Raw genomic sequence first — 576,716 nt, forward strand, 5'->3', positions numbered from 1 at the left:
GGAGAGGAGAGGAGAGGTCCGGCAGGGAGAGGTAACGAACGCTCGACTAAAAGGCCGCCATCGCTATGCTTTAGCAGAAAATGCATCCGGTCCTTATCAGTCGAGTCACTAATGTACCTGGGCATGGTGGTAGTTAGTTATATATGAGCATGTAGTAGTTTAGGTTCAGTATGGCGTAATGACATATATAATGATAGTGATTTCCTAGCTAGAGGCAGCCTTGAGCAATATATAAACCCCCAAAGAATGAAGCGATAACTCGATTTGGGGATGCGCTTTAAGGCTCGACCACTATTTACCCACCCAATCCCTTAGGCGGAGGTTTTCACATCTTTCCCTTAATTTACTTATTGGGTGGGGGGCCTGGTCGAGCGTTAAAACCCTACTAATTTTGCCATTTTGGGAGGCTGAGGTTTGAGCAGGCTTACCTCTGAGTTTGGCTCATTACCTCTCCTTTAGTCGAGAGTTTGACAGGCTCACCCTCTCCCTTACTGACTAATGAGAGGTGGGAATTTCAATAGGTAGGCCAAGTTCAAACTCATAATCACCGGCTACTTCCCATACGCCCACTTTCATTCTTGAATTTCCCATATTCGCTTGGTGAAGCCGCCCACTTTTCTTACATAATTTCCCAGTCCTTAGAGGCGTTCATACTCTATATCATTTCGCTACACCCACTTTTCTTACTTCAATTCCCATCTCGATAGGCCACATTCGCATCTCGACACACACCTAAGCGATAAATCGGTTCCATCAATCTGCTGGGCACCGTGAATTAGTCATCGGGCTCCGTGTTCCTCTGTGCAAGTCATCTCACGTATGGAATCTCTTTGGCATTGGCACACATAGATTCAACACCGAACTCCAACATCGATCGGCGGGCACGCACTGAAGATCGGACTGGTGCATATCAATCAAACCGATCAGCAGGCATCGAACATCCATCCGTCCATCCAACCGATGCATATCAAACCGCATCGGAATTCAACCAGGCGAGATCCAACTGCGGTGATCAGGCGTCGAATTATGAAAAGGTTGGAAGGATCAGGCTGAACCGTACCCCAAATCGATATGGGCAATGAGTATACTAGAGAGAGCGCTTGAGAACCATGTCGAAGGTGTTGAAGGGAGCCATTTGAAGGAACCTGGTAGAAGGGAGGTAGAAGGAACAACTCAAATTCGAGTAGCTGGATAGGGAATCAATTGCGGCGATCGAAGGCGGCGACTATAGTTCCATCAGTGTAGGTGGACCAGGCTGCTTCTTCTCCGTGCAATTCATTCCGGGAAGAACCATGATTCCTGAACCGAATAAGGCGTTTAAGCCCCGACTATAGTTCTGTGTTGTTTCTAATAACCGGGATAGATGGATAGGCCTCTTCTCTCCTTGGGGTTTGTTCGCTGATGAAAGTGGTACGTAAGCCAGGTTAGCTAGTAGAGAGTGAGTGTATTAAGTGGATGGGAAAAGGATTGGTTTATGAGCACTGTGATTGCATTTGAACCTGCCTTATTAGAGGTCACGAACGGGATTCTTTCTAGCGAAAGCGAGGGGGCCTGAAGAGACCTATTGGCAGCTGTTGTCTGAACCAATCCCAGCTGCCCCCGTAACTTAAGCCAGGCCAGGGAGCGATAAGCCAGGAAGTCTATAAGTCTTTCATAGGCAGCCCATCATTTCATAGTCCATCAAACTCTAAACCTTGTACAAGCTATAAGAAAATAATCTCTTTTTGGTAGTTCCGGATTTCATATAGTAGTTCCGGATTTCATAGTTCAACGTGGGATTCATAACATCAAATCATCGACCCTGCATCGTGAAATAAGCTACTTACTTACATTGTTATATATGTCACACCCTTCGACTGATCATGGCTCAAAAGAGTGAATAGATTCTTTGTAGTGATCATACTGGATATTAGGGTTTTCTCTCGCTAGTCATCATACTTGATCTGAGGCTTCGATGAATAAACCAACCCTGCTCCTCATATCTGACTATATAATCTAATCATATCATATCTGAGAATAGCTCTCGTCTAGTGGTTATATCTCGTCTAGTGGTGAAAAGAGGAAATCATATGCTTAGTGAGTCAGTACTGCTATCAAAACCCTTTTCTCTTCTCGGGAATGGCTGGATCGACCCCTTACCCGTATTATATTTAGACTTTGTCATACCACCTTACATCTATCCAACGCCCTCTATCTGCCTTCAGCCACCCATTTATATCTTACGCTGGACATCTCAAGCTCAGCCTCCCCCAGCTCCCTCTTCAGCAACTCTCCTTTCTATATGCACATGATTCTATCTTCCTGGGAGCCGACTCCGCTCTATGCAAAACCGCCTCTCCAACCCACACAGCTATGTTGTTTGATAAGTCCAGAGTCTTTCAGGGATGACGATACTATGGCTTATGTGCAGCTCACTCAGCCAACTATGGTCACCCACTCAGCTCTCTTTTGCAAACTACAGGATAAAACATTATACAACCAACCCGCAGCTCTGTTACCACCATCTCTCACATGTCTGGCAACCTTCATCAGCCACTCAACTCTCACGGCGGGTTTCAACTTAGCAAAAACGTTGATCACAGGGTTTTTAGTCTCCACAGGAGCAGTAGCAATGGTCCAGCACCACCATCCAGCGCAGACACCATCTTTCTAGCATGGCACTAAGATTCAAGCAAGCATCTACTAGCAATGTGGTCTGTCTTCATTCATAATGAATTGGTTGCTTTCACAAATAAAGGTAATCCCGTAGGCTGAGGTAATATGCTCGCCGACCCCAAGCATGCACGTAAATATCAGAAGGCATTGAATCGAACGGGTGGAAGGCATGCTCGTAAGTAAAGGCAAATAGGCTTCTTCATAAATGAAATAGCAATTTGATGTTCTGCCGACCCAACCCAAGCGCGTAAGATATAATAAGTCGGGCGTCAATCAAGGCTGGCTGTTTCTACGCATGATCCCAGGCAGGACTGGTGGTTCTCCTGTGCCACTTCAGTAATCCTTCCGGCTTCACAAGTCAATAGCAAAGTTGCTTAAAGTGTATAAGCAAGCCCATGAATGTTCTAAGTTTAGCAAGTAGAGCCGGTCAAGTGAAAGGGTTGTTAAGACGCCATGCTAGGCGGTTGTCGGTGTAGGTCCGAACATAAGTACAGGCGTGGAGCGGTTGGTAATCAATTATAAATCAAGGTAGAGAGGTGCGAAAGCAAGAGTGCCTAGCAACAATTTCATTCCTGGCCGAAGCAAGAGGTGAGGGCATCCAAGGGCAGGTTGGTTGTATGGAAAAGAAATCAAGGGTAACAAAGCAAGGGTAAAGGTTGAATGACTATATGCCTGCCTCCCCTACGAAGCATTCATTCCTAGCTGATGCATGAAAAGTGAGTAGGGTTCGGTAGTCTGATCTGGTCCTGATACCAGCAGCTTCAAAGAGAAGGGTTGTGAATAGCGGTACCTCCCTCCTTCCTAAGCGCTTCGTGAAGTTTGTGTTCTAGGTAGGGCTACCAGGTCTAGATCGTATGATGGGTGCCCGGTATGTTACTTCAGTAAAGGTATAGTTGTGTCATGCCATCAATGCCATCCATGCTATTCCGCCCGGTTCTTTCTCTAGCTGTTGTATCGTACCTGCCTAAGCGCTTCCATTAAGAAAAGCCGTAGTATAGGGCCTAGGTCTATAGGTGAATACGTAGTTCTGGTGATACGTGTGGGGTAGTTAATAGCCTTCTAAGAGAAGTTGAAATAGTGGTACCTCTTAAGCGCCTCATTCATCATGGTATAGGGCATATGTCTAGGTCTCTAGGTGGGGCAGGGCGGAACGGAAACACTGAAGTAAGGGGATAGAAGGGTAAGAAAGGGTTCAGTAGTCAGATCCGGTCCTTCTACTAATAGGGTGAGGTACTTCCTAAGTGATTCATTCATTCTTTCTGCTACTGCCACCACCTATTTCTTCAGAGAAAGACTAGGAGATGATGATGTTATGCTGCCCAACCACGCTTACCTTATGTCAGGATGCATTAGATGCTATGGTCTTTACCCCCTTTACTACCCCACACGTTTCACCTTCACCTTACCCTTACTTACCTTACCATCCTAGGAGCCTAAGAAATGGAGTGCTGCCCAACCCATTCATGAAGCCAGCGAATAATTGAAATAGGGCATGCATGCTATGAACCCTTTCACCCCCTTGGTTTACCAACTCTTTATCCACCTCCAAGAACTAGACCTTAGCCCTATACCACTTTCGTTTAGGAATGAGTGCACTTATAGTGAAGTGAGTCGGGACTGCTATGAACCCTTTTACCTACCTTCCTTTGGTTCCACACAGCCTACCCTACCTAGACCTTAGAGCCCTATACCCACTTGGATGAATGAGGCACTTAGTTGGTACTGCTATGAACCCTTCTCTTAGAAGCAGGACCGGATCACTCCGACTTCGTACCTTACCTTGAGGATGCGTAAGCAGGCTCGACCATAAGCCCCCCCACCCAATAAGTAAATTGAACTTTTCAGAATTTATACCACTTACTTATAACCTCTTCAGTCAAGAAGACCTTCGTAGGGAGCCTTCTATTTACACTTTACCCCTTACCCTTGTTTCCACATAACCTATCACCTTCAGAACTAGACCCCTTATACCACTGATTGGTATAAATAGAATATTGATTGTAGCTTACTTCTTTACTTGGGGGCGACCGGTCTAGTTCCTGCACGAACACATTGTACAAGCCCAATTATTTATGTATGTCAGAGGCGTTGCACTCACTCTTGTTCGGTAACGAACGCGAGGACCGCCTCCTCTCCTCTCCTCTCCCTTATGGTCGAGCACCCTAAAGGGACGGAGTCACTCACTATTCATATGGTGAGGGTCCTCTCCTCTCCCTCTCCTCTCCTTAACAGTCGATCCTGCTTACGCATCCTTAACAGTCGATCCTGCTTACGCATCCTTAACAGTCGAGCACCTAAAGGTCCTTATGGTCGAGCACCCTAAAGGGACGGAGTCACTCACTATTCATATGGTGAGGGTCCTCTCCTCTCCCTCTCCTCTCCCTCTCCTTAACAGTCGAGTACCTAAAGGTCCTTATGGTCGAGTACCTAAAGGTCCTCTCCTTAACAGTCGAGCCTGCTTACACATCCTTAACAGTCGAGCCTGCTTACGCATCCTTATCAGTCGAGCCCCCTAAAGGGACAGAGTCACTCACTATTCATATGGTGAGGGTCCTCTCCCTCTCCCTCTCCTCTCCCTTATGGTCGAGCACCCTAAAGGGTCCTTAACAGTCGAGTACCTAAAGGTCCTTATGGTCGAGTACCTAAAGGTCCTATGGTCGAGCGCCTCCGGTCCTTAACAGTCGAGCACCTAAAGGTGATGGCGGCCAGTCGAGCCTGCTTACACATCCTCTCGATGGTGGCCCTCTCCTTAACAGTCGAGCCCCTCCGGTCCTTATGGTCGAGCACCTAAAGGTCCTCTTGGTCGAGCACCTAAAGGTGATGGCAGCCTTAACAGTCGAGCCTGCTTACGCATCCTCTCGATGGCGACCCTCTCCTTAACAGTCGAGCCCCTCTGGTCCTTATGGTCGAGCACCTAAAGGTCCTCTTGGTCGAGCACCTAAAGGTGATGGCGGCCTTAACAGTCGAGCCTGCTTATGCATCCTCTCAAGTTGGCTCGACAGAAGGAGGCGGATCAGAGAGCAGGAGAAAAAGAAAGTAGCAGTTCTCCCCTGGAGTGGTCGATGGTGACGGTCTATGGAATGGAAGTTTGTTTCAATAGTTCAGTTCACGGCCGGAGGCGCAGGTCAGGAAAGCGGAAGAAGAGAGATATGGCTCAGCCCAACCTTTGCGGGGAGTTTCTGGCTGTAATGGTTGCTTTTCATAGGATGGCTTGCACGTGCACGCTGACGGTATAGCAAATGTGCCTTAAATCGGCCAAATGGACTGAACATGAGGTCTCCTCTTTTCCGGGTAGTTAGTTCATCAAGTCGATTGAATAGGCACTTTTTTTGAACAAGCCACTTCTGACCCTCGCTTTTGGTAAGATCGACTCGAATGGGCAGTACCTGTTTTTCCGCGATTCTAGCTTCCTTCCTTCGAGCACAGGTCTTCTACAAGTACTGTATAGGAAGGAGAGTTGTCTTTCTTTACTTTATGGCCTCTAGAAAGTCTAATACACTAGACAAACATGAAATTGAAAGCCCCGACTGAGGAAAGGAGAAAGGAAGTGTTGGATGATAGCTTTCTATATTAGAAAATGAGGGCTTGGCGGAGAATAAGGTAGTTCATGGGAGCAGAAAAAGTGCCTTATGGTGAGATACCCTAGGACTAAGAGTTCTCTATATTGTATGACGAGGTACATGACAATGATGAGGATGAAATCCCAAATACATGGGAAACTCAAATGGATGAAGGAGAGAAAGATGTTCAAACCTCCGCCATCTTATCGGTCAATAATGACATATATAATAGATCTTTTTTTCTGATGATATTATATACGCTACATGGCATAAGGCCTTTCAATCTCTCTCTGATTCCTAGCTACGACCCATGAAGAGATTCATTCTCACTAGCAGCTTACGACCTTATATGACTAGCTTACGCCCTTACCTGGCTAACTAATCTGACTTACTCACTACGAGACTAATTCATGAGTGGGATAGAAGCTCGACGTTATGCCACAAGCAAAAAGGTGGGTTTCCACTTGGCCAAAATGATCATAAGTCGGGCTTTGAGAAGGAAAGAAACCCCTGTCCCACCCTTGGCTATTGAAGAATCCCCACGTTCTGCAGGATTCCTGGAAGCTTCAGTAGCACCAACTACACTGGAAGAGGAAGACCAGACCATTTCTCTAGGGGATTCCCCTTTACCCGAACCGAACCCAATTAGTAGTAGGCTCAGTCGGCTCCGTGACTATGTGAAGGCGTTGGGAGCACCTTCTCCCTATTCCGTAGCAGAGATCGGGCCGGAGAGGTTCGAGGTGCTCAAGTGGCTCGGATGCAACCTTACCCGCACCTTTGGGGACGAACAACTCCTCTTATTAGGCCGGGTAAAAGGCGAAATCCCGAGATTCTTACAGCTCCTCGAAATGGCACTAAAGGTTTGCTTCGTTCCTCCTCGGCTAAACAACTGGGAAGGGGTCGATAATAGCAGAGAAGTCACCTTTATTTCAGGAATAGGTCACTTTGCATATTCAGACCGGGCAGAAGAGGAGAGCGCGTGTCGGACCAACTTGGTTCGGCTCTTGGATGGGGAGCTGGGTCTGTATGAATGGGGGGCGCGAGGGGAACACGCATTCCGAAATGAGATCAAGACGCCGGTCATCTTGGTACCAGCTTTACCCGAGATACCGGTAACCTTGCGATCAGAGGAGTTTGATTCCCGACTCCGTGTGGTGGAGTGGAGAGGCCCCCCCTTGTTCGATGTTATGCCAGTAGGCAGAATGGCCGCCACGATACTAGATGCCGCAGAAGGTTGCGAGCATATATCTGGGACGCCTATCGAGTTTGACAGGGAGTTCTCCACTTTCCAACGTATTTCGGACTTCAGGGAGCCGAGTGTGTAAGCGCGGGTTGCAGGTGACGGTGGCAAGAATGGTGGGGAAGTGATAAGTACCCGACAACATCCAGGGATGAATGTAGACTCATCGGGCAGGAATATTCCGGTCCCATATTATGAAGAAGTAGTAGAACCGGTGGCCTATCACTGGTAGGAGGCGAAGCGCATCCATTGTTATTGCTAGATATGGTTTTATTTTTAACTCGATAAGCTAATCCTTACGGAGTCGGCCCCCGGAGGGCATAGAATGGATCCTTTGTATTCTGCTCTTCAATAAAAAATGTTAGGGTCCCCCCCTCCTATCCCCCCCTACCCCCCCTTGCCTCCCCAGTTTAGATCCTTTGGTCTCTTCGAGTTCAAGAAAGAAAGGCTCGATAAGCTGATCCTTACGGAGTCGGCCCCCGGAGGGCATAGAATGGATCCTTTCTTGCTTTGTCTCTTCGAGTTCAAGAAAGAAAGGCTCGATAAGCTGATCCTTACGGATGCTCTGTCTCTTCGAGTTCAAGAAAGAATGAATGGACCCTTCTGCTCTGACCCGCTCTGCTAGCGAAGAGAGAAAGAGAAAGCTCTGCCCTTATCTGCTTAGCTCTGCCCTTATCTGCTTAGCTCTGCCCTTATCTGCTTAGCTCTGCCCTTACCCGCTCTGCTAGCGAAGAGAGAAAGAGAAATCCCTGCCCTTACCCTCTCTGTTAGCGAAGAGAGAAAGAGAAAGCTCTGCCCTTATCTGCTTAGCTCTGCCCTTATCTGCTTAGCTCTGCCCTTACCCGCTCTGCTAGCGAAGAGAGAAAGAGAAAGCTCTGCCCTTATCTGCTTAGCTCTGCCCTTATCTGCTTAGCTCTGCCCTTATCTGCTTAGCTCTGCCCTTATCTGCTTAGCTCTGCCCTTATCTGCTTAGCTCTGCCCTTACCCGCTCTGCTAGCGAAGAGAGAAAGAGAAAGCTCTGCCCTTATCTACTTAGCTCTGCCCTTATCTGCTTAGCTCTGCCCTTACCCGCTCTGCTAGCGAAGAGAGAAAGAGAAAGCTCTGCCCTTATCTGCTTAGCCCTGCCCTTATCTGCTTAGCTCTGCCCTTATCTGCTTAGCTCTGCCCTTATCTGCTTAGCTCTGCCCTTATCTGCTTAGCTCTGCCCTTACCCGCTCTGCTAGCGAAGAGAGAAAGAGAAAGCTCTGCCCTTATCTGCTTAGCTCTGCCCTTATTTGCTTAGCTCTGCCCTTATCTGCTTAGCTCTGCCCTTATCTGCTTAGCTCTGCCCTTACCCGCTCTGCTAGCGAAGAGAGAAAGAGAAAGCTCTGCCCTTATCTGCTTAGCTCTGCCCTTATCTGCTTAGCTTTGCCCTTATCTGCTTAGCTCTGCCCTTACCCGCTCTGCTAGTGAAGAGAGAAAGAGAAAGCTCTGCCCTTATCTGCTTAGCTCTGCCCTTATCTGCTTAGCTCTGCCCTTACCCGCTCTGCTAGCGAAGAGAGAAAGAGAAAGATCTGCCCTTATCTGCTTAGCTCTGCCCTTATCTACTTAGCTCTGCCCTTATCTGCTTAGCTCTGCCCTTATCTGCTTAGCTCTGCCCTTACCCGCTCTGCTAGCGAAGAGAGAAAGAGAAAGCTCTGCCCTTATCTGCTTAGCTCTGCCCTTATCTGCTTAGCTCTGCCCTTGTCTGCTTAGCTCTGCCCTTATCTGCTTAGCTCTGCCCTTACCTGCTCTGCTAGCGAAGAGAAAAAGAGAAAGCTCTGCCCTTATCTGCTTAGCTCTGCCCTTATCTGCTTAGCTCTGCCCTTACCCGCTCTGCTAGCGAAGAGAGAAAGAGAAAGCTCTGCCCTTATCTGCTTAGCTCTGCCCTTATCTGCTTAGCTCTGCCCTTATCTGCTTAGCTCTGCCCTTACCCGCTCTGCTAGCGAAGAGAGAAAGCTGCTCTGTCTCTTCGAGTTCAAGAAAGAAAGGCTTTATGTGGCTCCTTTATGTGGCTCTTCGAGCCTCTGTTTTTTAATGTTTAGTTCCCTCTCCTTTCCCTTTTCTCCCCTCTCCTTTCTCGCCTCTCTTACCCCCCCTAAAACCCCCCCGATCTCGCCCCTCTTATGGTCCGTCGCTCACTTTCAGTTTCTCTCCGGCCCGGCCCTTACCTCGCCCTGATTCGGACTGACTTATTTATTTCTATACCCGCCCACCACCCCTTTTGTCCTCCGGAGGCGCCCTCGGCCCTAGCGGGCTCTTCGGGCGGACTCAATTGTCAGGTTTTTTTCCCAAAAAAAAAGAACTGCAAGGGCTCTTAGCGAGGAGAGAAGGCGGTCTGACCCGCTCTGCTCTGCTCTGACCCGCTCTGCTAGCGAAGAGAGAAAGAGAAAGCTCTGCCCTTATCTGCTTAGCTCTGCCCTTACCCGCTCTGCTAGCGAAGAGAGAAAGAGAAAGCTTTGCCCTTATCTGCTTAGCTCTGCCCTTACCCGCTCTGCTAGCGAAGAGAGAAAGAGAAAGCTCTGCCCTTATCTGCTTAGCTCTGCCCTTACCCGCTCTGCTAGCGAAGAGAGAAAGCTGCTCTGTCTCTTCGAGTTCAAGAAAGAAAGTTTCTCTCCAGGAAGGAAATTACTTGAATTTCTTATATATGTTATAGTGGTTTCAAATTTGCATGACAAATTAGTTGGATTTAGTAGGAGAATTTGGTGATATTCTTATATATGTTACCCCACCCGCCGTTTCACCCCTATCGGTCGGTTAGAAAGAGCGGTCACCCGCCATTCCACCCTACCCGCCTTTAGGAAAGTCAGTAGTTGGTCACCCGCCGTTCCACCCTGGTCGGTGCCCGGCCTCTGGAGGACACCTGCCTTATCGAGAGAGAGAAAGTCGGTTACCTGCCTTACCTACGCTTCGCTATCGAGAGAGAGAGAAAGTCGGTCACCCGTCGTTCCACCTTTATCGGTTGGTTAGAAAGAGCGGTCACCCGTCGTTCCACCCCTATCGGTCAGTTAGAAAGAGAGGTACGGCGCTCAGCTAAGCGTCGGTCCCTATTGGCCGTGGTCGGTTGCGGTCACCCGGTTGCAGTCACCCGGTTGCGGTCACTTCGGTCTATTAGAAAGAGCGGTACGGCGCTCAGCTAAGCGTCGGTCCCTATCGGCCGTGGTCGGTTGCGGTCACCCGCCGTTCCACCCCTATCGGTCGGTTAGAAAGAGCGGTACGGCGCTCAGCTAAGCGTCGGTCCCTATTGGCCGTGGTCGGTTGCGGTCACTTCGGTCTGTTAGAAAAAGCGGTACGGCGCTCAGCTAAGCGTCGGTCCCTATCGGCCGTGGTCGGTTGCGGTAACCCGCCGTTCTACCCCTATCGGTCAGTTAGAAAGAGCGGTCACCCCCGCCGTTCCACCCCTATCGGTCGGTTAGAAAGAGCGGTACGGCGCTCAGCTAAGCGTCGTTAGGTTTTTTTGTTTTTTTCGAGCAAGTAAAAGAAAAAAGTTAACAGCATATATAGAGATGTATCGCCGAGCCTCTTTCTCTTTCGGGAAAGGCTGGGTCGAGTGGTTGTGGCCGCAGTATCGGGCCTTTAAATATTGATTGACCATTTCGTCCATCGTTCGTTTCTTTTTTCCTGCTTCTTCTATGGGGGCGTCATTTTATGTGGCCGCAATTTTAGGTCCCCCGCGGGTTTAATGCCCGTAGTTGCAGAGTGAAATGGTAGGCTCGCCCCCTACCGTCCCCCCCCCCCCTCTTCCTCAGTTTTCTGGGCCCCAGTATTCTGCAATAATTTGTGCCATCGGCTCTTACCTTGGATATTTCATTTCAACCAAGTTTCGGCTAATCGCCTTAGCGCGAGGCACTTTTGTAGAAACACGCTCTCGGCGAAGGAGCCACCCTATTTTAACGATTTTTCCCCCCTAATTAGATCTCGGTGGTCGCGTTCTTTCCATCAGTAAGAGAACATCAATTATATATCGAACATAAAATCCTGATGTTTTCTTTTTGGGTATCCAATAAATCAACTCTATTTATTTACCTCATATGTGGAGTGGAGAAATGCGGGTCGCTGCTGGGAGGTCAGACCCTATTGTTTATTTTCCTGAGTGTGACCCGGAGAGAGCCCTCTCCTGTTCTGGTAGGGCTAGCTACCAGACTGAGCGTGGTTTGTGGTTACCCTGAATTTTGCCTTCCTTCAGCCTAAGGAAAATTTAGGTGCTAACATAGTGGCGACTCCACTGGGGAGAAATTATTTGTTTGTTAGTCTTCTCCGTTGCGTAAACGGCAGGCTTAACCTACGAACACCCCATACTTCTGATAATTCTAAGCTTCCGGATGATAAGTTTAGGATTTGATAGGCTGAGTAAGTTGTTCATGTCCTTCTGATTTTTTCGAAAATAGCACGTTGGCTTCGAGATGATATACCAGAGCCAATCCAGATCCAGATCCTCCTCATATCTACGAAAACCCCAATTTGATTCCAAGACTCCTTCGTCAAGAGAGCTCTATAACTCCCGTGTTCAAATCCCATTCATGTCCTGACATTTTTGAGTATCTTGAAGAGCTTGAGTTTGATGAGCGATTTGAAATATCACTGTTCGAGACCAAATCCGAAAGGGCTATTGACTCTACTGTCCCCAATCCACAGTTTCTTGTAGACCTAGAAACTGAAAGGGCTAACTGGTCAATTGATAATTATATTGCGACACAGCTTCAAACTCAAATTGTTAATTCCCTACAAACTGCACACACCCATCCAACACCTCCAAGACCAAACCCACCAAGAGTGATGGCTGCCCGTTTTGCACCTCTTGTGCTGCCTCAAGTTCTAGATGACATGCCCACAGATTACCAAAGCAAAATCCCTTTGTTTGATAGCACTCCTAATAGCATTACCGCTCAGCAACATGTGGACAGAATGGTAGATTTCTGTAACCTTCATGAGATTGATGCAGAGAATGTGACAATGAGACTCTTTGTACAGACATTTGCCGGCAAAGTTAGGAAATGGTTCAGAGGTTTGCCGGCTGCACGTATCGCTACCTTGGCCGAACTACAAAGACAATTTTTAGACCGCTGGGAAGTGAAAAAGAATCCTCTTCAAATTCTTGCTGAGTATGAGCAGATCAAACAAAACGTTGGTGAGTCGGTCCAAGACTACTGCATTAGATTCAATTCTGTTTATAATGAAATTCCTGATCATCTAAGGCCACCTGTGGGACTAGCTATGATGAAATTTCCAGATGGTTTTGATGCTGACATGGCTTATCAACTGAGAGAGAGAGAGCCGGCCACAATGGAAGACATGCAGAAAATCGCAGTCAGCGTTGAAGCAAATCTGTTGTCCAAGAGGGCTAGAGCAAAAGCAGAAAAGAAGGTCACAGTCAAGGAAGAGTCTTCCTCGATGGATCAATTACTCAAGAAGGTAGAGCAGATGCTTGAAAGGGTGAAACTTGACAAACTTGAGCCACAAGTTAGAAATTCTAACTTTCGTGGCCAGCAGCAGCCACAATATAGGATAAGGCAGAGAGATCAACGAGCCCAAGATCAGACAGCACAGCAGCCAATATAGCCACCTCTGCAACAAAATTTTGTGAATGGACCGGAGTCTGACGAGGAAGGGAAGGTAATAGGGGAAGAGAACCACTTCTTTACTCCGGATGATTTGCCTACTTACATTACTAAAGAGGAGGAGTATGCGGAAAGTTCAGCTGCACACAAAGACACAGATTTCATTCTAGCAAGTGACACAGTTTTAGAAGAAGAATCAGAGGAGTATCAAAGAGGCTATATGAATGCTCTGTCCGCTCAGTAGCAGCAATATTCACTTAGAAACAGAGATGTGCCAGTTAACCCAATTCAGAAGAGGAAGGAAGTTTCGGCATCAAAGAATGATTCGTCAGTTGCACAAAAGAAAGGCAAAGAGGCACTTGGACCTGACAGCAGCAATTCACCATCAGCAGAAAAATCAAATCAGCAAATTGTATCGAGAGAAAAGGAAAGGAAAGAAGTCCCGGTCAAAGAGGTAGAAAAGACTTCCGCTTTTAGTTTAGAGAATGAAATTTCTAAATTGAAGGTATCCATTCCCTTGACTGAAATAATGAAGAACAACAGTTATAGAGGGCAAGTTTCTAAAATTTTAAATTGTGATCCAATGTCTGATATGGTGAATGTCAAAGATGATCAACCCGAAATGATTTTTGGGCCAGCATTGAATGGTGAGTCTCCAGATAATGATGTGCCACCTTTTTATATCAGTTTAAGATTGCATGATTTTGTGTTACATAATGCCATGTTTGATTTTGGAGCTTCTCACAATCTCATGCCCAAGGCTATCATGGATAAGCTGGGTTTGGACGTCACCCGGAAATACCATGATCTCTATTCGTTTGATTCCAGCAGAGTGAGATGTATCGGGCTCATCAAAGACTTGGTTGTAAGTCTGGATCAAATCCCAGTGAAGAATGTTTTGATGGATATTGTGGTAGCGGATATTCCTCCCAGGTTCGGCATGCTTCTTTCCAGGTCTTGGGCAGCAAAATTGAAAGGGACACTACAACTAGATTTCTCCTATGCAACAATTCCGGTGTTTGGCCAGATGAGAAAACTGTATCGGGAACAAAAAATGAAATACATGATTACAAGCAAGGAGAAACCCATTAATCATCCAATTAATTATGTACATACAGATCTAGAGTCTTTTGTTTTGTATTCAGATAGTTTTAATGATATTGATAGTCAGTTAGTAGAAGCAGAAAGTATTCCAGAAATAGTAGACAATTTCAGAGAAGTTTTGAAGAAAGAAGGACGAGAACAGCAAAACACCATTGAGAAATCAGCTGAAGATAATGGACAGCAAGCAGGAAAAACAGAGCCAGCAGAATTTCGGCACTTGGAAGAAGAGGAAGAAGGTTTGTGGACCATGGATTTCGACGGTGCAGTGGGAAATGATGGTGCTGGGATTGATATTTAGGTACGCAGTCCTTTCTCCGCCCCAAACAAGGTGCTTAGTAATGTGCGGGTATGCTCTTACAAATTAGCTTTTGATTGTTTGAACAATGAGGCTGAGTATGAAGCTCTAATTGCTGGCCTAAAGATTCTAAGAAAGCTGAATGCTAAGAGGATTGCAGTATATGGCGACTCCGAATTGGTGATTAAGCAGGTCAGAGGTGAATATCAAGCAAAGCATCCTCGGATGCGGGCTTACCAGAATGCAGTCCTAGACATCCTGAAATTATTTTCAAAATATACCTTGACATGTGTGCCTCGTGTTCAAAACAGCATTGCTGATGCTCTTGCTAAGGCAGCCAGTAGTTTGAAGATTCCAATGAACTCCAGTAATAAATTCGAAATCCATGTCAAGCATCGTCTGACTGTCCCCGAAAATCAGAGATATTGGCAAGTTTTCCAAGATGATGAAGAGATTGATGATTTTCTGCAAAACAAAGGTAAGCTCAAAGAGACCTTAATTGATGAAGAAAATGATGATGGCAAAGATGAGGTGCATATCAATCAAATGGACGTGTTGCAGCTAAAGGATAACATCATTCCTAAAGGCTTGATACCTTTAGAAGAACTCTTTGATCAAGATGACGTAGCCCGCAAACCAACATTGCAGCCAACAGAGAAGGGTGTTGAAGAGGTCAATATCGGAACAGCTGCTAATCCTAAAATAGTAAAATTGTCTAAAGCATTGCCACAAAAGATGAAAGCCAAATACATCAGTTTGTTGTCTTCATTTGCTGACGTGTTTGCTTGGGACTATTCTGACTTGAAGACATACGATACCAATATAATTCAGCACACTATACCCATTAAGCCTAATCAGAAACCTTTTAGACAGAAGTTGAGAAGGCTAAATCCAAAACTACTGCCATCAATTGAAAAGGAGATAAACAGGTTGTACAAATCAGGAATCATCGTTCCCATCAGATTTTCGGATTGGATCTCCAATTTGGTGCCCGTGCGGAAGAAGACAGGTGAGATTCGCTTGTGCATTGATTTTAGGAATCTCAATAAAGTTTCATTGAAAGATAACTACCCACTGCCCAAAATGGATCATATACTTCAGCGAGTAGTTGGAGCATCTCGTATGTCACTACTTGATGGTTATTCTAGATATAACCAAATTGTTGTCCATGAAGATGACCGAGACAAGACAGCGTTCACCACTCCGTGGGGAACTTTTCATTACGCTAAAATTCCTTTTGGTTTGAAGAATGCGGGTGCCACCTTTCAGCGGGCAATGGACTTGGCTTTCGCAAATGTCTTTTTCGTTGTCTTTTTCGTTGTATACCTTGATGATCTGACGGTGTTTTCCAAATCTGATGAAGAACACATGTATCATCTAAAAATTGTCTTTCAAAAGTGCAGAAAATATGGTCTATCGCTGAATCCAAAAAAGAGCTTGTTTGCCATGGAGGAGGGCAAACTACTTGGGCAAATCATCTCAAAAGAAGGCATTCGTATTGATCCAACGCATGTGAAAGCAATTCAGCAAATCGATCTGCCCCAAAATAAGAAGGAGATTCAATCGTTCAATGGTATTTTACGCTGCTTTGTACCTAATCTTGCTGAGCACCTAAAAGAGATCACAAACATGCTTAAGAAGGACAGCCAAGTGAAGTGGAAGGAAGAGGCTATAAAATCTTTCAATTTAGTCAAATTGGCTCTTTCCTCAGCTCCAGTTCTAATCAGCCTGGAATACACTCAGGATTTTATATTGTTTTCATTCGCTTCGGAGCATATTATGGCAGCGGTACTGATGCAGAAAAGAGATGATCACGAAAGACCAATTTCTTTCTTCAGCCGAATTATAAGAGATGCAGCCTTAAAGTACAACATCATTGAGAAGCAAGCCCTCGCACTTGTGAAAGCATTGAAATATTTTCGGGAATACATTCTGCATTCTCATATTCTGGCTTATGTTCCTAACGCTGCTGTCAAAGATGTTTTAGTGCAAACCGATCCGGAAGGAAGACGAGGCAAGTGGATTGCAGCTTTGTTGGAATATGATGTGGAGATAAATCCCACAAAGCTGGTTAAAGGACAGGGATTGGCAAAGTTAATGGCCGAATCAAACTTGCACGCCTTAGACATAAATCTGATCGCTGCTATGTCCAATGAGAATGAGGGAGGTTCGTCAATTCAGGTATCTGAAATGTTTGCTCTTTCTCTGTGGTATTCAGACATCATATATGTGCTTCAAAATTTGTTACCACCACCCGGCATGACTAGAAACAAAGCTAGAACTCTCAAATTAAAAGCTGCCAAGTTTTGCATTCTAAATTTTGCACTTTATTGGAAAGATCTTGGTGGCGTTCTTTTGAATTGTTTGGTGGAAGAAGAAGAAAAGCAGGTCATGGAGGATTTCCACGAAGGAGATTGTGGTGGTCACCTTTTTTGGAAAACAATAGAAAATAAAGTTCTGAGAGCGGGATACTATTGGCCAACATTGTTTGTTGACGTATATAAGGTTGTCAAGAGCTATCATAAATGCCAGATTTTTGAAGGAAGGCAGAAATTACAGCCTTTTCCGCTTAAGCCCATTGAGGTGAGTGCCCCTTTTCAGCAATGGGGGTTGGATTTCATTGGTGAAATTCATCCCGCTTCTTCTGGTCATCATCAATGGATTCTCACGGAAACAGATTACTTCGCAAAATGGATCGAAGCAATTCCCACCAGACAAGCTACAGATGCGGTAATTATTTCATTCCTTGAAAATAAATTCTTGTCTCGCTTTGGTTGCCCAAATAAGTTAATCACTGATAACGCAGCAGCTTTCAAATCAAAAAGGATGGTAGAGTTTTGTCATAAATATCACATTATTTTGGGTCACTCAACTGCCTATCATCCGCAAGGCAATGGATTGGCGAAGTCCTCTAACAAATCTTTGGTCAACATCATTAAGAAGCTGTTGGAAATAAACAAGAAGAGCTGGCATAAGAAGTTGGTCAATGCACTTTGGGCAGATCGGGTCAGTCAGAAGAAATCCATTGGTATGTCCCCCTTTGAGCTTGTGTATGGAGTTGATGCCTTGTTTCCTACCTCTCTCACAGCCCCAGTAGTCAAACTTCTTCAGGAAGCCGGCAGTGAAGATGATCCTATGCAGAGAAGATTGAATCAAATGATCCATTTGCAGCAGACCAGAGAAGAAGTTTTCCAAAACACATCCAAGTTGCAGGAGAAGATTAAGAAAATTTATGACAGAAAAGCAAAGGCGGAAAAATTTCAGCTGGATGATGTAGTGCTGAAGTGGGATGCAAGGAATGAGGAAAAGGGTAAGCACGGTAAATTCAAGAATCTCTGGAAAGGTCCCTTCAAGATTGCAGCATATCGGGGTCAGAATGCCTTTCTTCTGAAGGAAATGAACAGGGAAGATTGTCCAGGAGGGCCGATCAATGGTCGGCTGCTCAAGCGGTACCACTTCTGAGTTGTTTCTGTTGTTTCCATTGTCACTGTAAATACCATTTTATTTCAGTTTTGGTTAGAGTTTGTCAAGTCAGTCTTCGAGTCATTTTAAGATCAAATTTGAGTCAGTTTTTCGGTCATTTTGGTTTCATAATTGAGTCGGTTTGAGTCAGGTTTTAGTCAATAAATGAGTCAGAGTCTTGTGTTGTTTGTCGAAATAATGACTCCATAGCCCAATGGATGAAGGCACTGTCTGCTCTCCCAAAGATCTGTCGTTCTTGGCACCTCCAAGGAGCTACCATCCCCCATTGGAGCCAATGTTAGAGTCGGTCTTGTCAGTCCTCCGTCAGAGATCAAAACTATTTATGCATTTCATTTTTAGGTGTCTCACTCCATTCACTCAGCTGCATTCCACTAGGGGCATGCCATAATCTGACGGAAGGGCCTTATCATTCATTCCCCTCATGTCTTGTACCTGCTGGCTTAGGTCTTTTCATCAATGTTTATTAAAGTCCATGACAGTCAATGTTTGATCTTTTAATGGACAAGAGTCATTTCGGTCATTAAGTCTAGGGATTAGTCATTTGGTCTTCAAATAATGTCCAATAAAGCTAGCAAGGCCAAAGGGATGCTCTTATAAAGTTGTGATTCAAAGATTTTCATCATCATGTTGATAGATTACGACTGTTCTTCAAAAGTCTATTTTGAAGAAAAGTCAACAGTTTGTCATTTGTAATAATTTTCAAAAGTTTCTTAGTGGATTTCTCCAAGCGCAGCCCTGGTCTCCTTAGCCAAATTCCATGTCGGCTACCCCTACAAAAATTGCCAAAAATTTCATCATTTTAGTCAAAGAAATCAAAAGGAAGTGTGAAAAGCAGAGTTGTATTAATTGTGAAAAAGTGCCAAAGTGAAAACATTACAAAATGGGTTTTGGAGGAAGAAAAAATCAAATCCAACTCTTGCAAGATATTTCTCCAAGTTATATAAATCATTTGTGTCAAGTTACATTCATGAAATCTTATAGCAAAGTCGAATTTGGAGGTTGAAGAACAAACTGCAGTTTGAAAAGGCAGTGACTGTGTTAAGAATTAGAGCGTGGCACACAGGTGGACTGGCGCGGCGCACTGAGGGAGCGCGACGCACTGGTCGCGACCACACAGTGTTAAATAACACGGGCGTGGCACACTCAAACGGCGTAGCGCACTAGGTATGATGCGCGGCGCATACACATAAAAGCTCGATTTTTCTCAGAATTGCAACAAATCGCCTTTCAATCCCTTGAATTTGCCAGGTGGGGTCGATCCCTCAGTGTTTCATCCATTTTTATGTTAGTATGATGATGGTTTATGGCTGCTTATGGTTGCACAAAAACTCTTAAACCCTACCACTTAAAATCATCAAAACAAATGTTGTTAGGGTTACAAATTCATTGTGTTGGCGCCAAGATTCTTCCTCCATTTCATTTTTCCTTCTTTCCCTCATTCCCTTCTTCCCTATTCCACTTTTCCCATTTTTCCCTATCCTAAAAGGCTACTAAAATCCTATTCCCTATCCCCTCCACTCATTTTTCAAAGGTAAAACCCCAAACCCTACCCCATATAAAATTTCCTAAAACCCCAAACCCTACCCCATATAAAATTTCCTAACACCCCAAACCCTACCCCATATAAAATTCCCTAAACCCCCTACATGTCCCTAAATAAAATTCCTCCTCATAGTCCCTAATCCCTTCATATTATTCCCCTTCCTAACAATCCATTGTTGCATTTTCCCCTTGGTGGCAGATTTCAACACATCACAAAAGCAATCCAAGCACATTTTTATCATCAGCATCTTTTTCTCTAAGACAGTGGAAAAACAGTAGTCATGGCATCTGAACATGCATCAGACTATGAAATGGAAACCCAAAGCGACTCATCCTCGGAAGAACAGGCTCCCGGAGGCCTCACAAAAGTGGCAGACATGTTAGAGAAGAACCGATCACCCTTACAGAATTGCAGGCCTGCCCTCTTGCTATGTCATGTTTCCAGCGTCAGTCATGCTTTGAGTTTTGTCAAAAGGTGGCAAGTGTACAATTTCATCATGAGCTGGCTCATCTATTCGTGCTACACTTACATGGAGATCAGGCTACTTTAGCTGGGGTCACCTTCACACTTACACCAGAATCTGTCTCATTAGCTACCGGCATACCGAACATTGGAGAACCATGGAACAAGAAGCAGAAGATTGATCGGCATCATTATGAGCCATATATTAAAGCCACTTTCTTGAGGCATCTCAAAAGGGTCTTTCCATTCTGGTATCTGAAAGATGAATTTGCTCCACTAATGAGATTGATTATGAAATACTTCAGCTGTGAAGGACGATTCTCTCGTCTTTATGCTTATCACATCAGGTTGCTCATGCATTTCACCAGGGTACGGATGATGAACATCCCGTATTTCATTTGCCGGAACATAGAGAGGATGACCACCTTTATACAGCATAAAACCCCTCAACAGCAACTTAACAGTGTTTATCATTTTGCTCTCATCAAGATTTTGGTGGTACATCAGCTTGATCTACAAGGTATCACTTGGGATGATTTCATCTCCCGTGACTTCTTTTGAGCTTCACAGGGACCTCCAGAGACTAGATTTGAGACAGGGGAACCTTCTCATCAGTATGAGCACCATGAGACCGCCAGTGTGCCGGTATTCGTCACATATCAGAGGGGTGCTAGACATTTGTTTGCAGCAGCAAAGCGAGTGTTATCTCCACCCGAGGGGGAAGGGGCCTCGCTTCCTCCATTAGCATCACAGGAACAGGACAAAGGCAAGGAGCCAATGCAGGATGAGGGGCCTTCAGGTGAGCCATCAGGTGAACGAGAGACCGAATTCGTTCTCCTTCATGATGATGATACCGATACAGATCCACAAAGTGCACAGCTTAAAGAGATCATCCAGGAGCAGCAAACAAAGATTCAAGCCTTGTCTCTTGATTTGGAAAGAGCCAAATGGAACATGGAATATCTGGAGTAGAGGAAAAAACTGCTTGAGGATCAGCGAGCGATCATGGAGCTACAAAACATTCGTGAGCATCGCCAAGCTGCACAAAGGAGAAGAGTTGAGCTCACGTCATTGGAGCAAGAGATTAATGAGGATCGGGAGGCCAATCTCGAGAGAGTTAACATGCACTTAGAGAGGCTATTGGACAAGGCCGACAAATACCATGCATTGCTGAGACACATGGCTTTCCACTACATGGCGCGAAACAAAGTGTGCAAGGCCCGAATCAGGAATTTGAAGGCAAAATTGAGGAAGGCAATCAAGAAGAAAAAGAGGCAAAGGGAGCTCAATCGTCTTCATATATTGGTCGAGGCATCTTTAGCCCAGCATAACACTTGATAAGGAAGCTCCAACCCAAATTTCAAGAAATTTGGGGCATTTTTGGTATTTTTGGAAATTTTTGTGCAAAAAACAGGGTTTTTCTCCCTGTGCGCCACGCCACGTGGCGCGCGCTTACAATAGGAGGCTCCAAAGGCAAAAAAAATCATAGTTTTGGATTTTTCATGGAAAATCATGACTTTTGGTGCATGGCCAAGAAATTTGGGCAAGTTTTGAGTCCTCAGGAGGTCAAAAACACCCTAAAAATGACCTCTTTGCCCCTAATTTCACACACAGGAAGTAGTCTTGGGAGATTGAGGTTTTGGAGGGGAAAATGGGCACCAAATTCAGAATTTCCACTTGGGTTGGAAAGTAGACAGGCAGGTCTTGCCAACAAGCACACTTGGGCTCAATTTGAACTGCAGAAGGTGCCTCAAAACCAGCTCCAAATTGGCGCGACGCATACAGTTTTTGGCGCGGCGCACAGAGACCCAAAGGCCAAAATCACTCCCACTCCACGAAATTTCGATTCGCAATTTTCTCCAAGTGGGCCCGCTCATTTACAATACATTTTTCCCAGCATAAAAGGCAAAGTTTAAAAAACATTTTTAGCTTCTATCCAAGTGGCCAAATGAAGGCGAACAGCCACCCAAAAAATCTACGCTCATATTTGTTTTTTTCTAATTGGTCCTCATAGAAAATTAAATGTAACTGCTGATGGTTGGCTCTTCATTTCCTGGGTTGATCGAATTTCTCATGGAAAAGCTTATTTATTGTATTGAGAGTCATTTTGTAAAGGGTTGGAATTTCTGGGAAACTGTGGGAGAGAAACCCAGTCACTCACTGTACATTTTGACAGAGAATTAATGAAAGGTTGCAGCTCTGGTTCATGAGATTCCTGTGGCATGAGTTTAGCAAATGTATCTTCTTTATGTTTCATATGTATTTCGTTATGTTTCATATTTTCATTCATATTCGTTTCGAGTGAAAGCTTTCTAAGTAAGAAAAGGTAGAATTCAGTGTACACCTCTGCCTTGGGATAGTTTTCACGTTCAATGTTTTCTTCTGTTGAAAAGGATTCATGTATTTATGCCCTTTCACACTCTTAAACAATCTCTCCACTTCATATTATTTCGAACCTAATTGCTAGACTTCCCACCTGTCTTGCCTCACGAAATAATCTGCGTCTTTGAGTTAAACTCTCTGCTCATGCTGTTCCTTGGCCCCACACATCCCAGAAAACTCAGTCATTCTTCAAAATACCTCCATTATATTTATTTACCTAGCCTAAAATCAGTATCCATTTTTGCGTCATCTCAGACCCTATTGTTTATTTTCCTGAGTGTGACCTGGAGAGAGCCCTCTCCTGTTCTGGTAGGGCTAGCTACCAGACTGAGCGTGGTTTGTGGTTACCCTGAATTTTGCCTTCCTTCAGCATAAGGCAAATTTAGGTGCTAACAGAAGTCACTAGAGAGATATTGACTCGTCTCAATTAATATTTATTGATTATCCCATTTCCCTAAGTTAGGAAAATAATTAAAAACTAGTTAATAAGTCTAATTAAGACATTTTCACTTTATAAAATAAACTAGGCTTGGAGATCATTAATCCATTTATGTTCCTAGACTCATTAACACCACTTGAGACTATAACACTTGTCCTAGCTACATAAACTAACACTCCCTCTTTGTGAGGAAGGTGATATATACAACAATCATTTTAACTTTGAAGAATATGAATCTCTCCTTCCCCAAAGCCTTTGTCAAAATGAGTGCTACCTGTTGATCTATATGATCAAGGTGGATATTGGTGGCCACCCGCCTATTCCAATTGGACCCCCAACATTGTTTCCTCTCAGTTTCTTTAATTCTAGCACAACTTTCTATATTTGGAAAATTTTCAAGTCCTAAACTTTCGGAGTCATTTTGAGGCCCTAAATGGCATTTTTTTGGAAAATGCGCCAAGCCAGTAGCCATTGGGGTTGGGGCTTACTCAGAAATTTTGTTTTCCCCCGATATATAATTTTAACAAGGTATTGTGTATGCCAATCAGAGATCGTATGCCTAAATTACGACCCCCAAAAGTTGTTTCTCCACCTAATCCTAAAGGGGCATACAAAATTTTGGCACTTCATCTCCTATGGTTAGGTTTTTGGATGTTTATGGATTTCCATTGTTTCTCAATAATAAAAAGGCCTTCAAGCCTCATTGTAACATAATTCAGAAGGCGTGTATCTGTCACATCTCTTCTCATAAATAAGCTACCATCGCCCAAGCTAGTTTGTTTCTTTTATGTATGTAAACACTTTTCAACAGTTGTTATTTATTAATTGAAGTTTCATTTCGTTGTAGCTCTGCGTCAATGTTTAAATAGGTATTTCATTTCGTTCTTTCATAAATATGGATCAATGGTATCAAAGTGGTATGCTCTTTCTCTATTTTTTTGTGCATGTCCCTAACGAGGTCGAGGTATAAGGATTTGGGATTTGAACTACTTGAACCCTTGTAAGACCAGCCTTGCTAACCCTAATGACCTCCCATGGAAGAAGAAAAGAAATATGAGGGAGTAGGAGATCCTTTCAAAATATTGCTTGAAGCATCCCTCCAGCGACAAAGGAATGAGATGATGAACAATTTTTCCCACAACCTTTGACGAGTATCAACGGGTGAAGCATCTTCATCTAGTATTCATTTTGGAGGCGCCATCCCCTCTAAGGTACAAGTTAACTTTGGCATTCCTATAGTTGAAGGCCAAATAGATGCAGATTCCCTAGATAGATGGTTAAATCTACTGGAAGGCTATTTTTCGGTCCATAATTTTTTCGAAAGGGAAAAGATTACTTTTGAACTCCTCAAAGTCGCCCCCCATGTCAAGGGCTAGTGGGAAACTTACTGTGAGCAAAGGGGCGAGGAGGAAATCTCACTATTTTCAGTCACACTCTCTTGGAACTCTTTCTAAGATGTTGTCAAGGAACAATATTTCCCTGTCGAGAGCTATGAAGATAAGTACATAAAGTGGACCTCAATGGCAATAGAGGGACCAAGACGTGCAAGAATTATTGGACATTTTCCATACCCTATGCACAAAGTTGGGTATCAAGGTTTCGAAGCAGCATCTAATACTCAAGTACCTTGGTTATCTACGGAAATACATCCAGGTAGAAATGGAGTTCATGGACATCTCCTCACTAGGTGCGCATATTGATATGTTGTGAGGATCGAGTAGAAATTTAAACAAAAGAAGTGGGACTTTGGATTTGTGAATCTAAAGGCAGGGAAAAGGCACCTTGAAATTACAAAACAAAGGATAGATATAAGGAGGAGCGACCCAAGACAACCCATCAAAGCCACAGGAAAATAATAGCACCACGAAGATGAAGAAGGACACCTGAAAGTCGTGTGAGTTCCACAAGAGCCCCATCCACAAACCAAATGAGTGTCGTGCCAAGTAGTCACTAGTGGTCGAGCTAAAAGCTTAAGATTTAGATGAATTTTCATACTCTAAGCCAAAACCCAAAAACAGGAATGAAAAGTGGAAGAAAATTATTGATGCAAAACTTTGTGCCACCATTGCCACCAAAAGGGTCCAAAAGCTTGAGCTCAGAGATCCAGAGGAGGGGGAGCGTCTCTTCCACTCACAGATACAGGTGAAGTGTTCCCCACTGCAGTTTGTTGTCAATAATGGGAGCCAAAATAACCTCATCTTGGCAAAGGTAACCAAGCGGTTAGGCCTACTGACCACACCACACCCGTAACCATGCACCATTGGGTGGGTCCATCAAGGACAAGATTTCCATGCCATCCAGTAGTGTCGCCTTGCCTACAGTGTTAAGCCCTTCACAAACAAAGTATTATGTGATGTTTTTCCTTTTGAATTCTATGATGTTTTATTATGCCAACCATACTTTTTGAAACATCATGTTGTGTATGAGTATAGACCTTGTATTATTATTATTATTTATTTGGGTAGAAAACTATACAGGATATTGGAGGTAGCCTTGTCGACTTCCATTTCTTTGATCTTTGCTAAGAAATGCAGTAAGATCATCTCTCAGACTGGGAAATTTGTTTTATTTCTTATTCACTCTCAAAGTAAGGGGATAATTGTGGCCACATCCATGACCCCCAAAAAGGGTTCCTCCGCGTAGCAAAAGCAGGTGGATAAAGTCATGGAAAAATACAAGGACACCTTCTCCTCACCCACAGAGGTACCTTTTCACTGTCAAGTCAAGCATTCGATTGATATGACTCGCATAACACTTTTAACCAATGGTATGATATACCATCACTCTCATTTGGAAAATGAAGAAACCAAGTGGAAGATCTAGGATTTGCTACAAAAAGGTCACATCCAACCATGTTCCCACCTTATGGGAGCCCAATTGTACTCATATAGAAGAAGAATGTGACTTGGAGACTTTGCATTGATTATCACGCACTAAATTAAATCAGGAATAGGTATTCAATCCCATAGATTGATGACCTTCTTAACCACCTCAAGAGGACCAAGTACTTCAGCGAGATTGATTTTAAGTCTGACTATCACCAGGTTCCAATAGAACCTACAGACGTATGGAAGACCACCTTCAAATCCAAGGAGGGCCTTTTTGAGTGGTTTCTTATGCCCTTTGGGTTGACAAATGACTTTGTAACTTTTATGAGGTAGAGGGATGACAACTTGTGGCCCTTCATCAACTAGCATATGGTTGTATATCTAGGAAACATCCTCATCTTCAACAAGAGTTGGGAATAGCACTTGCAACATATTCAACAGGTCCTTTATACCCTATGGCAACACAAACTATGTGCCAACTTGGAGAAATGCACCTTTGGCACGAACCAAGTCCAATATATGGGTTACATCATTGAGGAGAAAGGCGTGCATGTGGATTTGGCTAAGACCCAAGTCATTCGAGATTGGCCAACGCCGACCACTTTAACAGAGCTTCGCAACTTTTTGGGCCTTGCCAATTTCTATCAAAGGTTCATGTTGGGATTCTCTTGTATCACTTGTCCTTTGAGTCAAGTTACCAAGGGTGGAGTGAAAGTAAAAAAATTATGGTTCGAGTCCCAACATAATGCATTTGTTAAGCTAAATCACTACCTTTTCTCAGCACCAGTACTCACATTGTTAGACTTGCATCAAACATTTGAAATTAAAACATATGCCTTTGACTATGTTATTGGTGCAGTTCTTACCCGGCAATGGCATCTAGTGGCCTATCATAGTGAGACACTCTTTGATATAATTCAGAAATACCGCAACTACGATAAAGAGATGTATTCCATCATGCAGGCTTATCGGCAGTGGAAACATTACATTCTAGGCAAGGAGATGATCATTCACACAGATCACTGACCTCTTCAATTTATGCAAACACAAGGGAAGTTGCAGAACGACTGCCATCAGAATTGGTCCACATATCTGCAACAATTTCATTTCAACATTAATTACAAGAAGGGAAACACCAATAATGTTGTTGATTGCCTCAGTTGGCCATTGGTTGTGGCCCTGACCACTATCCATGACTCTTATGGGAAAAAGGCTCATGGATGGATGCAAATTTACAAAAATTATCTAGAATTCACCACCACATACCAAATGTTGATGGATGGCAAGCAAGTTCCATACTTCCACCTCCAGGACACATTGTTATGCCACCTGGGACACCTTTTTGTTCCTTCAAGTGAACAAGATAAGATGATTTGGGAGGCACACTACAATCAGGTCACATGAAACTTTGGTGTAGAGAAGACAGTTGTAGTAATGCAGAAGTATTTTTATTCGCCAAATCTCCGACAGGATGTTGGAAAATATATCAGATTCTACATTACCTATGTCATCACCAAGCCAATGATTAAGAAGAAAGGTTTATGTACTCCTTTTCCTATTCTTATCTGGCGTTGGGAGTCCATCTCCATAGACTATATGCCTATATTTCCTTCTACCAAGCATGGAAATGACTGTGTATTTTTGGTCATCGACATAATTTTTAAGATGGCCATATTGGTTGCCTGCAAGAAGAGTATCACAACAGAAGCCACTACTAAACTCTTATTTGAACGAGTGTGGGTACATTTCAGGTCCCATAGAGCATTATATCATATTGGGATAGAAAGTTCCTAAGTTCATTTTGGTCGAGCCTATGGTTATTGTTGGACACCAAGTCAACTGTATTCCACCCCCGTACTGATGGCCAGACAGAGGTCATCAACGAGATGATTGTGCACATAATATGCATGTACAACTCTAAGCATCCATGAACATGGGATGAGAGTATTTCTTATGTGCAACATATTTATAACAAAGCTCTCCATAGCTCGACTAGCCACAACCACTTTCAAGTGAGCCTGAGATTTCAACCATTGTGTCCCATTGATGTTGCACTGCCTCTTGCAACTACAAAGGAAGAGTTTTCTAATGTTCAATCTGAAGCTCATAAATCCACCAAGTTTATTGAATGCATTCAACACATCCACCACCAGGTTCATGAAATCTTAGATAAAGTCAATGCCAAGAATAAAAAAGGGCATGATTAGCATTGGGCGCCACATAATTTTCAGATTGGCGACAAAGTTTGGTTGCATTTCTAGAAAGAACGCCTTGTCGAAGCCCATCGGAAGCTTTGACCACTTTGATACGGGTCTTACACCATCACCAAGGTTATGGGAGACAATGATTTCAAGCTCAGTATTCCCCCACTCCTTGGCTTGCAACCCATATTCAATCTGGACCGCCTTCGACCATACTTTCCACCATTGTTGAACACATTAGACATTGTCGAGGAACTAACACCAACAGAGCTCAACCTAGACTGCATTGAATAGTACACAACTGAACAGATCATGGACACATAGATCAAGAACACTTGCCAACAAAGGACCCAACTGTGTCGAGTTGTCGAAGCTAGACAACTCCTGCACCAAGGCAAGTGACTCACGAGGGACCAAGTTCAGCAGAAATTTCCCCATCTCATGGAGGCACTCAACATAATGGGGACCATTACTTCCTATGGGGGGAGGATTGATCCAAATTTATGAAGGAATGAAATGAAATACAAATTTAAACAAAGATACAAATATATAATAAAACAAAACTTCAATTAATAAATAGCAACTGTTGAAAATTGTTTACATACAGAAAAGAAACAAACAAGATCGGGTGATGATAGCTTATTTCTAAGAAGATATATGACGCCTACATGCCTTCTAAATTGTGTTACAATGAGGCTCAAAGGAATTTTTATTATTAAGAAATAATGGAAAACCATGAACATCCAAAAACTTAACCCTTAGAGATGAAGCACCAAAAGTTTGTGGGCCATGTTGGGATTAGTTGGAACACCAACTTCTTGGGGTTGTAATTTTGGGCATATGATATTTGTTTGGTGCACATGTACCTTGTTAGAAATATCTATCCAATGAAAAAAAAATCCCGACAAGTCCTGCCTTAAAGACTATGGGCTTGATACATTTTCCAAAAAAAATGTCGTTTAGGGCCTCAAAACAGCTCTGAAAGTTTAAGACTTGAAAAACTGCCAAAGATAGAAAGTTGTACTAGAATTGAAGAAATTAAAATGAAATAGTGTTGGGGGTCCAAGTGGAATAGGGAGGTGGACCCCAATATCCACCTGGATCATTATAGGTACATCATGCAGTTGAACTGTTGTAGCATTGTACACAATCCCTAATGAAATGATACCTATTGTCGATATGCTTAGACTTATCATTAAACACCAAATTATTAGATAACTCGGTGCAACTATGATTGTCACAATGTATCATTGTCGACTCTACCCTCTGACCAAATAAGGATACTAACATATTCTGAAGCCAAATGGCCTCACATGTCACCATGCTAGCTATTATGTACTCTACTTCCATAAAACCCAGTGCCACAGAATTTTGTTTCCTATTGTACCAAGAGATAACTCCTGATCCCTTGCTGAAGAAATGCCCTGAAGTTCTTTTTATGTCCATTAGACTACCTTCCTAGTCTGCATCAGTATATCCTATCAACTTGATATTATCACCTCCAGTGTATCTGATCCCATACTCGGTTGTACCTCATAGATTATGCAACACATGCTTCATTGTTTCTCAATGCACCCTCTTCGGTTCAACCATGAAAGGACTAAGCTAGTTTAAAACAAAAGATTTATTTGGCATGGTATTGACCAAATACATAAGAGATCCAATAACCTACCTAGAGAGTGTGGGGTCCACATCCTTCTCCCTGGATGTATCTACCTTCCTCCAATTGGTTATCATGGGTGTATATATGACTCTAAAATCTTCCATTTAGAACCTCCTAAATGTCTTGATGCAGTATTTCCCTTGCATAAGGAAAATATCCCCATATGTCTGCCACACCTCCATGCCTAGAAAGTAGTGCATAAGCCCCAAGTCTTTCACCTCGAACTCAACTGCAAGATCCCTCTTGCACTCCTTTATGAGCTCTAGTGAACTTTTCATGAACAAGTTGTCCACATATAGGACAAGAATGAGTACCTCACCCCAACCATAAAATAGTATAGTTTTTCACCCACCTCACTCTTCACAAATCCCATCCCCTACAAGTATCTATCTATGTGCTCATACCACGCGTTGGGAGTGTGCTTGAGCCCATATAAAGCTCTGTTCAATCTACACATAAGGGTAATTTTGTTGTGTGCCACAAAGCCTTTTGGTTGTTTGATGTAAACTTCCTCCTCCAACTCGCCATTAAGGAATATCAACTTAACATCCATTTGATGGATATTCCATCCCATTTGTGCTACTAGTGAGATCACGACCCTAATAGAAGTATACCTGGCCACATGAGTGAATTTCTCCTCATAATCTATTTCCACCTTCTAATAGAACCCCTTGTTGTTGGAATTATGATACAAGTGTTGTTCTTCATGGAAACTCACTCACAGGTCAATTCAGTTTTGGTAAAAGGAAACTCACAGTACAACAGGTATATTCAGAGGTAACAAGGTTGTGCTATAGAAGAACAGGAAGATGGAACTAAGGTCTACTGATCAGAATAAAGAAGGTAAAGGAAAAGGTTGATGTAAAGCAATTTAAGAAGTATATGCATGTCCACTTAGTTAAAATAGCATATACACGTTGGTCCAAAGAACAAAAAGAGCATATACGTATACACACACTCCCACAGGAGGAAAATCACGTACATGTTGGAAAACCAAGGTTTTTGGTACGAGGTATTTGGTCCAAGGTGTTATCACTCAAAATTTTTCCCTAGAAGTTATTAGAAGAAGGAAAAGACTGAGATAACTACAAACCAATCTTTTAGGTATAGGCTCTAGCCAACCTATGACTCAGAGAGGGACCTCTCTATATGTTTTAGCTTTGTTTGCTGAGATTTTAGACTAGTTCTTAAAGTTAAGGGTTTTTTGGATTTGTATTGGAAGTTGGATGGTGGAATCCTTACACAGATGGATAGAATGATGTCTCTGGCTATTGGGCTATGGATTCAAAGAAGGGCAGCAGAACTGAGATTAAATCATTAAAGGGAGTGTTCAATGGGCAAGCTAGCAGAGTGAAGCACAGATTTTTAGGTTGAATGGGTGAAATGATCTTAACCAGGGTGAGAGAGCACTTAAGAATCCTCAAACTGGGATTAAAAGGAGGAACATAGGATGATCATGAGCAAAGGGTAGTTAAGAATCCTTTACTATAGACCAAAGGGAAACTACCTGAACTAAGGAGCAATCAAGAATTCCTTAACTTAGATAATTTAGCAGAAAACATAAAAAATGCATAATAGTTAAAACAAAGTGCAGTGAAGCAAGTTCTGAGATATCATTCCATATTATAGCATTTAGATTTCAAATACATTTAAGATTATGGAAAAACTTAAAAGAAAAATGACAACAAAAAGAAGATACTTGTCTGTATTTCGCAATACACATGAATCCATTGAAATGTCTTTGCTTTATTCAATAATCCAGCTTGCTAGTCCAACAGTGATATAATAGCTTACAGTATTTGATCAAGAAAACTATAGTAAATGCCTAAGAATCCACACCTACATACTTCGAATTGTGAAGTACTTATACAAAAAATTATTTACAAAATATCTCAAAACAACTTGAGATTTAATCTAGGAAAAACAGATATCTTCTTGCAAGAAGATAGAGACAGCTAATGAACTGTTTCATGTTGTCCCTTTTATTATGGTTGTGTTGGCCTTTATTGTTGAAGTGTAGCCTTTTATGTTGGCTTGCAGTTGTGGAGTTTCACACTGGAGTCTTCTTTACTCCCACCTTTCAACTGATACTCTTTAACCCTAATATTCTTTGACCCTGCTGCTCTGTTTTCCCCTGTTTTACCTAACTGCCTTTGTTTTTATTGTGCAGTAACTTTCTGCTGTAAATTTATCACAGTAAATCTGTCATTTTCTCCCACCATTTTGCATCTGGTAACTTCACATTCACCATTCTCCTGTAGATTTCATCAGCTTCAGTATATTTGGCAAAATTTGGCTTGGTGAGGAACAAATGTTTTACCTCATGCTCAAGGAAAAACAAGTTTTCAAATGTGTCATATAACACTTTACCTGTTGGTAGGGCTTTTATGGATGAAGAACTGGCTTGTTCCTTAGCCAATTTTCTGAGTCTATCACCATAGTCCAGTTGTGTCATGAGTTTGTCATTGATGACCATAGGACTGGGCAAACCTTTCTCCCTCAAAATCTGGAATTTAGCCATGAACCTATCAATGGCTACCTGCATATTGTGGCACTTTTCTTCCAAATTAAGCATAAGGTTCCTTTTGGAAAGGACCTTCCTTATTTCTAAAATGGTAATAGTCCTATATTCTAAATTTAGCTCCTGGAGCTCATATCTATACTTGTTGTTGAGGAAGTGGATGAGTCTATTTGCATCCTCTGGCTTATCTCCCAACTCCTCTTTCACTTTCTAGATAGCTTCTGTAGCTATCTTTACCAACTCTATTTGTTCAAAAATAACTTGGATTGATGGCAAAATATCATTGACAGAGTCAATGATATTGGCCCATAGCATTTCCTTGGTTTGTCCAAGTGGTTTCTCCAGTGTTAAATCCTTCTCTAGGATTTTGAATCTTTCACCCATTCTCTGGGCCTTTTGTGTTTCTTATTTTTGCTTCAGTTGGGCAAGTTTGCAGTCTATTTCCAAACTTTCAAAATTTTCTCTTAACTTATTCATTTCAGTAGCCTAGATAGACATCTCTTCCATGGCTTTGACAAGTTCTGTTGCTTTCTCTCCTGATGCACCTGCTGCTGATGTAGACTCTGTTGTTGCTGGCAAGGCTATTGCAAGTGGAGCTGTAGGTGCCAAAGATGCTGCTAGTGTGGATGGCACTGCTGTGGAGACTGTGGGGATAACATTTGTTGAAGAAGTGGCCACATCTGCCTATTTTAATTGGATTAGAGCATCCAATTCCTTTTCTGTCTCCTTAAGTTGATCATTCAGCTTCAGGACCAAGTCCATCAACTCCTCATGTCTGGTTTGATTCTCTATGACTTCTAGAGTCTGAGGATGTTGCAGCTGGGGTATTTTCAATTGCCTCTTAAGTGCAGCAATATCATCATTTTTCTTCTTAATAAGCTGCTTTGTAGCTTTTATATCCTTGGGATCGTGTCCCAATTCAATCACTAAGTCCTCTAAGGACTTGATCCTTATACCCTTGGCCTGTGAGGAGGCCTTCTCTAACTGGAATTGAGCTGAGATGTTGTTCAGAGAGTTCTGTAGCTAATGGGCAGCTATGGCTTTACCTGTCAGGGTGGAGTATATCATCTCTCTAGCCTATTTGTGTAGTTCAATCTGGTCTATGGGATGAATATCCCTTGCCAACACTTCAAAATATAACCTTTTGAAATCTGATGTTGTCTTTTGCTGCTGGGCTATAGGCTTAACAAAGGCTATCTGCAGCTTCCCCTATTTAATGTCAAAGGCTAACATTAGCCTTGTTTGATTGGTAGGAGTCAGCTTCAAGTACTGAGCATATGTTTGGGCCTTAAGCCTCTCATTTCTAGCCTTGATTTCTTTATATCTTTCCTTGATATCTTGGTCTTTGTCAACAGGCATTCTAAAGGAAGATACTTCAACACTGAGCTGCCTTTCCAACATCTGAGTTTGTGATGTGGAAGGCTCTTGCATGCCTCCAAATGGAGTGGCAGGCCTACTTCTTTCTGCTCCTGTATTTGTGACCTCAGTTGAGTCTTCAGTATACTCTTGCTCAGAGGCTAGATTTAGCCTTTGCCTCTTGTTTGATTCTTGCTGCAAATTAGAGGTGGCCCCTTCTCTATTTCTTTTTAGGATATTCTCGTCATTTTAAGGAGTTTGCATAACTGGAGGGGTACTCATGGTTCTTTCTGGTTCTTCTGGTACCTGCAAAAAAGAGTTGTCATCAAGCTTCTTTTCTAAATCAATTAGAGCATTCTCTACGTCTACTCTGGTGCTGTCTTGGTCTACTAGGGTACCCTCCACCCACTCTCTCTGATTTTCATAAGCTTCTATTTTAGGTATGGGATGGTGGATGAAAGGTCCTAGATTAACCTTTTGTCTCTTTTTTGTGATGAATTCCAAAGGATCGTATCTCCAAACAAAACTCCTTTGGAACCTCATATTTTGTAATATCAAATCTGCCTCTTTGCCTTCCTCCCTAGAGTTGCATATGAAGGGGCCTAGTTGGTCTTTTATTTTGAAATTGGCCTTCTTCTTGGCATTGATGAAGTTCACTTCATCTGCATTAATGATTTGTCTATAATATTCTAGGGAAAAAAACCTCATGGAGAGGTATCTTGGCAACTTATATGGTGTAAGCATGCAACCATAAATCTTGATTTTTGTATGGTTTTGGTAAAGGTACCAGTCACCAACTTTGGTCTGCTTAGACAATTGAAGGACTCTTTTTATTTCTGGACTGATTCTAGGAGGAGGGCTTCCAGTCAACATTGCCATGACTGGATGTACAAATAAATCGATGAAATCAGAGTAAGAGTATGGAGACTGGTATTGGTGGATCAATGGGGTCCAAAAAATGACTAACCTGGGCTGACCCTTGGTGTCAAGCTTTTGAAGGGTGAATGGGAACTTCTCTGATTGATAATATAAGAACATATGGTATAAAACTGAGGAGTACTTAAAAACCCTTTCATTGTTCATTCTAAGGAATTTCTCATGCATCCTATCAGCTATAAATTGGGCATAGTCATAAATGACAGCAAGAGGTTGCCCTGGAGTGTAGATGGACATGAAGGCAAGGATTATTTCATCAATGTACTCACTAGTGGAGTAACCCAAAACAAAAGATATCATGGCCACAATATTCTGGCCCCATGGAGAGAAAATGACTGATACATATGGAGGGGAGTCCTTAGGGATGTGTTTCTCTTCTTTGATGAAGGTTTGGAATAGTTGGGCCAACTTTGCAAAGCTAAGTTTGGGATACAAGTCCAACAAGTCTCCAATTGAGAGTGGGGTTAGGCTTGGTCCTGGTTGGAGCTGCAACATTTCATTTATAGACTCAACAGTGATGGTGAAAAGGACCTTCTGGTCATGAGACATGACAGTTCTGTGACTAGGGACGTAGCAAGCATAGCACATATGCACAATTTCAGGAAAAATGTGGACTTGGGGGAACTGGTACTTGGGCAAATTTGACTCCCAAAGGCCAATTTCATCAGCATGGTTCAGGAACTTGTCCCTACTTTGGCAATGTACTTTGAGCAGGGGTTCTAGGACAATGGTATCTTTTATTTGGAAATCTTTATTCGCCAAAGGAAGGTGGTCCAAGTCTAAATGAGGTGTAGTGATGGGCCTTACATCCATTACAATTGGGGCAGCCATACTCAGTTCTTGTGGATTTGAGTGTGGGGAGGTGATTCAGAGTTTTTAGGGCAACGGAGGTTCTACAGTTGTTTATGGCTCACAATGTTAAAGTTTAACTAAATTTGATATTTTTTACTTAACTCACAGTGTCATGAGGGTGAATTGACTCTGAATTTGATAATGGAGTTGGAATTCCATGGTTAAATACCTGGAATTTGGCGGAATTGACTGTAAATGGGTGGTTGATGGCGGCTATAGAGGTTTGTACGGTATTGGTACGGAGTGATGAACGAGTTGGATTGTCTATAGCATCTGTGGAGCAATGGCGGAGGTTTGTGAGCAATTTGGCCGTTTAGAGGGGTTGTAATGACTCTCTATGTTCTCAAAGGCAAAATGCGCGAAAAGAGTGAAAAGAGGGGTAAACGGGCTTTTATAGAAAAAACAGTTAATTTTGGCAAGTTTCACTAATTGATGAATAGTGACGGTTTTCGGTTGAAAGGGGGCAGTGGTTTTGGAGGTCCATCGCACCGCTTTTGTGGTGCGGGCGGTATTCGGGAGGGGTCGCCCGATTCCATTCAGCGTTTGACACGTAGCGTCGGGGGCCAGGGGGAAAACCGCCTTATCGGGTGGGTAAAGGGTGGACGTCGGGCTGGCCCGATATGCTTGTGGGGCATTGGATGTGGAGGAGGGACGATCAACGGTGATCGGGAGATGGGAGTTGCGCGGGGATGAATGATGGGATTTAATGGGGGGCCCGAGGACTTAATTGTGGTGGTTTCGGGATTAGTTTAAGGACTAATCCAGGTTTAGGGGATCGGGCCAGACTGTAATGAGGGATTAGGGACTGAGGGCGGGGTTTTAATGTTTTTTGCGGGATAAGGGGTAGTAACATAGTTTATAAGTAAACTAAGGGGTGGGGTTAATTTATATAAGGGAGTTAAATATATACGGGGTAATGGGTTTTTCGAGATTTTTATATATTTAATTAAAAAGTTAATATGAAGTGAAAGGAGCGGAAGGGGTATTGTGCTTAGGTACATGAAATGTTGTGTGTTTTCCATATACCTAGTACTTAGGATAAATGTATTTGGTGGGCTTTTTACATAAAACATGTTTATAAAGGGGTTTTCCTAGGCAAAAGAACTTAACCTTAGGAAAAGGGGTTTTGTGAGGGGGATGAATGAATTTTGATGAAATCTAACACCTTTCCTTCTTAAGTCATCAAGCCAAGGGTCCAGTCTCACCAAAAGTCAAAGAAATGATGTGAGCCTTTTTGACTTAAAAACTATAGGTATTAATGTTTTCATTATGGAAGGGAAGTTAGTGAGTGTCATGGGGGTTAAACTGAATGAGGGGATGTTAAGTAAACCGAATTGTGAACTATTACCTTTATTTTGTTTACTACTTATGCATATTTAAATGATGCTTTTGGAACAATAACATAAGTACTTTTTGTATCAATTACATGACATTTCTACAACCTTTCTACTAATTACCCACTTACTCATCCTACCATTTTTTCTTCACTTTTTTTGGGTGCATTTAGGCTAGCAAACCATTATCAGCCTTTTTCTTTTCTTTACAAAATAAATTATCTAATTCTAACCTTATATCCTCCAAGGGCTTAGACTAAACTTATGAGCTCTTTTTATTCACTTTACCTATCTGATGATCTTCCAAGATTACACTATTTGGTTAGATTTATTCACTACCTATAAACATAAAATTCAAAGCATGAAATAGCCAAGTTTAAACATTTTGACTATCATGGATTGTGGCATAAGTAACAAGCTGCACACAATCATTTATTATGCATAAAAAGTAAATAGTAGTGGCATTTTGACTTGCACACTTTCATGGTCTCTTTTTGTCTTTTGGGGTTCATATATTTCATTTTTTTTTACCTTTTCATTCTTTTTGTCCTTTGATTATTCTTTTAGGACACACCCTCTTTATATTTTTTAATATTTTAATATGGAAAACATTTGCAAAAAGCAAAGGTATGTACAATATTACAAGGCTTAACCTTAGTCATTCAAAATTATGACTCCTATTGGTATAGGAACCTAATAGTGGCTCCACTTGGGGATGGCATTTCCTAGTGAAATGTCAAGAACTTTGTAGATCAGTAGCCTTTGAATTGTTGTTGATGTTACCTTGCAAAATTATCCTCTATGCCTCTGCATTATTGATACTTATGACAGTAAATCCTTAAAGCTTAGGGCCTTCTCTTCAGGCTTCAACTTCAAAAATAACCAAATCACCATCCAATCCAAACTAGACCTTTGTGAAGGAAAATGAAATATGTACAATGGGAAGTAAAAATCAGTAGTTAGGTTCAAAATAGTGTTTGAGCATTCGACCATTCACTAGTCCACCTTCTGCTTCTGTACCATCCATTTCTCTTAGGAAGAAAGCATTATTACCTCTAAAAGCATAAATGACATATGGGCCTTTCCATAGGAAATCAAATTTCCCATGTTTACCTTTATCTTCCCTCCTTGAATCCCATTTTAGGACTTTGTCACCAAGGTAGAAATCTTCAGCCTTGGTTCTCTTATCAAAAATCTTTTTAATCCTTTCCTGCACAACCTGAGATTTGATATATACTTCCTCCCTGGTTTGTTGAAGATGTATTGTTTGGTTGATTCTTCTTTGGATACTATTTGGTTCAACCTGCAACTCTTGAAGCAGCTTCATCACTGGTGTTCCCAAGGAGGATGGAAAAACAACTTCCATCCCATACACTAGTTGGTAGGGAGAGGTACCAATTGATTTCTTAGTGGTTAGTCTGTCTGCCCATAAGGCATTGACTAACTTTTTGTTCCATGTTTTCTTATTGTCCTCTAACAACTTTTTGATGATGTTCACCAAACTTTTGTTTGAGGATTCTGCTAGTCCATTTCCTTGAGGATAATAAGTTGTGGAATGGCCCAAGGTTATATGATACTTGTTACAGAAATCTATCATTCTTTTGGATTTAAAGGCTGCTGCATTATCAGTAATGATCTTAGTTGGACATCCAAATCTTGATAGAATGTTGGTTTCAAGGAAGGTTATGATAACAGTGTCAGCGGCTTACCTCGAAGGTATGGCCTCTATCCATTTTGTGAAATAGTATGTGGCAGTGAGGATCCATTTGTGTTGGGCAGAGGAAGGTGGGTGAATTTCACCAATGAAGTCTAAACCCCATTGTTGAAAAGGTGTTTCAGCAGAGATTGGCTTGAGGGGTAAAGGTAGAAGCTTTTTCTTTCCCTCAAAAATTTGACATTTGTGATAGGAGGTCACATGTTTCTTTACATCAGAAAACAAGGTAGGCCAGTAGAAACCAGCTCTAAGAATCTTATCTGCAGTGGTTTTCCAGTAAAGGTGTCCTCCACAGTCACCTACATGAAACTCTTGTAATACTTTTTCAAATTCATCTTTTAATAAATAGTTGAGAATAATACCTTCATGATTTCTCCAAAACAAAGCATTGTCTAATATAAAAAAAATTAAGGATTTCATCTTTAAAAATCTGCTTTTGGTCTTAGATAATTCAGGAGAAGCTTGTAAATTCAGTAAAACATAAATAATATCAGCATACCATGGTGATTCAATAAAGGCTTGGTTGATTAGTGGAGTCGCCATCTCCTCTTCGTTATCTATTTGTGCAATAAAATTATATCCAAGGCTTGACAGTTTGATTCAGCCATGAGCTTGGCTAAACCTTGGCCCTTGATTAACTTAGTTGGTTTGATTTCTATATCATATTCTAGAATAGTAGCAATCCATTTTCCCCTCTTTCCATCTGGACCACCCTGAGTTAGGATGTCTTTGACTATTGAATTAGGAACATAGGCTACTATATGAGAATATAAAATGTACACCCTAAAATCCTTGATAGCTTTGACCAAAGCAAAGGCTTGTTTTTCCATTATGTTATATTTTAAGGGGGCATCTCTCAGGGCTTTGCTAAAGAAAGCAATAGGTTGTTCATAGCCCTAGTCATTTTTCTGCAGTAAAACTGTAGCAATTGTGTGCTTAGAAGAAAAGGAAAATAAGATGAAATCTCTGTCAAATTTTGGACTGATCAAAACTGGTGTTCTAGTTAAGGCTAGTTTAATGTCTTCAAAGGATTTCTTAGCCTCAACAGTCCATTTTATGTTCTAAACTTTTTTCAACATCTTGTTCAATGATCTAATTAATTCTGCTATATTAGAAATAAATCTTCTAAGAAAGTTAATTTTCCCTAAGAAAGCTTGTAATTCCCTAATGTTCCTTGGATGTTGTATATGTAAGATGGCTTCTATTATTGAAGGGTCTATTCGAATACCATCTTTTGAAATTATATGACCTAGTAAATTTCCTTCTTCTAACCCAAACAAAGACTTCTTGGGGTTTAAAGAAATTCCATATTTCCTGCATTTAATGAAAACCTACCTTAGATGATCCAAATATTGACTATCAGATTTTAAAAACACAGTAATGTCATCAAGATATATCACAAGGAAGTCATGAATTTCTTTGGCAAAGGCTATATCCATAGCCCTTTGGAAAGTGGCTCTTGCATTCACTAGTCCAAAAGGCATTTTCACATACATGAATATGCCCCAAGGAGTAGTGAAGGCAGTCTTGGCTTGGTCATCAGGATGAAGTAAGATCTAATTGTAACCAGAAAACCCATCCAATAATGAGATTCTAGTTGATCCAAATACCCTTTGCAAAATATGATCCATTTTGGGGAGAGGGTAATTATCTTTAAGGGATACCTTGTTGAGGTTCCTAAGGTCCACACAAAGGCTGATCTCTCTAGTTTTCTTCCTAGTTGGCACCAAGTTTGAAACCCAATCAGAAAATCTGATTGGTGCAATTATCTTAGCATCATACATTCTCTGGATTTCCTTTTCAATTGAAGGTAATAGGACATGATTAATCCTTCTAAGTTTTTTTCTGAAAGGTTTTGATTTTCTTTTATAGGGATTGTGTATTGTATGATGTTGGTGTCATAGGATTTGAGGTCCTCATAACTCCAAGCAAAGACATCCTGAAATTATTTTAGTAACTCAATGTATTTCACCTTTTCAGTTGGAGGTAATGATTTCGAAAGTTTAATCAATTTTGGATTTTCATTAGTGCCTATATTACACTCCTCTATATCATATTTTAAAGGTTCCATTTTAGGCTTCCTAGGAACATCATTTGAATCAAACAAGTCTTCCAAAGGGTTAATCCCTTAGGTAAGAAATTGTCTTCGAGGTTGATTATTTTAGTGTCTTCGTTAATTGTTTCATCAATCTCAACTTGCTTTAGGTTTTCTACATCTGATTTTGTGAATTTAGTGGGATGAAATCTATCTATCTCTTCACCTTCTATCTCATTTATTTCTATTTTGTTTTTAATGTTAGAATCTATTGATGTGTCAGTATCTATATTGCTATTTACAAATTCTTCTTTTGAGATTAAAAAGTTGTTTATCTGTTTGTCATCAGCAAATATTTGCCAGTTCTTCAAATTATCTAGAATTGCAGGTCTGTGCCTAACTTCAGCAGTGTACTGATGGTTAGGTTGAAAGGGTAACTTGCAGGTGTTAGCAAACATTTCTAAACTATGAGCCTGCATATTATGTTTTCTAGGAATTATAGCAACCTTGGTTTCTAAGAAAGTGTTTAGTATTTCTATAATGGTTCCTCTGTAACAACTTAATCTAGGGTCTTTTGTCATATATACAGCATTAATTTGTTTTATAACTAGTTCAGAGTCTCCCATGACAGAAACTCTTATAGCTCCTAGATTCCTAACTAATTTAAGACCTAAAATTAGTGCTTCATACTCGACCATATTGTTAGTACATTTAAAATTTAGTCTGTATGCATGGCCTTCTGAGTGATCATTCTCCAGATTGTATATCCAAACTCCTGCTCCTACTCCAAACTTATTGACTGACCCATCAAACTCAAGATGCCACAAAATCTCATGTTCATAATTTGCATCATCTGTTTCCACAACCTTTTCCTCATCTTGACTACCTTGTTTAGTGGAAAGTTCTAAAGTTTGGACAGTTTCCTCTTGTTTTGAAATTGCAATTTATTTTGGTTCTATATCAACACTATCTAAAAGAGTTTCTTGTGTTTGATCAACATTATATAGGATAAAAGAATCAATGTCTGAATGTATAGAGTAGATAGGAAAGTTTTGAGGCTGATCCTGGCTACTCACCATGTACTTCATTAAAGTTTCTCGGTACAGCTTCTTGGGTTGTCCAAAAACCAAAATTGTTGCATATGACATATCAAGTTGTAAAGATCCCTGAAGTTTGGCTCCCTATGATTTGGATAATAGCATGCCATACTTTGGTGGGATGTCAGCAACCACAATATCCATAAGGATGCTTTTGGCAGGATATTGAACTAAGGTAACACACAGGTCTTTAATCAACCCCAGACACTTTACTTGACTTTGTTAGGTACCTATACTACTAGTGTAACCCCTTATTGTTATTAGTACAACCCCCTTATTATATTTTTGTGCCCATGTAGTCCCCATATTGTTATTATTGTGCCCCATAGAAGCCCACTATTGCTATTATTGTGCCCTTACATTATTATTGTTATGTCGGCTCTGATTATATTATGATCCCTTAGACTCCTATATATATAAAGGAGGTCTTGCCATTTGTATCATCCAAGAATTGTTCATTTGTGTAATGTAAAGGAGGTTTCCCTCTTGAAGAGGCTAAATTATAAGGCATTGATCTATATTTTCTATCTTTTTGTGAGTTGGTTTCATAACATTTGGTATCAGAGCTTTGGATTCTAGGGTTTCACAGCTCCAAACAGGTCCTCATGGCATTTTTGCTATCACTATTTTTCTACGACGTTTTAGAAGCTAAAAAAGCAACCCATTTGAGGAAGTTAGGGTTTTTGCAAGCTCCAGAATTCCATCTAAAACAGGTCATCATGGAATTTTTGCTATAACATTGTTGATACGAAGTTTCAAAAGCTAAAAAAAATCTCATTTGAGAAGAAATCGATCTGAACCTTGGATCTGAATTTCAAATCTTATCTCGCTATATTTACGGATATATGATCTGAGGAAATTAGGGTTTTGGAAGACACCTGAATTACATACTAAACAGCTAACCTGGGAAAATCGTCATAACTATCTTTCAAAGCATCAAATTGAAATTTCTTAAAAATTTACAGAAAGAGGACGGATTGTAGTTTTTGGTATATAGTTTTCAGATCCGAAGGTCAAAACAGTGAGACGTGGCACTTCATACAAGTTCACTCTTCTGAAAAGGTATATAATCAGGTCATCTTGGGAGATTGTGCATAAATCTTTCTTAGAGAATCCAATTTTGATCAAACTAGTGGCATTGGAAGGAGGACATAGAAGGCTACTACATATGGTTATTTCAGAACTGGAAGATCTGAAGTTATAGAGTTACAATCGCTTCAAGATCGAGCTCCTAAAATCAAGAAAAGGTGATATGAGGAAGTTTGATGGCAAGGATCCGGTAAATTGGATACTACAGATGGAGCAATATTTTGATCTACATGGTGTACCACAGTTACAAAAGGTATGTATTGCATCTTCATATTTAGAACTGGATCAATTTTTATTGTATAAAGGGCTTTGTTCTCGTAAACAACTTGTTATGTGGTCAATTTTCACAGAGAAAATGGCAACACCACAACAATTGGAAGAAAAAAGAGAAAAAGGGCTTTGTTACAAAGTGGAAATCAAAATTATGGCAACAAGGAAGTCTACCCCACATAACTATAAATATGGAAGTGTTGTTTCCCCTAGCTTTCCACAACCTACAAGGGTCACACCACAACAATTGGAAGAAAAAATAGAAAAAGGGCTTTGTTACAATTGTGATAACAAATACATTAAAGGTCATAAGTGTGCTTAGAAGAAATTATTTTACCTTGATTGTGGAGAGGAGGAAGAAAAGGATCAAGAAACGTCGGAAGAAGAGTATATACTCTAGGAACCAACCCCAGAGAAAGAAGAAATGAATCCGACCATATCTTGTAAAGCATTGGAAAGAATCACTACTCCTCAAACTCTTAAGATAGAAGGACATATCAAGAAGAAAAAGGTTCAAGTGAAAGACCACATCAAGAAAGAAGAAATGAATTCGACCATATCTTGTAATGCAATGGCAAGAATTACCACTTCTCAAACTATTAAGATAGAAGGACATATTAAGAAGAAAAATGTTCAAGAAGTGAAAGATCACATAGAGCATCAAGAAATGAATCCGACCATATCTTCTAATGCATTGGAAGAAATTACCACTCCTCAAACTCTCAAGATAGAATGACATATCAAGAAGAAAAAGGTTCAAGCAGTGAAATATCACATCGAGCATCAACAACAAGTTCTCCAACTTTTAAAGGATAACACCACTTTGGTGCAGAATCGAATGACACAAGCATATCAACATCGCAGTGAAAAATGTTTTGATGTAGGCGACTGGGTATTTTTACGGCTACATCTCAAGCAAGCTATTTATGAGAAGGAAATGTTGGAAATACTACATGCACTTATGAAATGGAAACCTTACCTAATGGGAAGACACTTCAAGGTCAAAATGGATCATGATAATCTTAAATACTTTTTAGAACAAATATTATCCTTAGAAGAACAAAAAAAATGGGTCAAAAATATGTTGGGTTATGGCTTTGAAATCATCTACAAAAAAGGGAAGCAAAATGGTGTTGTAGATGCACTCTCAAGAAAGGATGGGGATGTCGAAACATTGTTTTATTCTATTTCTATTATTCAACCAAATTGGATAAACGAAGCAAGGGATGAATGGAAGAAGGATGTAAAAGTGTGATCACTAATTCAAAAGTTGCAAAAGGTCCTAGTTAAAAACATATTGCTAGAACTTGGCGAGGAAGGAAAAATCATACTGGAACCTGGAGCAATCACAGAAACAAGAACCCAGCAGCTACAAAATCGATCAATTTCAGAGTATCTCATCAATTGGAAGAACTTACCTGCTGAATATTCCACATGGGAGGACAAGAATTTTACACAGAAGCATCAAGAACTGCTCAAGCGTTGAGCACAACACTTTTTGAAGGAGAGGAGCATGTTAGGTCCCTATACTACTAGTGTAACCCCTTATTGTTATTAGTACAACCCCCTTATTATATTTTTGTGCCCATGTAGTCCCCATATTGTTATTATTGTGCCCCATAGAAGCCCACTATTGTTATTATTGTGCCCTTACATTATTATTGTTATGTCGACTCTGATTATATTATGAACCCTTAGACTCATATATATAGAAAGGAGGTCTTGTCATTTGTATCATCCAAGAATTGTTCATTTGTGTAATGTAAAGGAGGTTTCCCCCTCGAAGAGGCTGAATTCTAAGGCATTGATCTATCTTTTCTATCTTTTTGTGAGCTGGTTTCATAACAGACTTGAGTCAAATGAAAATAAGTCCTTGTAAGGCCTTGTAATCTAGGTTCAATTTCTCCATTGCTAATTTTGGTACTAAGTTGTGAGAGGCCCTAGAATCCAACATTGCATTATGAATAATTTTTTCATGGATGCTAAGGCTAATGTAGAAAGGCGGTATTCCTCCTTCTAGTGGTTTGCCATTAACATTTGGACCAAATATAAGTTATGGTTGGTCATCAAACAGGTTAACATAATCCTCATTTTCAGTAATGTTCAAGGTCTGGTTTATCTGTGTTTTGTAGGTTTCATTCTTGATTAACTCTTTTAAAGGGATTGAAATCTTTAGCTTAGCTACCTCTGCTCCCAAATTGAATGGCAAAGGGGCTTTCTCTGTTTGAGGGTTTTGAATTTTCACAGCAGGGATTTGAGTGGGATGGTCTTCTTTTCCTTTATTGGGGACCTCTTTTTGTGAATTTTCCAATCTAGTGTTTTGAGGTGTGTCCATTGGTTTTTTAGGGGGAATTGAAGTAGAGGGTTGATCATCATAAGGTTGATTAGGAGTTATATCTTCAATGGTGGGGCTAGAAGGATTCTAGTTTTGTTTGGGGAGAATCTGGAGGATTTTAGAAACCGGGGCTTCTTTGATTTTCTTGGGTTGATTTGGCACTGTTTTCTTGGTCTGGTTAGGGATATCAGAATTCTTTTTACTCCTTAGGTTATACTATTTATGCACTTCAAAGATGGCAGAATCATAACCTTGTTTATAATCAAATGACTCTCCAGACTAGATTTGCAATTGTTGCAGCATATGCAATTCCTGATCATCTTGGGTCAGAAAAATAGCACCTTCATCATCTAATCCCATCAGGTTAATCTATGTGTCTTGCTCTGGGTCTTCAGGATGGGATGTTTCTGCATAATTTTCTTGGAAAGGAGGCCTAATATTCTGATCAGGTCCATTTTTTCCAGTGTTTTGGTTTTGGTTTTGATTTTTCCTAAAGTTTGGGTTTCTAACTGGAGGTGCCTGTTGATTATCCCACTGGGGTTTCCTCTCTATATTCTCTATTCTATCCATTAACTTTTCCATGCCTTTCGCTAAGCTATCTATTTTAATGTCAAAGGGTGAAGGCTCATCTTTAGTTGTTCCTCTTCTTTCATTCCTAACTCTAGCTCTTTTAGCTAATAAATTAGCCTCTACACTTTGCATATCTTCTAGGGTTGAGGGGTTTCTTTCCCTGAGTTGGAATGCCATGTCTGTGTCAAAACCATCAGGGAACTTTATTAATGCTAAGTCAAGTGGGGGTCTAAGATTAACTGGAATTGTATTGTATATATTGTTACATCTGGTACAGTGATCTTGAACAGTTTCATTGGGTCCCCTCCTAATATTTTCATATTCTGAAAGGATCTGTAGATGATTCTTTTTTCTTTTCCCGTCTATTCAAAAATTGCTGATGAAATACTTCTAAACTATCAATACTATTATCAGGTAGTGATCTAAACCATTCCCTAACATCACCGGCTAAAGTCTGAGCAAATAATCTCATTTGGACACCCACAATATCAATTTCATGAAGTTCAAAGTAGTCTGTCATTTTATTAACATGGTGTTGTGCAGTGTAGTGTCCTATGCCATCAAATTGGACGATTTTACTCTGGTAGTCTACTGGCATGGCACCAAGTGGAGTAGGTAAGACAAGGGGAGCATATCTATTTGACATGGCTATAAGCTAGCAAGGACTACGATGTGGGGTTGAGGCACTGGAAGATGATACAGTAGTGGAGGATGAACTAGGACTGGTGAGTGGTAAATGAGTTGTACTACGTTGGTAAGGGAGTGGCGGTATGAATGGTGGTGGGGAATGGACTTTAGAAGTTGAAGGGAATAATGGTGAACTAAGAGTAGTGGACAACTGTTTAGAAAGCTCAAGGATCTTGGCAGTACTAAGGGATGATTGTGGTGAATTCAGAATGTATTCATAAATTTATTTGTTGGCTTTTCGGACTTCAAGGTCTGCAATAAACTCAGGATCTAGGACAGTGTCACAAATTTCACTTTCAGACTTTGATTTAAATAATGAAAAATCGAATTGCTCATCAAAGGGAAGATCTTCTAAAAAAAACCATTCATCAGGGCATGAATTAGCTTTAACTAAGGGTGTGTGACTAGCTGAACTTTCTTCTGTTTTTGATTTTCTTGAAATCAAGTTGGGATTATAAAATACCGGGGCAGGGTTTGGATCTAGGTTAGCCCTAGTATAATGAGTTCTCCTCGAAGCCAAAATTTCAGAATTTTTTAATTGTTTTCTTTTTGTGAGAAATAAATTCTAATAAATTAATTTAAGAGGCTCAAAATACAGAATTAAAAATTTCTTAAAGATTTATTAGGACTGAGGGTTTTCCCCAATATGGTCGCCACTATGTTATCACTCAAAATTTTTCCCTAGAAGTTATCAGAAGAAGGAAAAGACCGAGGTAACTACAAACCAATCTTTTAAGTATAGGCTCTAGCCAACCTATGACTCAAAGAGGGCTCTCTCTATATGTTTTAGCTTTGTTTGTTGAGATTTTAGGCTAGTTCTTAAAGTTCAGGGGGTTTTGGATTTGTATTGGAAGTTGGATGGTGGAATCCTTACACAGATGGATAGAATGATGTCTTTGGCTATTGGGCTATGGAGTCAAAGAAGGGCAACAAAACTGGGATTAAATCATTAAAGGGAGTGTTCAATGGGCAAGCTAGCAGAGTGAACAACACATTTTTAGGTCAAATGGGTGAAATGATCTTAACCAGGGTGAGAGAGCACTTGAGACTCCTCATGTTGAGCTCTGAAACTACATCCCTCCTACACATTTTCCTAGACTTTTTCCCCTCACCAGTACCTCATAAGCTATCAAAGATCATTGCATATTGATTCTAAAAGAGAATTTAAGTGGTTTTCTAACTATGTTTTTGTGTTTGCTATTTGAATTAGATTTTGCTCATTATCTATGGAATGCAGCCACTTTCCGCAGCTGTTTTTGTTAAACTCTAGGTTGCAGGTGTCATCAAGCAAAACGAGGCACGTGGGCAGTTCAGGAATGATCTAGACATGGCTCAGGTCCTATCGGTTTATCCGGATTCATAAAGGAAAGCTGTGGTCAAACTGTGGTCAAACAAAGGAGTCTTATAGCAACTGGTCTTTGTTTTTCAACACGTGAAGGGTCCGAGGCAGTTCCTAGATCCCTGGGTTCATTTTGACAGCTGTAGACTGCCTCCACGATGCAAATCCAACAGCCATTTTTTGATAGATTGAATGATCTCGGCAACCATCATGCTAAACTCATGGACGCTGTCTTTTTACGTGTCCTCTGTTAAATATGTTTCATAAGAAAACAGTTATGTAATTTTCCCTATAAATAACGTGCTTGTAAATGCATAGAGTTAGTTAGTTTTTATGTCGTTTTGTTGTTAGTCATTATACTGTGCCGTGAACTGGTCCTGCTGTTGTAACGAGAGGAGTCTTCCTCTGTTTTTCAATATAACAAGACTCTGTTTTATATGACTATGTGAGTGTAATTCCAGACTAATAGTGTGTTGACCAAGGCCGTGCAGAGGGTTCCTGCACGTTGAGGTTTTGTTTTCCTTATTGTTGTAAAGTTTTTATGTATTGTTTCCTTATTTCCATTGTACATATTTCATAATTTATTCACCTGTGTATATTTCATAAGATAGTTATGATATTAACGTTACAGTCCTGTACATGATTTTTCAAGCATTGTATATTGTTGCTAACACTGATCAATGTGTGTTTCAGGATAGGCTAGGCCCAAGCATTTTCATACAATTTTTACAATAACTAGTGACATGAGATTAGCCTCTCTGCTGACTTTGCTTTTCTTAGCTTTTCAATTTCAGTTATGCTTTGATTTCAGTTTTATTCATTTGCTTTGTCAGTTAGTTTAGATATCAAATTCCTCATATCATTGACGTTATCTCCAGAGCCATAGCTTAGACTACTTGGCGAGCTATCGGACTATGAATGATGTGATTTGATTTTAGCTTTATTTTTCTGCAATTAGATATCAAATTCTTCATATCATTGACGTTATCTCCAGAGCCATTGTTGAAAAGTGTGCAACAAGAAATGCTTGTTGAGAGTGCAACAAGATGATGGAGCTTAGTGAAAAGAGTCGCCTTCACTAAGTGGGCCCGCAAGCTATTTTTGGCGCAAGTCTATTTTTAAACTATGTCTATTTTTAGACATATGGATCATGTCTATGGATTGCAGGTTGCTGTTTATGGATGATTGATCAAGTTGGGAAAAAAATAGATGGACTTCTATTTTTGATGAAAGTGTGAGTGATCACAGTGTGAGTGATCACAGTGTGAGTGATCAAAGTCAAAAATAGAAAAGTCAAATATTATTATCTCACAATAATATTTGGACTATAAACTTAATCTTATTCTCTTGGAGCACTTCAGGATGAGCTACGGATGTGGTACATGCAGATCCCAGAGGGAAATACGTGGTTACCTATGGGATGACTAATATTTGCATGCATGACTTCAGTTAGAACTCAATCAGTTGAGTTTGGTGGAGTTGATGGAGTTGTGTTCAGTTTAGCTTTGTTAAACTGGTTGTATTTAGTCTAACTGGAAAATAGACTAGAGATGAGTTGGGTGAATTAGTTATTAATTAATTCACAAGTTATTAACTCATAATACAACTATAGAATACATCAGTTAACTCAGTTGCATGTCAGTGCATGTTTAGTTCAGCAGGGACAGGTGGTAGAGAATCAGATTGCTATCAGTTGTGACTATAGTTGTGCACGAGATCTTGCACAATAAAGGGATTGAGTATGCCAATGAGTTTGCTCACGTATTTGCCCACATTATAGCTTGTGCTCACGTCCAACAAAGTGTGAGTGACTATTTTGCAGGTGAAATACGAGTTTGGGAAGTCATTCTCATCAGTTCTTGAGCAGGTATTAAGCTGGAGAGGCAGGCAAGCAGTGGAATAGATTTGGAGATCAAATCTTAGCTGTATTGTGTGTAACAGAGGTGGAGATACTTGTGAGAAGTATTATGCTGTGTAATGTTACATGATTCAATCAATATAATATACAGATAATGTGGGGTTTTTAGCGAGATGCTTTCCCCGGGATACATACTGTGTTAATGAGTTTGATTGATGCTTCTATGTGTGCCTGTGAATGTTTCTGCTTCTGTAAATTGATGATCAACGTAGAGGAGATTATGTATTATACATGTTCTGCTTATAATTGTATGATCAGGATAATCTCTGTGAATATGTGTTAAATTATTCAAAATTTCTACAGCCATAGCTTAGACTACTTGGCGAGCTATAGGACTATGAATGATGTGATTTGATTTTAGCTTTATTTTTCTGCAATTAGATATCAAATTCCTCATATCATTAACGTTATCTCCAGAGCCATAGCTTAGACTACTTGGCGAGCTTTCGGACTATGAATGAAGTGAATTGATTTTACTTTTATTAGTTTGCAGTTTTTGATTTGTTTGAGTGCAGTAGCTTAACTCTTTTTTCTTTTAATTTAGATAAGTAGCAGAGATAGTGATTTCATGATCAGCAGTTCATTATTTGTTTGATTTGAATAGCAGCACATTTCCATTCTTGTTCAAGTATTAATTTCATCACTAGTGTGTTTTAAGACCTTCTGAAGAGTTAAGTTCTGGAAATCATTATAGAGCACATAATTGCCTTAAAATCTATACTCAAACTTGCCTTCTAAAGTATTCTTAAAACTTAGGAATAGGGTTATCATTTGCATTAGGAGACAAACCAAGATAAAACCCCCAAAAACAAGATAAAATTGATAAAAAGTAAGAAAGAGGTTGTCTTGCACATATAATGCGCCACACTTCATCAGTTTACGACTCTCGAATTGATAATTAATGTAGCAATTTAGGACATACTAAATTGACTAAACATTTTGGCGCCGTTGCCGGGGAAGTGTAACTAGGTAGCCAATCTCTTAAAAAAAAAAGGGGAAAAATTGATAACTTCTTGAAGTATGCTCTCCTCTTGCACCTAGCGTGATCTGGAGGATCAGAAAAAGGAGTTATTAGTTCAATAATTTCTTGATTATGCTCTCTTCTTGCACCTAGTGTGACCTGGAAGATCAGAAAAATAATTATTAGCCCGACTTTAAAAAAAAAAAAAAAATGACATGCATAGAACAAGAGATTCTAAGGGAAGGTTTATAGCTAGGGCCAAAAGTTCGATTTTCACAACTCCAGCTACTTCAAGGCATAGACAAGATACACCTCCATCATCTCCGACTCATACTCCCAGCCTTAGGATTCTTGGAATTCAAGGAGCAGCCGAATTAGGAGATTCTCCCACACTATTTACTAAATCTGATCTAAGAGAAGAACCTTTCTTCACTTCTACAGGGGAACATATTGTAATCAAAGAAGTAGAATCACCTAAAGAAGAGGAGGAAGAAACTCTTCCTCGTTCACCATTAATAGAAGAACCAGAAGACTCTGAGGAAACTATCATGACAGAGGAAGTAGTAAATGGATTTGGAGGAGGGGGTAGAGGTAGAGGAGGAAATAATGGAGGAGGTAGAGGTAACAATGGGGGAAATAGGGATGGAGATAACTCATTTGGATTCCCTATAGCCGATGAGGAAACTCATACAACAATGAAAAACATTTCACCATCTGTCCTCCCAAACTTTTATGGTTTGCGAAGTGAGGATCCTGAAACATTTATATTTGAGTTTGAAGTCTTGTGCCGAACCTATGACTATATGGAAGACTCTCAAAAACTCAAACTGTTTCCTTCAACATTTAAAGGAGTTGCTTTGAAATGGTTCATTGGATTAGTCACTCAATCTATTAGGACTTGGAATGATATGAAACAAACATTTTTGGATAGATACCTGGATTATTGTATGCCCACCAATCATAAGGATGAGGTATTCAAAATGATGCAAAGAGAAGATGAAAACTTGGAGGACTTACTTGAAAGATTTCAATACAACTTAAAGAGAGCATAAATGAGTAATTTAGATGAGGAAACCTTGAAATCCCTTCTATTGAAAGCCATTAGAGATGAATGGATAGATATTTTAAACATGATGGGGAAGGGAGATATTTCTCAACTTCCACTTTATGACATAGCAGAAGGAAAATCTAAAACTAGAAAAGGGCCGAGAGATCCTTCTCTTATTAGAGAAAACAAATCTGCAACTGGATCAGTAAGTAGGGCAGAGATTGGCAATATGCTTGATGAGTTCAAAACTGATATTCTAGGGAGCCTTAGTGAACAACTAGACACCCTTAAAATACAAAACAAGTAGAAAGTAGAAGTTGATGCCTTGGCCATATTTTGTCCAAAATGTAGAAAGAAACATGCTCTAAGAGAATGCCCCTTGGATGCAAAAGTTGTAGAAACATGTATGATTTGCTCAGAAAGCCATGAGACCAAGGATTGTCCTTCAATTCCTGGGTTCAAAGCTATCTTTCAGGAAGATCCAAATTCAGTAGAGTCCCTTTGTTTTGTTTCAAGAAGACCATGGCAGGGGCCACAAAATCAAGGATTTAACAATCCTATGAACTTTCAGCTTCCGCCAAATTGGAATTCTTGGCAACAACCTTGGCCCCAACCTCAAAATCCATACCAATCATGGGCACAAGGGATGCAAAATCCTTATGGGAGATTTTCTCAATTTTATCGATATCCTCCATCTTTTCCAAATCAACAAAATCCACCAATTCCAAATCAAAACCCTCAACTTTCATTACCATTCCCACAACAACAACCTTCTCAACAAAATCCAAATTCTCAACTCTTGCTTCCATTTCAACAAAAGACAAATCAACTACCAGCCCAGCCATTGCCAAATCCCAACAACAAAAATCCTTAGAATGCTTACATGGTAGAAGGACAACAATTTCCTACCTATATGATTGTTCCTCTTAATGATGTTCAACTCAGATCTGGTAGAGTTTTAGAAAAACCTTCTATAGATGTTCAAGAGCAAGGTGCTTCTGAGGAGGATTCTCTTAAAGTCAATAAAGGTTCTGAGGAATCATTTCTTCAAAACCCAATCATTCAAAAAGAAAAAGAAAAAGAGTCAACCCCCACAACTCCTATAGTTGAGCAACCTGCATCTTTATCCACGCCTCCTTTCCCTGAAAGATTACAAATTGACAAAGGGGTGGAAAAACAAATCTTGTTGCTTGAATATGATTTTCTAGATGAATTAAAGAATGTCTGTATCAAGATTCCCTTGCTACAGGCCAATAGAAAGATTCCTATTCTAGCAAAAACAATAAAGGAGTTGAGTCTTAAAAGACCAGGAAGGAAACCAAGAGATACAAGAAGAATCCACCTGGTAGGAAAAATTGCAGATATCATGATGGGAAAAATTACCATGCAAAAATATGTGGATCCAGGTAGTCCAATTGTCAAGACACATATAAATGGGATAGAAATTCCAAACACTTTGATCGACTTAGGGGCTGCTATCAACATTATGAGTAGACAGACTATGGAATAGCTTAAACTTCCTAATCTTTTTTTTACACCCACCTTACTGCAACTTGCAGATAGATCAATAATCAAACCAGATGGTGTATTAGAAGATATTTCAGTCTCCTTAGATTCTTGGGAATATCCAGTAGATTTCATGATTTTGACTCCCAAGAGTAATTTAGGAGGGCATCCACTTATCTTAGGAAGACCTTGGCTAGCCACAGCTGATGCTTTCATTAGTTGTAGATCTGGAGATATGTACATTTCTGATGGTAATTCGACAAAGAAATTCAATCTGTATCCTCCAGCAAAGGCAATTACAGAAGTAGGAGACAATGAATGGGTCAACGATGAAGATATTATACAACCTATCTTTACTATCTCTGAAATTAGTGAAGATAGTCAAATTTTGAACACATTAGAAAATTTTGAAACATCTTCAAAATATGACCCTACACAATTTCAGTTAGATTCTGATATTGAATATCTATCATCAAGACAAATGTCTCTTTACTCTATGTAAGAGTTTGGTAGCTCTACCATTGAGATTTTTCCAGGAAAAACACCGAATATCAACAAAAAGCTGGAAAAGTCACAACAGGAAGAGCTAACCAAAATCTTGCAAAAACATTTTACTACATTTGCATGGGAGTATACTGATATGAAAGGTATTGATCCTTAGACTTGCATCCATCATATCTATATTGAGGAAAACAGTAGACCAATCAGACAACCTCAGAGAAGGATGAATCCAAATCTTAGGGAGATAGTGAAAGAAGAGCTCCAAAAACTACTCAATGTAAATTTCATTTACCCAATTTCAGATAGCCAATGGGTTTCTCCTTTGGTTATAGTACCCAAAAAAAATGGTAAATGGAGGGTATGCATTGATTACATGAAATTGAATAAAGCAACTTTGAAGGATCACTTTCCCTTGCCCTTTATTGATCAAGTATTAGATGCATTAGCAGGCAAAAAGTATTTTTCATTTCTGGATGGTTTTAGTGGTTATAATCAAATTCAGGTAGCACCTGAAGATCAGGATAAGACCACATTTACCTATCCATGGGGAACTTTTGCTTATCGAGTGCTTCCTTTTGGATTATGTAATGCACCTGCAACATTCCAAAGAGCAGTACTAGGAAATTTTTTTGATCTAATCCATGATTGTGTAGAGGTTTATATGGATGATTTTACAATTTATGGTGATTCGTTTGAAGAGGCATTAGAAAATTTGGAAAAAGTCCTTATAAGATGTAAAGAAACAAACCTTTCCCTAAACCATGAAAAATGTTTTATGATGTTTACTAAAGGCATTGTTTTGGGACATCATATTTCAGGGGATGGGATTAAAGTTGATAGATCAAAAGTTGAAGTCATCTCCAAGTTGCCTATTCCAAATTGTCAAAAAGATGTTAGAAGTTTTCTGGGATTTACTAGATATTATAGAAGATTTATAGAAAACTTCACTAAAATAGCATCTCCACTCTTCAAACTGCTTACAAAAAACTGTGAATTCAAATGGGGTCCTAATTGCCAATTAGCGTTTGAAACTCTGAAAACAAGAATATCTGAAGCGCCTATCTTGAGAGGACCAAATTGGAAACTTCCTTTCCATATTTCTACAGATGCTTCAGATACAGCTCTAGAGGTTGTATTGGGACAAAAAGATTTAGTTCTTTATGCCATTTACTATACCAGTAAAAAATTAACTTCCACTGAGTTGAACTATATTGTGACTGAAAAAGAGTTCTTAGTTGTTGTTCATGCAATCAATAAGTTCAGACATTATATAACAAGCTATGAAACTTTTATTCATACTGATCATTCTGCAATTAGATATCTAATGAACAAACCCATTACTAATGGCAGAGTTACAATGTGGCTCTTACTTTTACAGGAATTCAATATTACTGTGTTAGATAGACCAGGGAAACAAAACACAGTAGCTGATTTCTTGTCTAGGATTCAGAATACTAAAGAAGATTCTCCTGTAGAGGACAAGTTTCCTGATGAATATTTATTTGCAGTAACTACTAAGACTCCTTGGTATGCAGATATAGCTAACTATTTGGTTACAGGGAAACTACCTCCACATTTATTTCCTGGTGAAAGAAGAAAGATTATTTAGGAGAGTTCAAAATATTCATGGATTTCTAACGAATTATTTAAAACAGGGTCAGACTTTGTGATCAGAAGATGTGTTAGGGAAGATGAAATGCCTGATATTCTCAAAGCATGCCATGATGAACCATGTGGTGGAAACTTTGCTGACAAAAGGACAGTCTATAAAATCCTCTCTTTAGGATATTATTGGCCATCCCTCTTCAAAGATGCAAAACAATATGTCAAAAGGTGTGACAGCTACCAGAGAGTAGGGAAACCTACCCTTTCAAATAAAATGCCATTACAACCACAAGTACTCATCGAACCCTTTGAAAAATGGGCTTTAGATTTCATTGGACCTATTAACCCACCATCTAAACAAAGAAAGTATATATTGGTATCTACTGATTATGTCACTAAATGGGTAGAAGCCAAAGCATTATTTTTTGCTACTGAGCATTTAGTTGTTAGTTTTCTTTATGAGGATATTTTTACTCGCTTTGGTGTTCCAAGAGAAATTGTGACAGATCAGGGAGGACAATTCACATCCAATCTGGTGGAGAAGCTGATGGAAGAGTATAAAGTCAAGCACAGAAAATCTACTCCTTACCATCCGCAAGCAAATGGTCAAGTGGAGTCTACAAACAAAGTTCTTGAAGGCATCATTACCAAGACCGTTCATCTACACAGAAGAGATTGGACAGATAGGCTTCCTGAAGCCTTATGGGCCTACAGAACTACATGGAGGAATACAACAGGACATTCTCCCTATGAACTTGTTTATGGGAAAGAAGTCATGCTCCCCATTGAGTTCCAAGTTAAAACTTTCAAGATGGTAGTTCAGTTGGGAATGGATCTTTCAGAAGCCCAAAAGTATAGAATGGAGCAGTTGAATGAACTAGAAGAGATCAGACAAGAAGCAATCCTAAGGACTGGTCTAGTTCAATATCAAAGAGCTAAGTGGCATGACAAATACATCAAGGAGAAAAAGTTTCAAGAAGGAGATTGGGCATTGCTATTTGATTCCAAGTTTAAAGATTTCAAAGGTAAATTTCAGACTCATTGGCTTGGGCCACATGAGATTGACAAAGTCTTTAGCAATGGAGCAGTAAGAATCAAAACCATTGATGAACATCAAACTCATTTTATTGTGAATGGCCACAGATTAAAGATCTATCATAAGCCACTCTCAAAGGAGGAATTTTTCAAAATCTTTCAAGATAATTCTGCAATAAGGCTGGTGAAGAAGAATCCTTCTTCTCCACCAGCCTAGTCTTTGTTCTTTTCTGTTTTATACAAAAAAAAATAAAAATAAAAAAAATAAAAAAATAAAAAATTATTGTATAAGCCTGAAAACCAATCACTGATTGGCAGTCTTATACAGAAAATACAAGGTGAAAATGAGAAACTTCTGGCACCCTATATTTTCCAAAAAAAAAGAAATCTCTCTTTATTCATAGTTTCATGTCATTTCACTTCATTTCACCTCATTTCATTTCATTTCATCATCTCATTCTGCCAATAAAATTCCTTTTATGACCAGTTTTAATATATCATCCACTCAGTCATCATTCATTTCCATCCATCTCCATTCAGTCATGTGTCTACTGTGTCAATTTCCGCAGCTAAAAGTTGATTCCGCAGCCAGTTGTTAATTCCGCGGCTAGCACTCTGTTATTCAGCACTGACAGTCAGATGTTAGCCAAATAATAATGGAAACCAAATGCAGGTATGACAAAGGAAAATATGTTGAAGATATAAAGCACCTAATCTGATGATCTGCCAAGATTACATTGCTTGGTCAGATTTATTCACTCCCTATAAACATAAAATTCAAAGCATGAAATAGCCAAGTTTAAAAATTTTGACTATCATGGATTGTGGCATAAGTAACAAGCTACACACAATCATTTATTATGCATAAAAAGTAAATAGTAGTGGCATTTTAACTTGCACACTTTCATGGTCTCTTTTTGTCTTTTGGGGTTCATATATTTCAATTTTTATTTTTTTTACCTTTTCATATTTTTTTCCTTCGATTATTCTTTTAGGACATACCCTCTTTACATTTTTTTCATTTTTTAATATGGAAAACATTTGCAGAAATCAAAGGTATGTACAATATTACAAGGCTTAACCTTAGTCATTCAAAATTACGACTCCTATTGGTATAGGAACCTAACACAAGGTATTTGGTCCGAGGTATTTGTTAGAGTCGGTCTAGTAGCCCTCCACCAGAGATCAAAACTCTTTGCATTTCATAATTAGGTGTCTCATCAGTGTGATCATGTTGCATCCCATTAGGCATGCCATAACCCTGGTGGAGAAGCTTATGTCTTTTATTCCCCTCTTGTTTGGCACTGCTGGATCATGTTTTCTTGAGTAAATAAAATCTTCACAAGGTCATTTCCCTGTTTTAAATGTCAAGGTCTTAGGTCTAGGGTTGAGTCAAGCTTTGTCTTGAGATGTCATAAAGGACCAGCAGGCCAGAGGGATGTCCGTCATAAAGCATCATTTTAATAACTCTTATCATTGTATAGCTAATTTTTACCTTGTTTTCAAAAACCCTGTTTTTGAAGACAAAGGTCATTATCTCATTTTTGTAAAAATTTGTAAAAAGTTCAAATTCTCCGAAAGTTGGCATGCAGCCTTGGTCTCCTTTGCCAAGACATCTCAAAAGCTATCCCTGCAAAAATTTTCAAGAGAAATCATCATTTCAACCAATTTATTTTGAAAAAAGGAAACCAGAAGTCAGCAGCAATTAATTCAAAAAAGTGTCATTTCAAAAACATTATAAAGTGGGTTTTGGGCAAATTAAATTCAAAAGTGAGCCTATAAAAGCCCCTCCCTCCTCATTGGTAAGTCATTTGCCTCTCAACACTTCAAGAGAATACTTGTCAAGTCGATTTCAAAGTTCATTGGGCGAATTGGGCAATTACAGCGGCGCGCTACGCATCAGCGCGCATTTTCCAGTGCAAATTAACTCAGGCGCTACGCGTTGGAGGCGCGCTACGCATCAGGCTGGGCACACTACGCGTAGGGTTTCTTGCTCAGGAAATCGCCAGCAAGCCACCAAAACTACTTCTCTCTCAAAATCTTTTCAGGTAGGCCTCTAATCCATGGTGATTTTGGTTTGGCTAAGATGAATGAGCAATGAACATGCAAAAAATGCCATGCTAATATGGAGTAAAACCCTACCTTGCTGTGTCAAAATTTAAAAATGTAAATGTGCTAGGGTTTCATTGAAATTTGCTGCCCAAGGTTACCCATTTTCCATTCCTCTTTCCCCATATTTTCATCACCATTTTCCTTGACATTTTTCCATGCAATCATATAATTTCCCTATTAAAAATCATTAAAATCCCTAAACCCTACTAATTCCTAAAACCCTATGTAAATTTCCTAAACCCTACTTCCCATTAAAATCCCACAAATTATGATTGTATATGTTCCATGTTCCTTTCCGAAAATTTCCTTTCACATTTGTTTTCCCTAATCCCCTCAATGTTACCTTTTCCCTAACATTTCCCATGTGTGTTTGTCCCCTTGGTAACAGCATTTAAACAAGTCAAAACAGCAATTCATTGGGTGCACAGTCAGCATTATTTTTCAGTCACTTGCCTCCAAAACCATGTCAGAAACTGAAACAGATTATGAGCAAAGTGATGACCGTGAATCAACACCAGAGGTAGAGGTGCCAAGGAGGCATCGTGGTAAAGGTGGTCAGCATGTCAGGGAGGAGCCCACCTCTTTGGCTTATCTACAAGCTTGTCCACTTGCAATGACATGTTTCCGATACCAATCATGTTATGAATATTGCGAGAGAATCTCCCAAATTCAACACCACAGGGAATTGGTCCACTTGTTTTTCCTACATTTGCACAATGGGCATGTGAATCTTGCAGGAGTGGACTTCACATTGTCACCCGAGACTGTTGCTCAAGCAACAGGGATACCCAATATTGGAGAAGAGTGGAACAAGCGCCAGCAGTTGGATAGGTTTCATTATGAGCCATATATCAAACTTGTATATATGAGGCACCTAACTGTTGTTTTTCCCTTCAGATTCTTAAGAGACGAGTATGCACCTTTGATGAGGATCATCATTCGCTATTTCACTTGCGAGGGCAGATTTTCACGTTTATATTCGTACCATATCCGTTTGTTGATGCATTTCACACGGGTACGAATGATGAACATTCCATTCTTCATGTGCCGAAATATAGAGAGGATGGTGCCCTTGGTGCAAAGAAAGAGCCCAGCATAGCAACACAAGAGCATCTATCATTATGCACTGATCAAGATTGTGGTCATGCATCAGTTGGCACAACAGGGTATTCCATGGGAGGATTTCATTTCTCGTGACTTGTTCACAGTGCCACAGCCACCTCCTGAGGTTGTCCGTGATGAGGGAGGGCCTTCACATCAGTTTGACATTCCAGAGCTCGAGCATGTCAGCTCCCCTCCATTTGTTACATATCAGAGAGGCCACAAAGCCTTATTTGCATCTGCACAGCGAGTATTATCTTCACACCAGGTGAAAGGGGTCTCGCCTTCTTCATCAGCACAGCGAGTGTTATCTCCACCTCATGTGGAAGGGGCCTCGCTTTCGACAGCAGCACAGGTACCGGAGAGAGGCAAGCAGCCCATGATTGAGGAGGGACTGTCAGGTGATCCAGACATTGACATTATTGACCTTGACATGAGTTCTCTTAGCTCGGAGCTAAAGGAGATCATTCAGCAACAAAAGGCTGAAAATCGCTTGTTGCAGCAGAAGTTGGAAATGGAAAATTGGACAATCACCTACTTAGAGCAGCGCAACAAGAAACTAGAGGATGAGCACACTCTTGATGAGTTGCGGAGGATCCATGAAGACCGCAACTTGGCTCGCAAGAGACCCGGTGATTTGACACCCATTGAGCGAGAGGCTATGCTCATCCGGGCCAATACTCATTTGGAGAAGTTGCTGGCCAAGGCAAACAGGGAAAAGGACATGCTCCGACACATGAAGAATCACTATTGGGCTCGAATGCATGTGTGTAAAGCAAGAATGAAGGTACTCAAAGGACGGTTGGCCAAGGCACTAAAACGGAGAAAAAGGCCCGATCCCCTTCATATTTTGGCTGAGGCTTCCTTGAAGGAGCATGGCACTAAATGACACACCTTCAGCTCAAATTTCAGAGAATTTGGAGCAAGTTTGGTCATTTTTTCTTTTTTTTGGTCAAAAAACAAGTTTTTGCCCTCAACGCGTAGCGCACCGCGCGCTACCCTGAAGATGGGCAAGTCCATTTCTCAAAAACTCAGCATTTTTGGATTTGTCATGACAAATTACACTTGCTCAGCAATTGCCAAGACATTTCATCAGGTTTTGAGCCCTCAGAAGGTCAAAAAACATGCAAAAAATGACTTTCTGCCACTTTTTGGACACACAGGAAGCAGTCTTTGGAGATTGCAATTTTGGAGGGGCAAATGGACACCAAATTGAAAAATTCCACTCGGGTTGGAAAGTAGACATCCAGACCTTTCCAACAAGCCTACTTTTGCCTCATTTGGATGTCGGGAAGTGCCTCAAAAGTTCTCTCAAAGGCGTGCTACGCGTAGAGAATTGGGGCGCTACGCATCAGGGAAATTTGCCAGATTTTCACCTACAACTCAGCAAAACGCAGATTTGACTAGTTTTTACTTTTTGGAGTGATTTTTCATCCTCCTTGATGTAATTGATGTAATTTTATGATGTCATGGCACTTATTTATCTCTTCTAAAAGATTCATTCATAAAAAGTCAAAAATTTAATGAATGAATTGGTTTCCTAGCTTATAGAGGCAAGTTGTTTTGACTGCCTAGATTTTAGTGCTCAGTTTAGAATTGGTTGAAACAGCTCCTAGAAGGATGAGCTTGACCCCTAGAGGCAAGGAAAGGTGTTAGCTTGCCTATATTATGTATTTTCTTAGTCATTTTCATGGTTGGACTCTTGAGGGATAAGCTTCTATTGTATTACACTTTGTATCTCTGCAATTTTGGTAAAGGAAAGACCAGGGTTTTGCAGCCCTCTTTGGGATTCCTGTGGTTACTTGTGTTGATGGTGTGCTTCTCTTATGTACTTGTAAGTTTTATTATGTGTATCATTTTCTTACTTTTCCTTCTGAAAATTAGGCAAATGAAGTGATAAGGTAGAATTCATGATTGCTATGCTCTGCCTTTAAGTTTGCTTAATATCAATGTTTTCATCTGTTTAAGGAGAACTCATGGTGATTTCTTGCTCTCCTTATCTCCTCACTAGGCATTCCTATCCACCCAACTCTTTCAAAGGCATCAAGACAGTCTCCTACCTTGCCCCAAAAAGACCTCTGCAAAAGCTGTGTCCCATCCCCGCACCCAAAATCGCTTTCCCCCTGTTTTCCACCAAAACCCTAAAAATTTGAAATCAAACCTTCTCTATCAATTTACTAGCCTAAATCAGTGTTCTTTATTGGTTATCTCTGCCCTTTGAAGATCTTTGCCGAGATAGACCCGGAGAGAGCCCTCTCCTGCCCTCGTAGGGCTAGCTACGAGGCTAAGTGGTTTGATGTTGCCTTGGATTTTGCCTTCTTCGGCCTGAGGCCAAATTCGAGCGCTAACATATTGGCGACCATACTGGGGAGAACAAACAAATCCTTTGCTGGTTGATGTGTTTACTTCATGAGTCTTAGACGGAGTCTGAAGATATGCCAGGAAGCCTTCGAAATGCTTTTGCTTTGCATAAGCGCAAGTAGATAAACGCTGCTTCTGTCGATCTCCGTGAGCTTGTGAATATAGCACTTCATTGGCAATTTACCCCAGTACATTTGTAAACTCTCAACTATTGATGATAGGTTGAGAGTTTTCACAGGATGAATGGTTTTTGGTTCCCTGATATTTTGAGAAAAACAAGCTGGCTTCAGATCCTAGGCCTATATTTAAATCTCATTCATGTCCAGCTGTTATTAAGTATTTTGAAGACATTGATTTTGATGAAAGCTTTGAGTTGTCCCTGTTTAAAACCAAGTCTGAAAGTGCACTTGATTCTCTAGTTCCCGATCCTGATTTCGCAGCTGCCCTTGCAATCGAAAGACACAACAAATTGGTTGAAAATTTCATCCTAAGATCTCTTCAGTCAGATATTCACGCTACTAATCTTGCTGAGTTCGTTGAAACTATATCTATCCATATTGGATCCACTATCACGGCGCATGAGCAGACCAATCCTCCTTTTATTTATGTTTCTCCTATAATCACTTATCCTAAATCTACAGTTGGTTCACCTTCTACATCCCATACCACTTCTCCTCCTCATACTCCTCATACTCCTTCAGCTCCTCAAACCACAGTCCCTCATATTACAGCTCCTCATACTACAGCTACACCTACTCCTCCACCTAAAGCAATGGCTGCCCGGTTTGCCCGTCTTGCTCTTCCTCAAAATCTGCATGATATGCCAGCCGACTATCAGAGTAAAATTCCCATGTTTGATGGCACTCCTCAAAGTGTTTCCGCTCAGCAACATATAGACAAAATGACAACTTTCTTTGATCTATATGAGATAGATGAAGAAGATGTCACTATGCGGTTGTTTGTGCAAACATTCGGAGGAGAAGTAAGAAAATGGTTCAAAGGTTTGACAGCTAGGAGCATACCCACCTTGGAGGAACTTCAGAAGCAGTTTTTAGATCGATGGGAAATCAGAAAGGATCCACTTCAGATCAATGCTGAGTACAACAATCTCAAACGCAATCATGGTGAGTCTGTCCAAGATTATATTATCAGATTTAACACAGTTTATAATGCTATTCCCGATGATTTAAAACCATCTAGAAAATCATCTCTTCTCAAATTTCCGGATGGCTTTGATTCGGAGATGGCTTATTCATTGCGAGATAGAGATCCGCCTACCTTGGAGGATATGCAGAAAATCGCCGTTAGTGTTGAGGCAAACTTGAATGATAAAAGATCAAGAATGAAGGCTGAAAAGCGAGTGACAATCAAAGAAGAGGCTTCTACATCAGATCAGCTCCTTCGCAAGGTTGAAAAGGTTGAAAGAATGCTTGAAAAAGTCCATCTCGACAAGCCGGAGCCGCAGATTCGCAATCCTAATTTCCGAGGTCAGCAGCAGCCACAATATAGAATCAAGCAGCGTGAAACAAGGGCACAAGAGGCAGCAGTTCAGCAGCAAATAAAACCTCCTCTTCAGCAGAATTTTGTTAGCCAAGAATCTGAGGATGAAGGTGATACGGTGGGAGAGGAAAATCACTTCTTCACTCCTGATGATCTGCCTACTTATATTACAGAAGAAGTAGAATTTGTGAGAAACTCAATCATCCCTCAGGATGAGAATTATATCTTATCAAATGATGCAGCACTTGAAGAAGAATCGGAAGAGTACCAAAGAGGATACTTGAATGCTTTATCTGCTCAGCAGAGACAATTAAGAAACCGAGTTTTTCCCATAAATCCCATCCAGAAGAGAACAGATACTTCAGCAAAGAATGGTTCAGTTGCCCCACAGAAAAAAGGGAAAGAGATAATTGATCCTCCAGCAGGTCAATCGACATCAGCAGACAAGATAAATCAGCCACCAAGCACAACGAGAGATAAAGTCGAAAGAAGAGAAGTTCCGGCCAAAGAAGGTGAGAAGGTTTCAGCATTCAGTTTGGAGAATGAAATTTCAAAGCTGAAAGTGTCCATTCCTTTGACGGAAATCATGAAAAACAGCAGTTACCGAGGCCAAATCTCCAAAATGCTGAATTTTGATCCAATGCTTAACACGGTAAATGTAGAAGATGATCAGCCGGAATTAATTTTTGGGCCCGCTTTAAACGGTGAGTCTCCAGAAAGTGATGTTCCTCCCTTCTATATCAGTTTGCGATTGCATGAGTATGTTTTACATAATGCTATGTTTGACTCGGGGGCTTCACATAATTTGATGCCGAAAGCAATCATGGAAAAGCTGGGACTAGACATCACGAGGAAATATCATGATTTGTATTCATTTGATTCCAGCCGGGTAAAATGTATCAGTTTGATCAAGGACTTGGTGGTAAGCTTAGATCAAATTCCAGCCAAGAATGTCTTGATGGATGTGGTTGTGGCAGATATTCCTCCGCGTTTTGGTATGTTGCTTTCGAGATCTTGGGGAGCTAAGTTAAAAGGTACACTTCAGCTAGATTTTTCTTATGCTACAATTCCGGTCTTCGGTCAAATGAGAAAGTTATATCGGGAGCAAAAGATGAAATACATGATAACTAGTAAAGAAAAGCCAGTAAATCATCCTGTAAATTATGTACATACAGATTTGGAGTCGTTTGTTTTGTTTGCTGATAATTTTAATGAGATAGATAGTCAGTTAGTTCAAGCAGAAGATATACCAGAGATTACTGAAAATTTTCGAGAAGTTTTGCAAAAGGAAAGAGAAGAAAAGCCAGCTGCCATGGAGCAAACAGCTGAAGCTAATGGGCAGCAAGCAGAAAAAGCAGAGGCAACACATTTTCAGCACTTGGAGGACGATGAAGATGGTCTTTGGACCATGGATTTTGACGGCGCTGTGGGCAGCGATGGTGCTGGTATTGGTGTGTGGATTCGAAGTCCCTTTTCTGCCCAAGACAAAGTCCCAAGCAAGGTGAGAGTATGTTCTTATAAACTAGCATTCGATTGTTCAAATAATGAGGCGGAATATGAGGCTCTCATTGCTGGCCTTAAAATTCTTCGAAAGCTGAAAGCAAAGAAGATTGCAGTCTATGGCGACTCCGAGTTGGTAATAAAGCAAGTGAAAGGTGAGTTTCAGTCCAAGCATCCTCGTATGAGAGCATATCGGAATGCTGTCCTAGATATTTTGAAACTGTTTTCTGAACATACTTTGACATGTGTGCTCCGCATACAAAATGGTGTTGCTGATGCATTGGCTAAGGCAGCAAGTAACTTAAAAATTCCCATGAATTCCAGCAACAAATTTGAGATTTATGTGAAGCACCGTCCTACAGTTCCGGACAATCAAAGATGTTGGCAAGTCTTCCAAGATGATGAAGAAATTAAAGATTTTCTGCAAGTTGAAGGTGAGTTTAAAGACATCTCCATAGATACAAAACCTAATGAAATAAACCAAATGGATGTGTTGCAACTTAAAGATAATTTTATTCCTAAAGGATTAATTCCTTTGGAGGAGTTGTTTGATCAAGATGATGTGGCCCGCAAACCGACATTAAGACCAACGGAAGAAGGTGTTGAAGAAGTGAACATTGGAGCAGTTGAGGATCCAAAGATGTTAAATCTATCGAAGTCATTGTTGCCAAAGGTAAAGAAAGAATATATCAGATTGTTATCCTCGTTTTCTAATGTTTTTGCATGGGATTATTCAGATCTGAAAACATATGACACTAGTATCATTCAGCATACTATTCCTATAAAACCAAATCAGAGGCCTTTCCGTCAAAAGTTGAGGAGAATTAATCCTAAATTGCTGCCATTGATAGAAAAAGAAGTAAACAGGTTGTACAAGTCTGGAATCATAGTGCCTATCAGATTTTCCGATTGGATATCAAACCTGGTGCCCGTAAGAAAGAAGATCGGTGAGATCCGCTTGTGCATTGACTTCAGAAATTTGAATAAGGTGTCTTTAAAAGACAATTATCCGCTGCCCAAGATGGATCATATATTGCAGCGAGTAGTTGCAGTGTCAAGGATGTCGCTACTTGATGGCTATTCCGGATACAATCAGATTTTGGTGCATGAGGATGATCGTGACAAAACTGCATTCACTACTCCATGGGGGACATTTCATTATGCAAAAATGCCGTTTGGTTTGAAAAATGCAGGTGCCACTTTTCAGCGTGCGATGGACATGGCTTTCACCAACGAGAAAGATGTCTTTTTGGTTGTTTATCTTGATGATTTGACTGTATTTTCTAAATCTGATGAAGAACATTTGTATCACTTGACAATGGTGTTTCAAAAGTGCAGAAAATATGGTATTTCATTGAATCCAAAGAAGAGCCTTTTCGCCATGAGTGAAGGCAAGCTCTTGGGCCACATTATTTCCAAAGATGGCATCTGTATAGATCCTGCACGTGTGGAAGCTATTCAGCAAATTGAGCAGCCCCGGAATAAAAAAGAAATTCGGTCCTTTAGTGGTAAGTTGAATTTTTTGCGACGGTTCATTCCGAATCTTGCCGAGCACCTTAGAGAAATCACAAACATGCTGAAAAGGGACAGCCAGCTAAAGTGGACCAAAGAGGCAGTAAAATCTTTTAATTTGGTAAAGTTGGTTCTATCTTCAGCCCCAACTCTAATCAGCCCAGATTACACACAAGATTTTATTTTATTTTCATTTGCTTCTGAGCACACATTGGCAGCTGTACTAATGCAAAAAACAGATGGAGTTGAGAAGCCTATTGCCTTTTTCAGTCGTATTATAAGGGATGGAGCATTGAAGTACAACATCATCGAAAAGCAAGCACTGGCGCTTGTGAAGGCCTTGAAGGATTTCCGTGTGTATATTTTGAATTCCCACATTATAGCATATGTTCCTAACGCAGCAGTAAAGGATGTTTTAGTGCAGGCAGAACCGGAAGGAAGGCGGGGTAAGTGGATTGCTGCATTATTAGAGTATGATGTGGAAATTAAACCCACTAAGCTGATCAAAGGTCAAGGTCTCGCTAAATTGATGGCTGAAACAAATCTCCATGTCCTAGACATCAATTTGATAGCTGCCATGTCCGATGAAGACGAGGAGAATCCAGCACTACAGGTATCCGATATTTTTGTTTCCTCTCCTTGGTATGCTGATATTATATATGTACTTCAAAATTTGTCTTCACCTCCCGGGATGCCTCGAAATAAAAGTAGGACATTGAAATTGGAAGTTGCCAAATTTTGCATCCTCAAATCTGCATTATATTGGAAAGACCTCGGTGGAATATTGCTGAATTGTTTGGTCGAGGAGGAAGCCAAGAGAGTTGTGGAGGATTTTCACAGAGGTGACTGCGGGGGCCATTTGTTCTGGAAAACTACGGCAAACAAGATTCTAAGGGCAGGTTTTTATTGGCCTTCATTGTTTTCAGATGTATATAAAGCAGTCAAAAATTGTCATGAGTGTCAAATTTTTCAAGGGAAGCAGAAATTACAACCATTGCCTCTCAAACCAATTGAGGTCAACGCACCATTTCAGCAGTGGGGCTTGGATTTTATCGGCGAAATTCATCCGGCATCTTCAGGACAGCATAGATGGATATTGACAGCCACAGATTACTTTACAAAATGGATTGAAGCCATTCCCACCCAGCAGGCCACGAACGCAGTAATTATTTCTTTCCTTGAAAATAACATATTGTCACGTTTTGGCTGTCCAAGTAAGTTAATTACAGATAATGCAGCAGCATTTAAATCAAAGAGGATGGTTGACTTTTGCTACAAATACAATATCAGCTTGGGGCATTCCACCGCCTACCATCCGCAAGGAAATGGGTTGGCTGAATCTTTGAATAAATCTTTGGTAAATATCATTAAAAAATTGTTGGAAATCAATAAGAAGAGCTGGCACAAAAAGTTAGTGAATGCATTATGGGCTGATCGGGTAAGTCAGAAAAAGTCAATTGGTATGTCCCCTTTTGAACTAGTGTACGGGACAGATGCGGTGTTTCCTACTTCACTTGCTATTCCGGTGGTCAAATTGCTTCAAGAAGCTAGTAGCGAGGAGGATCCCATGCAGAGGCGGATTAGTCAAATGATTCATTTACAGCAGACACGGGAGGAGGTTCTTCACAATACTCTCAAGTTGCAAGAGCGCATAAAGAAGATTTATGACAGGAAAGCAAAACCGGATGACTTCCAAATAGATGATGTGGTTTTGAGGTGGGATGCCCGAAATGAAGACAAAGGGAAGCATGGAAAATTTGATAATTTATGGAAAGGTCCCTACAAAATCGCAGCATATCGTGGTCAAAATGCTTTTCTTCTCAAAGAAATGAACGGAGATGATTATCCCGGAGGGTCGGTCAATGGTCGGCTGCTAAAGAGGTACCATATCTGAGCATTTTCTGCTCTTGTCATCATCATTGTACATACCGTTTTACTTCTGTTTTATCACATGTGTGTACTGATCTTTCATTTTTAGTCTGGGGCCCGTGGTGAAGGCTATAATTCTGAAGATGAAGATTAGTTGGTGTGAGGTTTGTCATGTTGTTTTTATCAGTCCATTTTCTGTCTAAGTTGAGTTAGTTTGGGTCAAAGTTGTGTCCAATTTGTAGTCAGATGTCCAGTCAATAAAGCTGTCCAAGCTTAGGTCAAATATGTAAATAATGACTCCATTGCCCAATGGTTGGAAAACACTGGTCTGCTCTCCCAGAGGTCTAAGGTTCTTGGCATCTCCAAGGAGCTACCATCCCCATTGGAGCCAATGTTAGAGTCGGTCTAGTAGCCCTCCACCAGAGATCAAAACTCTTTGCATTTCATAATTAGTCATCAGTGTGATCATGTTGCATCCCGTTAGGCATGCCATAACCCTGGTGGAGAAGCTTATGTCTTTTATTCCCCTCTTGTTTGGCACTGCTGGATCATGTTTTCTTCAGTAAATAAAATCTTCACAAGGTCATTTCCCTGTTTTAAATGTCAAGGTCTTAGGTCTAGGGTTGAGTCAAGCTTTGTCTTGAGATGTCATAAAGGACCAGCAAGCCAGAGGGATGTCCGTCATAAAGCATCATTTTAATAACTCTTATCATTGTACAGCTAATTTTTACCTTGTTTTCAAAAACAAAGGTCATTATCTCATTTTTGTAAAAATTTGTAAAAAGTTCAAATTCTCTGAAAGTTGGCATGCAGCCTTGGTCTCCTTTGCCAAGACATTTCAGAAGCTATCCCTGCAAAAATTTTCAAGAGAAATCATCATTTCAACCAATTTATTTTGAAAAAAGGAAACTAGAAGTCAGCAGCAATTAATTCAAAAAAGTGTCATTTCGAAAACATTATAAAGTGGGTTTTGGGAAAATTAAATTCAAAAGTGAGCCTATAAAAGCCCCTCCCTCCTCATTGGTAACTCATTTGCCTCTCAACACTTCAAGAGAATACTTGTCAAGTCGATTTCAAAGTTCATTGGGCGAATTGGGCAATTACAACGGCGCGCTACCCATCAGAGGAGGCGCGCTACGCGTTGGGGGCACGCTACGCATCAGCGCGCACTTTCCAGTGCAAATTAACTCAGGCGCTACGCGTTGGAGGCGCGCTACGCGTAGGGTTTCTTGCTCAGGAAATAGCCAGCAAGCCACCAAAACTACTTCTCTCTCAAAATCTTTTCAAGAAGGCCTCTAATCCATGGTGATTTTGGTTTGGCTAAGATGAATGAGCAATGAACATGCAAAAAATGCCATGCTAATATGGAGTAAAACCCTACCTTGCTGTGTCAAAATTTAAAAATGTAAATGTGCTAGGGTTTCATTGAAATTTGCTGCCCAAGGTTACCCATTTTCCATTCCTCTTTCCCCATATTTTCATCACCATTTTCCTTGACATTTTTCCATGCAATCATATAATTTCCCTATTAAAAATCATTAAAATCCCTAAACCCTACTAATTCCTAAAACCCTATGTAAATTTCCTAAACCCTACTTCCCATTAAAATCCCACAAATTATGATTGTATATGTTCCATGTTCCTTTCCGAAAATTTCCTTTCACATTTGTTTTCCCTAATCCCCTCAATGTTACCTTTTCCCTAACATTTCCCATGTATGTTTGTCCCCTTGGTAACAACATTTAAACAAGTCAAAACAGCAATTCATTGGGTGCACAGTCAGCATTATTTTTCAGTCACTTGCCTCCAAAACCATGTCAGAAACCGAAACAGATTATGAGCAAAGTGATGACCGTGAATCAACACCAGAGGTAGAGGTGCCAAGGAGGCATCACAGGGGTGGTAAAGGTGGTCAGCATGTCAGGGAGGAGCCCACCTCTTTGGCTTATCTACAAGCTTGTCCACTTGCAGTGACATGTTTCCGATACCAATCATGTTATGAATATTGCGAGAGAATCTCCCAAATTCAACACCACAGGGAATTGGTCCGCTTGTTTGTCCTACATTTGCACAATGGGCATGTGAATCTTGCAGGAGTGGACTTCACATTGTCACCCGAGATTGTTGCTCAAGCAACAGGGATACCCAATATTGGAGAAGAGTGGAACAAGCGCCAGCAGTTGGACAGGTTTCATTATGAGCCATATGTCAAACCTGTATATATGAGGCACCTAACTGTTGTTTTTCCCTTCAGATTCTTAAGAGACGAGTATGCACCTTTGATGAGGATCATCATTCGCTATTTCACTTGCGAGGGCAGATTTTCACATTTATATTCGTACCATATCCGTTTGTTGATGCATTTCACACGGGTACGAATGATGAACATTCCATTTTTCATGTGCCAAAATATAGAGAGGATGGTGCCCTTGGTGCAAAGAAAGAGCCCAGCACAGCAACACAAGAGCATCTATCATTATGCACTAATCAAGATTGTGGTCATGCATCAGTTGGCACAACATGGTATTCCATGGGAGGATTTCATTTCTCATGACTTGTTCACAGTGCCACAGCCACCTCCTGAGGTTGTCCATGATGAGGGAGGGCCTTCACATCAGTTTGACATTCCAGAGCCCGAGCATGTCAGCTCCCCTCCATTTTTTACATATCAGAGAGGCCACAGGGCCTTATTTGCATCTGCACGGCGAGTATTATCTTCACACCAGGTGAAAGGGGTCTCGCTTTCTTCATCAGCACAGCGAGTGTTATCTCCACCTCATGTGGAAGGGGCCTCGCTTTCAACAGCAGCACAGGTACCGGAGAGAGGCAAGCAGCCCATGATTGAGGAGGGACTGTCAGGTGATCCAGACATTGACATTATTGACCTTGACATGAGTTCTCTTAGCTCGGAGCTAAAGGAGATCATTTAGCAACAAAAGGCTGAAAATCGCTTGTTGCAGCAGAAGTTGGAAATGGAACATTGGACAATCACCTACTTAGAGCAGCGCAACAAGCAACTAGAGGATGAGCACACTCTTGATGAGTTGCGGAGGATCCATGAAGACCGCAACTTGGCTCGCAAGAGACCTGGTGATTTGACACCCATTGAGCGAGAGGTTATGCTCATCCGGGTCAATACTCATTTGGAGAAGTTGCTGGCCAAGGTAAACAGGGAAAAGGACATGCTCCGACACATGAAGAATCACTATTGGGCTCGAATGCATGTGTGTAAAGCAAGAATGAAGGTACTCAAAGGACGGTTGGCCAAGGCACTAAAACGGAGAAAAAGGCCTGATTCCCTTCATATTTTGGCTGAGGCTTCCTTGAAGGAGCATGGCACTAAATGACACACCTTCAACTCAAATTTCAGAGAATTTGGAGCAATTTTGGTCATTTTTGAATTTTTTTGGTCAAAAAACAGGTTTTTGCCCTTAACGCGTAGCGCGCCGCGCGCTACCCTGAAGATGGGCAAGTCCATTTCTTAAAAACTCAGCATTTTTGGATTTTTCATGACAAATTACACTTGCTCAACAATTTCCAAGACATTTCATCAGGTTTTGAGCCCTCATAAGGTCAAAAAACATGCAAAAAATGACTTTCTGCCACTTTTTGGACACACAGGAAGCAGTCTTGGGAGATTGCAATTTTGGAGGGGCAAATGGACACCAAATTGCGAAATTCCACTTGGGTTGGAAAGTAGACATATAGACCTTTCCAACAAGCCTACTGTTGCCTCATTTGGATGCCGGGAAGTGTCTCAAAAGTTGGCTCAAAGGCGCGCTACACGTAGAGAATTGGGGCGCTACGCATCAGGGAAATTTGCCAGATTTTCACCTACAGCTCAGCAAAACGCAGATTTGACTAGTTTTGACTTTTTGGTGTGATTTTTCATCCTCCTTGATGTAATTGATGTAATTTTATGATGTCATGGCACTTATTTATCTCTTCTAGAAGATTCATTCATAAAAAGTCAAAAATTTAGTGAATGAATTGGTTTCCTAGCTTATAGAGGCAAGTTGTTTTGACTGCCTAGATTTTAGTGCTCAGTTTAGAATTGGTTGAAACAGCTCCTAGAAGGATGAGCTCAACCCCTAGAGGCAAGGAAAGGTGTTAGCTTGCCTATATTATGTATTTTCTTAGTCATTTTCATGGTTGGACTCTTGAGGGATAAGCTTCTATTGTATTACACTTTGTATCTCTGCAATTTTGGTAAAGGAAAGACCAGGGTTTTGCAGCCCTCTTTGGGATTCCTGTGGTTACTTGTGTTGATGGTGTGCTTCTCTTATGTACTTGTAAGTTTTATTATGTGTATCATTTTCTTACTTTTCCTTCTGCAAATTAGGCAAATGAAGTGATAAGGTAGAATTCATGATTGTTATGCTCTGCCTTTAAGTTTGCTTAATATCAATGTTTTCATCTGTTTAAGGAGAACTCATGGTGATTTCTTGCTCTCCTTAGCTCCTCACCAGTCATTCCTATCCACCCAACTCTTTCAAAGGCATCAAGACAGTCTCCTATCTTGCCCCAAAAAGACCTCTGCAAAAGCTGTGTCCCATCCCCGCACCCAAAATCGCTTTCCCCCTGTTTTCCACCAAAACCCTAAAAATTTGAAATCAAACCTTCTCTATCAGTTTACGAGCCTAAAATCAGTGTTCTTTATTGGTTATCTCTGCCCTTTGAAGATCTTTGCCGAGATAGACCCGGAGAGAGCCCTCTCCTGCCCTCGTAGGGCTAGCTACGAGGCTAAGTGGTTTTATGTTGCCTTGGATTTTGCTTTCTTCAGCCTGAGGCCAAATTCGAGCGCTAACAGTATTGACCCTAGGTATTTGGTCCTAAGTTGTTTTGGTCCGAGGTATTGATAAAGGATCTAAGTATATAAGGAGGAGAAGGTCAAAGGGCTAAGAGGACAAGGAATGAATATCTTATGAAGTGTTAGATAAAAGAAAATGTGCAAGAGTATGGGTTTCTAAGGAATACTTCTGTCTGAAGTATATTTTATGTTTTAGGGGCTATGTTTGTGATTTGATCTGAAATACTTTATGCACCTTGAATTCAATATTGGATCAGATCATGAGACCTAAAATGACTTATTGTTGAATGATCTGATATTGGTTGTGCTAGATCTGATTATGTACACTTGTTTTATTCCTTAAATATCGTGATTTGGGTTTGTCTGAAGTCCGGAAGTGCAGCGAAGTTATGAAGTAAGCAATTGCATATTTGTACGTTGGTTTTCTTTGGTGAAGGTGCGTATACACGCTGGTTCAGCTCTTCCAAGTAGCGTATGCAAAAGAAAAGCTTGATGTTCAAGGATGACTGATCTATCAGATTAGTGTTGCTATTTTACTGTTATCTGTCAATGAATTCTTCTTCGATTTGAATGTAAAGCTCTGTAAATAGACAATAGATGGTTAGTATACTGCTGGTTGGCACAAACTTGATTATGAAGTTTAATGTTTTAGTAGTTTTGAAGGTATACGCAGGTTTGAGTACAGGAAGTAGCGTGTACATGCAGGTTGGGTTCAGTAAAGTGGAGTGTACATTATGATGCATGATTTTTGACGTTGCATTTGATTCCTGGGTTCAGTACAATGTTCTGGTGGCATTGATCTGATTGTTCAGATTAACTGATTATTGGTTGATGCAGTTTGAGTTTCAAAGTTTCTGATGGGACCAGTATGAAAATTTGATGAAACGAGGCCTTCATGTGTATTGTTGTGTACCAGGAGCATCCAGTCTGAAAATTTATGAAACGTGGTCCCGGAGCAAGAGAGAACGTCGTAGCCTTCTGTAGGTTGGCGCTTATGTACTAGTAATCACATTGGCTAGTATAAGAGCTAGAGGGTTGTAGCTTCCTTCTAGTAGAAGCTGGAAACGAGAGAAGGTTGTAGCCTTTTGTAGGTGGGTGCCTGCATACTGGTATGATTCTGCACCAGTATAAGATTGTAAACAAAATTTCTTATTATTAAATAGAAGACAAAGACGACATCAGCAGGTAGTTTTCACCCACATTGGGTTTCCACCTTAAATCTTGGTATTCATGTGTGTTGCTTATGTGTGATGCTTTATTCTATTTTACTACACTATTTAATAAGTTATTGATGCACTGGTTAAATATCAACACATGATAAATTGTCTAAATCACTAGTTCTCTGGGTATACGCTAGTTTCTCTAATCTCAATTGCGTGTACGCGCTAGTTCACTTCACAGAAGTAGCGTATATAAATCAGTTTTGGAAATAGGATTATTGATATGATAATACTAATTCACCCCCCTCTCAGTATTATTTCCAACAATTGGTATCAGAGTAGGTCTTCAGAAGAAGCGTGATCGCTTGAAGGTAGATATTTCAAGATGAATGACCACGAAGAAATGGGATCCATCAACCCACCAATCTTCAATGGGAGCAACTTAGTATATTGGAAAATAAGAACCAGATCATATCTACAATCGCATGGAGCAGATGTTTGGGAAATTTTGGAAGGAGGATATCAATTCCCAGCAACAATTCCTACGGACTCTACAGGTAAGAAGTTATACGAAACCAATGCCAAAGCAGTCAACACATTATTGGGAAGTCTGTCAGAATCAGAATTTGTCAAAGTCATGCAGCTCAAGACAACCAAAGAGATATGGGATAAAATCATTCAGAGCTACGAAGGAGACTCTCAGGTAAAACATGCTAAGCTTCAAACTCTCAGAATTCAGTATGAAACTCTTAAGATGCATAGTGATGAGAGTATTTCTAGTTATTTTTTACGCATAGATGAGATTGTTAATTGTATGAAGAATCTGGGTGAAGAGATAAAGGAAGTTACTTTAGTTGAGAAAATTTTGAGATCCTTGTCTTCTAAATTTGAGTCAAAAGTGTCTACCATAGAAGAAAAACAGGATCTTCAAACTATTACTGTGACTCAACTTCATGGAATCCTAACTGCCTTTGAAATGAGAAAAGGAGGTCCATCAGATATGAGAGAATCCGCATTTAAAGCATCAGCAAAAGGAAAAGAAAAGGAAGATAACCATGAATCAAGACACATTTCAGAAGAAGAAGATGAGGTAAATTTTGTCAAGAAGCTTCAACGGGGTTCCGGAAGATTCAGAGGTAAGCTACCTTTCAAATGCTTTGCTTGTGGTAGAGTTGGTCACTATGCTGCCAAATGTCCTCATAAAGATAAATATGAAAAAGGGAAGGAATATGCAAAAGGCAATAGAAAACAGGTTGTGAATAGAAGGAGTTACTATACGCATGAAGATAGTGATGGTTTATCTAATAGTGATGAAGATGAAACTGAACAAGATTATAGACTTCTCATGACTATGATAATGATGACTTTTTGGATGCATTAGAAGAGGAATATTTTCTTGAAGAAATCACTAAACTCAAAATCTGTTTAGAAGAAAAGAATATGATCATAGATACTTTGACACACCAACTTGCTGAAAGGGAAAAACACAATGAAAATCTAGAATGTGAAATTGTGGGTCTAAGAAAAGATCTTGAGAAGACAAAATCTCTCAATCTTAGATTTGCTAAAGGATCAGAAACTTTAAATGAAATTATCAAAGTTCAGCATTCTCCTCTAATAAAGGCAGGTCTTTGATATACTGAAGAATCATCTCAATCATAGAAACCATCAACCTCCACCAGAAGTTATCTTGATGCAACAAAGACGAGTGAATAGTATGTCAATCATCAGCAAAGGCCTAAAACTACTCATCAGGTAAATCATACTCAATTTACTCCAAGGATGAATATCAGTAGAAGCCACAACCAATAGGTAAACAATGTCAAACGATTCTATGATCGCAGAAACTTCTTTAATGAGCAATGTTTTTCATGTCATAACTTTGGACAAAAGATTGCTCAATGTGTTGCTTACAAAACCATCATGACTAGAGAAGCACAAAATCAAAGAAGTGCAACAGGAATAAAGAAAAGTTCCTATAATAACTTTTCTCCTCTTGAAAATGAAATAGAATGTTCGATTTGTAACAACTTTGGTCATGAAGAATCTAAATGCAGCAGAAAATTTTGGCCAACATTTCAATAGGAGCAAACGCCATTAAATCCCAAGATATGGAGAAGAAAGGAATCTCAATCAAAAAGATGTGGTAGAGCTTTGTATGCAGAAGGACAAGAAAATCAGTGATACATTGATAGAGGATGCTCCAAACACATGACAAGTGATAAAGAGAAACTTCATTCATATCATGCTTTAGAAAAAGAAAAGAATGTATCATTTGGAAATGACACTCCAGCTATCATTAAAGGTAAAGGTTCTACTTTCTTGAAAGAAAAGGCTAAAGTTGGAAATGTCATGTATGTATATGGTTTAAAACGTAACCTATTGAGTGTCAGTCAAATGTGTGATGAAGGAAATGAAGTGGTGTTTCGATCAAACAGATGTGTCATTCGTGAACTTGATACAGGAAAGATCATGATCAAAGGTACAAGAACTCCAAACAACTTATACATACTCAAAGGAGGACAAAAACAATGCTATCTAAGCAAAACAGATGAAATTGGTTGTGGCATAGAAGATTGGGACGTTCCTTTAAATCATAACTTCTTTACATTCTAAGATGGTCATATGATAAAGGATTATGATAGAATTAAGGGGAATTGTGATTGATATAAAATGATTAATTATTGTCTTTTTCTATGCAGAAAGAGAAGAAAATGGAAAATCGCCACTCCGGAGGAAAAGATAACACAAAACCAACAGTTGTCCCCTTGACAGGAAACCGCATCCAGACAAGGAAATCGAGATCGGAGCGCATGGACCAAGAAAAGGAAGGAGAAACGTGGTATCAGCGCAAGAGGACGAAAAGATAACTGAAGATCAAATATATGGTGAATCCCTCAGGATCCTTTGATCCTGAGGGATCGCTACCTCAAGGCTTATCTGTATTTTTGGTATTTCTGTTGGCCATTATAAAAAAGGGACAGCGATGCTAGCCCAAGGGGCGGATTATTGTTGATTTATAGAATTTTTTGTTGCAATCTGAACTTTGATCATCGACTCTCTTTAAAGAGCGATAGCTGTAACTCTGTTTTTATGATTAATACATAAACTTCGTTGCTATTCCATTATCTGATCCTAGAGTAACCGCAGCAGTGCGTCCCTGGTGGCTAAGGACCCGGCCCTAGTAGATCACTTGCTTTTTGTATCATTATTTTCCGATTACAGTCGTGTGTGGTTTGATTTCCTTTACTTGCTTTATTCAGTAATCTTCCGTTCCTAAACATTTCATTAACTCGCTCTGTTATGTCGAATTAGTAATTGAATAGTAAGATTATTATTTGCAACTGAAAATGTTATGCTGTTCATTCTGAAACAATATCGCATCGACATTGTTGTTCATTTACAGATTGACATTGCTGTTCATTTACAGATTGACATTGTTGTTCATTTATAGATTGATATTGTTGTTCATTTAGCTACAGTTTACCCACAAATGTGATTGTTGTTCATTCGATTACTGTTCCATTACAATTGCAATTGTCGTTCCTTTATAACTGTGGTTAATACTCTTTATGTTAGAATAAGATTACTGATTCCATAGTCGTTGTGTGTTTACATTTGATTAGGTTTGTTGTTCAATATTTTGTAGACTTACTTAGGTTTGTTGTTCCTTCCTTAGATTGTTGTTCAATTCATTTATTAGTTAAAGGTTGTTGTTCAATTCCTTTCAGTTAAGATAAGGGAAGTGTTGTCAAAATTATCTAGAACAAAGCTGCAGAACCTGAATCCCCCCAGACACTAGTTCAGCAAGGAACTCTCATCATGCCAGATAAAGGAAGTGTTGTTAAGGCCATTCCTACTCCTTCTAGCCAGCCTAGGAATACCCTCCTAGAAATCCCAGAAGGATATTGGCACATATTTGACCAAATGGCCCAAAATTAGCAAACCCCCCAAACCTCTGCACTGCAATATCCCATTTGTAAATACTGCAATTAATGCACCTATGAAGGTCATTTCTCTCCAACATATCCCTACATTCCATGGCCTAACATTGGAAGATCCCAACGCATTTTTGTTTGAATTCAATGTGCTATGCAGGGGATACGACTATACCACCGATCCCCAAAAGCTGAAATTATTTCCCTCTACATTAAAAGGGGCTGCTTTACGATGGTTTATGGGGTTAGGTGGAGGTGTTATAAACGACTGGGATCAGATGAAAGGTGCTTTCCTGAAGAAATATCAGGATTATTGTAGGTCTAGAGAGTTAAAAGATGAAATATTTCAGATGGTAGCTAGACCTAATGAGACACTAGAAGAATATGTTGAACGTTTTCAGTATAATCTTCAAAGATCTCCTTATGCATCATTACCCTTATTTGACAATGTATTAAAAACAACATTAATTAAAGGCATGAAGGAACAATGGGTTGAAACATTAAATATTATGGGAAAAGGAGACATTTATCAAGAAAATTTTGCTGACATTATTGACTTATGTATCAGGAGTTCGCAAGGCAGCACAAGGCTAAAACCAACAGAACATGACAGGTTCACAAGGGACAACAAGATCTTTGGAGAAGGAGTAACCCGCGCAGAAATCGGAAATTTACTGGAGAATTTCAAAACTGATATATTGGGGACTCTGACAACGCAACTCGATATTATGCAAGCGAAACAGAAACAAGCAGAAGCAGAGAAAAATCTGGCAATATTCTGCCCCAGATGCAGAAAGAAACACAGCCACAAAGAGTGCCCACTAGATGCAGTTCAAGTCTGCGCTATTTGTACAAAAGACCACTCTATGGAAAACTGCCCCTCACTTCTTGGTTTGAAAGCAGTATACAAAGAAGCGGAAGAAGAATCAGAACCAGTGTACCTACTTAATCAGCGCCATCAATGGCAGTTGCGACAATCAGGTATGTCCTCTAATCCGTCTTCTTCTTTCCAACCTCCACAATATCATGCTCAGCAATATAATACAATGTGGCAAAATCAACCTCCCTTTTCAAACTGGTCACAACAACCATTTCCTTCATCATCACTATGGCCGAATCAAACAAGCCAACCTAATTGGCCAAATTTTCCCTATGCTCCACCATATTGGCAAAACAATGCATATCCAACACAATGGTCCCCTCCCACTTCGCAGAGTCAAGCCTGGCAGACAAACTGGCAAAGATCAATGAATCAGCTAGCAAGAACCATTCCACTCCCTCAACCTACACTGCCAGCACTACAACAAAATCCCCAGTCCAACTTAAGACCGCAACTCCCAGCCCAACCCAACCCGAACCCAAACAACAGACCGGTTCAATCCGTTCAAATAATCGAAACACCAGAACTAGAAACCGATCTAAGGGAGTGCAACGACCTTCAATTAAGGTCTGGGCACATTATAGAAACCGAGGGAGATAAAAATGTTCAAGTTGAAAATCAGTTACCCACAGAACAACCATTACAAGAAGATGTGGTCAGACAATAGACTCATGACCAAGCAACCACATCTTCTCCCCCATTCCTAGAACGATTAATCATGTCGCGCCCTATAAAACATCCTGACTTTGATATTCTGGGAGAACTAAAGAATTTGTATATAAAGATCCTACTCCTCCAAGCTATCCAAGATATCCCAATATATGCAAAAACCATCAAAGAGATATGTATAAAAAAACCAAGGAGGAGAATAACAAATAACCCAACAGTCTAAGTAGTTGGCACCCTATCTAGTATGTTATCAGGAAGAGAAGCACCTGGCAAATATGAAGACCTAGGGAATCCAATAGTGACAATGAAAATCAATGGACAAACCTTTTCAAATGCCCTAGTTGATTTAGGGGCTGCAATTAATATTTTAACAACCACTACCTATCAAAAACTGGGCATTACATCAGTAGAACCAACCTCCACCTTATTAGAACTGGCTGACCGATCAGTGGTCAGGCTAGAAGGTACACTGCACGATGTCATGGTATCCGTTGATTCCTGGGAATATCCTGTCGACTTTCTGATAATCAACCCCAAAAACTGACTCGATGGACACCCGTTAATTTTAGGTAGACCTTGGCTTGCGACTGCTGATGCTTACATTGGCTGCCGACAAGGTAGTATGACCATAACTAGAGGGAGTAACATCAAGAATCTAGCTCTATACCCTCCAGCCCAGCCAAGTGTAACAATAATAAAAACTAACAAACATCCTGTATCATACCTCATAGAAAACATTAGGTCCCCATTAACCATAGAAGATGCCCTCGATTTTAAAGATCAAACAGAGGATGATGTTATTAACAACTTCATTAACCAATCTGAATCCAGATCCCATGTACAATGTCACATGATAGAGGCAGCATTTGACAATGAACTAGAAGAAGATCCCCTCAAAGACACCCATGATCAAACAATACCCACTACCTCTGTTTCAAACAGCAAAACTATAGAGATTGAGCCAGGAAAAACCTTGAACATCAATAATAACCTGACTCCTGAACAAGAAGAAAAGTTGGTCCAACTACTGAGAAAATATAAGGAAGCTTTTGCATGGGATTATCCAGACATGAAGGGAATTGATCCCCAGCTATGTACGCACCACATTTATACAGAAAAATATGTGAGACTCGTTCGCCAACCCCAACAGAGACTCAACCCTCACCTGAAAGATATTGTGAAAGATGAATTACAAAAACTTTTGGATGTAAACTTTATTTATCCAATCTCCGATAGCAAGTGGGTCTCTCCGCTAGTAGTGGTGCCAAAGAAGAATGGAAAGTGGAGGATTTGTGTAGATTACAGAGAATTAAACAAAGCAACCTAGAAAGACCACTTTCCCCTTCCATTCATTGATCAGGTATTAGACACATTAGCAGGAAAGAAATTATTTTCTTTCTTGGATGGCTTCAATGGATACAATCAGATTCAGATTGCCCTTGAAGACCAGGACAAAACTACTTTTACCTGTCCGTGGGGAACATTTGCCTAAAGAGTCCTACCCTTTGGCCTATGCAATGCCCCTACCACATTTCAGAGGGCCATCCTCAGCATCTTTTCAGATGCAATAAATGAAGGGCTCAAAGTATACATGGATGATTTCACACCATATGGAGATGATTTCGAGTCAACACTAGACACGTTGGAAAAGGTGTTGCAATGATGTATCGCCACCAGGCTCTGCTTGAGCCATGAAAAGTGTTATATGATGATGACTGAAGGACTCATCCTAGGTCATTATATCTTAGTAGCTGGAATACAGGTAGATCCAGCCAAAATTCAAATAATTTTGTTAATACCTACTCCTACCACACAGACAGAGGTACGCAGTTTTCTTGGATTTTCTGGTTATTATAGGAGATTCATAGAACATTTTTCTCAAATAGCTGCACCTCTATACGCACTAACAGGGAATGTTGATTTTGTTTGGACAGATAAATGTGATCGTGCTTTTGAGGATCTGAAAAAGCTTGTGTCAACAACCCTAGTGCTCAGAAGCCCAAATTGGGACCTGTCATTTCAAATTTCATCAGATGCTTCAGACGCAGCTATTGGAGCAATCCTTGGGCAGGAAGAAGACAAAAAACCATATGCAATCTATTATATTAGCAAGAATTTGTCTCCTACTGAGCTAAAATATATTGTTACTGAAAAAAAAATTTAGCTGTAATACATGCTGTAAATAAATTTAGGCATTATATCATTGGATATCCTGTTGTTTTATATACAGATCACTCTGCCATAAAATATTGAGAAAATAAACCTATTACAAACGGTAGAGTAACAATATGGTTGATCTTATTATAGGAATTTGACATCACAATAAAATATCGACCTGGGAAAGAGAATACTGTAGCTGATTTTCTCTCACGAATGCCGAAGCCAGTGGACGCAGCAGCAGTCAAAAATCAATTCCCAGTTGAACATTTATTTGTTGTTACTGTCAAGACACCCTAGTATGCTGATGTTGCAAATTATTTAGCAGTATGCAAATTACCAACGAAAACAGATTGTGCAACATAGTACCCAATTTTCTTGGATTGGGGGCTACCTATTTCATATAGGGGCAGATATGCACATCAGAAGATGCATCCGTGAAGATGAAATATTTGACATTCTGAAAGCTTGTCATGATGGACCGTGTGGTGGACATTTCGCAGATCAAAGGACCGGTCACAAGGTTCTGCAAACAGGATATTACTGGCCCACAATCTTTAAAGACGTGAAGAAATTTGTTCAAGCCTGTGACAGTTGCCAAAGAGCAGGACGCCCTGGACAGTCTGACGAAATTCCTTTAAACCCACAGCGAGTAATTAAACCATTTGAGTGTTGGGCACACAATTTTATTGATCTGATCAACCCATCATCAAATCAGAAAACATATATTCTGGTGGCAACAGAGTATGTGACCAAATGGGTTGAAGCAGAGGCACTTCCAAGAGCTACAGAGGACTTTGTGATTCATTTCCTGTTCCAAATATTTGTGCGATATGGCCTCCCAAGAGACATAATCACGGACGAAGGACCACAGTTTGCAGGTAATAAAATCGCTGCAACGTTAAAAAATTATCACATTCAGCACAAAATTACCACTCCATATCACCCACAGGCAAATGGCCAAGTAGAGAGCACGAATAAAGTGATAGAGGCAATATTAACAAAAACCATTGCGTCACACAGGCGTGATTGGGCTTCAAGATTGCCGAAAGCCTTGTGGGCATATCGAACAACGTGGAGAAACACCACCGGTTATTCACCATATCAGCTAGTATTTGGAAAGGAACCCATCTTTCCAATAGAGTTCGAAATACAAACGTTAAGAACAACTCAAGAGGCCAATCTGGATTTAAATGAGGCCCAGAATAATAGATTACATCAAATTAATTAGCTAGATGAAATTAGGCTCTCGGCTCTTCAACACTCTGCATTAATCCAACAGCAGAGAGCAAAATGGCACGACGCCCTGTTCAAAAATAAAATCTTCCACGAAGGAGATTGGTCACTTGTATATGGTTCCAGGTTTCAGGATTTTCCGGGAAAACTTCAGACTCACTGGCTTGGACCATATGAAATACAGAAAGTGCATGAAAATGGAACCATTACTTTGACTACTATTAACAAATCTGGACATATCTTTAAAGCAAATGGCCATCGAGTGCGACTGTACCATAAACCGCTTACTCGGGAATCCTTCTATCAGCAACTCCGAGAAGATTCTGATATGAAAATTCTTACTAAGGAAAGGAATTCTTTCTCGGCTTTGGTTCACTAAGTAATTTCATTATTCTTGAATTTTGTACATAACTTCTTCTTTTTTTTCTTGTATAAATTACTTTCTGTACAGATTTTTGCATTTTTGCATTTCTTTTTACATTTTGTTGTTCATTTCCAAAGGAACCGCATTTCCGCCTTTTTGTTGTTCCTTTTCGAAGGAATAACACTTTTGTATTTTGTTGTTCCTTTTCGAAGGAACAGCATTTTCACCATTTTGTTGTTACTTTTCGAAGGAACAACACTTTTACATTTTGTTGTTCCTTTCCGAAGGAACATCATTTCCGTCTTTTTGTTGTTTCTTTCCGAAGGAACAACACTTTTTGCATTTTGTTGTTTCTTTCCGAAGGAACAACATTTTCGTTATTTTGTTGTTCCTTTGGAAAGGAACAACACTTTTGCATTTTGTTGTTCCTTTCCAAAGGAACAACATTTCCGTCGTTTTACTGTTCCTTTCTGAAAAAACAACACTTTTGCATTTTGTTGTTCTTTTTCGAAGGAACAACATTTCTGCCTTTTTACTGTTCCTTTATGAAGGAACAACACTTTTGCATCTTGTTGTTCCTTTTTGAAGGAACAGCATTTCTGCCTTTTTGCTGTTCCTTTCTGAAAGAACAACACTTTCACATTTTGTTGTTCCTTTCCGAAGGAACAACACTTCCACATTTTTGTTGTTCCTTTCCAAAGGAACAACAATTTTCATATGTGTTGTTCCTTTTCGAAGGAACAACATCTCTGCATTTTCGTTGTTCCTTTCCAAAGGAACAACACTTTCGTTTTCTATTGTTCCTTTCCGAAGGAATAACACTTTCGTTTTTCTGTTGTTTCTTTCCGAAAGAACAACACTTTTGTTTTCTGTTGTTTCTTTTCAAAGGAACAACACTTTCGTTTCTTGCTATTCCTTTCCGAAGGAACAGCATTTCCGCATTTTTGTTTGCACTTGCTTTATTTGTTGTTCCATCTAAGGAACAACACTTTTTGAGTGCATTGTTTTTCTTTTTGTGTGTATGTGTGTTTCATCATTTAGAGGATTTTTGTGAATGATGGTCATTTAAGGCACAGCTATACATTTATGCAAGAATACAAAAACTAGAAGATACTAAAATCAGCAAACCAAAGAAAAATCGTTATCTTTAAAGAAATTTCTTTGAATTGATAAGAGAAAAGAGGAAATGACACAACTATTTATATCACTTTGCTGTCTTTATTTTCACTAACACCAATTTGATTGATTATTTTTATCATGATGGTTCTTTCTAAATCCCCATAATTCTCTTTGATCATTATTATTGAATAAGAATAAGGGCATATTTTCCTCTATTGAGATGTCTAGACTTCTTCCACCATCCCTACTCTTAAGAAGTGTTAAGCCACCCTCTGTATATAAATAGGAAAGTGTTATATAAAAGAAAAGAAGAAAAAAGAAAAGATGCATATCTATATGATTATTAACATGATTTTTCAGATGAAGGATAGGGGGTCTCATCAAGAGCCTGCCTACCATGATCATAAGGAAGAAAGTGAAGTGGCATTCCCACTATGGCCACCACATCAGGGATATGATCCAAGAGGCACATCAGAAAAATAAAAAGTCTTTGGAACAGAAGGTCTCATCACGATCCGACCTGCCCACCTTTCACTCCTTCATGGTGAATGGCATTGTGATTCATATGGTTACCAAGCCAGCACAATGGCCTCCATTCTGGCATCGCACAGAACTTTCCTAGGCATACACAAAGGATTATGGTTCCAAGAGTGAAATAAGAAACTCTGTCAAGGTTATGGACACCTGTGGGCAACAGAGCTCTGCTGATGGTATTGAAGTCATATTTTTCATACACCAATAGTCATTATAAACCCTTATTCTTATATCTTTATAGTGATTTCAAATGAGATTATGTTATATAACCCTTTCGAACCTTTGATACATGAAAATTATTTATAAATCAATCATAATGGTTAAAGTGGATAATGACCGCATAAGAACTTTTACTTACGTCAGTTGTCCTATCCTCTATTTTTCACATCATATCACGGCATTTCCATATTTATTAGTGATTTCCATCATAAGCCTCAATTTCATTAATCCGCTCATTTTTGCAAACATGTCATGGATCTATACGCCATTCCTTTATTCTACTGTACGATTGCAGTTCAACATGCTACTCCTTTATTTGACGGTCGAGGATGGCCTATCACATTTCAAGGGGGCACGGGTGATCTCCATAATTCACTGGCATACGTGTCAACTCATTATTTGGAGGTATTATGACTCCATCAAAACTCGGGAATAGCAAGTCTAACGGTATTGTATTTCCCAATATGCATGGCTTGTTATTCCAACGCCATTTCTGTGTTTTGGCTCTGTAAAAATTAATAATGAGCTAAAGTTTGAACAGCTTGTTATTCCATCGTCACCTCTGTGTTTTTTTTAACACTAAGCTAAATTTTGAACAACTTGCTATTCCATCGTCATCTCTGCATTTTTTTTATAGTGTGCTAAGCTTGAACAAAATGGGAGGCAAATCAATTCGCAACGAACTGCAGGTGTTATTGGTCTCTGACACTACACGCGAAATCTTAATAAGGGCAAGATGGATTGCCTACCTTAACCGTCTACAGTAGTCTAACGAGACGGTGGCAATTGAATTTCTGCAGAATCTGCAGGAAGACCATTCCATGGTGAGGGGGAGACAAATAACAGTAACAGATGAGATAATTGCTGAAGTTTCGGGACTGCCAGCCGTTGGACCAATATGGACCCTGAAAAAGATGAGACTGCAAGACGTTATAACCATCTTCCGAGACAAAGGACAGAACCTTACTATCAAAGGAAAAGGAATCCTGCCGGCAACCCTGGGCAGAATTGGCCAGAATTGTCCAAAGCTACATCACTTGCGATGGCAGAAAAGACATGGTAAGACCACTCCATCTCAAACTGTTAGCTGTATTAAAACAAAAATGTGCTGTGAATTTGCCTGCGTACTTAAATTTTTTATTGCATGACGTTGCCTGAAGTATAAGAAAATCTCACCATGTAGAATCAGTAGTAAGTCATCACGGTTTAATTCGGCTGATAGTCAGTTACAGTCTTGCCCAACAGCAGAGTAGTTGGGAAGAATTGATTTTCTCGATAGATGGGGGACTGGCTTTACCAGCCCCAAAATGAAAACACATTGCTAGCACATCAATTAGACCACAGAAACGAAGACAATCTGTCAAATTAGGGAGAAGCAGAGGAATGTTGGGAAATTCCCAAGGAAACAGTAGCCAACCTGTAGAAATACATGACTCAGAGGACGAGCAACCCCCACAACTTGAAGGAGGGGAAAATGAAGAAGAATTAGAAGAAAACGAAGAAGAGGAACTGGAAGAGGAAATTGAGCAATCCGGTCAGGAAGAAGGGGAGGAAGCAGAGCAACCCAGTGAAAGCCCATTGCAAAACCCTCTGCAAGAAGATGAATTGGCCCAAATTTTGGCCAATATGGGTGAGTATGTCCAACCCCACAGCCCACTCAACCCCGATACCGAAGAAGAGCCACAGGAACACTCTGCTCATGATAAGAGTGCATCTAGGGAGATGAGTGATGAGGAGGAAGAATAAGGACAATCTTAGGAACACTTTGCTCACAATCAGAGTACACCCAAAGAAATGCATGATGAAGAAGAAGTAGAAGAAGAAGCTGCCCGGGAGACAGCAGATCAACCCAGGGTTTTCACCCCTGAAAAACCTAATCAGCAGGATGAGAACACTGAAGAAGTGTTCCAAGCAGGAAACATGGAAATTGGCCAAGGCGAGGGTACAATCCCTGAAGAACAAAGCCCAGGCCCAAGAAAAGAAACAATTGTTCCTTCTAAGAAAACAAATGAAATCAAAAAGTTGCGAAAGGAATAGCAGAGATTGCTTAATGTAATTAAACAACTTCGACAACAAATAAGGGTCCTAAAAATGGGGAAAACTCAAAAAGAACCCCTGGAGCAAAGGATGTAGCCACCAAGGCAAAATCCCATAAAAATAAGATCAAAAGGACTCAAGTCAAACCCATTATTATTCAGGACCGCAAGGAACAACATGTGGTTGTTACAAATGCAGAAGCACAAACAAAAAACACACCAGTCTGTGATAAGGAAGTCCAGACAGAGGCATTGTCCTCTAGCATCACGACCAACTGGACAGTTCGTGAGAAGGAAACACAGACTATAAAAACCAGATGTCGCAATAAGGAGATCCAGGTAGATCTCCAGCCCAAAAATGTCATGATGGATAATGACCCGAGGATAGTGAAACTTCAAAAAGATCTGGCACAGGCCCAACAAACGATAGAAAAGCTCACAGAGGAAATTGTTCCTCAGGAGAAATATCAGAAGTTACAACAGCAGGTAAAGAACATCAATGCATCGGAGAGAGAGGCCTTCACTGGCGAAGGGCAGAGGAAAAAGTTAAAAAGGTAACCAATAGACTAGACATAGTTATGAATCAAATGGATACCTTATGTTCTCTGTACACTGATGTTTAGGCATGTAGGGCACCTACCAAAAACTATGCTTTGTTTCTTATGGAAAGGTATTTAAAATTGAAAATTAAGGTTGTCAAGGCAGGGATACCTATAGAGATAAAAACCATTGATGATTTCATAAACTGTTGTAAGCATTACGGGGTGAAAGTCCAACGATTGTTATGTGAGTTTTATTTGCATAATCTTGTGTTGGACGGTGAAACAGAAAAGAACCCTAGCCCTTTTGTGGGTGATATCCAGCTTCAGGCATTTATCTTTTTTGTTGTTAACCAGATAAAGTGGCTTAAAGCCTACAATACCTTCCAGAGACAGGAGAACGGGTTAGATCTGTGGGTAAGGGGTGAACCTAGAAACCCATTGCAACTGTGGAATAAGCATAGAAGCTTAATGAGAATGAAGGGTGTGATCCAGACATTGGGACCTATTCACACAGCAGTCATCCAACAAGGGGTAGAATACTTCCTAACCATCAAAGACCTTGCCATAGCAGCAGCCAAATTCCGATACCAGACTTCCAATCGGAATATCCAAAATAGAGAGCCATTCAATTATGAAAATTTTAAGCTAGCTATTGATTGCTTGGTCACCTATGGTGACCTCATCTTGAGAGAAGGCCCGTCTTGGTTAGGCTATAGGTTTCGAAGTCCAATCATCTGGTATCCTACGCCAGGGTATAGAGCCTTATATGAAATGCTTGAAGGTCAGGTCTTAGCTAGAAAACATGGTTTTAGACCACTGACTGAAAATCCTTCTCTAGCCTATTCCCTAACTTCCTTGCATGTCAATTACAATGTTTTCATGAGGGCATGAAAAAGGGTAAGCAGGGGGGTGTGTTGAGCATTGGAAAAGGTATGTAATTACCACTTATTTCTCTATCTTTTCCTTTAAATCATAACTTCTTTACATTCTAAGATGGTCATATGATAAAGGATTATGATAGAATTAAGGGGAATTGTGATTGATGTAAAATGATTAATTATTGTCTTTTTCTATGCAGAAAGTGAAGAAAATGGAAAATCGCCACTCCGGAGGAAAAGACAAGGCAAAACCAACTGTTGTCCCTTTGACAGGAAACCGCATCCAGACGAGGAAATCGAGATCAGAGCACATGGACCAGGAAAAGGAAGGAGAAACGTGTATCAACGCAAGAGGACGAAAAGATAACTGAAGATCAAATATATGGCGAATCCCTCAGGATCCTTTGATCCTGAGGGATCACTACCTCAAGGCTTATCTATATTTTTGGTATTTCTGCCTGGCCATTATAAAAAGGGACAGTGATGCTAGCCCAAGGGGCGGATTATTGTTGATTTATAGAATTTGTTTTTGCAATCTGAACTTTGATCATTGACTCTCTTTAAAGAGCGATAGCTGTAACTCTGTTTTTATGATTAATACATAAACTTCGTTGTTGTTCCGTTATCTGATCCTGGAGTAACTGCAACAGTGCGTCCCTGGTGGCTAAGGGCCTAGCCCTAGTGGATCACTTGCTTTCTGTATCATTATTTTCTGATTACAATCGTGTGTGGTTTGATTTCCTTTACTTGCTTTATTCAGTAACCTTCTGTTTCTAAACATTTCATTAACTCACTTTGTTATGTCGAATTAGTAATTGAATAGTAAGATTATTATTTGCAACTGAAAATGTTATGCTGTTCATTCTGAAACAATATCACATCGACATTGTTGTTCATTTACAGATTGACATTGCTGTTCATTTACATATTGATATTGTTGTTCATTTAGCTACAATTTACCCACAAATGTGATTGTTGTTCATTCGATTACTGTTTCGTTACAACTGCAATTGTCGTTCCTTTATAATTGTGGTTAATACTCTTTATGTTAGAATAAGATTATTGATTCCATATTCGCTGTGTGTTTACATTTGATTAGGTTTGGTGTTTAATATTTTGTAGACTTACTTAGGTTTGTTGTTCCTTCCTTAGATTGTTGTTCAATTCATTTATTAGTCAGGCTAATGTTCAATTCCTTTCAGTTAAGATTGCTACTTTATTCATTCTTGTAGATTAAGCTTTATTATTTGATCTTTTCAATAGATTAGTTGTTGTTCCTTTTCTGTTAATTGAATTGTCATTTCAAGTATTTGCTTTGGTGTGAACAGAAAGATCTACAACTGTAGCAAACATTGACTACCGTTGTCTAGTTTCCAGATTGGAGATATTGTCTTTGATTGATTTTTCATCCACATCAGTTTACAAAGGAAACAGTTATCATCACTGCATCCTTGATTGATGATTACTGTAGTTTCTTACGTGAATGATTCAGTTACAAAGCATTTAATTTTCTTGTCATTACAATTAGAGTTTGTTTCCAGCATTTATTTACTTTTGTAAAGCACTATATTGCTAGCATTACTCTTGAACAAGTGATCACCTCAGACTGAGTACACTCTTGAGATAAAAAATCGTACCTAGATTGATAATTAATGTAGGGAAAATAGAGGTTAAAAAGACCCTTTTTACTGCTCAACACTAAGCTTTTCTCAAATAAGAAAAGCATGCAGGCTCAAGGCAGTTCGGGATCTTCCAGATATCAGCATCCCAGAAAATACCATATGCAAACCATGTCAACTTGGTAAGAAAACCAGAGTTCACTTCATTGAAAAGGAAGGATCAACAAGTAAGCCTCTTGAACTCGTCCATACTGATTTATGTGGACCAACAAGGAAAAAGTCACCTCATGGAGAAGAATAATTTATTTTGTTTATTGATGATTTTTCCAGGATGTGTTAGATAGGTCTTCTAAAGCATAAAAATGAAGCTTTTGAAAATTTTAAAGCCTTCGAAGCCTTAATTGAAAATGAATCATATTGAAAACTCAAATGTCTCAGATCTGATCGAGGGGGAGAATTCATATTAGATGAATTCTTTGACTTTTGCCAACAACATGGAATAAAAAGGCAATTCTCCACCACAAGAACTCCTCAGCAAAATGGTGTGGTAGAAAGGATGAATAGAACAGTTCAACAAATGGCTCGAGCAATGTTAGATGAATCTGTAACTCCTGCAACCTTCTAGGGTGAAGCTGCATTTGTTGTCGTGACTATTCTCAACAAAGCAAATGTTCGCGTAAATAGCAATCAAACTCCACATGAAATTTGGTATGGTAAGCCTCCTAATATAAAACACTTTAGAGTTTTTGGAAGCAAATGTTTTATCAAAAGGACTGATGAAAAACTAGAAAGTTTGAACCTAGAGCACACGAAGGTATTCTTCTTGGTTATCCTTCCATAAGTAAAGCATACAAATGTTATAATAAAATACTTTGGAAAATTGTTGAAAGCATTGATGTTGTAGTTAATGAAGCATGCAGAAATCCGGAACAGATAGAATCAACAGAGGAACTTGACAATGAGGAAGATGGGGAATGCTTTCCCACATCAAATCAAAATGATATTGAAGAAGAAACCAACGAAGAATCAGAAGAAGATACAACAAACAGGGAAAAGACTCCATCCAGGTATGTTCAGAAGAATCATCCAGAATCTCAAATTCTAGGAGAAAAAGGATCTGGAGTACAGACAAGAAGAATTCTTACAAGGACCTCAAGATATCTCGCATTACTATCCTCCACTGAACCTCAAAATGTAAATTAAGCCTGCAAAGATGAATGTTGGGTCAAGGCCATGGATGAAGAACTTGAGCAAATTGAAAAGAATGATACTTGGGAATTAGTTCCTAGACCTCATGATAAAAATATTATAGGAACAAAATGGATATTTAAGAACAAGCTTAATGAAAATGGAGAAGTTATTAGAAACAAGGCCTGACTTGTTTGTAAAGTGTATGCTCAACAAGAAAGTATAGATTTTGAAGAAACGTTTGCACATGTTGCCAGAGTTGAAGCCATAAGGATGCTTCTTGCTCTTTCTAGTTTTCGTAAATTCAAATTATATCAAATGGATGTAAAATCAGCCTTCCTCAATGGAGATTTAGAAGAAGAAGTTTATATTGAATAACCAGAAGGATTCATTCTTGGAAATGATGCAAAATTTGTATGCAAGCTCAAAAAGGCTCTCTATGGTCTGAAACAGACTCCAAGGGCTTGGTATTACCGCCTTGACAAATATCTACAACAACAAGGTTGTTGGGCATGGGATCCCCCAAGGAAAGTTTTGGGGCTTAAATCTCAGATTCTGACTAAATCCGATGTAAAGACTCTACATTTTGTAGGTGCAGAGCATGAGCTTGTAAATGAGTCGTAGGGTTCTCCGCCCTCATTTTTGTAATGTAATATCGGCTTTAGAGATATACCCATGGTTTGCGGACCATGGGATTGTATAAATAGAGTGAGGCTCTAAGTTGTAAGCAAATAGGATCTAAGTAAGTAATGGATGGAAAATTGAGTCTTATCTAAGTGTAGAGACGAGTCTTGGATCGTAGAGTAGCAGAAGGCTCTGCAGCTGAGTGCGTAGAGGCCTAGTAGTTCGCAGCTGAGTGCGCAGACCCCTGCAGCTGAGTGCGCAGGGTAGGTTGAGTCTGTAACCGATTGAAGCATTAATAAAGAGAAGTTCTATACCATTCCTGTGTATTTATTTATTGTTTTCTACATTGAATGTATTGGGTATAAATATAAGATAAAGTGAATATAAGGTAAAGTATTCGTTTACGCGAAGTTAACTAACAGTTATAAGAAGATAAGTAAGATCCATGGGGTAACTTGGGGAAATAGCGCAGATCGCTACCTTAGCAGCGCGAAAGCACCTTAGCCCCTGGTTAGGGCTGTGCGAAGGTGATTATAACATACCGCGAAGGCCTCACGGGTCAAGGTAGTGCGCGAAGCCATTCACAGTTGGACTAAATCAACCCCTCAGACATCTCAAGGGTGCAGAAACTTGGTTCCATCATCCCCCCATACTGCTTCGGGTGAGACCTCAGTCCGCGCTCCGCGGGCTATTGCCAAAAGGGCCAGTAGTGTAGGGATTTGTTTGGCTAATTAACTCTAAACCTGGGTCAGGCCCCATCAAGCCAACAAATGGTTCCGTTTCCAGGATCAGAATCTGCATAGAGATGTCTAATGTCATATCATTGGAATCCAACTAAGAAGGAAATTGAAGTTTGGTTGGACAGAAGGATCCACGAGTTCGCGGCACAGGAGAACAGGAATCCGTGACTGACAAAAGAATAGTGGTTAGGCTGCTACCTGTACACAGAGATCCACGAAATCATTTTCGCCTCATTCCCTACTGATTTGTACGAGTGGATCGTGAAGCTAGCAGATAGCCAAGGAAGGTGGAAGCTTGACGGTCCTATGGTGTGGACCCCAGAGTTGGTGCGCAGATTGGAAGCATCGGAGGATAAGATCGCGCATGCTGTTGATCACTGGCTCGATCAGATTATAGGAAGATTCATTACTGAGTTCACGGTAGACACTTCAGTTAGCTACAGCGAGGCAGAGTGACACTTTCTCAAAGGACTGCAAGGTAAGTGCGTGAAGCCTCTGAATACTTGGATTAAAATGCTATTGTGTGAAAAGAGGGTTATGCAATTACCTTGATGTTCGGAGCTATGCAAAACAAAAAAACCTATAGAAACGAAGGAATTAAGGGACCAGAGAATAACCCATTGATTTCACCTCTACGAGGGGACGAGGAAGAGCTCACGAAGGTCTCGCCGCAAAGTTCGATAAATTTGATAAGGCAAAGGATTCCGCACATACCACCCCCACCCACACCACCACCAACTTCACCGCCTTCACCTCCATCTTCACCCGTACCACCTCTGCCACCACCGCAAATCAATATGGCAAGCATGATAAAGTTGTTTGTGTTCAAGGGAGTAGGAAATGAAGATATGGACCAGTTTTGGTTCATGATAAGAGCCGTATGGGACCGTGCACTGACCTAGTATATTAAGAATTCTAATGAAATTCGGAATGCGGGAATCGCGGATATCCAAATTGCGCTAAACAAGGAATTTAGCAAGCCGAATTTAGAGGCACAGTCGATCATTGGATTCAAATAAATCACAATGTTACCAGGCAAGACTCCTTGCGAGTTGGATCAGAGGTTGAAGTGCATGATTCGTGAAGCTAATATGAATCTGACGGATGGCAGCACTGCGTATGGTTTGTAGCGTCACTAACGCCACATCTGAGGAATGCGTTATCGCAGCAGAAGTTAACGACTCAGGTAGAGGCCTTAGAGATCGCGATGAGGCTGCATGAGACCTTGATGCAGGATCCTAACTTAGGAGTTTAGCAGATCCACGTACAGTTGAAAAACTTATGCCTTGAGATGCAGAGTCTAAAACAGGATAGGACAGCTCGCCCGGAAGTGCGTGAAGAGGTATGGTGCATAAAATGCAAGGGTCAGGGTCATGATAAGGACCATTGCCCGGTGTTCACAAATTACCTCGCAGGAGGAGGACCGATGCCGTTAAGACCAGAGGCACAAGCAGGACCTAGCGCAGTGCTTGCTTTGTGGTGCGTGATTTTTCAAATAGGAGGGAAACACGCTAAGAACAATTGCCATTTGTTATAGAAGTATACTCAAAATTTGCAGCAATTGTTCTATAATTTTTGTAGGTCTGTGGGACACGATGAGCGCATTTGTAGAAGCTATGAGTTAATGATGGATAGAACTTGCACCTACATGGTTCAGGCTGAAACGTGACCCCTTGACCAGAATGAAAGAGTGGCACGAACAGGATCTCAGAGGCGCGAACAAGGCCAAGGTGGAGGAGGACCTGGAAGAGGGCGTGGACAGTTGATATGCTACAATTGCGAAGGGCCAGGACATTATGCCTGTGATTGTACAAACCCAACGTGTCCATCATGTATGTATTGTACCTTGTTTGATCATGAGACGAAAGATTGTCCTACGCTGATAGCTAAGATACGCGACAAGGGAGTGCTACCACCTCCCCGACTCAGAACCTGCAAATGATGAGGTTTAAGCCGCGTGAGGAAGATCCAAATGTGAACATTGTGCTTCGAAGTGGAATTACGATGAGAGATGATAAAGGCAAACAGCCCGAAGATAGTACTTGGGTTCGCAAGGCTCCGAAAAAAGAAGCAGAGTTTGATTTGGAGCGTGCTAAGGAAACCTTCATGGAAGCTAAGAAGAGATTTGTTGATGCCTCCACTTCAGGAAGCAAAGATAGACCGGAGCTGAAAATGGACCCATCTATGCTTACGACGTTCCTAGAAACATGCATGAAGCTACTACATGACAATAGGGTTGCAAAGGGACTACAGGAACTCATTAACAAATGCGCTGGGACCGCGCCAAGAGAACCACGCGCAGTGTAGAATATTGGAAAGCATACGACGACGACGGGAAGAGAAATGAGGTTAACCGTGCAGATTGGAGAATATGAGATGGACCAAGTAATTATGGATTTAGAATCAGATGTGAAAATTCTACCGACGCAGACATGGGAGCGCATGGGGAGGCCTATGTTGTAATGGTCACTTATTCAGCTTTGAATGGTGAACTAACAGAAGATAATACCTATGGGGCAATTGCAGGGAATCACTGTGGATATTGAGGGAGAAAACGCGCTAGCAGACTTTGAAGTAATAGAGATTATTGATGACAGCAATCCCTACCTCACGCTCTTAGGAATTGATTCGGCCACTGACATGAACGAGGTGATTAATCTGAAGAAGCGCAAGATGGTTTTTGAAAAAAAGTCTCTACGTGTAGTTATACCTTTGGACCATGCGGAAGGATCGCACTATACAAAGCTGGTGCACGACTATGAAAGTGACGATGATTTGGACTGCATCTACAAAATAACCGCGCGAGAGCAAGATTGGGTAAATCCTACCGCGAACGGACGGATCTCATGAGAGCGTGAATGCTCCTGTATGTCGGATTTTGATGAGGAGATAGAGCAATGGCAGAACCGATTACATGAGGTAACCACGTTGAACTGTAATATGATGACAAGATTGTTGCATTGTGTATCGACGGAAGTAAGGGATCTGCCTACTTATGATGGGTTAAGTGAGGTAGATACTTTCCTAGATAAGTTTGAAAGGGAGGTGTCAGAAAAGAAACATTTCTAGGCCTTGAATTGGGTATTGCGCACTACGCCCATGAGGTGGTGGGGTACGCACAAAGGGAGCTTTGAGGACTGGCGCGAATGCAGGAGAATGATGCGCACATGGTTTGGGAAGCCTAAGATGTGACTAACAGACAAGTATGATGGACAGGATGATCCACGCGCACACCTGGCCAAGTGGACGAAGGTCTATGGAGAAAAGCCACAACCTGAGTGGGTGCACCTATTCTGTCATACCCTAGATGTTATACCCATGAATTGGTATATAGAGACGGAGCTTTGCCATGGGACAAGTGAATGGGATATCCTACATGAAGGGTTCATGATGACCTTCAATTTTGAGGATAGATGGTGGGACAGCATTGATGAAGCGCTACAAGAGGTAAAAGCAGTTATCTTTAGGATACCACAGGAGCCGATAGAATCGATTCAGCCTAAATGGGCTACTTAGTTGAGTTGCGTGCTAGAATGTTATAATGTAATTGCTGAAGAAGAAGACGAAGATCCGTGGAAAATTAACATTCCAGAAATAGAAGGCCATCGCGAGGTTCAAGGACCACAGATTGAGAACTTTGACATAAACGCACCGGTAATACTAAGCAGGTGAACATTGGTACGAAGGCCGAACCTAAGTTTGCAATGCTCGGTGATTACTAGGATGACACGATGGTGGATAAGGTTGATGAGTTACTCCACGAGTACCAATACTTATTCCTGACCAAGTTTACAAAGTTAAAGGGAATCATCGGAGATTTAGGAATGATGAGGATCACATTAAAACCCGACGCGAAGCCAGTTAAGCAAAGGCCTTACCACTTAAATCCAAAATACAAGGAGAAGGTCTGCGTAGAACTAGACAAAATGCTCACAGTAGGAATTATTGAGCTGGTGGAAGAATCTGATTGGGTAAGTCCAATGGTGGTGCAGGAAAAGAAGCAGAAGGACGAAATAAGAATATGCGTGGATCTCAGGAAATTGAATGATGCTTGTGTGCATGATCCATTCCCAACTCCGTTCACAGATGAGGTGTTGGACAATGTCGGTGGGCAAGAAGCATATTCTTTCACTGATGGGTTCTCAGGGTACCACCAGATCAGAATCGTGCTGGAGGATAGGAGAAAGACAACCTTCGCAATTGAGTGGGGTTGCTTTCAATACACTGTCATGCCGTTTGGGTTGAAAACGTGCGAGCCATCCTCTCGTGCGTGGTGGTTGCAGCATTCAAGGAATATATTCATAAGTTCTTGGAGGTTTATTTTGATGATTGGACTGTATTTGGGCTGGTTAAGCACCATGTAGCAAGCCTACGCTTGATGTTGGATACCTGCTGAAGATACCAAATCGCGCTTAACCTCAAGAAGTGTATGTTCCTCATTCCTTTTGGGAACCTGTTGGGACATGTGGTTTGCAGACAGGGACTGATGGTAGATCCCGCGAAGATTGCGGTGATTCTAAATTTGGAAGCGCCACGAAGTGTGAAATAGCTGCGCGCTACCCTAGGACATATGGGGTACTACAAGAAGTTCATCAAAAGCTATGCCCAGATCACCGCACCAATGGAAAAGCTGTTGAAAAAAGATGTCACGTTCTACTGGAATGATGACTGTAAGAAAATCCTGGATGTATTAAAAGAAAAGATGGTCACTGCGCCGATCTTGGTCTTCCCGAACTAGGACAAGGAGTTTCATGTCCATGTTGACGCATCGTGTATAGTGCTGGGAGCGGTATTAACAGAGGATGGTGGAGAGGGCTTAGACCACCCTATCGGGTTCACGAGTCGCAAATTGTCTAAAGCAGAAAAGAACTATTCCACCACTGAATGCGAGAAACTAGCTATGGTGTATGCGCTCCAGAAATATCGACACTACTTGCTGGGGGGACATTTCAAAATGTATACAGATCATTTTGTGTTAAACTAATTGGTCAATAAGCATGTGTTGGTGGGGTGCATATGTAGATGGCTTTTATTGTTCCAAGGATATGATTTTGAAGTTGTTGTGAAACCTGGACGATTGAACGCAGGACCGGATCACCTGTCGCGCATTGAGACAAGAGAGGAACCTACTAGTCTAGAGGAAGGATTACCTGAAACACAGCTCGCTGCTGTGCACATAGAAGATGGACATTTTGAAGATATAATCCACTTTCTTACGACTGGAATTGCACCGAAAGAGTACTCTGTCCAGCAAAAGAAGGAACTAGTGGTGCGCGCGGCAGATTTCTTTGTCATTGCGGGGCACTTATATAAGATGGGAAATGATGAGATATTGCGAAGCTATGTACTTGAATTTGAATGAAGCGATATCCTCATAGATGCTCATGGGGGAGCTGCGGGAGGACTTTATGTAGGGAGAGCGACCGCGCAAAAGATTCTCTACACAGGGTTGTGGTGGCCGACCCTTCATCAAGATTCAAAAGCACATTGCAAGGCCTGTGATGTATGTTAAAGAACAGGTAAACCATCGCAGAGGGACGAGATGCCTTTAAATCCGTAAATGATGTTGCAACCCTTTGAAAAGTGGGCTATCGACTTCATAGGACCTATCAAACCTCAAGGAAAAACGGGCGCAAGATAAATTATCACTGTGACAAAGTACCTGACTCGTTGAGCAGAAGCGCAGCTGGTAAAAGATTGCATGACCGCAAAGTTTCTGTTGGAACACGTATTGACACGATTTGGATGTCTGAAGATCTTGATGAACGACTGCAGTACACATTTTCTAAACGAGACGATCAGTGCATTGACATAAGAGTTTTAGGTGTATCATCAGAAAAGCACACAGTATCACCCACAACCCAACAGGACAGTAAAAGCATTTAACAAAGTATTGGAGACTGTGCTGACCAAAGTATGCAATGCACAACGAAGTGATTGGGACCTATGTGTACCTGTAGTACTATGGACTTATAGGACGACATGCAAGAAATTAACGAGACAAACACCTTTCCAGCTAGTCTATGGAATGGAAGTTGTAATGCCGATGGAATACATCGTGCCTAGTCTATGCATGGTAGCGTTCATAGGTTTGACGGACTGCGGAGCCTTGGAGGAGAGGCTCGCGCAATTGGAGGAACTCGAGGAAGAACGATTTTTGGTTGGCTTTCACCAACATGTACAAAAGCAGCGTGAAAAGGCCTGACACGATCAACATATTAAGTTGCGCACCTTCGAGGTGAACGATTTGGTGTTATTGTATGATATTAAGTTTGATAAATTCCCGGGAAAATTTAGAATGCATTGGTTGGGACGGTATATTATTAAGGAGGTCACAAACGGAGGCGCGGTGCATTTGGTAAAGCTAAATAGAGAACCCTTCCCAGGAAAAGTGAATGGCAGTTGGTTGAAGCCATACACAGGTGGCCCGGCTATCTGACTAGCCGACCGAAGAATAGTCTTAGCGCTCCAAGCAGCTAAAAGGAGGCGCGGGACTATAACCAAGTGTAGGGCAGCAGTTCAGATACAACAGTCTCTAAACAGCGCGTCCATGAGGTATAGTAGGCAGTCTCTCAGTGCACTGTCGAACTTGTAGCAGTCCAAGTAGAGTTGGGAGGTCTCCGTGCGAAGATCTCCGCACTGACAGAGTGACTTGAGGGCGAGTAACGATGTTTGTGTTGGGGGTCTATTGGGTGCGGGATCTGAAAGTTTTGGGGCTTAAAGCCCAGATTTTGACTAAATCCAATGTAAAGACTCCACGTTTTGTGGGCGCGGAGCGTGAGCTTGTAAATGAGTCATAGGGTTGTCCGCCCTCATTTTCGTAATATAATGTCGGCTTTAGAGATCTACCCATGGTCCGCGGACAATAGGATTGTATAAATAGAGCGAGGCTCTAAGTTGTAATAAAATAGGATTTAAGTAAGTAATAGATGGAGAATTGAGTCTTATCTAAGTCCAGAGACGAGTCTTGAGTCGTAGAGTAGGAAAAGGCTTTGCAGTTGAGTGCACAGAGGCCTAGTAATCTGCATCTGAGTGCGCAGACCCCTGCAGCTGACTAAACAGGGCAGGTTGAGTCTGTAACCAATTGAAGTATTAATAAAGAGAAGTTTTATACCATTCCTATGTATTTATTTATTGTTTTCTGCATTGAATGTATTGGGTATAAATTACATTTATGTTGTTTATATGATGCGCAAACTTATATGGTTGTGTTGATTAAGTGAATATAAGATAAAGTATCTGTTTACATGAAGTTAACTAACAGTTATAAGAAGATAAGTAAGATCCGTGGGGTAACTTGGGGAAATAGCGCAGATCACTGCCTTAGCAGCGCGAAAGCACCTCAGCCCCTAGTTAGGGTTGCACGAAGGCGATTATAACAGATCGCGAAGGCCTTGCAGGTCAGGGAAGTGCGTGAAGTGATCTGCGTGAAGCCATTCATAGTTGGACTAAATCGACCCCTCATACATCTCAAGGGTGCAGAAACTTGGTTCCAGCATCCCCCCATACTGCTTTAGGTGAGACCTCAGTCCACGATCCGCGGCTATTGCTGAAATGGCCAGTAGTGTATGGATTTGTTTGGCTAATTAACTTTGAACCTAGGTCAGGCCCCATCAAGCCAACAAAGGCTTTACAAAAAGTTCTGCAAATAGCAATTTATACACAAAGATTGAAAATGATAAATTGCTAATTGTTGTTGTTTATGTTGATGATATCATTTTTGGTAACAATGAATAATACATGAGTCAGAATTTTTCTTCAGTAATGCAGCAAGAATTTGAAATGTCCTTACTTGGTGAACTTGCTTATTTTCTTGATCTTCAAGTTAAGCAAACAAAAGATGGTATCTTTCTTTCACAGACCAAATATCTCAAGCAGATCTTGAAGAAGTACAGAATGGAAGATTCTAAACCAGTATGTACTCCAATGGTAATAAGAGGCAGTCTCAGCTCTAATGATGAATCACTGGCAGTAAACCAAGCAACCTACAGATCTATGATTGGAAGCCTGCTTTATCTAACAGGTACCAGACCTGACATCATGGATGCGGAAGGAATTGCTGGAAGGTTCCAAGAAAATCCAAAGGAATCACATCTCCAGGTAGTCAAAAGAATTTTCAAATATCTTCAAGGAACTAAGAACTTTGGACTATGGTATCTTAAAGATACATACCTTACTCTTCATGCATATACAGATGCAGATTGGGCAGGAAGTGTTGATGATCGAAAGAGCACTAGTGGAGGTGCATTCTATATGGGTTCTCAGTTAGTGTCTTGGTTCAGCAAGAAACAAAGTTCGATTGATTTATCTACAGCTGAAGCAAAATATGTGGTTGTTGCATCTTGTTGCACACAACTACTTTGGATGATGAAAACTTTGCAAGACATTCAGATCACATGTACTCCACACATCTCCATTCTATGTGATAATACAAGTGCCATCAGTATTTAAAAAAATCCATTCATGCACTCCAAGACCAAGCACATACCCATCAAGTACCATTTTTTATGAGAACAAGTGCTTGAACAAAAGGTCAAATTGGAGTATGTTCCCTCCAAAGAAGAGGTTGTTGATATATTCACTAAACTACTGCCTAGAGAAAAATTTGAATATCTTAGACAAAAACTAGGAGTAGTTGATGCATCATCCTACTGTTAAATCCAGTTTTTTTTAGAGGAAGGTTATTATACGCGGGTTTCATGAAGTATAGTCGCGTATACACATGGGTTTCAGTGGCTGAAGAAGCGTATATGTTTTTATGTCGGAAAAATAGTGGGTCAAACTCTAATATGGGTGCTCTGTTTGATATTGATGATTACAGTCTGACGATATGCTTTTTTTCATTGATTTGTATCTGACTGACAAAGATGCCTTAATGAATGACTTGCTAACAATGCATAGGTAGCACAGGTTCAGGGGGAGCATTAGCCTTCACAAGCATTATGCATTGTTGGTATTATGGTTGTTGAGTCCAACTATGGCTTCATATATTTATACCATGTATTGTTAAGTCATGTAAAGGTCTAACTTCTCATATATTTGAATGAGTCATATTGGACAAATGATGTAATTTGTATCCCCACTTTGTATGGGATGGATGATGTAATATTTATTGTATTCCTATCATGTATAAACAATTGGTATATCCCCACTTGGTTGGGTAGATGAGTCAACTGTGCTGTATCCCCACTTGGTTGGGTGATTGATGTATGTATGAGTCATTGGTCATAAGGAGGTCATACTCACTTAGTTGAGTTATAGAGTCATGTTATTCTTTTGAATCATATCTCTGCAGACTCGGCATGTACTCAGGGGGAGCATGGACAGCATAATGTATATCAAAGGAGGAAAGTTGCTTGGTCTGCCCTTTTCCCTTGATGTCAAAGGGGGAGAGTATTTTGGTGTTGCATGTTATCTCTAACAGTTTCTACAGCTTGCAGTAATCAACACCTTCATGGTTGCCATCAAGTCCAAAGGGGGAGATTGTTGGCATTATGATACAAGTGTTGTTCTTGATGGAAACTCACTCACAGGTCAATTCAATTTTGGTAAAAGGCAACTCACAGTACAACAGGTATATTCAGAGGTAACAGGGCAGTGGTACAGAAGAACAGGAAGATGGAACTAAGGTCTACTAATCAAAATAAAGAAGGTAAAGGAAAAGGTTGATGTAAAGCAGTTTAAGAAGTATACGCAGGTCCACTTAGTCAAAATAGCGTATACATGCTGGTCCAGAAAACAAAAATAGCATATACATATACACGGACTCCCACAGGAGGAAAAACGCGTACATGTTAGAAAACCAAGGTTTTTGGTCCGAGGTATTTGGTCCAACGTTTTGGTCCAAGGTATTGACCCTAGGTATTTGGTCCTAAGTGGTTTTGCTCTGAGGTATTAATAAAGGATCTAAGTATATAAGGAGGAGGAGATCAAAGGGCTAAGAGGACAAGGAATGAATATCTTATGAAGTGTTAGATAAAAGAAAATGTGCAAGTGTATGGGTTTCTAGGGAATACTTCTATCCGAAGTATATTTTATGTTTCAGGGGCTATGTTTGTGATTTGATCTAAAATACTTTGTGCACTTTGAATTCAATATTGGATCGGGATCATGAGACCTGAAATGACTTATTGTTCAATGATCTAATATTGGTTGGGCTAGATATGATTATGTACACCTGGATTATTCCTTAAATATCACGATCTGGGTTTGTCTGAAGTCCAGAAATGCAGTGAAGTTATGAAGTAAGTATTTGAGGATTTGTACGCTGGTTCGCTTTGGTGAAGGTGTGTATACACGCTGGTTCGGCTCTTCCAAGTAGCGTATGCAAAATAAAATTTTGATGTTCAAGGATGACTAATCTATCAGATCAATGTTGTTGTTTTACTACTCTCTATCAATGAATTCTTCTTAGATCTAAATGTAAAATTGAATGAATAAGGAGTTTGATATTTGATTGACTCATTGTACAAGTGAGAAGGGTGATCTCTGCTGCCTATGTAAAGCTCTGTGAATAGACAATAGATGATCAGTATACTTTTGGTTGGCACAAACTTGATTATGAAGTTTAATGTTTTAGTAGTTTTGAAGGTATACACAGGTTTGATTACAAGAAGTAGCGTATACACGCAGGTTGGGTTCAGTAAATTGGCGTGTACATTTTGATGCATGATTTTTGAGGTTACAACTGATTCCTGGGTTCAGCACAGTGTCCTAGTGGCAATGATCTGATTTTTCAGATTAACTGATTGTTGGTTTATGTAGTTTGAGTTTCAAAGTTTCTGATGGGACCAGTATGAAAATTTGATGAAACGAGGCCTTCATGTGTATTGTTGTGTACCAGAAGCATCCAGTTTGAAAACTTATGAAATGTGGTCCATGGAGGAAGAGAGAAGTTCGTAGCCATCTGTAGGCCGACGCCTACGTACTAGTAATCACGTTGGCTAGTACAAGAGCTAGGGGATTGCACCTCCCTTCCAATAGAAGCTGGAAAATGAGAGAAGGTTGTAGCCTTCTGCAGGTGGGTGCTTGCGTACTGGTATGAGTCTGCACCAGTACAAGATTGTAAACATAATTTCTTACTATTGAAAAGAAGACAGAGACAACAACAGCAGGTGGTTTTCACCCACATTAGGTTTCCACCTTAAATCTTGGTGTTCATATGTGTTGCTTATGTGTGATTCTTTATTATGTTTTACTGCACTATTTAATAAGTTACTGATGCACTGGTTAAAGATCAACACATGATAAATTGCCTAAATCACTAGTTCTCTGGGTATACGTTGGTTTCTCTAATCATAATTGCATGTACATGCTAGTTCACTTCACAGAAGTAGTGTATATAAATCAGTTTTGGAAAGAAAATTATTGATCTAATAACACTGATTCACCCCCCTCTCAGTATTATTTCCAACACTTGTCGAGAAACCTCGCCTTGTATTTCTTGATGCTACCATCTGCACCATGCTTGATCTTGTAGATCTAGCATGATCTAATCACCACCCTGTCTATCGATGTAGGAAACACCTCCAAACATCATTTTGCATGATCGAGGTATACTCCTCAACCATCGTATGTCGCCACACCTGATTATGTGTGACCTATTGATAGATGGAAGGCTCACTATCCAAGATAGGACTCACCAATGCCAGGTAGCCAATGTACCTATCTGGTTGTCTTTGTCCTCTCCTTCTTTTCCTATAAGTACCCAAAAATTCTTAAGCATCCTTGAGTGTCTATTGAACCTCTCGGTTCCTCCTTTCAACTATAGATGGTGGAATGTGAAATTCCGCATCTTCCTGATGCATCTCATGGATCTGCTCCATCTGCTACTCCACGCTCTACAAACTCTCAAGAACACTCGTACCTGAGCATGTTCTCATACTGGTAACTATACTTATACTCTCTTGTCCCTAAATTTGTTGCTCTACCCTTGGAGATTTTGTTGGCTACTCACTCTAATCAACTATTGCTTGCAAGACTTTGGACCTCCAATATGCCTTGTCCTCCATGAATTGGACATATCTCCTGACAATAATCCTTTTAGTCATTATATCAAATATCCTATATCTCTTTGAGGTTTCACTGTACCCAAAAAAGTACCCCCTCTCTATAGTCTAATCCAACTTGGAATGTGTATCCCCTAGAATGTGACAATATGCTAAGCTGCCAAATATCCTCTAGTTGTTGAAATTTTTCATCTTCCCTATAAATGCTTCCTTCCAATGTCATATTTCCCAATGCCTTATGTGGGACCCTGCTCTAAATATATAGTGCATTATTACATGCCTCTTTTCACAAGTATCATGGCATATCCTAATCATACAACATGGCCCTAGTTGTTTTTAATATTGAGTAATTCTTTCTCTCAGCAACCCATTCTACTGCAGGCTGTAAGGAATCATCCACTCTCTCTTGATCCCCTCCCAGGTATAGAACTCCTATAATTTTTTCCCTGTGTACTCGCCTCCATTAGCCAACTGAAGAACCTTCACCTTCCTGCTTGTTGAATTCTCCACAAGAGATTTGAACCCTTGGAAGCGAATGAATACCTCATCCTTGGTCCTCAAGAAATATATCCAGGTATTCCTAGAGTAGTCATCAATAAATGGTTACAAAGTACCCGCGCCCTATAAAATATTGTGTCAACATTAGACCACATATATTAGAATTTACTAAATCAACAACACCTTTGGATCTAGTGTCACTCCTTGGAAAAGTTGCCTTAGCAAGCTTCCCCAAAAAAACCCTGACATGCATCATCGTGCTATGTGCTCACCTATGGAACACCTACAAAAGTCTCTCGGATAAAATTAAGTGCCTCATGATAAATATGGCCCATCCTCCTATTTCGTAGCTTTCCCTTATCTCTCGGAACACTGCTACTTAGTAGTGCCTTTGGAGTATCCAACTATAGCATGTAAAATCTACCGCTCCTAACTCCAATAACTGTGGGTTAATTCCACTATTGGTGTTTTATCAACACTAGTTGTCCTCTAAAGAGCACATTGTACCCCTTATCCTAAAGAATAGGTAAATAAATTAGATTCATCCCCATTCCTTGCACATGAAACACATCATGGATGGGAATGAGCTTGTCGGACTCCCTCTGAAATAGAACAACCCCCCTCCCAACTAGATTGCACTTGGACTTGTTCCCCATCTTTATCTGTAATATTATGTCCTTCTCCTTGTAACTATAGAAGTACTCCCTAACTCCTCTCACATGAAATGATGCCCCACTCTCTATATACCAAACATCCTGTGAGGTTGAGCTAGTCATGCAAGCTACGAGTGTGAACTCTTGTTCTATCCGACTGGAAAGCTTATCTGCACTTTTTGAAACTACCTTTTGCTTCAAACCCTTCTTCTTACCTTTCTTCCTCTATGGGAAATTGCTGAAATAGTGGCAAAACTCATGGCAGTCATAGTACTTGACCTTTGAAAGGCCCTTCTTCTTATTCCCCTTGGAGCTAGATGCTTTGTTGGATCCCTTCTTTGCTTTGTTCTTCCCTACAAGAGTTGCATTCTCCCATTCTTCCTTTCTCTTCAATCAACTATTGTTGCCATTAACAAGACTCAACCTAAGCTCCTCTTGAGTGAAATTGCTCCATAAACGATCCCAGTCAGGTAGGTCTTTTCGTCCATTCATCACTTGGACAAACATGTCCCACTGCTTTGAGAACCCATTCAAGGTGTTTTTCTTAGCTTCTCTCTAAGGATCAACTTCCTGTTAATAGTAGCATTCTAGAACAGTTTTAGGATGCCATCCCACATATTCTTGGTTGTATCTAACTTTTTGATATGGGGAATGATATGCTCTTTTACCTCGTCCTGGTTAATATGCCTAGCCTTTGCATCCTCCTTGTTGTAAATTGCTAATTGTGTTGGATTTGTTGGTACGATAACAACTTTTGTAGCATGCTCCTTCAGTCCATGATCCTCAAGTAATAACACGATTCTAGATTTCTAGACAACATAATTCGATGCACCATCAAGTCCATCCTGATCCCTTAATCCAGTTGAAGCCATATCTAAAACCCTCAGAATAATAAAAGAAAACTCCAAGTAAATCTGGAATAAATCAAACTAGCTTTTATAAACCCTCATACTTCTCTCTTGTACCCTACACTAAGCTTATTTTGTCCTGAGAACTACTTTGATACCATGTGAAATTTCTATTGCAATTAATCTGGTAATTATTCACCTATCTTTTAAAGATTATGTTTCAACAAATTAATTTATTGTAAATATTGAATAAAAACACATTTGCAAATTTTGCCAAATATATAAATCATGGGAACTCGGAAAACATCACACATAAAATAAAGACCAATATTTTTGAACAAATTGTCCTTGGGAAAACCCCAAAGTGGAGAAAACCAGTTCTATAGATGAGGGCTTTATTATTCTTCAACAAATCTGTAATTGAAAATTATTACAACTGCTTGTCATAAACTGGAAAAGATATAACAAACACTTTCCTTCACTTCTCCAAGCTAATTCAACCTCATGGAAGATATTTGGCATCTCTAAATCAATTCATCCCTCTTGTACAACCCTAAATCAATTAGCATACGACCTGGAGAATAACTCGACCTCCACTGAAAATCCGCACTGCCTAGCAAAGTAATTCGACCTCCACTAGAAAATCAATCTCTCTGGCAAACCCATCTTTTCCTCCCGCAAGTCGACCTCCTGGAAAATTTAGCCTCACTTTTGCAAATCAACATTTCTCTATAAATTCACACCACTTGGAGAAATTTAGCCTTTGCAAAATGACTCGATCTCCCTCCATCACTAAGAAACTGAAAATCACTGTGAATAAATTATCTTCGATAAATCGATCTCAATCATTGTTGAACCCTCTACTCTTGTCAATCCATGCTATCACTGTGCCCTTGCTCACTTGAATTGTATCTTCAAGATGCCCATTGATTTCCTCTTATAATATATAATTAAGCAATCAACATCCATGATCTAATCATAATCGATGGCTAAGATCATCTTGACCTCATCAAGTCACTTTTCTAGAAGTCACTAGAGAGAAATTGACTTGTCTCAATTAATATTGATTAATTAACCCATTTCCCTAAGTTAGATTTACGAAAATAACTAAAAAATGGTTAATAAATCTAATTAAGATATCTTCACTTTATAAAATAAACTGGGCTTGGAGATAGTTTATACATTTGTGTTCCTAGCCTCATTGACACCACTTGCGACTAGAACAATTATTCGAGCTACATAAACTAACAAGAGACGTACTTCGTGGTGGTCCATTCAATTTTTTTGTTTTGTTTTTTTTTTTCGAAGTTCTCCCAAATCATTAGCCTTATGTTACACTCATGTTGGTTGATGGCAGATGCCCTAATTCTCTCCTTCCATTAGACCTCTTCCCATTGACTCCAAGTCATTGATCTGGAATAAGGTCCAAAATCTCTTTCAATACCTTGGGGTTTGTAGTCACTAGTGGAAAATTCCTTTGTTATTTGTAGTGGGAATACATCAATGTCCCATATTCGATAGATTCTTTCAATTGTTTGACTTCAATACATTTATTCACACTTGTTAGATTATACTTGGTGCATTGACACCCATTATAATTATCGGTAGGTAGTCTTATCTTTGTTAACGATATACATTAATGACTCATAATCAAACAATTTCTCACGTGTTCAACTTTAGCTAATCTATTCCCATAGTGTATAAATGTGTTAGGCTAGGAGGTAACTCCTCAAATGAATTGTGTTTATTCATTAAGATTACTCATGGTTATATACATGAGGGAGTGACTCTTGGGCTTCACCTCCCGATGACTCTTCATTTTCCATTATTTACTATTTACAAGTGTTCACCCAATCCCAATGATTAGGTGTCAACGTTCTCCCCCTTAATCTAAAGGGATGTTGGTGATTCCAAGCATTATTCTGAATCTTTCAAAATTTTCTCTTCCAAGCGCTTTGGTGAAGATGTCTACAATTTGCTCATTAGTGGAACAATGGCATAGATGGATTGCCTTGGCCTCAACATGATGTCGAATCAGTTGGTATTTTGTATTGATGTGCTTCGTTCGATCATGGAACTTGTTAGGATATTCCGACACATAGGAAATAGTTAAGTACAACTTGGTCTAGTATAGAGTTAGGTATAGAGTTAGGTAAAGTGTGTTTCTTTACCGTTGTACATTTTGTAACTTACAATCCGACGGTCACGATATGTAGTGATCCGACGGTTCATTCTCTCCTCGGTATTACCGACACTTGATCTGTGGCTTGACACACGATTGGTCCATGAATTCTATTTAAAGCGCATGGAGGGTCATTTGTAGGGTAATCCGTGCATGAGAGAAGCTTATGTAAATTTTCATTCTTTGATTAATAAATTGCCTGAAGTGGCCACGTTGGCTCAGGCCGTGGACTGTTTCCCTCTTTGAGGGTTTCAACCACGTCAAAAATACTGGTGTATTGATCTGTGATCTGGTTGTGAGCGGTGTCCTTTTGGTGTTCTTTCTGAGGAACTTACCCTATAAATTCCTACATGGTATCAGAGCTATTTGAGGGCCGCGTCCGTTGGTGATCCAAATCTGAAGCCGGTAGAACTGCATCCCACTGCTGTTTCCTAGATCTGCTGTTTCTGACTGCTTTCGGGCCGAGAGGACTGCTCTGTTGTGTTCGGAGCATCTGTTCCAGTGAGGAACCCCTTTCGTTTCACGCGAAAAGGTTTCTGGTAGCCCTAGCTGCGTCATTTTTAAGATCTGGAGGTATACAGTGTTTATTTGCAGTTTACTGTTATTTTCTCTCTGCTTATTTCGGTTTCGGTTTATTTAGCTTTTTTTTAACCGGATCTATACCTTTCATTTCTGTGTATGCTCTTTGCCCTGCGACTCTGTGCGATCTGGGCAAATCAGAAACAGAAAGGAAAGATTTTTTCTCATGCGTATGCTCTTTTCCCTGCGCCTTAGTGTGATCTCGGAAAATCAGAAACATTGAGAAAAATATTTAGTTTTTCGGCTAAAGCTAACTTTGAGCCGCAAGGTTCGTTTTCTTTGCATGTCCGTGTTGGGTTTTGTGTTTTTTGTTTTGTAGGGAAAAAGAGCTTTCTCAAAGCAAGCACGCAACCCAAAGCACCCCCCGCCCCCTCTCTCTCTCTCTCTCTCTCTCTCTCTCTCCCTCAAATTTTTTGTATAGATCAATTGGTTCAAAGCTATTTTAAGAGAGTAGAGGTCTTGGGTTCAAGTCTCCATTTTGTGGGGGCGGACTTTTTTCATTTTCGCACATTCCCGCACTTCGTCGGCAACTTCAACAACTTTTTTTCAAAAAGCCATAACTTCTTCATCCGGAAGCCTTTTTCAGAGCCATTTTTTTTAAACCAGCCTAATTTTTTGAGATCTATCCATTGGAACACTTACTTTCAGCATCTTCAGCTTCAGTTTCTTTTGAAATGGAAAGTCAATACCAAGTTCCCCTTGACAGCACCAACTACTTCCAATGGTTGTCCTACATGGAGGATTTACTTAGAAGTAAAGGTCTCTACCGAATAGCCACAGGCGAAGAAAAGAAACCAAAAGATGAAGACAAGGCTGCTAAATGGGAAAATAGATAAGATCAAGCACGTGGTTTGATAGGGATGTTTATTTCTCCAGATCTTAGATTCCATATTGCAGAACTTGAAACTCCTCATGAAGCATTGGAACAAATCAATAAAGTTTTTGGGATTAAAAATGAAATTAGAGCCCATCAACTTGAAAATGAGTTGCTTACATTGGACCCTAATAATTTTTCTTGCATTGAAGATTTCTTGTCTAAGTTCAAGACCCTTAGATATCTTTTGGAAGGTGTTAAGGTTAAGAAAGAAGATAGTAACCTTATTTATTCCATCCTTACTAAGTTGGGACCAACCTACTCTGTATTTGTTTCCACCTTCCATTCTACAAGAGAAGCCTTCATTTCTCAAGGAAAAGACTACAAACCCCCTTCCTTTGACTCTTTTTGTGATTCTTTAATAAGAGAACAAGAAAAACTCTTACACCTTGGTCTTCTTAATCTTGGAAACTCTTCCAAGAAAGCGTTAGCCGCCCAACAGCAACCAAATTCAAAGAATCCTAAAAAGTCATATCCTAAAAAGAATGGTCCTAAACCAAACAAGGGTCCTAAGCAAACTCAGCCTCAAAATGAAAGATCATTTTAGCAAAATGATAAGACCAATAAAAACAAATGGAAGAAGACTGACAGACATTGCAACTTTTGTAATCGAGATGGCCACTTAGAATCAAAATGCTTTAAAAAGATGGAAGCCTTGGAAGCAGCAATGAAGAAGCATAACATCCATTTGGGGCAATCTTCAACTTCACCTTCATCTTCAGGAATGGCACTTTCTGCATGTGGTTGTCAAGCATCTCGGTCTGGCTATGCGTTAAATGTATCTTCTTCTTCTCATTCTCATGAGTGGCTCATTGATTCTGGAGCTTCTTATCACATGGCCAAAAACAAAGCCATGTTCTCTTCTTTAAATGATTGTAACACCAAAAATATATATGTTGGTGATGATAGATCTCTTAATGTTGTAGGAACTGGAACTGTTCATCTAGACAATGGTCAGTCTAATGATGTATTATGTGTTCCAACCTTATCCTGCAACCTTCTATCTGTATATCAGATAACTCATTCAGGTGAAGGTAAAATCGTTGAATTTTCACCTCATGATGTTGTAATCAAGGACTTAAAAGATCCTAAACAGATTTTGGCTACTGGCATTGCTGATGATTCTACAAGGTTGTATAAGTTTCACAACTTTGGGTCATCAAATCTTCCCTCAGTATTTGTTGCTCATAACGATGAAGTGAGAAAACTTTGGCATGAGCGATTTGGTCACTTAAACTATCGCTCCCTTCAGCATCTATGTAAAGAAAATATGGTGACAGGTCTTCCTATGGTATCTTGCAGAGATGGTGTTTGTTCCGGATGTGTACTCGGAAAACATCATCAGGACAGTTTTGAAAAACGTGCCTCTTGGCACGCCTCCGCCCCTTTACAGCTTGTGCATAGTGATTTATGTGGTCCACTTCCAGTTGTGTCATTCTCTGGTTGCAAGTATTTCTTAACTTTCATTGATGATTTCTCCAGACGCACTTGGGTATACTTCTTAAAACTCAAGAGTGAAGTATTTAACACTTTTTTGGCCTTCAAGGCCTTTGTTGAAAAACAATCTGGACATCAAATTCTTAAGTTAAGATCTGATAATGGCGGAGAATATGTTAAAAACACATTCATCAACTATTGCACTGAGAATGAAATTCAAATGCAACATACTGTTCCATATACTCCACAACAAAATGGTGTAGCTGAAAGGAAGAATCGCACCTTAAAGGAAATGGCTAATTGTATGCTACAATCTAAAGGACTTGGTCTTAGTTTTTGGGCAGAAGCAATTAACTGCGCAAATTACATAATAAATCGCACTCCTACTAAGGCTTTAAAGAATATCACTCCAGAAGAAGCATGGAGCTCAATCAAACCAGATGTAAGTCACTTTCGTGTTTTTGGAAGTGAAGAGTGGGCCCATATTCCAGATGAAAAGCATAAAGCTTTAGAACCTAAGAGTGAAAAATGTACTTTTGTTGGATATTCTGAAGATGTCAAAGGCTATAGACTTATTCCATTTAAGTCCAAAAATGTTATCATTAGAAGAGATGTAAAATTTGATGAAAATATATCGGCCTGCGAGCCTAGTCCGGCGGATGTGCCACCTCTCCCTATCTCTTCTACCTTTGAAAACATTTCTTCTTCAGATGATGAAAGTGAGGATGACAATCATCCCCCACCATCTCAGGATCCTCCTTCAGTTCCTGAGCTTCCAAAATGGGTTCGTGCTACTCGAGATGCAGCAGGTGATCTTGCCGGTGATCCTACAGATCAGTGATGCACACGTTCTCAGTTCGAGAGAGCCTCTTCTTTACTGGCTCAAGCTCCAGTAAATTATGATCCTGACACCTTTGCAGAAGCTTCAGGCCATCCAGATTGGGAAGCAACTATGAATGAAGAATATCATTCATTATTGGCAAATGATACATGGGATCTTGTTCCTTTACCAAAGGGACGAAAACTTGTTAGATGCAAATGGGTTTACAGAACCAAGTATGGACCAGATGGGAAAGTTGATAAACATAAAGCTCGTCTTGTTGCTAAGGGCTTTTCACAGGTTGAAGGCATTGACTACACTGAAACCTTCTCCCCTGTTGCCAAAATGAACTCTATCCGCCTTGTTCTTTCCCTTGTTGCCTCTTTCAAATGGGAAGTCCATCAGATGGATGTTAAATCTGCCTTCTTGCATGGGGACTTGCATGAAGAAATCTATATGGAACAACCCATTGGCTTCATACAAACAGACTCCAGCCTTGTATGTCGACTTAAGAAATCCCTTTATGGTCTCAAGCAAGCTCCTCGGGCTTGGTATGCCAAAATGCATAGCTTTCTTTTAGAACTTGGCTTTTCTAGGTGTCATTCTGACAATACTGTCTACACCAAGAGAGTGGGCAAGTCTCTTATCATCCTTGTTCTTTATGTTGATGATCTTATCCTCACTGGTAGTGATCCCAACCTTATAAACCATGTGAAGTCCAGCCTTAAAAAGAAATTTGAAATGACAGACTTAGGACACTTACACTATTTTCTTGGTCTTCAAGTCTTGCAATCCAAGGAGGGTATTTCCCTTTCCCAGTCCAAGTATGCTTGTGATATTCTACGTCATTTTCACATGGAAGACTGTAAGCCAGCCCCTTCTCCCTTTCAGTCTGGAGTCAAACTTTCAGTCACTTGTACTTCTCCTGAAGTTGATGCTACCTTATACCGTCAACTTGTAGGAAAACTTTTGTATCTAACCCATACTCGTCCTGACCTTTCCTTTGCTGTTGGCCTTGTTGCTCGGTTCATGCAAAACCCCCGTGAAAGTCATTGGAAAGCAGCTAAAAGAATACTTCGTTATGTTCGAGGTACAGTTCAATTTGGGATTCATTACAGTGCCGAAGCATCTCCTCTATTGGTTGGTTTCACTGATTTCGATTGGGCTGGTGACCCTGATGATCGGAAGTCTACTGCCGGTTATGTGTTCACTCTTGGTTCAGGACCTATTACATGGGCTTGCAAGAAACAGGGTGCCATTTCTCTTTCATCAGCAGAAGCAGAGTATCGTGGTGCCGTAGAAGCTAGTAAGGAAGCCTTGTGGCTTCGTCAGATCCTGTCAGAGTTTGGCTTTCAGCAGCAGCATCCGACTACACTTTGGTGTGATAATCAAAGTGCCATTCAGCTATGCAAAGATCCAGTCCAACATCAGTGCAGCAAACACATTGAACTGCACATGCACTTCATCAGAAAGCTCATTCATGACCATGTTCTTGAAGTGCAATATTGTTCAACAGATGATCAAGTTGCAGACATCTTCACAAAGGCTCTCACAGAGGCGAAGTTCACTAAACTTCGATTTATGGTTGGAGTTCAGGAAGTTGTCACTAAAGGGGGATAGGCTCTAGTGCCTCCTTCCTTCTCCTATTATGTCATATTTGTAAATCCTTCAATCCTATCCCAAGTTGTTCTTAAGGGGGGATGTTAGGATATTCCGACACATAGGAAATAGTTAAGTACAACTTGGTCTAGTATAGAGTTAGGTATAGAGTTAGGTAAAGTGTGTTTCTTTACCGTTGTACATTTTGTAACTTACAATCCGACGGTCACGATATGTAGTGATCCGACGGTTCATTCTCTCCTCGGTATTACCGACACTTGATCCGTGGCTTGACACCCGATTGGTCCATGAATTCTATTTAAAGCGCATGGAGGGTCATTTGTAGGGTAATCCGTGCATGAGAGAAGCTTATGTAAATTTTCATTCTTTGATTAATAAATTGCCTGAAGTGGCCACGTTGGCTCAGGCCGTGGACTGTTTCCCTCTTTGAGGGTTTTAACCACGTCAAAAATACTGGTGTATTGATCTGTGATCTGGTTGTGAGCGGTGTCCTTTTGGTGTTCTTTCTGAGGAACTTACCCTGTAAATTCCTACAGAACTTTGGGTTCTTGACCAACTTTATTGCAGAGGTGTTGTCAATCATGAGTGGATTTGAATCTAATTTGTTTACCTACAAATCTTCCAAAATTTTCCTAAGCCACACAATCTCTTTTGTTGCCTCAGTTGCTACCACATATTCTACCTCTTTTGTGGAATCTACTGGAATTGATTATTTGCGTGATTTCCAGGAGACATCTTTTGATCCAAGACTCATAGCATAACTTGAAGTATATACCCTAGTTTATTTGTCTCCATCGAAGTTTGAATCAGATTATCCAATCAAGCTGAAGTCGCCCACCTGTGTATACTTGAGTCTAAAGTCTTGGGTTCCCTTCAAGTACTTTAGAACTCTTTTTGCAGCAGGCCAATGTCCCTCACAAGGCTTTTGCATAAACTTGGAGAGGATTCCAACAACAAACGAAATATTTGGTCCAGTAGTAGTCAAGTAGTTGAGACTTCCTACAAGTTGTTTATACTTTGTTGCATCCTCAAATTCTTTTCCTTCAATGTATGTGAGCTTTAAGTTTTGTTCCATTAGAGTAGTCAGAGGATTGCTTCATCCATGCCAAACCTGTTCAAGATATCTCCAATGTACTTCTTTTGAGAGAGGAATATAGACTTCGGATGTTGAGTTACTTCAATACCAAGATAGTAGTGAACATAACCCAAGTCAGTCATTTCAAAACCTTTCCTCAATTCCTTATTTATGGATGCAATGTAGCTCTCATTGTTCCCTGTCATCAAAATATCATCTACATATACCACAAGATATACAATTGTTTTTCCAACTTTCTTGACAAATAAAGTTGCATCATCAAGATCATAATGTTTGAAGTTGAATTTCATAAGATGCTCAGTTAACTTTTCATACCAGGCTCACGGTGCTTGCTTGTGGTCATACAAGGATTTCACAAGTTTTCGTACTTTATGTTCATGTCTCCTCATAATCGATCCCTTCCTTCTATGCAAAACCTTTTGCCACAAGCCTGGCTTTGTGCTTGTCAAGTGAGCCATCATCTTTATACTTGTTCTTGTAGACCCACTTGCAACCAATTGGTTTAGTTCCCAATGGAGGATCAACCAGCTTCCAAGTGTCATTCTTTATCAAGGCATCATACTCCTTTTGCATCACTTATTTCCATTCATCATGATAAGTATCTTCTTTGAAGAAAGTTGGTTCAAAATCTGTAGACAAATTTAGTTCACAATCATAAGAAACATCCATATCAACAGGTAAATCATAATCATCTACATCACCTCCATTTTGCCTGGTTGAATTTCTTGTTCCTGTCTGTCCAAACTCATCAAGATGAACACTTTCAAGTATCTTTGTCATCCACTTTGGGGGACCTTTCTGAGATGATCCAAGCTACTCAGTTGACAGAGTTGGGACTGAATCAAGATTGAGTCTCCCAATTCTGTTAATCACATCACTCAAAGTATCATCAGTGGTTGGAGTTTCATGTGGGGGAGAGAGTGCTTCAGAAGAAGATTCCACAGATTGATCCAATATAGGAATCCCCCCTTCAAGATGTGGAATATGATTATCAAATTCTTGAAATGATTTTGCATTTCTGAATCTATCCAAGTGATCAAGTTTCCGCTCAACAACATTGTCAGCTTTGGAAGATTCAAGAAAGATTACATCTCTAGATACAACAAACTTTTTATTAACTTCATCATAGAGATGATATGCTTTGGAGGTATTTGAATACCCCAAGAAGATACACTTATGACTCCTTGCACCAAGTTTGTTTCTATGTACCTTTGGTATCAAGGCATAATAGGTGGAACCAAAGACCCTGAGATGCTTTACTGAAGGAATGTGGCCATACCACATTTCATAAGGATTCTTGTTTCTAATAGCATTAGATGGACATATATTCTTTACATATACAGCACATAGAACTGCATCATCCCAAAACATAAATTTTACATTCTTGAAAAAACATCATGGAACGTACCATATTTAAGATTGTCCTATTCATTCTTTTAGCTACTCCATTCTGTTGGGGATTATAAGGCACAGTTTTTTGATGTTTGATCCCATGCTGGTGAAGATAGTTTTCAAATTCATTTGAAGTGTATTATTTTCCATTATCAGTGCAAATAGAGCCAATATGAGATTGTGCATCATTTTCAATCCATGTATGAAAGTTCTTGAATGTTTGAAAAGCATCATATTTGTTCTTCAATAAATAAACCAAACACGTTCTGGTGTAGTCATCAATAAATGTCATCATATATTTATTTCCATTTATAGAAGGAACAGACACTAGACGACATAAATTTGAATGAATGAGTTCAACTTTTCTATGTGCTCTAGAATGTGAATCATGAAAATATTGTTTGTTATGCTTTACTAGAATTCAAGCATCACATTGCTTAAGTTTCCTAGGAATTGTAGGCAAACAAGTAACACCATTTTTCTTCAACAAGTAAAGGTCATCATAGTTCAAGTGTCCAAATCTAGCATGCCATAATAGACTTGATGGAAATGTACCTTCATCGTAATGAGAACTATATGAGAAATTTTGTGCACGAGCAAAGGTACCTTGCAGCTTGCGAAGTCTTTCTTCTTCTATCCCCGTCATGACAAGTGAGTGATCTGATGCTTTCCTCACCTTAACCTTGCCATCAAACATATGAATGGAGTGTCCTTGCTAGCGGATGTGGACCAAGGACAACAAGTTTCTCCTTAGTTGTGGGAGATATAAAACATCATGCAGAAGAAAATCTGAAAGACCAGGCAATTTTAGCTTGATTGTGCCAAGCCCTGATGGCTTGAGTTTTGATTTGTTTGCAAAGTATACTGCTCCATCAACATTGTCAGTAAATTCTTCAAAAAAATCTCTTTTAAAATTCATGTGGAAATTTGCTCCTAAATAAAGCAACCAATTATTTTTCTAAGAAGAAAGTGAAGCATTAAACAAGTATTCAGTTACTCCAATATTACAATGTACCACAACATAGTGATCGGATTCAGGTGCTTTACCTTTCTCTTTGTCATTGGTTTTACCTTTGGCTTGATTTCTTTCCTGCTTAATTTTGTCCCAAGGAAACTTGCATTTGGATGCATCATGTGATCCATCCCTATTGCAATGTATGCAATGAAGATCGGACTTTTCTCCTTGAGAGTGTCTGCCCCCCCTGCCTCTAAATTTTTTTCTTCCTCTTCCTCTTCGACCACCTCTTCCTCTGGAAGAATCTTGAGCGTGGTTCTTCTCTCTATGTGCAAGACACGCAGCTTCTTTAGAAGACTGAGGAGTTGTCTTCTTCCCAAAATATTTCTCTCTCTCAACAAATTTATTCACAAGGGAGTCAAAGGTAATCTCTTTGAGGTTTCCATTTGCTTGCAATGACTCAAGATAATTTGAATAAGTGGGATAAAGTGCCTTGACAAAAGTTATCCAAGGAATGTCTAGTTCAACATTAGTCACTCTGATATCATGCATAATATATTTTAATTTTGATGCTAGAGCAAGAGGATCATCATTTTGTAATTCAAGAATGAACAATTTAATCATCAATTGGACAACTTCAAGCACAGAGTGTGAGTCATAGAGTTCCTTCAACTTCTGTAAGGCTTCAAAAGCATTTGAAAATGGTGAAATATGGTGACTCACCTCTTCATTTACATATGTTGCAATCAAGGCATAGGCCTTGTTGTTCTTGTTTTCCCAAATGGAGAATTCCTTGTCTGAGGTAGGCTTTGCAGGTTCATTATCTCCTTCTCCTACACAAACTCCTTTCCACAGCTCATTGAAAATGAGAGTGTGTTTGATCTTCCGAGACCACTCAAGATAGTTCTCCTTCCCGGTGAGAACCACTCCCACAATAGATATTAATGAATGTATTTTAAAATTTGTATATTGTAAAAAATATACTTTGCTGCCAATATATAAAATTTGCACTCCTAGAGATAAAAAATCAATTCTGGTGTAAAATAAATAAATAAAATTCACTCTAATATGTGGGATAGAGGTAATACTTGGGGGAGTGGTTACCTGGGGAAGGTGGATGTGGGGAGGGTATTATGTGGGGTAGGGGTTATATGGGGAGTGAGCATACAGAGTGGAGGTATGGTAGCAACAACATTTGCAGGAGGGTGCATACGGAGTGTATAATGTAGAGTTTGATAGAGGAGCAGTGTGATATGGTCCCAATTTTTTTTTAATATTGCGATGAGGGGAGGACCAGTGGTATGTCAAAAGGTGATTAATAGAGTAATATCCAATTATAAAACCAACGCTATATATAATACCAATGTTATATGGGATTAAATATCATGCAATGGGCAGGGTTCAGGCATAAAACGCAGTGACAGAGGTTATTAAAATCAGGGCAACGTTCATTAAACGCAGTGGTATGGGGAGCATCATTCATTAACCGAGCAACACAGTATGAGCAGTGGCAAGAGTATGGAGTATAATGCCAACGCAATCGCCTTTTTTTATATTTATCATTCCAACATAGGTGCGGGATGGTATTGGACCGGGCTTCAAACAACGTAGCTGAGTGATTTGAGAGGCGTTAACTAGAAGTATTATATGACCACCGGAGGAGGCGATGTTGCAATAGAGAGCAGTGGCGATGGATAGCAGTTTGGAGGGCCATGAAGGGTGGTTTCAGGCCTGCAAAGGTATGGCACCCACCACAGTGATAATACACAGTCACAGTCACAATGTTGATAATACCACATAGACTGCATTCTTAAAAACAAATGTTTCAACCCACAAAAGTTCTAGTTCATACCATTGAAAATACCATTCATGCGCAGAGAATTTACAAAGTTCAAAGTTAATTTTCCGCTCGATCTCTTCTACACATTAGTCTCACCCAATACCAATGATTAGGTGTCAACAAAATGTACCATCGATGATTGGTTTTCAAGGACTCTGGTTGTATCAACTTCAAGTTCACTTGACAATTCCTTTAGTTTCTACCAGTGACATCCACTTTTATATGTTGCCCTTAGTTCAATAACATCTTATATGTTGGCATCCATGTTTTTGTACATTTCCACTCCTTTATATATGACTTTGGTACTTTGGTGGGGGATCAGTTGTACACTTCACTTTGTTCTAGATATCCTCACATATAATACTGAGACATAGCTCCATCGTGTATTTTTCACAACTATGATCTATTTTTAGATCCACTATGTATTCTTATGATCATAATTTTCATACTTTATATACATCACCATGTATCCCCAATGTACTTGATTTGCAACCACACTTTCTTTCCTCTCAACATGGGTATGCCCATCTCAGACATGAGTTTTCTTTGTGACTCCTACAAGTATTGATCGGTCCTAAATATGGTGAGATCCTCTCGGGCCCTCCTAATGTGCCCTCCTATATATACATAATCTATATTGGTCATTCAACCCCCTTCTAACCTCATATATTATGGGACATCTACTATAGCATATTTTTCCTCATTTATCATTAGACGCATTTGTTGGCTAGTGAAACATCATTTTCCAAATGCAGACCTAAGTTTATCTTTAAAAAGTGTTTCCCAAATTTCCCATTCAAAATTCCTCCATGGAAGTTGTGTATATACGCAGATACTCCAAAAGGAACCCACATATGAATTAAAAATATTGAAAAAATATTAAACAATGTAATTTTTTGGGTGGGGTTTACGTGTCACACTGTAAACTCACCTACAAGAGCTCGTGGCATAACCGCACAAACCAATTTATAGTGGTATAAATACACACCTTGGGTGGACCTCATGGGCATCATTATCCTTCATAAATATATTCTATCAAAATTTCCCTAGATTAGGTTTGTTATTCCCATGCTTTTAAGCACTCCCTTGTCTCTAGGAAACCCTTGTTTCCATGTTATGATGTTGAATTCCCCTTATCTCACCTTTGTGTAGTTATTATTAGAGGAGGAGACCTTCAGTTGACTTGAAGGAAGGATCCAAAGGAAGGTTTTTTGGGGTGTTGGCAACTAGGATCAGGTGACCGTGTAAATAAATTTATGTTTTTATTATTAATAAATAAGCTCATGTTTTGTCCTAATTATTTTGTCTATATTTCATGTTTATGAATATGTGATTGAATTGCTTATGGACTAACTTGTCATATATATACTTGTATATTTTAAGTTTTTTGTTCTACTTTATGGTTTCTGGCTTGTATTGTAGGTCTACATCTTTGGATAGAGAATGAGGGTTTAAACCTTGGGGATCAACATCAAATGTAGAACCCATCTGTAATTCCTAATCCCTTTCTTTGTGAATTTCACACAATTTTTATGATCTCTTTAGTGTTTTTTGTTGATTGTTTTATTCTGTTTTTTTGGGGCTATCAACCTCAACCTCAAGGATTTCATCTTACAGCAAATCTCCATATTGAACTCATCACCCATTAGTCACATCTCTTGCAGATTTTCATGCATCCAATTTCTCCCCGTAAGGGATGTGAATTTTCTTTCAACATGCCCACTATCTTCTATAAAATTATGTCAACTCCAATGGTTGTTAAATTTCTTCATATTATCAACCTGTATGTTTAATTTACATGTTCATGGATTCTTTCCCAAACTCATAATCATAAAATAATAATAATAATAATAAAAATAATAAAAAATTAAATTAAATTAAAAAATTAAAAATAAATAAATAAAAATAAAAATAAATAAATAAAATAATAAATAATAAAATAAAAATAAAAATAAAATAAAATAAAATATTAAAACAAACCCTGTTTCTTTATCATAATTCTTAATTTCTCATCAAAATGACAATTTAGTAATGAATATCATAACTTTTTTGAAAATTTCTCTATGACCATGCACCAAAGAACAATTAATCCTTGTTTTTAGGCCATGTTGCTTCAACCTTGCTATCATCCCATTATGGCATGGTTATCAAGCTCCACACTTTAATCATTACAATCTTGCATATCCCATTTTAGGACTCCAGGTGCTTCACTATTGGAAGTATCTCCAAACCAACTTATAACTTTCTTCATGGCTTCATTTATCTTAGAATGTTATCTTAATTCTAAAGTCTTCTCTTTGTTCTTCTCTTCGATGTTCCTTCTTTATATGGTTTTTGCCTTTATTCTTTCCAAATGTACAATGTCCCTCACCAGAGATCCATTCACCAACAAGGTATCTCTTTCATCCTACAAATTACTCGATTTTTTATTTTTATTTTATCTACTGTAACACTAATCCTCTGATAACCTTTATTTTCAACAAGGCCATACCATTTCTCCAAATCCATGTCTTTCTTCGGATTTCTTTAATTACACCTGTATATCAAACAAACTTATTAAAAACAACTTGTTCTATAGCTTGTAGAGGCTCATTGTCAATTACAAGAATAACCGCTAACACCATTTATTGGCATTCCTTTCTTTCTTCCACATATGTCTTTCCAGTTACCTCCTTTTGTACTTAATGTGCTTCAATTTCTTCTTGAAAATGATGTTTATATTTAGTTCTTTGCTTGCAGGAAACTACCATTTTCTTCTCTTCTATAATCCACTGACTCATATCCTTTCCTGGATACTCCTTTACTATTGGATGCTCTTTAAAACTATATTGAATTATATTTGCACCCTTTGTCTAGTCTTCGTCAACCTTGGGATTTTTTAACCACTCTTATAGAAACTTTTAACTCTTTCTCAATATTTGTTGTATCGTTTATTCCATGTTTTATAATCTTCTTGACTCTCTCCTCTTCTTTACCTTCACAAAGAAATTATTCATCTTCTTTCATGACAACTTCTGATCATTGTCCATATTCATGTCCTTCGTAACCTTTATACACAAAAATTATGAGTTTCAGAATCATAAGATACTTGAGTTTCTATTGGTGATTGTTTGGTCAATTTAGAGTGTCCTAAATTGCTATATTAATTGTCAATCCGGGAGTCGTAGACTGCTGAAGTGAGGTGCACTATATATGCAAGATAACCGATTTCTTACTTTTTGTCGTTTTTGATTTAGTTTGTTTTTGGGTTTATCTTCATTGATTCCCTAATGTGAGATGGCAATCCTAAAAGACAAGTATAAATGTTCAAGGCAATGTTGTCCTTTAAAATGATTTCCAAAACTTCAAACTTTTCAAAAAGGTTTTAAAAAAACATGCAATGATGAAATTAATTCCTATTCTAATTAAACAAACAGTGATCTATTGATCATGAAACCCAGTATCCTTGCTGCTGTCTAAATATAAAAGAAACTAAACTCAAAGAAATCCAAAAATTGCAAGCAAAGTAAGCTAAAATCAAATTACATCAACTCATATTCTGACCCCCCACCATTCGTCTCGCTCTGGCTTTCGGAGGTAATCATAAACAACTTGAGCAATCTGATATCTAATTTGCAGAAAATAAAACTAGTATCAAACTACGCACTCATACTTCAATCCCTCACCATTAGTCTCGCTATGGCTTTCGGAGGTAACTGAAAATGACATGAGCAATTCAATAACTAACTTGCAGAAAAATAAACTAACATCAAACTACACACTCATACTTCAATCCCTCACCATTAGTCTCGCTATGGCTTTCGGAGGGAACTGAAAATGACATGAGCAATTCAATAACTAACTTGCAGAAAAATAAACTAATATCAAACTACACACTCATACTTCAATCCCTCACCATTAGTCTCGCTATGGCTTTCAGAGGTAACTAAAAATGACATGAGTAATTTAATATCTATCTTGCAGAAAAGTAAATGAGCAAAACTGAAATAAATAAAACAGTGTTGGAACTAAGAACTAAGAAAAATAAATCAGCAGAAGGACAAGAATAATTCCATGTCATTAGTCATTATAAAACTATGTGCAAATGCCCGGGCTGCCTACTGTAATCTGGAACAAACACACTGATCAGTTAACAGCAATATAAAAGCATGAGAAATTATGGACAAAAATAAAACGTTAATACCATAAACAATGCAATATATACACGTGAATGATTATGGCATAAGGAACGTAAGGAAATAAAGCATGAAACTATACAGCAATAAACAAAACCTCGGTGTGTACAGGGGCCCTCTGCACAACCTCGGGCAATCAACAATCAACCACGAATTGAGCTTATAAACAGAGTCTTCTCATGTATTCAAAATGCAGTCATAACACGAAATAAAGTCACGGTACAGTGGGCTCGTTAACAGTCAAAATTACATTACAAAGGCTAGCTCCTATGCGTATGAGAACGCATTATTTATAACAGAGGATGACATAACTACTTTCCTAAAATCTGCGCTGATAAAAGACACGTCAACAACCACATCTAGGAATCTAGCATTATGGCTGCCGTGAAGATTAAATATATGGAGGGTGGCTATTGGATTCGGCTTATGGAGCAGTCCACAGGTGTTGATATGTCCCCTGAGATTTAGGAACGACCACGCAAGTCTTCACGTGGTGAAAAACAGAGTTTTGTCACCGTAGGACTCTTATGTTGACCACCGCTTGACTACCTTTGACCACGGCCTTCTGTGGTGAATTCGACTGAGCCAATAGGACTCAGTCCATATCCACGTCATTTCCAACTTGCCCATGTGGCTCGATTTGCCTGAAGACACCTGCAACATAGACTTTAACAAAAAGGCTGCGGAAAGTGACAAGATTCCGCAACTCAATGAGAAAAAATCTAATTCAAACAAAAGACACAAAACATAGTTAGGAAACCACTTTATATGCTCTTTTAAACTAATATGCAATGATGTTGACAGCTTAGGAGGTCCAGGTAAGTGGAAAAAGTCTAGAAAGGTGTATAGGAAAGATGCAAGTTTGGGACTCAACAGTGATTATGGCGTCATCTCCTTATGCTTCAATCCAAGATTATTCAAGTATTCTATGAGATACTCTTTAGTTCTCTAATCTCCATCATCATCTTTCCCAAGAGTTTCTCCTTTCTTTGATTCACAAATGTGAACTCCTCTTTTTTTCATGGATACTCAATTCCGCTAAGTCTTACTTCTGTATTTAACTAGATTCTAGTCTCTACATCGATTTCTTTACATATAATTGCACAATAGGATATTTCACCCTTCTCTTCAATTTCCAACAACTATGACTCTGATCATATTTAATTTTATTATGTAGAATTGTCATCATCAAGCTCAATCAATCTTTTAACTCAATTATTTCTATGCTCAATTCCTCATCACTCATTTTCTTCTTGCCAATTACATTAGCATCTTCTCTCATATTTTTGTGGCTTTCTCATGAACTCTTTACCCAACTATCCATAGTCATCTCCATATATTTCTTTGCGCTTCTCCGTGCTCAATTGTGAATTGCAAATAAGCTCTGTAGTAACAAGTCTTTTTCACCTTGCTACATAACACCTCACCAAGCTTATCTCTTAAACATGGAATTTTGGCACTTTTGGTTCCCTCCACTAGAACCCTTTGAGATTCCTTTAATCCTTCAAGATTCTACACCTGCTTAAACTCCCCTATTGATAACTTCCATTGTTATATTTACTCTCAATCATCAACTAGAAATTGTTAAAGCTTCTATGCCACATTCTCTTTACTTTCTATGTTATTGCCTAAATAATAATCTATCTAAACGTCATTTGCAAAATGTAAAAATAATAAAATTTACCTGCAAGGTCTTGCCTAGACTTGCACCTTCTGGAGATTTTGTGTTCCTTTTCCACTTCTTCCCAATATTTCCCTCATTTATTTATCTTCTCATAGTTCTACCCAATGATTCTCTTTAGCTAGAACTACTCTCTGCTTCAAAATTTTATGCAAAATAGTGATAAGATGGACATTCTTTCAAACACAAAGTATTCTCCTACTCTAATACCAAAATTAATGTAACCTCGATCTTTTCTCATGCTCATTGCCTCTCACAAACTCTCTTTTAATATATTACTCCTTAGCGCGCTTTCATGGCATCTATAAACTTTCTCTGTTTACTCATAAGAATCAATTTCCCTTATTTTGAATTGCATACATTACCATACGTATCAAAATGTCATCTGATCGGGATGTTGAGAATGAATGCAACTCAGAATTTGTCCTCGCACGTCTTTTTCCTAGTATTAAAAGAATGTCAAGTGATGGTACTCCTTTCACTTATCTAACAACATTGACTATTGGAGTTTCGGTGACTAAACACACCACATAACACTTTATCAATCTCCTGATATAATTATGTCGTGATAGGTGGACAACTCTCCGTCAATTAAAGTTTGTCCCTCGGGATATCGAGTATCAGGTATATCAAAGTTTTAGATATTAGGGATGTCAAGGTTTTATGAATTTAGTATCAGATTATTGTGGTTTCAAGATTAAAAAAATCAATAAAATACCTTCTTATCAAAAGTCCGAACATGGTTTTTTCCCAATACATAATGCTAAGTAACAAATAAATTTCTCGTTAGTTGTGGTTTTGGGAGGTGTTGGGATTTCAAGAGTTCTAAATGAAACAAACATAAGGTGAGGCCCAACCCAAGATGGATAACTTCACTTTGGAACCTTGAAGTATCATAGAAAACCTTCATCTTTGCCATAGATCACTAAAATACCACTTACTTATTGTTGAACTACTTAACCTGACCACAAAATTACATAATAAAATTAATACACAAAAATTGATCTTACAAAGAAATAAATACACATGTGACTATGTGTTGAGAGATAGCGCAATCATGAAATACACATACGCACACAAAACAAATGATTTGACTCACAATTCTACTTTGTATTTGACCAAAGAATAAACACATTAATCAGAGAGAGACATGCATTACTCTGAGGCATAAACACATTATTCCATTACAATCAAAACTTCGAACATGGAATATCTCTATAACATCTATCTAACACTACCTCTTGTTCCTTTTTATTTTGGATCTAAATTCATTGGTTTATCTTGGCCACTATTTTGTCTTGATTAGTTTTGGCCCTCCTTTATCTTGTTCACACCTCCTCAATCCATGTCCAAAGGGTTACATAAATACTTGGAATATGAAACCTCCAAATTACAAAAAAATCCTAACAACTCCATAAGTTCGGCAACTAATTATTAAAATATCTCTTGACTCTAATCTTGTATGGACCGAATCTATTATCTAAATACTAATTATACTTGTATAAGGATCTCATCCTATTACAAATACTTTGGCATCCTATAATGCTCAAATCATGTTTTTAATATACAATGAAGATGAAAGAGAGATTAAATCAGCTCATTAGATTGAAATCCTAATATCAACCCAACATTTAAACAACATTATGGTTTTTGGAAAGAAATCCCTAAGCTTTTCCTCTAATTATAAATTAAGAGAACCCACTCCCTTTAGTAAAGGTTTATTTGAACTTCCAAAGGTCAAGAGTTGACTTTTAGGAGATGATCTTGCATCAATGTCCTTTATTTTAACTTTTTTTTTCCAGGTAATGTGTCTGAACACAAGCCTCAACCATCGTTCTTGGCTTTAACAACATCAACTCCTTTCATTTATGGTTGTGTAAAACCCCCAAGTATTGGAGAATTACATATGGGCTCCCGGGAGAGATTCCCAACACAATACCCATCTTCCTGGAATTGGTGGTGTACTTGTATACACTCTACCCTTGCCTTTGCCTTAAGTAGTGCCATTGGATCCATTGGTCTTCCACATAATTGATAAGGAAAAACAGAGACTTTATGAGGGTTTTAAAGTCCTCCCACTTAGTTACTGAAGGATCACCCTCCAACCTAAGTGTCTATGTATGGATTTCCCACCAATTTAGGGCATGGCCCTCTAACGTCAATCTAGAAAATAATATTTTGTATTCCTTCTCTATGTGGTGACACTAATATACAATTATAACTATCACAAAAAATGATTTAAAGCAATAATCTCACCATGATATGGCTTGACGTTGACCTTTGCTTCCATTTTGAACAAGGATTGTCAATCAGTAACGGCACTCGAAGTCAACCACTCTTTTTTGGGTTCTCTCATGGACTCTAGATCTTCTTGATCTCCCAATTTTCATTTTAATTTAACTTTTGAGTTGGAACCCCCATCTTATTCAATTCCAAACTCATTTTCTAGAGCCACCATAACGAGCTTCATATTATGGCGAATATCCATGAATAACACTTCTAGCCTTGAGAACCTTTCCTAAACTAGATTTCGGGGGTTATAATTTATGCATATATTTATCAACCATGTTTGGGGTTCTATGACTTCTTGCTTAAATCAACTCTTGGATCCCCTACAACTTCCCAAGATATTCCCCACATAAAACTTATCTAATATCAACATGATTGTGGTGAAGTCAAATTATAAGTGCGGGCATGAACGAATCCCTCTAGCCCGATAATGGGTCTAGCCACAACAGATATATTCTTTGAAAGATTTCCTTAGGTTAGAATCAACCAAGAGGGCCTATCTATCCTACTTGATGATGTCCTCGCTTGCTCGCTCCAGCTATCTCTCGCTTCCTTCTTCAAGCTCCTGAAACAAGTAAACAACAGACAACAAACATAATAATAGACAAATTACAATTCAACCTACTTAACAATTCAAGAAACATTAAGCCATGAATATGTAATATTACAAAACATGTAGGAAATCAATTGATAGTTGCATATATTAACATCAAAGAGAGATTACAACCATTCGTTTTGACGTTGTAGTCTTCCTCTGACAAGACCAAGTTACCACACACTTCTGCTAGCATTCCATGATGGCCTCAATCAACTATAGTTTTAAGGCTCTTCCCTTTAGGCTTCACTCCAAACCAAATCACAATTCTCCCTCACATAACTAGATAGCTACAACTAGTAATAGCTTACTTGTCTACTCCAAACTAAAATAGCATCAACACTCAAACCAAAAACTAGCTTGTGCTTGGGAAGAAGGGAGGTTTATATAGGCAATATGGATGGGAGATGGATCCTCTTCTCATGGGAGAAGGACTTATCCCTTGAGTCAGTTCCATCATTATAGGGGAAAGGATCCCAAACTGTCATCCTCAACCCCATCCAGCCGAACCATTTACCATAGTTTCGTTACAGAGCTTCCAGAGCTGGAAGCTTCGGCTCTAATTTAAAAAACTTTCCATAACAAGACCGCTATGACTGGAACACATCTCAGTCGCTCCGGTCTGTGCGAGAAGTAATGCTAATCTCTGCACATCAGTGCGGGGGAGACAAAGGCCATTAGCACTGGTCTTGTAAACTAGGCAAAACAGAAGTTTCAGGGGAAATGGTGCAAAAGGGAATTTATCTGCTCATGAAGAGGGACACAATGGGAGTTTCTTCATGAAGGAAAAGCATGCGGGGTTCACTGTAGAGGTCCTCCAAGATCAAGGAATGGGGAGTACATGGACAGTGACAAAATTTTGTGTAATAGATGCCCCCTAAAGCGTGAAGGCCGAGCTGGAGTGAGGGATGAAATACTTTATAAATCAGTGTGGGGAACCGGTTTGCCATCAGAAAACCTGCAAGCAAATAGAGATACAAATACGTAGACTGAGATCTCTATCAAATGATACATGAATCATGCCATGGATGCAGGCATCCAGAGAATGATCATGTAAGTGGATCCAGGTATGGGCGCAGCCATCTGTCAAAGAGGATCATAACGAAACCAAGGTATGGTCGTAGCCATCCAATAATGAGAACGAGCACATATGATAACTCACGGTCTGGTCATAGCCAGCCATCTGAAAGAAACATGCATATCATCATAACCATGTCACACCACTTCATAACTTGGACTTTTGTGATCTGAGTCCAAGGTCTTGTGCTCCAACACAACCCGGTCAAAATACAAATCCTAGCATGCGAATAGATGTGTTGGCGTCGAACATGCTAGAAAGTCTCTTGATTACCAGTCAATGATGTAAACTGTTAACAAGTGTGAGAGAAACCACCAATAATGAAAATGGTCCTCAAGGTACTATCAACACAATTCACGGAATGTGAATACAGGAACTGAAGTTGAACACCCATGAAATCACTCGATCGAAAGCCAATGATGTGAACTTGTTGTCGAGTGCAAAGAACTTGCCATTAGGGCATGCAAGCTCTAAGGTACTGGAAGGGAGTCTCTCGGTCAACTTCCCAGATAATGAGCTGAAGTCGACGAAAAGTGACCATGTCGAAGGAGGGTCATAATGTATCCCACATCATCGACGCAAGACGAGAGGATGCAAAATGACTTTGGATGATATAGAGAATCAGAGGTAAGTGTAACTACAGAAGGACAACTCTTGAACATATCGATAACACAACTGGGAGTTTGGCAACTTTTGGATCCATAGGATCGTTGGTCATGATGATGTGGTGAAGATCAAATGGAAGGCAAAACTAAATGGCCCAAACCCAGGAAGGTCAATGATGCAGAGGAGGATGTCCAAACCTGACACGAAGCAAAGAGTGTCATTTTCAAGAGTGAGCTGCCGACACGACTAATAGATTTCCAAAATTTTCCTCCACTATTTCTAGCAAGTACCCCAATTATCTTTTAATCGCAAGCTTGAAGGTGATAGCATATGCTTGCACTATAAGTTCATCCTTCGGACGAATCCTACCTAGTAATTTTAACGAGCCCTAGGAAGGAGAAGCTCATGTTCATCATGGTGATGAATCCAATGTTGTTTAATAGTTTAACGAGTCCGACAAAGGTGTAACTCAGTATCTTTTTCATATTTAGAGAGTTTGAAAATGACACGTAAAAGAAAACTCCACATGGTCCCTTTTCGTACATTTATGTCTCTCGAGCCCGAAAATATAGAAAACAATACTTGAGAGAATCGCTTGACAATTTTAGTCAAGGAGTACCTTTTTCGTAAATAGTGCCTCCATGCCTGAAAAAAGGGTAAATTTATATTGGGCACGCGACGTTTCGCATCCATTAACGAGTTCGAAATGACAAGGGCTCAACCATCTTTTCGCTTTTAAAGGGTCGAAAAAGTTCTGAAAGAGGACCCCCCATTTTTATTCTCTTTAACGAGTCAAAAAGGGAAAAAATACTCGTCAATCTTTTCATTTGAGTTTAACGAGTCAAGAAAAGCACTGAAACGTGACTCATCATTATCGTCAAACATCCATCACCTATCGCTACACAAGTAAGGTAAAGTGTATTATTGAGTCCTTGAGGCAAAATAGGTCAAGATATTTACAAAACCTGATATTTTCATGAGAAAATGAATAAAAAAACGGAAAGTAAATATATTTTTACCATTTACCATTTTACCTTTGCTGTGAAGACTTTTACTCACTTTTATCCTAATTGTTCGGGAGTAGATTGCAGGAGATCCGGGAGGTCAATCGATGAGCCTCCAATTCCAGGTAACAGCCGAAGCCCTCAACTCCATTTTCATGCTTTTTATTTCTACTTTTAGCCATTTTTTTTAGTTTTTTAAGGAGGTTTTTGAAAATCTTTTTCGCCTTTGGTCGGTTTGGAAATTGCACTAGCCGAGGGTGATTAACAAAGTCATCCCCGCCAATTGGCGCAACTGTTTTTAAAACAGGCGTGTCGGCATCATGGATAGGGAAAAAACAAAAATTGGTGGTTTAAACTTGAATTTATGTGCCAAGGATGATTATTGACTCAAATTAATGGCTTTTACAGGAGAGAATCGCCGAAAATGGTGGATTCGAAGGAACGGGAACATGAAGATGACACCTAGGAAATGAATGACCCAAATTGCCTGGAGGCTTTGAGGGCTTGCGGGCTCCTCAAATTCTTCCTTATGCCAAGGATGCGAGCCCAGCCTGAGTTGTTTCAATACTTGATTAGTCTTTGGGACATTAATCGGGAGATTTTTGTCATTGGCAAACAGGAGCTGGAGTTAGAAACTTCAGATATATACTTCATGATTGGATTGTCCCGCAGAGGTGAGCCAGTGAAATTGTATGGGTCATGTCCAATTGGGACAAGCATATCTTCCTTGCTTGCCAAACACTGCCCTGAGGCCCTGAAATCCAAGAGTGGGAAGATAGAGATTTCCAGTGTGCAGGATCTGACACTTAGGGTGCTTTTGTTGACTATCAATAGAGTGGCGGGGTCCCAAGCAGAACATGAGACTAACAATTCAAAGTACCTTTATGCTATTGATTGCACAGCTCCTATGATCTTCAACTGGGTAGAGGCCATGAAGATGAACATCAAGCACCAGTTGTCCAAAGCCAAGGCAGGGAATCTGAAGCAATTTTGCTTCGGATCTGTACTTGTGACCTTCTTCCTAGAATGAGTACCACTATTCCAGTATTAGCTGACTAAGGTGGATCCTCCTATGCAACGCAATCCGCGGATGGCCCACTGGAGTCGTTTGATGCCCAGGATCACTGGGGGTCAGCATATGTCATACCAACTTGCATTCTTTTCATGGCTATGATGACAAAAGATCGTCATGGAGGACTGGCCATATAGCGACACTGATTTCCGTGGATATCCAGACATGCCCTTACCATATAGAGAGGACTTCGATGACAAAGGTAAAAAAAAAAAAACAATTTTTTAATTTTGAGATATTTTAATTGTTTTTGGTATATATGTGCTTATAACATTTCTCTTGTTCATGTAGATGTTGGACCAGAGTGGCCAGCTGGGATGTCCCCTACCCGAGCATACTCCGAGATACCATGACTTAACCTCTCAAGGTTCCAGAGACACATGGTGGGAGTCTCAGATCAAGTCCGCTAATTGCTGAGTCGTGTTGCACGAGCTATCTCATGCTACCATGATCACCATGTTGATTAGTTCCTAGGTCCAACACTTACATATTTTTTGAGGCCTGCGTGCCACGGATGTATGAGGCCTGCGAGCCGCCGATGCTATTTTAGATACACATAATTTTTTGGGGGGTTCTGATGTATCAAACATTTACACCATATATATATATATATATATATATATATATATATATATATATATATATATATATATATATATATATATATATATATATATATATAGATGTTGTATTTTCCTGTCTATTATGGTACAAATGGTTTTTCTTAATTTTTACATGTCTTTTAAATGTCTATCCAACACGTAATTAGCTAATGCATCTGTCAATGTATTCATGCGTCTAGGAATATGATGATATGTAATATAATCAAAATGCCTTTCCAATAGACGGATATAGAGATACATTCTCAATATTTGAGGGTTCTTGATGGAATATTGCCCATTGAGTTGAAGGACGACAAGCTGTGAATCTAGGTTGACAACCAATTCTCTGATGCCCAGAGCGATGGCTTCTGAAAACAGTTCAATGACCGCATTGTATTCAACAATGTTGTTGGTTGTGCGACCTAGGCAAATACCTTGAAGGTCAATCAACTCATCGTTAGGGTCATAAATAGCCCATGTTGCGGATGATAAGTTCCAGGTACTACGACAAGCACCATCAGTGAAACCAACGTGAGGAGTTGCAGACATCTACAAAGCAAGAAAAGCATAGTAAATAGGAAATTTGTTTGAAAACTATCACACAAAACCACACTGTACAAAAATGAATCACACTAATGTACATAAGTAACCATGCAAGATGACCTAAGCATAGTACTTTTTGAGGTAAGAGTCCATGTTGGGACTCGAGTTATCAATCAACTCAGGAGGACTCCGAATTTTGACCATTGCCATGACGAGTAAGCATCGAATCAGCCAAATAATAGAGTAGAACTCATATAAGGCTTTGCCGCTATGCCCCCTGGGCGAGGGAGGGTTACGAGTCAGAGGATAATTAGGGGAACTTGGGGAGGGTAAAAAATCTTGAATCCATGAAGGGATAAAGGTGCCCTCAGTTGAAAGATCTGGATTATGTCAGGATAAACTAACACATCAATAAACAACAAAGAAGAGGACTCTTCAAAAACGGTTGACATGACTGTCGCCCAAGGTAGGAACGAGGAGCGATGATAAGTATCGATCCATGGAGGTTCCTCGAGAGACATGATTTTCATGATACCTTCATCAGCAAGGAAGGTCTCGGCTAAGGGATCAAACGATTCCAAAGTGCCAAGCCAAGGGGATTGAGAGTACGTATCGAGAGAGGTCTTCGACATATGAGAATCAGAGGGTGCAGAGTTCAAAGCCGAAACAATTTCCACATAATTAACTTTGGTGAGACTAAGCGGCATAAACTCACCCCAAGTATCAACAAGATCTGGTGCAGGTATGACCCATGGATCATATTTGACTAAGATAATGTTGAAAGGGGAAACATGAGGAGGTGGGAGTGGAAAAATTCCCATTAAGGAAGAATCTTTGAAGAGTCCTGCCCCCACACACTCTCATAGGGAGCACTAGAGTGCTTGACGTACGGAACATTGCCATTTGAGGAGGAAGAGGCAAAGAAAGACAGCTGATCGACGGTGACAATTTTCCCTTGATGGGGAAAACGAATCACACGAAATAAAGAGGAGGCCATGGCATGCATGGCATGAGTCCAACTTCAATCAAGTAGAAGATTATAATTGAGATTGGCGTCAACAATTTCTACTTCGACTTGCACTGTCTTGCCTTCCAGGGTGATGGCAAGGTTAGGTAAGACACCGAAGGGTCGTGAATCGCACCCATCGAAAGCTTCCAAAGTGTTCGGAGACTGGTTCAGTGCAGGAGAACCAATAGCCTTCCAACATGCGGTTGACATGATGCAGGTGGAAGCACCTTCATCGATGACAGTGCGGTGGATGGTCTTCTCATTGATGATTACCTGAATAAGAAAGGCAATCTGATGAGGGAGTCGTGGAACATGGTTCTCTAGATCAAAACATATCAAATTGGAATCGATGGGATCGATGCCCCCAATAGCTGACAGCAAATATTTCCGTTGCGATGGGCATCTTTGAAGTACCTCGAAAGCCAACATGGCTCACAGCGCCTGAGCCAAATCCTCAATAATATTGTAGTGTTGAGCAGCTCGGGCGTTGGGATTACACGAGGATTTCCAAGTACACCTCGAGAGGGTGGCTATTTCGTGGAATTGAGGTTAATGCGCTCAATTTGCAAAGGGCCAGAACTCGGGGTAGAAGAAGAAGGTGCAACTTCTTTCTCTTTCCCAGCTTTCGGAGCTGGAGTTTGATAGTCTTTCGATCGGGTAGCCACATTAATAGGCGTGCTCATCATGAACACTTGAGATCCAGAGGAAGCAGATCGGGGTTGGTCTACCATTTGGGTCCGTTAAGATGGTTTGAGGACAGCAATGGTCCCTTTGAGCAGGCGACTAACTTTGGATCGTCGAGGACAATCCTTAGCGTAGTGATCTTCCTTGCAAATAAGGTAGGGATACTTAGGTTTCTGTTGCAAAGATTCGTCAGCAGACGATTTGGGAGGACCTTGTTTCTAGGCATCAACTTTAGCTTTTCCTTTGCCTTTCTTTTCTCCTTTCGAGGATTTGTTCACTACGGTAGACTGAATAGCATGGACCTCTCAGGTTTTACCAGGGCCAGGCGAATTCTGAGATGAACTATTAGGAGTAGCATTCAAGGCCGACTTCTGTTTGGAAGAAGTTTTAGCAGGGGTCTGGGATACTGAACCAATAACTCCATCGACGGGAGGAACAATTGGTGACTTTGATGTTGTGGGATTGGATGATGGTCATGGAGCATTGGGTAATAACTTGTATAAAGTGCCATACTACGAGTAAACCAGATCCAAGTATTGGGCACGAGCGATGGCCTGCTCTTCAGTGACACATCCACCCATAGCTATATCGCGAGAAATTGGGGCTACGAATGATTTGGTAAACCATTCAGTGAGCAACTGATCAACAATCTCGAATTTGATCAGGCGATGTCTACGTCTCCATTCATGGATGTGATCAGAGATGTGCGTCGCGGTATCTTGCTTAAGCGATGTGAGCAAATAGGTGATATTTTCATAGCGAACCGACAGTTGAAAATGTGTGAGGAAAGCCATGGCTAACGAGTTAAAGTCATGGTAAGTACTTCGAGGTAACTCGATGTACCATTTCGTTGCAGCACCCGTGAGGGTTCGTTGGAAAAGACGAAGATGAATGGAATTGTCCATGTACGAGTTCGACGAGCACCAGAGGTGATATGTCATCACATGGGCTTGCAGATCCTCTTTAACTTTCCCATCGAACTTTGGGCAATCACTTGGTATCTTGGACGACACTGAAGGCCAGTACGGCGAATGAAGGATCAGATCATTCATAAGGCGCGATACATCTGGCAACTCGAGTGTAGCCAAGAAAGGTAATTGAGTGTTAAAAGGCATGGGAGGTCGATAAGCAGGCCCATAGGGAGGATCCCATCCCTACTGGTAAGGATTTTGGCCCCACAGTGGGGGATTTTGGCCATATGGCATCTGAGGTTGCCCCCATTGTGGATTACCTTGACCATAGGGAGGATTTTGACCTTGAATACCTTGAAACTATCCAGGCATAGGTTGTTGATAAGCAACGTACGGGTTAAAAGGTTGTTGAGCCTGTTGACCTTGGACATATGGATATGGAACCTGTTGTCCTAGAACATATGGCTGATAAACCTGTTTTTTCTAAACAAGAGGATTTTGGACTTGCAGTCCTTGGGCAGAAGGTTGATACACTTGTTGCACTTGGAGGTAGGGATTTTGTACCTGATGCCCTTGGCTGGCAGGATTTTGAACCTGTTGACCTAGGACATGAGGGTTTTGTGCTTGTTGTTGTAGGACTTGACCTTGTTGATATGTATACAAGCATTGATGTTGTCGTGGTTGGTTTTGTTGTTGCAAGGGTTGACCTTGCGGTTGCAAAATTTGTCCCTGGGGCTGCAAAGGTTGGCCTTGCGAGGACATGGGTTGAGAGGTGTGTGGAGCATATTGCGTCTGCTACTACGTGGCTTATTGCAACTGTTGTAAGGATTGACCTTACGGTTGTTGCAGGTGACTTTGCTGCAGGATAATTTTCCCTTACTGTTGCGCGGAAAGCCCTTGCTGCAACAAAGGTTGCCCTTGCAGTAACAAAGACTACCCTTGTTGTTGTAGAGGTTGTCCTTATTGTTGCAAGGGTACTTGAATAATGCCCAAGAAATTACTAAACTAAATCTGGTCATAGCCAGGCTGGATGTACTGCCCAGATTGGAGGGTGTAAGTTTGATTAACCATTCCTTGAGAACCATATGGAACGTAAGGATTTTGGTATTGTACCTGAGCCCCATAGGGCTGCTAATACTGAACATTGCTCGATCTAGATAGACCAACGGGATTCTGAACCTGTTGGTACTAGACATTGCTTGATCCAGTAGGATCAACAGGGTTATAAATAATACCAGAAGAAGGTTAGTTTATACCAAGCATGTGAGCTTGTGAACTGCTCAAATTAGTGGCACTTGACACCATAGAAACATTCAGGTTCTACGCCCCAAGCGGTGGCACAATCTAGCCACTGACTAGCGGAACGGAGGAACTGACGAAGACAATCTTTGAAACTATCGGTTATGTCTGACGGGTAACTGGGATTGATGATACAAGAGTATTTAGAACGATGGGTTGCACCAGGACTGAAGTAACAGCCTGTTGGGAAGTCGTGTTCGTAACGAACGAACCTGACGTAGGCCTGATGCCTAATGCCCATACAGGATTATGGTAAAGTGATGAGGCATTAGGTGTACCTGAAACCAAGTGCGCCAAAGACACATAGTTGGGTGACAAACTGGTGGGAATACCTTCCGAAAAAGGAAAACCCTTAGGAGGAAACTACAATTGCAATTCTTCCCCCTCAACAGTGTGTGGAGTAGAAAATTTGGACTCATCTAGAGATGTGACTGGAGCATCGCCTTCAAGTTCCATGTTTGAAAACAAACGACAACAAATGGCCGAATGTGTATGAGGGGATAGTTCTAAAGGAACACCTGGCTGGTCATACGGACTGTAAGGACGCTGCATAGATATCTAAACTTGGTCAAACAGAGGGTTCGAAGGGTAAATAACCAGTCCAACCTGACCATCAGTGGTCGGTGAGTTCTCTGGAGGTCGAACGGGGTTGTCCAGAGATTCCGGGCCAAGATCAACAGATGATCCAATATCGAAAGTAGGCGGAGGGCGAGATGAAAATGGTTGAACACTCAAAACGATTGTGAGTTCAACATTTTGATCCTCGATTGACTCTGGTAACTCAAGAAACGGCTCCTCAGACAATATTTCAGACGGAGGAGAGGAAGAGCAATTGGGTAAACCAGATGGTTCAGCCATGATGACCTTGTCTTAGTCGACGGAACAAGTAACTTCAAGGCTTTAAAATGTTCTTTTAAGGAAACTCACGATTTGCTCTCAAAATGACTAATAGGGTGTTTTGGATCGTGGGAAATCAATTACTAAGACGCATAAAAGACTAATGATCTTTCATTTTTTAAGAGTCGAGAAAGAAACAAAGATTACTCTATCGCTTTCGATTGGAAATGAGCTCGAAAGGACAAGTGATCGAATAATATTTTAAGTTTAATGAGTCAAAAAGATCAAATGACTGCTCTGGATGATCTAGGTAAATAGGATTACCAAGAAACCATGAACTCCAGAATACCTTCTCGCAAACCAAGAAGTACAAGCAGGCAATCTCCCCGAATGTTGTGTTCGGTGTATCACATTTGCAAGGCAGCCGACTCGGCTTCCTAAGGATAAAAGGATTGTAGCCTAGTGGGGTCTCTCGTTATATACTCGATGGTACGGGGAGCACAAATCCGTACTAGCATTGTCTAATGTTGAAGCTAACGACAACTGCTAGGTTTAAAGATGTCGGAACACATCTCTAGCCTAGACCTTCTAGATATGATCGTTAATGTCAAATGCGCCTTAGGTTAACTGAATTCATTTTAAAGTTGATCTTGAGTTAAGTTTCAGTTTTCGGGTCTTAGTGATGCTACTCGAAAAACCTTAAATGCAACTAAATGAGACAAGACCCTTTCAATTCGATGAAATGCCTACACTAGAGAGGGTAGAAACTACTCAATCAAATGCAAAAAATCAAGCAACTGAAAATGAAATGATCTTTCACTACCTTACTTTTTCAAAAAATAAACTAATGAAAAATGCATTCCAATTCCTAATTTCCTGACAAGCACTTATCTATTAGTCCTTTCAAAAACAAAAAATTCTCTTCCTTTTTCAAATGCTGATGCAATTCTAGTCTTTTAAAGATGCAAGTTATCGTAACATAATGATGCAACAAGCTAGAGTTTCATACTTTTTCATGAGACAACGAAACAAATTTTCACATACAATCTTTCAATGGAAAATTTTCGAGACAATAAGCTCTTCAAGCAGATGAAATTATGAGAAGAGAAATGCATTCAGAACAATGAAACACTGACTTTACCAAACACAAGACCAACAATGTAATCTATGCCAGAAAAGAAACGTTTAGGCAAGCAAACGAAACTTTTCAAACTTGTGAAAAAAGAGGTCAAAGTCATAAAAAGGACCAAACACAAAATGCAAAGAATAAGCACACCTACAGCCCGACTTAGTGAGTTCACAAACTGCCGAATGGACGACCAACTAGATGCCCTAGTGTTGTTGGCCACTCAATGACTCAATCAATCAAGTAGAAATATGACAAGTCAACAAGAAAACAAAACCAAATGAAAAGTAGCTTTCTAATGAGGGATAAAACGGTCCAAAATGCTTATGGGGTGAAAACCACAAGAGCAGAACACACTAGCCAAGATGGGGGTCAAGCCCTAACCTTCACTTACAGGCATCGGCGCAACTGCCTAACTGACAACAAGCGCCAGAGGCTGGTCGGTGCGATTGTTTCTCAGCAACTCGCATTGGTCGGTGCGACTGTCAGCAAATTAAGCACGTTGATCGAGGTAACTATGGAAAAAAAATTGAAAACAGGGACCAGATCTGCTACTATGAATTTTAGACTCAAGCTAGTAAGCAGGAGAAAAGAAACAAAACCAAAGGGAAAAAGTGGAACTAGAAAAGTTCTCACGAAATCATGAAATCCAAGACAAACAAAAGGATTGGGGTCGCTGGTGGAGTCACCAATTTGTGGTGAAGTAAAATTATAAGTGCGGACATGAACGAATTGCTCTAGCCCGATAATGGGTTTAGCCACAACATATACATTCTATGGAAGATTTCCTTAGGCTAGAATCAATCAAGAGGGCCTACCTCTTGGTCCGCTTATCCTGCTTGATGATGTCCTCGCTTGCTCGCTCTGGCTATCTCTCACTTCCTTCTTCAAGCTCCTGAAACAAATAAATAACAGACAACAAACATAATAATATACAAATTGCAATTCAACCTACTTAACAAGTCAAGAAACATGAAGCCATGAATATGTAATAGTACAAAACATGTAGGAAATCAATCGATAGTTGCATATATTAACATCAAAGAGAGATTACAACCATTCGTCTTGACGTTGTAGTCTTTCTCTAACAAGACCAAGTTCCCACATACTTTTGCTAGCATTCCATGATGGCCTCAATCAACAATAGTTTTAAGGTTGTTCCCTTTAGGCTTCACTCCAAACCAAATCACACTTCTCCCTCACACAACTAGATAGCTACAACTAGTAATAGATTGCTTGTCTACTCCAAACTAAAATAGCATCAACACTCAACCAAAAACTAGCTTGTGCTTGGGAAGAAGGGAGGTTTATATAGGAAATATGGATGAGAGATGGATCCTCTTTTCATGGGAGAAGGAATTATCCCTTGAGGTAGTTCCATCATTATAGGGGAAAGCAACCCAAACTATCATCCTCGACCCCATCCGACCGAACCATTTACCAGACTTCCAATACGGAGCTTCTAGAGCTGGAAGCTTCGGCTCTAATTTTAAAAAAATTCCATAATAGGACCGGCACGACTGGAACACAGCTCAGTCGCTCCAGTCGGCGCAAGGAGTAGTGCTAATCTCTGCACACCAATGTGGGGGAGATAAAGGCCATTTGCATCGGTCTTGTAAACTGGGAAAAACAAAAGTTTCACGGGAAATGGTGCAAAAGGGAATTTATCTGCTCATGAAGAGGGACACAATGGGAGTTTATTCATGAAGGCAAAGCATGCAGGGTTCACTGTAGAGGTCCTCGAGGATCAAGGAACAGGGAGTACAGGGACAGTGACAAAATGTTGCGTAACAATGATTTGTAAACTATTTTTGTTATTCCATTGGAAAGTTTGTCACAATATATCCAATGAAAATAGGTTGAAATATATACTATGAGGGTTAATTTTTTTTAATTCCAAAATTATTAATTATTTTGTTCTACTTATGCATTTAACAATTAAAACGTTGAAAATAAAGAACAATGAAATGCAATCACACACCAATAAAAATGAAGACAATACATGCTCTAAGAAACCTTATGGAAGAAAAACTAGCTTGAAGGTGAGGTTGCTTAGCTCTCTTTTTTTTGCAATGAAAATAATGCAAGTACAAAGTAGAAGGCACTCTCTATGGAGTCACCTAAGATATGTGGTCTGATAGGATGCTACACACACTAAACTTACTCTATTATGCTCAATCACTCCCACTTTGAAGTTATCATGCTCTATTGTGGAGCAAGATCAAATCAAAATGAATGAAACCTATCTTTCGTTTAGTAGTTTGATTATAACATAAGCTGATAGCCAACTAGGGATCAAGTTTGACAGCCCCAAGGGTTAGCTCAGTTGATCAAAATCAATACCTCACCGTTCGGGAGGTCACAGGGTCCATTTTGCCTGAAGCCCTTAGGGTTAGGCCTTGCTAGTGGGCCGCAGGGCTAGATTCCCTTCGAGGTCGATGAGCCCAGATTTTTCCGTGGACATAGCAACCACCCGTTGACCAAGGTGTCCATGAACCACAACCAAAAAAAAAAGGGGGTCAAGTTTGACTCCTTAAATTCTCAATTATAGTTACAAATTTGACCCTTTTAGAGTCCTCTTCATACTATTCATGTGTCTATCTCCTTTTCCATGAGGAATGGGTGCTAATGTAGAATCCTCTTCAATTGTGGTGGTCAATCACAATAGCTCAACTTTTAGGAGGCATAAATTTTTCATACGAACTTTGACGAATGTATTTCTTTCACAATTAAAATTACCTCCAAGTGTAGAATAACATCACTAGGTATAACACTTAAGTGGGAGAGTCTTATCCTAAAAATCATCATTCAACCTCAAAATGGCCATGTTGTCGCTATGACAAACACCCTCCAAAATTTGGTCTACACTTGAATTTTGAAGCCTGCTGTGGATATTGCGATCATTCATTCTATAGTCACTTTATGATCGATCGATAAGTGTCAAAATCACCTACTCACACGTGCTCAGTCTGTAACAACTTCATGAGCGCACTCTTTTATTCAAGCTTGAACATGCATAGAACAAGTCCGCCAAGACAATGCTTATGCAATGTTCAACCTATGTCGACAGTCATTGTGAACTTTCATTAACAATCTCTCACTTTTTGTTGCGATTGTTCTTCTATCTCGATGAGTTTTCCAATTTCCGTTTTGTGCGCCTTCGCTTTCACATGTGTCACTTTCATGTTTACGACTATCACTTTTACTTGTTTTTACTATAATAGGTGTCGTTTTCATGATGTGTTTGTTCTGCCATGTGTCATTTTCAATGTCATTCGCATTTTGCAAGTGTCATTTGCACATTCGTCTTACTATCGCAAATGTCGTCTTTTGGCATTTCAAGCGTTTCACATCGCATAAATGTAGCTTTGGCTTGTTTCAAAGGATAACCTTGGTGCTAACGAGTCGTTCTTATCATCAAGACATGTATCACACTCATTCCCAAAGTTTCAAGAATTATCACACATGTGTCGTCACCCTTGTCGCAAAGTGTACCTTTAGTGTCACACTTGGGAAAAGTTATCACAATGTCATCGTATTTGGGGTATTATGCTGTTCTAAGTGATCAATGTTGTGTTGTCAACTAGTCTATGTGTGTGTTCATGCTCAAGTTTTTTCATTTTTCACTTTGGCCTCACTGATCCCACACTTAGCGAAGTTTGGAAAAGTTCTTCCTGAGCAGCTTGACTTCACTCGACCTTCCTAAACAGCGCATTGCATAGTACCAACCCTCAAGCTTGGACCTTACCTCTTGGAACTTCATAATACACAGTCACTACCTTCCAGAAATGTGCAATGTGCAGTCTCAGTGCTCAGCCTTGACCCTTGAGATCCAGAACTGTGTAGACCTTACCTTCAGGCATCCTCTTATGTGCACTATGTAGTCTCAAGCAACAATCCTCAACCTTGACCTCTTGAATTGTGCAATTGTACAAGACCTAGGCATCTATCCCTTTAGAACTGCACAGTGGGGAAACTCAAGGCTCAAGACTCAAGATTGACCCCTTGAGCCCCTCAACTGCACATCTAACTATCCCTAACCTTCCTAACTACGCACAGTGTAATCTCAAGGGTCAGTCTTGGCCCCTGCCCACCTGAGATGATCAACTACGCAATTCATGAGCCTGTATCCCAGCCTATCACCCAGTTCCATCTTAGTAAATGGATGTCATGGAGCATGTTAGACTAAGGGTTTATCAGAATCATGTCGTCTTGTCATGAGTGGATTTTAGTTGCAAGTATTCTATCATGTTATGATAGGATGATGATGAATGAGAAGAAGAAGGAGACCCTACTAGAAGACACCTTTGTAGTTGCAAAGACAAGTGGGTTAATCAAGAAAGGAAAAGGGATGTCGAATTGCAACAACAGCTGGAAATTAATATCACATTGAAGACTCCATACCTTCAAGCCTTATGGGGGAGGAAGACGAAGAACATGTTCTATCTTTCAAGAGACAAAAAGAAAGAAACAACAAAGAATGACTTGACATTTCCATGTCATCATGCAATCCATGTCTTTGGTGTCATTTCATATCACAAGTCATCATTTTCCACATCCTTTGTGGATTACGTAAATTCAATATTGGAGGAATGTAATGTAAATTGGGAGCCCAAGAGTCATACATAGAATGTGAAATGTCATGAAAGAGTCAAAGAGTCATAGAGAAGTCAAATAGCCATGAGGGTAGTCCAAGAGTCGCAAGGAAAGGGAATGGTCACCCCATTTGTTATATATACACCCTCATAGCTCATGCAAAGGACTTTTCACCTTGGCTCCTCCTACCAGGAATTAGACAAGAAAATAGTTCTTTTGGAGGAGCATGTGGTTGCTCTAATGATCCACTATTGAAGCTAGTGGTGTTCATTGTCTTGATGCAGCTTGGAACTTTTGCTTAATTTCAAAGCTCATTGAGCCAACACACTTTCATGCATATGTCGTAAATATTGTAAGACTATTCTTTCAATGTTCTCAATGTATGTTGTTCTCACCTGTACTAAGGAAATTGAACTATTTCGGTGGATTTAGTACTTATGTTGAAGGTGTGTTGTATGTGTTTTAACAATTATTGCTTCTATGTGAACTATTTCGCTAGTTATTCAACAATTCATTCATATGTATATGCTCGTGTGTCTTTACTAGGTTAGTATTATTACTTGTCTTTTAAAGGCTCAATTTCTCTCCCCTTTTGGTAGAAGAACCTTGAAACATTCCACAAGGCATATTCACTTTCTAATCCGAAAGTACTTGTGCATTACTCTCTCATGCTAAACATTGTAGCCAAGGGATATGTATAAGAATATATGGCAATTGAGCTTTAATTTTGGAAGGGACCCTACATCAAACATCGTTAAGTCTAATTCATATTTTTTATCAAGGAGACCCTCTTGGTTAACAGATTTCTAGTGTCGTCAACAAATGGTGCTAGAAGGAGGGCCAGATGAAATTTTTTTCCCGTTGAGTCTATTTTGAATATATTATCTTAAATAGCTCATCCGCAAATCATAATCCCAGAATGTTTCTCCAACCTTTCCCTTGGTAAATTTTTCATCTTCATGGAACAACTTGACTACTTGTTGCATTTTAAGTTTGATAGTGAGCGTGATACATCCATTACCAAGCATGCATCTCTTTTTCTTAAGTTCTGTCAACACTATGAAATTGACTAGGAAGATGTGGCTTGTATTCCTTTCCACCTCACACTTGAAGGTCGAGTTAACCAATGGTGTCATACCCTACCACCAACTTACATTAATTCTTTTGAACACCTCATCAAGGAGCTTCATTTAACATTTGATAGGTATGATTACCGAGATGTTCTTGAAAGAATTAATCAACTAAAAATGAAGCCTAATGAATCAATTAAGGATTTCTCTAATCGATTCCTTCATCTTTGTTATGAATTTCATAAAGAAGGCATGGATTGGGATTTATTTAAATATTAGTTTGAGTGTTTGGTTCTTATCTCTTTACATGGCGAACCTTAAACCACTGATATTTTTGCTTCCCAACTTTTGTAAATAATGAGATACCCCTAATTTCGGAGGAGGAACCTACTATTCCTTTTGTTCCTTGCCCTACTCCTTTTTCAGTTCTGATGTGGGTGCCTCCTTGCGATGATGCCAAATATGGGAAATCTAAAAATCAAATGGTTGATATGTCTCTTCAATCTACATCCACTTCCCATGACCTAGATCTGATGGAGGAAACCTTGGAATGGTTCATGGAGCCTAAGGTGAAGGATAATTCTTCCACTCCTCAAGATGATACTAGCATCCTTAACCTCAATCTTGAATCTTGTTCCATTGAAAGTATTACTTATTTAAGGGACGTCTATCATCCTCTATCATCTACATGACATGACTCTTTGTGTCATGGTTCGCTCAATCAATCTGCTCCACCAACTAGTTCTTCACACTCTCTTTATTTTTAAGTTGTTGCTTCAAATTGCGATCAAGTACAAGGTAGTCACATTACATAGGTAGAGAAGCAGGAAAGTGAAGAGACCTTTGATATCTCTTCCCTTTTTCAAAATCCTCCATGTTAGGATGTTTCTCTTCCATTCTTGGATCATTTTCAATCTACCAATCTCGATATTAAATCGAATGAAGTTAATTTGTTTAATCAATCTATTGTCTTGGGCAACAATCATTCTGATGATAATCACTCTGTTAACGTATGCGATTATGAATGCCCAAGTACACCAGCTGATCTTTCAATTTCTTGAGAAGATTTTTATTTGAAAGATTTAGATCTAGAATATGATTAGGTCAAATAATATATTCTTATGGAAACTCCCTCTTCGTCTCAATATCCCTTGTGTTCTATAGTTTGTGATGCATCAACTTGCGATGAGGATACTCCTTGCTCTTCAAGTTATTCATTTAATGAGTTAAATTATTAATTGACACAAGGTAGTGAGGTTATCCATGATGAAAATGAAGACAACCAAATCATTTAGTATTCTTTCCATTCCTCATCATCTCTAGTTTTGCATGAATTCAACTCTTCAAATGAGCTTGCTTATGGAATTTCTCTAATTCATATGTCATCCCTAGATGTGTGATTAGAAGAATCTTTCGACTTGAGTAATCTGGTTGTTGAAGTTGTAAAATTTGATCAAGTCAGTGACAAAGATGGTTTCCATCCATTTAGTAATGGTCTTATTGAAATTGGTGGTAGTAGTTATCCTCACACCATGCATGATCTGATTCAATCTTCAAAATGTGATTTTATAACCCATGCAAGTTTCGGTAATTTTCAGGAAGTCGAGGCACTTCAACTTCCATTAATGGTTTATGTCAGGATCTCACAACTTTGGTAAGATCCCTGAACTAAGTCGTAGCTAATTTTCCTCGCAAAATTCTTCCCTTTGCATGGTTTCACTCAAAGTAAATCCCTTCTTGAGAGATGTTTGGAATTGTGTATATATTCTTTCAAACTTTCAAGATTCAATTTTTTATCAGATTCAAGATTTTATTTCAGTTGGTTCATCCCCATGCAAGTATCTTGTAGTTAACTCAGGGTTGGAGTGTGTATCTCGCATGCAAGCATGGAACTGCTTTCAAAGACTATCTTTGGGCGAAGGAATCATGTCTATCAGATGTATTTCAGAATAGTCATCTCTTAGTTTTTCTTGTGAATGTTATAATATTAATCATTTTCTTCATCGCACCTAAAATCCTCTTCAGTTCTAATGAATGCATGAGTTATCTAGTGAAACAAATTCTTCTTCACTCATTGTATCTTGGATCGTGTCATGTTTTTTCTATATTGGCATTCCTTTTAACTTCTTTCGATGATTATGATGCTAGTGCAATGTGTAACTAGTTACAAGGAAATGGTTTTTCATATTTATCATGCGAAGGAGATGATTCTATGGTTCAAGGCATTTGTAATGTTGTTCAAACTAATCTATATTCGTTGTCTATTAACTAAGAATATCATGCCACAAATGGTCCATCTGATCATAATATTGACTATCATTTGATTCATCATTCTCCCACCAACATATATGATGACAATTGTTTCACATTAATTAATCTGTATGGTTTGTCTCACTATTCATATACTTTTCAAGCAGCTGAGGCACTTCAGCCTTCATTGATGGTTATTTCAGGCCCTCACTGTCTTGACAATCATTCTGAATATGATCAGATTCATTTTCCCTTACAAGATTTTCATCCTTATCCCATACGTTTAATTGAACATTCACCTTTTTAAGGGTCTCAGGGTTCTCAAGGGGTGTTAGGATATTCCGACACATACGAAATAGTTAAGTTCAACTTGGTCTAGTATAGAGTTAGGTATAGAGTTAGGTAAAGTGTGTTTCTTTACCGTTGTACATTTTGTAACTTACAATCCGACGGTCACGATATGTAGTGATCCAACGGTTCACTCTCTCCTCGGTATTACCGACACTTGATCCGTGGCTTGACACCCGATTGGTCCATGAGTTCTATTTAAAGCGCATGGAGGGTCATTGTTCGGGTAATCCGTGCATGAGAGAAGCTTATGTAAATTTTCATTCTTTGATTAATAAATTGCCTGTAGTAGCCACGTTGGCACAGGTCGTGGACTGTTTCCCTCTTTGAGGGTTTTAACCACGTCAAAAATACTGGTGTATTGATCTGTGATCTGGTTGTGAGCGGTGTCTTTTTGGTGTTCTTTCTGAGGAACTTACCCTGTAAATTCCTACATGGTATCAGAGCTATTTGAGGGCCGCGTCCGTTGGTGATCCAAATCTGAAGCCGGTAGAACTTCATCCGACTGCCGTTTCCTAGATCTGCTATTTCTGACTGCTTTCGGGGCGAGAGGACTGCTCTGTTGTGTTCGGAGCATCTGTTCGAGTGAGGAACCCCTTTCATTTCACGCGAAAAGGTTTCTGGTAGCCCTAGCTGCGTCATTTTTAAGATCTGAAGGTATACAGTGTTTATTTGCAGTTTACTGTTATTTTCTCTCTGCTTATTTCAGTTTCGGTTTATTTAGCTTTTTTTTAACCGGATCTATAGCTTTCATTTCTGCGTATGCTCTTTGCCCTGCGACTCTGTGCGATCTGGGCAAATCAGAAACAGAAAGGAAAGATTTTTCTCATGCGTATGCTCTTTTCCCTGCACCTTAGTGTGATCTCAGAAAATCAGAAACATTGAGAAAAATATTTAGTTTTTCGGCTAAAGCTAACTTTGAGCCGCAAGGTTCATTTTTTAAAATATCTAGTTTTTTGGCTAAGGCTAACTTCGAGCCATAAGGTTCGTTTTCTTTGCATGTCCGTGTTGGGTTTTGTGTTTTGTGTTTTGTAGGGAAAAAGAGCTTTCTCAAGGCAAGCACGCAAACCAAGGCCCCCCCCCCCCCCCCCCCCCCCCCCCTCTCTCTCTCTCTCTCTCAAATTTTTTGTATAGATCAATTGGTTCAAAGCTATTTTAAGAGAGTAGAGGTCTTGGGTTCAAGTCTCCATTTTGTGGGGGCGGATTTTTTCATTTCCGCACATTCGCGCACTTTGCTGGCAACTTCAACAATTTTTTTTAAAAAGCCATAACTTTTTCATCCGGAAGCCTTTTTCAGAGCCGTTTTTTTTAAAACCGCCTAATTTTTCGAGATCTATCCATTGGAACACTTACTTTTAGCATCTTCAGCTTCAGTTTTTTTTAAAATGGAAAGTCCATGCCAAGTCATTCTTGACAGCACTAACTACTTCCAATGGATATCCTACATGGAAGATTTACTTAGAAGTAAAGGTCTCTACAGAATAGCCACAGGCCAAGAGAAGAAACCAAAAGATGAAGACAAGGGTGCAAAATGAGAAAATAGACAAGATCAAGCACGTGGTTTGATAGGGATGTCTATTTCTCCAGATCTTAGATTCCATATTGCAGAACTTGAAACTCCTCATGAAGCATTGGAACAAATCACTAAAGTTTTTGGGATTAAAAATGAAATTAGAGCCCATCAACTTGAAAATGAGTTGCTTACATTGGATCCTAATAATTTTTCTTGCATTGAAGATTTCTTGTCCAAATTCAAGACCCTTAGATATCTCTTGGAAGGTGTTAAGGTTAAGAAAGAAGATAGTAACCTTATTTATTCCATCCTTACTAAGTTGGGACCAGCCTACTCTGTATTTGTTTCCACTTTCCATTCTACAAGGGAAGCTTTCATTTGTTAAGGAAAAGACTACAAGGCCCCTTCCTTTGACTCTTTTTGTGATTCTTTAATAAGAGAACAAGAAAAACTCTTACACCTTGGTCTTCTTAATCTTGGAAACTCTTCCAAGAAAGCATTAGCCGCCCAGCAGCAACCAAATTCAAAGAATCCTAAGAAGTCCTATCCTAAAAAGAATGGTCCTAAACCAAACAAGGGTCCTAAGCAAACTCAGCCTCAAACTGAAAGATCATTTCAGCAAAATGATAAGACCAATAAAAACAAATGGAAGAAGACTGATAGACATTGTAACTTTTGTAATCGAGATGGCCACTTAGAATCTAAATGCTTTAAGAAGATGGAAGCCTTGGAAGCCGCAATGAAGAAACATAACATCCATGTGGAGCATACTTCAACTTCAACTTCAGGAATGGCACTTTCTGCATGTCGTTGTCAATCATCTCAGTCTGGTTATGCATTAAATGTATCTTCTTCTTCTCATTCTCATGAGTGGCTCATTGATTCTGGAGCCTCTTATCACATGGCCAAAAACCAAGCCATGTTTTCTTCTTTAAATGATTGTAACACCAAAAATATATATGTTGGTGATGATAGATCTCTTAATGTTGTAGGGACTGGAACTGTTCATCTAGACAATGGTCAGTTTAATGATGTATTATGTGTTCCAACCTTATCCTGCAACCTTCTATCTGTATATCAGATAACTCATTCAGGTGAAGGTAAAATTGTTGAATTTTCACCTCATGATGTTGTAATCAAGGATCTGAGAGATCCTAAACAGATTCTAGCTACTGGTATTGCTGATGATTCCACAAGGTTGTATAAGTTTCACAACTTTGGGTCATCAAATCTTCCCTCAGTATTTGTTGCTCATAATGATGAAGTGAGCAAACTTTGGCATGAGCGATTTGGTCACTTAAACTATCGCTCCCTTCAGCATCTATGTAAAGAAAATATGGTGACAGGTCTTCCTATGGTATCTTGCAGAGATGGTGTTTGTTCCGGATGTGTACTCGGAAAACATCATTGGGACAGTTTTGAAAAACGTGCCTCTTGGCATGCCTCAGCCCCTTTACAGCTTGTACACAGTGATTTATGTGGTCCACTTCCTGTTGCATCATTCTCTGGCTGCAAGTATTTCTTAACTTTCATTGATGATTTCTCCAGACGCACTTGGGTATACTTCTTAAAACTCAAGAGCGAAGTATTTAACACATTTTTGGCCTTCAAAGCCTTTGTTGAAAAACAATCTGGACATCAAATTCTTAAGCTAAGAACTGATAATGGTGGAGAATATGTTAAAAACACATTCATCAACTTTTGCACCAAAAATGGAATTCAAATGCAACATACTGTTCCATACACTCCACAACAAAATGGTGTAGCTGAAAGAAAAAATCGCACCTTAAAGGAAATGGCTAATTGTATGCTGCAATCTAAAGGACTCAGTCTTAGTTTTTGGGCCGAAGCAATTAATTGTGCAAATTATATAATCAATCGCACTCCTACTAAGGTTCTAAAGAATATCACTCCAGAAGAAGCTTGGAGTTCCATTAAACCAGATGTAAGTCACTTTCGTGTTTTTGGAAGTGAAGCATGGGCCCATATTCCAGATGAAAAGCATAAAGATTTAGAACCTAAGAGTGAGAAATGTACTTTTGTTGGATATTCTGAAGATGTAAAAGGTTATAGACTTATTCCATTTAAGTCCAAAAATGTTATCATTAGAAGAGATGTAAAATTTGATGAAAATAAATCGGCCTACGAGCCTAGTCCGGCGGATGTGCCACCTCTTCCTATCTCTTCTACTTTTGAAAACATTTCTTCTTCAGATGATGAAAGTGAGGATGATAATCCTCCCCCACCGTCTCAGGATCCTCAACTTCCAAGATGGGTCCGTGCTACTCGGGATGGGTCCAAGATGGGTTCGTGCTACTCGGGATGGGTCCAAGATGGGTCCATAACTTTTATTACATGGAATTTTCACCAGGGTTGTCACAGAACGCTCCCCCTTGGGGAACACCGTCCTCGATGTTAGACCACACCAAGACCTCAGCAAAACTCCTGAAAAGAAAACATACTGCTCATGGAGCTTTATAACATAGTTCGATGCAGTATTTACAATGATCACCCTACTGAAATCAAACCTTCATAACAACATAACAACATGACAAAGTAATAACATGATACCCATACTGCTTAGTGACTGCTTATTGGAGCTTTATAACTTAGATCATGGTGGTATTTACATCTATATACATATGTACATATAGAAACATCGCCAAAACATATACCAAAACAAATACCAAGACATATACCAAAACATATACCAAGACATATACCCAAAACACCATACCAAAATTACTTTGCCTCAACCGGAAAATAAGGAAGGATACATAGCCTACATCTGATTCGCCATCTCCCATGTAGCTTCATCAGGCCCAAAGTGCTTCCACTACACTTTAACTTGCTCGATTACTCGGTTCCAGAGCATGAGAACCTTTTTCTGCAATATCATTGAGGCTCTGTCTAGAATTCTCCATTTGGTTCCACCTACAATACAAACCAGTCAGTCACATGATCAACATCCTTAACATACTTCTTAAGAAATTATAGATGGAAAACATCATGGAATTTCACTGTCGGAGGCAGTGCAAGTCGATAGGCTACTGGCCCAATCCTCTCGATGACACTGAAGGATCCACAAAACCATGGTGCCAACTTGGCACATGATCCAATCTGCAAGGAGCTCTTCTTTGGTTTGATGCACAAGTACACATGTTCCCCAACCTGGAATTCCTTGAACAACCTGTTATGATATGCATAGATCTTCTACCTATCCTGTGTTGCCTTTAGATTATTCTTGATCACTTGCATTTCTTGTTCCATGTCTGCCAACATCTTTGGTCCAATCAACACCCTGTTAACTAGATCACTCCAACTGATGGGAGTATTGCAACTCCACCCATACAATGCCTCAAAAGGACTCATCCTCAATGACTCCTGATAACTGTTGTTGTATGCGAACTCTACCAAGGGGAGATACTCTTCCCACTTCCGTTGTTGATGCATCACATACATCCTCAACATGTCCTCCAATATCCTGTTGACATTCTCTGTCTATCCATCCATCTCCGGATGATAAGTTGTATTGAAGGCCAACTCTGTGCCCAAACCTGCAAATAACTCCTTCCAAAACTTGGAAGTGAACTTCACATCCCTGTCTGACACAATATTCTTTAGGACACCATGCAATCTGACCACATCTCTGATGAATACATGTGCCACATCGCTAGTTGAGAATGTAGACTTCACTGGAATGAAGTGTGCAACCTTCATCAACCTGTCCATAACAACCATGATGGAATCATGTTTTTTCACTGTCTTCGGAAACCCTGTAATGAAGTCCATGGAAATGAACTCCCATTTCCGATCTGGAATCGTGATTGGCTGTAGCAGTCCACTTGATGTTTGCACTCTGCCTTCACTCATTGACAATCAAAACATCTAGCCACAAACTCTGCTACATCCCTCTTCAAATTTGGCCAATAATAATATCTCTTCACTGCATTCAATGTCTTCTGATAACCTGGGTGACCTGAATAAGGTTTCACATGAAACTCCCTCAAGATCACCTTCTTGAGCTCACTACTATCTGGCACATATATCATGTCTCTGAATCTGACCAATCCATCTGTTGTAAGACAATAATCCACACCCTGTGCACCTGCACATGTACATGTGCATGTACCTATACTACCACATGTACCTGTACCTATACCCATACCTTTACTACCACATGTACCTATATTAGTACCTTGCTGCAACCTATTCACAATCTGCATATACCTTACATCCTACTAACCTGCCGGAAAGATCTTATCTTATAATTTTGTCTCATAGGAGCTCATAGCTGCCAAGTGACTTACTTGTACCTGTCTGCTGAGAGCATCTGCCACCCTATTCTCTTTACCTTTGATGTACTTGATCTCGAAATCAAACTCACTAATCGGGGCCAACCATCTAGCCTATCGGGCTTCCGGATTCAGTTGGTCGAACAAATATCTCAACCTAATATGATCACTCATAAGTAAAAACCTCCTGCCAAGAAGATAATGTCTCTGCATCTTCAATGCATGTATGATTGTTGCTAACTCAAGATCATGTGTCGAGTAGTTATGCTCATGCTCGTTTAGTTTTCGTGACTCATAGCATACCACCTGTCCATCCTGCATAAGGACTCCACCAAGTCCTCTCTTGCAAGCATCTGTGCATATGACAAACTCTTTGCCCAGATCTGCGATCTGTAGCAATGGTGCATGTGTCAACAACTGCTTAAGTTGCTCAAAGCTAGCTCCATTCAAACTTCTTACCTTTCCTCTGCAATGATGTGATAGGATAAGTAATCTGCGAGAAGTTCTTGATGAACCTCTGATAATAGCCTGCCAAACCCATGAAAGGTCTCACCTCATCCACACTCTTAGGAGATACCCACTCCATGATGTCTCTTATCTTCTATGGATCTACTGCAATGCCTTCCTTGGAGACAACATTCCCCAAGTAATGTACCTCACTTTGAAAGAAACTACACTTGCTGAGCTTATCATACAACTAATTTTCCCTCAACAACCTCAACACTGCTGCTAAATGATCGACATGCTCTTCCTTATTTTAGAATATACCAATATATCATCAATGAACATAATAACAAACTTATCCGAATACAGATGTAGCACACTATTCGTCAAGCACATAAACGTAGTTGGAGTATTATTTAAGCCAAATGGAGCTACAACAAACTCATAATGCCCATACCTGGTCCTAAAAGCGGTCTTGTAAGTGTCCTCCTCTTTGGTGCGTACCTGATGGTATCCCGATCTCAAGTCAATCTTGGATAACATTGCTGCTCCCTTCAACTGATCGAACAAGTCATCAATCCTCGACAAAGGGTACTTGTTCTTCATAATCACTTTGTTCAATTGCCTGTAGTCAATGCATAATATGAGAGTTCCATCTTTCTTTTTCACAAATAAGACTAATGCGCCCCAACGTGATACACTTGGCCTAATGTATCCTTTGTCCAACATTTCCTTCAACTACAACTTTAACTCAACCAACTCAGGTGTGCTCATCCTGCAAGGTGATTTTGATGTTGGGGCTGCCCCTGGCACTAACTCAATAGAAAAGTCTACCTCCCTGCAAGGTGGCAACTCTGAAATATCCTCTAGAAATACATCCTAAAACTGCTGCAAAACTGGGTACCTGCTCAATACATCTGCATCCTCAACCTCCTTACCCTTATCACTAGAAATGTGCACTGGAAATAGCATACACCCTTTCCTTCGACTATGTTTTCCTTGCATAGCTGTCACCATCCTAACTGATGTGGCTTTCTTCTTACCCTGCAAGATGTTATGAATATAATTCATAGCAAACAAAGCAAATATAAATAATGTAAATAATAAATAATCAAATAATGTTTATGTTAAATAGTCATTAAGTTAAAGTGAAAAGAATCCTGAAAGGAAACTTGCTTAGGTATATAATCACGGCCTCATTGTAACATTCAACATCACTTGTACATTTTATGTATAATAAATTATTATTAGAAATACCTTTGTGGATTTTAACATTTAAAGTCAATAATCTATAGTTTTGTTGCTTCAGCGGTATTAGAGCCATGCAAGAGTTTGAACATTATCCACCGCACAATATAACCATGCGAGTTTTTGAGCGTTGTTCGTCGCGCAATATGTCGTTAAGTTTTCACCCTGAATGTGTTGAGCAGTTTAGTAAAATTCAAGAAAAGCTTCAGCAATGGGAAAAATCATATGGAGAAGTTAAATCACGTCTAAAGGAAATCGATAATAAGGAAGATGATAACGACAGTGAAGAAACGAAGCAAAGTGAAGCAAGAGAAGAAAATTTTGATCGGAATAATGATAATGAACATGAATATGTGATAGATAATGATGAATATGAAAGATGTATAGATAAATATGATGATCCAAATGAAGTTGATATTGATGTGGATGAGAATGATACGGATCAAGATGATGATCTAGATGAAGATGTGAAGATGACTGATTCAGATGATAAAATGGAAGTGAAAATGGTTGATTCTGATAATGGTGATAAAGAGGAAAATGAAATGAATGGAGAGATAAGAAGTGGAGGAAATGAATTTAAGGATGTAAATGCAGTTGTTGATGATGAAGATGTGAATATTACTCATTTTGATGATGAAAAGGAAGTGGAAATGGTTGATTCTGATAATGGAGAGAAAGATGTGGATGCAGAGAGTACCAATGGAAGAAATGAACCCATGACTAATGAAGTGGCAGATTTATTTGGTGTGAGTGTGTAAATATTGTAACAAAGAAATGATCGCCTTCTTTGAAAGTTGAAGAGGAGAAGTTGAAGAAGCCAAACAATGTAGCAACTGAGATCTCAAAGGGCCAAACCCTACACATTTTTGTTGAGAAAAAGATTAAAGATACTAGAACAAATGAGGGAAAAGTTGAACGTGAGGATGTGAGGAAGACATCAGAGAAGGAACCCAACAAGCCAAGCAAAGGGATAGTTGGGATCCCAAAGAAGGAAATCCCATGGGCTTTTAAGGCTGAGGAAAACAAAAAAACAAAAAGACAAAAGACAAAACAAAACAAAAACAAAACCGAGAGGCCTGAAGAATTCAGAGACGGAACCCCATAAAGTTCCAGAAAAGGAAAAATCCTTAAGCATAGAGAAGATTCTTCTCAGGGGCTTGTTGTGAAATCCTTAACTAACAATGAAGTTGGGCCTTCAAGGAAACATGAACTGAAACAAGAACGCAATAAAAGCCAAGGCATGCCAAGGAAAACATCCCACAAAGATGGCAGTGATACCTCTCAGCCAAAAGTTAAGAATCCTTCACAGGCAATGGAAATAGATGAGAAATTGCAGAATAAAGTTCTGAATCCACCGAAGATCACGACTAAAGGTTTAGAAATTCGGTTTCCAATCAGTAGAGACAAGCAGGAGAAAAAAATTGAAGGTCTCCGCGAAGTCAATGGGACAAGAAAAATGGGGAAACATCTAGAGGCCAGAGATGGTGATGGGGAACAATTTCTTGAACAAGGGGAAATCAGCAAAAGAGATGAAAAAGGCGGCAAGGATGCCTCTAGAGAGAAAGGCATAATAGATAATAGAGGCATTCATGGCAAGGAGGTTGGCTCCATGGAGAAGCCCAAAACAAATAACAATGGCAAGGGGCACATAACATCCTCCACTGATTACGAACATGACTGTTATAAAAAATATCAAAAGGATGTGTCAGACCATTGGTAAGCGACTATCAAAATTGCACATAAATCAGATCTATATTCCTTGGTGAGTCAAGAAAATGGGAGGTGTAATCAGAACATAACTTCTAGATCAGAAGTGATAGATGAGAACATAAACATAGATGCCGCAAAGAGTAAAGGTAAGGAAATTGTGGAGGAGTCTACATGTCATATAATAGAGAGCCAACAAGTGATTTCAAGCGATGAAGATCAAAATGAGAAACATAATCGACCTTCCCACTCAGCTACAAAGGACACAACGAACGCGCGACGGTTGTGTGATCCTCACGATCTCGTCAGGTTCTGTTATTTCTTGATGGATGCGATGAGGGAGAAGGGTTTTGCACACACATCACAGGTTTTGGAGGTTAGGTCCTCCACACACGATAAAAGGGTTGTTGTCCGCTGTCAAATGTCATACCCCTTGTCAAATAGTCAAAAGGCATGTGATTTTTGTGTCGATTCATACTCATATGTGGCTCGATTAATTTTATAAATGCGTAGCATAAAGGGAACAACCACTGATCTCGCAGACGTCTGCAATTACAATCTCGCAACGTAAAAGGACCAGGTTTTTGTTATGGTTTTCGATACAGCATACATTATAGTATTGGTCTATTTTAACTCAGCGTATAGTGCATTATAAACTATATTCACATAATTTAATTAATTTAATTATTTAATTAATCTTATTATTTAAAATTATTACAAAAAAATAAATAATAATAATTAAAAATAATAATAATAAATAAATAAAATATATATTTATATATTTAAAAAAATATGAAGTGAAAATGAATAAACCCCATTAGTGTTATTGACAAATTATACATCTCGAAATGACCTGGCAACGTGAAGAAAAGTGTTAGCAATAAGCTTTGAGGACAAAGCTTTTCGAAGAAGAAGGCAATGTTATGAATATAATTTATAACAAACAAAACAAATGTAAATAATGTAAATAATATTTATGTTAAATAGTCATTAAGTTAAAGTGAAAAGGCATGTCTAAAAACATGTTGAGTCATGAAAGGACACCTGCCTAGGTATATAAGAAGGGCCTCATTGTAACATTCAACATCACTTGTATATTTTATATATAATGAATTATTATTACAAATACCTTTATGTATTTTAACATTTAAAGTCAATAATCTACAATTTTGTTGCTTCACATGACTCTTGGTTCCCCATTGTCATCAACACACTCGATGGATTTTTCATAACAGTCTACCTTGGTTATGTGAAGATACAACCAATCCATGCCCAACAACATACTGTATGATCCCAATGGTAATGCATTCAGATGTGCTACAGTAGGCATAACATTTAAATCAAATGCACAAGCTCTTACCCAATTATGAACTCGCTTCTTTGTACCTGTGGCCAACTTCACTAACCAAGTCTCTGCATGCAATTCCTTAAACCACACTTATCCACCAAGTTAGGACTAACATAACTATAATTAGATCCAAGGTTAATCAAAATATAAATAACTTGATCATAAAGCTTACCATCCATCTCAATGATAGATCCCTGGTGTTCTACCTGTCTATTGTCCATTGTTACATAGATACGAGGAATGCTCTGACCAACATCCCCAACAATCTGCGCCTCCTGTGCACTGTATATATGAGGCCTACCACCCAGATTGTGGGGACAATCTCCCTTAAGGTGTTCCTTGCCACATGTCCAACACTCCAATCGATCGGTACCAACACTTATATGTTGTTGTTGTGACTCATGTCCTTGTCTAGTTGCATTAAACTTCTTTTGTGGTGCCACATTCTCTTTCTCATATGCATGTTGAGGCCTTGTCCTCTTAGGTTGCCATCTACCTTTACCTTTGTCTTTTTCCTTTCATCCTTGCCGAGATTCATTCTTACACTTTGATTGTTCATAGCAATGCCTCAGTTTCCCAATAACTTCCTCAAGTGATCGAGGCTCATCATACTCAATTCGATCTCTAAATGATAATGGCAAACCACTGACAAACCGTTGAAATTTAGCCTTCTCATCAGTAAGATACAGTACATGGCTCATCATACTCAATCCGATCTCTAAATGATAATGGAAAACCACTAACAAACCGTTGAAATTTAGCCTTCTCATCAGTAAGATACGGTACATACCTCAATAACTCCAGAAACTTGGTCGTGTACTCTTCATCTATCATTGATCCCATATTTATCTCATATAATTCCTTGGCCTTAATGTCGTAGTACCTCTTTGACAAGTACTTCTTCCTGAAAATCCTCTTGAACTCCCGCCAACTCAAATCATCTATCCTGATGTCTCTAACCCACTTAACATCTTCCCACCAAATGTTTGCTTTACCTTTCAAGCTGAAGATCACTACTATGGCCTTCATGTTATATGTGTACTCATGCAACTCAAAGAATTTGTTCATCCCAAGTATCCAAGCCTTTGCATCTTCCAACTTCTTCACATCTCCATCAAAAGTAGGTGGCTTCACTTTATTAAACTCATTTGGCAAGTATCCCCTATCATTCCTCCTGTAAGGATGATAATGATGACGATCATGATGTCTATCAGAATTAGAACTAGAATAGTACCTGTGCTCATCGCCTCTCCTATCCGAAGTGTCCAACAACCTTCCATCTCTCACCGTATCAGATATATCCGACCTGTGTCTACCAGGAGACCTACTGCCATATGCCCCATTAGTTTTATCCTCATGTCCATGGTTGATCCAAAGCGGCCCTTGTTGCTGCAATTCTGACAAACTTTGAAGGAGTATAACATTAACCTTTGCTTGTTTCTCTTGTGCCTGTATGATCCAATCATTATCTGCCTTACAACTCCTTATCTCTTCCTTCAAGCTTCTCAATGTGTCTACCAAATCAAAAGAGTGCCCCACACCACACTTCCCATCTGATTCATAGGGATATTCTATGTAGTCTACCACCTTGCTAGCCATTTGGTCTCTTTCCTGCAATGCATAATATGTCAAATAAACCAAATCACAATAAATCAATGTACCTTAGTATAATTTGGGGAGGATACCTTGTCTGCAATATCATCAAATCAACGTGATACATGTATAACATAATCATAATAACATATAGACATATAACAAGTAAGTGCATCAACACATAAACATCATTCTAGCTAGGGTCCAGTCATCAATGCAAGGCCATATCAACAATGCATGCTATGACCTCATGCATGACAACAACCATTACTCCATTGTACACATTGCCACATGCAACCATCAACATGCATAAGCAATGCCAAATCAACTACCCATACCGCATAAAAGCATGTAGTCGAGCATAAGTGATCAATTCTTGTAATCAAACTACAAGACTGATACATGTAATCAAACCTACAAGGATGTAAGTAAGCGCTATATAATCAACATGTAAGCGACATGAAACGATATGTAACCAGTCATGTACTCATGACGATGCATTCCAACCACTCAACATCAAATTCTCCATGGCAACCTTTCTTCAACCATAATCAATCATAAAGCCAATGTAACAAGCACATGGAATGCAAGTGTAAGAGACACACATGCAACTGACATGCATGCATGACCAACACACACCGCCCATCCAGTCTGAGGGGTGAACCATGCTCTGATACCACCTTGTAACACCCTCCTCCCACATCTACCCAAGTAATTGTTCCAACCAGGTAAATATGTGACAAGAGACTACTATGATTGGATTCAACCTCCTATGTGACCTTAAGGAAGTGGAATTGACGGAACACATCAACCAACCTATCCACATCAGCAACAGAACGCTCGGGAGACATGTCAACCACTCATACATCCTGTCCCTAGGTCTCATTGATGTTCTGGACATCTTAAGCCTCAGTCACTCTCATGCTATAGACAAGAGGGCTTCCATAAACCCAAATTCGCTCTCACAGGCTTGCCTGCCAGCGACCAGAGACTAAATTTGTTAGTGTTATGCCAACGACCCTGGGATTTGAGCCACTTTTTCAGGCCGAGAGCCTAGGTCACTTCCTAGAATGGAATGATAGCTTAAGATCAGTCAAGGAACAGGGAAACAATGATGGAAAAGCAATAAGTTAAACAAGACCTTGATCAGACCCCTACTAGCCATGCTAGGAATTTTTTCAAACATATCGTCAACATGTAACCTATAGGGGTAAACAACAGAATTAAGTGTATGGATCTCATACTTATCTGAGATATGAACCATTGTTCCCTCATGTCATTTTCTGCATTATCGTCTATTAGGCCATAGATACATTATCCATTCATTTACAAGCAAAAACATGTTGAGATCCATAGATAGTTGTTGTCATAAAGCACACATATAACCAACATAATAGCAACATAAATACTCATGAAAATACAACCATATAAACCACATATAATCCATCAAAATGCTCATAGAAATGCAAGGAGAAATAACCTTTCATTAATGATGCAAAAACCAAACCCGGGATGCGACTTCCACATTCCACTCGACCATAGAACAACTTAGCCAAATCTCTCTTCAGCCATTCACCCCTGAACCATATTCCAAGCATGCATGTGGGACTCAAACCAAAGAACCAACCAGGGCATATCGAGGCTAAACCACCTCACCCTCATCAATAGAAACCAGGATTTACCGTAATCCATACTGGATCACTAGGCCAACAAGCATGCATGCCACCAGATTTCTCCACCGACAGCATGAGGAATTTCCATGTCTCCTAGTCTCTCAGGATTTACCGCAAGCCAAACTAGGATCACCAGGCCCTAAACCGAGACCCACTCTCCATGTTAGGGTCCAACCCTAACCATTTTATTTATGTAATAAGCCCAATGGGCTGGGTCATAGTCATAGTTAGTTAGAGAGTAAATAAAGCTCACACTAATAATTGTAAGTGGTTTACCCGCATTAGAGAAAAGGGACTACATTTAGTTGTAAACGAGCCATAGTTAATAAATAAAGTGGTTAACCCGTGTTATGCAAGGGACCACTAGTAGTGAGGGTTTTAGATGTCATTTAGCTATAAATAGTCTTAGTTAGTAAAGGAAGGATCATCAAGTCTTATTGTAATCGAGCCTTGCTCTACTGGAGATTGCCCTATCAAAGAGGCAAGTGAACATTGAATCTATTTATGAATAATAAAATACTTGCAGTTTTTCTTATTTTATTATGTGTTTTGGACTATATTTCTTCGCATTTCTGGTATTTTGGAATTTCTCATAGGTCAAGAGCATAACAAGTGGTATTATAGCACTTTCTAGGTCCAGTTGTACCTTCAATTTCCATAGATTTGTTTTAGGCTAGAGACGTGTTCTGTCATCTTTAAACCACGGGATTTGTCGTTAAACACATAAACCTACAGATTTGGGGAGGCATACACGCAGGAACTACAAGAGGTGGTCACGGTTGTTGGACCCCCTTGTAACCCCTGCGGGTATCCCTTTGAGTAGTAGCACATTAGAAAGAACAACGCATGAACTGCACTTCCACGTACCCTTGGGTATATCAGAAGGCCCCTAGGCTCACCTGAAACCTTGCCTTAGATAATTCATTGGTCGTCTTGCTGCTATAATACACTAAGAACAACACTCGGGGAGATTACTCACGTGTACGATAGGGTAGTATGACTAAGGGTACAGTCGATTCTCCTTAGTTAGCACCCTGAAAGATTGGGTCGAGTACTATTGTTGGACCCCTATGTATATTGTGATCTGTAGCACCTGACACTCCTTTGTGACCATAGTTCCCTCTGTTATGTGAAGATCGCCCTCTACCTTATCTTCCAAATAAGGTCCAACAGTTGGGGTTTTGTCGCCGCCGTGCAAATACGATCCAACAATTGGGGTTCTGCCACCATCGTGCAACTCACATTCAACAGTTTGGATTTTCATAGTGCCGATTAGACTCTTCGTTTAGTGAGGATTGTTGCTATTACATTCAGGGCCTTATTTTCACAAGACATTGGGTAGGATCAAGTTTTTTGGAATTTGGCCACTGCAGTATTGATTAGTAGGGAGTAAAACTCCTTTCGGAGTATTAAAAAAAAAGAGTTAGAGACCATCTCGGGGCACCTACAAGAGACTTAGCCCATCAGATTGAGGACGACAAGCTGGTCGCAGTGGTACCATTCACTTGTAAGCCCCAAATTTTTTGGTGGTCCCAAACTTTTTCCCAACACAGCCTCAAGTGATCCACGTCATTAGAATCCCAAGCTTGCCCTCTTTCCAAGCAGACTACTCTTAAGTAAGCTCAATTTTTGTTTTGTCTAGGATTGGTGTATGCAGGGTACCCAATCTCAAGTTATGGTTGTGGAAAAGGCACTCGAGAGGGTCACCAACCTTGAAGAAAAATTCGAGATATTCGAGGACAGGGTTCTCAAACAACTCTCACAGATATCATCCATTATACGACCGCCTCATATGGAGGAGCCTAGTGTTGATGCACACCTAGAAGGAGAATCGAGCCATCACATTCACTTCCATGGAAATCACCACTCTTCCAACCACTAGACACCCAAGTTGGACATGTACAAATTTGATGGCTCTAACCCTGTAGTATGGGTAGCACAAATGGAACAATATTTCTCCCTTAATGATATCTAGGAAGATCAAACTAAACTACATGTGGGAGCCCTTTACTTGGATCAAGAGAGATGGCAATGGTGGCAGTGGCATCATAAATGTTATCCAGGGAAATTAACTTGGCACATGTTCTCAAAAGCCATATGTGATCGCTTTGACCACAAATCTAATTTTCTAGGTCGTCTCACTAAGCTCCGACAAACCGGAACAGTAAAGGACTACATTGCAGCCTTTGAGAAATTGGCCATCAGAATTGACGGTCTAGGAGATGACTTCTACTTAGAGTGTTTCATCAGTGGCCTAAAAGAAGCCATCCAAGCCCATGTCCGGATGCACCACCCAACTACTTGGATGGACGCCTGTAAAAAGGCCTTAGAAGTGGAAATAACCTTAACCGCCCAGTCCAATTGTCCAAATTTTTCCACCAAGGTGCGTCCCACCCAGGCTTAAGGCCCCACCCAAACACTTAAGGTTCAAAAGGTGTCACCAACAGAAATGGCTGAAAGAAGAAAACAAGGATTGTGCTACTACTATGATGATAAGTACTCTTCTGGAAATAAATGCAAGGAACCAAAATTCTTTCAAATTGATGCTATTGATAACAGTTCACATGAGGATGCTCCATCCCTTGAAGTGCCCAAGGACAAAGTTGGGGAAACCCAAACTGATAATGACCTCACAGCTATGCCAGATGAGCCGGTTATCTCATTACATGCTTTGGCTGGTATTTCTTCGCCTCAAACTCTCAAAATTCGAGGCTTTATTAAACATCGGTCGGTCATGGTATTGATTGATAATGGAAACACTCATAATTTTATCCATAAGAGAGTCACACAAGATGTCCATTACTTTGTGCATGCAGTAGCTAATTTCTAAGTCCTTATCTCTAATGGGGGGACCATGAAATGTGAAGGCCGACGTGAAAACATTAAGCTTCAGATGGGAGACTACCACCTAAAGACCCACATGTTTGCTATTGAAATGGGTGGTTGTGACATTGTCTTAGGTTTTGAATGGCTTCGTACACTGGGCCCGATCACAATGGATTTCTAGGAGTTATATATGAGCTTTAAGCAAAACGACCACATTCATACATTACGAGGAGTCTAGGCAGGTGTTCCTACTATCATCTGCTCACATCGAATGGAAAGGCTTTTGAAAAAGGGATATCAAGGAGTCATCACCCAATTTAATGCCATCTCGGACATTAAATCCACTACTACTCATATTCATCTTGAGATGCAATAGGTCTTAGACTGCCATCAACAGGTATTTGACAAACCTAAAGAGCTTCCACCCTCTAGGGGTGAACATGATCATAGCATCCCTTTGGTCTCGGGGCCCCAACTGCCTAATGTGTGCCCATACAAATATCCTTTCGCCCAAAAGAATGAAATTGAAAAAATCATCAAGGAACTCCTCGAAGCCGGTGTTATTCCAACATCAGTCCTTATTCATCACCTGTGGTCATGGTGCTAAAGAAAGATGGAGAATGACGCATGTGTCCGAACTTTCGGGCCCTCAACAAGCTCATTGTCAAGGACAAATTTCCTATTTCGGTTCTTGATGAACTACATGGTGCTCAATTCTTTACCAAGTTAGATCTTCACTCAGGCTATCACCAAATACGCATGAAGGAAGTAGGCATTCTCAAGATTGCCTTCCAAACTCATGAAGGCCATTATGAATTCTTGGTTTCCATTTGATCTCTATAATGCTCCATCTACTTTTCAAAGCCTCATGAACCACCTGTTGAAACCATATCTCCAAAAATTTGTCCTCGTATTCTTTGATGACATTCTCATCTATAGCCTAACCTGGGACAAACATCTTCAGCATGTAGACCTGATCTTGCAACTACTCTGGAATCACAAATTATTTGTCAAATTTTCCAAGTGCTCTTTTGGCGTGGAAGAAGTCGAGTATTTGGGACACATTGTGGGTCGTGAAGGAGTGAGGGTTGATCCAAAAAAGATACAGGCAATGCAAGATTGGCCCCAACCAAAAACCTTGAAGAGTTTGAGGAGATTCTTGGGTCTCACTGGCTACTATCGCAAATTTGTCTGCAATTATGGTCGCATTGCTAGACCCCTCACTAATATTCTCAAGAAAAATTCATTTCTCTGGACTGATGCAGCTCAGAAGGCGTTTGTGGCTCTCAAACAGGCCATGTGCTCCACTCCTATATACGCCCTACCAGACTTCATCAAATATTTTGTGATTGAATGTGATGCTTCCGGTACTAGTATTCGTGTTGTATTAATGCAGGAAGGTCGACCATTGGCCTTCACCAACCAACAACTGAGTGGAAAACATCTGGGTCAATCTACCTATGAGAAAGAAATGATGGGCATATTACATGTAGTAGACACATGGCGACCATACTTGTTGGGGCGACGTTTCCAAATCCGCACAAACTATCAAAGCCTAAAATATATTTTGGAGCAACGTTTATCATCGCCACAACAAAATAAATGGCTGGCCAAAATGCTAGGATATGATTATGAGAAAATTTACAAGAAAGGGCATGACAATGTAGTAGTTGATGCTTTATCACGCCAATTTGAGGATGAAAGCACCCTGCTATCCATATCTCTGCCCATACCAGATTAGATTGTAGAGGCCCGCAAGGAATGTTTGTCACACCCCTCCCTCTCCTAACTTATTAATAACTTAAGAGAAGATCCTGATTCTCAACCAACTACTCTTGGATGGATGATATTCTTCAATATAAGGATCGAGTAGTTATATCATCGACATCCACCCTCAAAACCCGCATTTTGGAAGAGTTACACTCATCTCCAACTATAGGGCATTCAGGCTTTCAGAAGATGTATTCTCGCGCTCGTTGTTTTTTCTTTTAGACTGGCATGAAAATGACATTCTTACTTTTATAGCTGAATGTGATGTGTGTCAACGCAATAAAGGATAAACAATCAAGTTATCAGGAACCTTAAAGCCACTACCGCTCCCTTCCTCTGTTTAGATGGATGTTTCCATGGATTTCATTACTGGTCTGCCAAAGTCGGGCAACAAATCCGCCATCATGGTGGTTGTGGACAAACTTTCTAAATATGCTCATTTTTGTGCTCTACCCCACCCATTTACCCCAAATTTGGTGGCTCAAGCTTTCATGGACCAAATCTTCAAACTGCATGGCATGCCAACTTCCATTGTCTTTGATCGCGACCCCACTTTCACCAACAAATTTTTGCAAGAACTTTTCAAGCTACAAGGCACACAACTCCAACTAAGCACCGCCTATCATCCCCAAACCAATGGTCAAACATAAGTAGTCAACAAATGTTTGGAGACATATCTAAGGTGCTTCACTTTAGAAAAGCATCATCAATGGGTACATTGGCTACCTTTAGCTGAATGGTGGTATAATACTAACTATCATGAAGCCACCAAGATGATTCCCTACGAGGCAATGTATGGCCAACTCCCATATTCACCTATTTCCTATATCTGTGGATGTTCTAAGGTGCACGAAGTTGATCAACTTCTACAGAACCGCGCCGCCATGATAGCTCATCTTAAAGATAATCTACACAAAGATTAGAATTGAATGAAGCAATAGGCAGACCAGCATCGTTCCGAGTGCACATTTCAAGAAGGGGATCAGGTATGCCTGCAATTGCAACCATATAAGCAAACATCTCTCAAAGAAAAGGACTGCCAGAAACTAGCACCAAAATTCTATGGACCTTATTAGATACTTCAACGCATTGGAGTAGTTGCCTACAAACTAGTCTTGCCACTAACTTCAAAAATCCATCCAATATTCCATGTAACAAGGCTCGAGAAAGTGGTGGGGAGCAATTGGAAAATTCAAACCATCTACACGAATTGGATGAGGAAGGCTCACTCTGGCTCCAACCAGAACAGGCCCTCGATACCCTTGAAAGACATCTCTGCAGCCGCACAATCAAGGAAATCCTTGTCAAGTGGAAAGACACCTCTCCAGAAGATGCGACCTGGGAACCAACCACTATTCTTCAACAGTTTCCATAACTTCAGCCTTGAGGACAAGGTTGCTTTTGATGGGGGAGGGCATGTTAGGGTCCAACCCTAACCCTTTTATATATGTAATAAGCCTAATGGGCTGATTCATAATCATAGTTAGTTAGAGAATAAATAAAGCCTGCATTAATAATTGTAAGTGGTTGACCCAAATTAGAGAAAAGGGACCACAATTAGTTGTAAACGGACCATAGTAAATAAATAAAGTGGTTAACCCATGTTATGCAAGGGACCACTAATAGTTAGGGTTTTGAATGTCATTTAGCTATAAATAGCCTTAGTTAGTAAAGGAATGATCATCGAGTCTTATTGTAATTGAGCTCTGCTCGACTGGAGGTTGCCCCCTTGAAGAGGCAAGTGAACATTGAATCTATTTCTAAATAATAAAATACTTGCAATTTTTCTTATTTTATTTTGTATTGTGGGCTATATTTCTTTTCATTTATGGTATTCTGGAATTTCTCGCAGGTCAAGAGCATAACACTCCAGGCTTTACCACATATCCCAAACCCATGATTACTAGGCCCAAGAAAGAGTAAACCACCTCTTGGCTTTATCGTATATCCTGCCATTCACTGGCAATGATTCCTAGGCCCATCGAGGCAACACAATCCTGGCTTTACCGCAACCCACAGTCTAGCTCAAGGGTCACTAGGCTAGTGGCTTTACCGTGATCCACAATCTGGTTCAGGGACCACTAGGCCATATGCTCTATCATTTAGAGATCCACCCCACTTAGCTTTAAATCCATCTAGCAATCCAACTCAACCAAAGTGTGAGAACCCCATCACATCATGGCTATCCAGAAATGGCAAGGCTAGGTTGAAAACACTGTTACACCTAGAAAAACCCATGGCATGATAGAAAAGAACCACATGCAATACCATGCATGCCAAATCTAGCAAGGAAAACAGACATGCAAATCGATACCTACAAAGAATACTGTTGTAGTTGCTTGATCCTGCCTTTCCCCGCTTGATCTTTGCATCCTCTTGCCTTCTTTTCCTTTCTTGCTCCAATGCCAAAATGCTCCAAGAAAACTCTAAGTGTCCAAGAGTGTGTATGAGAGAGAGAGAGAGAGAGAGAGAGAGAGAGAGAGAAAGTAATGAGGGATCTCCGAAACTGAACTGAGAAAAGGCTACCAACTGATCCTCATAAACCTTTTTACGAATGAGGTCTCTATTTTCTTCATTTTCCATTATTTTCCTTCAATTTCCTCCTCACATGCAACCTATGACCTTTTACTAATTTCCATTATTTTCATAAATAAATGTGCCAAAAATGCCATTTTTCCTTTCCAAAGCCTTTGCCAATTTCCCTAGTCATAATAAACCAAATGAACATCCCCTATGATGCCTTGCCCAATATTCAACTTGGAATAAGCATCCCATCAACCGTGGTTATTATGTTTGCCTTTGTTAACTTTTATTACATGGAATTTTCACCAGGGTTGTTACAACTAGTATAAAGGAGAATACAAATTGCTAAATCACTTTATTTATAGAACATATCACGATCGTTGGATTACATAACCATAACTACATACTAATGAACACACTTTAACCTAATAATACATTAGACCAAGTTAATCTCAACTAATTCCTAAATGTATAAATATCATAACACCCACTTTACAAAAAAACTTGGGATACGGTTGTGATATTTGCAAATGTGACACAATATGAGAAGGAAGGAGGCACGAGAGCTTGTTCCCCCTCAATCACAACTTCTTAAATCCTAAATATAGATAGAAGTTGCAAAAACTTCACTTTTGAAAGAGACTTTGTGAAAATGTCTGGTTTGATAATTAAGAGCCATTTAAGAACACAAGTGTAAATGAACTTTATGATGAAGTGCATCTGTAGCTCAAAATGTTTGCTACACTAATGTTGAATTGGATATTCAACAAGCTCAATGACACTTTGATCGTCATACTAGTGTGATCCGATGTTGTTGTTAGAATCAAAACTATTAAAGGATCCATCAAAGTTGTAAGGATTTTTTTACTTGCATTAATTGCTACTTGGGACTATGCTTCTATTGAAGAAAGGGTAAAAGCTTATTGTTTCTCACAACATAAAGATCAATATCCCAATCAAAATAAACGAAACCAACTAATAAAGGAGTCCCTCTTGAATTGTAATATATCCCAAACCGAACCATACCCCAAATACAAAAATGTATATATTTTGTTGCTTTCCAATGGATCTCATGGGATTTTTGTGTGTATTAAGCAACATGACCAACAACAAAGGAAATGTCATGATGGTTATGAGTCAAATATAAAATGTTGCCAACTCGTTTATGGTACAAAGAAACATCTACTTCGAGTGTAGTGAAAATGGTAGCAAGTGTGATTCCAGATTGAAAGGTAGAATGGGCTAGTTTACAACTCATGTGAGAGTGAAGAAGAAGGTCACATACATACTTAGACTAGGAAAGGCAAATTCCTTTCTTGATTTGTAATGCTTGGAGGTCAAGGAAATAATGCAAATAATCCATGTTTGTCATTTCAAATTTCTTCTCAAGGAAGAATTTAACGTGGGTTTAAAGTTTAGAGTCACTACTAATGAGGATAAGGTCATTAATAATTTCCGTAATAAAAATATTAATAATTTAATAAAATGATAAAAGTTGAAAGTATAAATAATTTTAATATTATTATTAAATATTTTTATAAGTAACATATAAAGATTAAAATATAAAAGTATAGAATATATTATACACCATCCTATATCCATCTTAACTCCCGATCTATTAAGCATCGAGAAGGATAAAATATCTTTTCACTCTAAAAGAAGTTTGCACCTCAAGAGATTCGATCCCTGTTGGCACACCATCCTAGATCCATCTTAACTCCCGATCTATTAAGCATCGAGAAGGATAAAATATCTTTTCACTCTAAAAGAAGTTTGCACCTCAAGAGATTCGATCCCTGTCGGCACTTGGTAGATCCAAAATTATGATGGATCTAGGCTCATTATATATATATATATATATATATATATATATATATATATATATATATATATATATATATATATAAAGCACAAGAAACCTCAAAGGACTTCCCCACATTTCGTGGATGGTAAACTAGTTAAATCGTAAGCCCTGATTATGGGTCTTTGCCCTAAGGGAATCAAAGAGAGTAAAACTCGTGATTAAAATATAAAAGTAACAACTAGGAACAATATTGAAGAACTTTAAGTCTAGGTCTAGACCACTTTAGCTAACCCTTTGTGGCTGTGTGTGTGTGTTTCTTCTTACATGATAATACGATTAACAAAATCATGGGTTGTCAAAATTTGAAGCCCAATAACCACCAATGGTAAACTGACTATTTTACCTCAAATTTATTTTAATTATTAATTTAGTTTAATTTTTTAATTTATTTTTGTGTAATTTGACTGAGTTAAATGTTTACATAATAAGATAGGATATGACATCACAACATCTCTTCCATATTGGGCTGGAGAGAACCTCTCGACACAATTAATAATATTAATAACATTTTTGTGTTTGTGAATTAGCTTCTTCTATTTCAGAAATTCCTTTACTACATTCCATATTATCGAAAACCATAAATGCAACAAGGTATGTAGGTTCACCATTATTTTAAATTAGGCTACTATCTAGCTTCTCCACATAGGCATGTTAGAAATATAGCTATTTAAAAAAAAAGTTCGAGTATGAAAAAAACATATACATTCACCTATAATTTTGGATTGCCATCATATACCACCTTACATGCATATTCTCAAAAACTATAGGAAAATTAAAATAATAAAAAACAAAGATAATCAACATTAATATGAAGAATTAAATACCTCGATATGAATGATATTGGTTTTGAGCCAATTGGACTATGTAGTTTTTTACAACTGAGATGCTCTTCCAAGTGAGCAAACCTAGAACTCATACTCATGATATGAGTGTGTAGGTGCGTGATTTCCTATTGGATTTCACCTAGCATAAAGTCCATCTCTTTGTTTGCATCCCCTCCATCCTGCATAAATTTTTCGATTAGTGTCTTGGTGCGTCAATATAATTGAATTACATGTAGATATTCATTCTTCCTGCCTCACGTGTAACCTATGTCTGATGCTCAACTCAGGGCCACAACACTGATCTACTCTCCCTCATGATTTCCTCCCTGAATGAATGGATTTAGGCCCTGATATAAGATAGTGTGTTGGCATGGAAACTCCTAGAAACTTGCTGAGCTTTCTCCCAAGTACATGATCCCCCCTGAGAAGCTTTGTTCCGAACCTCATTTGATTTTGTTGCTCGCACCCTTCCTAGCGCACATTCTTTGCCTTGACATGGTGACCCGAAAATTCCTACAATAGGGGAAAACCAAAAGAATACCACCCAAAACAATAAACCCAATCGAAGGTGGGCTTTAGGCACACACACCCAACCTAATAAACAATAAGAGAGGGGGTCAACACCCTGAGAAAAACTCAATATAAAGAAAAACCATGAGCAATAAGATGGAGGCTCCCCCCACCCAGGAAAACCAAGCCGATAATATTAATAATATAATAGAAATAATTAATCATATAAATAATAATAAAGAAAGAGGGGGAAAGGGGAAAAAAGGAGAAATGGATATTGGATGAAAAAACTATTAAAGAAAAAAAGATAAAAGTGTTCGAGCAAAAAAAAAGAAGAAAATTAATAATATAATAAAAATAATTAATCATACAAATAATAATAAAAGAAAGAGGGGAAAAAGGGGGCAAAAGAGAGAGGCATATATTGGAGTAAAAAACATGAAAAGGAAAAAAATGATAAAAGGGTTAGAGTAGAAAGGGAAGGAAATCAAGAATAAATAAAACTAGAAGTCAAAGTAGGAATACTTTTTCTTGCTAATTCTCCAACCATCATCATTATTGAGGTTGTTAGCCCACTTCTTGATTTCAATGGCTTCCTAAAATTTTGTGATGATAATGACCAATTTTAGCAAAGATACTAGAATTTCGATACATATGTGGTGTTTGGTTTTCTTAGAATGTTTGGTTAAGGTTGAAGAATGAGAATGATTATGTTTGATGTCAACAAAGTGCTCTTGAATTCCAAGTTTTATGGAGTAAACAATTTCACCCACGTATGGTTTCTCACATGAGCACGGCTTAAGGTATACACCTTTCATATTCAAAGGGTTAATGGGGTATTTGATAGACTCGAGGGAGTTACACATAATGTTTAAAGGTTTCAAGGTAGCAAAAATGTTTTTCTTTCTTAAAATGTGAGCAAGTTTGTTAGTAGTTCCTAGGATGAAGGGCAGGAAGACATTGGAGATATGATTGTTAGTATCCTTCTTTGCTTTAGGTCCCTTAATCACATTTTGGAAGGCTCTGAGACCTTGGTGCTTCTTATAACCATTGTTTTCAAATACTCTATGGAGATGGGTTTTCTCAGCTTGAAGATGGTTTGAATTAGAAATTCTGAATGCTCTGGTGGCTAATGTGTTTAAAACTCCGAGTTTTTGAGAAGGATGATGGGAATTGATATCGAGATGCTAATTCAAAGTGGGTATTTTTATGGAAAACCTGGTGGAAAATGGAGCCATCTTCATTCTTGGTAATGAGGGTATCAATAAAGGGAATGTTGCCATCAACTTCAATTTTCATTGTGAATTTAATAAAGTTAGATTGACTTATATGTTGTTTGAAAATTTCTAAATTGTCACGGGCATGGGGCCACACGATAAGATGTCATTAACAAACCTTTTCCACAATTTGGGCTAGAAAGGGGAAGAAGCAAGGGATTTAGTCTTAGAGTTCTCCATGAAAAGATCATCCACAATGGGGGGAAGAAGGGAGCCCATGGCAACTCCACAGACTTGCTCATAGATTTCACCTTGAAAGGTAAAAAAGGTGGATTTTAAACAAATTATAACTCACTTGGTAGTAGTAAGGTTAGTAATATTGTTGATGATATCAATAGCTTCGTCAATGGGGATTTTAGTAAAGAGAGAAACAACAAAAAAAAACTAACCAAAATGTTATTCGGTTTAAGTTTGAAATTTTTAATTTCATTAATGAACACAACAAAATATTTGACAAAAGAACCAATATTACCAACAAGGGGTTTAAGTTTTTGGTCAAGTGCTTGGTAAGCAGATAAATGGGGCCATTTATACTATTAACAATGGGCCTAAGGGGAATCATGTGCTTATGGATCTCAGGGAGACCATAGATTCTAAGGTTAACTTAGTTGCTTTCAATCAATTTCCTACTATTGATGTTGCATTCATTATTGGATTAGATGGATTCATAAACTTCTTTAGAAATTCTCGTCAAGGGATTCTTTCTAAGTTTTTTGTAGTTCTCACTGTTGTTGAGGCGACCCAACATTTTGGTAGTGTAATCATTTTTATCCAAGATGACAACCCCACCTTTATCAACTTTAAAGACAACAATGTTCTAGTTGTTATTTACAATCTTAAGGGATTAGAATTCCTTAAAATAATAACACGATCATGCGCAATTTCCTCTTTAATGTTTTTAGGAACATCCTTAATACCATATTCAATATTACACATATTCAATCAAGTTTTTTCAGGGGCAATAACAAAATTTAACCCTTTTCCAAAAGACTTTGATTGCAGTTATCAATTTCAAAGCTTGGAAGCTTGAAAACCTTTTTTCTACGCGAGTCATGGATCGTGAGAATTTGAAACGTGAGACAAAAGAGAGGAGGCTCACTAGAACCATGAACATGTACGACATTGATAGGTAGGACCACTGACACAATCACCAAAAGCTTTTTGTGTTGTAAAAACTCATATAGGCAATAATAGTGTCAATCCCAATTCATGTTTAATAAACCCAACTAAAGGAAGATTAGCATGTGAAGGTGGATTTTCATTCTTATTGTCATCATCCAAATAAGAGGTTCATGTGTGCGTGCTTGACCACCCCTTCCTCCCATGTTGTGTGGGTAAACAATAATATGCATTGTTAGATCTAAGACTTTTGTGATCCATAATGTAGATATGAGTCTTTCGGATTAATCACATCGTTATGATTTGCTCGACGTTTTGAACCAACTAATGTGGTTCATCCTAAGGACAAGGTGAGAAATCAATCGATCAGAGTGAATAAATAGCGGGGATGCATCATTGCTAGGAGTTAGCCGTTGTCAATTAGTTGAAAAGTAGCCATTAATTAGTTGATTAGTTAAACTGTTTAATAATATATTTAGAAACTAACTCTTATATGATAGTTAAATATTTATTATTTATTATATAATAATCTAAATTTATTATATAATAATATGCATTGTTTTTGATATCTTATACTAGTTTCTATGACTTTAAAATCTTCTTCTCTTTTGTATAACATTATCATTCTACTACTATAGATATTAAAAGAGACAATTGTCTTACTAACAAAAAAAATGATTGACATGAACATAGATATTTACTTTACTTTACTTTTATGAAATATATTTTATAAATACATATAAATAAAAGATAATTTAATATATTATATTTAACATTTTCAAATAATTTATATAAATATAAAATATTTTCTGCTCATGTACAAAGTGTCTAGGTATGCCCTAAAAGTGCTTTTGCTTGGCTAAGAGCTCATCTTCCTCGGACCTAAGGAAACATGTTAGCGGCCAAGACCCAAAAGCATCTGGTAGGAGTGAAAACCTACCTGGTTTTCCTTGCTAGTTTTCCTTGAATAAAGGTGATAAGCCAACCTACATTTGCGAATAGCAACTAGAGATGACTATCTTTAGTACTCATTTGACAATTAAATTATGATAGATTTTCTTAACTGTTTAAAATACCTTGCACAAAATGCCTTTAGTGAAACCCTCTATCATAATAATAATCAAAGTGAAATAAAAAGCCATCCAAAAGTAATATTCAAAGTGAAATAAAGAACCATCCAAAAACAGTAACAATCCCTACGACAACCATGTTCGATTAACCAATTCACATATTAAGAAAATCGCAACAAACAAATGACTTCAATTAGATATTAATAGAAATGTAATTCTCTAAGGGCACGAGCCGTCAATCACAAGTGAGGAATCGAGAGGCCGTCAACCACAAAGTAACAAATCGACGGTCTAATACAATGGGCTCTCACTCTTCGGGATCTCCAAAAACTGAGGGCCAACGCAACGGCAAATATGCCAACCTTTGATCATCTGAAAAGTACTGGAGAATCAATTGCCAACGATAAATTCATCTCATCCGAGAAATACTAGCATATTTTTTCACTTTATTTCACGTGCTGTCTCTGTCCGTAAGCTTTTTGACATTTTGAATACTTATTCGTACAAAGATCACTAGCTATTTTTGGGTGTGTGTGCTTCTTAAATTTAAATGTGTCCATTCCACTACATGGGCGCCATTAACAAAATGTCCGTACCGCCTTTATTTGGCCGGGGCACAGGTTTTGTGTGCTAGCCGATCTGGTTAAGCAAAGTCAAATTCCTCAAGACGAGAGAAGGCGTAAAGTCCTTAATGGCTTCAACTATTATAAAACCCCAAAACTACAAAGGCTTCGCAAGGGCCTCGTCTACTGCTGTGTCTTATTACTTACATTGTGAAAAGGCTCCAAGATCAGGACCAGGGATATTACAGCGACAATGCAGGGAGCTCAGATATTGCTCGAGGAGCCCATTCGCATGGCATCCATTCTTGAGCCTTCCAAGGCGGTGAGTTTTCTTTTACGTAATTTCATATTTCACGCCATTCACAAGCTCATTCCTTTTAAAATCAGTGCTCAGTAGCTTTTCAGTTACAAAATAACTTGACTTCGATGCATCGTTGGCATCTTCCAACCAGTGGTCACGGGTTTGTATTAGGGTTTTGAGATAATGGGTAATGTAACGTTTCAACTTTCAGCTGCTCTTAATTCTGAATATATTTGTCACAAATATGAATTTAATTGCACACACTTATTCTCTTTGGCAAACGTCATGGTAAAATCTATCGTTTTCTTTTTGCACTCATGAATTTTTCCCCAATTTTGTTATCACTGAATTCAAACACAAACATGAACCAGGTGTGAGTTAGGCTCGATGATGAGGGATTTTTGTGTACTCAGCATATCTTGCATTAAATTAGTATGTCTCTTTGCATGTAAAGTATCTTTAATGACTGTGAACGTATCTCTTGGACATTATTATTTTTCTACTTTTAGCATTGTTCTAGGAGACACCTGGCACTTCCACTTTGTATTGACAGTGGACGTACTTTCTTAGGACCTTTCACCTATTCTTATGGTCTTCTGTTGGACATTAATAAAACTCCCTTATCTTGTCTATTCCCATATAGAAGCATTAACAGTTTTGAATCCGAATTGCTGGTGTTTGTGAGATCTAGTGTCTTATATTTTGACTTTAGAAGTCTGTCAGCCTTCTCCCCTCACCCCGTCTTAATCTATTGGGTATAAGCTATTAGAGTCTAGAGATCTGGAAATCCTTCTAAGCATGGATCTAAAGCTAATTTTTGAGTCCACTGCAAAGTTAGTGCCCAAATTCTATTGTAATCCCTTCAAAAATTCGGAAGGCTTATCCCACGGTCATACGTAGCATACATTTCAGCACCTTTGGTTTACCATTTTTCTTTGAAATTTGGTATACACTGCTGCATTATTCTTTCCATGCATTTATCTCTGCAAGTTTCCATTTTGCTAAATTATTACACCCATATCCTATCTATTTCGAACTGTTTTTCTCAGCCTTGATATAGCATTAATAAATATTGGTTTCTAAACAGCAAATAAGACATATATTGAAGTATTGGTTCCTAAAGAGCAAGATGGCATATATTTTGTTATAAATTAAATAGCTGGTAAAGTTGATGAACATCAATCTTGATAGACATCAAAACAATATTTAATATATGAGTTAAATATATATATCATAGAGATTGATTTCCACTCTATTATGGGAATTTTTAACATGTAAATAGACTTTATTACAATACCATGATTATAATTTATCAATATATTGGGTCAAGGTTATAATTTGTCAATATGAAGTGTCTAAGAATCTAACACACACACACACACACATAATTTTAATTTAATGAATTTCAATTCTAAATATTTATATATATTTTTATTTTAATTTAATGAGATAAATCTCAACTCTATATATTGACTATATTAAAAAAGTATTTCATAAATATTTTATATAAATTAAAATTTTATTTCTTTTTATTTCGGCAATTCCCAGCAGTTCTGGCAGTTCCGGCTATTCCCAGCAGTTCCGGTTGTTCCAGACAGTTCCAGTTGTTCCCGGCAATTCCGACAGTTCCGGTTGTCCCAGCTTTTCCGGCAGTTCCGGCTTAGGAGAGCAGCGTGCAAGGGACAACTAACTAACATTGGGATAGTTGTATGGTACTTAGCAGCAAATACACCAAGCATGCAATGTTACAACGAGCATGCAAGGGACAGCTAGCATGCAACAACAAGCATGCTAAGGACAACAAGCATGCTAGGGACAACAAGCAAGCAAGGTGCAACTAACACATAGGTCAAGATGGAAACATGGTGCAGCAATGGCACATAATGCAGTACAGTGATGGGTACAGTCATGATTAATTAAGCGTGATGAGATGCAGCATAGTGCAACGCGGTGAGGTGCAGCATGATGACGAAATGCAGCACAATGATAGGTGAAGGGGTCACCTTGTAGAATTAGTTGAAGCAGCATGTCTTCAACTGATCTCATGTATCATCTTCTTAGAGATGATCTATGCTCTTATCTAGATAAGTCAAAGTGTTGACTTCTATTGTAAACGTACTATCTCTCTCTCTCTTTGCTGATCTATTGAAGAACATATAAGAAGAATTGATCAAGGGTTTCCCCACATTGGGGTTTGTCCCTTGCTAGCGCCACATCTTGTGTCCTCTTGTCTTGGCTTGTCTTTTGCGATTTATGTTTATGTTCCATCTGTAGTTTACTTTAATGCTGATGTGATTGCTAATGTGGAAAAGATATGGAGCTAACTATGAAAATTGAAATAAATTGCTCTAAGCATAGAACATACCTAAAATTAACATGGTATTAGAGCTGAGGTGAAGACAATGCCCAAGCAAGAGTGAAAGAGAAATCACTGAAGATAGTTGGGAAAGGATAAAAGGATCAGTGGATCCCTCATCCCTCTTCAAATTCACCAAGGGTGAAGTCGAAGCAGAGAATATTACCAGAATGGCGCAGCGGAATATGGCCTACCTAAAGATCACTTCATTGGAAGACCGAATCTCAGGGTGGAAGGAAAGGCAAATAACTAGTTCGGCCATTATGTGAAGGAGTGTTCGAATGGCAGATGATAACAATCATTCCAGGAACATCTTCAATGATCAAAGGAATGACAGGTGATGCAGGTAATCAAGGAAATGGTCGACTCTTCATAGAAAGCAAGGAACCCTAGGTATGAAGAATCAAATGTTGTTTCTAATAAGATAAAGAAGCGTTATCTTGTATTGGCCCTCTCCTTTAGATTCTTTGGGAATCTGGCTTATAGATTGTAGTGCTTCAAGGCACTTCATCGGATAGATGGGCGCACTCTCTAATTTGGTAGAGATGGAAACAATCGTGGGATTATGCTTGGAGCCGATGCCACCTATCCTAGAAAGGGTGTAGGGAATGTTAACTCTCAATTGAATAAGGGTAACTCGATTCATTTACAAAATCTCTTTTATGTACTTGATCGCAAGAAGAACCTGGTGTCCATCTTAGAAATGGAAGTCAAAAGGTTTTAGGGTGGCATTCATTGATGGAAAGGTACGTGTTAAAAAATATAATTTTCAAAGATGCTTTTTCTCATGGGTCTAGGGTTGGCAATTTGTATCAAGTTGCAGGATGGTCCATTGGGGATCATGCCAATTGACATATCGCATCTATAACAACAAAGGTCTACCTATGGGGCCCTACCTGATGTGAGTCAAATGGTGATAGGGATGTCTGAATTCAAGTAGAGCATGAAGGTACATGTTTGAGATGTACCGAAGGAAAATCTTATAAGGGGACCATTCCCCTCATGCAATAGGTCCACAGGTTTGGAACAACCCGAGGAGTTTGAGATTCATGGTCGGAATCTCATGTATATAGGTGGAAGAAAGCCCTCTATGGCTTGAAGCAAAACACCTCGGGCGTAGTATGAGAAGATTGATAGTTTATTGATGAAGCTGAGATTCACTAGAAGTGAAACTGATCCAAGCCATTACCCGAAGGTTGTGGATGATAGACCTCTCATACCAACAACTTATGAGGACGACCTATTTTTGACAGGTGTAGACCTTCTCCTTTGCAGAAGTAAGAGGGAGTTGGATTCTGGATGTGGAATGATAAACTGCAAGCCTGTGACTACCTCGAGGATCTTAACTTTCAAAAGTTATATGGTAGTGATGTCGGACCAGATTTGGGAAATGCCTCTGAGTTTCATAAACTCATTCGCGTTGATGTTCTTGGTGAACTTCCGTCCGGACATATGTTTTGCAGTTAGCATGGTGATCTCATATTTGGTTGAGCCTCACTGGATTGGTGCCAAGAATTTCTGAGATATCTTCAGGGCACAATCTCTCATGGATTGAGATACATTGTCGGAAATATGAAACTGCATGATTATTCGAAGGCTGATGTCACGAATAAAATATATAAATAATATAAATATAAGTAAAGAGGATAATTGTAATAATGATTAGTTAATAATAATTAGTAGTTAGGTTGAAGAGGCATGTCTAAATAGGACATGACTCTCCATGAAGAGACACTTGCTTGATATATAAGCAAGCCTCTCGTTCTCATTGTAAATCATTCATTCTTATTCACACATTTAATATATAATATTTGTATCCTCATGGATATCTTTATATTCCAAATATTTTGGAGCAATTAATTTGTAGAAGGAACTTTGTTTGCTTCATTTGGTATCAGAGCAGTCGATTCCTTGGCCGCTTCACTGCTGCACAGAGCTCGCTCTCCAATCCAGGTCCTTGACCATCAAATTCGTCAACGTTTTGCCGTTAAAGCATTTCGCTACCAGTTCTGGAGATTCTCCATACTACCGTCAGGCCTTTGGCCATTTAAAAGACTAAAAGAAATAAAAAATAAAAAATTAAAAAACATAGAGAAATAAATTAATAAATAAAAATTACACAGCCATAGACCATTTGTCGTCATTGCTGCCCGAGAACTGCACATTTCGTTGTCCACGCATTCAGTCGACACCACACCCTTCCACCGCTGCACAACGTTGCATCCACTGCAACCTTGCCCACTTGACCCACGTCGACCAGCCGCCTTCTCCCCACTGCCCCCCGCGTCAATGCTACGCTGCTCCTGTCCGCTGGCCATTCGCACATAATCACCGTATCCTTGTTTTCCACACCCTGCCTCTGTTAGTCCGACAAACCAGTTCTGATGTTAAACGCTGCATCCAAATCAATTTAACTCTTGCGTAAAAACTAGTTGTCCCTTCTAGCTAGTTACAACCTAATCTGCCATCACTCTTTTCGCACCTCGATGCCATCTAAAATCGTGTTCGTTCCATTGGTGTAGTCCAGCAATTCATAATTGGCTCAGTTATCACGCTTACGGTTACCTAGGGTGAAACATTACCATCGTTCCACTCTATCGACATAACTTCTCATAATGCATATCAAAATTTCTAAGCATTTAATTAATCCAACACCGTGATTATGAAGGAAAACATAGAAAGCGAAAAGTTTTTGAATATATTATAAAAGTTAAGAAAAAGGCTTATTATTAGCGTGGCTAAAAATTTAGTTGAAGAAACTAACACTAAAGGACAAAAGTCTAAGGAAAAAAAGAGAGTATATATAAAGTTTATATAATTATAATTTATAACATATATAAATTAAAATTATATAATATATATAATTTAAATATATATAATATATATAATTTAAATATATATATATATACACACACGCATAAATTTATTAAAAGGGATTTATTAAAAAAAAAGTGAATCTCATAAATAAAATAAATTATAGAAGTAATTATTAAAAAAAAGGTATACTTTGGAAAAAAGATGTCAATTTGTAGTAAAAAGGAAAAAGATTATTATTACAAGGCTTAAAGGGCTTATTATTAAACCTTGAAGCTCATCGAAGAACACAAAAGTAGTTCACTTCTTTATAAATAAAAATACAAATATGAAATCTCTAAATGAACAAAAACAATTCCAAAGACATATAGAACAAATAATCACAATACTTAAGCGAAAATATGTTGAGGAGGGAAAGAGAAGGGAATCCCTATTCCATTCTCTACGTCCATCATCACTCCCATAGAATGATATAATCCATGGTACCAAGAAAGTGCAGCTAAAAAATCAAGAGAATGGCAAAATAGCCAAAATTCAGCAAAACAAGAAGCCGTTAGAACACGAACATAAAAATCTCGTGGATATGCATTACAAAGAAATAATGGAAAAGGACGAAGAAATTTCTAGTCTCAAGGACCACGTCGAAAAATTACTGGCGCAAGTGAAGAAGACTAAGGTCACAAAAAAGAAACTTGAGAAGCACTTATCAGAACAAGAAGATGAAACCTTGCGTTTAAAGAACCTTAATAAAAATTTATTAGAACAAATCAAAGATCTAAATGATGAAAAGCTTAAATTTCAAAACAATGAAAATAAAGTCGATAAACCAGAAACCAAAGAACTTTTACGTTCGAAAAACCATAATCAAAGTCTATTCATTGAAATTAAGAAACTTAAGGATGATAAGAAAGCATTAAAAGATAAGTATTCACTCAAGAAGAAGTATCGAAATCTCCAGTTGCAATAGTTCAAGTTGAAAACAAGAGAACGAATACCGATCCAATGAATATGACAACTCAAGAAGACAAGTCAGTTGAAGAAATGACACACTTAGATGTTGCAGTTCAGGCAATGAACATCCCCAGTGAATGTTTCATAACCAACTCTACAACATCTTCACCAGAAGAAAATATAAAAATGGCCGCATGCCCAATAAGGGAAAATCGAACCAAAAAAGTCCCCTATCAGCATCCGAATCATGAGAATAGACAAATCAACCATGCTACGTATCGGGACCATTCAGAACAGAAACAACAAACTAATGTTCCAGAGAATAATGACGTAACATCAATCCCGTCTTATGCTAACAAGTCGTTACAAAATTCCAGTGATCAGAATACTATACAGAAGATTAATCTAGGATGGTTTGATCCCTTCTCAGTGCGACAATTTTGTTTGTCACTTAGAAGATCATATCAGCTTGTATCAACGAAGATGATTGTTCTGAGAAAGAAAGTCATTTGAAGCCGAAAAAGAGATCAAGCCTTTTTCATTGACAAGCTTTGAGGACAAAGCTTTTTGAGGAAGAAGGCAATGTTACGAATAAAATATATAAATAATATAAATATAAGTAAAGAGGATAATTGTAATAATGATTAGTTAATAATAATTAGTAGTTAGGTTGAAGAGGCATGTCTAAATAGGACATGACTATCCATGAAGATTGCTTGATATATAAGCAAGCCTCTCGTTCTCATTGTAAATCATTCATTCTTATTCACACATTTAATATAATATTTGTATCCTCATGGATATCTTTATATTTCAAATATTTTGGAGCAATTAATCTGTAGAAGGAACTTTGTTCGCTTCAGCTGAGTGGAGGATCACTAGAGCACTTCTCAGTGCTGGTTCTCTTTGGATTCTGCTTCGATATCATGGATGAGCAGGAAGCAGAAGTCGGTTGCTATAAGCACCGCCGAGATCGAATACTTAGCTACGAGTATGATCTCGTGTGAAGCTGCATGGTTGCAGAAGCTCTTAAGTGAGCTGTTTGTACACATGATGAATACCACTGTGATTCTCTGTGACAACCAGAGGGGGGATTTGATTATTGAGGAATCCCGTATTTGATGATTGCTCCAGAAGAAAAACATCAGATACTGTCTTATCTGCGATATGGTAAGTCGATGAACGAGGAGGCTCCATTGCATTGAGACTGATGTACAGGTCGTAGACATTTTGTCAAAGCCTTGGGGAAAGGTCAAATCTGTGACTTTCTCGAACGACTTGGAGTCGTTGGGAGACTTTCTTATAAGGGTCTTGCATGTTGCATGCATTGAGCTCTGGGAGCTCTAGGGGGCTTGGGGTACTTACTGGATCAACATACGACCACAGGGTGACTCACCCTCCCCTGGTGGTGCGCTATGAACAGGATGATTAGTTCTTCTGTGGGCCAGGATGATTAGTTCTCCCGTGGCAACTGTGGAACATGATGATTAGTTCTCTTGTGGGCCGGGATGATTAGTTCTCCTGTGGCAACTGTGGAATAGGATGATTAGTTCTCCTGTGGGCTAGGATGATTTGTTCTCCGTGGCGACTATGGAATAGGATGATTAGTTCTCCTGTGGGCCAGGATGATTTTTCTTTGTGGCGACTGTGGAATAGGATGATTAGTTCTCCTGTGGGCCAGGATGATTAGTTCTCCGTGGCATCCACTGACAGGATGATTCATTCTCCTGTGGACAGGATGATTAGTTCTCTTGTTGAGGCATCCTACCCATGCAGTCTGGGACTCTTGGGAAGTACCTCTCTTCTAATCAATGAGCAGGGAAATGAGGATAGGGACCATAGTAGTACTATCGATGGATGCATCGCTGTATCTATCGTACTCCCTATGCTAGGGTGACCTCCATTGATCTGGGATCAGTATGAGTGGTTTGAGACACCCTTGTGACATTGATCTGGGATCAATATGAGTGGTTTGAGACACTCTCTTGTGACATTGATCTAGGATCAATGAAACTGATCTGGGATCAGTATGAGTGGTTTGAGACACTCTCTTGTGATATTGATCTAGGATCAATAAAACTGACTTCAGGTTAGTAAGAGTGATGTGACACACTCTCTTCAGATGAAATTGACTTTGGGTCAGTAGAGAATGGTATGAGACATTCTCGACCAATTCTTCTTCTTCATGGTTCAACAGAGCAGAGCAGAGTTCAGCGGATCAAAATAGAGCAGAGCTCAGCAGATCAGAGCAGTGTAGGGCATTGATGGCAGAGATAGTACAGTCGGACATATGGATCAACGGATGGAGTTCTCCCTAGTTGAGAGGGAGTGTTAAAATTGGAAACTAGGGCCAAACTCCATGTGGGTCATCTTATTTATGGTAGCTGATATTTTTCTTGGATCCCTCTCATCGAGAGGTGTAGGATTGATCTAAAGATCATCCGATTCCGATAAGTATTCATGGAGTTATGAATTTATTTGCGTTATAAGACAATTCGTCAAGGTCAGCCAGCAACCAAATAAATCCCACATGTGCTCAACATTTTAGTATAAATAGAGGTGGCCTTCAAGTCATTTCAACACACTTGGGATCTCTTCCTCTCTCTACTTGTCTTTGGGTTTTAGTAGGAGGAGAGATCCTAAGGAATAACGTTGCCCTGATCTAGAGGGCAGAAAGTCGGAAAAGCCAGAAAAGCCGGAACTGCTGAAAAAGCCGGAAAAATCGGAATTGCTGGAAAAGCCGGAACTGTCGGAAAAGACGGAATTGCTAGAAAAACCAGAAAAAGGCAGAAAAGCCAAAACTGCTGGAAAAGCTGGAATTGCCGGAAAAGCTGGAACTGCCAAAAAAGTTGGAAAAGTCGGAAATGCTTGAACTGCCGAGAACAATCAGAATTGCTGGGAACAGCCGGAACTGCTAGAACTGTCAGGAATTGCCGAAACAACCAGAGGGTCTGCCTCCGAAGGAGAGCAACATGCAAGGGACAACTAACTAACATTGGGACAGTTGTATGGTACTTAGCAGCAAATACACCAAGCATGCAATGTTACAGCTAGCATGCAAGGGACAACTAGCATGCAACAACAAGCATGCTAAGGACAACAAGCATGCTAGGGACAACAAGCAAACGAGGGACAACAAGCAAGCAAGGTGCAGCCAACACATAGGTCAGGATGGCAACATGGTGCAGCAATGGCACATAATGCAGTACAGTGATGGGTATAGTCATGATTAATGAAGCGTGATGAGATGCAGCATAGTGATGATGGGTGCAACATGGTGCAGCGCGGTGAGGTGCAGCATGATGACGAAATGCAGCACAATGATAGGTGAAGGAGTCACCTTGGAGAATTAGTTGAAGCAGCATGCCTTCAACTGATCTCATGTATCATCTTCTTAGAGATGATCTATGCTCTTATCTAGATAAGTCAAAGTGTTGACTTCTGTTGTAAACGTACTGTCTCTCTCTATCTCTCTGCTGAACTATTGAAGAACATATAAAAAGAATTGATCAAGGGTTTCCCCACATTGGGGTTTGTCCCTGGCTAGTGCCACATCTTGTGTCCTTTTGTCTTGGCTTTTCTTCTGCGATTTATGTTTATGTTCTATCTGCAGTTTACTTTAATGCTGATGTGATTGCTAATCTGGAAAAGATATGGAGCTAATTGTGAAAATTGAAATAAATTGCTCTAAGCATAAAACATACCTAAAATTAACAAAGTATTTATATATATTTTTATTTTAATTTAATGAGATAAATCTCAACTCTATATATTGACTATATTAAAAAAGTATTTCATTTAAATTCTTATTTCCTTTTATTAATTATTGATAATTAACTTAAAATTAAAAATAGAACACAATAAAGAGTAACATTGATCTAGGGGGTGGTCCCTTTATTTTCAAGCAAAAACATCCTGCTCCCAAGTGGCTGTGGGGCACAATCAATGGTCTCATGGGTCTTCAGTGGCTCATTAACAAGTCGATGCTCCATCAGCTAGGGCTAGAAGATGATACATGCCCTCTCGTGTTTCTCCGGACGAGACAAAACCCCATCTGGGCCTTGGACTGACTGCCAAGTGTTGGGTGCAAAGGTGTGTCTGACTAGGCAACATGGTCCAAGTGCATCATCATCTTTGTATGGCTGGGGCACGAGCAAGAAATGTGAGGTGCTGAAGAACCCTATGTTGTGACAATCAATGCTTTGCTGTGGTGGAGGCCCATGGCACTCAATGCTTGGATCTTGTATAGGAAGGCCATGTCCAAGATGGAGACCCACCTGAAATCTTGTATAAGATCCAATGCATCTCCTTACCTTCCAGCACAACATGTTGAGAAATCTAGGGCATTAATAGATATGTGATTTCTCTATTAGAATAATTGCTTGTGAGTGTCTTTTTACATCTTGATTATGATCTTCTTTTTCTTGTGTTATTATTGTATTCTTTTCATCAAGACAATTACCAGTTCATTAACAATACAACAAGAGACACAATATATATAGGCTGTCAGCCAGGGCCGAAACCTCTCATTCTTTGAGAGGAAAACCCAAATAAAATTCTTCTTATAGAACCTTCAATTAACAAATACCAAGACCATGACGAAGACCCTTGACACTAGAGCCCTTCCAAGACCAAGTCACAAGCCTCCTCTTCTCCCCTAGATCAATGTTGCTGTTCCTCTTCCTTTTCTCGGCTTCGTTCAGATTCTCGGCCTCTTCTGCAATCCTTTATCTTCACAATAGAAACCCTAGTTCGATTTTGTCTCTTGAATAGTCTCCTCCTTAAGAGAGACTCTTTTCTCTCTTACTCGACTTCCTTTAGCAAAGTTCTTCACCCAAACAAAATGACCTTTATGTGACTGCAATCTTCGATCTTCCTTTGTCAACTTCAGACCTGCAATTCTCGCACATGTGAGGGTAAACTAGCCCAAAAATAGTCCACAATGATGCCACTCTCCTTCACTATCCTTCCTTCGTTCCTTAATGGCTTTAAGGCTCTTTCTAAGATGATTTGTGCACTTGTTATGAGAGACTTGCTTCATCGAATTGATGTCCTCCAAATGAGGCCGACCATTGCTATTTATAGTGGTTGGTTCATCACTATTAGGTCGACATGATCCCTTGGAGTAGGCCAACTTCACCTTTCTAGAATTATCCTTTTGTTGTAGGCCGACTTGAGTGAGGGCTAGTGACAAGGTCTTGGAGGGTGACTTACAAAACAAGTTTGACTCTTTACAATGTGTAACATGCCTTCATTACATGACAATGACTCTTTAGACTTTTATGACTAGATGACAATATCCCTAAGGGCTCACAATGGGAGCCTTAACTAAAAAATAAAATCTCTTACTCATGAAACCCATGATGCAAGCAATACAATAATTTTATTTTTCTTCTTTTCATCTATTACATAAAACCACAATTACATGTCATTACGAAGACCAAAACTAGTTACACTTTTCAACACTCCCTCTTAACTATGGAGGTATTCATAATGGTACTTGGTCATTCTCAATCTGAAGAATTTCTCGTAAGAAGAATCGGTTTGGTAACTCATTTGTATAGCATCATATCAACTAGCATTGTCACATAGCAAGGCCTTGACTAACAACTCTATCTCTCCACAAGATCTGAGCTCAATGCTGGTGAGACCAATGATTTATAGACATTCTCATCATTGTCTCTCCCGGAACATACCCCACCCTGGTTCTCAGGGTGTGTTCCATCAGGACTATTCTTATTTTGGATTCCCAGTCCTCAAAGAATATTGGTCCTCTACGATTGCTCTTATCTTGGATGCCCTTTCGCATCCTCAAAGAGCATCAGATGCCAAATGATTACTCAATCCTCCATTCTCTCTTCCCAAGTGAAGACCAAAATGATGTGTTTATCTCTCCCTCTTAATTAGGGAGGACATATCTATTCCAATTGAGGAATGTACTCATTCCTACAGAAGGAATGTACCTAAGCTCCCTCTTGGCTTAGGAATTTTCAAGTTTCTTTCAAGTAAGAAACTTGTTTCCAGGCTCCCTCTTAATTAGGGACCTACTACGGGACAACCAGCTGCTTGAAGAACTCCTTCCTTTGATGTCGTGAATTTCTTTTTCATGGAGTCTTCATCTTTTGGGACTTCTTCATAGGGCACAGACCATCCATCATTTTCATCCATGAGTTAGTCATGTCATCATTCATTTGATTAGAAAGCGATCCATCAGTGTACATTTGGCCTTGCTTCATGTCATGCTGCCGTCTTCATACTATCTTCTTCGGAAGGATCTTACATCCTTCGACATGGTCCTTTGGGAAAACATCTACAGTTCTTCCTTTGGCAGTCCTGCATAAGACCATCCAGATATTTGTTCAATAATATGAAATGAACACTTAAATCATAGTTACCTTTGTGATGGTCTTTCATCATGACATTGTCTTGTAGTCATCAACATCCAATGCATGTGTTGACACATCTCCTAAAGATATGTATTGTCAAGGGTCTCTATCTTTTCCAGACTTCCATCAGAGTCTTCATATCTTTCTGGGAGATATCATAGTCAAATCTTCTTGGTCTTTCGGATGTTGATTACCTTTACCATTATTGCATATTCCACGATCTCTTCCTTCCTTTCTTCACACATTCCATTCCCAGGAGCTTCCAATTAGTGTTCCTCAATTGTAGTCAAAATCTTCTTGGTCTTTCGGATGTTGATTACCTTTACCATCGCTGCATATTCCACGATCTCTTCCTTCCTTTCCTCACACATTCCATTCCCAGGAGCTTCCAATTAGTGCTCCTCAATTGTAGTCAACCACCTCATACTTCATATGAGGACTTATTATGTTGATTTCATCTAGTGAATATGTGACCCATGCATTCCTACATCCTGTTGAGGGAGGAGATCCTTTCTTTTGATCATGCTCTTAAGATAGAGCATTAGTTCATGATATCTGCAACCAGATGACATGACTTCCAAATGTAAGCATACATACCTCATCTTTCCTTTGGCTCATCCAGACTTCCTGCAACAACTTCCTTTGAATGAAGTAGCTTCATTCCCTTGATCTACCTCTCTGTTATGCCATCATACCATCATCCCATGAATTCTACAAGTTTGGTATTCTTGATGAAACACTTGCTTCGTCATGATCGGTGAACCTTGCAATGAAGATTCCATCAGAGAATCTTGCATATCCTATCTTGTAGATGTTACCTTTTGACTGATGTATGATGAGTTGTGTCCTAGATGATTTCTTTCCTTTTCCATAAGTACCACTTGAGCTTTCAATGAGGTTTCCAAGAGCTGTATCCTACATAGTTGACTGCCATAGATTTTGTTCTAGACATCCTCCATGTTACCTATGTCGATAGCTCTTACTTCTAATGCTTCTACCATGATGCCTTTTTCTAATATGATGCATCCTATCTTATTCACAATGCTTCCTATCTCGATAGCTATAATTTACACAATTGAAGAGTACTTTTAGTGATGGAGATTATCTTAGTCATACTAGAGATCTCTCACTTCCTCCTTCTTAGGCTTCTTCATCTCAGGTTCTTCCACTCTTCGGTAATATGGGCTTCTTCCTTATTTCTCTTGTTATTGTCCCTTTTAAGTTTAGGATAATCTCTTCTATAGTGCCCATATTCTTGACATCCATAGCACTGAACCTTAGCCATGTGCTTTTTTTTCCTCTGAGGACCAAATTTACCAAACTTTCCTTTTCTTTTTGTCATAGCAGCATATGCTTTATTTTGCTTATTGATCCTACATCAATTTTTGCGTTCCATCTGGTTTCTTCGATCTTACATAATGACCATAGAACCTGGAAAAGAGTGGCTTCTTTCTTCCCATAAATACTTGAAGTGAAGTTGCCCCATTCCTTTGGTAATGCATTTAATACTACAGTGGTCGTTTCTTCGTTAGACATTATTTCACCCAGATCTTGGAGTTGATCTCTTATTTGCGAAATTCTCATGAAATATGAGGCTATTCCTTCTTCCTTTGAAATCTTCAATTTGTAGAGTTCTTGCCTTAGAGAGACAACTTCTCCTGCAGTACTTACAAGAAACAACTCTACTAATTTGTGATATATATCTTTTGAAGTGTCTAATTTTGATACATATGGGATGAAAGAGTCTTTGATGGATTCTATGAGAATCCTCTAGGCCCTCACTTCCCCTTTCATGTATTTAGCAAGTGCTTGAGTATCTTCTTTGGGAGGTTGGGTTATTGACCCCTTGATGTGATCCATGACTTCATTCTCAATAAGGTTTAGATCTGTTCTTTTCTTCCATGCAAGAAAATTTGAAGCCCCAACTAATTTGTTGCTCTCCTTGCAAAAAGACATTTTGATAGATTCAGATGAAGTCATATACTTGAGTAGATGCTGCTTTCTCCACTTGCTTCCTCCTTAATCTTGATAGTGATATAGATAGTAGAAGACTACTTCTTGATAGATTCTTTTCTACAAGAGTAATCCTTGATCTCTTTGAGAGAGAGATCACTTTGATGGAGTTCTTCAAAGGTTAAACCTTTGCTTTAATGAGAGAGAGCTTGCTTCATAAACCTTTTTGAAGATGATGACAATGTTCTTCGATCTAGCCTTCCTTAGTCTTTGAAAAAGCTTCCACTCCTTAGATGATGGATGAGTGATGATCTTGGAAATGCTTCTAGGGTTTTGGTCTTTCTTTCTGCTTCCTCCTTGATGATGATTCCAAGACTCTTGTTGAAGTAGATTTCTTCGATCTAGGGTTTTGGTATGATGAAGATCTTGAATTTTTGTTTGATAATCTTCGACTCGCTTTGATCCCTTTCTTGAAACTCGATCTTTGAGTGTCTCTTTGATTAGATGCCCCCCCTCAACTTCGTCACCTTAGCTTTGACACCATGTTGAGAAATCTAGGGCATCAATAGATGGGTGATTTCTTTATTATGATAATTGCTTGTGAGTGTCTTTTTACTTCTTGATTATGATCTTCTCTTTCATGTGTTATTATTGTATTCTTTTCATCAAGACAATTACCAATTCATTAACAATACAACAACAAGAGACACGGTGTATAGGCTGTCAGTGAGGGCCAAAACCTCTCACTCTTTGAGAGGAAAACCCAAATCAAATTCTTCTTATAAAACCTTCAATTGACGAATACCAAGACAATGATGAAGACCCTTGACACTAGAGCCCTTCCAAGACGAAGTCACAAGCCTCCTCTTCTCCCCTAGATTAATGTTGCTCTTCCTCTTCCTTTTCTCGGCTTCCTTCAGCTTCTAGGGCTCTTCTGCAACCCTTTATCTTCATAACAAAAATCCTAGTTCGATTTTGTCTCTTGAATAGTCTCCTCCTTGAGAGAGACTCTTTTCTCTCTTACTCGGCTTCCTTTAGTGAAGTTCTTCACCCAAACAAGATCACCTTTATGTGACTGCAATCTTCGATCTTCCTTTGCCAACTTCGGACCTGCAATTCTCGCACGTGTGAGGGTAAACTAGCCCAAAAATAGTCCACAATGATGACTCTCTCCTTCGCTATCCTTCCTTCTTTCCTCGCTGGCTTTAAGGCTCTTTCTAAGATGATTTGCGCACTTGATATTAGAGACTTGCTTCACTGAATTGATGTCCTCCAAATGAGGCTGAGCACTGCTATTTATAGTGGTTGGTTCATCACTGTTAGGCCGACATGATCCCTTGGAGTAGGTCGACTTCACCTTTCTAGAATTATCATTTTGTTGTAGGTCGACTTGAGTTGTGGAGGGTGACTTACAAAACAAGTTTGACTCCTTACAATGAGTAACATGCATTCATTACATGACAATGACTCTATATTTATGACTAGATGACAATATCGCTAAGGGCTCACAATGGGAGCCTTAACTAAAAATAAAATCTCTTGCTCATGAAATCCATGATGCAAGCAATGCAATAATTTTATTGTTCTTCTTTTCATCTATTACTTAAAATCACCATTACATGTCATTATGAAGACCGAACCTAGTTACGCTTTTCAAGACAACAATCCATTAGTGCAATTGAGTAAATAAGCTTGCTATTTAGGGGCAAAAGTGGACACTTCGTAGTGGCATGCCCTTCAAATGGGCTTCAAAATGTATTGGTGTTTCCTTGCTCGACAAGAGAGGTTAATAAAGGATCTTATTAGGTGGTTTCAACCTCTAAGGGAGTGACAGGTCCATGGTACATCCATAAAATGGCAGGTGTCATGTGAAATGACGATGGAACAAAGTTGGGTAATAGGGAAGGCTCCAAGTCACATGCCATGGTACAAGGGAAGCTAGAATGAGGGAAGTCCACACCTTGGGTATATGAATGTAGGAGGGAGAAATCGTGGTACATGAGTTATCTCGGCCTTTGTTTTTCTGGCCTTTTTTCATAAGCCTTTTGCCTTTTATTGATTTTCCTTGTTTTTATTGCTTGGGGTTCTAGGGGATGAACTGCCCTACTCCGACACTCCTCTACACCAACTGACACTAGTCCATCCTGCTACTACTGATCTGTTGGTCAAGGTTGTCATTGATGTCAATATGGCATTGTTGGAGATGGAAAATATTCTTGTGATACATGCCTTAAACCCTTTTATGATGTTGCCCTATCTACATGACAAAACCCTAAGTACATTTATGCCCTAGATTGGTGATGCATGATCTAAATGCCCATTACATTCTAGAAGATGCTTTAGCCCTAACACATTGATGCAAGTCCTAATACTTATGATGCCCTTAAGATACAATAATGGTAGCCTATGTGTATGAAGCCCTAATCCCAATGAAGAAGCCCTTGCCCTAATGTCCATGAAAAGCCTTGGATGATTGATAATGAAGCCTTAAATGAAGATGCCCATGAATACATATTGAAAAGGCACCCTAATCTTGTTGATGCCCATAATACATTTAAAGAAGCCCTAATCCTAATAAGCTTGATGACCTAATTCTTCAAATAAGGAGCCCTAAACATTGGATGCCTAAAACTAAAATCCTAATTGTTGCCATAAATAAAATAATAATGTCAGTCTCACAAATATAATTTTATTGGTGGTAAATTGACCCTATTTAAGGATGGGATTGGCATAGGAGTGTAGAGGATTTTTTCCTCTTTCTAACGAGCTATTACATGCCCCCAAATTCCTTACCATTGAAGAGAAATCAATTTTTGAAATCAACATATGTCAAAAATTGTCAAACTGTCCAAGCCGACTTGAGTAGGCTCATAACCCTTGGCAAAGAGACATGTCCCTTCAGAATATGGAAAAACCACTATAAATATAAACCTAAATTCGTCCATTCAAGCTCAGATTTTTCGGTGGAGACAAGACAAGAGGTAGAGAAGCAACCGCAACCTAGAAAAGCAAGGAAGACAAGTTTGTGGAATTATTCTTGGGTTAAATAGTCTCCCACAGGTTCGAGCTAGGAGTAGAGAAGTAGCTGTGGTCAAAGCTGTCGTACTTGCTGTGGTCGAAGTTGCTGTAGTTCCCTTGGTCTTTAGTTGCCGTAGTTGTTGTGGTCGAAGCTACCGTAATTATCGTGGTCGCAGTTGCCGTAGTTACCGTGGTTGAAGCTACCGCGGTCGAAGTTGCCATAGTTGCCGTGGTTGAAGCTACCGCGGTCGAAGTTGCCATAGTTGTCGTGGTCGACGCTGTAGTAGTTGAAGTTGCCGTCGAAGCTACCATGGTCGAAGCTACTGTGGTTGAAGTTGTCGTGGTCGAAGTTGTCATGGTCGAAGTGTTGATTTATTGGGATTGGACAAATAGAGCTTTTTGAAGTTTTCTCTTGAGAACATAATAGGGTAGAGTTGGAGAACTTTGTGAAGCAACATATTGAAGATTTGTGGAGATCATTGAAGCCATCATGAGGTAACCTTGGAGATTTTGTTTGGGTGACATGAAGAGTAGTGGCGATACCTTCTAAGAAGACAAGGTTGTCATTGATGACGTGACGTGGAGACTAAGGGAAGGCATAGCTAAAGATTGACAAGGCTTGTTGAAGAAAACATTGGGAGCCGTGAAGTATAACCAAATACATCTTGACAAAGTATAGTAAGGGTTGGAGCCTCGAAAAGACAAGGTTGGTGCCTTGGAGGATAGGGTTGGAGCCCTGGAGGATCAGACTCCTCAGAAACCAGGTCGGAGCCTGAACCAGATATAGGGTTGGAACGCTTGAGGTTGGTGCCTCAAAATTGACAAAGTTGGAGCCTTGGAAGTCTAAGTCGGTGCTTGGCAAATATAGGTTGGAGCCTGGTAGATTGAAGATCGGTGTCTTCATCTAGGGTTGGAGCCCTGTTGGAATTTCTAAGTCTATCCGTTAGAAACCCTTCATGTACTTTACTGATTTATTCCTACCTACTTGTTCTGTTAATTAACAAGTTATTTACCATGTAAATACTGGAAATAAATACAAGTACATGCTCAACACATTACAGATCATCAACTGAAGGAAACAGAAACAAGCACACAAGTGATGCCATTGTTTTTGAACTAATGTCCTTGGAAAAACCTAATGCAGGAAAACCGGTGCAACTATCTGAGGGTTTGATTTATTAAGCAGTTTCAGAATACAATATGGGTGCCAAAATTGGCTCACCCAACAGAGAATGCCCTCGGTAGTAGTACCTCTCAGTCGGAGACATATATTTCGACTAAACCATCGGATGAATGATCCCACAACAATAATGTAGCGTTTGTTGCTCTGCGTCACTCTAATAGGGACTGTGTCACCCTATTCGACGCTCTAGCTCTCAGTCCGTCCCACGAAATGCTCCCAGCGTTGCCTCTAGGCCCCGCGTCAGCCTCTCTGGCCCAGCGTCAACCCTTGGGCCCTCTGCGTCTCACACATTGGCCCTCTCTGGCTCTGCGCAGCTCCTGACTGCCTCTGCGTGGCCTCCAGCTGGCTCTGCGTCCATCTCCCGGCTCTATGTTGATCCTCCAGGTACTAACTCTACCTCTCTGCTATGTATTCACTGCCCCTCAGCTGCAACTCTGATCACTCACTCAATTTCCTTAGCAAACCCTGCCCCAGAAAATCGAGTTCTTGATCTCTCTCGGTGTGTTCTCCAACTGACCCTCAAGTCTCTTCTTATACTTTTCTTGTTGGTCCTTCAACGACCGATATTAAATCTCTAATCAACGGCTAAGATTAGATTTGGCTTGATCCATGACTTTTGGAACCTTCTAACCCAGTTTTATATTAATACCCATTAATATTTTATTTTTCCAAAGTTTAGACTTAGGAACTCCATTAAAAATATTAATTATTTTAATATCTCCCAAACCGTTAGAATTTGCCCAAACCATTTCTTGGTCTTGGAGATCTCATGTGCTTTACCCTCTCCACCATTTTTCATGGCTAGAGCACATCCGATGCTACCCCAAATCAACACTCCCTCTTAGCGAGGACTGTGCTCTAGTAACACTCCACACTGAGCATCACCCTGATTATCCAGCATCGGTCCCGGTGCTAATGCTAGGCCTCCTCGCCCATCATCCTTTGCACTATCGCATCCTGTATTGTTGCCCATGGCCTTGCCACTACCACTGCTACATTTGTATGACAACTCCCTCTGCATCCATGTTGTTGCTTTTCCATCCTCCTAGCACTGCATCCTCTCTCATCATGTTGCATCGTGCTGCCCATAACATTGTCACTGCGAACTGCTGCACTGCAACTCATATGCCTCTACCTTCATCCGCCAATCTTGCTACTCCTCTTCAGGGCTCCCGTAGCAAGGTATAATCCAAGAGGTTGGGTACCTCAAGGATCTTGCCCCTCATCACTTGTAGTCCTCCTGACTACAGCTTGATGTCTCCCCACTTTTTCTCAAGTGGCACATGAGCACTCATGGCACAATCGTCATCCTCCTTGATTTCTTTCTTCGCCCTTGCTGGCGCTGCCTTCAAGTCAAAAGCCTCTCCCTTACTCTTCTTCTTTGGACATTGGTTCACATAGTGACCTAGTTCCCCATAGTGGAAGCACTTGACCTTGAAGAGGTCCTTCTTCTTCCTCTTCACCCGCTTTCTCGCAGATGCTATAGCTGCATCCTCTTCTTCCTCCTTCTTGATCTTGACCCCTTTGACGCTACTCCCCGCCTTGGTCAACCGTCTGATCTCTTCTTGATGAAGGGTCGCCCACAGTTCTTCCCAATCCTGAAGACTCGTCCTGCCCATTATGCTCTGAACAAATGTCTCCCAATCCTCGGAAACTATGTTAAGTGCGGTCCTTACCATCAACTCCTGATCCGGCTTGGCCCCTATGGAAGTTAGCTGGTCACGGATCTCCTTCAACCGATCGAGGAAGACATCTATCTGCTCTCCCTTCTACATCTGGTATGACCTTAGCTGATTCTCTAGGAGCATCTTCCTTTGCACGGAAGTATGCTGGTACAATGTCTTCAAAGTGTCCCACACCTCCTTTGCCGTTTCCTTCTCGACAATATGTGGTGCCACATGATCCTTGACCCCATCGAGGATGATGCACTTTGCCTTAGCCATTGCCTCTTCGCACTACTCATTTTTAGCTGGGTCAACTGGGATCGCTATTGTTTTCAAGGCGAAGTCCTTGATGCGATATCTATATAGAATGGACAAGATCCTGGCCTTCCAGACCACAAAGTTGGATGCTCCGTCCAACCTATACTGATCCCTCAGTCCATTCACGACCATTATGTTGCTCTTCTTCCGACTCCTCTGAGTCTCTTTACTTCCCTCCTGGAAGTCCTTGGTTCGACTCCCTCTGAGCCTCGATTTCCTTTCTGGAAATCCCTCCTCCTTGTTCTTGCCCTGTTAGGTACTGTTCTGACCATAGTTCCCCTCTAGCTTCGCTTCGCAAATTATCCACAGCCCCCTATACCTCAGCAACTTGAAGAACTGAGCCTCTAAGCTTTGCGCAATCCCAACACCGGCAAAATCTGCACCTCTTGGCCACAACGCCAATCCTTCCTGGCTGAGAAAGATGACTGGGCACTGCGTAGGTCAGGTTTTCTCCTCTCTGCCACTGCGCTAATCCTCCTCCTGGCTCGAATTGATGATGCAGACACTTTGTGTCAACCCTTCCTTGCTGCTTTCTGCTAGGAACAACTTCTGTCACTCAAGACAACTGTTTTCTACTGCTACTGCTCTGCTCCGTTGATGCCTTCAGTTATCCTGTGATCTGCAATCACACTTTGATACCATGTTGGAATTTCTAAGTCTATTCGCTAGAAACCCTTCATGTGCTTTACTGATTTATTCCTACCTACTTGTTCTGTTAATAACAAGTTATTTACCAGGTAAACACTGGAAATAAATACAAGTACATGCTCAACACATTACAGGTCATCAACTGGAGGAAACAAAAACAAGCACACAAGTGACACCGTTGTTTTTGGATTAATGTCCCCGGAAAAACCCAATGCGGGAAAACTGGTGCAGCTATCTGAGGGTTTGATTTATTAAGCAATTTTAGAATACAATTTGGGTGCCAAAATTGGCTCACCCAACAGAGAATGCCCTCGGCAGTAGTACCTCTCAGTCGGAGACAAATCTTTCAGCTAAACTGCCGGATGAACGATCCCACAGCAACAATGCAACATCTACTGCTCTGCGGCACTCTGATAGGGACTGCGTCACCCTATCCGGCTCTCTAGCTCTCAGTGTGTCCTACAAAATGCTCCCAGCGCTGCCTTTAGGCCCTGCGTCAGCCTTTTTGGCCTAGCGTCAACCCCTGGACCCTCTGCGTCTCACATGTTGGCCCTCTCTAGCTCTTTGCAGCTCATGATTGCCTTTGCATGGCCTCTAGCTGGCTCTGTGTCCCTCTCTCGGCTCTGCACTGATCCTCCTGGTACTAACTCTACCTCTCTGCGATGTATTCGCTGCCCCTCAGCTGCAACTCTGATTACTCACTCAATTTCCTCAGCAAATCTTGCCCCAGAAAATTGAGTTCTTGATCTCTCTTGGTGTGTTCTCCAACTGACCCTCAAGCCTCTTCTTATGCTTTTCCTGTTGGTCCTTCAACGGTCGAGATTAAATCTCTAATCAACGACTAAGATTAGATTTGGTTTGATCCATGACTTTTGGAACTTTCTAACCCACTTCTATATTAATACCCATTAATATTTTATTTTTCTTAAGTTTAGACTTAGATCTCCATTAAAAATATTAATTATTTTAATATCTCCCAAACGGTTAGAATCTGCCCAAACCGTTTTTGGGTCTTGGAGATCTCATGTGCTTTAGCTTCTCCACCATCTTTCATGGCTAGAGCACATTCGATGCTAGCCCAAATCAATAAGTTCTACATATATTGTACTTGATTTATTGTAAAGAAGAAATTATTAAAATCATTTATTCTTATTGTTCATTTTGTGTTCTAAATATAAGTGATCTAACTGGTAAAAGTAACAATTGAAAAGAAATATTGATTCACCCCTCCAGTATTTCCAACATGATTTGGGCTCTCGTAGCAAGGAATTGATTCGAGAGGCGTGTTTCTCAAGATTCCTGCCCATTTGCAGTCCTTTCGAACTACAACTCTAGATCACCCCACCTCCCTCCTAGAGATGCCTGGGTTGTCATGGCGAACTCCTCCTCCTCGATCTTCGCAGCTGCAACCTTCAGATCATGCTTCTCATCTTTGTCCTTCTTCTTGAGAGGACACTATGTTGTGTAGTGACCGAATTCACCACACTTGAAGCATTTGATCTTCGAAACATCTTTCTTCTTCTTCCGTTGCTCCTGCTGCCCCTTGGATGCGAGGGCTGCATTCTCTTCCTCCTCCTTGGGCTTCGACCCACTGCTGCTGCTTCCGTCAAGTTTACACTTGACCAAGTCTCTCCTCAGCTCCTCTTGCTTAAGAGCTGCCCACATTTCATCCCAGTTTGGCAAAGTCGCCCTGCCCAGGATGCTCTAGACAAAGACTTGCCACTCCTTAGATACTGAATTTAGGGCTAGTCTTACCATCTCGGAACCTTGAGGTGTTGACCCCACAACTGCCAGCTCATTTGGGGTCTCCTGAAGCTTAGAGAGGAACGAATCAATGTGTTCCCCCTTCTGCATCTCCATATATCTCATCTTTTGCTCCAAGTACATCTTTTGCTGTTTGAAAGATCCCTGATATAGCGTCGACAAAGCATCCCACATCTCCTTGGCAGTGTTTTTGCCAACGATGTGACAGACTATATGATCCTTCGCTCCATCGAGGATCATTCTCTTGGTCTTTGCCATTTCTCCCTTGTACTTTTTGAGCGGATCTGGATCGCGGGCTCAACTACCACGCTATCGATGTAGACTTTGAGAAAATGCTCATCCAGAAGGCATGACATCCTTGTCTTCCAGATCACATAGTTGGATGCACCATCCAACTTATCTTGATCTCTCAATCCACTGGCTGCCATCTATGCCAATTGAAAAAGTCGAATGACCTCCTCTTTCCCACTGCTGCTTAGCAAATGAGAATTCAAATTCCCTGGCTAGGAATTCTCCGAGGAAGAAATTCCCTCAAAATTGTCTCTTCTTCCTTTTGACATCTTTCTGCCCAGCAACTGCGTGCAGAAAACTGCGTCACACTAGGAACCCCTCTTCGCTGAAGCTACTGCTCTGTTGCTCCCTCTGCCACTAATAGATTTCGATATGGAAATCCTACCTCTTTGTCGACTCACTCAGAGAGATTTACCACGAAAATCTAGCCCTCCTGGCTTGAGCTACACTAACCCTTTGGGAATTCGAATTGCTGCCTCTGCAGAAATTTCGAAATCTTGACCTCCTTCAGCGTTGGGCTCTTCCGGCACTGTTCTCTTATTTCACTTGCAGCTTCGATCCCATGTGAAAATTTGGATGCCCAAATTTCTACTGCAGCAACTGATTATGTTTCTTCTATTTGTTATGACTAAACAAAATTATTTATTGTTTCCTATAGTAAACACCGAAACTAATACACTGCAACCTTCACCATTTAAATAAAATGCAGAAACAAGAAATTGAGCAAGAAAGAAATACAACACATCTACATAGTTATTTTGGACAAATGTCCCCGGAAAAACCTAATGCGGGAAAACCTGTTAATTTATGGTATGTTCTATGCTTAGAGCAGTTTACTTCTCTTTCTTATTATTATTCACAGATTAACAATCACACGTGCATAAGTAAAGTGCAGATAGAACATTAAACGATCAACAAAAAACAAGCCAAGACAAGAGACACAAGATGTGGCAGCTAGCCAGGGACAAACCCCAATATGGGGAAACCCTTTGATCAAATCTTCTTTTATCTTCAATAATTCAACAGAGAGAAATAGTACAAAAATCTGATTTATATCAGTAGTAGCAAACCCTAGATCAACAGCATCAACATTAGTGGCTTCATCATCAAAACTAGGGCAGTCGATATCTCACAAACCGACTGTCGGATCAGCTTGATTCCACCACCAAAAAATGCGGCCTTTAGAGGAGGTCCAGATGGACCTATAGCGCAGTTCTGAGGAGGGAGTCTTCTTGTCAACACTGGTCAAACTTTGGTTTTGCAGTTGTAGCGCTAAATTCAACGTCCTTCCTTCCACCTGTGTGAGAGAGAGTCAACTACTGCGCAGGAGAGAAGAGACTCTAAACTGCGCTGGAGAGAGAGAGATGTGATGAGTTGAGTGAGTCCAAATGAGGAAAAGTCCTCCTATATTTATACACATCTGATGATAATTGAATCGATGCGACTGTGGACTTCTGAGCGTACATGAGTTGTTGGTAGGCTTGATAATTATTCCATAATCAAAATAAATTCATATCTCCATAAATACTTATCGGAATCGGATGATCTTTAGATCAATCCTACACCTCTCGACGAGAGGAATCTAATAAAAATATTATCGGCTATGAATAAGATGAATCACATGGAGTTTGGCCCTAGTTGCCAATTTTAACACTCCCTCTCAACTAGGGAGAACTCCATCTGCAATCTGTCTGTCGGTTGCTACTATTCATCCATCAAATGCACTGCCCTGTACAACTTGACCCTTGCCCTGCTCTGCTCTATTCTGCCTGTTCTGCTTTGTCTTGTTCTGCCCTATACTGATTTGTACTGTTTTGTTTTGCCCTGTACTGATTTGCACTGCTTTGCTTTGCTTTGTTCTGTTCTGCTCTGATTTTGTTCGAATTATGAAGAAGAAGAAATGATCGAGGATGCATCATACTGACTCAAGGTCAGTCTTAGAGTATGTACCACTGGTCCCAAACCAGTCTCAACCAACCAAAAGTCAGTGTCATAGTGAGGACAACTCCTACCACTGGTCCCAGACCAGTATCATCCTCCACTGACTCGAAGTCAGTCTCAGAGTGCGTACCACTGCTCCCATACCAGTCTCAACCGACCCAAAGTCAGCGTCATAGTAGGTACCGCTGGTCCCAGACCAGTATCATTGATCCCAAATCAATGAAGGTTATCCTAGCGTAGGGAGTACGGTAGATACAACGATGCGTCCATCAGTACTACTATGGTCCCTAACTTCATTTCCCTGCTCATTGATCAGATGAGAGGTACTTCCCATGAGTCCCTAACTGCATGGGTAGGATGCCTTGACAGGAGAACTTAATCAATCCCGTCCTCACAGGAGAACTAATCATCCTGCTACAATTGTCATGGAGAACACATCATCCAGACCTCACAGGAGAACAAATCATCCTGCTACATTTTGTCATGGAGAACACATCATCCAGACCTCACAGGAGAACTAATCATCTTGCTACACAAGAGAGCGAATCATCTTGTCCACAGGAGAGTGAATCATCCTATCCACAGGAGAGCGAATCATCCTATCCCACAAGAGAGCGAATCATCTTGTCCACAGGAGAGCAAATCATCTTGTCCACAGGAGAGTGAATCATCCCGTCCCACAAGAGAGCGAATCATCCTGTCCCACAAGAGAGCGAATCATCTTGTCCACAGGAGAGCGAATCATCCTGTCCACAGGAGAGCAAATCATCCTGTCCACAGGAGAGCGAATCATCCTGTCCCACAAGAGAGCGAATCATCTTGTCCACAGGAGAGTGAATCATCCTATCCACAAGAGAGCGAATCATCCTGTCTCACAAGAGAGCGAATCATCTTGTCCCAGTGTGCACCACCAGGGGAGGGTGAGTCACCCTGTGGTCATATGTTGTTCCATTAAGAGCCGCAAGCCCCCAGAGCTCCTAGAGCTCAATGTATGCAACATGCTGGGCCCTTTTACAAGGGTCTCTTGATGACTCCAAGTCGTTCGGGAAAATCACAGATTTGATCTTTCCCCTGGGGGTTTGTCAAAATGTCAGCGACCTGTACATCAGTCTCAATGTGCTGGAGCCTCCTTGCTCATCGACTTACCATATCCCAAATACGACAACATCTGATGTTTATCTGCTGGAGCAATCATCGGATACGAGATTCCCCTATAATCGAATCCCACCTCTGGTTGTCACAAAGAATCATAGTGGTATTCATCATGTGTACAAACAACTCACTGAAGTGCTTTTGCAACCAGACTGCCTCACAAGAGGCCATACTAGCAGCAATGTATTTTGCCTTGGCGGTGCTTAGAGCCACCAACTTTTGCTTCCTGCTCATCCAGGATATCGAGGCAGATTCCAAAGAGAACCAGCACTGAGAAGTGCTCTCCACACTGCCTGCTCACTCAACATTCGAATAATCATGCAGTTTCATATTTTTGGCAGTGTATCTCAATCCATGAGAGATTGTGCCCCGAAGACATCTCAGAAGATTCTTGGCATCAATCCAGTGAGACTCAATCAAATATGAGCTCACCATGCTCACTGCAAAACATATGTCCAGACGGAGGTTCACCAAGAACATCAACACGAATGAGTTTATGAAACTCAGAGGCATTTCTCAAATCTGGTCCGACATCACTACCATATAACTTCTGAAAGTTAAGATCCTCGAGGTAGTCACAAGCTTGCAGTCCACCATACCGAATATTTCCAATATCTTCACCACATATTTTCCTTGAGATAGGAAAATTTCCCTTGGCTTCTGCTAGACTTCATGTCCTAGGAAATAGTGCATCAGTCCTAGGTCCTTCATTTCAAATTTAGAAGCCAACTCGCTCTTACATTTGTGAATGAAAGGGTCTGCACCTGTTAGAAAGAGGTCATCCACATACAACACCAGTATGAGAGGTTTGTCATCTTCAACCTTAAAGTAAGGGTTAGGATTAGCTTCACTCCTAGTGAATCCCAACTTCATCAAGTAGCTATCGATCCTCTCATACCATGCTCGGGGTGCTTGCTTCAACCCATAGAGAGCCTTCTTCAACCTGCATACATGAGATTTTCGATCATAAATCTCAAATCCTTTGGGTTGCTCCACGTAGACCTCTTCTTTGTTTGAACCATGCAAGAATGCAGTCTTGACATCCATCTGATGTAGGTTCCATCCTTGTGAAGTCGCAAGGGCTATGATCGAGCAAATGGTGGTATATCTGGCAACAGGTACAAATGTCTCATCATACTCTTTTTCTTGTGGTTCACTGGTGTCAGCTTCTTGAGAGCTCCTTTCTGTAGGAAGATTATTCACCTTGCTGAGGGCCATATCTTCGTCAAAAGTGACATCATGACTAATCACGACTTCCCTTTGACCGACTACACAGATTCTATAGCCCTTAGTATTTTCACCATAGCCCACGAAGATTCCTTTCTTTCCAGATGCACCCAATTTATTCCTTTTCTCTTTCGGCACATGAAAAATATACAGGGCTTCCAAAAATTCTAAAATGAGATACGTCAAGTTTCTTACCAGTGAACATTTCTTCAGGAGTCTTGGAACTCAATGCTTGATGAGGGCATTGGTTTTGTACATATACGACGGTGTTTGTAGCTTCGGCCCATAGAAACTTCGGAAGTCTTTGATCAGGGAGCATATGGTGTAGTAGTCTCCCTCTTAATGCCAGCCTCTTTACAAAAGTCGTGAAACTCGTTAGTTTCATATTCAGTCCCATTATCAGTCCTTAAGATCTTGATCTTCTTTTCGGTTTGATTCTCGATTAGGGCTTTGAAGTGTTGAAACCAAGAGAACACTTCATCCTTCCTTTTCAAGAAGTATATCCAAGTCTTACGAGAATAGTCATCTGTAAAAGTAAGATAATATAAATATCCTCCCAAGGAGTTCACAGGCATCATACCAGATATGTCTGAGTGAACTAGTTGTAATATATCGGAGGTCTTTAGGGGTGATTTTAGGGGCGAATGTTCGCCCTTTGGCGAAATTAAGGGGTTTTAAATTTTTAGTGGGCGAATATTTTGTATCATAGTACATTTTTACAAATCACCTCAAATAGCCCACCTTATTTTAAGGGAGAGGGTAAAAAAGGTAAATTTAGCCCTTGAAATTAGGAGTTACAACCTTCCATTGGCCCATTTTCAAGAATAAGTTTTATTTAAGTGAATCCATTCGCCCATTTTCAAGAATAGGTTTTATTTAAGTGAATCCTATGGGCCAAAGGCCCAAATACCATATTTATAAAAGAGGTATGGTAAATTAATAAAAATATAAATAAATGAGAGGTATGGTAAATAAATAAAGCATTTTTCATATTTACTCCATAAGTCACCTTATATACATGCAAGGGTGTAAACAAATAAAAATATAAGTGGAGGTATGGTAAATAAATAAAACGTCTTTTTATACTTACTCAAAAGGTATGGTAAATAAATAAAAATATAAATAAACTAGACGCATGGTAAATAAATAAAACCTATTTTTATATTTAGTCCATAACCCTCGTTCTATTTATGAAGGCTCAAGAAAGAGGTTTTATTTAAGTGAATCCTATGGGCCAAATACCATATTTGTAAAAGAGGTATGGTGAATTAATAAAAATATAAATAAGCGAGAGGTATGGTAAACAAATAAAACATTTTTTTATATTTACTCCATAAGTAACCTTGTATTTATGAATGGTATGGTAAATTAATAAAAATATAAATAAACGAGAGGTATGGTAAACAAATAAAACATTTTTTTATATTTACTTCATATGTCACCTTATATTTATACTATGGGACAAATACCATGGACTAGATTGTTATTAATATCATGCAAAAAAACATTATTAACCCTAATATTACTATTAATAAAAATAAAAATGGCACATGGTATTGACCCATGGTATTCACCAAAATGGCACATGGTATTGACCCATGGTATTCACTTGGAATGTAGCCTATTTAAATGGGGGAATTAAACCAGCATAGATCCATCTTTACTCTGGATCTACTAACCCCCGAGAGGTATCAAATATCGTGATATGCAAACTAGCATAGAGTGAAAAAAATATCGTGATATGCAAACTAGCATAGAGTGAAAAAATATTTGATCCGATCAAGAGTAAAAATGGATGTTGTAATTTAATGTATGTTAAACATTTTAGCTTGGTTAAAATAAAAATAAAATAAAAATCAACTATTAATTTTATTAATTTTTATAAATTACTAATAGTAATTTTTAAGCTCCAAGTTTATGATAACCCATGGTATTCATGTGAGCATAGACTATTTAAAGGGGAAATTCTATCTTAGATCCATCTTAATTGTGGGTCTACCAAGTGCTCAGAGGGATAAATAAATTTCACCCCCTAAAAGTGGTAGATGTGGAGTTAAGATGGATATAGGTTGGTTTTTATGATAATGAAGATATTAAATAGACTTAGGAAATTATATTGTAAAAACATCTTAAGGTGAATGGTTAAAGCATAGACATTGGACAAGTATATTTGTATACTTCTGTTTTAAACTGAAACAAATCCAGGGCTAAAAGGAATGGATTGATTGCACTAGTCATCCTTCTATAACTTTCCAACATATGCTGGAGTAAATAGATTGTAATTTGGGTAATTTTTCTAATTGCAAACGGGAACATACTTGTGTATTGGCAGGGTGGTTACGAGGTCCCTAGAAGTGGAGTAAACAGATTGTAATTTGGGTAATTTTTCTAATTGCAAACCAGAACATACTTGTGTATTGGCAGGGTGGTTACGAGGTCCCTAGAAGTGATGAATTTGAATTTTTCTTGGTTTTATATATAGTATTAGGTTTTTTCTCATGCTTTCTGTGAATGGCACGGGTGAATTTTATATTACACCCACTAGGTTATCGATATGTAATTTCGGTAATTTTGATTTCAGAAGATATTTTAAAGAAATGCAATGATTTCATTTGTGTATTCAATAAACACAAGATTTTATAATTGAGTAAAATATTCGCCATGCCTGGTGAGAGATTCGCCAAAAAATTATATATACATATCATATTATTGATAAAATCGCCTTCCATTTTTCCTATATACCATGGAGATTCGCCCATTTATTATACATGTAAATTTAGGGGGGGTTCTTAAAATTTTCCTTGGAGGTCTTGCTTTGGCTTGAGGGCAATGTTCCCCTTTTGAGCTTTCCTTCGGCACGTCCCTGACATACACCTTCTTTCTCTACTCGAAATTTGGGCATTCTTGTTACCATTTGTCTTACATCGGGTAGAGCTTTATCATGAAGGTGGGCAAACCTTCGATGCCAAAGTTCAGACTGAATAGATGTGTCACAAGACATGACACCTAGCGGACTTCCACCGACCTGATAAAATGAATCAACTCGAAACCCAAGAGTGAAGGCATCTTTAACTTTAAATAAACTCACCAGTCTATCATATATTTCCTTGGAGGTGTTTAGATCGGAGATGTAGGCCACCAAGTGTTTGTCGATAGAGTTCTGGATGATCTTCTTTGTTTTGACTTCGCTGGTTTTACATTGGTTCCTGGCAGCAGCGGGTGCATTTGATGGAGGCTCAACAATATTGCCTCTCTCATGGTCCAACACTCCTTGATCTTCTAAGGTTAGATCGATAGACATCTTCCATCCGTGATAATCAGCTTTCTCGCGGAGCTTGTCTTCGGTAGGGAAGAGTGTTGAGGACCCCATAGTTCTTTTAGGATAGCCTTGCCAATCTTCACTCCAGTGATTGCTCTTGCTCTTGCTCGGGCTTTATTTTCACCTCAGTTCTGATACCATGTTAATTTATGGTATGTTCTATGCTTAGAGTAGTTTACTTCTCTTTCTTATTATTATTCACAGATTAGCAATCACATGTGCATAAGTAAAGTGCAGAAAGAACATTAAACGATCAACAGAAAACAAGCCAAGACAAGAGACACAAGATGTGGCAGCTAGCTAGGAACAAACCCCAATATGGGAAAACCCTTTGATCAAATCTTCTTTTATCTTCAATAATTCAACAGAGAGAAATAGTACAAAAATTTGATTTATATCAGCAGTAGCAAACCCTAGATCAACAACATCAGCATTAGCGGCTTCATCATCAAAACTAGGGCAGTCGATATCTCACAAACTGACCGTCAGATCGACTTGATTCCACCACCAAAAAATGCGGCCTTCAGAGGAGGTCCAGATGGACCTATAGCACAGTTTTGAGGAGGGAGTCTTCTGGTCAATGCTGGTCAAACTTTGGTTCTGCAGTTGCAGCACTAAATTCTGCGTCCTTCCTTCCACCTGTGTGAGAGAGAGTCACCTACTGCGCAGGAGAGAAGAGACTCTTTACTGCGCTGGAGAGAGAGAGAGATGTGATGAGTTGAGTGAGTCCAAATGAGGAAAAGTCCTCCTGTATTTATACACATCTAATGATAATTGAATAGATGCGACTGTGGGCTTTTGAGCCTACATGAGTTGTTGGTAGGCTTGATAATTATTCCATAATCAAAATAAATTCATATCTCCATAAATACTTATTGGAATCGGATGATCTTTAGATCAATCCTACACCTCTCGACGAGAGGAATCTAATAAAAATATTATCAGCTATGAATAAGATGACCCACATGGAGTTTGGCCCTAGTGCTGCAACTCTGAGGGTTTTATTATAATGCTGTAGTAATTTATGAATACAATCTCTGGATGCCTTCCCGACAATCTAGTTATAGAGAATATCATTGACAGAGAGATAAGTGAGGTTACCTCACCCTATCACTGGAAATCCTAGCTGATGTAGCCACTAAATGAACTGCCCTTAGCTGCCTCTGCGCAATCATTGCATCAGCCCAACGTCACACCCTCTGGGGACTGCGTCACTCCTCCCGATCGATTTGCCTTTGAGATTTTGACTTCTATTATCCCGGTCTCACACCCCGGCTTCTAGCTACAAAAATCGATCTCCTCAACAAATTTTGGGACTTCCTCGAGGCTCTACACTGCCTCATTGTGGACCTGTGTGGCTCTGCGCTGCCTCTGCTGGATCTCTCTCTCCTTTCTCTGCCAAGTATTCTCCAACCAAGAAAGATTTCCCTTCGGATACTATCCCTTCCCCTCACTGCAAAAGATCACTATCGAAAATTTCTTCGACCGCTGCTCTGCTTCGGAAGATCGAACTTCTGATCTCCCCTCTGTGTGTTTTCCAAGTGCCCCTCAAGCCTCTTCTTATATCTCTCTGTTGGACAACCAACGACCTAGATTAACTTCTAATTAATGGGTTAGATCATTTTGGCTTGATCCTCGTCTTCTTCTAGAAGTTACACCCACAATTTAGATTAATACCCATTAATTATTTTAATTTCCTAAGTTTAGACTTAGGATCCCATTAAAAATAATTAATTATTTTAATAAAACTGTCTCTGGGTGGAATTTCCCAAAACGGTTTTTGGGTATTGGAGAATGCATGTGTCTAAGCCTCCTTGCAAATTTTGAGACTTAGAGCACATTCGATGCTACCAAAAATCAACATATGTGACTTAATTATATTATTAACCTATTTTTTAATGTTCCCTAAGTCTAAACTTAGGAAAATTGGTTAATTAATCATAATTAATTATGTCAAGATGAGAATAGTCTAAAAACTCACACGGATTGATTTCAAGATGATCTTAGCCCTTGATTAAATTTTAATCTTGGCCGTTGGTGATCCAACAGAGGATTATAAGAAGTCGATGGGCACTTGGAGAATACACTAGTGACACTTGAGCAACAATTCCTTGTGCGAATCAAGTTAACAACAATAGAGTTTGAGCTAGAAAGGGACGCAGTGTTAGTGAGGGGCATGGATAGTGATCCAAAAGCAGCAAGAGGTCGAGTTATTCCCAGTGCAGGCAGCTTGAGTGCGGGTAGTGGGCGTGCACGCAGAATCTTGAGTGCGGGTAGCCGTGCAAGTACATGCAGAAGTCCAAGTACGGGCAACAACAAGAGTACGGACATAAGCGTGAGTACAAGCAGTCGTGGAAGTGAAGGAAGCGTGAGTTGGTAGGGTTGCTTGTGGAGGAAGGGAAATCCCCTTAGATAATTTCGGCCAAATTTTCTTGCTGTGTGTTGTCGCACAAAATGTCTAGGCACCGTGACAACGGCTCAGATCGGGGGCTGTCACCCTGATCCTCAATCTCTCCGTTTAAGCTGTATCCCAACAATAGGCTAAGGGGGGTAGACCCTACGAAAATGGAATGAAGGAAAACTAGTTGGGAACCAACCAGTTCAAGAGACACAGTTAAGCGACCAAGTACTTGTTTTATATTTAGCAAGACTTCTAGGTTTCGATTAGATTTAAATGATTGATATTAGTGCCTTATGGAGTCAACAATCTTGCTAGGAAATTTAGGACCAAGTAATTGACAAACGACTGTTGCTTGGTTGAATAACTATCTTATATGAAATGCAAATCCTAAAACTAATGTGAGATATAGGAATCTTGGTTAATTTTAGTTAAATGCCTATTTAAGTTTTAACCCTTCAATCCTTTCTATATTGAGCCTGATTCCGTAGTAAATGACAGAGAGAAGATAAGGTGAAGCACACTAAGGTGTGATTAACGATACCTCTCCTGAAAATCTAACATACTTAAGAGCTGTGGTTCCGACGACTACAAGGTCATCGTTTTAAGTACTATTAGAACCAGACTTTTCAAGCAAAGATGGATGGGTACCTATCTTTCTATCGACCAAGCTTATGCTTGGAATTAAATTTTAATTATGCAGGACTAACTTAATATGCAAATGCACGAGATGATTAGAAGCAAGATGAAGCTAAATCAAGGATTGAAAGCGCTTATGCTATGATCTATTTATGAGTTATAAGCTAAAACCTTTAATCACCAAAATGAATGTTCACTTTACTAGACTGAAAGATAAACTTCTCAGCAATATGCTTAAAATATCACAAATTAATGCCCAATTAAACCACAAGCTTATCACTTCAATTTATCTAGATTCTTTCCAATGCAATTATAGCTCAACGAGAACAAAAACCTCTTCACAATTCTTTAATATCAATGCCAATTATATAGATGCTCCAAAAATACTTAGTTTAGGAAACAAAAGATATGCAATTTACCACAATTCCATGAAATAGTACTTAACAATTACTTGAAAATTTCTCAAAATTTAATATGCAATATATATCTAACAATTCAAGTAATTAAGACCGCGCTTAGAGTCAATTAAACAACGAGCAATCTAAAAAAATGTTCAAAACCCTTAGCATGCAAAATACTTTAGCAATTAAATTTCGAAAATTAATTACCATGAAGAACCTTGAAATTCAAATGCTAGACACTTTAAACAATTCCGGATTTAAAATAAATTCCTTAAATGCTTCAATCCAGAAAATTTCTTATTTTCCTATAGTCAAACTTTAGAGATGATTTAAAAATATTTAAATGTGTCTTGACTATAAAGACATTTTTTTTTACACCACTAAATTTTCTCTTTAAAAAATCTAAAGTCCCAAACCCCTAACACAAAAACCCCAAGAAGGAACTTTAGATAAAAAATTTAATTATTCCTTCGACAAATTTAATGTAATAAAGGTCATGAGTGAAGAAAGATTTTAAATGTGGTGAATGTAAAAAAAAGGCTTATTTAATTAAATTTTTGATGGGCCAAAGGCCACATAAATTTTTTAACTTGAAGTTGTTGAAGCCTCTTAAATTTTCATTTAGTTTTAATTCTTTTTTTAAATGTCAAAGCCACACTAAAATTTCAAAAAAAAGGGAAAAAACCCAACAAAATCAAAATGAAAAAGAAAATCAAAATGGAAAAACAAGCAGATTAAAAAAAATTGGTTTATTTTATGGTTTGAAACTTAATCCTAAAAATAATTTAAAACCAAGTGTTGTAGCTAAATCTAGCACCCTGTGGCACAAGTGCTGCAGGGGAGATAGAAAGCCTCCTAAAGACAGCCTTTGGGTTAATTGTAGACCAATGCTTAAGACATTTTAAAAAGAGGAGTGCTTAAGAGATAATTTATGAGGGTTTTTCAGCACTCCAATTGTCATGTAAAAAGGTAGTAGGATGGGCTTAGTTCAATAAGCCTTCATTGAGGTAGTTTCAAGCCAACACATGGATCCAAATGCTAGGGGTATATTGGGACAATCTCAAAGAGAAATGGCCTCTTCTTTTGGTGGCCGACACGCAACAATGAGATAGCTTAAAACTGAAGTTGTAGAAATGATGGAGACGAGGAAAAGGAGGGAAGTATATGCATAGGGCTGTGGCAAACAGAATCCTAAGCAACAATGTTCCAGCAGAAATATGGAATTCGATTATAGGGTTGTAAACAACACAGAATCCTAAGCAAAGACTTTCCAATAGAAATGTGGAAGAGGGAGGAGGTGGAGTGATAGAAACAACATAGTACTTATTGAGGTTTCATGCCTATAACATGGGTATCTCTATCACCAAACAATGTGAGAAAGCGCTGTGTTCATACAGGTACTGCAGGTTAATCTAATAACACAAGTAAATCTATAGTTACTACAAGTACTGTAGGCTATTGAACAACAAAAGTAAATTTGTAATACACACAGGCACTGTTCTCTATTTAGCAGCTAGGGTAAATCCATGAACCAAGGAGAAACCAACAATCTCATTACACTATTTCAGAGAAGGAAAAACAACTTATGAAATGAGGTTACAGAAGGGAAAACATATTGCACATCAATCATGCTTGGAATCAACAGGGAAATGCCATTTATCTTAAAGGGTCCAAATAACCAGTCCATACATTCAACATGATATCAGTGAAGCCCCCATGAAAAACAAATTGAACCAAAATGGCATCTCAGAACTCAGGCCCTGTGGGTGAGAAATTCCAGAACCAGCCAACCCCTGTTAAAGTGTTGCTTCCCCCTTTTTATAAGAAGAGGGGGAGCTGGAATTACAGTTTACAAAATATTTGAGCTAGAGCTCCAACTGTCTGCTAGACTAGCTGTCTCAGCCCATGTAAGGCGCTGTTGCCCAAAACGATTACAATTGGGATTCGATCCCTTCTTGGAAATAAATGGAAATTGCAGAACTAAAAGGAAAACTGGAGGATGATGGAGGAAGTGTCCCTGTGAATGGCCTCTGGTCAAGCCACTTCCATGCTGTGATGCGTTCCTCTGCTGCGAAGTTGTTTTCTGTCATTTCTGCCTTTACTGCGTGGATGACCAGTTCTGTGGAATAGGGAGTGGGTTGCTGCAAGTGCCTGTCTCGGTGGTCCTTTGCTGTGTAGAGGAGTGAGGCTCCATGCCGAGCCATTAAGTCTTCTTGAGTTCCCCCCATACTGATCTACTGCCGTGCCATACTTCATTCATTGCTTCAGCTGCCGACCCATACGCCTTCAATGCCTTGTATTGTACTATCGGGGCCTTGCTGTAATCGGGGCTTTTTCCTTTGAAATATGTGAAGGGTGTGCATTGTATGCTGGAGCCTCTTTATTAACCTCCTGGTAGGCCTCCTCTACTTGTGCAGCGTCCCATGACTGGGGTTGTGGCTTTGCAACACTTGACTCTTCACCAGAGTCGTGTTCATCATAGGAAGGAGGAACATCAAATTCAGCCGAATTAGACCCCTAAGGGCTTGTTGGCAGCTTGATGATATTTCCTTCTTTTCTTTCTCGCTCATTTGGTGATGCTTCTTGATGCGAGTGGATGTTTTCATGGAGCGGAGCTCCACAAACATCTTCAGCAGGGTCTTCAACCTCGGGAATGTCTTCATCGTTAAAATGCGCGCAACAATCTTCAAATAGAGTATTCGGTGGGTAAAATCTTTTGAAATATTGATAGAATGCTGTATGAAAACATTTCAAGGAAGATATGTTGCCACGAGGTATTGTTTTAAACCAAACTCTAGCATCCTCTTCTAAAGACAACTTGAACAACTTCATTTGTACATATTCAAGAAAAATACCTTGTTGTTCCATGCATTCATGAAATTCTTTGAGGTGCTGGTCAGGCCTTCTATCTGTGCTCCCACCGAATCTAGGAAAATAGGTATACCATTCATGAAATGAAGGGACATGATTTGGAAAACCAACGATAGAAGAAAAATTCAGTGGAGCAAATTTGTTGACCATAAATGTAGGAAGGGCCATCGAGAACCTCCCTCTATGAGTGATTTTAGTTTCAAAAGTAGGGAAAGTTTTTTGGCTGTTGTAGCATCAAGGAGTATGGGGTTGCTTGAAAGCCAGGATGATCCAATAGAGATATGGACAGTGGAGTTACCAAGATGTTTACCATAAAATTGACAGTGGAGTTTCCAAGGTGAGAGATCTTCAACCCACACTTTCCCTACTCACCTAATAGAGGAAATGTAAAATTTTGTCGTACCCAGGGAAAAATAGTCTAATCCGTTCCCCGACAACAGCGCTAGAAAGATGTTGTAGCTAAATCTAACTCCCTTTGGCACAAGTACTGTAGGGGAAGATAGAAAGCCTCCTAGAGACAACCTTTGGGTTGATTGTAGACTAGTGCCTAGGACATCTTAAAGAGAGGAGTGATTAAGAGATAATTTGTGAGGGTTTTTCAACACTCCAATTGTCACGTAAAAAGGTAGTAGGATGGGCTTGGTTCAATAAGTCTTCACTGAGGTAGTTTCAAGCCAACACATGGATCCAAATGCTAGGGGTATATTGGGGCAATCTCAAAGAGAAATGGCCTCTTCTTTTGGTGGCCGACACACAACAATGAGACAACTTAAAACTGAAGTTGTAGAAATGGCGGAGAGGAGGAAAGGAAGGAGGGAAGTAGATGCATAGGGTTGTGGCGAAAAAAATCCTAACCAGCGATGTTCCAGTAGAAATATGGAATTCAATGTATAGGGCTTTAAACAACATAGAATCCTAAGCAAAGACTTTCCAATAGAAATGTGGAAGAGGGAGGAGGTGGAGTGATAGAAACAACAGAGTACATATTGAGGTTTCATGCCTATAACATGGGTACCTCTATCACCAAATAGTGTGAGAAAGGGCTATGCTCATACAGGTACTGCAGGCTAATCTAATAACACAAGCAAATATGTAGTTACTATAGGCGCTATAGGCTATTGAACAACACAAGTAAATTTGTAATACACACAGGCACTGTTCTCTATTTAGCAGCGACGATAAATCCATGAACCAAGGAGAAACCAACAATCTCATTACACTATTTCACAGAAGGAAAAACATCTTATGAAAAGAGTTTACAGAAGGGAAAACGTATTGCACATCGATCATGCTTGGAATCAACAGGGAAATGCCATACATTCAGCACGATATCAGTGAAGCCCCCATGAAAAACAAATTGAACCAAAATGGCATCTTAGAACTCAGGCCATGCAGGTGAGAAATTTTGGAACTTAGCCCATGCCCGTTAAAGTGTTGCTTCCCCCTTTTTATAAGAAGAGGGGGAGCTGGAATTACAGTTTACAAAATATCTGAGCCAGAGCTCCAGCTGTCTGCTAGACTAGCTGTCTTGGCCCATGTAAGGTGTTGTTGCCCAAAACGATTACAATTGGGATTCGATCCCTTCTTGGAAATAAATGGAAATTGCAGAACTAAAAAGAAAACTGGAGGATGATAGAGGAAGTGTCCCTTCTGCTATCCCTGTGAATGGCCTTTGGTCAAGCCACTTCCATGCTGTGATGCGTTCCTCTGCTGCGGAGCCGTTTTCTGTCATTTCTGCCTTTACTGCGTGGACGACCAGTTCTGTGGAATAGGGAGTGGGTCGTTGCAAGTGCCTGTCTCGGCGGTCCTTTGCTATGTAGAGGAGTGAGGCTCCATGTCGAGCCATTAAGTCTTCTTGAGTCCCTCCATACTGATCTACTGCCGTGCCATACTTCATACATTGCTTCAGTTGCCGACCCATATGCCTTCAATGCCTTGTATTGTACTATCGGGGCCTCGCTATAATCAGGGCTTTTTCCTTTGAAATATTACGAATCTGCAGGCTATGATCCCCCTCAACCCCCTTTGGTTTAGCCCCTTTCCACTTTTCTTATCATATGACTGGGGGCTATGACCAGGGGCTTAGCCCTTGGGTGCTAAGGCCTTCAGGCTCCTGTCCCGGGGGCCTTTTTCCTTTGTTACTTGGAATCCCGCGTCCCGATGCTTGATAGCACTTTACCTTTAGCCTTTTCCCCTTGACACTTGCGATCGCTGATCTGTGGGATAGAGTGATGAATGAGCGTGCGACTTTTGAAAGGGACGGACCCGACATCCCTATAACTCCAGTGTATAAAATATCGTGTCCGGGGAGTTCCCGCATATCGCAATCGTGGGCCGAGAAGGAACTTCGGCGGAAGAATGAATTTTGCTGTGTGCGATCGCCGATTGTCGATTTGCGGGGGGGTGATGTCATCACTGCCACGTGTCACCCTGTGAGTGGTGACACATGTCACCCGGAAATGCCCTTATAGGACCCTTGAAAATGCCGAATCTGCATGCCACCCGTACTTCCACGTCACTACTATACTGCCATGTCATTGATGATGTCAGCTATCATGTCATACATACGGGCCAATGGGATTGCACCACGTGGCCCCTTGGAAGAGAGAGAAAGGGGGCTGCTCATTCTTGTTTTTGCATGCATTTCCTTTGTTAAATGATTTTGGCCTTCCCCGACGATTTAACACTAAGGGCCCAAATTATTGGCGATTTGTGCTATCGGCGTGTTTCACCCCCTGCAATTCCTTAAGGATGGCCCATCGCAGGATTGTGGGATTGCGGGATCGCGAGACTGCGGGATTGCGGGATCGTGGTACTACGGGACCTGTGAGATGCGGGATTGCAGGACTGCGATATCGCGGGAATGTGGGATTTGCTGTGCCCAGGGCCCTCCAATGTGCTCCTCTTTCATTTCAAGGCAACAAAACCCCCATCTTCAAACTTTTGTAACTTCTGATCTAGAAGTCCATTTTTGGACTTTTATATATCGTTGGAAAGCTTATCACGAGCACCATGCAGTGGAGAGGGTTCGATTCGACCTTGAGAGCTTCGATGGCTTGGGAAATGGTTTCAAACTTCACTGCTTTTCTGTACTTTGGGCAACTGATAACCTTATGAAGCAATGAGTGACAAAACAAAGGGAGAAGAGTTTGTAGGCAACGAAAGAGGGGAATGAAGCACGTTGAGGAGAGGAGGACGAGCAACGAAGGGAGAAGAGGCTGTGGGAAAGAGGGAGAAAGAACTGGAACGAAGCAGAAACGAAGAAAAGAAAGGCCGTAGATAAGAAAGGAAGACGTAGAGAGGAGCCAAGGAGGAGCAGCGAGGATGAGGGAGCTCTGGCAGTCGGCAAGGACTCAAAGTGGAGGGAAAATGGAGAGAAAAGAAGCGGAAAAAATGAGGGTAGAGAAAAGAACTGCTATTTAAGGGAGTAGAGAAGGAAAAATGCAAACAGTTTGTAGAGAAAAAAAGTTGAATTTTTGTACAGAGAGGAGACAAAACACAACAGAAAAGAGGAGCGATTTTTTGAAGGGCTTTGAGGCAACAAATGGGAGCCCAAGAACCTCAAAAATTTAAATATCAAACTGATATAATTCTGCCTTAAGATTTTTCTCAGAAAAAATCTTAGATCTGAATTTGAAACCCTAAGAAAAATAACTTTGAATAATTTGTCCTTGCAAGATGGTATTGAGGCTAGATCTTGCCCTCCAGGGTCTAGATCTGGCTTCAAATTAAATTTTTTCATCAGATTTGCACTTGTAAAATGAAAACAAAAAATACCCAGAGCCTAGATATAAAAAAATGAATAAAAATCCCAAACCCAAGCTAGATAAAACTTCAGTTCTATACAAGATATTTACAGATCTATGCACAAAGGTTGTAAATCTATCAGATTTGAGGTGTATGAATCCAAATCCGCTCCTAAATCTTATAATCTAAGGCTCTTACTGTTGATTTGGGGTAGCATCGGATGTGCTCTAGCCACGAAATTTGGTGGAGAGGTTGGGGCACATGAGATCTCCAATACCTAGAAAGGGTTTGGGCAGATTCTAAACAGTTCAGGAGATATTAAAATAATTAATATTTTTAATGGAGTCCCTAAGTCTAAACTTGGGGAAAATAAAATATTAATGCGTATTAATATGAAACTGTGTTGGAATGGTCCAAAAGTCATGGATCAAGCCAGATCTAATCTTAGCCATTGATTAGGGACTTGATCTCGGCCATTGATATGTTAACGAGAAAAGTATAAGACGAGGCTTGAGGGTCACTTGGAGAATACACTCGAGTGCTCAGTCATTCTATTCTCTAGAGCGGGGTTTGCGAAGAGAGAGAATTAGTGATTGGGAGTTCTAGCGAAGGGGCATTGAGTACAGAGAAACAGAGAGGCAGAGATAGTGCCAGAAGAGCAGCGCAGTAGCCAGAGAGAGGGACGTAGAGCCATCCAGGGCTCACGCAGGGCCACGCAGAGGCAGCCGGGCGCTACGCAGAGCCTCAAAGAGGCTAGCGTTATTGACGCAGAGGGCTAGATGGTTGACGCAGGGCCTCGTAAGGCTGACGCAGACCCATCCGGGGTGGCGTAAGGCCAGTGCTGGGTAGAGACGGACTGACGCAGTCCAGACAGAGGCTGATGCAGTCTAGAGAGAGGTTGACGCTGGGGTTTCTGGGGCAAATAGGAGCTATGGATCTGCCGGAAGGATTATTTGGGCTTTTAGCTGGGAAATTTGTCTCAAACTGAGAGGTATTACTACCAAGGAAATTCTCTGTTGGGTAGGTCGGATTTGGCACCCAGATTGTACTCTGATATTGCTTAATAAGAAAACCCCTAGATAGCTGCATTGATTTTCCCACATTGGGTTTTTCCGGGGACATTCGTCCAAAAATAATGGTGTCATTTGGTGTGATTGTTTATGTTTCCTTCAATTGTTGATCCGTAATATGTTGAGCATTTACTAGTGTTTATTTTCAGTATTTACATTGTAAAAAAGTTGTTAAGTAACCAAACAAGTAGGTAGGAATAAATCAAATAAAGTGCATAGAGGGTTTCTAACTAAGTAGACTTAAAAACTTCAACATGGTATCAGAGCATGATTGCAGATCATAGGAGGACTAAAGGACATCAGCCGAGCGGAGCAATAGCAGCAGAAAATAGTTGTCTCGAGGTGATAGAAGTTGTTTCTAGCAGAGTAGCAACAAGGGAAGGGTGATGCAGTGCCTGCGCCATCAAGGGTGAGCGGGGAAGAGGCAACGTAGAGGCTAAGGAAGACAAAGGGAGCCTCACGCAGAGCCATAGAGGAGCATCATGGCACTACACGGAGTAAGAGACCAGGATAGACTCGATGGAGCATTGAACTGCGCAGTCTGGAAGGCCAAAATCTTATCCGTACTTGACAGAAATCGTCTCAAGAACTTCGCCTTGAAGGTAATAGCTATCCCAGTCGACCCCAATGATAACGACAAGTACGAGGAGGCAATGGCGAGGGCCAGGAGCATCATGCTTGACAGAGTCAAGGATCATGTAGTACCACACATTGCTGAGAAGGAAACGACATATGAGATGTGGGAGGCTCTCAAGAAATTGTACCAACATACTTTTGTGTAGAGAAGAATGCTACTTGAGAATCAGTTGAGGTCGTATCAGATGAAGAAGGGAGAGCCGATTGACACCTTCCTCGGAGGATTGAATGAGATTTGAGATCAGTTGACAGCTATAGAAGCCACGCCGGATCAAGAGTTGATGGTGAGGACATCCCTGAATGCTGTCTCAGAAGACTGGGAAGTATTTGTCTAGATTATACTGGGCAGAGGAACACTCCCACCTTGGGATGAGATTTGGGCGACTCTTCGCCAGGAAGAGATCAGACGGCAGCCGAAGACTGGTAGCAACAGCAAGGGGATCAAAGTCAAGCAGGACGAGGAAGATGTTGCCCTAGCATATGAGGGAAAGCAAGAAAAGCGAAAGAAGAAGGATCTCTCCAAGATCAAGTGCTTCCATTGTGGGGAGATGGGTCATTATGTGATCCAATGTCCAAGGAAGAAGAGTAAGGGAGAGTCTTCCGAGACTAGGGCAACGCCAGCAAGGGCAGAGAAGGAAGTTTTGACAGACGATGACTGTGCCATGAGTGCACATGCACCACTTGAGCGGAAGTGGGGACACATCGAGCTGTGGTTAGACAGACTATAGGCGATTAGGGAAAGGATCCTCAAGGTACCCAGCCTCTTGGATTAGACCTTGCTACGGGATCCCCAAAGAGGAGTTGTAGGATTAGCTGAGTCGGGTAGAGACGGATGTGGATGGAGCGGCAGAGAGAGCTACAGTGCAGGAGTCCTGAGACAACACGAGGCTAGCAGGCTGCAACAGTGCGAGAGGCACGAGAGTGTTGCATCAATGCAGGATGGCACAGAGAGGTGTGCAACGGTGCGAGATGCAGGGAGTTGTTGTAACAGCGCAAAGGTTAGAGAGGGAGCGTTTGTTAGCGGCGGGGGGAGCTTCATCATCAGTGGGCGTCTCTGGCCCAACAAAGAGGTCAGATTGGGAGATCAGTTACTTACTTCTCAGTAACTGAGTTGCAGTGCAGCAGTGGGTAGCATGATGCAACATGATGAGAGGAGGTGCAATGCGGATGTAGTGCCGGGAGAAAGGACCAGCAGCAGCACGGATGCAGAGGGAGCTGTCGTACAGATGCAGCAGTGGTAGTGGCAGAACCATGGGCAACAGTACAAGATACAACAATGTAGAGGATGGTGGGCAATAGGCCTAGCATCAACAAAGGGACCGATGTCGGATGATCAGAGTAATACTCAGTGAAGAGTATTGCTAGAGCACAGTCCTCACTAAGAGGGAGTGTTGATTTGGAGTAGCATCAGATGTGCTCTAGCCACGAAATTTGGTGGAGAGGTTGGGGCACATGAGATATCCAATACCCAGAAAGGGTTTGGGCAGATTTTAAACAATTCAGGATATATTAAAATAATTGATATTTTTAATGAAGTCCCTAAGTCTAAACTTAGGGAAAATAAAATATTAACGTGTATTAATATGAAATTGTGTTAGAATGGTCCAAAAGACATGGATCAAGCCAGATCTAATCTTAGCTGTTGATTAGGGACTTAATCTCGGCCGTTGATATGTCAATGAGAAAAGTATAAGAGGAGGCTTGAGGGTCACTTGGAGAACACATCAAAGTGATCAGACATTCTATTCTCTAGAGTGGGGTTTGCTAAGGGAGATAGAATTAGTGATCGAGAGTTGTAGCTGAGGGGCATTGAGTACAGAGAAACAGAGAGGCAGAGATAGTGCCAGAAGAGTAGTGTAGTAGCTAGAGAGGGATGCAGAGCCATTCAGGGCTCACGCAGGGCCACGCAAAGGCAGCTGGGATCTGCGCAGAGCCTCAGAGAGGCCAGCGTTGCTGATGCAGAGGGCCAGAGGGCTGACGCAGGGCCTCCTAAGGCTGATGCAAACCCATCTGGGGTGACGCAGGGCCAGCGCTGGGCAGAGAGGGGTTGACATAGTCAAGAGAGAGGCTGACGCTGGGGTTTCCGGGGCAAATAGGAGCTGAGGATCTGCCGGAAGGATTATCTGGGGTTTCAGCCGGGAAATTTGTCTCAAACTGAGAGGTATTACTACCAAGGAAATTCTCTGTTGGGTAGGTCGGATTTGGCACCCAGATTGTACTCTGATATTGCTTAATAAGAAAACCCTTAGATAGCTGCACCGATTTTCCCACATTGGGTTTTTCCGGGGACATTGGTCCAAAAATAACGGTGTCATTTGGTGTGATTGTTTATGTTTCCTTCAATTGTTGATCCGTAATATGTTGAGCATGCACTCGTGTTTATTTTCAGTATTTACATTGTAAATAACTTGTTAAGTGACAGAACAAGTAGGTAGGAATAAATCAGATAAAGTGCATGGAGGGTTTCTAACTAAGTAGACTTAGAAACTTCAACACTTACTAGCCAGATCTATCAAATTTTCTACAACATATTTAAAAGATAAATTTTGGTTTTTTAGAGAGATGCTAGAGCAAAAACACCCTGCAGAAAAAATTAATCATTAGATAAATCCTGTAGCTTATATGAGGCAAGCTCTTAAAAGAAATATTTGTTGAGAGTTGGCTGGTCCAACCGAGGACTATCCCCAAACGCTCAATGAAAATCTAAGAGATCTTCTGCAAACACTAGATCAACCATCAAACCAAGTAGAGAAATAGAATAACAATAAAATTCTAAAGAAATAGAGATACTTGCTAATTCAATCAAAATTGAAAATGTTACCCTAGATCCAACAAACTGAATAAGGTACCTGTATTCAGATTGTTCTAAGAGAGCTATTGATTGATAGTTTTCACATAATATTAAGTTGAAATTAAAACAATGTTACCATAAATTCATGAAGAGGAACACCATCGCAAGTTGAAACCCCAAAGATTTTTGCATTTATTCCAAAAACTAGATCAGAGCAATGTTACTTGGGAGCGGGAGCGGAAGCGGGAGCGGGAGCGACCATTTTCAGAAGCTCCCGGTTTGGGAGCGAATCCCGGAGCGATTTTTTAAAAATATATATATTTTTTATATTTTTTAATTTTTGATACATATATGTCAACAAAAACATGTAGAATGATGAATTAGATATAAAAAACATAAAAAAGCATAGATTGAACCATATAACAACAATCATCTAGAAGTTATAATTTTCATCAACCACGTCCGCAAGTTAGTAACATAGTAACATACAACATATTGAGTCTCATGATTCATCAATCTTAAAGTTTCAAGCTTTCAAAATTCAATATATAACATTTATCATCATTGATCACCAAAGTTGTACTTGTAAGCTAAGTGTAACCATTACAACAAATAATATCTAACATGAAATGAAATGTTATAAAATGAAACGAAATGAAACAACTTTCAACTTTCATGAAGCATCATATTCATAATTCATTACTAATGAGTTATAATTGCCAACTTCAAACTTAAATTGTCATATATTGTTTAAAAAAATATCATAATAAATATGAAAGAGTCAATAGTTATAAAAGCTACTAGAAACTAGAGAAGAGAAGTAAATCTATTATCTATTTCTTATGCTTGGGCCTCTTGCCACCACGAGAAATGTCTAATTTTTTAGTCTTGTTGCAAAATCAGGATCTTTGTCATTAATATCACCCTCCAAGCATTAATATCCAGAGGTATCTTTGTCATTACCTTTGTATCTGTATAGGGATCTTTGTCATTAATATCACCCTCTAAGCATTAACATAAGATAGAAAAAGCATAGCATGTCAAGTCAAGATTTTGTTTGAGTGATGCGTACATTTTTAGAAGGGTCATGATAGAGGAGTTCGACAACCAATGTCACTAACATCAAGGTACATAGAGGGATTGGTACTCTTGATTAAATATGAGTTCCATACCCTAATACATGACAAAATTCAATGGAAACATTGCAATCCCCCAATCCTGAAATCCTGAAAAACTGATAAGTCTGCTGGATTTTGAATGAAATCTAAAATTCTACTTTCTCCATATGAAATCCAATGAGGACGAAACCACTCTCAAACATCCTGAGTCATTTCATGGTAATGTTAAAAATTTAAGTAAAAGGATGAAAATGAAAATTAAAGAAAATGTCACTTTTACTTTAAGAATTTAACATTACCATGAATAGCATATCAATACTAGGGCCTAGACTTGATCATTAAGTTGCCCCACTCAAAAACTATTTGTTTCTTTCAAAAAAAATTGCATTTCGAACATTACTACAAAAAAAAAAATGCAAAAAAGGCAAAACGCTCCCGAAAACGCTCCCGAAAAGGCAGGGAGCGAATTTTTTTTTAGGGAGCGCGCTCCCGAAATCGGGAGCGATTTCGGGAGCGCGCTCCCGACCCGCTCCCGCCCGGAGCGCGGATCGGGAGCGGGAGCGAGGGGGGGGGGGGCGCTCCCCCGCAACACTGGATCAAAGAGCTTGAGAGCTTAGTACACGATTCAAAGATCGGATGAAAAAATAGACTGACACCAACCTCTAATTTATAGATAGATTCTCCAACGACTAGTTCGCTTATGGCCCCAATGTTGCCCTTCCAGAGACGAGCATTGGGCCTTGAACAACTTATACATGATTTCACGCCTCTTGTTGTACCTCTAGATGTTGAAATGCCGATCTTGAGAGGTTGGGTGTTGGATTACTTAGTGATGTGACCAAATGGACCCAAGATGCCCCTAGGTTGGTCTTAACATTGTCTAATGGACGATGCCTTATTTAGGAACCCATATGAGGATGGATGTCACTGAGATGATTTGGGAGGGCTAGCATTCTTCCTTCATGCCAACACTTTCCCTAGACAATGCCACATCATTCCTATATGCTTTGGAAGGGGTACATAGGCCTCTTTATGCATGACATCATGGTAGAGAGGGAGCCTTTTGGTGATGTACCCATGTGTTTTGAAGATTTCATGGAGTGAGGAGCACTCTTAGACCATTTCATCACTTTATTGATGGATTATTGTACATAGGCCTCTTTATGGATGACATCATGATAGAGATGGAGCCTTTTGGAGATGTACCCATGCATTTTGAAGATTTCATGGAGTGAGGAGCACTCTTGGACCATTTCATCACTTGATTGATGGATTATTGATCATTCTTGGAGGATGACATCATGGTCGCGTGGGTTGTTTTTGGCATTTTATTATGTTTTAGAACTATCTCAAGGTCTGGTTTTGACCTTTGACCTAAGTGAATGCTCAAGTAAACTTGTTTTAGGGATTTTACTTGTAAAGTAATGAAAAGAGACTTGGTTTCCCTCATATAAATAGAGAGACGTCTATTTCATTTATTTATCATCATTGTTTATCACACTTCTCTTCTTCAAGAAGTGCACACTAGTTATTTGTCTTCTTCTAGTTGGACACAATGTGGTTATTATGGAGCGAATTGTCTTGCAAGGAAAATTTTTGGATGCAGAGACTTTCTTGGGATTGATTGGAGATATTCTTGTGGAATGGTGTAAGTTTCATGTTGATTTTCTTGATTTTGCATGCTATATTATATGATTTAGGGTTTCTATGTATGCCTATCAAAAATTGCAATATCTTTCCTTAACATTTAAATTTTCATGGTATGTGAAATTTGTTTCCTTTGATTCGCCCCACAGTGCTTTACGGCGCAGAGATTTGGGGTCCCTCTCTCCTAGAGTCAGATTAGGCTTCAGCGGAGCGGGTCCAGACCCTCCTTTTGCGACATTTCATTAGGTGCGAGCAGACAGTTCCTCAACACATCATTCTAGCAGAGTTTGGGGCTGAACCTTTCCGCCTAGAGGTGATATTCAGGGTAGTGTCGCTCTTGCACAAGCTTCGAGGCTTGGCAGACACGAGGAAGGGTCGTGACAGATACCCATATTTAGCGTATTGCTCCGCGGAGAACATCGCCCGTATGCAGACAGGTCGATCCAAATGTTGGTACATCGGTGTGACAGAGCTTCTGGAGGCCTCAGGAATCCAGATTGACCATCCCCCTCCTTTTCAGTACTCTCTGAATGCTCCAGGCCACCTCCTTCATGATCAGCAAGCACTGAGTAAAATCATTAAGGAGGATATTTACAGACGATACATTCAGACTACATGGACCAATCCTCCCAATGGGTTGCGTCCAAAAATGGCCTTCTACGCGGAGCATTACCTGGAGATCAGGGATGGGCTCATCATCAGACCCCAATACACATTCCAGCATCGGACGCATGCCCTTAGAATCCCCCTCTGGCAGCTTAGAGTTGGGTCTCACAGACTCTGGGTGGAGACAGATCACCACGTCGATAGGGTAGATAGGATTTGCCAGCTCTGTCACTTATAGGAGATAGAGACAAAGACACACTTCATCTTCGGATGCCTTGCTTACTACGAGATTCGAGGTCATTTCCATTGTCTCTTCAGGTCTTCTCAGACTTTGACCAGCTTCCTCAGATATGGTGATCAGAGATGCCTTGCACTTTATCTCCAGGAGGCCTTCAGATTTCGGGCCCGTTTTCTTTAGCTCCCCGCCAGATTGGACACCATGCAAAAGATCAAGGACTTCTTTAGGGCACTACCATCAGCATGGGGCACCAAAAGAACCATTGACCGACCCACAGACATTGAGACCAGATCAGTGTGGTCTCGGGGGGGTCGACCCACTAGACTGCACCAATGCTCCAAGATTGGATCCACCCCTGGGAGGCGCCCTAGAACCTCTAGGCGACAGCAGCGACAGCGCAGTATGCCCACAGGACAACAGACTTTGACAAGATTCTCTTAGTTTTCTTCTCTCGACCTCGGATGTTAGGAGTAGGAACTGGGCAAGAGACTCCTTCCCCCTTTCTTCTTCTTATCCTTCTCTGCTTCATCGCAGTGCTTTGTTTCGAAGCCGAGAGCTTCTAGCTTCTACATTTACATTTACTTAGATTATAGATGTATTTTCTGCTTTTTAAGAAATGTTAAATGGGACTCTTTGGTCCATCGGCGTGGCATGATGTAATCATTGTAACGACAGTCTCGTTGACCTATTATGGTCATTTGTTGGACATTAATAAAATTATCTTATCTTATCTTATCTTTTTTTTTTTAACACGGTCGAATACTGTTATATTATAAAAACTTCAGCGGAGGGACAAGTCCCATTACAGATACTAAAGGAAGCGAAGTAGAATTGATCCAAAATGGGCATGCAGTGCCTTGATCCAATTCACTAGGTTTGAAATTTAAGACTTGGAAGGCAAACCGGCTATATTGCTGTATAAACTGACCTGGGAGCAAACAACATTTACAATGCATAAGAAATTTTTACCATAACTGATTAACCGAATCATCAGGCGGTTGTTCTTTTTTGTCGCTGTTCTTGGTTGAAGCCTCTCCTTGCATGCTTTGGTTCATAGTTCTTATGTGGCTGATGGCTTCTTCCAAGTGATTGCATTTTTCTTTGAGGCCTTCAATTTCCGCCTTCTGTTTTTCAAGTTTTTTCTTCTTAGATTTGTTCTCTCACTGAACTTCTTCTTTGAGTTTGTTGAAATGATTGATGAAGCGGGCAATCATGAAGCAGTGCGCCTTGCAGAGGGTGCAACTGTTGTTGGTGACGACACGGTCCAAAGGATTTTCTGACATTGTTAAAGAGTCTTGAGTAATCTTGGAGATCTTGAGGCAGAGCTGAAAAAGCTTGCTACAGAGAGGAGAGTGAAGGTTGACAGAGATTCTGGAGGAAGAAGGCAGGCGGATCAGAGAGTTGATGGCGGAGGAGTAGTTCAGGGGAGAGAGGATAATAAGCGGAGCTCCGCTGGAAGGAGGGGGCGGGAAGCAAAGAATCGCGGGAAGAGGGGGGAAGCAGCTTCTGAAGGGGGAATAAAGAATAGAGGAGAGAGCGTGAGGATGGTAACAGAGAGAATGAAGAACAAAGAGCGGTGAAATAGAGGCTAGCGAAAATGAAAGGAGCTGGATCACAAAGACAGCACTGGTGTTAAAGAAAAGAACGAAAATACAATCCCTACAGACACAATCAATACCTCGCAGAGCTGGCTTTGAGGAACTTCTTCGGCTGATGAGCACCGGGGGCGATCGGGAATGGGAGCTCGAGCCTTTGCTGAGAGAGCAGAGCGCAACTGCAACACTGAACTGGCTGAACCAATGAACCACGGGCTGTTTATAAGCCCACTCAAACTTCAGAGCCTCTGTATGCGGATCAGACTGCTCAGAGATACCTCGCAGAGCTAGCTTAGAGGAGCTTCTTCGGCTGAAGAGCACTAGGGGCGATCTGGAACGGGAGCTCGAGCCTTTGCCAAGAGAGCTGAGCGCAACTGCAACACTGAACTGGCTGAACCAATGCACCACGGGCTGTTTATAAGCCCACTCAAGCTTCAGAGCCTCTGAATGTGGATCAGACTGCTCTGAAAAGTTCCTGTCCCAAATGTCAATTCGAATATTTCTTGAGCAGCCTCTGAGGATTGCGAAATGACTGTTGCCTAACTTCTGAGTGATCTTTTCACGAGACTCTTCCCGGTCCATTATCCAATACATATTTTCCATTAGCTTGAAGATTTCCTTGACAGTGCTTAGGATGTGTGAGTGGATACTGTCAGTGTGGAGGGGATCGGGCGTCCAACTGCATGGACTGAAGGGAGAGGCGGACTTATTGTTGAGATGACTGTTGGAGCCTTGGATCACGAGCCCGACTGTGGGGAGGGGCGTCTTATGGGATTGATTTATCATATGTGTTGTTGTTCTCACGGACTTGCCCTATGGGTCTGATGACTGCACTGTTGGCTAGAGAATCTGCCTTGATGTTATAATTCCTCATGACATGTTTGAATTGTATAATCCCCAGCTGTTTTAAGTTATCCACGATCCTGTGCTTGGTTCTACTGAGGGCCTGGTTTTTGAAGTCGCCACATGAAACCATAACTGCTATCATAATTGCCGAGTCGCCAATTATGACTGGATTTTTAGCTTGTAGATTTTTCAGAATGCAGGTACCCAGTAACAGGCTATAGGCCTCTGCCATGTTGTTTGTCGTGTTTCCCAATCCCCATTCGTAAGTGGTGATGACTTGCCCGTTTTGGTCTGTGATTATTCCCCCTGCTCCTGCTTGTCCGAGGTTGTTTTTGGAAGCACCATCAAACTGAAGAGTGATAGTCTTTTGATCTTGAATCCATTGTTCTATTTCATTTTGAGTTCCCCTGAGTTTCCAATTTTTTTTTCTCTTACCTGACTTTGCTGGAGATTGTTTATTCTTTGAGTAGACCAACTGGAATTTATTATACCATTCTTCCTCTTCTTTCTGCCAGTTGGTGTGGTCGGTTTTTGTTACAGTGTTGGCACTTATCATTTCTGTAACTAGGCCTAGAGTTTTGGCTAGAGTGAGAGCTGGGTTTGGCTTTTGGTTTTTGAAGATGCAGCTGTTCCTGGAGAGCCAAATTTGCCAACAGAGAGTAGAAGGAATGCATCTCCATATTCGAGTAATTGTGGCTTTGCCTTTTCTTGCGTGGGGGTAGCCTTTTTCCCAATTTCTGTGAAGAGTTGTGAGCTGATCGAAGTTTTCTCTAGGAGACCTCAAAGGGCTGATAATTTCGAGTAATTGTGGCTTTGCCTTTTCTTGCGTGGGTGTAGCCTTTTTCCCAATTTCTGTGAAGAGTTGTGAGCTGATCGAAGTTTTCTCTAGGAGACCTCAAAGGGCTGATAATTTCGAGTAATTGTGGCTTTTCCTTTTCTTGCGTAGGGGTAGCCTTTTTCCCAATTTCTGTGAAGAGTTGTGAGCTGATCGAAGTTTTCTCTAGGAGACCTCAAAGGGCTGATAATTTGGTGCTAGCAGTGTTGGGCAAAGGAGCAATCGAGGAATAAATGTTGACTGCTCTCCTCCTCCAAACAGCAGAGGCAGCACATTGAAGGACCTTGAATCCCTTTTTTTTTGAGATTTTCAGCAGTGAGGATCTTCCCTTTTAGGAGGGTCCACGCAATTTTTTTTATCTTTGGGAGGCATTCATTCTTCCAAACTGCAGATCGAAGGTTCCAGTTATCTAGGTTGTTGCTAGATTGGAGGAGTTGATACCCATCTTTCACAGTGAACTTTCCTCCGCTTGGGTCCCAAACGAAGCTGTCTTGAGTGGATTTATTTGTTGGAGCAGCTCCCATTAGCGTTCTCTTCAGCTCTGTCCACTGATTTTCGAGGTGATTTGGAAGAGGAAGGTCCCTCCAAGCAGACCAATTATTGTGGTCCCAAACGGAGATGTCATATAGGGAATGAATGCTTTTAGCCTCCATCCATATTTTCAGGGGTCTCAATTGCTGGAGAAGATTTCTTGGCTCCGAGTCCATAATTTTATCTGTCCAAAGATTTATATCTTTTCCATTTCCAGGGGACTTAGAGATATGATTTTTGATTTGGGGAATGAATTTTTTGATAAGTCTCCATGCTGGAGTGCATGGTCTTTCCACGATCAAATCAGTGAGAACCTTGGAGTGCTACCCATGAAGGTATTTTTTCTTGAGAGCCTCAACCCACCAGCTGTCTTTTTCCATTAGCATTCTCCACACAAGTTTGAAGCCCATCGCTTTATTAGTCAGGCTTGGAATTTTGATGGATATGCCACCTTTTTCGAAGGGGAGGATCACCTGGTCCCATCGGACCAAACTGAATTTTTTGTATCTTGTTTCTCTCCTTGCCAGAGAAAGCCTCTCATAATTAGCTCCAATTGTTTGTGAATACTGGCTGGGGCCAAAGTAACAGCATACTGATAAATAGGAAGGGCTGAAAGAAGAGCTTTTATGAGGATGGTCCTGCCCGCTAGATTTAACCACGACAGCCCCCAACTTTGGAGAAGCCCTCTCATTTTTTCAATCTGCTTGTTCCAAATCTCAGACTTGACAACTTCCTTTGCCAAGGGAAGGCCAAGATAGGAAAAGTGGCTCTAGTTTTTTTGGACTGGCATGTCCATGATTAGAGAGATTCTTTGCATTACTTGAAGCGAGACATTCCAAGTATAAATTCTGCACTTTTTGTTGTTAAGCAGTCCCCCTGAGACAGCCATGAAAGTGTCTAGGATTCTCTTGAATCTCGTTGCAATTAAGCTTAAGGCTCCTCCTATTAAGAGAGTGTCATCTGCAAAGAGCGAGTGATTTATTTCTTTTATTCCTTTCGCTATACTTATGCTTGTTATCTCGTTTTGTTTCCTTAGATTTTCTAGATGTATGCTTAAGGTTTCCGCCATGATGATGAAAAGGAAGGGTGAGAGGGGGCAGCCTTGTCTCAGTCCTCTGGAACTTCGGAAGTAGCGACTAGGCCTTCCATTGATTAGGGGCGCTGTCCAAGGATTTGATATGCATTCCATAATGATGTTTATAAATTTGTTGGATATTCCAAACTTCCGGAGAACAGCTGCTAAGAATTGGTGATTGACCCTATCAAAGGCATTTGCCATGTCAAGTTTTATGATCATACTTATTTCATTTCTTTGCAAACTGCTGTTAATTGCTTCTTGGACCAAAATGACATTATCCGTTATTTGTCTTTTGGGGACAAATCCTCCTTGGTTCTCTGAAATGAGAGTGGGCAAGAGCTTTTTCAGTCTATTTGCCAAAATTTTGTAGGAGACATTGCAGAGGGAAATGGGTCTGAAGCGATCAAAGGAGAGGGGGTTTGGTTCCTTGGGGATAAGCGCCAAATGGGAAGTTTTTGTATTTTCTCCCATCTTGGTTTTTTTGAAAATATTTTTGACCATCCTGATGAAATCTTTCTTTATTATATCCCAGTGAGTCCTGTAAAAAGCAATTGTGAAGCCATCAGGCCCGGGAGCCTTGTCCGGCTGCATACTGCACACAACTTCTCTGATTTCTTCCTCCGAGACTTCCTGCTCCAACTCGCTATTTTGTTGCTCATTGATTTTACATTCTACTGGTAGAAGGAAGTCCACGCTGTCGAAGGGCTGATGGTCAGCAGTTAAGAGAGATTTGAAGTGGTTGTGGGCTGATTCTTTGATTTCCTCTTGCTCTTTTAATTCTTTACCCTCAACAGTGATTTTATCTATTTGATTTCCAGCTCGTCTGAGCTTGAGATTATTATGGAAGAAAGATGTGTTTTATCTCCCGCGCTGAGCCAAAGGCACCTTGATTTTTGTCTCAGCTCCTCTTCCTCAGCTCTGTTCTGCCTGTAAAGTTCCCTGAAGATTTCGTTTTCCTGAGTTTGCTCTTCCTTCGAAGTTTGCTGGGCCTCCTTTTCCTGATTCCATTTTTCCAATTTTCTATGTAGCTCAATTTTTTTTATTTTTCTCTATTGCTGCATTCTCTTTTGCCCACTTTTTGATTGCTGATCTTAGGAATTTTAATTTGGATTCCCAGACATAGTGGGGGGATCCAATGACTTCCATTTCCCAACTTTCTTTGATGATCTTGTGGAAATCCTCCTTGCTGTCCCAAATTTTATTGTATTTGAATGGGATTGGGCCGAGATTTCCTATTCTATCTAGGATCAAGACCACTGGCTTATGATCTGAAGCTGTGGCATGGACGATCTTGCTTTTTATTGAGGAGAATCCTGCTGCTATACTTTCATGGATTAAGATCTTGTCAAGTCTTTCTTTGATGTTCTGTGTTCCTGCTCTCTTATTGCTCCATGTAAATTTCCCATTGCATGGTGGAATGTCGATGAGTTTATGGGTTTCTATTATTTCTTCCAGATCATCTCTTGAGGGGTCAGCAAGATATTTACCTCCCATCTTTTCTTCAATGTTTCTTATTAAGTTCAAGTCGCCACCCAGAACGGCCTTCCTATTTTGACATGCCTGCAACTCTGATTTGATAGAATCCCAACAGTATGCTTTGTCTCTATAATGGTTTGGAGCATAAATGTTGAGCACAGCAAATTCTTCTTTTGTGATTTTATTTTTTAGATTAGTTCTGACCCACCAGTAAGTTGAATTTTGGCTGGTAAGGTCCCATTTTCTCTTGTTCCACAATGTGCCTATTCCTCCTGAGGCACCTAGTGAATCAGTAGCTGTTCCTGCAAATCTTTTGTGTCTTTTTGTAAATTTTTGAAAGTCTTGGTTGGACATTTTGGTCTCTTGGATCAGAAAGAAATTTGGCTGCTCATGACTGATTATATACCGGGCTGTGTTGGATTTTAGAGAGGAGCCCAGGCCCCTGCTATTCCAAGAGACCAAAATCATTACTTATTGGATTTTTGGTGAGCCCCGCTCTTCTCCTTTGTCTTTTCCCCACTTACTCTTTGCTTGGCCAAAAAAGAGTCCATCGGTTGTTGAGTACTTGTGGCCATTTCTTTAGCTGCTGTTTCGTCTCTTATTTATTTATTTGATTTCCTGCCTGCTTTTTTTGGTGGCTCTAAGTTGTTGTTTGCTTCTTTGACTTTATTTCTTGTTAGGATACGGTCTATGGTGGGAGGGGGTGAGGGGAGGATCTGAGAAGGGGAGTGAATGACTGCTAGAGCAGAGGCTGGAGGTGGAGAAAGTGGGGAGGATGGGTCTTCGTCCTCCAGAGATTCGAAGGGGTTTGAAGAAGAGGGTAAAGGCTGAGTCGAGATGGGAGGGGGGGGGGGAGCAGCTTGGGATTCTGGGGGAGGCTTTGGTTTAGGGCCAGACTGTTTGGGGTTTGATTTCTTTCTTTTGACTTGTTCCCATGTGTCTTCACTAGCTTCAGCATTTTCATTCATTTCATTTTCTTTTAGTTTACTACACCTATTAGCAAAATGACCATATTCATGGCATACCTTACATTTGAACAGGATTTGTTCGTAGTCCAGCTGTTGAATATGGGTCCATTGGTCCACTTTGATCTTTATTGCTTCCGGAAGGCCTTTTCCTAAGTCGACTTCAACACAGATCCTTGCACAAGCATGCATGTTGTCCTTTGGTTCACATCTGTCGATGTATTCTCCCACAGCGTTCCCAATGGCTTTAACCGAATCATCTCCCCAGCAATGGAGAGGGAGATGGGGCAAGCGAACCCAAACTGGGACTGCATTAGGTATATCCATTTCTGGATCGAAGTCAGGGGACCATCTGTTCAGGTAAAGGCCTCTCAAATCCATGAAATAGGGACCATTTCTAAAGATGAGATTCTGGTCTTTTTTGGTCTCAAAGAAGAAAGTATAGTAACCCCTTCCATAGAATCTTATGGTGATTTTTCCTTGGATGTTCACATTCCAGTTGCGCTCCACCCATTTTTGAACAGTTCTGGGTGAGGGCCACAGGCCAGTAAATTGTCCAACCAGACCTCTCTCTGTTAGAGAGATCGCTGCCTTCCTTGGGAGACTAGGAGGAGAGAGATTTCTGGGATGTCAGCCAGTTTCTTAACGAACTTTGAAGCTGTAGGCTTGTTTCTGGTGGTTGCATTTTCAGAAATGAGAGAGGCGAAGATCTCAGCCTGGTCTTCATTGTCTTGCATCTGGGAGGGATCGATCCCAGCCATGGGAAGGACGGGAGGAAGCCAGTCACGACACTGGCTGAAGGAGTGGCGGGGACCGACTGCAGGGGAGTCGTGGAGAAAGGTGGGAGGCCCAGTAGCAGGGGCTGCCAGGCAGGAGGCCTGCGGAGGGCCGCAGGGGGCAGAGTTGCAAAGATGCGGGAGCTCCTATTCAAAAACGCGCTCGAAGCAGCTCATCATTATTCGACTATTTTTCCATGTTAGTCATAATGAGTGTTCTCTTATCTTATCTTATTCATCTCTTGAACTTACAATTTCCCATATAAGGAAGCCACATTGTTCTAAGTAGAGATAATCATTCTCCCACCCTCTTCATCAAGGCCCTCTTCATAGATCTTGATCTAAACGACTCCATTTCCCAATTAGATCAAGGCACTAGTGTAATAGGTGTTGATCAAAGCCCTAAATTTTCTCTTTTTATCTCTTTTCTTGATAACTAGGGTTATGGTTGGGTCAAATCTTCATTTTCAACAATTTAGTTTTATGTGTTACTGCCCAAATAAAGGGATTGCATTTAATAAACTTAACAAAAGAAATATCTAGCATTATTCCCTGTTACAATCCTAAAATATGGCTGACATTATCTTTCTATTGCTGTTTTATGCATGTTCCAGCCATAAAAACAGCTTTGTTTACCCTAAACCTAGTCTACCTTTTTGATAGCCCTGCTCCTTTGTTGATCCATACTTGATAGGCTATCTCTTAGAGCTGCTATATGCTATCATGTGCCCTAAACATGCACATAATACAAACCCTAACTTATAGCATCTCTCTTCTAAATTACATAGGTCTTAAGGAAGCATACTTGAACTTTAGGCAACTCTTATCTTAGCCTTTCTAGGCTCTGTTAGTATTTTTCCTTCAATCATTAGACCTTGCATCACCATTAAGCCCTTCTTTATTGAATATCCTTTGGTGGTCTTTTGTAAGGAAGCCTCCCTCGTGGGATTAAATTCACCACTAAACAATTGGAGAGAAGTCATTGAGGTGACAGTGGTGGCAGATCTCTTGTTTACATAAGACCTAGGTTGTCTAGTGGGGCTTTGCAATAGGCCTGCTGGATTTTTACATAACAGGTCCCAAAAACATCTTCTCGAGATTTACCTTTTTGTCAACCATAGATTGCAAGGAGATCAATTTAGCTGCAAATCTGGTCATTGCAAACAAGTTCTTTGTCTTTAGTGTATATTCTCATGGTGTTGAGGACATTTCTGTGATTATTTATTTGGTTATGGATTCTGCCTTTCCATAATCTCTCATTTCTAACAGGGGGTCTTCACTCAATGAACTTGTGCCATAGCATGTTCGTTCGTGGAATATTAACTTCATTCATAAAGAATACCCTTAATTTCTCTAGATACTGATAAATAACTCACAGAATCATTTTGTTGAACCCCCTTCCCAATATTTCTTTCCAATAAAATAACCGCTTATTTTTTCGGGATCCCTTTTTTATATCCCCCAATGCCTATAAGCCCCTTCATACCCTACACCTCCTCCACTTAGCCCCCCCGCCCCCAACCAATACCTACAATATATTGATATTATTTTTCACAATTACAAAACCCTCTTTATGAATGAACATGATAAGATATTGGTCAACAAGGTGAAGCCCCTGTGATATCCAACAATTTTACCAATGTCCTCAAGCATTAGATCTATGCAATGTGTAGCATTTCAAGAGGTTCGGTAACTATATAATTAGCTGCATTGTTGGTAAACATGTGTAAGACAATTTATTCTCCACATCTTGGACAACTTTCTCCATTATTTCACAGGTTAGTTGGGCACTCTTACTTTGTCTAAGACAACGAATCATCTGAGAAACATTCTTCCTTTTAGACAAGATATGAGGAAACTATAAAAGTCATCTTCCTCTGATCTGTCCACCCATCATTCATGATTGTGCACCCAAATTCTGCCCAGGTGAATGAAACTCAACAAGTATAAGCTAGATATCATCAACACTTTATAACAACAAATGTGAACCAAGGCTCTTAGTTGTAGGGGGGATTTGAATCACGGACCTGTAATAGTAACTGCATCAATCATAAATTACTAATAAGGGGTTTTGGCATAGTTGAGAAGGATGTCGGAATAATTCCAAAAATCAGCAATGGCCTTCCTTGCTTTACTATGGACATTCCTTTTCCAACTTATGCCATCCAAGCAGGGTTGGGAATCGATTTTTGTTTGAGTAGCAAAAAAAATTATAATGACACCTCCAATGCTTAAATTTGTCCGATTGGTGTTGAACATTTTGGTCAACTTTTTTGTAAGGACCAATGTCATGGTCAGAAATTTGGGCAAGGTGGTATATGAATCTAAAAATGCTGCCACTACATCCATCTTTGCAAATTTTAGTATTTACATATAAGCTTGGTTGATCCTGGAATGTTTTCACAGTAAGCTCAAGTAAAGTCTTTCACCCTTGGCGTTTTCATTGTTTTGGTTATTGTTTTTCTTCTGTTCAGTGTTTATTGCTTGGTGTTTAAACATTAAAGTTTGCCATTCATCTTTACCTTGAACTTGTCATAAGTCATCAGATCTTTTGCAGCAAGGTAAAAGCTGTAATAAGCTAACAACTTATAGGTTTTACAAGAACAACCGATAGGTCAAGGGAAGTGGTTGCTGTCTTCTTCAGTGAAGGCTGCCAAAACCACTACAGAAAACAATAGCAAAAAAACCTTAATAACTTTAAAAACCATAAAAAACTCCTAAAAAATTCTAAACTATGTTGCTATATACCCTAAATAACAAACATGATGAAAACAGTCTATAGGGGTACCTCCAATGTTGAGAAAGACGCTAAAAGAGGCATGTAACAGTCACGCGTTCAGTAAAAGCTCAAAAAAATTTGCTGTTGTCAATGTCCTAAATGTCCAGCCACATCAGGGGATGATCAGCAGTGGTTGATGGGTGCCCTATATGGGCTGCTTTGTTATTCTTTGGTGTTGTTCATCTCTTTCAATGAATCAACAGAGAACTCCTTTAAACAGGGCAAAAACCGACTGAAACTACAGTTTAAAGCTCTTTTACAGAGTTCCAGCCATGATCCTTTCAACTCAAACTTGGCACGATTAGATCCATTTAATGACAACTGCTTTTTTGACTGCGGAAAGCTTCCTTTTCCTTGCATGAGTGAAATTTTCAGCCTTGGATTCAATTGATCTTTGAGAAGAGTTTGGTTATTAGGTAAACCGTAAAATATGTGCTGGAAATAGTTGCTAATCATTCAACCATGTACTGTTTTGGGTTTTGGGCTTGGCTTCTGAAATCAGAACTGGACTTATCCTTTACAATTTACATCCTTTAGTTTTGTTTTAAGAATTTTTTCTTGCATAATTTACCATTGTATTGGCAAGCTATGAGAATTTTGCAGATAACATTTGATTAAATCCTAGTCTTGAACATAACTTCAGTGTTTTGTATCTTGCAGAATTTCTTTCCTGCAATGACGAAAATTATTGGCACCCTTGGACCACAGTCACGATCTGTCGAGGTGATTGAGGGGTGCCTTAAGGCTGGGATGTCTGGTGAGTTTTCCTTCAAACATTGTTTTGGATTTGTCTCTCTTTTGCTATGTTAGAGTTGCTTATTGTTTTGTAGCTTTCTGAGTTCGGGTAGAATCACAGCAGATCTTAAGATGGATAGTTCATCTCCATGGTGCTTATGGGACCTGGCATGTGTTTGCTAAACAAGGCCTGTATAATGTTTGCATTTTTTTGGCAGTTGCTCGTTTTGATTTCTCTGGGGGAGACAATGAATATCACCAAGAAACTCTTGAAAATCTGAAGATTGCTGCAAAAGGGGTTAATAAACTTTGTGCTGTAAGTTTAGTTTGTTCTTCTAACTGCTGTCGATTAGGACATATTGAATTGCTTCATCAACATAGAGAGAGTATTGACTGATAAACTGTGCTAGTTTCTCACCATGCTGAAATGCATGGATATTGACGTTTTTCATTTTCCCATGGATTTTAGGTTGCCATATGCAATTGATCTAAAATTATTTATTCAGTAAGTTGTCATTGTTTTTTTTGAGCCACTATTTTTATAAGAAAAATCACAAAGAAGGGAATAATCGAAACCAATTTTTAGTGGAAGACTGTCAACTTTGCTGGTACTGCTTTAGCTATAAAAGTTGCTTATTCACTGTTATACCGGTTCAGGTTTTTCCTGCAGAAAATTTTAATACATATCATCCAGATACAGTAATTTATTGATTTGTTCTTGTCACTAGGAACACACTTGCTTCTTATTTTACCTTATGATTGTTGATCTAATATGAATATACTCGTCTGTAATTGTGTTTTGTTATTTCTGTTTCGCAAATCCCAGCATTACTTTGGTGCTTTCACACAGTTAAATTGGAACTAATATTCATTATCTGTTGATGTGTTCATTAATTTCTCACCATGCTGAAATGCATGGATATTGACGTTTTTCATTTTCCCATGGATATTAGGTTGCAATATGCAATTGATCTAAAATTATTTATTCAGTAAGTTGTCATTGTTTTTTTTGATCCACTATTTTTATAGGAAAAATCACAAAGAAGGGAATAATTGAAACCAATTTTTAGTGGAAGACTGTCAACTTTGCTGGTACTGCTTTAGCTATAAAAGTTGCTTATTCTTTTTTTTTGCTAATGCAAGAGTCGGACCTTCTATTTCCATAAACAGCAATAAAATACATAGTATACAACAATCCTCGGTGAGTTATACACCAAGGAAAGAACCTACAGTGACTGATAACGGGCGAGAGGTACAAGCCTCGAACCCTACAATCAAACCTCTAAACACTTAAAAGAAATACATTGCGAAAACCAATAGACTAAAAAAAGACTAGAACACTGAGCAGAACAAAAGAGCCGTACAAAAAGAGTACAAAAACACTTAACACACCACCCGTGTTACTGTGGGAGGTAAAGGAATGGCATTTCCCATATTTTCTGCTGCCCGCCAATATTTCTAGACATTGTTTCCGCCGCGTGAAAATCACACCCCGTACACATCCACTGGACCCACAAAATAGACGAGAGGATACGCGAAAAAAGGTATAACGAGGCTCTGCTGTCGGACCCACCAAACAGCATCCGCATTCTCAGCCGTTGATCCTGGCTGTTGGATCCAACAGTATTAAAGTTGCTTATTCACTGTTATACGCGTTCAGGTTTTTCCTGCAGAAAATTATAATACATATCATCCAGATACAGTAATCTATTGATTTGTTCTTGTCACTAGGAACACACTTCTTATTTTGCCTTATGATTGTTGATCTAATATGAATATACCTGTCTGTAATTGTGTTTTGTTATTTCTGTTTCGCAAATCCCAGCATTACTTTGGTGCTTTCACACACTTAAATTGGAACTAATATTCATTATCTGTTGATGTGTTCATTAGTTTTCTTATCTAAACCCATATGAATTATCTTCATTCTATAATTGAGTTTTAATGTGCATTTTGGTGCTCCCTATATATAATATAAACTATTTTACACGTAACAGATCATGCTGGATACAGTTGGTCCAGAGTTGCGAGTTTTTAAAAGGAGTGAGGAACCTATTGTGCTTGAGATTGATGCATCTGTGACGCTAACACCAGATCAGACCAAAGAAGCATCATCCAAAGTCTTGCCAATGAATTATGATGGGCTTGCGAAGGTATGTATCTCCTAGTTTCCATTTAATTTCCCTTGACATATGAATGTCAAACTGCAAGAAATGATTGCGGATATTGCGATTGAATGTAGAACCTCTCTTTATCTTGTGTTGCTTTTTAGAACCATGTTTAAACCTGTTTCTCTTTGTTTCTCTATAGAAATGTTTTGATTCTGTCACCCAGAATGGGGAAATGTATTCAGGCTTTCAAAATTGTATGGGGTTTGGAAATAGAACTTTCAAAACTTAAAGATAGGGGAAACAACACTCACACATAACGTACAAATATATGAATATATGTATCATGTATATACATTATTTTCATAATAAAAAAAAATAGTCCTAAATAATAAATATACGAGGGTCACATGTATAACTAAATAGTAGGTTGGTTTGGTAGTCATCCTAAAGTAATGCATGAAAACAAGTACATATATAGAATAGAGTTGTTATTATAGAGCGTTTTCTTTTATGAGAAAACCTTGCGGGATCCTGCCATCTTACCCAGAATATTAGGATTGAAGGAAGCTCAATTGGAAACCATAATAATGGCTGGTAACCTTGAGGGACTCAACTAGATTTGAACCTATGAGCTAAGGCCTCTTGGTCAGCAACATGCTTTTTGTAGATGATTCAATTTATTGAACTAATCCTTAGAGTTATTTTTTTTTTTAACAAAGTCGGTTGCTGTATTAGTGGCTGAAAAAAGGAGAGGAGTCAGAACTCCTAAAATACATTAGATATCGATGGCAGCTTGGATCAGGGGAGTTACAAAATAGAGATCTCTCCTTGATCCTTTTTCTGCTTGTTCTAATTCTAAAATTACCTGAGCTACTATAAGTTCGTACATATTGAGACAACCAAAATTGACATTTGCAGAACATTTTAATCTATTTCAATATGACTAATTTGCCTTGCGGTGGATTCCTCCGGATTTGGATCCACTTCATCCTGTTTGGCACTTGAGGAACTGGGGGCTGCTTTATTTCGCTTGTCCATCATATACTGCAGGATTGAGATCGATTCTTCCGCATGGCTGCATCGATTTGATAAGTGACTAAACTGATCATGAAGAGAGGCAACCCTATGCAGGAAAAGATCTATTTCAGCTCGGTATTTCTCGTTCAGGATGCGGTTCTGGTCTTCAAGCCTCGTCTCCAAGATCCTCTGCTGATTCTCCAGGATGCGCTGCTGGGCCCTGACTTCCTCTAATTCGGCTTGCAAGTCCGCACAATGCAGACAGTCTTCGTTGCGTGCCATAGATGCTGTTGAGGGTGATTGGGATGAGAAGCAGATGCAAACAAAGGTAGGGATAAAGCTCACAGCGCAGGGGACAGAGAGGATGGAGGTAGCATAACACTCAGCGGAATTTATGAAGGTCTGAAACTGCCTGTAGGCGCAAAAGACAGTCAGATGGGAAGATAAAGGGAGACCTGGCCAGAGGTTCGAAACAATACTTAGAGGGCAGAGACTATTTCTGGAACAAAGACAGTGCGTCACTAAACAATACTGTCCGCAGGGAACCACTTGAGAACAAGAGCGCTTGGAAGCCAAGCGTCGGAGGGAGAAAAGATTAGCGCTGGAGAATGAAGGAAGGGGGAGTAATATAGGAGGGAGCTGAAGGGAGATGAGGCGGGAGAGGGGCCGTCCAGTCACGGGATGAAGGAGGGTATCCTGCTGGCAAACCTGAAGAGAATCCTGAAGGGTCCGTGAATCGGATCTGTTGGGAGATCTGCCGGCGAGAATGATGAGATTATCACACTTGATGTATGTATTGTGGATTTCGTGTCCTTGGAATATCTTGTTGCAAAAAACAATCCCATTGACAGCCCAAGGAATATGATTCATTTCGATTCTGTCAGTGTTTTTGGGCTTGGCGCTGATGATTTTGTTTGGAGTCATGGCAAAGGTTGAAATGTTTCCCTGGAGTTGCATCTTAAGGTGCCAACTGGTCTTCCACACACACTGTTGGCGCTGTCATCAGCCTTCTTATTAAGGTTTCGAAGAATATGGTAATATTGGATGTCTTCCATTGCCTGGTGGAGGATTTGATTACGTCTATTAATTTGTTGAAGCAGAGTGTTGGGAGAGTTCTGCTGATGGACCATTAAGCAGATTACAACAGAGGAGTCCCCAAATACCATTGCTTTCTTTATTCCCAGTTTACCTAACTGAGTTAGGCCCTGAAACAAAGCTAGAGCTTCAGCTCTGTTATTCGAAACCTTCCCTAGACTCCACTCATATTGAAGGATACACTCCCCATTGGCATTAATAATCAGTCCCCCTGCTCTAGCTATACCAGGATTTGATTTGGATGCCCCATCGAAGAACAAAGAAAAGCAGTTGCTCTTTTGTATCCAATTGGCAAATTCTTGTTCTTTTAGTCTGACTTTCCATGATCTAGGTTCTACTTTGTTCTGTGCTTCACTCCTGTTACCTTCCTGTACTTTATGCTGTCTGTCCAAAATGTAACTTATTAAGTCTCGTTCCTCGACACTATATTGTGTTGCATCGACTTTTCCAGTGGTGTTGATTGAAATAATTTCCAAAGCAAGGATTTTGGCTTTGTTGTAGGCTGTTTGTGTATTTGAGCTCTTATCTTGAATTTTTTTTTTTTTGTTTCTAGCTAGCCAGATTCGCCACAACAAGGTGTGAGGGAGAGTGTTCCATACTCTCTTCACCAAGTTACTTCTTTTTTCTTTCGAGGGACAGCGTTTTCTCCATTTGTAGATTGTCTCAGCTATGGTGTGCTGAGGTTCCCAGTTTAGATTGCCAATAGAAGACAACTTTTTCCAGCATTCTACAACAAAGGGGCATTCTATGAATAAATGATACATTGTCTCTTCAGCCTTGCAACAGTTGGGGCATCTGGATGGGCCATTGATGCCTCTTCTTTTTAGGTTCTCTGCTGTTAGGATTTTGCCTTTCAGCAAAAGCCATATAAAAAATTTAATTTTTGGGAGAGATTCTGTTCGCCAAGCAATTTTCCAATGAGTCCACAAACTCATCTGAAAGGTGCTGTTGCATAGGTGTTGGTGGCCTGCTCTGACTGTATAATTTGTTCCTGTTGAATCCCAACGAAAGCCATCCGTTTCATCTTCTTTGATAGGAGCCTTACTGTGGAGAAGCGTCTTCAGGCAGCTGAGACTAGGTTCTAAAGCGTTGGGAATTTCTGGGAAGGACCAACCAGTCCAAACATGGGAATGAGGATCCCAGCTGGAAATTTGAGCTAGATTATGGATACCTCTATTGTTGAGGTATTTGATGACAGGAGTGGCCTCTTTATGCATAATCAAGGGTTGTCCCAGGATTTTGTCAGTTCCAAAGTTGATGCTGGCTCCCCCCTGGGACTTTCGAAATATTTTGGATCATAATAGGAAGTGCTTTCTTCCATAACCTCCAGATTTTAGTGGAGTCTCTGTTGGGGATATTGGAGTCAAGAAGATGCTGCCTGGGGAAATTTAGATATTTGATCTCCAGCACCTTTTTCCACCACGTTGAGGGTCCTGTTATTAACCTCCATACAATTTTCGCACCAAAGGCCAGATTTAAGAATTTTGTTGATCTGATACCAAGACCTCCTCTATCTTGGGTTTGGATAACCTGCTTCCAGCTGACTAAATTAAACTTGCTTTTGTCATTCTTTCCCCCTTGCCAAAGGAAATGGCGAAGAGCAACTTCCAATTTATGGTGAAAAATGGCAGGAGCCTGATATAGAGAAAAGCGATAAAGGGGAAGGGAAGTGATACCTGATTTAAGGAGGATGAGTCTGCCTGCAGGGTTGAGCCACAGTGTTCCCCATTGCTGCACTTTCCTCTTTACTTTGTCAGTGATCCCGTTCCAAGTTTCAGCGTTCAGAGGGCCCAAACTCACTGGCATGCCCAAGTAGGAAAAGTGGGTCCATTCCAGATTGCATGTGACACCAAATATGTTTGCAATGCTGTGGGTAACATGGTTTGAAGTGTTCCATCCGTATATACAACTTTTGAGCTGATTTACCAAGCCTCCAGAGTACCCCATAAATTGATCTAGCAGTTTCTTGAATCGTCTTGCAATTGTAGTGGAGGCTCCCCTAAACTAATCCTTAGAGTTATTATTATACACATTGTCATATAATAATTGTAGAAATTATGCACAAAAGATTGCAATAACAGTCTGCAGCAGTGAAACAGGAATCGGCGATTCTGCCGATTAATCGCGATTCCCAATCGGCTCGGCCACGAAACGAGTAGAGTCGAATCTTCCGGAGTCAAATCGCGTTGACCGAGTTTGACTCGTGGTCAACGCGATTTTGACTCGCGCGTCTGCCGATTATTCCGACTCTGCGATTTTTTTCCGAGTCCCGCCAAAATTTTTGGGTTTCGGTTTATCGGGTTCTGGGTTTCTGTTTGTGGCATTTATCACTCCCGCGTCCAGCGTCCATACTCCCGCGTCCAGCGTCCAGCGTCCATACTCCCGCGTCCAGTGTCCAGACACCGCACAGTCGACACCACCGCAGAGCCTGTGCATTCGACGCCGCATTGTTGAGAATCGATAAAGCCGCAAGCGTATACCTGCGTGAGCCTTCAGGTAAACCGTAACTCCTCTCTCTATATATATATATATATATATATATATATATATAATGATGAATGTGTGCAGCACTGCAGCCGCCAGCGTGATCAGGGGATGCGAATCGCAGACTCGCAGAGAAGAACCGTGATCCTCCTTTATTAAACCGTGATCCTCCTTTATTTCTTCCGTCACTAATGAGCTTTGTTTTGGAGTGATACGATATATCTCTGCCATAGAAAGTCTCCTTCTGCTGCAAGCACGCACTTCAACACGGATGAGGCTGCACCTGCCGGCTATTTAAGCCAACTTATTCCATTCTTAGCAGCCATAGCTTGCTATCCTCACATCATTCGATTGGGATGCAAAAAAATGGTTTGATCACTAAGAAAATTGAAAAGTAAAGACACAGCAGTGGTAGTTAATAAAAGGATGCCACTGTTTCATGTCATGAACTCGTAATTATTCAGTCATTATGCTATATTTCTGTTGTTTAGTCATGTGCAGTATTATAATGGTTTGGTTTAGCATCATTGTTCGTTGATTGCGGCTTTATTTGTTATTGAACATTAGAAGGTTCCGCACTTAGTGAAGAAAGCTAACATTACCTTTCTTTTTGTGTTTGTCATTTCCACTGTAGAGAGCTAGTTTATACTAATCAGTAATTATATAAAGTATTGTGTCAACGAGGTAGTAATTATATAAACTTATAAAGTATTGTGTCAACGAGGTACAGTTTCAGTTTTACTTCAACCTAACTAGTTGCTTGAGGTCCCAATTTTCATATATGCTCTGTTTTTCCAATTAGGCAGGTGATGTTTATTTCTCTGATTTTGGGTTCTCATTATTACTGAGAATAAGCTCTTTATTTTTTTTAATGTTTATAATTATATGTTTTAACTTTCAAAGCTGTCCCAATTTTCATATATGCTCTGTTTTTCCAATTAGGCAGGTGATGTTTATTTCTCTGATTTTGGGTTCTCATTATTACTGAGAATAAGCTCTTTATTTTTTTTAATGTTTATAATTATATGTTTTAACTTTCATGAGCTTTGAATGCATGGAAAGATTGAGAAAAATCCATGCCTGCTTCCACATTTCTGTTCTGTCCTTGTTGTCCCTTGCCATATTACATAACGTGAGCCATATTCCATATTAATTTGATTTTTTGTTGTCTTTCACAGGAGCCACAAATTAAATAGAAGCCAGACTCCAAATCTTAACAGAAGCCACAAATTAAACACAAGTTCAAAGCAACAACAATGCCGAGAGAGCGGGACTTTGCTTGGGCTTATTGTGACAAGATTCCCGGAAAACCCTTGCTCCTTTGTAAATTTTGCAAAAAGGAATGCAGTGGAGGCATTTATAGATTCAAGTTCCACCTTGCAAAAATACCTGGCCATGATATAGGTATTTGCGGCAAAGTTGACGAGAATGTCCAATACCAAGCAGCCTTGGCCCTTGATATGTTAGAGCAGCATAATGCCAAGAAAGCAAAGCAAAATGCTGAAATAGGAAATGTTGGAGTTGATACTTTTTCTGCCACTAGCCCCATGTCACCTCAATCTGTTGAATCCTCAATGCCGTTCCCAAGTTTTCCACACATGCCTCCAAGGCCAAGTCAAACTCAAAGCCATGGCAGTCCTTCAACAGCAACTCCTTCCTTCAACAGTGGAGGTGGAAACATAAACACCTTTTTTGCTCCCCGCACAAAACCCGGTTCCCAACCTACCTTGGATGGCACTGGTTGGAAAAAAAATATCCATAGTCAGGCAAGGAAGGCCATTGCTAACTTTTGGTACTATTCTGACATACCTTTCCACTGTGCCAGAAGTCCTTATTGGCAAGCTATGATTGATGCAATTGCTGCTGCAGGTCCAGGGTTCAAAGCCCCTACATCAGAGAGCCTTAGGACAGATATGTTGTTAGAGAGTGTTGAAGATGTCATGCTTGTGCTAGCTGAGTTTCGTTCATCATGGGTAGAAACAGGGTGCACCATCATGAGTGATGGATGGACAGATCAGAGGAATAGAACTTTAATAAATTTCCTTGTATCTTGTCTCGCAAGCACAATGTTTCTCAAGTCAGTGGATGCTTCAGATAAGGTTAAGACTGCCCAACTTATCTGTGAAATGATGGAGGAAGTCGTTCAAGAAGTGGGAGAAGAAAATTTTGTACAAATTGTCACCGATAATGCAGCGAATTATATGGCTGCTGGTAGACTTTTTGAGATGAGGCACCCCACTATTTTTTGGACCTCTTGTGCTGCCCATTGCATAGATTTAATGCTTGAGGACATTGGTAAGCTTCATTGGATACATGAGGTTGTGGAGAAGGCAAAATCCATAACCAAATACCTATACAACCACACTATTGTCCTAAACACTATGAGAATATACACTGAAGGTAAAGAAATTGTTCGACCTGCAGTCACTAGATTTGCAACAAATTTCATATCTTTGCAATCTGTGGTTGAGCAAAAGATAAATCTGAAGAGGATGTTCTTGGGACCTGAGTGGATGGGATCTAAACATTCCAAGACCCCTGAAGGCATCGAAATTGCTGCACTTGTGTTTAATGATGGCTTCTGGAAAGATGCTGAAGAGATTATTGCTGTGACGGAGTCCCTTGTTAGAGTTCTCAGGTACTTTTAGTCTTTTAACTTTTTCATTTTTTAAATTTCATTTCAAGCTTCTTTTTATTTACAATGTTTCATATTTCTTTAAATTTGAATGCTTGAACTTTCAGGATGGTTGATGGTGACAAACCCGCTATGGGTTACATTTATGAGGCGATGGATCTCGCAAAGGAGGCCATCAAAAGAAGATATGGGGATGATGAGACAAAGTATATGCCTCTTTGGGACATTATAGATGCACGTTGGGATAGGCAATTGCATTCCCCCTTACATGCTGCTGGGTACTTCTTAAACCCACAATATTTTTATGATAAGAGCAAATTTAATGAGGATGGGGAGGTTGGCAGAGGACTTATGACATGCTTGGAAAGGTGCTTCCCTGATCCAGAACAACAAAGTCGTGTCTTTTCCCAACTACAAGATTATAGGGCACCATCTAAATTGTTTGCCTATACCAGTGCTATAAGACAAAGGTCAAAGATGTTGCCAGGTACCCAGCTTGAAGGCTTCATCAATTCATTAAATTTGTTTAAACTTTATTTTGTATGTTAAATGTTTTATTAAATTTTCTTTTCTTTTTAAGTTTTTACTATTTACTAATTTGGTACTTCTAGTCTTCTACTCACAAACCCTTACCACTTGCTAGGTCTTTGGTGGAAAAACTTTGGTAGTGATACGCCAGATTTGAAGAGATTTGCCATTCGAATCTTAAACCAAGCATGCAGTGCTTCAGGTTGTGAACGCAACTGGAGCATGTTTGAGAAAATACATTCTAAGAAGCGCAACCGATTGACACAAAAGCGCTTGAATGACCTTGTATTTGTCCATTACAATCTATGACTTCGCAACAAACAAATACAAGGTGAGATTCGAGAGCTTGAATTTGAAGGTTTCATAATCTAGTTCGTACTTTAAAAGTTTAAAGTTCAAACTTCAAAGTGAAATTTTAATTCACATTTCAATGTCTCATGATAATGACAGGTATTGATCATTCACCAATCGACCTTGAAGAGTTAGATTTGCAAGCTACAAATGCGGCAGAATGGGTTCAATTAGATGAGCCTCCTCTTTTCAGCCTTCATGACTTGGAGAACTTTGAGAGTCAAGCAAGCGAAGGAGTGGGAGGAATCGCTTCTAGTTCTCACTTTTAAGAGTCTTAGACTCTTAGTTGCTGATTTTTTTTCTGATTAGTATGCAGTTTTTAACTTTTTTGTAAACTTTTAGAAGCATATGCTTCTAAGGACTCAAGATTCAGTGCTTTGGATCATGTGTGGACTCATAACATATATGAGATACTTATTTATTCATGATATTTTGGACATCTATTGATATTATGCATTGTTTGGACATACCTTTACCCAATATTAATGAAAAATGGTTTTTTTAATTCAATATATGTGTATATTTTTATTTAATGAATTTGCCGATTTTTTCCCGATCCGATTAAAACTCTTCGCTCTTTTGCCTCGCCGATTTATTGCCGATTCCGAGTCTGGTAACATTGATCTACAGCTTACAATTATACAAAATAATTTAGCAAAGGAAATAAAAGTAAAACTTACACATTAAATTTAAACTCATTAGAGTTAATGTTGGATCTCATGCTTCAAGATTTATCACTAAGCTTCCAAAACAGCACTCGTACATCATAATTGTCTCACATATTTCTCCATATGTGTAGATATGAAGGCAATAATCCCTTTGTTCATTCTCACTTGCTTTTTAGAGGCATCCACTAAAATATTAGTAAACCTGGTGGGCCTACCCAATAATATAATAAAGTATTACATACTGACATAACTAACCTCCTAAAATACTCCCATGAGACCACATGACATGATCACTATAGGGTAATAATGGCTCAAACAAGTGCCCAAAGGTGCCTTTAAGGCTTATGTACAATTGTATCACATAAGTTGTCATTGGGCAATATTACACATCATAACATTACCTCTTAATATTGACTAGGTCACTATAAAAATACATCAAGAAGTATCAAGAGGATGATGAGTGTCATGAATATAATTATATTAAATAATATAATTAAATAATTCATAATTAAATAAAAACTAGTATAATGAAAGGACATGTCTCAAAGGACATGACTATTAATCAAATGGCACTTAGCCTAGGTATATATACAGAACCCTTATTTGTAAATCATACAATTTTTTTTTTCTCTCATACATTATTTAATATATTATTAATTCCTAAATGGATTTCTTTACTTTTTTCCAAATTTTGGATACTTTATTGCTAAGTCATATCATATATGGTTATCACATTTGGTATCAAAGTTTCTTTTTTGATCCTGGTGATTGGCCATACAAGCTGTAGCTACGCTAAAATTTCAGAGTTTCTCTGCTTTGTTGGGTCATCAATCATTTAAAAATTTTGTTAAAGAAAAAAAGACTTCGCTACAAGTTTGAAGGTAAAATCAAATTGGTCCACACTCTTTGCCATTCCATTGAATAAGTTGTTCAAAACAAATTTGTACAATTCCTAGAAATCCGTACAACCATATATCCACCAATTGCAGACCATACTGATTTGCGGTTGTCGTATAGGAGCGTCCGTACCATTGTACAACCACACAGTTAAAATCAAAATTCCAATTGAAGAAAAAAATTTGAATTTCCATTGCTATATGTACATAGCCATATAACCACCACTGCCATTTGTACACCAACCATTCCCAAAATCTGTACAATAATTGTTGCCATCTGTACAAATCTGCGAGACTGTATAACTGCTCGCTACAATAGTCGCCATTTAAAAAAAATTCAATGTTTTGTACTGCTCCGTTTGTACATCTATTATGAAATTTTGTAATATTGTGCAATCCGTAGGGATTTATAGCAGTGCAATCAATTCATTGTCCATATTAGACACTATTGTTCATACATCTGTGTCCCTATAACAGAGCAGTCATAGTTATAAATTCGTACTATTCAATGTACTCCTATTGGTCCCACTGTTGTTTGTATGTTAAAAAATTTGAAATGCCTTCGAAAAGAATACTAGTTACAAGGCAATAGGAGTATTTGCACTGGTCTAAGCAAATGTTACAATTAGAAATTATCGCATTAAAAAAAATTCTGCATCCAAGCTTGTATACAAATCACATCATAACATTCATAAACCCAAGTCAAGATAAGGGACATATTCACGGAATAAAGTTTTCAAAAAGTATATTAAGTGAAAGTAGAATTTACCGCTTGATAAAGTCAAAGAACTCATAAAATTTCAGAATGTTTATTAAGTGAAAATAAAATTCACCCTTCAATAAAAGCAAAGTAATTGTAATGGGCCCTCAAGAATTATTAAGAAAAAATTCTAAGTTCAAAGAAAAACTTTATTTAATTCAATTTAAGGAATGATATCAAGGTCCTTGGTTAAAAAAGGTATTAAAAAAGGATCCAATGTATTTAATTGTTTAAATACATAAGTTATTTTTTTCGAAAATAAAGGAAGGAAGATTTGCTCATAAAGGTTGACTAGTTGCATGGTTTGGATTATTTTACTTACATAGTATCCAAAGAAAAGAGATTAATATCATTATCAGCGTGAATGACAAGGAAAATTATATAATATCAATTTGACAAATCAATCATCCATTCCAAAACCAAATATAGGTGAGAAAAATATATTTTTTGCAATTTTTTTGTTTGCTTGTTTTTTTGTTTGTTTTTGTTTTAATGAAATTAAGGGCTTGCAAGTGACAATTGATGATTGTGAATGTGTATTTCAATTCAATGTTACAACCATGTTTAAAGAAGAGATCAAAATAATTCTCAGTTTACCATGGTTTGGAACACTAGGATCCTTTATATCGAACACATGGAAAAAGTTTTTTGACTTTCATTAATAATAAGAAGGTGACACTTCAAGACATTACAGTGAAGTTAGATTCGATAATACCTTCATCAAAAGACTTGAAAGATATATTGAAGGTGATCATTCAAGAAATTCGAAAGTCAATATCAAATATGCAAAAAGAATTCAATGTAGTTATTATAGATAAAAACGAGGAAATTTCTCACTTAAAAGATCACAATCATAAATTACTTGCACATGTTAAGAAGTCCAAGGCTACGAAACATGGTTATCAAAGATTAGAACAAGAAAAAGAAGATGTTGGGAAAGAGTTTTAGAAGACCTTATCATCCAAAGATGAAGAAAAGTCTCACATGAGGAGCCTTAATCAAACGTCGATGAAAGAAATTAGAATATTAAAAGGTAAAGTTGGTGATTCAGAAGCTGAAGAGCTTTCACGTCTTAGAAACCATAATCAAAATCTACTTACGGAAATTAAGAAACTTAAGAATGATAAGCAATCATTGGAAAACAGAATAAAACAACTGAAGTCTTCAGGGTAAAAGGTCCAAACTGCATAAAAGAAAACAAATACAAATTCCATCAATATTCACAACTCAAAAATATGTCATTCTAGTGGAAGTAAAAACAGACTTAGATGTTGGAGTACATACAATGGGAATTTCAAGTGAATTTCCAACAATTAACCCATCAACATTAGTATGTGAAAAAGATCATATACCAAAAATAAGCCAAGAATATGCTACAAGCACGATAAAGGAAAATAATATTATAAAATTTTCTTGTCGACATCCTCATCATAAAAACTATAGAAATTACGCTGTAGATTTGCAACTGCTCATGAAGTTTTAATCAAAATCACAAGACACAAACCAACACCACTGTTCTGCGGACATTAATTCAGAATTTAGAACAAAAAGAATTCAATGAAGTTATTATAGATAAAAACAAGGAAATTTCTCACTTAAAAGATCACAATCATAAATTACTTGCACATGTTAAGAAGTCCAAGGCTACGAAACAGGGTTATCAAAGATTAGAACAAGAAAAAGAAGATGTTGAGAAAGAGTTTTAGAAGACCTTATCGTCCAAAGATGAAGAAAAGTCTCACATGAGGAGCCTTAATCAAACGTCGATGAAAGAAATTAGAATATTAAAAGGTAAAGTTGGTGATTCAGAAGCTGAAGAGCTTTCACATCTTAGAAACCATAATCAAAATCTACTTACGGAAATTAAGAAACTTAAGAATGATAAGCAATCATTGGAAAACAGAATAAAACCACTGAAGTCTTCAGGTTAAAAGGTCCAAACTGCATAAAAGAGAACAAATACAAATTCCATCAATATCACAACTCAAAAATATGTCATTCTAGTGGAAGTAAAAATAGACTTAGATGTTGGAGTACATGCACGGGGAATTTCAAGTGAATATCCAACAATTAACCCAAAAACATCAGTATGTGAAAAAGATCATATACCAAAAATAAGCCAAGAATATGCTACAAGCACGATAAAGTGAAATAATATTATAAAATTTTCTTGTCGACATCCTCATCATAAAAACTGTAGAAGTAAGGCTGTAGATTTGCAACTGCTCATGAAGTTTTAATCAAAATCACAAGACACAAACCTACACCACTGTTCTGCGGACATTAATTCACAATTTAGAACAAAAATCTCAGACATGCAAGAAGAATAATACACATGCAACAAGTATTTTTATATGGTGAAAGCAATATGCTAAAACTCCCAATGCTTGCTTGCATTAATCAAATGAATAGAGATGTATTACAATTGCTTTGCTCAACTGAGCTCACACTGCAAGTGCACAACTTATATCTCTGCTCACTGAAGGCCTCTGACCCACACTTAGTCAATTTTTGCCTCAGCGTGAGCTCTTATTTCCTTGCACTATTCCTTGAGGAATTAGCCCCTATTATTTAAGAAATTACTTCAATGGAATTACGCAATTACTTTACGCTGATCATCTCATTGCATGCAACACCTATACACTCAAGACTAGTCTACAACTGATGTTACAATGCCTTGGAATCTCCACCTCAATAGGGTAACTCGAATTCTCTGCATGCACTAGCTATTTTGGGCTGATTGATCAATTAACTAGATGATCACCGAGTTTGATTGAAGTCCCACTGCTTAACTGACCTTCCACTAGTTCTTCCAAAAGTTGGAACTAGTTTAACTGTAAACAACCTGAGATAACTGACCTTGATTTCTATAAATTAGCAATCACAAATGTAGACCTGAACTTTAACTCCTCCAACTCGAATTTACCAAGTAAACTTGGTGACACAAGCCATGTGACACAAGTTAACATCATCCAAGCTGTATGTTGATGTGGAAATTCAAATCTTCTCAATTTAATCAAGGAAAAATCAAATTGGGAATTTCTTGCTGCATTTTTCAACAAAAGCATATGCTTTAATCGGTTAGTGAATCGACATCATTTAGAATGGAAACAACTAACTTATGTTTTGAAAAATATTGATGTTAGCAAAATTAAGACTCATGATAACAATTTATCTTGGGAAGCCTATAAGTGCAACGTTCCTTAGAGGATTCAATTTGGATGGGTTAGATCATTTTTTAGTTTGACAATTTTGCTCAACATTCAAAGGTTCATATTGTCTTGTATCATTGAAGATGACACCTCCAAGAATTGGGAAAGATGTGAAGAAGAAAACCTTAGAACACTAAAAAAGATATCAAGTCTTTTCATCAATATGCTTTGACAACAATCGTTTATGAGGGAAATGCAATATCATGAACATAAATATATTAAATAATATAATTAAATAACTCATAATTAAATAATAATTAGTATAATGAAAGGACATGGCTATTAATGAAAGGGCACTCCGCTTAGGTATATATATGGAGCCCTCATTTGTAAATCATATCTTTTTTTTCTCAAATATGTTATTTAATATATTATTATTCCTAAATGGATTTGTTTATTATTTTCCAAATATTTTGGATACTTTATTGGTGAGCCATATCTGTATATCACAACGAGTAAGTTGACACTACCTCATGTTCCCTCTTATTGTCAACTTCCTTCGCCTTAAGCATATATCCCAACTTCACGAACTAAACTTTGCCTCTGTCAAACATATAGTAAAGATATTTGTTGTTTGCTCTTCACTTCTACAAAATGGCAACTAAAAAATGGCATTCAGCACAAGACTTTTATAGTATTGAACATCTAGCTCCACATGCTTAGTTGTCCCATTAAAAATTGGACTTTTTGCTAAGTCAACTGCACTGTGGTTGTCACATCTAATTTTTGTAACCATCCTTTGAACAATTCCAAGTTCATACAACACGTTCCCGACCCACACTGCTTCCTTTCGAATGCCCTTTGCTCTTTGATATTCATATTCACAAGATAGAGAGGTTGCATTTTGCTTAATACATGACCAAGTCATTGGACTTGTACCCAGTGGAGACATATAACTTGCTATAGAGTTTGTGTCATTAGGATCACCAAGAAATGAAGCTTCTCCACCATGAAAATATTGATTCATATAATCCATTGTATATTTGATATATCTCAAACTTGTCTTAGTTGCCTTCCAATGACTTTCCTTTGGATGTTGCATATGTCTGGCAATTAAATTGACTACAAAGCATACATTTAATCTAGAATATAGCAAACTTCCAACAAATTGTCTATACAAAATGGGATCAGTTCTTGTGAAGGACAATTTGTGGATAACTTCATGCCAGGCGGATAGAGAATAAGGTGTGTTACCGCTCAAACTAGTAGGGGTCCTAGAGGGACACTTGCTAGGTCAAGAGCAACAATGAAGCTAAAGCCCACTATCACCACAGCTGAAGCTTCCTACTCTTTACGGACTTTCAGCAATGGGAGGAGACCCAATATATATAGAGAATCACTTATGAAGGATAGATCAATTAAGATGGACGTGAAGTGATTGTTGAAATTTGGTACCGGAGGACAGGTGGTTCCCTTAGGGTTTGATCTTTGGCCTAGGGAAAAGTGTCCAAAAGAATTTAATTTTTCTCCTAAAGTGACTTTATAATTTTATAAAGTTAAATCTAATTTAAAAGTGACTTTAAGTGATAAAGTTACTAAGTCTAATTTTAAAGTGACTTTTATAAAGTCAATGAAAAATTAGAAAGGAAAAGTGACTTTGGAAATAAATGACTAAGTGGGTCTTTATTAAAGTGGGGTGAATTAAAAAATAAAAAGTGAGATTTAAATGAGCATTTAATCTCAGCCATTGATCTAAATCTATTTCAGCCATTGGATTTAGAGATCACCCAAAAGTCATTTGGAATTATATTAAGGGAGGAAAAGGAGGAAAAGATCACATTCGATTCAATTCTTTCATGAGCAGATTGGGAGAAGGAGAGCAAGAGAGCAAGAGAGATTTCTGAGCAGGGAGGAGAAGGAGACAACAGCTTGGCACACATTCCAAGGCAGCAGTTGAGCAGATTTGTACAGCTGATTCAGCACACAGTGAAAGGCAGATTTTGGCACGATTTTCGAGGAGAGGTTTGCACAAAAATCGAGGAGCAGTTTGCTGGTTTTTCTGCACGCAAAACGAGGGCCATATAGCAGCATTTAACGCTGAAAGTGGGCACGAATTTAACTATATGGGAGAAATAAGGAGAAACTGAAAACCGGGGTGGGAAAACAGAAATTTCTACAGTGATCTCGGTGACCCTTTCCTAGGAGCGACTCAAGAGTGGGATGTGCTTGCTTTTTAAGCAAGGTGCAAGGTTCTCTAGGATGGGGGAATGTGACTTGTAAAGGAGCTTCCTAAACCCTAAAATCCTTTTGGAACTTGGTTTCCCAAGTGGCTTTTGAAGAGTTGACTTTGATAAGATATGGGACCACACAGGACCAAATGGACACAAGTTAGGTCACAGGGAGGGAGTTTAGCAACCAATGACGATTTTGACCTAAACTAAGAAAAGAAGGGGATCAAAGAAAGAATCTTTACTTAAAGGTGTTGAAATGATCCCTGTGAGGTACTAGCCTAGGGAAACCTAGAGCAAAATATGGTCTCAAGGCTAGGGCTTGGGATATCTCACAATCCCACTGTCGGAATCTCCTCAAATTTGGAGGGGACCTAGGAGACACACCAGTGCAGGAGAAGCCAAGAGATTGAAGTTTTTCTATGGGTGGTTTGTTGGGAAAGTGATGCCCTAGGAGGCCTAATGTGGCTAGACCTAGAATAAAGAAGAAGAGGTGAAGAAAATGGTTCTTTAAAATGACCACCTGATGGTAGACTATTGCCTAATCCTTTGGAGAGATTTGGAGTCAAGAAGAATATGAGAATGGACTTTGTTTCTAGGTCAATGAGGCTTCAAGGACAACTTCATTTGTCATCAAGAAAAAGGAGAGTGACCTTGAAAGCTTTTACAGTTCCTTTTGCAAGGTAAGATGGCTTGTTATTCCTAGGAGAATACATTCAACATACATGGCCCATACATAGAGAGATGCTACATAGAAACATAATTCCACAATTTCACAGTAAATGCATGCAACAATTAGCCCTAGTATAGCGAAACTCTCATCATCAATGTATGTGACAAAGTAAAAGAAGAAATGCCATTAATTTTGTACTTACATGTAAGAGAATATATCCAATCATCAATAAACTTGCCAATCAAGAAGCTCTAAGATAAGAAAAGATAATCCAAACATCAAAATTCATCCATGCTCCAAAATTTCGTCCACCAAGAAGGAATAGCAAAAATCTCTAGAGACATACAAGTCCAAACCAAGTGATGATGCTAAAATGAATCCTCATTACTTCTATTTATACACTTCTAATGAGTTCGATTTAGTTACTTGGGCCTACATTAACCCCTAGAATAAAATAATGTGAAAAACCATGGACAACAGGTGGGCACTTCATTGTGGGCGTTGGCATGTGCTAGTGTCTCCAAGCTCCAAACAGGGTTAACTAAGTATCCTATTAGGTGGGTTCTACTTCTAAAAGGGATAGTATGTCCAAGGTACATCCTTTAAAGGGTGGTGGCATTTGATAAGGAGATAAATGGAGTAGGGAATGAAAGGGGCAACCCTGGGCCACATGCTGTGGTACAAGGGTAGCCAATAGAAGGGAAGCCCACACTTGGGTATATAATTTATAGGAGGGAGCAATCGTGGTACATGAGGTGCCTCGACCTTGATTTTTCCACCCTTCTTTATATAGCTTTTGCTTTTTAGATTTTTTTAATTAATTGTTCGGGGATCAAGGGATAAGAGCATGAAGTATAAGATATAGCAGTGCTTGAACCGCCCTTTAAGGTAGGGCGGTTCATTGCCTACCAGGGGTTGGGACAATAATGGGTTCCTGGATGAAAAAGGAGGCTCATCTAGGGCCTATAGGAACCAGGGTGATGGCCATGATGATGGGGTAGAGCTCATGTATTGGATTTTGCCCATGTGCTAAATGTGTTTGTCCCGACCATCTTTTGCATTTTGTGGTACATCTTCCTATTGAATGTGGCCAATTATGTTTTTATTTTTCTTTTCAGATGCATCAACCTTTGGGGCATCAATTCAGGCCCGACTCAAAGTGTGGGCAAGCGGGAAGGGGAAGGCTAACCCTATGTGGACCCTGTGGAGGGAATATGGACCCATGTGGGATAAATGATGAATGGGGTTATAATGAGTGGGAGGGGAGTGATATATGTGGATGAGGGAGCGAAACCACACAACCAAAATCATGGTTTCCCATGTAGTACCCTCCCTAAAGTCCAAAGGTTAGTAAAAGAGATCCCACGAGACTAGGGTCCAAGGTTAACATCCAAAAAGAGGTCTAGGGGATAAGAGCACAGACCTAGCCCACTCTTTGTCCCAAATCCTCCCATTAATCCATGCCTAGAAGTGTCCATGAGAAGCAAACTACAATACTCAATTACCAAATGAAAAGGCATACCTTTGGGTTCAAGAGGCCCACCTTCAAACATACGATCATAATAGATGGGTGAGGGACCACATGGCCGACTCAGGTGGCGGAGAAATGGCACAACGAGCTTGTTGGTCGCTGCAAGGGGCTACTGGATTTCGGTTGAGGACCATCTTGGAGGAATTTTTTTCATAGGGATATCACCCACAAAATGGTGGGTAACATTTGGCTCCCATTGGGACATGATCTCTTGAAGAAGTGGATGAAGCTACTCGAACGGGGAGTCACAAGAACTCCACCAATCTCTTGGTTACTGTAACCCTTTTACATGCACATATAATATATGAGAAAACATGGGGCACTATGCTTTCACGATGTCTCATGATCACACATGCTTGGATTAGACCCATAAAATCGATTCGTAGAAGTAAATTTTCAAATGCAATTTTTGAAAATCTAAATGCAGCTAATCTACCATGAGAAATGTCATATGACATTAGTTCTATTGCAAACTCAACATGCAATGCATCATACTCTACCATGCATATGATACAATATCAAGTGGCCTCGGGGTAATACTCCTTTAGGAGTTGTCTGTTTACAGGGAGGGGAACAGACTCTCCATCGGGGGTCTCTAAGTGGTATGAGTTTATTCCTGCCATATCAATTATCCTGAATGGACCTATCCATAGGTTGTCCCACTTCTTGTGCATGCCGGGCTTCTCTCTTCTTTTGTCCCATAAGAGTACAAGATCACCGGGTTTGAAGGCTTTGCGCTGGGTGTGTTTAAAAGCAACTTTCATTTTATCATGACTATGACCAATTTGGTCAAAAGCTTTCCTTCTATTCTCATCATTCTCAATTATTTGATCAATACAGGATTTTATAACATTTTGTTGATTAGGGAAAGATTTTAGACACTCAAGGATGGGCAACTGCGTTTGGATAGGTAGTTTGGCCTCAGAACCATATACTAATTGGAATTGGCTAAATCCAGAGGATGCCTTTACAGTGGTTTGGTTAGCCCATAGGGCATACTTGATCTTGCTATCCCAATCCTTCTTATTATTGTTGATAGTTCTTTTGATAATTTTTATGAGGTTTTTGTTGCTTGACTCAACTTGTCTGTTTCCTTGAGGATAATAGTTAGAAGAATGTGATAGGATTATGCCATATTTGTTAGACAAGGATGTTAGAGCCATGGAGTCAAAAGCTTTAGCATTATCAGTGACAATCCTTGCGGGAACATCGAACCTGGTAATAATTTTATACTCGAGGAAATCCATAACCACCTAGTCAGTTGCTTTCTTGGTTGGTATTGCTTCAACCCATTTGGTGAAATAATCAGTTGCCGTGAGGATCCATCTATACCCATTGTTTGAATTATCTTTGAATTCATCGATAAAGTCCAAACCCCACTGTTGGAAAGGTGCATCAATGGTAACATTTTTCAATGACATAGCCGCAAGGTGTTAGTTTGATGTGTTCTAGCCACAAAATTTGGTGGAGGCTAGAATACATGTATTCTCTGAAACCCAGAAATCGTTTCCTAAGTCTAAAGTTTAAACTTAGGAAATATGATTAATTAAAGGGTATTAATTAAGTTATGGTGATAATCTTCTAGAAGAAGAATTGGATCAAGTTCTAGTTAATCTTAGCCATCGATTAAGTTTTAATCGTGATCGTTGATGTCTCAATGAGAGATTATAAGAAGAAGCTCGATGGGGCTTGGAGAATACACACACCAACAATTTAATTTTACTGGTAGATCGATTTCTTGATTAGTAGTACTGAGTTGTCGAAGAGAGAGCTAGTGAGCTCGAAGCAGTGAGAGAGGGGCAGGGATATTAAGGCCGGAGGAAGTTTTTCCAGTTTCGGTGAGTGCATTGCAGAGAGGTAGTAAGTTCCATAGAGAGGCAGCGTAGAGCCACGCAGTGCTTCAAAGGGGATTTTGTGTTGCTGGGGAGAAGCAGTGACTTAGTGCCAGAAGCCGGAGAGAGAGTCTGGAGGCCAGGAGGTTTCGTGTTCTAGACAACAATTGATTAGATAGCGAGAGGGAAGTAGTTCCAAGTTGTGGGATGCAGTATTGTGTAGGCTGGTGTAGAGGCAGCGAAGAGCAGCTCAACTTGAGCCAAGATCAGTGTCAAATCACCAATGGGAGTGAGATTTTTCTCACTAGATTTATTATCAGTCATTTCTCTGTATGGATTGCTAGATTTGAGCATCCATAGTCTTGTACTCAGATTTACTACTGCATAATATTAAAACCCTCAATTGCTGCACCGGTTTTCCTGAGTTGGGTATTTTTGGGGATTTAGTTAAAAAATAACTGTGTATTTGTATGTGTGTGTGCATTTATTCTTCCAACATTTTTAGTTCTTCCACAATATTTATTTTGTGAAGGTTGATGTGTATTTTTTTCAATATTTGCCATAGCACACAACAAATAATTTGTTTAATTAAATTAACAAATAGAAGAAATAACATTAGTTGTTGCAATAAGATTTGGGTCACAGAATTTTCACATGGTACCAAAACACAACTTGTAAGCCGGAGAGCTCAGTGGCAGAAGGGAAGAGGAATTTCGAAGCTCTGCATAGGCAGCAGTTCGAAACCCTCAAAGGTAGCGTAGTTCTTGGCCAAGAGGGTCAATTTTTGAGGAAAAGTTTATTTCTCTGAGAGAGTCGACAGAGAATAAATTTTCCAAATCAAAGATTACTAGAGGCAGAGGGAGTAGCAACATTTTCCTTGCAGAGTAGATCTTCAGTTGGGACGTAGTTATTTTGCAGTAGTTTGCTGGTTCAGAATAGCATCAGAATGAAGGAAGAGCACACACTGAGGGAATTCTTTCCTCAGGGAACTTCTTGTCCAGAAGTTCGATTTTTCATTGCAGAGCAACAATAGTTGTGAGCAGATTTGGCCACTCTAGCAGGGAGTCTGTAGAGCCAGTCAGTAGCTGCGCAGAGGAGAAGAGGAGGAGTTCGACTTTTGGTAGAGATGGCATTAGCAAGGTTGAGAGGTCAAGATCAATTGGACGGAGCCTCCAACTATGTGATCTGGAACGTAAGAATTTCCTGTTTTCTAGATGAATACAAACTCAAAGCCTACATCGATGCAGTGGTAGCTATCCTCATAGATGCAGATCAGATGAAAACCTACACGAAGTAGATGGCGGAAGCAAAGAGGCCGATTCTCGATGAGGTTCGAGATCACGTGCTGTCCCACATAACCAACAAAGATATTGCCATGGCTCTCAACACACACCCTACATGTGCCAATTTATCCCTCTGGAGGGTTAGGACCCTGTATTGGGAGACCAAACTCAAAATGGAGATAATATGCAATCCTGCATAAGATCCAATGTGCCCACTAGCCTTCAGTACAACAAGTCATTAAAGGAAATCGAGTAAAAGAGCTTACAAACCATGGACAACAGGTGGGCACTTCATAATGGCATGCCCTTCTATCGTGGGCTTTTGTATTTGCTAATGTCTCCAAGCTCCAAATGGTGTTAAATAAGTATCCTATTGGGTGGTTTCTACTTCTAAAGGGGGTAGTATGTCCAAGGTACATCCTTTGAAGGGCGGTGGCGTGTGATAAATAGATAATTGGAGTAGGGAATGAAAGGGGCAACCCTGGGCCATAGGCTGGGGTACAAGGGTAGCTGATAAAAGGGAAGCCCACACTTGGATATATAATGTATAGGAGGGAGAAATTGTGGTACATGAGGTGCCCTGACCTTGATTTTTCCACCCTTCTTTATATACCGTTTGCCTTTTGTGATTTTTTTTTAATTAACTGCTTGAGGCTCAAGGGATAAGAGCATGATGTATAAGATATAACATTGGATACCCCCTTTAAGGTAGGGTGGTTCATTGCCTACCAAGGGTTGGGACAATCATGGGTCCCTGAATGAGAAAGGAGGCTCATCTAGGGCCTGTAAAAACCAGGGTGAAGGCCATGATGATGGGGTAGAGCTCATGTATTGGCTTTTACCCACGTACTAAATGTGTTTGTCCCGACCATCTTTTGCATTTTGTGGTACATATTCTTGTTGAATGTGGTCAATTATACTTTTACTTTTCTTTTCAGCTGCATCAAATTCCAGGGCATCAATCTAGGCCTAATCTAAGTTGTGGGCAAGGGGGAAGGGGAATGCTAACCCTATGTGGACCCAGTGGAGGAATGTGGACCCTGTTAGCGCTTGAAATTTCACCTCAGGCTGAGAAAGGTAAACCTCAAGGCAACATCAAACCACTTAGCCTCGTAGCTAGCCCTACGGGGCAGGAGAGGGCTCTCTCCGGTCTATCTCGATAAAGATCTTCAATTGGTGAGATGACCAATAGGGTAACACTGATTTTAGGCTAGTAAACTGATCAAAAGGGTTGATTTGGGGTTTTTAGGGTTTTTGGTGGCAAATTGAGGAGGTGGAAATTTTGGGTGCGGGGATTGGACACAGTTTCTGCAGGGGGTCTTTGGGGCGAGGTAGGAGACAGTATTGATGCCTTTGATTGAGGTGGATGATTAAGAATGACAGATGAGGAGTTAATGAGAGCAAACAATAACTTTGAATTCTCCTTAAACAGTAGAAAACATTGAAATTAAACAAACTTAAAAGCAGAGCATGACAGTCATGAGTTCTACTTTAACACTTCATTTGCTTAATGTGCAGAAGGAAAAGAAAGGAAATGATTCACATAACACACTTACAAGTACATAGAGAAACACACCATCAATACATGTAACCACAAGAATCCCAAAAAGGACTGCAAAACCCTGGTCTTCCTTAGCCAAAAATTGCAGAGATACAGTGAATAATACAATGATAGCTTCTCCCTCAAGAGTCCAACCATGAAAATGAGCAAGAGAGTACATAATATAGATCATCTAACATCTTTCCCTGCCTCTAGGGGTCGAGCTCACTATCCTAGGAGCTGTTTCAACCACTTTTAAACTAAGCACTGAAAACTAGGCAGTCAAAACAACTTGCCTCTATAAGCTAGGAAACCAATTCATTCATTTAATTTTTACCTATTTCATGAATGAATCTTCTAGAAGAGATACATAAGTGTAAAAGTATCAAAAAATTACATTATTTACATCAAGGAGGATAACAATCCACTCCAAAAAATCAAACATGGTCAAAACTGCGTTTTTCTGAGCTGTACAGTGAAATTTTGAGAAATTTGCCTGATGGGTCGCGCGCCTCTGCCTGACGGGTCGGGCGCATTTGAGGGCACTTTTGGGGCACTTTCAGGTGTCCAAATGGGGCAAGAGTAGGCTTATTGGAAAGGTCTGTGAGTCTACTTTCCAACCCAACTGGAATTTCTGAATTTGGTGGTCATTTGCCCCTCCAAAATTGCAATCTCCCAAGACTGCTTTCTGTGTCTCAAAAATGTGGTAGAAAGTCATTTTTTGCTTGTTTTTTGACTTTCTGGAGGCCCAAAACTTCATAAAATCTCTTGGCAATGGATGAGCATATGTAACTTTTCATGACAAATCTGGAAATGCTGAGTTTTTGCAAAATGGAGTTGCCAAGAGAAAGGGTCGCGCGGGGGGTGAGACCCGTTAATGGACAAAACCTGTAAATTGCCTGAAAAAACCAAAATTGACCGAAAATGTTCAAAATTTCTTGGTATTTGTGCTGTGGCTGAGCTATTTAGTGCCATGCTCCTTCAAGGAAGCCTCGGCCAAGATGTGGAGGGGATCGGGCCTTTTTCTCCGTTTTTGTGCTTTGACCAACCGCCTTTGGAGCACCTTCATCTTTGCCTTGCACACGTGCATCTGTGCCCAATACTGATTCTTCATGTTTCTCAACAATTTCTTATCTTGGTTGGCCTTAGCCAACAGCCTCTCTAAATGAGCATTGAGCCGGATAAGCATAGCCTCTCGCTCAACTGGCACTAAATCACCGGGTCTTCTTCGATTCAAGTTGCGGTCACTATGAATCCTCCACAACTCATCAAGAGTTTGCTCATCCTCCAACTGCTTGTTGCGCTGTTCTAGATATGAGATTGTCCATTGTGCCCCTTCTAATCTCTTCTGCAATGCATCATTTTCAGCGCTAAGGTGCTGAATGATCTCCTTTGACTCTCGGCTAGGAGAACTGACATCAAGATCAATAAGCTCTATATCTGGAACACCTGATGGTCCCTCATCAATCCTGGGCTGCTTCCCCCTCTCTGATACCTGTGCTGCTGAAGAAAGCGAGGCCCCTTCCACCTGATGTAGAGATAACACTCGCTGAGCCAATGAAGAAGGCGAGACCCCTTCCATATGCTGTGGAGAAAGTACTTGCCGAGCTGCTGCAAATAAGGCCCTCTGGCCTCTTTGATAAGTAACCAAAGGTGAGGAGCTGACATGTCTAGTGACGGGGATGTCATGCTGCTGTGATGGTCCTCCCTCCTCGTGAACAACCTCAGGATGTGGCGGCGGTGGTGCTGTGAAAAGCTCACGAGAGATGAACTCCTCCCATGAGATGCCCTGCTGAGCCAACTGATGTAATACTACAAGCTGAATCAAACCATAATGGTAAAGGCTCCTATACCGCTGTGCCGGGCTCTTCCTCTGCATCATGGACACCATCCTCTCAATGTTCTGGCAGAAGAAAACAGGGATGTTCATCATCCGTACCCGTGTGAAGTGCATCAATAGGCGAATATGGTACGAATATACCTGTGAAAATCTGCCCTCACAGGTAAAATAGAGCATGATGAGCCTCATCATGGGAGCATACTCACTCCTGAGAAATCTGAAGGGAAACACACTTGTCAAGTGCCTCATGAGTGCTGGTCTAACGAAAGGCTCAAAATGAACACTGTCCAACACCTTGCGCTTATCCCATACCTCTCCGACATTAGGTATCCCTGTGGCCTGTGCAATCATCTCGGGTGTCAATGTAAAGTCCACCCCGGCAAGGTTGACATGTCCATCATGCAAATGTAAAACAAATAGGCGAGCTAACTCTCTGTGATGCTGAATCCGAGAGATCCTCTCGCAAAACTCATAACAAGACATATACTGGAAACATGAAACTGCCATAGGACAAGCCTGTAAATCTGTCAAAGAAGTGGGCTCCTTTCTCTTATGATGACCACCCTTTCCACCCTTATGAGGCCTCCTCTGTACCTCAAACTCTGAAGTTGATGCCTGGTCATCACTTTGCTCATAGGTTTCGGTTTCTGACATTGTTTAAGGAGCAAAGTGGCCAAAATGTACTGTTGTTTCTGCCTTGCAAAATGCTGATCTATATGCTGTTTCAAGGGGACAAGGAGCACGAGGGGAATGTTAGGGGAGGGATACTTTTAAAGGGAAAATGGGAATAAATATATAAAACAGGGATTTTAGGGAAAAAAACCTTGCAAAATCATTGCATATGCATCATTATATACATTTGCTTACATGGGTATAATGAGAGGTAGGATTAGGGCTTGATTTTTTTTTATTTTTTTAGGGAAGAGGGGTAGGGTTTAGTTTTTCTTTACAAATTTAAAAGGGAAATTTACATAGGAAGACAAGGAAAATGAAATGGGCAATGGGGAAAAATGATTACAAGGGAATACCTTAAAATAGCATAAAACCCTAGGCATATTTTACAATTTTAAACCACAGCCACATAGAGCTTTTTCTCTTGCACAATGAGATCTTTTAAAAATGTATTCATGATGTCTTTAACCATAACAAGCAGCAATTTGTAAGTTGGAGGGCCTACCTTAGGCAATTTGGCGATTTTGTTGGCTCCTTGGATGAATTTGCAGGCGATTTTATAAGGAGGACGCTGACGGGTCGCGCGCCTCACCCAACGGGTCGTGCGTCACTGACGGGTCGCGCCCGTTAGAAATTAACACTGCTGGAAGGTGCTTGACGGGTCGCGCGCCTCTGACGGGTCGCGCGCCTGGTTCAACGGGTCGCGCGCCCTCCCAACTCACAAACTTCACTCAAACTCTCTTGCAATCAGTTGTTCTATCACCTGAATGCATAATGAGGCTTGATAGAGGGAGATTAGGGCTTTTATAGCCTTGTTTGAATTAATTTCATATCATAACCCACTTTATAATGTTTTTTCCATGACACTTTATAAACTTGACTTTTTTGGTTTCCTTTTGTCCTGAAATTGATTGATTTGATGCTTTTCTTTGATAATTTTTGCAGGGATAGCATCTGAGGGATCTTGGCAAGGGAGCCAGGGTTACATGCTGTCCTTTGAAGCCCTTTGAATTTTTACAATTTTTACAAAATTTTGAGAAATAACCTTGGCTTTAAAAACAGGGTTTTTAAATCCAAGGTGAAAATTAACTGTACAAGATAGAATCTTTCGAAGAAACACTTTGAAAATCATCCCTCTGGCTTGCTGGGCACCTATTGACCTTCAGAAACATGACCTTGAAGACAAACTTGACCAAAACCCTAGACCTAGAATTTTGCTCTCAAGACAAGACAAGTAACTTTGAAAAAGTTTAATGACTGAAACAACTTGATCCAGCAGTGCCAAGAGGGGAATAAAGACACCAGCTCCTCCATCAGGGTTATGGCATGCCTAATGGAATGCAATAAGATGACACTGATGAGACACCTACTTATGCAAATGCAAAGAGCTTTGATCGCTGGTGGAGGGCTATTAGACCGACTCTAACAGACCCAAGTGGGATAAATAATGAATGGGGTTATAATGAGTGGGAGGGGAGTGATATATGTGGATGAGGGAGCAGGAACACACAACCAAAATCAGGGATTCCCATATAGTACCATCCCTAAAGCCCAAAGGCCAGTAAAAGAGATCCCACGAGACTAGGGTCCAAGGTTAACATCCAAAAAGAGGTCTAGGGACAAGAGCAAAGACCTAGCCCACTCTTTTCGCCAAATCCCCCCATAAATCCCTGCCCACAAGTGTCCATGATAAGCAAACTACAATACTCAATTACCAAATGACAAGGCATACCTTTGGGTTCGGGAGGCCCACTTTCAAACATACAGTCATAACAAATGGGTGAGGGACCACATGGTCGATTCAGGTGGCAGAGAAATGGCATAATGAGCTAGTTGGTGGCTGCAAGGGGCTGTTGACTGAGTACCATCTTGGAGAAAAATTTTCTCCTAGGGATTTCACCCACAAAATGGTAGGTAACAGGGTGCACTTTTATGATAACTCATTCGTAAGTACATCAGAAATATCTTTTGACTGGGATAGAAAAATGCCATCATCAAGTCACCAAAGTTGCATCCTAAGGCAATTATGAAGTAGACAATATCAATCATATGAAATGTATTCTTCATTTAGCCTTCAAACCTTTTATCATCCCAACATCAATGTCAATAATCACCAAATCATGCACATAAAAAATCACACCTAATATTCCACTCTTTTCCTTATTTATAGGAAAATTTTGATTTGATATACGTCTTTTGAAAATGTCATCATCAAGTCACCAAAGTCGCAACCCAAGTAAATCATGAAGTGGACAAATATTAGTCATATGAAATGGTTTCTTCAAATTAGCCTTCAAAGCTTTTTTTTTTTTAACAAGTTTGGTTAGTTTTTGTATTACAAAAAAAGAAAGGAGCTAAGTCTTGTTACAATCCGGAGGCTGCTGGTTCTCAAGAGAGGCACAAGATGGGAGTGCAGTCCCTGCCTCATCTTTTGAAACCTTGTTTTTAAAATTTTCGAAAATTATGAAAGCATATTGCCTAACAAACTGCCCAAGTAACAAACAGAATCTACAAAGCATAGTAAAATGGTTGCATAAGGTTCACCAAAATTGGTTCACTGACTCTTCTGGCTGCTGTTCTCATTTCTTGTTGTACCTTGAGGAGGTTTCTCCTTGCTGACTTTGATTCAATGACTTGATATAATACACAACTTCCTCCAGGTGCTTGCATTTATCCTTCAGGTCTTCGATTTCAGCGCTTTGGTTGTCAATGTCTCTTTTCTTGTAGACATTAATCATTTTCATCTCAGATCTTAGGTCTTTCAGAGATTGGTTGAAGCAGCCTATCATAAATATATTAGCCTGACAAGTCGGACAACTCGTTCTTTTCAACTTTTTCTAGTGGATTGCAAGACATTTTTCCTTTTTGATTTGTTCTGTCAGCTGTAATGCCTTTGCTTGGAGAATGATCTCTTGGCTTGAGCTGATTTCTTCTTTTATCTCTGCTTCTTTTGGCTTTGTTCTGAACTATTTCTGAAGTCTTCAGGGAGTCCTTGTTAATCCTGTATTGCTGCGTATATTTTGACACCCACTGACAATTATAGAGTGGGGTTGTAAAACAATAGTGAAGAGAGGACTATGATCTCAGGATCAGAGAGGGGGAGGAGGCGCTGGATTCTGATGTTAATGCAGAGAGTATAATGAGGATGGAAGGGATCAGATGAGGTCGGTAAGGGGATCAGATGAGGTCGATAATCATGAAACGAGACAACACTAAAATTGATTTCAATCCTAAAGCCAATGTCAAATTGAAGCAGTTTATGAAAACTGAGTGATAAGACGTTGCTGTTACCTTGGGTCTAAGTTTTGTTGTTGTAGTTATAATTTGACACGCAGTCTGCTCTTGGTTCTCCGGCTATGAGGCTTCGCTGAGCGTGATGCAACTGTTGATTGTTCCGCCTATGCCCTTGAAGATCTCAGCTGCGCTCTTCACTAATACACCTTGTGTTCCTTACAGTGATGCTCTCTAGCTGATTATCCCAGTGCTGAGAAAGCCATTGCTAATACTTCAATTTATAATTATTTGTGTTATGTATATACCTGTTGCTATGGGTTTCCCACATAATTTTTTGTTCATGACTGCACAGGTGTCCACCCGAAGAGAATGGCAATCGATACTTCCTCTGTACTGTTTGTGCCCGATATGACTTTTACCTGCTTTATTTAGAGCTTGAGGACGATTGCTGGCTTGATTTAGATCGTGATGAATCCTTTTTGGAATTGTTTGGATCCTCATCTCTGTGTGAGGAGGATAACACTTGATTGTATGGACTGACAACCGAGAAAGAATCCCCTGCTCCTTGCTGCTTACTTCATTTGCTCTACTTACTGATTTGATGTTATATGTCCTTATGTGATTTTCAAACCAGACCTCAATTGAAAACATATCAAGGGATATTTTCTTCATGGATTTTATTATTTTCTTTCACAATACCAACTTGCCTTTCCACTGCCTTGTTGGCTACTGTCTGCATCCTTGTTTTGGATTCTTAAAACATGCTTATAAGCTATTTTCCCCATGTTTTTTGTATTTATTTTGATTCTCTGACTTATTTTGTTGATCGCTGATCTTTTGAATTTCTTCCCTGTTTCCATAGTTGCTATGATGATTGAAGAATCCTCAATTATTATGGGGTCATTTATCCCCTTTTTATTTAAGATTTTTGTGCCTAGTAGAAGGCGATAGGCTTCTGCCCTGTTATTTGACATCTCTTCTAGGCTCCATTCATAGGTTGATATTTTCTTACCATTCAAATCTAGGATTAGGCCATCTGCTCTTGCTCTGCCTGGGTTGTTTTTTGAGGCTCCATCAAAGAATAATATATACTTCTTTTGTTCTTTGATCCACTAAGCCATTTCCATGTCGTTCAGACGTAATTTCCACTCCCTGTGTTTTGCCATGCCTTTATTTATTTTTTTAAAATTTTCAGATTTGTTTTCTATTAAAGCTTTGCTGAACCAACCTCTTTCTTCTTGTTGTACGATGTTCTGATCCATTCTTTCTGCTCCATTTATACCTATTATTTTCGAGACTTGACTCCAAGTTTGAAATAATAGTCCTGATGCTTGGTTTTTGTCCCTTAAATATGCACTTGTTTCTAGCTAGCCATATTTGCCAGCAGAGAGTAGAGGGAAGACATTTCAATATTCTATTTATTATGGTTTTTTCTTCTTGGTAGTTTTTGACCCAATTTTTGTGGAGATTTGTCAGCTGCGTTGTGGAGCTTATACTTGGATCTAGTGGACTTATCAGTTGCTTCCAGCATTCCCTTGCCATCATGCAATTCATAAACAAGTGCTGAATATTTTCCTCCTCCCTTTGGCACATGACATATTTGGAAGGCCCTTGAAAGCCTTTTTTTTTTTTAAGTTTTCCACTGTGAGAATTTTACCTTTCAGAAGAGACCAAGTGAAGAATTTAATTTTAGGCAAACACTTATTTTTCCAGGCTGCTTTCCAGAGATTCCATTCATCGTGGCTGTTGTAATTTTGGAGATAATTGTAACCTAATTTCACTGTATAATTTCCCTGCTTGGATCCCAAACAAAATCATCTTGATGCTCTTTAGTTATTGGCGCTGCCCCAACTAGTAGAGTTTTCAGATCTTCCCATTGACTTTTCAATCTTGGAGGTAGTGCAGACACTCTCCATTTTGTCCAGATATTCTGCTCCCATTCAGAAATTGAATATAATGTATTGAGGTTTTTTTCCTCCATCCAGTTTTTTAATCCTCTTAGATTTTGCTGCTGTCTTAGAGGATTTGCTCCCATTATTCTATCATCTCATATTGAGATTGTTTTTCCATTGCCAGGACTTTTAGAAATTTGATCTCTTATGTGTGGAATGGTCTTTTAACCAATTTCCAGACCTGGGTACAAGAACGTTCTGGAATTGTTTCAATGAGCATTTTTGTCCTTTGACAATTTAAGTATTTCCTTGTTAAAGCTTGTTCCCACCACTGTTCTTTGCCATTTATCATTCTCCAGACTATTTTGGTCCCGAGAGCAATATTCATCAATCCTGGTATCCGAATTGCAATCCCTCCTTTCTCAAAAGGGAGAGTTACTTGCTCCCATTGAACTAAGCTGGATTTTTTATTTTCTTGTTTTGCTCCTTGCCAGAGGAAGCTTCTGATAATTAATTCCATTTGCTTATGTGCACTTGCCGGAGCCATTATTATTGCATACTGAGATATTGGCAGAGCTGAAAGGAGGGCCTTAATCATTATTGTTCTTCTTGCTTGGTTGAGCCACATCATTCCTCAACTCTGAATATTTCCCTTCATTTTCTCTACATGCTTATTCGAGACTTCTGATTTGACCATTTCCTTTGCTAATGGAAGTCCAAGGTATATGAAATGAATCCATTTTATTTGTACCGATATTTCCATTATGTGGGAAATTCTTTGCATTGTGTTTATAGAGATATTCCAGCTGTAAATTCTGCATTTGTTGTTGTTTAAAAGTCCTCCTGAAACAAGAAGAAAATCATCTAAAATTTTTTTAAATCGTTTTGCAAAGATGCCAGATGCTCCCCCTATGAGGAGGGTGTTGTCTGCAAAGAGGGAGTGATTTATCTCTTTGACTCTTCTTGAGCTCTGAATACCTGCTATTTTTTTTTCTCTCTGATTTTCCAGCTGTATACTTAAGGATTCTGCCATAATAATGTAAATGAAGGGGGGAGAGGACAACCTTGTCTCAATCTTCTAGAACTTTGAAAAAAATTACTTGGCCTTCCATTAAACAAAGGTGCTATCCAGGGATTAGTGATACAAGCCATAATAATATCTATGGATTTGGTTGAAATACCGAACTTTTTGAGGACTGCTACTAGAAATTTGTGATTCACTCTATCAAAGGCATTGGCCATATCTAACTTGATGACCATTCCTTTTTCTTTTCTTTGTATACTACTGTGTATAGCTTCCTGTATGATTATTCCATTATCAATAATTTTCCTGCTTGGTACAAAACCACCTTGATTTTCTGAGATAATGGTTGGCAGAATTTTTTTTATTCTATTTGCCAAAATTTTTGTGATTATTTTGTAGGAAGAATTACACAAGGAGATAGGCCTATATCTGTCAAAAGAAGTTGGGTTTGGCTCTTTGGGAATGAGAGCCAAGAAGGAGGCTTTTGTATTTCCCCCAACTTTATTTTTTTTGAAAGGCATTTTTAATCATTCTCACCAAGTCTTTCTTTATAGTTTCTCAATGATTCCTATAAAATGCTATTGTGTAGCCGTCTGGTCTTGGGGCCTTTTCGGGGGGTAGACTCCACACTGTTTCTCTGATTTCCAACTCATTGACATCTTTATCTAATTCTCTGTTTTGCTGCTCGCTAATTTTTTATTTTTTTATTTTTTAATATTTATTTATTTATTTTATATTTGCTGTAGAAATTTTTCACTAATCACCTACTGGTCACTAGCTGAAAGAAGACTTTTGTAATGGTTGTGCATTGCTTTCTTAAAATTTTCTATTTCTTTTACTTCTTGTCCCTCTACTTGTATTTTCTCAATTTGATTTCCAACTCTCCTTATTTTCATTATATTATGAAAGAAACAGTGTTTTTATCACTCGCTTTTAACCATAGACATCGTGATTTCTGCCTGCTTTCTTCTTCCTCTCGCTGATTTTGTTTATATAACTCCAGAAAAATCTCTTTTTCTTGTGCATAATCTTGCTCACATTCTTGTTTAGTCTCTTTTTCCTTACTGATATTGCCCATTTTCTTTGAAGTTCTAGTTTGTTTGCTTTATCTTTGAGTTCATTTTCTTTTGCCCAAGATTTTAAATGAAGTCTTAAGTTTTTTAATTTCGTTTTCCACACATACTGAGGAGAGCCTGTTACATTTGTTTCCCAATTCTCTCTAATTTTTTTGCCAAAATCCTCTTTGCTGTCCCATATTTTATTGTATCTGAAGGGGAGAGGTCCTTGGTTTTCCAGCCTACCCAAGGTCAACACCACTGGCTTATGATCTGAAGCTGACGCATGAACAATTTTGCTTTTCACAATGGTGAAGGTTGCTGCTATATTTTCATGGATAAGTATTATGTCCAGTGTTTCCTTTATGTTGTGTTTTCTTGTTCTTTTGTTGTTCCAAGTGTACTTTCCATTACTTGGAGGAATGTCAATTAATTTTTGTTCTTCAATAATTTCTTCCAACGCTGTTCTTGATGGATCATTGTAGTATTTTCCACTAAGCTTCTCATCTATATTTCTGATCAGATTTAAATCTCCTCCCAAAATTAGATTGCCTCTTTGTTTTTCTGCTACTTCTTATTTCACCGACTTCCAACAATGCTCTGTCTCTGTAGTGGTTGGGGGAAATCTTAAATTTTTTAACTTTGTTTCCCACACATACTGAGGAGAGCTTGTTACATTTGTTTTCCAATTTTCTCTAATATTTTTGCCAAAATCCTTTTTGCTGTCCCATATTTTATTGTATCTGAAGGGGAGAGGTCCTTGGTTTTACAGCCTACCCAAGGTCAGCACCACTGGCTTATGATCTGAAGCTGACACATGGACAATTTTGCTTTTCACAATGGTGAAGGCTGTTGCTATATTTTCATGGATAAGTATTATGTCCAGTCTTTCCTTTATGTTGTGTTTTCCTGTTCTTTTGTTGCTCCAAGTGTACTTTCCATTACTTGGAGGAATGTCAATTAATTTTTGTTCTTCAATAATTTCTTCCAACGCTGTTCTTGATGGATCATTGTAGTATTTTCCACCAAGCTTCTCATCTATATTTCTGATCAGATTTAAATCTCATCTCAAAATTAGATTGCCTCTTTGTTTTTCTGCTACTTCTTATTTCACCAACTTCCAACAATGCCTTTTGTCTTTGTAGTGGTTGGGGGAGTAAATGCTTATAATGCAATATTCCTCCTTTGTGATGTTATTTTTCAGATCTGTTCTTATCCAATGAGTGCTGATTTTTTGGTTGACTAAATCCCATTTCCTTTTGTTCCAAATAGTGCATATTCCACCTGAATCTCCATTAGATTCTAGAGTTGTTCCTTCATAGTCTTTTTGTTTTTGGATCATTTTTTTTATTTTCTTGCTTGCTTGCTTTGGTCTCTTGGATCATGAAGATGTCTGGCTGCTCCTGTTTTATTATGTCTCTGACTGCGTTGATTTTAAAGGTAGTTCCAAGACCTCTACAATTCCAAGAGACCGTAATCATTACTTACTATTTTTTTGATGTGTCCCTCCCTTTTTTTTGTGCTGATATTTTTCGTTGCTTCCCAAGGAAAGAGTCCATTGGCTATTGCGTTCCTATGGCCATTTCCTTTGCTGCTACCTCATCTCTTATTTCTTTATTAGATTTCCTTCCCACTTTTTTTGGCTGGTCCCATACTTGGGGGCTTTCTTTTGCTTTGTTTCTAGTTAGAATTCGGTCCATAGATAATAACAGAGTCATGCACATAAAAAATCACAACTAATATTTCACTCTTTTCCTTCTTTATATGAAGATCTTCATTTGATCTACATCTTTTGATACAATTTCTCAACTTCATTATTCTAGATTCTAGGTTCCTGGTTGAAACCAGTAGAGATTTTTCCACTTGCAAATAGATTTAGGATTTTCCTCAGCAACAAAATTAGGTAATTGCTGCATATGAATTTACTCATGAAGATCACCATTCAAGACTGCATGTTAACACCCATTTGATAAATTTGCCATTTTAAACTTGTTGGTAAGGAAAAAAATATTTTGATGCTGTTCATTTTTATAACTGAGGCAAGTTTCTCTTCATAATCAATTCTTCATTTCGTGAGAAACTCTTAGCAACTAGTCTTGCTTTATATTTATCAAATTGCTTTTCTGAAGTATATTTTTACTTTTTGGAAGTGGCACCAACTTTGAAGTTTGATTTTTCTTGTTTTTTAACCATAACTATAATTTCTGTATTAGAGATATGCATGAGGCATGCAACACAACATCTATAGGGCCTCAAAGAGAAAAGTAAAGCCATAAAGTGATCCGAATTGGATCCATAAAGAATGATTAAACAAAGCCATGACTATATCAGGTCGGGACAAATTTCTAAAAATTCCAAAATAGCGATCAAAAACACCCTGAACTAGTGGCAATGGCAGCCAGCGTGGAACGACGAGGACCCCAGTCAAAGCGCGCTGACTGAGGCCCATGGAGATTGCGCGGGAGGCTGAATTAGCCCCTGGGAGCCTCGGATCGGGAAACAGAGGTGGATTTGGGCGAAAAGGGCCAAAATGGAGAAGCCCCGAGCACTCGGACGCGTGGGGAGCCAGAGAACCGCGGGCGAAAAGTGAAAAGCTCTAAAAGACAAGGCGGGATCCGCGCTCCGAAAAAACCAGCGGTATTGATCGGGGCACCCTCAAACGGTAAGCGGTTTTGGAGAAATTGGAGCGATCCCACTCAGCGGTCGACGCGTGGCAAGCGGAGGAGAGAGAAAACCGCCGCTGATCGCGCATTAACGTTCGAGCTAGTCAACCGCGCGGGACGAGTGAACGACGTCAGATTTGGAGGCCCCAGATTGGACGGCTGAAATCGTGCTTGATGGGGGAAGAGGAATCGACGAAGGAATGAGTCGCAATTTAGAAGGATTTGAAGTCTGTTTTGACTGCCATGTTGGAGGAAGACTTCATCCACGATGTAACCGAAGAACTGAACCAATGAAGTAGGTGGGCGCCTTACAGGAGGACATGTGGCCACTCCCTGTGAGCTTGATGATGACGCCGAACAGGGAACTCGAAGCACAGTTGCAGAAGGCGATTCGATGGAGGCGGAAGAGGAACTGAACAGACATGGAAACGAATGGCTTAAAGCCATGAACATAGATAGAATACAGTCAGTTAATCAGAGAGAGAGAGAGACAGAGGAACTAGAATCCCGAGAGGAGGACGGAACACAAGGGAAAAGACAGTGAAGCAAAAGCAGAAGAGGACAGAGGGCCGAGCTGACCAAAGGCAGCGTCGAGCACCAGAGAGCTTGAGGGATTCAAGCCATCCCAGAGAGGATCTGTCCGGACTGAGCACCACATTGGGCTCTTTCCATTGTAGACCAGAAGGTCACAGAGCTGGTAGGAAAACGAGTCTGTGCACTCCAGTGGCTTGGGGAATCCAAGAACCACCCTGCCAAGAAAATCTGTTTCAGGTGACTCATATTGAGCTCCTGCATTGTAATTCTCTGCTTGAAACACAATAAAATAAGGCCACCACTGAAGCTGGATCGGAGATGTAGCCCTGGAGAATAGGGTGAACTCCTTATTAATTTCTTGTGTTCTTGTATTTGCTTACTGTATTTCTCTGTTGTCTTTCCATTCAATTGTCTGTGTATTGGCAATTTGATCGATCCGTTGCTTAAATAACATAGACACACACACTAGCACATGAGTCTATAATACCTTCATTTAATAAATCTTTAAGTGAGGTCACTCATAGGGTGATTATCAAGTCAAGTGGTATCAGAGCTCTAGGCTGTAAGGTTAGGCAAGCTTGTGTTGGTTTAGCTGTTGAATGCTCACTAGATCAAAGCTCAAATTAAGAGAAGGAGAGTTGGTCGAAACTAATCCTGAAATTGGGAGAGTCTGTCCTCGGAAGACGATGTTAGAGGAAGGTTTTATGGGGCTGGACCCTCAATTCATAGAGAGTTTTCTAGCTATAAAGTCTATGGTAGAAGAAATGTATAGGGACTTTAGAAAGCATAAGGATGAAGATTCATCAGGTTCTAAACAAGACAAAGAAGAAGATGAGTCTCATTCCCATGACCACTCAAAAGGAAAAGGGAAAGAGGAAAGCTTTCTTACACCTCCTAATAGCCCTGTGCATAATAAGAAAACATCTTTGATCAAGTTAGATGTTAAATTTGATTTGCCTATATATGATGGAGAGCTAAATGCTGAAAAGTTGGACAATTGGATTAGACAAATTGATGTGTATTGCAGAGTGCAAAACATTGACTCAGACAAGAGCAAAATTCAGCTGGCAAGCCTACGCCTAGGAGGCACTGCCTTGGTTTGGTGGGAAGGCAGAACCCAAGCTGACATGAAGAGACATGGGAAGACTATCTCTGTCTGGAGTGACTTTGTTTCTGCAATCAAGAAGCAGTTCTATCCATTGGCCTACATGCAACAAGCCATGATGAGTTGGCAAACTCTTCGGCAGTTGAAAGGGCAAAGTGTGCAAGGGTACACTCAAGAAGTTAGAAAGAGAGCATTGATTCTAGGGATCTCATTAGACTCACCAGAGACTCTTTTGAAGTACGTTGGTGGTCTACATAACTACATGAAGCATACCATCCTCATGTTTAATCCCACTAGTATAGATGAGATATCTGTACAAGCTACTCATCTAGAAACTAGAGAAAAGAATGGAAATCTAGAAGTTGGGGGACCATCCCAACCCCCTGCAAGCAAGAGCAAGGAGAAAAGAAAGCAGAAGTGGAAAGCAAGGAAGGCTAACACTGCACAGAAAAGCAAAGATTCATGCACTCATTGTAAAAAGGAGGGGCATGATGATGAGTACTGTTGGATTCTGCATCCAGAGCTAGACCTAAGAAGTCCAAGGGCAAGAAGAAGAAGACTGCTGCAGCTATTCAGAAAGATTTGGGGTCAGACTCGGGAGATGAAACAATCATTGCAGCCATAGGTATAAAATGTAAGAATTCTGAAGCATCTACTAGTAATTCTGCTCAAACTATTATTGATGAAGAACATGAGAGAAAAAGACATGAGCTTTTCCATATTCGAGTTATTTCCAAACATCAAAAGATTGATACTTTGTTTGATAGTGGCTCACAAGTAAATTTGATTTCTGAAGCAATTGTAAAGAAATTGGGATTATCAACTACACCTCATAAGAAACCATACCCATTAGGATGGTTGAATGATAAAGCACAACTACAAGTGACTAGACAGTGCAAACTCAAGTTTTCTTTTGGGTCAACATTTGTAGATGAGGTTGAGTTAGACATAATTCCTTTGGATATATGTGGAATTGCTTTAGGAAGCCCTTACTTGTATGATAGAAAAGCTTTTTTCTATAGAGCTGAGAAGAAGTATCTACTTGTTAAAGATGGAATCGAATACTTTGTAAGAGCTCACAAGCTCAAGAATAATTATACTCTCATAAGTTCTGGGCAGATGAAACGAATGATAAATTCATGCAAACAATTCTTACTAATGGTTGTAAAGGAAAAGAAACCTGATAAAACCAATGTATGTGAGGGCTGTAATGCTTAGCAGCAAGCTGATATAGAAAAGATTGTTTCAGAGTATGATGTTCTGTTTCAGGAACCTAAAGGTCTGCCACCCAAAAAGGAAATAGTACATGATATTATTTTGCAACAAGATGTTCCATTGCCTAACATTGGAATGTACAAGTTGTTTGCTTTAGAGAATGCTGAAATCAAGAAGCAGGTGCAAGAGTTGTTCGAGAAGGGGTTCATCAGGCCTAGCACATCACCATGTGGGTCACCAATCGTTTTGGTGAGAAAGAAATATGGCTCGTGGAGAATGTGCATTGACTACCGAGCATTGAAAAGATAATCGTTATCCCCTTCATCGCATAGATGATCTTTTAGATCAATTGAAAGACGTTGTTTATTTCACCAAGCTAGATTTGCATAGTGGATACCATCAGGTCAGAGTTGCAGAGCAAGATGCATGGAAGACTGCTTTCAAAACAAAGCAGGGATTGTATGAGTCGCTGGTTATGCCTTTTGGCTTTACCAATGCCCCTGCTACTTTCATGAGATTAATGAATGATGTACTCAGGACTTTTCTTGATGATTTTGTTATTGTGTATCTGGATGACAATCTGATTTTTAGTAAAACATGGGAAGAACACTTAAAGCATGTTAAGCAAACATTAGGTGTTTTGGAAAGAGAAAAACTTTATGTTAAACTCTCAAAATGTGAATTTGGCAAAACATCTCTAAACTATTTGGGTCATATAGTAGGGGGTGGTGAATTGAAAATAGGTCCCTCTAAAGTGGCAGTGATTGTAAACTAGCCTAAACCCAAGTCTGCTACAAAAGTGAGGAGCTTCTTATGAGCAGCACAATATTGGAGGAAGTTCATTTCTAATATTTCCTCAATTGCAGCTCCCTTACATGCTTTGACAGGATTGGGCAAGGTGTTTCAGTGGGGAGGCAAACATCAGAAAGCCTTTGACACCTTGAAGGAAAAGATTAGTACAACACCTGTACTAGTACTGCCTGATCTACAAGGACAGTTTGAGATCCAAACAGATGCCAGTGACTATGCCATGGGAGCAGTGTTGACACAGCAAGGTAAACCCATATGTTATCATTCTGAGACTTTTAATCTTGCAGTAGTCAACTATTCTACATATGATAAAGAATTGTATGCATTAGTTCAGAGTGTGAAAAAGTGGAAACACTACTTAATGGGCAAAGAGACAGTAATACATATTGATCATGGGAGCAGTGTTGACACAGCAAGGTAAACCCATATGTTATCATTCTGAGACTTTTAATCCTGCAGTAGTCAACTATTCTACATATGATAAAGAATTGTATGCATTAGTTCAGAGTGTGAAAAAGTGGAAACACTACTTAATGGGCAAAGAGACAGTAATACATATTGATCATCAACCACTTCAATATCTACACTCCCAAACTATGTTGCAGCAATCAAGACATTACAGATGGATGGGTTTTCTACAACAGTTTCATTTAGTCATCAGATATAAAAAGGGCATACATAACAAAGCTGCAAACATGTTATTTAGACCCATTATAAATGCATCTACTATACTTGAGCATAATTCTGTACTACATGAAAGCTACATTGAACAATATGCTCAAGATATAGACTTTAAATATGTATATGCAACTTTGAGTCAAGGCAAAAGGTAGAAGAATTGGACTATCATGTAAAGGACCGACTCATATATCATTGTGGGAAACTCTGCATTCCACAAATCGAGAGAGGAAAGATAATTAGAGAGACACACACATCTCTGATATCAGGTCACTTTGGGATAAGTAAAACAGTTGCACGGCTGCAAAGATTTTGTTATTGGCTAAAAATGAATGAGACAATTTCTAGATATGTAAGAGGGTGTACTATGTGTGCTAAGAGCAAGCCCAACAATAGAAAACTAGGCTTGTACACTCCATTACCAGTTCCTTCTCACCCTTGGGAAAGTGTTTCCATGGATTTTGTTGGAGGACTGCCTAAATCTAGGAGAGGTCATGATTATTTGTACGTGGTTGTGGACAGGTTCAACAAAATGTGTATTTTGATACCTTGTAATAAACAGATTACAGTTGAAGAAACTGCAAAATTATTCTTTGAACATGTATGGGTTCATTTTGGATTACCCACTTCTATTGTATCTGATCGAGACACCCGATTTGTGGGGAAGTTTTGGTCAAGTCTGTGGGAGCTTATGGACACCCGATTGAAGAAAAGCACAACTTTTCATCCACAAACTAAGGGCCAGACAGAAGTAGTTAACAGAACAGTGATCCAGTTACTCAGGGGATATTGCAGCAAACATCCTAAGCTTTGGGATGAACATTTGTGTTATGTGCAGCATGCTTACAACAGAGCAAAACACTTTTCTACACAGAGATCTCCTTTTGAGACCTGTTTTGGTTTCATACCAAGGTCTCCTTTGGATTTTGTCTTTGGTAAAGATACCACAGTTGATGGACACAGTGATGTGGACAAGGCAACTAGGTTCATTGAACAGATCTAGGAGATCCACCAGGCAGTACAAGAACAACTGGAAAAGAGCCAAGCCAAATACAAGGCTAGGCATAGTTTTCAAGTTGGAGACTAGGTCTGGTTGTATATTAGCCAGGATAGGATGCAAGGTGAAGGTATAAAGTTAAAGCCTATCAGGGATGGACCTTTTGGGATACTTGAAAAGATTGGTGAAAATGCTTTTCGCCTTGATCTACCAGCTTACATGCACATCTACTCAGTCGTAAATGCAGTTTGCTTGAGATTGTTTGAACTTTCAATGATTGAGGATCCTGAAGAGCAAAGTCAATTGGCTTCTATTGATGACCTGCTACCTGAATATCTGAATGAGTTGCAGGAAGACATAGTCTTGGACAAGAAGGTAAGGACGACGCGCAGAGGGGATGTTGAGTACCTCCGAATTGGACTCAAAGGTTCGAAGCTGAGCAGTGCAAAGTGGATTGAGATTGGGCAAGTGAGACAACAGTACCCTCACTTAGTCGATGCTTGAAAGAAAACCAACTTTTGGTGGTCCAAAAGCTTTTTAGTGGGAAGGCCGTGATCCGAATTGGATCCATAAAGAATGATTAAACAAAGCCATGGTTGTACCAGGTCGGGACAAACTTTTAAAAATTCCAAAACAACGATAAAAAACACCTTGAACCAGTGGCAATGGCAGCCAACGTGGAACGACGAGGACCTCTGTCAAAGCGCGTTGACCGAGGCCCATGGAGACTGCGCGGGAGGCCGAATTAGCCCCTAGGAGCCCCGGATCGGGAAACGGAGGTGGATTTTGATGCGCGATTAGCAAAAAGGGCCAAAATGGAGAAGCCCTGAGCACTCGGACGCGTGGGGAGCCAGAGAACCGCGGGCGAAAAGCGAAAAGCACTAAAGGACAAGGCCGGACCCGCGCTCCGGAAAAACCGACGGTATTGATCAGGGCGCCCTCAAACAATAAGCGATTTCGGAGAAATTGGAGCGATCCCACTTAGCGGTCGACGCATGGCAAGCAGAGGAGAGAGAAAACCACCGCTGATCGCGCGTTAATGGTCGAGCTAGTCAACCGCACGGGACGAGCGAACGACGTCGGATTTGGAGGCCCTAGATCGGACAATTGAGATCGCGCTTAATGGGGGAAGCGGAATCGACGAAGGAATGAGCCGCGATTTAGAAGGATTTGAAGTTCGTTTTGACCGCCACGGTGGAGGAAGACTTCATCCACGATGTAACCGAAGAACTGAACCAACGAAGCAGGCTGGCGCGTTACAGGAGGACATGTGGCCACTCCTTGTGAGCCTGATGATGACGCCGAACAGGGAACTCCAAGCGCAGCTGCAAAAGGCGATTCGACGGAGGCGGAAGAGGAACTGAATAAACATGGAAACGAATGGCTTAAAGCCATGAACAGAGATAGAATACAGTCAGTCAGTCAGAGAGAGAGAGAGAGGAACCAGAATCTTGAGAGGAGGACGGAACACAGGGGAAAAGACAGTGAAGCAAAAGCAGAAGAGGACAGAGGGCCGAGCTGACCAAAGGCAGCGTTGAGCACCAGAGAGCTTGAGGGATTCAAGCCATCCCAGAGAGGATCTGTTCGGACTGAGCACCACATTGGGCTCTTTCTATTGTAGACCAGAAGGTCACAGAGCTGGTGGTTAAACAAGTCTGTGCACTCCAGTGGCTTGGGGAATCCAAGAACCACCCTGCCAAGCAAATCTGTTTCAGGTGACTCATATTGAGCTCCTGCATTGTAATTCTCTGCTTGAAACACAATAAAATAAGGCCACCACTGAAGCTGGACCGGAGATGTAGCCCTGGAGAATAGGGTGAACTCTTTATTAATTTCTTGTGTTCTTGTATTTGCTTACTGTATTTCTCCGCTGTCTTTCCATTCAAATTGTCTGTGTATTGGTAATCTGATCGATCCGTTGCTTAAATAATATAGACACACACACCAGCACATGAGTCTGTAATACCTTCATTTAATAAATCTTTAACTGAGGTCACTCATAGGGTGATTATAGGGCTTCAAAGACAAAAGTAAAGCCATAAAGGCTTAGAGTTTGGGCTTGAAGCAGGCCCTAAAAGTCCAAAATTACTATTTCTTTCTTGTACATTTCTATAATTTCACTTATGCTATGCTATATGTACAGATTCTCTAAAAACTTCCTCACAAAAAACAAAATTTACATAACATCATATACTGGGATATTTTTTTTGGCTTTGATGCATTGAATTCTTGAGTGTTCTTTGGACTATTCTGTTCGTCTAGAGGTTGATTAAGATTCGGGAGATCCTGGTTCTCTTTATTGACCGAGCTCGCTGTTGAAGGGGAGGCCATATCTTTCTTGTCTAGTTGCTGGGCTATTTCATCCGTTTGGGTCCCTAAGTATTTCATTGTCAATTTTTCCCATTTGGGTTCTTTGGTCTGATATGTTCCATAACAGTTGTGATTGAAGAGGCCAACTGGTTGTGACGAGTTGGCAAAGTTGAAATACCTGTGTTCAAATCTTCATTCCCCCCTTGCATCTTTGCGCTTGAATTTTCCAGAATTTCCTAGAGAGTTTGAGTCCTCCTCCTCCCTCCACACCTGCAGATGTTAGTAGACGAGATGAGAGAAAGGCGATTGAGGAGAGATGGTAGGTGCCATTGTTAATGAGATGATAAGGTTCCCTGTTGACAATTGGTTCATGAAGCACGAGGCAAAGGAAAGCCTAATCTATTGGGTTCATGAGAGGTGATACCAACTTCGTTCTCCCATGCTGAATCCCTCTATGGTCGTCAACATACACCACCTTCTCATCATTTTTTTGCATGGGGATGTACTGATCTTGGATAAAATATTCATGTCTTGTGGTTTCCTCCTGTGCATTTGTTCTGGGCTAGTACATTTCTCCTCCATAATTTGTGTCTCAATTTGCTATTCAACTTCTTCTCCAAGTTTGTGTTCCGTCCTGGAAGAGAAGGGGACTAGACATTCATCGTAGATCGTCTAGTGACTAGGCATTTTACCCCACACAATGGCCAACCACGTATCTATTCTGTTTTGTTGAGGATGTTCGTTGTTCTAATTATGTTTAGAGTTCCATTGATCAACTTGGGAAAGTAGCTTGATCACCCAAATCCTTCCTAAGGGATCAAACATTTCTGCTTGGTGTTGTTGATTATTAAATCTCCTTTTCCTAGTTTGGTACCTTGGTTAGCTAATTGATTTGCTTCCTCATTATTCAACCTTAGAATATGGAGAGCTTCATAGTGCATGAGATTGTGAAGCAATCCTCTTATTCTAAATAGGATACCTTCAGTTTATCATCATCATCTAGAGTAGAATCCTTTTGTAGGTTAGATATGAGCAGGGAGGAATCCCCTACAATTTTTAGGTTCAATACTTTTAGAGATTTTGTAAGGATGATGCCTTGGTATAGGCTATAAAATTCTCCTTCGTTATTTGAGGCTATTCCTAGGCCCTGAGAATACCTTATTTCTCTTTTTACACCAAGGTAATAGATTACACCCTCCCCCCTGCTCCTGCCACCCATAACTTTGAATTTTTACTTTTTAGTAATGCATTATACTGTTATTTCATAGCATTTTCGTATTCATCTTTACCTGGAGCTTGTGATAAGTCATTGGATCTTTTGTAGATATTATGTTAGCCATGGGATTGTTATTGCTTTGCCCTCTAGCCTTTCTTGGTTCATAAGGACTACCTTCATCAACATCTGTAGCTTCGATGGTTTTTGCAACCTATTGAGACAAATTCTTGCTGTTTTTTGTGTCATCAGAGCCACCGAGAGTATCAACATAAGGCTTGTCATCATTTGAAGTACAATTATCCACATTTTCATATAGAAGAAGAGTAATCAACCAATTTAATCACTATAATTTGAACTAGCTGAGGTAGAATTATCAGAATCCCTACCATCATTATCCTTAGCAATAGGCAAATCATCATCATCAACATAACCGGTCAATTCAACCGAGGAAGTGAGTTAGAAGGACGTGAATGATAAAATGTCATCAAATATTACATCTGTGCGTACAAACACATCTTTGATATATGGATCCCATAACTTGTTGGCTTCGCACTCCTTACTATACCCAACAAAGATGCATTTCTTGCTCTTAGGTTCAAGCTTTATCTCTTTTCCCATGATTAATGTGCCCAAAAACACTACAAGTTACTCCTAAATAAGTAGTTGTAGGCTTTTGAAAGCTTAATTTTTCCTAAAGTTTTACATCCCTTATGCTCTATTAGAAGGCCTTGTTACCCATCGATAAGTGGGGACCCCTAGGAGAGCTTCTTTCTGAGTCATCTTCTTCAACCGACAGTTAGTAGCCCTTGAGAGTCTGTTGAAAAGTGTAACTAGGTTTGGTCTTCATAATGACATGTAATTATGATTTTTGTAATTGATGTAAAGAAAAATAAAATGATTGTATGCTTGACTCATGGGTTTCATGAGCAAGGATTTTATGTTTTAGATGGCTCCCCTTGAGAGCCTTTAGGATTTGTCATAAAAGTAAAAAAGAGTCAATGTCATGTATGAAGAACCCTTCTTGGGCATGCTACTAATATATATAAGTCTATAGGATTGTTAAAATAGCCCTCCAAGGCAAGCACTAGTTACTGCTCTTCAAGTCGGTCTCAAGACAAAGTAAAGAACTCATGTTGGCTCACCTAATGGAGACATACCTCTTCGGATTCACAGGTCGACTTATTTATATGGGACAACTACTATATATATGCGTGTAGGGTGTTCGCATTTCAGACAGAGTGTAAGGAGTTCGGATACTTCTGAAATTCGGGTGGCAAATGCAGAGATAATTTCGGATACCTTTGTGATTCGGATAGGAAATTATAGTGACCATTCGGATCTCAAAGAAGAGAAGTTTCAGAACTATGACACAGTCTACAAGCTCAGATTTCAGGGAAGACTGCGGTAACATATTTGTGATCTAAGTTTCGGTGATCTCAGAGATGACTTCGTGACAATCTTGGCATATAGACTAAGGATTGCAATGGAGATAGTTCAGTGATACATCACAGTGATTCAGTGCTATCTCAGACTCACAGATTCGGTGCTATCTTAGTTTCGGTGCTGCTACAGTGATCACATTTCGGTGATTCTACAATGATGTATTTCGGTCCCATCTCAAGTGTATCTACAGTTCGTTGCTATATGATAGGAGATGATCTCAGTGCTAAGAAGGTCAAAGCGGAAGAGGAGTGAAGAAGAAGAAAAGAGTAGAAGACAATTAGGGGAACTAGTGTCTTGGTCTTGGAGTGGCAACTAAGTCAAGGGTCTTGGTCTTGGTATTCGTCAATTGGAATCTCTATAAGAAGAATTTGTGCGGGTTTTCCTCTCAAAGAGTGAGAGGTTTTGGCCATGGCTCATAGCCTGCATTCTGTGTCTCTTGTCTATTTATGTTCATGCATTGGTCCCTGTTTGATGAAGAAGAACACTAATAACTTAAGTAAAGAAGATCCTAATCTAAAGAAGTAAAAAGCACTCACAAGCAGTTACTAATAGAAGAGAAATGACCTAATACTTATGCCCTAGATTTCTCAATAGAACCGCCCATAATCGATGTGATGTGCCACTTTATCTCCGCTCCTTGCATCAATTGTATGTTTCTTCGCCCATCTGTTCAGAACATATGTTAGAAGGTGGACAATCCAACCCAAAAGGTATGTTTTTCATTGTGCAATCGGGAGCTTATGCTTGTTTTTCATTAGGCATTTTGGGCATGGATTATTAGGGAACTTGGAAGAAGGAAGAGCTTTGACCATGATTTTGTTGCCTCACCTTAAAAGGGGGGTTAATCTTCAATCCTAGTCTTGTGGGATCTACCTTATTACCTTATAGCTTTAGGATGGGCACTACTTGCGAAACCCTGATTTTGGTAGCATGGTCTTTATTACCCACCACTAGTGGGTGACACCTATACGAATATTTTTTTTCTCCTAGAATTGCCTTCAGTTGATAGCCAACAACCCCTTGCAGCCACTAGATAGCTCAATGTGCAAACATTCTCCGCCACCTGAGCTAGCCATTATGTGCCGTTGCCCATCTGTTATGATCATATGTTTGAAGGTGGGCCTTCCAACCCCGAAGCTATGGCTTTTCATTATGTAATTGGGTATATTTGCTTGCTTTTCTTGGACACATTTGGACATGGATCAGTGGGGCGATTTGACAAAAAGAATGGGCTTGGTCTATACTCTTGTTCCCTTGTCCCAACTTGGCGGTTAATCTTGTATCCTAGTCTCATGGGATCTCCTTTATTGGCTGTCAAATTTAGGAGTGGCACTACATGGGAAACCTCGATTTTGGTTGCGTGGTCCCGCTTCCCGTCACCAAATACATCACTCCGCTGCTCATTATAACCCCTTTTCACACTTTTCCCATTTGGGTCCGCATTTGTCCGTTGGGTCCACAAGGTGTTAGCCTCCCCTCCCCTTGTACACATTTTGGGTCAGGCCTGGAACGATGCCCCAAAGGTTGATGCAAGTAAAAAGTAAGTTAAAAGAATAATTTGGCCACTTACAACAGGAAATGTACAATAAAATGCAAAAGATGGTCGGGACAAAAAATTAGTGCATGGGTAAAAGCTAAACATGAGCTCTACCCCTTATCATTATGGCCATAACCCTAGTTACTAGTGCCCCTATGTGCGCCCCCTACGTCATTAAGGAGCCCATGATTGTCCCAACCCATGATTTCACTGCTTTATCATACGCATCATGCTCTCATTCCTTGGAGCCCCAAGCAGTTAAAAGAAAGAAAAATCAATAAAAGACAAAAGGCATATGAAGAATGGTGGAAAAACAAAGGCCGGGGTGATTCATGTACCACGATTTCTCCCTCCTACATCTCTACACCCATGTGTGGGCTTCCCTCGTTATAGCTACCCTTGTACTGTGGCATGTGGCTTGGAGCCTTCCCTATTGCCTCATGTTAGTTTTAGTAGCATTGGTTGTATTCTAGCCACAAAATTTGGTGGAGAGGCTAGAATACATGTATTATCCAAAACCTAGAAATCAATTCTGGAAATTCCACCTAGAGACGACTTAATTTAAATAATTAATCCTTTTTTAATGGTGCCTAAGTCTAAACTTAGGAAATCTGATTAATTAAAGGGTATTAATTAAGTCATGGTGAGAATCTTCTAGAAGAAGACATGGATCGAGCTCTAGTTAATCTTAGCCATCGATTATGTTTTAATCTTGGCTATTGATTTCTCAACAAGTGATTATAAGAAGAAATTCGATGGGGGTTGGAGACAACACTTGAGACACCAGGGATTCGCTTTTGCTGGGAAATCGATCTTCGAGTAACAACATTTAATTGCTGAAGGTGATTAAGTAAGATCGAAGCAATGAGAGAGGGGCAGGGATAGTAAGGTCGGAGGGATATTTTCTAGTTCGGTGAGTGCATTGTAGAGACACAGTGAGTTCCATAGAGAGGCAGTGCAATGCTTCAGAGGGGAAGCCATATTTTGTTGGGGAGAAGCAGTGATTTAGTGCTAGAAGCTGGAGTGGTAGCCTGGAGGCCAGGAGAGTCCATTTCCTAGACAACAGTGGATCAGTTAGTGAGAGAGATGTTGTTCCAAGATGTGTGACGTAGGGATTGCGCAGAGGCAACATAGAGCAACTCATCTTGAGCCAAGGTCAGTGTCGGATCACCGGTGAGAGTGAGATTTTTCTCACTAGACTTCTGTTAGTCATTTCTCTGTATGGATTGTTAGATTTGAGCATCCATAGATTTGTACTCAGATTTACTATTGCATAATAATAAAACCCTCAGCTGCTGCACCAGTTTTCCCAAGTTGGGTTTTTCCGGGGACATTGGTCCAAAAATAACTATGTACTTGTGTGTGTGTGCATCTATTCTTCCAACTTAATTTTCTTCCACAATATTGTATTTGTGAAGGCTGCAGTGTATTAGTTTCGATATTTACTGTAGGATGTAGTAAATAATTTGCTCAAGTTATTTAACAAATAGAAGAAACTTAATCAGTTGCTGCAGTGGGATTTGGGGTTTCTGGATTTTAACATCTCACTCTGTTCCACCATTATTTTACATGGTAGCTGCTATTTGACGGATGTACCATAATAATATCACTCCCTTAGAGGTTGAAATCATCTAATAGGGTCCTTCATTAACCTCCCTCTTGAGCTTGGGAATACATGTACATTCTAAACTTTAAATCCCACTTGGAAGGGATACACTTAGTTAGACATCTGATTAAAATTAACCAAGATTCCCGGATCTCACCTAGTCATAGGATTTACATTTCATCTAGGATAGTCGAGCATTCATTAAGCAACGATTGTTCATTTGGTCTCTTGGTCTCTAATTTATCTAAAGCAAGAAGTTGACTCCACAAGGCATTGGTCTCACATAAGAAATCTAATCCAAGCTTTAAATCTTGCCAAAATTAACCAAGTGGCTAGGCTATTCAACTGTGTCTCCTAGATTTGTTGGTTATCATCAAGTCTTGCACCTTGACATTTCCTAGGGACTACCCCCCATAGCCTGCTGTTGGGAGACAGATAGAACGGAGAGGTCGAGGATTAGAGTGATAGCCCCTGACTTGAGTTGTTGTCGCAGTGCTTGTACAATCTGAGTGACAACATGCGAACAAACTGTTAATTAATTTACTGTTAGAAGAATAATTCCCAGTTGCTGCAATAAAATTTCGTGGCGAAATTTTCTGAGTTGCAGAATAAGTTCGTAGTGCCAAAATTTTCACATAGGGGTCTTCCCACCTTCAGCCTTAGTGATTGCAACAAGCCAAGACAATGGTGCCCCCTCGAGCAAAGATCTTACTATTGCCCTCAATCCCTGATGATTGCAACCATACTCGATGGTGGTGTTGTGCTATGCAAGTAATTGACTGTCACCTTTATTTCCAGGTGATCAAAATCACACTTGATAGTGCCTATTGCAAATTGAGGCCAAAATGGTATAAGGAACTAGGCACAAACTGTACTTAGGCACCCCTTTGAGATATAGGCACACTTGCAAACCCTTAGTCCACGCAAACTTGGTTAGAGTAGCTAACAATTCTACTCAATCAAGTGCAGAATTCCAAATCACATGTTCTAACATAACCCCTTAGTCGACATAGACTTGGTTAGAGCAACTAACAATTCTACTCAACCAAGTATAAAAACCAAAGTCATATGTTCTCACACAACAATGATTAAATCACAAAGCATTTCCTCATGGGCTAGCTAGCCTCAACAATGAGTAGGTAGCCTGTTTTGTAATCTATCTCACTGTAACATCTTCCCAAGATTTGTCTCTTGGCCTTGCCCCTTCTCATGCAAGGGTGAATTTGGGCTTGAGGGTGAATTTACAAGTGTCAAGAATAGGGTAAATGCAAGTTACGACTATTTTGCTTCTGCCATTTTACTCAACTTTGGAAGCCATTTTGACAAGTATTTTCCTATTTCATAGGCATTAGGATATGATAATGATCTTAATTGAGCTAAAAGCCCTTCCCTTGAGTGCATTTCCCCATCTCCCACCATGATCTCAACTTATAACAAATTAGTCCATCCAAAATACCAATATATATACCACATTATCATCATAATTAATCTCACCATAATATGAAATATGACAATGATAGGGCATCTTATATATATAAATGTCATAAATCATAATATGAAAATATCAATGGCAGACACCCAATACACATATACAACATTAGTCATATTGTAATAAAGAAAGATCATAATAAATCATCATCAAGGGTCATCTATGCTACTTAGCCATTATCAAGAATACCAATGCCTCATGTGGTATCAACATCATTTTCTAAAGCATCAACGATAGGCATCTTAAACAACATTTTGTATAATATCATCCATATCATTAACAACTAATAATGCTAATCATCATCTAAGAATTACCAATGTTACATAGCCATTATCAAGGCATTTAATGCTAACTAAATCATCAATCTCATAAACATTTGTGCCTATTAATTTTGACAATCTCATAAACATCAGTGCCTATCGATCTTGACTCTCATACATGTCTAGGGTTGTCGTACTTAATGATCCATATCAGCAAGCACAAGGGGGATGGTGGGTCTATGACCACCATCTCCTATTAATCAATTAAAACAATAGTTCTTGCATAAAACATGTACCATGAAGACATCATGTAATATCAAGAAGGGACATCATCATGGCTGAGTGCACAAATAAGATATAAAGAAGGGACATCATCATGGCTGAGCGCACAAATAAGATATCAAATAAGAAGAAGCGATTAAAGGCATAATCATCAGGTCACACATGAGTCTCATTGAACAAGGGATCATCCCACAAAGTCCCACTATTTACACACAAACTCTAGTGGTATAGTTTTAAAAAATGGATGACATGAACTTGGTATTGGTTGAGTCGAATCAGTCAAACATAAATTGTATTGACTTGATATCCTAAACAGTTCATGGTCGATGTACGACTTGATTGAGTTGGTCTGATTTGGCACCATGGAGCACAATGTGAGGATAAATAATTTAAATTTTTTTACCTAATACCTAGATTCTACCATCCTAAATTCAAAAAAATATTATATAAAGAAATAACCCCCTGACCCCTCCCATTTGCGGCACACCTCTCATTTGTGCATTTGTGAATATTTTAATAGCAACATTAAGAGTTGTGATTTATAGTGAGCAGTGGTGATGAATTTGATGATTGATTATGTTGATCAGTGATATGTTGATTTGGGGTAGCATCGGATGTGCTCTAGCCATGAAAATTGGTGGAGAGGCTAAAGCACATGAGATCTCCAAGACCTAGAAATGGGTTGGGCAGATTGTACCCGGTTTGGGAGATATTAAAATAATTAATATTTTTAATGGAGTTCCTAAGTCTAAACTTAGGAAAAATAAAATATTAATGGGTATTAATATAAAACTTGGTTAGAAGAGTCCAAAAGACATGGATTAAGCCAAATCTAATCTTAGCTGTTGATTAGAGATGTAATTTTGGTCGTTGAAGGGCCAACAAAAAAAAGTATAAGAGGAGGCTTGAGGGTCAGTTGGAGAACACACTAGAGTGATCAGTTATTCATTTTGCTAGAGCGGGGTTGTTAAACAAAGTTGAGTCAGTGAACAACAGTGAGGGGTAGTGAGTACGAGACAAAGAGGCAGAGATAGTGCTGGGATAGCAACAGAGCATCCAGAAAGAGAGATGCAGGAGCAGCCAATGCTCACGCAAGGCCATGCAAAGGCAGCCAAGTGCTGCGCAGAGCATCAGAGAGGCCAACGTGTCTGACTCAGAGGTCCAGAGAGCTGACGCAGGGCCTCCTGGGGTTGACGCAGGACCAACGTTGGGCCAGGAGAGGTTGACGTAGTGCAGATTGGGTAGACGCTGGGGTTTCTGAGCAGTTTTGTGCTGAGGAGTTGCCGAAAGGATTATCCGGGGTTTTAGCCAGGAGATTTGTCAGAAACCAAGAGGTATTATTGCCAAGGAAATTCTCTGTTGGGTAGGCCAGTTTCGACACCCAGATTGTCCTCTGATATTGCTTATTAAGAAACCCCTCAGATAGTAGCATTGGTTTTTCTGGGGACATTAGTCCAAAAATAATGGTGTCATGTGGTGTGTTTGTTCTTGTTTCTTTTAGTCGCTGATCTGTAATATGTTGAGCATGCACTAGTGTTTATTTTCAGTATTTACATTGTAAATAACTTGTTAAGAAAAATGACAAGTAGGTAGGAATAAATCAGATAAAGTGCATGGAGGGTTTCTAAGTAAACTTAGAAACTTCAACATGGTATCAGAGGGTGATTGCAGATCACAGGAGGACTACAAGATATCAGCCGAGTAGAGCAATAGCAGCAGAAAACAGTTGTCCCGAGGTGATAGACGCTGTTTCTAGCAACGCAGAAGCCAAAGAGTGTGACGCAGAGCCAGCCAGGGCCATGCAGAGGAAGTCGGGGGCTGCACAGAGCCCTAGAAAGGCCAGCGTTATTGATGCAGAGGGCCAGAGGGCTGACGCAGGGCATCCCAGGGCTGATGCAGATCCATCTGGGGTGATGCAAAGCCAGCGTGAGGCAGAGAGGGGCTGACGCAGTTCGCAAAAAGGTAGTCGTTGGGGTCTAGAAAGCTGCAGGAATATTGTAGAGTGTAGCTGGCGAGGTACTGTAGTCAGAATAGTACCTGGCAAAGCAGTGCTAGAGGAGTTGTTATCGAGGGTTTCTAGCCGAGGAACCTGGATTAGTAGTACAATTGCACAAGTCGATCAGAGTAGGGGGCAGCTCGATAAGCGGTCGAAGGATTTCCAGGAGGGAAATTAGGACTTAGAGGGAGTCCAGAAGAGAACTTCCAGACGGGAAGTAGAGACTCAGAGGAGTCGAACAGAGAACTTCCAGAAGGGAAGTAGAGGAGCATCATGGCACTACACGGGGTAAGAGACCAGGATAGACTGGACGGAGCATCGAACTTCGCAGTCTGGAAGGCCAGAATCTTATCAGTGCTTGACAGGAATCGTGTCAAGAACTTCGCCTTGAAGGTAATAGCTGTCCCAGTCGACCCCAGTGATAATGACAAGTATGAGGAGGCGATGGTGAGGGCCAAGTGCATTATCCTTGACAGGGTCAAGGATCATGTGGTACCACATATAGCTGAGAAGGAAACGACATTTGAGATGTGGGAGGCTCTCAAGAAGCTGTATCAGCATACTTCTGTGCAGAGAAGAATGTTGCTCGAGAATCAGATGAGGTCGTATCAGATGAAGAAGGGACAATCGATTGACACCTTCCTCAGAGGACTGAATGAGATCCAAGATCATTTGACTGTTATAGGGGCGACACCGGATCAGGAGCTAATGTTGAGGAGAACCCTGAATGCTGTCTCAGAAGACTGGGAAATATTTCTCCAGAGTATACTCGACAGAGGGATACTTCCACCTTGGGACGAGATGTGGGCAACTCTTCCCTAAGAAGAGATCAGACGGCAGTCGAAGATGGGTAGCAGCAGCGAGGGGATCAAAGTCAAGCAGGAGGAGGAAGATGTGGCCCTAGCATCTGAGGGAAAGCAAGAAAAGCGGAAGAAGAAAGATCTCTCCAAGATCAAGTGCTTCCACTGTGGGGCGTTGGGTCATTATGCGACCCAGTGTCCAAGGAAGAGGAGTAAGGGAGAGTCTTCTGAGACTAAGGCAGCGCTAGCACAGGCAGAGAAGGAAGTTTTGATAGACGATGATTGTGCCATGAGTGCACACACGCTGCTTGAGCGGAAGTGGGGAGACATCGAGCTGTAGTTAGATGCACTACAGGCGATGAGGGGCAGGATCCTCGAGGTATCCAGCCTCTTGGATTAGACCTTGCTACGGGAGCCCTGTCGAGGAGTAGCAGGACTGGCTGAGTGGGTAGAGACAGATGCGGATGGAGCAGCAGAGAGAGCTACAGTGCAGGAGTTCTCAGACAACGCGAGGTTAGCAGGTTACAACAATGTGAGAGGCACAAGAGTGTTGCACTAGTGCTGGATGGCACAGAGAGGTGTGCAACAGTGCGAGATGCAGGGATTTGTTGCAGCAGCGCAAAGGTCAGTAGAGGGAGCACTTGTCAGCTGCAGAGGGAGCTTCAGCGTTGGGAGTGTTTCTAGCCTGACAGGGATGTCAGAAGTTGGGTGGGTCAGTTACTTCTCAGTAACCGAGTTGCAGGGCAGTAGCGGTTAGTAGTAGCACAATGCAGCATGATGAGAGGGGGTTGCAGTGCAGATGCAGTGTTGGGACTAAGGACCACCAGTAGCACGGATGCAGGAGGAGCTGTCGTACGGATGCAGTAGTGGCAGTGGCAGGGGCAGGGCCATGGTCAGCAGTACAGGATGTAGTAGTGCAGAGGATGTTGGGTAGGGAGGCCTAGCATCAACACAGGTACCAGTGCCGGATGATCAGTGTGATACTCAGTGAGGAGTATTACTAGAGCATAATCTTCGCTAAGAGGGAGTGTTGATTTGGGATTGCATCGGATGTGCTCTAGCCATGAAAATTGGTGGAGAGGCTAAAGCACATGAGATCTCCAAGACCCAGAAATGGGTTGGACAGATTGTACTTGGTTTGGGAGATTTTAAAATAATTAATATTTTTAATAGAGTTCCTAAGTCCAAACTTAGGAAAAATAAAATAGTAATGGGTATTAATATAAAACTGGATTAGAAGGGTCCAAAAGTCATGGATCAAGCCAAATCTAATCTTAGCCATTGATTAGAGATGTAATCTCGGCCTTTGAAGGACCAACAGAAAAAGTATAAGAGGAGGCTCGAAGGTCTGTTGGAGAACACACCAGAGTGATCAGTCATTCATTTTGCTAGAGCGGAGTTGCTAAGCAAAGTTTAGTCAGTGACCAACAGTGAGGGGTAGTGAGGATGATACAGAGAGGCAGAGATAGTGCCGGGATAGCAGTAGAGCAGCTAGAGGGAGAGACGCAGGAGCAACTAGTCTCACGCAGGGCCAGCGTGTCTGACGCAGAGGCCCAGAGAGCTGACGCAGGGCCTCCTGGGGTTGAGGCAGGCCAAGATAGGTTGACGCAGGACCAACGTTGGGCTAGGAGAGGCTGACGCATTCCAGATTGGGCAGACGCTGGGGTTTTTGAGCAGTTTTGTGCTGAGGAGCTGCCGGAAGGATTATCTGGGGTTTCAGCCAGGAGATTTGTCAAAAACCAAGAGGTATTACTGCCAAGTAAATTTTCTGTTGGGTAGGCCAGTTTCGGCACCCAGATTGTACTATGATATTGCTTATTAAGAAAACCCTTAGATAGCTGCACTGGTTTTTCCGCATTGTGTTTTTCCGGGGATAGTAGTCAAAAAATAATGGTGTCATGTGGTGTGTTTGTTCTTGTTTCTTTTAGTTGCTGATCTGTAATACGTTGAGCATGCACTAGTGTTTATTTTTAGTATTTACATTGTAAATAACTTGTTAAGGAAAATAACAAGTAGGTAGGAATAAATTAGATAAAGTGCATGGAGGGTTTCTAACTAAGTAAACTTAGAAACTTCAACATGATACGCAGTAGCCTAATTGCTTGTAACATCAAGAATGCTATTGTTTGAACTGTAGAGAGCATTTAGAGCTTTATTAATTCTGTAATTTGTTTTAGATATATATTGCTCTGAATGCCATTCATTTTGATTTATTCAAGCTTACATGGCATATACATCAGTAAACTTTGCAGAATTCGTTTTAATGTTTGGGATCTTTAAAATGTATTTTTTTATTATCAAAGTTTTAATATTCTATTTATTTTTTTCAGTAAACCGAGTCATAAAAATCAAACTGGTCTGATTGTGAGGAGAGTTCGAGTCAAGCCTGAGCGCCAATTCTGAGTTTGAGTCCAAGTTTTTCAGTATTGGTCTAGCAAAGTATAGCCAACGCATAATATAAAATCTTAATAATGATTACATGTTATCAAGGTACAATTCATCAACAATTGGCCACTAAGGAAAACTCAACCATTATCTACGAAGAATACTTGTAACCATTGGCTAGGAATAATCAGTTGAGAGGAAATCATCCATCATCAACATCTGCCATCACAGAGAAACAGAATCTAACACAGTAACTGCATGTGCCACAGGGAGCTACAAAATAAATGTACTTGTGATTGTGATTTCTCATTTTTGGTTCGTATGTACTGCATTCAGTAGTGTTTTGTTTTTATTGCTTCCGGATAATCTTTCTCATGGACTAACACTGAATTGTAATTTGGCTTTATATACTACAGACACTAAAGAAAGGGGATACCATTTTTGTTGGTCAATATCTCTTTACAGGAAGTGAGACCACTTCTGTCTGGCTTGAGGTTAAGTCTCTTCTGACACAGTGTTTGTGAATCTCCTAGGAGAGAAACATTTCAACATCTTATCTTGATATAGATAGAGCTCCAGTGTTGAAAACATCTGCTAACTGATCTGAGTGCAGGTTGCAGAGATTAAAGATGAAGATATAGTTTGCTGTGTCAAAAACAGTGCAACACTTGCTGGTTCATTATTTACAATGCATGCCACTCAAGTTCATATTGATCTTCCAACATTGAGCGACACAGATAAGCATGTAAGTAATTACAGGCGTGGAGATTACTGTTAGTTGCCAATATATTTATAATGCTTTTAGGCGGAAGATCCACGGTAATGACCGAATGGAGTTGTTTTAATGCTGGAATTTCTCGCTTAGCACGTAGAATTACAAATGAGTAACGTGGAATTGTTGTGCTGTTTCTGGTGGCTGGTGTGTCAAAATAAACTGTTTTTCTAGGTTTTCAAGGCAGATACTAATAAATACTGGCTAACGATGGAGGTTCCAGAAATTAAGAGTTACCGAAATACGGGTTGAGAAAAATGGTCAATGTGAAGCCCAATGGGTGTAGAATTTATGTGGATATGAATCACAGAAATTTTGTAGTTTGCATGGCCATAGATTGTCACTGATTTCAGAGAGTATTTTTTTCCCTTTGGTATTATTTTCCTATCAACGCAGTTTGCTTTGGCTTTGTTTAGGTGTGTGTTAGCCAAGAAATTGGGCTTTGCATTCAACAAGAGACTTAAAAGCTGTCTATCAATAGGAAAACAAATTAATAGAAGCAAATTATGACAGCATTCAAAAATAAATAACCAACGGATCATATATCGAACATTGACTTATCAACAAGTAGGAAGATTCAAAGCATATGCAGTTTCCACAGAAATGGCAGTACTCTTCTATACTTGGTTTGAAGTGTAGTACGACGTTTCAGATAATACACCTAATGAAACCTGATGACTTAACATATGATTCCGGGTATCAGAATAAAAGAATGTTCAAATGTGAAGCCTATAGGGTTACATATAGATGACTCTTACCCTGCTCTTTTCTCACTAATTTTCTCTTTATAATTTATAAACTAGCCATCTGGAACTTGGATGTTACACATTCAAATGCTAGTTACCTTTTCATATCCCAAAAGTGTGGCAGATGAGCACTTGATAATAAAGTCATAGTTTTTTAACATATTGGGCTCAGAAGTTTACTCACTATCTATCCATTAAGTTTGTTTATGCTCATTACTGTAAATTGGATCTTACATCCAGACCAAGGTTTACTTGTAGTTGATTAAATCCAATGAGCATTTTTTTGGGTATCCTCCAATTCTCACCTTTGGGGCATCTGCCATCTTTGACAACATGATGCCTCTAGAAGCTCATAGAACCCAAGTTTTAACAATATTTTCACTCTTTGTTATCACTAGGGATGCTTAATTCAAACAATTGTGAGACCATCTGGAAGTTAGAAACCTGATGCCAATTTTCCATTTGTCCCCAACCTGATGAATATATACGGAGGACCGCATATCTGTAAACTGGTTAGTCAGTTTCCCTTGTATAAAAGACTTCCTTATATATTCCCTATGTTTGAATTTGAATTACTTCAAAGTTGTCTTCAACTCAGAATTGATATTGATGAGGCAGAAATACAGCACATATGCCGGGCTTCTTTTGACTTGTACAGTGTAGGTCATGCACGCCCATATTTATCCATGATCTAGATTGTACACACCCTTCCTCAAATGTGCATCAAGCTATGGCAGAAGTATTGGCTTTCATCAAGGCCCTTCGGATAACTCTTGTGAACTGAAATTATGTAGTCACTAATGTGACAAATAGACTATTTTGTGCATTTACTAGTTATTTACTGGATAGTTCAAGCTTTGATTTGGTGGGGTTAATGTAGCCTTACAAAATGCAGGGCACTAGTCTATTTTTGTGTTAAGGTTTATTATTCATCTTGTGATTTGATTCTGACAGGGTGTGGAATTTGCTTTATTATGTTGTTTGCACTTTGTAGAATATTGCAACTTGGGGAGTTCGCAACAACATTGACTTTCTTTCTTTGTCATACACACGACATGCTGAAGACATTATACAAGTAAGAAATATGACGTAAAAGGTACCTTCTTGCACATGTTCTGAGCTTGTGCTGTCACTTCTAGTTGCTATGATGGGTCTCACGTGAAAATAATTCTAGCAGATTATTCTTCTGGAATCAAATTCATAATGCTACCTTATGCCTTTCAATTTGTAGGCTGATATGTTTCTATAGTGCTTGTTTCTTGTTATCCTTTGAGAAATTTTGAGTAGGTGCATTACAATAAACTTCAAATATGAATGCATTATCATGTGTACTTTTGAAAATCATTCTGAACTGACAATGAAGTAACGAGGTTAATGTAGCCTTACAAAATGCTCTATTTTTGTGTTAAGGTTTATTATTCATCTTGTGATTTGATTCTGACAGGGTGTGGAATTTGCTTTATTATGTTGTTTGCACTTTGTAGAATATTGCAACTTGAAGTAAGGAGGTGATATTTTTTACTGCAGAAATTTGTTACAATTTTTTGTTTTGTTTCTGTGACATGGGACTTGTTCCTTATAATTGAATAACCTCAAATAGTGAATGTCTAATCTACTCTACATCTAAAGGATTTTATACACAGTTAAACTGCGGATTAACAGTGTATCAGATGTATTAGAGGCCACCTAGAAATTTGTTTGCTTGATGCTAACATCGAATTGATGTAAAATCCATTTCCTCCTTTTGTCTTGTACAGACCCGTGCTTATCTTGATGAACTTGGGAATCTTAAACAGACACAAATATTTGCTAAGATTGACACTATAGAGGTATTTGGTGTATCACTGAATGAAGTTTCTGAGTTGTAATCTGTTCATTCATGTTTATTCCAATTTAGATAAACACACTGCACAAGATGCAGTTGCTTTTTCGAATCTTATTATAGGTACAACTTATGTTGCAGGGCCTGGAGCACTTTGATGAGATCTTGCGACAAGCAGATGGTATTATTATTTCACGGGGTCATCTAGGGATAGATCTTCCACCAGAGAAGGTAGCCTTTGATATTCAATCTAGTTTTTTTTCATATTTCCGTTCCTGATGTTTTTCTTCTGAAAGATAAATGAATACTGCTGTCATTGTAATCTGATTACAAGTCTAGTTGTGTCCATGCATGGAGATCTCTTATAAATTTGTGCTTTTACTAAATCCAAATGTACTGTTGCTCTGGATTATAAGGCAATGACAGTCAGGATCAATGGAATTGTCTAATATGCTCTCCTTGTAAATTTTATTTTTGTGATTGTAATTTGTTAGTGTCAAGGGAGATTCCAAATTCTTTACAGATTCAAAGAAGGGATATTTACTTAGGTAATAGAGGCAGTATAGCAGTGTGAACAGGTAGGCAAATCATATTGTTTGGAGGATCATCAGTAAGATATTTATGCTGTCTTCTCACTTTCAAACATATTTGTAGATAAAATTAGTTACAAGGGCATCTGCAATTTGGAAGGTAGGAGACAACTTGTAGAAGTATTCCTGGATTTTGTATTATAGGTTCTTGTGGAGGTATTGTTCGCTTTCTTATTACAGGCTTTCTGTTTGTGCATTCTCTTGAATCTGGATTATATTATGCGGGCTTTTCTTATGATTGACAGACTAAACAATGCTGTATTAACTGGGACCTTGTACTGATTTTTGATTAGCAAGAGAGTTCCTTTTCTGAAATGCCAAGCTTTTAATACTATGAGGGTATTCATTTTATGATTGAAAGCTTAGTTTAACTTTTTTAATTCAAATAGGTACTTGGATTGAGTCAAAATTGGGGGCCTTGGCCTTACCACAAGAAAATACAATAAATGCTTGAGTAATGTTTCTGTACTTGGCAATGCCCTTCCATGCAGGGAGGGAAGGTTTCAGCAATTAAATTTCTGTGGAAATTTCTAAAATCTGCTCTTTAGAACAGTCCAAAAGTTTTACCTCATTTATTTGAGGTTCCCTGGATCTGTTTCATAGAATTCTTAACTTTACTGTTGGATCTGAAATATAAATTACAGTAGCAATATACATCACTTCCACCGAACCAAATCACTAGGAAAGCTCAAAATATAGACACTGAAAATATTACTTGAAGGAGAGAACATTCACATTCTTTAGGGCACAATATCCTTCGTCAGCCAGATCTAAAATTACTTTAGTTACAGGCTACAGCAGATTTATTTCAGCGGTAAATCTTATTTCTTTTTTCTTCTTAGCATGCTAAATATCATAACATATCAGCAAAGCTGTCCCAAAAATGAGCTTATATAAACTACCAAGAAACCAGTCCTAAACAATGAGAACACAAGTTTGATTTTTATATCCGCAACATACAAATTTGGACAGCAATGTTACATTTCATATTACAACATAAATGAAGCAACAATGCAATACCTCAGCCCATCCAAAGATGGTCCAACATGTCCTTTCAGCTCATCTAAGCAAGGACACCCCAATTGCTACCAAACCTTATCCAGGGCATCCATTAACAATACCACAGCCTAGCAAGGACACCACAATTGCTACCAAACCTTATCGAGGGCATTGTGACATTTCATCGAGTTAACTCACTATTTCAGGCCTGCTCGAGAAGGGAGTTGGTCCCTTCTATGGCCCAAAAATACATAATTGAACATTTTTTCAGTCCTAAGCTAATTTCATTAAAAAAATTAGAACTAGATTCTCTGGAAAAAAATAAACTTAGAATTCTCTAGAAACTTAGACAAGGTAAGGGTTTCCATCCCTTAATTGATAAATTTTCGCACATTCATTATTTTATACCTATTCATATTTGTTTGAAACAGATTTGTGTATATTTTGAAGTATTCTCGATGAAAAGAAGGTTTCAAAGCAGGCCTAGACCAGATCTTGGAAGGGTCTTTGGAGCAGATATTGCAAAATCTTTGACCAATCTTGAAGCCCCTTTTGAATCAGTCTAAGAACAGATCTTGAAAAGTACATGGACGAGCTCCTTGAAGCAATCTTTGAGCAGGCTTTGAAGATGTCTTGAGAGCAGTTCTTGAAGATTATTGAAGTCACCTTGAAGTTGACATTAGAGACATCTTGAAAGCACTATGGAACAGTCTTTTGAAGCATATTTGGTGCAGATATTAGAGCAGAATTGAAGCAGATCTTGAGAAACCTTTGGAGCAGTCCTGTAATCTTATTGAAACAGCCCTTTCTGAAGTATACTTGAAGCCTTTTAAGCTGAACTGGAAGTCCTCTCTGTAGTAGATTTGGAGATCTCTTGAAGAAGACTTGAAGTTGACTTTGTAGCTGAACTTGAAGACTTTCTTGTTGCAGACTTAGGAGTTTCCCTTGGAGGCTGGATTTATCGTGAGGATTGCAGTCATCATTCAAGGTTGGAGCCTGGATTTAATATTGAGGATTGGAGTCCTCATTCAAGGTTGGAGACTTGAAGAAGTTGGAGATTTTGTTGTACAAGTTGAAGAGGATTTGAGTCTTTTTTTGCTTTATTAATAAAATTATTTTTTATTTCTGTGTTCTGATATATTGAGCTTCCAATTAAAAAAATATTATCTGGCTAATTAATGTAAAAATTTTTGTTTCCCACCCCGGTTTTCAGTTTCACCTTATTTTTCCCATGTAGTTAAATGCCCTTTTCCATAAACATACATTCAACCACTGAATTTTTTTTTATTTTTTATTTTTTATTTTTTTATTTTTTTTTCTGAAAACACAAATTCTGGAAATTTTACAGAATGCTGGAAAATGCAGAAATAAAAATCAGCGGGTACAAACAGCCATTTAAAACATTTAGACACAGTGATTTTTGGTCAATGTGACCCTGGAAAAACCCCCTACAACTCTTGGGGAAAACCAGTTCGAGAGCTCTTCTTTATTTCTGAAAATGCCTTTTTTTACAGTGAGAAATTTTCAGCAAAAATCAGCGAAAATCAGCAAGCAAATTTACAACTTATCTCGATTTCTGAGCTTCACAGCGCACTGAAAATTTCCAAACAGCAACACAATGCTGTACGGCTATTGTATGGACGGTACAGATGGTACGGACTGTACAGACAGGCTGTACGGACGGTACAGACAGACTGTACGAACCTCGATTTTTGTGCAGAAAATCAGCTGCCTCGATTTCTGTGCAAAAACAAATCTGCCTTTTACTGTTTGCTTAGCAAAAATCTGCCTTTTACTGCTTGCTCATTCCGCTGTAAGGATTTGCTTAAATGCTGCCTTGGTATGTGTGCCAAGCTGCTGCCTCTTTCTCCTCCTTGTCTAGAAATATCCCTTGCTCTCTTGCTCTCTCTCTCTCAATCTGCTCATGAAAGAATGAATGATCTTTTCCTCCTTTTCCTCCCTTAATCCAATCCTAAGTGACTTTTGGGTGATCCCTAAATCCAATGGCTGAAATAGATTGAGATCTAGGGCTAAGATTAAATGCACATTTAAATCTCACTTTCTATTTTTTAATTCACTCCACTTTAATAAAGACCCACTTAGTCATTTATTTCCAAAATCACTTTTCCTTTCTAATTTTTCATTGACTTTATAAAAGTCACTTTAAAATTAGACTTTAATAACTTTATCACTTAAAGTCACTTTTAAATTAGATTTGAATTTATAAAAATTATAAAATCACTTTAGGAGAAAAATTAAATTCTTTTGGACACTTTTCCCTAGGCCAAAGATCAAAGCCTTAGGGAACCACCTGTCCTTCGGTACCAAATTTCAACACTCCCTCTTACCGAGGGAGGTGTTCCTCACCACACCCATCTTGTCTCTGAAGTAGTCATGCTTGCCCCGTGGTAAGGCTTTGGTAAGAATATCTGCAACCTGCTCATCAGTGGGAATATACTCAAGCTTCACAGCGCCCTTTTGAACATAGTCTCTGATGAAATGATATCTGATCCCGATATGCTTTGACCTGTCATGAAACACTGGATTCTCCGTGAGTTTAATGCAACTCTGATTATCACAGTAAATCACTGAAGGTCTCAACGGCTGACCAAATAAGCCAAACAACATCTTGCAAAGCCAGATGGCCTCACAACTAGCTAGACTGGCTGCCATATACTCTGCTTCCGCTGAACTCAATGCTACTGACTGCTGCTTCCGGCTGAACCATGACACTACTGCCGAACCCAACCCAAAACAGCACCCTGAAGTGCTCTTCCTATCAGAAGCACAACTTGCCCAATCAGAATCAGTGTAACTTGCCAATCTCACTCCATCCCCCTGCTTGTAGTCCAAACCATAATCCACTGTCCCCTGCAAGTACCGCAAAATGTGTTTTGCAGCCACCTAGTGAACCTTCCTAGGCTCACACATAAATTGACTCATCGTGTTGACTGCAAAACAAATATCTGGTCTAGTGTTGACCAAATACATCAAGGAACCAATCAGCTGCCTGTACAATGTGGGATCCACCAACTCAGAATCCGAAGCATGAAGCTTCTTCCAGTTGGTGATCATCGGTGTCGACATGGGTCTACAATCCTCCATGTGGAACCTGCCAAGGATGTCCACAATATACTTCCCTTGCCCCAGGAAGAAATGCCCCTCCTCCTGCCACACCTCCAAACCCAAAAAGTAATGCATCAAGTCGATGTCCTTCATCTCAAGCTCCGCCGCAAGATCTCTCTTGCAGTGCTCTATGAGTCTCTCTGCACCTGTAATGACCAAGTCATCCACATACAGCACCAGAATGAGAGGCTCCTCACCTATCACAATAAAGTAAAGGTTCGGATCTGCCTCACTCTTTGTGAAACCCAACCCCTGCAAGTAAGTATCTATCCTAGAGTACTAAGCTCTGGGAGCTTGCTTCAGGCCATAAAGGGCCTTCTTCAGTCTGCACACATGGGACTCCTTCCCATGCACCTCAAAGCCCTATGTCTGCTCAATGTACACCTCCTCCCGTATGAAGCCATTGAGAAATGCAGTCTTCACATCCATCTGGTGGATCTTCCAACCCATCTCTGCTGCTATCGATATAATGGAGCGGATCGAAGTATATCGAGCCACGGGAGCGAAGGTCTCCTCATAATCAACTCCCCCTACTTGGGAGAATCTTCTAGCTACAAACCTCGCTTTAAATTTCTCAATGCTGCCATCTGCAGCATGCTTTACCTTGTAAAGCCATCTGGAAGTAACCACGGATTTGCCCTTAGGCCTCGGCACCACCTCCCAAACATCATTCTTCATGATAGAAGAATACTCCTCCTGCTTGGCCTCTCTCCAGGCCTGCTGGCTAACTGCCTCCTCATAGCTAGAAGGCTCAGAGTCAAGGATGCTGGTAACCATTGCCATATAGCTACAAAACCTCTCAGGTGGTCTACTCTCTCTGACCGGCCTCTTCGGCTTAGCAACAGATGTGGCATCTCTCAAGGTGTCCTGAAGCCACTTGGGCTTCCTCTTCTCTGAGTGCAATTCTCCCATAGGAGAATGAAACTCCTCCTCCCCATCATCATCAGGAGCCTGAACTCCTGACTGTCTGTCTGCTGTCCTCCTGCCTGCACCTGAACTTGTAGAAGCCGAGGTACCGTGTGAACTGTCCATCAGTGGACTCTCTAGTGAACTGCTCTGCATGCTGCCCGGAGCACCACCCCTCTGGCTCGGTGAACCACTGCTCACTGACGGACCTGACATCCTCATAGATGTACCTCCAGATCCTCCTGATCCCTGCCCACTGGATCCCTGCGACTGACTCAACTGTTGCTGAGGGTCTGGCTGATCCAGATACTCTAACTCCTGTGATCTCCTAAAGGCCCTGTCCTCCTCGAACTTCACATCCCCTCTGACAACAACTCTCCTCTGTGCAGGGATATAAATTTGAAAGGCCTTTGAGGTCTCACTGTAGCCCACAAAGATACCCTTCTCTGCGGTGGGCTCTAGTTTGGTCCTCTTCTCCTTGGGTATGTAGGAGTATGTGATGCACCCAAAGATACGAAGATGACCAATATCAGGCTTCTTCCCAGAAAAAGCCTCCTCCGGAGTCATGTGCCCCAAGGCACGATGCGGACTCCTGTTCTGCAAATAAACAACAGTGTTGCAGGCCTCTGCCCACAAGAACAATGGCAACCCCTGATCATGTAGCATGGCTTTGACAGCCCCTACGATGGATCTGTTCTTCCTTTCCGCAACCCCTTTCTGCTGGGGGTTGTAAGGAACAGTGAACTCCCTCCTAATGCCTGCCTCCGCACAATAGTCAACAAACTCTCCAAGGGTGTACTCTCCCCCATTGTCCGACCTCAGGGACTTGATCTTCCGACCTGTCTGTGTCTCCACAAGAGCTCTAAACTCCTGAAACCGCTTGAAGACCTCACTCTTGGTCTTCAAGAAATAAATCCAGGTCCTCCTGGAGTGATCATCAATGAATAAAACATAGTACTCATATCCACTCAAGGAAACATGAGACATCCGACCGCTCACATCGGAATGAATCAAATCAAGTATCCCAGTCGCTCTGTTGTCACTGCTGGGAAAAGGGGATTTGGCAAACTTGCCCATCGCACATCCTCTGCAAGTATCAAAGTGATCAGTACTGAAATCTGGCACACCTGTAGTGATCTCCCGCAATGTCCTCAAGGCTCCATGATACATATGTCCCATCTTGCGGTGCCAAATCTCACACAGCTCAGAACTGCTAGCTCTGCTGTCGGTACTAGTGCTCAATGCCACAAGGGACTGGAATGCAAACTTGTACACCTGTGCATGGCATACACCTATCACTCTAGCTGAATCAGCTGGAGTGCCCCTGGGATACATCAACACCTGTCCTCCCCTGAACAGTACCTCATATCCTCTGTCCTCCAAAGCTGAGACGGATATGAGGTTCTTCCTCATCCCTGGCACATAAAGAACATCTGACACCTTCAAGGGAGGTTTGGACTCCCTCTAAAATGTCAGTGTCCCCACCCCGACTGCTCTGACAACTCTGTCATCATCGAGTACTACCTCAATATCAATGCCACTCTCTCAAAGCTCTGAGAAGTACTCACGGACTCCAGTCATGTGACGTGAAGCCCCACTGTCCACATACCAGATACCTGAAGATGCTCCGCTAATCGAGGGAAAAGCATGCTCCCTCTGAACCTGTGTGGTAGGTGATCCTGCACTAGAGGACTCATACGCAGTGAACCCAAACTCTCGGTCAAAACGAACTACAAAGTCCTCAACCTTTGCTGAAGCTGCCACGTTCTGGTTCTTCCCCTTCTTCTTCTTCTTCTCCGGACACACAACTGCATAGTGTCCCATCTTTTAACAATTCCAACACTTACCTTGGAATAGTCCTGTGTGTCACCCTGTTTACCTTTACCTTTGCCTTTGCCCCCACCATTGCTTGTGAAAGCCTGCTTCTTCCCTTTGCCTTTCTTGCCTCCTGCTGACAGTGCTACATCCTCATCCTGCTCAACTGGGTTGGCTACCCCAAGCTGACCTTTCCTGATCTCTGTCTGAATGCAATCATCCCAAAACCTCTCCCATGTGGGAAGGGTCTCACGTGCACAAACCCCATCAACAAAGTTCATCCATGAACGGGGGAGGCCATTCACTGCAATCCGCACCAACTCAGTGGGTTGAATGGCCTCTCCAATTGCTGCCAACTCATCTCTCACATTAGTAATCTTTGTGAGATATCCAGCTGCACTATCATTACCCATCTTAATAGTGTTCAGCTTCTCCTTCAGGACCATTTTCCGGTTCTCATTGGTACTCTGGTAGAGATTGGACAATGCTGTCCACATCTCATGGGAATTTCTCTTTCCTCTCACATGAGGAATGCAATGGTCTTTGACTCCGTCTAGAATCAGTCTCTTACCCTTGTTGTTCTTTTTATTATACTCAGCCCTCTGAGTGGCATCAGTAGGCACAACAACAGGGTTCTGTGCGGTACTTCTGCCTCCTCAAAGATACTCTGCATTCTCTCCTTCCAAATGCTGTAGTTTGTATGCCCATCCAACCTATCCTCCACCCTCAATCCCAATGACATCCTGCTGTCCTAAAACTGAAAAATAGCACTGCTGTAGTAAAGATAAAAACTGCTGTTTGTGAAAAATCAGCTTGCTGGAATTTTCTGAGTGAAAAATCAGCAGGCTGTAATTTTCCTCCTTGCTGTCCCAAACTGCCCTTCAGCACTCAAGCTCTGATACCATGTAAAAATTTCTGTTTGCCACCGCGGTTTCCAGTTTCACCTTATTTCTCCCATGTAGTTAAATGCTCTTTCCCATAACCATACATTCAACAACTGAATTTTTTTTTTTTGTTATTTGTTGTTGCTGAAAACACAAATTCTGGAAATTTTACAGAATGCTAGAAAATGCAGAAATAAAAATCAGCAGGTATAAACAGCCATTTAAAACATTTAGACACAATGATTTTTGGTCAATGTGACCCTGGAAAAACCCCCTACAACTCTTGGCGAAAACCAATTCGAGAGCTCTTCTTTATTTCTGAAAATGCCGTTTTTTACAGTGAGAAATTTTCAGCAAAAATCAGTGAGCAAATTTACCACTTATCTCGATTTTTGAGCCTCACAGCCCACTGGAAATTTCCAAACAGCAACACAATGCTATACGACCACTGTACGAATGGTACGGACGGCTGTATGGATGGTACAGACTGTACGGACATGCTGTACGGACGGTACAGACAGACTGTACGGACCTCGATTTTTGTGCAGAAAATCAGCTGCCTCGATTTCTGTGCAAAAACAAATCTGCCTTTTACTGTTTGCTCAGCAAAAATCTGTCTTTTACTGCTTGCTCATTCAGTTGTAAGGATTTGCTTAAATGCTGCCTTGGTAGGTGTGCCACGCTGCTGCCTCCTTCTCCTCCTTGTCTAGAAATATCCCTTGCTCTCTTGCTCTCTCTCTCTCAATCTGCTCATGAAAGAATGAATGATCTTTTCCTCCTTTTCCTCCCTTAATCCAATCCTAAGTGACTTTTGGGTGATCCCTAAATCCAATGGCTGAAATAGATTGAGATCTAGGGCTGAGATTAAAAGCACATTTAAATCTCACTTTCTATTTTTTAATTCACCCCACTTTAATAAAGACCCACTTAGTCATTTATTTCCAAAGTCACGTTTCCTTTCTAATTTTTCATTGACTTTATAAAAGTCACTTTAAAATTAGACTTTAGTAATTTTATCACTTAAAGTCACTTTTAAATTAGATTTGACTTTATAAAAATTATAAAGTCACTTTAGGAGAAAATTAAATTCTTTTAGACACTTTTCCCTAGGCCAAAGATCAAAGCCTTAGGGAACCACCTGTCCTTCGGTACCAAATTTCAACAATTAACAATGAAAGAAATATTGATTCGTCCCCAATCTCAGATTTTCCAATAGTTATTTTTTGTTAGCTTCTATTATCCTCCTGTATCACAAGAGTGATGATCAACACCCTGTTCAGTTGCTGTCAGTCAATTTTTTTAAGTTATACAGGTTGTTGAAGAATGTAACTAGGTTCAGTGTTCATAAATGTATTTAAGTCACAACATAATGTATTTGTCGAAAGAAAGAAAAATGAAATTTTATTGTTATTCAAATTGACGTATTAAAGCATGGGTTTCATGCTTGGGTCAATTGGTTTTAGGTCAAAGCCTCCATTGCACGCTTCTAGGGTTTATGTCAAGTATCCTTGTTTATGTCATAATGTAAAAAACCCTTCTTGGGAATTATTTATCAAGAAATAAATTTATTTTCTATTAAAATAAGTCTTCTAGGCCTCGTCCACCTAGTTGGCCTCGAACTACACAAGTCGGCCTAAATCTGGGCAGAAAAATCACTATATAAATGTAGCAACTTGACCTCATTTGTTAATCACTAACAACGAGTTTGATATGCAACTTCTAGGGCCAGAAAAAGTGTGAATTTCAAGGAAGAAGAGGAAGAAGGAAAGCTAAGGAGAAGAAGGTCTCTCACAAGCATAAGAAGTCAAAATTTTCTCTCTTTCCCATACGTGTGAAGTTGTGCAATTGCTGGAAGGGGCTGAAATTCTGCAGTTACTGGGAGGCTGAAATTCTGCTGCTGGGGGTCGAAATTCTGCAACTAGGAAGTCGAAGTGCTGGATTGTTGTTGTGCTGAAGCTGCTGGATAAGAAGAGAATACTACATCATCTTGGAAGGTTGACTTGGTGGAGGAGGAAGGTCTATTGGTCTAGGGTCTTGGTCCATCTCAATCTAAATTACTAAAGGAAGAGTTCTTGACTGGGTTTACCCCTATATAGGGGTTTTAGCTCTGGCTGTCTGCCTACATCTGGTGTCCCTAATCTTCATGTTTTGATTTTAATAATTGCTTAATGAAACAAAGATAAAAAGAAGAACATAATAAACTTAATAACATAAGAATATCGCAAGTACATAAGAAAATCTTTTTGCCTTTCCGATTTTCTAACATGGTATCAAAGCTAAGGTGAAGGAAGGAAGAAAAAGGAAGGCTGAAGATCTATTGGAAAAAGGGATCAAGGAAAGGTCATTAAAGAGGATCATATAAGGGGATAGGTCTACGATCCACAGGGACAATGAAAAACTCAATGAAGGCAAAAAAAAACTAGAAGGAGCCTCCAACTATAGGGCCTGGAAAAAGAGAATAGATCTCATTATCGAAAAGAATAAAGTCTTAGATCTTGTTCAAGGAAGAGTCAAGAAACCTACTGATGAATCAAGTGATGCAGATAAAGGGAAGTTTAGACTTTAGAGAACTTGAAATCGTGGCTATGAATTTGATAGTGGATGGAGTTAAACATAACTTTTTTTTCTCGGGGAGAAAAAACTTAATTTAATTAATTGGTGAAATTACATGCTGTAGATGCCCTTAAGCATATGCAATACTATGACCGAAGTCAGTTGTTTGTAGTTCAGAGATAATTACAAGAAGACCCCAAGGGGTGTACTGTGCTACTGTGTGGATACAAAAACCAAAATGTCATTTAGAGGTGATAACTGTTCATGAACAAAAGACTGTTATTTACATCATTTATAGTAACATGTATTTATAAAGAAAATTTGCTGAGAAAAATTAGGGGTTGTCCCCCCTCTGAAGTTCCCTGTCTATGTATGGCCTGTGGAAAAACTGGTATGTTCTTTCTGGTGTATGTTCAATAATCAACCATTCTCCTATAGGACGATTCGTCGCCTCTTTCGAAAGCTTGTCCGTGCTTTCATTTCGCTCCCTATAGATGTGAGAGCAAGAAATATGATCAAAATGTGTTTTGAAAAAAACAATTTCATCCATAATAGATCTTAGTGAATAAGCATGGCATGTAGCCATGTTGTTAAACCAGTTTATCACATTCTTTGAGTCCCCATATATTTGTATATTTCTGCACTGTTGTAGTATAGCAAAGTAGATCAGGTGTCTAAGAGATATCAGTTCTGCATAGTTGTTTGTGCCTTGGCCTAAGCCCATACTAATCTGGAAAAAATGTGTATCTGTGAGATGGAATAGGATGCCACCCTCGCAGCCCTGAGCTTGTGCAGCCCCATCGAAGTATGCCCAAGGCTTTGATTTGTCTATCTGCTCCTGTGTTATAATCTTGGGTCTATTGTTGATTTCTTCTGCTAGTATTTCCTCATAACCCGAGCATATTTTAGGTGGAACCATATTCCAATTTACAGGCTTGTCTTGGAAAATAATGAGATTACGCCTCAGCCAAATATGCCATGAGACCAGGAGGGGCAAATTTCTTGTCTTTGGTTCGGAGGCTTCTCCCCACCACAAGTCCCAGGCATTTGGGATGTCGACACCTTGCCAGATCTTGTTTATATTTAGTGATGTAAGAATTTGCTCCCATATTGTCTTAGTAATGGGGCAAGGAAGAAAGAGATGATGTGTCGATTCCTCCTCCTGATGGAAAAGTACGCACCAAATAGGTCCAATGAAAGCCCTCTTTCGTAGATTAGTTCCCGTGGATGTTTTATTTTCGAGGATGTTCCACATCAGAAGTCTTGTGCGCAGGGGAGCTTTCAATTTCCATAGGTGCTTCCGCCAGCTTTTTGTGGTTTCCGGCTTCGTATCAGCTATAATGATGTCATAGCCCTGTTTTGAGTATTATTGGCCCTTTTTTGAATGCCCCCAAATAAGTTCATCATCATCATCATATAGTTTGACATGAGACTCTGTAAGGGCTTGGATGTAGTTTTTCCATGACCTGTCCCATTCAATAGGTATGTTCCAGGCCTCACCAGAGTGCCAGGCTTGAAATAGAAAGGAAGAGTTTTGTTGGTCACTGAATTGTTCAATGTATGTGATGCCTATGTTATTTAAAAATGTGATTAATTCTGGTGGGAGTTGATATGAGTTCCCACTGCCAGTCCAGGGATCCATCCCAATACGAACTGATGCACCATTTCCTATTTTCCATATGAGTCCGTCTTTGATAATGGGCAAAGTATTTAGTATAGCCCTCCCTATTACTGAGATGCCTTTTCTGCTCCAGGAGGGGCGTCTTATCCAATCAATAATAGTGCTGGGCTAGAGGTGTTTGTGAGCTATCACCTCCGACCAGAGGTCCTTGTGCTTTAGTAAAAGCCACCCCTATTTAGCAGCTAGCACTTGTGCAAAGGCAAGAAGTTGCTTTAATCCCTAGCCTCCCCATTTTTTGGAAGTGGCGATTTTGTTCCATTTGACCCAGGCAAAGAGTTTCCCGTCCTTTCGCCCCTTCCACAGGAATTGACTGCATGCTTGTTGTACTCTGTGAAGAATCCCCCTTGGGATCCTTTGAGCTTTTTTTGTTTGACTGAATGGAGGGCTTCCTGAGCCGAGACAATGGCTTCTTGGATATGTCTGTGGTGAAGGAAAGCAAATTGTTCCTGGGAGATATGATCAGATAAAATGGGCTTGATGCGGTTGGCGATGATTTTGGCTATGATTTTGTGGAGGCAATTGCAGAGAGAAATGGGATGGAAATCATTGAAGGATGAAGGAGAGTCAGATTTTGGGATCAGGGTGATATAGGCGAAGTTGAGGGGTGCACACTGCATATATACGGCCCAGAATCCTACTTTCTTCAATGACCGCAAGAAGATCCTGCCCCGTAATATCCAGAAATGCAGTATAAAATTCGACAGGCCAGCCATCCGAGCCTGGGCTTTTATCTCTCTTAAACTATTTAAGAGTTCCCTCTAGTTTCCCCATTGAGACAGGTTTTAAGAGATCTTCAATGCCATCCCGGTCCAGATACCTTGGGAAGTGTCCTGTATGATTGATGATATCAGGGAGAGTGGTAGCTGTGGGGGCTTTGAATAGACTTTTGAAGTGTGTTGTTTTGAGCCTTGCTAGCTGAGAGTGAGTGGAAGCCCAACCTTCTTGTTCCATGGGAAGCTGCCAGATGGTGTTATTTGCTTTCCTACCATTGGCGAAGTTGTGAAAAATTTTTGTATTGCCATCACCAGCTTGAAGCCAAATAGCTCTGCTTCTAAGCCTCCAAAGCTCTTCCTTTTCCAATAAGATTTTTGACTTCTGTGATTCCAGTTCAACAAGGTGAAATTTTGTTTCATTTGATAGGAAACCTTGTCCCTTTTCATCAGTTAAGGAGGCAATCTACTCTTCAATGTCCTTTAGAGTTTGCTCATCCTGCTCTTTCTTCCTTTTGGACTAGTCCATAGTAAGTCTTTTGAGCTTGTTTAGATGCCCATAGAAATCAACTGCCTTTCTCTGATCCCTGAGAGGGGGTTGAGCTCGCCTGAGACTAGTTTGATATAGTCCGAGTCTTTTAAGAATGCAGAATTAAATTTGAATGGGGCTCGAGGCTTCTTGGAAGGACTCGAAACTTGAAGAAAAATGGGAGAATGGTTCGACAGGCCGCCCGAGCCTACCCATTGCCTGAATAGAGTTAGGGTTTGGAGGAGCTCTTCATGGATGAGAAATCTATCTAGTCTTCTTCCCAGGGCTGCATCTCCAGTTCTCCTATTATGCCACATGGGCATTTTCTTGTTCATGGGCACATCAATGAGTCCATGGTTCTCCAGGAGAATGCCCATTTGATCTGAGAGAGGGTCGATCTGTGAGTGATGATCCCAGGATTCCTCATTTTCTATAGAAAAATTTAGGTCATCTCCTATGATGGTGGAGCAGTTGATAAGAGTACTGTCCAGGATGGATTGCCAGAAATCAAGTCTGTTCTGGTTGGGAGCATAGATGTTCATGATACGAATGTTTTTCCCTAGATCCCCAGCGAAAACATCCATGCCCAAGAATCCCTTCCCACCCCAGGAGGAAATTACTTTAATTGTTTTGGGGTTTATGCCCATAGCAAGACCCCTCGATCTGCCCACTGCATTCAAACCATGGAAGTGCCATCCTGGGAGGAGGGAAAGTAGGGTTCGGGAAATCAGTTCAGTAGGTCCGAGGGTTTCTTGGAGGAGGAGAATGTCATAGCTGGAGTTAGTCAGGAGACGCTTGAGAGCCAATCTTTTTTTGGGGTTGGCTAGTCCCCTACAGTTGAAGGAAAGCCAGATCATGGGGGAACAGATACAAGGGGCTCTGATGCTCTAAGTGCCCTTTCAATAGTGGATTGGCGGCCCTGTGCTACATCAGCCACCGCAGATTTGATGGCTTTAGCAATCTTAGAAGGTCGACCTCTGGAAGGCTTGGATTTAGCTGATTGGGGAGGAATACCCAGTCCAAGAAGGGGGATATTGTGCAGAGGTCTGGATTGCAGATTGTAGGTATGGGGCCCCGTTGCAGAGGGAGGGGAGGAAAGGAGGGAAGGGTGATTAGACCCCCGTATAGAGGGAGGTGTAGTCGAAAGTATGGGGGGAGGGGATACTATGTCACAATTTAAGGGGGGGAGAGTGTTCGGGGTAGAGGCAGGGGGGAGATGAGGGAATATGCAGAGATGCAAGAACATTATTTAAATGAAGAGCAGAGGAAACAGGAACAGTGGCATTACCCGTTGAAGGTGCTGCTCCCACTGCAGCCTTGGAGTGCGTCTGAGGAGGGGATGGAGGCGATTTCCTTGGAATTTTTGTTTGCTGAGTCGATACACCTTCAGCTTCCTTTGAAGGGGCATGTCCAGGAAGCTGTTCGTCCATGTTCAGCTCTTCCGATAGACGATGTTTGACCCCACGAGCAGCCTCCGAATCCGGTGATGAGTAGCGGGCAGTGCTTGTACAGGTGTCCTACTTTGTGACATCTTCGGCATCAGAATGGCACTCCTTCATAGTCTAGGTTCTGTTTGCGCGAGAAATGCCTCCAGTGTAGGGTAATTTTCTCCTCCAGGCCCTCCCTGGTATTAAGGCGGACAAGGATCTTGGCCATAGTCATGATTCCGGTTTTCTTGTAGGACTGATCGTGTTCAAGATATGTCCCCAGGGCATCGCTGATGCGCTTGATGACCTAAGGAATCCAAAATTGCATGGGTAACCCAGGCAATCGAACCCAAATAGGACCTGCTCCCAACTATTCTCGTTCCGGGTTGAACAAGGGATCCCATCGCTTAAGGAGAACTGGGGCCATCTCAATATGCCAGAAGCGGGATAGGATCCAATCCGTGTACTCTTCTTTGTGGAACCGGAGGGCAACCCAACCACGGGCCAAAACCCTGATAATGGGGAGTTCCTTTAGCAGTGAGCCCCAAATCTCCATAATCCAGTGGCGTAGGCACTCAACAGAATAGTTCCTACCTCGCACACGCCCGACTAAGACCACCTTTGCCGTGTCAGTTACGTCTCCCATCGGAACGTCCTCCCCGAAGGTCAGGTTGATGTCCGTATCCACAACCTTGAGGCACCTACCCTTTTTCGGCTTATCTGTGCGGCGACCCGTGGGATGCTCTCTTAACAAGCTCCTACAACCCTGAGAGGTACTGCGAGGCGTTGACAGGGTAGATTTAGGGTTTGGAATGGGGGGCCTGAAGCACCCGGAACGAATTGACGAGTTAGGGTTAAGAGTTAAGACTGCCAGACAGAGGGGGAGCAAATGAGTGTGCAGTATTGTGGAGGTTAGAGGGTCCAGCCGGTGTGCAGGAGGATGAAGGCGCAGTCAAGGGCATGGAGAAAGGCGGAGGCAGATCCAAGGGTGAATCAAAGGTGGGGGAGGACTGAAGGCAAGTGCCTAGCAAGTTAAGGGTAGCTAGAGATAGAGGCAGGCAATCTAACCCCGGGAGGTCATCAATATGAACAGCAGGTGGAGGAGGTTTGCCAGTGGAGCGCGGGTGGAAAGGCTCAGACTGTGCATCTGTTAGCTGATGAATTTTGGCAGACTGGGGACCAGGTTTAGATCCAGATTGTTGATGTGCCCATATGACTTGGTCGGGATTGGGGTCTGCCTCGTAGTCCACGAGGTCTTCCGCATCCATCGGTGAACGACAGTTACTGTCGGCGTAACAACTGGGGAGTAAGAGCCAAGAAAGCGGGGGTTTGAACCACAACAACACAATAAAAATGCTGAGTCAGTGACAATGGGTAAACCAGACCAGGAGAGGTTGAGCGGTAGGAGTCAGCGAGGGGAGGTAAGTATGGGAGTGGTTAAAACCGCGAGGTTAAGCCCCCGAGACCGCCATGAAAACTACAGCGGTTGCGCTGAACCACGTCCTCACCATCGCTAAAGCTCCCCATCGTCCATGAAAAAAGTTTGGATGTGAGTTAGACATAACTTAATTCCATACATATCAAACATAAATTCTGCGTGTTGCACTCAATTTGTCAAAATTCCAAGGAAGCGGAAGTACAATTTTTTTCAACAAGATCAGATCATCTATCAGCAATCTTATGTGTCATTGTAAATGTGAAAATTGCTGAATATACACGTCAGAAAACCCACTGCAATCATTGGTTTATCATCTCCTACTTGGTTTTACATTCAACAAGTTATTTAATTATTTAAACAACAATGAAAACACTATTGCAGACTACACATACATACATTTTATGAACTGAAAATAGAATGAGACAAATACATAAGGGACTGTTATTTTTGGACAAACGTCCCCGGAAAAACCCAATGCGAGAAAACCGGTGCAGGATATAGAGAATTTGTATTATTAAGCAAGTAGAATCTGAGTACAACAGGTTGCCTCTCAGACTGGCTAACCTTTCAGAGAAATCTCAGCAGGAAGAAATAGATATGAGGGTTTACCTCGTTCTCTATGTCACAACTGATCCACTGAATGGTTGACTCCAGCGACCACTGCGAAAATTCCATCACAATCTTCTCTATGTGGGCCAGTGTCTTGCCTCTGGGAGACTGCGTCACTTCTTCGCTGGATCGATTTGCTCTCAGGAGCTTCGACTTCAGTCCTCCCGGCTCAGAACATCGAACCCCAGGAAGGGGCTCACGTAGGGTTGATGCAGATCCGATGCCACCCAAAAATCAACACTCCCTCTTAGCGAGGAATGTGCTCTAGTAACTCTTCTCAACAGAAGTACTACACTGATCCACGACATTGGTCCTCTGTGCTGCTGATGCTTGGCTTGATGCCCTTCATCCACTGCACTGTTGCTGCCTATGACTCTGCCACTGCCACTGCTACATCTGTACTACAACTCCCTCTCAAAATGCTGCCTCATGCTGCCCATAACACTGCCACTGCTAATTGCTGCACTACAATTCAGTTGCTGAGAAGTAAGCAACTGGAAACTCACCCAAACACTGACATGTTGGTCAGTATGGATGCCTCGTGATGCTGAAGCTACCTCCGCTGCTAATCTGTGCTGACCCTCGGCTGCTACTGCACTGCTGCAAACTGTTGATTTGGGGTAGCATCATATGTGCTCTAGCCATGAAAATTGGTGGAGAGGCTAAGCCGAATGGAATCTCCCAGATCCAGAAATGGTTTGGATAGATTGTACCCCGTTTGGGAGATATTAAAATAATTAATATTATTAATGGAGTTCCTAAGTCTAAACTTAGGAAAAATAAAATATTAATGGGTATTAATATAAAACTGGATTAGAAGGGTCCAAAAGTCATGGATTAAGCCAAATCTAATCTTAGCCGTTGATTAGAGATTTAACCCCAGCTGTTAATGGACCAAAGAGAAAAGTAAAGAAAAGGCTTGAGGGTCAGTTGGAGAACACACCAGAGTGATCAGTCATTCATTTTGCTAGAGCGAGTTTGCTAAGCAAAGTTGAATCAATGATCAGTGGCGAGGGCCAGTGAGTACGAGGCAGAGAGGTAGAGACGATATTGGGAGACCAACGCAGAAGCAGAGAGAGCGAGAGCAATAGTTAGTCCAGGCTATGCAGAGCCCAGCAGAGGCAGCGCAGAGCCCAGAGAGACTGCATCATCCACGTAGAGGGCAGAGGGAGTGATGTAGATGCTCCCAGAGGTTGTGCAGTGCCTCAGAGGTATTGATTTGGAGTAGCGTCGTATGTGCTCTAGCCATGAAAATTGGTGGAGAGGCTAAAGCACATGAGATCTCCAAGACCCAGAAATGGTTTGGACAGATTGTACCCAGTTTGGGAGATATTAAAATAATTAATATTTTAATGGAGTTCCTAAGTCTAAACTTAAGAAAAATAAAATATTAATGGGTATTAATATAAAACTGGGTTAGAAGGTTCCAAAAGTCATGGATCAAGCCAAATCTAATCTTAGCCGTTGATTAGAGTTTTAATCTCGGCCGTTGTTAGACCAACGAGAAAAGTATAAGAAGAGGCTTGAGGGTGAGTTGGAGAACACATTGTGGGAGACCGGTCAGTTCGATTTCTGGAGCGGGATTAGCTAAGAAATTCGAATTAGCGGTCTGGAGAGCAGCGGGAGGCAACAAGTACGAAATAGATAGTCGAGAGCAGCACTAGAAGATCAACGCAGAGGTTGGAGAGGTAGACGCAGAGCCAACAGACTGTGCAGTCATTAGAGGGCCTGTGTGGGTGATGCATAGAGTTAGGGACTGACACAGAGGGTCTAAGAGTTATGCAGAGGATAGCCAGGCTGACACTGAGACTGTGAGAAGTGTTGGAGAATTTTCTCTCTGTTGGGTAAGCTAGTTTGGCACCTAGTTGTACTGAAGAGTTGCTGAATAATAAAATCCTCTCTTGCTGCATCAGTTTTCCCACATTGGGTTTTTCTAGGGATTGTTGTCCAAAATATCTATGTCGATGTGTTAATTCTTGTGCATGTGTTTGTTTTTGTATTATGGTGTGATATCTGTGGCAAAATTTATTTTAATGTTTACTAAAGGAGTTTCATAAATAACTTATATCAAAGGAAGTAATCAAAGACAGGATGGGTAAATCAATTATGGGTCGAGACCATGATGCAGAGGCGTCTACGTCAGGAGACTCAGATTTTCAGAAACTTGCACAAGAGAAAGTGATTTCGATTTCTCTATGTTGGCCTCCAGGTTGGAAGAAGAGGTGGCTTGTGTGACTAGCTCTGCATCATCAGAGGTGTGGTATATAGACAGTGGAGCCTCTTGGCATATGATGGGAATCTGGGAATATTTCTCAGATTATCGGGAGGAGAAGATGAACTTTCAGATCACCATGGGGAACAAGGCAAAGTGTACTCCAGTAGGGAGGGGTACCATAGTTTTTCAAACAGAAACGGGAGAGGGGTTCCGTGCTACCAATGTGCTTCATGTACCAGGATTGGGTATGAGTTTACTTTCCGTGTTGCAACTTCAAGGCAAAGGCTATGCGTTTTTCATCAAGGAGAAAGTATACGTCAAACACCCAAGTTGGAAAAAGAAAGTGTAGATCGGGATCAAAAGTAACAAGTTGTACAAAATAGAACTAGAATCACCAATAGCACTAATAGGCAGTCATGGAGACAAGGATTTGAATTTTGAACGAACTATGGCACAAAAGAATGGGACATTTGCACCATGGCGCTCTGAGAATTCTCAGGAGCACTGTAACAAGAGTTCCGGATCTTAGTATGAAACGAGATGATGTACTCTAGGAAAGTATGCCAAAGCAACATTTCTAGAAGTAAAAACAGGGCCAAGGGTGTACTAGGATTGATACACTCAGATATCTGCGGACCCATGTCCACTAAAGCTCTTAGTGGTGCCGATTACTTCCTCACCTTCATTGATTACCACTCGAAGAAAACTTGGATTTATTTTTTGAAAACCAAGGATGAGGTTTTCTGTCGATTCAAAGAGTTCAAGGCTCTGGTGGAGATCTGACTGGGAAGAAAATAAAAGTTTTGCGCTCAAATAATGGTGGAGAGTATGTTGATAAGGACTTCACCAATTTTTGCGCTAAGGAAGGCATCAAAATACAGTGAACAACTCCTTACAATCCGGAGCAGAATAGAGTAGCAGAAAGAAAGAACAAGACTATTGTAGAAGCAGCCAGGGCCATGATGTATGATCAGGATATGCCAAAATTCTTGTGGGCAGAAGCATGCAACACAACATTCTATGTTCAGAATAGAACTCCTCATCGGGAATTGGGCAAGATTACTATAGAGAAAGTCTTCACAGGGAAGACACCTGAAGTCAGTGATTTCAGGATATTTGGGAGCTTAGCATATTGCCGCATACCCGAGGAAAAGAGGAAGAAGCTAGATCAAACTGCAGAGAAAGGATATCTAGTGGGATATAGCGAGAACGCTAAGGCATACAAAATCTATCTTCTAGGGAGCAGGAAGGTAGTAGTTCGATGAGATGTAAAGTTCATGGAGGACATGGCTTTTAGAAAATCTCGAGAAATGCCTTTCGAGGAGCAATCAAAAGAGGAACTGTTGGTCAAACTTCTTCAACCAACGGAAGAAAAGAATTCTTCCTCAAGTCAGGAAGAATCACAGGATGAGGAGTTAACAGAAGCACCTGCTGGCAGAGGAAGAACGAGTAGGAACTTCGTCATATTCTGCGAGATGTAGAGGAATTCATCGGTGTGCCAAGGAACAATAAGAGGGAGCGAAAACAACCAGATAGATATCAGGCATTAGTAGCTCAAGGTGGGGAGCCTGCCAATTTTCAGTACGCATCTCAACATCAGGTTTGGCTGGATGCGATGGTAGAGAAGTACAACTCCATAATGGTGAACAATGTCTGGGAGATATTGCCAAGGCCTCAAGATAGAGCAATGGTAGGTTCGAGATGGATCTACAAGATCAAATACGCTGTAGACGACAATGTGGAGAAATACAAAGCCAAGTTTGTGGCTAAGGGGTATTCTCAGAAGGAAGGAATTGACTACGAAGAGACCTTTGCTCCGGTAGCCAGGTATACATTTATTAGAACTGTGATATCTGTTGCAGCATAGATGGGGTAGGAGATTCATCAAGTGGATGTAAAAACGACATTTCTGAATGGCGTGATAGAAGAAGAGGTATACATTGAACAACCAGAGGGCTTTGAGACACATGAGAAGAAGTCTCATGTATGCAGATTGAAGAAAGCCTTGTATGAGTTGAAACAGACACCTAGAGCATGGTATGATCAAATTGATGGCTACTTGTAGAAAATGGGATTTGTCAAGAGTGACGTAGATCCAAATCTCTACTATCTAGTTGTAGAGAACATGCCTCTAATCTTAGTATTATATGTGGATGATCTCTTCCTGACAGGATCATCGAGGCTCATAGGGGATTGCAAGAAGAATCTAGCCACAGAATTCGACATGAAGGATTTGGGACGAATACATTATTTCTCAAGGTTGGAAGTTTGGCAGCAAAAGGGGGAGATCTTTCTTGGGCAAGGGATATATACTACAAAAATTCTGAAGAGATTCAGGATGGAGGATTGTAGACCCATGGCTACTCCAATGATAATCAACTGGAAGAAAATTGATGGATCAGAAGACAAGGATGTTGATCCCACCTTATACAGGCAGCTCATAGGGTCCCTAATGTATTTGGTCAATACCAGCCCAGACATTTGCTACGCTGTCAACACCCTTAGTCAGTTCATGGTGGAGCTGAAGAGGGCGCACTGGGCAGCAGTCAAACATGTTCTCAGGTATTTACAGGGAACAATGGATTATGGACTCTTGTACACCAGGAGTAAGGATATCAGATTGAGTGGGTTTACTGATGCAGATTGGGCAGGAAGTTCAGTGGATTGGAAAAGTACCTCTGGGTACTGTTTCAACATTGGATCAAGAATGACCTCCTGGTGCAGTAGGAAACATAAATTTGAGGCTCTGATCTTAGTTGAGGCAAAATATATGGTTGCGAGCACAGCTTCGTGTGAGGCCATATGGCTTAGAAAATTGCTTGTGAACCTATTTAGAAGAAAAATGGAGGCAACCAGGTTCATGTGCGATAATCAGAGTTGCATCAAAATCTCTGAGAATCCAGTGTTTCATGATCGGTCAAAGCATATTGATATCTGGTGTCACTTTGTCAGAGACTGTGTCCAACGAGGAGCTGTACAGTTGAGCTACACTCCTACAGGAGAATAGGTGGCAGACATCCTCACCAAGGTCCTTGGAAGAACAAAGTTTGATTACTTCAGGGAAAAGATGGGGATGATAAAGAATCCATTTCAGTAGCAGAAATGGGGGTGATGCTACCATGCAGTAGTAGTTAGCAGTAGCATGATGCAGTGTGATGAGAAGAGGATGTAGTGCAGACGCAGTGTTGGGAAGAAGGACCAACGACAACACGAATGCAGAGGGAGTTGCAGTGTTGGGAAAAGGACCAGCAACAACACAGATGCAGAGGGAGCTGCCGTACGGATGCAGCAGTGGCAAAGGCAGAGCCATGGGCATCAGTACATGATGTAGCAGTGCAGAGGATGTTGGGCAGGGAGGCCTAGCAACAACACAGGTACCGGTGCCGGATAATCAGAGTGATGCTCAGTGAGGAATATTACTAGAGCACAGTCCCTGTTAAGAGGGAGTATTGATTTTGGGTAGCATCGAATGTGCTCTAGCCATGAAAATTGGTGAAGAGGCTAAAGCACATGAGATCTCCAAGACCTAGAAATGGTTTGGACAGATTGTACCCGATTTGGGAGATATTAAAATAATTAATATTTTAATGGAGTTCCTAAGTCCAAACTTAGGAAAAATAAAATATTAATGGGTATTAATATAAAACTGGGTTAGAAGGTTCCAAAAGTCATGGATCAAGCCAAATCTAATCTTAACCGCTGATTAGAGATTTAATTTTGGCCGTTGATGGACCAACGAGAAAAGTATAAGAAGGGTTTTGAGGGTCAGTTCGAGAACACACTGAGGGAGACCAGTTAGTTCGATTTCTAGAGCGGGGTTATCTAAGAAAATTTGAACTAGTGGTCTGGAGAGCAGCAAGAGGCAGCAAGTACAGAACAGAGAGTCGGGAGCAGCACTAGAAGATCAGCGCAGAGGTTGGAGAGGCAGATGCAGAGCTAGCAGATTGCGCAATACTGGAGGGCTTGCTTGGGTGACGCAGAGAGGCATGGACTGACACAGAGGGTCTGAGAGCTACCTAGAGGACAACCAGGATGACGTTGAAACTGGGAGAAGTGCTGGAGGATTTTCTCTCTGTTGGGTAAGCCAGTTCGGCACCCAGTTGTACTGAAGAATTGTTGAATAATAAAATCCTCCCTCGCTTCATCGGTTTTCCCACATTGGGTTTTTTCGGGTACTGTTGTCCAAAATATCTGTGTCGATGTGTTAATTCTTGTGCATGTGTTTGTTTATGTATTATGGTGTGATATCTGCAGCATAATTTATTTTAATGTTTACTGAAGGAGTTTCATAAATAACTTATTGGGAAAATAAGTAGGTAAAATAAATAAGTTGTTGCAGTGATAGAATTTTCACAAGAGGGTTGACGCAGAGGAACCTGGCGCTGACGCAGGTCAGCAGGAGGCTAATGCGGAGGCTAGAAGTGCTAGCGCTAAGCTTCAGTTGTGCCAGAGAGGGTTTCATGGAATAGGTTTTCTGAATACCTGTTTCCGAATATAGAGGTATTGCTGCCGTGTATTTTTCTCTATCAGGTGAGCCGGTTAGGCACCCAGTTGTATTCAGAAAGACTGCATAATAATACAACCCTCAGAATAGCTGCATCGGTTTTCCTACATTGGGTTTTTTCCAGGGACATTTGTCCAAACTAACGCTGTCACTTGTGGGCTTGTTTTCTTTCAGTTGATGATCCATAGATGTTGTGACTGTATTGTGTTATTTTGATATCTAATGTATTAAATAACTTGTTCGAATTTAGACAAGTAGGAGAAATAAACGAGTAGAATACAAATAATTTTCTAATGCATAGACTTAGAAAATTCAACACAAACTGCTCTGTGCCTCTTGCACTACTACAACATCCATTGCGTTGCCTCAGACTTTGGCACTCTAGCTCTGCCATTGTTGCTCCATCACACCTCGCTCCAACCGACACTCGTCATTTTACTACTGTCGTTAAGGGCTCCTGTAGCCGTATGTGATCCAAGAGTTTGGGCACCTCAAGGATCTTGCCCTTCATGTAGTCCTCTCGACTACAACTCCATGTCACCCCACCTCTTCTCCAGAGGTGCATGAGCATTCATGGCACAATCGTCATCCTCGCCTTCCCTATCAGCTTTCGCTGGAGTAGCCTTCGAGTCAGAAGCTTCCTCCTTGCCCTTATTCCGGGTGCACTAAGTGGCGAAATGTCCAAGTTCCCCACACTTGAAGCATCTAACCTTGGAAATATCCTTCTTCTTTCTCTTTTGCTACCCTTGCTCTCCCGATGATGCGAGAGTTGCATCCTCCTCCTCCTTCTAGACTCGAGCTCCTCTGCTGCTACTCCCTGCCTTGGTCAACCTCTTGATCTCTTTTTGTCGAAGAGTTTCCCACATATCCTCCCAACTGGGGAGAGACACTCTACCCAAGATACTTTGGACAAATGTGTCCCAGTCCTTGGTGTGACTACATTCAGGGTAGTCCTGACCATGAACTCAGGATCTGGTGTAGACCCCACGGAAGTCATCTGGTTGCGAATCCCTTGCAACTTGAGGAGGAAGGGATTGATCTCTTCTCCCTTCTGCCTCTGGTATTGTCTTAGCTGATTTTATAATACCATCTTTCGTTGGATGGAAGTGCCCTGGTACAAGGTGGTCAACACCTCCCACATCTCCCTTGCTGTTTCCTTCTTATTGATTTGGGGTAGCATCGGATGTGTTGTAGCCACGAAATTTGGTGGATGGGTTAGGGCACATGAGATCTCCAATACCCAAAAAGGGTTTGGACAAATTCTAAACAAATAAGGAGATATTAAAATAATTAATATTTTTAATGGAGTCCCTAAGTCTAAACTTAGGGAAAATAAAATATTAATGTGTATTAATATGAATCTGTGTTTGAGTGGTCCAAAATGGATCAAGCCAGATCTAATCTTAGCTGTTGATTAGGGACTTAATCTCGGCCGTTGAGATGTCAATAGGAAAAGTATAAGAGGAGGCTTGAGGGTCACTTGGAGAGTACACGAGATGATCAGTGATTTTATTCTCTAGAGTGAGGTTTGCTAAGAGAGATAGAATCAGTGATCGGGAGAGTAGCTGAGGGGCATTTAGTACAAAAAAACAGAGAAGGTAGTGATTGTGCCGAGAGAGCAGCGCAACAGTCAAGGACGGTGACATAGAGCCAGCAAAGAGCTCACGCAGGGCCACGCAGAGGCAACCAAGTGCTGCGTAGAGCACCAGAGGGGCCAGTGCAGCTGATGTAGAGGCTCTTAGAGTTGACGCAGGGCCTCCTGGGGTTGACGCAAGCCTAGAAAGGCAGACGCAGGGCCAGCGTGGGACAGAGGGGTTGATGCAGTCTAGATTGGGCAGACGATGGGGTTGCAGGAGAAGTTTTGTGCTGAGGAATTGCCGGAAGGATTTTCCGGGGTTTCAGCTAGGAGATTTCTCTCAAATTGTGAGGTATAGCTGCTAAGGAAATTCCCTATTGAGTAGGCCAGTTTTGGCACCCAGACTGTACTTTGATATTGCTTAATAAGAAAACCCTCAGGTAGCTGCACCGGTTTTCTCGCATTGGGTTTTTCCGGGGACATTGGTCCAAAATAATGGTGTCATGTGGTGTGTTTGTTCTTGTTTCTTTTAGTTGTTGATCTGCAATATATTGAGCATGCACTGGTGTTTATTTTCAGTATTTACTTTGTAAATAACTTGTTAAAGAAAAATAACAAGTAGGCAGGAATAAATCATAAAAAGTGCATGAAGGGTTTCTAAACTTAGTAAACTTAGAAACTTCAACATGGTATCAGAGGGTGATTGCAGATCATAAGAGGACTAAAAGACATCAGCCGAGCAGAGCAATAGCAATAGAAAACAATTGTCCCAAGGTGACAGAAGCTGTTTCTAGCAATGCAAAAGCTAAGAAGTGTGACGCAGAGGCAGCCAGAGCCACGTAGAAGAAGCCGGGAGTTGCGCACAGCCTCAAAGAGGCTAGTGTTGTTGATGCAGAGGGCTAAAGGGCTGACGCAGGGCATCCCAGGGCTGACGTAGACCCATCTGGGGTGACGTAGTGTCAGCGTGAGGCAGAGAGGGGCTGACGCAGTTCACATAGAGGCAGTTGCTAGAGTCTAAAAGGGTGCAAAAATATTGCAGAGTGGAGCCGATGAGGTACTGTTGTCAGAACAGTGCTTGACAGAGCAGGGCCAAAGGAGTTGTTACCGAGGGTTTCTAGCCGAGGATCCTAGATCAGCAGTGCAGTTGCACAAGACGATCAGAGTAGGGGACATCTCGACAAGTGGCAGAAGGATTTCCACGAGGGAAATTAGGACTCAGAGGGAGTCCAGAAGAGAACTTCCAGACGGGAAGTAGAGACTCAGAGGAGTCGAATAAAGAACTTCTAGGAGGGAAGTAGAGGAGCGTCATGGCACTACACGGGGTAAGAGACTAGGATAGACTGGACGGAGCATCGAACTTCGCAGTCTGGAAGGCCATAATCTTATCAGTGCTTGACAGGAATTGTGTCAAGAACTTCACCTTGAAGGTTATAGCTATCCCAGTCGACCCCAATGATAACGACAAGTACGAAGAGGCGATGGCGAGGGCCAAGTGCATTATCCTTGACGGGGTCAAGGATCATGTGGTACCACATATAGCCGAGAAGGAAACGACAGTTGAGATGTGGGAGGCTCTCAAGAACCTGTACCAACATATTTCTGTGTAGAGAAGAATGCTGCTCAAGAACCAGATGAGGTTGTATCAGATGAAGAAGGGTTAATCGATTGACACCTTCCTTGAAGGATTGAACGAGATCCAAGATCAGTTGACTGCTATAGGAGCGACACCGGATCAGGAGCTTATGGTGAGGACAACCCTAAATGCTGTCTCAGAAGATTGGGAAGTGTTTGTCCAGAGTATCCTGGGCAGAGGAACTCTCCTACCTTGGGACGAGATGTGGGCAACTCTTCACCAGGAAGAGATCAGACGACATTCAAAGACAGGTAGCAACAACAAAGGGATCAAAGTTTAGCAGGAGGAGGAGGATGTCGCCCTAACATCTGAGGGAAAGTAAGAGAAGTAGAAGAAGAAAGATCTCTCCAAGATCAAGTGCTTCCACTATGCGGAGATGGGTCATTATGCGACCCAGTGCCCAAGGAAGAAGAGTAAGGGAGAGTCTTCCAAGACTAAGGTAGCGCCAACACGGGCAGAGAAGGATGTTTTGACAGACGATGACCGTGCCATGAGTGCACACGCACCACTTGAGAGGAAGTGGGGAGACATCGAGCTATAGTCAAACAGACTACAGGTGATAAGGGGCAGGATACTCGAGGTGCCCAACCTCTTGGATTAGACCTTGCTACGGGATCCCCGACAAGGAGTAGCAGGACTGGCTGGGTGGGAAGAGACGGATGCGGATGCAGCGACAGAGAGAGCTACAGTGCAGGAGTCCCAAGACAATGCAGAGCTAGTAGGCTGCAGCAGTGCAAAAGGCACATGAGTGTTGCACCAATGCAGGAAGGCACAAAGAGGTGTGCAACGATGCGAGATGCAAGGAGTTGTTGCAATAGCGCCGAGGTCACAGAGGGAGCACTTGTCAGTGGCAGAGGGAGCTTCAGCATCAGTGGGTGTGTCTAGCCCAATAGGGAGGTCAGTTGGAAGATCAATTACTTACTTCTCAGTAACTGAGTTGCAGTGTAGGAATGGGCAACACGATGCAACATGATGAGAGGAGGTGCATTGCAGATGCAGTGTTGGGAGGAAGGACCAACAACAACATAGATGCAGAGGGAGTTGCAGTGTAGATGCAGTGCTGGGAGGAAGGACCAGTAGCAGCACGGATGCAGAGGGAGCTATCGTACAGATGCAACGGTGGCAGTGGCAGAACCATGGGTAGCAGTATAGGAGGCAACAGTGCAGAGGATGGTGGGCAGGAAGGCCTAACATCATCATAGGTACTGATGCTGGATGATCAGAGTAATACTAAGTGAGGAGTATTGCTAGAGCACAGTCCTTGCTAAGAGGAAGTGTTGATTTGGGGTAGCATCGGAGGTGCTTTAGCCATGAAATTTGGTGGATAGGTTGGGGCACATGAGATCTCCATGGACCAATACCCAGAAAGGGTTTGGGCAGATTCTAAACAGATCAGGAGATATTAAAATAATTAATATTTTTAATGAAGTCCCTAAGTCTAAACTTAGGAAAATAAAATATTAATGTGTATTTATATGAATTTGTGTTAGAGTGGTCCAAAAGACATGGATGAAGCCAGATCTGATCTTATCGTTGATTAGGGACTTAATCTCGGCCGTTGAGATGACAACAGGAAAAGTATAAGAGGAGGCTTGAGGGTCACTTGAAGTGTACACCAGATGATCAATCATTCTATTATCTAGAGCAGGGTTTGCTAAGAGAGATATAATCAGTGATCGGGAGAGCAACCGAGGGGCATTGAGTACAGAGAAACAGAGAAGGTAAAGATTGCGTCGAGAGAGCAGTGCAACAACTAAGGAGGGTGACGCAGAGCCAGCATGGGCTCATGCAGGGCCACGCAGAGGCAGCCAAGCTCTGCGCAGAGCACTAGAGGGGCCAGTGCAGTTGATGTAGAGGCTCTCAGAGCTGACGCAGGGCCTTTTGGGGTTGACACAGGGCCAGTGTGGGACAGAGAGGGGCTGATGCAGTCCAGTTTGGGCAGACGTTGGGGTTGCAAGAGCAGTTTTGTGCTAAGGAATTGCCAGAAGGATTTTCCGGGGTTTCAGCCAGGAGATTTCTCTGAAACTGTGAGGTCTAGTTGCTAAGGAAAATCTCTGTTGAGTAGGTCAGTTTCGGCACCCAGATTGTACTCTGATATTGCTTAATAAGAAAACCCTCAGATAACTGCACCGGTTTTCCTGCATTGGGTTTTTTTGGGGACATTGTTCCAAAAGTAATGGTGTCATGTGGCGTGTTTGTTCTTGTTTCTTTTAGTTGCTGATCTGTAATATGTTGAGCATGCACTGGTGTTTATTTTCAGTGTTTACTTTGTAAATAATTTGTTAAAGAAAAATAACAAGTAGGTAGGAATAAATCAGAAAAAGTGCATGAAGGGTTTCTAAACTAAGTAAACTTAGAAACTTCAACACTTCTCATCAATGTGTGGTACTACATGATCTTTGACCTCGTCTAGGATCATGCACTTGGCCTTCCCCTGGGCCTCTTCGTACTTCTTTAACGGATCAACATCGACAGGAACACCAACTACTTTCAAGGCATAGTCCTTGATGTGATGTTTGTATTTTAATGTATTTTCAATTTTTTCGATGTGGATCTACTCAGAAGTATGGAGAGTGGGTACTCGTTGGATGTGGGATTTAGTTTCTCATCGAATGGGTGTAAACCCTTGAAATTTGAGTAAACCTATTAAAATTTGAGTAAACCTATAAGGAGAATAGTAAAAAATATGACTAAAAAAATAGTTTTCCTCTTTTCTCTCCAAAATATTTACCCCTAGGTATGACATCATCATCTTGAATGCTTCTCGTTTGTATAAAGTTAATTTTGTTATTACTTTTTTTTTGTTTTGAGGCCCATTTTGACCTCAAAATTCCCTTAATGCCAGGCTTAGTTAGTGATCTCCTTCAACCCATCATCTCTCTCTCACCCCAAGCCTTTCTTCATTGAAAACCTTTCTTGCGCGTATAAATTAACAAGCTCCTTAGGGAGCTTTTGACTTAGAATCAATAAGTCACCTAACCTCTAAGTCTTGTTGGGGAAGCCTCCCTTGGGGGGATAACATTCAACCACAAAATAACAGGAGAGAAGCCACTAAGTTGACAGTGGTGGCTGATCTCATTATTGCCCTAGATCTAGAGTGCCTAGTGAGTCTTTGCACTAAGCTACTAGATTTTGTAGTAACAATACCATTTCTTAAACATGCATTATAGGCTTCCCTTACTTTTGCCTCTTGTCCCATTTGTTTGTGGTATTATGTGATAGAGATGGACCTAAGACACATTTGTCAATAGATCGATGAGGCCTCACACCACTCGATGCTTCTAAACTTTGGTTGACAAGATGCTTTTGAGGAGTTCTTTCTCTTAGCACAAGTTAGTTTTCCCATTCCTCACTTTGAGAAACTAGTTTTTTATCACAAGGTTCTTTTCATCAACCTCAAGTGTTAAGATAATGTCCTCTTAGCCTTGGACTTGCCCTTGTGCACATTGGTAGGAAATTATTTGAATCCTTCTTTGTGGTTGGTGGTGCAAGGGAGACAGTTTCATCTTTGACCTCTACTTTCACCTCCGCGTCCAATGTAGATATCAGGGCTTACTCTCACCACTCTTGTTTTGCACCTACTTATGATGATGAGTAGCCCTTTGTGGTGTTGTATATATGCATATGCTTTTGGATAATTCTCTAATTCAATTGTTATTTTATTTTGTTTATCTTTTAATTTTTAGGAGTTGGTTTGGCATTACCACTGGATTATATTTTTGAGTCCTATTGACATAACTTTTACTGTCATTAGCGGATATCAATAAAATTATCTTATATATCTTAACTAAATGCAAAGCACCTTGTAGAAGTTATAGCAGGTTTCCTTACATCTAAGTTGTGGGAAGCACACCTTATGGGCCATATCATGTACGAAAACATGATAGCATATTTGGTATGGCCTTGAAATGGGTTTGGTATGAACTGATTCATGTTTCACATGTAGGAAATGTGTTTCATATGGCCTGAAACATGTTTCAAGATTTTACCAAGGTTCATACAACGCTCTCCAAAATGTTTAAGGAATTGTTTTCCTTGTTTTAATTGCAGGGACTGACCAAAGCATGATTAAGCCCTAACTTCAGGTTAATGAAGTCTTAATGACACTTGTAGAAGCTTCTAAAAACATCCATTTATGAAGAAAATTTCCCACATGTCTTTTTCCTCACGTGGTTTGGGCATGGGCGCTTTTAGGAAGCAAATTTTTCTCTTTTGAGAGCTTGATAACTTGCATTATGTAATCATCTATAAAAAAATAACACAGATGGGTTTGTTATTAAATTTTAATGTCACTTGTTGTTCATACTTGTCATTTGAATGTTCTTAAACATTTATTTACAATAATTTCACTTCAAATTTCAATATTTATAAAATAGCATATTATTATTATTATTATTATTCTGTTACTCCATTTTCAAATTCTTGAATGATGACATTGTCAATGTATTTCCATTTTGAAAACTAATAACGATTTCTCTGTATCGTACAATTTCAACCCGCATTAATGACAATTTTTTTTTTTTTTGAGAATTTCTAATAAAATCAAAGTGTGTATAATTCCACAATTGAAAGGTATTGTAAATAGCTCTTCACTTATGTATCATTATATATAACTATATTGAATAATAACTATGTTACCAAAACTTTGGGGAAAAACCATGTTACCAAAACCAAGAAACTAAAAATAAGAGTAGAGATGAAAACATACCCAAAAAATGGGGTTCCGAGGTTTTGCATACGAGCAATAGTTACAACATATATAAAAACACTATCTATAATAAAAATTAGAATAATTCTTAACCATACAAAACAACTGAAGAAGAAAGAAAGGATTACCATTCGGTGAAGTTTTTGAAATATTTGACAATTTTTAAGAGCTGCATTTGCATTCAAACTTTGTATTGATATTGGCTATATTCTTCAATCTCATTGACCTGTTTTTGTGGTGATTCTTATCTTATTTATCATTGTTATTACACTAATGAGGTTTCTCACTCGTACAAAACCCTCAAAGAAGATAGAGAGTAATCTTCGATCGCATTTCTGGTAACTGGCAATGTTAATATGAATATTCTAACCATCATTTTTCACATTGGTGTGGTGAATTTTGACAAGGACTGAGAGGCGGAAGACAGAGACAAGAATAGACTTAGAAAATGGAAGTGGAGCGAAGTTTGGAGCAGACTCTCGCTTCACATTACATAGGGAGACATCATCAATAAATAACTGAAGTAGAACTGGACTAGAACTCAACTAATTGAACTAAACTAAACTAACTATTGAGGCACTTGGATTGACAGCTAAGACCAATATGTGGTGGTTGGAATTATTTTATTCAAAACTCCCCCTTAATTACAACCACAAAAATCTAAGCTAAGATGCCTACTAGTATGAGTATCAACTAGGCTTACAATGACTCAAAAACTTTGACATCAGCGCTTGGGCTGGATTTCTATTTCTTTTCTTCCAGATCCTATATCCTCTGAATGCTTCAACTTTGTCTTTTTGATTTCGAATCCAAATTTCAGTTTCTTCATTTGTTGGTGCAGCTCTTTCGTTGTTTTAATATAGAAAATAATTTCAGGTTGTCCATGCGTGTCCTCTACTTCAAAAATTTGCTTGTATGTGGACTGCTGCCACATGTCATCTTCTATAATTTGTTCTTCGTCATCAACTTGATGCAACATAAGTCCATAATAAAATTTTATCTCTTTAGGACTCTAATACATGAAAATTTCATGAGCTTTTTCATTTTCTACATCGTCCATGTTGTCTTCAACATTTGTTGCTACAACTTCTATGCAGACTTCATCAACACATGGTGTTTCAAGCCATGCTTCAAGAAAATTTAATTCTTCAAGTTTTGTTACTTCTTCCTGGTTAACATCTGCACACTCAAAATCAATGTTAAGTTTATATGAAAAAACATATGCAGAACCATATTGACTCTGTTCTTGTTGCTCTGCAATGAGAACTTTCTTCTCTTTCTCTTCCTTCTCTGCCTCTAGCATTGCATTAAGTTTCACTTCTTTACCAACCTCTGTCGCTGTAAACAAGTTGTCTTCCACTTGGCTTCCACGCACAAGTGGGCTTCTATTACAAAATAACAACATATCAATGAGATGTTTCTGTTGCATCATGTGCAACCACTCATCACTAGTTAATTGTTCTTCATCAAAATTAACATCAACATTTTTAATTGCTGGATCCACCAATTCATTTACATTGGTAGCTTCACTGTCTTCAGCAAGATCTGTTGTTGGATTCTCTAATTATGGTCCATTTGTGGCTGAACACAGTGGGATTCATGAGCATCTATATGCTCTTTCTTTGTTGCTGGTACTACACCATCATCATTGCCATCCACTTTCAAGTGGGATTCACCAAACTCTTCATCTTTCTGTAGATCTGCTGTTATAGATCCACCTTCCTTTTCATCTTCAACTTGATTACTCCCCATTACACCAAAAATCCTCTCAAGGATATCCCAAGCTTCCTTTGTTGTCTTTGCATTTGCAATGAGGGGAAGAATGCTATATTCCTTTATGCATTTTAATGCCAAGGCATTTTTTTGCCTGTTGGCTTCCAACTCTTTCAAATAGATCTCAAACAACCCCTGATATTGCTTTTACTTTCTCAGCCTCTTGAGTTTGCCCATTTTCCCATTTGTTAAGCTGATGGTAGCTCAACAAAAAAATTGACTTGCAAACATATTGGCTGCCTGCAACGAAAATGCTTGGCTTGTGGTTATGCCTCTGTGGTGGCTCACTTCAGTCTAGATTCTTCTTAACAGCAGTGGGTTTACAAACTCTTCAACGCTGGCTTACTATGCAGCTTCTACAAAATAGACCAAACAAATTCGGCTGTCAACTCTGACTCTGACCGCGATGGTTGTGGTTGTGAGCACGTATTCCTTTATGCATTTTAATGCCAAGACATTTTTTTTTGCCTATTGGCTTCCAACTCTTTCAAGTAGATCTCAAACAACGCTTGATATTGCTTTGACTTTCTCAGCCTCTTGACTTTTCCCATTTGTTACGCTGATGGTAGCTCAACAAGCAAATTGACTTGCAAACATATTGGCTGCCTGCAACAAAAATTCCTGGCTTGTGGTTATGCCTCTGCGGTGGCTCACTTCAGTCTAGATTCTTCTTAACGGAAGTGGGTTTACAAACTCTTCAACACTGGCTTACAAACTCTTGAACACACAATTTTAAATGCTGCTCTCAAAGAGTTTTACGTAACCTCGTGTTCTGATAACATGACAAAGATTGAGAAACAGAAAACAAAGACACAGAATAAACTCAGCAAATGGAAGTGGAGCGGACTCTCTCTTCACATTACTCAGTAACAATTAAATATATTACATGGGAGACATCATCAATAAATAACTGAAGTAGAACTGAACTAGAACTCAACTAATTGAAGTGAACTTAACTAATTATGAAGACACTTGGATTGACAGCTGACACCAGGAGGTAATGTTTGGAATTTTTTTCCAGTGTTGTGAAAATCGCGATTTTTTCCTTTTGCCGATCAAATCGCGATTTTTATACGAAAAAATCGGCGGTATTTTTTTTTGCCGATTTTTACTGAAAAAATCGTGATAAAAACGAAAAGATCGCGATAAAAACTTAAAAAATCACCGGGGGTCGTGACAGCATAGTTTTATAACGTTTTTTTGGGTTTTTTTCATGCAATTTTTTTTGAAAGAAACAAATAATTTTTGAGTGGGGCAGCTTAATGATCAAGTCTAGGCCCTAGTATGGATATGCTATTCACGGTAATGTTAAATTCTTGAAGTAAAAGTGACATTCTCCTTAATCTTCATTTTCATCCTTTTACTTAAATTTTTAACATTACCATGAAATGACTCAGGATGTTTGAGAGTGGTTCCAGTCTCATTGGATTTCATATGGAGAAAGTAGAATTTTAGATTTCATTTAAAATCCAGCAAACTTATCAGTTTTTCAGGATTTCAGGATTGGGAGATTGTAATGTTTCCAGGTGACACCCCCTGCTCGGGCTACCCCTGCCACCAGTAGAGGACATGGTCTACCTCCTATAGCTCCTACTTCTAGTTCTTCAGCTTCTAGAGCACATCAGACTCCACTGCCATCTCCACCAGTACAGGCACCAACATCTACATCTAGAGGGAAAGGGAAAGCTGTGGCGTTTTCTCGCAAGAGGGGCAGAGGAAATCAATAGGATTAGACTTTCATTTTATTGTATATGACATTATGACATGATGAGATACATTATCATATTTTTTGTTGATATTTTGAGGCTGAGTTGGGACTCAGGAGTCAGGACTTACTATTCAGGACATGATTCAATGTTATGTGTGATTTTAGCGCTAGAAATGATATTAAACATCTTATATATTAGTTTTCTTATCATATTTATGTGTTAATGTATTTATTCTATGTTGTAGATGGTTTAGATATTAAAAAAATTGAAAAAAAAATGAATATTTTTGTACCAAACGATTTTTTCCCGATTTTTTCCGATTTTTTTCCCGATTTTTCTGATTTTTTCCGATTTGTTCCCCGCGCCGATTTAATCCCGATCGTGATTTTCACAACATTGTTATTTTCTCCCACAAATTTCACTGGGCAAAAGGAAAAAACAGATGTAAAAAGAACTTACTAGATTTGGATATTTAAAAAAATTAATCAAGATTCCCTTTAATCCACTCACAACTGTCGGTACATTACACAATTGCCTACATGCCCACAAACCCACACAGAATTGATGGTTAGTCCTGCCTGAGACAGTGGAATGCAGTAACTACGCAGAAATTTCCTTGAAAAATTTGTTATCTCTTGCTAGTTATCCACAAAAAAAATATTTTAGTATTGAAGTAGGATAACTTCTGCGATCTGTAATAATGTGAGGTCCAATAACAGTGACAGGCTTTGGGCATATTTACTGTAGCCTTATAGAATGATATAAATATGATATCAAAATAGTCAGAAATGATCCAGCAGACGACGCAGACCAGCTTGATGCAACCTTTTGATTAATTGAAAGTTACAGCTTCCATACAATAAATAAAAACTGACTCATTATGTATGTTTAACTTCATAACTCATGTACATTGCAGGTGTTTTTATTCCAGAAAGCCGCCGTCCACAAGTGTAACATGGCTGGAAAGCCCGTTGTAGTCACGCGTGTTGTTGACAGTATGTCGGGTAATTTACGGCCGACACGTGCAGAAGCAACTGATGTTGCAAATGCTGTTCTAGATGGTTAGTGAAGCGTTCACTCTTCATATTTAAGTGATACAACGACATGTTGACGTCTAACTGTTACTAAGTAGTACCAAAAACACTTTGATGCAAATAGATGTGATAGTCTTATAGCTTCCAATCTTCATAATTGCAGGTACAGATGCTATTCTATTAGGTGCAGAAACTTTCCGCGGATTATACCCTTTTCAGACCATCTCAATAGTAGGGAAGATCTGTGCAGAAGTGGGTATTATAATCTTCCTCTAGTTATTTTTCATTAGTCATCTCTTGAAAGATATCCAAAGTAGCAAGTGCACAGCTTATTTTGATCCATATTACAGTTTAGTAATTGCCTGGATGCTAAGTTAGATAAATAAATACAGGCAGAGAAAGTGTACAATCAAGCTCTTTATTTTAAGAGGACTGTGAAACATGGCAATGACCCAATGAGTCACTTGGAATCTATTGCAACCACTGCAGTAAGTATTAAATCTTATTATTATGAGTGGTGGATTTTAATAGCAGCAGTATTGGCAATGTTGTTGACTCTCGTTATTATAACAAACTGTACACTGGTAATAACTATTTTAGATTTATCCTGCAAAGGTCTGGAAAATGTTGGTAATTTATCCAAAGATGCTCTATATAGTTTACATGCTCTATTTGCAGGTAAGTGCTGCTCTCAAAGTGAAGGCTTCGGTTATTGTCGTATTCACAGCAACTGGAGGAACCGCTAGGTATTTTTTTATCATCTTTGCACTTGTTTCACTTTCTTTGGATGATCATAACATTGGAAAGCAAACGAATTTCGAGAAATCCCAATTTGTTTCATTTAACTATTGACATGGCCAGTTTATTATAAAAGTTATTTCAAAATGTAGGTATCATTTTGAATGTTAGTTTATAGTATTTTAGAACAACTAAATGGCATTATTTTATCAATTTCCAATTGACATATCTGATTTAGTACTTGAGTAATTTACAGTAACTTATTTTCAGGCTTTTAGTGAAGTCGGTATAAATTTGTTCTTATTTAATGTTTAATCTGGTGGAATTGTGTGAAACCAAGAAGTGCCTTACAATAGATATTAAAACCTATTTATGTGTCCTAACCTCTGAGCTTAAATTTGTCGCTTGTTTGCTTCAGGTTAATAGCAAAATACCGTCCTACCATGCCAGTTTTATCTGTTGTCATCCCAAGATTGACAACAAATCAATTGAGATGGAACTTTACTGGTGCATTTCAAGTATGTTATAGAAGTAAAGTCAGAAATTTACTGGTTTGTCATTCAATTTGGCTGGAATCACTCTAGATATATCATTATGTTCTTCAAATTAACCTAATTAGTATATTGTTTTTGAATTTGCCACTTACTAATTTTTTCAAAGGAAAACCTCACAGGTAAATGCAAGGGATGCTTCTCCACATTTGTGGATGGCATACCTAGTAAACCTGTCAGCATAAACTAGTGTATCTAACCCAAGGGGATTCAAACCAGACACCCACTAGCATGGAACTAGCTGAATGCCCAGCAGCATTGGCAACAATTGGTTAAGCTAATCCCTTGTGCTTAAATTGCCACTTAATGTTTGTTGTAAACTTGGTGGAAATGATTTCTGGTTGATACAGATTATGTTGTTCAAATCAACTTACATGCATCATTTATGCAATTGCTAGTCATTGTTGTCTTAGGAAATTATTTTGTGAATTGCTTATATTGTGTTTATGTGGGCTGATTTTCTATGTAATTGGTGCACCTTTGATGATTTTGTTGCACATAATGTGTAGAAAGAGCAATAGGAAACGATCTATATGTAATGAGGAACTATTAACGACAGACGCATAAAGTTTAGTGTGAATTAGCAAAGTTCTAGAAAGAGAAGTATAATGAGTGGTAGCAGTGTTATTTGATTGGACAGGTTTCGTTTGAAACACGTACTCAGCTCAGGATTTCCAAGCAGATTGGGGAATTTCTGGACTTAGCAAAGGTTTACCATGCTCATGAGTCCACCCTCAAAACTCATGAGTTCGTGCTTGTCGTGTTTTTGTGGACCCCATAGGGCATTTTGGAGGGAAAAAATGTTGGGAATGAAAGAGTAAAATACTAAATGAATTGTTAAATAGAAACTCCTCATTTTAGTCTCATCTATCATCAATTCTTTCTTATTTGTACTTTGATGTTAGAATGGTGATTTTATTGCCTGTGTGTTTGACAATTTGTGAAGGAGGTCGAGTTATACTTTCAGTCTAAGTTGCATGAAACGGGGAAACAGGTACGAGTTTCCGAAATGGGTATAGGTACAAAATGCGACTTCCCCAAATTTTGGAAACGGGGAAACACAAATATATATATATATATATATATATATATATATATTAGAAGTTAGGACATTTAAGAAATGTTATGTGCAATCGTAAAGCATACATGATAGATTATAATTTATTACATTTAAACATTATGATTAAATTTACATCACATTTACTCATGAATGATCACATAATGAAAATAAAAATTTTCGAATATCCAAAAGTGACCTTTATTATATATCCAAATCTCAAAATCAACCTTTATTATATATATGAGGCTGCAAGTACAATAAAGACTATAAGGCTGCAAGAACTATAGAGACAAAAGACTAATCCTCATCATCATAATCCTCATCAAAAATAGAAGCAGAACCATGCTCAATAGTGGATGGTGGTGCTGAAGAAGATGATGGGCCAATTCCACTTCCAGGTTGGACCTCAATATTCAGGGCAGCAAGAGAGAGATCCAAATCAGGACTTTCTGCATCCACATCCCATTCTTTAGAAGGACCACTGGCAACTAGAAGCCACTTTAGTCGCCCAATAAAAAAATAGAAAACAAAATAATAAAAAAAAACATAAGAAAAAGTCAAGTTGCATGAGGAAACTCTGCCGTACGGTCCGGAAACTCGTTTTCGGCCGTACTGGCCATGTTTCCTCCTCGAGAAACAGGCCAGTACGGTCGGAAACAAATTTCCGGGCCGTACGGTACGAGTTTCCTCATTTCCGTTTCGTTTCCGTACACAAACGGATCCTAGACCCACGTTTCCTGCAACTTAGCTTTCAGTGTAAGACACCAAATTCTTTTAGTTTGTGAGTGTGCTTGTGAAAGAGGTTGAATTATGCTATCATTATTTATCGATATTTGCAGGGTGATTTTATTTTTTGTGTGGAGGGGTGATTTATTTGTTGTGCAAAGGAGGGGCATTTTTATTTGCTACATTTTTGCTGTTTGAAGGACTCAAGGAAGTTGTAATTTGTTTTGTGAAGAAGGTACTTGGTATGGGAATTTGTTAAGTATATGCTTTTGGTTTTTTTCTATATAAGATTAAAACTTAATATTTAATCAAGCTGATAGCATATGAAAGGCAGGAAAATCATAATGTTTTGGTAGGAAGGAATTTGTTGGGAGAAGAATGGAGCTTGTTCAACACATTAGGGTTATGACTGCAAGAAGAGCTTGTGGGGTTCCATCAAGTGCGGCTTGTGGCTATGGTTTCGAGATATGCAACATGTGCCTATTACAAAACGACGATGAAGAGTTCAATAACATCCAAGGAAAGGGCTGGCCACTAATTTGGGTAACCTAGGGAGTGTTTTGGTTGCCTCCCTCCCTAAACTTCTGCAACCCCACTGCGCTCACGATGGGATCTAATATTTTGGTTGAAGGGGGATCTATTGGTCCATTTCTTTTTCACTCAGTCGGTGGTGCAAAGTTCTCACTAATGCTTGGCAGGGGATGACTCTGTGATGAAATAGTTTGGACGAGTTTCACACAAGAATTGAAAAGTTTCTTTTTGGAGCGCACACTTGCCATCGAATTGGATTAGGTAGGTATAGCCCCTTTCCTTCGGTCTATCTGGGTCGCAAAGTTAGATCCATGCACTCATGGCACGGATCTGCCAGAAAAAATCCCTCATCCTAACTGATCTGGGTTGGGTGGAGGAATAGAAGAGTTGGAATAAGAGGAGGTATTTCTTATTTTTATTAAATCCCTAAATAGGAAATCCTTCCTTTTTTGGGTCATGGGTTTGGACTTAGTGGCAAATCTTAAGTATAGTATTGAGATCCCATTGGATTTTCCTACACGTACACAACCTCCCCTTTATAAAGGAAAGCAGGTCCAGGATCTATCTCAGTTGCATGATAATCACATTTCAAGACATTACACCATTGTCTTGAACTTGAGTCTGTGAGGCGGTGCTTCAGGATCTAGGAACTCTAGAGCTTTTGTATCCTATAAGGATGCGACACAAGGCAAGGGCTCAAATTCATTGGATTTGCCACAATTCAACCCTGGGCCTTACATTGTTGAACAACTACCATGGAGGTAAACCTAACAAAGGTAAATCAACCTTTTTCTATTCTCCAATCCAGGGTAGTGATTTGCAGATTCAATGGCTTTTGGCCCAGGTCTGATGCTTTGCATCAGTGGGTTTAATTAACTGAGGCCAACAACTGCAAAATGTACCTATGCTCAAAAGGTTTCTTCATTGTCTAGTTTGATACTCAATAATATTTCGAGAGAGTATTCAAAGATGGGAAATGGTTTTGGGGCAGAGCAAGTTTCTTCATCCTCCTTGGTTCCTAGATTTTGATCCCGCAGTAATGGTGGTAAGAAGAATGCCAGTATGGATGAGGTTGGTAAATCTCCCCCTTCCTCTCTGGCATGACAAGGTTCTTGAAGATATTGGAAATACTCTGGGGTCATTTAAAAAGTTGGACTCTGACAAAATGGAGAAAGGGTTATTTACCTTCGCCAGAATCTGTGTAGAAATAAACCTAAGCAAAGGTCTACCTGATCACATTCAACTGAAACATAAAACCTTTTAGTGGGCCCAAATTCTGGATTATGAAAATAGAGCTTTCGAATGTTGTTCATGTTACCAAATAAGACACCTGCAGGACACTTGTCCCTAGGCAAAAAAGGAAAAGAAAAAAAGGCCAAGATCGCAAAACAAAAAGATGGCAGCCTTTGAATCCTTGTCATTACGGAGGATGAAGGGGAAATCACAAAGAATCCATCAAACCATGAAGAAGGGAGTACTCATGTACATGCTGGAAATGAAACCCACACACAGACTGGTACAGAATCAAAAGCGATCCACGAACCTGAGCAACATAAGGCATGGCACACAAAGAGGATGGGACTGTGGGCACAAAGAGAACTCATGTTTTAGAAAGTTTTGATTTAGATAAAGAACCCCCACTAGAGACCACTATGAATGATTTGGTAATGATTCCTGTTGACCCTCACCAAGGGGGATGGCAGAAGGTCAAAAGAAAGAAAGGAAAGAAAAAAAGTTAAGTGATTACTATAATACTTAACTTTTCATGTTTTCTGTTATTTCTTCATTTTTTTATGCACTTTAGTCGAGAAGATGCTCTTATTGAACGTAGATAACATCTACAAAATGTAATTTCACTCCTTTTTTCAAAAGTTGAATAAAATTATTTTTTTTTTACCCCTCGGAAAAAAAAAACTAAAAGGCAGAGTTATTAAATTTATAATCAATCTGCCATATGCTCATCCATGGTTTCCATGTCTAATCTAAGAGTCCTCTTGATCAAGTGTGAGAACATTGTGTCTAAGTGGATCCGAATGATGACAAGCCTTTGTAGGGGATTTGAAGGGTGAACTTTCCAACAATGTTTTGGTGGTATATTTCATCAGTTCTTCTTCCAGCTTCTTCAACCAGCCAGTTAGAGCCATACGCATTTCTTGGGGTCACTAGGACACTTTGGATTCAACTGAAACCCTTTATGGATTTTTCTGAGTTTATTGAGAGGAGGCTCTAGTAAATTTGGTAGAATTTTTTGAGCGCTTCTGAGGGTAGAATTCCTAGTTCCAACCAATAGCCAACAACAAAAATTTACTAAAGAAGGGCGCAATCCACTCTGGGACCATTTCCACCACTTGGGTTTGTGAGACATTTCTGGGTTTTCCTGGGTTTCTGGCGAGGAGGCTTCTTACCCAGTTTCATCTCATTTCGGGTACTTTTCAGAGTAGTTTCTCATGTTCCTTTCCATCAGCAGCTAGAAGGGGGCAGGGCGCAAATCTCTTGGGAGAGCCATTCCAACACTTGGGGCATTACACTCTCACCCAGTTGCAGTAAGAAGCCTAGGTTTCATTGTTCTTACCCATTGTACTCATCATTCTCGAGATTAATAAGATGGGTCAATTGTTCTTCTTTTTTTTCTTGGTGTTTGATCGGCATGTGCAATATTTGTTTATGGTTGTTGTTCCTTTTACATGTTTATGTTATTTTCTCTAAATTTTCAATTTGGAATATTACAGGCCACATATAAACAGAGAATGATTGGAATATGTCCGTAGAGAAACCACAGCTGAAGTCCTTATTAAGACTGAGATTAGGCTGCAAATATGCAGAAGAAGGTCGCATTAGGCTTGCTCCCTTATATCCCCAAAGCATCACCACCTTTCCAATTTTAATAAGGTTATCTGCACCTTTTGTTGGTCACCTAGTCTCTCGAAGGGTCTAAAGAGGTAGTCACATTTTATACGCGAAATGAGTTATGGACACAGGTTTATATCTATTTAGTTCATGGGACAACGAATTATTAAAGAATTTCAATTTTTTATTTAAAAACTTAAATACTATTAACTGAACTTGCACTTTTATCAAAGTTTGTTAATTTAATTCATATCTTATAAATTTAATTTAATTCATAATCCATTGTATTTACTTTATTTTTGAAGAATGTATTAATTATATATTATGATGGTGGTATACATATTAAGTACCCCACTCTATATATTCATTATATTCTGGTGAGTTAGGTATTTACTTGACAAATCAATTCATTACCTTGTACTTGCACATTTTTCAATATTAGCTAGTATGTATACTAGTGTGGTACATGCGATGCATGCTTATGTAGCTATCATATTCATGATCATGTGCATGCTAATATTCTTAGGATCCCTTTAATTCGAGATGGGTCATTACAAACTAGGTTGTCGAGATGCCTCAAATTAGGCCGCAGAGATGTCACAAACTAGGCCGCAATGATTGCAAATGATGGAGGATAGATTCCTATTTATAGTTGTTCCTCCAAGCGCAAGGTCACATCCTTTGGGGTAGGCCGACTTGAAAATTTGGAGGGAAAACATGAATTCAAATTTGCTAATAAATGCCTTGGAGATTGCTTTCCCAAATAAATTTGTCACATGAAATAATAATGAGAGGAGAGCCAAATAATAATTTTCCTTTATCCAAATTAAATTCTCTTTTGGGGCAAGATGGATTTTCCTTGGGGTAATTGAGTTTCTCTTGGGGAAATTCATCCCATAACTGTCCCATATTTCAAAAATATATACCATCAACTTAATACAAGTTGGTACAACTCATGCTTTACAAACCCTGGCTAGGGGACCACCAATCTAGGTCTATTATCACCAGAGCTCAATACAAGTTTGGTACAATGCATGCTCTTCAAACGCTAAATAGAGCACCACTAGAGTAAATGTAGATTTATTACAACCATAAATCTTCCTCTAGTTTCTATATGTTTGTTGAATCACAGAACAAACTTTTCACACTATTATGTCAATTTTGTATGCATAATCGATACTAGAAACTATACAGTCATGGTGAGAATTATTACCCACCAAAATGGGTAACCCTATAGGAGAAAAAATTTCTCCTATTCTTGACAGCCAGCCAGTCAACCACATAGCCAACAACCCCTGACAACCACAACTAGTTGATGATATACAATTTCTCTACCACTTGCATCATCCATTTGCTTCTCACACATCCAACATGAGCACATGGGCAAAGGTGGGCTTCCACTTAAGAGGTACTTTGGTTATTTTGCAATCAGGTGCTTATAATTATTTGTTTATGGGATTTTGATATGGATTATGGAAGGATGAAGGGCTTTGACGACAATCTTGTTCTATCACCTTAAATGGGGCGTTAATATTTCATCCTAGTCAAGTGGGACCTCCCTTGATGGCTCAATGGGTATAGGAGGGGCACTATTTGTGAAGCTTGGATTGAGATAGCGTAGTTCAATCTATCTCGTATATCATACTTAATACCTTCCATATTACATTACAAGCTTGTTACCCACCATTTTGTGGGTGATATCCCTAGGAGAATTTTTTTCTCCAAGATGGCCCTCAGCTGGCAACCGACAACCCCTTGCAGCCACTAACTAGTTCGCTGTGCCATTTCTCCGCCACCTGAGCCAACCATGTAGTACCTCATCCATCTATTATGATTGTATGTTTCAAGGTGGGCCTCCCAAACCTAAAGGTATGCCTTGTCATTTGGTAATTGTTAAGTTTAGATAAGTTCTATGCTTAGAGCAATTTATTTAAATTTTCATAGTTAGCTCAATATCTTTTCCAGATTAGCAATCACATCAGCCTTGAAGTAAACTGCAGATAGAACATAAACGTAAATCGCAGAAGACAAGCCAAGACAAGAGGACACAAGATGTGGTGCTAGCCAGGGACAAACCCCAATGTGGGGAAACCCTTGATCAATTCTTCTTACATGTTCTTTAATAGTTCAACAGAGAGAGAGAGAGATAGTACATTTACAACTGAAGTCAACACTTTGACATATCTGGATGAGAGCATAGATCATCTCTAAGAAGATGATACATGAGATCAGTGGAAGACATGCTGCTTCAACTGATTCTCCAAGGTGACTCCTTCACCTATCATCGTGTTGCATCTCGTCATTATGCGGCGCCTCACCATGCTGCACCCATGATCACAATGCTGCATCTCATCATGCTTCATCAATCATGACGGTACCCATCACTGCACTGCATCATGTGCTATTGCTGCACCATGTTGCCATATTGACCCATGTGTATGCTGCACCTAGCTAGCTTGCTGTTCCTGGCATGCTAGCTGTACCCGCTGCACTAAGTATCATGCTGCTCTCCCAATGTGTTATACTAGCAACACTATGAACTAGCTATATCATACTGCTGTATCTGACCATTGTGCTGCCCCTCATTATGCTATGATACACTTCATCTCTGTACCCATCATGCTATAGCATTCATCAACACGCTGCTGCAATATATATGCTGCTTGCAACATCATGCTGCTTCAATGTATCATCACTGTTTTCTCCATCCAAGTGACTGTACTATTATCAACACAGTCCTAACATATGCTGCCTTGCTGGACAGACTTCAACGTATACCCTTCAACACTCTTCTCCATGTCATACAAGCCGCTTTCAGACCTTCCTTCCTCCATGGCTGTGATTGGGGCATGCTTGAATAGTCTTCCTTTATATCACCTGGAGGACTGCAGTTAGGGCAGCATAGAGCTTCTCCATAGGGCTGCGTATAGGGCAGCGTAGGGCTCTCCAATAGAGCTGTGTATAGGGCAACGTAGGGCTCTCCAATAGAGCTGTGTATAGGGCAGCATAGGGCTCTCCAATAGAGCTGTGTATAGGGCAGCGTAGGGCTCTCCATAGGGTTGTGTATAGGGCAGCGTAGGGCTCTCCATAGAGCTGTGTATAGTGCAACATAAAGCTCTCTATAGAGCTGTGCATAGGGCAGTGTAGGGCTCTCCATAGAGCTATGTATAGGGCAATATAGAGCTTTCCATTAGAGCTGTGTATAGGGCAGCGTAGGGCTCTCCATCGAGCTACAATTAGATCTCTCCTTGCTGTGTTATGTAGGCTTTCTTCACTGCGTTAAAATCTCCTCCATGATAGCGTTAGGATCTAGGGCATCCTCTAGGGCAACGTATCCTCTTTAGATCTCTCCTCCCACCAAAACCCAAAGACAAGTGGAGAGGAAGAGATCACCAAGAGGATGTGTGTCCAAATGACTTTCAAGACACCTCTATTTATACTAAAACATTGAGCACAAGTGGGGTTTATTTGGTTGCTGGCCGACCTTGACGAATTGTCCCACAACACAAATAAATTCATATCTCCATGAATATTTATCGGAATCGGATGGCCTTTAGATCAATCCTACACCTCTCGATGAGTGGGATCCAAGAAAAATATCAGCTGCCATTAATAAGATGACCCACATGGATTTTGGCCCTAGTTGCCAATTTTAACAGTAATTGAGTATTGTAGTTGGCTTATCATGGACACTTTTGGGCATGGATTAATGGGGAGATTCGATAGAAAGAGTGGGCTAGGTCTGTTCTCTTGTCCCCTAGACCTCTTTTGGATGTTAGCCTTGGACCCTTGTCCCGTGTGATCTCTTTTACCAACCTTTGGGCTTTAGGGATGGTACTACATGGGAAACCCTGGTTTTGGTTGCATGGTCCCGCTCCCTCATCCACATATATTACTCCTTCCACTCATTATAACCCCATTCATCATTTCTCCCACATGGGTCCACATAAGGTTAGCCTTCCCCTTCCCTTTGCCCACACCTTGGGTCGGGCTTGGAATGATGCCTCTGAGGTTGATGCAGCTGAAAAGAAAGGTAAAAGCACAATTGGCCTTATTCAAGAGGAAGATTTACCACAAAATGCAAAAGATGGTCGGGACAAACACATTTAGCATGTCGGAAAAAGCCAATACATGAGCTCTACCCCATCATCATGGCCATCATCCTGGTTCCCTTCAGGCCTTAGATGAGCCTCCTTTATTGTTCAGGAACCCATGATTGTCCAAACCCCTGGTGGGCAATGAACCACCCTACCTTAAAAGGGGTATCCACTGCTATATCTCACACATCATGCTCTTATCCCTTGAGCCCCAAGCAGTCAATCAAAGAAAAATCATAAAAGGCAAAAGGCATATAAAGAAGGGTGGAAAAATCAAGGTCGGGGCACCTCATGTACCATGATTGCTCCCTCCTATACATTATATACCCAAGTGTGGGCTTCCCTTTTATTAGCTACCCTTGTACCCCAGCATGTGGCCCAGGGTTGCCCCTTTTCATCCCCTACTCCATTCATCTCTTTATCACGTGCCACCACCCTTCAAAGGATGTACCTTGGACATACTATCCCCTTTAGAAGTAGAAGCCACTTAATAGGATACTTGGTTAACCCCATTTGGACCTTGGAGACATAAGCACATGTCAAAGCCCAATATGGAAGGGCATGCCATTATGAATTGCCCACCTGTTTTCCATTGTTTGTAAGCTCTTTTATTCAATTTCCTTGATGACTTGTACTGGAAGGCTAGGGGACGTATTGGATCTTATGCAGGATTGTACGTGGTCTTCGGTTTGGGTTTGGTCTACCTATACAGGGTCCTAACCTTTCAGAGGGCTACATTGGCACATGTATGGTGTGTGTTGAGAGCCATTGGCCTCCATAGCAGTAGACAACACTCCCTGGATCCCCAAAGATGTTCAAAGATTGCTCGAGATTCACCTTTTGGACGAGGAAGATGCACCTGGTTCACCTTTGCCCATCCAGCCCCACAGTTGCACCATACACTTGGCAGATGACCTAGGACTTGTATGTGGCATCACTTACACCATCATCTGAGCCCTTACAGATGGTCTACAAGCTTCTTCGACTTGCTTGGAGACCCATGAGGTCACTTGTGTGCCCTCACACCCATTGGGAGCACCACAGGTTTATTATGTGGAGAACAAGGGGCCAACCCCTTGTCCATTACTTTTGGAAGCCCTATTTGTTGATTTTTGGGTAGCATCAGATGTGCTCTAGCTCCGAAATTTTGTGGAGGGGCTAGAACACATGAGATCTCCAAGACCTAGAAATCGTTTGATGAAATTCCGCCCAGATTGTATTTTATTAAAATAATTAATACTTTTGATGTGGTTCCTAAGTCTAAACTTAGGAAAACTAAAATATTGATGGGTATTAATGAAAATATGGGTGAGAAGCATCTAAGAGACGAGGATAATGTCTAATTTAATCTTAGCCATTGATTAGAGACTTAATCTCGGTCGTTGATTTCTCAATAGGAAAAGTATAAATGGAGGCTTGAAGTCAGTTGTAGAAGATACACAAAGAGATTGAGGAAATCGATTTTCGGAGGGAAGAAGTTCTCAGGAGGGAAATCGATTGGGGAGATCTTCCAGCTGAGGGGTAGTGATAGTTCAGGAATACAGGCAGAAAGTAGAGAGAAGCTTGTGGTGGCAATGCAGTAGCCAGGAGAGCTGACGCTGGGCCAGCCTGAGCCCACGTAGCCTTAATGTAGAGCCAAAAGGGCCAATGTAGAGGGAGAGAGTTGCCTTCCACGCAGAGTGCTGGAACTGTCGGAATAACCTAGTAAAGCTGACATAGTGGGCACAAGAGCTGATGCAGAGCCTCAGAGAGCTTGACGCAGTTACTGCGAAAAGGGGCAGCACAGTTGTAGCCGGGGCTAGCCAGATTTGCTGCTGGATCAACCAGAATCTACCGAGTCAAGTGAGGTAAAATTCACTCAGGTTTTCCTCCATTGTATTTCTCTGTCACTGGTTTGCCGGGAGGGCAACCAACATTTGTATTCAGAACTTCTGCTTAATAATAGAAAACCCTCAAAGCTGCTGCATTGGTTTTCCCGCATTGGGTTTTTCCGGGGATGCTTAGTCCAAAAATAAGTGTCCTTTGTATTGTTGTCTCATTTATTTTTCAGTACTTGATCAGTATATTGGTGTAGGTTGCAGTGCATTTACAGTAATATTTTTCAAATATTTATGAAAATAACTTGTTAAATGAAGAACACAAGTAGGTAATGCAAATCAATTTAATGCAGTATGATTTCTGACTTGTTCGATTAATAAATTTTTACATGGTATCAGAGCTAGGTTGCAGATCAATGAGGACTGAAGCCATTGGCGAAAGGACAGAAGAAAATCTGTGCTGAAGACAGTTGTCCCGAGAGACAACGCAATTTCTGGCCGAGAGAGCAGAGGAGGGGTGACACAGTCACCAAGGGAGGCTCATGCAGAGCTTGCGTTAGCCTGATTGGGTGATGTTGTTGCTGCAGAAGGCAACACAATGATTACTGGGCCAACGCAGAGACTGTTGAGTCTCATTTTTCTAGTTGTTGGGGCTAGAGGTGCAACGCAAACTTCATCTGGAGTTGTTGATGGGTTGCTGATTTTGTTGGTGCAAAACAATACCTAGTGGGGCAGAAGCAAAGTAGAGGGAATCAATTCCTTAGAAGATTTCTTGCCAAGAAATCTAGATTCAGTGTTGAGCAACAACAAAGAGAGATCAAAGGGGTGGTTCGACAGTGGTTGGTAGAAGGATTTCCGTGAAGGAAATCAAAATTTAGAGGGAGCTTGTTCCTTAGAGGATTTCTATCGCCAAAGAAATCCAGATCTGAGTTTTGCTGGGACAACAGCGAAAGAGGGAGAAGAGAACCAGTTCGACATTCATTTGAGCAGAAATGGCTATTAATGGAGAGGACGATGATGATTGTGCCATGAGTGCTCATGCACCACTAGAAAAGTGGTGAGGCGATATTGAGCTGTAGTCGGGAGGACTACAGAGAAGGGGCAGGATCCTTGAGGTGCCCAAACTCTTGGATCACATACGGCTACGGGAGCCCTTAATGACAATAATAGAATTACGGGAGTCAGTTGGTGCGAGGGATGATGGAGCAACAATGTTAGAGCTAGAGTGCCAAAGTCTGAAGCAACGCAATAGAGTGTTGCAGTAGTGTAGAAGGCATTGAGCAGATACAACAACAACATAGTAGCATCAGAGGGTTAGCACAAATTAGCAGCAGAGGTAGCTTCAGCGTCAAGGAGCATCCAGACTGACAAACATGTTAGCTTTTGGGTGACTTTTCAGTTGCTTACTTCTAAGCAACTGAGTTGCAGTGTAGCAGTGGTAGTGCTATGGGCAGTATGATGTAGCATATTTAGAGGGAGCTGCAGTACAGATGCGGCAGTATCATCAGTACAGATTGCAACATCGCAGTGGATGAAGGGCATCAGGCCGAGCATCAACAACGCAGAGGATCGATGCCATGGATCAATGTGATACATATGCTAGGAAGTATTGCTAGAGCACATCCCTCACTAAGAGGGAGTGTTGATTTTTGTGTAGCATTGGATGTGCTCTATCTCCGAAATTTTGTGGAGGGGCTAGAACACATGAGATCTCCAAGACCCAGAAATCGTTTGGTGAAATTCCACTCAAATTGTATTTTATTAAAATAATTAATATTTTTAATGTGGTTCCTAAGTCTAAACTTAGGAAAATTAAAATATTAATGGGTATTAATGAAAATATGGGTGAGAAGCTTCTAAGAGACGAGGATCAAGTCTAGTTTAATCTTAGTCGTTGATTAGAGTCTTAATATTGGCTGTTGATTTCCCAACATGAAAAGTATAAATGGAGGCTTGGGCGTTAATTGGTGAAGATACACAGAGAGATTGAGGAAATTGATTTTCTGAGGTGAGAAGTTCTCAGGAGGGAAATCGATTGGGGAGATCTTTCAGTTGAGGGGTAGTGATAGTTCGCGAATACAGACAGAGAGGCGAAGAAAAGCTTGTGGTGGCAACGCAGTAGCCATGAGAGTTGACGCTGGGCCAGTCTGGGCCCACGCAGCCTTGACGCAAAGCCAGAAGGGCCAGCATGGAGGGAGAGAGTTGCCTTCCACGCAGAGTGCTGGAAACAATCGAGGAAAGTTGACGTAGTGGGTAGAAGAGCTGACGCAGAGCCTCAGAGAGCTCCACGCAGGCCCACGTAGTTACTGCGAAGGGGCAATGCAGTTGTAGCCAGGGCCAACCTGAATCTGCAGGGTGAAGTGAGGTAAAACTCACTCAATTTTTCCGCCATTGTATTTCTCTGTCACTGGTTTGCCGGGAGGGCAACCAACATTTGTATTCAAAACTTTTGCTTAATAATAGAAAACCCTTAAATTTGCTGCACCGGTTTTCCCACATTGGGTTTTCCCGGGGGCGTTTAGTCAAAAAATAAGTGTGTCCTTTGTATGGTTGTCTCATTTATTTCTAGTACTTGATCTGTATATTGGTGTAGGCTGTAGTGTATTTACATTAATAGTTTCCAAATATTTCTTAAGATATCTTGTTAAATGAAGAACACAAGTAGGTAATGGAAATCAGTTTACTGCAGCAGGATTGACTTGTTCGATTCAAAAATTTTCACACTATTCATCATTGTGGCACCTATGGACTTCGTACGGCCTCTTAGAGGGCCCAACGACATGTATTATTGATCATTCGACCTCTTGAGATGCTTGTTATTTTGTTTATGAGCTAGTTTGGTGGGCTTGTCACCAAAAGTTAGTTATTTGCACATTATTTTTACTTTTAGGGCTAATATAGGTTCAAGTAGCTAAATCGAACTCATTAGGAGTGTATAAAATTTAAATACAAATGATGAGAGTTCATTTCTCATCATCACTTGGATTTGGAACTCGTATCTCTTTATATATTTTCGCTATCCTTCTTGGAGGACGAATTTTTGGAGCATGGAAGGAATTTTGATGTTTGGAGAGTTTTCATATGTCTTGGAGCTTCTTGATGGCAAGTTTTTTGGATGGTTGGATATATTCTTATACATGTAAGTACATTTTAATGCTATTCTTTCTTTCTAATTTTGTCACATACATTGTTGCTGGGAATTCGCTATAATAGGGCTTATTTGTTGCATCTTTTACGCAAAGTTGTGGAAATTTTGTTTTTGGATAGTGGATGCTTCATGTATGGGCCATGTATAATGAATGAATGTTCCTAGGGATGTTTCATTACTGAAATTCGTCTTGACAAGCCATTTACCTTGCAAAATGAAGTATAAATTCTTTGAAGTTGCTTTTGCTACTACCCTAATGCCAAGCGAAGTTGTCCTTGAGGCCTCCTTGACCTAGAAAAGTCAAAGGTCCATAGTCATAATTCTACCTGATTCCAATCTCCCCAAAGGATTAGGCACTGGTCCACCCAAAGGTGATCACCTTAAATCTATTCTCCTCCTCCCCTTTCCTCTTCTCTAGGTCTAGTCCTCTAGGTCACCTAGGGCATCAATTATCTCACGATCTAGCCATCCAAATACTTCGATTTTTGGCACACAACTGCGTTGGTGTGTCCTCGAGAAGCCCTCCAAATTTCATGAGATTCTGACAATGGTATTTGGGATATTGCAAGCCCTAGCTCAAAGACCAATTCTTGCCCTTGGTTTCTCTTAGGCTAGAAACCTCACTGGGATCCTTGCATTGCCTTTTATTGAAATTTCATTCTTTGATTCCTTTCCCCTTCCTAATTAGGTAAAACATATCATTGGTTGCTAAATCTGTTAAAATTGGCAACTAGGGCCAAACTCCATGTGGGTCACCTTATTTATGGCTACTGATATTTTTCCTAGATTCCTCTCGTCGAGAGGTGTAGGATTGATCTAAAGATCATTCGATTTCGATAAGTATTTATGGAGATATGAATTTATTTTGATTATGGACAAATTGTCAAGGTTGGCCAACAAACTTATGTAGGCTCAGAAGCCCAATTGTCACGTCTATTCATCCTCAACGTTTGCATATAAATACAAGGTGCCTCCTCCTCATTTGGACACTTCATTCACTCATCTTCTCTCTCTCTCCTACGCATAAAAGGAGCCTCTCTCTCTGTCTCACACTTGTGGCTGAAATGAAGATGTCCTAGGGCAAGGAAGATGCAGAAAGAAGGACGCTAGGGCAGCAGGTCATCTCTTTGACCAACATTGACCATCTAGATGTGTGGATTGGGTGTCGCTGCCTCTCCTAGGTAGACTACAATTTTTGGCATGAAAACCGAGGTCATCTGACCTTTGGTTTGACCGGTGTTGACTGCCCTAGTTTAGGGCTGCAAATTGACTTCAAAAATCTGCAAATTGACTGTACTTTTGGGGCTGTTCAAGGGTTGTTTCTTCAAGCTGTTCGTGGACAAGTTGACCGGAAATTGATCAAGCATTTTAGAGGTCAATTTCAACTAGTTTGACCAAGTTTGACTTTGCTGATCTAGGGTTTGCTACTGCTGATATAAAATTACAGAATTCAGATTTGTACTATTTCTCTCTGCTGAACTATTGAAGATAAAAGAAGATTGGATCAAAGGGTTTCCCCGCATTGGGGTTTGTCCCTGGCTAGCCACCACATCTTGTGTCTCTTGTCTTGGCTTGTTTTCTGTTGATCATTTAATGTTCTATTTGCGCTTTACTTAATGTACATGTGATTGCTAATCTGTGACTAATAAGAAGAAAAATAAGTAAACTGCTCTAAGCATAGAACATACCATAATTTAACATGGTATTAGAGCTGAGGTGAAGACAAAGCCCAAGCAAGAGCAAGAGTAAGAGCAATCACTGAAGAGAAGGATTGGCAGGCAATCTTAAAATCATGGGGTCCTCAACACACTTCCCTACTAAAGACAAACTCTGTGAGAAGTCTGACTATCACGAATGGAAGATGTCTCTCGATCTAACATTAGAAGAGCAGGAAGTGTTGGACCATGTGAGAGACGGAATTGTTGAGCCTCCATCAAATGCATCTGCTGTTGCTAGGAACAAATGGACCAAGGGAGAAGTCAAAGCAAGGAAGATCATTCGGGACTCTATCGACAAGCTCTTGGTGGCCTATGTTTCCGAGCTGACCACCTCCAAGGAAATCTACGATAGACTGGTGAGTTTATTTAAAGTTAATAATGCAAATCAAGTCTTGTTTCTTAGAAATAAGCTGGAGGAAATTAAGAAAGGCAAAGATGAGAGTATGCAAGCATATTTCTTAAGGATCACTGAGATCAAGAACGATATCCTATCTATTGGGGAAGTAATTCCTGACAGGGAAATGACACTCACAACTCTTGGAGTACTGCCATTTGAATGATATATATTCAGGACTACTCTTCTCAACAATAACGTAATTCCTGGATTTGAGGAATTGATGGCCAGATTCATTCAAGAAGAAACAAGGATGGATGAGCAAGAAATGGCCATACTTAAAGGTCATCCCTCTGCCTTTTCTTCTCATGCTAAAAGAAGAAACAATTTCGGGGCTAAATTCAAAGGAAAGGCTAGACCAAAGGGTGGAAGAAAAGGACGATTTTACAATTGCAATAAAATGGGTCACTATGTAAGGGAGTGCCCTGATAAAAGGGACTCACATCGGGACGATGATCAAAATCCTTGTCAAGGCAATCAAAGGAATGGCAGGTAAAATGGCAGAGGTAAAAGAAGTGCCAGAAATCAAGGAAGAGGACAACCATTCAAGAAGGCAAGAAATTCTAGGTATGAATCTAACACTGTTAACAATAAGCAAGATGAATATTATCTATCAGCAGCTCTCTCTACCACTGCTCCCTCGGATTCGCTGGGAAATTGGCTTATTGATAGTGGTGCCTCAAGGCACTTCACTGGTTACAAAGAAGCTCTCTATAATCTGATGGAGAAGGAAACCAACCTAGAAATTGTTCTTGGAGATAATTCAAAATATCCTGTGAAAGGCATAGGAAATGTCACTCTTCAATTGAATTAGGGAAATACAATCCATTTACAAGATGTATTATATGTACCTGATCTCAAAAAGAACCTGGTGTCCATTTTGGCAATGGAAGACAAAGGCTACAAGGTGGCCTTCAGTGATGGCAAGGTACATGTATGGAAAAAGAACTTTAAAGATGCTTTTACTCTTGGGTTTCGAGTTGATTCATTATATTAGGTCGGAGGAAGTCTGCTGGGTGTCATGTCTTGTGACACATCTCTTCAGTCCGAATTATGGCATCGGAGGTTTGCTCACCTTCATTATAAAGCTCTACCCGATGTGAGAAAAATGGTGACCGGGATGCCCGAGTTCAGATTAGAGCAAGAAGGTGTATGTCCAGGATGTGTCGAAGGAAAGCTCAAAAGGGGACCATTCCCCTCAAGCCAAAGCAAGACCTCCGATATATTGTAGTTGGTTCACTCAGACATATCCGGTATGATGCCTGTGAACTCCTTGGGAGGATATTTATATTACCTCACTTTTACAGATGATTATTCTTGCAAGACTTGGATATACTTCTTGAAAAAGAAGGATGAAGTGTTCTCCTGGTTTCGGCACTTCAAAGCCTTGATCAAGAATCAAACCGAAAAGAAGATCAAGACCTTAAGGACTGATAATGGGACTGAATATGAATCCAATGAGTTTCATGACTTTTGCAAAGAGGCTGGCATTAAGAGGGAGACTACTACACCATATACTCCTGAGCAAAATGGTGTGGCGGAAAGGAAGAATCGTACAATTGTGGAAGTTGTCTGTGCTATGCTCCATGATCAAAGACTTCCGATGTTTCTATGGGCTGACGCTGCAAATACCGTCGTATATGTACAAAACTGATGCCCTCATCAAGCATTGGGTTCCAAGACTCCCGAAGAAATATTCACCGGTAAGAAACCTGACGTATCTCATTTTAGAATTTTTGGAAGCCTTGTATATTTTCATGTGCCAAACGAGAAAAGGAATACATTGGGTGCATCTGGAAACAAAGGGATCTTCGTGGGCTATAGCAAAAATACTAAGGGCTATAGAATCTATGTAGTTGGTCAAAGGGAAGTCAAGATTAGTCATGATGTCACCTTTGATGAAGATATGGCTCTTAGCAAAGTAGACAATCTTCCTACTTTAAGGGGATCTAAAGACGCTGACACCCAGGAACTGAAGGAAAAGTAAGATGAGACGATGCCCAATGTGGAAGAACCTATGGATCCTATTGATCCTCCTACGCAAGAGCCTTCCTCTTCTAGGAAGAGGCCTTCATGGCTTAGGGGGACACTTGATGATGCTGAAGGAAACATTGCACCCAGAGGAACCTTTTGTGAAAGTAAGAAGCCGAACAGGTATCAGGTATACTTGACCATCATGAGCACGATCATTCAAAATGAGCCTTCGTCATTCACAGATGCTGTCAATCATCAAGTATGGAAGGATGCTATGATCGAGGAATATGAGTCCATCATGAAAAACGATGTTTGGGATGTGGTCCCCAGACCCCAGGACAACGCTGTTGTCACTTCAAAATGGCTTTACAAGATAAAACATGTAGTTGATGGAAGTGCGGAAAAATATAAGGCTCGTTTTGTCACTCGTGGCTTCTCCCAGAAGGAAGGTATAGACTATGACGAGATATTTGCACCTGTTGGTCAATATACCACCATCTGCTCGATCATAGCCCTTGCTGCTTCGTAAGGATGGAACCTACATCAGATGGATGTCAAGACTGCGTTCTTACATGGTTCGATCAAGGAGGAGGTCTATGTGGAGCAATCCGAAGGATTTGAGATTTATGATCGAGAATCTCATGTGTGCAGGTTGAAGAAGGCCCTCTATGGACTAAAGCAAGCACCCCAAGCGTGGTATGAGAGGATCGATAGCTACTTGATGAAGCTGGGATTCCTTAGGAGTGAAGTCGACACTAACCTTTACTTTAAGGTTATAGATGACAAGCCTCTCATACTGGTGCCATATGTTGACGACATCTTTCTAATAGGTGCAGACTGTCTCATCCACAAATGCAAGAGGGAGTTGGCTTCTGAGTTCGAGATGAAAGACTTGGGACTTATGCACTACTTCCTAGGACTGGAAGTCTGGTAGAAACCAGGGGAGATTTTCCTATCTCAAGGAAAATATGTGGTGAAGATATTGGAGAGATTCGGCATGGTGCACTGCAAGCCCGAAACTACCGCGATGGAGCTTGACTTCAAGAAGTTAAACGGTAGTGTTGCCGGACCTGTTTTACGAAATGCTACAGAGTATCGTCAACTCATCGGAGCATTGATGTTCTTGGTGAACTCCGTCCGGATATATGCTTTGCAGTCAACACATTGAGTCAACATATGGTTGAGCCTCACCACTCACATTGGATTGGTGCCAAGAATCTAGTGAGATATCTTTGTGGCACAATGACTCATGGGTTGAGATACACTGCTAGAGATGTGAGACTACTTGGGTATACTGATGCTGATTGGGCAGGTAGTGTGGTGAACCGAAATAGCACTTCCGGGTGCTGTTTCTCTTTGGGATCTGCCTCGATATCCTGGATGAGCAAGAAGCAGAAGTCGGTGGCTTTGAGCACCACTGAGGCAGAGTACATTGTTGCTAGCATAGTCTCTTGTGAGGCAGTATGGTTGCGAAAGCTCTTCAGTGAGCTGTTTGGATTTACATTGGATACCACCGTGATCCTGCGTGACAACCAAAGCGGGATTCGTTTATCAGAGAATCCCGTTTTCCATGATCGCTCCAAGCACATCGATATCAAATATCACTATATTCGAGATATGGTGCAGCGGGGAGAAATAAGGCTCCTACATATCGGTACAGATAAACAGGTCGCCAACATTTTGACAAAGCCCCTAGGAAAGATCAAATTCCTAACTTTTCGAGAACGACTTGGTGTCGTTCAGAGACCCTCTATTAGGGTTGAGTATGATGTATTGAGCTCTGGGAGCTCCAGGGGGTGTGTGGTACTTCTTGGAGCGACATATGACCACAGGGCGACTCACCATCCCCTGGTGGTGCACTATGTACAGGGTAAAAGGTTCAAACTTCCCTTGTGACACCCCATGGCGACTGTGGAACAAGATGATAGTTCTCCTGTGGGCTAGGATGATTCGTTCTCTGTGGCAACTGTGGAACATGATGATTAGTTCTCTTGTAGGCCAGGATGATTAGTTCTCCGTGGCATCCACTAGACAGGATGATTCGTTCTCCTGTGGACAGGATGGTTAGTTCTCCTATCGAGGCATCCTACCCATGCAGTCTGGGACTCATGGGAAGTACCTCTCATCTGATCAATGAGCAGGGAAATGAGGATAGGGACCATAGTAGTACTATTGATGGACGCATCGTTGTATCTACTGTACTCCCTATGTTAGGATGACCTCCATTGATTTGGGATCAATGATACTGATCTGGGATTAGTGAGAGTGGTACACTCTGAGACTGACTTCATGTCAGTGGAGGATGATATGATACATCCTCGATCATTTCTTCTTCTTCATAGTTCGAGCAGAGCAGAGCAAAGCAAAACAGAGCAGAGAAGAGTGGGGTCAAGCTGTGCAGGGCAGTGCACTTGATGGATGGATAGCAACGACGGTCAGACAAATTGCAGATGGAGTTCTTCCTAGTTGAGAGGGAGTGTTAAAATTAGCAACTAGGGCCAAAATCCATGTGGGTCACCTTATTTATGGCTACCGATATTTTTCCTAGATTCCTCTCGTCGAGAGGTGTAGGATTGATCTAAAGATCATCCAATTCCGATAAGTATTTATGGAGATATGAATTTATTTTGATTATGGACAATTTGTCAAGGTCGACCAGCAAACTTATGTAGGCTCAGAAGCCCAACAATCAGGGCTATTCATCCTCATCGTTTGCATATAAATACAAGGTGCCTCCTCCTCATTTGGACACTTCATTCACTCATCTTCTCTCTCTCTCCTACGCATAAAAGGAGCCTCTCTCTCTCTCACGTGTGGCTGAAATGAAGATGCCCTAGGGCAAGGAAGACGTAGAAAGGACGCTAGGGCAGCAGGACATCTCTTTGACCAACGTTGACTATCCAGAGGTGCGGATTGGGTGTGGCTGCCTCTCTTAGGCAAGCCGAAAATTTTGGCATGAAAACCGAGGTGATGTGACCTCTGGTTTGACTGGTGTTGACTGCCCTAGTATAGGGCTGCAAGTTGACTTCAGAAATATGCAAATTGACTGTACTTTTGGGGCTGTTCAAGGGCTATTTCTTTAGGCTGTTCAAGGACAAGTTGACCGGAAATTGATCAAGCATTTTAGAGGTCAATTTCAACTAGTTTGACCAAGTTTGACTTTGCTGATCTAGGGTTTGCTGCTGCTGATATAAAATTACAAAATTCGGATTTTTTACTATTTCTCTCTGTTGAACTATTGAAGATAAAAGAAGATTTGATCAAAGGGTTTCCCTGCATTGGGGTTTGTCCCTAGCTAGCCGCCACATCTTGTGTCTCTTGTCTTGGCTTGTTTTCTGTTGATCATTTAATGTTCTATTTGCACTTTACTTAATATACATGTGATTGCTAATATGTGACTAATAAGAAGAAAAATAAGTAAACTGCTCTAAGCATAGAACATACCATAATTAACAAAATCCTATCTCCTTGACATAACCTCGGGTCCACTTGTTCTCGTGAGGCCCCATGCACTATCAAGGTTAATTCTTTAAAGATCAGTTGGGACCCAAATTTCCACCAGAATTCTAGGGCTTAAGGATCTCCTTTATTGATCTGATAATGAGATCTTAGACAATTATTAAGGTATTACATACTCATGTGCATGGATTTGCCTATGTTACTTTGTGCAATGGATCGATAAGATTGTGAAATACATAGACAATGAAGCAGTTAAATAACATAATAGACAAACACACATAAACACAACAAGTTTAATAAGGAGTTCACCCAACATTCTTGGGCTACGTCTCCTGTTCCAGCCTTCAATGGTAACCTCTCTATTATGTCTTCAGAAGCAGAGTTTTTACAAAAGTGAGCTCAATTTGAGTTTCACACAACAGATACAAAACAATAAGGCTTTACTTGGATCCCCCAAGTCTTTTTGAGTACACAGACTCTCCTCACTGACTCTCTGTCTCTGTTTGCTCTCTGTCTCAGCACTGCCTGCTCTGTTTTCTGTCAATCTGTGGCTTTAAAGCCAATCAACACTTTCTGTTTGTTTCTCCTTCTCAGGCTCTCTGGCTTCTCGACCTCTGTCCACTCAGATCCCCCTCTGAGCGTTAGCAATCATTACTAAACGCTTTCAGGGATGGTGGCCACCTATTCTGTAACGGAATGGACCATTGGGCCTTTGAAATCCCCAAAATTAGTATTCTCTGTTTACACAGAGAAATACACTAAAAACTGTGAAAATTTGCCAATCTGTCGTTTATCGGATTTGAAACACTATAGATTCCGCCTTATAACTCCTATCGGGTCCGCCTTTATATCGCTTATCGCATCTCCACCGTTGATCTGGAAGATCTAGATCCAATGGTTGTGGTTCATTTCGGGCAGCCCATGCGTACGGGAGTTAACCGCCTGAAAAGAGTGGTTTTCTCTCTCCAGGGCCTGGACACGTGGCAGCCAATGTATGGGCTCGGGCGGAGCTTGGCCAAAACCTCTTTTCGCCTTCGGTCCTCCCGAAATCCCACTTGTTCCTTTGTATTAAAAAATACATAAAAACTGAAAAACCCCGTAAAATGGCTTTAGACGGACTTGAAATATTATATATATGCATCCATAAACCCTTTCGGGTTCGGTTTCATCGCATCGACCCATTTTCTTTTGTTTTTCGTTTATTTAACGAAAATGCGATTTACAAAGGAAAACCTTGTTTTCCGGATCTCAAAATATATATAATACCATCTATATTTCCATCGGGTCCGGCTATTGCGAATCATATTTATATCGACCCCGCTCCATTGTAATGTTCCGATGCGATGTTGTGATGCGATTGATCGCAATCGCATATCGCACATACCCCCGGGCCGTTTGTGAGTGCTCCTCTGTAATCGCCGATTGCGATATCGCGATTCAACTTGGGCCGTCGATCTGCACGCTTGATCGACGGTCCTTGTTGACCGCGCTGATCGCTATCGCAATAAGTCTGTGGTAGCCTCCGATAGCCTCCGCCGATTGCGATATGCCGATCGGATCTAGACCGTTGATCGGCTAGGTCCGACGGCTCCCATGCAAAGTAATTTTAAGCCGCCGATACTCTGTCTTTCAATGTTTTCTCTATGTTTTTGCCTCACGATAGTGTAATCCAACTTTTTAAAAGCTCTTCTTTTGCGTTAGTCTTGAATGTTTAGAAGACTTTGAAGACTTTAGAGGGTTTTCTAGCATCCATTCGGATCACGCCTTCCCACTGGAAAGGCTTTTGGACCACCAAAAGTTGGCTTTTAAGCATCAATCAAGTGAGAATACAGCTTCCTCACTTGTCCAATCTCTATCCATCTTGCACTGCTTGGTTTTGAACCTTTGAGTCCGATCTTGAGGTACTCAACATCCTCTCTGCGCGTAGTTCTCACCTTCCTGTCCAGAATTGTAACTTCCTGCAACTCATTGAGATATTCAGGCAACAGATCATCAATAGAAGGCAATTGACTTTGCTCTTCGGGATTTTCAATTAATTAAGGTTCATATAGTCTCAAGTTTTCTATATTAATCACTCAATAGATATGCATATAAGCTGGCAAATCAAGGCGAAAAGCATTCTCACCAATTTTCTCAAGTATCTTGAAAGGCCCATACCTCATTTGCTTCAGCTTCTTTCCTTCACCTTGCATTCTGTCTATGTTGATGTACAACCAGACTTGATCACCAACTTGGAAGCTATGCTCAATTCGATGCTTATCATGCCTTGCCTTGTACTTGGCCTGGCTTCTTTCCAGATGTTCTTGCACTGCCTGGTGAATTTCTTGGATTTGTTCAATGAACTTGGTTGCTTTGTCCACATGACTGTGTCCATCAACTGCTATGTCTTTACTAAAGACAAAATCCAAGGGAGACCTTGGTATAAAACCAAAACAAGTCTCAAAAGGAGATCTTTGTGTAGAAGAGTGCTTAGCACAGTTGTAAGCATGTTGCACGTAACATAAATTCCCATCCCAAAGCTTGGGATGCTTGCTGCAATAGCTCCTGAGCAACTGGATCACTGTCCTGTTGACCACCTCTCTTTGGCCATTTGTTTGTGGATGAAATGCTGTGCTCTTCTTCAATCTGGTGTCCATTAACTCCCATAGACTTGACCAAAACTTCCAAACAAATTGGGGATCTCGATCAGAGACAATAGAAGTGGGTAACCCAAAATGAACCCATACATGCTGAAAGAACAACTTTGCTGTTTGTTCAGCTGTAATCTGCTTGTTACAAGGCATTAAAATACACATTTTGCTGAACCTGTCCACAATAACATATAAATAGTCATGACCTTTTCTAGATTTTGGCAATCCCCCAACAAAGTCCATGGAAACAATTTCCCAGGGATGAGAAGGAACTAGAAGTGGAGTGTACAAGACTAGTTTTCTATTGCTGGGCTTGCTTTTAGCACACATGTTACACCCTCTAATATATCTAGAAACTGTTTCTTGCATTCTTGGCCAATAACTGAACCTTTGCAGTTTTGCAACTGTTTTACTTACACCAAAATGACCTGATATTAGAGAAGTATGTGTTTCTTAGATTATGATAACTCTTTCAGTTTGAGGAATGCATAACTTTCCCAAATGATATAAGAGTTGGTCCTTAACATGATAATCCAATTCTTCTACTTGTTTGCCATGACTTAAAGTTGCATATATATCTTTAAAATCTACATCTTAAGCATATTGTTCAATGTAGCTTTCATGCAATACTGAGTTATGCTTAAGTATGGTAGATGCATTTATGATTGGTCTTGATAACATATCTGCAACTTTATTGTGTATGCCCTTTTTATACCTGATGACAAGATGAAACTGTTGTAGAAAACCCATCCACCTATAGTGTCTTGATTGTCACAACTTAGTTTGTGAGTGTAAATATTGAAGTGGTTGATGATCAGTGTGTATAATTGTTTCTTTGCTCATTAGGTAATATTTCCACTTTTTCACACTCTGTACTAATGCATACAATTCTTTATCATATGTGGGATAATTAACTACTGTAGAATTAAATGTCTTAGAGTGATAACATATGGGTTTACAATGTTGCATCAACACTGCTCCCATGGCATAGTCACTGGCCTCTGTTTCAATCTTGAATGGTCATTGAAGATCTGACAATGCTAGTACTGGTGCTGTACTAATCTTTTCTTTCAAGGTGTCGAAGGCTTTCTGCTGTTTGCCTCCCCACTGAAACACCTTGTTCAATCCTGTTAAAGCATGTAAGGGAGCTGTAATCAAGGAAAAGTTAGCAATAAACTTTCTCCAATATTGTGCTGCTCCTAAGAAGCTCCTAACTTCTGTAGCAGATTTGGGTTTAGGCCAGTTCACAATAACTTCAACCTTAGGGGGATCTATCTTCAATTCACCACCCCCTACAATGTGACCCAAATAATTCAAAGATGTTTTGCCAAATTCACATTTTGATAACTTAACATAGAGATTTTCTCTTTTCAAAACATCTAGAGTCTACTTTACATGCTTTAAATGTTCTTCCCATGTTTTACTGAAAACAAGAATGTCATCTAAATAGACAATTACAAAATTATCAATAAAAGGTCTGAGTACATTATTCATAACTCTCATGAAAGTGGCAGGAGCATTAGTTAAGCCAAAAGGCATAACTCGCCATTCATACAACCCTTGCTTTGTCTTGAAAGCAGTCTTCCATGCATCTTGTTCTGCCACTCTGACCTGATGATAGCCACTACGCAAGTCCTACTTGGAAAAGTAAACATTTTCTTTCAACTGATCTAATAGATCATCTATGCGAGGAAGGCGATAACGATTCTTGATCGTTATTTTATTCAGTGCTCTATAATGCACATCCTCCACGAACCATCTTTCTTTCTCACCAATACGATTGGAGATCCGCATGGCGATTTTCTTGGTCTTATGAACCCTTTATCAAGCAGCTCCTGTACCTGCTTCTTGATCTCTGCATTCTCTAAAGCGGATAACCTGTACATTCCGATGTTAGGCAATGGAGTATCTTGCTGCAAATGAATATCATGTACAATTTCCCTTTTGGGTGGCAGACCTTTAGGTTCTTGAAATAGGATATCATATTCTGAAACAATTTTTTCTAAATCAGCTTCTTGTTTAGCATCACAGCCTTCAAATGCATTGGTTTTACCAGGGGTCTTTTCCTTTACAACCATTAGTAAAAATTGTTTGCATGAATTTACAATTCTTTTCATCTGCCCTGAGTTTTGTTGGACACAGATTGTCATTGATGTCAATATGGCAATATTCAAGAGGAGGAGACAGAGCCATCAGAGGAGCAGACGGAGCCAAGAGGAGCAAATGGAGCCAAGAGGAGTAGACCAAGCCAGAGGAGCCATATTGGAGCAAAGAGGAGCTATAGGAGGAGCCACATATATATATGCCATATATATGCCGAAGAAGAGGAGCTATCGGAGCATATCAGAGCAACAAGTCAAAGGTCTGGAATCTAGAGGAAGACTAATCAGAGGAGCATTAAGCAGTTAACGGAGGAGTATTATAGTGGAGCAATACATATTATAAGAGGTGGAGTATTAGATTATATCGGTGGTTAAAAACCATATAAATATGCATTTAACACAAACAGAGGCGGAAGGCTTATACATATATGCATTTACCCATCGGCGGCAAAAACATAGTTATATGGCGTTTAACACTATCGGAGGGCAAACGGAGGCCAAAACGTATATATATGGCAAACACACTATCGGCGGAGAGGTTTACATATATTGGCATATATGTGTATATCGGCGAGCAGTGGACCCGACAGACTTATTATAAACAGTTGAATGCTATATCGCATTCGTGGTAATCGCGATGTATAAAAGGGCTGTCAACCACAAAACGCCGATTGCGATTAATACCATATCGCATCCGCCCATCGCTTGTCCGACTAGAAGCTGCCGATTGCGATTGTAAGAGCGGACCCGATGCTATATTGTGATTTGGCTTAATGTCTTATCGCGTCCATCGGCCATCGGCCATTGCGACTGCCGATATGTTGCAATCACCGATAGCGATGAATGTTGCGGACCCAATATAGTATAGTTACGGGTGAATCAATATTGAAGTCCGCAGAACTATTGCATCACAAGAGGGCGCGATAACCCCGATATCCTGGACCCGAAGTCATTTTAGAAAGGGATGTAAGAGGTATCGGGTCCGCAAGGGTGTCGGAGGTTGGAGTCAAGTGGTTATTGCGATCGCCGAACGGACAGACCCGCCGATAAGTATAGAGGCGGGTGCATAAAATTTGAAATCCGCGAATGTTCATTTGAGCGGGATTACATGGGTTCCCGTGTATTAATGTATATGTGACCGAAGGTTCAAAAGGGGGGTATTATAATGTTTCCCATATATTATATGTGGCTGTGGGTTTAAGCCTTAAGACATATATTGAAATGCTTGTGTTGATTGTATGTGTGGACACGGCTGGGCGGTGGCTTCCGATAGACATAAAAGCGGCGATAAAAAGGGTGGCTCTGATTCTATAGTGTGGAGGCGAAAATACTGTGAGGAACAGTCCCGATAGTGCGGGAGAACAAATCATGGCGACTATGATTGTGATAAGGACGTGGTTGTCCGTTAAAAAATGCCATCCCTGTGTATGCCCACAATCATTGGCAAAGCAGCGCTGTTACAAGTTTTTTGAACTTGTGTTCTCTACGGATGACTCGATCCTTGCTCATTGATTCAACGTGTCCTGTGAAAACGAATGGACAGAGGAAGCTACAGCGACAAACAAGCCAACAAGTGAGGAAGCTGAAGCAGGCGAGAAGGAAGCCAAAGAGCCAACATGTAAGAGGAAACGAATGGACAGGGGCATGGAGCATATAAAAGCAGCAAAAACAGAGAACTGATGTTGTTGTTGGCAGATGGGATAACCTGAGTATGAGATAGTGGAAGCAGCAGAAGCAAAGGGGGCAGCAGAAGCAGTGGAAGCTGAAAAGAGTGCAGCAGCACACCAGTGTATACCAAAGAGGTTGGAGCCTCAGAATTGAACAGGATTGTAGTCCTTGGGAGTTGGTGCTCCTAAGTCCAAGATTGGTGTCTTGGCAAAATAGAGTTGGTGCTCAGGAGGTTGGAGCCTCACCAAAGTCCAAGTTGGAGCTTGGCAACCAATTGTGACATTCTATTTATTGTATTTATTTTACTGCACTGTTATATTAATAAAAGCATTTATTCCTGCTGTTAATTTTGTGTTCTGAACATATATGTTTTAACTAGTAAAACAATAGTGAGAAAAAGAAATACTGATTCACCCCCCTCTCAGTATTTCCAACAATTGGTATCAGAGCAGGCTTCTTCATTCTAGCCTAACAGCTTGAAGAAGGATCAGCAACCATGATGAGAAATCATGAAGCATCAGGAAAACCTCCTCTGTTCGATGGCACTAACTTTGGTTTTTGGAAGAAAAGAATGACTTACTATTTAATGTCCCTTGGACCTGAAGTCTGGCATTTTTGTCAAACTGAACACCAAGCGACTTCCACTCTTCCAACAGACCAAGACGAGAGGAAAGCCTACATTGCAAATGCAAAGGCCATGAACTCCATCACTAGTGGAATCACTGATTCCGAGTTTACAAAAATCATGCACTGTAACTCTGCCAAAGAAATGTGGGAGAAGCTAGTTAGTTTGTACGATGGAGACTCAAAAGTCAAAAAGGCAAAGCTTCAAACTCACAGAAGACAATTTAAAAGTTTGAAGATGGAAGAGGAAGAGGATATTGCAGCATACCTCCTTCGAGTAGCTGAAGTGGTAAATTCCCTGAAAGGATTGGACGAAAAGGTTGAAGAAAGTACTATTGTACAAAAAGTATTAAGGTCCCTTCCAGACAGATTTGACTCCAAAATAAGTGCTAGAGAAGAATCAAAGGATCTTGACACCCTCAAAATGGATGAACTCCATGGAATTCTCACTGCCTATGAAATGAGGAAAGGTGGACCTAGCTCCAAAGATGCAGCATTCAAGGCCTCAAAGTCAAAGAAAGGGAAAGAAAGGAATGACTGTAGTGATGAGTCAGATGTGGAATCCGAATTGGCTCAATATGTACAAAAGCTAAAGAGAGGATCTAAGCTTAAAGGCAAGTATCCTCTTATCTGTTTTAAATGTGGTAAAATAGGTCATTATGCAACAAAATGTCCTCATAAACATGACAGTGATGATGAAAGAAATTCTAAAAGAATGACATACAAAAAGAAAGGGTTCAATAAGAAAAACCTTCTCTCCAAGCAAGATGAGTCTGATGAGGATGAGTTTATGGTCATCAAAAAGAAATCAGATGAGGAAAGCGATCATGATGAAAGCCAAGAAGCATTATTCATGGCACTCACAGATGATGATGACTCGGAGCAAGAAGGAAATGTGGATGAACTGTTAATAAGTGCCATTGAAGAGAACGAGAAACTACGGAACAAAATTATCTCTCTCAAAGTTGAAAACGAGGAAATAAGAAGGAGAGAAGATCTCTTGGAAACAAAGCTTAAGGAAAAAGAAGAGACTTGTGAAGAACGTGAGGCCGAAGTAGTATCTCTGAGAAAGGAGTTGGAGCAAATTAAAAAGGGCTGTAAAAGCTCTCAAATACTTGATACTATTCTGAAAAATCAAAAACCTCAACATGATAAGTCTGGAATAGGTTTCAAGGGAGAATCCTCAAGCACTAAGAATATTGTGAAAAGCTATGCCGATGCACTTTGCTGCAACCCAAAAGATGAAAAAGTATCTTATCAAAAGTGAATTCCAGATTCCAAGAATCAAGAAAGAGTTATTCCAAAGAAAAATGTGGAGTCGAATCATGGACACTACAGCAAATACAAACCTGTACTTCACCAAGGGCCAATCAAAAATCCAAAGGACGAGGGAGGAGTAATTCTCAGAAAGGAAGGCGAATTAAACCGTGGTTGCTTCAAAACCATATTTCTTGGACACTGTTTTCACTGTAAAAACTTCAGTCACCAAGCTAGACACTGCATGGCCCGCAGAAGTGAAAAGACAACGCAAAAGGATCGAGTAATCAACTCATATGCTCCCAAAAGACAAGGACAAATCAAAACCTTCAATTCATTCGATCCCTTGACTAAATTTGATCTGACTTGCTCTTTTTGCTACAATAATGGACACTATGAACAAAACTGCCCACTCAAAGGAAGAAAGACGAGTAGCAAGATCTCTGCAATGGACAAATGCGGCCTGGCTCTATTTGCGCAAAATAATGGAAACCAGTGGTTTGTGGATAGTGGATGCTCCAGACACATGACAGGAGACAGAAGGAAATTTATCTCACTGAGCAAAAAGGAAGGGAATGTGTCCTTTGGAAGCGGAACTGGCAAAATTGCAGGAAGAGGAACAATTACTCTGATCAATGGAAAAGGAAAGGCTCAAGATGCTCTGCTGGTTAACGGACTCAAACACAACCTTCTGAGTGTCAGCGAAATTTGTGATCAAGGACATAAGGTTGTCTTCAGCACCAAAGACTGTGAAATAAGAAACTCTGTCTCTGGAAAACTTGTGGCAAAAGGAATAAGAACACCAGACAATATTTACGTTCTGAACAAGATTCAGGAGAACAAATGCTACTTGAGTCAGGCAGATGAGAGTTGGTTGTGGCACAAGAGACTTGGACATACCAGCTTCGAAAAACTGGTCAATATCAGCAAAATCAAAGCTGTACAAGACATCCCAAGGCTGTCCAAACCAAATCAAGCAGTGTGTGGTCCATGTCAACATGGAAAACAGACCAGAACCAGCCACAAGACAAAGGAACATTATACATCAAAGCCCTTGGAAATCATACATGCTGATGTGTGTGGGCCAACTAGAAATCAAGCACTCCAAGGAGAAAGGTACTTTGTATTATTTGTTGATGATTATACTAGAATGATGTGGATATATTTCATAAAGTATAAATCTGAAACTTTTGAGTGTTTTAAGAATCTAAAAGCCCTTATAGAAAACGAAAAAGATTCAAAAATTAAGTGTCTCAGAACAGACAGAGGAGGAGAATTCACATCAAACGAGTTCAGTGAGTTCTGCAATATTCATGGAATTAAAGGGAATTCTCGGCTGCCAGAACACCTCAGCAAAATGGAGTAGTCGAAAGACGAAACCGAGCGGTCCAAGAAATGGCAAGAACCATGCTGTTAGCAGCAGACCTACAGCCTAAATTCTGGAGGGAAGCAGTAGGGACAACTGTCTATACATTGAATCGGACTCAATTAAGACCAAATTGTGACAAAACTCCTTATGAGCTATGGAAAGGGAGACCTGCTTCGGTGAAGTATTTCAAAATATTTGGAAGCAAGTGCTTCATAAAAATAAATGATGGTTCACCTGGAAAATTTGATTCTCGGGTTGATGAGGGGATATTTCTTGGATACTCTCCACGGAGCAAAGCTTACAAGTGCTACAATTTTCGACTGAAGAAAATAGTGGAAAGCATCGATGTAAAGGTTGATGAAGATCTTCCAGAAAAGGAAACTGAAGAACAAGAAGATGACTTCCTCATTGAAGAAGAAGAACCTAAAGAAGAAGAGATAGATGATGAAGAAGAAGAAGAGGAAAGAGAACCATCCCATACCCCATCAAAGATGAAGTATGTAGAAAGATACCATCCAGAAGACCAAATCATTGGTGATAAAGATGAAGGTGTGCAGACCAGAAGAAGGATAACCACCTCACCCAAGAGAAAAGCCATTGCCCTCCTATCTATGATAGAACCAGAAACATTTGCAGAAGCAAGTAAGGATCCTCATTGGGTAAAAGCAATGGAAGAAGAAATGTCCCAAATTGAGAAGAACAAGACATGGGAGCTGGTACCTTGTCCAAAGGACAAAAACATAATAGGAACCAAATGGGTGTTCAAAAATAAAATGAATGAGGAAGGACAGGTTATCAGAAACAAGGCAAGACTTGTCTGCAAAGGCTATTCACAAATTGAAGGAGTTGACTTTGAAGAGACATTTGCACCAGTGGCTCGTATGGAAGCTATCAGGATGTTCTTAGCATTTGCTTGCTCAAAAGGATTCAAAATCTATCAAATGGACGTGAAATCAGCATTTCTAAATGGGGAACTCAAGGAGGAAGTCTACATGGAGCAGCCAGAAGGTTTTGATCTAACAGCAGGAAAGGACTTAGTCTGTAAATTGAAAAAGGCTTTATATGGGTTGAAACAAGCTCCTAGAGCTTGGTATGCAAGACTGGATAACTATCTCCAACAACAAGGCTTCAAAAAGGGAGTGGCTGGAAGCAATCTGTACATAAAGACAGATCAAGGTAAGTTACTAGTTGCTCTTGTTTATGTCGATGATCTGATTTTTGCTAGTAATAATGATGAAATGAGCCATGAATTTTCTCAAAGCATGGCAAAAGAGTTTGAGATGTCAATGATAGGAGAGCTGTCCCACTTCCTTGGACTTCAAGTATCTCAAACCAGAGCAGGATTGTGTATATCTCAAGCCAAATATCTAAAAGACATGCTCAAAAAATATGGAATGGAGGACTGTGCACCCGTGAGTACACCTATGACCACAAACTGCAAATTGAGCAAAGATGATGACTCCCCTCTAGTAGATGCAACTCATTACAGGTCAATGATTGGAGCCCTTCTATACTTAACAGCTACACGACCAGACATAATGCAAGCAGTAGGAATGGTGGGAAGATTTCAATCTGCTCCCAAACAATCTCATTTATTAGCTGTAAAAAGAATCCCCAGATATCTGAAGGGAACTTCAGTTTTCGGTCTTTGGTACCCAAGGAGCTCAACACTGACTGTAACTGCATACACCGATGCTGATTGGGCTGGAAATATAGATGATCGGAAAAGTACTAGTGGAAATGCATTCTTCCTAGGAGACTGTTTGGTATCCTGGCTCAGCAAAAAACAGTCATCTATATCATTATCCACAACCGAAGCTGAGTATATTGCTGCAGCAGACTGTTGTAGTTAGATACTATGGATGAAGGAAGCGCTAAAGGATGTCAACATATGTACAGATCAACCAATTACTGTTTATTGTGACAACACTAGTGCTATCAGTCTCAGCAAAAATCCAGTGATGCACTCAAGAACCAAACACATACCAATCAAGTATCATTTCCTCCGTGAGCAAGTAGCTGAACAAAACATCGCTCTGGAATATATCAGTACTAAGGAGCAGAGCACTGATATTTTCACTAAACCTCTTCCTCGGGAAGCATTCGAACACCTGCGACAAAAGATGGGGGTTATTCCTTTATCATCACTCAAGTCTATTCATAAAGATGCAGCAGGACAGGGGGCGCAGCTTGACAGGGGGAGTTCGTATGCATTCCTTTGCCATTGATGTCAAAGGGGGAGAGAGCAGAAGAATATTGCCATCAATAACAAAGGGGGAGATTGTTGGACACAAATTGTCATTGATGTCAATATGGCAATATTCAAGAGGAGGAGACAGAGCCATCAGAGGAGCAGACGGAGCCAAGAGGAGCAAATGGAGCCAAGAGGAGTAGACCAAGCCAGAGGAGCCATATTGGAGCAAAGAGGAGCTATAGGAGGAGCCACATATATATATGCCATATATATGCCAAAGAAGAGGAGCTATCAGAGCATATCAGAGCAACAAGCCAAAGGTCTGGAATCTAGAAGAAGACTAATCAGAGGAGCATTGAGCAGTTAACGGAGGAGTATTATAGTGGAGCAATACATATTATAAGAGGTGGAGTATTAGATTATATCGGTGGTTAAAAACCATATAAATATGCATTTAACGCAAACAGAGGCGGAAGGCTTATACATATATGCATTTACCCATCGGCGGCAAAAACATAGTTATATGGCGTTTAACACTATCGGAGGGCAAACGGAGGCCAAAATGTATATATATGGCAAACACACTATCGGCGGAGAAGTTTACATATATTGGCATATATGTGTATATCGGCGAGCAGTGGACCCGACAGACTTATTATAAACAATTGAATGCTATATCGCATCCGTGGTAATCGCGATGTATAAAAGGGCTGTCAACCACAAAACGCCGATTGCGATATGGGTGCGGACCCGCTGCGGAATTATGTTATGGTGTAATACCATATCGCATCCGCCCATCGCTTGTCCGACTAGAAGCTGCCAATTGCGATTGTAAGAGCGGACCCGATGCTATATTGTGATTTGGCTTAATGTCTTATCGCGTCCATCGGCCATCGGCCATTGCGACTGCCGATATGTTGCAATCACCGATAGCGATGAATGTTGCGGACCCAATATAGTATAGTTACGGGTGAATCAATATTGAAGTCCGCAGAACTATTGCATCGCAAGAGGGCGCGATAACCCCGATATCCCGGACCCGAAGTCATTTTAGAAAGGGATGTAAGAGGTATCGGGTCCGCAAGGGTGTCGGAGGTTGGAGTCAAATGGTTATTGCGATCGCCGAACGGACGGACCCGCCGATAAGTATAGAGGCGGGTGCATAAAATTTGAAATCCGCGAATGTTCATTTGAGCGGGATTACATGGGTTCCCGTGTATTAATGTATATGTGACCGAAGGTTCAAAAGGGGGGTATTATAATGTTTCCCATATATTATATGTGGCTGTGGGTTTAAGCCTTAAGGCACATATATTGCAATGCTTGTGTTGATTGTATGTGTGGACACGGCTGGGTGGTGGCTTCCGATAGACATAAAAGCGGTGATAAAAAGGGTGGCTCTGATTCTATAGTGTGGAGGCAAAAATACTGTGAGGAACAGTCCCGATAGTGCGGGAGACCAAATCATGGCGACTATGATTGTGATAAGGACGTGGCTGTCCGTTAAAAAATGCCATCCCTGTGTATGCCCACAATCATTGGCAAAGCAGCGCTGTTACAAGTTTTTTGAACTTGTGTTCTCTACGGATGACTCGATCCTTGCTCATTGATTCAACGTGTCCTGTGAAAACGAATGGACAGAGGAAGCTACAGCGACAAACAAGCCAACAAGTGAGGAAGCTGAAGCAGGCGAGAAGGAAGCCAAAGAGCCAGCATGTAAGAGGAAACGAATGGACAGGGGCATGGAGCATATAAAAGCAGCAAAAACAGAGAACTGATGTTGTTGTTGGCAGATGGGATAACCTGAGTATGGGATAGTGGAAGCAGCAGAAGCAAAGGGGGCAGCAGAAGCAGTGGAAGCTGAAAAGAGTGCAGCAGCACACCAGTGTATACCAAAGAGGTTGGAGCCTCAGAATTGAACAGGATTGTAGTCCTTGGGAGTTGGTGCTCCTAAGTCCAAGATTGGTGTCTTGGCAAAATAGAGTTGGTGCTCAGGAGGTTGGAGCCTCACCAAAGTCCAAGTTGGAGCTTGGCAACCAATTGTGACATTCTATTTATTGTATTTATTTTACTGCACTGTTATATTAATAAAAGCATTTATTCCTGCTGTTCATTTTGTGTTCTGAACATATATGTTTTAACTAGTAAAACAATAGTGAGAAAAAGAAATACTGATTCATCCCCCTCTCAGTATTTCCAACAAGTTTATGAGAGTGTAGTTATTTTTGAGCTGATGAGCTCTTACAATATATTTTATTCCATCTTTTGTGAGTTGATACTTATTTTCAGTTCTATAGAAAATGACTTTTCTCTCATACAAGTAAGGACTTCCTAAAACAATACCACATATATCTAAGGGAATTATATCTAACTCAACCTCGTCTACAAATGTTGACCCAAAAGCAAACGTAAGTTTACATTGTTTAGTCACTTGTAGCTTTGCTTTATCACATACCCAACCCAATGGATATGGCTTCTTGTGATATGTTGTTAGTAGTCCCAACTTCTTTAAAATTGCTTCAGAAATCAAGTTTACTTGTCATCCACTATCAAATAAAGTATCAATCTTTTGATGCTTGGAAATAATTCTAATATGAAAAAGCTCATGTCTTTTCCTCTCATTTTCTTCATTATCAATAGATTGTGCAGAATTCCTAGTAGATGCTTAAGAATTTTTACCTTTTATACCTGTGGTTGTGACTGTTGTTTCATCACTTGAGTCTAACCGCAAGTCTTTCTGAATAGCAGCAACAATCTTCTTCTTCTTGCCATCGAACTTCTTGGGTTTCAGTTCTGGATGCAAAGACCAACAGTGTTCATCATCGTGTCCACCCTTCTTGCAGTGCATGCATGAAGGTTTGTCTTTCTGTACTGTGTTTGTCTTCCTCTCCTTCCATTTTTGCTTCTTGTTTTCTTTGTTCTTGCTTGTAGTGGGTTTTGATGATCCCCCAATCTTTGGGTTCACATTCTTGCCTCTAGCCTCCAGATGTGTAGCCTGAACTGATACCTCATCTATGCTAGTAGGGTTAAACATGAGAATGGTGTGCCTCAAATAGCTATGTAGACCACTTATATACTTCAACAAAGTTTCAGGTGAGTTTAGAGAAATGCCTAGAATTAAAGCTCTTTTTCTAAATTCCTGGGTATAGCTTTGTACACTTTGCCCCTTTAATTGGCGAAGAGTTTGCCAACTCATCATTGCTTGTTGCATATAAGCTAGTGGATAGAATTGTTTTTTAATGGCAGAAACAAATTCACTCTAGGTAGAAAGAATTTTCCCATGCTTTTTCAAATCAGCGTGTGTCCTGCCTTCCCACCACACTAGGGTAGTTCCTCCAAGGTGAAGGCTGGCCAGCTGAATCTTTCTCCTTTCTGAATCGATGTTCTGCACCTTGCAATATACATCAATCTGTCTAATCTAGTTATCTAGCTTTTTTGCATTTAATTCTCCATCATATACTGGCAAATCAAATTTTACATCTAATTTAATCAAAGATGTTTTCTTCTTTTTATTTTCAGGGCTAGAAGGAGGTGTTGATAGAGGAGGCTCTTCTCTTTTCCCTTTGCCTTCTGAATGGCCATCTAGAAGAGGTTCCTCTGTTCCTTTGTCTTGTTTGGAGGTTGAAGGACTTTCACCTCGACCTTTCTTAAATTCTCGATACATCTCTTCTACCATGACTCCCATGGTCATGAAACTGTCCATGAATTGAGAGTCTGATTCCAAGGGGATTTCTTCTGCCATTTTCCTCCTCAGATAGACTCTTCCAATTTTTGGGTTTGCCTCAACCAGTTCTCCTTCTCCTAATTTGAGTTTTGACCTAGTTAGCATTCAACAATCCAACACAAGCTTGTCTAACCTTAGCAAACTTAAAGCTCTGATACCACTTGATCTGATAATGAGATCCTAGACAATTATTAAGGTATTACAGGCTCATGTGCATGGATTTGCCTATGTTACTTTGTGCAATGGATTGATAAGATTGCGAAATACATAGACAATGAAGCAGTTAAAGAACATAATAGACAAACACACATAAACACAACAAGTTTAATAAGGAGTTCACCCAACACTCTTGGGCTACGTCTCCTGGTCCAGCCTTCAGTGGTGACCTCTCTATTATGTCTTCAGAAGCAGAGTTTTTACAAAAGGGAGCTCAATTTGAGTTTCACACAACAGATACAAAACAATAAGGCTTTACTTCGATCCCCTAAGTCTTTCTGAGTACACAGACTCTCCTCACTGACTCTCTGTCTCTGTTTGCTCTCTGTCTCTGCACTGCCTGCTTTGTTTTCTGTCAATCTGTGGCTTTAAAGGCAATCGGCGCTGTCAGTTCGTTTCTCCTTCTCGGGCTCTCTGGCTTCCCGGCCTCTGTTCGTTCAGATCCCCCTCTGAGCATTAGCAATCATTGTTAAATGCTTTCAGGGATGGTGGCCACCTGTTCTGTAATGGAATGGACCATCGGGCCTTTGAAATCCCCAAAATTAGCGTTCTCTATTTACACAGAGAAATACACTAAAAACTGTGAAAATTCGCCAATCTGTCGTTTATTGGATTTGAAACACTATAGATTTCACCTTATAACTCCTATCGGGTCCGTCTTTATATCGCTTATCGCATCTCCACCGTTGATTTGGAAGATCTAGATTCAATGGCTGTGGTTCATTTCGGGCAGCCCATGCGTATGGGAGTGAACTGCCTGAAAAGAGTGGTTTTTTCTCTCTAGGGACTGGACACGTGGTGGCCAATGTATGGGCTCGGGCAGAGCCCGGCCCAAACCTCTTTTCACCTTCGGTCCTCCCGAAATCCCACTTGTTTCCTTTGTATTAAAAAATACATTAAACACTGAAAAACCTCGTAAAATGGCTTTAGACGAACTTGAAATATTATATATATGCATCCATAAACCCTTTCGGGTCTGGTTTCATCGCATCGATGCATTTTCTTTTGTTTTTCGTTTATTTAACGAAAATGCGATTTACAAAGGAAAACCCTGTTTTCTGGATCTCAAAATATATATAATACCATCTATATTTCCATCGGGTCCGGCTATCGTGAATCATATTTATATCGGCCCCGCTCCATTGTAATGTTTCGATGCGATGTTGCGATGTGATTGATTGCAATCGCATATCACACATACCCCCGAGCCGTTTGTGAGCGCTCCTCTGTAATCGCCGATTGCAATATCGCTATTCAATTTTGGTTGTCGATCTGCGTGCTTGATCGATGGTCGTCGTTGACCGCACTGATCGCTATCGCAATAAGTTTGTGGTAGCCTTCGATAGCCTCCAATAGCCTTCGATAGCCTCCACGGATTGCGATATGCCGATCGGATTGGGATTGTTGATCGGCCAAATCTGACAGCTCCCATGCAAAGTAATTTTAAGTTGTCGATACTCTGTTTTTCAATGTTTTCTCTATGTTTTTGCCTCCCAATAGTGTAATCTGACTTTTTAAAAGGCTTTTCTTTTGCGATAGTCTTGAATGTTTAGAAGACTTTGAATACTTTAGAGGGTTTTCTTGGATCCATTTGGATCATTAAATGAGGCACATACTCAAAACGTAACCCTTGAAATTCTCCCCAAGTCCTTCGTTGAGAGCCTTCCATCTTGTCTTCCAAGACAAACGAGTGATATATTTTAGCCTCTCTTCTGAATAGACTTCTAGGATGACCCCTCACCCTATCATTGGTCCATCAATTTTGTGATCCTTGTTATAATGGGTCTTCTCCCATCGGTGAAAGTTTGTAAAAGGTAGGGAGCCTTAGCCGAGGTGACAGTGAGCTATTGCTCCATTGTTGCCCTTAGACTAGTAGTAGCCCTTCAAGGATCCCATTTAGGATCCCTACTAGTTTGAGCGGTAACAAAGCCCTTATCTCACCTCCATTCTTCTGGTTCAACCGACAATTGGTTCATTAGGATTTGGCACTCTTATGCCCACATACTTGGGTAGGGCCCAAAGACTTTTCCCTAGGAGGTTGATGCAACTAAAAGAAACATAAAGAGAAAATCATGGCCACAAGCAAAACAAAAGAAAGAAAATAAAAATGCAAAAGATGGCTAGGGACATAAAGATTAGCACATGGGCAAAAGCCTTGCATGAGCTCTACCTGACTCATATGGCTATCACTTGGTTCCTGAGCACATATTGGTCCATTACATCAAAAGAAGGAACTCTTTCATGTCTCAACCCCGATGAGCAATGAACTGACCCATCATTAAGGGGTAATAAAATTGCCACCTCATACAAAGCAAGCTCTAACCCTTGAGCGATGAGCAATGATATAAAGATAAATCAAGAAAGTGTAAAAAGCGCACAAGACAGGTGGAAAAACAAAGGCCGAGTTGGTGGGGGCGTACAACGAATTGTACTCATAATTACTACTACTTAATAATAAAATCCTCAGTTGCTGCATCGATTTTCCCACATTGAGTTTTTCCAAGGACATTGGTCCAAAAACAACAGTGTCACTTGTGTGCGTTATTTCTTTCTTGCTCAGATTCTTGTTTTCGCATATTATTTAAAGTTGTGAAGGCTGCAGTTTTATTTATTTTGATGTTTACCGTATAATACTGTAAATAACTTGATTAAGTAGGAGAAATATGTTAACACCTAATCCGAAACGGATGGGTGAACTGGACAGTCATCTAGAAGATGAACTGATCCGTTTTTATTTTTGTATATAAACATGAGTTACCTAATGAATAATATCAATCAGTTTTCTCTCTTGTTCAATGTGGAGTTACCCTGGCCTGACATGGTATCAGAGCACAGGTCCCAAAATAGTGTAACTCCTGCTGAGAGCTGCTCATACCTGAGCGTTTCTGCCTCTGTCCTTAGACTGCGCACTGTCCTGAGACTGCGCTCCTCTGCCCTGAGCACTGCCAACGCGTCTGTTCATATTCCATAATTAAACTGGTGCCTAAACGTTGGTCCTGCACTGCTCTGTCTGACATTCTCTGCGCCTCATAATGTCATCTAATACCTCTGCCCGTTGCTTGTCCAGCTTGTAACGCCGTTTCGAACCCTCGCACTCCAATCTCTCATATTATGCTTCTTCAAATATTTCTTTGTCAGTACTTCAAATATCTTTTAGAGAAGGCGCTCTCAGAGGTGACAGAAATCTTTACGATTTCTTCTAAACCTCCTAGCCGCTTGAAATACCTTCAAACCTGAGAAAGCTTCTCTTTCTCGCGTTCTGCTCCATGAAGTCAAATGTTTTTGTCATAGCTCTTGGCGTCGAAGTTATTTCCGGCCGGATTCACAGCTGCCATCTCCTAGTTTTATCTTTTCGCTGAAAAACCCTGGAACGCTGCGTTGAAGCTCCTTAATGAAAAGCCTGAAGCATTGATGCGTTGAAGCGTTGATGCGTTGAAGTTCAGTTACCCTGGAACGCTGCGTTGATGCGTTGAAGCTATCGTAACCTGGTGCATTTGAACTGCTGCTTGTGTTTGAATGGTATGGTGACTGCGTTTTATTGTAAGTATGGTGACTGCGTTTTATTGTAAGAATGGTGACTGCGTTTATTGTAAGAATGGTGACTGCGTTTTATGAAAAGAATGGTGACTGCGTTTTATTGCAAGAATGGTGTAAGAATGACTGCGTTTTATTGTAAGAAAGAACTGCTCCTATTCGCTCATGCATCCTACATGTAAAAGCCCCCAATTCTGAAGTATTCCCACGCTGGTTATCTGAAAGAGCTTTTAAATATTATTGTTTGTTGGCGCATTTAAATAGGCAGCAGCACCTCCAGATATGCGCAGTTTGATTCAGTATTGCGCAGTTTGTTTAAGCATATTCTTTCTCACTATGAGTCCCGAAAGTTTGAGAATGACAAGAGAGATGATGTTGTGCTGTCGATGATGGCAGTTTTGAGTTTTTGTATTGTAAGCAGTTTTTCAAAGGGGTTATATAAGCAGTTTCAAAAGCATTCAAAGTCATATCAGTCAGAACATTTGCACAGTTTGTTTTTATGCTGTATTGAAGCACAAAGTGTTATAATATTTCAATGAAATTCTGATGCCTTCTGTCACACATTAAAGGGATTTGAAGGCTGTAACGTAAGGAAAGTTTTTTTTATCAGCAGAGATATTTTGTTACAGTATGCATTCAAGAGAAAGAAGAAGATATTTCAGAGGCAGGGGGGGCAGACACCCTCAAGAAGAAAAGGCAGACTTACATTGCATTCGCTGCAAACAAAATGGATCTCATGATGCTTCTACATGCAAGCTACCATGGGAAAAGATTGAGCAGAGAAGAAATCAGCAGAAAGGTAAAACTCATGACACAGACAAAGGTAAAGAACCTGAATCTGCTCACTATATTGAGGCACAATGTAACATTGGAGTAAATGAAGATCTGTTTAATGCTTCACTTACTTCTTCGAAAAATGACTGGTTGCTTGATTCAGGAGCAACCTGTCATATGACTCATAGGAAAGATTTTTTTGAAGATTTCACTGATAATGTTGATGGAGCAGTATACTTTGCAGATCAGTCAAAAATCAAGCCATCAGGGCTTGGCACAGTCAGGCTTAAACTGCCTGGTCTTCCAGACTTTCTTCTGGATCATGTTCTATATCTCCCACAGCTCAAGAGAAACTTGCTGTCCCTGGTCCACATCCGCCAGCAAGGTCACTCCATTCATATGTTTGATGGAAAGCTTGAGGTAAGAAAGGCATCTGACCATTCACTTGTCATGAGGGGTATAGAAGAAGAAAGACTTCTTAAACTGCAAGGAACCTCTGCTCATGCACAGCATTTTTCATATATTTCTCATCATGATGAAGGTACACTTCCATCAAGTTTATTATGGCATGCTAGATTTGGACATTTAAACTATGATAGTCTCCGCTTGTTGAAGAAAAATGGTGTTGCTGGTTTGCCTACAATTCCTAGAAAACATAAACAATGTGATGCTTGCATTCTAGGAAAGCATAGCAAACAGTCTTTTCATGATTCACGTTCAAGAGCACATAGGAAGCTTGAACTTATTCATTCAGATTTATGTGGTCCAATGCCTGTTCCTTCTGCAAATGGAAATAAGTATATCATGACATTTATTGATGATTACACCAGAATGTGTTGGGTTTACTTATTGAAGAACAAATCTGATGCTTTTCAAACATTCAAGAATTTTCATAAATGGATTGAAAATGATGCACAATCTCATATTGGGTCTATTTGCACTGATAATGGAAAAGAATATACATCAAATGAATTTGAACACTATCTTCGCCAACATGGGATTAAACATCAAACAACTGTGCCTTATAATCCTCAACAAAATGGTGTAGTTGAAAGAATGAACAGAACAATTTTGAATATGGTACGATCCATGCTTTTCTTCAAAAATGTAAAGACAATGTTTTGGGCTGACGCTGTTCTATGTGCTGCATATATAAAGAATAGATGTCCATCTAGTGCTATAAGAAACAAGACTCCTTATGAATTGTGGTATGGACATGTTCCTTCGGTAAAACATCTCAGGATATTTGGTTCCACCTGTTATGCTTTAATACCAAAGGTACATAGAAACAAACTTGGTGCTAGAAGTCGTAAGTGTATCTTTCTGGGGTATTCAAACACATCTAAAGCATACCACCTTTATGATGAAGTATATAAAAAGTTTGTTTTATCTAGAGATGTCATTTTTCTTGAATCATCCAAATCTGACAGTGTTGTTGAGCGGCAACTTGATCGCTTGGATAGATTCACAAAACCGAAATCATTCCAAGAGTTTGATAATCAGATTCCACATCTTGAAGGGGGGATTCCTATACTAGATCAACATGTGGAATCTTCTTCTGAAGAACAATCTCCCCTGCATGACACTTCAACAACGGATGATGCTTTAAGTGATGTAATTGATAGAATTGGGAGACTCAATCTTGATTCAGACCCAACTCAATCAACAAAACAGCCTGGACCATCTCAGAAAGGTCCCCCAAAGTGGCTGACAAAGACACTTGAAAGTGTTCATCCTGATGAAATTGGAAAAACAGGAACCAGAAATACAAACTGACAAGATGGAGGTGATGTAGATAACTCTAATTCACCTGTTGATATGGATGTTACTTATGATTGTGAATTGAACTTGTCTACAGATTTTGAACCAACTTCCTTCAAAGAAGCTGCTTCTCATGATGAATGGAAAGAAGCGATGCAGAAGGAGTATGATGCCCTCATAAAGAATGGCACTTGGAAGCTGGTTGGTCCTCCATTTGGAACCAAACCAATTGGCTGCAAGTGGGTCTACAAGAACAAGTACAAAGCTGATGGCTCACTTGACAAGCACAAAGCTAGGCTTGTGGCAAAAGGTTTTGCACAGAAGGAAGGGGTCGATTATGAGGAAACTTTTGCTCCCACAGCAAAATGGGCCACCATCCGGACACTCTTTGCACTAGCTGCTCAGAACAGTTGGAAAGTCCATCAAATGGATGTCAAAACTGCATTCTTGAATGGAGATCTAAAAGAGAATGTTTTTATGTCCCAGCCTGAAGGATTTGCTGTGAAAGGACATAAACACAAAGTATGCAAACTTGTGAAGTCCTTGTATGGCCTCAAACAAGCACCACGAGCCTGGTATGAAAAACTAACTGAGCATCTTCTGAAACTCAACTTCAAACATTTTGATCTTGATGATGCAACTTTATTTGTCAAGAAAGTTGGCAAAACAGTTGTATATCTTGTGGTATATGTAGATGATCTTTTAATGACAGGGAACAATGAAAGCTATATTGCATCCATAAAGAAAGAATTAGGAAAATTTTTTGAAATGACTGATTTGGGTTATGTTCATTACTATCTTGGCATTGAAGTAACCCAACATCCAAAGTCCATATTTCTTTCTCAAAAGAAATACATTGGAGATTTGTTAAACAGATTTGGCATGACAGAGTGCAATCCCCTTTCTACTCCAATGGAACAAAACTTGAAGCTCACATCTATTGAAGGAAAGGAATTTGAGGGTGCAACAAAGTATAGACAGCTTGTAGGAAGTCTCATCTACCTCACTACTACCAGACCAGACATTTCATTTGCTGTTGGAATCCTCTCCAGGTTTATGCAAAAGCCTTGTGAGGGACATTGGTCTGCTGCAAAAAGAGTTCTAAGGTACTTGAAGGGAACTCAAGACCTTGGAATCAAGTATACACAGGTGGACGACTTCAACTTGATTGGATACTCTGATTCAGACTTCGATGGAGACAAAGAAACTGGGGTATTTACTTCAGGATATGCTATGAGTCTTGGATCAGGAGCTGTCTCCTGGAGATCACGCAAACAATCAGTACCAACAGATTCCACAACAGAAGCAGAATATGTGGCAGCAGCTGCAGCAACGAAAGAAATTGTGTGGCTCAGGAAAATTCTTGAAGATTTGCAGGTAAAACAAATACAATCAACTCCACTCATGATTGATAACACATCTGCAATAAAGTTGGCCAAGAATCCAAAGTTCCATGATCGTACTAAGCACATCAATACTAAATATCATCTGATCCGACATCATGTTGAGGCCAAAACAATCCATCTCCGTCATTGTTCCACAAACGAGCAAATTGCAGACATCTTCACCAAAGCGCTTGGAAGAGAAAAGCTTGAAAGATTCAGAACGATGCTTGGACTCACCAACATCCCTTCAGATTAAGGGGGGGAATGTTGACACCTAATCCGAAACGGATGGGTGAACTGGACAGTCATCTAGAAGATGAACTGATCCGTTTTTATTTTTGTATATAAACATGAGTTACCTAATGAATAATATCAATCAGTTTTGTCTCTTGTTCAATGTGGAGTTACCCTGGCCTGACAAAATATAATAAGTTGTTGCAGTAGTGTTTCAGGGATTCTTGCATTTTCACATGGTATCAGAGCTGCAGGTGAAACAAGAGAGTAGAGTCGGAAGAGCCCAACGCTGAAGAGGAGGGTCGTTTTGATTTTTGGATAGCATTGGATGTGCTCTAGCTCCGAAATAGAACACATGATATCTCCAAGACCCAGAAATCGTTTGGTGAAATTTCACCCGGATTGTATTTTATTAAAATAATTAATATTTTTAATGGGGTTCCTAAGTCTAAACTTAGGAAAATTAAAATATTAATGGGTATTAATAAAAATATGGGTGCGAAGATCACGACCGTTGATTTATCAACAGGAAAAGTATAAATGGAGGCTTGGGGTCAGTTGGAGAAGACACACAGAGAGATTGAGGAAATTGATTTTCTGGGGTGAGAAGTTCTCAGGAGGGAAATCGATTGGGGAGATCTTGCAGTTGAGGGGTAGTGATAGTTCGGGAATACAGACAGAGAGGTAGAGAGAAACTTGTGGAGGTAGCGCAGTAGCCGGGAGAGTTGATGCTGGGCCAGTCTGGGCCCACGCAGCCTTGACGTAGAGCCAGGAGGGTCAGTGCAGAGGAAGAGTTGCTTTCCATGCAGAAAGCAGCAAAGCTGCTGGAAATTGCCAGAACAGCCGGGAAAGCTATTGTAGTGGGCAGTAGTGCTAACGCAGAGCCTCAGAGAGCTCCATGCAGGCCCACACAGTTACTGGGAAGAGGCAGCACAGTTGTAGCCTGGACTAGCCAGATTTGTTGCCAGATTCTGTCGGGTGAAGTGAGGTACAACTCACTCAGGTTCTCCGCCATTGGATTTCTCTGTCATTGGTTTGCCAGGAGGGAAACCAACATTTGTATTCAAAACTTATGGTTAATAATAGAAAACCCTCAGAGCTGTTGCACCGATTTTCCTGCGTTGGGTTTTTCAGTTCTTGATCTGTATAGAGGTGTAGGTTGCAATGTATTTACATTATATTTTCTGAATATTTCTGAAGATAACTTGTTAAATGAAGAATACAAGTAGGTAATGTAAATCAGTTTTCTGCAGTAAGATTTCTGGTTTATTAGATTCAAAACTTTTCATAGGTTAAAGTGTTGCGTAGGCAACAAATCAAATCCCCAGAGCGATTGTGTAGTCCAGTCCAAGAGGGCAAATATTTTCGAGGAAGGGGTCTCTCTACATGAGTTGACAGAGAAGTAAGATTTCCAGATCGAAGTTTGCTAGTGTCAGAGGGAGCAATGTAGCAGCTTCAGTGAAGAGGTAGTTTTCAGGTGAGACGCAGCTTTCTACAGCAATTGCTGGACAGAAAATCGTCAGAAGGAAGAAGAGAGACACTTGAGGGAATTTCTTCCTCAGAGAATTCCTAGCCAGGGAATTTGAATTCTCATTTGCTGAGCAACAACAAGTGGCAGCAAATCTACTGACTCCAGCAGGGAGTGCATAGGCTAGCCTAGCAGTAGCGTAGAGGAGAGAAGAGGTCATCCAATTTTTTTTCAATTGGAAGAGATGGTAGCTAGCGGGTTGCGAGATCAAGATCGGTTGGAGGGAGCATCCAACTATGTGATCTGGAAGGGAAGGATCTCATGCCTTCTGGATGAGCACGATCTCAAAACTTACGTCGATAGTGTGGTAGTGTCGATAGATGGGCGTATGATACTTTTGTTCAGCAATTCTTGAATTTGCTTCTTGATTTCCATGCTCTCCATAATCGAGATGTGATGCATGCCAATGCTTGGAAGTGGAACATCTTGTTGGAGCTATATCTCATGCTGAATTCCCCTCTTGGGAGGTAAACCCTTTGGTTCCTGAAACATCTCGCCATGCTTGCTTACCACATCAAACAAATCAGATTTCAATTTATCATCACAACATTCAAAAGATTCATAATCAATATCATTCTTTTTCTTGATCATGAGAAGCACAAAATTTTTACTTGCATAAACCAGTCTGTTCATCTGCCCTGCATTAACCAAAGAAATATTTAACTTTTTGCGTTGGGCACTCACAATGTACTCCACCCCATTCTTGAGCAATAAGCATTTGTTCTCACGGCGATAAAACACTGCGTTCCTATCATACAAATATGGACTACCCAAAATGATTCCTGATATGTCAAGTGGAACTACATCTAACTCAACTTCATCAATGAACTTTTCAGTAATGGAAAACTTGAATAAACACTTCCTTGTAACCTGTAAATTTGCATTATTGACTATCCAACCCAATGGATATGGTTTATGATGAGGTACAGTTTCAAGGTTGAGCTTTTTGACCAAGTCTTTTGAAATTAAGTTTGATTGTGACCCACTATCAAATAATGCATCAATCTTTGTATGATTTGAAATTACCCTTACATGGAACAATTCTATTCTTGATTCTTCATTTGGAGTGTTGTTATGACTGTGTGAGGAACTAGTGCTTGCAACAACTTCTTTTCCTTTTGTGACCATGGCTGAAATCTTGGTCTCATCACCAGAATCTGATCCAAGATCATGTTGTGTGGTAGCGGTTGTCTTTTGTTTTCCCTTATTGTTTGGTTTCTTAGGCCTTAGTTCGGGATGTAATTTCCAACAATGGGCTTCATCATGCCCAACTTTGGAACAATGTTGGCATATGGTTTTCTCCCCTTCTTTCTTCACACTTGCATTCTTCTTTCCCTTCCATTTTCCTCCCTTCTCTTTCTCCTTACCCTTGAATGGCTTCTTCTTACTACCCTCTTCCTGAATGTTCTTTCCCCTTGCTTCAAGGTGCATGGCTTGCACACATACCTCATCCAAATTACTTGGATTGAACATAAGGATAGTATGTTTTAAATAGGAATGTAAACCCCCAATATATTTCAACAATGTATCTTGGGAATTCAAGTTTACTCCTAAGAACAAAGCCCTCTTTCTAAACTCTTGGGTATAGTCTTGGATTGTTTGGCCTTTAAGCTGCTTAAAATTTTGCCAACTCATAATGGCTTTTTGCATATAGGCTAAAGGATAAAACTGTCTTTTAATTGCAGAAACAAATTCAACTCAAGTAATGGATATCTTTCCATGAATTCACATTCCCTCTTGAGTCTTTGCTTCCCACCAGACTAAGGCTGCTCCTTCTAGCCTCAGTGAAGCCAACTGGATCTTTATGTCATCTTCTTGAAGGTTTTGAATTCTATAGTAAACCTCAAATTGTCGAATCCAATTGTCTAGCTTTTCTGCATTCACCTCTCCATTGTACATGGGATGTTCAAACTCAATGTCCAATTTGAGTAAGGGAGTTTTTCCTTTTGGGGTTTGGGAATGAGTATGGACAATTTTTGTGGTGGAAGTGGAAGATGTTGCTGTTTGAGATGTTGAGGATGATGAAGATGATGAGGAAGATGGTGGAGATGGAGGAGGATTTCCTCCATTACCCTTTGAATCCTTCTTATCATCTTTCTTATCTCTTGAGCTTCCTTCTCCATGTGGAGGCTTAGAACTCTCTCCAACCATTCTAGTGTTCCTCTCTTCATAGAGGACTCTAACCATGTCAGTCAAGTCATAGAAAGCTTTCTTGAATGCTTCCTCTTCTGAAAGACCCTCAGTTTCTCTTGCTCTAGACATGATGGCTTTGGATTCAAGCTTAGCTTTTGGTACTGCTTGTACCTCCTCAGTCTCAATTGAAGGTAAAACTTGAGGTGTTTCAAGTGCATCTGGAATTGGAACTTTGGGTGGAGATTGTGGCCTTGTGGCTCTTCTTCTTCTAGGCATTACCTCAGGAGTTGCAACCAACAGTTTCTTTTAAATTGGCAACTAGGGACAAACTCCATGCGGGTCATCTTATATATGGCAGTTGATATTTTTCTTGGACCCCTCTCATCGAGAGACGTAGGATTGATCTAAAGATCATTCGATTCCGATAAGTATTCATGGAGAGATGAATTTATTTGTGTTATAAGACAATTCGTCAAGGTCGGCCAACAACCAAATACACCCCACAAGTGCTCAAAGTTTTAGTATAAAAGGAGATGACTTGAGAGTCATTTCTCACACACACTTCTATCTTGATTTCTCTCCACTTGTCTTGGGTTTTAGTGGAAGAGAAATCTAGGAGTGGAAGCCCTAGACGTTGGAGGAAAGAAGACTAAGGGAGATGCCCTAGCCCTAGATGTTGTCAAAGAAGTAAAAAACACTCAAGGAAGCATGCCCTAGCCGTAGTCTTGGAGGAATCTTATCACAACTAAGAGAGGCCCTAACGCTGTCCAAAAGGCAGCCCTAGACGCAGTCTAAGAGAGGCCCTAACGTTGTCCAAAAGGCAGCCCTAGACGCAGTCTAAGAGCAGCCCTAAACACTGTCCAAAATGCAGCCCTAGAAGCAGTCTAAGAGAAGCCCTAAATGCAGTCTAAAGGGCAGCCCTAAACGCTGTCTAAAGGCAGCCCTAACGCAGTCTAAAGGGAGCCCTAACGCTAACCTACGGTGCCCTAGATGCAGGCCTAATACGGCTGAAAAGGTGGGCTGTAGGTGACCCTCAAAACAGGGACAACATGAGAGTTTGAGGACTCAAACATGCCCAAGACAGCAATGCTAATAATTGGGACAGCAGCAAGACATGGTGCTGCAATAGCAATTGGGACAACAATGACAGTGATGGGACAGTAGCATACTATGATGGGACAACAATGACAGTGATGGGACAACATCAATACTATGATGGGACAACAACATACTATGATGGGACAACAATGACAGTGGTGGGACAACATCAATACTATGATGGGACAGCAACATACTATAATGGGACAGTAGCAAAAACGATGGGACAACAAGCTAACATGGAATGGCTATGTCACTAATAGTGGGACAACAGTATGCAACATAGGACAACAGTGGCTAGCATGGTGCAACAATGGCACATGGGACAATAGTGCAGCATAAGGTGCAGCAGTATGATGTGTACAACATGGTCATGAGGTCTAGCATTGTGATGATGGGTGCAGCATGATGACGAGATGCAACACAGTGATAGGTGGAGTCACCTTGGAGAGTCAATTGAAGCATCATGCCTTCAACTGATCTCATGTATCATCTTCTTAGAGATGATCTATGCTCTTATCTAGATAAGTCAAAATGTTGACTTTTGTTGTAAATGTATTCTCTCTCTCTCTCTCTCTCTCTCTCTCTGTGTGCTGAACTATCGAAGAACATATAAGAATAATTGATCAAGGGTTTCCTCACATTGGGATTTGTCCTTGGTTAGCGCCACATCTTGTGTCCTCTTGTCTTGGCTTGTCTTCTGTGATTTATGTTTATGTTCTATCTGCAATTTACTTTAATGCTAATGTGATTGCTAATCTGGAAAAGATATTGAGCTAACTGTGAAAATTGAAATAAATCGCTCTAAGCATAGAACATACCTAAAATTAACATGGTTTCAGAGCTGAGGTGAAGACAATGCCCAAGCTAGAGTGAAAGAGAAATCACTGAAGACAGTTAGGAAAGGACAAAAGGATCAATGGGTTCCTCATCCTTCTTCAAATTCACCGAGGGTGAATTCAAAGCAAAGAATATTATCAGAATGGCGCAACAGAATATGGCCTACCTAAAGATCACTTCATTGGGAAGACCAGATCTCAAGGTGGAAGGAAAGGCATATAACTAGTTCGGCCATTATGCGAAGGAGTGTCCGAATGGCAGGGACACGTCATTTGATGATGATAACAATCATTCCAGGGACATCTTCAATGGTCAGAGGAATGACAGGTAATGCATGTCATCAAGGAAATGACAGACTCTTCAGAGAAAGCAAGGAACCTTAGGTATGATGAATCAAATGTGGTTTCCGTTAAGATAAAGAAGCGCTATCTTGTATTGGCCCTCTCCTTCAGTTTCTTTGGGATTCTAGCTTATAGATTATAGTGCTTCAAGGCACTTCATTAGATAGAAGGGTGCTCTCTCTAATTTGGTAGAGATGGAAACAATCGTGGGATTATACTTGGAGCCGATGCCACCTATCCTGGAAAAGGTGTAGGAAATGTTACCTCTCAATTGAATGAGGGTAACTCGATTTGTTTACATAATCTCTTTTATGTACCTAATCGCAAGAAGATACTGGCGCCCATTTCGGCAATGGAAGTCAAAGGCTACAGGGTGGCATATATCAATGGAAAGGTACGTGTTTGAAAATGAAATTTTCAAAGACGCTTTTTTTCATGGGTTCAGGGTTGGCAATTTGTCTCAAGTTGCAGGATGGTCCATTCGGGATCATGTCAATTGACATATCTCATCTATAACACTGAAGGTCTACTTATTATGGGACCCTACCTGATGTGAGTCAAATGGTGATAGAGATGCCTGAATTCAAGAAGAGCATGAAGGTACATGTTCGAGATGTACTGAATGAAAATCTTACAAGGGGATCATTCCCCTCACGTAGCAGGTCCACAAATTTGGAACAACTGGAGGGGTTTGAGATTCATGATCAGGAATCTCATGTATGCAGGTGCAAGAAAGCCCTCTGTGGCTTGAAGAAAAACACCCCGGGCCTAATATGAGAGGATTGATAGTTGTCTGATGAAGATGAGATTCACTAAAAGTGAAGCCGATCCAAGCCATTGTTTGAAGGTTGTGGATGATAGACCTCTCATACCGGCACCTTCTAAGAAACGACCTATTTCTGACAGGTGCAGACCCTCTCACTTGAAGAAGTAAGAGGGAGTTGGATTCCAGATATGGAATGGTAAACTGCAAGCCCATGACTACCTCGAGGATCTTAACTTTCAAAAGTTATATGGTGTTCATGCTAGACTAGATTTGGGAAATGCCTATGAGTTTCATAAACTCATCTGCATTGATGTTCTTGGTGAACTTCCATTTGTATATATGCTTTGCAGTTAGCATGGTGAGCTCATATTTGGTTGAGCCTCACTAGATTGGTGCCAAGAATCTTCTGAGATATCTTTAGGGCACAATCTCTCATGGATTGAGATACACTGCCGGAAATATGAAGCTACATGATTATTCGAATGTTGACTGGGCAGGCAGTGTGGAGGATCGCTAGAGCACTTCTCAGTGTTGGTTCTTTCTGGATTCTGCTTCGATATCATGGATGAGCATGAAGCAGAAGTCGGTTGCTATAAGCACTGCTGAGACTGAATACATAGCTACGAGTATGATCTCGAGTGAAGCTGCCTGGTTGTGGAAGCTCATCAGTGCGCTGTTTGTACCAATGTTGTTAAAAGCGCGATCGGGATTAAATCGGCGCGGGGAACGAATCGGAAAAAATCGGAAAAATCGGGAAAAAATCGGAAAAAAGCGGGAAAAAATCGTTTGGTACAAAAATATTCATTTTTTTTCAATTTTTTTAATATCTAAACCATCTACAACATAAAATAAATACATTGACACATAAATATGATAAAAAAACTAATATATAAGATGTTTAATATCATTTCTAGCGCTAAAATCACACATAACATTGAATCATGTCCTGAATAGTAAGTCCTGACTCCTGAGTCCCAACTCAGCCTCAAAATATCAACAAAAAATATGATAATGTATCTCATCATGTCATAATGTCATATACAATAAAATGAAAGTCTAATCCTATTGATTTCCTCTGCCCCTCTTGCGAGAAAATGCCACAGCTTTCCCTTTCCCTCTAGATGTAGATGCTGGTGCCCGTGCAGGTGGAAATGGCAGTGGAGTCTGATGTGCTCTAGACGTTGAAGAACTAGAAGTAGGAGCTATAGGAGGTAGACCACGTCCTCTACTGGTGGCAGGGGTAGCCCGGGCAGGTGGTGTCACCTGGAAACATTACAATCTCCCAATCCTGAAATCCTGAAAAACTGATAAGTCTGCTGAATTTTAAATGAAATCTAAAATTCTACTTTCTCCATATGAAATCCAATGAGGCTGGAACCACTCTCAAACATCCTGAGTCATTTCATGGTAATGTTAAAAATTTAAGTAAAAGGATGAAAATGAAGATTAAGGAGAATGTCACTTTTACTTTAAGAATTTAACATTACCATGAATAGCATATCCATACTAGGGCCTAGACTTGATCATTAAGCTACCCCACTCAAAAATTATTTGTTTCTTTCAAAAAACATTGCATGAAAAAACCCAAAAAAAGTTATAAAACTATGATGTCCTGAGTCCCCACGATTTTTTCGTTAAAAATCGCGCTTTTTTCGAAAAAAATCGCTATTTTTTGAAAAAAGCGCGATTTTTTCAGTAAAAATCGGCAAAAAAAAAAGTAGGCGATTTTTTCGTATAAAAATCGCGATTTGATCGGCAAGGTGAAAAAATCGCGATTTTTTCAAAAAATCGCGATTTTAACAACACTGGTTTGTACACATGGTGAATACCACTGTGATTCTTTGTGACAACCAGGGGGGGATTCGATTATTGAGGAATCCCATATTCGATGATTGCTCCAGCAGATAGACATCAGATACTACCTTATTTGGGATATGGTAAGTCGATGAGCGATGAGGCTCCATCGCATTGAGACTAATCTACAGGTCGCAGACACTTTGTCAAAGCCTCGGGGAAAGGTCAAATCTGTGATTTTCTCGAATGACTTGGAGTCGTTGAGAGACCTTCGTATAAGGGTCCTACATGTTGCATGCACTGAGCTCTGGGGAGCTCGGGGTACTTACTGGAGTGACATATGACCACAAGGCGACTCACCCTCTCTTGGTGGTGCGGTATGTACGAGGTGACAGGTTCAACCTTTCCCTATGATACCTCGTGGAGACTATGGAATAGGATGATTAGTTCTCCTGTGGGCCAGGATGATTAGTTCTCCTGTGGCAACTATGGAACAAGATGATTAGTTCCCCTGTGGGCCGAGATGATTAGTTCTCCTGTGGTGACTGTGAGCCAAGATGATTAGTTCTCCTGTGGGCCACGATGATTAGTTCTCCTGTGGCAACTAATGGACAGTATGATTCGTTCTCCTGTGGACAGGATGATTAGTTCTCTTGTCGAGGCATCCTACCTATGCAGTGTGGGACTCATGGGAAGTACCTCTCATCTGATCAGTGAGCAGGGAATTGGGGTTAGGGACCATAGTAGTACTATCGATGGACCCATCGTTGTATCTACCGTATTCCCTATGTTAGGATGACCTCCATTGATCTAGGATCAGTATGAGTGGGTTGAGACACTCTCTTGTGATATTGATCTGGGATCAATGAAACTGACTTCGGGTCAGTAAGAGTGGTATGACAGACTCTCCTCATATGAAACTGACTTCGGGTCAGTAGAGAATGGTATGAGACATTCTCGATCAATTCTTCTTCTTCATGGTTCAGCAGAGCATAGCAAAGCTCAGTAGAGTAGAGCAGAGCAAAGCTCAGCAGAGTAGAGCAAAGCAGAGCTGAGCAGTGCAAGGCACTGATGGCGGAGATAGTACAGTCGGACAGATGGATCACTAGATGGAGTTCTCCCTAGTTGAGAGGGAGTGTTAAATTGGCAACTAGGGACAAACTCCATGTGGGTCATCTCATTTATGGCAGCTGATATTTTTCTTGGATCCCTCTCATTGAGAGGTGTAGGATTGATCTAAAGATCATCTGATTCCGATAAGTATTCATGGAGATATGAATTTATATGTGTTATAAGACAATTCGTCAAGGTCGGCCAACAACCAAATAAACCCCACAAGTGCTCAACGTTTTAGTATAAAAGGAGATGACTTGAGCGCTGGTGATAACCGGACTCAGACACGGAGTGCTTGGCGAGCTCCCCTGGAAGAACGAGTCTTACTGCTGTCTGGTTCTCCCGGTAGTTTCGGATCTTCTCTTCGGATCTTCTCTGCGGTCTTCTGATCAACCTATGTAAAAATCCTCGTGTCATCTCAAGAAAATTAGGTCTAAGATCAAGGTTCTGAAGCATGTCCATCCGGAAATGCGTACTTCCAGCAATGCCATGGGAATCATAAACAGTTTTAGGCATCGAGACTCTCTCGCTACAACAAGAAGCCAACTATTATTTACCGGGAGATCCAGACAGCAGTAAGACTCGTTCTTCCAGGGGAGCTCGCCAAGCACTCCGTGTCTGAGTCCGGTTATCACCAGCGCTTAGAGTCCGGCTCTCTTTTGAGGATTTCTTTTATAGCCGGCATCTGATCGGGGGGAATCGTATTCTGAATTGAAACATGTAGCATATGTTGTTCAGCCGTGCGCGTAAAGGTCCTGGTAAGAGGATATTTTTATAATAATGTTATAAAGAACAAAACAGTGTTGTTTAGGGTTACATTGGAGAACTGGTGACCGGCATCCATTTCTTCTTTTTAAACCTAAATAGTTCTAGATCTAGATCTAGGCGGCTAGGTTCTAGATCTAATTTTCTGCGGCTAGATCTAGATCTAATTTTATCTTCTGTCTTATTTCTCTGCGGCTGGGTTTTACGGGCAAGTAAAATATGGCTTCTAGCTTCGCGAAAATAGCTGCTGGCTCATCCGCTTTTGGAGGGCAAGCTCCTGCCCATATCGTCAGTGAAGCCCCAGCTCCCACTGTCCAGGTGGTCCAGGCCTCACTCGATGAGGCTTTGAAGTTTTCCGAAAGTGCCCTAATCTGCCGGTTCAATGGTTTTTGGCCGCGGCTGACAGCTCTCCACAATTGGATCTCGGAGGTATGGAAGCCTATTATTTCTGATGAAATTAATATCTACCCCTGTGCTAGGGGTTTCTTTATAGTAGATTTTGAAAATCCTGAAAGCAGACAATGTATTCTAGATTCCGGCCCTTGGTTTTGGGAAAAATCAGGGCTATTCATGAAGCCATGGAACCCATCATTTGATCCCTCTATAGCAATCATAACCTCAACACCAGTTTGGGTGAGATTGCCAAGCCTACCCTTGCATCTCTGGAATCTCTCCTCGCTAAAAGCCATTGGAAATGCAATTGGGAAATTTTACTGCAGGTGCCCAGAAACAGAGGAATATGCCAGAACCACTTATGCACGCATCTGTGTGGAAATGGACTTCAGCGCCGGATTCCCAGCTGAAATAAACCTAACAAGTAAAGACTGTGTGGAACCAGAAACTCGATTATGAAAGTGTCCTCTTCAGATGTCGATCCTGCTTTGAGACAGGCCATCTAGCCAAAAATTGCCCAAAAGCCTCCCAGAAAAATTCTGCTAGAAAAAACCACCACAGATCTACATGGTGGGAAGGAGCAGAAAAAGAACACTACACTGTCATCAAAGAAGAATACTCTAGAGAAAACTCTGAATCACCAGAAATCGGGCAAGAAAGAAACAACTCTCAACACAAGCGGGGAGAAAGTCCCGCCCAACAGATCAACAGTTATGAAGATTCGAATACCGCACAAAATAAATCTTCATTTAACAGCAAAGCAGATCTCCTAGACCAAACTTCTTCTCCGACTATCCTCAAAAGGACAAACACAATAGATCGCGAAGCTAAAACACCAATGTCCCAAGAACCAGAAGAGATGAAAGAGATGCAAGATAAAGGAAGTTGGAAGACCGTAGAGAAAAAAAAGAAAGCTACAGCACCAATCTCACCAAGAAAGACGAGGAGCCAGATAATTAAAAACTAAGAAAATTATAGGTCCGATAGACCAATTTGGTCTCAGTGGACGTTAACCACCATCATCATCATCATCATCATCATAAAAGGAGATGACTTGAGAGTCATTTCTCACACACACTTCTATCTTGATTTCTCTCCACTTGTCTTGGGTCTTAGTGGAAGGGAAATCTAGGAGTGGAAGCCCTAGGCGTTAGAGGAAAGAAGACTAAGGGAGCTGCCCTAGAGGAGATGCCTTAGCCCTAGACGCTGTCAAAGAAGAAGTCAAAAACGCTATCAAGGAAGCATGCCCTAGCCGCAGTCTTTGAAGAATCTTATCACAACTAAGAGAGGCCTTAACGCTGTCCAAGAGGCAGCCCTAGACACAGTCTAAGAGAGGCCCTTAACCTTGTCCAAAAGGCAGCCGTAGATGCAGTCTAAGAGCAGCCCTAAACGCTGTCCAAAATGCAGCCCTAGAAGCAGTCTAAGAGAAGCCCTAAACACAGTCTAAAGGGCAGCTGTAAACGCTGTCTAAAGGAAGCCCTAACGCAGTCTAAAGGGAGCCCTAACGCTAACCTACGGTGCCCTAGATGCATGCCTAATAGGTGACCCTCAAAATAGGGACAACATGAGAGTTTGAGGACTCAAACATGCCCAACACAACAATGCTAATAATTGGGACATCAACAAGATATGGTGCAGCAATATCTATTGGGACAACAATGACAATGATGGGACAACAACATACTATGATGGGACAACAATGACAGTGATGGGACAACAACAATACTATGATGGGTATGATGGTACAACAACATACTATGATGGGACAACAACAAAAACAATGGGACAACAAGCTAACATGGAATGGCTATGTCACTAATAGTGGGACAACAGTATGCAACATAGGACAACAGTGGCTAGCATGGTGCAACAATGACACATGGGACAACAATGCAACATAAGGTGTAACAGTGTGATGTGTACAACATGGTCATGAGGTCCAGCATTGTGATGATGAGTGCAACATGGTGCAACACGGTGAGGTGCAGCATGATGTCGAGATGCAACACAATGATAGGTGAAGGAGTCACCTTGGAGAGTCAGTTGAAGCAGCATGTCTTCAACTGATCTCATGTATCATCTTCTTAGAGATGATCTATGCTCTTATCTAGATAATTCAAAATGTTGACTTTTGTTGTAAATGTACTATCTCTCTCTCTCTCTCTCTCTCTCTGCTGAACTATTGAAGAACATATAAGAAGAATTGATCAAGGGTTCCCCACATTGGGGTTTGTCTCTGGCTAGCGCCACATCTTATGTCCTCTTGTCTTGGCTTGTCTTTTGTGATTTATGTTTATGTTCTATATACAGTTTACTTTAATGTTGATGTGATTGTTAATCTGGAAAAGATATTGAGCTAACTGTGAAAATTGAAATAAATTGCTCTAAGCATAGAACATACCTAAAATTAACAGTTTCCCTTCTCTTTGCAACGTTAACCTTGTAAGCATCACAATTTTTCAACCATTAAAACCCTACTTGCACAAAACTCAAGCAACCAAGCAAATAAACCTTTGCTCTAATACCAACTTGATTTGTTATTGAATGTTAGTTTTGTTGTGCTAATTTCAATTACAGATTTATAAACAAATGCTTGTCCATTGCTTCCTGTGCATAGGTTTCCTTAGGTTGTTTGTGAATGTAAATAGGTAAATTTGATCAAGTTTAATGTGACATTCATGAGCAAAATAGCATAAAAGACAAGTGCTGAACATCAACAATAAAAAGTACAACAAACCATCAATTGAACACTTTAACATAGTGTTTTGATGAAGGAGTTCATCCCTCTTGGGCTACATCTCCTTAGTTCACCTTCCATGGCTTAGGCTTCTATATTAGCTCAATATGGCAAAAATGTTGTTTACAATGCTCTACTGCTCCTGAAACCTGCTTCAATGTGTTCAGAATGTCGAAATTAGCTAGGAACACCTTTTCCTGAGCTCCATTTGGTCTAATTTTTCTCTAGTTGTGGTCAAAACGATTTTCTCTAGGAAAACTCCTCTAAAACTCGAGAAACCTCTGAATTTATCGGATTGCCGAATACTCCGCCATCATAATCCTCATTATTAATTATCGTTAAGCGTGTATTAACTACGGACTAATCTACAGTTATCGCTAATTGCGCGGTTCTGGACTGCTATTAACCCGCGGTTTAGGTGGTAGTGCACACATGGTAGTATTAAATGTTAGCGGAACTGTTGGTTAGTGTCGCAGTTTATGGGCCTTTTGCTGGCAGTTTACATGGTGTTCACATGGGAGGGTTGGCCCTCCTAACCCCCAAACTTCTGGCGATTACACTTTAAATATGTGCGGAGAGCTACATAGGTTAAGAACTAATGCATGGTATAGCGGTAAGTCTGGTGGTTTGTGTAGTGCAGGTCCCAGGTTCGACCCCCCAGCCTGCCATAAAATTTTGGTCAACTGCGTGCCGAGCCGACCTTTGGGGAGGGACATGTGGCGGCCTCCGGGCTTGCCACTTGTCCCCTCCTCATTGGTACAATTCAAACCAATAAAAACTTGCCACGTCACCACCTCTGACAACCAACCAAAACCTGACACTTGGCGAGCTCTGACTGGATGTTGACCACTGTTGACCTTGCACAGTCACCTGCCATGTTAGCAATATGGACTGCTGACTATGTAGTGACTGTGCATTTTTTTTTTTTAATTTCTTATGTTTGGCAAAGCAGACATAACTCAATATCTTCCTCATACGAACTTGGTTTTCAGTGAAACGAGTTGCGTTGGGATTGTTTTGCGAGACAAATGCAGTCGTTTAGGTTTCGAGCCATTATGAGAACTTTGATTTTTGAGCTAAACATTGAGCACCTAATCAGGTGAGACTGGCCCTAATTTAGTCTCAGAAGAGTGGCAGGTCTTTGTCCAAAGCATTCTAGGCAGGGCAGCTTTGCTAGACTGGGATAGTATGTGGGTAGCTCTCAAGCAGGAAGAGCTGAGGAGAGATCTAGTCAAGTGTAAGCTTGACAGAAGCAACAACAATGGGTCGAAGCCCGAGGAGGAGGAGAATGCGGCCCTTGCCTCCAAGGGGCAGCGAGAGTAGCGGAGGCGAAAGAAGGACGTCTCGAAGATCAAATGCTTCAGGTGTGGTGAAATGGGTCACTACGCAACACAATGTCCTCTCAGGAAGAAGGGCAAAGATGAGAAGCACCATCCGAAGGCTGCACCCGCGAAGATCGTGGAGTTTGCCATGCCAGCCGAGATATCTCCAGGAGGGAGGCGGGATGCTTTAGAGTTGTAGTTCGAAAGAGCTATAGATGGTCAGGATCCTTGAGGAGCCCACCTCTCAGATCAATTCCTTGCTATGGGAGCCTAGATCAGAAGTAGCAAGACTGACTGGTGTCAGTTGGTGCAAAGGAGTGTTAAAGTGATAGATGCAGTGGCTAGAGCGCCAAGTCTAAGTAGTGTAGTGCATATTTGCAGCAGTACAACAACGTAGTGGCTTCAGAGGGATAGCGTGGGGCTAGCATCAATAAGATCTTTAGCATCGAGATGCATCTATGCTGAACACTTGTTCAATAATTTGGGATGTTTTTCCGTCACTGATGCAGTAGCAGCAACAGTTTGCAGTGCAGGGACAGTGCCAGCAACAACACGGATGCAAAAATTCAGAGGGAGTTGTAGTACAGATGCATTGTTGATAGTGGTAGGGTCAACAACAGTACAAATGCAACATTTACGCAGTAGTTGGTGGATGGGATGTCAAACATTATCAACGCGGAAGGAGATGTTACAGAATAGAGTGATGCTTTAGCAAGTTGCATTGCTAGAGCACATTCCCCGCTAAGAGGGAGTGTTGATTTCTGGTAGTATCAGATGTGCTCTAAGTCTCAAATTTTGCAAGGAGGCTTGGGTGCATGCATTCCAAAGAACCCAGAAAGCGTTTTGGGAAATTCCACCTGGAGACAATTTTATTAAAATAATTAATTATTTTTAATGGGTCCCCAAGTCTAAACTTGTGAAATTAAAATAATTAATGGGTATTAATGTAACTGTGGGTGTAACTTCTAGAAGAAGACGAGGATCAAGCAAAAATGATCTTAGCCATTGATTAGCTTCTAATTTGGGCCGTTGAATGTCAACGAGAAGATTATTTAAGGAGGCTTGAGGGTCATTTGGAAAACACATCGAGAGAGATCAAGAAGATCGAATTTCTCACAGTAGTTGCTAGAGGAGTGATCAAAGTGATCTTTTGTAGTGAGGGGAAAAGATAGTATCCGGAAGAGGGAAGTTTTCCAGGGTCGGAGAGTACAAGGCAGAGGGAAGAACGACGTCCAAAGAGAGGTAGACGCTGGCCCACGCAGAGCTGATGCAGTGGTAGCGCAGGCCTTAGAGGGAGATCGAATTCCTGCTAAAGAAATCGAGTTTCAGAAACCGGGAGTCGGGGTGTGAGATTGGGAGGCAGAAATTCGAAATTTCCAACCAGCTGAAGGTTCGAAGGGGAGCTGCGTGATTCCCAGCAGGGTTGACCCAGAGACTGTGTGAGGCTTCTGCAGTTCTCTGCAGAGGCTCCAGTCCAGCGTGATCAAACTTAGATTTTTCCTGTAATAGGGTGAGAGCATCTCACTATTTGTTTTGTCCAGTTTCTCTCTGTATCAGATTGTTAGTTGAAAATCCAAGGACTTGTACTCAGAATTACTACTGCATAATAATAAAACCCTCATATTTGCTGCACCAGTTTTCCCGCATTGGGTTTTTCTGGGGACATTTGTCCAAAAATAATGGTGTTATTGTGTTGTATTTTCTTTCATGCTCAGTTTCTTGTTTTCGCATTATATTTAATTAAGTGAACGCTGCAGTGTATGTATTTCGATGTTTGTTGTAGAAAACTGCAAGTAATTTGTTTAAAGCAATTTAACAAATAGGAGAAATATCATCAGTTGCTATAGTAAGGATTCTAGTCTAGGAATTTTACATTATCCCCTCCATAATCATCATTATTATTCACTAACACCTATCAATTGAAGGGTGGACCAAGGAAATGTTACTTCCCCTTAGGGGATGGAAACACCTAATAGGGTTTTCCTTTAGCCATTCTTACCTAGAGAGAAAACACCATGATGAGATCAAGGCCTCGATTTTGAAAATAAGACCCATATTTGAAGTATTAAATAGCCCATGACATCCAAGTTTGGTTCACTTAGATGCAATAATGATCATTGTCCCTAATGATTGGTTGCTTTCACTAGACTCCTTATTGTGATTGTCAAGTGGTTTAGCATCCCAATTCTTGGGCACCTTACCCACAGGTACCCAAGCTCTTAGAGAAGTATATATGTACAAATAGGTGAAGCGTTAAGACTCATGGGCATCCTAGTAGCAGCAACAAATGACATAATGCCCTAGGGCACCTCTTGCATCCATGACATTGGATGAATTTGCACTTGATTTTATAATTCTTCAGGATGACACACTTGGATCCAGCTTACCCCCAAGCCAGCCTAGAAACCAATTGATGGATGGTAGTTGATTCAAAGCCCATATGAGGATGGTCTCATCTTTAGAGACTAGGGAGGGATAGTTGCACTTAGAAAGCCCTCAACACTGGAGCATAGAATGCCACTTTGAGCAGTTGGAGATCCATTGAGGCCATTTTGTGGTGCCCTAGTTGGATCTTGGGAGCACAAGGAAGGCAATGAGGTTGATTTGAGGGCCAACCCTCAAACTTGATTTTTACATGCTTCTACATCACCTTGGATACCTCATGGTGCTTGGACATGGCATTTGGAGCTTCTTTCATGCATGATGTCAACCCTAGAGAGCTAGCAGCTCACACGTGCGGGTTTACTAGAGAATTTATGGTTGAACTAGTAGGTAGGATTGTAAACCAAGGATATTTTGTGATTAGACTTGTTTTAGGAGTGTCATTAAGCTAATATTAGGTCCTAGTCATAAATAGAGGAGAGGCTTATTCATTTTTATTCATCGTCACTTGTGACTATTTCGGCCCTCCTTGGAGATTTTTGGCCCTCTTATATCTCAGAGAGATGTGATCTATGGATAACTTTGTTTATTGGAGCTACATTCTTGGCATTGGAGAAGATATCTTGGATCAATAAGGATTGTACATGCATTTTGTCTTGTAAGTTGAACCTTGTATTTGATAAATCTATGATTTCTATGTCTAATGTATGGAATGCATTGATTATCTAGGGTTTTTCTATTGTGCTAATTATTATTGAAGATCATCATTGTATGCATTACTCATGTATGAAATATGAATGGCAATCCCCTTGGTGAACCTTTGTAATAGCTCTCCCAAGTGACTTTGATCCCTCACAAAGATAATAGTTAGGGTTTTGATCTAGGGCATCAAAATATCCTTACTCCTTTGCAATATTTGGCTAATCTATCACACCCATAGACTCCATCAACCCAAGGACTAGGCACTGACCTTGTCAATTTGGTGATCAAACCTTATTTCATCCATAAACTTGAATTTCGCTCTCTCTCTCTCTCCTAATTTCGGCCCTCATGAGGATAAGCAACCTAACTAGGGCTTAGTGCGAATTAGCTTAGAGGAAGGATTTTGGATGGTGGAAGGATTCAACATCAAGAGAAGACTTGCTTGCCTCAAAATCAAACTTCTTTGGTCGCTAATATTTCCATTTTAAGCCTTAATTCTCTTGCCCTACCTAGTTGGCACTAGGTATACCCTAGTTTTGCTAAGCTTCAACTTGAGGACTTTTTGAAGGTTTCTTGTGCCTTTGGCTTGCTAATATTCATTGTTTGGAAACTTTTTCTTGGCACATTGACCATAGGACAATTCCATTTTTCTTGTTGTTCCTTAAACCCTAGGTCTCATTGTGCCCTAATTTGGCCTTTCTATAGGATGTATGTCGCCTCTCTTAGATTGATTGAGCCTTGTAAATAAGAAGTGTCATCCTCTATAGGTCATTTGTCACCTCCAAACCTTAAACCTAGAATATTTATCATAGGTGACCTATATAATGGGAAGCCTCCCATTGGTGAAAGTCTATAAAGAGCAAGGGGTAGTGGCTGTGGTGATAGTGGGTGCCACCTCATTGTTGTCACTTGGTCTAGTACATTTCCTTGTAGGGTACCCCTCTACAAGACTTGCTAGATTTTGAGGCAACAAGAACATAAGCTGAAAATAAGATCTGCAAGCACACAATGTTTGGATGGCATGGCACTCTTTGTACCATATAAAATGAAGTTATGAGTATATACCATCAACTTAAAACAAGTTGTTACAATGCATTCTCTTCAAACACTAACTAGAGCACCACCTGTTACGAACAAGGTTCGTATACTAAAAAGATAAATACTCCAGAAGACTTGGAATATGAAGATCTCCATTGAAGATATAAGAATGTATATTAAAATGTATGAATGAGAATATGATGTTAAAAATGAGAGTGAGGACTTCATTATATACCCTAAGCAGGTGTCCCTTTATGAATGGTCATGTCCTTGGCGACATATCTCTTCACAAACTTATTACTAATTAATCATTATTTATGATGTGTTATTATTATTTATATTTGCATTATTTATATCTATATTTTATTCATAACACCACCACAAATAACAAACCCTAACCACCAAATCACCCTAGCCAGGGATCTCTCCTAATGAGCTAGTATACACCCCAACAAATCCTCCTTTGCACCTACACTTGCATCACACAAATATACAAGATTAAACAAGAAAGTTTGTGCAAATGGACTGAAGGTTGATGCTTGACTCACAATATTGAGATCTACATTAACATAATGGAGTGATTCCAAGGGTGCACTGAGCTCCAAAATAACTGACAAAATTAATTGTAGCACCTCCTTCCTTGACTCAAGGAAAGGCAAAATTGTTAATCTAGGTTGTCATTGATGTCAATATGGCAGTGTTTGTGATGGAAAATTCATGTGACATGTGTAGTTTCCCATTGATGCCCATTAATCATAATACTGCTCATGGAGGATCCAAGGATTGAATACAGACATAATAGAAACAATGGAACCGAGGAGGAAAGATATTGGAAGCCATCATAAGAGAAAGAGAAAGAGTAAAGAGGAGAAGCCATGAAGCCAGAGAATAAGAGGAAGAGTTCATCAGAAGCCATCAAGGAAGTAGGTTATCGCATATGCCCAGGGGTAAGTGCTATCGGAAGAACAAAGAGCAACAACGATATCAGAGGAGTAAAGAAGAGAACATTGGAGGAGCCATATTGGAGGTATCACATATAATATATGCCCCAGAAGAACTAATAGAAAGAAAACAACGGAGGAGCATAAAGAGAGTTATCGGAGAAATCATATCAGCAATATATAATATCGGCGTTTTCTATTATATGCTACTGCTCAAAACTCGCTCGTTGCGATATAAGTTGTGGACCCGATGGTCCCATTACAATACGCCCTAATTAATATCACATCCGCCATATCAGAACTTTCATATCGCAAGTTATAAAGGGATGTCACATTAAAAACTGCGATTGCGATATTATTGCGGACCCGACTACAACACTATGACATAACTTAATGTAATATCGCATCCCGTTGAATCGCAAGTTTCAAAGGGATGTGAAGTACAAAACTTCCGAATAAACAGAATTAAGTAAATATTCTATTAATAATTGAATGATGATTCCATTTTCGTGAGAGGCCCCCCGGCTATATACCGCCTTTGGTGCCTCTTGGTGAACGGGCATGATCTTTGATCATTCCCTTTTGCCTAATAAACTACAACTAACTATTTTTTACATAATATTAACTAATTTTTACATAACATTGCCTTCCTCTCAAAAGAATGCTTTGTCCTCAAAGCATACGTAACGACGGATGTTGTTGACAAAATGCTTCGGTCTCCCAAGAAGCTTCTTCTTCGGGTAAGTCCTTCCACTTGATCAAGTATTCCTTGATTGTATGATGTCGAAGCTTTCTTTCTCTAGTAGATAAAATACCTTCTGGTTCTAGAATGACCCTTCCTTCATCATCCAGGGATGGAAGTGTTGTTTGCGCTGATTGATGGTCGCCTAGTGCCCTTTTAAGGCAGGAGACATGGAAGACGTTGTGAACATGACTTTCCTCTGGAAGGCTTAAACCATACGCAACTTGGCTGATCTTTTTGTTGATCTGATAAGGTCCATAGAATTTTGGTGCCAATTTGTTTTTTCCTTTCTGTTTTAAGGACAATTGTTTGTATGGTTGGAGCTTGACAAACACCCATTCTCCGACTTCAAATTCTCTTTCGGTTCTGTTTCGGTCTGCTTGTTGCTTCATACGATTCCTCGCATTATTCAAGTTTTCTTTCAGTATTTGGACGATTTTTTGGGTTTCTTCTAGTTGATTTTTAACAACAGGTAGATTTGTCTGGACAATAGCTAGATCCTTCCATTTTGGAGGTTCATATCCATACAAAGCTTGAAATGGCGTCATTTTCGCTGACAGATGATAAGTAGAATTATACCACCATTCAGCGAGATACAACCATTGAGCCCACTTATTTTTTTTTTGTAGCGTAGCAACATAGGTAGGCCTCCAAACATTTATTGACAACTTCTGTTTGTCCATCTGTTTGTGGGTGATAAGCGGAACTCATATTTAGGTAGGTTCCTATGTGGTTGAACAACTCTTTCCAGAAATTACCCTTGAATTTGGCATCTCTATCACTCACAATGACTTTCGGAAAGCCGTGTAATTTATATATATTTTTGCAAAATATTTCAACAATTTGTTTAGCTGATTATGATTTCTTTATTGCCATAAAGTGAGCATATTTGGTGAGTCTGTCAACCACTACGAAAATCTTGTCCTTGCCTTCAGATACGGGTAATCCTTCAATAAAGTCCATCGAAATTTCTTCCCATTTCTGATTTGGAATGTTTAAAGGGTGAAGTAATCCAGGTGTCATAATATTTTCATTTTTATTCCTTTGACATGTGTCACACTCTGCTATATACTTCTGAATATCACGACTCATTCCTTTCCAAAAGAAGGATTGACGTGCATTGTAGTAAGTCTTAAAGAATCCTACATGTTCGGCTGACGGTGAATCATGTGATTCCTTGAGTATCTTAAATTTAAACTTGGAATTTGCATTTAGATAGATTCTTCCCTTGTACCATAGAATATCATTTTTCCATTCAAATTTTGAGTTGTTGGGAAGGTTATTGATTATCGCCATTATTTCAGGATCCTTGGCATACTCACTTCGAATCTCGTTAAGCCATTTAGGAACAACAACTGAGATTGCAAGTGGTGTTGGTTCTTTGTCTTTCCTGGATAGGGCATCTGCTACTACATTGTCTTTTCCCCTTTTATGTAGTATTTCCATGTCAAAGGCGACAATTTTTTCAATCCATTTTTGTTGTTCTTTGGAAAGTGTTTTTTGTTGAAGGAGGTGCTGGAGACTGTTATGGTCTGTTCGAATGGAGAACTTACTTCCCAAAAGATATTGCCTCCACTTAGCTAGTGCGTGCATAATAGCGAGCATTTCTTTGTTGTATGTGGACTTGAGGCGTTCTCTTTTATTGAGCTTCCTGCTTTCAAAAGCTATTGGATGCCCTTCTTGCATTAACACTGCACCTATACCGAATCCGGAAGCATCACACTCGATGATAAATGGTTTAGAAAAATCTGGTGTTGCCAATACTAGGGCATTAGACATAACTTCCTTTAATTTTTCAAAACACTTTCCTACTTCCTCATCCCATAGAAATGAATTCTTCTTTAAAAGGTTTGTCAGAGGCGCAGTTATATGTGCATAGTTTTTAATAAACCTTCGGTAATACCCAGTCAAACCTAAGAACCCTCTTAGCTTGGATACATTAACTGGTTTGGTCCATTCCTTTATAGCTTTGATTTTATTAGGGTCCACTTTTACGCCTTCATGGGATATAATGTGTCCAAGGTATTCTACTTCTTCCTTTCCGAAGGTGCATTTGGATTTTTTTTGCGTAAAACTGATGCTCTTTTAGTAGTGTAAGAACTTTATCCAGATGTTGTAAGTGCTCCTTCCAAGTTTTACTGTAAATTAAAATATCGTAAAAGAATACTAATACAAACTTCCTAAGATGTGGACGAAATAATTCGTTCATAGTTGCTTGAAATGTCGCTGGTGCATTGGTAAACCTGAACGACATTACTTTAAACTCATAGTGACCTTCATGTGTTCGGAATGCCGTTTTTGGTATGTCTTCCAACCTGATTCTGATTTGATAATAGCTTGACCTTAAGTCCAATTTTGAGAAGTATTATGCGCCATGTAGCTCATCCAACATTTCGTCAGTAAAGGGAATTGGGAACTTGTTTTTAATTGTTATTTTGTTTAATCCTCTATAATCAATGCATAGCCTGAATGAACCATCCTTCCTCCTTACCAATACCACTGGAGCAGCATACGGACTTTTACTTTTCGAGATGATCCCACACTTTAAAAGGTCTTGGATTAGTCTCTCAATTTCCGTCTTTTGGTGGTGTGGATATCGGTATGGCTTGATGTTGACAGGGTCTGACCTTGCTTTGACTTCTATTGTATGCTCAATTTCCTTGTTAGGAGGCATTTTCATGGGCAGGTCTTGAATACTTTTTCATGCTTCTAAATTAGAACTTGTATTTCTGGTGACTCTTCACTGATCATATTTGTAGATAACATTTCTATTTGGTGACATTGTACTACATAAGCAGGTGCTCCTTTTCGAATCATCTTCATCCTCTGAGATGATGATACAATTTGATTCTCTGGTGCTTGGAATCCGTGTAATTTGTACCTCTGACCTCCCCATTTAAATCTTATGAATTGTACTTGATGGTTGGTAGCATAAGTGCCTAGATTTTGTAGCCATTGGATACCTACGACTACATCTACTCCATCTAATGATACCATGAAGAATGGAGATTCTAAATTAAAGTCTTGAATCTGCAATTTGACCTTATGGCATTGCCCCATCTTTTCAATCTTCTTACCGTCAGCTACCATCACCTTCATGTTTGGTAAGGGAAATGGAAAAAATATTGAGTCTCTTTGCCACGGTTGCATCTAAAAAATTGTGTGTGCTACCAGAGTGGATGGGAACCACTATGTTGTTGTCCTTTCAACTTTAAGGTCTGAGGTTGTGATATACCTGTCATAGCTGATAGTGACACTTGTAGAATACTTCCGTCATCTAATTCTGGTGAGAATTCTGGGGCCTCTTCTGTTTCTTCTATGTTAGAATCCTCACTGTTTGAATCATTAGTTGCTTCACAATTATATAGGTTCTTTGGTTCTTTTCCTTTATAGCACACCTGTGTTTGGGGTCAAACTTCTCACCACAACGTTTGCATTTGCCCTCTTTTATTCTTTGTATTTCCACATTAGATTTTTCACCTTCACGACGATGTAGTGGAACATATCTTGTATTATTTGAATCCACAGACTGGGGTACTCTTCGTCTTGAATATACTTTTTCCAATTTTGACCACAATATTTGTTCAAATTTCTTTTCAGCAGTTTTTGCTTTTCGTCTTGCTACTTCTATTGACTTAATGTCATGAAGGTCAAGTTCTACTTGTAAATGAGTTTTAAGTCCGGAGATGTATGATTGAACTAGACGAGACTCTGATAACCCAGGTACTCGTGTCACTAAGGTTTCCCATTTTTTAGTGTACTCATCCACACTTCTTTTTTTCGTAATTTGATGAGTGATGAAAAAACTTTTCTTCCCATACACCTTGGAATCTTTTAAAGAATACATCTTTAAATTTCCTCCAACTGATGGCGATTGTTGTCTTCTTCCAGCACATATACCAATTATATGCTTCTCCTTCCATTTTCATGAATGCGTGCCTAAGCCTTTCGTCATCATCATTGATGTCATAAATCTTGAAGTATTCTTCTGCTTTACTTATCCATGCAACACTGTATTTTTCGTTTCCATCGAATTTAGGCATCTCGAATTTTGCCCTTCGCTGATATGTCACTAATGGTTGAGTGAAAAAGGGATGTTGATTGGTAAATGTATCCCAGAGTTGCTTATTTGAAAAAATCGCGTTACTATTTTCTTGGTGGGGTGTCGCTGATTTTTTTGGAGATTCAGCTTTTTGAGAATCTGTTGATTTTGTTGAGTCTAATGAATTGTGCTCTTGATTTTCTCCATCTTCTTGGAGTAGTTGTTTGGGTGTAATATCATGCTTTCTACACAAGTGGTTCAGCAATGCCAAGGTCTGTTTTTGATTCATTTCGGTTTGGATATGGTTCTGCCCCATATGTAGTTCTATTCGATTTGTCTCATCTTGGAGCCTCTTGATATCGTCAGAGTGCCCATTAAACTTATTCTGGAAATCAACTAATTTTTTATTGAAATCATTAGAGTGGTTAGTAATCCTATTCTCCAATTAAATCAAATTTTTATTGAAATCAGCCATTGACATTGACAGGTCTGTTTTTGATTCATTTCGGTTTGGATATGGTTCTGCCCCATATGTAGTTCTATTCGATTTGTCTCATCTTGAAGCCTCTTGATATCGTCAGAGTGCCCATTAAACTTATTCTGGAAATCAACTAATTTTTTATTGAAATCATCAGAGTGGTTAGTAATCCTATTCTCCAATTAAATCAATTTTTTATTGAAATCAGCCATTGACATTGACATTGAACGAGTTTGTGGGGGTGTAAATTTGCCTGCCAGCTTAAATGTTTTTTGTTTGTTTGTTTGTTTATATCTATTTTTAAATAATTAAATTAAATTAATTGATTTAATTATATGACATATGAGTTTTTTTTGTTTAATTAATTAATTAAAAAAATTAATTCATTAAATTAAAGTTATATATGTAATTATAATTATATAGTTTTAATTATATATAAGTTAATTAAATATATATGTATATATATTATATATACGTATGCGGACAATCACGTAGGGCTGAACGGTAACCTTACCTGAACAGTCACGTTACTGTTTGACTGTCGACTTGTGCGGATATCACGTAGAGCCCACCGCAATGGACGGGGGACACGGTGGGCGGGCGTATGGTCAGCCGCTGACAGGGACGTGATGCGGCAAGCACAATCGGAGCCGGGCAACGGGCACTACAATGGTGATAGGGACAGTGGTGATAGGGACATGGTGTTGCGGGATGGATGAACAACAGACGAGAACAATGGAGGGAGACGATGAGGGACAATGACAGAGGAATTTTTGCAGATGGATGGATGTAGGGTGAATGACGCAGACAGGGAGGCAATGAGAGATGCGGGGGAACACAGTGTGGAAAAAATGTCAGGGGAGAGAGCAGGGTGGAAGGGGTCGGGGAACAACCGAAGCGGAATGGATTGAGATTATGGGGTGACAATAGCAAAGCGGAATGACAGTATGCAGTGGACGTCTTGGTGTAGTGACTTGTTGGAAGACCGAACTCGCTTCGATACCAGATGAAGTATAAAACTTCCGAATAAACAAAATTAAGTAAATATTTTATTAATAATTGAATGATGATTACATTTTTGTGAGAGGCCCTGGCTATATACCACCTTAGGTGCCTCTTGGTGAACGGGCATGATCTTTGATTATGCCCTTTTGCCTAATAAACTACAACTAACTAATTTTTACATAACAGAATGACGTGTAAAACCTCCGATTGCGGTAATGTTGTGGACCTGATGGATTCATTAAAATAGTTCATTGAATATTGCATCCACTCCATGGGAAGATAGAGCTTGTGCACACTTGTAAAACCTCCGATTTTTATGAAGTTGCGATTGTGGGATTAAAGGAATGACTCTGATTCTCATGAAATTGCGATTGCGGGATTAAAGGTGATGACATGGCATGTGGGATCTCCATGTGGGTATAGCAGCTCTTATGTGATTTCCGTAAATAATAAGTCTATTGGATGAATATTAAAAAAGGGCCTCTCTGATATAATTTTAATATGCGACATCATAAGTCGGCCTCTCCTCCAATAAACGTGTCTTTTGGGTATTGATGAGACTTGTATATATACAAGTTAAAAACTTCACCTCAAGCATTGATCTTGGGCATCTATCACAGAGAAGAAGGACAGTTCACAACTCGTGAATGTGAATTAGCATAAGAAAGGAAGCCAAAGGTCGAGCGAACGAAAGTGGAAGCTGAAGGTCGAGCAAGCGAGAAAGGAAGCCAAAGGTCGAGTGAACGAAAGTGGAAGCCGAAGGTCGAGCGAATGAAAGTGGAAGCCCAAGGTCGAGCTAGCGAAGAAGGAAGCCGAAAGGTCTAGCAGAAGAAGAAGGAAGCCAAAGGTCGAACATTCTGTTGACTGGGTTATTTATTGAAAAGCTCGGACCTGTGTTTGACAATGATTCAGATAACAGTTCAAAAGGACGCTTTGTAGATCTAAGAAGATTATCTGAGTATGAACAGGGTTGTTTTTTAATTGAACGCACAATATGAAACCGTGACAGTCACTCCTCTAAAGAAGTCACTCCTGAAGCAGTTACTCCTGAAGCAGTCACTCCTAAAGCATTTACCGTGACAGTGAGAACAGAGGCTTGAAACAGAGAGTTGTTTTTGTGCAGAGCTTAGTGCAGTCCATTGTAGACACATTGAAGTTGTGTGAAGACTATTGTAGATCATGACGGTTATTTGAAATCATCATGAGGTAACTTTGCAGACTCTGTTTGGGCAATATGAAGAATTGTGAAGATCAGTGTGGAAAAAGTCTGCAAAAAAATCGGGATTAAATCCTAAAATTGCGATTTTTTCAACAAAATGATTTAATCCTCCGATTTTTTGCAGACTTTTTCAGAAACGAAAAAATCGTGATTTATTCCTTATATGCCCGATTTTATCGGGAGTTGACCGAAAAAGTCTGCCATCTCTGTTAAATGTGGGATATGACATTGGTGTTTAAGGGCTATCATATAGTGATTTGATAAGCAAAATTACTGTGAGTTGCCACCACTGTTAGAGCTGTTATAAAATGAATTTAACGAGGCAAATTTGCTGTGAGGAGGCTGAACAATAAGGGTTTTGGACAACTAGTATTCAGTGTCTTTGAAGGGCCAAACCATTGTGAGTTGATGATATACTTTGATGCTGATTGTACAGTGATTTGGTCGTCAAATTCACTTGAGAAGTAGATCTGGTTAGGGCTGAGTATATTGTGTATTTTGGAGCAGCAAATACTCAATGAGCAATTGATGGCAAATGAGGCAAAGGACCTGCCAGGTGTCAAGGACAAAAAATGCAGAAAGGGTTGATCTAGATGGGCTACTTCAACAAGTAAGCTATATGTTTGTTCTTGTCTATTTCTCATTGGTTAGATTGCAGATCTAATGTTGCAGACTACAAGCCCTAATCGACTGTGGATACTCTAGATGTTAAAAAAAATAAAAATAAATGAATATTTTTGTGTGTTTTTTTTTTTTTAATTTTGTTGACTTTTGCCGACTTTTTCAAAAAATTCCCGACTTTAACGAGTTTTTCAACTTTTGGACCCTTGCTAATTTAATCCCGAGTCCCGATTTCAACTTTTTCCACATTGGTGAAGACTCCTTCATATGAAGACAGGTTGTCATTGATGTAGCAGTGAAGCTGTAGATTGACAGAACACAGTGAAGAAGATTTTGAGAGCAGTGTAATACAATCAAAACATTTCTTGACAAGATAGGGTCGGAGCCCTTGGGGTTGGTGCCTCAGAATTGGAAGGATTGGTGTCCTTGGAGTTGGTGCTCCTAAATCCAAGGTTGGTGCCTTGACAAGATAGGGTCGGAGCCCTTGGGGTTGGTGCCTCAAAATTGGAAGGATTGGTGTCTTTGGAGTTGGTGCTCCTAAACACAAGGTTGGTGCCTTGAGAAGATAGGGTTGGTTCCCTAGAGGTTGGAGCCTCACAAAAGACCAAGTTGGTGCTTGGCAACAGGTTGGAGCCTTATATATTGTACCTGATTTATTGTAAAGATTATATTAATAAAAACATTTATTCCTATTGTTCATTTTGTGTTCTAAATATAAATGATTTAACTGGTAAAAAAAACAATTGAAAAGGAATACTGATTCACCCCCCCTATCAGTATTTCCAACAAAAATGGATACAATGGCTTTCAACTTGAGTTGAGATGGGCTTAAATGAATAGAATACCTTCCTCCTTGAATCGAGATAAGGCAAATAAATACGATTCTTTCGTGTTGAAGGAGAGTTCGGATTATCCGCAGTAGTGTTTATAATTTGTTGATGTTTCAAATCCCAAAGAGGATCCATCATCAGGACAATGCTTGAGGAAAGATGAGACAATGCGGAGGAAGAGGGAATAAATAATAATAAGACACAAAAGGAAAACAAAACTATAAAAGGTTGGCTTAAAACCAAATTAATGTAGCTGAAAACGATTCTTTCCTCCTTGATCCTTCTTGACTGACATGGTAAATAGGAAAATTGAAACACTTTGTCAGAATTCAGTAGTCTGCACCATTGACATCATACACACTCAGTCACCATGGTAATAATGACGGTGGCTACTGTAGGGAAGAATATTCAACCTGCTATAATTGCTGTTGGTTCACCATAGTAGCACAACTTCCAGTCATGCAAGGTTGGCCCTGTCATAAATAGGGTGACCTTCATTAACATCAGGTGCGATGACCTCTCATATGTGCTCTCTACTGGCAGATGCACAACCCTGTTGCAGACCCCTTTTCAGGTGTGACTTGAAATAGAATGCCATTCAATCTGTTGGAATGTACAAATAAAGTCAATCGATTTGGTTGGTTATAGTGCATACTCTGGTTCAATATCGAGTAAGTTACAAGTCTTCACATTTGGTGTTGGCCCTGTCATAAATAGGGTGACCTGCGTTAACATCAGGCAAGATGACCTCTCATATGTGCTTCTCTACTGGCAGATGCACAACCCTGTTACAGACCCCTTTTCAGGTGACTTGGAATAGAGTGCCATTCAATCTGTTGGAATGTACAAATAAAGTCAGTCGATTTCGTTGGTTCTAGTGCATACTCTGGTTCAATATCGAGTAAGTTACATGTCTTCACAGTTGGTGTTTGCAACTTTGTTTTCAGTCCATATTCTGCAAATCACATCCATGGTGGTTTCTAGTCTTTTGTCTATGGATGTGACAATGTAACTGATTCTGTCATTTGGTGTCAATGTTGAAATCACTGGTGATGGAGATAGTGTTGAATTCAGTTGTCTGTGCTATTGACATCATCCAAACTCAAGTAACCACAGTAATAAATGAGGGTGGCTACTATAGGGGATAATATCATAATATTGGATCTGTCACTATTGTCCTGATTTCTGCTATTAGTGCCTGAAACTGAAGTATGATGTGTGTGAAAAATGGTAATACCTGTCATTCAAGGTTAGGCCTCTCATAAATGAGGTGATCTGTATCAATTTCAGGCACACTTTCTGCTCATATCTGCTCTTTATTTCGGGATTCACAGCCCTGTTGTAGACCTTTTACGTTGTGCATTGAAATAAGCTGTTAGATTGTGCCTGCTGATTGGTAGTTGTTCTCCTTCAGTGGAGCATGTAACCAGCAGATCCACTTCAGTTCATCTATGATCCTGTAATGGACCTTGTTTGCAGGAATGGCACACTAGAGAATCTACTAAGGGTGGGCACAGCAGTTAGAGACTTCCAGTGAGAGAGAGGGCACACACATGCTTCATGCATGCACTATTTTTTGATGGTGTAAATCCTAAGTTAGGAAGGTCACATTGCATGAGGAGGTTTACTATCTTCAGAGGGATCATATCCCTAGTTGAGTTGGGTTTATGGCTCCATGCACTCAGTCTCTTCCAGTAAGCAATCTATGCATAAGGTTGCACTCCCTTAACACGCATGGGAGTTAAGGTTTGACACTGTCAAGTGGGGTGCATCACTTGCATGTGTAGCTTCAATGTAGCCCTTTTCTTCTCTTGTTCTACAAAGGAGATGGGGTGCTTCATTGGTTCGTTAGAACATAGAAGTTTTGAGCTAATTGCACTGTAATTTCTTCTTTTAGTTAATAGAAAGTGATGTTATTTGTTGTTGCAAATTGAGCTTGCTGAAGCAGAAATTAAGGAAAGAAAAGACATAATTGATAATTCTGAATGTTTTCAAAGTTCAGATAAGACACGATGAAATATTATGGGCTAGCTTCTTATCTAACTGTTCCAGCAGTTACAAAGGCTAATGTTTTAAATTGAGAAATATTTGACCAATGGCTTTCATTTTGACAACAAACTTCTAATGCTGGCCTACACACACACACACACAATGTATTACATTAACATTACAAATTTATGTAATCCAATTCTCCAAGAGAGCTTTGTCATACAGTTTACTCTAAAAGGACGGGATTTGTTATTGACCTTTTGTACTGATGTTTTATGACTTAACGTGATTTTGAAGGTGAAAAAATATCTGTTTTCGCCAATTCGGCTTGCCCAGAGATATAGATATAGAGCATTTGGCATCCTTGTGAAATAGTTTTTGGAGAAACATGTATAGAAAGCACCTATTTTCCTTGGGTGTCTCGTTAATTTTGAAGCTGGGATTTTTTTTTAAAACTATACAATTTCTTTGCACTCTGATAGAAGTCATGTTGTGGAGGAGATAGTGTTACGTGCATCATGTGAGTACATAGATTGTTGATATTTTTTGAATTTTTTGCTATGAACTTTGGATGTGTATGTAGCTGTTTTGAGTTTGAACAAAACTCGGAAATTATTGTTTCCATTATTAGCTTGTACTTGTAGATCAAGTGGTACTAGGAAGTAAATATGTCTCACATCCCTGTAGAAAGAGAAAGTTTAATATGGTGATCATAAGAAACAAGATACAAAATTCTCTATTAACCATTCTTTATTTTGATGTAGGCAAGACAGGCTCTTGTTGTTAGAGGAGTTTTCCCTATTCTAGCAGATCCTCGACATACAGTAAGATTCTTTAGCTTTTCCCAATGTTGACCAGATTTAATTTCAAGTTCATGGCAATATCCACTAAATTGATGTGTCAATAAAGAAGTAATGTATATGGGATTAATTCTTCAAATTTGCTGTTTTAATTCTTTACTTGCTGTGATCAGTATTGTTTGAGTGAAAAGGAAATGCTATTGTAGGTGATGTAAAGTGTGTGAAAGTTTTTCCATATTGATGAACATAAATACAATCAAAATTCAATCTTTATTTTCAGTCGAACATGATGTACAATGGTCTGCTAACTAAATTTTTGGATCTTTTAATGGTTTAGTAGATGTGTCCTCTTCTACCTTCTGAATGAAACCATAGTGTTGAGTGTTGTAGCATCAGAAGATCTTCCACGTAGGCTTGTCGTCTTAGCATGTAGAAGATCTTCCCCATAGGCTTGTTGTCTTAGCATGTGGAAGTGAATTCCTCTTTAAGTGGTTGTTCAAGAGGAGCAACTAATATAATCTTCTTCCTAAGTTTAACTTAGGAAAAATACATTGATCAATTAAAATGATTAATGTAGGCTTGGGCTAATGTTTTATGTAAGGATAAATATTTAATTATTTAAGTGACTTAGATCTAATCTCCACCGTTGATCTAAGTGAGTTAGGATTTAATCCTAGCCCTCAATCACTTTGGAGATTAGGGATTTGGCCTTGGAGAATTATAAAAGGAGCCTAAGGGAGAGGATGAAGACACATTGCATATTGTAACTACTCAAGTGAGAGAAAATTCAGATAGATTTTTTGGATTGTAGATTTTTGTGAATGAATGACAAGGTTGAGGAAAGGAGAAAAGACAACAAGAGAAAAATTTCAATTGCAAGAAAACTAGCAGAGAACTCGCACTTACAAATACAGCAGGGTCGCGCAATTAGGGGAGCCGAATGTGTAATGCGTAGGAGGATGGAGGGATGTGTTAGCCACCAAAAGTGGGTGACCCCATAGAAGAATTTTTTCTTCTATCATCTCTTCCAGCCGACTAGCTAGCATCCCCGACAACCACCATTAGCCAATGATGATGTGCCATTCATGTCTCTACCACTTGCATTAGTCATATGTTCCTCACCCATCTGGCAAGAGTGCATGTTGGAAGGTGGGCTAATGATCGAAAGGCACTTTATTAATTTTTGCAATTGAGTGCGGGGTTAATATTTGATCCTAGTGCAGTGGGACCTCCCCTAATGGCTCAATAGGTATAGGAGGGGCACTACTTGGGAAACCCTAATTGACATAACATAGTCCCATTTATCTCTATTGTTGGAAATAATTTTGAGAGGGGGAGGGGGTGAATCAGTATTAGCAAATTAGTAACTTTTCATTTCCATATTCAAATTCATATACGCTACTTCAGTTAATGGAACCCGCGTGTATACGCAACCGTGTTTAAGGAAACTAGCGTATATCCAATAAACTTATGATTCAGTTAATCCATTATATGTTGACCCTTAATCAGTGCATCAGAACTTCATTAACCATATAAACAGTAAACAGGTGTAGTAAAACAGAACATATCATGACACATAAGAAGCACACATGAACACCATGATATAAGGTGGAAACCCAATGCGGGACAAAAACCACTTGCTGCTGTTTTCTTTAAGATAAGAAAAACCTGTTTACAATCTTGTACGGTGCAGACTCATACTAGTACGCAGGCACGCACCTGTAGAAGGCTACAACCTTTTCTCGTTCTCCAGCTACTACTGGAAGGGAGCTACAAACCCCTAGCTCTTGTACTAGCCGATATGTTTACTAGTACGTAGGTGCCAACCTACGATCTTCTCTTTTCTTCCAGGGACCACATTTCATAAATTTTCAGACTGGATCCATCAATACAAAATAATCACCACTGCAATACAACCATCAACTATATCTGCATCATTAATCTATGAATCACCCAACACTGAATCACTGAAACCCTGTCAGCAAAGCACAGTCACCAGAACATATAGCAGAACCCAGAACTCTACAACAACCACTAGAACCAACAGCAACTTCAAATATCAAATCTCATCATGTATATGCTACTTCGCTGTGTCGAACCAGCGTGTATATGCTTTTCACCAAAGGGAACCCGTGTACAGATTTAAAAATAATTACTTATATCTTCGCTGCAATTTTCAACTTTAGATATACCCAAAACATAAGATATAAAGGATAAGACATGCGTCAGTATTCAGATCTGAGCTATTCGTGATCATACCATATAATGATAATGCATTTTAGTCTTCATGATCCCGGTCCATGAACCTTCATTCACCACATAGGTGCATCCAAAGCATCACATACCCATAAGCTGCATACTAGATCTCACACTTCATCAGATATTCATCACTTGCACATTGGCCTAATGATCTTCTTCTCCTTATATAGGTTTAGGCCTCTCTCAATACCATGGACCAAAACCACTTAGATCCAATACCTTGGACCAAATACGTAGGGTCAACATTTCGAACCAAATACCATGGATCAATACCAAAATACCATGGATCAATACCATGAACCAAATCTTAGTTTTCCAACATGTACGCGCCTTTCCTTTCGTGAAAGTGCGTGTGTACATATACGCTCCTTTTGTTCAATGAACTTGCATGTATACGCGGGTTGGTCAAGGTGAACTTGCGTATGCCTTTCTTTCTTCATTTTATGTGGCCTGAACTGTACTTCTTTGTTGTTATCCTACAACATATAGATCCTTCATCTGAGTGAGTTGCCATCAAGGACAACACTTGTATCATAATGCCAACAATCTCCCCTTTTGGACTTGATGGCAACAACCACACCAAGTCACTTTCCCCCTTTGACATCGAGGGCAAAGGGCGGACCAAGATATTCTTTCCCTTGATATACATTCTGCTGTTCATACTCCCCCTAAGTACATGCTGAAATCTCTGATTGAACTCCCCCTTTGTACATGCTAAGATGTATCAATCTGTTCATGCTCCCCCTGAGCACAAGCCGACTCATGATAGTCATCAGTAATATCGTACACCATAAGCATCTGTCACCAGCATCCAGACTTGTAACCTGCAAAACCACTCTCTTGTCCAACCAACAATAAGTAGCAAGATGTATCATTTAGCCACATAAACATCATCACCAAGGACTTCTAACCATAATGCCTACAATGCATTATTTGAAGCATATGCTTCCCCTGAATCTGTGCCAATCCACATATACCATGACCGAACCATATCAAACTTCTTTTCTTGAGTCTGTTCTGCTGCTTTTCTTTCAGATCTCCATATACACGACTCTGCAGCCTTTAACTCGCGTATATACGCGGCTTCTCTTCATAATAGCTGTGTATGGAAATGGAATATTGAAGGTTTACACTTTCAGTTTCCCCTTGGTCTATTATGTCTGATAACTGAGTTATGCCACATCTTTCTGGGACTAAATTTGTCTCCTAGGATTGAGATGATGTATGCTCCTTTTGCTTTGGTGTCTGAATTTTGCTTCTGCATTCCTTTACTTTATGTCCAAACTTGTTACATGCATAACATCTTACATGTTTCATATTTCTTTTATAGCAATCAATAGCTTTGTGACCAAACATATTGCAAGCAAAACAATATCCCTTAAAGTACCTGGAACGTGAAGATCTATTTATGTGATGGTCTTGAACCATTCTTCTTCTGCATCGGGTTGCAACATGTCCAAGATTTTGACATTCATAACATTCAACATTATTCATCAGAGAAAATGCCCATCTATCACTTCCACAGTTAGGAGCAAAAGATTTTCTTTGAAGAATTTCTTTCTCTGGTTTTTGATGGGGTTGACCTTTCATCACCTTGTTGAGCATTTCAGATTTTGCATTAGAGTTCCTTGCCTCACCTTGTGAGCTAGATTCACCTTCAGCAGATTCATAAAAACCAAGACCAGTTTTGATAGCAGGGGATCTTTGACTACAAAGAATATCATCCAAAATCTTAGTACTGTCTTGAAATAGTAACAATTTATCCTTTTCTTCTAATTTACCTTTTAAGATATTTACCTCAACTTGATGTTTTTCTTCTTTTTCCAGATATTGCTTTTTATGTTTTCTTCAGCTTTTCTTCCTTTTTCCACTTGTTGCCTTAATTCGAGTACTTCATGATCTTGTTCTTCACGAGCTTCGTCATTCTGCTTCTTTAATTCTTCAAGATCTTCTTTTAGAGAGAGGATCTTCGATTCAAGTCTCTGGATTGTTATGCTCTGATCTTTTACTACATCCTGTAGCTGCTCCCTTACTCTGGTTACTGTCTCCAGCTGATCTTTTAATCTAGTAACTTCTTTTGTTTCTACATCTTCATTTTCATATGCCATGAGAAGTTTAATTTCTCGATTATCTTCATCACTATTGGACAAGCCATCACTATCATCATGAGTATAATAACTTCTATTACCTTCTTCAGACATCTTTCCTTTGTTATGGGGGCATCTAGTAGCGTAATGACCAACTCTACCACACGAGAAACATTTGAAAGGTAGCTTACCTTTGAGCCTTCCAGATCCCCGTTGAAGATTCTTGACAAAATTTACCTCATATTTTTCTTCTGAAATGTATCCTGATTCATTGAGTTTTTCTTTTCCCTTTGTTGATACTTTAAATGCGGCTTCTCTCCTATCTGATGGTCCTCCTTTTCTCATTTCAAAAGCAACTAAGATTCCGTGAAGCTGCGTCATAGTGATATTTTGCACATCCTGCTTTTTTTCTATGGCAGACACTTTGGGTTCAAATTTAGCAGACAAGGATCTCAAAGCTTTCTCAACTAAGACAACTTCCTTAATTTCTTCACCCAGATTCTTCATACAATTAACAATCGCATCTATATGTAGGAAGTAATTAGCTATGCTTTCATCACTATGCATCTTAAGAGTTTCATACTAAATTCTGAGAGTTTGAAGCTTAGCACGTTTTACCTAAGCGTCTCCTTCATAACTTAGAACGATTTTGTCCCATATTTCTTTGGCTGATTTGAGTTGCATGACCTTGACAAACTCGGATTTTGACAAACTTGCCAATAAGATAGTAACAGCTTTGGCATTGATTTCATATTGTTTTCTATCTGCCGTATCTGTAGGAATTGCTGATGGAAATGTATATCCTCCTACCACGATTTCCCAAATATCTGTTCCAAGCGATTGTAGATAGGTTGTGGTTCTTATCTTCTGGTAAACAAAATTGCTCCCATAGAAGATTGGTGGTGTGATGGATCCCTCTCTTTCTTGATTACTCATGATGATGGATCTTCCTTCATGCGATCAAGCTTCTTTTGAAGGACCTGCTCTGATACTAATTGTTGGAAATAACACTGAGAGGGGGAGGGGGTGGGTTGAATCAGTATTAGAAAATTAGTAACTTTCATTTCCATATTCAAATTCATATACGCTACTTCAATTAATGGAACACGCGTGTATATGCAACTGTGTTTAAGGAAACTAGCGTATATCCGGTAAACTTATGATTTAGTTAATCCATTATATGTTGACCCTTAATCAGTGCATCAGAACTTCATTAACCATATAAATAATAAATAGGTGCAGTAAAACAGAACATATCATCACACATAAGAAGCACACATGAACACCATAATATAAGGTGGAAACCCAATGCGGGATAAAAACCACCTGCTGCTGTTTTCTTTAAGATAAGAAAAACCTATTTACAATCTTGTACTGGCACAGACTCATACCAGTATGTAGGCACCCACTTACAGAAGGCTACAACCTTCTCTCGTTCTCCAGCTACTACTGGAAGGGAGCTACAACCCCCTAGCTTTTGTACTAGCCAATATGTTTACTAATATGTAGGTGCCAACCTACGATCTTCTCTTTTCTTCCAGGGACCACGTTTCATAAATTTTCAGACAAGATCCATCAATACAAAATAATCATCATTGCAATACAACCATCAACTATATCTGCATCATTAATCTATGAATCACCCAACACTGAATCACTGAAACCTTGTCAGCAAAGCACAGTCACCAGAACATATAGCAGAACCCAGAACTCTACAACAACCACTAGAACCAATAGCAACTTCAAATATCAAATCTCGTCATGTATACGCTACTTGGCTGTGTCGAACCAGCATGTACACCAAAGGGAACCCACATACAAATCTAAAAATAATTACTTATATCTTCGCTGCAATTTTCAACTTCAGATATACCCAGAACATAAGATATAAAGGATAAGACATGCGTCAATATTCAGATCTAAACTATTTGTGATCATACCATATAATGATAATGCATTTTAGTTTTCATGATCCCGGTCCATCAACCTTCATTCGCCACATAGGTGCATCCAAAGCATCACATACCCGTAACCTGCATACTAGATCTCACACTTCATCAGATATTCATCACTTGCACACTTGCACATTGGCCTAATGATCTTCTTCTCCTTATATAGGTTTAGGCCTCTCTCAATACCATGGACCAAAACCACTTAGATCCAATACCTTGGACCAAATACCTGGGGTCAACACTTTGGACCAAATACCATGGATCAATACCAAAATACCATGGATCAATACCACGGACCAACTCTTAGTTTTCCAACATGTACGCGCCTTTCCTTTCGTGAAAGTGCGTGTGTACATATACGCTCCTTTTGTTCAATGAACCTGCGTGTATATGTGGGTTGGTCAAGGTGAACCTGTGTATACCTTTCTTTCTTCATTCTATGTGGCCTGAACTGTACTTCTTTGCTGTTATCCTGCAGTATATAGATATTTCATTTGAATTAGTTGCCATCAAGGACAACACTTGTATCATAATGCCAACAATCTCCCCTTTTGGACTTGATGGCAACAACCACACCAAGTCACTCTCCCCCTTTGACATCAAGGGCAAAGGGCGGACCAAGATATTCTCTCCCTTGATATACGTTCTGCTGTCCATATTCCCCCTGAGTACATGCTGAAATCTCTGATTGAACTCCCCCTTTGTACATGCTAAGATGTATCAATCCGTTCATGCTCCCCCTAACCACACGCTGAGTCATGATAGTCATCAGTACTATCGTACACCATAAGCATCTGTCACCAACATCCAGACCTGTAACCTACAAAACCACTCTCTTGGCCAACCAACAATAAGTAGCAAGATGTATCATTTAGCCACATAAACATCATCACCAAGGACTTCTAACCATAATGCCTACAATGCATTATTTGAAGCATATGCTCCCCTGAACCCGTGCCAATCCACATATAACATGACCAAACCATATCAGACTTCTTTTCTTGAGCTTGTTCCGCTGCTTTTCTTTCAGAGCTCCATATATGCGACTCTGCAGCCTTTAACTCGCGTATATATGTGACTTCTCTTCATAATAGCTGCGTATGCAAAATGGAATATTGAAGGTTTACACTTTCAGTTTCCCCTTGGTATGTTATGTCTGCTAACTGAGTTATGCCGCATCTTTCTGGGACTAAATCTGTCTCCTGGGATTGAGATGATGTATGCTCCTTTTGCTTTGGTGTCCGAATTTTGCTTCTGCATTCCTTTACTTTATGTCCAAACTTGTTGGAAAAAATCTTTGGCAAAAATCTAGTGAGGAAATTTCCTCACCCCATAGGGAAATTCAGGCTTTGACCTCATCTCCAAGTGAGTCGTCCAAAGTGGCTCTGCGCATCTAGTGTGTCACCCTAGCGTAGTCCCTTCTGCTTTCAGTTCTAATCAACTCCTCCTCAAGTCGTTTGGTCAGCTGTTGTCTGGGAAAATGTCTCTCTTAGCCTCCAGAACCTTTGTCCAAATTTTGGCATTGAAACTTGTCTTTCCCCAGTAGAATTGAAACTGCCTCGAGAGGCTACTGCGCTACCCAACGTCAACCTCTCTGTGGCTCTCCTGCCTCTCTATAAATGCACTCACCGGATCTGGAAATCTTCCTCCGACTTCACTGTCTCTGCCCTTCTCTCACTGCTTCGATCTCAGGCTCTCTCTTTGGCAATTGACTGTTGCTACTCTGGAAATCGATATGCTCATGAAAACGAACCTCTCAAGTATCTTCTCCATCACCACATCGACCTCCTCTTATAATCCTCTGTTGAAGCACCAACGACCAAGATTAAAACATAATCTATGGCTAGGATCATCTTGGAGTCGATCCGTGTGAGTTTCTAGATCATTCACGCCTTGACATAATTAATACTGATTAATTAACGATATTCCCTAAGTTTAGACTAAGGAAATATTTAAAAACTGGTTAATAATCTAATTAAGTCATTTCTAGGTGGATTTTCCATAAACGATTTCTGGTTTTTGGAGATATGATGATTGATCTATTCTAGCCTCTCCACCTAATTTTGAGGCTAGAACACATCTGATGCTACAAAAACTAACACTCCCTCTTAGCGATGAATGTTCTTGTGCTATTGCACACCCTATAGCAACACCTTGTCTATACATCATCTCTTGTCACGCTGCTGATGTTTGGCCATGCTTCCTACCAACCACTACGCAACTTTGATATACGTTGCATCTGTGCTGCTGCTGACCCTGCTGAACTGCTGCCAACACTGCATCTACATTGCAACTCCCCCTCATTTGTTGTTGCTGCACTTGCAACATTTGCAACTGAAAAGCATCCAAAATACTGAATCAATTGTGGTCAGTATAATGCAGTTGTCACTTGAGTCTCTGATTGCTGCTAGTATCTGCACTGTCACTGAAAAATTTGCATTGCTGCTGCCTCTGCACTGCTGCCAAATCTGCACTATGCTCCCCAACATCTGACTGCTACTAGTCTCTGCAACTGTCACTCTGGCATCTGACTGCATCAATTGTCAATGATCCATCCTGCGACTTAAAAACTATGGGCCCTCGTAGCAAGGTATTGATCCATGAGGTGGACTCCTCAAGGATCCTTTCCATCTGTAGCACTCTGGGGCTACAACACCAAGTCACCCCACCTCACTCCTGAGGGTATATCAACAAACATGGCGAAGTCATCCTCTAGGTTAGAGGACAACCTATCAATCTCTACTGATGCTGCCTGCTGGTCCTGCTTCTCCTCCTTGTCCTTCTTCCCGAGAGGACATTGGGCACTGTAGTGACCAAGCTCACCACATCTGAAGCAATTGACCTTCAACAAGTCCTTCTTCTTTCTCTGCTCCCCCTATCCCTGACTCGGACCCTTTAATGCGAGGGCCACATTCTCCTCCTCCTTCACTTGCTTCTATTTGTTGTTGTTGCCACTGATGGAGATGGAGCTCTTCAATAGAGCTCGTCTCAACTCCTCCTATTGCAAATCGGCACACATCCTGTCCGACCTTGGCAAGGTATCTCTACCCAAGATACTTTGGACGAATACCTGCCACTCCTCTGAGACACTATTGAGTGCCAATTGCACTAGCTCCGTGGGTTGAGGCATTGCCCCAACAACTGTAATCTGGTTACAGATCTCCTGAACCGTGGTGAGGAAGGGATTTAGCCTTCTGCCTTTTGCATCCTAACACAGCGCAGCTTCTCCTTTAGGTACATCTTCTGTTTCTCGGAAGTACCTTGGAATAGTGTGGAGAGGGCATCCCACATCTCTTTGGCAGTATCTTTGCTAGGTATATGAGAAACCACATGATCTTGGACTCCATCTAGGATCAATCGTTTTGCCCATGACATCTCCTTTTTGTATTCTTTCAGCTGATCTGTGTCCTTGGGAGCTGCTACCACTACATCAATATATGTTTTCAGGCCAAACTCATCTAACATCCTTGCCTTCCAGATGACATAGTTGGAAGCCCCATACAACTTGTCCTGATCACGAAGCCCAATAGTGGCCATCTCAACAATATAAAAAAACGTTGAAAATCTCCTCTTTCCTTCTACTCAGCTACTGCACTGCTATTCACACTCCCTTATGGAGTGAGAAGATCTTCTCACAACGATTCCTGATCTGCAAGGAAAAATCGAACCTCTTGAGACTAGAAGTTCCCTGAGGAAAGTTTCCCCTCTGTTTATTCTCTTCTTCCTTCCACTCGACATTGGCTATGCTCTAGCAAACTGCTGCAAAAACCACTGCGTCCAACTAGAGATTTGCTCAACGAAAAAATCTGAGCTGCTCCCTCTGCCTCTGCAATCACTCGATTTGGAAGATTGAATTTTTCTGCCCCACTTAGAAAAATCGAACCTCCACAAGTAATTCGGGCTCCTGGTAGAATGACTGTGATGCCCTTGGGAATTTTGGCTTGCTGCCCACAATGAGCAGCAGAATTCCTTCTCTCTTCGCTTCTGAGCTCTCCCGCTGATCAACTGCGCTCTGATACTTTGTGGGAATTCCTAAACCCGAATCCTATTGCAGCAACTAGAAATTATTCTCCTGATTGTTAATTTAATTTAACAATTTATTTACTGTTTGCTACAACAAATATTGAATAAATCACACTGCAACCTACAAATAAAACTGTGGAAGAATAAACGCTGGAAGAAATGCTCGCATACACACATACAAATAATACAGTTATTTTTGGACAAAGTCCCCAGAAAACCCCAACTTGGGAAAACTGGTGCAGTAGTTGAGGGTTTTATGATTAAGCAACAATGAAATAATCTGAGTATAATCTAGATGCTGAACACTGGCAATCTTGTAGAGAAAATACAAAATACTGGCAAAAATCTAGTAAGGAAATTTCCTCACCCCACAGGCAAATCCAGGCTTTAACCTTAGCTCCAAGTGAGTCGTCCAAATTGGCTCTGCACAACTATTGCGTCACCCTAGCGTAGTCCCTTCTGCACTCAGTTTGAATCGACTTCTCCTCAAGCCGTCTGGTCATCTACTGTCTGAGAAAATGTTTCTCCTAGCCTTCGGAACCTCTGTCCAGCTTTTGGCACTAGGAAATATTTAAAACTGGTTAATAATCTAATTAAGTAATTTCTAGGTGGAATTTCCAGAAACGATTTCTCAGTTTTGGAGATCTCATGTATTCTAGCCTCTCCACCAAATTTCGTTGCTAGAACACATCTGATGCTACAAAAACTAACATGTGGTACAGTGTTGCGGGGGAGAGCCCCTCCCCCCCCCTTGATCCTGCTCCCAATCTGCGCTCTGGGTAGGAGCGACTCGGGAGCGGGTTGGGAGCGCGCTTCCGAAATCACTCCCGGAGCGATTTTGGAAGCGCGCTCCCTAAATTTTTTTTCGCTCCCTACCTTTTCGGGAGCGTTTTGCCTTTTTTGTAGAAATGTTGGAAATGCAATTTTTTTTGAAAGAAACAAATAATTTTTGAGTGGGGCAGCTTAATGATAAAGTCTATGGTCCTAGTATTGATATGCTATTAATGGTAATGTTAAATTCTTAAAGTAAAAGTGACATTATCCTTAATCTTCATTTTCATCTTTTTACTTAAATTTTTAACATTACCATGAAATGACTCGGGATGTTTGAGAGTGGTTCTGGCCTCATTGGATTTCATATGGAGAAAGTAGAATTTTAGATTTCATTCAAAATCCAACAGACTTATCAATTTTTCAGGATTTCAGGATTGGGGGATTGCAATGTTTCCATTGAATTTTGTCATGTATTAGGGTATGAAACTCGTATTTAATCAAGAGCACCAATCCCTCTATGTACCTTGATGTTAGTGACATTGGTTGTTGAACTCCTCTATCATGACCCTCCTAAAAATGTACACATCACTCAAACAAAATCTTGACTTGACAAGCTATGCTTTTTCTATCTTTTGTTAATGCTTAGAGGGTGATATTAATGACAAAGATCCCTATACAGATACAGAGGTAATGACAAAGATACCTCTGGATATTAATGCTTAGAGGGTGATATTAATGACGAAGATCTTGATTTTCCTACAAGACTAAAAAATTAGACATTTCTCGTAGTGGCAAGAGGCCTAAGCATAAGAAATAGATAATACATTTACTTCTCTTTTCTAGTTTCTAGTAGATTTTATAACTATTGACTCTTTCATATTTATTATGATATTTCTTTAAAAAGTATATGACAATTTAAGTTTGAAGTTGGCAATTATAACTCATTAGTAATGAATTATGAATATGATGCTTCATGAAAGTTGAAAGTTGTTTCATTTCATTTCATTTTATAACATTTCATTTCATGTTAGATATTATTTGTTGTAATGGTTACACTTAGCTTACAAGTACAACTTTGGTGATCAATGATGATAAATGTTATATATTGAATTTTGAAAGCTTGAAACTTTAAGATTGATGAATCATGAGACTCAATATGTTGTATATTACTATGTTACTAACTTGTGGATGTGGTTGATGGAGATTATAACTTCTAGATGATTGTTGTTATATGGTTCAATCTATGTTTCTTTATGTTTTTTATATTTAATTCATTATTCTACATGTTTTTGTTGACATAGATGTATCAAAATATAATCTATATATATATATATATATATATATATATATATATATATATATATAAAACGCTCTGGGATTTGCTCCCAAACTAGGAGCTTCTGAAAATGTCGCTCCTCCTCCCGTTTTCGCTCCTGCTCCCAAGTAACACTCATGTGGTAGATTGATGCAGTTGAAAGAACAAGAAGGAGCGTATCATGGCCATAGTGTAAAACAAAAGAATATTAAAATGCAAAAGGATGGTCGGGACATACACATTAGCATGTGGACAAAAACCTAGCATAAGCTCTATCTCACTCATATGGCCACCACTCGGTTCTTGGGCCAATGTTGTCCCTGTACATCAAAAGAAAAGGAATCCTTGCATGTCCCAACCCTTGATGGGAAATGAGTTGCCACATCATTAAGGGGGTAATAACTGTTATACATCATAGTATTGTACAAAGCAAGCTTTAACCCTTTGTTGAGCTATGAGAACATCGAGAAGTAATACAAAGAAAAATCAAGAAAAGGTAAAAGGTACACAAGAGGGGTGGAAAATTTGTTGAAGAATCTAGGGCAAATAAGTGTAGTGTGATTCTTTGTTACTTGATAACAATTTGTGGAGTCTTTTTACTTTTTCTTGTTAGAATAATCTTCTTCTTCTTATTATTAATGCATGTGTATGTACTTCATCAAACTACTACGAAAACATAAGAATAAGAACACAAGATGTTGGCTCTCTGCCCGGGCCAAAACCTCTCTTCTCTTGAGGGGAAAAGGAGCCCTCAATCACTACAGTGTAAAACAAAAGAATATTAAAATGCAAAAGATGGTCGTGACATACACATTAGCATGTGGACGAAAACTTAGCATGAGCTCTACCTCACTCATATGGCCATCACCTGGCTCTTGGGCCAATGTTGACCCTGTACATTAAAAAAAGGAACCCTTCCATGTCCCAACCGTTGATGGGAAATGAGCTGCCACATCATTAAGGGGGTAATAACTGTTATACATCATAGTATTGTACAAAGCAAGCTTTAACCCTTTGAGCTATGAGAAGTAATACAAAGAAAAATCAAGAAAAGGTAAAAGGTACACAAGAGGGGTGGAAAAATTGTTGAAGAATCTAGGGCAAACAAGTGCAGTGTGATTCTTTGTTACTTGATAACAATTTGTGGAGTCTTTTTACTTTTTCTTGTTAGCTTAATCTTCTTCTTCTTATTATTAATGTATGTGTGTGTACTTCATCAAACTACGACCAAAACATAAGAACAAGAACACAAGATGTTGGCTCTTTGCCAGGGCCAAAACCTCTCTTCTCTTGAGAGGAAAACCCTTTAGTAAGTTTCTCTTATTGAAGCTTCTTATTAATCAATGCCAAACACTAGACCCCTGACTTGAATATCCTCCAAGCATAAGAGAAGTCCTTTCGACACCTTGTTTCTTCGACACTTCCTCCTTCCAGCACTTTGACCTCCTTCTTCTGGCACTCCGATCTTCTCGCAATTGTTGATAGACCTTGCTGCACTTGCTCTACAAGAGACACCTTTTGATAAGTTCCTTTTCTTGTGATGATCCCTTTCTTCTACTTGACCAAATGAGCTCTTTCTTCAAGGTGTAGGTGTAGACTTGATATGACTGTTCTGCAGCCCTAGATTTCCGCACGTGTGGTGATTTCCTTGATATGGTAAGCTCTTTTCTTCCTTTGCTTGCGTGTCCTTCTCCTTCACTTGATTGGGAGACCTTATAGGTCTAGTTTCTTAGCCCAATTAGAGAGATATGCAAACTGTGAGTTTCTGTTTGTTATGACCGCAGGAAACCTTCCCTGTCCTCGCACGTGTGACTGTAGATTGCCCTAGAAACAATGCTTTAAGATTCAATGCTCTTCCTTCCTTTGATGGTGCACTAGAGGCTCCCTTTCTCGTTTTTCACCCTTTGCTTGCTCATTTACTACGTTGATTTCAGAGGTAAGTAAGTGCGTTTGGGTGGAGTGGACAACCTATATATATAGAGGACTATCCCTCCTTTTAGGCCAACTAGTAGGCCTACTTGAGGATAGTTTGCAGGCTGCCTTGTCGAGCTTGCTTCGGATGGCTTCTTTGGTGGTGTAACATGCTTGAAGGAGCTTCTTTGATGGTGCCTTTGCATAGGAGGGGACTTGACTTTGCTTGGAGGTATTCTCTTGACCCTAATACATAATCATACATGGTGTAACATGCCTTTAAGGCCTTCAACATTTTCTTTTGATTATTTGACTCACCTATGGCACTTAACATGTGCTAGACCTATTTCAATGAGCAAGAAACTCATTTATATATATTATAAAAATAATATTTCTTTTCTTGAATAAGTACACTCCCTCTTAACCAGGGAGGTATTCATACAACATTACAAGGTGTTTGGCTATTATCAATCTTGAAGAATTCACATAAGAGAAACCGGATTTGCAATCCATCCCTTATAGCATCATATCCATCAACATTGTCACAGTGTAAGGCCTTGACTAACAACTCCATCTCTTCATGAGATCATGAGCTACAATGCTGGCGAGACCAAAGATTTATGGACACCTTCATCATTGTCTCTCAAGGTACATACCCACCCGGGTGTTCTCTGAGTATGACCTTCTATGACTACTCTTATCTTGGATTCCCAACGCTCAAAGAATATTGGTCCTCTTGCCTACTCTTGTCTTGGATGCCCTACACATCCTCAAAGAGTATTGGATTCCAGATGATTGCCCAATCCTTCCATTCTTTCTTCCCAGGTGAAGACAAGAATGTTGTGTCTATGTTGTGTCTATGTTTCCATTCATGGCCATCATCTAGACTTATGGCTATTAGTCCTAGTCTAGTACATGACCCATAAGATGGCAAAACACAAATGTCACTCCTTTGTAATCAGGGGTGATCCAAAACTCCCTCTTGATTAGGGACTTGTCAGAGCTCCCTCTTCACTAGGGACTCTTTCATTCATCAGTGACTTCTTCGTGGGTCCTTCAGCTACTTGATCTCCTTTCTTGCTTGATGTCATGAAGTCTTTGTTCGAACTTCTTCTAGGTAGGGCACCATCCATTGATTACTTTCCTTCTTGGTTTGTCATGTCATTGCTTCCTTCATGGAAAGTGTCTTTCTTGCCATACATCAGGTTTTCTTGTCATCTGGCTACTCCTTTGTCATCTGTCCATGCTTCAAAATACTCTTCTCATGTATGCTTCGTTGTACTTGCTTGTTTACATGCTTCGACCTAGTAGTCCATCATGACTTCATCATGATATTGCTTCAATATTCCTTTTTCTTTTGCCGGATGGTTTCTTCATCACGACATCTTTGTAGAGTAGAATCAGTTATCTTCATCTTTCATATCTCCAAGGCCTTCATAGGTGTCAAGGGTCCTTCCTTCCTTTGTCAGAGTTGTCCTGCCTTCTTTTGGGAGATATCTTCAGAGTATCTTGTCAGATAGTGATTTTCAATGATGCATCTAAGTATCTCTTCACTTCTAGTACTCTGAATCGTGATACCATGTGGATCAATGTTTGTTCCCTTTTCTTCAACTTGGACTCTTATGTTTGAAGAATTCAATGCTTCTTTCGTCATAAGTTTTTCTAATTTGTTCTCCAAAGATTTCTTGTCATCTTTAAGTTTTTTAATTTCACTGGGCAGATTTTGATTATGATTCCTGAGACATAAGAGTTCTTCAACTTCTTATTCAACTTTATTTTGGCATTCAAGCATCTCATCTTTTAAATCTTTGATTTGTTCTAATGATCTTTGATTAAGGTTTTTTAAACCCAAATTTTCTTCTTCCTTCTTCGATAGATTCTCATTTAATTTCTTCTCGAAACATTCATTTTTTTTTTTGCTTAATTTTTGTGTTGTAGCCTTGGACTTCTTAACCTTTGCAAGTAATTTTTGACTCTGGTCCCCTGGACAAAAAAATTCCTCATCCTTTTCTTTTGACTCCTTGTAAAATAAATCTTTGAGATCTTTATGTTTACTTTCTGATACCCCATTTTTATGTTTAAGTTTTGTGAGTTTGTATTTTAATCTTTTTATTTGCATTTGCTCATTACCTTGATATTCGTCCATAATAATTTTTTGTTCACATAGACAACCTTATTTGTGATTTTTAAATATCAACAAAAACATAAATTCTGTTTTATAAAAGAACATTTTGTCCAAAATATTGAGTTATTTATGAGATTCATAATTCACAATCTCACCTGTTCTATAACTCCCCTCGTTTATTATTAGTGGGTGCATGGAAAAGTATCACTATTATATAATAATATCTTGTTTTTATTCACAGCCTGAATTGAACTTCTTCGTTTTGCTTCTCTTATTTCCATCCTTTTAATTATTTTTATACTTTCTAGAAGTACTTTTCTAATAATAATTTTTCTTTTATAAAAATATAATTTCATATATATATACGATCCTGTCTTTTATATTCTACCTTAAGGACCTGTTTAAAAAAACACTCTTCATTTTATACGTGTGGATTTTATATAAATCTATATAATATATATTATGTTTTTACTTTTTTTTAAAATATATTTTCATATAATTTCATCTATATATATAAATAAATAAATAAATAAACAAAGAAAGAAAGAGTACCCCTCTGCGTTAAGAACTTGTTTAACAAAAAAAACACTTTTTATATTATGTGTAGACTTTATATAAATCTATGTTTAACAAAAAACACTTTTTATATTATATGTATAGACTTTATATAAATCTATGTAATATATAGTATGCTTTTGCTTCTTCTTTTTAATATATATTATCTTTTTGTTGCTTTGTTTTATATTTAGAATATACAAACTATTCTATACTTACTTTTTTGAAGTTCTTTTTTATAATAACTTTTTGACTTTAATCAATCTTTAATTTTACCTCTTTGACTCTACTTCTAGTTGAATTCTCCCACACATAAAATATATTCACATATTGATTTAGGTTTTGATGTGGTGTAATTTTATTTTATTTTTTTCTTTTAATCCAGCCGTTGTTAACTTAATAATAAGGTTGGGTTACCCTTCCTTCAAAAATTAAACAAAACTATAATGAGAGGATGTGACCATATAGATAGTAGAATACAGGACCTTGATGATTTGTAGACAAACTTGCTACACAACTAGTGAAACAATAGTACGATTGAATATAGATGGCTGCATTTGATTGTACAAAATATGGAGTGCAATAAATTAATTAATGTACGACAACTATGGCAAAGAGTACAACACTAGTCTAACTTAGGGAGGAAATGATTTTTTTCACTACATTTTTCTTGGTTAATCAAAATCCCGCAAATATTTTAAAAAACTTGAGTTTAAGTTGTTTAATATGTAGAATTCGAGTGTCCCAGAAGAATTTTCAGGATGCTAAATCCATTTATGCATTCCAAAATGCATTTTAAGCAACAAAAAATCACATTCTTTCTTGAAATTGTTTTGCTAGATTCCCGTGAAAAATCTATTTCCTTCGCGGATGCGGGTGATTAAAGGCGCTGGTACAGTGCAACAAATCTGGGATGGCAAATGGCGCGGCCACATGGCCACCCACGCTTCCACCCAGAAGCCCACCGCTGAAATTAATGGCATTTTAATGCTTTGTGCGGGTCGAGGAAACCTCATTCTGATCCATAAGATGGCGATTTCGGACCGCCTTCCCCCTGTTCCGCCTCCTATGAATTGCAACTGTCTCCCTGTTGCTGCAGAGCCAAGCTTGCGCACGCAACGAGGAGACGTTGCCAGATTCTTTGCTGTATTGAAATGGTAGAAGGTGCCCACTTCTCGCATAATCTGCTTTGTTGCTTTCGCATTGCTGCTTCGGCCCTGAATCCTGCTTCTGAACCTTGAATTCCCTATTCTCCTACTCCCACTGGCCATTCCATCCCTCGTTCTGCCCCTCCTAGTCCTCGTCGGCCCAATTTCAACCAGGCGACTATGCCTCGTCTGCGTCACAAGATGCGCTGTAGAAGAGGCAGCAATAGAGGAAGAGCAATTTGCCCCCCCTCGCTGCCCCTCTCTGACTCTACCCCTTTGGAATCCTCCTCCCGCTCGACGGCGGCTCATCTCATGGGTCGTTATCCCGCCACCCGTAGTGGTAGGGGGCGTGCACAGATGGCCGGCTCTAGGTGTGTTGAAGATGCTCCACAACCGCCTGCTGCCTCTGTCCCGACGCAACATCCCAACCACTCTACCCAGTTCCAGTTTCGTTGCACGCTGGAACGCCCTTGCATAATTGCAACCATTTCAGTCGCTTTCAGAGAGGAGCCTCAAAGCTCTGACGTCCCGGTTTGCAACACTCAGGAGCGGACCAACACCAGCAGAAGGAAAACTCCTGGTAGCAGCTCTGGGACATGCAGAACCCATGGTGAAGCTCCGGACCGAACAGGCGCAGCTCAGGGACACAATATTCCAGGCGGCTACACGAATATGGAAGCAACGACGAGTTTATTTCAGGTTTTGAGCTCCCGGTCACCAAACTTAGGGGTCTTTTCTGCGGTTTTTTTGTAATTCTTGTCAATTTTGATGTTTTGTTCAACAAAATATTCCACTATGGTTTTATAGGCTGGTTCCCCTGTGTGGGCAGCACACTCCTCTAGTTTTGGACTGGTTTCCCTGATGAGGGCAGTCATTTTCAGTTATTGTTTGTTAAACATGGCATAATCTGAAACAGGATCTGTAGAGGCCGGTGCCTCCATGTACTATTTTTTGTTACATTAATAGAATTAGTCATATTTAAAAAAAAAGAAGAAAAAATCTATTTCCTCTTTAAGTTAGACTACGCCTAATTCATATGATTATAGAGATTGGCAGTGGAATTTAGCAAATAATGTACATAAGATTGCTAGTTGCATGGGCGATATTATACGACAGTGGAATTGAATGGCTAGTGAAAGAAATCTTATGGAATTGGACATGTACATCAGTAGATGTGTACGAATGAGATTGAGCAGACAGATTCATTTTTTATGGTTGTACAATTAATTGATCATACGATTGTATGGACGCAACATTTGCAATTTAATTCGCTGCATGAAGTACGATTGTAATGGTAGCTATACGACATTGTGAGTGGACCGTGATTGAGCATATGGACGACAACAGAATATGGTACGAAATTCATACAGTAAAGTGTAGGATGGAGGCAATAGTGTGGCAGTGGTTGGGAATCGGTGGCAGAGCTACAATAGTGTGAAGTTGTGAACAATATAGGGCAGTGGTAGCGGCTTGGATGGTGCCAACCTTTTTTTTTAATAATTACTTTTTTTAATAACTTTTTGTTAAACTTTTTTTAATATAAATGATGGCATATTAGAGAAGGTGTCCCTACGCAAATAGCCTCTTCAATATATAATTATTAGTAATTATTTAATTATATATTTACATTCACAAACATATTAAGAATAACTTTGTAAGAGAAACGATTGAAGACAAGAATGTGTTATTGGTAAAGGTAGATACATTGAAGAATGTTGCAGATTCATGAGAAAAATCTGTGAGAATTGAAAAGTTTGCTTGGTGTAGAAAGACAATGGTCATTATTACCTTGGATTGTTGATCATGTACTCTTGTATTCCCCTGGCAAATAAAACAAGTGGGAGAATGTTGGGCATGCTTTATATTCCTTTTGTGACTATCCTTGTGTGTTTTTTTGCATCAGTTTTTTGTGGTTTTGGGTGCACAATTTTCACTTTTAGTTGTCTTATGCATGTCGTGGTTCAACCCACGGTTTTGTAATACCAGTTAAACCACTACAGTTGTATTCTAATCTAGGGTAAATGAATTGGCGACTTTTGGATGTCAGAGGATATATTTATTATATTGTAACATTGTAATGGTAAAAATCTATGTTGCACGGGTTCGCGGACCTGGGGGTGGGGTTCTCAAACTGGTCCTGAGTTCTTGTCCCCAAGAACCGGGTGCTGGAACAGGGACGTCCTAGATGAACCCTCAAGAACTGGGTTCTTAATCCAATACTCCATAAACACGCAATGGGTTCTTTCGTTGAAATGGGTGCGCCAAACCCCGCGTTTGGGTGCGTGGCGAGTTCTTCAGTGGTGGGAGTCAATAAGAACATTTTTTTATTAATTACAAAGTCATTGCTTTGACTTATAGCTCGACCTCCGACCTGACGACCCATATGCAATTGTTCATCTCTCACGGTGGCACAGTGGCACAGGTCTCTCACGGTGGCGCAGCGACACAGGTCTCTCACGGCGGCAATGTTTTGGTGATTCGCATGGGTCTACTATCTCTCACAATGACGCAGAGTTCGGTGATTGCACATGTGCTTGGACCATGGTAAACCTTAAACCCCTATCTCATATTTTGACTAAATTTTTTCCGCAAAAATTACCTACTTTTCCCACTTATTCCCACCAAATGGTCTATGAGTACTAAGTCTTTAAAGTATTATGTGACTTGTCTTTTATCTTGAGACTTGCAATGTTTACAAGCTCATTGTCTTCATCAAGTTCATGATCAGGGTAGGCATGATCACGAATCCTTTTACCATCCAAAAGTTCAACAAATAATAAGAGGTAATCCATTTACACAATGTTGCATGGTAGATATGAATAAAAAATGTGAGCAACTGCATGGATGTTGTACAATACTGTTGATAATTGCTAGATGCAAGAACGGGTTTCCTTACTCACTAACACATTTTTCACATTATACAAGCACTGATAGTTTACAAAGAAAATTGTGCTTACACTTTCTTAGTTTCTTGAGCCTGTTGGGAATTAGGAATTTAGACCCATATTATGCCCTTATTAGCACTGTTGGGACCGCTTGCTAAATTTATCGAAGATGTATTGGCAGCTAATTATCCCAAACTCTAATCCAAGTTTATACAATTTTCGATACAACGAACTGTGTACACCATACAGTATAACATTTTGATTTAAATTTTAAGTTTTAACTAATCTTTAAAAAGTTAATTTAAATTTAAACTTTTAGTGAAATTCACCATCGATAGAATTTAATTATTTATGTGGCCCGAGTTTACAAGTTTTATGTGGTAGGTTTTGTTCGTGTTGCAACTTAGGATAGATAACTTTGTGCCTTTCAAATTTTTAGTTTTCTAATGTCCTTATTTTGAAATTTTCAGATTTGGCATTTTGGTTAATTTCCAAAATCAAGAATGTCTTTATCAAATCCACAATATCCATTCTGGAAATATGTGGAAAGGCAAAAACCTCCCAGGGGTGCTAGGGGGATAGCAATATTAAAATGCAATTTATGTCAACTTGAATGGAAAGGGAGCGATACTAGAGTTAAAGCTCATTTTATGAAGATACCAAGGAAGGGTGATCTTGCAATGGAGACCCGGATGATCCCACTAGACTCCCTAGTGTACAAAGATAGCAACAAAGGGCTGATGGTAAGGCAAGCAAGGAAATTTTCCAACCATGTCGTAATGTTGATGAAAATGATGACTCCAATGAGGAAGAATTACCATCTGATGATGAAGTTTAAGTTGGTGTTGAACATGTACCATTTAGAGTATCAAAAAGCACTTCCAGTCATGCACGCAAGAAGCCTAAATTTGGTGGCATTTATGACATGTTTGATTTGAAAGGTAGGGAGGGTGTTGATCTTGCAATAGCAAGATTTTTTCTTGCATGTGGCATTCCCTTCAATGCAACCCATTCACCCTATTTTGAGAAAATGGTTCATGCTATTAATGATGAACCTCCAGGGTATAAAGCGTCTGGTTATAAGAAGCTCCGAATTGTGTTGGTGGATAAGGAGAAAGCCCATTTTGAGAAGACAATGACTCCTTTGAAGACATCTTGGAGTGTAGATGGATGCTCAATTGTCATGGATGGATGGACTGATTGTAGGAATCGTCCATTGATAAACATCATTGTCTCTTCCCTATCTAGTCCTTATTTTCTCGGGGCTATTGATTGTTCTGATCAAGAAAAGAACATTGTTCTTGAAAATCCAATTATGTGATGCCATTGTAGAGGTGGGGTCATCCAATGTTGTTCAAGTTATTACTAATGCAGCTCCAGTGTGCAAAGCAGCAAGGGTAATGGTTTAGAAGGAGTACATGTTAGTGACAAGTTCCAACTTTCAAGTTTGATTTATTTTATATTTAAATTACATCAATTGCATTTTTAATTTTGATTACAAGTTTTATTTGTTTTCTAATTTTTATCAATAAACATTCTGATTTATTAATATTTTAATTGTGTCTTTGATGTACCTAGGTGTATTTTTTGGACACCATCTACAGTGCATTCTTTGAATAATGCATTGAAGGACATTGGGAAAATTGAATGGATTCAAGCGTTAATTGAAAATGGCCACAAAATCCAAATGTTTATATGCAACCATCACCAATCACAATCCATTTACCGCAAGCATGCCAAAATGGAGCTTCTTAAATCAATATATACTAGATTTGCCACTTACTACATTTTATTTAGGTGGCTTGTGGAGATGGCAAAGGCTTTGACTGCCACAGTTGTTAGTGACATGTGGGACCAGTGGAGGTTATCTACCTCAGATGCAGCTTTGGAGGGGAAGAAGTTGATTTTGGATAATCAATTTTGGGTTGATGCCAAATTTGTTGTGGAATTTATAGAACCAATTTGTGATATGATCTGCTATGAAAACACATAGGGTCCATGTTTAGGTGAGATTTATGAGAACATGGACTCCATGTGTGAGAGGATCCAAACCATCACAGATAGGAAGGATCCTACTTTATGGCCACAACTGAAAGAGTTTATACATGGGCGGTGAAATAAACTGAACACCCCTCTTCATATGGCAGCTTACATCATTAATCCTAAATGGTATGATCCCACAACAGGAAGGAGGCCTCCTTCCCAAGATAAAGAGGTGTTCAAAGGATTCTTGACCGTTGTTAAGAGAATTTATGGTTGTATAGAAGAAGCCTCTGACATACATCTCAGTTTGCCCAATTTTCACATGATCAAGGTGTCTTTGGTTCACATGCAACTTTGGCTGATAGACATAAGAAGAAGGATCCAATTGATTGGTGGTGGCTTCATGGTGTTGATGCTCCTGAGTTGCAACAATTTTCTGTATGGTTATTTGGATAGGTAGCTAGTTTGAAGTTCCTTGTCTTATTTCTCAAGTTTTGTTTTAAATTTTAAATTTTAATTAATTTAATGGGCTTCCCTTAACATTCCAAGTAGCTTGTTCCTCATATTGCGAGATGAATTGGAGTACTTATGCCTTTATCCATTCAGTAAAGAGAAATAGGTTGGGCTCAAAAAAGGCATAGAACTTAGTGTACATACATAGCACACTTAGTCACATATCTCGAAAAGACCCTGGGCACAATGAGGGTCTTTTCAAGAGGTGGGACCAATACACAGATGATGCTACGTGTGTAGACGAGGAGATACCACTGGATGGCCTTATTGAGCTATCTCCAGTTGCTATGGATGAGCAAGAGCCTCAAGATGAGAGTGATTCCTACCTAGAGAGCATGTTGATTGAAGACCCAAGTGATGTTGATGACATTAATGCTAATGCCATGGCTTGAGGAAGCCATTGTTCACTCTTGAAATTTCCTAGTTCATGTTTGGAGATGACTTAAAGGGAAATTTTGAATGTAGTATGACAATGGACACATATCATGATTCTTATTAATATGTAAACTCCAATTTGCACTTGATATCAAACTAGAAATTTGAAATTTCAATGTGAATGTTCAATGATGTGCATGTTTAAATCATAAATATTTTATTTTTCTTGTTTAAAGTTGGAAAATGCACAAGTTCATATATATATATATATATATATATATATATATATATATCCGCCGACGAACCCACGCACCCTATTTCAAAAAGTGTCATACCCGTCCCTGAACCCACGTACCCTATTTCAAAAAGTGTCATACCCATCCTTGAACCCACATTTCCTGGCAACATAAATAAAAATATATTGAAAAGCATTTCTAGTTTTTCCGATTTGGGTTGCAAGGGTAAAATATTTGTGTTAATGTGTATTGTTGCAATTTTTCTATTTCTATTAAAAATTTGTTTGCAGCAATTAACTGAACAAGGTTAAAAGCTACACTCCATGACTAGTCAAACAAATAATATAATAACGAAGCAGTTAGATCAATCCTTAATCAATGGTTGACCATATCAAATGGTAGCCTCTCCAAGAGAGCTTACCCTATCCAAAAGTAGAAAGTAGTGTTTAAGATGTCCTCAAAGTCACCTCCAAATAATCATAAAATGTGCTCCAAGATGGCTACAACTCAAAACCTATGCAAGACAGCAACATGTGAAACCAACAAGTTCTCTTCAATGTGCAACCACCTCAACCTTCTTAAGTTTTACCAAATCAACTCCCTAATAAAATACTTCAAAGTGATTACAACTCATCAAGTAATATGTAAAAATAATGTTGTTCTACAAAACCATCAACTGATTTACTAAAACCCCCTGCTCAAGAAAAGTGTGCCCTAGAGAAGTGTGCCGTTCTCTCCCAAAATAGTGTGCCAAAGAAGGGAGCACTCCATCATGAACCCTAAGCCTCTTCTAAATAAACCGTTTCAAGTATGAAAAGATGCCAAATGAAGTAGGGTGCTTAAGTAACTAACCTTCACCAGGCTAAAATAATAAGTTAAATCAACGTCAACATGTGTGCACAAATGTTAATATTCTGATATAACCATAGTCCATCTCAAAATAGACATTGGATGATTAAATCACCATGAACATGTGCCAATGAAGGTGTGCACTCCATCAAAGTGTTGTACTGTGTAAATAATTATATTCCCTAGCAAAACCCCACAATGATAGAAATAAATAATAATCTCCACCTAGGTGTGAATGTCAGGTGCACCACCATTAATGGACTTGTTACATATTGTAGCTTGGATAGGTGTTTTAGTCTTGAGAGGTGTTATTGAGGCTAGGAACACAAAGGATTTAATTATTTCCAAGCCCATATAATTTTTCCTAAGTTTCACGAAGAGAAAATATCTTAATTATGTCAATTAGTGATATTTTAAATATTTCCTAAGTCTAAACTTAGGAAAAGTGGATAATTAATTGACATTAGTTGAGATAAGATCGGTTTGCCTCTAGAAACTTGTAAAAGGTTTCTAAGATGATATTAGTCATTGATTTGATCAAGTGAACTTTTAATCAAAGTCATTCATTTGTGAATGAGATATTATAAAGGGAGGTTAATGGGTAGCATTAGAGACACATCGAGTCGCTGATTACCAAGAGGGTTCCAACAACATTGATTGAAAAGAAATTTGCTGGATTTTATTCTTCACAGAGGTTTTTAGTTTCTGAATGACAGAAGGAGACGAAATTATTTCTGCAGAAGAAGACTGAATTTGCAGTTTATCAGTGCGAATTGCCAGGAACGGTAGTGCAAATTTCCAGAGGCTGCCGGATTGCCAATAAGAATTATTGGAGGCTGCCAGATTGCCAATACGAATTATTGGAGGCTGCTAGTGCGAGTTGCATAGGGTAGTGTGAATTACCAAAAAGGACTGAGTTGATCTGCAGAGGGAGACATTGAAATTACTCAGTTCGATTTGGTCAAAAGTGAAAAGAAATTGCCGGAGCTTAGCTAGTGTCAAGCAAGCAGTTGAAATTTTAAATAGTAGTTTTTGTTGAAGATATTAATATAAACCCTCAGATTTGAAAACAGGTTTTCCCCACATTGGGGTTTTTCCAGGGACATTTGTCCAAAAATACTTGTGTTCATTGTGTGATTGGTTTCTTGCATTTTCTGCTGCTATTTTATTTTGTGAATGGTGTTGTTCATATTATTATTCATTACTTCCAGCAAAAGAATTAATTTATCACGAACAAGTAATAGGAAATAATTAATTAGGTTAATAGCACTTTTTGGGTAGCCAGAAAATTTCACAGGACTAACATATCATATACATCATCCAACCCTATAAAGAAGTACATCAACATGGGTACTAACATATCATTAAACACATTCCCCACTAGGCAATGTCTGATATCACAATGTTATATGACCTAGAAAAATCAGACTAAGACAACATGCATCACCCCACCACATCAACATCATAAGAGAAAATGGACATTACAAAGTGCTAAATCCATCCAATCGTCAAGTATGCCCTTATCCTACATCCTAAGTCACCTGACACGGGGATTCGGGACACGTAGGATTCGGGATTCGTGGCGTCGGATTCGGGACACGCTGACCCCCCGGAATAAGACACGTTATATATTATTTTATTAAAAAATATATATATATATATAAAATATATATTTAAAAATATATATATATATATATATATATATATATATATATATATATATTAAAAATTAGATATTATCATATTTCTTACACAAATTTTAATTAATGATACAAATTTATTGATTTCAAACATAGATCTTCATCTATAGCTATTAGCATGCATAGTACATACAAAATTCAAATAAATGTCAGTGGTACTGGTCACATAAATGATAAATCTATTAAAAATTTAAATCATGATTCATAATTCATAACTGAAAGACAACTTACAACTACAAGATAGTAAGATAAACACACTGACAACTGTAGTTTTCTCATTAAGTCATCAAATCAAAATGTGTTACATAGGTAGTGTTGGTGCAATGCCAATGGCAAATAGAAATAGAAAATATAAAACAACTACAGGTATACAAGCCTCAAGGCATCAATTAGCATCAGAATCAGCATCACTGTTCCCATCATCATGGTCCCCACTGCTCTCCTCTACATCCTCCTCCTCCCCTGTATCCATAGTCGCCTTTGCATCTGCTGGTATGGAGGCTGACCCCTCTAAGTCATCAAATGATAAATCTAACAGGCTCTAGCACTGGATCATTGAGATCCATGTTGGCCAATGCTAACTCAACAATGGTGTCCAGACCCATATCATCAGGAACAGTGTTACTTGGGAGCGGGAGCGAAAGCGGGGAGCGGGAGCGAAAACGGGAGCGAGAGTGACATATTCAGAAGCTCTTGGTTTGGTGCTCTTGATTAAATACGAGTCCCATACCCTAAGACATGAAAAAATTCAATGGAAACATTGCAATCCCCCAATCCTAAAATCCTGAAAAACTGATAAGTCTGCTGGATTTTGAATGAAATCTAAAATTCTACTTTCTCCATATGAAATCCAATGAGGCCGGAACCACTCTCAAACATCCTGAGTCATTTCATGGTAATGTTAAAAATTTAAGTAAAAGGATGAAAATGAAGATTAAGGAGAATGTCACTTTTACTTTAAGAATTTAACATTACCATCAATAGCATGTCAATACTAGGGCCTAGACTTGATTATGAAGCTGCCAAAATGCTCTACTCCTTGCTGCAACAGCACAAATCACTTACCAAATGAAAATATTAATGAGCAAACACGCCCTTTTCATACCCGCGCTGAGCTTAGCAAGTCCTGGAAACCGGACACGTGTCCTAAAATCGCGACACGCCCCTGAAAATCGCGACACGCCCTCGGACACGACGTGTCCTGTGATTTGGACACGAATCCAGACCGAATCGTGTCGGATTCGCCGGATTCGGGATTCGCAGGGGGTTTAGGACGAATCCGGTTTCCTAGCCTACATCGAAAACATGAGCTCCATGTAGAACACCCCCTCCCCGTAGTGACAAACCAACATAATAACATCATCAAACAAAGTCAATAGGATTCTCCATGAAGAAGATAACACATTAAGTGGCAAGCATCTAAATGTCAAACGAATGATCCAAAATGATGGAAATAGCATCCACAAACATGAGAAGACCATTGATCACCAAAAAAGAATGAGTCCTCTCCCAAGATATCCTCATCAAATGGTCAAATGTCAAGAAGAGAAAAGGATCCGTGAAGATGTATCTCTCCCAAATCCATCAAAAGCTACAAGGCCTAAATGCATCAGTGGCAAACCCCATCAATGTGATGAAAATCACAATATTGAAGCTCATACAATTTGAGGCGTAAGACACTGTAAGAACTTATTCCAAAAGAATTATTTCTCTGCTGAAGCATGCAATATGTTCAATTCTAAACATAGATGTTTGAAAAATTTGAGTTGTGGCCTTTAACATGCAATATTCTTGTTTATGGAATCTTCTGGATATACCACGTTTATTGTTTTTCAACGTTTTCGATCAAGCCAATGTGGTCGATCATGAGGAGTGGTTTGTGTGGAGAGAATCCAATTATAAGTTGTATTTATATGTTATTATAAGTTGTTAAAAGTGTAGGTGTAAATAAATTCTATTCTAAGATTCTACTCTTCTTGTTTTATTACTATTTGTTATTAAGTTCACTTTTTTGTTACGGATTACTTTGAGAAATTTTAGTTTTTATGCAATACTCTCTGTTGCTTTATACTTCTAGATTTGGGCAGGATCACAGGTGGAGAAGTTTCAACTTTTATTGTAACTTGTCATAACCTGTCATATTGCAGGCAGAATCAATTAATGCGACGAATGAATCTGTATTGAAGATTGCATTGGATCATGGTAAAACAGCAGGGTTAATTAAGCCTCATGATCGAATTGTAATATGCCAAACAATAGGGAACTCGGCTGTTGTTAAGATAATTGAGCTTGAAGATTAGTCTGATACAGAAAGCAGTTGGCAGGTTTTAGTTTCGTGTACAGCATTTCCTTAGGTATATGCCATACGTGCATAGTTATATCTGCTGAAGCAAGGTTAATTAAGCCTCATGATCGAATTGTAATATGCCAAACAATAGGGAACTCGGCTGTTGTTAAGATAATTGAGCTTGAAGATTAGTCTGATACAGAAAGCAGTTGGCAGGTTTTAGTTTCGTGTACAGCATTTCCTTAGGTATATGCCATACGTGCATAGTTATATCTGAACAGTGAATTTGAAGAGGTTTTCTTTTGTGTTTCAAATTCATCAGCCCAGTTTTTGCTGATGAGATCAACCAATAATAAGCCGTTTCAGCATGGTCTGCTAATTCAAAATTTGATGAAGCAAGTGGGGCTTAGATGTTTTTCTAATACATATGATTTCATCATATGGCTTTTACTGAGGATCCTGTAATAGTGAAATTCCAAAAGTATTTATTTAGATTAATTTGTATTTGATGAAGAGATCGGTCCATTATTTACGAATTTTTGTATGAAACAAAAGACACGAATAAATGGTATATTTTGTGAGAAAATGAACAATCATTTTGTGTAATCCGAGGAACGGATGTTGAGTGATTAATAGATTAGTTTTTTCCTAAAATGCGGAGTATTTTCTTTGATAACAAAGCAGTGTTGTAATTTTATTGAACTTGGGCTTTGGAAACACCTTATACTCATGTGTACAGATGTTTTCAGAAGTGTGGGGCCCTGGAGAAAGACATTTCATTGGCTATTTTAAAACAGCAGTATCTGAATTATTTCATTGGTTTAACAAAATACCTTTGTAACAATCTGCCATACTGAGTGTTGATATCCTGCAAGGTTTGCTTCTTGGCCTCTGGGGTAACAACTTTTGAGTTGGAGTTATTAGATTACGGGGGCTGACAACTTTTGAGTTGGAGTTGTTAGATTACGGTTCATAAGAATAACTTGTTTTTTCCCTTTTGATGGAATGAAATTTGCTGGTTGTAGTCTGAAATCTGGATTGCTGAGATTTTAAAGCCTAAAAGCATCTCTGAAATTGGGTATTTGAAGATTGAAAAGGCCACGATACAATATAAGTGGGTTAGAAATAAGGGAGAAGTTAGTTTCACAATGCTTTGAGAGTGTTATATGGACACTATTCATTTCTTTCATTATTTCAGGATTTTGCATGGTTCTTTGTGATCTTCGCTCTTAAGAAAAGAGAGTGCAACCTGTATTAAATGAAAAATTTGCGCTAACAGTTGACACTGCAGTAGCTGTTTTTCCACTACTGTTCTCAAGTCTGCATTTAATCACTGTAAATAAGCCACATTCAGGTGTCAGGTGATAAATAAATTGGGACTTCGGAGAATACTTTTAGCCTGTGTTGTAACCGACCTCACTGTACTGTGTTTAATAACTAGATTACTCTCTTTACTGGTATCTGGTGTCCTATTACTTCACCTGAGATCTACGTGTATTCCCTTTTGTAAACGTTTTAGGCAGAACAAATTTATTTTACAAATACAATTACAGTGATATGAAAAGCAACTCAGTTTTTTCAGGTTGTGCCCACGATATCAGAATGTTGTGAATTTAAAATAAAATAAATTCTAGTAATTTATATTGGATAGAGTAGGATAAAAATGATCCAAAATCTCACCCTTGGTAAACGATCCCAGCTAAAAACTGCGGTGGTTTTCGTAGTTCCACACTATCAGCATTCCAATTCAGTTTTCCCCGTGCCCTTAGGAGTTTTGAGGGTTTCTAGATCAACCCAGAACCTTGAAAATATGTAAATGCATCATATGGAATGAAACTTGAATAGCTTTGTAACATGGTGATATGGTGACTCAATGTATCATATCGAATGAAACTTGAATTCTCTGGAAATATTGGCAATTTCCGGTACATTTGTTGTAAGCTTTGTAAAATGCTGATATGATGACTCACTGTTAGGGTGATCTGTTCAAATGGATTTGCCTTGAAAGGTCATCCTACCATGGCCCTGATCAATCCTTCTGAGAAAGTTTATTCCTGAAAGGTCAACCCACCTCTGTTAGGTAAAGCCTTAAAAGGTCATCCTACCATGGCCCTGATCAATCCTTCTTAGAAAGTTTATTCCTGAAAGGTCAACCCATCTCTGTTAGGTAAAGCCTTGAAAGGCCTTGATGGGATTGACTTTATTTTCCTGAAAGGTCAACCCATCTCTGTTAGGTAAAGCCTTGAAAGGCCTTGATGGGATTGACTTTATTTGAGTACAGACCTAGTTCACGGAAGATTGGGGCCTTGTCTGCGTTCTCTGATTAACTCCAACGAGGGAGGGATAGCCTTACAGGTATAGAAGAGTATTGAAAGGTCTTTTCGTTAGCTGTGCAAAGGTCACTTACCAAGCTCTGTATACATAACGACCTCATGTGACTGAGTTTTACAAAGGTAACATCACTTGAAAGTTAGAAGTGTTGGTGGCTCCAGATTAGAGTATTTATAACCTGATTTATTTAAAAAAAACAAAGGAGTTTTGAACGATGCCAATGGGAGGTATAATTGAGTGAATCTTGTGAATGTGTGCTTTCCTCTTTACATTACCGTTGGAAAAAGTTTCATGTACTTGGAGCTATACTAGCATTTGCACCAGATGTTGCAAAGAAAACGCCGTAAGGCATAAAGTGCGGAAATCCATTATCCATGTAGTGTGTGCATTATTCAACAAGGTGGATCTCTTTAAATTTGTTGCAAACATTTATGTTATTGCATTGCTAATTTATTTAGAATCTACTACTACCTCCTCTTCTTGGAATATTAAATTTCTTATCACCCCATGATGACAATCCCTTTAATTATTGGAATCACAATTTTTTCCACTTTAGTGGGTTTACCGTCAACCTAAAGAAACATGAATTTGAGTCACTCAACTAAAAAGAAATTGTTAAATTGCTATTTATCATGTTTTGAGTAAAAACAATTAATAACTCATATTTACAACCCTTGAAATATTTACAACCTTTTAAGTCTTGTATTTATAACTCATATTTATAACCCTTTAAAATGAAACTAACTATCTATATTTTTATTAATAATAAAAAGAATCTTCTTTATAAAACTAACACTCACATGCTACTCCTATTGAAAAGGAATCAATACTCTTTGATAAGCAATATTCTTTGATAAGCAGGGAAAGCATTATACTCGACCTCAGGGAACTCAGTGGGCAAAATTATCAATAACTAGTTAATATTGATTTGCATCAATTTCTTTTGGTCCAACCAGCAATTAAAATCCATCCCCTGCCACTGCAACAATAATACACCATATATCACCTTCCCATTAAAACTGAGAATGAGCTGCAAATAACTGTGAGAATGCGGATGCCTCATAAGCATGGAGTTAAGTTTGATCCCTGAGCTTTGCTACAATCCTCAACTGTAGAAATATTGAAATTTTTAAGAAGACTCTGGCCATTTCATAAGCAGTTGACTTGACAACAGAGTTTGTCTGTTGCTGAGTCCCAATCATAGAGATGTCTATATGAGTTATGTCAATGTCTAAGTAGAGCTGTTGAATATGGAATGTCGGTGTAAGTCCTCATCTCTGTCCAACTTATGTCAAAGCAAGGATGCTACATAGGAAGAAAGAATTGGTTAATCGGTTGTGGATGATGGCATTTTTCCTAGAAAATGCAATATCTCCTTCATTGATTTCAAAACTCCATTGCTTCACTTGCACCTATCTTCTCAGGCTTTCATATTGATAAAAACAATGTAGAAAATTTTGGTTGAGTTAGTTTCAAACCATAAAATCTACCCCAACTTCATCTAATGGGCTTGTAATATAGCCTTCGTTCCCGCATTTTCTTGATTATAAAATAATGTCAAAGTAAAACGAGGGTTAGAAATATTTTTCAACAATAGGCACTTGCACCAGATGATTATTATCTCGCTTGGTTTTCATCCTTATGGCTTAATATGGACGGACCATTTTTTGCAAGATTAGGAAAGCCTACTGTGTCTTTGAAAGATCAATTTGATTAATGGACATAAGTTAAAAATGCAGTGATCATCCTGTAAACAAATATATATACTCTATATATATCAAAGCAGTAGACTGAAGGCACTGAATTTGCCCATTTCAGACTCATATATGATATATCTATTCAAATGTTTACATAAACCAATATTTCATCCACAGTGGCTAAGAGTAGTATATATCAAAGACTGAAGGCACTGAAATTGCCCAATTCACTCATATATCTACTTAAATTTCTACACAAACCAATATTTCATTCACAGTGGCTAAGAGTATAAATCAAAGTAGCAGACTGAAGGCACTGAACTTGCCCATTTGAGACTTATATATCTATTCAAATTTTTAAACAAACCAATGTGTGATCCACAGTGGCTAAGAGTATCTATCAAAGTCGCAGACTGAAGGCACTGAACATGCCCATTGCAAAATTTAGACTCATATCTATTCAAACTTTTACACAAACCAATGTTCATCCACATAGGATAAGAATATATATCGAAGTAGCAGATTGAAGGCACTGAACTTGCCCTTTTCATATTCATATATCTATTCAAACTTTTACATAAACCAGTCTTTCATCCACAGTGGCTCGTGATTTTCAAAATTTTTATGTATGCCATAATAAGCACTTCACGAATCAACTAGGAATTGAAGGCACTTGCACAAAGAATATAATAACATAAAACCAACGTATTCTTGCACAATAATATTATTGATGATAACACTATGCATAAATTGCTATTGCTTTGTTGTAAGCCACAGCAGGATCTTGATCTTCCTTGGCACAGATGTTACTGTCAGATGGACTGAGATGAATTTTTGCAGCTCCATTCTTCAATCCAACTTTATTCCTTTTCAATTTTGGGGCCATGAGAATCTGATAGCAGCCAACAAGTTTCTTCTTCTCCTTCTCAACCATCTCACCACCATCTTTCTGCTTTTCTTGATCTTTTCCCTGTTCCTTGCATGCACTATTGTTGAAGTCTTGACAGCGGGATTGTTGTTCTTGGGCATCAACAACATTATTAGGTTTAATGGACAGTAATTTTCTCACAAATGAAGGCCTGGGTTTGACAAGATTCCCCATCAAATCTCTGAAACCCACAACCCCCAGTTGCAGGGATGAATCTATTCATTCTGTGAAGATCTACTCCATCAAGAATCATGGTGCCAAGGTTGAGAATGCCCTGTGGGTGACCAGAAGGACGACGGACCTGCAGTGCCAAGAAACTCATCCCACTGAAATATGTGCTCCCGTAGCCTTTGAGGAGAGTGGAAAGCAAGACCCTCACAGTGCCTAGCAGGGTATCCCTGAGGCAACCCACGCAGTATATCTCCATCATCACAGCAGAGGTTTCACAGCGGAGCAAACTCTCTTCCACTCTGAAGATGGCCTTGTCGTTCCAAGTAGGGTTTGCGCCCCCTGTTCTATCAATTGCGTCGTCAGTTTTTTCTCGAAATTGATCCATACAACACAGTAGGTCTACATCATGCCAACAAGATGCATCTCCTTCAGATCTTGAGCTGAGATGATGTTAAGCTCCAGCTGTGTGTAAGCTTCCCCCATGATGTAGAGTGAATTTACTGCACAAGGAAACGCAATATTCAGAGACCACCGTGATTGAAATTACAGGAGAAGAAACGCCATGAATGAAATCTTTTGAAATCTGAACATTGTATAGAACTGACTTATAAGACAAAACACATCATAGACTCTCTAGCTCATGATGATGAAAGCAGATGGAAATCAGTGCAGAAGGCCACCCCAAATGGTCATGATCGAAGCCAAGAAGCAGAAAAACCCATTCATAGATACAACAATAATGGAACAAGCAAAAACAAATTTGTACCAAATCCATTTGTTGTTTCATTTTAGAATTTTATTGTTGTGATTTCCATTTCAAAACTCCATTACTTCACCTGCACCTATAGTCTCAGGCTCTCATATTCATAAGAACAATGTACAAAATTTTGCTTGAGTTAGTTTTAGATTATAAAATCTACCCATTTCAAAACTCCATTGCTTCACCTGCACCTATCTTCTTAGAATCTCATATTGATAAAATCAATGTAGAAAATTTTGGTTGTTAGTGTTAGACTATAGAATGGAGGGTTAGGAAGTGGTTGCCATCGGGGTCTCAGTCCTCGATACAGGTGTAGTTCAAGTTATGGTCGTCGTTCTCTAAGACGTTGATGTTTCAAACCTATATGGGGACGAAGTATTAGCAGGTCACCTCCACCTCGTCATGATCATCGAGTTCAACCTTGCGATCATGTCTTCTGCTTCTGGTGTGTTCACTGTGCCATGAACTATCACAGAGTCATATTGTTCACTCTGTAGGAGTCCATACAATCATTTTCCAAGAGTGTGAATTTCTTGACTTTATTCTCTTGAAAGAATTTCTTAAGGATTATAGACAAAAAGCAGAACACATACAAGAAGAAGAGTGAAAAATGAAGATATTCTCTCCCGAACTTGATGATCCTGAAACTGCTAAAATCATGTATGGTTCAAAGTTGAATGGCTCAGAAACTGCTACAAATTTTAGGGAATCTTTACAAGAAAAATCACTTTTAGAATTGAGCACTACAACAAAAAGCACGGATAGTATTTACTCATCGGTGCTATTAGGAAGGGAACTGAGTCAATGCATAAATCTTCCTGTCATCAGAGTGAATCAGTTGATGTTGAAACATAAGTGATCGTTAACATTCTTAAAGGAAATGATGGTCCAGGAGGTGTTCATTATGTTTCTACTTACTTTCTATTTTGAATGCAAGATATGTTCTTGCAACGTAGCTTTATATTCTTTCATACTGTAACATATTAAGACATAACCTTTCACCTAGCATTGCATTTCAACAACAACCTCACATGTTTTATTAGAGTTAAGTGCATGTATGGCAAAAACTTATCTGTTCTGTTACTCTGTATCATCTCCATATGTTAATAACTTTAATTTATAACGGCAGCGACTCTCTTAACTTTTAATGAATTGATGTCAAAGAGTAGAAAATGGGCAGCAAGGAAAGTGAATAAATGTAAAAAAAAAATTATATAACCAGTTAACTAACAATAGCCATGTATATAAAATATGAAGGTTTATTTTAGTGTAAAGTATGAAGGTTTATTTTAACTTTAAAAAGATGAGATACAAAGGATGCACAATACAATTATATTGAGCACTTATTTAGAATGACAGTAGTGTAGATATATTCAAAACCTATTTAGAATAGGTGCCTTACACTTCAGGCTTCTTTTAAGCTTAAAATTGATTAAGCTATTTCAGTACTGTATATGTTATTTCATTTCTTTCTTTACCTCAGTGTATGGTTATCAGGCCTGTTTTGCTATAATTTCTTCCATTGTGGCCTTCATGTATAATTCACCATCCATACCAATATTAAAAATAAAATGATATTCTAAAAAAGCATAAACCCTGTCCAATTTGAATCTCAGTATCCTCAGGTACCACATTTATCATTTCACCTTTAGCAAAATTAACATGAATGACATCATCAGCATTAGAAGAAATATGCAAGGACAAGGCAAACAGATGTATATATGTTTTTCCAGATATAAAGTACAAGGTTATTCTACTGTTTTACAAACAATTGGTTCTATCATCTATGACTTTCATTCTTATCTGATGTGAATTCAGAGTACAATTTTTGGTTCTATGACCTTCATTCTTACCTTGTGTATATCAGATACAATATCTTTTTGAATCTCATGCTGATAATAAGGAATGCCTTAAAGTAAAACTGAAAACTATAATGAATTTGAGCTGTATCTGTTTTAGAGAGTTTTACAGAGTATACATGTGCAAGCACAGGATAATAATCATGGCAAGCACGCTAGGGACCTCCTTCGATAGAACACCAAATGATGAAGACCTACAACAAAAAACACAAAACGATAAGAAACATGATTGCAAATAAAAACAAGGACAAAATCATCCCCTTCTTTCTTCCCCTAATTGCAACCACGACAAAATCAGCCCCCCCACCCTCTTCCTTTCCCTAATTACTTGAAGTAAGCCTTTTAATAAAGTAGCCTCTTAAGGTTTTGCCAATTATCGTTGAATGAGAAAATTTGGTAAACAATGCATGACTTCTTTTAAGTAAAAAAGGACAAGTCTGAATTACTACCTTATATTTTCTGCTACTGTTGTGGTCAGTCCAAAACCCAAGGGAAACTGAGGATCGTACTGCTGGTCCCCAGCATTCATGGGCAGTTGATCAGCACTTTTAAACCATGTTCTTGACAGCTTCCCTTGAAAACTATAATCTCCAAAAATCACATCCGTCACACCTTGGCCCTATGTGCCAGGAAGCCATGCCGCAACAAAAGCATCCACCAGTGGAAGGTAAGGTTCGATAACAAGTGGCCTTCCAGATATCAATATTACAAGGCATTTCAGGGAGCCACAGACATTGTTAATCGTATCACCTCCGCCTAAAGGAATGGTCAAATTGAGATTATCCCCAAACATTTCTGCATAAGGTGGCTCACCCACAACCACAATAGCATATGAAAACCCTTGTTCTTTGACATAGTTTGCATCTGGATTTTGCTGATAAACAACCTCGGTAGAGGAGCTAACAGCAGATTGGATTGCTGAAAGAATTGTTGTTCCTGCATAGCAGAAAAAAAATATCGGAAGAGTCAATTGAATCTCTGGTTCTTATGGTGCTAGTCTACGATAAAAGGTAGCTGCCCTGACATGAATGCAATGGAACTCACCTATGGTTATGTTTCCACTTAAACCTTGCCATTCTATCATCCATCCACCACATTGATAACCTAGATTGTCAGGATGAGTCCCTGCAACAAGAATCTTGGGAGCATTCTTATCCAAAGGAAGCAAAGGCTGGCTGGCAGACTTTCCATTTTTCAACAATACCAAAGATTTCCTAACAGCTTCTCTTGCCAAGTCCCTGTGCTCCTGTTATTGCAAAAATAACTGTTATATGTTATGACAGCAAAGCATTGCAACTTGCAAAGCAAGCTCCAAGCTCCCACCAGGTTGTCCACACGAAAGCCATGGACGATTGTAATTAATTTTTTATGCAGGGTCTATTATCAATATCAAAGACGAGCTTTTGTTAAAAATCCGATTAAAAACTAATATCCAGTCCAACAGAAAAAGAGAGAACACACGGTATATTGTGGAAGATACGGTTTTAAAGAAGAGTAAAATACCGAAGCCTATTTATGAGAAAACGAACATAGTCAAATACATAACAGCATAGGTATTAACCATTGATCATAAGAAACTGTCCGTGAATAACAAATGGCACACTAAAAATCAATTAGCATTCACAGTTTGCTTAAAAAAAAGAAAATGCGGAGATTGTAAAACATCGCAAATACTTACCTGCCTGCAGTATTAGGGATTGGAATTTTCCCCTATGAAATGCAAAGAGGCCATTGGGATTGGAATTTTCCCCCATGAAATGCAAAGAGACGATCCTCTCCAAATGCTCTTACTGTAACACGCTGAGATAAACGGCTCTGAATATTATTGTTGCACAAATCTTTATAACAAAAGGTCTCCAAACCAGAAGAGCCAGAATCAATTGACAAGTCGTTAACCAGTGCATGCGTGCCATACGTGTTGGCACTATGTGTGCTTAGTGTTTTATTTCACCGTAACCCGGATGTCATGTCAAGCGCTCATGAATCTGAATCATTTACTGAGAGGCAGTCCCCGCAATCCTCCCGATAAAAGTATGATGAGTCCCCCTGATCCCCTCTGTAAGTCACTGTTGCTATCACCACTCTCTGCAGTAAAGGGAAACGAAACAGATTTTGGAAATTGGACTAGTTATCGGCGGACGTTTCATCCGTTTCGCGGCCGTTGGACCAGAGAACGTACTTGAGCATCTTCTCCCCTTCCGAACCCATGAACCGACGGGGCACAAACTCATCCGCTCTATCGAACAGCTTTGGATCCTTGGTCGCAAAAGACATGAAGAGTCTCTGCGAAGAGTCTCATCGCCAGCACAAGAGTCTCATCGCCAGCAGGCAGTCTCTGCGAAGAGTTTCATCGCCAGCAGAGCAGCCTGGCCTTTCATGGCCCATTATCATGGAAAAAAAACTATTTTTCTATGAAAAAACAGATTAAACCAACGGCAGAAAACACCCCAATCATCTAACACACAAAATCAATGGCTCAGGATTACACACGTCACATTTTAGGGATGTCTTTCTCAGAGGGAACGCCTTACGGCGTAATAATCCACGTTGTCAATATTGCCCTTTATAGAAAAGATTTACTTGAGAAAAAAAACAGTATTTAAAATTGTGAAAACTTAACCATTTTTTTTTAAAACAATGATTTCACGAATGTTTATTGCTTTAGTCATTTAATAAGTACAATTATTATCTAAATATAGCATTTAAATATGAACATAATGAAATGCGTACACAAAATAACTTGTGGTATTGGTATGTGAAGCAATGTCAAATAGATTATCTACTTAAGGCACTCAGTGATGTAAAGGTTAGCGGTTCGAAACTCCGTGGACAAAAGTCTAGTCATGTTAAGCGCTGGTGTGGCCCATGTTGAGTGCAATCCCTAGGTAATTTTGATGGCTTAGATGCCCCCTAGGTCACGGTTTCTCAAACTAAAGGTTAAGCATCCACTCATCTAAGAACTCACACAACTTAGCAAACAAAAAACAACAGTGTTGAATGATAGAAAATGTGAATAGTAAGAATGTAGTCAATTACAAAGTCTTCGTTGTGATCAATCTTAAACTATTTTTTTTCTAATGTTCTTATTGTAGACACCCTTGTTAGTTTTTTCATCTTTCCATATGGATATGAAAAGGGCAGTGGAAATTGTAGACCATTCAAACCTTAACTCAAGCTATTGTAGTAAAGGTCATACCTTGTCTCGCTTGCTTCTCGAATACTAATATGGAGTGTTAAACCCCAATCAAGTTTCAATGATAGTTGTTTTCTATTACCTCGTTTGAATGCAAAGTGACGCGAGCTAGTGTAGTAAAGGTCATACCTTGTCTCGCTTGCTCTCGAATACTAATGTGGAGTGTTAAACCCCAATTAAGTTTCAATGATAGTTTTTTTTTATTACCTCGTTTGAATGCAAAGTGACTAACAATTTTGAATGATGGAAAATGAGAATAATAAGAATGTAGTCAATTACAAATAGTTTACAATTTTATTAAACAAACATTTTAAGTGACTGAACATTTTATTTAGGATGAAAATTCGAGTATTTTATTTATAGTTGAATTACCACAACACAAAAATTGATGCATGTCATCAATATTTTTTTTTGTAATTACTTTAAAATCAATGCATCTAGTGTAAGCAATCAAGTAGAATTAGAAATCAACATCCACGTTGAAATCAATGCATCTACTGTAAACAATCAAATAGGATTAGAAATCAACATCCACATTTAAATCAATACATCTAATGCAAGCAATCAAATATGCTTAGAAATCAACATCCACATTGGAATCAATGCATCTAGTGCAAGCAATCAAATAGGATTAGAAATAAAAATCCACACTAAAATCAATGTAACTAGTGCAAGTAATCAAATAGGATTATAAATCAACTACATTGAAATCAATGCATCTAATGCAATCAATCAAATAAGATTAGGAATCACCATCTACACTAATCAATGCATCTATTTTAGTGAATAACATTGTATCTCCCCTTCCCTATCTCACCAATCTCTCTCTATCTCCCCGTTCCTCTCTCCCCCATCTCTGTCTCTCTCTCTCTCTCTCTTCTTCCCTTTGCCTCTCCCTGCCATCTATATCTATGTTTCCCTCCATCCCTCCTTTGTCTCTTTATCTCACCCCCCAAGCACACACATACACACTCTTCATATTTATCTATCTCGCCCTCTATCCGACTCCGTGTCTCTCTCTTCCTCCCTCTCTCCCCCTTCCATCTATATCTCTATATCCCTTTGTCTCTCCATCTCACCCCCAAAACATACACACTTTCTCCATATCTCTCTCTCCCATCCTCCTCCTCTCCCTCTCTCTCTCCTTTTTCTATTCCCTCATGCTATCCTCTCTCCATTACTCTCTCTCCATCTCTCCCTTGTCACTCCCTCTCTCTCTCCACCTTTCTCTCTATGTCTCTCTTCTTCCCTCATCCAACTCCATCTCTCTCTCCCTCCCTCTATCCTCTCTCTCAAGTCCTCTCTCTTTTCCTTCCTCTTTCTCCCACCTCCCTCTATCTCTCCCCCCATCACTCTCAATCTCACTCTCTCTCTCTCTCTACCCTCCAAATTTATCACTATCTCCCTCCCTCTCTCCTTATCTCTCTCTCCCCTCCATTTTTATCTCCCTCACTCTCTTCCCTTTCTGTCCCTCTCTCTCTTTCCTCTTCTTCTCTCTCTCTTCCCTCCTCTCCACTCTACCTCACTTTCTCTCCTTCTCTCCCTCTCCCCCTCTCTATCTTTGTTATTCCCTCCCTTGCTCTATCTCTCTCCACCTCTGTCTATGTCTTTGTTCTTCCTTCCTTATCTCCCCACTCCATCTCTCTCTCTCTCTCCCTCCATCACACATTATCTCCCTCCCTCTCTCCCCCCTATCCCATGCTCTCTCTCTCTCTCTCTCTCTCTCTCTCGTGTGACAATTTCTGAATCGAACAAACCAGAAATCCTACCGCAATAAACTAATTTTCATTACCTACTTGTGTTCTTCAGTTTAACAAGTTATTTTCAAAATTATTCAGAAAAGATTAATGTAAATACATTGCATCCTACACCACCATATAGATCAAGTACTGAAAAATGAATGAGACAACCATACAAAGGATACACTTATTTTTGGACTAAATGTCCCCAAAAAACCCAATGCGAGAAAACCGGTGCAACAACTCTGAGGGTTTTCTATTATTAAGAAGTTTTGAATACAAATATTGGTTGCCATCCTGGCAAACCTGTGATGGAGAAATACAATAGCAAAAGACTTGAGTGAGTTTTACCTCACTTCACTAGGTAGATACCCGCTATCCAGGAGCAAAAGTTGTTGGTCGTGGCTACAACTGTGCTGTCCCTTCGCAGTCACTGCGTGGGCTTGCATGGAGCTCTCTTAAGGTTTTATGTCAACGCTTCTGCCCATTGTGTCAGCTTTCCCCGGTTGTTTCGATAGTTTCGGCACTCTGCGTGGAAGGCAACTCTCTCCCTCTGTGCTGGCCCTTCTGATTCTATGTCAAGGTTGTGTGGGCCCAGATTGGCCCAATGTCAGCTCAATTGGCTATTGCGCTACCTCCACAAGCTTATTTCCACCTCTCTGTCTATATTCCTGAACTATCACTGGCCCTCAACTGCAAGATCTCCCCAATTGATTTCCCTCCTAAGAATTTCTCACCTCAGAAAATCAATTTCCCTAATCTCTCTATGTGTCTTCTCCAACTGACCCCAAGCCTCCATTTATACTTTTCTTGTTGAGAAATCAATGGCCGAGATTAAGTCTCTAATCAATGACAAATATTAAATTAGACTTGATCCTCGTCTCTTAGGAGCTTTTCACCCATATTTTCATTAATACTCATTAATATTTTAATTTTCCTAAGTTTAGACTTAGAAACCTCATTAAAAATATTAATTATTATAATAAAATACAATCTGGGTGGAATTTCACCAAACGATTTTTCGGTCTTGGAGATCTCATGTGTTCTAGCCCCTCCACAAAATTTCAGAGCTAGAGCACATCCGATGCTACTCAAAAATCAACACTCCCTCTTAGTGAAGAATGTGCTCTAGCGATACTTCCCAGCAGAAGTATCAAACTGATCCACGACATCGGTCCTCTGCGTTGCTGATGCTCGGCCTGTTGCCCCTCATCCACTGCGCCACTGATGCTCGACTTGTTGCCCCTCATCCACTGCGTTGCTGCGATTTGTACTGCTGCTCGTGATACTGTCACTGTCACTATTGCATTCGTATTACAGCGCCCTCTCAATATGTTGCATCATGTTGCCCATAACACTGACACTATTAACTGTTGCATTGCAACTCAATGGTTGAGAAGTAAGCAACTGAAAAGTCACCCAAAAACTGACATGTTGGTCAGTCGGGATGTCCCTGGATGCTGAAGCTACCTCTACTGCTAATTTGTGTTGGCCCTCTGATGCTACTACGTTGTTGCTGTGTCTGCTCTGTGCCTCTCGCACTGCTAAACTGTGTTGCTTCAGATTTTGGCACTCTAGCTCTACCATTGTTGCTCCATCATCTCTCGCACCAATTGACTCCTGTCATTCTCTTACTGTCATTAAGGGCTCCTGTAGCCATATGTGATCCAAGATTTTGGACACCTCAAGGATCCTGCCCTCTATGTAGTCTTCCCGACAACAACTCAATATCATCCCACCTCATCTCTAGAGGTGCATGAGCACTCATGGCGCAATTCTCATCATGTCCTCTTTGTCAGCGTTCGCTGGAGCAGCCTTTGAGTCAGACTTCTCTTCTTTGCCCTTCTTCTAAGGACACTGCGTGGCGAAATGACCCATTTCTCCACATCTGAAGCATCTGACTTTGGATATGTCATTTTTCTTCCTCTTTTGCTTCCCTTATTGTCCTGCTGATGCGAGAATTGCATCCTCCTCTTCCTCCTTAACTCTGATCCCTTTGTTGCTGCCTCTTGCCTTGGTTAACCGTTTGATCTCTCCCTGTCAAAGAGCTGCCCACATCTCCTCATCACTGGGAAGAGAAGGCTTGCTCAAGATGCTTTGGACAAAGGTTTCCCAGTCTTCGGTGACTACATTCAGGGCAGTCCTGACCATAAAATCAGGATCTAGTGTAGCCCCTATGGAAATTAGTTGGTCATGGATCGTCTGCAACCTGAGAACGAAGGGATCAATTTCTTCTCCCTTTTGCATCTGAAACTGTCTCAATTGACTCTCAAGCAACATCTTTCGCTGAACAAAAGTTCCCTCGTACGATGTGGTCAAGGCCTCCCACATTTCCCTTGCTCTGTCCTTCTTAGCAATATGTGGGATCACATTATCCTTGACCCCATCCAAGATCACGCACTTCACTTTAGCCTGAGCCTCCTCGTACTTCTTGAGATGATCAACATCAACCAGAACAACAACCATCTTCAAGGCATAATCCTTATTGTGATTTTTATCCAAAACTGCCAGGATCCTAGCCTTCCAGATGACGAAGTTGGATGCTCCATCTAACCTGTCCTGATCCCTCAATTTGTTAACGACCATTTCTGCTCCAAAGAATGTCGAATTGGTTGTCTTCTCCCTGTTTTGCTGTTGCCCCAGCAAAAACTTGGATCTAGATTTCTTTGGTGCTAGGATTCCTCTAACGAACAAGCTCCCTCTGAATTTCGATTTCCTTCACGAAAATCCTTCTGCCAACCATTGTCAAATCACTCCTCTCTAATCTGTCTTTACTATTTCTCAGCATTGGATCTAGATTTCTTGGCAAAAAATCCTCGGAGGAACTGATTCCCTCTACTTTGCTTTTGCCCCACTAGGTACTGTTCTGCACCAACAGAATTAGCACCTCACTAGCAACTCTAGATGAAGCTTGCATTGCACCTCTAGCCACAACAACCTGAAAAACGAGTCTCAGAAATCTCTGCGTTGGCCCTGTAATCACTATGCTTCCCTCTGCAGCAACAACGTCACCTAAGCAGGTTGACGCAAGCTCTGCGTGAGCCTCCCTTGGTGATTGCGTCACCCCTCCTTTGCTCTTTCAGCTAGAAACTGCATTGTCTCTCAGAACAGTTGCCTTCAACACATATTTTCCTCTGTCCTTTCACCAATGGCTTCAATCCTACTTGATCTGCGATTGCTCTGATACCATGTGACAATTTCTAAATCAAACAAACCAGAAATCCTACTACAATAAACTGATTTGCATTACCTATTTGTGCTTTTCAGTTTAACAAGTTATTTTCAGAATTCTTCAGAAAATATTAATGTAAATACACTGCAGCCTACACCACTGTACAGATCAAGTACTGAAAAATAAATGAGACAATCATACAAATGACACACTTGTTTTTGGACTAAACGTCCCCAGAAAGACCCAATGCGGGAAAACTGGTGCGACAACTTTGATGGTTTTCTATTATTAAGTAGAAGTTCTGAATACAAATGCTGGTTGCCCTCCCAGAAAACTAGTGATAGAGGAATACAATGGTAGAAAACCTGAGTGATTTTTACGTCACTTCACTCGGCAGATTCTGGTTGATCCACCAGCAAAATTGGCTAGCCCGCTACAACTGCGTTGCTCCTTCGTAGTAACTGCGTGGGCTTGCATGGAGATATTTGAGGCTCTACGTCAGTGCTTCTACCCATTGCATCAGCGTTCCTCGGTTGTTTTGGTAGTTCCGGCACTCTACATGGAAGGCAACTCTCTCCCTCTACGTTGGCCCTTCTGGCTCTGCGTCAAAGTTGTTTGGGCCCAAACTGGCCCAGCGCCAGCTCTCCCGGTTACTGTGCTGCCTCAAGCTTCTCTACGTCTCTCTATCTGTATTCCTAAACTATCACTGCCCCTCAGCTGCAAGATCTCCCCAATCGATTTCCCTCCTGAGAACTTCTCACCTTAGAAAATCAATTTCTTCAATCTCTATGTGTATCTTCTCCAACTGACCCCAAACATCCATTTATACTATTCCTATTGAGAAATCAACGGCTGAGATTAAGTCTCTAATCAACTGCTAAGATTAAATTAGACTTGATCTTCGTCTCTTAGAAGCTTCTCACCCATATTTTCATTAATACCCATTAATATTTTAATTTTCCTAAGTTTAAACTTAGGAACCTCATTAAAAATATTAATTATTTTAATAAAATACAATTCGGGTGGAATTTCACCAAACGATTTCTCGGTCTTGGAGATCTCATGTGTTCTAGCCCCTCAAAATTTCGGAGCTAGAGCACATCCGATGCTACCCAAAAATCAACATCTCGCTTCGCCACCCCCTCAATCAATGCATCAAGTGCAAGCAATCAAATAGGATTAGAAATCTACATCCATACTAAAATCAATGCATCTAGTGCAAGAAATCAAATAATGATTATAAATCAACTACACTGAAATCAATGCAATAGGTGTAGTCAATCAAATAGGATTAGGAATCAACTTCGACATTGAAATCAATGCATATTTCAATGAATAATATTGTATCTCCCACTCCCTGTTTTGCCAATATATCTCTATCTCTGCCTCCCTCACTTCCTAGTCTCTCTCTCTCTCCCCACCACTGCCTCCCTCTCTCTCTCTGTCTCTCTCTTCTTCCCTTTCTCTCTGCTTGTCATCTATATCTATGTCTTCCTCCATCTCTCCTTTGTCTCTTTATATCTCCCCCCCAAACACGCATGATTTCTCTCTCCATCTCTATCTATATCTCCCTCCCTCCCTCTCTCCTCTCTCACGCCCTCTCTCTCCCTTTCTCTCCCACCTCCCTCTCCCTCGTCCTCCTCCCCCCCGCCATCTCTCTTTCTCTCTCTACCCTCCAACTTTGTCATTATCTTCCTCCCTCTCTCCTTTTCTCTCATCCCCCTCCATCTATGTGTCCCCCCCCGCCGCCCTCTCTCCACCTCAATCTCTATGTCTTTGTTCTTCCCTCCAACTCCTCTCTCTCTCTTTCACCCATCGCACACACACACACACACTCTCTCTGCCCTCTAGCTCTATCACTACTCTACTCCCCCTCTCTCCCCCCATCACTCTTTATCTCTCTCTCTTTCACCTCTCTCACTTTTTCGCTCACTCCCTCCATCCATATGTTTTAGATTTAGCACTCAATAATATATGTAAGGTTTAATATGTAGCAGATTGCATTGCCACATGAAAAGGCCACAATTATACAATTAATTATTTTAACTTAATAAATTTGCTACATGATCACAACAATTATAACGAGTATATGGTAAAACATTTGGAGGTATATTTCACATATGATATTAGCATTAGAAGATCCATCTCAGTCATGGATCTAGCTTAGAGTATATATTACATATATATAATTTTGACTAAAAGGCAGTATAATTTTGACGGTAATATTAGAGAGGCTAGGAAGGTGATTGAATGATTTAATAATTTAATGTTATGTCGCAAATGATATGGTGAAAATGGTGGTTGGTTAACATTTGCTAAATTATTACCCTTATATAGCACACACCATTTGATGTCGCATCACATGTCTCCTTTGACAGTTGGGATTCACTTGGTTGGCAATGGCTGAATTCTTTATAATTTGCTACAAGAAGGATGGGCCACCATTTTTGGAGTATATTGATCTGTGTTGTATCATAATCTAATGCTTAGGGTATTGTACCAAATTGTGTTCACTGTCAGGAGTAAAGAAAGGTCCAACTTTGTGATAGATGAAAATCTGTAGATATTTCCATGGGCCGAAACCTATAGAAATGGGACCCTTATTCAATTGACAGGGATTGATTGGTCAAGTACTTGACATCTCATGAAAGTTCTGAATATAGTAAACACCTTTGGCTTCTTTCTATATAAGCTAAGGATCACATATTGCATATTTGTTTGTTAAATTCCCAATTATCAACGAGACTTTTGCTTCACATACTTGTTGTAAATTAATCTATGAATTTTAGGTTTGCAACAATTTTCCTTGGCGATGAGTTTGCCCAAATATTCTTGCAATATGAAAGACAAAGATTGGAAAGCAGATGAAAGCATTTTTAGGCACAATCAGGTTGTCCTCATGCCTGGGTTTAGATTCCATCCCACAAAATAAGAATTGGTGGACTTTTATCTACAAACAAAATTGGAGGAGAAGCACTTCAATATTGAATTTACTACGTTCGTTGATCTCTATCGATACGACCCTTGGGAGCTTCTAGGTTCCATGTGGATATAAATCCACTACCTTTGTTTAATTCATTCATTATAATTTAAGGGTTTTTATTTCCTTCTAGAGCATGAATGAACTATGTTATGCTCTTAACCCTAGATTGTATTTTGAGTTTCACAACTTTGGATTCCCTTGGAGAAAAAGTAGTTATTTTATGTTCAATGAGATAGAAAGTACAAAAATGGAGATTAACCAAACATAGTTACAAAGTCAGGGTATTGGTATTTATTGGTGTTTATCAGATGATTTGTAATGATGTCTTTCATTGCATCGGCATAAAGAAATTGTTGGTATTTTATATCAAATTATATATGTTATATGATTTTATTTTTTAATTGAGCTTACTTTATATTATGTTTTAATTTTTTCACTGAGTCAACATATAAATGTTAAATGTTTATGTTTACAAACATTTACGCCTACACATATCTCCTTGGGCTGTAGAGCATCTCTCAATGCAATCACATACTTGACATGCATGGATTATTGAAACATGATACATGAATGAATCATCCAATAGACTTTCCTCCATTTCTTCCATCTTGTTTATCTTGTTCATAGGTGGGTAAATTTGATATGTCATTAAAGCCATAAGGAAAAAAAATGGGAAATCAGTGAAAGGGGCGAGTGCCCTACAATAATTAGAGAAAAAATAAAGGGACTAAAAAATCCAATAGAGTTGACATAGAGCAAATTAAAAAACACTTTGACCAAAGAAAATGCATTTTCATTTATAAAAATAATGTTAAATTATTATTAATACCTTAAGTTTGTGAACTTAAGAAAATGAAATTACAAACTTAAGAAAATGAAATATTTGAGAAATTGTGTGGTGGAAAAAAGCATAATAGGTTAAATTTTATTTTACTATAAAGGGTAAACTATTTGGCTATAAAATTCGAACTTGAATAACAATGACATTATATTAAAGAGAGGCCAACAGAGATATATAATATATAATATTCGATTTACATTCATAAAAGTCACATAACAGTGGTCGTCATAAAACCCTCAGCATAACGTCAACATGACCTCTTAGATTGCAATATTGTTATCTCCTAAAAAGGATTAAAACAAATGACAACAAGATTGCTAGTAGATTTCTCATTTTTAAGATAAATATTTAATTAATGGTAGGTTCTTTATGAAAGTTTTCCACTTTCAAGTGCTCGTTGTTATTCACTGTGCTTCAAGTCTATAGACTCCCTTTCAAATATAAAAATTATAAATTTACCTACAATTTCATAATAAATGCATCACAAATGCATCACATGTTATAAATAATCAATGGTTATTAACTTGAATTCAAAAAATTATTTGTAGTATAACTATTAGAAATTTAAAATTTAAATGTAATGTAAAAGTGTTTTTTTTTTTTTTTTTGAGAAAATGTGTAATAAAAAATTGAAATGTTGGAGAGATTTAACCAATTTATAAAAGTGATCATAAAAAATATCAATTTATAAAAAAATATCAAAAAATTAAGAGAAAATTATTCTTATTGTGAAATTCAATTAATCTATAAAAGTGATCATAAAAAATATCAATTTATAAGAAAAAGTACTTAAAAAATTAAGAGAAAATCATTCTTATTGTGAAACTCTTGAAATAATAATAATCCTAAAAATTATTATTCATAAACTAGTCGTTATATGATTTTTTGGTCTTTACATCACTTTCTATTTAAGTCTATGCCATGATTTGCATCTTCATTTGGTCCTAATGATGAACCACACTAGTTGGTTCGAAACGCATTGGCAAAATTTTCTCCTATGTAATTTCTACCGGAGAAACTCTTCTTAATGTAATATGGATCACAATAATTTGAATTAAAAAACAATAATAATTTTAAACTAGCAATTGTCCCAAAAGGTACAAAGAGAGGCCGATAGGATTATAAAATTGGAATTGTTGAATTTTTCTAGAAGAGTTAATTGGTTTGTGGAAAACCTTGTTTCTTGGACTGGATCATTGTGCAATTACTTTTCTTTAGATGTTTTGTTTATATCTATATTACAAGGAACACATTGAATGTCTTATTTCATTTTAGAGTAAGTTAATTACCCAAAATCAAGAAACCTCTATAGATGGCCAAGCATATACGAAGCTTGCTAGTGACCAAGGCAATAACCACCATGACTATCCCCTACCAATATATTTCGTTGAAAACCATAATTGTATATTGCATTTAGAAATTCAAAACATAATATTAGAAAACATGTTGATATATTTCTATTAAAAAGTTAATTCCATTAGAAACCATGATATTATTATTATATTTTATAAAGAATAATATACATATATAGAATGATACTACATTGAAAACCATAATTGTATATTGCGATTAGAAAGTCAAAATATAATATTCGAAACCATGCTAAATATGACATTACAAACCTTAAATGTCAAAGGGAGAACTTAGAAGTTGGAAATTAAATGACCATAGCCATTCCGAAGACCATGTCTATAGAGATGTTAAAAAACCATGGTCAATGCCAAATTAGGAGGTCGGAAGGCAAAAACAAAAATAAGAAAATACCAAATCGTTGCTAACATTACATGTAGCAAGAATAAAAGAAGCACTTCTTCCCCATGGATGCCTTCCTGATTGTGATCTCACGCTTGCTTGAAGACGACCATGCCTGAAGATGACCATCTAAACATGAACACGCACGCTCGCCTGAAGACAACCATGCCTAAAGACGACCATCTAAACATGAACACGCACGCTTGAAAGGAGGAACAACACACCAGACACTATTCAGATCAACTAATGAAGTATTATAAATTCTTGAAAATTTTGGAAGAGTTTATAGTGAGATGGCCAAGCATATACGAAGCTTGCTAGTGACCAAGGCAATAACCACCATGACTATCCTCTACCAATATATTTCATTGAAAACCATAATTGTATATTGCATTTAGAAAGTCAAAACATAATATTAGAAAACATGTTGATATATTGCTATTAAAAAGTTAATTCCATTAGAAACCATGATATTATTATTATATTTTATAAAGAATAATATACATATATAGAATGATACTACATTGAAAACCATAATTGTATATTGCAATTAGAAAGTCAAAATATAATATTCGAAACCATGCTAAATATGACATTACAAACCTTAAATGTCAAAGGGAGAACTTAGAAGTTGGAAATTAAATGACCACAGCCATTCTGAAGACCATGTCTATAGAGACGTTAAAAAACCATGGTCAATGCCAAATTAGGAGGCCAGAAGGCAAAAAAAGAAAAAAGAAAATACCAAATCGTTGCTAACATTACATGTAGCAAGAATAAAAGAAGCACTTCTTCCCCATGGATGCCTTCCTGATTGTGATCTCACACTCGCCTGAAGACGACCATCTAAACATGAACACGCACGGTCGTCTGAAGACAACCATGCCTGAAGACAACCATCTAAACATGAACACGCATGCTTGAAAGGAGGAACAACACACCAGACACTATTCTAATCAGCGAATGAAGTATTATAAATTCTTGAAAATTTTGGAAGAGTTTATAGTGATGGTTTTGATCATGTTGGAGAATGGTTCATAGCACATGCTATTGTGTTAATAATATTTGACTAAATAAAATGTCGCACAACAAGAATCAATCATTATCTGCATGCATAATGAAACACCATGGCAAATTATGCAGTGTGTTCAAAAAAGAACAGCATGCAGTTTTCAATAAAAAATTGTTTTATATTGTCTACATACAAGAAATGATCCAATGGGTGCAGCAAGACCTCTACAAAAACTTTAAACAGAAAACTTGGGTCAGCTAGCATGTGGTTGCGTAAAGCAGCGCTTCCTCGAATGGCTATCCCTAGAGGCCACGCCGCTTCCTATACAATCGAATCAGAATATAGTTGAGAAAAAAAGAAAAGGCATCATTATGCTAGTAATAAAGGCAAAATAAATCCAAGTACCACAAATATAATATTAAGTATGATTTAAACACACGAGCATACTTGTAAATCCAAGTATCTAGAAAGGAGCAATTGGCGTAAACCAACAGCTTTGGCAGCTTCTGCCATATCAGATGGAAGAACAACCCCTCGAGCCTCTGCCTTTTCGAATACTTCCTCTGCATTTAAAATGGGTCCAAATTCATCTTCACCATCATTCCCACCTTGATCACCCTCATTGTCCCTACCACCACCTTTTCCCCCTTCTCCTCTAAAGTTTCCATTGTCATTCCCTCTAAAGCATCCTTCGTCACCACCATTATCAGCATTTGAACCATCTTCTTTAATATTTGCACTGTTTCCTATTCTTGACTGAGATAGGCTTAGATCTCCTCCAACCATTTTCAAAGGAGCAGTGACAACTTCAGGATCTTTAACTGATTCAGAATCAAAATCCATCTGGCATTTAACCCTGAAAGGCCTAGCTGCCTTAAATCTTCCTATTGGAATGTTTATAATTAACTCTATTGTATTTTTCTCTCGTCTACAATGATTAAATCTTTCGGTTCCAAATATGAGGGGCCTTTGAATTTCAAAATTGAGGGCATTTGAAACTTCATTTTTGCTTGAATTTCCAAATTTAGCTTGACTTGTAAAATGTGAAAGGCTTGCAGCCTCCATGCAAGTACTAAAAAGGCAACAAGGCATATTTAAACTCCACAATATGAAATAATTGGGAAATGAAAAATAAAGACAATCCACCACTCTGAATATCACAATTTATTCCAAACTCTTAGCCTCCTCGAAGTCTATAGTTCTAGACCTTAAGCTAGGGGTGAAATTTATTTGAGCACCAACTTCAATAGCCTTGAAGTGTTTCGTTGGAGTACACAAGATTTACAAGGGCCCTATCATACCGCCAGAGACAGCTTCTCCCGAAAAGGAATACAACGAATCCAACTTTGGCCTTGTGAAATAAATGCACGAATACACCTGCAACTCGACACTCAACTCTGAGTAGAAAAATAAGGGATTTGATGCGCATAAAGTCACTGACTATCCCGTGTCAACTCGAAAGTGCTGAAAACTTTTTAACAAAACGATGCATGATACTATAATTTAAATGTGCAAATTAGTTGGGCTTCGCTTCCTCTCAAACAACCTGAAATTCAAGATTTTGCCTAAAATGAGATATTCAAATCCAAAATTTGAGAAATGCTCTATCAGTTTAGTTCAAATACGTTAATGAATGACCCAAGTAGCTATAGAGCTTAAAAGCACAACTTCAAGATGCACCAGATCACGACTTTGGGGGTTTGGGGATTAAGTCTGTGGAGATACAGTGTTTTTAGTAATTGCATGGAGGCTGCAAGCCTTTCACTTTTTACAAGTCAAGCTAAATTTGGAAATTCAAGCAAAAATGGAGTTTCAAATGCCCTCAGTTTTGAAATTCAAAGGCCCCTCATATTTGGAACCGAAATATTTAATTGTTGTAGAGGAGAGAAAAATACAATAAAGTTAATTATAAACTTTCCAATAGGAAGATTTAAGGCAGCTAGGCCTTTCAGGGTTAAATGATAGATGGATTTTGACTCTGAATCAGTTAAAGATCCTGAAGTTGTCACTGCTCCTTTGAAAATGGTTGGAGGAGATCTAAGCCTATCTCATTCAAGAATAGGAAATAGTGCAGATATTAAAGAAGATGGTTCAAATGCTGATAATGGTGGTGACGGAGGTTGCTTTGGAGGGAATGACAATGGAAACTTTAGAGGAGGAGAAGGGGGAAAAGGTGGTGGTAGGGACAATGAGGGTGATCAAGGTGGGAATGATGGTGAAGATGAATTTGACCCATTTTAAATACAGAGGAAGTATTTGAAAAGGCAGAGGCTCGAGGGGCTGTTCTTCCATATGATATGGCAGAAGCTGCCAAAGCTGTTGGTTTACGCCAATTTCTCCTTTCTAGATACTTGGATTTACAAGTATGCTCGTGTGTTTAAATCATACTTAATATTATATTTGTGGTACTTGGATTTATTTTGCCTTTATTACTAGCATAATGATGCCTTTTTTTTTCTCAGCTATATTCTGATTTGATTGTATAGGAAGCGGCGTGGCCTCTAGGGATAGCCATTTGAGGAAGTGTTGCTTTACGCAACCGCATGCTAGCTGACCCAAGTTTTCTGTTTAAAGTTTTTGTAGAGGTCTTGGTGCACCCATTGGATCATTTCTTGTATGTAGACAATATAAAACAAATTTTTTATTAAAAATTGCATGTTGTTCTTTTTTTATCGCACTGCATAATTTTCCATGGTGTTTCATTATGCATGGAGATAATGATTGATTCTTGTTGTGCGACATTTAATTTAGTCAAATATTATTAACACAATAGCATGTGCTATGAACCAGTCTCCAACAAGATCAAAACCATCACTATAAACTCTTCCAAAATGTTCAAGAATTTATAATACTTCATTAGATGATCTGAATAGTGTCCGGTGTGTTGTTCCTCCTTTCAAGCGTACATGTTCATGTTTAGATGGTTGTCTTCAGGCGAGCATGCGTGTTCATTTTTAGATGGTCGTCTTCAGGCATGGTCGTCTTCAGGCGAGTGTGATATCACAATCAGGAAGGCATCCATGGGGAAGAAGTGCTTCTTTTATTCTTGCTACATGTAATGTTAGCAACGATTTGGTATTTTCTTGTTTTTATTTTTGCCTTCTAGCCTCCTAATTTGGCATTGGCCATGGTTTTTTAACGTCTCTATAGACATGGTCTTCGGAATGGCCGTGGTCATTTAATTTCCAACTTCTAAGTTCTCCCTTTGACATTTAAGGTTTGTAATGTCATATTTAGCATGGTTTCGAATATTATATTTTTACTTTCTAATCACAATATACAATTATGGTTTTCAATGTAGTATCATTCTATATATGTATATTATTCTTTATAAAATATAATAATAATATCATGGTTTCTAATGGAATTAACTTTTTAATAGCAATATATCAACATGTTTTCTAATATTATGTTTTGACTTTCTAAATGCAATATACAATTATGGTTTTCAATGAAATATATTGGTAGGGGATAGTCATGGTGGTTATTGCCTTGGTCACTAGCAAGCTTCGTATATGCTTGGCCATCTCACTATAAACTCTTCCAAAATTTTCAAGAATTTATAATACTTCATTAGTTGATCTGAATAGTGTTCGGTGTGTTGTTCCTCCTTTCAAGCGTGCGTGTTCATGTTTAGATGGTCGTCTTCAGGCATGGTTGTCTTCAGGCAAGCATGCGTGTTCATGTTTAGATGGTCATCTTCATGCATGGTCGTCTTCAGGCGAGTGTGAGATCACAATCAAGAAGGCATCCATGGGGAAGAAGTTCTTCTTTTATTCTTGCTACATGTAATGTTAGCAACGATTTGTTATTTTCTTACTTTTGTTTTTGCCTTCCGGCCTCCTAATTTGGCATTGACCATGGTTTTTTAATGTCTCTATAGACATGGTCTTTGGAATGGCTGTGGTCATTTAATTTCCAACTTCTAAGTTCTCCCTTTGACATTTAAGGTTTGTAATGTCATATTTAGCATGGTTTCAAATATTATATTTTAACTTTCTAATCGCAATATACAATTATGGTTTTCAATGTAGTATCATTCTATATATGTATATTATTCTTTATAAAATATAATAATAATATCATGGTTTCTAATGGAATTAACTTTTTAATAGCAATATATCAACATGTTTTCTAATATTATGTTTTGACTTTCTAAATGCAATATACAATTATGGTTTTCAATGAAATATATTGGTAGGGGATAGTCATGGTGGTTATTGCCTTGGTCACTAGCAAGCTTCATATATGCTTGGCCATCTATGGAGGTTTCTTGATTTTGGGTAATTAACTTAATCTCTTGACCTACCAGAGCTATATGATTCCTCAAACTCTTCAAATTGAAGCTCCTAATGTCACTACCATCGATTTTCACCGATCCTTTTAGGGGATCGTAAAACCTTTCAATTAATCCAATGATGGTCGATTTACCGGATCCGCTTTGTCCTACAAGTGCCATGCTTTTGCCAGCTTTATCCTTAAGCAAAAGTTCTTGAATATCATAACATCAAGACGAGCTAGGTAAACAAAGTCCACATTTCTCAGGCCCACACTTCCTTCTATCTTATCTGTTTTCTCACCCTTCTCATCGTCCAGGTTTATCTGGCTCTCTCTGTCCAGGATGCCAAAGATGGATTCGACTACATCAGAGCCTTTCGCGATGTCGATGCTCATACTTCCTGCTTCTCCCATCACTCTTTCATCGCTCTTCTAGTGCTCATCAGAATGAAGAAAATTTGGAAAAGAGGTTTGGAGGTGATTTGTCGTTTCGCTACAAGGTGTCCCCCATACCTTTAGTCTAGAGCGAAATTAGCTACAATGATGAATTGTGATGCTCCGAGGGCACATCCTACAAACAAAGATTGTTTGATACTGTCTCTACGAGGTCCACGGAAGAAGAACAATGCTTGCCAAAAGCCAGGGAAGAAGAAGAAGAACAACAACTGGTAGACCAAAGAAACGATTAACTCTGAGGCCAAGAGTGACATAAAAGAATGGGGAAAAGCAGTAAAAATATCTTCAAGAGTGACATAAAAGAATGGGAAAAAACAGTAAAAATATCTTGCCATGCCAAGAAGGCAACTCAACCGATATTTGGAAAAAGCAATCACACTTCAAATCAATAGTTGAAAGTGTCTCACCTGATTGAATGGAACAGGGTAAAAGTGTTGACGATTGTTGATGCATAGGAAGGCCTATCGACCTAAATATCATTATTTAAAAATAGAAATATCCATATTATTAATTAATATTAATATATCAATATTACATTCTTGTGATTATTAAATCCTTATTCTTTTACACTATATTAATAATAGTAATAATTATTATAATAGTTATTGTAATTATAATGAAATTATTAAATATTATCATTGTAACAATATTATCAATATTAATAATTATTATTATAATAGTACTATCATTATCAATATTATAATTTATTTTTAATAATAATAATCATTTTTAACCAAAAAAACAATATTTATGATAATCATTATTAATATTTTTTTTCTTAGGTTTATGTTATAATATTAATATTATTAACCAATAACAATATGGATAATAATTATTGATAGTTTTTAGAATTATTATTATTTTAAGAGCTTTAAGGGTTTCATAATTTTATTTTTATAATTAATAAATAACAATATTTATTAAGATATTTTATTATTTATTGCGTCAAGAGATACTCTCCAACCCAGTATGGTAGAGATTATGTAATGTCTTGTAAGCATTTTGACTTCATCAATATAAAATAAAATTAATGATTAATAATTAATAATTAAACTAGACTGAATCACCTTAACTCTGGATTTACCAAGCATCGAGAAGGATCAAACCTCTTGAGATACAAGCCTCTTTAGAGTGAAAAGATATTCGATCCCTCTTGGCGTTTGGTAGATCCAGAATTAAAATGGATCTAGGTTGGTTATTATTTATATTAATTATTATAAATTCTTCAATAACAACAATATCAACCAATATAGTTAATAATATTATTATATTATTATATTATATCAAACTTTTTCAAATTAGTTCTCATCATTTACTCTGGATTTTTTTTGTTTATTTTAATAATTTCTCCTAGCGTCTCCTAACATTTCCTTCTCGATAGTCTTCTTATAAATTGGTTAGATCTCCCCTCTTCACCTATGTTATTGCTTCTTGTCCTTGATGATTGGTGAAGTGTTTACCTAAAATATCAGACGTTTTGACTCTTATCACATAGTTTTCTAGAGGAATCACTTCTACACTATGTCTCACAACTACGGAAATATGCATTTGGGAATTTAAATGTAGTTAAAGTCATTAATTTGTTCGATATAGCTATGAAGTTTCATCCTCAATTTGTCATAATTGCATTTTTGCAATAGGCAACATCAAATTGAGTAGGAATTAGATATTGCATTTGAATTTCCATAGTGATTATTGAATCTATATGTCACAATTGTTATCATTTTTGAGAACTTATCATTAGCTATTCTTTGCTATGGGATATTATTGTAAATGCACCTATACGAGATAAGCAATAAATATGTGTAAACTTATGTAGAAAAGTGCATGTGCATTTTTAAATGATGATTAGTAACAACACCTTCATTTACGAAAATGAAAAGAAACCTAGATTTTTATTTAATATATAATAAGAAGGTGTGAGATTGTTAATCAAAGATAAGTCATAAATCAACTTGATTTTCCACCTTGAAAAATATGTTCTCTTGGGTTGGCAAGAGCGAGAGGGGTCATCCTTAACCCTGATGAGAAAAGAGAGACACAATTCGCTTAGGGATTGTGCATTTCAACAAAAAACCAGGTTGAATATTTGGCCCTCTAGAAAGAACTATAATTAGCCATTGCTATAGGTATAAAAAGATTGTTGGTTCTTGGAGTTTCAATGATTGTAATAAAGCAAGTCACCAAACTAATGCTAGGGGAGGAATTGTCAACACTGAAATACTCCAAAGGATAGCCTTGCCGCTGAGGAAATTTAAAGAAATAAATTTATATCATGTCTACAAGCAATTGAACTTAGAAGAAAACAAGCTAGTGAATAAAAGAGTAATCCTAAATCAAGGAGTAATGGAGTTGGATCAATCACGAAAGCTATTTACCCCATCACCATGAGAAGACTAAAGAAACATTTTGATTGAAAAAGATGGCCACTTTGATCACCAATATAGAGAGAAAAGTTACCGAAATTTTTTTGGAGGATCCACCAAAGCCAACACATCTCATGTTTGTGGCCTACTTCAAGGTAGGCATAAGAATTTATTTTTTCATGAAGTTTATACGTATAGCAATTGCATGGTTAATAATTTTAAAATTCGAAGGGCAAGCTAGTGTGCCAACTAGAGGAGAAGAGGACAAAATTGGAGGATGGCCGAGAAAGATCAATTTGATCCATTAATCACTTGGATAAAAGCCTTATGATTTCACACAATGGCTTTAAATGTGACTCAACTTAGATTATCTTGTGAATTTGATCCCCTAGAAGGAATGGATTTCCTTCACAGTGACTAGATATGGGAAGATATGATAATAAATCCCTCCAGCAGGCAAGGTCACTTCTATTGAAAAATGTAACTAGGTTTGGTCTTCACAATTGTATTTGATTCATAATAAATTTTACTTCTGAAAAAGAATGAAAATAATTTTTCTTATTATTATTACTTATTAAAGCATGGGTTTCATGCTTGGTTCATTATGTTTTAGGTCAAAGTCCCCATTGTGGACTTCTATGATTTATTCTAAGTCAATAGAGTCATTGTACATTCAAAGAGACCCTTCTTAGGCTTTTGAATCATGTAAAAAGAATTATTTTTAGTAAAAAAAGAATTATGTCACCTCCACACCAAGTTAGCCTCAAGAAGATCAATTCGGCCTCAAGAAATGCAATTCAACCTCATAAGAAGCCTATGTATTGAAGCAATTTGATTCATTTGGAGGAAAATCACTCACACAAGTTATATCTCCTAAAAGAAGCCATGAAAAAGTGTTAATTTTTGTAGTGGAAGGAGAATTGCAGGATCAAAGGTTTTGGGTTATCTCTCTCTCAAACGTGTAATTTTTTGGGCTACGACATCAAGGTCGAAGTTCTGTTACGACATCAAGAAGTTATGTTACGACATCAACAAGTTTTTTTACAGTGTCGAGGTTGAAGTACGACATCAAGATCAAAGTATGGCATCAAGGTAGAAGTGTTGCTTCAAGGTCGAAGAGCTAAGTGCTCCAAGGTCGTAGTTGTTTCATTAAGATCGAAGTTGCTAGGTTGAGGAATTTACAGGGCAAGTTCTTCAGACGGAACACCAAAGGACACCACTGACAAATAGATCACAGATAAATACACCAATATTCTTGATGTGGTTAAAACCCTCAAAGAGAGAAACAGTCCACGGCCTGAGCCAACACGGCCACCTCAGGAAATTTATTAATAAAAGAATGAAAATTTACATAAGCTTCTCTCATGAACGGTTACCCTACAAATGACCCTCCATGCTCTTTAAATAGAGATCATGGACCAATCGGGTGTGAAGCCACGGATCAAGTGTCGGTAATACCGAGGAGAGAATGAACCATCAGATCACTACATATCGTGACCGTTGAATTATAAGTTACAAAAGTACATAGTAAAGAAACATACTTTACCTAACTCTACACTAGACCAAGTTATACTTAACTATTTCCTATGTGTCGGAATATCCTAACTTGAAGATACTACAACATCGAAGTAATGTTGTTGCTACTGCTACATCTAGGTCGAATATTGTACTGAAAAGTGATCATTTGCTGAAAAAGGAAAGGGATGACTTAATGTGGAGTAAGTATGTGTATAAATCAAGGGTCTTGGATTATCTTAGGAAAACTATTGAAGGAAGAATTTTCCCCAAGACTGGGGATTTTCCCTCGATGTCCGCTTACATTTGGTGTCCTTGATCTTTGTGTTATTGTTTTGGTAATTGCTTGATGAACTAAGATAAAATAAGAACATAAAAAAATTAATAAGAACACAAGAATATCACAAGTAATTATGAAGTATAAGAAAATCTTTTTGCCTTTCAGATTTTTTAACATGGTTTCAGAGCTAAGGTGAAGAAGAAATAAAAATGCAAGTTGAAGAGATTCTATTGAAAGAAGACTAAGGAATCTCAAGAAGTTGAGAAAGGGATCATATAAGGAGACCTTTAAAGGAAGTAAGTTTACTACCTTCAAGGACAATATTGAACTTCATAAAGGGAGAGATCAAATTAGAAGGAGCATCAAATTACAGGTCATGGAAAAAGAGGATAGATCTAATTCTCGAAAAGAATAAAGTTTTGGATCTAGTCAAAGGAAAAGTAAAGAAGCCTACAAATGAATCAATTGAAGCAAAGAAAGCAAACTTTAGAGAAATAAATATTTTGGCCATGAGCCTAATAGTGGATGGAATGCATGCAATCAAGAAGGAGTCAAAATATCTCTAGTAATCAACAAGGAGAGTGAAGAAAATAAAATCGTGAATGACTATTCCACTCATCATAAGAAGAAAGCAACCTTCAAGAAGTCCAAAGGTCCAATGCTATAGTTGTCACTAGATGGGTCACTATGAAATGGATTGTCCTGAGTATCTAGGAAATAAAAGGAGGAACAGGGATCAAGCAAACTTTGCCAAAGAAGTTTCATGAAAGAACAAGATGGAAGGATACGAAGTCAAAGACCTATTTGTTAGGGACTTTATCCCTTATGTATCCCTCAAGTTTTGATTAAGAAGGAGCCCTCACCACTTTCCAAAGATACATATCTTATTCCTTGTATTATCTTTTATATTTGGTTTCCCTTATCTAAGTTTGTTTATATTAAATACTAATCACATTTCTATTTATATTTTTCCTTGTTTAAGAAAGGCTTACTGAATACTAAGGATTATGAAAGAAGGCCTCACAAGGCAAAGCATTGGGATTACAAGGTTTGTTACAAAACAAAGGTATGGCTTAGACCATAAGCTTTTTTCTCTTCATTATAAATGTATATTCATTCTTTTGGGTAATCTATTCTACATTACTAACATTGTTATGTCTAGCTCTCTTGAATCGTAAAGATACTTGATTGGGTGATTCACCATTAGAAAAATCTACCCTCCTCACATCTTTGATTATTCTTGTGGAACCCTAAATAGGTTCTCTGTAAAACCATAACTTAAGGGTAGGTTGATGATAATGTGTGAAGCCCTAGTCTACTTAGGGTTATTAATGAAGTCTAAAGAAAATAGTTGATTCTTTGATGATGTCATGTTTGGGGTTTTGGAATGGTTATGAAAACCCTAACTTGTTAGGGTTGAAAGGTGATATATGAGATCCCAAACCTTTGAAGTTTTGATAATTTAGGGTTTTCTATGTTATGTATTGAAACCATAGATCTTTAGAGTTGATGAGAAAAACCCTTATGACCTAGGAATGAATCCCTAGGTATATGTTTGTTTGTCTAATCAAGTTTGTTATATGTCTGACTTTAATGTGTTTGTGTCATTGGGTTTGCTTGACATATGTTGTTATGATATGCTTATACATGATGATGAAATCCTAGATATGCATATGTTCTAGCCTAATTATTGATGGTCATAAATCTTATGGTTTGGAACTAATCCCTAGTCAAAGTTTGATATTCTAGGATGATATTGTTTATGAATTGGAGGTTTTTGTAACTAAACCTTAGTAGAAGTTAAATTATCTAGTATATGATTTGACAAATCTGGGATTTATGAAAGGTTGATAAAAACCTGAAATTGTATTGTGATCAGTTTGATTGTTGAGAATTAGTAAAAAAAATCTAGGGTTTACATCAAACCCTAGTAGAATCTATTCATGTTGTTGAGTTGTGATTAGTTTTGATTATTGAATCTCGTGTATGAAATCTAGGGTTTCTATGAAATCCTAGTAGGAAGTCTAACACATGAATTCTAAAAGTTGTTAGATGCATTGCTATACTGGTCTCTAGGATTTTCTACATGTTATAAAAGAGTTTGTCATATCTTTGAAAGAAACATTGAAGCCCTATATATAATGAGATTGACATATTGAGTTGTTGATGTGATTTAGGGTTTATAGAAAAACTTGGGCAAGACATTGAAGTATAGAAGTAAAGTCTCTCAATTATGTTTATAAAGTCTAATTCTTCCATTATTGTATGATTTCGATGAAGTTAACTTCATGATTATATAGATTTGGTTGTACTTGCTATATAAGTTGTACAAGTACATAATCTTCAAGATGGTGAAGATGTTCATAAGTAAAGTTGATATGATAAGCATGATAAAGGAAGATATATGAATGTTGATGATCAACATGAGAAGGATGGAAGCCATGAAAGTTTCTTCAATGCCATAAGAAGAAGTTGATCTTCCTAAGTTAAGCGGAAGCCTGGTGTTATGTTCCTATACCAATAGGTGTCATAATTTATGATTGACTTAGTTTATCTCTGTAATATGTACATACCTTTGCTTTCTGCAAATGTTTTCCATATTTGTAAAAAATCAGAAAAAATTAAAAAATGTAAAGAGGGTATGTCCAAAAGAAAAATCAAAGGACAAAATAATGAAAAAAGGTCAAAAAAGATGAAAAATGAACCCCAAGAAAGAAAAAAAAGACCATGAAATTGTGCAAGCCAAAATGCCACTACCCATTTACTTTGATGTAGAATAAAAAGATTGTGTGCAGCGTGTTACCTTTGCCACAATCCGTGGATAGTCAAACAATGTAAACTTGGCTATTTCATGTTTTGAATTTCTTCTTTATAGATAGAGAATAAAATCTGACCAAACTGTTTAATCTTGGCAGAAAAGTAGATAGGTAGATTTAATAAAAGGAGCTCAACAGTTTAATCTGAGCCCTTGGATGTAATAAGGACAGACTTAGATAGATTTCCATTGTAAAAGAAAAGAAAGGTTTGATAAGGGTTTGCCAGTTCAAGTGCACCCCAATAAAAAGTAGAAAAAATGGTAGGATGTGTAGGTGGGTAAGCATATGAATGGTTGTATAATTATGTATGATGAATGATTAGTTAAAACTTATAACATTTACTTTCATCATCATAGTACTTTAAAAGTATGGATAATAAGGATACATTTACAAAGTCAGGTGACTAATCTCCTCATTCATTTTACCCCTTATTTTCACTAATTTCCCACAAATAACAATCAAAGTACCTAAAACCTTAAGTTAAAGGGGCTCAAAGCATTTCTCTGACTTCTGGAGGGACCGGACCCTCGGCCCAATAACTTATAGGTTCTGGGTACTAAAGCCCTTCATCAACATTCACCCCCTCCATAATTCATTCATTCTCCCTAAACAAAAAACCCCTTTTTCTAAGGTAAAATCACTATTTGCCTAAGAAAAGTAATTACCCCCATATTAAAAACCCACAAATGCACTTAAGCCTAAGTTATGATGTTCAAATGCGGAAATGTCAATATATTTCTAAAGCATTTTACTTAGTGCGTTTCCATTTCCATTTTCATATTAACATCTAATTTTATTTATGTATTTAAATCCCGAAATATACCCCTTTCCCATATATATTATTAAAATTCCATATGTTAATATCCCACCCCGATGGTTTGAAATATAAACCATAATAAAATAACTAGATGGATTAATTAATCAATCTGTGATTAATTAAGAGCCATAACCCTCCGTCGCGTTAAAAGGGATTAATTAATCAAATTGTCATTAATTAATAACCGTCCTCCAATCACATCGCCCCCGACATCATTAATCTCCTTAATATGCATTTATTATCCCGTCGGTGCCCTCCATTAATTCCCGATTAAATCCCTTCCCCGACCATCATACGATTTGACCTCTTCAGATCTAACGATCGATGCTCATATCGGGTGGCCCCCGATGCCAACCTTTATCCGCCCGATGTAAGCTGTTTTACTATTCATTCCGCTGCTACGTGTCGCCCGATGAATGGCATCGGGCGGACCTCTCCCAATACCGCCAAGCTCTCATAAGCAGTGCGATAGATTCCACTTACTGCCTCTATTTACCACCTCCACTAAACGACAAAACGTCACCTCCGCTAGTTGTCGCCAACTGTCGATTTCCATTATACCCGCCAAAACATTGACTTTGCAAATAAAACCAAAAATACTCATTATTTTTGTTTTACCAAGAAACAACCTTCTGTTCTCCATGCACAAGCAGAATACATTCAAACTGTCACCTTGCTTCCAACTGTCAACCTCCAGAAGCCGCTGAACTCCAGATTACCATTGCAGACCCTTGCGCTCTCTGCGAATAGTGCACCACTGCCATTTATCCCTTCATACAACCATAACCAGGTATTTACCCATTTTCAACAGAGAAACCTTATCTTTCATGCTAAACCTGAACTAAATTGTTGTAGAAATTAAGTAATTTAGTGAAATTAAGTTGTTCGACAGTCTTGAGACTCTCTGAGACGACCCATTTTTCCACAATTCCCTGAAATTCTTTGCCCTTGTCCTGGAATCCACAAGAACCAAGGATGGACGCCCCAGTCGCCTTAAATATCATGCCAATTACCACTCCCCACAGAGATATAGACCATCTTCCCCTGGCTGACAAAGATTTTTAGATAAAAGACCTCACCTTTGACGAAACCCCTCTGAAATTGTATCGCAGATACCGAGAAAATTATCTGAACCATGCAGATAAGATAGGCCTCTAGGAATCAAACCTGCCCAAATATCAATTCCCCAGTGTTCATGTCTTCCCGGAAATTATTCACTACTGTCATGCAAACTATGACCCCACCATGAGAGCTGTGATGTCTCCAGACCATAAAGTCTTGTTCACTATCACTCCTAAATCCATAAATGAAATGTTACAGTTACAACCTGGTCAAGATCTCACCCCCCTTACCATTGCTAATTTGCTTGAAAGATTCTCTAAGCTATCAAGTTCCAGAAGTACCCAAATCCTCCAGACTTTCATTATTGAAGAAAAGTACATGCCAAAAGACCCTCCTCCTTATGTGTCAATTTTCTTTTCTGAGCTGGGAAAAGATATTACAACAATGATATCATGCATTTTAGGTTTTACCACCAATGAATATGTAGATGAGATTGTTTTGGCCTACATGTCTATTTTTACCCCTGGTCAACCTCCTGTAGTCAAGTTTGATTATGAAAAATTCATAGCAAATAAAATGCATGATCAGTTTATGAGATTAGAAAATGAAAGAGTCTTCAAATATTCATCAGTCTTGTATCATTTGTATCTCTACTACCAAACTAATAAGTTTCCCTTCTTTGTCCAAAAACTTGATACTAAAGGGAATCCTAGATCTGTCATCTTCTAGACCTCTGTATTCCATAGGTCAAGTTCTTCTCACTATCCATACACTAATTTTATTGACTTATTTGTACATCCAATGACTACAATGTTATTAGGAAGTCCCCCTCCTAGAATCAATGCAGACATTAAGAGGGTTCTCCAGTTGTCCAAACAATACAAAGTATGGGATTGGTACTTGTACCAAAACCATACTAAAATCAGAATTTATGGGTGTGAGCTGCCTCCTTACAAATTACCTATCTATCTTCCCATGCGATTATTTGCTTTGGAGTACTACATGCAAATGATCAATTCTAATGAGATTCACTTTGTCAAAACCAAGAAGAAGGACCAACTAAGAATAAAATATCATCTAGGACCATATATTTGCAAAATGGAGAAGCAGGAAAGGAGGCAGATGAAATCCTCCAAAGATTAAGATTAAAACAGAGTTTCATCTGGGCCTATGACCCCCACAGCTTCATTTGTAACAGAAGGCAGAAACATAAGCTATCTCCTTATATCCACCATAGGATCCCAAAAATTGAACAATATGCCAATCAATCTGAATGAGTGGAAGGCACTTTGGTAGATCAAGATAGCACGCAAGTTGCAGTTGACAATGTATTGGTGGATTTAGAAAGAAGGCTTGATGAAGATTCATTTGTACAGGTGCCAGGAGAAACTTCATCACAAAGACATTCACAGGAACACAATGGACAGACTTCAAAGCAAGCAGGGCCATCAGGCCAATCAGAATCATCAAAACAACAACAACTGTCAGAACAACAAGAAGAATCCGAACAGCCTGAAATCTCAGAGGAGCTTGCTTGACCTAAACAAATCATGAGCAACCCTCCTGTTTTGCAGACTCCTCTCAATGAAGAAAGAAATCTTAAAAGAGACAGAGAAGAGGCCACTCCTTCCAGCAGGCCTATTGATCAAACCTTTGCTAAAAGGCAAAGGTTAAACCCCTATGCAGAAGAAGAGTATACTGAGGAGACCACAGGCAACACAGTGGCAGAAAAGACAGATAGTATGCAGACTATTCCAACTGGTGGGACACCATCTACTTCACATATACAGGCATTGGAAAGACAACAAAGCACAGAGGTGTCTTCTTTTAGGGCTCCCTCTGAACAGAGCCTGGACATTAAAGGAAAGTATAAAGAGATTAAAGCAAGGAATGAGAAACTAAAAGCTCAAACCTATGCTCACTACCTCAAAATGGCTCCAACTAACCAGACCAGGCTTATGTCAGCTTTTGACATAAAGGAAGGGAAAATGCAAATGAGCTTCCTCAAGCCAACTGTGCAATAGCCAAGATCCATGGTTGATTATTTAAAGACTGATTTTGAAGTTTTGGCAAAGGATATTCATCCTATTGACCAAATAGAACTACACAAACAAACTGGAGAGATGGTATATTCCACATTGACTAATAAGGCCATCACAGCACATCAATTGCAAAACTCATTGCACAATACCATGACACAGCTGCAATTGGAAAAGGCCTCCTCTCAGGCTAAAGACACCAGGATAAAAACTCTAGAAGACTTGGTGATAGAATTGGGACATGATCCCAAAGATGTCAAAGCAGCTGAACAATTGATTAAAAAGAAAAATGATGATATAGCTGCACTAAAGAAGCAGCTCAAGATCCCTCCTCTCCACCATCCTCAAACTACAGAAGTCATAGAGAGACAAAAGGAGGAAGAACTTATGGACCTAGTCCTTAAGTTAAATGATCAGTTAAAAGAAACTGAGAAGGAATTGGAGAATGCTATACAGTCTAAGCAGAGTGAGCTGGCCACCGCTCCTCAGACTATCATACCCATAGTTTCTACAACAATACCCTCCACTCTAGCAACTTCCTTGGCACCAACTCTTCCACCAATGGCAGCATTGCCAGTAGCAGGGACTACTTCGACTACAGGTACATCAACCAATGCAGGGAAAACAACAGAAAAAATAGATGAAGTGATCAAAGCCATGGAACAAATGAGTATCCATGCTACAGAACTGAAAAAGCTCAAGAAACAAATGCCAAGTTTGGAAACACACTATGAGCTTGCACAAATTTAGAATAAAGAAGAAGAACGAAAAAACAAAAGGATGGAGGAAAGAATCAGTGTCTTGCAGAAGGATTTGACATTAGAAAAACCATTGGGAGACATGAAACATATATTGTGGGCCAATATCATTGATTCCATCAATGATATTTGGCCTTCTATCCAAGTAATCTTTGAGCAAACTGAATTAATGAAAGTAGCTATGGAAGCTATACAGAAGACTAAAGAAGAACTTGGAGATAAACCTGAGGAGGCAAACCAGTTGATTGATTTTTTAAATAGCAGAAACAGGTACCAGCTAGACGAGTTAGAGATTGAGGATAGAATAGCTACTATTATTGACATAAAGAAATTTCTTACTAAAAGGAACTTAATGCTTAATTTAGAGAAAAGGTGTCAGAGCATTCAGGCAGACACAGATAGCTTTATGTTGAAATATGGCATTTTAAGAGAGAAAGGCCTTCCTAGCCCAATGGTTATACATGACAAGTTAATGACACAGAAGGACTACATCGAGAAATTAGAAAAATAGGCCAAGAGTCAAGCAAGTTCTTCAGCAGTAAAGGCATTACCTACAGGAAAGGTACTTTATGATGGTTTGGAGAATCTATTCTACATAGAGCATGAAGTAAAACATCTATTCACCAGCAAACCCAATTTTTCTAAGTACACAGAAGTTGATGAAGTTTACAGGAAAATGATCAGGGTGAAATTACTAGATAATGAATGGTGGACTAGTTTGACTGACTTACTGGAGTGAAAAATGTTTACTATGGTAAAGTCTGGTAATACCGGATGAAAGGATGAAACAACATAGGTAAAGAGTATCAGTAGGTAAAGAGTAGCAGTAGGTGAAGATAAGAGTGAAATCCAGCACACAACTACTAAGGCAACTGCAAGAGCCAAATCCGAATTCCAATAGCCAGCAAATTCACAAATAAAGGGAAAACAATCTGTTTTGCATTTGTCTCTATCTTCATGTTGAAGATATTTTTTGTTTCCTAGATTAATTCTCATATAGTTATGAGATATTTTGTATCAAATTTTGTATAAATACTTCACAAATTGAAGTAATTAGTGTGGATTAAAAAGCATTTTTGTAGACTTTTGTTTTGAGCTAAAGGAGTTGTTGTAATCAAAGTTGGACTGGTTTGCTGGATTAAATAAAGCTGAGGACATTTCACTCGATTCATGTGCACTGTGGGAAACAAATAAGTATCACTTCTCCAAGTTTGAATATTGTTTTCCTTTATGTTATGAAATATCATATGTGTTTCTTATAATTCTTAAAAGCAAACAAGGAATAATATTATCAGAATTAGCTTAAGTGCTCCCTGTCTTAACTGTTTGCTCATTTAATGTTTTCTACTAAATTGCTTAACTACAAGAATTCTCAGTTGCTCCCTCACTTCTGTAATTCATTCCTTCTATTGGCCCCTAGTATAGGATTCTTAAGTGCCCTTGCTACTTGCCAAACTTCCCTTCTTCACCTTAATCCCTATCAAGGATTCTTCATTGCCCTTGGCCCTGATTAAGATTTCCATCCATTGAAACCTTCATATTTGTCCTTGCTGTGCTAGCTTGCCTTGTGAACTCTTACCTCGGTGATTAATCAAATCCTGTTAAACCTTTCCTACTTGACTCCATAGCCCAATGGCCTGAATACCTGCTCTACCCATCTGTTTCCTTGATTCCACCAAACAAATCAAAACAAATTCCTTAAGCATTAATAACTAGCCTAATATCATATCAAAACAACGCTAAATCATAAAGAGAGAGCCCTCTCTGAGTGTAGATTGGCTAGGATCTATACTTAAAAGATTGGTTTGTAGTTACCTTAGATCCTTTCCTTCTTTTAAATAACTTCTAAGGAAAATTTGAGTGATAACTCCTGGATAGAAGAATCACTAGTTAAGAGGGAGGGCATATCATAATCATGATGGTTACCTTGAAAGAAGAAATTGGAGAATTAATTTTGAGGTGTTGTTGAAAGAAGGAAAGTAGGATCCGGTTGTAGAATAAGTTGTTGCATGTAAAGTAGGAAAGGAAGTTGTATGGTTGAGGAATATTTTGTCAAGATTCATTTGGAAAGCTCTAAGTCCTACTGTGAGAAGTTGAGAATCAAAATCAATATGTTTGAAAGACCCCAAAGGGTTGTGTTTACTTATGTACATTTGACCTATACATGTTGTTGCTAGGTCAAAGATACTACTGCATCAAAGTATTGTTGCATCTAGGTCGAAGATTGTACCAAAAAGTGATCATCTGCTAAAAAAGGAAAGGGTTGACTTGGTGTGGAGGAAGTTTGTGTCTAATTCAAGAGTCTTGGATTATCTCAAGAAAACTATTGAAGGAAGAGTTGTTGACTGGGTTTAACCCAATATTGGGGTTTTGCCCTGGTTGTCTGCCTACATCTGGTGTCCTTAATCTTTGTGCTATTGTTTTGGTAATTGCTTGATGAACTAAGATAAAAGAACATAAGAAAATTAATAAGAACACAAGAATCTCACAAGTAATCTTCAAGTATAGGAAAATATTTTTGCCTTTCCGATTTTCTAACAATTTATGGAGTCAAGTCCCGCCTAAATATAAAGAGTTAACAACTATGAGTGCAATAACAATTACAAAAAGGAATTGGTTCATCTTTTGTCTAGGAGCACTGAGTTGTAAGGGAATGGAAAGGGAAACGTCATAGGCACATTTAAATGAGTATGGTGAGTAGCATTGGTGCAAGTCAATAGATAACCTGTCAATGGTGTTGGTGTCTATAATGGAGATGAAAAATAGGAGAAGTGAAATGGAAGAGCAGGAGAAGGAAGCAAAGATCAAATTACTAGAGAAGAAATGTGAATGGTTGCAGAGGAAACTAGACAAAAAGATGGCAATAATGGAGGCATAGATTGCAATTTTAAAGCTCAGAATGAATGGAATGGAGGCATCCACCAATAATGAGTCTGAGATCAAGCAGAAAGACTTGGAATCTAGTAAAGGATAGTCTATTCAAAAGGTTCGAGGAACAACTAAGCAAGGAGCAAGCATGCACATTGTAGTGGAGGAAAATTTGGGCATAGCAACAAAAGCTCGGCCATCTAGAGCATATTAAATACCTAGCTTTGAAGAATGTTTTGCAAGTATGTTTTGTATTTAGGAGTTTTTTGTAAACTTTATAGTAGATTTTAGTGTAAAATTGTAGTTAGAGAACCCACAAAGACAGGAAAAAACTCTTGTGGATATATTGGAACATTAAAACCTTTGGAAATACTGAAAAATATAAAAGATTATGACCTTGTTCCTAACCCCTTTTAATCAAAGCGATAACCATTCCATTAAAAAAAATTAATATATTCTCTATATATAAAAAATTTGTTATGAATATGCAAAATTACATTCCATTTTGTTAATATCCTAAATTATTAACACACCATTTATATTGACTAATTTAATTAGTCAATATCATGGGCCTGTGACAAAATCATAATTATTAATAATGCTTTGATTAATGGATAAAGTTATATAACATAAATTGGCACGCATGCACTAGAACTATTATTTACTAAGACATTATACATGAATAAATCATCCAATAGACTTTTGTCCATTTCTTTCATCTTGTTTGTTTTATTAACCCGTGTAAATTTGACATACTGTCAAAGCCACAATGATGAAGAGTTGAGGAAGGAGTGAAGGGTTGAGTCATTTACAATGACATGTAGTGACTAACAAATCCACGTGAGTTGACACTGAGAAAATTAAAAGAACATGATAACTAAAGAAAACCTATTTTCTTTTTTTAAAACCTATTTTCATTTATACAATAATGTTGAATTATTATTTATAATTTTTTAAATTTATAGATTTAATAAAATAAAATATTTGAGAAATTGTGCGTCGGGGAGAAAGGCATAATAAGTTGAATTTTATTTCACCAGAGAGTGCAATTTTTTTGGTTTGTAAAGTGAAAACTCGAATAATAGTGGCAGTACACATACAAGAAAATATTCAATTCACATTCATAAAAGTCACATAACAATAATCATCTCTAACAAAGCCAAAAAGTGGTAAAAACAATTTCCTTTGTTAGGAAAGGCATTCCATTTTTTAGCTAACTATTTGTGAGCACTAAGATAAATGGGCGTAATTTTGGGATTAACTTGTTGATGGAAAAAATGTTAGGTTGGATTGGAATTTTGATACATTTGGCATTAGAGAGACAAAAACATTAGGGGTGTGTAAATGATATAATTTTGGGATTCACTTGTTGATGGAAAAAATGTTAGGCTGGATTGGAATTTTGAGACATTTGGAATAATAGCGACATTAGGTGTGTAAATGATATTATTGGTTTATAGGGACAACGATAGTATTGTCTTTTAAGTCTAATTATGATAAGTTACAAATTAATTGAATATGATTAAGGCAATTTTTATGATTTGAAATATCTAAAAGTTTTTGGTACTTGGTAATATGGGAATTATGTTAAAAGGATCAGAAAAAATATTAGTACTCAAAATATTAAACATTTTTCCATGCTTTAGTATAGATGTTTACAAAAAAAAAAATCATCGATAAGAAATTAGGTAATAAATTGATTGTGCATTGAGAAAAATTGAACAACCCTAATGCTTATCATATTATTAGTGTTGATAAAATGTTAATTAAAGTAGTTATATCTTTTTAAATAATTGTTATTTTAGTAAAATTCAAGAACATGGTTTTCTTTAGAAACGTTTCTTAACATTATATACATTAGGCATCAATTGAAATTGATTGATAGAAAGGTTGAAGAAATTTTGCTTGTTCATAACTTTGAAAATTTTATTTTTATCAGTGGTTTTTTTTGTTAAATGTCTAAATATTGCATTTGAAGATATTGATAAAACATTCAAGTAGTTTGATATCAAATTATGATGGAAAGAAGTAAACAAGTTACCAACTTAACAAGATCTATGACCTCAAAGTGAGAAATCTAGCCCAAAAAAATCATACTTTTGGGTCAAAAAACACCAAAATCAACGTTAAATAAAAAAGTGGTACGACCAATAACAAACATTGGTTAAAATTCAGGCTTGTTTGAAATGTTAGCCTTGACAAATGATATAATTCCTGTAACACCCTCCGAGTTAAATGTGCATATAAACAACATAATAGGAACAGAAATACAATAAACATATCAGCCATCAAAATCCATATATATATAATATATCAGTACATTTTCACATGAAAATCAAGGGAATGAATATTTCATTAATAAATGAAATGAAGCAACCGGTGATGGGACTACCACGTTCCACCCAACCATAGATTGGCCGAGCCAAGTCTCTCTTCAGTCAAACACCCCCGTGCCATATTCCAAGCATGAATGTGGGACTCATAGAACACATCAAAAAACAATAATCAATGTGAATGCCACTGGAGTTCTCCACCTACACCATGAGGAATTTGAGTGCCTCCTACTCTCTCAGGCTTTACCGTGCATCCGCAATTTGGTCCAGGGATCACAAGGCCCTACATCGAGACATATTCTCCAGGCTTTACCGTGCATTCCATCTCGGAATCACTAGGCCCAACGAAGAGAAAATACACCCCTTGGCTTTACTGTATATCCCACCATTCACTGGCAAGGATTCCTAGGCCCACCGAGGCACACAATCTGTCTTTACCACAACCCACAATCTGGTTCATGGGTTACTAGGCCATTGGCTTCGTGCATCCTCAGTTTGGTTCAGGGACCAATACCACCATGTGTTTGTCAATTTGGAGATCCACCCCATTCAGTTTCGAATCCAATCTAGCCATCCCCCACAAAACGCATGAGAGAACCCATCTCATCAAAGCTATTAGGAAATGGAAAGGCTAGGCTGAAAATACTATCACACCTGGCAAAACCCATGCCATGGTAGAAAAGAAACGCATACAATCCCATGCATGCCAAATCTAGCAAGGAAAATACACATGCAAGTTGATACTTGCAATGAAGCCTGTTGTAGCCGCTTGATCTTGCCTTTCCCTACTTGATCCTTGCTTCCTCTTGCCTTCTTTGTTTTTCTTGCTCCAATGCCAAAGTGCTCCAAGAAAAATCTAAGTGTCCAAGAGTATGAGAGAGAGAGAATAATGAGAGAGCTCCAAAACTGAACTGACCAAGTCTTGTCCACTGATCCTCAGAAGCCTTTTTATTAATGAGGCCTCTATTTTCTTCATTTTCCATTAGTTTCCTTCATTTTCCTCCTCACATGCAACCTATGACCTTTCACCTCCTTTTTCTCCTAATTTCCATTATTTTCCTTCATTTTCCTCCTCACATGCAACCTGTGACCTTTTACCTTCCTTTTCTCCTAATTTCCATTATTTTCATAAATAAATGTGCCAAAATACCTCTTTGCCTCTTTAATGCCTTAGCCATTGCCTTAGCCATAAATGACCAAATGGACACCCCCTAGGATGTCTTGCCAAACAATTAGCTTGGAATACGTGTCCCATCATCTGTGGTATTTATATATTTTCACATGGAATTTTCACTAGGGCTGTTGCAGAACCCTCCCCCTTGGGGGAACACCATCATCGGTGTTCAGTGACACCTATAACCAACATGACTACTGAAAACAAAACATACTACCTATGGAGCTTTATAACACAGCTCGTTGCAGTATTTACAATGAAAGATCTGCTCAAAATCAAAACATCATGACAACATGACAACATACTGCATACTGGAGCTTTATACATAGCTCATTACGATATTTACAATAACCACATATACACATATTCACATATGCACATTTTCTCAACCAAAAAATAAAATAATATGAATCTGCAACAAGGGAATCTAGAGGCTCACACCTCCACCCTCAAAATAATACTAGGATCCACCTCCTTCCTAGGAAGTCTAGAATCCACTGCAAATTCAAATCTGCATCCAATGTCCAGCGCTATAATCCCGTGCCACTTGTCCTCTCAGCGAACAGTTACCGGCTCATCATTCTAGGGCGCACTCCCAATGTGCATCTGATTCCATATGGCAATGCTAATGACCAAAACAAATCCATCCGTGACCTTCCCTTCTTTGCTACACAGTCCCTCGGGAATCTGGTCACCTCTTCCATGCAATCACTCACCTTCCAAGTTCCACTGGCACCCCCATCCCGGGCAGTCCATCCCTTGGCAAGGCTTCCTCGCATTGGAAGATACAAAAACCAAGGCATATACCCACCTCAACACATCATACCAGTCATAGCATGCTCATGGAAATCAATGGACACTATTGTGTACCAATGTCCCACAATGGCCCTGCTCCTGAATACTTTATCAGCATGCTGCTGCATGTTCCAATTTCTTTTGTTGTTCCTGTCAATTCTTGTAGTCGATTTCAACCACCCAACTAAGCATTTCATTTATTCATGTACCAAGCACATAACTTCCATTAGATTTAAAATAAATTGAAATAAATTCACATCATACCTCATTGGTAGCTCATCAATAAGGTACATTTGCAATCCTGTTCACTTCTTGTCACAACAATTCAAACTAGCATATTTGACCAAGTTAACATGTATAAAAATGTCACATCAAGTTAGCTCAAACATAACCATCAAAATCATAAATGACATGTAACCATCATAAATCACATGTAATCATCATGGGCTAGAATCATAAATCACATGCATACTAAAACCAAAATACAATACCTATACTTATCCTTCATCGATCCTTACTTCTACCTTGGTTCTTTCTATAACACATTGGATTGGTTGCCACACCCGACAAACATCCAGTGCCTTCTCCTCAACCATGTGCACATACACATAGTGTGCATCACACACATACGACCACATACGACATGCAACTCCATGCAACACATGCATCTACACCTAACATACAACACATACACCTACACCCAGTGTATAACATAGTGCATCATCTATACCCAATGTGCAATACCACCCAATACATGTACCTACACAGAGTACAACACAACGAGTACACACGCCATAATACCATGACTACATGATGCACATACATAATACCACATGCCCATAACACAACATGGATGACATGCACACAATACCACACGTACACCAGTACCATATGTACAACATGTACACAGTACCACTGGTACACCGCACCACCTACACAACGTGTGCACAACATCACATGTACATGGCACCACTTGCACAATGTGTACACAATGCCACATGTACACTACACCAATATACAATGCGTACACAATACCACATGTACACAGTACCACACACATGACATGTACGCGACACCACATGTACACAACACCATATGCATGACATGTACATAGCACCACATGCACACAACGCCACTTGTACAATATGTACACAACACCACATGCACACGACACCACTTGTACAATCATGCACACCACACCATATGTACATAGTACCAATGTACCACATGCACGCAACACCATTTGTACATAGCATTGCATATCCAACACGTACATAGCATCATCTATACACAACACTACATATCCAACATGCGCATAGCACCATATGCACACAACACTACATATTCATCATGCACATAGTACAATATGTACACAATACCACATATCCAACATGTACATAGAACCATATGCACACACGTCGCATATACGTAATGAAGACAGTACAATATGTATACAACACCCCATATGCAATATTCGCACAACCCTATTTGTACCATCATGTACATAACATTGCATAAATAACATGTACACATGCTATGTATACACAACACCACAAGTTCACACATCATAGATGCAACATGTACAACATATACAACATATGCATAATAGTAGTACCACACATCCAAAACCACACTGTCCTTACCAAGAACTTGCTTCTGGTATCTCATCCATGCTTATCCTAGCATGTCGCAAATCACACTGCTTTCACTTTGCTGATGTATCCTTAAACATTACCTGTCATAACATAAACATAGGCATAATACAAGTATACATTACCAAATCACATCCACATGACCTCATACATTTGTCGTGACTACTCTTCCCAATTGATTCCTCGTAAGACCAGGAACCTCTTCATGTCATTCTCCTGCATAAGCAATCATTCCTCCACAAGAATGATCCTTGACAACCCTGTCAAATAGTAACATAGATACATGGATACATACATACATATATAAACATTAGCATAAAACAATCATGATCTTGTCAGACAATGACATACATTCATACATGTATACATATATAAATTTCAACATAATCATGATAAGAAGACCATAAAAACCAATAACAACATGACTCCGCAAACAAAGTGGTATGGTCATACAATAGACATAAAAAAAGCCACAAATCAAGCTCAACAATTCATAAAAGACCAAAAGCACAAGACTAACAACAAATACCATGACTCAATCCTCATGGTTCCCAGGGAAAGCTCAACCTGAACCTTCTTCAAGATTTCATGGCAACCTCTCTTGCCATGCAACTCCCTGCATCATGCTCACACATGTCAACCACATGTTCCAAATATCAAGACAATCATATTTATCAATTTGAAATCAACTTTTACAAAGAATCATGTTGTAATCCATAGTCAACTCACGGTCATTAGGCATAATACTAAAACTATCACCTACTACACTCAAGTACCTATCGACTGCCTTAACACATATGTATTAGTACCATAATCATAAAACAAGATCACTTGAACACATACTCATTTTATGCAATTCATCAAACATTCATACCAACTTGCAAACATACCATGTTAAATAAATCAATTAGATGACATAATAGGCACCAACACTCAAATATCAAATAGATGACATAATCAACTATGAAACACCAAGTATAATACATAAGAAAACTCATACCTTAGTGTACCTCAGGGGAGGCTATCTTGTCTGCATAATCAATCTAGTTAGCGAGATATAACTTTACAACATGTCAACTCAAGCACTCATAAGATCATGATATCCATAACAATATCTAACTAACATGTTCACATCATAAACTCATACACAATTATCATTCACACATATGAAAAGTCAATCTAGATTAGTATGACACCATCTCACAAATATGTCGGTTCATACCTGAATATCGCAACCATAACCATCTGCATAGGTCAAACCAGGTTAGCACAATACATATAACATCAAGATCTTCAAGGCAATGAACATAACCATCACGCATATGACCAATCCAAATTATGGCATCAAGATCTCAATGAAATAACTCTAATCATCAAGTTAATAGCATATAACAACAATAAGCTCTATATCATGCTCATCAAAAACATAAAACTGAATTGCCAAGTTAACTGTCCTATAAAAATCAACAAGTTAACCTATAACATACTCATCAACAACATAAAACCGAATCGTCAAGTTAACTGTCATATAAAAAGCAACAAGTTAACCTATAACATACTCATCAACAACATATAGCATAATCAACGGGTTATTTAATATAAAACAACAATAGCAATGCATACAACTACATGTTACTATAATTCTTGACTATCTGACACATATGCATATAACTACACTAATCAACCAACAACTATCAGGAATGTAACCATAACATCAAATGGCATGTACATAAACCTAATGCATATAAAAATCCTTAACTTACATACTTGCATGCTCAAATGCAATACCGATATGATGATCTGCCCTTGACTCGAGGTCCAATGCTGCAACTTCACTTTGATGATCTACATCTCTTACTTTATCTCAACCAACTCATTAACATCATAACAACCAATAGCACCATGATGACCTAAATTTCATACAATGACTTCACAAGGCATGTTTGACCTACTATACATGCATAATCATAACCAAGACCATACACACATAACAACTGCATATACACACATAAAAAATGAATATCAAACCATATACACATCATTCCATCTGGAGTCCAATCATCAATGCATGACCATATCAACTACACAAATCGTGACCTCAAGAATGACAACAACTATTACTCCATTGTACACATTGCCACATGCAACCAACAATATGCATAAGCAATTCCAAATGAACTACACCTACGCATAAACACATGTAGTCGAACATAAGCTATCAATCCTTGTAATCAACCTACAAGACTGATACATGTAACCAAAATATTCAAAAATGTAACCTAACATACAAGGATGTAAGTAGGTATCATGAAATCAACATGTAAGCGACATATAATTCATACACACTACATCACATGTTCCAAAAATCAATACATCATGTCTATTAATTTGAAATCAATATTCACCAATACTAACAACCTATAAGCATACCCCCTTACTATCCATGGTTCACACTAAGGTAGAAGGAGGAAGCTACTATAATGGTCCGATCTCCAATGTCCAATTATGGAAATGGGATCTCCAAAGCTCTACTAAATTTAATCACACTTGAAAATAAATTGATTTTTATTTCTTATACATTTGTATGAGACTAAGTCAAAAACATTTCACTTATTCCACTTGTAACATAATAACTAAAAACATGCCACTTTTCCATTTCCTTACATGCAACTTTTCAAATTCCCTACATGCAACTCTTCAAATTATTTGCATGCAAATAGGCATAGATCAGATACATCCATATTATCATACTACAATATTATTGCATTTAAAAATAACATTTTCTTCAAACAATTACCATACTTTTACATTTTTCTTCAAACAAATACTATACTATTACATTTTTATGTAAGCACTTCTTCAAACGCTTTACATGCAAACTAATATAGCAAAATATTTGCATAAAAGTAAGCATATATTAGTACAGCGATATTATTACACATCAATGTTATCCCCAACCACAAACAACATACTCATTGGGGCATTTTATCAAACAGTTTGTATGCAATTAATCATTGAACCATTTAAGCATTTCATCAAACACTTTGCATGCAAACTAATATAGTGAATGATTCAATGCATATATCCTAAAATATATTAGAACAAGTTATGGAAACTGGACCATATAATTACTGGAATTATCCCTCACTATGGTTCAAGTTTTAGCTTCTGATATTTCATAGATGAAAAGTTATAACAAAAATACCAACACAATCCTATTTGGTGCACAATTCTAGGAGTATCCAGAAAGCTCGACTTCCACTGGTCATATCTCCTAAAATATAGCGAATAAATGTCTGAAATTTTTATCACAATATCAGTGGGATTTCCTCTCATTGTGGAAAACATTTCAGCTCCTGAGAGTGCCCAGAATAAAAGTTATAACAAAAATTTCAGCGTGACCTATTTGAGGCTTGATTTTAGGAACATTCAGAAGGCTCGACTCCCTCTACTCATATCTCCTAAAATATTGCAACCCAATATATGAAATTTCTACCACGTAATCAATGGTATGTTGCCTCAATGTGGACAAATTTTCAGCTTCTGAAAGCCTACAGAAGAAAAGTTATTGCAGAAATTCCAACGTGACCTGTTTAAAGGTGCATTTAGGAAGGTCATCTTCCTTGGATCATAATTCCTAAAGTATTGTGAACCAATATCTAAAATTTTTACCACATTATCAGTGGGATTTACCTTCAGTATGGACAAATTTTTGACTTCTAATATTCCACATAAGAAAAGTTATAATAGATATGACAGAAAGGTCTAAAATTTAACCTTTTTTCTTCATTTTACCTATGATAGAGCCCATCCAATCCAAGTGTTTGAACCATGCTCTGATACCACTTGTAACACCCTCCGAGGTAAATGTGCATATAAACAAAATAATAGGAACATAAATACAATAAACATATCAGCCATCAAAATCCATATATATATATATATATATATATATATATATATATATATATATATATATATATATATATATATATATATATATATATATATATATATATATATATATATACATTTCACATGAAAATCAAGGGAATGAATTTTTCATTAATAAATGCAATGAACCAACCGGTGATGGGACTACCACATTCCACCCGACCATAGATTGGCTGAACCAAGTCTCTCTTCAGCCAATCACCCCCGTGCCATATTCCAAGCATGAATGTCGAACTCATAGAACACATCAAAAAACATTAATCAATGTGGATGCCACCGGAGTTCTCCGCCTACACCATGAGGAATTTGAGTGCCTTCTAGTTTCCCAGGCTTTACCATGCCTCTGCAGTCTGATCCAGGGATCTCTAGACCCTACACCAAGACATACTCTCCAAGCTTTACCATGCATTCCATCCCGGAATCACTAGGCCCATCGGAGAGAAAATACACCTCTTGGCTTTACCATATATCCTGTCATCCACCGGCAAGGATTCCTAGGCCCACCGAGGCACACAATTTGGCTTTAGTGCAACCCATAGTTCGGTTCAGGGGTTACCAATCCAGTGGCTTCGTGCATCCTCAGTCTGGTTCAAGGACCACTACCACCATGTGTTTGTCAATTCGGAGATCCACCCCACTCAGCTTCGAATCCAATCCAGCCATCCCCCACAAAACACATGAGAGAACCCATCTCATCAAAGCTATCAGGAAATGGCAAGGCTAGGATGAAAATACTGTCACGCCTGGAAAAACCCATGCCATGGTAGAAAAGAAACACATGCAATCCCATGCATGCCAAATCTAGCAAGGAAAATACACATGCAATCCCATGCATGCAAAATCTAGCAAGGAAAATACACATGTAAGTTGATACCTGCAATGAAGCCTGTTGTAGTCGCTTGATCTTGCCTTTCCCTACTTGATCCTTGCTTCCTCTTGCCTTCTTTGTTTTTCTTTCTCCAATGCCAAAGTGCTCCAAGAAAAATCTAAGTGTCCAAGAGTATGAGAGAGATAGAATAATGAGAGAGCTCCAAAACTAAACTAACCAAGTCTTGCCCACTGATCCTTAGAAGCCTTTTTATTAATGAGGCCTCTATTTTCTTCATTTTCCATTAGTTTCCTTCATTTTCCTCCTCACATGCAACCTATGACCTTTCACCTCCTTTTTCTCCTATTTCCATTATTTTCCTTCATTTTCTTGCTCACATGCAACCTGTGACCTTTTACCCTCATTTTCTCCTAATTTCCATTATTTTCATAAATAAATGTGCCAAAATACCTCTTTGCCTCTTTAATGCCTTAGTCATTGCCTTGCCAATTTTCTTAACCATAAACAACCAAATGAGTGCCCCCTAGGATGTCTTGCCCAACATTCAGCTTGGAATACATGTCCCATCATCCGCAGTATTTATATATTTTTACATGGAATTTTCACCAAGGTTGTTAAAATTATGAACAAAACATCAAATTTCACTCTCAGATCGAGAAATGATACTACTAGTAATACCAATTCTATTTTTAGAGTTAAAATTAAAACTTTAACAACTAGTTTAAATATATATATATATATATATATATATATATATATATATATTAAAAAATGGTATTACTAGAAAAATTACTTATTAATTATTTTTAAAATTATATTAAAAAATAAATAATGTGAAAGAAAAACATTATAAACGAATTAAAAATTAAAAACAACACCTATATATATATATATATATATATATATATATATATATATATATATATAAACCATTTCGAAAGAAATTAAAATTTGCAAAAATTAAAATTAAAAACCAACAAATGTTTTTTTCTATTTTATTTAAATATTTAGGAAATTAAATTTTATTTTATTTTTAATCTTGGTAGGACTACATCTTCATCATGTCCAATATATCACCCCGATCGGGGCAAGGAATTGAACCGATGACTTCACATCAAGAAGTGCCTTAACAGAGCACCCGATCACCGTCTATGCAAGACCTCATGGACTAGAAAATTAAATTTTAATAAACATATTATAAAACAAAAATTTAAACAAAGGTCATGGGTAACTCACTTAACAAGTTTGTGTTATATAAAGTCTATGTTTAATATAAAGTTATGTGATTGATGAGGTTTTTTGTTCAAATTCCCGCGTGCATAGTCATGTGATGTCCTTGGAGATAGGGAGATTATCCTTGGGAGTTATAGTGATAGTAGTTGGAATCATCCTTGTGTCACGCAAGTATGAGCCTGATTTAGTTGTTGATCTCTCCAATTGAAACTAAAAAATTAAAACCCTTTAAGCAATGTAATATTATTATTTTGGATATGAACTGTGTGAATTTGCAAAAAATGCCCAATGTTTTGGGTGGTCACTCCACCCATCAACGTGGACTTAGGAAGTTGTATAATGAATTGAAAATAAAGTATCTAAGTAAGGTAATAAATAGCCAAGAAGATTAGTTATTGAAAGGAGGGAAAAATAGATGTTGAGAAATAGATTAGAAATTAATAAAATATAAGAAGTGGGGGAGGGGGGAATTAAGAGGGAAGACAAGAATACAAAAAGGAAATATTAAAGATTTGAAATTTTATTTTTATTTTTATTACTATTACTATTATTATTATTTAAAAATAATAAATAATGAAAAAAGAAAGGATACGAAATTAGATAAGATAATTAATTACATAAATTAAATTAAAATAAGACTAGAGAGAAGAAAAAAGGATAAGAGAAATTAAGGGATGAATCAAAAAAATGATAAAATATTCACAGAGAGAAGAGAAGGGAAAAAGAGAAAAGAAAGGACAAATTATAACAACAATAAAAGATTCAAGGAGAGTGCAAGTGAAGAGGTAAGAAACCCACTAAAAAGGAGCCAAGTGCTATTGGTTGAGGTGATGAATTATTAGTTTCTAAGACTCGTTAAGTTTATAGCCACCTTCACTATTGAAGTTATTCGAGTGGTTTTTAATTTTGACAACTTCATGAATAATGTTTTTGAATTTGTAATCTTCATATTTGATGTAATTGTTCATAAGGAAATCAAAATTTTGTTTCTATCAAAAGAACAAAATTTAAATGTTTGAAAATTTGGTTTTGGCTCCCAAGTGTGCAAGTCAATCCTCTCTCTTCTACAAGTCGCTCAACTAAAAATGGCACCCATTCAACCTCCTTAGTAAATATAAATATATATCATTTGTCCTTCTCCAAGAAACAATTTCTGTTTGAACATATATACCTCATTCTGGCAATACAAAGCAGGTTGAAGAAGTCTCTTGAGTGAATAGCATCCCTGTGAAATCTCCTAAAGTAATCTATATCTTGTACACAAGCTGAATCTCTATGTTAAATATTTTGTGGTAACACATGTGAATAGAAATTTGAATTATGTGCTAGAAGGTTGAGACTGAGGTGAACAAAGGTTTGGATATGATCTAGAAGACTAAGCTTGTAGTACATGGTGATGAACAGATTTATGCATCTGATCTAGAAGACTGAGACTATGGTACATGGTGAACAGAGGTTCACATCTGATCTAGAAGGTCGAAAACTATGGTGATACATTAAGAACAGAGATCTGAATTTTGTGAGCCTATACTGACATTTGAGAAACAGGGGTTTGAACGTGTGTTGATTTAAATCTATGGTGATTGCTATACAAAGAGGTTTGTGGTGACTTTTGATCCAAACCTGTGGTGATTAGTGAGATAGAGATCTGAACCTAATACATAATTGTTATAGAGAGCACTGACTCGTACACTTGGTGAAGCTAGTTAGTTTGACCATATCTTGACTTTGATGTCTCTTGTTGGATTGGTTCTCTAAGGAAATAAGATAGTTGGGTTTTCCCCTTGTGGGTTTTTCCCTGGCCACTGGCCTAATTCTGGTGTCTCTTGTTTATTATGCATTGTGGTCTCTTCTTTCTTGTCTTTTCTATTAGTTGAGTTTCTAAAGTGTAATTATTTTATGAAGAAGAAAGATTAAAAGAAGCCCTAACAATTCATAAATAATTATTAGTAGTTCAAAAATAGTAGTTGTACACATTATACTTGATTTCTCAACCTAATATATGAGATTTGGTGAAGGAAAAAGGTTGGAGAACACATCTTGTTAATTTCCTCTCTCTATCTCTCTCTCAAGGAAGAAATCTAGTATCTCTATGTCCAAGATCTTTGATAAAATGATTATGTCGTGCAAGGAAGGAAAAAAACTTGAAGGAGAATCAAACTTCAAGGCATGGAAGCAAAGGATTGATCTTGTCCTAGAAGAACATGAAGTGTTGCAATTTCTCCCATGTAAAGTGCCTCAACCAAATGACAATGATACTACAGGACAAACAAGGCTCAGGAACAGTGAATTCAAAGCTCAAAGAATCTCATTTGAACCTCTTAAGGATCATTTGATTCCTTTTGTTTCAGAATTACCTACACCAAAACAATTTTATGATACACTCATTAATTTGTTCTCAATTAACAATATTGGTCAAAATATGTCTTTGAGAAATCAACTTTGTGATGTAAAGATGTCAATAGACGAACCTATTCTGTTATGAAACCAGCTCAAGAAAAGATAGAAAAGATAGATCAACGCCTTAGAATTCAGCCTCTTCGAGGGGGCAACCTCCTTTACATTACATAAATGAACAATTCTTGGATGATTCAAATGACAAAACCTCATTTCTATATATAGGAGTCTATGGAGTCACAATATAATCCAGCCGACCTAACAATAATAATATAAAGCCACAAAAATAACAATAGAGGGATTCTATGGGCACATTAATAACAATATGGGGGTAATGGGGGCACAACAATATAAATAAGGGGTATAACTACAATAGTAATGGGGTAATCACTAGTATTATAGGGACCCAACATGCCCCTCTCCTTCAAAAAAGTGTTGTCCTCAACGCTTGAGTAGTTCTGGATACTTCTGCATAAAATTCTCATCCTCCCATGTGGAATCTTCAGCGGATAAGTTCTTCCACTTGATAAGATACTCTGAAATTGATCGATTTCGTAGCTGTCGAGTTCTTGTTTCTATGACTGCTTCCGGTTCCAATATAATTTTTCCTTCCTCGTCAAGTTCTGGCAATATTGTTTGAACTGGGAGCTTGTCGCCTATAACCTTCTTTAAACATGAAACATGGAAAACTGGGTGCAATCGAGAAGCTGCAGGAAGCTCCAATTTGTATGCCATAGTACCAATCTTTTGCAACACCTTGTACGGACCATAATACTTTGGTGATAATTTATTATCCTTCTTAGCTTGCTTGAGGGACATTTGCTTATATGGTTGTAGCCGTAGGAATACCCAATCACCTACATCAAAACTTCTTTCACTGCGATGTTGATCTGCCTGTTGTTTCATTCTATTCTGTGCCAACACGAGGTTATCCTTTAAGAGTTGGAGGACTTGTTGTTGATGTTCGATGTGATGTTCCACTGCCTGAACCTTAGAATTTTCTCTTAAATATGATGTGATGGATGGTGGTTGATACCCATAAAGTGCCATAAATGGGGTCATTTTTGTTGCTGTATGGAAGGAAGTGTTATACCACCATTCAGCCAGAGGCAACCATTTGACCCATTGTGTCTGTTTATCAGATACAAAGCAACGAAGATATCCTTCCAAACATTTGTTTACTATCTCAGTTTGCCCATCAGATTGAGGATGATAAGATGAGCTATGAGCTAACTGAGTACCAAGACAAGAAAATAATTCTGTCCAAAAATTTCCAGTGAAAATGGGATCTCTGTCACTTACAATAATCTTTGGGTTTCCATGTAGCTTTTGAATTGTTTCCATAAATGCAGTAGAAACTGTACTGGCTTTAAATGGATGTGATAATGCACAAAAGTGTGCATACTTGGTAAGTCTGTCAACTACCACCATGATGACACTCTTTCCCTCAGACTTGGGTAAACCTGTGATAAAATCCATTGAAACCTCCTCCCAACGTTGGCTTGGAATGGATAAAGGTTGTAATAGACCTGGTGTCTTAATTGTTTCAACTTTATTTTGTTGGCAAACCAAACATTCTGCCACAAACTTTTGAATATCTGATTTAAGGCCATCCCAAAAAAATTCCTTCTTAACCCTGTGGTAAGTTTTTAAAAATCCTGAGTGCCCTCCTAAGGGAGAAGTGTGCAATTCCATAAGAATCTTTTGTTTTAGCTGGGAATTCTTACAGAGGTATAAGCGATCTTTGTACCATAACGAATCATTTTTCCAGCTAAATGTATCAGACGTACTGGAATCTTGTTGTAGCTTTCGAATAAGTGCCCACACTTCTTCGTCATTCTTCCATTCCTCCCTTGCTTCATTTATCCAATCTGGTTGGATAATAGAAATGGCGCACAACAATGCTTCCACATCCTCATCCTTTCTTGAGAGTGCATCTGCCACCACATTTTGCTTCCCTTTTTTGTAGATGATTTCAAAGTCATAACCCAACATCTTTGTGACCCACTTTTGTTGCTCTTCAGAGGATAATCTTTGTTCTAAAAAGTATTTAAGGCTATCATGATCCGTTTTTACCTTGAAGTGTCTTCCCATTAGGTAGGGTCGCCATTTCTTAAGTGCATGGAGTATTGCCAACATTTCCTTCTCATAAATAGCTTTGCTTAAAAACTTTCCCTTGATTGGACGACTTTCAAAAGCAATGGGTCTTTCATCTTGCATTAGAACAGCACCAATTCCATTTCCTGAAGCATCACATTCCACAATAAAGGTTTTTGTGAAGTCCGGTGTAGCTAAGACCGGTGCTTGGCACATTGCCTCTTTAAGATGTTCAAAGGCCTTTGTTGCTTCCGGAGTCCATGAAAATGCATCTTTCTTCAATAATGTTGTTAGAGGTGCTGCTATTCTCCCATAATTCTTAACAAACTTGCGATAATACCCTGTCAACCCAAGAAATCCTCGCAGATGCTTTATGGATGTGGGGATTTTCCATTCCTTAATGGCTTTAATTTTGCTAGGGTCTACCTTAACTCCTTCATGAGATACAATATGACCCAAATATTCCACCTCCTGGACTCCAAAGAAACATTTGGATCTTTTTGCATATAATTGTTTCTCCTCCAATAGTTGTAGCACCCTGTCAACATGTTCAACATGATCCTTCCAAGACTTGCTGTAGATTAGTATATCATCAAAAAATACTAACACAAATTTTCTAAGGAATGGTTTGAAAATTGAATTCATCAAACCTTGAAATGTTGAAGGTGCATTGGTAAGGCCAAAAGGCATGACCAAAAATTCATAATGACCCTCATGAGTTCTAAATGTCGTTTTTGGAATGTCTTCAATCTTCATTCTGATTTGATGATATCCTGAACGAAGATCCAACTTGGTGAAGTAAATTGATCCATGCAATTCATCCAGTAATTCATCAATGACAGGAATGGGGAACTTATCTTTAATAGTGAGCTTGTTGAGCTCCCTATAATCCGGACACATGCGCCATGATCCATCCTTCTTGTGCACCAATACTACTGGAGCAGAGAAAGAACTTTGACTCGGTTGAATTATACCAGCCTCTAGCATTTCTGCAACCATACGTTCAATTTCACTTTTTTGGACATAGGGATATCTGTACGGCCTGATGTTTGGAGGAACACTTCCTGGAATCAGATGAATAGCATGATCATGATCACGCATAGGTGGGAGACCTTTGGGAGTCTCAAATACCTTGGAATGATTGTCCAGGACTTTTTGGAGATCTGGAGAAATAGATGATTCCAATGTGGAAACATCTAGCGAACATAATTGTGCAATTACACCCTTTGCTCCTTTTTTAGAAGCTTTGTCATACCATTAGAGCTGATTATCTTTCCTGGTTTCCCTGCAATACCCCTTAATTCAACTTCCTTTCCTTCCACAGAAAATTTGATGAAAAGTTCTTGAAAATTAAAAGCTATTGTACCCAAGGATTGTAGCCATTGGACTCCTAGTACAACATCAGCACCTCCCATTGGAATGGAAAGCATTGGGCTAGTCAATACATATTCTCCCATGGATAGCTTGATATTATGGCACTTTCCAGAGCAATTTATTGTTCCTCCATTTGCAATCATCACTTGACACTCTGGTGCTGGATATAGGAAGCAATTCAATTCTTTTGCTACCCTACAATGAATAAAATTGTGGGTGCTTCCTGAATCAATCAACACTATTACCTTTTTCTTCTTGATTTGTCCTTCTATCTTGATGGTTTGAGGAGTGGTAATTCCCGCCAATGCATTACAAGATATGGTCGGATTTATTTGTTCTTCATCTAGGCTTTGTTCCTGGAGTATATCCTCTTCTTTTGACCTTTCTTGCTCCTTTTCTTCTTCCTCTTCACAATCTATGTAGAATAATTTCTTCTCAGCACACTTATGACCTTTAGTGTATTTGCTATCACAAATGTAACAAAGCCCTTTTGCTCTTTTTTCTTCCAATTGTTGTGGTGTCAACCTTATAGGTTGTGGAAGACTAGGGGCAACAACACTTCCATCTTTATAGTTGTGAGTGGTATGCTTCCTGGTTGCCATAATTTTGCTTTCCATTTTTCTTGCTAACCTGAATGCCTTCTCTAATGAATCAGGTTCCCAAAGGCGAACATCATGTTGGATATTATCCTTTAAAGACCCTATGAACACATCAATCCTATGCTCCTCTGGAATATCTTTTACCCTTATGTTCAATTTTTGGAACTCCTCAATGTGCTCCATTATTGAACCCTTTTGTTTGAGACTTATCAATTGGCTAAAAAAAGTGTTGCTTTTTGTATCCTCATAATGTGCTATCAATTCTTTCGTAAAAATTGCCCAAGTGATAAATTGTTTACGAGAGCAAAGCCATTGATACCATACAAACTGATTTGGTTCCAAATATAAAGTTGCCATACGTACCTTTTGTGTGTTTTGCACATTATTGAGATCGAAGAACTGCTCCATCTGTAATATCCATGTGGCGGGATCCTTGCCATCAAACTTCCTCATATCGATTTTTGGAATATGGTGGGTCTTCGATCCAACATTAGAGTCTATGGAATCATGATTAACATTTCTTTTGTTCACATCATGAGTTTCCTTTACAACCTTTTCACCATTAGTAAGTATTTCTTGTAGAAAATTTGTCAAATCTGTCTTCAAATCTGCCATGTCTGTCTTCAAATCTGTCCTCAAATCTATCTTCAGATCATCCATCTTAGCTTCCATGCCCTTTATCTTAGATTCCACGCCATTTATCTTAGCATCTGTTAGCTTTTGTGAGCGTGACATTTGTTGCACTTGTTCTTGTAATTTTGATATATCATGTAGCATTTCTTCCTCTTCTTCATGAGTCATGCTAGAGCTTTCAGGTTCCTTACTAGGTGTTTGCATTTTCTTTCCTCGGGGCATCAGTTACCGATAATAATGCTTTACTATGCCCTTTGAATTCCTTCAAACCAAGCTTATGCAAAAATAAAAAAAAAAACTACACACCTTTTTTTACTTTGTAGAAGCCTGATATTGAATCTGATGTATCTCTGTAATTTCGAATCAGAGGACCTTCCAATCTGTGTGGGAAAGCATGAGCAACTCCCTATGGGTAAGAAAGACAGAAGAGCCAATCTGGTAGGAAAGAATAGCTCCCCATCTCTCCGGGTTGGAAAGACAGAATAGCTAATCTGGGGAAAGAAGGTCTACGTTTGATGGTCAGATTCTTTTATGGTAAGAAAGGAAGCTAAGTAAGACTCACCTACTTACTAAGCTAGGTAAGAAAGTAAGCTAAGAAGTAGTATAAGACAGACTTACTTACTTACTAAGAAAGGTAGTAAGGAAGGGAAGCTAAGTAAGACTCACATAGGAAGCTAAGAAAGGGAAGGAAGGTTTAGACTAGCCACGAAAGGAAGGCTCACAGTAGGCATGGCGGAGGAGGTGGTTCCACCGACATTCTGATTGGTGTTACCACCAGACGGATTACCTCCGGGTTTGGTACCCCCGGTAGGACCTCCAGCAGAGGTGGGGATAGCACCAGACATACTAGCGACTGGACTACCAGAGGGGCTAGCGGTGCTAGATGAAGATGGCGATTCGGAACGAGGAAAACCTAGATCAAAAGGGAACTCTGGGGGGCGGTGGGACGTTCGATTCTCACACGCTGAGGTAGACTCACGGTCCGACCGTAAATCCCAAAGAGTGGGGGACGTCCCCGAAGTCTACGAGATGACTTAAGAGGAGCAATGGTGGCCCAGAAAAGACCACCCTAGAAAAAGAAAAGACTCACTAGTTCTAAAAGGAGAACTATCAAAAGCAATGGTGTGAAAATCAAACTTTCTCAAATATTCCTCAGCAAATGGTCATGACCTCCACCGCTGACAAAGAAGTAGAAAGCCGAACAAGGGCCTTCCAACCACTTAACTTGATGGGATCTCAACTCCATCAAGCAAGTGAGTGAAGGTGCGAATGAGACAGTTATAGAGCAGGACACTGGGCGCAACTTCAGTTGGCCTACAGCTATCTGTCTCAGGTGCCCTCCCACCTGCGAGAGCCACCTCTGGGACCTTTAAGAATGACGTAATTACGTATATAATGAATGACTGGAATCACTACGTTCTCTCGAAGAATTGATCAAAGAATTAGATAGGTAATTCCGTAATGATGCGCAAGCAGGCTCGACTAAAAGGACCCTCACCATATGAATAGTGAGTGACTCCGTCCCTCACCCATATGATGAGTGAGCGTTCAAACCCTCACCATATGAATAGTGAGTGACTCCGTCCCTCTCCTCTCCTTATCAGTCGAGCCCCCTAAAGGGTCCTCTCCCTCTCCCTTATGGTCGAGTACCTAAAGGTCCTATGGTCGAGCCTGCTTACGCATCCTTGACAGTCGAGTGTGCTAACGCACCCTTTAGGGGGCTCGACTGATAAGGAGAGGAGAGGGAGAGGAGAGGAGAGGGAGAGGAGAGGAGAGGAATTCTATATGTCATTATGACAGATATTATATATGTCATTACGGCAGCAAATGAATTGGATTCAAGTTCAATAAAACCTCCGCCTCCTCGTGGGGCAAGAATAGTAGGGAAATATGTGAAAACCTCCGCCAAGGTGAAAATGACAAAGCCTTGTTCATGAAGGATGCCCTCGGACTCAGATCTCAATCACTTCGACCACCCCCAGACCGGACACTACCAGGATGATCACATCTTTCATTACGGTGCTCCCAGCGTACACGGGCACCAAGAGGCAAGCAAAGAACAAAACAGTTTCAGCTTCCATGAGACCCGTAGTAGCCTTCTATGTCCTCTTTCCAATGCCACTAGTCTGAACCAAATTGGATTCTCCAAGAAAGCGTTATGCACAATCTCCCGCAGTGACCTGATTATAGACTAGTTCAGTAGAGCGAACTTGTATGAAGTTCCACGTGTCCCTGTTTCAACCTTTGACTCTGAAAAATATATAAAAGAAAACTACAGTCCGTTCTCTTTCTGTACCTTCTTACGAAATTTCAATCCGATGCTCAGAAAGAAAGTTATGACGATTTTCCCCAGGTCACCTGTTTTGAGTGTAATTCAGGAGTCTGCAAAAAGACCAACTTCCTGAGATCATATCTCCAAGAATATCGCGTGAAAAGCTCTGAAATTCGGACCCAAGGTTCAGCGCGATTTCTTCTCAAATGGGTTTTTTTGAGACTTCTGAAACGTCACAAAAAAAAAGTTATAGCAACAATGCCACGATGACCTGTTTGGAGCAGCGAAACCCTAGAATCCAAAGCTCTGATACCAAATGTTATGAAACCAGCTCAAGAAAAGATAGAAAAGATAGATCAACGCCTTAGAATTCAGCCTCTTCGAGGGGGCAACCTCCTTTACATTACATAAATGAACAATTCTTGGATGATTCAAATGACAAAACCTCCTTTCTATATATAGGAGTCTATGGAGTCACAATATAATCCAGCCGACCTAACAATAATAATATAAAGCCACAAAAATAACAATAGAGGGATTCTATGGGCACATTAATAACAATATGGGGGTAATGGGGGCACAACAATATAAATAAGGGGTATAACTACAATAGTAATGGGGTAATCACTAGTATTATAGGGACCCAACATATTCCCTCCTACTTTATGAGAATTTATCATATAAGGGATCATCTGTTAAGTATGGGTGAAGTCAATTTTGAATCTGAATTAATCAATATTTCTCTCAACGGCCTGCCATATTAATGGGATTCATTTGCAGTGGGAATTTATGCTATAAAGGATACTCCAAGTTTTGAAGCATTATGGACCAACTTCACTCTAGAGGAATCTAGACTGATTGCTAAAGGGAAAATCCAAAGACATGATGAGTGAGAATGATCCAGGTGGATATTGGTGGCCACTCGCCTATTCCGCCTAGACCCCCTAGTCAGTTTCATATGTTTCCTTTTTCATTTCAACATTTACTATTTTTAGCATTTTTTCGGGTCTTGAACTTCCGGAGCAGTTTTGACCCCCTAAAAGATGTTTTTTTGGGGTTCGTCGCAGGCCTGATAGGCATTGGCATGGGCCTGTAGCGAAACCTGTAGTACTCAAAGAGACCTTTCCAACAAGGTATCGTACGCGCCAAACGAAAATAATATGACCAAGTTATGACCCTGAGAAGTTGGCTACCCAACTAACGCCATTGGGGCCCACAAACTCTTGGTGTTACATCTCCTGGGGTTAGGGTTTTGGTTGTCTAGGGTTTTCTCATGTTCTCCAATAATAAATAGGCCCTTGAGCATCATTCTAACATAGTTCAGAGGCATGTATCTGCCACATCTCTTCTCAGAGATAAGCTACCATCGACTGAGCTATCTTATTTCCATTTTGTTTGTAAGCATAGATCAATATTTATCTATTAATGAAATGAAGTGTTTTTATGCTACATCTCTGTGTTTATGATTATATCTATAAATTTTTGTGTTCCTATTTAAGTTCGAATCAGTGGTATCAGAGCGGTCTGCTCTTTCTTTTTTTTTCTTTGCGTGTTCCCAACGAGATCAGGGTATAAGGAGTTAGGGCTTGATCTGGTTGAACCATTTCAAGATCAGCCTTGCAAAATCTAATGACCTCCCATGGCGAAAGAAGAGAAAGACGAGTGTGCAGGAGATCCTTTCAAAATGTTTCTCGGGAAGCCCTTGAGCGACAGAGGGATGCGATGATGTATAATTTTGCCCAGATTCTTCGACGGCTACCCACAGGCAATGCCTCTTCATCCAGCAGCCACTCTGGAGGTGCCACTCCTTTTAAGGTACAATTTAACTTCTATGTTCCCATATTCGAAGGTCTGATACATGCAGATGTCGTAAATAAATGGTTAAATCTATTGGAAGGATATTTGTTAGTTCATAACTTTTCCTATGGGGAAAAGATTACTTTTACACTTCTTAAAGCCACCCCTCGCGTCAAGGATTGGTGGGAAACCTAATCAGAACAAAGGGATGAGAGTGAACCCTCGTTGTTTTCAGCCGCACCCACTTGGAATTCTTTCTAAGACACTATCAAGGAACAATATTACCCTGTCGAGAGCTATGAAGACAAATACATAAAGTGGACCATGCTATGGCAAGGAAGGGACCAAGATGTGTCAGAGTTCACAAATACTTTCCATACCCTTCGTACGAAGTTGGGTATCAAGGATACCGAGTGGAATTTGGTGCTCAAGTATCGTGGTTGTCTACACAAGTACATCCAGGAGGAGAAGGAGTTCATGGACATTTCCTTGCTTGGCACGACATATCGGTACGCTGTCAAGATTGAGCAGAAGTTTAAATAGAATAAGAGGGACTTTGGATCTGTGAATCCAAAGAAAGGAAAAGGCGCCCCCAAACCACAGAACAAAGGACCAAGCCAAGGCGGCGCTACCCAGGACAACCGCCAAAGCCGCAAGAAAAGAACAACATCTTGAAGACGAAGAAGGACACGGGAAAATGGTGTGAGTTCCATAAGAGCTCCACTCACAATACAAGTGTGATTCAGGCCAAGAAGTCCCTGATGACTGAGCTAAAGGATTCTGAATCTGACACAGGTTCCAACTCTGAATCAGAACCTGATAAGGGAACTGACAAAGGGAAGCAGATCATTGATGTGGAGCCCAGTGCCACCATGGCCACCACCAAGATCCAGAAGATTGAGCCTGAAGATCCAAAGGAGGGGCAACGCCTCTTCCACTCACAGATGTGGGTGAAGAGTTCTCTGTTGGAGTTCATTGTCGATAGCGGAAGCCAAAAGAACCTCATTTCAGCAGAGGTCATGAAGCAGTTGGGCCTAAGACTATAGCACATCCGTAGTCATACACCAAAGGGTCGATTCACCAAGGATGAGATATTTGTGTCAACCAGTAGTGTCGCCTTCCCTGCAGCATCAAGCCCTTCACAGATGAGTTATTTTGTGATGTTTATCCTCTTGAAGTTTGTGATGTATTGTTAGGACAAACATACTTGTGGAAGCGACATGCTTTATATGAGTCTAGACCTCGCTATGTGATTGTTACTTTGGCTAATAAGTTGTACAGGATACCGTAAGTAGCCCTGCCTACCACCATCTCTCTGATCACTGTGAAGAAATGAAGTAAGATCATTTCCCATTCCAGGAAATTTTTTTCCTTATGATTCACCCCCAGGGCAAGAAGAAGGTTGTGGCCACGGCTTCCAGGCAGGGCTCCTCTTCACAGCAGCAGCAAATGGGCAAGGTCATGGAGGAGTACAGGGATATTTTCACCCCACCCACAAGGGTACCTATGCACTGTCAGGTCAAGCACTCCATCGATCAGACCCCGGGTGCGCCACTGCCCAATGGACCGATCTATCAATGCTCTGTTCTAAAGAACGATGAGATCAAGAGACAGATTCAGGAACTCTTGTAGAAAGGGCACATCGTGCCAAGCTCATCACCTTGTAGGAGCCCGATTGTATTGGTACAAAAGAAGGATGGGACCTGGAGGCTCTGTATTAACTATCAGGAATTGAACAAGATCATTGTCTAGAATAGGTACTAAATCCCACAGATTGATGACCTTCTCTACCAGCTCAAGGGGGCCAAATATTTTAGCAAGATTGACTTGAAGTCATGTTATCACCAGGTGCCTATCGAACCCTCCGATGTGTGGAAGACTACCTCCAAATCCAAGGAGGGCCTTTTTGAATGGTTGTTCATGTCGTTTGGATTGATGAACGCCCCTGCAACCTTCATGACACTGATGGATGACATCTTGCAACCCTTCACCAATGCATTCGTGATGGTGAATTTAGATGACATCTTGATCTTCAGCTAGAGTTGGGAAGAGCACCTCCACCATATTCGATAAGTCCTTCAAACCCTGTGCCAACACAAGTTGTGTCCTAACTTGGAGAAATGCACCTTTGGCCTGACCCAAGTTCAATATATGGGGTACATCATTGATGAGAAGGGTGTACATGTGGACCCATCTAAGACACAAGTCATTCGATATTGGCCAGCCCCAACCATTCTAACAGAGCTCCGCAACCTTTTGGATCTTTCCAATTTCTACCGTAGGTTCGTGTTGGGGTTATCTCATATCACTTGGCCTTTAAGTCAAGTCACCAAGGGTGGAGAGAAAGAAAAAAAAATTGGTCGGAAACCCAACAACACTCATTCTTCGAGTTGAAGAATCGCCTATGTTCTACTCTAGTGCTCACATTACCAGACCTGCAACAACCATTTGATATTGAGATAGATGCCTCTAACTATGCTATTAGTGCGGTTCTTACTCAACATGGGCATCTAGTGGCTTACCACAGTGAGACACTTTCAGACACAGTCTGAAAGTACCCCACTTATAACAAAGAAATTCATTCCATTGTGAAAGCCTACCGTCAATGGAAGCATTATATTCTGGGGAAGGAAACAATCATCCACATAGTCCACCGACCTCTACAGTTCATACAAACACAAGGGAAGTTGCAGAATGATCGCCATCAGAAATGGTCCACCTATTTGCAACAGTTTCATTTGAACATTAAGTATAAGAAGGGCAGCACCAATAATGTTGTTGATTTCCTCAGCCGACCACCAGTCATGGCATTGATCACTATGCTCGACTCCTGTGGACATGAGACATCGAGGTGGTTGTATCTTTGCAAGAGGGATCCAAAATTCGACAGCATATACCAGACACTCTTGGAAGGAAAGCAAGTTCCAAATTTTCACCTTCAAGATGCACTGTTATGCCACCTGGGACTCATAGGCATTACTTTAAGTGAGTGTGCCAAGATGATTTTGGAGGTGCACTATAGCCGGGTCGTTGGACATGTCGGAGTAGAGAAAATAGTGGTGGTATTGCAGAAGTAATTTTATTTGCCGAAACTTCATCATGATGTTGGGAAGTACATTAGATCCTGCACCGCCTGCGCCATTCCCAGACCAACCATCAAGAAGCAAGGCTTGTATACTCCTCTACCTACTCCTATTAGGCCTTGGGAATCTATCTTCATGGATTACATCTTGGGACTTCCTTCTACTAAGCACGGAAACGATTGCATTTTTGTGGTCATCGACAAATTCTCTAAAATGGCCGTCATGGCGACCTGCAAGAAGAGTACCACAACAGAGGCCATTGCTAAGATCTTCGTTGAGCGAGTATGGGTACACTTTGGGATCCCAAAGTCCATTGTCTCAGATTAGGACAGTAGATTCCTGAATGCATTTTGGTCAAGTCTCTGGTCGATGCTGGATACAAAACTTACTAAGTACATGATTTTCCATCCCCAAACTGATGGCCAAACAGAGGTTGTCAATAGGATTATCATACACATTCTGCGCATGTACAACTCGAAGCATCCACACATGTGGGATGAAAGTCTCCCCTATGTCCAACACAGCTACAACAAAGCTCTGCATAGCTCAATAGGCCACAACCCCTTTCATGTAGGGTTGGGATTTCAATCATTATGCCCCATTGATGCATCCATACCTTTTTTAGCTACTCAGGTAGATTCGGCTCACATTCAGTCTGAAGCTGAAAGGGATAACAACTCCATTGAGCGCATTCAACATATCCACCAATAGGTCCATGATATAATAGACATATCTAGTGCTAAGTACAAGCAACGCCATGATCAGCATTGAGTGTCACACAAGTTCCAAGTGGGTGACAAAGTTTGGCTACATTTGCAGAAGGAGCACCTTGTTGGACCCCAACGCAAGCTTTGCCCACTCTGATATGGGCCATACACCATCACCAAGGTTGTCAGTGATAATGCCTTTGATCTCAACATCCCATCGTTCCTTGGTCTACACCTAGTGTTTAATGTAGATCGCCTTCGGCCATACTTTCCACCATTGTTAGACACATCTGACATTGCAGAACAACTCACACCAACATAGTTCAACCCGAACTGCATGGAACATGCCACAACTGATCAAATCATGGAAACACAGATCAAGAATGCTCTCCAATAGAGGATACATCTATATCAAGTTTTCAAAGCAGGCCAACTCCTTCACCAGGGAAAGTGGTTCACCGGGGACCAGGTTCAACAGAAATTTCCTCACCTCATGGAGGCTCTGTACACAATGGGGACCATTGCTTCCTAAGGGGGGAGGAATGATCTAGGAGGATATTGGTGGAAACCCACCTATTCCACCGAGACCCCCCAGTCAATTTCATCTATTTCCTTGTTCATTTAAGCATTTACTATTTTTAGCAGTTTTTGGGTCTTGAACTTACAAAGCAGTTTTGACCCCCTAAACGGTGTTTTTTTGGGGTCTGCGGCAGGCCCAAAGCCATAGGCAAGGGCCTACAACAAAAACTATAGTACTCAAAGAGACCTTTCCAACAAGGTATCGTATGCGCCAAACGGAGATAATATGACCAAGTTACGACCTCAAGAAGTTGGTTTCCCAACTAACCCCAACGAGGCCCACAAACTCTTGGTGTTACATCTCCTCGAGTTAGGGTTTTGGTTGTTTACGATTTTCTCATGTTCTCCAATAATAAATAGGTCGTTGAGCCTCATTGTGACACAGTTCAAAGACATGTAGCCGCCACATCTCTTCTTAGAGATAAGCTGCCATCGCCTGAGATGTCTTATTTCCATTCTGTTTATAAGCATAGTTCATTATTTTTCTATTAATGAAATGAAGTGTTTTTCTGCTGCATCTCTGTGTTTATGATTATATTTGTAAGTTGTTGCATTCCTGTTTAAGTTCAGATTAGAGAATATCAAGCCTTTGCTATAATATTTAGGAGGAATAAGCATAAGAAGAAGTTTAGTTCTCAAAGCAAGAATGTAGGTAGAATATCCAATCCCAAAGGAAAGAAAGACTTGTCGAAAATCCAATGTTATGGATGTCACAAATTTGGACATTATAAAAATAATTGTCCTGAAGCATCAAACGATAAGAAGAAGAAGGGAAATGATGATGATGTGAATTCTCCTAAGAAATCCAAGAATGATTCTTCAAAGACTTTAGCATCTGATCTTGAAGAATTATATTATTAGCATTACTGAAAGTAGTCTAGGAGCAAGAGGGAGTTGAAAGGGTCCCTCACATCAAATTAGAAGTTGTTTAGAACCCTTCTTAAAACTATTTATTAGTCGCTAGAAAACTGAAATTCTTGATAAGAAATCTCTAAGTTCTGTAGATAAAACCCTAAAATTTAGGCCTAGCTCTTGAAAGGAAAGAATGACATCTAAAGGATGAAATGGAAAGTTCTAGATGGATGCAAGAAGTATCAAGATCAAAAGGGAGCTAACATCTTCTCAAAGATAAGTATTTGGTCTCTCTTGTTTGATTATTGTTATTTTACTAGTAGGTAACCTCTTGTTTATATTTTGTGCTTAGTCATAATTGTTCTTCTATGGCCTTCTAGTGAGGATTGCAAGTACATAGTGAAAGCTACAAATGGAGGAATTGAAATAACGAAGCAAAGCAAATTTTTTCCAGAATTTCTATATTGTACCAGATAAAACCTTAGCTCAAAGGGAGCTGACTATCTGAAGTATGCCAAAGAAAAGTCAAGATTCAAGAACCCATCATATGGTAGCTTGGAAGCAAAAACTTGAGAAGGTTCTCCCAACAAGAGGGAGTGGATCATGTCAAGACACTTGCCTCAGTTGTAAGGGTTGCCTTGGGTCTTTGAAGGACATGAAAAGAAGCCTCATAATTAAAGAAGACTTTTTGACTTCGTTGAATGAATCAAGGATGATCCTATATATGATTTGTATTTAATGGAAACTAAAGGATTCATATGTCATAGGGAGAAGTTATTGCTCCATAGGGAGCAAATAGAAATCCTTGTTATGACCTCAAAGAATTGTAGATTTATGGTGATAGAATTGTAACTGCTCAATGAAATTTAATCTAAATCATGAGATATAATCCTACTCAAATACTATGCGAAACTTAATTCACAATTTAGAACATCAACCGCAAAATGCAATAAGAAACACCACACATGCACAATGATTTATCTAGGGGAAAGAAACTGTTAAAATCCCCTTCAGCCTGACTTGCATTAATCAGATGAATATAGATGTATTACAATTTATAGCTCTATCTAAGCTCAACCTGCAAGGGATGATAACCTATCTGTCTACTCAATGCGATGCTCTGACCCATAATTAGTCAATTTCTTCTTCTCCTTGAGCCCATGTTTCCATGCGCAAATCCTGATGAATTAGGCCCCTATTATTTAGGAATATTCCTCCAATTGACTGCGCAATTCCTAAGGTTGGATCTTTGATTGCATGCAACACCTGTACACTCAATAATAGTCTACAATTGATGTTACATTACCTTGGAATTTACACCACAGCTGGGAAACTCAAATTCTCTGCATGCATTAGCTATTTTGGGCTAATTGATTAGTTAACTGGTTGATCACTAAGTTAGATTGATCTCCCACTGCACAACTGACCTCCTACTAGTTCTATAACAATTAGAACTAGTTTAAATGAAGAAAAAAAAACAAAAAACAAAAAACAAAAAACAAAAAGAAAAACAAAAACAAAACAAAAAACAAAAACAAAAAACAAAAAACAAAAAACAAAAAACAAAAAACAAAAACAAAAACAAAAAACAAAAAAAACAAAAAACAAAACAAAAACAAAAAACAAAAAACAAAAAACAAAAACAAAAACAAAAACAAAAAACAAAACAAAACAAAACAAAACAAAAACGAAAAACAAATGAAACAAAACAAAAAAACAAAACAAACAAACGAACAAAAACCAAAAACAAACAAACAAACTTAATATAACTAAATTAGATTTCTACAAATTAGCAATCACTCATGCATAACTGAATCCAATTCCTCTAACTCGAATCAAAGAGTGACAAGGGTCAAGTCCCTCAGTTAATCACCTCCAAGTTGTCTGTTGATGTGGAGATTCGAATTATCTCAATTTTGACCAAGGAAATTTCAAAACTGAGATTTTCTTGCTACACTTATCAACACTCCCCCTTAGAAAGAAAGGGGTTATCAACCACCCCTTTCCTACCCTTGTGTAATTTAAACTTCCCTCTTGACAATGCCTTTTTCAAGATGTCAACATCTTGTCCCTCTGTCGGAATGTAATGTAGCAACATTATCCACCCTTGCACATAGTCCTGTAGATGATGATACAAAATATATATATATATATATATATATATATATATATATGCTTGGATCAATCATGAAATACTAGATTCTCAGATAGCTTAATGAAACTCTTATTATCACAATAGATCACAGTTGGATCCATCTCCTAGCCAAACAATCCCACTAGTATCTTTCTCATCCAAATCGCCTCACATGATGCTTGAATTGCATCCATGTATTATGTTTCTGTCAAGATGAGCACCACGGATATTTGTTTCTTGCTATACCAGGAAACAATTGCATGCCCAACACTGAAAATTCTACCTAATGTACTCTTTTGGTCAGATGGACTCCCTTCCCAATTTGCATATGTGAAGCCACATAACTTCACTCCCTCTGTTTGTTTGTACCATAATCCATACTGGGTAGTGCCACTGAGGTACTGTAAGACATGCTTTGTTTCCTTCCAAAACAATTTGGTCGGCCTAACCATAGCTTGGTTCAATTGGTTTATGGCAGAGCACATATATGGTTGTGTGTTCACAAGATACATTAGTGAACCCACTGCTGCCGATAAATGATAGCATCAATGTCTTCACTTGAAGTGGCATCCTCCTTCCTCCAATTGGTCATTAGAGGTGTCTCCATGGGTTTAAAACTCTCCATGTGAAATCATTGTAGTATCTTGTTGGCATACTTTCCTTGAGACACAAACAATTCCCCATCACCTTGCCATACTTCCAACCCAAGAAATTAGTGCATGAGCCCCATGTCTCTCATCTCAAATTACCTTACGAGATCCTCCTTGCAAGAGTTGATCAACTGCTCATCACCTGTTAATATTAAATAAGAAACATATAAAACAATGATAAGCAATTTACCTTCTACCAATATATGATACAAGTTCGTATTCGCCTCACTTTTGGTGAAGCCCAAACTAATGAGATAATTGTCAGTCCTAGTGTACCATGCATAGGGTGCCTATTTGAGACTGCCTACTTGAGACTGTACAATTCTCACTTGAGTCTGCACACATGCAACTCTTGATCAAATGTCTCAAAACCTTTTGGTTGCTCAATGCACACCTCCTCCTCAATAACGCCATTGAGGAATGTTGTTTTTACATCCATACGATGGATCTTCCACCCCATCTACGCAACCAGTGCAAGAATACATCTAATGGATGAATACCTTGCTACAGAAGCAAAGGTTTCCTCATAGTCAATTCCTGCAACTTGAGAGAATCCTTTGGCCACAAATTTGACCTTATACCTATCTATGCTTTCGCCTATTACATTTTTAGCCTTCAAGATCCATCTCGAACCCACAAGTGATTTATCTACTAGTCTTGGGACCACTTCCCAAACATTGTTTTTCATGATGGATTTGTATTCTTTCACCATTGCATCAACCCAAACTTCTTGCTCAACTACTTCCTCAAAATAGTATTGCTCAGTCTCTACAAGCTCAATCATTAGAGCCATGTAACCAATGTACCTCTCATGTGACCTCCTTTGCCTACACAAATTTGAAGGAGCTCCAACATTCTCCCTCACATCGTGCACCAATATATCATCTTATTTGGTTCTTTTTCTCCCTTCTCTGGATTGTTCTACTTGAGTGAATGTCTCCACTCTTCCTCCTCTATGATCCTCCATTTGTGGCTGCTACACAACTTCCTAAGGCTCCTCCTTTGGAGCTAGAAGATCTTGTTCTGGTGGGATCTGAAGCTCCCTCTCGAGAGAGAACTGCATCACTTTCTCCTCATCAAAATTTACATCCCTTCACACAACTATCATTCTTAGGGAAGGTAAGTACACCAGGTAATTGGGTGGATTTTTGATGTATCCCACAATAACTCCCAACTCTATTGTCGACTCAAGTTTCTTCCTTGAATCTTTGGATACATAGCAGTAAACATAGTCTCCAAAAATTTTGAAGTGAGACACATCTAACTTTCTCCCCGAGAAGGCCTCCTCTAGTGTAATCATACCAAGAATCTGATGAGGACTTCGGTTCTGCAAGTAGACTGTTGTGTTACATGCCTCTGACCACAAATGTAGCGGTAGACCTTGGTCACGTAGCATATCTCTCACTGCTCCCACAGTGCTCTTGTTCTTCCTCTCAACTACCGCATTTTGTTGTGTGTTATGGGGTGTTGTGAGCTCTCTTCAAATGCCTTCTTTCACACAGAAATACTTGAAGTCATTCAAAACATATTCACCTCTATTGTCACTCCTAAGAGCCTTCACCTTCTTTCCATTCTCTTTCTCAACTAGTGCCTTGAATTCTACAAACATTGAGAATGTCTCATCCTTCTTTCGCATGAAGAAGATCCAACACTTTCGTGAGAAATCATCAACAAAGATGACATAGTATTTATGTCTGGAAGTGGAGGCTATCGAGAAGGGTCCACAAGCATCATAATGGACTCTCTCCAAGACTACATGTGCTTTTTTGTCTCGATCATGGAATGTGGATTTCACATACTTTCCTAAGGTACGACCCTCGCAGACATTCTGCTTCTCAAGTGATCCCTTAGGAAGACCAGTGGTTATTTGCGGCATAAATTTTAAGGCGCCATGATGCAAATGGCCCAATATTCTATGCTTGAGCTCAACCACATCGCGACTCTGCATTTTCTTTGTCTTACAGCTTAATGCATCGCAATATTCCACATAAAATGTATACATGTTCTTCACACAAACCTCGATTTTCTTCACTTATCCAGTAGGTATGTGCCTCATAAATACTTTACCTTTACTAAAGATCACATCATAGCCACAAGCTTCTAAAAGTGTTATTGAGATGAGGTTCTTTTTTAGGCCTAACACAAACATAGCATCTTTGAGGCGAAGAGGGGATCCTGGCTCTCTCTTAAAGGTTACTGTATTGATCCTGGTAGTAATGTACCTTTTGTCATCCCCAAGCTCGATATGCATTTTGTTATACGGAATTTATACCTACGAATAAGTATATCTTCCCTAAGTGGGTAGTTACACTTAGAACAACTGAAGTAAAGATGTTTAACCTTTTCCTACAATAAACAAATAAGATAAAAGAACCTACTTGTGATCCTTCACTTCCTTTGATCTCCTTTGAGTTGCTCCTGTCGCTCCCGCTCAAACTGAATTCACTCAATTGGTACCTACCAACATAAACAGAAGATGACAACAATCAAAGAATATGATCTATTTATTGTAAACAAATGGAATTGACAACATTTGAACATACATTCATCATAGATATAGACAAAAGTATTGGAAAAGGAACAAACAACTTTATTGATTGATAGAAGGAGAAGTTACACCTAATGTGGTTCGATCTCGTGTCACTCATCCAACTTAGTCCAAGCCCTCATCACACCAATAGAAACATCAATCCAGTAGCATAACATTACTTTGACAATGATTTCAAGTCTCTAAACCAACAGTATTTCTCTATAATATCCAAGCTCTTTGGCTCTATGATGGGAGGCCAATTTATAAATGAATGCAAGTGGTTTTTTCATTAATATGGCATTGAATGGTTTTCCATAATTGGATGATTAGTTTCCATGTTCAAAGGGATGAGAGGATAGAGGATTAGATGATCCAAGGCTATCCTAAGTCGAGCTCATCTTGATAAGATAGGAGCTGGGTTCCTTCTAGAAGGCCTTAAAAAGGAGGAATATACTCAGGATCCAATGAACATTTCAAGGATTCTTGCTTAGCACAAGCTTGAGTGGGCTTAGGTGCTCTGCAACGTAGCCTTGAATGGGGCCACCTGCTCTACAAAGCACTTACCCCTGACCAGGGGTGCGCTGGTGACCCAAGGAAGCACTTCAACAGGGTTTGAAGTCAGGAAACTCTCATGGATGAAAGCACTCAATGAGGTGGCATGTCTAGGGCATGTAGCAACTGAATTAGAGTTTGATAGACCCTGTTTACACTAATTTTATCATCGGGAGTGATGTGCCCAAATAGACTTGTAACTGCTACCCCCTAAAGCATGAAGTCAAAAATGATAATGATGAGTGATATTCTTTATGATGTGATGAAGAGGATCTGAAGCAAACGTGACCTGCATCAGTTACAATACATAATATCATGATATCTTTGAATTTTTCATGAATTGCTGAGGGAAGGCATACCCATGCTCAGCATTTAAACTTTTCATTACATGTACATAAATCAAATAGTCGTCTACAGATATAGATCCATGATAAGATGACTATATGTGTAAAGCCATCTTACCAAAGATTTAGTACTCTCCTAAAATCACAGCCCGAATGGATGAAACTAGATATGGGGTCCTCTATCTCGTCCAATCGTTTGCTCAAGTACGATTCTAACCATGTGAAAATGTGATCTGAAGTCGAACATGGGAAGACACCGTTTGATTACCATCCAATGTTGTAAGTTGTTAGCAGACACGAGAGAAATCACCAATAATGAGAATGATTCTCAAGGTAATACAATAGATTCTGAATGGTGTGAATAGATGTTTTGATGTTGAACACCATACAAATTCTTTCAGTCGAAGGCCTATGATGTCAACCTTTTGCCAGAAGCAAGAAACTTGCCATTGATGTATGCAAGCCTCAAGGTACTGGAAGGGTGTTTCTAAGTCAAGTTCCTGGATAATGTGCTGATGTCAACAAGAAGTGACTCATCACCAGAGGGCCTTGATGTATCCCCCATCAACTACATGAAACAAGTGTAATGATTTTGAAGACAGAATGTGACTCATGATACAATGTTCAGGAATGGCGATCATGAAAATGAAGGTTTATGAGTATTGCAAAGGATGAAGTTTACTGAGTGACTTCTCTTGAACATGTCGACGACATTGAATGAATTGGCAGCATTGACCCAAAATCAAAGTGATGGATGGTTTGATAGGCCATAAGTATGATAACCATCAAGCAGATAACCCAACCCAAATAGTCATAGAGATGAAGTGAAAGTGTCATGTTCAAGAGCAACTTGCTACCATAAAGTGATTTATCCCTTTTCCCATTTTCCCTAGTCATTGCTGACCAGTACCTCTTTATTTTCTAACAAGCTTGAGGAGGATAACATATGCTTGATGTATAATTCTACCCTTCAAGGTGAATCCATCGCTATGTGATGTTTTAACGAGTCTAGCGAAGGTGAAACTCAGTCTTGTCATGATGGACAAGTTTGTCGCTATTTGATGCTTTAACGAATATAACGACAATGAGAACTCAGTCATTTTCATATTTAGAGAGTTTGAAAAGGGACAAAAAGAAAACTCCACAAGTTTTTTTTCATAAATTTGTCTCTCAAGTCTAAAAAAGTGTAAAATAATCCAAGAGAGAACCTATTGACCATGTTCGATAAACGTATTCCTTTTTTGTAAGTAATCTATCTCGGTCCAGAAAAGGGTTAAACTTATACTAAGTAGATGTCGTTTCCAATCCATTTACGAGCTGAAAAGGACAAGCACCCAACAATATTTTCATATTTTGAGAGTCTGAAAAGAGTTGAAAGAGGACTCTATGGGGGTTCCTTTTTTGATGTTTAATAGAGCTCGAAAAAGAGATAAAAGTATGCTCTATGGTCAAAAGTACATTTTACGATCATGCATGTCAAATTCACTATGTCAATTGTAAACCTACTCAAAGAACCACCAAACAGATTAAACATACATGTTTCATTGGTAAAAATAGGTAAAAACTATAGTTTATTCATTTAATGAACATGAAATAACCATAAAACAAGAATTTACCAAGTCATTTTACCATTTGACATTTACCATTCAGTTTTGTGCTCTGAACCAGTTTTTTACCTCAAACTTCAGCAGCTGATTGTGGGAGATTTTGTGGATCATTCTTCGTGCCGTCAGGACCAAGTAGGAGATCTACCTCTTCTCTTTCATTTAAGGTCATTCTTTTTCAATTTTAGGAAAAAAAAATTTAGTTTTTTGGGATCCCTAGGGTAAATATATCACACCCTACTATCAACGCACCCTTATTCATCGAAAACTACACTGCAGAGCAGTCAAACAAAAGGGAAACTACTCTACATCACTCTGTCTAAAGATTAGGGGTGCGTTGGGCGCAATTTAGAAATTCGATTCATCATTTCTACCCAAATTTTTTTCAGTTTTTTTTACATGAAATGATCCTAACTAAGCATATGGTGTGATTTCAGACTTTGATCGTATCAGAATGGCTATCACATGGCGTGAAAGAGAACATGAAGAATAGGATATGGTTGCCCTAAATGATCCTAGTACTATTGAGGCCCTCAGAGGTTGTGGGTTACTCAAATATTTCAAGTTATCCAGGATGAGGAAACAGTTAGAACTATTGCAGTTCTTGGTTCATTCATGGGATCCAGTGGAACAGGTTTTTCACATAGGGGACAAAGTGCTCCCTATATTGATCGATGATATTTACTTTCTCATAGGATTGTCGAGACGTGGTGCCCCCATTTCTCTTTCAGGTTCTGCCCGTGGGGGTGAATCAGTGAGGGACTACATTCAACAATTTTGTCAGCCAGGTACACAACCTAGCAAAGATGGAAATATAAACATCAGGGATGTTCATGATATGCCCTTGTGAACAATCCTCTTTACTATCGCAAAGTTGGTGGGTAGCGTGACACTTCATGTCGTGAATAGATCATACATGCAGTATGCGCTCGAGTGTCTCAAGCCAACTATGTTCAACTGGTGTGAGGCAGTATTCTCTTTGATGAAAGAGCAGTTGAATAAAGTACAAAGCGGTAAGATGAAAAATTTCAGCTATGGATCAATCTTAATCACTTTTACTTTGGAGAGAATTCCATTGATGCAACCTTAGCATGTGACACTGAGTTTAGCTGGTCCTAGAGATCCACGGATGCAGAGATGGGTAGAGTTGATGGCTAGACATGCTGGTCAGTCATCAATCTCATTTTCTACCACATTCTTCAGTTGGCTCCGTCGACAACATATTTTCATAGAGGAGCATCCATATGCAGGGATGGATTTCCGTAGAGATCCAGATTTGAGATTACTAGTGGGTGCTCAATGGGGTGCTATAGGTAAATTGTTTTGACCATGTATTTTTGATTTTTTGAGTTTTTACATGTTTTTATGTTTTTTGATGTTTCCAAGACTAAACTAAAAATGTTCTCATGTATACAGATGTTGGCATTGTTCAACCAATGGGTCATCAACATGAGGCGGGTGAACCAGCGGGGAGAAATTTCGGAAGAGCAGTTCTCCAAGATTTAGATCTAATCGAGACACTGGCGGAGTTGCAGCATCATATAGAGGGGTTAACCCTCGGTATACTAGATGTTTGGATCGAGGAGTTACCAATGAGACTACAGCACCATACTATTGGTGTACCTAGCTGTTGGATGAGGCTATTGTGCATGATAGCTCAAGCAGTGACCTATTATCATGAGCATCATTAGATCTACTTAGGATGATTTACTGTATGCATTTTGAGGTTTTGAGGTCAGATGACCAACATGTCTTGGACACAAATTTTTGTAAAAACTTTGAACATCTATCTATTTTACTTTCAGTGTTTTTGTATGGTTATGTGTAATCCTATTCAACTGTTGATGTGAATTGAAAATTTACTCTTTACATATGTCGTAAATGTTTGTTTAACACATAATTCACTAAAGAATCATTCAATGTGTTAAAGTTTCTGGAAATGTGTTGATATTGAATGTAATCAAAATGTCTTTCCAAGAGATGAACTCTAAGGAATATACGATGAATAGTTGGATTTCGGACGGTATAAACATTCGTAAGTTGTAGTATGACAAGTTGTGAGTCTAGCCTAATGATGATTCGGTGAATGCCAAGTGAAATGGCATTAGAGAGGAGTTCGATCAATGTGCTATACTCAGTGATATTGTTTGTAGAACGACCAATACAAATCCCTTGAAAACTCACTAACTCGCCACTTGGAGTGAATATGGCCCATGCTGCAGAGGATAGGTTCTGCGTACTACAACTAGCACCATCGGCATAACCAACAAATGGTTCCAAATATTTCGACATCTGCAACAAATGAAAAGCGGATTACTAACCACATAAAAACTCTAAAAGTCACACTGTGACACACACATGCAATCAAAGCATATATACAGTGTTTTTACTACGCATAATCAAGCATAGTAATGTTTAAGATACAACCCGTTTCAGGGCTGCAACAATGGAATTCCATCATAATCAACCAACTCGTAAGCGCCTTTTGCCAAAACACGCTTGAAAATGTAGGGGCCCATCCATAGTGGTTCAAATTTTCATGTTCCTAATTTATTGGCTTCCTAATCATAAAGCAAGACCAGGTCTCCTTCTGAGAATATGCGAGGCTTGACATTGCGGTCATATTGCGCCTTAATTCATTTCTTATGTGCTTTGTTGGCCAATGCGGCTTCATGACGTGTTTCATCTAGATGGATGAGTTCTAAGAAATGTGCTTCCTCATCATAAGTGTCAGGTAACAAGTCAATTGTGAGTTTTAGTGATGAAATCTCACATTGTATTGGAAAGATTGCCTCAAGACCATACACCAATTGGAAAGGTGTGAATCCAGTTTCATTTCTTACCAAGGTTTAGTAAGCCCACAAAGCTAAGTATATGATCAAATGCTAGTTTCGTTTGTGAACTCCTATCATTCGTTGAAGCATTCGCTTAAGGACTTTGTTGATGGCTTCAACTTGTCCATTAGCCTGTGGATAATAAGGAGTAGAACTATCATGTGAGAGTCCTAACTTGGCAGTTAATTCAGTCATCATGTGATTGCGAAAATGTGAACCATGATCTGTAACTACATCTTGTGGTACACCAAACCGTGCAACCACATGGTTGAAGAAAAAAAGTGCAGTTGTTTCATCACTATTGTTTAATGTAGGCATCGCCTCAGCCCATTTCGTAAAATAGTCAACGGCAACAATAATATACCCATGCCCCCTGACCGAGTGAGGGTTACATGTCATGAAATCAATGCCCCATTTTGAAAATGGTCCAACAACAACGACAGGATGCAGTGGTGTAGGTGGTAATCAAGTTTTACGGTCAAAAATTTGGCATGCATGACAACTTATGACAATAGTAATGCAATTGTTAAATATGGTAGGCCAGAAGTAACCAGCACAAAGAATTTTCTATGCGATATCATAACTAGATAAATGTCCACCACAAGCACCAGAATGGAAATCATTTAGAAATTTCTTAGCTTCCTCATGTGTGAGGCACTTTTGATACCGCAATGGTAAAGGGTGTTGCTAATGATCAGATAATATTTGGCTTGATATCGAATACGTCGTTGTTGCAAGCGAGAGGTATCGGACTGGAAAGTTTGGGTTTGGAGATAGATCAGTATATCTCCATACCAAGGGTCAGATGATGAGATCAGAAACAGAGACTCATCTAGAATTGATGGTTCCGTTGTTGAGTTGATGGCGGTAGAGGGAAGGTCGCAAAGAAGCTCAGAAAAAACTAGAGATTTCTTTGACTTGGATTTGATGAATTCCAAATCAAATTCCTACAAAATGACGATCCATTTTGAATATTTTTCCCCCAACAATTGACGTGACAAGATGTATGTCATAGGGTTGCAATCCAAAATGACAGTGGTCTTTCGGAGCAGGATATAATGGTGAAATCTCTGTACAGCTTGAACGGAAGCCAAAGCTAGCTTCTCCATGTAAGAATACTTAACTTTTGTATCATTGAGATTACGACTCAAATAATAGATCGAATGTTCAATCCCATCTTCTTCTTGGACTAAAACCATAGCAATGGTTGTATCTGCAGTGGCGAGATATAGGAAATAGTCATTCTGATAATTAGGGGAATACATTAATGATGCTCAAATCAGGGTATCTTTGAGAGCATCAAAGAAAGTTAGTCTTCCCTTGGAGTCTTTGTAACTGAAGTAAATTGGAAGTTGGAGGCGGATCAAGAATTGCCTTAACCTTCAAGGGGTCGAGTGGAATTCCTTCTCTGGACACTATGAAACCAAGAAAACAACTAGAACCAACACAAAACACACATTTATGTGGATTGAGCTGAATTTTGTAGTGTCGACACCGTAAAAAGATAGCTCTCAAATGTTGCGGGTGATCAACCTATTTCTGTGAATGAGCAGGTAAGTCATATAGATAGGGTTTAATTGATTGCCCTCTGAAAATTTACCCCAACGTTCTTCAAACCAAAAGGGAGTTTCCTATATGTGAATGTGCCCCAGGGACAAATAAAGGCAGTTTTAGATTGGTCTTCTGGGTGGATATTGATATGATTATAGCAGGAAAATCTATCCATAAATTAAAATATTTCACATTTGGCACATTCATCAATTATCTTGTCGATAAAGGGAGTGGGATAGTTGTCTTTAGGACAAGCATGAATAACATCCCTATAATTAGCACACACTCGTATTGTTCCTTGTTTCTTCATGACAGAAACAATATTGGAAACCCAATCGGTAAGAGGAATAGGGTATATGAAATCAGCATGCAAAAGTTTTTCAACTTTTTCTTTTAGGGCAGCAACCTTCTTCGGATGAACAAGACAGAGGTGTTGTCGTATCAGCTTGACATCAGGATACATTTTAATCTTGTGTTCAATTATACTAGAATCAATACCTAGCATTTCCTCATATGACCAAGCAAATATATCGTGGAATTCATGAAAAAGAGCACGGTAAGTTTCAAGTTCCGATGGAAAACAAGATTTGCCAACATGGATGTTTTCTACAATTCCAAGTTTGGTCGAAATATCGATAGAAATGGTTTCTTCGATATTCAATAAGTTTTGTTCGGAATCGACTGTGTCTATAAATACATAATTTGAAAGGAAATCAACAATTGAAGGGCGATTTAGTTCATTTGGAATATCTTTTATGTGATCTGGAAGATGGGATCGATGATGATAATCTGCCCATGGTTCTTCTTCTATCATCATTGATTGGATGATTCCTTCATCAGTAGAAAATGTACATGAAAAAGGATCAGAGGAAGTACCATATTCTAACGAACGATCAACCCATACAATCGGTGATGATGGATTTGGATTTGTTGCACAAGCCAAAAATATTGATTGCTATGCGAGCTCAATTGGGCTTAGTGGCATGGTTTCATTATGCATATCAACTTCGGAATTATTGGAAATCTTCCATGAGTCAGATGAAGTGGAAGATATCATGTTACAGGTCTCAACTTTTGCAACTTCCACCGTTTGTGATGGTGACGGTAGTGAAAAGGTGCCCATTAGGGAAGAATATTTGAAGAGACCTACTCCAATGTTTTGAAGAGATAGTGGAGGTCCGTGAACTAACAGAATGCTTCCAGTTGCCTATGAACTAGAGGTGAAGAAGGCGAGTTGATCAATTATTGTGATTCCGCCTTTATGAGGGAAAGTGATCATACGAAAGTATGTCGAAACCACAGCAGCCATAGCATAAACCCACGGTCTTCCTAGTAAAATATTATAGTCAAGGGGTCCGTCAACGACCTCAACTTCAATAGCTATAGTTTTTCCCCTTAGTTCTATCTACAGGTTACTTAAAATTCCACAAGGTGTATAAGTGCGAATATCAAAATCTTTTAACGTTGTAGGTGATCGTGACAAAGGCGGTGAGCCAAGTGTTTTCCAACAATTCATTGACATGATACAAGTAGATGCACCTGTTGGAAATAATACTGAGAAGGGGGGGGGGTGAATCAGTATTATCAGATCAGATAAAACTTTTCAATTTCATACTCAGAAACATATACGCGACTTCAGTTAAGTGAACCCGCGTGTACACGCGACTGTGTCTAAAGCAACTAGCGTATATGCAGAGATCTTATGATTCAGTTAATCTTATCTTCAGTAAATGCATCAGGATATTATTAAGCATATTAACAGTAAACAGATGCATTATAACAGAATAGATCATCACACAAAAGCCACACACATGAACACCATGATATAAGGTGGAAACCCAATGTGGGTGAAAACCACCTGCTGCAATTTGTCTCTTTCTTCTTTAATGAGAAACTTCTTTTACAATGTACTGGTGCAGTCCTTTACTAGCACGCAGGCTACAACCTGCAGAGGGCTACAACCCTCTCTCGTTTTCCAACTACTTTTGGAAGGGAGCTACAACCCCCTCAGCTCTTGTACTAGCTGATCCATTCACTAGTACGTAGGTGCTGACCCTACAACCTTCAGGGACCACGTTTCATACATTTTCATACTGGATCCAAGAGTACAAAGCAAACATTACCGCAATACAGTCATCAACTTATACTTGCATCATAATTCATTAAACAACCCAATACCGAATCACTGAAACCCTGTCATCAAGAACACAGAACCCAAACCAGAATCTAGAACTCTGCAACAACCACCAGAATCAGCAGCAACCTGAAATATTAACACTTATCATGCATACGCTACTTCACTGTACCAAAACCGCGTGTATACGCGCTTTCTCCAAAGGCAACCCGCGTGCAGATCTAGAAATGATTACTTCTGCCTTTGCTGTCAGATCCGACCCTTGCCAAGCGTCCCGAACAGATAACCAGCAATACCAGATCTTCTCACTGCGTCAGACACCCACAATCCATGCTCCTTTGCCTAGTGATCTTCTCCTTATATAGCCTTAGGCCTTGTTCAATACCAAGAGCCAAAACCATAGAAACACAATACCATCAACCTCGAAACTAGGGATCAACACGTCCGTCGAGACATAATGGTCCGAAACCATAGGCACAACTTCCAAGGACTAACCGCCATGGACCAAAGGTACTTTTCCACATACACGCGCTTTTTCTGAAGCCAACCTGCGTGTACACGCGACTTGGTCTTAACAAACCTGCGTGTATGAACTTCCTTGGCAAGCTGTACTAGGATCTGTCTTCTGATTAAGTTGCCATCTCCTGTATCAACTTCTGAGCATCTGTACCAACCTCTGAGTGAGTTGCCATCAAGGACAACACTTGAATCATAATGCCAACAGCACCTTCATCAACAATGGTTTGGTGAACGAGGTGATTCAAAGCATTTACTTGGATCAAGAATGCTAATTGTGTTGGTAATTGTGGCGTATAACGCACATGGTTAAAAACTATGAAATTGGAATCTGTTGGATCAATTCCACCAATTGCTGACAATAAAGCATGCTTTTGGGAGGAACAATTTTGAAGCACCTCAAGCGTTGACATAGCAGAAGGTGACCGAGCCAAATATTCTACTATGTTATAATTTTGTGCTGCTCGAGCTCGAGGGTTGAATGTAGATTTATGAACAACTCCCTTAAGCGGTTTTATTGTTAACTCTGGTGCAATAGGTGGTGGAATGGATTCAGACGAAGTCGAAGTTGAAGTATTGGGTTGATCTATAGCCTGGTTATTCGATGACGACAGTGGATTACTGTAATATTTACTTCATGTAGTCACCAAAACATCAGTCTTAGGCTTACTGGTGGATAGCATAAGCACTTGTAAAGTGGAAGAATGATCTATAGCAACCAAATGAGTCTCTAGGTTTGGAAAAGGCTCTGTTAACACAACGGATGTACTAGAAGTCTTAAGAATTTTTGAGACTTCAGAGTAGTGAGGATAGTCTCGCATAAAGTGCTCCTCATTACAAATTAAACATGGGTAACGAGGTTTCCTAGCCGGAGAAGAGGAATCAAATGATTTCTCTTGAGGGGGAGAATTTTGTTTCTTTTTGGTTTTCCCCTTTTTCTTGCTTCCAGGTTGCTTTTCATTTTTACCTTTGTCAGGTGACACGGAATTTATTTCAGAAGCAAGTATATTATCATGTGTATTAGAGGTTTGATTTGAAATAGAAAGTGTTTGACTAGATGGTCTACTTGCTACTTGAATGCTTGAAGAACCTATCACACCATCACTAGCATTAGAGTCCTTACTGGATGGAGGTGGTGGAACAGTAAAAGCTGGTCTAGGTGCATTTGGAATCTTATCATAGAGTGTGCCAGACTGGGTGTAAATCAAGTCTAAGTATTGGGCACGAGTAATTAATTTCTCTTCAATAACAACTCCTCCTTTAGCCACATCCTCATGTTGATCTAGATTGCCATTAATGTCAATATGAAGCCAAGGAGAAGCAGAGTAGACTTGTGAAGAACATGAGCAAAGCCACTGGAAAGAGGATCACATCAGTGAAGGTACATAAGAAGAGGTCATTGGAATCCACGAGAAACAAAGAGAAACACATTTCGGAGGTGCATAAGAAGAGGAGCATAAACAGTGTTAGCGGAGGAGCCACATCGGGAGTATCACATGTAATATATACCCGAGAAGTCAGCGGAAGAGCAGTTAATAGATATCAGAGGAATATCAGAGAAGAGCTATTGGAGCAGTGTATCGAAGGCCATAGGAGTGACAAGCCAAGATAATGCAGATCAGAGCAGATAAGAGAGGAGCAGTATATATATATATATATATATATATATATATATATATATATATATATATATATATATATATATATATATATATATATATAGATATATATATATATATATATATATATATATATAGATATATATATATATATAGATATATATATATATATATAGATATATATATATATATATAGATATATCAGAGAAATCACATCGACGGGTTCTATTAAGTGCCACATTGAAACCCCCGATTGCGATATACAGTTGCGGACCCGATAGTCCTATTATATCATGCCCTAATAATATATCACGTCCGCCATATCGGGAGTTATGTATCGCAGTTTTTAAAGCTGTGTCATGATAAAATATGTGATTGCGATATCTATCTATATATATATATATATATATGGACCCACGGGACCATTACAATATGATGTAATATAATATCGCAATATCACAAGCCTCTTTAAAGCCTTGCCACATTAAAATGTCGATTGCGATAACACACGGACCCGAACAGGTTATAGCAAAGAGCAGAAGAGTATATAATATATAGATGTGATATATATGTGGACCCGCTGCACCATTGTAAACTACCTTATTGTTATATCGCATCCGCCTATCGGAACTATCATAGTGCAAGTTATAAAGGGCTGTCACTCCCGAACCGCCGACTGCGATATGTTTGTGGACCCGCTGCAACATTATAATACGAACTATTGAAATATCGCATCCGTTTAATCGCAATGTTCAAAAGAATTGACACCGTCGGGCTACCGATTATGATATATATGAACAGACCCAAAATTTTAATAGATGCAGGTGTATTATTTTTAAGATCTGGCCTTAAGCGTTCAGTCGGTTTTTCCGTGTATTCCTGTGTATTCCGATAAGTAATGTTACCCTGGTTTAAAGGCTTAAGGCCTTGTCATATTAAAGCTCTGATTAAGATTGAGTGGTGGGACCACCCATTATACATTTCTAACTATGTTAATGGGGCATCGGCTAAGTTGCGATTGCGATTGCGGGATTATTATTGTATATTGTATGAATATTAGAAAAGGGGGGCCTCTCTGATATTTTCTCTAATATGCAACATTATTTTAATTCAGCCTCTCTTCCACACTAACGTGTCTTATGTGTATTGATGGATTTGAAGAGACAGAGGAAGCCGAAGAGTGAGTGTTAAGGAAGCCGAAGATCTAGCGGAGAAAGGAAGCCAAAGGCTAGGGGTATTAGGAATATAAAATAGAGAACAATGAAAGTTTAGGGTGGATGGCGAACTGTAAGAAACAAAGGAAGCTGAAGTTCTGGTAGAAGTGGAAGGAACAAGAGGACAGTCATAGGTCCAATAGGATTGGGAGCAGAGAATTACAACCAAACAAATCTAGACAGTTTACAGCAGAGGGTTGGAACCCTTGAGGTTGGTGCCTTGACAAGACATAGTTGGTGCTCTGGAGGTTGGAGCCTCACAAAGAGTCCAAGTTGGTGCTTGGCAACTGATTGAAACCATATATATATATATATATATATAGATATAGATATATATATATATATATAGATATAGATATATATATATATAGATATATATCTATATGTATATACACATTGTACTTGATTTATTGCAAAGATCACATTAATAAAAGCATCTATTTCTGTTATCTATTTTTGTGTTCCAAATATAAATGTTTTTAACTGTAAAAATAATAATTGAAAATAAATATTGATTCACCCCCCTCTTAGTATTTCCAACAATTGGTATCAGAGAGGGCTTATTCATATCAGCCTAACAGCTTGAAGAAGGATTCTTAGTCATGACGAGAAATCAAGAAGTGTCAGGAAGACCTCCTCTATTCGATGGCGCAAATTTTGGTTTCTAGAAAAAGAGAATGTCCTATTACTTAATGTCCCTTGGACTTGAATTTTGGCATTCGTTCTTAAATGAGTACATAGCTTCTTCCACTCTTCCAAAATATCAAGACGAGAGGAAAGTCTACGTTGCAAATGTAAAAGCCTTAAACTCCATCACTAGTGGAATCACTGATTCTGAATTTACAAAAGTCATGAATTGTAACTCTGCAAAAAAAGTATGGGATAAGCTAATTAGCTTATATGACGGGGACTCCAAATTCAAGAACGCAAAGCTTCAAACTCATAGAAGGAAATTTGAAAGTTTGAAAATGGATGATGAAGAAGATATTGCATCATACTTTCTCCCAGTAGCTGAAGTGGTCAACTCTCTTAAAGGATTGGAAGAAAAAATTGAAGAAAGCACCATTGTTCAAAAGGTCTTAAGATCTCTCCCAAACAGATTTGACTCCAAAATAAGTGCCATAGAAGAAATGAAGGATCTAGATACTCTCAAGATGGATGGACACCATGGAATCCTCACTGCCTATGACATGATAAAAGGTTGCCCATGTTCCAAAGATGCAGCATTCAAGGCCTCAAAATCAAAAAAGGGGAAAGAAAGGAATGTCAGTAGTGATGACTCCGATGTTGAATCCGAATTGGCACAATTTGTACAAAGGCTAGATAAAGGATCTAAGCTAAAAGGTAAATACCCTCTTATTTGTTTCAATTGTGAAAAAATTGGTCATTATGCTGCAAAATGTCCTCATAAGAATGATAGTGATGATGAAGAAAATTCTAAAAGGATGGGATACAAAAAGAAAGGGTTCAATAAGAAGAATTTCCTCTCTAAACAAGATGAGTCTGATGAAGATGAATTTGTAGTCATCAAAAAGAAATCAACTAACCAGTTCCCTCACCGTAAAGAAGGTAATGAAGAATCAGATGAAGAAAATGACCATGCTGGAAGCCAAGAAGTATTATTCATGGCATTCACAAATGATGATGACTCAGGGCTAGAAGGAAATGTAGATGAATTATTAATAAGTGCCATTGAATAAAATGAGAAATTATGGAATAAAATCATTTCTCTCAAGGTAGAAAACGAGGAAACAAAAATAAGGGAACTTCTCTTGAAAAATAAGCTAAAAGAAAAAGAAGAATCTTGCAAAGAACATGAAGCTGAAATAGTATCTCCAAGGAAGGAATTGGAGAAAGTTAAAAAGGGTTGGAAAAGCTCTCAAATACTTGACACTATCTTAAATATTAAAAACCTCAACATGATAAATCTGGAATAGGTTTTAAAGGAGAATCATCAAGTACTAAGAAGAATGCGAAAAGCTATGTCGATGTACTTTCCAGCAACCCAAAATAAGAAAGATTATTTCATCAAATGCTCATCCTAGATCCAAAGAATGAAGAGAGAGAAACTCCAATGAAGAATGTTGATTCGAACCATGGATGTTACAATAGATACAAAACAGTATTTCATCAAAGGCCTATCTCAAATCCAAAGAATGAAGCGGGAGTAATTCCAAGGAATAATGTTGATTCAAATCATGGCTGTTACAATAGGTACAAAACTATCTTTTTTGGGCCTTGTTTCTATTGTAAAAAATTTGGTCATCAAGCTAGACATTGCATGGCTCGTAAGAATGAAACACCAAAACTAAAGGATCAAATAAACAAACTATATGGCCCCAAAGGGAAAGGAAATCAAGACCTACAATTATTTTGATCCCTTGGCCAAATTTGATCTGATTTTCTCATTATGTAATAATAATGGACACAATGAACAAAATTGCCCACTCAAAAGAGGAAAAGCAAGAAGTGAGAATCCCAATACGGATAAATGTGGCCTAGATCTATGTGCTCAAAATAATGAAAATCATTAGTTTGTGGATAGTGGGTGCTCCAAACACATGACAGGGGACAAAAGGAAGTTTGTCTCATTGAACAAAAAGGAAGGAAATGTATCCTTTGGAAGTGGATCTGCCAAAATTGTTGGAAAAGTAATTGTTACTCTTATTAATGGAAAAGGAAAAGCTTAAAATGCTTTGCTAGTAAACGAGCTCAAACACAACCTCCTGGGTGTTAGCCAAATCTGTGATCAAGGACATAATGTTGTCTTTAGCACCAAATACTATGAGATAAGGAACTCTTATGTTGGCTACTGGGGGCCTAACCCAGGTTTAGCAGTGAGTTTAGCCAAGCAAATCCCGGTACTATCGGCCCTTTCGGCAGCAGTCTGCGGAGTGCGGACTGAGGTCTCACCCAAGGTAGTATGGGAGGGTGCTGGAACTAGGTTTCGCACCCTTGGGATGTCTGGATGTAGAGGATTAGGGTCTGTTCCAGCCTTCGTGGTTACCAGATTACGTGTATCATAAGCTTTTAGTGTTCTTCGCGCAGCTTCAGTTGCAGCGTGATCAACGTTAAGTACCGGATTCTTTTTTAATTATGGTTCGGTGATTCGTTATTAAGGAGTTCCAAAATCATAAAAATACATATAAGTGCGTGCAGATAAAGAAACAAGTATCATCAACACATACATTCAGTTGCAGATCTGTGAATTAGAAGCACAATATAACAATCAACTGATCTTTATTATTACTGTCTTCAAAACTTGATTCAATACAAACTCGACTCCTTCCTGCGCACACAGCTGCAGGGGTTCGTGAACTCAACTGTGGACTCTACTAGGCCTCTACGCACTCAGCTGCAGAGCCTCTACCCTCTACTATGACCCAATACCTTCAAATCTACTTCTATTCTCTAATCATTCCTTCGCATCTATCATCAAATCTATCAAGACTGACTCTTATACTTAGAGCCTCACTCTATTTATACAATCCCATGGTTCGTGGACCATGGGTAGGCCGACACACTTTACATTAATTTACATTACTTTAGGGCAGACAACCCTAGACTCTCGCACTCTGCGCCCGCATTTTGCAGGGTCTTTACATTACATTGACCAAAACTTCGAGCTTCAAGCCCAAAAAACTTACTATGGGGGGCTCCGCTGCCCAACAGGCCCCCAACACAATCATCATGACTCATCCCGAGTCACTTGGCTGGTATGATGATCTTCGCGCAAAATATTTGTGATCTGTTCCTAAGCGCGTGAATATCCGCAGTGCACAGTACTGTCATCTGCTAGGTCTGCTCCCTTCTTGCTTCTGTATTATCGGCGTCTGACTTGGTTCACTACTCTGATGCTGGCTTCTAGTACCTGTGTTTATAGTCCTGCACCTCTGTCTGACTGCTCGGGTCGTGAAGACTGTGCTCTGGTCGGTTAGTCAGACAGTCGGCCCACCTGTGTAGGGCTTCAGGCGACTGCCATTTACCTTTCCTGGGAGGGGTTCTCCATTAAGTTTGACTAGCTAGACCACACTGCCGTCTGTGACCTCTTTTACTACGTAGGGCCCCAACCAATGCATTTGAAATTTTCCTAGAAATTTTTCAAACTTGTTGTCATACAATAACACTAAATCGTTTACCTTGAATGTGCGCAACTTGATATGGCGATCGTGCCAGGCTTTTTTGCGTTGTTTCTGTACTTGCTGGTGGAATCCTGCCAAAAACCGTTCTTACTCAAGTTCATCCATTTTCGTGAGCCATTCTTCCAAGGTGTCGCGGTTCGACATATCTGTAAGTGCTGCTATTCGCAAGCTAGGTACAATGTATTCCATTGGCATGACTGCTTCTGTGCCATAGACTAACCAGAAGGGTGTCTGACCCGTCAGTTTTTTGCATGTGGTTCTATATGCCCATAAAATAGCAGGTATGCACAAGTCCCAATCTGTTCGTTGCACGTTACATAACTTGGTCAGCGCGTTCTCCAATATCTTATTGAATGCTTCTACCGTCCCATTGGCTTGCAGGTGGTATGGAGTACTTTGTTGATGATACACCTGGAACTCCTCAGCAAGTGTGCTGATGGTTTCATTCAGGAAGTGTGTTCCGCGGTCACTCATTAAGATTTTCGGGCAACCAAACCATGTCAACTTGTTATCGAACAAAAATTTCGCAGCTGTAGTGGCCGTGCAGTCCTTAACTAGCTGTGCTTCGGCCCATCGAGTCAGGTATTCTGTCACGGTAATGATGTAGCGCACACCCGTCTTTCCTTGAGGTTTGATCTACCCCACAAAGTTGATTGCCCATTTTTCAAATGGTTGCAGTGTCATTTGTGGATTGAGTGGCATCTCGTCTCTTCGCGATGGTTTTCCAATCCTTTGACATATGTTGCAAGCTCGATAGTGTGCCTTCGAATCTTGGCGCAGAGTTGGCCACTGTTATCACCCCAAGAAAATCTCCTAGGTTGTATCTCAGAGATGCTCGGGAACATTACAAACTCAACAAAATGTTGGAAATGGATGAATGGAAGGAATGATGCATATTCAAGCCAGATAACCACTTCTACTATGCTTAACCCCAAACATGGGTGAACACCCCCAGACTACAAGGATTTAGACCACCAATCACTCACAGTTTAAGAAGTAGGTGAAGATGGAGAATACTAACCACACCAGCAGATGCACAAGACCATGTGATGGTCGACCGCAACCAGTAAGAAAGGTCTGTAAATCTATTTCTCAATGCACAGACAGGATGATAGCTCTCTGGCACTAAAATAACAGAAACCTGCATAACACATTCAATGATACATACTAGATTCTAACACAGAGGTGGGATGGCAGCCCCTCAAATGCTAAATATCAAGAGCACATGAAAAATACATAATAGGTACAACCTAGAACAGAGAAGAAGTGGAAAGTGAGCAATTAACAACAAAAGAAGCTTGTATTAGCTGAAAATGAAGACCAGACGCTGCAGGTATCACAGTAGTTACAGTCTACAGAAGTTGAACCTTACATCAATATAACAACCATCAACCCTATTACATTCTGAGTTTTTTATATATATAGAGGTTGATTAAAAAAATACCTGCTATCCTATGCATGGAGGGGTCATAATGGACCACCAACCATATTAACTATCTGATATGAATCTCTGCTACAATCTGCTGCTTTAATGAATACATTTGACATTTTCTAGTACTTTGCTGTCCCTCTTAGGCAGGTGAAGTGTTGTATGAATAAATTTCCATAACTGCTGAAGGCGTTTAACTGCTTGAGGATCGTCCTTTTCTTCTCGGCAACTCTGCTCTTGAATGCAGTTGTTGATGAATAATTGCGCTGGGTACAGGCAGTTGACCACCTTCTTCCTTCGGGAGTGCAGAATGGTTATGGACGTGAATAGTCGGAAAGGATGTAGAAAGGAAATTGGTCGTTGGATCATAGAGATGGACGGCAAGGATCTCTTGGCACAGAGCACAGAGCAGAATGGATGCAAAATGATCTTGAACCATCAGATTTGGTAGATGGATGGCGGACATCAGCTTACAGGAGGTATCGGGGGGAAAATGAATGAACAAACGCGGGCCGTCGGATCGAGATCGGGCAGATCCGATGGTCATCGAGCGGGAGATTAGCGCGAGATATAACAGACGGGGACGGGCAAAGGGGGTGGTAAGCGGTATCCCCACACCGCTTATCGGAGGAAGGTGGTAAGCGTACAGAGGGGCGTGATCACAATAGGAGGGCGACACATCGCAGATGGGACCGGTGGAAAACAGCTTTATCGCACGTTAACAAGTGGTTAAGTCACAGCATCAAGAGGAGCAGATAGCGTCAGATTATGAAGAATGCGATCGCCGGTGGGAAAGGTCAACGAGGTTTAGTAAGCGGAAAAAGCAACGTGGACCATCGGATCTTCACATGGAAAACCGACGGCTATGATTAAGGTGGGGGATTTGATTGCACATGTGATGGGGATGGTGGGCGAAAAGCACACGGTCACGTGCTAGTGGTCATATAATGGTTTAAACTCGGCTCCCCAGAAGTTTTAAGGAAATATGGTTAGAGAGGTAAAACAAAGGTAGCAGGGGCTATAAGGGTATATGGAAAATGTAGAATAAGAAGGTAACCAATAGCTTATGAGCACCTTTTTTGCAAAAAAAAAAAAAAAACACCCCGATCAAGCCTGTACTTGATCCTCAAACAATGGAAGTATGTAGCAGAGCTAACATTGGCTCCTTCTGGGGATGAGATCCTCCCTGTGAGGTCTTAAGAACCTGCAGATCAATGCCTTCTTGATGAAAAACAAATTAGCAAAATTCCTAGTGTTCCATTGGGAATGGAGTCTGAGTGATCCTATACTAAAACTAATAAAACAAAATATTTACAACCTTTAAGGCCAAAAACCTTAAATCACATAAATTTTCAGAAAATGCCCATTAACTGGGCCATCAAAAATTGTTTCTTCCCCCATACTTTTCAGCATGAAGGTATTGTTCCCTTGGATCTGTGAAATGATGAAAGGCCCTGTCCAGAAAGCATCAAATTTCCCATGGTTGCCTTTCTTTTCTTTCAATGCATCCCACTTCAACACCAAGTCTCCAACCTGAAAATTATTTGTTTTTGCCTTCTTGTCAAAGGCTTCCTTAATCTTTTTCTGATGTGTTGCAACCTTTTCAACGAGCTATTCTCTAATCTGATGTATTTCTGCTAAATCAGTGATCCTGTTTGCTATTTCTTCTTCCTCATTCTTCTCTTCTTGAAGGAATTTTGCCACAGGGAGGGTAAGTTGAATCAGAAATACTTCTTCTGTGCCATATACCAGCTTAAATGGAGAATTCCCTATGGATCTCTTAATGGTCACTCTGTCAGCCCAAAGTGCATACTTGAGCTTTGAATCCCAGTTCTTTTTGTTGTCCTCTAATAGCTTCTTAATTATCCTTATCAGGCTTTTATTAGAGGATTCTGCCAGACCATTTCCTTGAGGATAGTATGATGTGGAATGAACCAGTTTAACAACCATTGAATTACACATTTCCATCAATTCTTTTTCTCTTAAGGCTGCTGCATTATCTGTAATCAATTTATGTGGACAACCAAATTTGGTGAAGATATTTTCTGTCAAAAACTTCATAACCACATTATGATCAGCCTTCCTTGTAGGGACTGCTTCAATCCACTTAGTGAAATAATCAGTGGCTACTAATATCCATCTGTGTTGGCCACTCGAATGTGGATTGATTTCTCTAATAAAATCCAAACCCCACTGCTGAAAAGGTCCTTTTGCATGAATTGGTTTTAGGGGCAGGGATTTCAACTATTGTTTTCCTTCAAATCTTTGGCACCTGTCACAATTTTTAACAAATGAAAATACATTAGAAAATAAGGTGGGCCAATAGTACCCAGCTCTGAGGATTTTGTGGGCTATAGTTTTCCAATAATGGTGTCCTCCACACATGCTGCAATGAAATTGTTGCATAACTTCTACTGACTGTTCTTTGTCCAGACACCTCAAAATCACTCTATATGGATCCCTCCAGTAGAGCAGACTTTCATTAATGCAATATTTTTCTGCTCTAAGCTTTAAAGTTCTAGCTTGACTTTGAGTAAATCCTGAAGGGATTTCTAGCTTCAACAAGAAATTAATTATTCTGGCATACCAATTACAAGAATCTAGATTTTCGGCCACTGACTGCTTTCTCTGTGGTTCAGCTGTTTCCTTTTCTTCTGCCTGACCATTTTCTGCAATTGTGCACAAGACATCAATATCTAAAGACCTGCAATTTTCTTCAGCTAATAATTTGGCAAGAACTGACCTCTGACCAGCTCTGTGGGCTTCAGCTCTGTTAGTGTCAGTCTTTCCAGCCTTCATCCAGTGATCAAATATGCTCTTACAAAGTGATCTCAGAGTGTCAAGGTCAAATTTTGTCATTTCAGTGAGTCTTCAAGCAAAATTTGGTCACTAGGCATTAGGTCTAGGGTTTGCTTTTACTCTTTTCAAAGTTGCCCAAATGTCAGTCTATGTCACTATTCAGCTGAGTCCATCATCATTCATAGGGTTGTCATCGTCATATCAGCTTCCATTGGGTCATTTTACACCTTGTTCATGCTTCAGTTGCGCCTAGGTAAGGTCATTTCCCTCTCCTAGGGTTTTGAAGGCAATTTCTTTTGGACAGTCAAATCATCAGCAAAACTTGTTTCCTGATGTCCATACACCTTTCCCTATCCTTAATGTACCTTATCAAATTCTTCCCATCACTGAGATCCCCCAAATTCCTCATTTTCGCACAAACCCTAGTTTCTTGCCACAACTTGGCAACTTTCTAGGTTGGGCCTGTGTTTTGCCCTTTTGGACCCCTTCCCCTCACTCAATCTCTGAGATTCCACTTTCCCCTGCTTCCTAACATCCCTCCAAACTTCCAAAAAATTCCCCAAGAATTTAGAAGCCCCTTATCCCCTTCATTTCGCTTCATTTCGACAAAATCCCTTGTTCCACACATCGGGATAAGTTTCACTAAAATGATGTTTCTGAGCAATCAAAGATGAATTTTGGAAAACTGAGAGAGATTTTTGTTCAAAACATGCCAAGGAAGAAAAACCTCCTTCACTTTTTACACAGGTGTCATGGTTTGAGAGAAATGTCAAAAATACCGTTGCCTCAGGAGAATCAAAGGCACCTCTGAAGTGACCTTGGGAAAATCAAGTTTTCTCCTAGCCTGGTTGGTCAAATGACTTGCTTGATGGGTAAAATGATAACTAGACACAAATAGCTTTCCAATGAGCTATCATGAGCTCAATTTGGGGTTGAGGAAGGCATTCAAAAGTTGACTGCAACAGCACTCTTCCTTGAGGCAGCCTCATTTGGCACATTTTGACCAGTCTTGGGAGATTTGATTTTTGACAGGGAAAATGAACTCCAAATTGAAAAATTCCAGTTGGGTTGGAAAGTAGACTCAAAGACCTTTCCAACGAGCTATCCTGTGCCTGATTTCAACACGGGAAGGCCTCCAAAAGCCTCCTGCAAAACGCGACCCGTTGAGCCTGGCGCGCGACCCATTGAAGGCGCGCGACCCATCAGGGTGCCTTTGCCAGTGCAAAAATTACACTGGTGCGACCCATTGAGGGCGCGCGACCCGTTGGGCAGTGCGCGCGACCCATCAGGATTCACCTACAGAAATTTTCCAGTGAGCCACAAATCAACTTCTTTCTCCTAAATTTCTTCAGGTAGGCCTCTAAATCATGGTGATTTTGCTTGGTAAAGAAAAAATGAGCATGGAAGATGTGTCAAATGCCATCAAGATGAAATGGGAAATTCATGTGTATTGTGCTTAAAAAGGTCAAAGTGCAAGTAAAGCTAGGGTTTTGTTTTGCTGTGCTCAAGGTCATCCTTTTCATCTCCACTTTTTCCCCACATCCTATTACCACCTCCCTTATCATTTTTACCCAATCTCCCTACCAAAAATACTAAAAGCCCAAAACCCTACCCCTACCCATAAAAATCAATAACATAACCCTAAACCATACTTCCCATAAAACCCTTGCATATTATGATTATGTGATGTTGTATATGTCATAATTTCTTCCCTAAATTCCCTCTTACATATATTTTCCCTAAGTCCCCTCAAAAGTCCCCGTCCCTAACTTCTCCCTTGTGTTATTTGTCCCCTTGAAACAACATCTCAAACAGTCAAAACAGCAGGGCATCCCATGGGAGGAGTTTATCTCTCGTGAGTTTTTCACAGCGCCATCATCACCCCCTGAGATTGTTCACGAGGAGGGAGGACCATCACAGCAGCATGACATCCCCGTGACTAGATATGTCAGCTCTTCTCCATTGGTCACTTATCAGAGAGGCCAAAGGGCCTTATTTGCAGCAGCTCGGCGAGTATTTTCTCCACAGCAGGTGGAAGGGGTCTCGCCTTCTTCATCAGCACCACGAGTGCTATCTCCACATCAGGTGGAAGGGGCCTCGCCTTCTTCAGTAGCACAGGCAGCACAGAGGGGCAAGCAGCCCATGATCGAGGAGGGACCGTCAGGTGATCCTGACATTGACATCATTGATCTTGACATCCGCTCTCCTAGCACGGAGCTTCATGAGGTCATTCAGCAAAAGGAGGCCGAGAACCACTTGTTGCAGCAGAAGCTAGAGATGGCACAATGGACAATTACATATCTAGAGCAGCGCAACAAGCAGTTGGAGGATGAGCAAACTCTTGATGAGTTGTGGAGGATTCGTAGTGACCGCAACTTGAATCGAAGAAGACCCGGTGATTTAGTGCCAGTTGAGCGAGAGGCTATGCTTCTCCGGCTCAATGCTCATTTGGAGAGGCTGTTGGCCAAGGCCAACCAAGATAAGAAATTGCTTAGAAACATGAAAAATCATTATTGGGCAAGGATGCACGTGTGCAAGGCAAAGATGAAAGTGCTCCAAAGGCGGTTGGCCAAAGCACAAAAACGAAGAAAAAGGTCCGACCCCCTCCACATTTTGGCCGAGGCTTCTTTGAAGGAGCATGGCACTAAATAGCTCAGCCCCAGCACAAATTCCAAGAAATTTTGAGCATTTTGGGTGATTTTTGGTTTTTAAGGCAAAAAACAGGTTTTTCCGCTTGATGGGTCTCACCCCCCGCGCAACCCTTTCACTTGGCAACTCTATTTTCAAAAAACTCAGCATTTCTGGATTTGGCATGAAAAGTTACACATGCTCACCCATTGCCAAGAGATTTTATGAAGTTTTGGGCCTCCAGAAAGTCAAAAAACAAGCAAAAAATGACTTTCTGCCACATTTTTGACACACAGAAAGCAGTCTTGGGAGATTGCAATTTTGGAGGGGCAAATGACCACCAAATTCAGAAATTCCACTTGGGTTGGAAAGTAGACATCCAGACCTTTCCAACAAGCCTACTCTTGCCTCATTTGGACACCTATAAGTGCCCCAAAAGTGCTCTCAAAGGCGCGCGACCCGTCAGGATTTGGCGCGCGACTCGTCAGGCAAATTGCTCAAGATTTCAGCCTACAGCTCAGCAAAACGTAGTTTTGACTGTGTTTGACTTTTTGGAGTTGATTTTTATCCTTCTTGTTGTAAATGATGTAAATTTATGACACTTTTACACTTATGTATCTCTTCTGGAAGATTCATTCATGAGATAGGTGAAAATTAAATGAATGAATTGGTTTCCTAGTTTATAGAGGCAAGTTGTTTTGACTGCCTAGTTTTCAGTGCTTAGTTTAGAATTGGTTGAAACAGCTCCTAGGATAGTGAGCTCGACCCCTAGAGGCAGGGAAAAATGTTAGATGATCTATATTATGTACTCTCTTGCTCATTTTCATGGTTGGACTCTTGAGGGAGAAGCTCTTATTGTATTATTCACTGTATCTCTGCAATTTTTGGCAAAGGAAGACCAGGGTTTTGCAGTCCTTTTTGGGATTCTTGTGGTCACATGTATTGATGGTGTGTTTCTATTTGTACTTGTAAGTGTGTTATGTGAATCATTTCCTTACTTTTCCTTCTGCAAATTAGGCAAATGAAGTGTTAAAGTAGAATTCATGACTGTCATGCTCTGCTTTTAAGTTTGCTTAATATCAATGTTTTCAACTGTTTAAGGGGAATTCAAGGTTATTGCTTGCTCTCCTTAACTCCTCACCAGTTATTCTCAGCCATCCATCTCTATCAAAGGCATCAATACTGTTTCCTACCTCGCCCCAAAGAACTCCCTGCGAAAACTGTGTCCAATCCCCGCACCCGAAATTGCCATTCCCCAACTTTCCACCAAAATCCTAAAAACCCAAATTAAACCTCTTGATCAGTTTACTAGCCTAAAATCAGTGTTTCCCTATTGGTCATCTCGCCCATTGAAGATCTTTACTGAGATAGACCGGAGAGAGCCCTCTCCTGCCCCGTAGGGCTAGCTACGAGGCTAAGTGGTTTGATGTTGCCTTGGAGTTTACCTTTCTCAGCCTGAGGTGAAATTTCAAGCGCTAACAAGCTCTATATTAAATTCTATCATTTTTGCAATCCAATTTTCCCTTCTTCCATCAGCGTAAGGTTGTGTCAAGACATATTTTATTGCAACAGAGGGTACATATGCTATTATCTTTGAATGCAAGATATAAACTCTGAAAGATTTTAAGGATTTGATAAGAGCATATGCATGTTTCTCGATAATATCATACCTCAGTTTAGCATCCCTTAAGTTCTTGCTGAAAAATGCTACTGGATGCTCTGAACCTTCTTCATCTGCCTACAATAAAACTGCTACAATAGTGTCTTCAGAGGCAAAAGAAAATATATGGAACTCCTTGCTGTAGTCTAGACTTATTAAAGTAGGAGCTTCCATAATAGCCTTCTTAATGGACTCAAAAGATTGTCTTGCTGTATCAGTCCGTTTGATTTCTGCCCCTTTCTTCAACATGGAGGTAACATGCTTTACCAGTTCTGCAAAGTTTGGAATCAACCTCCTGACAAAATTAATTTTTCCCAGAAAGGACTGGATATCTTTCTTTGATCCTGGGACAGACAGGGTCTGTATTGCTTTCACTCTTTCTGGGTCAATTCAGACACCTGCATCAGAAACAACATGTCCTAACAGCGTGCCTTCTTCTAAAGCAAATTGCATTTTTTAGGATTGACTGAAATCCCAAAACTTCTGCACTTCAAAAACACTTTCTTCAAATGCTGCAAATGATCATGATGGCTGCTGGAGTAAACTGTTATATCACCAAGGTAGATAAGGACAAATTTATCCTTCTCTCCCACAAATGCTATATCCATAGCTCTTTGAAATGTTGCTCCAACATTCATCAATCCAAAAGGCATCTTAGCATACATAAAAGTGCCCCAAGGAGTGGTGAATGCAATCTTTTCTTGATCATCTGGATACACAGCAATCTGATTAAAGCCTGAAAATCCATCCAAGAAAGACATTACTTTGGCTCTTGAGACCTTTTGCAGCAAATGCTCCATTTTTGGTAAGGGATAATTGTCTTTCTTTGAGCACTTGTTTAAATTTTTGAAATCAACACACAGTCTGATTTCTCCACTCTTCTTCCTCACCACCACTAGATTGGCTACCCATTTGGAATATCTGAGAGGCACTATAATCTTGACAGCCAATAAATTTTTAATTTCCTTTTCGATCAGAGGAAGAAGCATATGATTTATTGGTCTTAGATTTTGTTTGAAAGGAATGGTGTCTTTCTCCAGAGGGATTTTATGCTGAATTATGTTCTTATCATATGTTTTCAGGTCACTATACTCCCAGGCAAACACATCAGCAAATTGCCTCATTAAATTGCAGTATTCAACACTTTGATCAGCAGACAAATGAGTGGACAAATTTACATATTTAGGCTGACCTGGACTTCCTATATCATGCTTACAGACTGCAGATTGGTCTTCTTTTTGGGCAGCTTTGTAAGGCACATCATTCTGGTCAAATAGTCTTTCTAGAGGAATTAGACCCTTAGGAATATGGTTACTAGGAAGCTGGACAATGCTATTTTTACCAATTTTATTTCTAAGCTGGGATTGGGGTTCTTCTTCCAAGGCTTCATTTTCTTGGTCAATTTGCATCTCATAAAACTCATCAATGACTTGGAGAAACCTATTTATTTGATCATCATCATCAAAAACTTTCCAATGCTAGACATTATCAGGCAAGGATGGTCTGTATTTCATTTGGACTTCATAAACTAGTCTGGGAGGCATGGGAGGAATAAACATGCTAGTAGACACAGCGAGGGAATCAGCAATCTGATTTTTGGCTCTAGGGATGTATGAGATACAAAAATTATCAAAAGAGTCTTTGAGTCTCCATACCTCATCTCTGTATGCTTTCAGCCTTGGGTGCTTTTCTTGAAATGTTCTATTTACTTGCTGAATAATCAGATCAGCATCTCCAAACACCTTTATGTTCCTGATTCCTCTGTCTTTTGCTACGTTAAGGCCTAATAGCGTAGCCTCATACTCTGCTATATTGTTTGTGACTTGAAAAGCCAATTTAAAAGACAGTTATTTGCTTTCTTGTGTTGGAGATATCAGCACCACCCCTGCTCTTGCAGTCTCCCTGGAACATGCTCCATCAAAGAACATCTCCCAAACTTGACTTCCTTGATTTTCCTCAGCCTGATTTGTTGGTTTCCTGATCTGCATTGCGGCCTTCTGAGATTCTTCTATTTGGAGTATACATGCTCCAAAATCGGTGTCCACAGCATAAATGGGATGATTGGATGGGTTCTTTTCATCACTGATGATGTATGCAAGTTGTGCTTCTCTATACAATCTCCTACTTTCTCCTCCAAAGACTGGGACAGTGGCATAAGATAGATCATTCTGTAATGTCCCGCCTAGTCTCTTAATCCATCCTCTGGACAGCAGCATGCCAAACTTAGGAGGGACATCTGCTACCACAATATCCATCACCATGCTCTTCATGGGTAGCTGAGTTAGGGTAATGGCTAAGTCTTTGATCAATCCTAGGCATTTCACTTTCCTTGAATCAAATGAAAATAGATCATGGTATGGTCTGGTGATATCAAGGCCTAACTCTTGCATGACAGCTTTTGGCAACAGATTGTGGCTAGCCCCTGTGTCTAGCAGGCAATTTTGGAGGATTTTGTCATGAATGGTCAAGGAGACATAAAAAGATGGAGAATTATCATCAGTAGGTTTTGTCATTAGGCTAAGCACAACAACGGGCTTATCATCTTGCAAATTGACGGAGTCAGTGGAAGTTTATGTGGTTTTCAGCTCAAGAGCATCAAGGATAGGCTTTCTAAATACTTCACTCTTTACAAGTTCTAACAGAGGCACAGATATTTTCAACTTCTGGACTTCTGCTTCAAAGTTGAAAGGGGAAGGTAACTTATCAGAACCTCTTACCTCCTGAACTGGTGTTTTGAGGATGATTGGGTCAGTTACTGGTTTCTTCTGTCTGATATTCTGTGATTCTGTTTGGATAGCAGCTCTTTGGACAGGATTCTCCTGGACATTATTTGCATTTGACCTCAGATTATATCTTCGTTTCTCATCAGTCTGCAGAACAGCCTCTCCTTCCCACTCTTGACTGATCTGGTCCTGCAGCAGAGATTCTTCGTATGCAGACAATGTCAAAAAGGCAGCACTGCTTTTATCTTCCATGCAATGTATTTCATCCTCATCTTCAATCAATTCTTCCTCCATGACTACGTTTTGAAAAGGAGGTTTAACTTTTTGTTCTTCTTTTAATTCTTTTCCCCTTTGAATGATTTGCATTTGCTCATTTACTTTTTTGAACAAATTTGGGTTTCTAGGAGCAAATGTGTTCTGCCTTGTCTTTCCTGAGTTCTGCTCAATCTTCAACTTAGATACTTCAGCAGCCAATGACTCTAACATATTAGTCATTTTATCTAGTTTAGGCTCTGAAGATGAGGCAGAGGAAGAAGAAGCCTCGCCTCTTTGCCTTCTTCTATCAGCATGACTTTTAAGCTTTTCTGCAACCATAATATTAGACTCTACTTCTAGGGCAGCATCTTGCATATCAGCAAGAGTGGCACATCTTCTTTCTCTTAATAAAAGACATAAATCAAAGTCAAAAGCATTGGCATAAGTGAGTTTGGCAAAGGTAGGGGTTAGCTTTACTTCAGCTGGTATTTTACTATACATTCGATTAAATCTTTTATTAAAATCAGGCAATGACTCCCCCTTTTCTCTCTTCAGATTACCAAACTCAGTATGATAATATAGCAAGTCTTTTTTATCTCCCCGGTGCTTCAAAAATGCATCATCTAAGGCTTCAATATAAGCAATAGATCTAGGGGCTAGTTCTCTAAACCACTTTCTGGCCTCTCCATCAAGGCTCTAGACAAAAACGCTCATCCACACATCATCTTCACTTATATCTAAATTATCAGCATAACTGTAAAAAGCTTCAAGGTGTTCTTCTGCTATTACTCCCTCTGTGCCAGTGAATTTAGGCATATATTTTTTATATTCTCCCACAGGCATAGGATTTAAAGGAACAAGCAAGACTAAAGGTCCATATTTTGCTAGCCTACCATGATTGGGATATGTGGAAGGATACTAGTAGATTGAGCAGTGTGAAACAATGATATGGAGGGCAGAGACAAAGGGATGTTTTGGGTTGAATGGGAAGCTTTCTTTGAACTGAAATTCAAAGGGGAAGTAACTGCACAAGGGGCTGAATTAATCTCTGAAGGAATTTCCTTATTAACAGTGCTAGGCTCTGAATCTTCGAACTATGTATCTTCAACTATAACTTTATCTTTCCGAGATGCATGAGTCTTCTTAGGCTTACCTGATCCTAATGCCCCTTTCTGTGATGCTTTCTTCGATTTGATAGTCCTGTCAGGGTCAGGCACTAGTTCAGCTGGTGATTTCTAAGGATTTCTTCGATTATGTCTCACAAACTAAGCCAGAACTTCAATGTGGAGTCGCCAAAGATTGGTCTTCCTCCAATGGAGTCGCCAGATAAATGATTACAACCAGAAATGTGCCCAAACTTTATCTATCATCAAAATCTTGAACTGTGTCGTCTCCCAGGGAAGCTGAACTTCAATCTCCTCTCCCCGGCAACGGCGCCAATTAATGTTATCACCTCAAGAAACTCTCCTAGGTTGTATCTCAAATATGCTCGGGAACATTACAAACTCAAAAAAATGTTGGAAATGGATGAATGGAAGGAATGATGCATATTCAAGCCAGATAACCACTTCTACTATGCTTAACCCCAGACATGGGTGAACACCCCTAGACTACAAGGCTTTAGACCACCAATCACTCACAGTTTAAGGAGTAGGTGAAGATGGAGAATACTGACCACACCAACAAATGCACAAGACCATGTGATGGATGGCTGCAACCAGTAAGAAAGGTCTATAAATCTATTTCTTAATGCATAGACAGGATGACAACTCTCTGGCACTAAAATAACAGAAACCTGCATAACACATTCAATGATACATACTAGATTCTAACACAGAGGTGGGATGGAAGCCCCTCAAATGCTAAATATCAAGAGCACATGAAAAATGCATAACAGGTACAGCCTATAATAGAGAAGAAGTGGGAAGTGAGCAATTAACAACAAAAGAAGCTTGTATTAGTTGAAAATGAAGACCAGACGCTGCAGGTATCACAGTAGTTACAGTCTCCAGAATTTGAACCTTACATCAATACAACAACCATCAACCCTATTACATTCTGAGTTTTTTATATATATAGAGGTTGATTACAAAAATATCTGCTATCCTATGCATGGAGGGGTCATAATGGACCACCAACCATATTAACTATCTGATATGAATCTTTGCTACAATCTGTTGCTTTAATGAATACATTTGACATTTTCTAGTACTTTGCTATCCTTCTCAAGCAGGTGAAGTGTTGTATGAATAAATTTCCATAACTGCTGAAGGCGTTTAACTGCTCGAGGATCGTCCTTTTCTTCTCGGCCACTCTGCTCTTGAATGCAGTTGTTGAAGAGTAATTGCGCTGGGTATAGGCAGCTGGCCACCTTCTTCCTTCGGGAGTGCAGAATGGTTATGGACGTGAATAGTCGGAAAGGATGTAGAAAGGAAATTGGCCGTTGGATCACAGAGATGGACGGCAGGGATCTCTTGGCACGGAGCACAGGGCGGAACGGATGCAAAATGATCTTGAACCGTCAGATTTGGTAGATGGATGGCGAAGATCGGCTTACAGGAGGTATCGGGGGGGAAAATGAATGAACAAACGTGGGCCGTCGGATCACGATCGTGCAGATCCGACGGCCATCGGGCGGGAGATTAGCGCGGGATATAACAGACGGGGACGGGCGAAAGGGGTGGTAAGCAGTATCCCCGCACCACTTATCGGAGGAAGGTGGTAAGCGTACAGAGGGGCGCGATCACAATAGGAGGGCGACATGTCGTAGATGGGACCGGCGGAAAACAGCTTTATCGCGTGTTAACAAGTGGTCAAGTCATGGCATCAAGAGGAGCGGATAGCATCAGATTGTGAAGAATGTGATCGCCGGTGGGAAAGGTCAACGGGGTTTAGTGAGCAGAAAAAGCAACGTGGACCATCGGATCTTGACATGGAAAACCGATGGCTATGATTAAGGCGGGGGATTTGATTGCACATGTGACGGGGATGGTGGGCGAAAGGCACACGGTCACGTGTTAGCGGTCATATAATGGTTTAAACTCGGCTCCCGGGAAGTTTTAAGGAAATATGGTTAGAGAGGTAAAACAAAGGTACCGGGGGCTATAAGGGTATACGGAAAATGTAGAATAAGAAGGTAACCAATAGCTTATGAGCACCTTTTTTGCAACAACAAAAAAAACACCCCGATCAAGCCTGTACTTGATCCTCAAATGATGGAAGTATGTAGCAGAGCTAACAGCCACCATAGCCCCGCGTGAAGAATCTTCTGGGTTGTCGCGTGTCCCGCATAGTGTCCTCCTGCCACCCCCCCATGTGCTTCCGCGAGGATTTGTCCTCATTCAAATTTAGGTAAATATCGTCTCAATATCTCATCGTTTCCCATTTTGTATAGGTGCCCCACGATGACAGAAAAGTCGGCCGCGCACACTACCAATTATTTCTTCTGTTGGACTGAGTATCCCTTCGATGTAGTCCCTATGGTTAATAAATGGATTATATCTTCAAATGAATGTCCGCGACGTGCACAGCAAATAGTTGTGTGTCAGGTAGTCCCTCCTCCAAATTTGTTGGCTCCTCGTCGTTTTCAATATGGGATAATTGATCTGGTCCTGCATTTAGGCATCCTAGCTTGAAGATGACCTCAAAATCATATTCTTTAAATAGTAACAGCCATCTATAGATACGCCCCCCCAACACATGCTTGTTCACCATATATTTCAATGCGGAATAATCGGTATACATCTTGAAGTGCCTGCCAAGTAAATAGTGTCAATATTTCTGGAGCGCGTATACCATTACCAACCCTTCGCGCTCAGTGGTAGAATAGTTCTTTTCGGCTTTGGACAACTGCCGACTTACGAACATGATCAAATGATCCATGCCTTCCGCACGTTCCTACATGAGTACAACTCCCAGTGTGATACATGACGCATCCACATGTACATGAACTTCCACATCCCATTTTGGGAAGACCAAGATGGGAGCAGACGCCAATTTCTCCTTGATAACATCCAAACTTTTCATACAATCATCGTTCCAGCAATATGTAGAGTCCTTTTTCAATATTTTTTCCATGGGCACTATTATTTGGGCATAGCTCTTAATAAACTTCCTACAGTAACCTGTACGTCCCAAAGTAGTGCGTAACTATTTGACACTGCGTGGCGTCTCCAGATTTAGAATAACAGCAATCTTCGCAGGGTCCACCATCAGGCCTTGTTTGCAAACCACATGGCCGAGAAATTTCCCAAAGGGGATGAGGAAGGTGCATTTTTTTAGGTTCAGCACAATCTAGTGTTGTCGGAAAGTATCCAGCATCAACCGTAAGCTTGCTATGTGGTGTTTAACTAACCCAAAAACAGTCCAATCATCCAGATAGAGCTCCAAGTACTTGTGGATGTATTCCTTGAACATGGCCACAATTATGCGTGAAAATATCGCAGGCGTGTTCTTCTATCCAAAGGGCATCACAGTGTATTGAAAGCAGCCTGAGAAGGTTGTCTTGCTCCGATATTCCGGTGCGATCTTGATCTGGTGGTATCTGAAGAAGCCATCTATGAATGAATATGCTTCCTGACCGCCCACATTCTCTAATACTTCGTCTGTAAATGGTGTTGGGAATGGATCGTGAACATAGGCATTGTTGAGATTCCAGAGGTCCACACATATTCTAATTTCACCCTTCTGTTTTTTCTCCTGCACTACCATAGGACTCACCCAGTCAGATTCTTCAACTAGTTCAATAATTCCAGCTGCGAGCATTTTGTCCAATTCTTTGCAGACCTTTTCTTTATACTTTGGATTCAACTAGTAAGGTCGTTGCTTAACTGGCTTCACGTCTGGTTTCAGGTTGATCCTCATCATCCCTAAGTCGCCAATGATCCCCTTTAAGTCTATGATTTTTGTTGGGAACAAATCCTGATATTCCCAGAGTAACTCGGCAACCTTATCTATTGTAGCATCATCCCAATAGTCTCCAAGTGTTGCATACTTCGGCTCCGCTTCTGTGCCAATGTTTACCTGCTTTTTTTTTAGCGACGCAATGATGTTGGGATTCGAAATTGATGGTCCTCTAACCTCGCGACATCCTTCAGTTTCAGGAATATTAATATTTCCGGGGTCATCATCCTCCTCCTTTGCTTGCAGGTTATAACATTCTAGGGTGCTATTGAGCTGGGTTGCCCATGTTAGTTGAAGCACTTCTAGAGGCTCCTGTGGTATTTTGAAAATGGCAGCTTTTACCGCTTGCATTGCGTCTTCAATAGTATCTGACCACCAGTCTTCAAATGTCAATGTTAACAAAAATCCCTTGCGCAAGATATCCCATTCACTTGTACCATGTCGGAGTTCTGTCCCAGTATACCAGTTCATGGGTATAACATCCAGGGTATGGTAAAACAAGTGTACCCATTCAGGTTGTGGTTCTTCCCCATAGGTCTTAGTCCATTTTGTGAGGTGTGCATGTGGATCATCTCATCCCGTCGTATTTGTCTTCTAACCGTAGTTGCGGTTTCCCAAACCGCATGTGCAGGTGTTGCACACAGCGTCCACTTCAATGCATCGAACCGCTATTGTTCTGGTACTTCGCTTTCAAACTTACTCAATAATTCATCCACCGATGTCAATCCATCATATGTCGGTAGATCGCTGGCCTAAGTGGCTACGCAGCATAAGGATCTGATCATCATGTTGCAATTCAGTGTTGTTACCTTCTTCAACCAATTGTGCCAGCTCTCATCTTCTTCATCTGAATCTGAGGTGTAGGAACCTACGCGTTCCCACGAGATTCGCCTGTCTGTAGTTGGATTCACCCAATCCTGATCGCACGCAGTTATCTTGTAAATACACTCCAGCTCATCGTCACTTCCATTGTCGCGCACAAGTTCAGTGTACCGTGCTCTGGGGTCTAGTGGGACTACTACGCGTAATGACTTGTTCTCGAATACCATCTTCCTCTTCTTTAGATTGATGAATCCATTTATATCCATCGCCCAGTCAATTCCTAGAAGGCGGGATACGGATTGTTGTCATCGACAATCTCTATCACTTAAAAGTTTTTTTGTGTGCTCGCGTCTTCAATATCAACTATTACTCCTTGCAACCTTCCCATAGGCATGATCTTTTGTTGGTTCGCCATTCGTAACTGAATAGGGGACCACTACAATGCGGGCCTTCCCATACGTTCCCAAGTTTGCTTAGGTAGCACATTCACGTCCGACCCCAAGTCCAGGATAACCTGATCCATTTCATATTCACCAATCTGTGTTGTTAATCCCATCTCCCTCCCAGTGCATAATGTATGCTTTCCCACCTTCCGGACTATGCGTGACTGTCCTAATCCCGCACATCGAGTGATCAACTCTTGTAGTCCTTTCACTTCCTTATTGTCACGCAACAGCTTCATGCAGGTCTCCAAAAAGGTAGTAAGCATGGAAGGATCCAATTCCGGCTCTGGTTGGTCCTTACTACCTAAAGTGGAGGCTTCTATGAAGCTCTTCTTAGCTTCCATAAACGTCTCTTTTGCGCGTTCCAAATCAAACTCAGGTTCCTTTGTAGGAGCCTTACGAACCCATGTATCTTCCTCATGTTGCTTCCCCTTATCTTCCCCTGTGGTCACGCCACTTCTGAGCATCATGTTTACGTTGGGGTCTTCCTCGCGGGGTTTAGATCTCATCATTTGGATATTCTGAGTCAGAGAAGGCTGGAGTACCCCTTTCTCGCGCATCTGGGTGATCAATGTGGGGCAATCGATCATTTCATGATCAAACTGTTCGCAATATGAACACGACATCCTCGTCGGGTTAGTACAATCGTGGGCGTAGTGCCCTGGTCCTCTGCAATTGTAACAAATCAACTGTCTACGGCCCCTTCTTGGTCCTATTTCTCCTCATCCTTGACCTCACCCTTGAAATCTAGTGTGCGCCATCCCTACAGCTGGGTCGAAGCCTCGTGTCTCTGTTTTCATTTTATAGGCCGAAGTCCGATCCATCATTAGCTCGTAGCTACGAAAAGTACGCTCGTTGTGTCCTACCGAGCTGCAGAACTTACAAAATAGTTGTTGTGGGGTCTGGGTATATTTCTGCAGCAAGTGACAATTGTTCGTCATGTGTTTTCCTCCTACCTAAAAAATCGTACACCATAATGTGGGTGTCGCACTTGGCTCTGCCTGTGATTTTGATCTCAATGGCAATTGCCCCCCTCCTTCCAAATAGTTCGTAAATACGGGACAATGATCCTTGTCGTGACCCTGACCTTTACACTTTATACACCATACCTCTTCGCGTGCTTCTGGCTATGGTGCCTTGTCCTGTTTCAAACTCTGCATCTCCAAGCATAGGTTCTGTAGTTGCACGTGGATTTGTTGAACTCCCAACCCAAGATCTTGTATTGGAGTTTCATGCAATCGCATCGCCATTTCCAATGCTTCAGCGTAGGTTGAAAGCTTCTACTATGACAGTGTCGTCCTCAGGTGCGGTGTCAAAGAGGCCACAAACCATGTGCGGTGTTGCACGTCCATAAGCATCATATTAGCATCACGGATCATACTTTTCAACCGTTGATCCTGATCACAGGGGGTCTCGCCCGGGAGCATCGCGATTTCTTTGAATCCAATGATTGACTGCGTCTCGGATTTCGGACAGCTAAATTCTTTGTTCAACGTGTTCTGGATCTCTGTTATCCCTGCACTTGGGTGATCGTTAGAGTGCTTGATATACCAAGTCAACACACGATCCTGCAACATGCTCACCAATGTAGCCTTCTTAATGTTATCATCTGTCACCCCTTACGCTTCCCACACTGCTCTTACCATGAACCAGAACTGGTCCGGGTCTTCATTTCCTACTTCTCTGAATACAGGTAGCTTGATCGCGTTCGCCATATTGAACGATGGGATTGATAAAGGTGGAGTGGGAGGGGTAGGTGGTGAGGGAGGTGAAGTGGGTGGTGTCATGGGTGGACATGGTAACTGTGGAATGCGCTGCTTTATCAACTTGACCGCACTTCTTGGAGAGAACCGAGCGAGCTCTTCCTCACTTTCTCACGACGATGAAATAAGGGGATTGTTTTCCAATCCCTCGCTACCCTGGTAGATCTTTCCACTTTGTGTCATCCCAAACATTAATGTATTCGCATAACCCTCTTTTCACATAACAACATTTTAATCCAGGTATTTAAAGATTTGACATACCTGCCTCGCGGTCCCTTGAGAAAACGTCGTTCGGCTTCATTGTAGCTCACTTTTGTATCTATCGTGAATTTAGTGATGAATCCCCCTATTATCCGGTCGAGCCAGTGGTCCACAACCAGCAATCTTGTCTTCTGACGCTTCTAGCCTACGCACCAACTTCGGGGTCCACACTATTGGTTGATCGAGCTTATACCTTCCTTGACTGTTGGCTAATCTCGCGATCCAATCATACAATTCAAATGGAAAGGATGCAAAGAAAATCTCGTGGATTTCCGTATACACGTAGCGGTCTAGCCATCTTTTCTCAAATAGTTACGGAGTTCTATTTTCTTGTGTCACGAACTTGTGAATCTTCTAATCCAACTACTATTCAATTTCCTCCCTCGTTGGATTCCAGTGTTCCGACATCAGATGTCCCTTAGGTAGATCCCGGTACCGGCAATGGAACGATTTTTTAGCTACTAGGGGCCTAATCTAGGTTCAACAGTGAGTTTACCCAAGCAAATGCTGGTACTACCAGCCCTTTCGGCAACAGTCCGTAGAGCGTGCACTGAGGTTTCACCCGAGGTAGTATGGGAGGGTGTTGGAACCAGGTTTCCGTACCTTTGGGATGTCTGGATGTGGAAGATTAGGGTCCGTTCTAGCCTTCACAGTTACCAGATTACGCATACCAGAAGCTTCTGGTGTTCTTCGTGCAACTTCAGCCGCAGTGAGATCGACGTTAAGTACCCAATTCTTTCTTAATTATGGTTCGATGATTCTTTATTAAGGAGATCCACAATCATAAACATACATATAAGTGTGCGTAGATAAAGAAACAAGTATCATCAACACATACATTCAGTTGCAGATCTATGAATCAGATGCACAATATAACAATCAACTGATCTTTATTATTATTGTCTTCAAAACTTGATTCAATACAGACTCGACTCCTTCCTGCACACACAGCTGCAGGGGTCCACACACTTAGCTGCGAACTCTACTAGGCTTCTACACACTAAGCTGCAGAGCCTCTACCCTCTACTATGACCCAATACCTTCAGATCTACTTCTATTCTCTAATCATGCCTTCGCATCTATCATCGGATCTATCAAGACTAACTCTTATACTTAGAGCCTCACTCTATTTATACAATCCCATGGTTCGTGGACCATGGGTAGGCTGTCAAACTTTACATTAATTTATATTACTTTAGGGTAGACAACCCTAGATTCTCGCGCTCTACGTCTGCATTTTGTGGGGTCTTTACATTACGTTGACCAAAACTTCGGGCTTCAAGCCCCAAAAGCTTGTTATGGGGGGCTTCGCTGCCCAACATCTTCCTCAGGGGAACTTGTGGTGAAAGGGGTTAGAACACCAGACAACATCTACATTCTAAACAAGATTCAAGAAGATAAATGCTACTTAAGTCAAATAGATGAAAGTTGGTTGTAGCACAAGTGACTTGGACATACAAGCTTCCATAACTTGATCAATATCAGCAAGACTAGAGCAGTATGAGACATCCCAAAGTTATTCAAATGAAATCAAGGAATATGTGGTCCATGTCAACATGGAAAGCAAACCAAAACCAGCCACAAGACCAAGGAGTTTTCTACATCAAAGCCTTTGGAGATCATCCATGCTAATTTATGTGGACCAACTAGAACTCTGGCACTCCAAGGAGAAAGGTACTTTGCTTTATTTTTTAATGACTATACTAGAATGATGTGGATATATTTTATAAAATATAAATCCAAAGCATTTGAGTGTTCTAAGAATCTTAAATCTCTTGTAGAAAATGAAAAGGACTCAAAGATTAAGTGCCTCAGAACAGATAGAGGGGGAGAATTCACATCAAAAAAATTTAATTAATTCTGTAAAATACATGGAATCAAAAGAGAACTCTTTGCTGCCAAAACACCCAAGCAAAATGGGGTAGTTGAGAGAAGAAACCAAACAGTTCAAGAAATGGAAAGAATAATGTTAATAGCAACTGACTTGCAGCCAAAATTATGGAGAGAAGCAGTCGGGACAGTTGTCTATACCTTGAATCAAACCCAATTAAGACCAAATAATGAAAAGACTCCTGATGAATTATGGAAAGGAAGACCTGCTTTAGTAAAATACTTCAAGATTTTTGGAAGAAAGTTCTTCATAAAAATCAATGATGGCTCACCGGGAAATTTTGATTCTCAGGTTGACGAAGGGATCTTCCTTGGATATTCTACACAGAGCAAAGCCTACAAGTGCTACAATAATCGACTATGGAAAATATTGGAAAGCATTGATATAAATATTGATGAAGACCTTCCAAAAAAAGAAATTGAAGAACATGAAGTTGATCCTCTCATTGAAGAAGAAGAACCTGAAAAAGAAGAAATAGATTAAGAAAAACCCAAGGAAAAAGAACCATCTCAAACCCCTTCAAAGATGAAGTTTCTCCAAAAATATCACCCAGAAGAGCATATTATTGGCAATGTAGATGAAGGGATGCAAAAACGAAGAAGAATGACAAGTACACCAAGGAAAAATGATGTTGCTCTTCTATTGATCCGAATTAGACCCATGAAAATTATCAGAGTTCTATGACTGTATCAAATCATGACAGACTTCAAAAACTTGTGAACGATGAGCTATCAGGAAAGACCTCTAAACATTGGTAGTTTGTAGCCAGCACAGAACGATGAGGACCTCGGTCAAAGCACACTGACCGAGGCCCATGGAGACCACGCAATGGCGCAAACTTGAAAATAGAAAGTCCAAATTGGAAAACAAAGGCCATTTCTGATGCGTTAATCGCGCATCACTAGGAAAAACCCCTCGAGAAGGAAAATCCCCGACTGCTCAGTCGCAAGGGAAGCCAGAGAATCGTGGAAAAAGTGCTAAAGAGACAGGCGAGTCCCGTGCTCCAAAATCGACGGAATATCGGAGGCGTTTCGGGCAGTAAGCGAGTTTGTCAGAGGACCAAGCGATTCCATATGTTGAATGACGCGTGTCCGGTAGAAGAGAGAGAAAACCACTCTCATCACAGGCTAATGTTCGAGTAAGTCAACCACGCGATAAGAGCGATAACCATAGGATCTGGAGGCCCCAGATCTAACGGCGGAGATTGCACCCGATGGATGACCAGACCCAAGGGAGATATAAGCTACGGTGCATAAAGGTTGAAGTCTGATTTGACCGCTGAGCTGGAAGATGAATCATTTCACAAAGTAACCGAAATAACAAACCGTCGAGGAAGAGTTGGGGCTCAATTCATGAAGGGACATGTGGCCACCTCCCTGGGGAACATTACACAATGGCGATGACACAGGGGTAGGGAATTCCAAATGGATAGCAGCAGGCGATCTGAAGAGATGGAAGAGGAAGCGAACAGTCATGAGACAAATTGGCTTTAAGCCACGAACAGACAAGGAAAGAAGAAGAAGAGGAAAAAAGAAGGAGACAATGAAACAGAAGAGAGCCGAGCTGACCTGCAAAGTTAAGGCAGCATCGAGTAGACAGAACCAGGCTTGAGAGGTTCAAGCAATCCTTGTGAGGATATCTATCGGGAACTAAGTACCAAATTGGACTCATCCCATTAAGACCAGTTGAGGTCGAGACTTGGTAAGGGGGAGTCTATGCACTCTAGTGGCTTGGGGAATCCAAGAACCACCCTACTAAGTATCATCTATTTTAGGAGACTCAAATTGAGCTCCTCATTATAAAAACTTTGCTTAAAGACATAATAAGAAAAAGGCCACCAATGAAAGCTAGACCGGAGACATAGCCCAGGAGGATTGGGTGACTCCTTATTAAATTGTTGTGTTTTTACATTTTGCTTGTTGTGTTTCTCTTACTATTTTCCAGTGTCTGTGTATTTTGCAATCTTATTGATATGTTGCCTAAGATAACATAGACACACACCAGCACATGAGTCTATAATACCTACATTAATTAATTAACTGAGATCACTCACAAGTGATTTTCAGATCAAGTGGTATCAGAGCTCTAGGTTGTTAAGGTTAGACAAGCTTGTGCTGGATTTAGCTGTTGAATGCTAACTAGATCAAAGCTCAAATTAGGAGAAGGAGAGTTGGTCGAAACTAATCCTGAAATTGGGAGAGTCTATCCTCGGAAGACAATGTCAGAGGAAGGTTCTGTGGGGCCAGACCCTCAATTCATAGATAGTTTCCTAGCCATAAGGTCCATGGTAGAGGAAATGTATAAGGACTTTAGAAAACACAAGGATGAAGATTCATCAGGCTCCAAACAAGATAAAGGAGAAGAAGAGTCTCTCCTCCATGACCACTCAAAAGGCAAAGGGAAAGAAGAAAGCTTTCTCACACCTCCTAATAGCCCTGAACATAAAAAGAAGGCATCTTTGATTAAACTAGATGTTAAATTTGATTTACCAATATATGATGGAGAGTTGAATGCAGAAAAGATTGACGATTGGATTAGACAAATTGATGTGTATTGCAGAGTGTATAGTATTGATTCAGACAAGAGCAAGATTCAGCTGGCCAGCCTACACCTTGGAGGCACTGCCTTGGTTTGGTGGGAAGGCAAGACCCAAGCTGACATGAAGAGACATGGTAAGACTATTTCTGTCTGGAGTGAATTTGTTTCTGCAATCAAAAAGCAGTTCTATCCACTGGCCTACATGCAGCAAGCCATGATGAGCTAGCAAACTCTTTGACAGTTGAAAGGGCAAAGTGTACAAGGTTACACCCAAGAATTTAGGAAGAGAGCATTGATTCTAGGAATCTCATTAGACTCACCTGAGACTCTGTTGAAGTACATCGGTGGTCTACATAGCTACATGAGGCACACTATCCTCATGTTTAATCCCACTAGTATAGATGAGGTATCTGTTCAAGCTACTCATCTAGAAGCTAGAGGAAATAATGGAAGTCCCAACCCACTGCAAACAAGAATAAGGAGAAAAGAAAACAGAATTGGAAAGAAAGGAAGGCTAACATTGCACAAAAAAGCAAGGCTTCATGCACTCACTGTAAGAAGTATGGGCACGATGATGAGCACTGTTGGATTCTGCAACCGGAGCTGAGACCTAAGAAGTTCAAGGGCAAAAAGAAGAAGATTGATGCAGCTATTCAGAAAGATTTGGGGTCAGACTCAGGAGATGAAACAACCATCGCAGCCACAGGTATAAAAGGTAAGAATTCTGAAGCATCCACTAGTAATTCTGCACAATCTACTATTGATGAAGAAAATGAGAGAAAAAGACATGAGCTTTTCCATATTCGAGTTATTTGCAAACATCAAAAGATTGATACTTTGTTTGATAGTGGCTCACAAGTAAATTTAATTTTTGAAGCAATTGTAAAGAAGTTGGGATTACCGACTACACCTCACAAGAAACCATACCCATTAGGATGGTTAAATGATAAAACACAACTACAAGTGACTAGACAATGCAAACTCAAGTTTTCTTTTGGGTCAGCATTTGTAGATGAGGTTGAGTTAGACATAATTCCTTTGGATATATGTGGAATTGTTTTAGGAAGCCCTTACTTGTATGACAGAAAAGTTATTTTCTGTAGAGCTGAGAACAAGTATCTACTTGTTAAAGATGGAATCGAATACTTTGTAAGAGCTCATAAGCTCAAAAATAATTACACTCTCATAAACTCAGGGTAGATAAAATGAATGATAAATTCATGCAAACAATTCTTATTGTTGGTTGTAAAGGAAAAGAAACCTGATAAAACCAATGTATTTGAGGGTTGTGATGCTAAACAGCGAGCCGATTTAGAAAAAGTTGTTTCAGTGTATGATATCTTGTTTCAAGAACCTAAAGGTCTGCCACCCAAAAAGGAAATAGTGCATGAAATTAATTTGCAGCAAGATGCTCCATTGCCTAACATCGGAATGTACAGGTTGTCCGCTTTAGAGAACGCAGAAAGCAAGAAGCAGGTGTAGGATTTGATTGAGAAGGGGTTCATCAGACCTACACATCACCATGTGGATCACCAATTGTTTTGGTGAGAAAGAAAGATGGCTCATGAAGAATGTGCATTGATTACCGAGAACTGAATAAGATAACAATCAAAAATCGTTATCCCCTTCCTTGCATAGATGATCTCTTAGATCAATTGAAAGAAGTTGTTTATTTTTCCAAGTTAGACTTGCATAGTGGATCTCATCAGGTCAGAGTTGCAGAAAAGATGCATGGAAGACTACTTTCAAAACAAAGCAGGGATTGTATGAGTGGTTGGTTATGCCCTTTGGCTTAAATAATGCCCCTGCTACTTTCATGAGAATAATGAATGATGTACTCAGACCTTTTCTTGATGATTTTTTTATTGTGTATCCGGATGACATTCTGATATTTAGCAAAAACATGGGAAGAACATTTAAAGCATGTTAAGCATACACTAGAAGTTTTGAAAAGAGAAAAACTTTATGATAAACTCTCAAAATGTGAATTTGGCAAAACATCTTTGAATTATTTGGGACACATAGTAGGGGGTGGTGAATTGAAGATAGATCCCTCTAAGCAGTCATTGTAAACTGGCCTAAACCCAAATCTGCTAAAGAAGTCAGGAGCTTCTTAGGAGCGTCACAATATTGGAGAAAGTTCATTTCTAAATTTTTCTTAATTGTAGCTCCCTTACATGCTTTAACAGGATTGAACAAGGTGTTTCAATGGGGAGGAAAACATCAGAAAGCCTTTGACACCTTGAAAGAAAAGATTAGTATAGCACCAGTACTAGCACTGCCTGATCTCCAAAGACCGTTTAAGATCCAACGGATGCCAGTGACTATGCCATGGGAGAAATGTTGACACAGCACAGTAAACCCATATGTTATCATTCTGATACATTTAATTCTGCAGTAGTTAACTATCCCACATATGATAAAGAATTGTATGCATTAGTACAAAGTGTGAAAAAGTGGAAACATTACTTAATGGGCAAAGAAATAGTAATACATACTGATCATCAACCACTTCAATATCTACACTCCCAAACTAAGTTGCAGCAATCAAGACACTACAACAGTTTCATTTAGTCATCAGATATAAAAAGGGCATACACAATAAAGTTGCAGATATGTTATCTAGACCCATTATAAATGCATCTACTATACTTAAGCATAAATCTATGTTACATGAGAGCTACATTGAAAAATATGCTCAAGATATAGACTTTAAAGATGTATATGCAACTTTAAGTTAAGGCAAACGAGTAGAAGAATTGGATTATCATGTAAAGGACCGACTCCTATATCATTTTTGGAAGTTATGCATTCCACAAACTGAAAGAGTAAATATAATTCGAGAAGCACACACTTCTCTAATATCAGGTTAATTTGGGGTAAGTAAAACTATTGCATAGCTACAAAGATTTTGTTATTGGCCAAAAATGAATGAGACAATTTCTAGATATGTAAGAGGGTGTATTTTGTGTGCTAAAAGCAAGCCCGGCAACAGAAAACTAGGCTTGTGCACTCCATTACCAGTTCCTTCTCATCCTTAGGAAAGTGTTTCCATGGATTTTGTTGGAGGACTGCCTAAATCTAGGAAAGGTCACGATTATCTGTATGTTGTTGTGGATAGGTTCAGCAAAATGTGTATTTTGATACCTTGTAATAAACAGATTACAGCTGAACAAACTGAAAAATTGTTCTTTCAACATGTATGGGTTCATTTTGGATTACCCACTTCCATTGTATCTAACCGAGACACCCGATTTGTGGGAAATCTTTGGTCAATTCTATGGGAACTGATGGACACCAAACTGAAGAAGAGTACAACTTTCCATCCACAAACCGATGGCTAGACAGAAGTAGTCAACAGGACAGTGATCTAGTTGCTCAAAGGATATTGCAACAAGCATCCTAAGCTTTGGGATGAACATTTGTGTTATGTGCAGCATGCTTACAACCAAGCAAAACATTCTTCTACACAAAGATCTCCTTTTGAGATCTGTTTTGGTTTTACACCCAGGTCACCCTTGGCTTTTGTCTTTGGTAAGGACATAATAGTTGAGGGACACAGCGATGTGGACAAGGCAACTAGGTTCATTGAACAAATCCAAGAGATCCACCAGTTAGTATAGGAATAGCTGGAAAAGAGCCAGGCCAAATACAAGGCAAGGCATGACAAGCATCGGATGGAGCATAGTTTCCAAGTTGGTGATCAAGTCTGGCTGTATATCAGCAAGGACAGGATGCAAGGTGAAGGTAAAAAGCTAAAACCTATTAGGTATGGACCTTTCAAGATACTTGAGAAAATTGGTGAGAATGCTTTTCGCCTTGATCTACTAGCTTACATGCACATCTACTCAGTCGTAAATGCAGACAGCTTGAGACTATTTGAACCTTCATTAATAAGGATCCTGAAGAATAGAGTCAATTTCCTTCTATTGATGACCTGTTACCTGAATATCTTAATGAATTGCAGGAAGACACAATTCTGGATAGGAAGGTGAGGATGACATGTAGGGGAGATGTTGAGTACCTCAGAGTTGGGCTCAAGGGTTCAAAGCTGAGCAGTGCAAAATGGATAGAGATTGGACAAGTGAGACAATTGTACCCTCACTTAGTCGATGCTTGAAAACCAACTTTTGGTGGTCCAAAAGATTTTTTAGTGGGAAAGCCGTGATCTGAATTGGATCCATGAAAATTATCAAAGTTCTATGACTGTATCAAATCATGACAGACTTCAAAAACTTATGAACAATGAGCTATCAGGAAAGACCTCTGGACAGTGGCAGTTTGTAGCCAGCACGAAACGACGAGGGTCTTGGTTAAAGCGTGCTGACCGAGGCCCATGGAGACCGCGCAATGGCGCAAACTGGAAAATAGGAAGTCCGGATTGGAAAACAAAGGCCATTTCTAAAGCTAATCGCACATTGCTGGGCAAAACCCCTCAAGAAGGAAAATCCCCGAGCACTCGGTCGCAAGGGAAGCCAAAGAACCATGGAAAAAGTGCTAAAGTGACAGGCGAGTCCTGAGCTCCAAAACCGGCAGAATATCAAAGGCGTTTTGTGTGGTAAGTGGGTTTGTCAGAGGACCAAGTGATTCCATACGTTGAATGACGTGTGTCTGACAGAAGAAAGAGAAAAGTGCTCTCATCGTGGGCTAACGTTTGAGCAAGTCAACCACGTGATAAGAGCGATAACCGTAGGATTTGGAGGCCCCAGATCTAACAACAGAGATTGCACCTGATGGATGACTGAACCTGAGGGAGCTATAAGCTACGACGCATAAAGGTTGAAGTCCGATTTGACTGCTGAGCTGGCGGATGAATCATTTCACAAAGTAACCAAAATAATGAACCATCTAGGAAGAGCTGGCACTCAATTCGTGAAGGGACAAGTGGCCACCTCCCTATGGAACATTACACAGTGGCGATGACACAGAGGCAGGGAATTCCAAGCGAGCAACAATAGGTGATCCAAAGAGATGGAAGAGGAAGTGAACAGTCATGAGACAAATTGGCCTTAAGCCACGAACAGATAGGGAAAGAAGAAGAAGAGGAAAAAAGAAGGAGACAGTGAGACAGAAGAGAGCCGAGCTGACCTGCAGATTTAAGGCAGCATCGAGCAAACAGAACCAGGCTTGAGAGGTTCAAGCAATCCCTATGAGGATATTTGTCGGGAACTGAGTACCAAATTAGACTCATCCCATTAAGACCAGTTGAGGTCGAGACTTGGTAAGGAGGAGTCTGTGCACTCTAGTGGCTTGGGGAATCCAAGAACCACCCTACTAAGTATCATCTGTTTCAGGAGACTCAAATTGAGCTCCTCATTGTAAAAACTTTTCTTAAAGACACAATAAGAAAAAGGCCACCACTGAAAGCTGGACCGGAGACGTAGCCCAGGAGGATTGGGTGAACTCCTTATTAAAATTGTTGTGTTTTTGCATTTTTCTTGTTGTGTTTCTCTCACTGTTTTCCAGTGTCTGTGTATTTTGCAATCTTATTGATCTGTTGCCTAAGATAACATAGACACACACCAACACATTAGTCTATAATACCTACATTAATTAATTAACTGATATCACTCACAAGTGATTTCAGATCATCTATCCATGATAGAACCAGAAACATTTACTCAAGCAAGTAAGGATCCTCATTGGGTAAAAGCCATGGAAGAAGAAATGTCTCAAATTGAGAAGAAAGAGACATGGGAGCTGGTACCTCATCCAAAGGAAAAAAAAAAACATTATAGGAACCAAGTGGGTATTCAAAAACAAAATGAATGAAGATGGACAAATCAACAGAAACAAGGCAAGGCTTGTTTGTAAAGGCTATTCACAAGTTGAAGGAATTGACTTTGAAGAAACATTTGCACCAGTAGCTCGTATGGAAGCTATCAGGATGTTCTTGTCATTTGATTGCTCAAAAGGATTCAAAATCTATCAAATGGACGTAAAATCAACATTTCTGAATGGGAAACTCAAGGAAGAAGTCTACATGGAGCAACCAGAAGGGTTTAATCTAACAGAAGGAAAAGACTTTGTTTGTAAGTTTAAAAAGGCATTATATGGGTTGAAACAAGCTCCTAGAGCTTGGTATGCAAGATTGGATCACTATCTACAACAACAAGGCTTCTAGAAGGGGGTGGCAAGAAGTAATCTCTACATAAAGACGGGTGAGGATAAGTTACTAGTCACACTTGTTTATGTTGATGATTTGATTTTTGCTAGTAATAATGATGAGATGACCCATGAATTTTCTCAAAACATGTCAAAAGAGTTTGAGATGTCGATGATAGGAGAGTTATCTCACTTCCTTGGACTACAAGTATCTCAAACCACGGCATGCCTGTTTATATCTCAAGCCAAATATCTTAAAGACATGCTTAAAAGATATGGAATGGAAGACTATGCACCCATGAGCACACCTATGACCACAAATTGCAAATTGAGCAAAAATGATGACTCCCCTCCGGTAGATGTAACTCATTACAGATCAATAATTAGAGCCCTTTTGTACTTAACTACTACAAGACCCGACATTATGCAAGCAGTAGGAATGGTGGGAAGATTTCAATCAGCTCCTAAACGATCCCATTTGTTGGCTGTAAAAAGAATTCTTAGATACCTAAAAGGAACTTCTGATTTCGGTCTTTGGTACCCTAGGAGCTCAACTCTTACTATGACTACATACATCGATGCTGATTGGGCCGGAAGTGTTGATGATTGAAAAAGTACTAGTGGTAATGTAGTCTTCCTGGGAGATTGTTTAGTATCTTGGCTCAGTAGAAAACAGACATCCATATCACTATCTACAGTTGAAGCCGAGTATATAGTTGTTGCAGATTGTTGTACTCAAATACTATGGATGAAGGAAGATCTAAAAGATGTCAAAATAGGCACAAATCAACCAATTACCATCTATTGTGATAATACAAGTGCGAACAACCTCAACAAATATCCAATGATGCACTCAAAGACCAAACATATACCAATCAAGTATCATTTCCTTCATGAACAAGTAGCTGAACAAAACATCATCTTGGAATATATCAATACTAAGGAGAAGATAGCTAATATTTTCACAAAACCTCTTCCTCGAGAAGCATTTGAACATCTTCGTCAAAAAATGGGGGTTATCTATTTAGCATCATTTAAGTTGATTCATAAAGATGTTGCAGGACAGAGGGAGCAGTTCGATAGGGGGAGTCCTTGTGCACTCCTTTGCCACTGATGTCAAAGGGGGAGAGAAGAAGAATATTGCCATCAATGACAAAGGGGGAGATTGTTGATCTAGATTGTCATTAATGTCAATATGAAGCCAAGGAGAAGCAGAGCAGACTTGTGAAGAACAGGAGCAAAGCCACTGGAAAGAGGATCGCATCAGCGAAGGTACATAAGAAGAGGTCATTGGAAGCCATGAGAAACAAAGAGAAACACATATCAGAGGTGCATAAGCGGAGGAGCATAAACAGTGTTAGCAGAGGAGCCACATTGGGAGTATCGCATGTAATATATGCCCAAGAAGTCAGCGAAAGAGCAGTTAACAGATATCAGATGAATATCAAAGAAGAGCTATTGGAGTAGTGTATCGGAGGCCATAGGTGCGACAAGCCAAGACAATGCAGATCATAGCAGATAAGAGTGGAGCAGTATATATATATATATATATATATATATATATATATATATATATATATATATATATATATATATATATCGAATAAATCACATTGACGGGTTCTATTAAGTGCCACATTGAAACCCCCGATTGTGATATACAGTTGTGGACCCGATAGTCCTATTATATCACACCCTAATGATATATCGTGTTTTCCATATCGGGAGTTATGTATCGCAGTGTTTAAAGTCGATCTATATATATATAGATAGATAGATAGATAGATAGATAGATATCTATATATATATATATAGATATATATATATCTATATATATATATATATATGGACCCACAAGACCATTACAATATGATGTAATATAATATTTCAATATCGCAAGCCTCTTTAAAGCCTTGCCACATTAAAATGTCGATTGCAATAATACACGGACCCAAACAGGTTATAGCAAAGAGCAGAAGAGTATATAATATATAGATGTGATATATATGCAGACCCACTGCACCATTATACATTTCCCTATTGTTATATCGCATCTGCCTATCATAACTCTCATAGCGCAAGTTATAAAGGGTTGTCACCCCCGAACCACCGATTGCGATATGTATGCGGACCCGCTACAACATTATAATACAACCTATTGAAATATCGCATCCGTTGAATCGCAATGTTCAAAAGCATTGACACACCGGACTGCCGATTGCGATATATATGAATGGACCCGAAAGTTTAATAGATGCTGGTGTATTCTTTTTAAGATCTGGCCTTAAGCGTTCGGTCAGGTTTTTCCGTGTATTCCTGTGTATTCCGATAAGTAATGTTGCCCAGGTTTAAAGGCTTAAGGCCTTATCATATTAAAGCTCTGTTTGCGATTGAGTGGTAGGACCACCCATTATACATTTCTAACTATGTTAATGGGGCATTGGCTAGGTTGCAATTGTGATTGTGAGATTATTATTGTATATTGTATGAATATTATAAAAGGGGGGCCTCTCTGATATTTTATTTAATATGCAACATCATTGTAATTCAGCCTCTCTTCCACATTAATGTGTCCTGTGTGTATTGATGGATTTGAAGAGACAGAGGAAGCTGAAGAGTGAGTGCAGAGGAAGCTGAAAGATCAAGCGAGCATTGAGGAAGTCGAAGAGCCAGCAGAGAAAGGAATCCAAAGGCCAGGGGTATCAGGAAAGTTTAGGGTGGCTAGCGAACTGTAAGAAACAAAGGAAGTCGAAGTTCTGGCAGAAGTAGAAGGAACAGGAGGACAGTCATAGGTCCAGCAAGGTTGGGAGTAGAGAATTACAACCAAATAGATCCAAACAGTTTACAGCAGAGGGTTGGAACCCTTGAGGTTGGTGCCTCAGAACTGAAAGGATTGGTGTCCTGGGAGTTGGTGCTCCTCAATTCAAGGTTGGTGCCTTGACAAGACAAAGTTGGTGCTCTGGAGGTTGGAGCCTCACAAAGAGTCCAATTTGGTTCTTGGCAACTGATTGAAACCATATATATATATATATATATATATATATATATATATATATATATATATACATTGTACTTGATTTATTGCAAAGATCACATTAATAAAAGCATCTATTCATGTTATCTATTTCTGTGTTCCAAATATAAATGTTTTTAACTGATAAAAATAATAATTGAAAAGAAATATTGATTCACCCCCCTTCCCTCAGTATTACTAATGCCGACGATAGATGGAAACAAGGATTTAATAAACCACTCAGCTAAAAGCTGATCAGGAACAAAAGTTTTGACCATTCGACGAAGACAACGCCACTGATGAATATGATCAGAAATGTGAGTAGCATTGGTCTGTTTAAAGTTGGTCAACAGTTCCATTCCAGTTTCATATCTGATGGGTAACTGGAAATGGGTTAAAAATGTAGTGGCTAAGTCTGTGAAGTTGTCAAATGAAGCTCGTGGTAATTCAATATACCACTCATAGTCTTACTAAATCATCATTTAGGGAGTTGGATGAACACCATAAATGAAAAGTCATAACATGATTGGACAGATCTTCTCCAGGGTTTCCATTGAACTTAGGAATATCAAAAGGCAATTTGTGTGGAATCACCGGCCACCAAGCTGAATAAAGAATGGGATCATTGGTAAGCCGATTTAAATCCGGTAATTCAAGTGTTGCGACAAAAGGCAACTGTCAATTTAGGTCGGGTTGAGTGTAACCAGGGTAAGATGGAATTGCCTGGGAAATAGGCCTTTGCATACCAGCATAAGGAATCTGTTGTTGGTAACCTTGATAGGGGTAGGTTTGTTGAGCATATCCAGTATAAGGTTGTTGTTGGGAACCAAGATAAATTTGATGTTGACCAAAACTAACATAGGCTTGTTGACTAGAATCTGCGTAAGCTTATAGTTGACCAAACCCAGCATCGGCTTGTTGACTAAGTCCAGAATAAGTTTGGTACTGTTGGAATTGTTGTTGTTGGTATTGTGGCTGCCACAGTTGTTGATACAATGGTTGTTGCCCACCAATATAAGTTTGACTAGGTTGTGGATAAATTGGACCAGTATAAGTCTAAGTCATTTGAGTTAATGCTAAATTGTTCTGAGGTTGTTGGATTTCAGAAACAAATGGTTGTTGTTAAATGGCCTGAGAAGACTGAGTCTATAGACCTGAAAATTGAGGGTAAGAAGTTGAAGGATCAACTTGCAAAGGTTGAGATACAATCAACTGAGCTTGCAATTGTGGTAAAGTCGTAACGATAGGCATAGTAGGTATGGATGAAACAGGTTGTATTGGTTGTGATGAATACACAAGCCTTGGTTGAACAGGCATTGTAGGTTGCCATTGACAAACAGTCATTCCAGAATAAGTTGGACCTAAAGATGATGGTATACTGCCATATGGTGGCCCCCCAGAGTATGGAGAATAAGCAGATTGGGCATATTGTTCTCCATATGGAGGTAATCCAATGTTAAGTGGATACATTAGATGGTAACTAGATGGACCAGATTGATATTGACTTGACGGATCAAACTGTTCAGTATCCGTAACTAAAGAACCAGGAAAAATTCCTATGGATGACATGGGTGAATACCATGGACTAGAAGAAATACAGGATTCAGTTCTAGATAATGATTCGTAACCCAGTGGGATGAACGGAACACCATACAGATGTGACTCAGGTGTTGTGGTAAACATCGAAGAAGTAGCGACAGTAGATGTTGTTGCAGTTGTAACAGATGATACAATCTGGGATGTTGTTTCAGCCATAGTCAAATTACCTAATAAATGTCCTAATGAATTTATGGGAGTTTGAATGCAATGCCCTACTTAATCTTATCATGCAAATTTTATTAGTGTTTAAATAACCTGAAAATATTGACTTATAATTATCAAGAAATATTGGTACATACCTACATTTGGGAAACTGTAAATTTATTTACTGATATAAATTGTATTATTGTTATTATTCAATTCTCAACTTGTCTTATAAAATTTAATTTTGGATAGGATATGGTCTCCTTCCATTTCCAATTTAAATATCCATATCCCAATTTATCTTCTCAGAATATATTTGGGAGAAGATATGGTCTTCTCCAATTAATTTCCAAATTAAATATCCATATCTTATCCCCAAAATGTCTTCTCAAATCTACTTGGGAGAAGATATGGTAAGAAAAGTCAAGGATACTAAATGAAAGGATGAGGGGGTAGTCATGACATTAATGATAGGTGGTTGAGGTGGATGGGAGCAGGAGGCATAAAAGGGGAAGGATGATGAGAGGAGAGGGGGGATCCTTGGTCTTGGTTTTGGTTTTGGTTTTGGTTGTGGTTTTGGAGGATTTTGTTTTAGGAGGAATGTGGAGAAAAATATAAGGGAGAGAAGGAGAGCGTTTGTTTAACTTGGACACACTACATCTGGTTGGACTTGAGCTCTGAGGACTAGGGAACCTGTGGAAGTTCCCTAGGCTAGGAAATACTTCCTAGTTGGCTGGGAGGCAAATCCAACCAGGTAGTCAAGAGGAGCATCCCAACGGAGTCAGGAGATCAGGAGCATCTCAACTAAGCTATTGGAACAGGTATTCCTCCATTTATTGATTACTTATGTAAATGGTTGCAATGAAATTCTTACTTATTTAATTTGTGGTAAAAAAATGTTAATGGTATATTATCATAAAATAAATGTCTAGATATAAATAAGTTATTTCCCATATTATTGAGTTTGTAATAAGAGAAATTTAGTTTTTAGTTAGAGGACCTTAGGAGGGAGCCTCAAACGTGGTATCAGAGCTTAGGTTCAAAATCTGGACCTTGAAGCCAAAGCTCTCCTTGCTTCCGTAATTAGGGAAATTTTGCGAGAACCATGTTTGGCTCATGGATGTAACAATCTCGATGTACATTATTTATGATGATAGATACATGCAATCTTGCGAGAATTATGTTGTGTGTCTCATGTATGTGACAATCTTGATGTACATGTATCTGAGTTATGAAGATACAATCTTGATGTACATGTATCTGAATTATGAAATAGATACAACGCATTCACAAGTATTCTAATATTTGATTTAGATGTATCCTGAGTTAGATGAAAGATAGAAAGCCTAACAGTTAGGAAACCACTATTCTACAGTGAATAAAGACCGCAAAATGATAATTTAATCTATATTGACTCTTGAGAAGTCACTCAAATTAAAGGCCAACCCTACCCAGAAAGTCAGTTTTACCATGTTGGTTTCACATAGATCTCTAAGAAAACAGAATTCATGAAAATGCAATCTTATGACTATAATTCATGGGAATTTAGTCGGGTTTTACCATGTTGGTTTCACATAGATCTCTAAGAAAACAGAATTCATGAAAATGCAAGCTTATGACTATAATTCATGGGAATTTAGTATCAATTAATTTAGTAAAAGGAAGGAAGAAAACATGAACTGAGATAATGATTACACAGAAACAACATTGTCAAGGAGAGACATTTTATCTGTACAAAAATTCTCTTTACATTGAAATTCATATCTTGGAAATTACAAAAACGTATATACATGGCAAAGCACCATGAACTCAAATCCTCAATCTCTCTATTGCTACAGAGGAAAAAAAACCACAAGATTGTAGTATTCCCAAATATGCCATGTGAACATGAGAATGGCAGGTAAACATGCCTCAAGCGACAATCAACTATTGCTGGCAGAAACATTGGGGAAAAAATGCACAGCTAAAGCCCTCTTGTTTCACATAATATCGACATAAACAACCAAAATTTCACATGAAGAACATGCTAACTGAATAATTCCCAGACCATACAATAACCAGCCGTTATTGCTCCAAAGAAGTTTGTCTAAAATATTGCAAGAGAAACCAAGACAACTTCATTGCATGTAACAGATTAGAAATCAAGCTACACTTTCATTTGCTGAGATTTGAAGACGTGAGAAGAAACCATGCAAGCTCCTGGCCATTGTAGCGTGCATATGTTTTTATATGAGGCATTGCACAACATCGGCCTGTGTGATTTTCTTGCCATCGAGCCCAGTATTTCTTCAAAAATTCCTTTTCCACATTATTTTGCGGGCTAGGAATTGCATTACCAGCAGCATAACCCTCAATTGAGCATCAAACATCTTCAACTATAGGCCAAATTATTTGCACACTTCCAGGACCTAAAGTTTGTTTATCCCAAGTAGATCCTGAGCTCATTGATGAAGCCAACTCCATCATCCATTTCTCATCCAAAGATCCAAGAGAAGAAAATTGGTAGACAAGCAGAGAACCTTGGAATTTGTTTCCAAAGCATTGCTCTTGCAAAATTGTTCGAAGCTTCATATGCCCCCACTTTTTCATCTCGACACCTTTATGATAGCCAGGCACAGATGCCACCAAACAGACCGATGCACTACTATAGTCAAACCTCCTAAAGTATGCTGCATTGATCTTGACATCACCGATTTGTGGCAATGTGACATGGCATCCAGACCACTCCAAAGCCTCGAGATATTCAACCAGATCATCCTCAAATGGTGATGTTTTCCCAATATCTTTTTGCTCTTTTACAGGGAAGTCTTGCATCCACAGACCCTATGTCTTGTTATTCCAGTCAACATAAATTAAATTTGTTGTGTGCACAACAACTCAAACTCCTCTTGAGTACACCAAAAGCATAGCTTTGGAGTGATGTGTTCCATAAGAGAGGCGCAATGGTGGCTTGTAAAGCAACCAGCTTGTAGGTTTTTCCTTCTTCATATTTTCAAATGTGTGCGAACTTTCTCCATGTATTACCAGCACATGAGGAATTGTCCTTAGAATTGGACAAGCAGATAGTAGCCAGTCCATGTCCACCATGTAGTTCAAAAGGATTTCCACAAGCACATTTCCCTGAATCACATCAGAAATTGAAACTGATCGAGTATTGGCCCATGTAGGCAAACCTTGAACTCGCATGAGTTGAAATGTTGAGTACTGAATCTCTTCTGGGATATTAAAATATTGAATCGACCTTGTCTCTTCAATATTAATTGAACCATTCTTCTTTTTCGAGTCAATGTCGTGCATCAGACCTTGATCATGACTAACATTATTTGCATTCATTGAGGTAGAATCCATTCTCGAACCACTAGTTGCTTGTTCAATTTCAATAGCCTTTCTCTATTAAGTAAAGGAAAAATGTGTTTGTTCTTCTAGAGATTCAAGAACAAAAGGAGAATTTGTGTGAAACTTGTCTTGCAAGAAAGCAACAATGGATAGCATCTAATGAAGGCACAACCTAGAGAGAAAAATTTATTCTTGGACTAGTGCAAACTGAAGTGGTCCAATGAGGACAATATCTTCTCTAGTTGTTGAAATTGGTAGCCAGGGAGAATTTCCTCCATTGAAGCCCCTTCCTGCAAAGTCCTCGCAAATGCTTCATCATCAAGAACCTGTTGTTTCCTTTTGAGCAAGTGTTTTTTCAACTTCAATTGACTCTTTAACATCAGCTGAGGACTCAATGTGGTCATTGGCTTCTCCACATTGTGTTGATGGAGGCTCTTTTTCCCTATCATCAACTGCAACCTTATACTTGAAAGGGAGGCTTCCTGGAATCAATTCTATAATATCTCCATCTACAAGAGTACCTTGTTCATGTGGAGAGAGCCTTTTCCTTGAATTCCCTGACCTAAGACTGATTGGATTCTGACCTTCCACAAAAATTTCAGCAGAGCCATCAGCTAAACCATTCAAATGGATATGCCTACGACTCACTTGCTTATTGGTGTTTGGCAAGTCATTGAGCCCAACTGCATTTGAAAGGGGAAATTTAAAAGTCTTTGGTTGAAAAGTAAAAAAAAAAAAAAATGAAAGGGGAAATTTAAAAGTCTTTGGTTGAAAAGTAAAGGGATTAAACCAATACATATCCCACTTGGGCTATGGAGAACACTTATTATACTTGAAGGCACATGCACCTTTTAAGGATTGCCTTTAAAAAAAAAAAAAAAATCTCTATCGAAATTGAGTCATAAATATTGACCTAAAAGCTTCTCTCAATTCCATTAGTTTCGATGAGTTATGAAAATTATATGTTAAATACATTTTGAAATTAAGATTTATTTGGTTGTTCTAATGCAAGTATATAAATGATATTAATTTTCATTCTTTGTTCTATTAATATCACCAAAATGGCATTCTTTCATCCCACAATATTTAAGACTTTGTCTATGAAGCTTGTAAGAATTCACATTTATTTTAGCAATGTTATTTTTCTTCTTTAATCTAATTATTGCAAATATATATATATATATGAATTCATGGATAATTGCTTAGAAACCTTGCTTCAAGGACACTGCCTCTTCAAGAGGTGAGACCAATTGTTTATATGTCCTATAGGAGATCCCAAGATTCATAAAATGGACATAAATGATTTTAAAACATAATATAAAGGTTGGGAAGGAACAACTAATGGCCATAGAAGGAAGACATGACTAAAAAGGGTATTATTCACATTAGTATTTAACTTAATTATTTGAATATATTAAACCAAGTTATTAATTAACTTAATATTAAATTATAACTATGGTACTAAAGAAAACAATTTTGTGCTAGAGCGTGACTCACAAGTACATTGCACCAGTACCCTAGCGAGTATCAAGAAAAAATTTGTAAGTTATGTATAACTCACACATGAGAGGATTTGGTAGATCCTTGGGAATCTTCTCAGTATCAATAATTCTTGTTTACAAGCATAGTAAAAGAAAAACTTATGACTATCGTTATACACATGTATGTGAGTCAGCTAAGAGTGGACAAGTCCTATGTTGGATTAATGAGTCTTGCATATCATACAAATATTTGAACAATTCAAAATGGTGAGGACGCAAAGAATTCAAGGTCAAGGAGGGTCATCACAAGGACCTCCTGCAAATAACCCATTACCTTCACTGGAGTTGGCTTTCATCTTGTGCTCCCTAGAAGCAATTAATGAGACTTTAAGAGGGCGCCAAACAATTGAAGTTGAAGTAGAGCACCCTCCATCAGGGTTGGGAAATCTCAAGGGATCAAGAGACTCTGATAGAGGACCTCCAATCGAGGACATTACTAGGGAGCTCCAAAATATTAAGCTCCCAGAGTTTGTTGGAGGTCGTTCTAGCAAACGTGCAGAAGCCTGGTTAGAAGGAATGAGAAGGTGCTTCGCACTAAGAGATTATACTTCCAATTCAAAAGCTAAAATAGTGATATTCCAACTCAGAGATAGTGCTCTGAATTGGTGGGGTAACTTAGAGCGTCAACTACACCTCACTCCAGACATAGTTACTTGGGAGTTATTTGAGGAGAGATTCAGGAAAAAGTACCTACCAGCATATTATGAAGAACAACAGGTAGGAGCCTTCCATGCCTTGGTACAGGGAAATCATACAGTAGAAGAATATGAGATTAGATTCATGGAATTGGTCAAGTATGTCTCCTACATGGATACTGACCAGTGTCAAGTAGATCATTTCATTTATGGATTGAACCCTAAGATTAGGGCAATGGTACGAATGTGGAAACCATCCTCAGTTGCAAAAGTTGTGGAACATGCTCATTATTTTGAAGAGAACTTAGACTTAAAGGGTGGAAACAAAACCATTTTTCCACAACAACCAAGGTTTATGGGGAAGGCCCCTCGTACCTTCCCCGGGGGGGAGTTTGAGGCCACTTCCATATGGAAACAGGGTTGTACCCAGAGTACCAACAGTGGGGATTTCAATGGTTACTAGTGCAGCTTAACCCGCATCTTCAAGAACATGTGCAAATCAAGGTCATACGCAAGGAGAAACAAGTAGAGGCAGGGGTCCCAACGGAAGGAATTCTTGCCAAAGAACTCCACAACATTCTATTCAAAGTCTACCTCGCATCACTTGTTTGGGATGCGGGGGACCTCATTACTAGTGTGATTGTCCTGAGTTACCAACTGGTAACAACCATAGAGAAGGAAAAGCATCAATGGGGGGAGAAAGTGGCCACCATCGAATCTATGCAATAGTTGATAACCAACAAGTTGAACACCAATATGTCGTGGTAGAAACATTAGGTATGGTAAACAAAGTAAAAGTCAAAATTTTGTTTGATTCGGGTGCTACAAATAGTTTCATTTCACCAGTTTCATTAGAAAAATGTGGGTTGGCAGCCTATGAGCACGATGACTTTAAGTAAGTTGAGATGGCTTATGGGATAAAACAAACAGTAGGACCTAATGATGACCAATGTCAGGTAAACCTTATGGTGTGTATAACTAATTTGAAGGCATATGTCACAGCATTGGGGACGTATGATGTAATTATTGGAATGGGCTGGCTAGAAGCTCATTGAGCTTTGGTAGACTGTTTCAAGAAGAAGGTGATTTGTTTAGATGATGAAGGTAGGTCAATTGAGATTCATAAAATCAAAGAGGACTATCCCTATGATACATATCCATGATGAAGGTAAAATGTTGTCTCCGACAAGGTTGCAAACTTTATGTGGTCAAGGTTGTAAGTGACCAGAAAGGAACCTCCCTAGATCACCACCCAATTTTGTCAAAATTCAAGGATGTTTTTCCTAAGGAATTGCTTGGATTACCTCCTGTAAGGGATATTGATTTCACAATCGGCCTAAAAATTGGTGCAGAACCAATATCTAAGACACCCTATAGGATGGCAACTCCAGAACTTTGTGAGTTGCAAATGCAGTTAAAAGAGCTCTTAGACTTGGGATTTATCAGACCTAGTATTTCACCTTGGGGTGCATCGGTGATTTTTGTCAAGAATAGGGATGGTTCCTTAAGGCTATGCATAGATTATAGGGACTTGAATAGAGCCACAATAAAGAATAGGTACCCAATACCTAGAATAGATGACATATTTGATCAAATGAAGGGAGTTGTGGTTTTCTCAATGATTGATCTACGATCTGGATACTAGCAATTGAGGATTAAGGAAGGTGACATCTCAAAACCTACATTTCGAACTCAGTTTGGGCACTACGAGTTCATAGTTGTTCCATTTGGTTTGACCAATGCACCAGCAGTATTCATGAGCCTCATGAATGTTGTGTTCAGGAAGTATTGGGACCAATTTGTGCAAGTCTTCCTGGACGACATTCTTGTGTATTCCAACAATGAAAAGGAGCATGAAAAGCACCTAAGAATTGTATTGACTTGCTTAAGGAAAAATCAATTGTATGGAAAATTGTCAAAATGTTCCTTGTTTCAGAAGAAAGTTCATTACCTTAGGCACATCATTTCAGGAGAAGGGATTTTAGTTGACTCGGAAAAGATAAAGGCCATAATGGATTGGCCAGTACCGAAAAATTCTCATGAGTTTTGTAGTTTTATGGGGCTAGTATGGTATTATCGCAGGTTTGTGGAAGGGTTTTCAAGGATTGCAAAACCCATCACCACATTACAACGAAAGGGGGTCAGGTATGAATGGACATGTGAATGTGACACTGCATTCATAGAACTAAAAAGGTTACTGACTAATGCACCGATCCTTTGAGTACCAAACATGGAAAAGACTTCATTGTCTGCACCAATGCTTTGAAGCAAGGATTGGGAGTAGTATTGATGCAAGAAGGTGGAGTAATAAATTACGCATCTAGAAAATTGAAGAAACATGGAGAGTTGTATGCTACCCATGACTTAGAGTTAGTAGCAATGATGTTAGCTTTGAAACTGTGGAGACACCACCTCGTTGGGAGAAGATTTGAGTTAAGAACAGATCATCAAAGCCTGAAGCACCTCTTCACTCAAAGGGATTTGAATGCTAGACAAAGACAATGGAGTGAATTCATGAGTGAGTATGATTTTGAGATCTCATACATTCAGGGAAAGGAGAATGTGGTGGTTGGTTCACTAAGCAGGAGGCCACGAACCTTCTCCCTAGTAGCCTTAAATGTAAATTTGAGGGAACGTGTGTTGGAGAAAATCTTTGAAGATAGTTGGTATCTAAAGGTTATATCAGCACTCCAAAGTGGGAAGTAGATAGAACCAAAGTTTGAGGGATCCTTGAACCAGATGGACTATTGAGATTTCAAGGGAGGATGTACATACCTAAGGAAGGGGGTATGAGAAGGACCATCCTCGAAGAGTCACATAGAGCACTCTATTGTGCACATCCTGGAGTGAAGAAGATGTACACGGACACGAAGAAACTCTTCTTTTGGGCAGGCATGAAGCACGGCATAGTATAGTTTGTCATCAAATGTCTTGAATTTCAATGAGTGAAGGTTGATCATCGCCATCCAGCAGGGCTCCTACAACCACATGACATCTCTATGTCTAAATGGAAGGTAAT

General features: G+C 39.7%; 3 protein-coding genes and 2 pseudogenes across 4 annotated transcripts; 2 read left to right on the forward strand and 3 right to left on the reverse strand.

The window, feature by feature from the left end:
• The first annotated feature begins 175,627 nt into the window (after positions 1-175,627).
• LOC149257628 (pyruvate kinase 1, cytosolic-like) lies at positions 175,628-441,848 on the forward strand. The gene is made up of 16 exons (XM_089414476.1): positions 175,628-175,877; positions 236,545-236,641; positions 236,838-236,935; positions 238,617-238,772; positions 294,863-294,940; positions 295,060-295,191; positions 296,959-297,039; positions 297,722-297,793; positions 297,928-298,017; positions 334,088-334,232; positions 334,369-334,457; positions 334,598-334,693; positions 334,884-334,951; positions 335,362-335,461; positions 412,321-412,380; positions 441,194-441,848. The coding sequence occupies exons 1-16, from the start codon at positions 175,809-175,811 to the stop codon at positions 441,344-441,346; spliced, it is 1,584 nt and encodes a 527-aa protein (XP_089270602.1). The 5' UTR covers positions 175,628-175,808; the 3' UTR covers positions 441,347-441,848.
• Positions 245,708-267,676, forward strand: LOC149257629 (uncharacterized). Its single transcript, XM_089433879.1, has 3 exons — positions 245,708-245,964; positions 246,069-246,239; positions 267,502-267,676. Exons 1-3 carry the CDS (start codon positions 245,708-245,710, stop codon positions 267,674-267,676), a joined length of 603 nt encoding a protein of 200 aa, XP_089290005.1.
• Positions 441,849-446,407: 4,559 nt separating the features above from the next.
• LOC149257630 (uncharacterized) lies at positions 446,408-446,845 on the reverse strand. Its single transcript, XM_089381365.1, has one exon. The coding sequence runs from the start codon at positions 446,843-446,845 to the stop codon at positions 446,408-446,410; it is 438 nt and encodes a 145-aa protein (XP_089237491.1).
• A 2,146-nt stretch (positions 446,846-448,991) lies between these two features.
• LOC149257631 (uncharacterized) lies at positions 448,992-456,477 on the reverse strand (annotated as a pseudogene). Its single transcript, XR_016248410.1, has 5 exons — positions 456,160-456,477; positions 450,124-450,325; positions 449,647-450,015; positions 449,529-449,589; positions 448,992-449,273 (listed from the first exon to the last, which is right to left on the reverse strand). The product of XR_016248410.1 is annotated as an uncharacterized LOC149257631 (transcript).
• Positions 456,478-570,339: 113,862 nt separating this feature from the next.
• Positions 570,340-571,565, reverse strand: LOC149257632 (tyrosyl-DNA phosphodiesterase 1 pseudogene; annotated as a pseudogene).
• Positions 571,566-576,716: the final 5,151 nt, after the last annotated feature.

This window comes from Pinus tabuliformis, chromosome 6 (assembly GCF_031772625.1).
Source record: "Pinus tabuliformis cultivar Carrire ecotype Pingquan chromosome 6, CPIR1, whole genome shotgun sequence".
Taxonomy (NCBI): domain Eukaryota; kingdom Viridiplantae; phylum Streptophyta; class Pinopsida; order Pinales; family Pinaceae; genus Pinus; species Pinus tabuliformis.

Coding starts and splice junctions, on each gene's coding strand:
- LOC149257628 (XM_089414476.1), top strand. CDS start 175,809: ATGCAGGGAGCTCAGATATTGCTCGAGGAGCCCATTCGCATGGCATCC. Junction 175,878..236,544: donor TTCTTGAGCCTTCCAAGGCG/GTGAGTTTTCTT, acceptor TGTATCTTGCAG/AATTTCTTTCCTGCAATGAC. Junction 412,381..441,193: donor TAGCAGATCCTCGACATACA/GTAAGATTCTTT, acceptor GTCATATTGCAG/GCAGAATCAATTAATGCGAC.
- LOC149257630 (XM_089381365.1), bottom strand. CDS start 446,845: ATGGATCAATTTCGAGAAAAAACTGACGACGCAATTGATAGAACAGGG.
- LOC149257629 (XM_089433879.1), top strand. CDS start 245,708: ATGAGAATATACACTGAAGGTAAAGAAATTGTTCGACCTGCAGTCACT. Junction 245,965..246,068: donor TCCCTTGTTAGAGTTCTCAG/GTACTTTTAGTC, acceptor TTGAACTTTCAG/GATGGTTGATGGTGACAAAC. Junction 246,240..267,501: donor TCCCCCTTACATGCTGCTGG/GTACTTCTTAAA, acceptor ATGACTGCACAG/GTGTCCACCCGAAGAGAATG.